This window comes from Schistocerca serialis, chromosome 8 (genome assembly GCF_023864345.2).
Source record: "Schistocerca serialis cubense isolate TAMUIC-IGC-003099 chromosome 8, iqSchSeri2.2, whole genome shotgun sequence".
NCBI lineage: Eukaryota > Metazoa > Arthropoda > Insecta > Orthoptera > Acrididae > Schistocerca > Schistocerca serialis.
The window spans coordinates 406831289-407248003 of NC_064645.1; the positions used below are offsets into that span (position 1 = coordinate 406831289).

Genomic DNA, 416715 nt, shown 5'->3' on the forward strand with positions numbered 1-416715 from the left:
TGTCAGTGCTCAACTAGCCCGTTACTTTCCGTGTGATGCTGTGGTATGGATGCACCAGATGCCGCAAATGTTACAAATCTCGTTGAACAGGGCCAACTCAAATTGTCTTTCCTGGTCAGTCGTGATGATAGCTAGACATCCGAAACACGATACCCATGACTCGACGAAAACTCGAGCAACAGTTTCTGCCGTGATGTTGGGGAGGGGGACAGCCTCGACCCAGCGAGTTGTTCGATCGACAGACAAGAGAACATAATGAAAGCCGTTAGAGGGGGGGAGAGGGCCGACAATGTCAATGTGAATATGCTGGAAACGCCCAGGAGGGATGGAAAAGGCGCCGAGGGGGGGTGAAGTGTGCTTGTGTACTTTGCAGCATTGGCACATGATGCAGGAGTACGCCCATAGCTGGCAGTCCTTGTTGACATTTCTCCACACAAAGCTCTCCGCTACAAGACGGGTGGACGTACGAACAGCGGGGTGGGCTAAATTATGCAGTTTGGCTGTTGACTGTCTGGCTAAGGACAGCGCCGATGGCAGTATCGCTCGCTTCTGTGGTGATGTAAAGCTGTGCATTGGGATGAGGATGCGTGATGGTGCAGGCCTCGGCAAGAAGATTTTTGAGGGCAGTGAAAGAGCCAGTCATAGCAGGGGTCCAGGGAATGGGCCGAGATCCAGAAGTCTTGGTGCCTGCCAAGGCATCCATCAGTGGAGCCTGAATCTCTGTAGCCCGAGGTAGATGACGGCGATAATAATTAACCGTCCCCAGAAAGTGCCAGAGCTCTTTGAATGATGAAGGTCTGGGTAGGTTTAGTATTGTTTGTACTTTGTCAGGGGGTGGTGAAATGCCGTCGGCAGAGATCCAAAAACCAAGAAAAGTGACAGCGGGTTGATGTAGCTGCAATTTGTCTTGGTTGGTCTCGATGCCTGCTGCAGCAAGGGTGTCCATAACAATTTACACATGTCGAATGTTGTCCTTGATGGAGGAGCTGAACTCAAGAATGTCATCAAGATATGCAAAGCAGAATTGTAGTCCAAATAGCACTTCGTTGATGAAGTGTTGCCAGGTCTCGGTTCCGTATTTCAGACCGAAGGGCATGAATTGAAACTGAAATAACCCAATTGGGGTGGTGATTGCTGTCTTCTCGATGTCTTCAGGAGCCATGGGGATCTGGTGGTAGGCCCGTTTGCAATCAGTGACAAAAAACATGGTCGCAGGGAAATGGTAAAGTTGGCAATGTTGTGTATGGGGGTAGGCGTCCATAATTGTTCGTGCATTTAGTCGATGGTAGTCTCCGCACATGCGCCAGGACCCATCTTTCTTGGGTGTCATATGAATGGGTGTAGACCAGCTGCTGGCAGAGGGTTTGATGAAGCCGTAGCTTAGAAGTTCAGAAATCTGCTTTTTAAGGTCGGAGAGGCACTCAGGACAAAGTCGACGTGGTTTACTGGAGATCGGGGGATCTGGCATGAGGCGAAGCTTGTGAAACATGCCGTTGGTGACGACGGAAATGTTGCTGGCAGCACGGGAGGCAGTATGTTTACAATGTGAGGTGGGTGAAGCAGGCGAGGCGAAGTCGTGGTGTTCGGAACCACTCGGCTGATCCAACGGGAGCCGAGGTGGCGAAATGTCCCAGGAGTCAACGTGACAAGATGGCCGCTGGCCCAAAGCAGTGGCACTGTGGTCGGGTGAGCTCGGTAGAGCTCGTGAGCCATTAGTGAGTCCAATGTCCGAGGCCATGGCCTGTGGCAGCACAGTCGCGGGCGAAGCGATAGGTGCGAGTGCACTGTTCGTGTTGGCAGTGGCGGTCACATGATGGCGCGCAGGAGCCAAAGTTGCATAGTTTGAGGTGCTGTCTGTGAGGGTAAGGGTAGGATCTGTCAGTATGGGAACACATGACGCTCGTCGTGCCTGCGCACTCGTGTCTGGCCGACTGTCAAATGCTGCTGTGTTAGGGGGGTGTGGTCCTGTGGAACTGTCAGTACACGTTATGGTAGACTTGATAGCACAGTTGCGAGGGGTGGCAGGAGATAAGCACACGGAGGCTCGATTGCTGAGACTTCAAGCAGATTCCACACACTTACTGACCATGCTCTGTCCTTGCTGCAGTGTCTGTAATTCCTTTGCTGCGTCGGATAGCTGGAGCTGAGTTTCATGGAGCTGGAGGGAGAGCTCGAAGTTTTCCTTGTGTAGGCAAGCAACATTTTCAAGCTCGACAAGGCACTTGTGCGTTGTTTCTTGTAACATCGTTGACAGAGCCGAGCATGTATGGATGAGACGAGCCCGGACTGATGTGTCACTGGGGGGTTTGCTCGACGGAGCACAGGGGAAGTGAGTTTTGGATGGATGATGAAACACGGTGTTTCACACTAGATCCGGTGAAAGTTTGTGGTGTCGCAAGAAGTGAATGCCTAGTATAGGTTCCTCAATATTGCACACTAAAAAAGTTCATTCGAGTTTGCAGTTTGTGGAGAGTGAGACGACGTGGGAGGTTGAACCTGAGCATTGTAGTTTAGTAGAATTCACAGCTTGCAGTGAAGTATGATGAGGGCAGATGTTCAACACCACTAAGGATGTAGGGAGCAGCGAAACGTTGGTGCCTGTGTCCATTAGGAAAAAGTATCCCGACGAAATGTGTTTAATATAAAGTCATCCGTAATTATCCAATTGTTCCCAGACAGAATGAAGCACTGGGAGGTGCCTGTTATGTTGTGCACAGGAGGCAGCACCCGGACATACCTGCGATTTGCATTTGGGAAGCAGCAGGGTGGTCTGCAGTTCCATGCCGCCTCACCAACCCGTGTATGGAAGTAACAGTATGGGTAGTGCGGCTGCATTTCCTGCAGAAAGTTCATTGCCAGAGGCAGTGGCCAGGGTCGGAGGCCACAGCCGGTTTGGTTGCAGGAGGGGGCGTGACCAAGGGCAGAGCCGGTGATGTCCCAGCTGTTTGTATACTGCGTCCCGGAGCGAGCAGAACAGTCGGTACAGTGCGGCCCCGGCCGAGTCCGGCCTCGGGAGGAGGAGCCTGAACCTGAGACTTGCCAGGTAGGCAGTGGCTGGTGACATAGAGTAGTGATGCATCATGTAGTTTGTCAGCAATTGCCATTCATTGCTCGACAGGTTTGGGAGACCTCTGAGCCAGAGCAAAGCAGATGTGAGGAGATAGTTTATCTGACCAGATGGCAAGGAGAGCTGTGTCAGAGAGTAGATCGTCGCTGACCAGAGCCCGTAGCCTGTTTACTTTTCCCAGAACTGATCTCACTGTAAGCCTGCTGATTGGTTCTACCTTCCCAGTTGGAATGCAATTCTTCACAAATAATCTTGATGACTCTTTTTACTCTATTGTTGTCACTACAACCCATGTAAGTATCCCATAAAGTTTCTAGCATAGTATCTAAATCATAATATCTGTCCACATGTTCCTTATCTTATGATACCTTCCCAGTTTTCATTGGCATAATCTGGTTCTCATATTCTTCACAAATACTACTGACATCATGTTCTGCACCATTAACTAAATCTTCTTTAACCTCCATATACACCATGCCGTCTAATTCTTCTTCCCATTCATCATTACTACTGTCACTTTCACTATCATCATTGTCACACACGCAATCATCTCCAATACTGGACACTTCTACAACATCTTTACAATGATCAACAGAATTGTTTACAAGTACACTAGTAGAGGTATCACCACTTAAGTGCTTAACAGGGTTAGATTCTTCTTCCATTAATTTACTTAATCCAAACTCATCAAGATAACTATCAGAACCAACATTTTCTTCACCAATTTCTTCACCACACTGATTATATAACTTTGATGTAGTTTCGTCCTCTGACAGAAGAACCTCTTCAACATTCTTACAAATGTTAATACTTCTATCTTCCACACTTTCATTCATTCTTTTCCAGAAGTTACTGTCAAACTGTAATTTGCTAATATGATGTGCTCTTCTTACATTAATTCTGTCGCTTCCACTCCAATCTCTTCGATTACTCTGTCTTCTGTAATTATTTCCGATGTCTTTAGGCCGGTGGTGTTCAGCCTGATTTTGGTACACATTTCTTGCCCCAAACTGACAGGCTCCCAATGAGGCATCTGTCAGTTTAAATTGCCTCGTCCTGATTGGTGATTATCTAATTGTCTGTTACTATTCTCCCAAGGTCTCTCCCTGTTGTCATGTTCTCTGTTTCCATTCCCATTACTATGGTTGATCCATCTATTATCAATTCTATCACTTCTATTGTAACCACTAATATTATTCTTATTTTCATTATTACCCCTGCCTTGATTCCTGCTTTGATTACACCCCGCTGGTGGTTGATTGCCAACTCTGCCATTATTTAACCTCACATTTCTCCCAAAGGCTCTATCCAACTTATCTACATATCTTAAGAAATGATGTACAGAGTCGTCTGGGCCATAAATCAATTCCCACTGTACTCTTTTCGGTAATCTCCCTTCCAAGGTATCTATTTGTATTAGTTTGTCAAAAGGTCTGTCTAAGTGTACTAGTTTCCTCAATTGGCTTTCACAAAAATGCTTCAAGCTACTATCACCTTCCCTATACATTTGACCGTTCAAAAACTCACTCTTAATCCTAGCCTGCTCAGATTCTGACCAAAAATTATTTAAAAACTTTCTTTAAAATTTATCATATGACATGGTGGAATTTACATTCTGATTGACCCATGAGATTGCTTCTCCATTCAAAAATCGCTTAAAAAATTTAATTTTAACATTGTCTGTCATGTCATTATTAAAATTATCCTGACAATGCTGTAAAAAATCAACAGGTTGCAATTTCCCATCTCGTGGAAAGCATTTTAAAGGTATGCCACCCCATACACAATTAAAATTTCTAACAAAATTTCTTTGGGCTACATCCTTTTGTAATTCTACAACTTTCTTACTTAAATCTACAACATTATTTTTACACAAAGCTTTTTTTCCATTACACTTTAGATCTACATTACTTATTTGATTGGAAATGTCTGTAAGTTTTAGCTCAGAGTTCCATTTGTAAGCTTCTATTTTTTCTTCTAAGATTCTCCTAGTCTGAACAACCAGCACTTTAAGTTTAGAATTTTCTATTTCTACATGCTCATCTCATTTTTCGAATCTCTCCTTGTTTTTGGACAACTCTTGTGTGAAATTAGCTTCTAATACATCAACCCATTCCTGCACTGCTCCTACACGAATATTGAGTTCACCCTGCACTGTCTCAAAAGTAATTTTTAGTGCTGCCAAACCTTCCTGGATTTCCCTTATCTGATTAGTAATATCAGTAAATGTATTCTTTAATTCTGCCATTTGTTCCCTTAATTGCTGACTCAACTGTAGACCCTGCTGACCAATATCTTGCCTAATATGTCCCATCTGTTCCTTTGTTTCTTTCATATGCTGCATTAATAATATTAACAAATGATCTCCGCCTACTTTTCCCTGTGTAATTGGAGTACTCGTGGCAACATTTTCACTGGAACCCTCTCCACCAAAACCTTGATCTACACTTTGTTCACTGATACTTGATCCTAGGTCCAAAGTAACTGCCTATGCACTTTTTATCAGCCATAGTAAAAAACTTTCACATAAACACTATTTAAGAAAATAAACTGTTACTCACCTGAATTCCAGCAGCGCAGTCTGAGAATTTGGTCCATCATCATCAGGTAGTGATATTCAACAGATGATTTGCGATCTTCCCACAGCAGGTGATGATTTTTTTTCTTCAGTTTTACCATAGACTGTCATCACAAATAATTATCTGGACAAGAGCTGTCGTCGTTCCTCTCTCCTACTAGATTTTTACATAGCCCGAAACAATCACTCATTAAACACAGTTCCAATTTCAATCATCAGATCCCAGCTCCTCCGCCAATTATAATGACGCTACATTCTTCTTGATCATTACTTAAAATTACTTAACTTTTTCCAGGAGTTCATTTTGATGAAAGAATATAAGTTTGCAACTTTTCATTATTTATTGACAACAGAACTGCATTCAAGACACATTTAAACAAAGCACTTCACAGACATCACTGTTCTATTTCACAAGCAGACTCTCAAAAAGGCTCGACAACAACAACTGACTAACTGACTGACAACCTCGCTGCTTTCCCTTATATAGAATTTTAACAATTGCTCACAAAATATCCATTATTAAGTTTGTATAATTTCAATGTTACAATTAAAGTTTACAAAATGTAAAGAAACTGATGTTACAGCCGAATAAGGTATAAAATACAATATTTGAATAACAATCTTTTCTAGTAATATCTTTAGTTTTCCATAAGAAATTCATTCTGAACTATAATTACAATAATGTCTCTCATATTACTGTAGTTACATAATTAATTACAGTTTGTATTTGATTCCTTACATGTAATGGTAGAACAGAGCTCGTGCTTTATCCGATTAAATACAGAGAATGTACAAATGTTGTTGTTGTGGTCTTCAGGCCAGAGACTGGTTTGATGCATCTCTCCATGCTACTCTATCCTGTGCAAGCTTCTTCATCTCCCAGTACCCTCCAATACTAAATTGGTGATCCTCCGATGCCTCAGAATATGCCCTACCAACTGGTCCGTTCTCCTAGTCAAGTTGTTCCACAAATTTCTCTTTTCTCCAATTCTATTCAATACCTCCTCATTAGTTATGTGATCTACCCATCTAATCTTCAGCATTCTTCTGTAGTACCACATTTCGAAAGCTTCTATTCTCTTCATGTCCAAACTATTTGTCGTCCACGTTTCACTTTCATACATGGCTACACTCCATACAAATACTTTCAGAAATGACTTCCTGACACTTAAATCTATACTCAATGTTAACAAATTTCTCTTCTTCAGAAACGCTTTCCTTGCCATTGCCAGTCTACATTTTATATCCTTTCTACTTCGACCATCATCAGTTATTTTGCTCCCCAAATAGCAAAACTCATTTACTACTTTAAGCTTCTCATTTCCTAGTCTAATTCCCGCAGCGTCACCTGATTTAATTCGACTACATTCCATTATTCTCGTTTTGCTTTTGTTGATGTTTATTTTATATCCTCCTTTCAAGACACTGTCCATTCCGTTCAGCTGCTCTTCCAGGTCTTTTGCTGTCTCTGACAGGATTACAATGTCATTGACGAACCTCAAAGTTTTTATTTCTTCTCCGTGGATTTTAATTTCTACTCTGAATTTTTCTTTTGTTTCCTTTACTGCTTGCTCAATATACAGATTGAGTAACATCGGGGATAGGCTACAGTCCTGCCTCACTCCCTTCCCAACCACTGCTTCCCTTTCATGTCCCTTGACTCTTACAACTGCTTTCTGGTTTCTGTACAAATTGTGAATAGCCTTTTGCTCCCTATATTTTACCCCTGCCACCTTCAGAATTTGAAAGAGAGTATTCCAATCAACATTGTCAAAAGCTTCCTCTAAGTCTACAATGCTAAAAATGTAGGTTTGCCTTTCCTTAATCTTTCTTCTAAGATAAGTCGTAGGGTCAGTATTGCCTCACATATTCCAACATTTCTACGGAATCCAAACTGATCTTCCCCGAGGTCGGCTTCTATCAGTTTCTCCATTCATCTGTAAAGAATTTGTGTTAGTATTTTGCAGCCTCACATATTAAACTGATAGTTCAGTAATTTTCACATCTGTCAACACCAGCTTTCTTTGGGATTGGAATTATTATATTCTTCTTGAAGTCTGAGGGTATTTCGCCTGGCTCATACATCTTGCTCACTAGATGGTAGAGTTTTGTTAGGCCTGGCTCTCCCAAGGCAGTCAGTAGTTCTAATGGAATGTTGTCTACTCCCAGGGCCTTGTTTCAACTTAGGTCTTTCAGTGCTCTGTCAAACTCTTCATGCAGTATCATATCTCCTATTTCATCTTCATCTACATTCTCTTCCATTTTTATAATATTGTCCTCAAGAACATCGCCCTTGTATAGACACTCTATATACTCCTTCCACCTTTCTGCTTTCCTTCTTTGCTTAGAACTGGGTTTCCATCTGAGCTCTTGATATTCATGCAAGTGGTTCTCTTTTGTCCAAAGGTCTCTTTAATTTTCCTGTAGGCAGTATCTATCTTACCCCTAGTGATATGCACCTCTACATCCTTACACGTGTCCTCTAGCCATCCCTGCTTAGCCATTTTGAACTTCCTGTAGATCTCATTTTTCAGATGTTTGTATTCCTTTTTGCCTGCTTCATTTACTGCATTTTTATATTTTCTCCTTTCATCAATTAAATTCAATATCTCTTCTGTTACCCAAGGATTTCTATTAGCCCTCATCTTTTTACCTACTTGATCCTCTGCTACCTTCACTATTTCACCTCTCAAAGCTACCCATTCTTCCTCTACTGTATTTCTTTCCCCCATTCTTGTCAATTGTTCTCTAATGCTCTCCCTGAAGCTCTCTACAACCTCCTGTTTAGTCAGTTTATCCAGATCCCATCTCCTCAAATTCCCACCTTTTTGCAGTTTCTTCAGTTTTAATCTACAGTTCATAACCAATAGGTTGTGGTCAGAGTCCACATCTGCCCCTGGAAATGTCTTACAACTTAAAACCTGGTTCCTGAATCTCTGTCTTACCATTATATAATCTATCTGAGACCTTCCAGTATCTCCAGGCTTCTTCCACATATACAACCTTCTTTTATGATTCTTGAACCAAGTATTAGCTATGATTAAGTTATGCTCTGTGCAAAATTCTACCAGGCGGCTTCCTCTTTCATTCCTTAATCCCATTCGATATTCACCTACTATGTTGCCTTCTCTTTCTTTTCCTACTACCAAGTTCCAGTCACCCATGACAATTAAATTTTCGTCTCCCTTCACTATCTGAATAATTTCTTTTATCTCATCATACATTTCATCAATCTCTTCGTCATTTGTGGAGCTAGTTGGCATATAAACTTGTACTGCTGTGGTAGGTGTGGGCTTCATATCTATCTTAGCCATAATAATGTGTTCACTATGCTGTTTGTAGTAGCTTATCCACATTCCTATTGTCCTATTCAGTATTAAACCTACTCCTGCATTACCCCTATTTGATTTTGTGTTTAGTCACCTGACCAGAAGTCTTGTTCCTCCTGCCACTAAACTTCACTAATTCCCACTATATCTAACTTTAACCTATTCATTTCCCTTTTTAAATTTTCTAACCTACCTGCCTGATTAACGGATCTGACATACCACACACCGATCCGTAGAACGCCAGTTTTCTTTCTCCTGATAACAATGTCCTCCTGAGTAGTCCCCGCCCGGAGATCCGAATGGAGGACTATTTTACCTCCAGAATATTTTACCCAAGAGGACGCCATCATCATTTAACCATACAGTAAAGCTGCATGCCCTTGGGAAAAATTATGGCTGTAGTTTCCCCTTGCTTTCAGCCATTCGCAGTGCCAGCACAGCAAGGCCGTTTTGGTTAATGTTACAAGGCCAGATCAGTCAGTCATCGAGACTGTTGCCTCTGCAACTACTGAAAAGGCTGCTGCCCCTCTTCAGGAACCACATGTTTGTCTGGCTTCTCATCAGATACCCCTCCATTGTGATTGCACCTACGGTACGGCTATCTGTATCACTGAGGCACGCAAGCCTCCCCACCAACAGCAAGGTCCATGGTTCATGAGGGAGGGGGGAGGGGGGGGGGGAATGTACAAATAAGGCCTCAATTTCTGCAATTGGCAAACTGTGAGATGTAAACAATTGGAGAGTTACTTAGAAATGTAATTACAAAGAATATCAATTACAGAACAGGGCATAAAAATAGATAACAAATTATAATACCTCCCTTGCTAATAACTTTCAAGCCATTTGTCAAGATAATGAGGTTCTTTGTGTTAACTTGTTACTTAATTGTGATTATGGTAATTAGAGGTACTGGCCACCTATGCCAACACTTCCACAGCATTTTAATATTTTCCTTCATATTTTTATCCCTTCAATTTCTTTATTATACCTTCAGTCCAGCATTTGTACGTAATTTTGTTAATGCCAACAATCTCTTGATAATGGTGACAATATATATTTCTCTAGAACATTCCGTATACCTTCACAATGACTATCAAGTTTTTTATCAGATAGGACAGAATGATATATATAAAGACACACATACAAGGCCTTAGGAAGCACTGAATTGTCCGATAACTATCCGGATGCATATGAAAAAGGTGGTGGGATCAGACATTTCATATGAATTTCGGGGAAGGCTGTATCATTGTAACATGAGAAGATGGTAAAATTACAAAGAGACAGAACAGCTGGAAAGTACTAATTTTCAGGATGCAGAATTCCGAATCCTGCTGATAGATGCATATTAAAGGGGTCGACCGAAGCATCAGATCCTACCCATTGGCTTTGATACATGACGTAAGGCTGTTGTGGTGCGTGGCGTCACAACAGAGCAGAACTTAGTTTGTGAGAGTGGCGTGTTTGTAGGTATTGTTTTGATGTGATGGGTGGTGCTCTCTGGTGGTGTGTTTATGTGTTGTGTGTTAGGTGATGTTTTTGGTTTAGTGTGCGTGTGTTTGTGTGTGTGTGTGTGTGTGTGTGTGTGTGTGTGTGTGTAAACCCTGTGTGTTTCTTTTCTCAAAAAATAGTGAAAAAATGAATATAATATTAGGACTCTATAAAATTGAGAATATCAAGAAGTTAATATTAATACAGAGACAAGTCAGATACATGTGTACACATATATTCAACAACATATCAAAGCACTTTAAATATCATGTATACAATGTGATGAAGTTTAACACAAATTCAAGAACTTACTGTTGGGTAAATCTTTTAATCCATTGAACATATCTTTGCAGAAGCTGTTAAAATTAATATCTTAGGTTTTTTTACAAACTGAATTAGCACTGTAATTAGCCTTTAGCAATGTTAATTCATTTCACTTAAATTAAATGGACCTCTTTGACTTTCTTCTATACCTCAATGGCTACTCTGAATGGAATCAATAGAATATGGCTGATGAAATGTAATGGTGCACAGCCCACCACACAGAACATCACGAGGGTTTACCAAGTAAGACTATGAAAAACTATGGTACTTAACTCAGGGTCTTGCTATCCAGTGTAGTGGTAAGAAACTTTATTTCTTCTCCACTGCTGCTCAGATATTCGGGATAAAAATTTCTTCTGTCATCTTGATCTGAACTGACTGTTTCAAGGTTAAGTAACACCATACCATAAGAGTCCACAGAGTGGCGGAGGGGGGGGGGGGGAGGGGGGGGGGGGGAGTGGAGAAGAGGGGACACTTGCTCCCTCTTGGAATTTCGCGTACGGCCCTTCATCCATTTTGGAAATCTCCTGAATTTCTATAAGTGACTGTCTGTGACTCTACTAAACTGTAGATTTAACGTGGCAAGCATGATGTGAAATATTGTGACTATAGCAGTGACTACTTCTCTTGGAATTTTTTTGGTTTTCAAGTTGTTCATCAGAAATTGTGCTGGTTCCTTGACACAGTGGCAGTTTTGGCACTATTCTGCAGTCAAGATGGACACAAGCCTTTACAGAATCATACTGAAATAGTGCCACTGTATTAGACACAACTATCTAACAAAGTTCATAGCCAATTATACTTTCAAAGAAGAGACTATAATTTTGTTCTGTATCAAGTGATAAGTTAGTGTTCAGTGCCAGTAACAAGTACACATGACATTCCTGTGGCCACAGATTGTCTTAAAGTTAAGTATTTCATTTTGTTCAAGTTATAATAAAGCGATCTAATATTCTGTGTGTGTTGTAGTACCACCTCAACCTCCTCAAGAAGTAAATTTCAGAAACCACCACAGTGCTGACAAGTGTTTTTTGTCTACCACTGATGTTTTCCTCATACAGACTTTTTCAAGCTTTGGAATGGGATCGAGCCAACACTTTGAAGCATGGATTTCAGTGCAACATCAGCATGGCAGCTGTACACATATCTGTCAGCTATCCCCAACTTGCTCAAGAAAGTCCCCTTTCTCTCATTGCACATTACAATCTCATTGCCAGCTTACCATTTGTCTATGGACAATGAAAACTAGCTATGGCTTATGAACTCTATATTCAGTTATATGTGGCAGAGCCATTATAGATGACTCCAAAGACCACAGCCATCTGTACTTAATCTATGAGTCCAAATGCTTCAGTTGAAACAGAGAATCCAATTTTATGTGCTGCAAGAGTGAGGAAAAAGTGTATGTTAAATTTCAAGATCAAAAAGGTGTCCCCTCCAGCAGTTGGGAACTTCTCAGCATTATGGGGTATGACACAGTGCCACATGCAATCATAGAGCTATAAATTCAGCAAACCAGTTGATACAGCAAAACAGTAATGTGACAACTTGAATGATTTGGTCTGATTTTATTTTGTGTTCCATAGGTCCAACTGTGTTAGGTTCCCGAGAATGTGGAACGAATCAGTTTTTTACAAATACAATATGATAATCTTATAGCACATACAGACATTTGAGTACATAATTATATAAAAATTTATACAGTAAGTTCTTTGAGCAGCAATAAAGATAAAGAAAATACATATTTTCTTAGAATCATTAATGTACTACAGAAAACAGATACAGAGCACACACAGATACAGAGCTCAAGTTAAATAACATTCTTAGTGGCATTATGTCAACTTGTATTATATAATATTAAAATTTTACAATTTATTTAGTTAAAAATTCATCTAGACTGTAAAAAGCTTTTTCTAGCAGAAATATTTTTATTACTTTCCTAAACTTACTCTTGTTATGAATCTCTGTCTTTATTTCAGGAGGAAGAACATTGAAGAGTTTTGTTCCAGTGTAGTGGACACCCTTTTGCGCCAAGCTCAAATTTCTTTGCTCGCTGTGTATGTCATTCTTCCTCCATGTGTTATGCTCATGATAATTACTTTTTGGTTAAAGTATCTCTATATTTTTACAAACAAAACACATGAGAGAAAAATTATATTGGCATGTAGTTGTGTATTTTAAGTTTTTAAAAGCTATTTCTACACGATTCTCTTGGGCGCAATCCACATATAATTCTTAAAGCTCGCTTCTGTGCAATGAACACTTTCCTTGCTAATGGCTGGCTGCCCCAAAAACTAATGCCGTATTCAACGAGAGAGTGAAAATAGCCATAGTATGCCAATTTTGCAGTGTTAGGTTTGAGGGAATATAGAATAGTTGTAGGTAAACAACTAGAATTCTCCCAGATACAGATTTATTCACACTTAGCTTCTACACAGATACAAGTCCGGAGGCTAACTGCCGTTAGCGTCCAACATCCTGCCCAAAGCCCTCTCCTCAAAGATAGCACACTTACGCACAGAACAAATATCGATATTTATGGCGCTCTACGCCACATAGCCCCCCCCCCCCCCCCCGCACAGTATGGAGTACGTCCCTGTGAATGGGGGGAGGGGGGGGGGTGAGAAGTTAGGAAGGTAACGCACAGTTCTTCTGCGTCAGGTGGAAACAGTTGACTGGTAGGAGACCGGGGGGTGAAACCCGGTACATCGACGGTGAAGTCAGCAAGCGACGCCGGCGGCTGAAGACGACGTCCTGTCCTGGAGTGGAGGTGTAGCACTTCATCAGCCGGCAGGCGGAGAATCACCTTGCCAGAAGGCCTAACAAAGGCACGCAAATTGCCACACGCAGCACTTCTGCTCAATTTAAAGCAGCGCACCACATGAGATTCTGCACTTCCTCCCTCAATATTGTCACACGCGAGTACCATACACACCGTATCACCATCTACGACAACAGATAATTTATGTATGTGATCAGGGTGCACATGTGTTGTGAATTCTTGGATGGCACCTGTACGAGCAATGGTAGGGAGGCAGGGAGGTGTGGGAAAGCCATGGCAGGGGGAAGCATCTGCTAAGGGGGAAGGGGGGGGGGGGGGTGGCAGGTGCACTGGACTGCACAGGAGACAACCTCGGGTGATCAGCTGACAGACAAGGGAGCGTGACCGAAGGCAACGAGGAGCCAGCGTGGATTGAACAGCGTGACAAAGAGCTGTCACACGAAGATGGTAACACAATGGTAGAATCCAAGTGGTTGGCAGTTCGACTGCAAGGGCTGTGAGGAGTGAAGCCCCGAAAAGATTGGCCACTCGAACTAGATAAACGCGGCGAAGGAGCAGTGCTCAGCAGAGAAGCACGCTTTGGAGAATCAATACCCAAATGCATGGTGTGGGAAGATGGATGGCCGCTCGAAGCAGGAGTGGGAGAAATAGGGGCAGAATCAGGTAGGTTCACCTGAGGCTCAATGAAAGCTGGTTTCACTCGGTTGAGTGAGACTGTGGTTACAGAGTCTTTTACGAGGAGATCCATGTTATTCTCAAAGCGTTTGATGACCTTGTAAGGACCTGTGTAGGGCAACTGAAGCGGGGCTTTGACTGAGTCATCTCTGAGAAACACGTACTCACAAGAGTCTAGCGTGCACAATACGTACACGCGCGGAGGTGTATGAGCAGCCGGAGGCGGCGGCTGAATTTTGCTGCAGTGCAAGCTCACCCGCTCGAGAAGTGAAGGGAGTTCAGAGGGCCATGGAAGTGGGGTCGGAGTGACTAATTCTCCAGGCAAAACCAGAGGTTGGCCATACACAAACTCGGCTACGGAACCCTTGAGGTCTTCCTTGAAAGTCGCACGAAGGCCAAGAAGCACGAAGGGCAGTGCCTCTGTCCATAGTGAGTCATGGCAATGCAGGGCAGACTTTAAGGTGTGGTGCCATCGCTTGACAAGCCCATTGCTTTGGGGGTGGTATGCAGAAGTATGAATTTTGACAATACCACACATTTTACATAAGTCAGAGAAAACTGAAGACTCGAATTGTCGCCCCTGGTCAGTGGTTAGGTAAACAGGTGAGCCAAATCTAGAGATCCATGAATCTAAGAATGCTCGACTTACTGTCTCAGAGGTAATGTTCGGAATAGGCACAGCCTCAGCCCGCCGAGTCATCCTGTCAATAGCTGTAAACAAGTAACGGAAACCCTCGGAGGGGGGCAAAGGGCCTACGAGGTCGAAATGAACATGGTGAAACTGGCCTGGCGGTTGGGCAAAACAGCCAAGGGGTGGAGAAGTGTGCATGGAAACTTTGTTCTGTTGACCCACCATGCATGCCCTTGCCCAAGACTGACAGTCATGGCGCATGTCTCTCCAGACAAACCGTTCAGTTACCAAACGGGTGGAAGCTTTGACACCGGGGTGTGCTAATGTGTGTAGTTTGTCAAAGACCTGGCGGTGAAGGGGCTTAGGAATGAAAGGCCGCAACATACCAGTCGATTCGTCACACAACACTAAGTCAGATATGCCAGGGAAAGTAGAGCGTACCGGTTGGAGAGAGGAGCTGTGGTCTGAAAGTAACTGCATGGTATCGGGGTCTGCCGATTGCAGCCGAGGTAGGTCCATTAAGTCAATTAAGGTTGTGACAGCACCAACACATTGTCCGCTCCTCAGATGTAGCGAATGTCATTTGTAAATTGCAAGATGTAATCGATGTGACGAAAGCATCGTGGGGGCGGATCAGCCGCAGGATTTTTTATGGCAGGAACCAACGGCTTGTGATCAGTGAGCACATAGAAATCGTGTCCCTCAACATCAGTTCTGAAGTGTCTTATGGCCTTGTAAACTGCAAGTAATTCTCTGTTGAATGCTGAGTATTTCTTCTGGGTGTTGTTTAGCTTTTCTGAGAAAAACTGTATGTCTGACTCAGTACTGTGCCGATAGCATTGTCACTAGCGTCAGTAGTGATAAACATTGTGGCATCCGCCCGTGGGTGAGCAATAGTGACAGCGGAGGCCAACAGCTGTTTGAGTTCATTAAATGCCTTGTCCATGTCTGGTGTCCAAGGTACCTGGCGGGTGCCAGAAGTTTGTGGGCCAGCGAGAGCATCTGTGAGAGGAGCCTGCACCGCAGAAGCGGCTGGCAAATGTTTCCGGTAATAATTAACTGTTCCGATGAGCCTGTGTAATTCCCTATAGGTCTGAGGGCGTAACATCTCGAGAACAGGCTTGATCTTGTCCTGTGGTGGTGTCAGACCGTCCGATGACGCAACATGACTTAGGAATGTGACGGATGACTGGTGCAATTGAGTCTTTTTATTGTTCAGTTCAACACCAGCGGCTGCTAAAATATCTGTCATGACTTGAACATGCTCCTCACTCTGTTCCAAAGTAGAAGCAAAAACCAATATGTCGTCCATGTATATGAAACAAAAGTCTAGATGGGATACAGTTTGATTGATGAAACGCTGCCACATATGGGGGGCGTTTTTCAACCCAAACGGCATAAATTTGTATTGGAACAGCCCAAAGGGAGTGGTTAAGGCAGTCTTTTCAATATCCTCCGGAGCCATAGGAATCTGATGAAATGCGTGCTTACAGTCCAAAACAGAGAAGTACTTTGCACCTGCGAGCGCATGATTGAAGTCTGCGATGTGTGGGACCGGATATTTATCAATGATGGTGCGGGCATTTAAACGCCTATAGTCTCTGACCATACGCCAAGTACCATCTTTCTTTTGGTCAAACAGGATAGGACTAGCCCAGCAACCGGAAGAAGGTTCAGTTATTCCCTTTTGTAACAGATTGTCCAATTGTTCTTTTGCAATTTTCATAAATTCCGGCTTGAGGCGGCGTGGGCGTTGCGATATGGGCGGCCCATCAGTTAGACGTAACCAATGAACTGTGCCATTAGTGACTACTGCAATACATGGCGCGGCACGACAGTCAGATGTCCGTGAAGCGGAGTAGGCAGTGGCGGACGGGCCAAGCTGTGGCACTGAGGGCACGGAAGTACAGGTGTGCCACCCGCTCGTAGGCTGCGTAAAGGCCGCACACGTGTTAACATGGGCGAGGTTGGTACACTGGTTCTTGGTAGCGGGCCGTGCCGCTACGAGCGCTGTAGGCAAGAGTGGGCATGGCCGAACAGCAGATGGCCGTAGTTCATTGCCACGAGCTTGGCAAGTTAATTGTCCATTCGGAACGCAAGGAGCATGAGCACTCGGGCATACCCTATCATCACAAAAGCGGGTGCTGACACATTTTACAGAGTTCACAACATTGTCGTTAACGTGCGTGGGCATGGGAACACCCGATTGGCATGGACTGACCTTGTCTGTAGCCGACGAGTCATCTGCTTGTAGTGCCGCGAGGCGTTGTTGTGTGGAGGCCAACTCGTGGTGTATGTCGCGGAGATGCAGCAGCATTTCCGTACATTCCATCCACAACTTCGAAGACTTGGTGCACTCCACTAGCCACTTGTTTGTCCAAGATTGCAGCTCCAAGGATAGGTTTACACACTTCTTAGCACAGCACACATGTTTGGTGTTAGCCGAACTGTCACTCAGCGAAGCGAAAGGAATATGCTTGTTAAGGGGGGAGGGGGGGGGGGGGTAAAACACAGTATTTTGCACAAAATCTAGTGACAACTGATAGTGCTTGAGGAAATCAATTCCGAGAATAGGTTCTTCAATTGTTGACACTAGAAACGTCCACTCTAGCTTGCACTCGGGCGAAAGTTTCACTGTATACAAAGTGGAACCCGAACACTGTAGGGTAGACAAGTTCACTGCACGAAGTATTGTTTTGTGTGGTTGCACTTTATTGGTTGCTAGGCGAACCGGCAGCAAAGAGACGTCTACACCAGTGTCTACCAGAAAACATACACCTGATCGTAAATCGCGAACATAGACTCGACCACACTTACTGTTATTGACCGAAACGGAGTGCAACGTGGGATGGTGCCCGTTGTTTACATCGCAGGAGGTGGCACCGTAGCCCACCTGCGGCTGGAGTTTGGGTAAGAACACGGTGGCTGGCATTTGCGAGCTTGCTCCCCGAATCTCGCGTGGAAGAAACAGTAAGGTTGGGCGGGCCTGTGCTCCTGTGGGTAGTTGCTAGGTGATGGAGTATGTGCCCCAGAGTCTTCCACAGAGGCCGATGCACTGTCGTTGCGGGGAGTTGAAGGTGCAGGTAGGGCAGCTAGTTTAACAAACTTGTTATTAGCAGCACCAGACAAGGGCGTGGTGTCAGAAAGCGATTTAGTATGGTCACGTCCAGAATGCAGTGCACGGAGCTCACGTTGCCTGGCGGAGTATGCTCTGTCGGCGGGGCATAAATGTTCATTTACTGGCCTATCTTCATATGCAGAGATTGCAGTGTGGAGAAGCAAAGGTAACTTTTCAGTCCAGATTTCTGCGAGCGTGTCATCAGGCATAACTTGCTCACCGACGAGAAGACAGATGCACCGCCACAGCTGGGACAGAGACTTGTCGCCGAGACGCTCTTCGTAGATGAGCTGTCGCACATTTTCTCTTCTGGTTTTAGAGACGCGCTCCAGTATCGTCTGTTTTGCCACAGCGTACTTCCCTGCTAGGGGGGGTGCTTTGACCAGATCATAAATTAAATCGATGCGGTCGTGAACATGGTTCATGAGGCAGGCGAAGCGTGCGTCGTCGTCCAAAGCACAGACATTGAATGTTTGCTCAACCAGGTTAAACCAGAACTCCGAGTGAGCAGGTTTGAAGTCTGGTAATTTCGGCAGATTCGGCACTGCAGTCACTGCGGAGGTGTGCCTATTACTTCGGACGGAAGTAGAGCATGCCGAAGATTGCAAGTCCGAATTATTATGCAGGAATCACGAAATTCACTTGACGCCGGGGGGGGGGGCGGGTGAGAAGTGACGGATGCTCGAACGGTGTGAGGATCGTCGTCAAAATGCGCATTCTCATAGATGTGGTAGCTCGGAGAGAAGCCACAAGTGCTTAAGTACGCCGGTGAATGTCCGTTATGCACACGGTATTCACTCGATTGTGAGTGGTGGGGCTGGTTGTAGATGTCGGAGTAATTACTGTCCAGCACAGAATTGTTGACTTGATTAGAAGCAACACAAGGATCCCACACACGTCCACTAGGAGGTACACTCGGTGTGATATTTGCTGTTTGGCGAGCTTTGAACACCTGTTGACTAGCCGGCGCGGAAGGATACACACGTGACAGGAACTGATTCGAGTTTGAATTTACTACTGGATTTTCCAAAGTAGCAAAACCTCGCTCAACACCATGAACTGTATTGAATTGTGTGTTCGACACAGGAGTAGGAATGTTCCGACCAACACTCTGTGGAGAACACGTGGGAAGGTCCAGGCTAACAAAGCCAGAGTCCATGACCGTTGGCGGTTGGAAGAAACTGGCGGCACTCGACGAATTCCACTGCATGTTCTGGCTGAAGGATTCCGAAGATTCTTGCAGCATGTCCACTATGACGGCAGGAGTGCTGGAGAGATGTTGCTGGAATCCGGGTGGCGGTGAATGCTGAAAGGCCATTATCTGGAGCTGAACAAAGGCCCTCACGATCGCGGAGAAACCCGACGCGGTAGGCATGTAAATAACCTTCGGGCGGTAACTCGGACGCGTATTACACAAAAACGGGGTCACCAGTGAGGGAATATAGAATAGTTGTAGGTAAACAACTAGAATTCTCCCAGATACAGATTTATTCACACTTAGCTTCTACACAGATGCAAGTCCGGAGGCTAACTGCCGTTAGCATCCAACATCCTGCCCAAAGCCCTCTCCTCAAAGATAGCACACTTACGCACAGAACAAATATCGATATTTATGGCGCTCTACGCCACAGGTTCAACACATGTAGTGACAACCTATAAAGCATATGTAGCAGAGTTAAGCCTCTTACAGAGATCTATAATATGTGAAGACCAGTTCATTTTCTTGTCAATGTGCATTCCAAAAAATTTTGTTGTTTCCATTCATGTCACACTTATCTCTCTCTCCTTTTCTGTTTTTGTACAGAACTGAATAAAGCTGGTTTTACTGGAATTTAATGGGAGACCATTCACCTTGAACCAATTAACCACATCTGGGAGTATGTGATTAATGAGTTCCTCAAGATAACTATCTGTTCAACTGCCCATAATGTAAATTTACACGGCAGGCTTGTACATGATGGTAGATCATTTATAAAAATCAGGAATAATAGTAGCTCAAGAATTGAGCCCTGAGGCACTCCACATGTGATGGAACTCGATTCACAATGTGAGGAAACGTCACATACTCCACCTGAGCTATTCAAGACAACTTTTTGTTTTCTGTCTTGGAGGTACGACTGTAACCAATTGCCTGCAACACCACTTATTCCTACTAATTTTGCTTTTTGCAAGAGAATCTGGTGATCAACAGAGTCAAACGCTTTGGGTATATCACAGAAGACACCAAGTGCTACCATTTTTTCATTAAGGGTTTCTAGGACTTCATTTGCAAGTGCATATTTTTATTTACTTATTTATTTTATTTGGTATGCGTATTCCATAGATCCATACATGCGAGTGATTCGCCTGGATGTGGAATGTGTCAATACAATTGTACAAATACAATTAATGCTACAGAATAGTAATATAATACAATGATACAGATATTATAAGTATCATTTTTTCTCATTTACAAGCTGTCATTTAACTAGTATAGCAATTCTCAATATAACATTATAACTATAACATTAACACTATAACATTAACATAATATTGTATCATCCATCTAATACTAAGAGACTAAATACATTTATTATTAAGGGAGAGCATTACTTCTGGAAAAGAATTCATCTAACGAGTACAGTGGATGGTCGAGCAGGTATTTTTTAAACATACCTTTGAACAGCGTTTCATTTTCTCTTGTACATTTAATATAATTAGGCAATGCATTAAAAGTCTTTATAGCAGAACACTTTACTCCCTTCTGTACAAGTGTTAAATTTTTTAGTTCAACATGTAGATCATCTTTACCTCTAGTATTGTAGTTATGGTATGAACAATTTGTTTCATACTGAGCATAGTCTTTATTAACTACATTCATCAGAGAGTATATGTACTGACATGTTGTGGTCAGAATACCTAACTGTGTAAAAAGTTTTCTACATGAGGTTCGTGGAGGAACCCCACACATGATTCTGACTGCTCTCTTCTGAGCAGTTAAGATTTTTTTTTTTTTTTTTTTTTTTTTTTTTTTTTTTTTTTTTTTTTTTTTTTTTTTTTTTTTGAGGCTGGTGAATTACCCCAGAATATTATTCTGTAACTCATTAATGAGTGAAAGTACCCAAAGTAAGGTGATTTTAAAATGTCCCCAAAATGAGTAATTATTCTTAGAGCAAAAGTTGCTGATGAAAGTCTTTTTAGAGTAAGGGACACATGCTGTTCCCAGTTGAGCCTACTGTCAATGTGAACCCCCAGGAATTTAGTGGATTGCACCTGTTCTAGTTCCTGGTTGTCATGAGCAATTACTATATTTTCTAGAGTTTTATTTTTTGTGTGGAACTGTATAAAATTAGTTTTTTTAATATTAACTGAAAGAGAATTAATTGAAAATCAAGCTGTAACTTCTCTGAGTACATCATTAACATCAGTCTCCATATCAGCAGTAGACTTACCATCTACGACAATGCTTGTATCATCAACAAACGTTGTGAATTCACAATTTTTACTAATGGACAGGGGTAAATCATTAACATATATTAAAAACAGCAAGGGTCCAGGGACAGATCCCTGGGGAACTCCATGCTGAATTTTGCCCCATTCAGAATCCACTAGATTAGAAGATCCTTTGTTGCAGCCATTTAGAACCACCTTTTGTTTCCTGTCTTCAAGATGTGATTTTAGCCAGTTACCTATAGGCCCTTTGATTCCGTAATGATAGGCCTTCTTCAAGAGTATCTTGTGGTTTACACAATCAAAGGCCGTGGAAATATCACAGAAGACACCAACTGATGACTTCTTACTATTAATAGACTCCAAGACATCATTTGTGAGTGAATATATGGCACGCTCTGTGGAAACTCCTTTTTGAAAATCAAACTGTCTGTGGTTAATAATATTAAGTTTATCAAGATGTGCCACAATCCTGTTATACACTGCCTTTTCAAGAACCTTTGAAAATGTTGTTAAGAGAGAGACAGGATGATAATTTTTTACATCTGTAGCATCACCAGACTTGAGAAGAGGTCTCACAATGGCATATTTCATTCTCTCTGGAACAACTCCCTCATAAAGAGCCGTGTTGCAAATGTGAGCAAGTATTACACTTACATCATTACTGCAGGGTTTCAACAGTTTATTAGAGATGTTATCTATACCTGAAGATCCTTTACTTTTCAATGAGTGAATTATTTTTTTTAATTTCATTAACAGTTATGGGTGTTACATTTATATCATTAAAACATTGTGGGAGGTTAAGTTTCAGAATATCTAAAGCTTCCCTTAGGTCACCACTCCAACCTATTTGAGAGGTGACACTTAGAAAGTGGTTGTTAAATGTGTCTGCTATCTGTTTACTACCAGTTATTTCCAAATTGTTAATTTTTAGGACAGCAGTTTTTTCATTGTCAGATGGTGCAGTACCTGTTTCCCTCTATCTACATTCCAAATCGTTCTGATTTTATTGTTTGAACATTTAATTTCAGATTGCATGCACATACTTTTAGATTTTTTAATGACTTTAGTTAAGATTTTGCAGTATGTCCTATAATATTTCATCTGGAGGGGATTATTGGGTTGTCTAGATATTATATACAGTTCTCTTTTTCTCTGGCATGATATTTTTATGCCCTTGGTGAGCCATGGTTTTTTGCTTCATTGCCTGTTCTATAGTCTACAGACCTTTTTTTGGAAAGACATATTCAAATATACCTGATAATTGATCAGTAAATAAATTATATTTTGTATTAACATCATTTGCAAGATAAACATACCTCCAGTCAGTCTCCCGAATGCATAATTTGAATTTTTGGATATTTTCCTCATTCATGTTTCTAATGGTTTTCCACTGTGCACTAGCTTTGTTCTGATTTGTATTAAAGTTGTCAATTGTGAGTATTTGCCCATCATGATCAGAGAGACCATTTATGACTTTTTCAACTTTGATGTGATTAGTTTTACTCATATCTACAAAGATATTGTCTATTAGAGTGCTGGAAGTGGCAGTTGTTCTTGTGGGAAAACTGACAGTGGAGACAAGGTTGTAGGTATGCATTAAATTTGCAAACTCTGTCTTAGAAGATGAGCTTTCTAGGAAATCTATATTAAAATATCCAGTCACTATAATGTCCCTATTTTTTCTTGTGAGATACAATAGCACAGAATCTAATTGTTTCATGAATACTTTAAAATTACCAGATGGAGCCCTGTATACTGCTACGATTACCAGTTTCTTGTTACCTTCTACTATTTCTGTGACACATGCCTCAAAGTCTTTCTCTACACAATATTTCTCTACATCTATTGTATTAAAGGACAGGCTGTTTTTCACATAAATAACTGCCCCACCTTTGCACATATGCTTTCTACAAAATGAGGTAGCTAAAACATAGCTTGGTATATTGAGCATTTCGATGCCAAAAGTGATATGGTGTTCTATCAGACAGAGAATATGAGCACAATTTGCGCCTGTTGGTTCATCAATATTTACAATAAATTCATCTAACTTACAGAGCAGGCTTTGAATATTTTGGTGAAAAATTTTGAGTTTATTTTTAATTACATGATTGGTTGTGGTGCTGCCACTGTTGGGAGTGAGTTTTATTTCTTTTGACATGCCAGTATTACAGGAACAGTTTTCTGCAGGGAAGAGGGAGCTAGACTGCGTCTTCTGTTGAACGGCCCTTTTGAAAGCCAAATTGGCTCTTGCTGAGAACTCCATTCTTCATGAGATGATCAGTAATTCTTTTCTAGCATTGCGGAGAAAGCTCTCAGCAAAGAGATAGGTTGATAGTTAGTTAGTTCGGCTTTATCTCCCTTTTTGTACAGGGGTTTCACAGTGGCATACTGAAGTCTACTGGGAACAACACCTTCCTGAAGGGAAGAATTGAAAATATGACGAGATTGTCCCTTATCCACACACAAGAATATTTCAATAAATTACTAGATATATTATCAACCCCTGCAGAGTTCTTACTTTTTAGAGACATGATGATTTTTTGAATTTCTTCTACAGTGACAGGATTAAGGTGCATTTCTGAAATTGTGTTTGAATATACTGCTTGACAAAGAGTTACAGCTTCATCAGCATTGGACTTGCAACCAAACTGTTGAGTTACTGATAGGAAGTATTTATTAACAATCTCAGCCATACTTTTGGGGTTATCTACTAGGATACCTCCATATCTGATTTTATTTACATCTTCTTTGCTTGTTGTATCTCTTCCTGTTTCTTTTTTTGCAATGCTCCAAATTGTTTTCATTTTATTATTAGAATTATTTATTTTCTTCTCATTATAAAGGGCTTTTGATTTCTGTATTAGTTTCTTTAAAATTTTACAGTATAATCTATAGTATTCCCATTTTTTTACATCTTTACATAATCTTATTGCAGCATAAGTTTCCCTTTTGGTTTTACATGACTGTTTTACACCTTTTGTAATCCAAGGCTTACTTACAGAATTTGAAGCACTGTTTCTGACCCATTTCTTCGGAAATATTTCTTCAAAAAGAGCACAGAATTCATTTATAAAACAGTTAAATTTAGTATCAACGTTATCATGGCTATATACTAAAGACCAATCCATTTGCTGCAGCCTATGGTTGAAAGTTTCTTTTGCCTCTTCATTCATTACTCTTATGAATTTCCATTGAGGAAATTGTTTTTTGAACAGATTAACATCATAAAGAGTGAGAATTTTTCCATCATGATCTGAAAGCCCACTTACAACCTGTCTGACAGTATAATTCTGATGTCTACTTACATCTAAAAGAACGTTGTCTATCATAGTTTGGGACTCCTTTTAATTCTTGTTGGGAAGTTTATTACTGATATCAGATTATGTAAGGTCATCACAATCTCAAAGTCAATATTACTCTTATTTTCTGGCATAAAGTTTATGTTGAAATCACCTAAAACTACAATATCCTTTGCTTTTGAAAGTAACCCTGACAGCAGGAGTTCCATTAGATGTAGAAAAGTTTTTATGTCACCTGAAGGAGCCCTGTAGATGGTCAACACTATCACTCTGTAGAATTTAGTTATTATTTCTGTTGCACATGCTTCAAATTGTTGTTCCACACAATATTTCTTAATATCTATAGCTTTGTATGCTACACTATCTTAACATAAATTGCTACTCCACCTTTGTCTTTACTTTCCTTACAGTAGAATGCTACTAAACTATAACTTACTATAGATGGCAAGGCACGTTTACCAGTAATGTGGTTCTCAGTTAAGCACAAACTCTGAACATTATTTATTCTGTCCTTGTCATTAATGTTAATAAGAAGTTGATTTGTTTTGTTTAAGAGGCCCCTTATATTTTGATGAAAGAAAGAGATGCCTTCCTGTTGCTTTTTCATTCTATTAGTGCTGTTACCTGACTGAGAATCCACTGGAGTCTGTCTTGAGACAGGAGGGAGGAGACACTTGACACTGCCTACTGTTGTCCCTTCTTTATCTTGAGGCCCACACATAAAAAATCGTTGAGATGAGAAGGAGGCGCAGCATTTCTTCTGCCCCAAAGCCTTCTATTTGTTGTTGCTGATGGTGATGCTGTTTCTGACACTTCAAATGTTGGTTCTGCCACTACTGCTGTGTTTTCTTGTGAACTTGGAGTCTTCTCGTTTTTCTTGTTTTCATCTAAAATAATACTTGAATGATGAGGAACTGTAGTTCTTTTGTTGTTGAAATCACTGTCCACTGTTCTTTCTGTTAACATTTCGTCTCTTTTTACATGCTTTGCTGGTGCTGATGATGGTTCTAATGGTTTTACCTTTTTTTGAAGTGTTTTCGTTATGGAGTCAGGTGATGGTGATGTAATTATTGTTTGGGTTTTGAATTTACTTTGGTGGTTTTTTATTACCTTGGTTATCAGGTTTGTCAGATTTCCCTGTTAACACATGACCATCTTACAAGATCATAGCGATGCAGAATATTGACCATTATTACATTAGTGTGAGTGAGGTTTCTCAGACACAGTTTAAGATCGCACATTGCACTCGCTGTTTCATTTTTGTAGATGTCATTTGTGCCTCCCAGAAGTACAACGAAGTCTTTATCATGCAGATTCTTTGCCTCTGCAGATGCAGTCATTTTTTTAATTTCACTAAGTAGGGCTCCCAGTTTCACTATACCACACAAATATGTTTTAGTTGTTTCTTTTAGTTTACTCGCAAGTCCACGACCATGGCTGCCTGAAAACACAAACAGTTTGCTGTTATTGGAGTTCACAATGTGCAAATCATTTTGTATTGTTTTATTAAACACTTCAGCACAATTTTTGATCAGCACATTTACGTTGACCTCATTCAGAGAAGGATTGAATTGGTTCAGTTATGCACTCTTAAAAGTCTATTATACCAGTCACTGTGCATGTGGTTTGCAAAATGTCTTGGTTTAATTTAATAAGTTAAATGCCCTAGAATACAATTTATGTAACTAAGCCAAAAATAAGACATTTTGTTCAATTTCACTTTTGTCAGACATCAGAAAATACCATGAAAGTGATGAAATAAAGCAATTAATGTGATCAGATATGTTCTTTATGCAGCTAAAGTGTCGTAGATGACATGAAATCTAATAAGCCTTCTTTTTTCAAAGTTTATGGCTTGTTCCATAACTTTGAGGGTTTTCTCAATCATTCTGACATTTTGCTTTTTCAGATTTTTAATTTTAATACATTACTGAACCAAAAAGGTGGGATCAATATCATACTGTCATATTATCCAAAGTACAAGGTCCTGTGGCAAAGGTGGTACCTCACAATGGTGCACAAGTAAACACAGTCACTGCAACACAGCAACAAATGAGAGATGTCAGTGTAGACATGCTCTCAAGAGTTCCATACATCACTACTGTAGAATGCTCACTTACATGAGGGTGCACTGCCACTCAGCCTGCTCTGCAATCATCACAGAAGTGACACCACCATCTCACGACAGAGTCAGTAGTGCAAGAGCTGCCTTACACAGAGATATGTAAAAAAGCTTATAGTCATTTCTACTTTGAAAGAAGAGACTATTATTTTGTTCTGTATCAAGTGATAAGTTAGTTTTCAGTGATAGTAACAAATACTCATGACATTCCTGTGGCCATGGCTTGTTTGAAAGTTAAGTATTTTATTTTGTTTGAGTTATAATAAAGTGATCTAATATTTTGTGTATGTCGTAGTATCACCTCAGCCTCACGCCAGATGTGAAACTGAGAAACCACTACAGAGCCGTCAAGTGTTTTTTCTGTCTGGCACAATACATACATTAATAACAAAAAAGAAATACTTCACATATGCTGTTGAATATGTTTATTGTTCTGATATCAAAGCACTAAAAATACGAACTGGATAACCTTAACTCGTTTGAGGTACAATACGTTTTGAGTACTTGTCCTCATATATAATTGCCGGGGCATGACACATTTTCCAGCCCATATAAATAGATACATCAAAATGGTAATTTAATAATTTTGCCCACTCTTTGAAAAATTTCTGTGGATGTCCATGCACACATTCGTGTGTTTCATTTAGACAGGCAATAGGGGTAGGTAAAAGCAAATGTAGAAACATTACTGTGTGATAAACCAGGATTTGATGAAACTTTGCTCAGTGAACAAAATATACAGTACCACCTAAATTTGGGCGATATTTAAATTCATTATCATTCAAAAATTATATACTCCATAAAGGTGGACGTTCAAATTTTTCCAGACATCAGTTATGAAGAAAAAGGACCGATTTCTAATTGCTGGCCTTACAGGTGGGGACTCACCCAGGATCATAGAGGTTTTTGGCTGAAGCACTTACAGTTTTCTCATTGCAAATAAAAATTAAAAGAAAATATATATCTGTGACACTCATAATAAATTGCTCTGGCAATGCTTGGAGTTTTGATTGGACATCAAAAAAGAATTTTACTTTTAGACAGAACACAAGTAAATGAAAATCCAGAAACCACCACATGACCTTTGTATGAGACTGTGGAAGAAAAAATAAGAAAATTGCTCAAAATTTATCAAACCTAGCTTTCTTTGGGGTAAATTGCTTTATAATTGAAACAGCATTTACAACCTTACTTTTAAGGATCTTACTCCATCTGCCACCACCAGTAGCCATAATGGCAGTCAAAAGCCTGGATATGGCCTGAGGAAAGGACCAAAACTGGTTGCAAACAAATAAAAAACCTGAAAACGTAATCAAGACTGTTTTTATCTGATTTTGACTTTATAATTGAGTTAAAATGAGTGAAAGTAAAGAAGCAGGAACTGCAGCTGCAGGAGGTCTTAAACATGAGTCAAGATACTTTTGGCAATTCAACTAAAATTGAAGAGAATAGGAAACCAGATTTAAATGAATTATGGAGAAGTGTGTTAGGACAAATGGGAGAATTAGGTACAAAGTTAGGAAACATAGAATCTACACTGAAATCTAACAGTACTCATTTAGAAACCCAATAAAGTCTAGTAGTGATGCTTTAGAAACAGAACTAATTAGGTTTCAAAACTGGAAAAAATAGAATCTAGATTAGGAGGAATAGAATCCAACATAAAAGCTACTAACAATCAAATTAGCAGTATATTGACAGAAACAAAATTTTCCTTGCATTCCAGTTGTATTGTAGAAGAAATCACTTCTAAAGTCAGGCCAGTTGTCAATGAAGATATTTAACTGAAACAGTCATCAACCTTGTTGTGGTACAGGAAACTTGTGTGGAACTACCTTTACCATACATTATACATTGAAAATATTTGAAGGGAAATCAGCACCTATAGCTTTATGGTGATAGACAACCACAAAAACAAAACCTTAACCACAGCAGATTACTGTGAGACTTTTGGTTTATGAATGTTTTAACAAACTTTCAATATGAACAAATGAATGTGATGGTAAAGATACTTGCAACATGTGCTAGTGTAGATTTGCAGACTCTGCAAAGATAAGAGAGCTTAGATTGTGTTATAGACAACAGACATTAAAAATAGCAATCAGGGAGAATTAAAGTAGTGATATAGATGACCAGTGTCCTCAGTGGATCACAAATACTGTTTGTAATATGGGCTTAGCTAATCCAAGACCACAATGTTTTTGCAGTATTTCTTCAAAAATTTCAAATTTCTGCACTGTATGCATTCCGTTTCTCATCATTATATCTTTTTTTGGAATTAACTATCACTATCAACCAAACATCTTCTTTTTAATAGTTTAATAATCATTGAAGTAGTTACGTAGTAGCCAAATAATCTCACAGCAACCATTAAATGTACTGTACTGAAAATGTGATTGAGAAACTGAAAGGAAAATAAGCCTTTTAATGCTTACATTGCAAATATGAACATCTTCATGCCTATTATTGATTGTAATTCACTTTTGATCTGGATTATGCAAACTGCAATATGTTGTGTTCCTTCACAACTGTCTAGAACACATTGAAGGTAAATGTGGATATTTTGGGAACTTATGTGCATTTAGAAAAGAAATTTGGATTTTTACATAAGGAGAAGTCAAATATTTTACTGTTAATTGTAACTATAGTTAGCTGATATTAGCCACACAAAAATATTTAGTATCTTGGTATATGAAAAAGAATGGTTAAGAAAAATGAAAATGTAAGATTTTTGCAACTTATGTCAGCTCCATTACTGTTGTCGTGCCATTACAAGAGAAAGAAATAGTGGATAATGGAGTCTTTCAGACAAATGCAAACCAAAGGTTACAACGAGGAACATGAAAAATCAGTTACAATGCAAAATGTATTTCTTGGTTCAAAATGAATGTTATATTGGTATGTATAGAGTATATGGATTACATTCAGAGCAATTTTTTTTCATTTGAGGTATATTTATGGAAATACATAAAACTTATGGAGGATGTTTATGAGCTTTATATTGATGTCTTTGATTCATGATGACGATGTTCAGGAAATGACATAGGGACCTGAGGAGGATTACCGGGTTGGTTGCACCAATAATCACACCCATTTAGCAATAGTTCGTTTATTAACCTTAACACATACAAGGATCACAAAGAACTGAACTGAACATGGCGGAACAGCCAAAGATAATGCTTAGAGCCCAAAGATGAATGCATATCAATGTTGGTGTCGATTTCATCGGTGCCACATAGCCCCCGCCCCCATCCCCCCCTGCAGTCGGGAGTACTCTTGAGAGGCTGGGGGGGGAGGGGACTAGGGTGACTATGGCATCGGCAGGGGTGGTCCATGGGAGCCGGACCACGGTCAGCTTGACAGTGTCGTCGGGAAGCTGTGTGGGTAGATGTCGTGAAGGAAGGTTCAGCGACATTGAAACGAACTGGTCGTCATACAGGTCGTGCAGCGACAGGTAGGCCAGTGGTTTGCAGGTGGAATGGAGCGACGACGACGATGTCTTCAGTGGGCATGGTGAACACACAAAGCATGTCCAGGTTGACACTGGGCAGGAGGGGAACACATTTCATCAGGTGGCAGGGAATGGCGGAGGTTGTGTCATGAGCACTGGATGAAGAGAAACACACGACGAACAGTGTATAATCGCGCAGTATTATTGAGATGTCATGGATTATGTCCGGGGGAACAGGCACAAACCATAAACACCTCGAGCAAGGGCACGTTCAAGACTGGGGGGGGGGGGGGGGGGTGTTAGAAACCTCAACAGGGCGAGGCAGGCGACGGTGGAGAGGTCGAAGGGACCGGTGAACGGCCCAGCGGCAAGTACATGGTCGTAGTTAAGCTCGACGTGGAGAGCATTTGGTCACTCGACAGAGTGCTTGAGACCGGAGTAGAGGGTGAGGTCACAGGTGAGCTCGATGATTGGAGCTGGAAGTCACTCGACGGAGTGTGTAAGTCCAACGTGGAGGGAGTGGTCAGAGTGTTGTGAGCCATGACAGTCAGTGGTGTGGTCGTGGCCTGAAGGGGGGTAGAAGAAGGCGCGATATGAGCAGGCTTAAGTCTGTTGAGAGAGACTGTAACAGCTGAATCTTTCATCTGGATGTCATGGGTGTTGGCTGAGCGCCGGAGAACTCGGTACGGGCTGGTATATGGAGGTTGGAGGGGAGCACGGACAGTGTCATCTTGGAGCATGACGTACTCGCAATTGTCCAGAGATTTTGGGACATGAACCTTAGGGCGGGAATGGCTGGTGGGCGGAGGGATGTGGAGGTTGATGAAGTGGGGTCTGATGCGGTCCACGAAGGAAGGTAAGTCAGACTGAGGGAGAGAAGCGGAAGGGCTCACAAGTTCGCCAGGGAGAACAATGTTCTGGACGTATATAATATCGGCTATTGTGTCTTTGAGGTCTTCCTTATAAATCACACGAATGCTGAGTAGCACAAGGGGAAGGGCCTCTGTCCATAGACAGTCGTGGCATCAAAGAGCCACCTTGAAAGTGCGATGCCAGCCCTCGACTATCCTGTTACTTTGCGGGTGATATGCTGTGGTACGGATGCGCCAGATGCCGCAAATGTTACAAATCCCATTGAAGAGGGCCGACTCAAATTGTCTGCCCTGGTCAGACGTGATGATAGCTGGTCATCCGAAACGCAATACCCATGACTCGACAAAAGCTCGAGCAACAGTTTCTACCATAATACTGGGGAGGGGGACAGCCTCGACCCAGTGAGTTGTTCGGTCAATAGGCAAGAGAACATAACAAAAGCCGTTAGAGGGGGAGAGAGGGCTGACAATGTCAGTATGAATATGTTGGAAACGCCCAGGAGGGATCAAAAAGGCGCCGAGGGGGGGTGAAGTGTGCTTGTGTACTTTGCAGCATTGGCACACGACGCAGGAGTGTGCCCATTGCTGGCAGTCCTTGTTGACATTACTCCACACAAAGCACTCTGCTACGAGGTGGGTGGATGCACAAACACTGGGGTGGGCTAAATTATGCAATGCGTTGAAGACAGCTCGACGGAGCGTGGTTTGGATAAGAGGGCGTAACATGCCCGGACTGTCGTCGCACCAGATCTCACAATAAATGCCAGGGAAGGTGGTGCGGACGAATTGTAGTGAAGAAGTAGAGTCTGAAATCAGGTTTTGTGTTTCCTCGTCAGCGGGTTGGAGGTTAGGCAGTTCAGAGAGGTCTAACAGTGAATGGACAGCGTCGACTTGTGAAAGTAAATGAGCAACTATATTGTCAGCACCCTTTATGTGTCTGACATCTTGCATTGATGTCTGCACTAAATTTTGAGCTTCCGTGAAACTTAGCCAGTCTTGGGGATTTTGCGTTCTTCTGAATCTGTCATGCTTTTTTTGTTGCTTCTGCAACAGTGTTCTGACGTGTTTTGTGTACCATGATGGATCAGTCCCGTCTCTTATTAACTTATTCTGTATGAACCTATCTATTGCTGTTGATACTGTATCTTTGAATTTGTGCCATATCTGTTCTACACTTACATAATTAGCTTGGAAGGAATGGGGACTCTCTCTCAGGAAGGCATCAAGCGAATTTTTATGTTTTAAATAGATATATTTTGTGTTTATTTTTAGTGGTTTTGGTTGATATGGTTGTATGAACCAAGTGAAAGTGTAGTCAGCAAAAAACAGTTAAAAGTGATATTTTGCAGTTGATTTTGGCAAAATTAGAGGAAACGCAGACAGACAACAATAGCAAATTTAGTGCAGTCAATGATCAGTTAACAGAAATATGAATTGAAAACAATAGTAAAATGGACAAGGTACAATACCAAATAGAAGAACATAGTAGTCAGGTTTTGGATCTAAAAAAATTAATTGTCAGAGGGATTAAAAAGTGTGAATAAAAATGCTGATGTCTTAGAAAATAAATTTATTGTTTTGGAAAATGAGTTAGTTGTCCAATCTGCACAACAAACGAAGAATGTTGATGACATCAGAGTTGCACAGAAGGCCGCAGCAGAAAAAATGGAACAGAACTTTAGTAGCTTAGATCAAAAAATTTTAAATGTTGAAAACAGTATGCTAATTAATGTAAATGTTTTAGATCAAAAAATTTCAGCAGTTCACGCAAGCTGTATTCACAAAAATCTGTGGTCCAACATTCCTATCAAAAGTTTTCCATCAGACAATTTACATCTAGGGGATTTTCAGAACCAATGTAGAGATAGTTTTGTGTCAGGCATGAGTGACGATCAAAAAATTAAATTTTTTGAAAGCTGTCTTGAAGACGAAGCTCTGTCTAGGGTAAATCTAAGTTTAAGTCAGTGGGAGATCTATCGAAGTTTTGAAAAAAGTTTTTTAATTAAATTTGCTCAGAAGCTGAACAGGGGAGAATTAAAAGTGGTCCTAATTACAGGAATAGGGACAATGCTCTGAAAGAGTTTTGTAAGAATCTACTTAAGAAACTAACACAGCTAGACAGACCATGTGACAAAATGACTTTGATTGATGCACTCAAAAGGAGATTGCCAGCAAGATTGCAGTGAGATTTAGTGCATGGACCTGACGATTGTCTTGAACAATTTTTACGATATGTTGACAAACTAGATAGGGCAGCAGAAAGAAGCATGTACCATAATAATCAAAATGATTGAGATTATAATTGTAATAAACAGAAACAGAGAAAGTGGTAACCACTATCAGGGTCAAAATGGTAATAGAAACAGAAATTTTGAACATCAGCAGAATAGGAATAATGGGGATAACCATGGGCAATTTAACGGGAGAAACAATCACAGAGGATAACTACTCAGGAAACAGCAGTCCGCCTCAATGAAGGTCCACAGTTTTTGGGCAGGAAACACAAGTACAAGACCCCCAACTTACACCTGCAATTAGACAATAAAAACGGTGTTAATAATATGGCACAGGTATCTGAAGTTGAAAAGACGGAATACCAGATTTCTCACTTCCGTTTTGATAAAAAATTTTGGGATACTATGTTTAATTACAGTGATGCAGGTACTAATTGCAAACCAGAATATGAGGGTAATGAGAATTTTGATGTAGTGTGTAATTATCATTTCTTCTCTTGGTCAGAAAACAGTGTTATCGATGTATGTAAAACAGGTGATGACTGTATTAGATCTGAATTAGGTGGTATTTTTGATGCAGATATGATTGAGAGCTGTGAAATAACTGAGGTTGGTAAGTCTGAGACCGGTCATGACTGGTAAATGACACAGATCTAGTAATAAAGTAATAAGCAAAGCAAGTATGTAAAATGTCAGGTACTGTTAACTTTTAGTACAGAGGACAAGACATATGAACATGGATGCATAATGATCCCTAGTCTAGGAGAAAATATTCACTGTGTTTGTAGAGTCATAAAACTATATAATTGTGTTTTTTATCATGAATTTAGTATGTTACATGATGTGATTTCTAAAGTTTTGTCTTATCTATTGACTGAGTTAAAATTTATGATACACTATATAATTATGTTCTGTAATAGATTTGTGCTTTAGAATTTGATAAATATGTGCCATGAGACTAAATGAGTATATCTTATGCCACATGAAGCTTATTAAACTAATGAAGAGACTGGAAAATTTAATGTTGATGTGTGGGAGGGTAGGGTTACGATGGCCACCGATAATGCACTCAGTGACCACAGCTGTCCCATCCACATTGGTCTGGTATTTATCACAGACTTGCACATCAACCGTGATGTGGCGACTACACTTCCATGACCCATCCCCCTCCATAGACGCCTCGGACGACCCACCATACAATGCGTATTCATGTCCCCACTACGTGCTACCAGTTGTTGCTGCCATGATGGTCAACTGTGTCACCACATCCACTACACCTGGTCACTTACATGGGCATTACACCGTGATGACATCAGGCAACTTCCCCACTGTATACATTGGTTTACTCAATCAAGATACTGCTGCTCACAATTGTCCGCCATCATTGATAAATATCAGAATGCAACTGCCATTGTTTCATCTAGATGACCGTCAAATGTGCTTTACAATTGTGGACAAGATTTTTGTTGTGAACAACATGAGGCAAGATAGTGACAAATCCTTAAACCTGATCTGGCATTTATATTAGTATTGTGTGCTTGTCAGTGACATTATTGCCCCACCACCAACTCACAACAAGTACAGTGCTAATGACTTTTGCCACCTTCCACTGTGCCTCCTCCAGAAGTTCATTACAATGAATGGCGCTGACATGTTCCCACTGCACACAATGCCTGCAGCCATGCTACACCCAAGTCCGTCCAGCTTCGCATGAATGCTGCCAACAGTGGCATCACAGCTGCTGCTCAGCAACCAGACCTCCAAGTGGGCAGCATAAACAGTAACACACAGCATTGTGTCACTCATATAGTGTGTGATATCTGCCACCATGCTACACCCTAGTCCATCTGGTCCTGCCCGATTGCTGCTAACAGTGATGTAAAGGCCACTGCCCAGCAACTGGACCTTCATACTGTCAACACAAACAGTAACATGCCAGGAAACCATGCCCCCCATGCTGCCACACTCACTGGGGAGGAGTTTGTGGACATCGTAACCCACAATAACACCCCAGGCGTCCATGCTGTCGACATCGAGTGTGACTGTCTATTGACTTGGCTCTTCTCTACCTGCCTTCTCTCTTCACACCAATGTTGAACTGCATGCTCCAGGTCATGCTCAGGAACACACAAACAATGCCCATGACTTCACCGTTACTTCCATGCTGTCACAATCAACTGACATATCTACGGACTTCGATGTGACACCATGTTCTGATGCACAGATAGCAGTCACGCATTCACCATTGCTTCTTCTTAAGATTGACAATGGGCTGATTCCTCTTCATATTTTGATGCCCCGGATCTCTTCTACACCATCACCAAGCCACCTGAAATGGACTTACTCCATGAGGGACATTGTCAAACGTGATTTCCGGATGACACTCTTGTGCCACATACGCATCACTCTCCACACTGCGTATTCCTTGACCATGCATAGCCATGCAGGTTGCTGCTCTCCATGGCTACTCACCCTGATATCACCAGTCCTTCCTGATGTATTGCCGCCTCATGCCTGCTGACTCATGGATACAGACATGCTGACTGACTTCATCCAACCTCACTTGGACCACACTAAACCAATGGCACCCTCCCTGGTTGCCATACACTCGCTGACTCAGTATGTGTGGTGCCATATACAGCAAGATACATTGTGTTCTGCCCTGTCTATGAAAGCAGCTCAACTGCACATCAGAAGAATGCTAGTTCACTTCTTCCCTTCTTATTCAGTACCAGCCACACAACTCTCGTGACACCACCCGCCAATGCCATGCCATTTGACATGCAAGCTGCTACTACAACAAGTGCTCCATACTGATTGTTTGATTCTCACCTCACCAGTCAAGCTTCTATTTGAGCACTCCACAAGCAATGCCCTGCGCATTCACTATGTCAATCTTGAACAATGGATTGCTGCAGTGTCAGTTAAACCACCATACACATGTCTCACAACACTGCTACTTCCTGCCTTGGATCACACTACTGTGTCACTGGTATGCATGGCCACCATCTGAGGATGTTCTTGCCACTGACATACTCCTACTGTCCACTCCTGCCATGCTGACATTGGTTTGGTGCAGCTGACCTTGAGATGAAATGATCTCAAGAGAACTCTGAAATTGATATCCTGGCATATCTTTGGTTTTCCAGGAGTCACTGTTCTTTCACCACGTTTTTAACATGTGTGTACTATATTTGTGTACTGAATAAAGTGATTTAGATAATAAGTTTTTGGGATTCATTCTACTCATAAACTTAGAATGTTGTGGAAGGTTGTAGTAAAAGTATCATGGTTTATATTATTATTGGCTGGCACCTTTTGTATCAGACTTGGTCAGGCTCATGCAGATTCATTCAGACACATTTTGTTGTTGAAAGGGTTAACATCGTGTAAAGCTCTTTGGAGATGGTGGTTTTGAGAAAGACAATAAAACTGATGTCAAGTCTTTACGTTCAGTCCAAGTTTGTGTTTTTATGTGATACTTAACACTGATTGCGATTGTGAACTGGTTTATGTACAGTATAATGAAAATAAAACCATACATTGAGAAAACATTTATTAATGCTTCTTGCCTGTCGCAATAACAACACACGACCTGATCACCAGAATTAATGTGATGCAAACTCTTAGATGAACGGACGCCATCTTGAAGTTAAATAAACTTTTTTAGCCTTTTGTGTGACGTCACCTTCCTTAAACATGGAATAACATTGCTTGTTTAATGGTTTACATTATTTTGCAATGTCGATGTGAAGAAAATGGTTTGATTTCTGATTGATATATTATGGGAGTGCATTACAACTGATGTCTATTTTTGGATTTATAGCTGAGTCAGCAACAACAGTTTTGCTTACAATATTTTAATGACTAAACTAGTCATTTTCTTCAGAAGCAGAGGAAAAAAATAGATTAGTCAATCAAAACATTGTGTGCAAAAATAAAATAATCAAATTAGTTGCATCCTAAAAACATGTCATGAGTCATTTGGGTGAGTCTTACTGCACACATGTAAAGACATGGGTGACACCATTATGACATGCATATGCTGTATGAAAGATGACAGAGACCACATATCAACTTTCGTGATCATTTGAAACGCTAAACCGCAGTAGCCATTTTTTCATATGAACTAAAGGGTGGCTCATTATATCCTTAATTGGTATACTCACTGCAATGCTGGAAGCTACTGATGTGCTTATTTTCTTTGAAAATGTGACCCTGCCAACTTTTGGAAAAAAAGAAGTCACAATATGCTTTGTAAATGGTAAATTTGGGGGCTAATTAATGATGTCACAGTGGCTCCGTCAGTTAATCAAAGTAATGCAGTGACAGAATATCTATGTTCAAAGCTACTACACGTTAATTTTTTTTCCTGTGGTAATTGCCTCCAAGTAGCAGCATCAGCATGGTATGCCTCCAAGTTGCAGTATGCAGTGTGCTATGGAGTCCGCATTTAACTCAACAGAAGTAGGAAATTACCTTCAGAAATGATTCAATCGTCAAAATTAAAGACTGAAATGTCTAAAGCAAAAGCCTATCCTCCATATTGTCAACCAACTACAAATATTATTGAAGAACTGCATCACTGTGTCTGAAGTCATTCTGGTACTGTTAGTTTATTAGTAGCGGTAGGAATTATTGAATCTGACCTCCAAACACACTTTCGAGATTTTCAGTCTTGCCAGTCTGCCTTATTTGCTGTGAGACATCAGGGAAGCCATTACTCACATCTAGTGCTAAATTTAACTACGTATTTACTCGAATCTAAGCCGCACTTTTTTCCGGTTTTTGTAATCCAAAAAACCGCCTGCGGCTTAGAATCGAGTGCAAAGCAAGCGGAATTTCTGAAAAATATTGATAGGTGCCGCCACAACTAACTTCTGCCGTCAAATATATGTAGCGCTACACAAGTATGCTTTGTGGCACAAAGATAAATACTGGCGCCAAAAACTCTGCATCAGTAAATAAATTTTAAAAAAGGTAGAAGACGAGCTTTTTTTTTCTCCGGCCCGAGTTTCGACCACTGCATTTTCATAGATTATCCAACGAAGTAATTACAAATTTCGTATTGTTCATCTTAGAATGTAGCAGAATTTCAATGTACTACGAAAATCCGACTGGCAAGACTGTTAGGGATGTTTGTCAATATGGCCAACTCTACGTTCCGAGTTTTATTCCTACCTGTGAGAAGACATGGTTAGATGGTCGCTAATAGGAACCTGATGAAACGTGAATCAGATGCAGTATTCTCTTCACCATAAGAATAATACGAATATAAACATTTTGCCATGTATTCTTTCGTGTTTGCTGCTATCTCATTTAAATCCTGTCTGCCTAATAAACTACGAAACTAGAGTGAGACAACAGCAAACGCGGAAGAATATACGTATCGTGTCATGTTTATATTCGTATTATTCTTATGCCTAATAGTGATACAGTCAGAAACGAAGCATGGTAACTGACTAGATTTTAAATGTAAGACGACTAATTTCTGTGCAGAATTTGATGTACTAAAGAAGCGGCCGCAAAGATTTTCAAACGGAGAAAAATTTTCGCTAAACACTCGTTCAGAACATGTTCTATCATACGCAGTCTATTATTTGGTTCTTGTTGATCATTATCAAAGAAAGCAGCAGTGTAAGTAACAACAAATAGCAGTCTCCTGCCATTGTTTCGCTAATGAGACGATTCCTCTTTTTTTTTAAGCGGCGGTAGCGGGCACAAAAGCAAGTCATGCCGCGAGCGGCGACAGGCCGTAAACACGCATTATCAAAATGCGACAAACAATGCATGACACAGTACAGTAATGCATTTTCAGCTTAGAGTGACGTAAACACCTATAACAAAGAAAACGGCACTTATCAGATCAAAGCAAAATAAGCAATCGATTCAAACCAGACGAAGCACGTGAAAAAGGAAGGGTACCCGTATAAATACGGACGGAGCGCCTGACGCATAGCAATGGCTACCTGGTAAAGCTTAACTGCTAAGCTTACGACTCGAACCAAACTACTGTAGCTGTATCGTCTTTCATTCGACCTAAATTGTGTCTCATATTACAATGGACCAACTTTGTTTCGATTTGGAGGTGCGGCCTAAAACTTTTCTCTCCGCTTGAATTTCGAGTCTCAAATTTCAGGTGCGGCTTAGATTCGGGAATTTTTTCTTTCCTTTATTTCGAGTCTCATTTTTCAGGTGCGGCTTAGATTCGAGTAAATACGGTACTCATTAAGTTTCTGTGTATGTGATAGGTGCAGTATTTTTGCTGAAAATATTTAACCAAGAGCTTTTTTCTCAAATAGCAGTTTGAAGTAACTGTACTGTGCTGACAATATTTGCAAATGGTTCTTTATATCAGTAAAATGCAAAGATTTGCTAACATTACTCATTTGACACTCAACGTATTTTAAAATTTACACAGTACTTTCATTGCAGTTACCAAATGATGTTGAACACTGGACTGAATAATTCTATTTTCAAGAAAATTGGGCTGAAGATATTAAAATACCTGAAAAAATAATCTATGACCTGTTATGCCCTTCTACATCTATGTTTCATGTGTCAGGACAGATTACTTTTCTTAAACACATTGTCATTAGTCATGCCTTAAGCTTTTAGGATTGTGATGAGTAATGTTAACAAAACTGTGCATTTTACAGATATGATATATGTAACTGGTCAACAATATTGAAAATATCTTTCAGAACTAGACATTTTTGTCTAACTTTAACAACTGAATTATTTCTGAAGGCAATTTCCTACTTGCTTCAAGTTTAATATGGACTCCATTCCATGCTGCTACTTGCCTGCAATTTTCACACTAAAAAAAAGGACAGGACTTCTTTTGTTTTACTATATAACTTCATTTAACCAACTGTGCCACTGTGGCATTGACATATGGATTCCCATTTTTACCATTTACAAAGCTTATTGTGCACTCCTTTTTCCCCCAAAAGTCTGCAGGTTCAAATTTTCAAAGAAAGTAAACACATCAGTAGCTTCTCATGACTATTTTATACCATTAAAATAAAAGAATGATCAACATTAATTTTATAAATTGCAATGAATACATGAATTGAGGATATAATGAGCTACTCCTTTAATTCATGTGCAAAAATGGCTATCACAGTTTAGTGGCTCGAATGACCACAAAAGTTAATACATGATCTCTGTCATCTTGGATAAAGTGCATACACATCATAATAATGTCACATATGACACTACCAGCATGCAATAAGACTCACTTTGAGTCAGTCACACCAAGAAGACTTTGCAAATATCAAGATCATTATTCTGAAGAGCACTAACATGTTTACCTGAGCAAACCCAAAAAGTATCACAATAGGAACAACAAAATATTTAAGCTAAAATTTCCATTTACATTGTTAGTTATCAAAAATTTAAATATAATTCAGACACATAATTAAAGAAAGGACCTACTGGTGATAACATAGAAATGTATGGGTAAAAAGATCAAGGAAAAACTTGTGATTATCAAATGTGAGGTGAATCATACCATAACTGTATGTGCAAACATGACTATTTTATACCATTAAAATGAAATAATGATCAAAATTTATTTTATAAATGGTGTTAGAATTTCTGCTAACAATACAGAGTCTAAATTCCATAAATATCAGTCATAATTTTTAAAACAACAAAAATTTCTCAGTCCCAATTGCTTTATTTTTACAGTTCTACTTTATTTATTTATTTATTGTATTTTTTTTGCATGGAGACACCAACTTGTGTCTTTTGCAAACGTCATAGCATTTTTTACAAGTTTAGTGCAGTCATATATACATATGTGATTACATATACATGATACAAATGTACCATTGTACCTAATAAGGCACAATATTGGGTGTTACATCGTACCTATTACAAATATTCAGATTTTACACAACTATCTATATATATATATATATATATATATATATATATATATATATATACAATAATTTATTTTAGTTTAATATTGATATTCACTTAAAGAATATAAACACTTGTCAATCAAGATATATTTCAGTTTCACTTTGAATAAGTTCCCTTTGTGGCACCTTATAGAGCTCGGTAATCTGTTGTACCATATTTGACCACTAATGCATGGACTATGTTCTAAATACTACAGCATTGTCACTATTATGTCAATAATGTTGAGATATAAAAAATACTATTTCTCTAAAAATGTACAAGACAGTTGTTTTCTGAAAAGGACACTGCAGGATATGAGAGTACATTTAGCAGCACGACAATAAAGAAATTGTAACATTCAGTCAAAAGGATTCAAACACAGGACCATTCAAAGTCACACAGTAGTTACTGTGTTGCCTATGAGAAATGGGAATATAGAAACAAAGAAGACCACTCACCAAAAAGCTGAAGAGTTGAGTTGTTGATAGGCACACACAAAAGAAAGACGACTTGCTAGCTTACAAAGTTATTCTGTAATGAGCTAGAGTAAAATGCACAACCACACATACTTGCATACACACGTCTATGCCCCTACATGGTGTCAGTAAGACTGACACTGTCAATGAAATTTTGTGGCAGGGAACTGGCTGAGGTAAAAACATCATTTGGTGAGGTGGGTAGATGGAGGGGGAGGTTGGAAGCAGTCAGAAGGAATGGATGTGAGTGGCTAGTTGCTCAGAGCAAGGCTGTAGGTTAGACAGATAGGAATGTGCAAGGAACAGGTGGCAGTATTTGACCGGCCATGATTGTCGCAGCCAGTGGGAAGAAGCATGGGGATATGAATTGGGAGAGAGTGATAGGATGGAGGAAGGGGAAACAATTAGATGGAGTGTCCTGGGGCAGTGGGTTACCTCAGATTGCGACCAGGACAATTGGGAGCGAGTGATAGGATAGAGGAAGGGGAAACTGTTGGATGGAGTGTCCTGGGAGAGTGGGTTACCTCAGATTGCGATCTGGACAATTGGGAGGGAGCGATAGGGTGGAGGAAGGGGAAACAGCTTGTGTCTGTGTATGTGCGGATGGATATGTGTATGTGTGCAAGTGTATACCTGTCCTTTTTTCCCTCTTTCCTGATGAAGCAACCGTTGGTTGTGAAAGCTTGAATTTCGTGTGTATGTTTGTGTTTGTTTGTGCGCCTATCAACATGGTTTGGTAAGTCACATCATCACATCATCTTTGTTATCATCTTTGTTTTATATATATATATATATATATATATATATATATATATATATATATATATATATATATATATATATATATATATATATATATATATATATATATATATATAGAGGAGGGAAACATTCCACATGGGAAAAATGTATCTAAAAACACAAATGATGTGACTTACCGAACGAAAGTGCTGGCAGGTCGATAGACACACAAACAAACACAAACACACACACGAAATTCAAGCTTTCACAACCAACGGTTGCTTCATCAGGAAAGAGGGAAGGAGAGAGAAAATTTCACATTTGGCATTCTTTTGTAGTGAGGTACTTTTGCAGCTTTTAATCTATCACAGAATACATCACTTTCACATGAAGAGTTTGTAACGGTTCCACAGTAAAATTTGTTATTATTTTGATGAAAGAATTTGCTATCGCAATAGCACTCACTGAATATTTACTATGCAATACCCTTCTGATTTCAAATATTGCCTCCTTTGTTGCTGTATACGTATATATGAATGACCTTTGTCTCACTGTACTCTCTATGGTCTGGCTGCTTGTAATGATGCATGTTTCTCAAGTGCTGTGCTGTGTTTGAGATATAACAGTTGTACGCACTAGCCACTTGTCACTAGCCACTTGTCTGGGTCAGTTAGTTTATTTGTTTTAAAATTAGTTCTGTGTTACTGAGATGATCTGGCTTTGCACTTATTTCTCTTTTTATAACTCTCCAAGTTGCTTTGGTTTTATTCCTGGAACTAGATATTATTTTGTTGTTTTCATTTTCTAGTGTCTTTGCTTTAAAAATAGTTTGTATTAGCATTAATTTGGGTTTTATGAAATAAGTAGGATATTATGATCAGTACTTTGAGTGGAGTATACACACTTCTTCTGCTAGTGCCTATCCGTTATGGATGATAGTGACCATCACAGCTGTGCCACATTTGATTATTTGAAAAATTCCTCACTCGCACGTGAAGTCCATGTCCTTAAGTTTCCGAGCCAACATGTTCTTCTTCTTCATTTTTCTTCACTTGGTATCTTTCCTTAAATATTATTCTGCAGCACTTGATACCTGTTTCCATTCCTCATTAGATGGCTGAGATATTGTAGTTTTCTGCATTTTACTGTGTTTAGTACTTCTTTCTTCATTTTGTTGTGAATGCTATTGTTAGTAGTTTTATCCATCAATGGTACTCTTAGCATTCTCCTGTAAAGCAACATCTCAAGTGTCTCAGCTCGTTTGCCCATTGCCTCGGCCAATGTCCATGTGTCAGCTCCACAGAAAAGGATGACAAATATTTAGCAATGTTACAGTCTTAATTTTATTTAGATTTTGAAGTGATAGCTCTCGAATACATCAGTCATTTTACAAAATGTAACACAAGCTTTCGCAATACGCATGTGGGTGTTGGAGAAAACAATTCCTTTATTCCCACATACATTTAGCAATAAATTAACACTACACACATGAATGAATTGTGTAGACATGAGCAGCACGGAATAACTAACTAAAGCTAAGTCAAAGAATAACTATATCACTGCACATAAATTAACACTTCACGGAATGTTTATGTAGTACTGTGCACTTGTAGGGATCGATTGTCAGAAATAGGTCACTACATGACTCTCCCCTCTAATGCTAACGATACCGCAGATTGAATTTCACACACCGTCCAGCTCTTGTAACTACTTCTTTCTTGAAACCGGGCAGTGCGTCACGTGTGTCAGTGGTTGTGTCAGGGAGTGGCGTAGTAGTCCTCAACGTCGGTCTTGGTGTTGCAGTGACTGGTGTTCGCTGAGTGTTGTGGTGTTCATGGGGTATAGGAACACATCTTGTAGCTTCTCCTGTCTTCTCTGGTTTGTGTTCAGTGGTAGCTGTGGTGTCCGTTGCGTCCAGAAATGCAGGCTTGATACGGTCCACTGCAACTGTGGTGGGTGTACCGTTAATCATTATGCAGAAAGTATTGGTATCCCTACTGACTACCAGATATGGTCCGTCATATGGTGGCTGCAGTGGTTTACGCACAGTATCATTGCGTAAGAATACATGTGTGCACTTGTCTAGCTCCGCAAAAACGAACGAGTGTCTTCCAAGCTGGTTTCTGGGCATTGTTGGTCTCAATTGGCGTATATGCTCTCTTAATCTTGTGGCGAATTCTGAGGCTGTGATTGTATCACCTGCCATGCTGTGCAGAAATTCTGCAGGTAGGCATAACGTTTGTCCATACACCATTTCCGCTACTGTTGCTTTCAGATCACTTTTGAATGACGTTCGTAGACCCAAAAGTACGATAGGTAGTGTCTCTGTCCAATTCGGTGTTGCGTGACATTTCAGTGCTGCCTTTAACTGTCGATGAAGACGCTCAACCATGCCATTTGATGCGGGGTGGTATGCCGTGGTGCGTATGCGTTTCGTACCTAATAACGTAGCCAATGCTTTGAAAACGTAGGCTTCAAATTGTCGTCCTTGATCAGTTTTAATTCTCAGTGGAACTCCAAACCGAGCAATCCAATCACGAAAAAATGTTTGAACTATAGTTTCTGCAGTGATGTCCTTCATTGGAAATGCCTCAGGCCACCTAGTAAATCTGTCAATCACCGTGAGGCAATAACTGTAGCCTTCCAATGTCGAGAGTGGGTCGATGATGTTGCACATGGTCAAAACGCTGATTTGGTGGAAGAAATGTGCCTACTGGTGCCCTGACGTGCTGTGTGATTTTATTCCTCTGGCACGCCAAGCATTGCTTCACGAATGCTTTACAGTCTGTGTGCATACGTGGCCATACAAATTTTTGTTTGACCAATCTGAGTGTGGCTCTTACTCCTGGGTGTGACAGATTGTGCATTGATGCAATTGCCTGTGTTCTGAATTCCTGTGGCACAAATGGACGTATCTTTCCTCTTGCTACGTCACAGTACAACTCAATGCTTGCTTCAGGAAATGTCACGAGCTGTAGCTTCAGTCCTTTCTCTTGTTGCAATAGATCACGCAACTCACTATCACATTGTTGCGCATGCGCGAGGGCGTCGTAATCAATGGCCTTTGTCACTGCTTCCACCTGTGCGATGTCATCTGCTACTGTAGACACTGCTTCTATGCGAGAAAGTGCATCAGCTGGAACATTTAGCTTCCCTTCCACATACACAATGCTGCTCGTGAACTGGCTGATATAATCTAAGTGTCGCAGCTGCCTGGGCAATGCTTTCCCTGGCTTTACCTTAAAGGTATAGGTAAGCGTTTTATGATCTGTGTAAATCGTGAACTGTCGCCCTTCTAATGCTTGTCTGAATTTTTTTACTGCCGCATAAGCTGCGTACAGCTCACGGTCATATGTTGCCCAACGTTGCTGAGATGGTGACAACTTATGACTATAAAATGCAATGGACTGCCATAACTGATCAATTTGTTGCTGAAGTACGGCACCAATGGCAGTGGACGAAGCATCAACCATGAGAGTGAGTGGAGCATGCGCGACCGGGTGTGCTAATTGTGCGGCCTCTGCTTAGCTTTTTTTATAGCGTGAAACGCGGTGTCCGCCTCGATAGTCCAATGCACACTGTGGTTAGGTTTAGGTGCGCCTTTAAGTAGTTCATTCAATGGTGCAGTTATCAGTGCATGATTGCGAATGAAGCGTTGGTAGAAATTCACTACTCCAATGAATCGTCGTAATTCTCTGACTGTGAGAGGGCGGGGGTATTTGTTTATGGCCTCTACTTTACTATGTGGCGGTCGAATACCCTGTGCATTCACCAAATATCCTAGAAAGTGGACCTCTTTCTCACCAAAAACACACTTGGAAGGATTAATTACTAGTCCATGTGTTCGTAGGCGGTCAAACACTTGTGCCAAATGCTGTAAGTGATCCTCTTCCGATGCAGACATCACCAATAAATCATCTATATACACATAGCAAAAATCTAAATCTCTTGTAACCTCATCCATAAAACGTTGGAAGGTCTGGGCGGCATTACATAGTCCGAATGGCATTCGGGTGAATTCAAATAGACCGAATGGTGTTGTCACCGCTGTTTTAGGAATGTCTTCTGCAGCTATAGGGATCTGATAGTAAGCTCGAACTAGATCAATGGTAGAAAATATAGTCTTACCGTGAACATTTGCAGAAAAGTCTTCTATATGTGGAACTGGGTACCAGTCTGGAATGGTCCTTGCATTGAGTTGGTGATAGTCACCGCAGGGGCGCCATCCATTCTTCTTTTTAGGCACGATGTGAATTGGGGATGCCCAACTGCTACTAGATACTCTGCAGATATCTTGTGACAGCATGCTGCGAAATTCCTGCTTTACCACTTTTAGCTTTTCGGCCGTTAAACGTCTAGGCCGAGCGTGAGTTGGCGGCCCTAGCGTGGTCAAAATGTGGTGAACGGTTGTATGCTTGACTGGTGGGAGAGTAGGCGATTGCTGTGTGATCTCGGGGTATCCTTTCAGTAATCGTATATGTGGTGTGTCGCCTGTGACTGTGCGTACCTCTAGTGGTGTGATACAACGGACTTTTCCTGTTGTATGCAGACTAGTCGTCAAATCTATCAGTCGCTGGCGTCGCAGATCTGGCAGTAAGTCGTAGAAGGACAAATAATCTGCTCCGATAATAGGCTGTGATATATCTGCCACTGTAAATTACCATTCAAACACACGGCGTAGCCCCGCATTAAGGAATAATGTTACTCGACCGTATGTTCTAATTTTGGAGTCATGGCGGCGTATAGATAACAGTCGTCGCAGCTCCGGCGTGATAGGCAGTTTGCTGGATATACGGACACTTCTGCGCCTGTATCGACGAGAAACTGTAGTTTTGTTTCGCGGTCTGTCACAAAAAGTCGGCGAGTGTTTGCACTGGAAGTTATCGCTGCTACGGTGTCTGCTTCGTGTTTCCACTTGCAAGGTGGCGTACACTTTCGTGCATCATTACCAAATGTCTTGTGGTACCAGCATAAGTTCTGTAGTGATGGTGATCGATTGCGACTTCGTGCCGTCGGCGGCGTGGCCGTTGGCGGTTGTGCGTTGTTTGTAATGCAGCTACCAGTGCGGTCAACTCTGCCAGTTGTGATTGTAGGGAGACGTTAATGTTTAGACACTTGATGTGGAATACATTTCAATTAACCTGTCGGCCGTTTGTGCTCGTGCGTTTAAATCGCCTGCACATACCGTGAGAATTTTTTGAGTATCTGACGGCAACCGAGACAGCCATATATTTCGTAGCACATCATCAGTTACAGTGTTACTTGCCAGTGTGCGCAAACGTCGTATGAGTTGTGATGGAGTGCGATCTCTAGGTTAGGTTAGGTTAGGTTAGGTTAGGTTAGGTTAGTCAGTGCGCAGTAGCTTCTCTAGTCGTTTTGCCTCTGATTGTGACAAACGCGTTATTAATGCGTTTTTAATGGATGCATAACGATCGGTATCCTGTGGTGCGGCTAGGATATCTTGTACTTCTGCTGCTAGATCTTCTGTAAGTGCTGCAACCACGTAGCTGTACTTAGTTTCGTCCGCCGATATTTGTGCGAGGACGAACTGGCTTTCTAACTGGGCAAACCACAATAGAGGATTATGCAACCAGAATGGTGGAGGATTTATCGTCACCCTGTTAATTGCACTGCTTGCTTCAGGTTGAACTGAGATTGGCGAATCGGTCATTATCGTGCTGAAACGAGCGCGACGCCGCTGGCGCGGAAGTTACAAACGTGAACGTTGCGGAACTTCGTTAAACGCTGAAGCCGACGCGGATGTTACGTAGTTCGCCGAGTGTCACCGAATGTGGGTGTTGGAGAAAACAATTCCTTTTTTCCCACATACATTTAGCACTAACTTAACACTACACACATGAATGAATTGTGTAGACATGAACAGCACAGAATAACTAACTAAAGCTAAGTCAAAGAATAACTATATCACTGCACGTAAATTAACACTTCACGGAATGTTTATGAAGCACTGTACACTTGTAGGGACCGATTGTCAGAAATAGGTCACTACACGCACTTTAACTTTTTGCGAGTGATCCCACTGGTTGTTAACATCAGTTCCCTAATCTGTCTATTTGTTTAATCGTTCGATAAGTTCACCATAACATTAATGTTTAGATAACGCCCACTGTATTATCATATTTGGGATACAAGATGTTAAAGACTGTTTAAGTTGTTGGCAATTATTACTGAAGTATCAGGGTAGCAGATATTGTTCATTATCTCTTGATTCAAGGTAACTTCATCTTCAAAATTTTCAAGAGCTTCTTTGAAGGCATATTCCAAATTAACGGTAAATATCAGTCACAATAAAATACAGCCCCGTCTCACTTCTTGGCGTATCTTTGATGTGTCAGATTTCTAATTTTGTGCTCTCAGAGCAACACATTTGTTCTAATGTAGATTTAGTTATGATCTCGGAGTCTTTGTCACTAGTCCCACAATTTTTAGTGGCTTTGCCATCTTGTACTGTTGTAAACTATAAAAAGCCTTATCATAATAAAACAGGCACAGATGTCAAAATTCATGTCTCTACACCTCTAGAATAAGATTTTAATGCGTAACAGAGCCTCTCAAGCATTGGCAGCATTTCTGAAACCATTTGTTCACAAACATGTGATAACTTTCCCTGTTAGTGCAGGGATTGTACCAGTAACAGAGACAATGTGCTGATGTGACAGTATTGCTTTATTCTCATAACATGACATACAGCACATCTACAAACTACTAGGTTGTAAACCAAACTGACTTCTCTGGAGTCAACCCAGATATTTTACTCAGATGTGTGTGTCCTCTGGTCAGAGGCATTACTTGTGTTGTTGTCGCCACAGAGTCCTCCCCTTTAGTGTAAAGCACTGGGGAAAGTGATGGTCAATGGCCATGGTTGAGCAGGCGGGTTGTCAAAGTTAAGGCAAACTAACATATAACTGATCCTGAAAAAGTAGTCATCGACCATACTATCCATCCCCTTTATGTGTACAACGTCGATAGAGAACTGATCGATCAGATATAAGTGCCTCAAATATCACAGTGAACAATCCTTATTGGAGTTTTTGATCACCTTCCCCAATGGGCAGTGGTCAGTAAATATTTTAAATTTTCATCCTTCAGCATTTGCCTTGAAACATCTAATGGCTTCATAAACTGCCAACAGCTCCTGGTCGAAAGTTGACCATTTGAGTTGAGCCATAATCAACTTTTCTGAAAAGAATTTCAGTGGATAATGTTTTCTGCCAATAATCTGCTGCAATACAACACCAATCGCCGCATCACTCACCTCAGCTGTTAGGGTTAATGGGGCACCCTCTACCGAATGTGCTAGTGTAATCCCCAGTTGTAAGCTGAATTTGATCTTCTCAAATGCTTTTTGCATATCATGTGTCATTTAAGCACTCACTTCCCATGATTATTCTTTCTCACCAAATCATGTCTCAAAGGAGCACGTAATTGTGCTGCTAGTGGCAAATGTCTCCTACAAAAATTTATAGTCCCTAGGAATTGGTGCAGATCTTGAAAGCATGTGGGTCTATGCATATAACAGATTGTTTTGAATCATTCATTTGTGGGTTTAATCTGAGTGCTGCTTACTGAATGAACCAGGAATGTTACTTCATTTTCTGTAAGTCGGCGCATCTTCTCGCTGGTTATGGTGCAATGTTTCTGAGGAGTATCGAATATTAATGACAAGTGTCCTCCATGCTCTTCAGCAGTTTTTGGATATCAACCAGTTAGCAAAAACAAAATGAAAAACTTCTTAATAATGAGTCAATAAATTGCTGCAAAGTCTATACAGCATTTTTAAGCCAATAAGGCATGTGTTAAAATTCATACAAACTAAAGGTGGTGATGACTGCTATTTTTGGTATGTCTTTAGAAGCCATTGGTATTTGGTGGTAGGCTGAACTGGTGTCAGCCAGGAATCTGCGGCCTGCACTCTATCCCACACGAAAATTCTGGGGTACATAGACTAATAGAGCATAAGGCTATTTTGGTCCGAGAATGAAAACAAGGTCCTAGCAGGCTGTATTCTTTTTATTATCTGTCCAATCGGCCAGTTTCAACCTTGAGTCATTTTCAAGCATGTAACTTAAGTTTCCAGCTTCGTTTTACATTGTAAGCTTAAGATGCATGCTTGCAAATGACCCAAGATTGAAATAGGTCGATTGCATAGATAATAAAAAGAATACAGCCCAGTTGCACCATGTTTTCATTTTCAAAACAATTTGAGGCTGTGAATTCCCACAAAAATAAAATTATTTTGGTCAAGTGTATTTTATAGCCTGCTGACAACATCCCTTACGCTGTCCCATGCTCCTATAGAAGGCTGTTGTTGCTGCTCTTCGAAATTGCAAAGTGAAATACATTTGCATACCATTGCATCAAACTCTCATGATACCAACATATTTGTCATGAAGGTAAGTTCACAGCAAGCGCTATGTTGTGACTTCACAGTGCAGTGAACGACCTCGGCGCGACATCCTGTATTTGTAAAGGTACGTTTACACTGGGATACATGTATCGCGACATGTATGAGCGACATGTCAATTTGACACCTCATACAAAAATTCACGGAACTTGTATGCAGACCCTCGAGCTCATACATGTCGCGTATACATTTTGTATATCGCTTTTTGGCCATATACGCGACATGTATGAGCGACATTTGAAGAACGCGCGCATGCGCAGTACTATCGTTTCCTGTCGTCTTGTCACCTGCCGTTTATTTTGACGATTAGCGCATGCGTAGTACCAGGCTCTTTGGCGACTGTTTGAGTTTTGGAGGTGGCGACTGTAGTTTGTTGTGTAGGTATTTGTGTATTGTGTCATGTGTTGTGCCCGCATGCAATACTTTAAAATTTGCCATGACTTCTTGGTCAAAACAAAATACACTGCATTTTATAGAGGCAGTGCGCAGGCATCCCTGTATATGGGATGTGAAACTAGGAGACTATTAGAACACTCAGAAAAGGTACGACGAGTGGGAGGAAATTGCTAAGGCATTTAACATGTCAAGGAAGGAATGTGAGGACAAGCGGCATAATTTAAAAAGCCAATATAGTCGCGAGTTAGCGAAAAGGAAGAGCAGCTAAGGAACTGGAAGTGCTACAAGCAATGTGGGCCACTCTACATGGTATGTTTTTGAAAGTATGCAGTTAATAAGAGACAATTACAAACCACTCTCTCATAGGAGCACACATGAAGTGATACCAGTAAGTAAATTTGTTGTATTATTTTATTAATCATATATTTGGCAACATTTTTTTCGTGCTAATGCTTTACATAATGTCAATATTTACAATTATTTACAATTTCACTGAAAAACATGATTCTCCATACTGCTATAGTTTGAAGTCCTGAATACTGCAGAAGAATAGAGCATATTCCTTTACATCATCATTTAACAATGATGTGGAACTTGTTTCCCACACTGCCATGGGATGGAGCCCTGAATACTGCAGAAGTATTCAACATATTCTCTTCTGTTGTCATTCAGCAATGAAGTTCTTCGGCCAGTTCTGGGCAGTGGCTCCAGCACAGTACGGGTGTCCCTCCAGGACCCAGGTATTACGTTGCCATCATCTCCCTCTCTGTCGCATGTTCCTGCTGGACAATACCTTTGAGATTTTCTGTTTTGGAGAAAATTATGTAAATAAACACAGGCTAGTGCCACCACTGTAGCCTTTTCCGGACTGAGAAGCATTTGCTTCCTCAGCACTCTGTAAACAGCACTTATAATCCCAAATACATTTTCTATTACTCTTCTTGCTCTGCATGCTCTACAGTTAAAAATATGTTGCCAACTATTTTTTTCATGCAGATCTGGAAATGGTTTCACAATATTTTCCTCAAGGCCAAAGGCTTCGTCAGCGACGAAAACATATGGAACAGGCTTCCTCCTACCAGGAAGAGGAGTTGGTGGTGGTATATTTAGAGTTTTGGTTTCTAGCATTTTGTAAAATGTGGTGTCTTTAAGGACACCACCATCTGAAATCCTCCCCTGTGTGCCAGCATCAGCGTAAACTATTCTATAATTAGCATCAGCAATTGCCAGCAAAAAAATGCTGAAGCGCTCTTTATAATTAAAATAAACTGTTCCACTGTTGGGTGGTGCCACAATGTCAATGTGCCTCCCATCTATAGCTCCCAAACACCTGGGGAAATTCCATTTTTCTTCATATTCTTTGGCAATTTTCAGCCATTCCTCTTCAGTAGCAGGAAGCTGGAAAGAAATTTGTTACTTCTTTAATTTAATATATGCATGGACACTCAAAAAATTCTCAATACATTAAGATACTTTGATTATAATGTATGTATAACATATAGCTCACTTTGCCTTAGAAATGTGTTATGTATTTTAAAGGTCATGGAAGCCCCAGCCACAGAAGGAGATCGTGAAGGAGAAGGAAGCATTAGTTCCCTTTTCGATGTAACAGAAATGGAGGAGGTGACATTTGCCACGCTCCCACAAGATATTGTGGAAGTGGAAACCACTCCAGTCATCTCTGTGCCTCCACATGAAAGTGGATCTGCAACCGTGTCACCCTGTACCACTCCAAGTCAGAGTGGAAGTGGTAGATCAAGTGCACTAAAGAGAGCCAGGAGAGACCTGGATGAAGACCGAGAAGGTCTTTTACAGACTTTAAGAAAAGTTGGCGGCAATTTAGCAGGCAGAAAAAGGGACCAGTTTACCCCCTTGGGTGGCTTGGTCGCCAATAAGCTCAGATTTCTTTACGAAAATGGCCATACTAGAATTATGGCAAGACTTGAGCACGGAATACACAGATGTTTGCAGGAGGCAAACGATGAACTAATAGACGCAAATGCAACATAATTTATGGATTCTTTAGAAACATGTATAAATGTAGAAATAGGCATGTCATGTGCTGTCAAGTACTACTTAATAAAACTAAACACAAATTAATGTTGTTGGATACCTTTACTGTGCAGAAAGTGTCCTCAGAAATGGTGATATTTTATTACTGAGTGAAGCATGTCAGTCGTTCCGAATAACTAAAAGCTAACCCATTTCAGCAAAATTTGAGAAATTTGTGGTGCAAAATGTATGTGCCGTTAAAATTTTAGTTCGTATTCCAGCAGCCTCACGTGGTTATGTTGGCAACATCAACGACGCGGAAGAAAATTTGTGCTGCTGTTCCTGGCTGACAGTAACTTGTATGTACCCTCGTCCGCTCGTTAAAAGTAATTGCCCTCGTAAAACGAAGCTTTCATGACAAAAGATTTGCATTGTCGCGCGATTGCTAATGCCAACGTCTCACACACGATTGTCGGCACTAGCATCCGTTGTCAACATTATCATGCGAGGCCGTCGGAATAATAGCAAAAAATTGATATACGTGCCAGATGCATGAAAAAATTATATAATGTATTACATACTCTGATATATATATAAAACTTTTACCTTCACTTCTTGGGATAAAACTTGCACAATGGCCTCGCAAACACGAGGAATAATGCATATGGCACTTTTTGATATTCTATGCAGATACATTAACGTCGAAAAGGAATCCCCAGTGGCCAAAAGACGGAGTGTTACTGCCAACTGATCCTCTGGTGGAATCGCTTCCCGAAAGTTTGTGTTGGTTTTGGACGCAAGAGGAGCCACAAGAGATAACAAACCGCGGAAATCCTCCATACTCATCCTAACATAATTTCTAAAATATGCGCCATCCTCTAGCGTTAATTCCTGAACGAGCATTGCGTAAGCTCCGTGAATAGCGTGTTTGCGAAGAAACTCTCTCTGCCACCATCTACGCTTCCTCCGCCTTTTCTTCCTATCATCTTCCAAAAGAGCAAGTGTACCAGCACATAAAAATGTGAAATTTTCCAAATCGTCGTCGGAAGCCATCGCACAGTGATACAAATCAATCAGTGTAAATGCACGCTCATACATGTATGAGGTTGATACTTGTCAACTCGCACAAGTCGCAATACATGTCGCAAAGTCGCATATACAAGTATCTCATACATGTGCCGATAGAAATCGCAGTGTAAACCCACCTTAAGAGGTTGATTGCTTCCACGACTGCTCAGTTAACTGTCATTATGTGTCATAGCTGTAGATCCCATAAAGCATAGTGCCTCACCTCGCCAGACTTGGGCTAGTTCGTAAGTGTTTGTGTTTCAGTGGGACACCCTTCTTGCTGTAAAAACATGGCTGACTGTATAACATGGGGAAAATGTTTGATGCACTAACCCATTTTATTATGTAGCTGATGTAATGCTTGTATTCTGTTCGCTAACTTATATCTTCTAAAGGTTCCTGTCCCCTTGAAATAAGTCTGGCCTGTAGCGAAAGTGGAAGTTTTAGTATCCACACTCTCCATGGGGTGTCATCGGAAAAGTTTTCTGATGATATAACTTGCAGAATTTGCCGCCATAGTTAAGAAGCCATTCAAGACGTTTCGTGTTTGACGTTCAGGTGTCTTTGACAAACGTAGCAATAAGGCCTTTTTTGTCATATCAAACTCGTTTGATGCAGGTGTAGAGGCACTAATATGAACAGTGAAGTGAGAATATTCTGCCAAATTGTTCAGCACTGCTATTAACTTATGAGTACCGTCTGTTATTCTGTAACTTTTTAGAATTAATTTGACAATTTGAAACAAAGTCTGAGGCTGGTTGGGCTGTAATGCTGGTAATTTAGAAATGTTTCCTGAAGTCAGTAGCTTGTCGCCAAACACTCATTGGAAGGGTACCATGTTGCCAGGTTCGGATGGCGGAAGTTCTTGGCACGCCAATGGCCCGGTAATTGACCAGTGCACACCTCACTTGGTTCAGCAGTTATAACCAGCACAGCAGTAAAATCAGAGCAACATCACATGGTTCGAACAGTCAAATGGTATGCTCCATTGTGAGCGGAAATGTTAAGTTATGTTCTGGCATGATGTAATCCAGCTCGGTTGAATATTATGATGAAACAGCCTGATGTTGAAAGTGTTCCATAGATGATATCTTGCAGAAAGTCTGATGGTTTGTGGCATAATTTGACATGTTTTCTCCCACACTGCATGACAACTGCTGTTGGCTTGTCCACTAAAACCTCCATAGTCTTTGTAGTTTGTAAGTACATACTCCTGGCTTCTCCAATTTTCTTTTTCTTGTGCTGATCCAATAAGAATAGTGGGAAATTCTCCATGTGAGACTGCGTCCTGAGTTGTAACTTCAACTATTTGCTGGTGCTCTAAGTTATTCATTGCAGCTCAATGGTTGGTGTTCTGCATTTGTTGTTGAGAAGTATCTCCTTACTTGGGGTCACCACTGTACCATAGTTACTGACGTCTTAGTGGAACAAAATAATAATGGTCGAAGACATTGTTTAATGAGAAATAACTACTTCGTTGAATATTGCTTAACACAACAAAATATATGTAGAAACACACTGCATATCAGCGCATACTGAACTCCTTTCTACTGAAGAGCCTACACTTCTCAGCCTTCTGCATGGGATAGTTTTTCTCTTCACTCTACCGATTCTGATTGGTTTGATTATGTTCAACTTTTCATGTTATTGTTCTTGGCGTTGCTACAAAGTACCTTCTCCATTCTGTGCATCAGGTTATTGGTTCATCCATCTTTAGAGGTAATTTCTTACATCAGTTTATCTGCTCATCTGCCCTACTGAGAAATTGTTGGTGTCTGATAAAAAAGGACTCTTACTCTGGGAGTCATTTAGTTCTCTTCATCCATTAGTTGCTTGAATATAATAGTCTGTAATGCAAATGGTGCTTTCTCTCCAAATCCTTAAATGTGGCTCTCAACATGTCATATTTATCATTTGGATCATTACATTTGTAAGCATCATTATCTCTTCACAAGAGCAAAAATATTTATGGGAACAGGATACAAGTATCGGTATATGGAATAAACTGTCCCCATTAACATCTACACATACATATATTTCGATAATGATCATGCATGTGCACACAGTACAAGGTATAAGAACAGACTGAATTAACATGCCAGTTCGGATGAGTGATCTGAGTCCCAAAGATTATGTTGTTCATGGTCGTTATGACCTACTGATGCCACACAACCCCCCCCCTCCCCCTCTGCAGTATGGAGTACCGCAGGTGAGTCATGAGGGAAGACCATGTGGGCATTGACGCTGTTGGAGGTCGTACGAGATGGTAGACACACAACCAGGACCTCCACCTCGACCGGGGTGGGGTGCAGAAGCAGAGCGATGGGAGGCAGGTCCACCTCAAAGTCGTTGAGCCAGCAAGGACAATACGACGGCCAGCCCGAGAACAGGCGGGCAGAACGGCAGATGGCAGGGGTAGGTGTGGCAAGCTCGGATGCTAATCGAGTCGTCCGGCGAGATCAGGGCACGGATTGTCATTAGGTCGCAGTCACAAGGGAGGGTGAGCTATGCCCAACACTGACATTTAACTGGTTGTAAGGGTGGCGAGGCCATGGTGTCTGTCAGTAAGACGAGAACTCGGTCGTCAAGAGTGACGATTGAAGATTGAAATGTCGTCCATGTGGTGTGGGGGTACGTTGCAGATCAGGGTGACTATGGAAGAGGGTGTCTCCGTAGTCAATGAGGTAGCACCGAAATCCGCACACGGGGTGGAGGTTGACATGTCTGAGAAACCCGCAAAAGGCGATGGGAAGGCGTCGGGTGAACAAATCGGCTTGGTGGCCCGAGGGGAAACACTGTCGGACTCCACGGCAGGAGGGAGACTGGCGGGAGAGTCGTTAAGAGAATAAGACTGAGCCATCGGACGGGCGTTGGGGTCCACAAATGCTGGTTTGAGTTGGTGTAATGAAACAGTTTGCAGTCTGTCTGTGACGATGATATCGAAAGTTGTATCGCCCTGCCGGAGGACTTTAAAGGGGCCGAGGTAAGGTGGTTACAGAGGTTGTCAGACCGAATCGTCTCTCAGCATTACATGGGAGCAAGTGTTGAGAGCAGTTGGTACTTAAGTGTCTGGTGGGGAGTGGCTGATAGGTGGGTGCAGGCATGCCTGTTTGAAGTGAGTGTGCATGCAACTTATGAAATCTGGGGAGGGGGGAAATCTTTGGATACCTAAGGCTGTATCAGCTCCCCTGGTAGGATGGGGTTCTCCCCGAAAACGAATTCTGAGATAGTTCCCTGTAAGTCGGGCTTGAAAGTTAAATGGAGGCTGAGCAGCACCCATGGAAGTGCTTTGCACTAGAGGCAGTCATGGCACCTGAGGGCCATTTTTAGAGTGCGGTGCCACCATTCCACTAACCTGTTGCTTTGTGGTGGTGGGCTGTGGCGTGAATTTTCTTTACACCACAGACGTTACATAAAATAGTGAACAGGGAAGACTCAAACTGCCGAGCCTCGTCGGTGGCGATGGTGGTCGGACAACCGAATCTAGCAAACCATGAAAAGATAAAACCCTTGGCCACGGTCCCGGCGGTGATGTTAGGTAAGGAAACTGCCTCTACCCAGCGGGACATGCGGTCGATTGTGGATAGAATGTATCTGTGGCCCTCCGATGGTGGAAGAGGACCAATAAGATCGATTATGTACATGATGAAATTGTCCTGGGGGATGTCGAACTTGCCCAGTGGTGGGGTGGTGTGGCGGCCGATTTTGTTGCATTGGCAGGGGACACAGCTGTCTGCCCAGGTCTGACAGTCCCGTTTTATATTTTTCCAAACAAAACACTTGGAGACAAGCCTTGTAGTGGCGCGGACAGCAGGGTGAGCGAGATTATGCAGAACATCGAAGGCCTGCCGGCGCAGAGGGGGAGGGGGGGGGGGAGTAACGGACGTAAGGTACTGGCAGAAGAGTCGCACCACATATCATCCACAACACAGGGGAATTTAGCTTTAGTAAACACAAGGGATGTTCGAGGGTCCATGAGCAGAGCTTGAGATTCCTCGTCGGAGGCTTGTAGGGCGGCCAGGTTGGATAAGTCAATGATGTGTGAAATAGCATTGATCCACGAGAAAAAATCTGCAGTGATGCTGTCCATGCTTTTGATGTAGCGAACGTCAGTTGTGAATTGGGAGACTAGATAAAAAGTGGCGGAAACGCCGAGGGGGTGGTTCTTCGGGGGGTTGCAGATGTTGTGACAGTGCCACGACATTTAACAGTGCCACCACGACAGTACGCGCAAACGGCGATAGAGGCACTCCGCAACTCGGCTGAGTACGGGAGCGCCACCTAGCTACGAACAGCGCCGGCCGCATGTCACGGCACGGCAGTCGAAGAAGAGATACTGAGTTGTTATCATGTAACGAGCTATTGTTTCTAAGTTGGTGATTAAAGGTTATAACAGCAGAAGCGTCTGCGTGTGGTTTGTGATCTGTGAGGATTAAGAACGAGTAACTCTGCACATCTGGGTGAAGTGTTTGATGGACTCGTAGACTGCAAGGATTTCTCTATCAAAAGCAGAGTATTTCTTCTGAGCTGTTGATAGTTTTTTAGAGAAGATATGAAGAGGGGAAAAAGTGTCTGCCTTGCATTGCTGTAGTACACTCCCACTGCGATGTCACTGGCGTCCGTAGTGATGGACAACTCGGCCGAGGAGTCGGGGTGGGCGAGTGTCACGGCATGAGCTAAAGAAGTCTTTAATGTGTTGAAAGCCTCCAGCATAGGTGCAGTCCAGCGAAAGGGTTTGAGTCCTGAAGTCTGTTTATCTGACAGCGAGTCTGTCATTGGGGCCTGCACAGTGTCGGCAGAAGGCAGGTGGCGACGGTAGTAATTTACTGTACCCAAGAAACGTCAGAGTTATTTGTAAGTAGCCAGGGGCATCAGTGAAGTGATGGTCTGCACGCGAGATTTGGGAAGCTGTATTCCGTCGGTGGAGACAGCGTAACTGATGAAAGTGACGGAAGGCTGACGCAACTGGATCTTGTCTTTGTTGACCTCGACACCATTGGAGAACAAGGTCTGGAGGACCATGGATAAATGATTTTCATGTTCCTCAGCTGAGTTGCTGAAACTGAGTACGTCATCCAGATATGCGAAACAAAACTCGAACTGTCGTAAGAGGGAGTCAATGAAACGTTGCCACATTTGTGTCGCGTTTTTAGGCCGAATGGCATGAAGTTGCAGTGGAACAAACCAAGCGGCGTAATAATAGGTGTTTTAGGGATGTATTCCGGCACAACAGGAATCTGGTGGAAGGTACGTTTACAGTCAATAACACTGAAAATTGTAGCGCCTGATAACATATGAGTGAAATCATTAATGTTAGGCATGGGGTAATTGTTCATGACGTACGAGTGTTCAAACATCTGTAATCGCCGCACATTCGGAAAGAACCGTCATGTTTGAGGACGAAGTGAATCGGTGAAGACCAGTTGCTGTCTGATGGTTGCAGGGTACCTGCCTCCAAAAGTTCCTTAATTTGCTGCCGGGCAAAGCGCATCTTCAAATAGGGTTGAGGCGCCTAACCATGTGCCTAATAGGAGGGCTGGCAGTGGTAAATATCTTGTGTGTTGTTCCATCAGTGACGGAAGAAACCGAGAACTGCACACCAGACTGATCATTGTCCTGATGTGAAATTTTAGGAAGAGTTGGGCGCGACAGGGCATCTGAAAGTCACATGCCTAGTACATGAGAATGGCGTGCACTTGTTTGGAGAGGGCGGCTGCACGCGCAGTTTGGAGCGGGTCGGAATGCCCGGCAACTGTCTGCTGTCAACCTTGCACTTGGTAACTGGAGCAGGCGAGAGCGGTGTTGGTGTCACGCATGGGACAGCGATGGCTGCTGAGTCATGTGGCTGGCACGCAAGAGAGGGGGAATGTTTATCAACACATGAGGTAGCTGCCTGCTCAGGGGGCATGGTCGTATTGCATGCGCTACTGTCATTAGAATCACTGTTTGAAACGCATGGCACTGAACGTAGCGAATGTGTTGGGGGTGCGAAGTCTACCAGATGCAAATCGTCACTCGCAGTTAATGTTTTTGGACTAATCTGATCAGTGTCTGAGCTGATGTCTGCTGGAGAAGCTCAATTAGGTGGTGGAACCGTGGACTGCAGTTTCAACAGTGAGGTACAAGCTGCGATGAGCTTGTTGTAAGTGTGTGCTATGAGTTGTTTCAGCTCTTCATTTTCCCAGCAGAGTTGTGTTGCCGAGCCGTATTCTGACAGTAGGATAGTGACACAGGTCACAATAATGCCTGTGAGGGCAGAGCACTCGCGTACTAACTCACATGTCACGAGAGAAACAGGATGTGGAACATAAGTGCAGGAGCACTGTATCTGAGCGTTAGTGGGATGGTGTAGCTCTGAGCCCTGTACTACATGCAGAGAGAGTTTGTAATGGGACAAAAAATCCATACCGAAAATTAGTTCATTGATGTCAGCAATGTAGATAGTCCACGGAAAATACAGAGGAGATAGGTGCACCGTAACTTTGACAGAGCCTGAGGTTTGTAATGTTGATGCATTGACAGCTTGTAAAAGTGATCTCGTCAGTGAAAAGACGAGGGGCGCCATTGATGTAGGTATGATGGACACGTCAGCACCAGTATCGACTAGGAAAACAAGCCATGACAAAATGTCAGTCACGTACAAACGACCGCTCAGCCAGGCGGACAAGTGGACGAAGTGCAATGTATGAGTACGCCTCTGAGGTTCCCTGCAGGACTCAGCGTCTTTTAGGTCCTGCGGTCTACATCTACATCTACATCTACATTGATACTCCGCAAGCCACCCAACGGTGTGTGGCGGAGGGCACTTAACGTGCCACTGTCATTACCTCCCTTTCCTGTTCCAGTCGCGTATGGTTCGCGGGAAGAACGACTGTCTGAAAGACTCCGTGCGCGCTCTAATCTCTCTAATTTTACATTCGTGATCTCCTCGGGAGGTATAAGTAGGGGGAAGCAATATATTCGATACCTCATCCAGAAACGCACCCTCTCGAAACCTGGCGAGCAAGCTACACCGCGATGCAGAGCGCCTCTCTTGCAGAGTCTGCCACTTGAGTTTATTAAACATCTCCGTAACGCTATCACGGTTACCAAATAACCCTGTGTCGAAACGCGCCGCTCTTCTTTGGATCTTCTCTATCTCCTCCGTCAGACCGATCTGGTACGGATCCCACACTGATGAGCAATACTCAAGTATAGGTCGAACGAGTGTTTTGCAAGCCACCTCCTTTGTTGATGGACTACATTTTCTAAGCACTCTCCCAATGAATCTCAACCTGGTACCCGCCTTACCAACAATTAATTTTATATGATCATTCCACTTCAAATCGTTCCACACGCATACTCCCAGATATTTTACAGAAGTAACTGCTACCAGTGTTTGTTCCGCTATCATATAATCATACAATAAAGGATCCTTCTTTCTATGTATTCGCAATACATTACATTTGTCTATGTTAAGGGTCAGTTGCCACTCCCTGCACCAAGTGCCTATCCGCTGCAGATCTTCCTGCATTTCGCTACAATTTTCTAATGCTGCAACTTCTCTGTATACTACAGCATCATCCGCGAAAAGCCGCATGGGACTTCCGACACTATCTACTAGGTCATTTATATATATTGTGAAAAGCAATGGTCCCATAACACTCCCCTGTGGCATGCCAGAGGTTACTTTAACGTCTGTAGACGTCTCTCCATTGATAACAACATGCTGTGTTCTGTTTGCTAAAAACTCTTCAATCCAGCAACACAGCTGGTCTGATATCCCGTAGGCTCTTACTTTGTTTATCAGGCGACAGTGCGGAACTGTATCGAACGCCTTCCGGAAGTCAAGAAAAATAGCATCTACCTGGGAGCCTGTATCTAATTTTTTCTGGGTCTCATGAACAAATAGGGCGAGTTGGGTCTCACATGATCACCGTTTCCGGAATCCATGTTGATTCCTACATAGTAGATTCTGGGTTTCCAGAAATGACATGATACGTGAGCAAAAAACATGTTCTAAAATTCTACAAGAGATCGACGTAAGAGATAAAGGTCTATAGTTTTGCGCATCTGCTCGACGACCCTTCTTGAAGACTGGGACTATCTGTGCTCTTTTCCAATCATTTGGAACACTCCGTTCCTCTAGAGACTTGCGGTACATGGCTGTTAGAAGGGGGGCTGGCAAGGTAACTAGCACTTCTTAGCATTATCGCCGAAAATCTTGTGGTACCAGCAATACAGATGAGCCAGATGTGGTGGTGGTGGTGGTGACTGCGGCAGCAGAGGAGGCTTGTCCTCATCGATTTGTTCTGGTGTGTATACCGGCACATATGGTGCATGGGCGATCCTGGAGTGCTCGGACGCTGGAGAGAGCGAGCTGATACTGCCAGGCGATGTAGAAGGCGCAGAGGTGGAGCAAGACCTGCCTCTGCCAGCAGACACCCGGTAAACAGGAGCAGTTGTGCCAACCAGCGGTGAGTGGTGAGCTGGCTGGCGTTGTCGTAGCAGTGCATACAGCTGGTCTGCGATGTGAAGTCGAGAGCCGATTGACTCAAAGGAGTGCAGTAGCAGGTGGATCTGTAGGTCAGTAGGCAGCTTGGCAGACCACACTGCCCAAAGTGTGTCGTCCGGAATGGTATGTTCACTCACAAGTAACCGAAGGCGGCGTCAGAGTTGTGATGGGGTTCGGTCCCCCAGGTGTTCCTCGTACAAGATCTTGAGTATTAATTCTTGTGGTGAGCAGGCAAGGCGTTCTATGATCGTCTTCTTCGCAAACTCGTATTTCAGTGGAGGCGGTCGCGAGAGGAGTAGATCGCAAACTAAGTCTGAATGATCATGGAGGTGCGTGATGAGGCACAGGAATTTAGAGTTGTCATCGGTCACATGATGCAACTCGAAAAGATGGTCGACAAGCGCAAACCATGACACTGGGTTGTCCTCATATAAAGGTGGCAGCTTTGGCAGACGACCTGGGGGAGGGGATGAAGGCAGCTTTGGTGTCTCTTGGAAAACTGGCTGGTCTGTGACTGGAGAGGTTATACAGCAGGCTGGCAAGGTAGGCGCGGGTGTGTTTCTGGCAAAAACATCCATAGCAACAGTGGGTTTCGTTGTGCTTGATGTGTCACAAAAAAATGACGTGGCTGACGTCATCAGTACCATGGGAATGACCAGTTGCAAGGTAGGCGTTGGGGTCCCATAAACTGGGCCGTAGGCTACGGGCGCTGATTTGAATTGACCCACCCTGGAAACAACGCGCTGGCAAAAACGTCCATAGCAACAGCGGGTTTAGTTGTGCTTGATGTGTCACAAAAAAAATGACGTGGCTGACGTCATCAGTACCATGGGAATGACCAGTTGCATGGTAGGTGTTGGGGTCCCATAATCTGGGCCGTAGGCTACGGGTGCTGATTTGAATTGACCCACCCTGGTAATAACCTGGTAGGCCAGCGCAGCAGACACAGGCGGTGCTGTGGGAGAGGTGAGCGGCTAAGTGGCCGGAACAGTGGCCCCCTGCAAGTGTGGGGGGGGAGGGGGGTAATTTTGGGCAGGGGTTGTGGGTCAGTAACTCGTATGACCAAAGTTTAAGTTCTTCTTAAATGAGCATGGAGAATTGTGCACACTAAAATGTTCTTGATTAAATTACAGTGAAATGAATAACCCTAGCTGGATACAGGCGTTGATATAATTCAACGGGGACAGTTGAAAACAGGTGCCCCGACCGTGACTCGAACCTGGGTTCTCCTGCTTACATGGCAGATGCTCTATCCATCTGAGCCACCGAGGACACAGAGAATAGTGCGACTGCAGGGACTTATCTCTGGTGCATCTCCTGTAAGACCCACATTCCCAACTTATTTTCCCGCACTACTCTGTGTCCTTGGTGGGTCAGATGGATAGAGCATCTGCCATGTAAGCAGGAGATCCCGGGTTCGAGCCCCAGTTGGGGCACACGTTTTCAGCTGTCCCCATTGACTTATATCAAGCCCTGTATGCAGCTAGGGGTATTGATTCCATTGAAATTTCATTCTAACGAGCTGCATGGTCACCGATGATATCTTTTCTTTTGGACATGTCCGAAAGAGCAGATACCATCTTCATATAGATATGTTCTTGATTAGTTTGCTAATTTGGGAAAACCAGAACAGGTCACAGTTGATAGTGGCTGGGTGCTTATGCAAAATGGCGATGCTGCACGCAACACGACAGTAACTGCTGTTGTGGCCTGTTGAGAGTCAAAGTACATGTACGAATGTAGATTGCTTTGAGCATTATAGGATCAATTGGTAGGTATACAGTTCTGAATATTATTCACTTCACACTTCACATGTTGGCGAGCACAGTCCGGCGACACAAAACCCAATTCCATTGTTTGTGGTAGTGGTGTAGCACTCGACCATTGTAGAGTGACAAAGTTTGAAGTTAACGTGGCTGGAGATCGCAAATAACTGTGAATTAATATAGAAACGGTTGTTGGCGAAGGAATGAAGAAGTCCGGCGATCGTTGTTGGGCTTCCAAATCTTCAAACACAGCAGTGGGTGAGGTGGCCAAGGCGGCATGCGTATAAACTGTTCGTTTACAACACCCAGCTCGGAACTCATGGAAGATGTAGAAACTTTGGGGTTACCAGTATGGGAACAGGATACGAGTATCAGTATATGGAATAAACTGTCCCCATTAATATCTGCACATGTATATATTTCGATAGTGATCACACACGTGCACACAGTACAATGCACAAGGACAGACTGAATTAACGTGTCGGCTCGGATCAGCGATCTACAGCTTCATTATTATGATTCCCTACAGAGGTTTTTATACCACAGAGTTTAGAGTGACCTGCACCACTCACTGCAAGAATATGGGGACAGTAATTACTTAAACATTTGTTTACGACTTATGTGCTATACAAATATTTGTGTGTATTTATGGAAATATGGTCAACATCTACTACTACATCTATACTGTACAAGCCACCACAAAGTGTATGGCAGAGGTTTCATCACATTTCATTCATGTATGAATGATCATTTGAATGCCCCTGTGTGTGCAGTAATTATTCTAATTTTACCCACATGGTCTCTATGTGAGCGATACATACGAGATTGCAGTATATTCCTAGAGTCATCATTCAAAGCAGTTCTTGAAACTTTGTTAATAGACTTTCTCCAGACAGTTAACATATATCTTCAAGAGTCTTCCAGTTCAGTTCCTTCAGTATTCCTGTGACACTCTCCACAGATCAGACAAACCTGTGACCATTAGTGCTGCCCTTCTCTGTATATGTTCAATATCCCCTGTTATTCCTATTTGGTGTGGGTCCCATGCACTTCAGTAATAGTCTAGAATTGGTCCCACGAGTGATCTGTAAGTAATCTTTATTGTAGACTGATTGCACTTCACCAGTATTCTACCAATAAATCGAAGTCTCTGCTTTACCCATGATTGATCCTATGAGATCACTCCATTTCATATCCCTACCAAGTGTTTCATCCAGGTATTTGTATGAGTTGGCCAATTCAACAGTGACTCATTGATATTATACTCATAGAATACTAATTTTGTCCGTAATGTGAAGTACACAATCTTACATTTGTGAATATTTAAAGCAAGTTACCAATCTTTGCACCATTTTGAAATCTTACCAATATCTGACTGAATATTTATGGACCTTCTTTCAGACAGTACTTCATTGTGGATAATTGCATGATCTGCAAAAAGTATGAGGTTACTATTATCTGCCAGGTTATTAATATACAACATGAACATCAAGGGTCCCAACACACTTCCCTGGGTGTGTGCGTGGTTGGTGGTTATAGGCAGCAATGGTGAGGTTATCAGCCCCCTGCTTCCCTGAGGCACATCTGAAGTTACTTCTGCATCTGATGATGACTCTCCATGCAAGATAGCATGCTGCATCCTCCCTGCCGTAACTTGGGGTGAATTGGTACAAAAAGTGAAATTTTTACTGAAAATTAACATCAAAATATTGTACTATAATTTTGAAATTTTAAATACAGCATCTCTAGTCCTTCCTACAGCAATGTGTTACATGAATGAAAATGCTGTACCATAGCCCTGCTTCAAATTTTGATCTGAATTGTGTTCCAAATCACCCCAAGTCTTGGGGTGATTTGGAACACTGCATATTCTGAACAGTAGTTGCATTTGAAACATGTGGTGAGGTGAATTGGAACATATGAAACACATCTAACAAGCATTTTACTAAGAAAAATGCATTTATACTACCTCAACTTTGTATTAATTATTGCCAATTAATATTTTTTATGTTAGCTACCAGCTTTATTAACCATTAAATCTCTGAGCTTACAAATGGTTTTCTAAGACAATGATGTTACAAAAAACAAAAAATATCATTCATTAGGTACTTAATACAACACTTTACATTACATGATGTCAATGCCTTCAAGAGTTTTAAATATCATTCTACCTCGTCGGAAATCAGTTCCTTGCACCTTCACCACAACTTGTGCTTTTGACACCACACACATGTCTACAACATCAGGAAAAAAAGTATTCTTGTTTCTCACAAATTTTCTTCCTCATGAAATTAACTTGAATGTCGTTATGCCGCTCCATAGCCTCAATCCTTGTTACACATAATTTTGAATCGTTAGTCTCTGTAACAGGAAACTTAACCAAGACAAAATCGTTTTTAGCCAGTGCCATTGGAGATGCCTCAGAAGGTCCAGGTCCATATTCCTCTTCAGTTGTTGTCTCAGATATTATAGTTTCTTGCTCCAAAGCTTTGGGATCATCAGCTACCTTCTCCTTGCTGTCCTCTCCAATATCGTCTGAAATCTCTGTCTGTGACATGACACTTTTCCCAGGGAGAACTTCCAGTTTTCTACCACGAGCTATTTTGGGTTGGAAATTAACAGATCCATAACGAACATCTTTCAAGTGTTCCACAAAGGCTTCAGACCATACCTGCATTGGGTCACCTGTTTCATTTTCCAAACTACTAACAGGTAAGAGAGAGAAAACTTTTCCTGGATTGGTAGGTATGATACCAGTAGGCCGAAATCCTGCAATAACATTGTCTCGAATTTTCCCACCCATGTCGTGAAATGTCGGCTTCAATGTCTTAGGGAAGTGGCTTTTTGGAAGAACACACCTATTGCCTTTCTTCCAATCAGTCAAAGCTTTTCGCCAAGCTATCTTCATTGGGCGAAAAAATGCCATGTCTAGAGGCTGACAGATGTGTGTTGCATTTGGCGGGAGCAACACAAACTTAATATTGTCCTTCTCACATTGGGAGACTACAAACAAGAAAATGTGGCTTGAGAGATTGTCTCCTATCAGAACTTTGACGCCCTCAAACCTTTTAAGATACTGCAAAGCTATTGTCTGAAACCAATCTTCAAATATACTGTGGACAAACCATCCACTTTGGTTTCTGTTGTAGGCTGTACCATTCACTCCACCTTCAGTCCAGGTTGGATACACATGAGTGGTCTTGTAAACTACATAAGGTGGCAGAAGATGTCCATCTCCTGCAGCAGCTATCATTACACATGTGCTTCTTTTGGATGAGTCTATGATTCTATGAGGATGTTTACATCCCCTCTTGACCAACACTCTGATAGCACCAGGAACATCGGAGAAGTTGGTATCACCGTAGTTGACTATGTGGCTAGGTGGAACACCTCTCACAATCTTCTCCAAATTTTCGAAATAGCTTGCTATGACATCTCTGTTCACTTGAGTTCTAGCTCTCCTTACATTTTTGCTCAAACGGACAGAAGATTGTGGTGACATGAAAGCAGATTTTTCACCCACTCATATCCAGGCCTATTGTCTTCAAACCTCTTTTCCACTCTTCTCCTTCGGTCCAAGTAGCTCTTTACAATGTCCCTTATCTCACTTGTCGTTAATGGCTGATCCCATTCTGCACATTTAAATAATCCACTGACTAATGTCTTCTCTCCTTCTAAACTCAAAACAGTTTGTCCACCTATTTTCAAAGGATTTTTGTTATTTAATTTCCTTGAAAGTGTACTAGGTTGTATACCACATTTTTTGGATGCATTCCTGAGTGATAATTTACGTGCCTTGACATCACTGACAGCTTTCTGCTGGCTTGTCTCGCTGCATTTTTGATACCCAGCTGACCCAATCTTCTTTTTGTATACCCATGGCATGTTCCAATTCACCCTGAAAAAATACGATTTTCTACATTTATGCCTGCAGCTCATGAATAACATAACCAAACCTAACCTAACTTTTCAAAAATCACACTGATAGTTGTCCTACACATCCCAATCCCAGAGAACTGTATTACTATTGCCAGAGTAGCTATGCAACAGTTTGTTTCCAGAGTTTTAGAAAAAAGGTAAAGTTTACACTTACATATTTTATTTTTTTTGAAAATCACATACCTCTTTGACCATGGAGGTAAAAATAAGAGGAGTTGTCATGACGTCACAAATTTGAAGCCGACCCAAGAGAAGGTCCGCCATTTTAGCTACCCCAAAACATTCGCCTCTGGTGATTTGATTCCATGTAGTCATGAAGTGTTTTGATTAAAAATGCCGGCTTGCGTCGCTCACGGGTGTACTAATCGTTCTGATTGTAGTCTAAAGTTTAAACAAATCACATTTCATTCGTAAGTGGACTTATTTAAGCGCTATTTTCTTATATATACTTGAAATTCTGATGCACTGTAAAGTTTTACAGTATGGTTTTATTTCTGTGATTTAACTTTAGATTTCCTATCAATCCAAGGCGAAGAGCTGTCTGGAAGTGAGTATTACACTTGGTTTTCACTGTGTGGTTATTCTGAAGTAACTGAAAAGTCCTGGCAAGAAATATCCTGGAAATGGGGACTAATGTTTTAAAGTGCAATAATTTAATATAAAACTAATGTAACTACATGTAGTTAATTAAATCTTCAGTAAAATGTGTGGAACACCTGTTACAGCGGTTAAATTATAAGTACTTAAATGGTTACATATTTGTTAAAGCAAAGTTCCCTATCGAAGTCCAGGCTTAGATCATTACATTAATCACTGTGTTGTCGTATTACCCTGTAAATTTCTGTTCTTTGCCACACTGAATGTCATTTGGTAGGTACAATTTAAAAAGAAAGCAGATGTGGAAATTGCAATGGGCCTGACAATCTTAAATTCAGTTCTCTTCCTTCGTAATTTAACGTATTTTTCACTTTGTTGACATGACAGCTGGCTTGTTTATATCATCCCTGCATACATCTATGGGACACCAAAGGAAATAAGGTAAGTTTCTTGCAAACGTGAACATTTAAAATTTGCATTTGACTTGAAAATGCAACGAATACAAATCGGTGCCTCTAAACTATCAATCATTGTTTTTGGAGTTCTGGCTTTATCAATTATCGACACAAACACAATGAAAGTGAATGAATAGAAATGGATTACAAAAGCACGCTTTTCATAGCACATACGTCTCTTCTCGGTTATTCTAAGTGTATAAACAAAAAGGAATTACAGTACTGAGGCAAGAAGCGTAATATTTTTACGTATTACTGTATCGAATACGCATTTAAGACCAGAAAAACGTTTGAAGTTGCGTTCCTTATGCTGTGTTGTTCACTAAAACCGAGTAACATTTACTATGTAAAACAAATATCACGTGCACACGACATAAATAACGAACAAGAAGCAATTGTAAACACTCATCTGCTAATGTTTTGGGGGATCCAAGATGGCGGCAGGTCCCGCCCACTGGCTTCAAAACAACGTACAGCTGAAGTCTGTAGCGCCATCTCCCCTTATTCTACCTCCATTTCTTTGACACATACAATTTTTATATCACTGGAACAACTAATATCTGTGGTGACTCTAGAGGGTGGTTTCCATTACTTACATCAAAGTATCAATCCACAGCAAAGATGATTTGTGGAAATGGATACCGTATTCCATTTCACCCCTGTAGATCCAAATCATCCCTAGTGACGGTACCAAAAAGTCCTCAATCCAGTCACAAATTTCATTTGATACTCCATATGATCGAACTTCTGCCAATAAACGTAGATGTGGCACTGAGTCAAATGGTATTCGGAAATCAAGAAATACTGCATTTACCTTGTCTTGTGACAGCCAGAGCGAGAGCACCAGCAGCAGTGAGTACTGTTTGTATAAAGCGTTTATTTTGCATTTTGTTTACGACCTTCCACTAAGAAAGGGATTCTATTTGTGTTTATCTGCTCTGCATAGTAACTAACAGTTCTTGATAAAACTTTACGTAGTTTTCGTGTTAGATTTCTTAGTGTTTTCTTGATCGTTTAGAACAGAAAGCGCCCTAAAACCGTCTTTTGTTTGTTTCGCGGCCGTTAGCCACTAGTCACTTGAATCAGCATTTGTCTTGTGACAGCCAGAGCGAGAGCACCAGCAGCAGCGAGTACTGTTTGTATAAAGCGTTTATTTTGCATTTTGTTTACGACCTTCCACTAAGGAAGGGATTCTATTTGTGTTTATCTGCTCTGCATAGTAACTAACAGTTCTTGATAAAACTTTACGTAGATTTCGTGTTAGATTTCTTAGTGTTTTCTTGATCGTTTAGAACAGAAAGCGCCCTAAAACCGTCTTTTGTTTGTTTCGCGGCCGTTAGCCACTAGTCACTTGAATCAGCAGTTGTCTTGTGACAGCCAGAGCGAGAGCACCAGCAGCAGCGAGTACTGTTTGTATAAAGCGTTTTTGTACTTATTTGCTGCGCTTAGCTTTTAAATAGTTTTTCTGGGAAAACCTAGCGTAGTTTTCGCGTCTCGTATTTCAGTGAGTGTTTCTTGATTATCAGAGTAGCTCATCAGAAGATTATCTTGGGAATTTGTCACCGTATAGAGTAGGGTAAACATAGTCATGTGTAGGGACTGTGGTTGTTGTGAGCGGACGCAAGGAGAATTGGCCACTCTTCGGGGGCAGGTGGAGGCTTTGTCTGTTAGGCTCATCGAGCTCGAGGCGCAGGCGTCGGCTCGTAGTGGCGTTGGGGCAACTATGGTGAGACCTATGCCTACTTCGGTGGCCTTGGAATCACATGGAACCCCTGATGTCGCTGCGTCTTCCGGCAGTGAGCATCTTACCGGTCAGCCATCACTCCAGGGTGAATGGCGGACAGTGGTGGGCTCGCGCGTGCCTGGCCAAAAGGCGAAGGTGGGATCTGGCCGCGTGGCAGCTGCCTTACCCCTTTCCAACAGGTACGGGGTGCTTCCTAGTGGTGATGACATCGTTTCCGAGCCACCACAGGATGCCTCGCCTGTTGGGCCAGTGGCCGATTCTCCGGCAAGGTCCCGACAGTCACAGAGGGCGGGCCTATTAGTTATAGGGAGCTCCAACGTTAGGCGGGTTATGGAGCCCCTCAGGAAAATAGCGGGTAGGTCGGGGAAGAATGCCAGTGTGCACTCGGTGTGCTTGCCGGGGGGTCTCGTCCGTAATGTGGAGGAGGCCCTTCCGGCAGCTATTGAACGCACTGGGTGTGACCGGCTGCAGATAGTAGCACATGTCGGAACAAATGACACCTGCCGCTTGGGTTCTGAGGCCATCCTTGGTTCCTTCCGGCGGCTGGCTGATTTGGTGAAGACAACCAGCATCACACGCGGAGTGCGAGCTGAGCTTAATATCTGCAGCATAGTGCCCAGAGTCGATCGCGGTCCTCTGGTTTGGAGCCGTGTGGAGGGTCTAAACCAGAGGCTCAGACGACTCTGCGACTATAATGGTTGCAAATTCATCGACCTCCATTATTGGGTGGAGAACTGTAGGGCCCCCCTAGACAGGTCAGGCGTGCACTACACACCGGAAGCAGCTACTAGGGTAGCAGAGTACGTGTGGCGTGCACACGGGGGTTTTTTAGGTTAGAGGGACCCCCCTTGGGCGAAACGATAAAATACCTGACGGCTTACCAGAGAGGACATTATCATCGTTGATAAAGAACGTCCGTCCTCAGAGACCAAAAACAGGAAAAGTTAACGTAATATTGGTAAACTGCAGGAGTATCCAGGGCAAGGTTCCTGAATTAGTATCTCTTATTGAAGGAAATAGTGCGCATATAGTATTAGGAACGGAAAGTTGGTTAAAACCGGAAGTGAACAGTAACGAAATCCTAGACACAGAATGGAATATATACCGCAAGGATAGGATAAACGCCAATGGTGGAGGAGTATTTATAGCAGTAAAGAATTCAATAATATCCAGTGAAGTTATTAGCGAATGCGAATGTGAAATAATCTGGGTTAAGTTAAGTATCAAAGGTGTGTCAGATATGATAGTCGGATGCTTCTATAGACCACCTGCATCAGCAACCGTAGTAGTTGAGCGCCTCAGAGAGAACCTGTAGAACGTCGTGAAGAAGTTTCGTGATCATACTATTGTAATAGGGGGAGACTTCAATCTACCAGGTATAGAATGGGATAGTCACACAATCAGAACTGGAGCCAGGGACAGAGACTCTTGTGACATTATCCTGACTGCCTTGTCCGAGAATTACTTCGAGCAGATAGTTAGAGAACCAACTCGTGAAGCTAACGTTTTAGACCTCATAGCAACAAATAGACCGGAACTTTTCGACTCCGTGAATGTAGAAGAGGGTATCAGTGATCATAAGTCAGTGGTTGCATCAATGACTACAAGTGTAATAAGAAATGCCAAGAAAGGAAGGAAAATATATTTGCTTAACAAGAGTGATAGGGCACAAATCGCAGAATATCTGAGTGACCACCATCAAACGTTCATTTCTGAGGAAGAGGATGTGGAACAAAAATGGAAAAAATTCAGAACCATCGTCCAGTACGCCTTAGATAAGTTCGTACCGACTAAGGTCCAAAGCGAGGGGAAAGATCCACCATGGTATAACAATCATGTACGAAAGGTACTACGGAAACAAAGAAAGCTTCATCATAGGTTTAAGAGTAGTCGAATCATAGCTGATAAGGAAAAGCTGAACGAAGCGAAAAAGAGCGTAAAGAGAGCAATGAGAGAAGCATTCAACGAATTCGAACATAAAACATTGGCAAACAATCTAAACAAGAACCCTAAAAAGTTTTGGTCATATGTAAAATCGGTAAGCGGATCTAAATCCCCTATTCAGTCACTCGTTGACCACGATGGCACCGAAACAGAGGACGACCGAAGAAAGGCAGAAATACTGAATTCAGTGTTCCGAAACTGTTTCACTGCGGAAAATCGTAACACGGTCCCTGACTTCAGCCGTCGCACGGACGCCAAAATGGAAAATATTGAAATAAACGATATCGGAATTGAAAAACAACTGCTATCACTTAGTAGCGGAAAAGCATCCGGACCAGACGAGATACCCTTAAGATTCTACAGTGATTATGCTAAAGAACTTGCCCCCTTTCTATCAGCAATTTATCGTAGATCGCTGGAAGAACGTAAAGTACCTAGCAACTGGAAGAAAGCGCAGGTCGTTCCCATTTTCAAGAAGGGTCATAAATCAGATGCGAATAATTATAGGCCTATTTCGCTTACGTCAATCTGTTGTAGAATAATGGAACATGTTTTGTGTTCTCGTATTATGACATTCTTAGATAATACAAATCTCCTTCATCATAACCAACATGGATTCCGCAAACAGAGATCATGTGAAACTCAGCTCGCCCTATTTGCCCAAGAAATTCACAGTGCCGTAGACACTGGCGAGCAGATTGATGCCATATTCCTGGACTTCAGGAAGGCATTTGATACGGTTCCGCACTTACGTTTAGTGAAAAAAATACGAGCTTACGGAATATCGGACCAGGTTTGTGATTGGATTCAGGATTTCCTAGAAGAAAGAACACAACATGTCATTCTTAACGGTTCAAAATCTGCAGATGTAGAGGTAATTTCGGGAGTACCGCAGGGAAGCGTGATAGGACCTTTATTGTTTACAATATACATAAATGACTTAGTTGACAACATCGGTAGCTCCGTGAGGCTATTTGCAGATGACACGGTTGTCTACAAGAAAGTAGCAACATCAGAAGACTCGTACGTACTCCAGGAGGACCTGCAGAGGATTAATGCATGGTGCGACAGCTGGCAGCTTTCCCTAAACGTAGATAAATGTAATATAATGCGCATACATAGGGGCAGAAATCCATTCCAGTACGATTATGCCATAGGTGGTAAATCATTGGAAGCGGTAACGACCGTAAAATACTTAGGAGTTACTATCCGGAGCGATCTGAAGTGGAATGATCACATAAAACAAATAGTGGGAAAAGCAGGCGCCAGGTTGAGATTCATAGGAAGAATTCTAAGAAAATGTGACTCATCGACGAAAGAAGTAGCTTACAAAACGCTTGTTCGTCCGATTCTTGAGTATTGCTCATCAGTATGGGACCCTTACCAGGTTGGATTAATAGAAGAGATAGACATGATCCAGCGAAAAGCAGCGCGATTCGTCATGGGGACATTTAGTCAGCGCGAGAGCGTTACGGAGATGCTGAACAAGCTCCAGTGGCGGACACTTCAAGAAAGGCGTTACGCAATACGGAGAGGTTTATTATCGAAATTACGAGAGAGCACATTCCGGGAAGAGATGGGCAACATATTACTACCGCCCACATATATCTCGCGTAATGATCACAACGAAAAGATCCGAGAAATTAGAGCAAATACGGAGACTTACAAGCAGTCGTTCTTCCCACGCACAATTCGTGAATGGAACAGGGAAGGGGGGATCAGATAGTGGTACAATAAGTACCCTCCGCCACACACCGTAAGGTGGCTCGCGGAGTATAGATGTAGATGTAGATGTACCTGCTTGGCTTGATCCAAAGCTTTCAGTACGTCATGTGAGAAAAGTGTGAGCTGGGCTTCCCATGATCGATGTTTTCGGAATCCACGCTGGTTGGCATTGACAAGGTCGTTTTGTTTGACCACAGAATATGTTCTAGGATTCTACGACAAAGGTTATTTGATGATAAATTTTGTGGATCACTTCTACTAACCTTCCTGTAGACAGGTGTTACCTGTGCTGCTTTCCGAGAACTAGGCATGTTTTTCTTTTTAAGGGATCTACGATAGACTATCGTTAGTAAAGCGACTAACTCAGTATAGAATCTGACAGGGATTCCATAAGACCCTGGCGCTTTGTGTAATTTTAACGATTCCAGCTGTTTCTCAACACAACTGAGACTGGTACTTACTTCATTCATCTTTTTTCACTGGTATGGAGATTAAGTTGGTGTAATTTTTCTGGATTTTCCTTTCTAAAGGAACATTTGAAAATAGAGTTAAGCATTTCAGCTTTTGCTTTGCTACCCTCAATTTCAGTTCCTGTCTCATTCACAAGAGGCAGGACACTAACTTTCGTTCACTAACAGCCTTTACATACGACCAGAATTTCATGGCCTTTGTGTAATATCATTTGACAGTCTCTGCTGCCCTAGTCACTGAAGGCATTAGGCATTGCTCTTTTGACAGTCAAAAGCGTTTCATTCAGCATCTCTCTGTCTATAGCCATATGCTTTGTTTTATACCTGTTACGCAGTAATCTCGCCAGCGGCCTTGCCACAATGGTAACACCAGTTCCCATCAGATTACCGACATTAAGTGCTGTCGGGCTTGTCTAGCACTTGGATAGGTCACCATCTGGGTCTCCCGAGTATTTATCTGATGAACAAATCACTGACTTCAAGAATTTACTTCGTATTGTATGTAATAAAATACAGTTATTTTGAATTTAATGGAAAACCATATCAGCAATTAGATGGCCTTGCAATGGGGAACCCCTTAAGCAAGAATCCTTGAAGATGTATTCATTAATTCTTTAGAAGTAAAATTTTTCAGAAATATTACAGTGTCCACTGTACCATCAAGTGGGGATACTTTGACTGCAGGTCTTACTTTGTAGTTCTCCAAATCGTCGCTAGATGGCAGCACAAATCCCATCATCAAAGAACATACGTGTGCAGTCATAAATGGCAGACACTGAATGTTACATTTCGCAAATTTTTTTCTTCTGTCTAAATTTACCAATATCAAGAATATCGGTGGTGATTTGCAGTCTTTGTGTATTGTAGTAAGTACTAACATATTTATTGACAATGTTTATATAATATCTTGCACAAGAATTAACTCATGAAACTTAAAAATAAACATTTTGTTGAGGACTGCATGTTCGTTAAGCTATTTGGGTTACTTTGGCTAGTGGTCAAAGTATCCCCACTAAACAAAAATAGCAATTTTAATGGCTTTTCTTCCGTTTTACAGTATTTTTTGCTCTTACGTTGTAGGTAGGCCTAAACAAAGAGAAAATGACAAGAATTCATAAAAGACTCCCTTCAGCAAGAATACATAACAGTGCTATTCCAGAAAATATCTAGTCAGCTTTAAATGAGGTTAAAAAAGTTACATTGTCAGTCACTGCAGCTGCTAAGAAATACAATATAGCGAAAGGAACATTAAGTAATAGGTTTCACAACAGGCATGAAAAAAAAGGTTGGCAAGCCCAATGTATTTTCTTATGAAGAGGAGATAGCTTTGGTGCATCATGCTGTTGTTGTTAGTGAATGGGGTTTCCCTTTTGACAGCCTTGATTTACGACATCTTGCTAAGTCTTATTTAGATATGCAGGGAAGACCAGTTAAATTATTTGGCAGGAATAATTTGCCAGGAATTGATTGGGTACGTTCATTTCTTAACAGACATAAAAATGCTCTTACATTTAGGAACTGCCAGAACATCAGGAGTGAAAAAGCAGGAATTACAGCAGATGTAATAAAGAACTATTTCATTAATCTGGAACAGTCACTTCAAGACGAAAATGAAGTTACTGGTGTACCCCCAGAAAGAGTTTTTAATTTTGATGAAATGAACCTGTGTGATGATCTGGGTGTGAAGAAGTGCATTTTCAAGTGAGGGATGAAATACACAGAACAGCTGAAGGACAGTAGCAAAACCAGCATTTCTTTGATGTTTTGCGGCTCTGGAGCTAGAGTGGTTCTACCTCCATATGTAGTTTATAAGTCTGAACATTTGTGGCAAACCTGGATGGAAGGGGGTCCCAGCAAAACCAGATGCATTCGAAGTAATTCTGGTTTGTTTGATGCAAATATTTTTACTGACTGGTTGCTGAAATTATTTCTTCTCTATGCCAAAAAGCTTGGGGGCAAAGTTGTGCTTATTGGAGACAATCTATCTTCCCACTCAACTCCTAAAGTCATTCAGGCAGCTGTAAGCAATAACATTGCCTTTTTGTGCAACCCAAAACACTCCACACACTCATGTGCCAACCACTGGATGTGGCCTTTTATGGTCCCTTAAAAAATATTGGAGACAGATTTTGTACAATTGGAAAAATGGCTCAAAAAAGAGGTTACATATTTTGTCAAAAGATAGTTTCCCAGCAATATTATCAACCCTGTATGATAAGATCAAAGGTTCACATGAAAATGAAGCTGTAAGTCAGAATCTTATTTCAGGATTCAGTAAATGTGGTATCTGGCCTTTTAATCCAGAGCAGGTAGTGAACCGTATACCTGGTCAGAACAACTCTGACTTGGATGAAATTATGCCTAAAGTGTCCAAGACCAAAAACAATTCAACTAATGTTCAGAGGGTCAACATTAGTACGCAATGGAGCTAATTACATAGGTACACAAATATTCAATAACCTAATGGTGTACATTATACTTCATCATGAAGCTAAAGACGAAATTAAACAACTACTTGTTGGTAGCTCCAAGCTCCCTCTGCTCCATCAATTGTTATCTTAATAAAACATGTTAAATTTTGTGCCTTGTGTTATTTTATAATTAGAATTAGCATTTTAGTTTAATGAAGTGTATATCTTTCATTTATTTCTACAGCCTAGTGAATATTATCTGCGGTACTCATGTAGTATGAATAATGTAATAATAAAAGTAATGTGACAGATCCTCAGAATGATATTGCTCTCTACATAAGTGGAACGAAGGGATAGAATGTAAGTATGCCTAAAAAGTGCTCTGCTGATGTACATAGTAAAGGCTGCATGCATTTCGAACGCATATATTTTATATAGCCAGTAAGCTGGGTTCACACACGCAACTCATGTGTTGCCACAGACTGTGGTAGCCCGATACACCGCAGTGTTCGATACAGTATCGAACAAATCACGTGACATTTGACTCATGTGATCTGAGTGAAAGGGATCCGCAAGAAACTACAAACTAGTAACAATTATAACAAATGGGATTGCTTGAAGTTTGACAGTTTCCAGAGACACTGGAGGAAACAATATTAAATCCTACCACTCCTACTGTGTTTGAACAAATTTGCAATACCAGTTCTCATACAGTATCAGTATGTGTGGATATACACTCCTGGAAATTGAAATAAGAACACCGTGAATTCATTGTCCCAGGAAGGGGAAACTTTATTGACACATTCCTGGGGTCAGATACATCACATGATCACACTGACAGAACCACAGGCACATAGACACAGGCAACAGAGCATGCACAATGTCGGCACTAGTACAGTGTATATCCACCTTTCGCAGCAATGCCGGCTGCTATTCTCCCATGGAGACGATCGTAGAGATGCTGGATGTAGTCCTGTGGAATGGCTTGCCATGCCATTTCCACCTGGCGCCTCAGTTGGACCAGCGTTCGTGCTGGACGTGCAGACCGCGTGAGACGACGCTTCATCCAGTCCCAAACATGCTCAATGGGGGACAGATCCGGAGATCTTGCTGGCCAGGGTAGTTGACTTACACCTTCTAGAGCACGTTGGGTGGCACGGGATACATGCGGACATGCATTGTCCTGTTGGAACAGCACGTTCCCTTGCCGGTCTAGGAATGGTAGAACGATGGGTTCGATGACGGTTTGGATGTACCGTGCACTATTCAGTGTCCCCTCGACGATCACCAGTGGTGTACGGCCAGTGTAGGAGATCGCTCCGCACACCATGATGTCGGGTGTTGGCCCTGTGTGCCTCGGTCGTATGCAGTCCTGATTGTGGCGCTCACCTGCACGGCGCAAAACACGCATACGACCATCATTGGCACCAAGGCAGAAGCGACTCTCATCGCTGAAGACGACACGTCTCCATTCGTCCCTCCATTCACGCCTGTCGCGACACCACTGGAAGCGGGCTGCACGATGTTGGGACGTGAGCGGAAGACGGCCTAACGGTGTGCGGGACCGTAGCCCAGCTTCATGGAGACGGTTGCGAATGGTCCTCGCCGATACCCAAGGAGCGACAGTGTCCCTAATTTGCTGGGAAGTGGCGGTGCGGTCCCCTACGGCACTGCGTAGGATCCTACGGTCTTGGCGTGCATCCGTGCGTCGCTGCGGTTCGGTCCCAGGTCGACGGGCACGTGCACCTTCCGCCGACCACTGGCGACTACATCGATGTACTGTGGAGACCTCACGCCCCACGTGTTGAGCAATTCGGCGGTACGTCCACCCGGCCTCCTGCATGCCCACTATACGCCCTCGCTCAAAGTCCGTCAACTGCACATACGGTTCACGTCCACGCTGTCGCGGCATGCTACCAGTGTTAAAGACTGCGATGGAGCTCCGTATGCCACGGCAAACTGGCTGACACTGACGGCGGCGGTGCACAAATGCTGCGCAGCTAGCGCCATTCGACGGCCAACACCGCGGTTCCTGGTGTGTCCGCTGTGCCGTGCGTGTGATCATTGCTTGTACAGCCCTCTCGCAGTGTCCGGAGCAAGTATGGTGGGTCTGACACACCGGTGTCAATGTGTTCTTTTTTCCATTTCCAGGAGTGTATGAGCATTTACATTCATTTTTAATTATAGATAACAGACAAATACGAAAATGTTATCGTCCAAAAAATATTACTCGACTGTACTCAGTACAATATTTAATATCTTTGTGAGAGATTGTAGTGGCTTACCAAGTGGGCCACAAATGAGCAATTAAATCCCTGTTCATGTATTAGAATAACAGATAAAAACACATGAGATGAGGTCGCACTTACGAATAATGACTACTGTCAGCTGTAGAATGGAATGACGAAAATGAAAATTTGTGCCAGACTGGAACTCAATCCCGGATTTCCCACTTATTGTGAGTGGCCGCCTTAACATTTGGCTATCCATGCACAACTCACGGGCAGACCCAAACGTCCGTATGTCGTCAACCACATGTCTACAGTCTGTACATGTACATCCACTATGTTCATTCCTGTACAGATCAGATACTGTGCTTCAAAGTCGGATGTTCGGTATCGGCAGATAAATGCGATATTGCAGTGTGACTACCACAGCCATTACTAAACGCATCACATGAATTCAAAATGTTCAAATGTGTGTGAATTCCTAAGGGACCAAACTGCTGCAGTCATCGGTCCCTAGATTTATTTACACACTACTTAAACTAACTTATTCTAAGAACAACACACACACATGCCCAAGGGAGGACTCGAATCACCGGCGAGAGGGACATCATTTGGCAATCCGTGACATGGCGCCTCAAGCCGCGCAGCCACTCCTCGCAATTGCGAATAATGACTGCCATCAGCTGTAGAATGAATGACGACAATGAAAATTTGTGCGAGACCGGAGCTCGAACCCGGATTTCTCGCTTATATGAAACTTTGGGTCTGGCTGTGAGTCATGCACAGATAGCCAAATGATAAGGCAACCGCTCGTGATAAGCGGGAGATCCGGGCCCGAGTTCCGGTCTGGCACAAATTTTCATTGTCGTCATTCCATTCTACAACTAATGGTAGTCATTATTCGCAATTTGTCGTCATTCCATTCTACAGCTGATGGTAGTCATTATTCGCAATTGAGAATTCATCTGACGTGTTTAGTAACGGCTGTATTCGTCGCAGTGCATCATCAAAGTAACACCGGCACTACAATATCGTAACACATAACAACGTTACCAGATTTTAATCAGTTTGAAAACAAGACAGCGACATTCAGGTGAATCAATCAAGAGCAGGTAATGAATAATTAAATGCCAAACTAACGAAAAAGATCGTAATAAAATGACTGTAATTGTGAAATGGGAAATGTATTACAGAGACAAGCCCTGTCTTGGAGGTAGTAACATAGGTTGTCACAAGATAGCGCGACGGACGAAACCTGGAGAATTGGACAGAATCATGTTTGGGACATTTTAGTTCTTTATTAGATGTCGTTGTTACGCGAGGGCTGCACTCTAGAAGACATTTCATTCTGGGTTCCGCAGTTATTTTTTATTAAAACTCGCATAGCATTAAAATTCTGAGACAGGTCGTTGTGTACTGACAAGAGTCATTAGATCGTAGGACATGCAAAAGATCTCAACAGAAACCGAGATTTCCTTAACTACGATGTAGATTGTTCGAACAGTTGGAGTCGTTGGCCTATTCATAAACAGCCTTTGTGTAGTTACACTGTGAGCTGTTGATCACACAGGACGCCACACAACATAGATGCACAGCTTTCTTCGTGGAGTCAATTGAAAAAAATATGGGCGGAGATTAATGCCACAATGCAGATTATGGCATTAGAGTTGCGCGACTGTTATTTTAGATTGCTGTATGGAATTAGTTGTGGCGACACTTTTGTTGCATGTGTGAAGCTGGCATATACTATCGATTGACGCTACTTTGGTATTTGAAACTTCTATGTTGTAATCTTTGATGTCTTCCTTTCTGGGGTGTGCAAGGCGTCGTGTAAGTGTAAGTGCTGACCACGTCGTGAATATCCAATTTATTTGTCTTTGAGGTTTAAGCATCCGTAATATAACTACTACTAATAGCGTTTTATATTTTAGTGACGCCGTGAGGAGTTAAATATACATTATCCAGATCGTCTCATAAACACGTGATGTCGGACGTTGATACGTAAGTGTAAATAGTGGTGACTGTTTCTTTGCACATGGCTTTTAATGATCGTTTTCATCCTCTGATGTGGAAACTTTGATTTTTCTTTCATTGCCTCAATATTTTGTTGTCAGTGATGATGTCCCTTCAGCGGCACCCGTTGCCGGAGGAATGGACATAAACACTGCTCTTCAAGAAGTTCTGAAAACTGCGTTAACTAGTGGAACGCTAGCGCATGGTCTTCACGAAGCGGCTAAAGCACTAGACAAGTAAGTATAAAATTATTTGTATTTTTAACAGCTGACCGGAGACTTGGAACAATATCTTGTACAGATTTCGTCGTGAATACCAATGTTGTTCGCAGAGGTATCATATAGGTCTATGTCTTGTAACTTGCCGTTCGTGTATGAGAGAGTGTGTACTTGTTTTCTTGCCAGAATTTAATCGAGGACCACACGTGCGATGTGCTTGTGTGTGTTTGTGTGTTATGGTGCAGATGTTGGGAATACTTTCTCAGTGTTTGCGTCATTCGTGTTTAATCAGTACTAATCGCGCACTAGTTAGTTTCGTATTCCATGGATAATTATGCACGATAAATCGTAATGATGTGGAACGAGTCATTTTACATTCACATTGCAAGTAAGTTTGTAATTATGGATACATGCTGAACGTTTATTTCTTTTATGTATATATTTTTAAGAAGGCTACTTTGCAAAGGGAGTTCGGAGCGAAAGTTTAACATCGGTTCCTGGCACAGCAGCACCTCCCACCTCCTTTTTCTTGGAGCAACCTCGTTGTACTTTCGAAGATTTAATACATTGGTGCGACATAGAAGTGAAACGAAAGTGGATGGCGAGTCACTAGGACTAGGTAGATTCTTTTCGCTCATATATCGCACACCACGCACAACACCGCTCGTCAATCAACATTATACTATTCACCATGGATACTTATTACTGCGGCGCACCACATATTTACTTTAGAGTCGGTAACGAGTATAAACATCGCGGAGCGGCTCGAAGCTAACTGATACTCGTAAAATGATTTCCAAAATAATGTCGATCATCATTAATAGTTGTAAACACAGATTTCCAGTGTATTGATCAAAGAAATGTTCATTATAAATTATCAGATTTGTTTACGTGTTTCTATTTTCCATTTTTCTGTTTTTGTTTTTCAAACAATAGATTGCAGTTGAACAGGTGTTTCCTTAGCATTATTGGCATGTTTTTTATGTTTGAAGTTAACAGCTGTGACATATTTGTGATGTCTTATTCACCAGACACATACTGTTCGATTTTGTACAGGAAGCAATCTACACAGTTGGAGCACATGAAAGGATAGCAATAAATGGGAAGGGAATGAGGCAAGTTATGTAGCATATCTCTGACATGGCCTTCAGTCTGAAGAGAAGTTCCTTCGATAACAAATTGGCATTTCTTTGCTGCCACAGTGTGTCCTATCAATCAGTCTCCTTCTTTTAGCCAGTTGTGCCCCTAATTTCTTTCCTCCCCAATTTGATTCAATACTTCATTCATTACGTGGTTTACCCAACTAATAATCTTCAGCTTTCTTCTGTAGCACAACAATCTGATTTCTTGCAGGTGATAACAGCTGATGCCTTTCATTTTAGTTACGCATGTAACATATCACATTTATGACCACCATATTGACAAAATTGTAAAACTGCATGGAAGGAAGGCAATTGGCGACTGTTTCTAGAAACAAAGTATTGTCTGCACATTTTATCAAAAGCCCAAACTGGTAGTGGACTAAAAAATGTTCTAAGGTGCCTTTTAATTGATTTTTGTGACATCTTTAAATTTGTTCGCCTATATAAACTGTTATCTAAGAGTGCAATACCTACAATAAGAAATCATCAGAACTGCAGTAATGCACTCTACATCTGTACTCTGCAAACCACTGTGAGGTGCATGGCAGAGGGTGTCCCATTTTAACAGTAATTAGTTTCTTCCTGTTCCATTAATGTATGGAGTGTGGGAAGAATGATCGATTGAATGCTTCCGTGTGTGTGCAGGAATTATTCTAGTCCTATCCTCATGATCCCTATGTGAGTGATATGTAGTGAATTGTAGCATATTCCCAGTCATCAGATGAAGCTGGTTCTTGAAACTTTTAAAAGTATTTCTGGGATGGTTTACGTCCTTCATAAAGTGTCTGCCAGTTCAGTTGTTTTGGTATCTCTGTGGCACTCTCACCGATCAAACAAACCTGTGACCATTCATGCTACTTATCTGTATATGTTCAATATCGTGTATTAGTCCCTATTTGGTATGGGTGCAACACACTTGAACAATATTCTAGTATGGGTTGCACAAGTGATTTGTAACCAATCTCCTTTTTAGGCTGATTGAACATCCCCAGTACTCTATCAATAAACTGAACCCGTTATTCTATCAATAAAATTAAGTCTGCCATCTGTTTTACCCATGACTTAGCTTATGTGAACATTCCATTTCATACCCTTACAAAGTGCTACACACAGATATTAGTACTAGTTGGCCGATCTCAACAGTTACTCATTGATATTATAGGTGTAGGATACTGTTTTTTTGTTTTGTAAAGTGCAGAATTTTACATTTCTGGACATTTAGAGCAAGTTGCCAATCTGCACCACATTGAAATCTTATCAAGATCTGACTGAATATTTATGCAGCTTCTCTCAGATAGTATGTTATTATATGTAACTGCGTCATCTGCAAAAATCCTGATTTTACTATTGTCTGCAGGTCATTATAACAACATGAGCAGCAAGAATCCCAATGCACTTCCCTGTGGCACAGTCAAAGTTGTTTCTACATCTGACGACGACTTTCCATTCAGCATAACATGCTGTCCTCCCTAACTAAATGTCCTCAGTGCAGTCACAAATTTTAGTTGATACCCCATGTGATCGTAATTTTGACAATAAGTGTGTCATACGGAGTCAAATGCTTTTCAAAAATCAAAAACTACAGCATCTACTGATTGGCCTTGATCCAAAGCTTTCAGTGTGTCGTGAGAAAAGTGCGAGTTGGGTTTCACATGTTTTTGAAATCCTTGCTGTTGGCATTGAGGTGGTCAAGATACCTCATGTTAGAGCTCAAAATATGTTCTAAGGTTCTGCAACAAACTGATGTCAAGGTTATTGTATGGTAGTTTTGTGGATCACTACTACTACCCTTCTTGTAGATGAGTGTGCAGGGTGTATACGATCCGGGAAAAACCCGGGAATTTTTTCGGCCAGGAGAAAACCGGGAGAAACCTGGGAATTTTTTAGAATTCCGGTAATTTTTCATTGTTTTAGTTACCAGTTAAATTTTTGTGATTTTGACTGGTAAGAAGCAATACTCTATCGAAGGATATTACTGTATCCCGCTTTTGCAGAATAATACTGCAGCAACAAAACATGAACGAGGGAGGAAAAAAAACGAAAATGCGACTTGAGTCGCAAAGGAAATATGCCATATACAAACAACAACAAAACACTGTGCTCATACAAGTGTCTGCCAACCAAAGTGTGTCAAAGGCTTTAGGAAGAATATGCAGTGCTCCCTAACAACAAATTGCCTCTGATGAGCATGACATGAGAGCTGTTTACATTAGATTCATTTGAGCAGTTGTGGGCGGGCTCTTGCGCATGTGCAGTTGTCACATGTGAATAGTACCTTCTCCTACTTTTGGCTACAGATGTGTGGCTTGGTGTCACTATCTAAGTTGCTCCTGTTTGGAAATCGTAGATCCGGGGCTGATGCCCAGAACAGTCTGAGTTGTAATGGGGAGGTGGGTAGTCTCCATGTGACCTGTGTTTACGTTTAGTGATTTTGCTGTTTCCTCTTCGGTTATTGCTCTCATCTGTGGCCGGGAGCTACCAAATGAATTAAAATATGTTCGCATAATTACGGAAGGCTAAAATATGTTGTTAGTTTCAGGTTTTATTTCCACCTTTCTGACAGTCCAAGCATTAATCGCCTTGCAGAACAATGAAGTTATATTTGTCTGTTTGCTAAAGAGATTTGCTTTTATTAATCTTATGCGCTGAGGCAGTCAATTCATTTGAAACGAAGTGTTTAATTTCACACTGTTGGCTAGTTTCAACTGTTCGCTGCATTTCAAGAGCACGTTTTCCAACTTCTAGCTCGTATGGAATTGTGCCATAATAATGAACCAAACATGAGGTAATAGAGTACTGGACTCAAGAAAATTTACATCCGAATCTGGACATACGATTATGCACTTTAAGCCGAATTATGCATTTTAGTATGGTTCACGAAATTCCGATGCTCCTGAAGTATCCTCTGATGCCTTGTTTCTTTTATGACATAATGCAAGATCTTTTAATGCTTTACGCGTACGAACATGCGGGCTTCCTGCATCATCGTAGCTGCGCAGGCGCAGTGGCACCTGTTATCTGGCGCTCTCTGGCAACTGCTGAAACGAACCAATTTCTAGCAGGTCACAGGAAAATATTGCGAATGATGATTTGGAAAGTGTTACTTTCAAAGTAAATTTCCTTTTACGCACTTTCAAAGTAAACTTCCTTTTACGCAAGATGAACTATGTGCAAGAACGTACGATGAATTTCTTAGATCACAGAGCATTTATTTGACTCTCATTCAAAAATCAACTCTTTGAGGACGACCATCTAGAAGAATTCAAAGCCCAGAAGATCAGACATTTATGTTGTTGTTAAAAATTTTACTGGCACATTGTGTGATGTTTCTTAAAGTGTAACAAGCGCAAAAAGATCAGCATTATATGTGGAAGCTTAGCTTCTCTTGCAGCTTATTAATCTTAGAGACGAATATTATTTGTGAAAGCTTTGTTTTTCTTGTAGCAACACTGTCTATTAATTTCCACCATTAACTTTTCTTTTTTGTGTGTTCACGCTACTTAAGAGTGAACTTGCAATTGGTTGACTACATCATGTGTCCTATGCGGTCATCAGCTGGTGAGATCACGTGACATGAGCTATGACTGGCTCACAAAAGCCCATCGCAATCTCGATTTCATTGCTTCGGAAAGTAACATGCAGTGTTCGGTGGAATTAGAATTTATACCTCCGTAACACGGAAAAATGCAGCGTACATGTTGCTGCACATCAAAGATCTTTCCAATACGTGTTTATTTCCCCCCTGGGTTTCATGTTCTAAAGTGCCGGCAAATTCTACGTCTGTGTAGAAAACCATAAACGTTCTAAGGATTGATAAGTTTTACAGTGCCGAGGAAAAGTATACTGTCACTTAACACAGAAAAAGTACATTTTCAACCAGGAAATCTGGGAATTTTTTTTCCTTGTCCATGTATACACCCTGGTGTGACCTATACCTTTTACCAAGAGCTGGGCATTCACAAATTCAGTATAGAATCTGATGGGATTCCACTGGGGCCTGGAGCTTTGTTCATTTTTAATTATTTCAGCTGTTTCTCAACATCACGCCAGTAATATTTATTTCATTCATCTTTTCATAGGTACAACATTTTAATTGGGATTATTCTCCTGGGTTTTCTTTATAAAAGAACATTGGAAAAGATAGTTAAGCAATTCAGGTTTTGCTTTGCTGCCCTCAATTTCAGTTCCTGTCTGATTTGCAAGGGACAGGACACTAACTTTGGTGCTATTAACAGTTTTCACATATGACCTGATTTTCTTTGGGTTATGTGGAAGATCAGTTGACAATATTCTGCTGTGGTATTAATTGAAGATAGCGGTTGCTCTCTTAGCAGCCAAATGTGTTTCATTCAACATTTCTGTCTTATTTCCCTGTTTTGCTTTTTTTTTTAAGTTGGACTGGACTGTTGTACTGGGTACATGGCTATCTAATGTGTGGTCAGCTATTCTTCTAAACTTCAGCTGTAGTTCCTGTACATGTTGTGCCCAGCTACAAATTCCCCATTGAGATGTGACACTACTGATGTTTTTTTTAAAAAAGCTTATTGAACATGTATATCTTACTTCTTGTTTAAGCTGTCCTTCACACTTTGGTGGTCATTGTTGCCACAACCCCATCATGGTCACAGATACCAGTTTTGATGTGGACATCCTCAAAGAGGTCAGGTCTGTTCGTTGCCATTAGATGCAATATGCTTCCATCATGAGTGAGGTTCATAACTATCAGTTCTAGGTAGTTCGCAGAGAAGGCATTTAGTAAAGTTTCCCAGGGTATTCTATCATGCCCACCACTAACAAAACTGTAATCTTCCCAATTAAATGTGGGATGAGTAAAGTCTGCACCGATGATTGCAGTATGATTGGGTAACTTTCATGCAAGTGGACTGTTTTCTCGAAAGTTTTTGGTTACATCAGGGGGACAAGTGTGGTGGGCGATAGGAGGATCCAGTTATCATTTTATGCCCACCCTGATACAAACAACAAATGTATAGCATTTTGTAGTATTGTTACAGTAATGACCATGTTTACCCAGTTTCGAAACGTGTCCAATTAGAAATTGAACTTCATGAACGCTTGCGAGGGCTACATACATAGCCCACAGACTTCCAGCAACTATTTAAATGCCTTTGTGCTGTGGGAACTGGCATGCTGTTAGTGTGAGAGGGTTCTTACCAGAGGAATACAGGAAACAGTGGCACAGTGATGTGCCAATTTTTTAGACTAAATGACATTTTTACTCACTGGCCTACGTCTGTATCCCGCATGAGCATAGTAGTGTTAATACTGGCCTGGATTCTTACCTGAGCTCGATATTCGTTCAGTTGCTTGTTCTTACTCAAAAGGTGTGTTTAATTTTCCTGTAGGTGACATCTACCTTTCCCCTAGTTGTGCAAGATTCTACAGCCTTGCATTTTACTTGTAGCCATATTGAATTTTGTCGGTCCGTTCAACAGTTTAATTTGCTGTATTTTCTGTTTTCCTGTTTCATCAGTTAATTCAATATCTCCTCCTAGGTTTTGTTTTTTTACTCATGTGATCCCGTGTTGCATTCACTATTTCATCTCTTAGTTCTAGCCATTTGTCTTCTGTTGTAGTCCTTTCCCTCATTTCAGTACAGCATTGCCTGATCCCTCTGGAACCACCACCCTCTGGTTCTTTCAATTTATCCAGGTCCCATCCCCTTAATTTCCTATCTTTTCGCAATTTCTTCAGTTTCACTCTGCAGGTCATAACCAATAAATTATGAACAGCGTTCACATGCGCCCATGGAAATATTTCTCCGTTTAAAATCCTCTTACCATTATATAAATGTTATAGGAAAGTTCTTGTAGAAAGTAAATATTTAAGATTGAAGGAGATCACAGACCAAACAGAAGTAGTGTGAAGTGTTTGAAATGCTGGCATGTAGGGGCTTAGGTGTTTTTCTTTTTTTCCAGCTTGTCATAGGATAACTCCAAAAACTAGCATGTCTGCTTTCTTTTTTTGCTTATTGACAATTCAATGCTTGTGCTTTTCGGTGAGTGATCTCCCAACTAGAAATCTTCCATGTATAATCTTCTGAGTATAAAATTTTTTCGTGAAAGTAAGTATTAGTGATAATTAAATTACCTTCTTTCCCTTGTTCTACTACTGAATTCGTCAAGCTTCACAATTAAATTGTCTGAATAATTTCTTTCACATTGTCATATATTCTTTCAAGCTACTTGCCTGTGGATTGAGTTGACACGTAAATTTGCACTACAACAGATGGGTAAAGGTAGAAAAGGGCCAATGGTGTACTTACATGTTTTGTGCAGGAATGTTGTCAACATTTATGAGGTATGGTGGGACCAAAAGAATGTATGTCAGCTGTTTATGCAGCCAATGCAATAGCAGCAGGTAAGACATGTTTTGAACTAATACGTTCGGAAGAAAGGGTGCAATATTGGTGGATCAGTGTTGTTGTTTTTTGTTAAATTGATACACTTAAGTGTGCTCCCTCATATAGATTGTGTTCATTTCACCACCCCATTTGATACATGTTCATGTCCCTGCAATTAATCCACAAGACATTCACTGGCAACAGTCTTCTTTACAGCACTTGCTGGCATAATCACAAAATATTTCTCTCCAGACTCACTAACAAACTGAGAAACAACAAACAAGGCAATGGTTTCATTTTTGAGGCTAGAAGTAAATTGCCACTTCTCTCACCTCTCATTGGTTATGTCAAAGAATTATCGCAATGGCTCTGCCAAACTGACGTGTTGCCAACCTATGAGCAATACATAAACACTGCTGTGACTTCTGCTGCTAGCCCTGATCTTGACTCAGTATTTCTTCACTGTGGTGGTGTTCACTGTACTGTTTGTAGTAGGCTACATAGTTTAACCATATCTTTTTCTTTTTGTTTCATTTCAGAAACACATATAGGTGCACAGATAACATTTCATATTAGTCTTTGACCAAAATTTGGCCACTTCCAGTCCATTTTCAGTTGACACTGAAGCATGTGCTGGACAATCTGGACTTCTCCATGATAACACTTACAAGGGAACCTCCCCATCGCATCCCCCTCAGATTTAGTTAAAAGTTGGCACAGTGGATAGGCCTTGAAAAACTGAACACAGATCAATTGAGAAAACAGGAAGAAGTTGTGTGGAACTGTGAAAAAATAAGCAAAATATACAAACTGAGTAGTCCATGGGCCACATATGCAACATCTAGGACACCAGAAACCCAGGAGCGCCGTGGTCTCGTGGTAACGTGAGCAGCTGCAGAACGGGAGGTCCTTGGTTCAAGTCTTCCCTCGAGTGAAAAGTTTACTTTCTTTGTTTTTGCATAGTTATTATCTGTCCGTTTGTTCATTGACATCTCTGTTCACTGTAATAAGTTTAGTGTCTGTGTTTTGCGACCGCACCGCAAAACCGTGCAATTATTAGACAAAAGGACGTGCCTCTCCAATGGGAACCGAAAACATTTGATCGCAAGGTCATAGGAGGTCAACCGATTCCTCCACAGGAAAACACATCTGATATATTCTATGCGACACTGGTGACGGCATGTGCGTCACATGAGAGGAATATGTTGTTGACCCACCTATCTTGTACACTTGGCGAATGGGTAAAAAGATTCTTCTACCTTGCCCGATTTAGGTTTTCTTGTGGATGTGATAATCGCTCTCAAAAAAGTGATGAAAACATAAGAGTTTGTCACATAAACTGAAAATAAAACAATTAAATTTTTCACTCGATGGAAGATTTGAACCAAGGACCTCTCGTTCCGCAGCTGCTCACGTTACCACGAGACTACGGCGCTCCTTCGTTACCAATGTCCTTGATGTTGCATATCTTCCCATGAACTACTCAGTTTGCATATTTTGCTTATTTTTTTCACAGTTCCACACAACTTCTTCCTGTTTTCTCAATTGATCTGTGTTCAGTTTTTCAAGGCCTATCCACTGTGCCAGCTAATAACTAAATCTGAGGGGGTGCGATGGGAAGGTTCCCTTGTTAGTGTTGTTTTCTGTTGCCAGGTTAAACCTTGATGCGCCCACTTCTGATCTCAGACCATTCAAAGATTTCCAGATCATTCATTCCTCACCATTTCCTGGAGGCAGAGTTTCAGAAATTCTTTTCCAACTAGAGAGAAGGGAAGTCTTATCCCTTCAATGTTGCACCCTGGCAATTTCAGGAGTGGTAGTGCCTTTGATGTTCTAAGGAAATTCTTCCTTGACTTCAATCGCTGTGAAATTCAGTTTATGTCCATACAGAGGATGATTCCTATTTATTTATTTTCTGCAGTTTCTCTTCAAATGGGAGGTTGTGTTATTCCTCTAAGGCAGGAGCCGGTTTCAACCTACTTGTTATAATTCTGCAGGTGTCATTAAAAGCGACATTTGCCTGTTTGGCAGGTGATGAATTATACCAAACGGGACAAGTGTACTCTGCTGCAGAGTAAGCTGATGCCAGTGCAGACGTTCAGATGGTTTCAGGTTGACTACATCACTGTGATGTGGCCAGTTTTCTTAACGGATTATTCATGGTGGAAAATTTCAACTTGCTATTCATGCAGTGCATTCTCTTGAAAGTAAGATCTGTCCAGTGTCAGACCTGGGTATTTTGGAGTGTAGAAATGTTGCAACTCAACTTCTGACCATATCATCAGTTTACGAGTAGCTTTCCTATTTCTCAAATGAAAACCACACACTTGAGTCTTGGGTTTGGTTTAAGCTGATTTATATTATAGTATATTAATAGATCTTCAAGGGCATTTGTCAGGGTCTTCTCCAGTGATTAAAAGCCTGAGCTCTGAGTGGCAAGAGCAAGATCAGCAGCATACATGAAACTTTAGATGTTGGGGTCACAGGTTGGTCATTTGTATACATTTTGAGTAGGATTGGAGCCAAACTGCTTCCTCGGGAAGACCGTTTCTCTGTAGTTTCCATGCACTTGAAAGTCAACAGAGAATTAGGTTTTTCAGAATTGCTGTGATGAACCCAGTTAGGCCAGAATTGTAGGTTATATTGTGTACCTGTAGTAGTAGTAGTAGTAGTAGTAGTAGTAGCTGGTGGTTAAGTGTCATAGGTCGCTGATAAGTCGTTGACAAATACCACCCCTGTCGCTTTTAGAGCTTCAAACCCAGTTTCAATTAACTGCGTGAGATTCAACAGTTGTCTGGTGCAGCTTTTAATCCTGTATTGACCAAACCAGTAATCCCATTCTTCCTGTCACTGCACTTCAGTAATTCCCACAATATATAACTTCAAACTGTTTCGCTTTGTAAGTTCTCTAACCTACCTATTTCATGAAAGGATCTAGAGTTATAATCTTGAGTTGTCCCTGTCAAGAATTCTGTATTTGGCATATTTTACTTTCCAAATATTTTATCCGAGAAGATACTATGGCCATTACGCCATACTAAATTTATGTCCAGCCATCTAGATTTAGGTTTCTATGATTTTTGTGAATCAGGTTTTGAAATAATACTGCCAGCTTTGTTTGTCATCCTTGCTCCATTACAGTGTGTGCTCAGGCTCCAGTTATCCCATTATCAGGTATTTGGGCTGTGCTGCTTTTCTAATTTCACAATTGCCATGACATTAAACCTTTATCTTCCTTTTGCTCCCATACAGTGGAAAACAATCATTGAACCATTTTTAGAGCATAGTGGTAAAAATGAAAAAGTTATTGTAGACTGTTTTTGAAAAGAGGTTTGTGATTGTAATAAATTGTAGTATTGTTGCAGGGAATAACAGAAAGCTGCAGAATTTGAAACAAACACTTAAGATTCTTATGTTAATATTTGTGGTCTCTATCTGCTCTGAGTGTAGTTTTGTGACCTGTTGTCTTTATAAGAACACTCCAAAGCACGTTAATGTTGTTTTAGTTTTATGTTTAAATTGTGTTTATCAGATCCACACTATATTCTGTAAGTGAGCTTTTTTTTGTGCCAGTGATGAAAGTAAAAGGTCTCCCTCTTCTGAAGTGAAGTGTTACCCAAAAAATTACAGTAAATGTAGAGAGAACCTTTCTGATGGCATTTGATATTCTATTTATTATGTGGCTTTTCTGTAGTATTGAAAACTAATACTTTATTGTGAATTACAGGCGACAGGCACTGCTGTGTGTTCTCGCTGAAAATTGTGATGAACCAATGTATAAGAAACTGGTTCAAGCCCTATGTAATGAACACCAGATTCCTCTTATCAAAGTGGATAACAACAAGAAGCTGGGTGAATGGGCTGGGCTTTGCAAAATAGACAGTTCTGGGAAAGCTCGAAAAGTTGTTGGATGCTCCTGTGTTGTTGTGAAGGTAATGTTACACACATTTTTTTCAATGAATTTATGGTGAGTGCCAGAATGTGTATTTGTCAATGGCAGTTTGTGAAAAGACAGTGTTTCCTGTTTGACCAAGACTGTTGTAAAAATAATGCTGAGGATGTTTTAACGTATATTGGCCTGTTTACTGGCCTTTGCTGAAATCTGAATTCCTCAGATGGAAGTGCAATCATGGTAAAATAACCCCAAACATGGATGCTGTGTTACTGAGACTGGATTGATAATTGAGATGTACAGTGCATAGAAGGGAATTTGGTAACTGAGTAGCAGGTGCAATCTGTGTGCACCTATTGTTTGGGTGTGGCATCAGACTACTTAGATGTGATGTTTTCTCTTGTAAGGTATATTAGAAAATTGTCCATTGGGTTGAATGAAGAACAGTTGTAGGTGGATGAGACATATTTGGGAAGCAACAGAGAAAATTAGCAATGTTAGTATAGTAGATTTGTTAGCAATTCAAGCCTATAGTGTATCACTTTTCTTCCTAACATGAAAAGCATGACATTGGTTTTCACTTGGATTATGAGTTGCATTGAGTGGTCTGGAATGAGATCACATAGTGTAATTACCTCTGATTTCGACAATGAATGAAATTAGGCTCATCATGGTTCATAGTTTGATTCTAACGTAGAGTTTGTAGTTATCTGCAATGTGATTTTCTTTGTGGTTTTACTTGCCTTACTGTTCACTGCTGGTGTTCAGCATGAAGTTACAGGTCTCCTTATTGCAGGACACACACACACACACACACACACACACACACACACACACACACACACGGACAGAGTCCTTGCAGACTATAGGGTTGGAAAAGTGAGATATCTGTTTTAACTTTGGTGAAGGACACAACTTTATCACATCGTTATTACCATAGAATCAGTACCTTATCAGAAATTGTATGTTTAGGCTTTGCCATATTGTTCTGTGTTCAGGTTATGTAAGTGAAAGAGTTGGAGATACTCATATAAAGTAACTTCCATACACCTTTTGACATAAATCTAAAATGTTTTGTGCTTAGTTTTGAGCATGAAGTTTCTTTTATGTTGAAGAAATGTAGTATTTGAGTACTAATGTTAGGGAATCTGACAATTTTGTGTCAATAATGCGCTATATATTTGTTTCAATATTTTACTAGTCTTTAAAGTGTTTCATGTTTTATCATATAATTTGTTTTCTGGTTTTATTGAGTAAATTAACATTTTGTCAGTGTTTAGGTGGGCAGGTTGTCTTGATTGCTTGCATCACTTTCTGCAGTAGTGAAATTGCTGTCTGTATGTGATCTGTCTCTTTCATTTATACTTCCCTATATACATTTGTTCATTCAACACTGGTTACAGTCATCGAAACTGTAAGTCTGTGAAGATCTCTCAAGTGCCATAAGTACAGTGTCATCCTCTGACTTCTTCAATGTGTGCTTGCAGGCTGCAGAGGGAAGCAATTTTGTTAATATGAACAGCAATTGTTTAAATGAGTCTTGAGTAGGTTCCTTTCCAGTTCTGTCTTATCAGGTGTGCATTCTTCGTGTTGGCCAAGAAACAGAATTTCATGTTTACAATACAATGAGGAGGACAAGTTGCCACAGTGTAAAGAAGTGATGTTGAGTTGTAGACAGACAATGAAAAGACTGTTACACATTCTTAAAAAATAAAAATGGGCGCGTGCGCACACATTCTTAGAAGCAAGGAAAAAGCAAACACTGTGTGCATGCATTACTGCTGTCTATGCCCACTCTGGGCAGAATGGCTGGTGTGTGTGTGTGTGTGTGTGTGTGTGTGTGTGTGTGTGTGTGTGTGTGTGTGTGTGTGTGAGAGAGAGAGAGAGAGAGAGAGAGAGAGAGAGAGAGAGATGCTGCTGATTTTCTAAACAAGGCTTTGGCCAAAAGCTGTGTGTGTAAGTGTGTTTATTGTGCATGTGCAAGTTGTCATAGCACTCTATCCTTTTCATAGTATTGTTGACATTCCAATGTGGACTTCCCATTGTTTGGAATTACATGTTTCCTGGAGATGGTGTTTGGGTGCCACAGTAATAGCAGATGCTTGTGGGCAGAATAGGTATGAATGTTTTTCTTGATGCAGATTTTGAGAACTCTGAATTCTGGTTGTAGAGTTTTAGAATTTTTTTGTAGATGGTTGGCAAACCCTCAGGTGAACAGCATTGTTGAAGGAAGCTATTGTGAACTATACAGAAAGTTTTTATTTGTAGAAAATCAGTAAAGACATTTTATGCAAATACTTTGTTGGATGGTTTAAATATTTTAGATTCCATATACATAGGTGTTTCTGTAAATCACTTACACATCCATTGAAAAGGACATTATTGATTTTCTTTTTCATTAATGTCCAATCCTAGATAAAGTGTAGTTCATTATTTATTGTGTCAAGAGTGACAGTAGACCATGATCTTGGTTTTAAACCACAATTTGATTAAGGTAATATTTATACCATTTTCATAAATTTGTTCTGTGATCTATGCCTTTCTTGTAATGTAGTATATTAAAAATGAGTGAATAATTTTAGATGATGTAAATACTGTGGAGATGGAGATACATTAAAGGATTGAAAATGTAAATAAGATATGTATTCATGTGATTGTCTTACTTATGTACTAACCACTGTTGTGGTTTTTTTATTGATTCAGTAAATTTACATTAGTTAGAGCCATTACAAGCACTTAATCACCATACTTAGTACATAAAGAAATACAGTAAGGTATAATGAAATGATGATCTGAAGGCGGCTCCCTCTTCTGAGGTGTTACCCAAATATATACAATGTGCTGTGAAAGCCTTTCTGAAGTATTTGATAATTATGTCTTATGTATCTATGTTAGGCAAAAAGTATGTACTTTTCAGTGCACAAACCTTTTGTTTCAGGATTACGGTGAAGAGACTCAAGCATATGATGTCCTGAAAGAATATCTTAAGCAAACGAGAGAACCATAAAATATTTTTTTGTACAAAGGATGTATTAAAACAAAACAAAAAAATGCATTTTGTTTCATTGCTACACCAAAAATCCTGCTAAATAAATGGCATGTAAAATGTCTTCGTAGCAGCCCATCTGTGGCTGTTTGGTTGAAAACATATTTTGTTAGTATATGCAAATTACAAGGTAAAGCATTTACTTTTGTTGCAGTGGTGATACCTGCAATTAATTCACACTCAATTTCTGGAATGATTCAGAAAGTTTATTGCATGTAGTTTTGTGTGTTGGCCAGTTTTTTACTTGGCATTCCCTGAAAAAAAGCAGATATATTTGTACCTGTTGATTCACAGCACACTCAGTTGTAAATCTAACATTGTTGTTAAAATAGTATCAGTGGGAAAATTAGAGAAAACTTGAGACAGAGTGACTTTTAGTCCTAACCTCTGCAAGTAAAATTCCTGTTTGTGCCCACATGAAGTACAGAAAACTAGAGGTTTTGGAACTTTCTTCACTTGTACAGGAAAGAGCAAGCTGGGATCTCTCATCTACTCTAATTGTACCTTCAGTTATTTTATTTTACTTGCTTTCCATTTTTTGTAAATTTTCTAAGTAGTATACAAGGTAGGTACTCATATAATTAGAAACCCCAACCATTCTCTTGCCCTTTAAATTCAATATTAAACACTTTTTTTTACAGTGTGGTGATGCAACTAGTTTTACTGTAGAATCCGTTCATCAAAATATGACTTCATTTTTTTGTGAGCTGGTATGTATTTACGGTCTTAGTGACACAACTCGCCAGGAATGCTGACATTCCAGTGTTTCAGTAACACATTTCAGTTTCTGTGAAACTAATTAATTTATGAGATAATTAACAGATTTCAGGAGCAGTTTCTTTTTCTGTTGCAGATTTTGTTTTTGTACTCGTTAGATTCTGACCTCAGCCATTTTACTTTTGTTAACCTAATTTTTATGCACAGAATAACATACTGCAGTAATGAAGCCTCTAAAAGTTTTGCATTATGTACAGGCTGTGTGTAATGGCTGTCTCAAAGTTGTAAACACACAGAATCTTGTGTACTAGCTTTGAAAAGTTCTTCAGGTAACTTCATTTCATGTGTAAACATGAATTGGCAGTACTTCGTTTTAATCTGTTTATACTTTGTAATGTCTCCATGTCAACTGAATACATTTCTTTGATTATCTGGCTTTGTCCAGCTTACTGTGTCCACTAATAGTAGAGTTCAATACCAACTTGAATATTTATCTGACTGACTTTGTGTAAAAGTGCACTGTGATTTTATAGGGCATTACGATTGGAGCGGGTGTGTGTCTGCTTGCATGTAAATATTTGATGTGCAACCAAATCTTACCAGGTGTTTTTTTAATGAATCCAAAAAAGCCCCACATTACTTAGAAAGCAGTTTACAGTTAATGTAAAAGACTTAATCACATAGAATCAGGAGGATTAATGGACGATACAGATAGACACCATCGCACAGTGTGAACAACCTTCTATAAAAGGTAGGACCACACTTGAAAGACACTAGTGACCTGCTCCAAATTCACATGGATAACATGTCTGTTGTAGTGGTATAAATTACATACAGGAACAATCTTTGTGAATGTTTTTATTAGTGAAAAAACTGTATCTAACTATTACAGTAGTTCTATATAAAAAAGATGAGGTGACTTACCGAACAAAAGCGCTGGCAGGTCGATAGACACACAAACATACACACAAAATTCAAGCTTTCGCAACAGACTGTTGCCTCATCAGGAAAGAGGGAAGGAGAGGGGAAGACGAAAGGAAGTGGGTTTTAAGGGAGAGGGTAAGGAGTCATTCCAATCCCGGGAGCGGAAAGTCTTACCTTAGGGGGAAAAAAGGACAGGTATACACTCGCACACACGCACATATCCATCCACACATACAGCTTGTGTCCTGCTTGTGTCTGTATGTGTGGATGGATATGTGCGAGTGTATACCTGTCCTTTTTTCCCCCTAAGGTAAGTCTTTCCGCTCCCGGGATTGGAATGACTCCTTACCCTCTCCCTTAAAACCCACTTCCTTTCGTCTTCCCCTCTCCTTCCCTCTTTCCTGATGAGGCAACAGTCTGTTGCGAAAGCTTGAATTTTGTGTGTATGTTTGTGTTTGTTTGTGTGTCTATCGACCTGCCAGCACTTTTGTTCGGTAAGTCACCTCATCTTTTTTTATATATAATTTTTCCCACGTGGAATGTTTCCTTCCATTATATTGATATTACAGTAGTTCCTGAGATTAGCCTACGCATACAGATAGAAAAATATGGTCTGGGACTTTCCTTTGGTAATATGTGTAGATGATAAAAATACACTAATGTACCATCAAAGATTTTACGAAATGTTTTTCATAAGACATTTGATAAAGTTCTTTACAGTGCAATATGAGATAAAGTGGAATATTTTCATGAAAGATCTTTTTACATCAGATGGGGAATAGGTCTTGAGTCATCAGCCAATTGACACGTGCTGCTGGATAAAGGCCTCCTAGATTTTTTTGAAGCATTAATGTAGTTATACTCCTGCATGGATTTTGAGTCATCCATCTGATCTTTACTTCAGTCCTTGAATCTTGCAAAGAGCTTGTTTGATTTTCCTGGCTTAGTCATACAACCCATTTCACATCTCATTATGGCCATAATTACACATTCCATTCAATCCATTACCAGATCCATATGGTTTCCTTTCTCCTAGTAATTACTAATGTACATCTTGTGATTATTTGCTAAACAACAATCAGTTCTAGGATGATTTTACAATGAAAGTAAAGTGTGTCACTATCATTGATCAAGGCTGGTTGCACACTGATAATAAGCTTTCCTTATTACACTATTAAGAGTGAGGACAATGAGCTCAAACTTACACAAAATGGGCCAGTAGGCAATGGAGGTCTGCCCTCTCTTCATAGTGAATAAAATACAAGCAGTCTGATAGGCTTGCCTAATACATGAGGAAAATTTGGTCATTTAAGTTACATCACTTGTTTTGTGCATGTACAACAAAGAGGATGATACGAGACTGAGAATATTTCACTGATTTGTCAGAAAATGAAAGTCCAGTGTCATTTGTTCTCAGTATATTAGTTCCAAAAAGCCAAAATACAGTCAGCCTGATTTGCCATTTAAAGAAGAATGAAATATTTCAAGGCAATTGGCTAGTATCTCTTTTGTGGGTATGAGAGCGTGTTACTCATTTTCTATGGGACATTGTTTTTATTATATTTACATTGGGTGAAAAACTTAAAGATTGTGTCATTATAAGCATATTATTTATGCATTAGCTCAATTTTATTTGTACGAACCTTGTGTAGCTACTTTTTGTTTACCTACCAGTGCTGTATCTCCATGTACATAAAGTGTAATAATGTATTCAAACATCTGGATATCTCAGCTTTGGAACTTGTTTAGAAGACCAATCATGGTGTTAAGTGCACTGCAGATTGTAAGTACTGTGCTATTTATTTCCCATTTTGGAAGTACGAAAAGGAATTCGGCCACTTAAAAATGCTATGTTCAAGGCCTGCAGCTACAATGGGGTGTCTGGATGTGCGTTTTTAGTTTGTTGTGCTGTGAAGGAAAGAGTGTGGTTGACCTTTGTAGTTGTGGCACAAGGTTTTAAAGCATCATATATACAAGTACATTTTGTTCCAGCACCATCTCCAATGAGACACTGTCGTCTTGGTCAAAAGTTCCTGTGCTTGGCCCTACAGTTTATTATTTTCTTTTGAATGATCTTTTTTTACACTCACCCCGAGCGTAGATAAATGTGGATGGGACCTCTTCCGTAATTCTGTTGATTCGCACGATAGAAATTTTGAAGGAAAATGCTATGGATGGGTAAGATCAGGGTTGCCACAGGTTCTGGAAATCAGGGAATTTCAAACTTACCAGGAAAATTTGAAGGAAAAAACTGATAAAATGTAATTTTTGTCTCAGTAGATGAAATGGTTTGTTTACTGAGGTGTCAGACATCGTAGTCAGCTGGGTGCAGCTGAGTAAGTGTGCCACTCCCTTATTACCACTGCTTCTCTCCTACCACTCCCCTCAGCTTGCAGTTAGTGCTGCCACCACTTCTTGCCCCTAGCCTAGCAGTGCTGATGAGAGGCAGTGAGGCTGAGGAGAAGTTTTGTTCGGATCTGTTTCTCAGATGCAGTGGCTGGAGGCGTCAGTGCACTAGTTGTCTGAATGTTTTTTTCCTGGCAAAACCTGTGGCTGAAAATTTGGTTGTGACCCTGTGATTCTTTCCTACCTGCCTGTCTGCTGCTCAGCAATTGTCTTCACGGTGAGTTGCTACCTATTGTCATTATTATTGATTCTTGAGTATTTGAACAAGTTATCTGTTGCATGGATTGATCACCATGGTGTCATTTCAACGTGTCTGTGGCTCATGAATAGCTGGCTACACGAATGGATTTCCGCGATGGGCCAAAACCGCATGCTGTTTCTGAGGGTATCTATAATTGATGGGGCCTGCCAATCTGAAGCCATTCGGTTCCCACTAATGTGGAGGCCCTGCCTGTTCGGTTTAGTCTCACCGATCTACCTGCATGCCAGGTCGATTTGTGTGTTGTGTAATGCAGCAGATTTTCATCACTTATCCATGTGCCCAGGTCTGCAGTACTCCTCAGCATGCCAGAGGCCATGGTCAGCGGCTTTTAGGAATTGTGACTGTCTCACCGCAAGTATGTTTTACAGTGTGGCGTTTTATAGACATTTTATTTGTTCTAGTACATTTTGGCACTTTAAGAGTAGTTTATATGTTACAAATTACAGACGTTAATAAGAAAAAATTGTCAGTCGCTGGCAGTTTATTTGCTATGACAATGATAAATCACAAAATACTTCCAAGAGAACAGCTATAATACTGTGGGTAATAACAGACAATAACAAATATAGCAGAAACATTTTATTTGCAGTCACCTACAGTGTTTACACAATTCTTCCCCGCCTTGTACACTTTTTTCTGAGCTTATTTCTGAAATTGGTAAAGGTACTTTTAATCTGCCTTGCGACTCCAAGAAAATGGTATTTTTGTCCCCACGTGTGTTTTGTTTTATTGAAATAAAATATCAGTGGTTTTAATGAAATGCAGATCCTTTGGCTTGCTTTCTCCATCTAAAAGCTGTTCATTACAAAAGATGTTGATGTTAAGTACTTGATATTTTTGCTCACACCAGGAAACGCCATCTGAATGCAAGTTTTTGTAGCTCGTCTTTTCACTATTTTCTTGTACTGTAGCTGCAAAGATACATTCTTAACTTACCCTTGAGATCTCAAAATTTGTCAGGGAAAAATGTGAAAACTTACCTGGAAAGCAGGGATATACCAGGGAATTTCATTTACAAAAACTTGTGGCAACCCTGAAGATGTTTCTGTTGCCAAGAGTTGGAAAAAATATGATTAAAATTGTGATTTATCAATATTTCATGCCAGTTTAAGAACAGATGGAGAAACATTAGGGATTCTTCGGAAAAATAAGAGGGGTGTTCAATAAGGATGCAACACCCCAGTTGAAAAATGCTGAATCTGCTGTGGCACATTGTGCCTTATTTCTGCTTCGGGCCCTCTAGTTTCATTAATTAACCATAGGTGATAGTGCTATATGTAGCCTTCAGAATGGCACCTGCAATGGAGGCGGATTCCAAGCAAAGAGCTGTCATTGAGTTTCTTTTGGCAGAAAACCAGGCTTCATAGGCTCTTGCAGAATGTCTGCAGAGACCTGGCAATAAACAAAAGCATGGTGGTTGTATGTCATTGCAACAATCGCGCACAAACCTGTCTGATCTCCTGTGTGCCAGCCAGCCACTTGCAGATATGACGCCAGGAAACAGAAGAAACAAGTTCATTGTGTTTGTTGCCACAAAAATACAAACTTATCGTTGTCAATGACAATGAAAGGGCCCACAAGTCTGCACACCCGAGAGGAGCTCACAAAACTTCGTTGACCTGTTCTATCTCATCTACCCTACAGCCAGATCTCACACCTTCTGCCTTCCAATGAAAGATGCACTTCGCAGAAAGCAGTTTGTGGATGATGAAGTTACTGATTCAGCAAGATGTTTGCTCTGACATAGACCAGTAGAGTGGTACCATGTGGGCATACAGGCCCTCCCAGTAAGGTGGGATAATGCCGTGACACTGAACAGAGATTACGTTGGCAAACAGGGTCTTATAGCCAATAATGGGCAGTAAAAGGGTGTATTGGAGTCCTTAATAAACCCAACCTGGTTTCAGAAAAAGTGTTGCGTTACTTACTGAATGTCGCTCATAGAAGAGAAAACTTGGAATGTAATAGTCATCAAAACCAAAGGCATGAATTCTTTATCACCACTTGGCTTTTCTGGAGACAGTTCAATGTGAAAGTATGTAAATTTGATTTTAAGCATACCCCTTTTATCTGCTAATAATTTTCACTTCTTTGCCTTTTGGCATAATAAATTTGGAAGAAATATTTTGTTGCAGATCTGTCTGCAGTATTTGATATAATAAAAAGATACGGTTTGTATTTCTTCAGACACTAACTGGTAACAAAAATGACACAAGCTGAAACCATATCACATAATTTACAAAAGCCTGAAATAGAGATGCGAACTCCATTAAATTTTCAGGTTAAACTGACAACTTCCATACATGTAAATCATTTGCCTGAACTTAGCAGTGCAAAAATATGAGACAAAGATTAGTGCTGAGGATAACATGCTTCTGCAGAATTAAAAATAAAACACTTTGAGGCAACTGGGATGGAAGGTGATGTAGAATTATTTCTACTGAGCATCAGTATGGTTATGAGGACATTCCACTCCACTATTTCAGTTGAGTAAAAAAAAAACCACTCAAGAAGTTTGTTATTTAAAGTAAGTGTTGCTTAATTTTTACATCTTATAAGTTTCTCAAAAAGTTGCTGGGCCTTTCAATGAATACTGTCAGTGTTGCCACAAGTTTCCCCAAGTGAAATTCCCTGATTTCCAAACAAGTTTAAGCATTTTTTCCTGACAAATTTTGATATCTCAAGGGTAAGTTAAGCTGTGAATTGACAATGTCTTTGCAGCTATGGTACAAGAAACAATAGTGCAAACGAGGAAATACCTTAAAAAAAACTTGCAAACAGATGGGCTATCTTGATGTGAGAAAAATCTTAAAGTACTAATATCAACTTCTTTTGTAATGAACTGTTTTTAGATGGAGAAAGCAAGCCAAATGGTATGTGTTTCAAGACCACTGATATTTTATTTCAATAAAACAAAACGCATTTGATAACAAAAATATGCATTTCCTTGGAGTTGCTAGACAGATTTAAAATACCTTCACTGTTTTGAGAAATAACCTCAGAAAAAGTAGGCTTCCTTAACCCTTTCAGACCTGGTCACAATTGTGTACATAAAGTTTGTTCACTAATATTTCACTGACAAGAAATGTCAGGTGCATCAAAACTCACTGTACACATTTGTGTAGGTTTATTTTTAGCCATGCTCCAGCAGCTGCTGCTCTCTTGTGAGCAGTCTGTGAACCATGTAGTAAAATATACTCTCTGGTGTTGTCTCTCCGTGGGAAGCTATTACTCATTGACTTTATTGCTCTAATAGTCACACTGTGGGTTGTTAATGTTTTGTGTGGTTTCCTTCTTTTGGAAACATTGGACATTCTTTCAGTGGAATTTTCACCAATTTCTTTCAGTTCATATTTGTGTTATTTAACAGGTAAGTTTAATGTACACATTTGTGTACAACAGGTGCTTAATAGTGCGAAATAGGAAACATAACTAAAAATTTGTTTCAGCTTTATTTGCATGGCTATGTTAGTTATGTGTGGTACTTTTTTCAGTACCAGCAGCAAGGAGGAGAATAACTGACCAGTACACATGATTTTATTTTATATTTCTGGCTTTTGACTTACAAATATGGATAAGGAATATCTTTTTGTGGAGAAAGATTGGGACTTGATTATGGACATAATTGAAAATGGTGATGTTTCTGACATTAGTTTGAGTGGAGATGAGGATGACAGTGTACCACTTATTGAAAGGCAAGCTCCACAAATAGTGAAACGTGTTGGAGCAGATAAAGTGGGCGTGAATGATGTGTGTACAGACACAGCAGACAACTCCTAAAGAACTAGAGGTGCTATTTGGTTTGCATATATTGACTGGCACTTTGAAATTTCCCAGGTTATGAATGTATTTGGATACAAGCCTGAAGGTAAATGTGTTTTGGGCAAACATGTCAAGAGACAGATTTTTAGAATTATGAACAGATTTACACTTGAACAATCTGGAGAAGCCACCTGAAAATAAAGATAAATTTTACAAAGTCAGGCCAGTTTGCACAACCATTCAAAAATGCTGCAGTGAACTTCCTATAGAAGAGAATGTTTGTGTGGATGAAGGAATTATTCCTTTCAGTGGGAAGTTTTCTGCAAAGCAGTATGTCAAGGCGAAACCAAGTCCATGGGGAATCAAAATCTTCATGTTGTGTGGAAAGATTGGCATAGTGCACGATTTCCTTTTGTATCAGGGTGCTAAAACTGAACTAAATACCTTATGCTGTAAAAAATTTGGGTTAGGGCCTGCTGTTGTTTTAGGATTTTCTGTTCCACTGTCAAAAGATAAAGGTCATAAATTATACTTTGACAACTTTTTTTCATCTTATCTGTTTCAAGTTCTGAAATCTCAAGGCATCAATGCAGCAGGTACTGTCTGTCAAAACAGATTTGGAAAGAACTTGCCTTTTGCAGATGATAAAACAATAATGAAACAAACCCCAGAGGTTACTGTGAAGAAATCACTAGTGCTGATGACATTACCATGTGTAAGTGGTTAGACAGTAGGCCAGTTGTATTGTGTTCAAACTTTGTTGGTAAAGGCTCAGTGGATAAAGTTGAGTGTTGGGACAAAAAGCACCATAAATATGTGAAAGTAGAAATACCTGAAATAGTGAGAGGATATAATCATGCAATGGGTGGTGTGGAATCTATTTGATCAATTGATAAGCTACTACAGAGTTTTCATCAGATCTCGAAAATGGCGTTTGTGTATGATTTTTCTTGTTGACTTTGCCATCGTGCAAAGTTGGTTGGAATACAGATGAGATGCAGACAACCTGTCTATCCCAAAGAATAAGCAAATGGACCTTCTTTCCTTTCGTATCAGGGTAGCAGGTGGATTGATACTGTGCCAAAAGAAAGTGACTGAAAAGAAGAGGGGCATCCGTATGATGGACTGGCTTCAGACATGTCATACCAAGAAACAGAGAATTACAACCAGCTACAGAGATACAGTTTGATTCCATTGACCATTTGCCTATGTAGGAGCTCCAAGTTGCTGCAAATTTCCAAAATGTACAGGGCGTTCAAGAATTCAGTGCAGAAAATGTAAAGTACATTTGTCTCCAAAAGGACAGAAATTGTTTTTTGTTTCATATTAAACCTTAAAATCAGTTGTTGACCATTGTTGTTTAAATAAGAATGTAATTTGGAATCATTTTTATTGTTTCTTCTGTTTTAAAGCGAAATAGAGTGGCATAATTGATCCGTACTGTTAACCTCTTTAATGTATGACGTGAAGCTCGAGACCTGATGAACACATTTGTGTACATTAAATATCTAGAAAACTGGAGATCATATGAAATTTTTTCTTTGAAAATGTCAGGAGACTCACCTGAATATAAAAATGTCAGATTTTTTTTACAAGTAAATAAAAAATTGGGTCTGAAAGGTTTAAAGAAGTGTATAAGCCGGGGAAGAATTGTGTAAACCAGCACTGTAGGTGACTACTAATAAAATGTTGATTTTACTATGTTATTGTCGGTTATCCACCGTTATATCTATTATTTTATTGGTACTTGGGGCTTTTTCTTCTGAGAAGGAGGAGTACACAGTGTACAAACCACTAGCAACTGACGTAATTTTCTTCTTCTTATCATTCATACTTTTCTAACATATAAACTACTTTTTAAGTGCTAAAATGTACCAGAACAAGTAAAATATCTATAAAACACCACACTGCAGCATGCTTGTGGTGACAGTCACAATTTCTGAAATCCATTGCCTGTGGCCTGCTGAGGAGCACTGCATTCCGGGGTCCATGGATAAACCATGAAAATCTGCTGCATTAAACCACACACATAGACACAGTCTGTGAGCAGATCAATGAGACTAGATCCGACGGGCAGGGCCTGCACATTAGTGGGTACTAAACAGCTTCAGATCGGCAGGCCCGATCCATTACAGATACTCACAGAAACAGCCTGCGGTTTTGTCCCGTCCAAGAAATCCATTCATGTAGCCAGCTATTGACGAACCACACACAGCATGTTGATGAAATTTGTTCAAATACTCTGAGAATCAATAATAATGAGGATAGGTAGCAACTCGCCTTAAAGATGGTTGCTGAGCCGTAGACAGGCATGTAGAACGACAATCATACTATCACAACTAAATTTTCAGCCATAGCTTTTGTCAGAAAACGAAAGCGCGCGCACGCACGCACACACACACACACACACACACACACACACACACACACACAAAAAAAATCGCTCACGCAACTCGTGTGCACATGACGCTGTCTCCAGCTGCTGCATCTCTGAGAATCAGATCCAAACAAACCACTACTCCTGCCTGCCTGCCTGCCTCTCATAGGCAGCTTCTAGGCTAGCAGCAAGAAGTGGTGGCAGCATTGACCGCAAGATGAAAGGAAGGGGAGAAGCAGCAGTAATGAGGGAGCAGGGAAGCAGTGCACATACTCAGCTGCATTCAGTCAGTGACAATGCATGATACCTTAGTAAAAAAATCATTTCATCCACTGAAATATAAAAATGATTTTTTCCAGTGTTTCTTACATTTTCAAATTTCTGTTATGCTTGAAATTCCCTGATTTCCAGAATCTGTGGCAACTCTCACTGTATACAGTGAGGTGACAGGTGACAAGTGTCCTGGGATAGGGACACACACACACACACACACACACACACACACACACGGCATACACAAGGTGTAAAAGGGCAGTGCATGGGGGGGGGGCTGTCATTTGTACTAAGGTGTTAAGGTTTCTGACATGATTATGGCCTCACAATGGGAATTAACATATTTCAAATGTGGAATGGTTGTTGGATCTAGACGAAAGGCACATTCCATTTTGGAAATCATTAGGGACTTCAGTATTCAAGACAGTGTCAAGAGTGGTTGAGAATACCAGATTTTAGGCATTACCTCACAATGCAGTGGCCTTCACTTAATGACAGAGAACAGTGACATTTGTGGTGAGTTGTTAGTGTTAACAGACAAGCAACACAGCACGAAATAACTGCCAGAATAAGTCTGGGACATTCAACGAACATATCCGTTAAGACACTGTGATGAAACTTGATGTGAATGGGCTATGGCAGTAGACAGCCAGTGTGAGTGCCTTTTGTAATGGCCTGCAACACCTCTCCTGGGCTCATGACCATATTAGTTCAGGCCCTAGACTGGGAAACCGTGGTCTGGTCAGGTGAGTCCCGATCTCAGTTGGTAAGAGGTGATGGTAAGGGTTCAAGTGTGGTGCAGATCCCAAGAAGCCATGGATCCAAGTTGTCAACAAGGCACTGTGCAAGCTGATTTTGGCTCCACAATGGTGTGGGCTATGTTTACATGGAATGCAGTGGGACCTCTGCTCCAACTGAGCCGATCATAGACTGGAAATGGTTATGTTTGGCTACTCGTGGAGGCCATTTGCAGCCACGCATGTGCTTCAAGTGCCCATGACAGTGCACCATGTCACCAGACCACAATTGTTCTCCACTGATTTGAACAACATTCTGGACAATTCAAGTGAATGATTTGGCCACGCTGATCACACAATATGAATCCCATCGAACATTTATGAGACAAAATCAAGAGGTCAGGTTGGGTACAAAATCCTGCACCAGTAACACTTTTCACAATTATGGACAGCTGTATTTTTCTTCGCCATAAAGAAGAAATATGACAGCGTTTAACAATACTGATTCAGTGACTACCTGAAAACGCTCTTCCATGATTTGTGCGTAGTAGTTACACCATTACAGTTATGACAAAGAGAATTTGGGGAATTGATAAGAAAATTTACTTTACTGTGAGTTTTTCAGCTGCGTTGATGGGTTCCTTACACCAGTTGCAAAGTTTTTGTTTTTCCTGTAGTAATATATTTAATGTCAAAATAAATAAAATTTAGCCATTCGTCTTTCCATCCTCCTGTGACTGGGGCAGTGCCTTGGGAAAAGCAGTTGTGACCGAGTGGTGGTGGTTGTCACCATATACCTTAATGACAAAATGTGGGAAGGTCTAGCTACAGCTGCAGGTAACAGCTTTAGGGTTTAACCAAGCCTTGGAAACTCCAGGTTGGAATGTCAGCAACGTAAGAAAAATACAGATTGTAGCAAAGATGACATGTTGAACTGCAGACACACAATGGAAAGGCACTGGCACATTTTATTTTTGACCAAAGCCTTCTTCAGAAATCGTAAAAAAAAAAAAAAAAAAATAAATAAAAAATAAAAAAATAAAAAAAAAACCACCACACACACCCACCTCATGCACACATGACCACAAACTGACAGCCTTTATGGCTTCTGTTAAGAAGTCCTGTAATCAGAGTCTTGCAATGGCATTGAATGTATCTGGAAAATTGAGTAGAGTTTTTTTAAAGGGGCGTAACTCATCATTTCACTGATATTCAGTTTTTGTTGTTTCAGAAACCCGATAGATATGCCTATTGATTAGTTTTAAAAGGGTGTTTCTAATGCCTCACATTGAGCAAGAATCCCAGACCAAAGATTGCAGTTTTTTTAAATGGGTGTATGTCACTGACGCCTGCCTCAAAAAAAAAATCTGTAAGCAGCATTGTAAACAGCTGTTTCAGTTTCCTGCTTATTTTCTAACCTGTGATATACAGCCTTTTGTTCCATTGCTGTTCAGTTGACAATTAGTTCACATCAAACGATAAAATGAATGACATTGATAGCATGTGTAGTGGTGATTACGCTGACAAATCATGCGAAAGAAAACGTGGTGCAAATATGTCATTATAATGATATTAATGATAGGTAACTAAAGTTTTTTTTTTTTAAAATAGTAGCCTCCATCATCATAAGAACGACCATGTACTAGTTGTGTGTGCTGCAACACACACACACAAAGTTAAAGCTTTCGCAACCCACGGTTGCTTCATCAGGAAGGAGAGGGAAAGACGAAAGGATGTGGGTTTTAAGGAAGAGGGTAAGGAGTCATTCCAATCCCGGGAGCGGAAAGACTTACCTTAGGGGGGAAAAAAGGACAGGTATACACGCCCCCCCCCCCCCCCACGCACGCACACACACACACACACACACACACACACACACACACACACACACACACACACACACACACACATATATATATATATATATATATATATATATATATATATATATATATATATATATATATATATATATATATATATATATATATATATTCGTAAAGGCAAAGAGTTTAGGCAGAGATGTCAGTTAAGGCGGAAGTACAGAGGCAATGATGTTGTTGAATGACAGGTGAGGTATGAGCGGTGGCAACTAGAAATTAGTGGACGTTGAGGCCTGGTGGGTAACGGGAAGAGAGGATATATGAAGGGCAAGTTCCCATCTCCGGAGTTCTGACAGGTTGGTGTTAGTGAGAAGGAACTTGCCCTTCAGTATATCCTCTCTTCCCGTTAGCCACCAGGCCTCAACCTCCGCTAATTTCAAGTTGCCACCGCTCATACCCACCTGTCATTCAACAAGATCTTTGTGCGCGCGCGCGAGTGTATGCGTGTCCTTTTTTTCCCCCTAAGGTAAGTCTTTCCGCTCCCAGGATTGGAATGACTCCTTACCCTCTCCCGTAAAACCCACATCCTTTCGTCTTTCCCTCTCCTTCCCTCTTTCCTGATGAAGCAACCGTTGGTTGCGAAAGCTTAAATTTTGTGTGTATGTTTCCGTTCTATCAACATGCCAGCGCTTTCGTTTGGTAAGTTACATCATCTTTGTTTCTAGATATATTTTTCCCACGTGGAATGTTCACTACTACGAATGTAGTGCGGGACGATACGTTGAGAATGTGGGATTCAGGGGAGGCGTGCCAGAGATAAATCCCTGCAGTCGCGCTATCCTCTGTGTTCTCGGTGGCTCAGATGGGTAGAGCGTCTGCCATGTAAGCAGGAGATCCCGGGTTCGAGTCCCGGTCGGGGCACACATTTTCATCTGTCCTCGTTGACGTATGTCAACGCCTGTAAGCAGCTAAGGATGTTAATTTCATTGTAATTTAATTCTAACAAGCTCCATGATCACTGATGGTATCTGTTCTTTTGGACATGTCCGAAAGAACAGATACCATCTTAGTATATAAAAGGCTCACCGGCTACTTGACCATCTTCTTCTTCTGTGTGAATGCACAAACAGTGCCCGAACTCTTATGGGAATCGGCAACGCGCCGCGAGTAATGAGTATAATGGGCGGGGGCACTATGAATGTAGTGCGGGACAATACGTTGAGAATGTGGGTTTCGCGGGAGGTGTGCCATAGATAAATCCCTGCAGTCGCACTATCCTCTGTGTTTTCGGTGGCTCAGATGGATAGAGCGACTGCCATGTAAGCAGGAGATCCCGGGTTCGAGTCCCGGTTGGGGCGCACATTTACAACTGTCCCCGTTGACGTATGTCAACACCTGTAAGCAGCTAAGGGTGTTCATTTCGTTGTAATATTTGTTTTCTTTGTCTTTCTTTCTTCTGTTAGATGTACAAGAAAGTGTTTGGACAATCTGGGGGGAAGACAACTGTTTGGATGTGTTTTCAAAAGTTTACAATATTCTTAGTAAGAATGCTCAGGATTTGTATCTACAAGGCTTGATTGATGTAGGTGAAGTTTAACAGAGAAGACCAGAGGGTAGAACTAATCCCAGGGTAGTGAAAAGTGCTACTTTCTCTCACCACATTCTTGTAGGAAGTGGTTGAACGAAGGTGTGCATGAAAGCTTTTCTTTCAGTTTTTTCTATGAGTGAAAAGCGAGTCAGAAGAATCAGAGATTTAAAAATGGCTGGATGTACTCCAGATGATAAAAGAGGTAGAGGTATTACCAGATGTCTTGCACCTGAAATGCACGAGGCAATTTATGATTGTATTAGATCTTTCCCATTGTATGAATTGCATTAGTCGTAGGACAAAATATACTACCTGAGCCCTCAGCTATCAATAAAAACAATGTGAAAACTGTTCAGAACGAAATATCCTGAATTAAGATCTGTCTCATACTACACATACTGGAATGATGTTAACAAGATTTTTGGTTACAGATTTGGTAGGCCTCAAATATATGTATGTTGTACCTGTGATGAACTTAACCAGAAAGTTAAAGCCCCTCATCTTAATGAGGTTGCTAAAAGAACAGCTACAGCCAAACTATTAATAAATAAACACCGGAGTAGGAAGTTTTATTCTGCTCTAAAGCATGAATTACCTGTAGAGGGGCAAAAAGAAAGCCATGTTCTGTCCATCGCAATTGACTACAAGCAGAATATAACCCTACCAAAGATTCCAGCTCAGGAGCTTTTCTATTTAAGACAACTAACTGTTAGTAAATTCTGCATCAGTAACATTAAAGAAAAGAACAGTATGTTGTACATTTACCATGAAGGGAACGGCAGAAAATCCCCTGATGAGGTCTGTTCTTTTTTATCAGATTTTATAAAAGATTTAAGAAAATACAATTTTTCCCTGTGACGTCATAGTTTTTTACCTTGTGAATCGTCGCAAAAATCTCAAAAAAAATTGATAGAATCTATTCAGTGCACGAGGTTGCTCGTCATATTATAGTACATTCTGTACCAGGAAAGTTTGTGGTGAAAGGAGTGGCAACCACAGAAATTCTGGATTTCAAAAACTGGTGGCCATTGCACTACAAAAAGTATGCTATCTCTGAAGAGACTAAAAGCAAACCCAGAAATAAAAGAATAAAGTTTTCAATTAGTGCTCTTTATCACTTTGTCTATTCCCATGAAAGAAAGGATTACATTAAGGGGTATTTGACAATGAATGGTCTGGTCTGCCACACTTTCTTCATGGCTCTCAGTTCAATGACACCTGCTCCGCCATCACCTCCATCGTACTCTTCTAGGAAAGTTCCCATCAAAAGAGCAAAGACTGAAGACCTGAAGAAAATCGAACCCTACATTCTTCAAGAGCACAAGTATTTCTACATAGAACTATTTTCTTGGCCAACTGAAGCTGAAAATTCCACAGAATAAGAAGAATGCATTTTACGTAATCTAGTTGATGACAATACTGGTGTTATATTTTTTTAGTAATTATTGTGATTTGTATCATAAACCATTGCTCTTAATAGTATTTTGTATACATTTGTAAAATAAACAAAATTAAAAAGAAAAGTTTGCTTAATTCTGACATGAGTTTTTTAATTTAGGATGTATTTTTTTAAAAGAACGTAAATCAATGTTTATAGTTCAATTACACACAGCATAATTACTTAAGGTGAAAATCCTTCTCACATAAACTCAGATATTACTGTATTAATCACATAAAACCACTAAAAAGCATCTATGTTTTGTGGTTTGGAGTTGACACAGTTTTTTGTGTGTCCTGAAAAATTTACTCGGCATGAGATAAGCCCTTTTAAAAAAAACTCGATTCAATTGGAGTTTTTCAGCACAATGGTTGTCTTGTGTGGGGATGAACAGCAACAGTACCTACAGAGAAGGCTCTCTATTGGAATATGTTACTCTAATTTACTAAAATAGGCACAGAAAACGTAAAAGCATCATCATAGTGTACAGTGTCTACTAAGCACAGTTGTCAATAGATACTTTCTTTCTTCTGCATGTGTGTCCTGTGGAAGCATTTGTCAATTCTATTTTATAGCAGGGCCAGGTTGACACTTGTACTTTCTCAATAACCTCATAAAGAATATTGAGAGCTGTAGTGGGCTCTCGGTTATGTTAGTGCCTTTTATTGATCAAAAGCAGCTGTTGTGGTCTCAAGTATGACAGAAACGCTGAAGCTGTAGCACTATTGCCTTTCAAATTGGTGCCTGTTACCTGCGGCCAATTGAGGAGATATCTGTCATTGCATTTTTCGACCGGAAGCTGAATGGGGCTGAGCTGACAAGACAAGTATTTGCCCTGTCACTGAAGTTAGTTTGGTTGGCATGTGACTAACTCTGCTGCCTGTTTGCTGCTGCTCTCGGGTACCTCCTGCACTGGATCACCACCAGCTGTTAGCTGGTTGCACTAAACGGTGTAACTGGCTTACACTGGAAATTGGTGCCATGATTTGCCTTTTGCCTGCCCAGGCCTGACATAGTTCCTTCTGCTGGTGACTCTGGCATTGGCTGCCCCTTACTGAGCTAGCAAGTGCTGCTGTCCAAGTCCATTCCAAGCCATTGACCATAGCAAGGTGATGCCTTCAACTGCCACATGGCTTATAATAAATAAATTGGTTATTGCTCTATCATTGCTTCTACGACTGTACAACAGTGGTACATGAGACATTCATATGTGTAATTTTTATTATTGACAATTTGTGACTCACTCATCTCATGAAATACACAAACTTTTTGAATGCATCAATTTTTTTCCAGTTATAACTGTGCCCTGTGTCATCTTATACAATGAAGTGTGATGCTGACCAAATATATTTGTTTTAACAGTAGTGAAAACTCGTGTCCTACTGCAAGAACCATCACCCTTTCCAATTCTATCAATCCCTCGCCCTCACCAATCTTTCACAATCGCCCAGTCCAAGTTGAAACCATACTGGACAGCTTTTGCTCCTTTCACAAGATCCTTTTACTCTGTAACTATAACTCCCTGAATGCTATCATTGCCCTTCAACAATTGGAATTGCATTCCCAACACCCTCTGACGAATCTGTCTCAGCTACTCCTGTCTTATGCCCAAATGGGATTACGTTTAGCCAATAAAGAGCCTACCACTTTGATTCAAACTGCCCCCCCCCCCCTTACCCCCAGTCAACCCCTCATGGCTCCTCCATCATGCATTGCTGAGTTACTTCACCTTCTACATCCCCAAAATCTGCCTCCACCCTCCATGAAACATACTGTTCATGGACATTTGTAACATTGTCAAACCTTCTGACCCCTGCATAAGTCTCATTCTTTTCTTTACTCTTTCTCTGCAGTGGTACCTCCCTCCAACTGTGATCCTCCTCCCCTTCAACCAATCATCCACTAGTAATCTTCAAGAACTCTCATGTCTAACCTGGCCTTACTTTCGTCCTTAAATCCATGCTCCATAAGTCCAACATTACTGCTAAGGAATACACAGCTATCTGCAATCTGAAAACCAGTCTGGACCTTATTGTTCATGCTGTGGATAAAGGTACTAGCTGCCACTGTCCGTGGGCATCAGTGTGCTGGAATCCCCAGATGGTGAATCCCACTTGTTCATGATTTGTAGTGACTATGTGGCTGACTGTCTTTGCAAAGTTTCAGGCACTTCTGCAGATAAACCTTATGGCTTTGATCCCATTCCAGAAGTCCAATATGAACTCCATCACCTCCTCATGACTTAAGTTTGTCTCAAAAACTGGCACCTAAATCCACCTCTCTTCTCACGCCACCAACCTTCCACTCTTCCTCCACAAACCCAACCCCATGGGTCTACCTACTTGGCATTCCATTGTGGCTGGTTACAATACTACACAGAGCGATTCTCTCCCATTGTGGACCACTGCCTCCAAACTAGTGTCTGTAAGCTCCCATTCTACGTATGAGGTGCCACTCATTTCTTTCACCATCACCTCAAGAGTTCCTGTTCCAGCTGACTTGTTGGTCACTGGATACAAAGTCCTTGTACGCTGACATCTGCCATGCCCATAGTCTTTTGACCACGGAACACTACTTTCCCCAGAGTTATAGATACCAAAGTAACCATCTCCTTACTAATCCTCATATTCAGCCACAGTTAATTCACTTTTCAGTGCCAAATCTATAAACAAGTCCGTAGTACGTACTCGCATGGCACCATCCTATGCCAGTGTATTTACAAGTCATGTGAATAAATCCTTCCTAACCAGTCAACATGTAAAACTCCTTGTCTGATTCAGATTCGTTGATGACATTTTCATGATCTGGACTTTTGGCAAGGACAACTTTAGCTCCATAGCTATCAACACCTATTTCCAAATCAACCACCTTCCTAGGTGCACCTCTCAGGTGGCTGTATGTCGTTTCAATAGTGGGCACAAACCACCTACAGTACCTCTACTCTGATATCTGTCACTAATTTCATGTCAAAAAGTTTCTACCTTACAGCCTTGCCACCTGGTGGACATTGCACCTTCAGTGGAAAACCAGTTTTGTCGAAATTGCTGACAACATTAACAGAGCCTGTATTGACACACAGTATCCTATCCATTTCGTCCATAAGCAAATCCCTTGTGTCATTTTCTCCTCTTACACCAGTAAACTTTATAACAAGACCAGTACTGCTTTGATCACCCTGGCCTCAACCACATCCTTCACCAGGGCTTCGACTACCTCTAGTTGTGGACAGCATATACCTCATTGCAGGGCTTATCACCCAAAGTTGTGTTGCACTGCACACCCAATGCACAGATTATTCTTGTCCATCCCTATTCCAGTCCTGCAGGACATGGGCCACTCGTTCCCATATAGGTGACGTAGGTGGAAGACTTGTCTCATACACCCATCCACCACCTCCTCCCATGGTCTAGTCACAGGCATGTCCTATCCAATAAAAGGCAGTTCCAAATGTGAAAGCAGCAGTGTTAATATCAGCTGTGCTGTAATTACTAAGCATTGTATGTGGCCACCACAGGTAACTGTCTAATCGCATGGATGGTCATTTCCAAACTGATGCTAACCGTGAACTTGACCGTCTAGCTGGTGACGAAGCTGTGAACCACGATACAGATTACTTTTAACAGCTGCTTTACTATGTGTGCCCTTTGGATAGTCCCTTCCAGTGCAAGTTTCTCTAAACTACACAAGTTGCGGTCCTCTCTCCAGCATATAATGCATTCTCATAACCCCCTGGGCTTATATCGGCTCTTCCCTTTACTCTCCTGTCACTGTCCACACCATTCCTTCCTGTGCAGACTGTGTGCTAACTTCTCCTGCTGATCTGCCTCTCCCCCTACTCAATGTGGACCGTCTCCCCTCCCTGTCTCCATTTCCAACTTCTTTTCCCCTTTCCCCTCTTGGAACTTGTTTTGTCTAGTTGTGAACCCACTGAGTCATTCACCTTTCCTGCTCCTGCCTCTCACTATCCTGCTACCCTCTTCTTGCCTCATTTGTGCCCTGCCCCAAATCCTTGAGCACATGCAGCTGTTCTCTTAATAATGCATTGCCACAGTAATGTTTGTGTGCGTGTGTGTGTTCACTTCCTGCCAGTAAAAGAGCCAGGGGACAAAAGCTAGTTATACTGAGTTCTGTTACTGTTATACTGTAAAGGTGGGTGGTTGCCTTTCCTTTATTTTATAACTAATGTTCATTTAGCCTATATACTATAGTAAGGTATTTAGTATTGGAGTACAATGGCCCAGAGGAAGAGTTGGAGCCTACATATGTGGACACAAATGACTGGTCTACTGGAACCTCGCAGTTCTTTGCACCTATATTGTCTTTCACAATTACAGAACTTGTGAGCCTGTTCCATTGACTCAGAAAATTGAGCTCATTTTGTTTTCACATAGGCAAGGACAGTCCAGATACATATTTTTTCTTAAAAATCCCTGGTAAAATATTACTTTTAAATGTAAAAGAAGGATACTGAATATCAAAGTTTTATTGAGTTATGGGAGAAGAGTGACAAGTAGGGAAAAAGTCTTCTTATTAATAATTTTGGAAAAACATTCACTGGTAGAAACACATGAGAAGCCACTCAGCTTCATGTTCCAGGGAATGCTGCACATGGGAATTGGACGTGAATGCAGGGGAGGTGCAGCCGCATTCACAACTAGCATTGTTTGTGATGAAAGCAAGAACAGTATGACACTGTGACAGTAATAATTCAGTAGAGCACTCTGTATGTTGCATAATGAATGGGACAGTGTGATTTGTGTGAAATGTTCAGTCTATCAACATACAGTGAAGTCATTTTAAGCTTAGACAATGCACACATTGTTACTTTATTAGCAGAAGAAATGGCCTGTCAAATTTGTTTATGCAGCAGCGCATTTGGAGATGTAACTGCTATTGCAAGAGGAAAAAACATTGTGGATCTGCGATGTAGTGGTTGCCCAGGGTCAACACCAGATGATGCCCACTACTTACGAATTGTAGCTCACAGATAACCCATGAATATGGAAAAGCTGTGCACTGTCTTTTTGTAGGCAGCTGGGAGTGCATTTCAATCTAGACAGTAAAACAAAAAAGTCGATAAACAAACACCTAGAATGGAACCTTGCTCAAAAGCTTTGCAGTCTCTTTGCAAGAATTAACTGGTGAAATTGTAAATGAAAAATCATTAAGTGGTTCTCTGCTAATGGGCTCTCATTAAACTTTGACAAAACACAGTATATACAGTTCCACATGCCGGGCGCGGTGGTCTCGCGGTTGAGGCGCTCAGTCTGGAACTGCGCGACTGCTACGGTCGCAGGTTCGAATCCTGCCTCGGGCATGGATGTGTGTGATGTCTTAGGTTTAATTAGTTCTAAGTTCTAGGGGACTGATGACCATAGATGTTAAGTCCCATAGTGCTCAGAGCCATTTGAACCAAAGTTCCACACAGTAAATAGAATGAAACCATTAATAAATATAGACTTTGATCAGAAATCGGTAGATAAGGTAGAATATTCAAAACTTCTAGATGTATGCATTGATGAGGGGTTGAACTGGAAAAAACACACTGAGGATCTGCTGAAACGTTTGAGTTCAGCTACTTATGCTATTAGGGTCATTGCAAATTTTGGCGATATACATCTCAGTAAATTAGCTTACCACATCCATTTTAGTTCTCTGCTTTCGTATGGCATCATATTCTGGGGTAAGTCTTCATTGAGTAAAAGAGTGTTCATTGCACAAAAGCGTGTAATCAGAATAAGATCATACTGCAGGCACTTATTTAAAGAGCTAGAGATCTTCACTGTAGCCTCACACTATATATATTAACTTATGGAATTTGTTATTAACAATCCGAACAAATTCAAAAGTAATAGCAGTGTACATGGCTACAACACTAGGAGAAAGGATGATCTTCACTACTCAAGGTTAACTCTAACTGTGGCTCAGAAGGGGGTAAATTATGCTGCCACAAAAGTCTTTGGTCACTTACCTAATAGCATCAAAAGTCTGACAGATAGCCATATAGCGTTTTAAAAAAATTAAAAGAATTTCTTAATGGCAACTCCTACTCATTAGATGAATTTTTGGATATAGTAAGTGGGTAATTTCCCCAACCCCCACCAAAAAATGTTAAGTGTCATGTAATATTTTTGGAATGTAATATCTTGTATAGACACCTTTTATTAACCTGACACGTTCCACATCATTACGATGGAACAAGTACTAATCTAATCTAATCGGAAGTAGCAGTTTGTCTGATGCCTGATAATCATATAAGATTGTGGAGGCGGCCAAATTCCAGCACACATCTCAAACATATAGTCCTTCAGTTTCGCCAAGGAGATGGGTCAGTCATGTTATGGGCCGGTCTCTTCTATGAATGTCGGACACCATTCATCACCATAGAGGGTAATCTGAGGGCTGTGCAGTATCAGGACAGGAACCTGAAACCCATTAGGCATCTTTACCATTGGGTGAGCCAAGGGTAGGAGTGGTGGTAGTCATAAGAGTCACGGCGTCTCCCCCTCCCCCTTTTCCGTATAAAGGTAAAAGCATCTATAATTTAACACATGTAAGTTCTCAAATTTATAAACTAACTTCCAGAGAATAAAGTAGCTTAAAAAAACTAAGTTTTATAAACGACAAAGAATTCTAGAAATTAGAAGTTACAGGGACTTTTCAATTTCTGTATTTCTCTAAAGTATGATTTCTTGAAAGTTATGCTACAGAAAATTACTAAACACGACGTAAGGAAATTATCATGATTATTACTTTTCTTCATACAGGGTGTATAGGCTCCATTTTTTTTTCATCCGGTTGAAAACTGCGAAAAACCAGGGAATTTTTCGCTTTTTAAGTTAAATTTTTGTAGTTTTGACTCTTAGGAACTGACACTCTAACAAAGAATTTTACTTTAGTCCGTTACTGCAATATAACACTGCAGGAATAAAACAAAAACAACGAAAAAAATAAATCAAACTTAAGTTGCAGAGAAAATGCCCCATTTACAGCAATAAAACACAGTGCACACACAAGCGTTTGCCAACAGCAAAATGTGCCGAACGCTGTAAGACGAAGACTATGCAATACTTAATAACAAGAAACTGCATCCGATGAGCGTGACATAACGTTCAACATTACGTTCGTTTAAGAAGTTGCCAGCGGGCTTATGCGCATGCGCAAAAAAGGCTTTGATTAATCGTTTCCGCACAGGTAGTCAATTTATTTGAAACACTATTGGCCAGTGTTAACACTATGCGGAATTTCAACTGCACGTTGTTCTCTTTGGGACGTAATGGCATTATGTCAGTGAAGAACTAAACATGAGATAACACAGTACTGGTACTTCAAGAAAGTTTGCATTCCGAAAACCGCATTGAAAAGTTTAATAACAGCGTGGGACCTAGTTCTTTATGAATCCGGACATACGAATGTGCTCTTTAAGTCGAATTATGGATTTTAGTATGTTTTACGAAATTCGGATGCTCTTGGAGTATCTCCTGATGGCCGGTTTCGTTTATGACGTAATGTTATATCTCTTAATGTCATATACATACGAAAATACGGGCTACCTGCGTCATCGTAGCTGCGCAGGCACAGTAACGCCGTTTTCTGGTGCTCTCTGACAACTGCTGAAATGAATTCTAACAAGTCGCGGGAAAATATTGCAATAGGTCGTTTGAAAAGCGTTTGCATTTCATTTACGTTACGTGTGCGAATGTGCTTTGAATTTCTTAAACCACAGTGTTTGATTCTCATTTAAACCTCGACACTTTGAGGTCCAGGCACTTAGAAGAATTTCGAGCCCAGAAGACCAGACATTTACGTCATTACTTAAAATTTTACTAGCACATTTGTGTGATGTATCGAGGTGTAACACATGCAAAAAAAAAAAAGACAAATATTATGTGTGGAAACTTGGCTTTTCTTGCAGCTACACTATGGATGTTAATTTAAACCATGAACTTTTCCTATTTGTGTTTTCGCGTTACTTAACAGTGATGTTACTATGTGTCCTTTGATCTGAATCACTGCTTTTACGTGCGACACGTCTTCCGAAAGACGAAAACCGAATTTCGGAAACCGTTTTTCGCTGTCGTGTTTCATATTAAAGGTCTAAAGCGGATTTGCTAGCCCAGTTAACTACGGCGCCTGGAAAATAGCAGATATACTTTGATTTATTCAGCACAATCGCTATTTATCTACGGTTAGACGAGGTGTAAATAGCTTCACTGTAGAAAAAGCCAGTACTTCAATATTAGTCGAAATTTTTAAAAACAAGACGAAACCTGACAGTCCAAGCAAGTTTCAATACCGGCTGCGTACACATGGCAGCGAAAATCGATTGCGAAACTGGTAAACCGGCAACCAGAAGCAGATTGCCAGAATCGATTTTGAAATGTCTACATGACCACTCAGAAGCGGTATTGGGAGATCAGTTTACGAAATCCGGTTTTGGAAGCCCCATGTAAACGCGATGAATATCTGCTGTCATCGGCTGGCGAGATCACGTGACATGAGATATGATTGGCTTACAAAAGCGCACCGCGATCTCGATTTCAATGTTTCGGAAAACTTTTGTGTTTGTTGGAATTCGACTATATACTTTAGTAATACAAAAATATGTAGCGTACATGTTGCTGCAGATCGAAGATCTTTGATCTTTCTGGAAACGTTAGGTTCGTTTGAGCAGTTGCCAGACAACAGGCTGTACTGCGCAAGCGGTAGCCACGATGACGAAGACAGCTCGTGCTTGGTGCTTGCTCTGCTTATACGCTTTTCGTCGCATTTCTGTGTGGAATTTCGTGCATGGTGGGGCATCACGTGACCATGTGCAGCCCTACGGCATGTTATTGAGAGGACCTAGGGAGTTGTACCAGGAGCAATTGTTTTATCAATTCTACACAGATAAGAAATGCAAATAAGGAAGCAGTTCTTGGCGTATTATTCATTTCAAAACTAGACTCCACAGCTCAAAGTACCATAACATTCTGCTATCTGGTAACTTAGATTTTTTTTTTAATTCATACTCTGCAATATTGTTTTGTAGCCAACAGTGCGGAATAAACACTTCATTTCAAATAAACTAACTGCCTCAGCGGAAAAAATTAATAGAAGCAAATTTCTCTACAAAACTGACAGAAATAGCTTCATTAAGACATTAATGGCTGATTGCTAATAACGTGGAAATAATATAAAAACAGAAAATTGAGACTACTAACTTATTTTAGTCTTTCTTAGCGACAGCCGCTGACATTGCACAATCCCCGCCCATTTACCCCCTCCACACCGACCAAGTGCACGTGTAAAGTCTATGTCCACGCCGTGTGGCGCACAGATATGTTCGTCACTTTTTAAACGTGATCTTTCCAAAACACCTTTTTTCTGAGGTCCTTTCCTAAAGTGGCGGGAGGTTCTACGCTGGTGTATAAAACCTTAACCATTCAAAGTATTGATAAGTTTTAGGATCCCGAGGGAAAGTATACTGTCACTTAACACGGAAAATTGTATTTTCACCCGGAAGAAAGTGTACTTTTAACCGGGAAATACCCCGGAATTTTCTTCCTTGTCCTCGTATACACTCAGTCATAACAAAATCGTACGTACATATGGCCACATTGAAAGTGGAGACCGAAATATACTGACTCCGACTCCCCCTCCAGGCCACACACTAGGAATGGAACAATCCTGACTAGCTTGCAAATGAGGATCCAACCATGTTCAAAGCACAGGGTTTAGCAAAATGATACTCAATGTTAGCAACAGATATCGTTTTCACAGATGTGCTGTTTCAGACTGACTGTATGTTCGCTTATTGTTCTTAATTCACAGTGAAGTTATGCTTTTTTTAGTTTTCTCCTACAGTTGATCCTAAGCCTACACACATTAATAGGTATGCAGATTGTGGAATCCCAGCTGCCTCCAAAAACACAGTGTACATCATTTTCGCATTCTTCATGTTATCTGAGGGCTACAATTTGTAGGTAGTGAGTGATCATCATCTTGTGTTGACCACTATGTAGCAGACCTACGATGTTTTTTCTCCTCCAATAGTTATTAAATCTGGGTAAAACAAGTTACCTACAATACAAACGATTCTTTTTTGGAAAACTAAATTCTACTCTTACCGGCCACAATACCAGAGAGCTTTGCAACGTGAACACTTTTTAGCAGCACGTTCTCCACATTCGGCACATGTTGGTGCAGTACCAGCGAGTTTCTCAAGTGTTTCTGGATCGTAGGCAGAACTAAGCCTACAGAAAAATTTCATTAGGTCAGTAATTCATTTATCCTGAGAATGTTGTCTATAATGTTAATCTTACCTCTTAGCAATTTCAGCCATATCACCTTGCTTGCAGTGAAATAGAACTTTAACTTGTCTTTGAGCTATTCTTTTCCATTGAGTTTCACTTCTTCTCAGTAAAGATTCTCTGATCTGGTATGATGGGAAATAATCAGACAGCATAGGAAGGCATACAAGACCACTAAACTCCACTGATGTGCATTCTTACCTGTGGCAGAACTTCTAATATTAGTGGTTTTTTGCCAGTGGGGGAAACCTGTGATACTGCAATATGACTCAGCCAATATTGTAGCTCTGAGAGAGGTGACAGCTGATCAACCAAGACATCGTGTAGATAACCTTGAAGCTTAAAGAGAAAATAAAATGTTTCAAGATAGCAATGAATTCTGAATAAATGGACTGTTATAGGTCATAATCATCTTCATCGTGTAAACATAAACCAACCACTGATTATAAGATTTGATGTTATTTAGGTTAGACCTTTTATGCTTTTTCTGTACAGCACTAATTTGATTAGTTTAATACTGTGATGAGATGTCTGTAGCAGTTTTTGGCGTGGCCAGTAACAATTTGTCACAAAGCATTGTGATGGCAAAACATACACTACTGGCCATTAAAATTGCTACACCAAGAAGAAATGCAGATGATAAACGGGTATTCATTGGACAAATATATTATACTAGAACTGGCATGTGATTACATTTTCACGCAATTTGGGTGCATAGATCCTGAGAAATCTGTACCCATAACAACCACCTCTGGCCATAATAACGGCCTTGATACGCCTGGGCATTGAGTAACACAGAGCTTGGATGGCTTGTACAGGTACAGCTGCCCATGCAGCTTCAACACGATACCACAGTTCATCAAGAGTAGTGACTGGCGTGTTGTGACGAGCGCCAGTTGCTCGGCCACCATTGACCAGACGTTTTCAATTGGTGAGAGATCAGGAGAATGTGCTGGCCAGGGCAACAGTCGAACATTCTATGTATCCAGAAAGGCCCGTACAGGACCTGCAACATGTGGTCGTGCATTGTTGTTGTTGTTGTTGTTGTTGTTGTTGTTGTTGTTGTGGTGGTCTTCAGTCCTGAGACTGGTTTGATGCAGCTCTCCATGCTACTCTATCCTGTGCAAGCTTCATCTCCCAGTACCTACTGCAGCCTACATCCTTCTGAATCTGCTTGGTGTATTCATCTCTTGGTCTCCCTTTACGATTTTTACTCTCCACGCTGCCCTCCAGTACTAAATTGGTGATCCCTTGATGCCTCAGAACATGTCCTACCAACCGATCCCTTCTTCTAGTCAAGTTGTGCCATGAACTCCTCTTCTCCCCAATTCTATTCAATACCTCCTCATTAGTTATGTGATCTACCCATCTGATCCTCAGCATTCTTCTGTAGCACCACATTTCGAAAGCTTCTATTCTCTTCTTGTCTAAACTATTTATTGACCATGTTTCACTTCCATACATGTTTACACTCCATACAAATACTTTCAGAAACGACATCCTGACACTTAAATCTATACTCGATGTTAACAAATTCCTCTTCTTCAGAAACGCTTTCCTTGCCATTACCAGTCTACATTTTATATCTTCTTTACTTCGACCATCATCAGTTATTTTGCTCCCCAAATAGCAAAACTCATTTACTACTTTAAGTGTCTCAATTCCAAATCTAATTCCCTCAGCATCACCCGACTTAATTCGACTACATTCCATTATACTCATTTTGCTTTCATTGATGTTCATCTTATATCCTCCTTTCAAGACACTGTCCATTCCGTTCAACTGCTCTTCCAAGTCCCTTGTTGTCTCTGACAGAATTACAATGTCATCGGTGAACCTCAAAGTATTTACTTCTTCTCCATGGATTTTAATACCTACTCCGAACTTTTCTTTTGTTTCCTTTACTGCTTGCTCAATATACAGATTGAATAACATCGGGGAGAGGCTACAACCCTGTCTCACTCCCTTCCCAACCACTGCTTCCCTTTCATGCCCCTTGACTCTTATAACTGCTATCTGGTTTCTGTACAAACTGTAAATAGCCTTTCGCTCCCTGTATTTTACCCCTGCCACCTTCAGAATTTGAAAGAGTATTCCAGTCAACATTGTCAAAAGCTTTCTCTAAGTCTACAAATGCTAGAAACGTAGGTTTGCCTTTCCTTAATCTTTCTTCTAAGATAAGTCGTAGAGTCAGCATTGCCTCACATGTTCCAACATTTCTACGGAATCCAAACTGATCTTCCCCGAGGTCAGCTTCTACCAGTTTTTCCAGTCATCTGTAAAGAATTCGCATTAGTATTTTGCAGCTGTGACTTATTAAACTGATAGTTCGGTAATTTTCACATCTGTCAACACCTGCTGTCTTTGGGATTGGAATTATTATATTCTTCTTGAAATCTGAGGGAATTTCGCATGTCTCATACATCTTGCTCACCAGATGGTAGAGTTTTGTCCTGACTGGCTCTCCCAAGGCCGGCAGTAGTTCTAATAGAATGTTATCTACTCCTGGGGTCTTGTTTCGACTCAGGTCTTTCAGTGCTCTGTCAAACTCCTCATGCACTATCATATCTCCCATTTCATCTTCATCTACATTCTCTTCCATTTCCACAATATTGTCCTCAAGTACATTGCCCTTGTATAGACCCTCTCTATACTCCTTCCACGTTTCTGCTTTCCCTTCTTTGCTTAGAACTGGGCTTCCATCTGGGCTCTTGATATTCATGCAAGTGGTTCTCTTTTGTCCAAAGGTCTCTTTAATTTTCCTGTAGGCAGTATCTATCTTACCCTCGTGAGATAAACCTCTACATCCTTACATTTGTCCTCTAGCCACCCCTGCTTAGCCATTTTGCACTTCCTGTCGATCTCATTTTTGAGATGTTTGTATTCCTTTTTGCCTGCTTCACTTACTGCATTTTTGTGTTTTCTCCTTTCATCAATTAAAATCAGTTGGTCATGCATTATCATGCTGAAATGTACGGTTTTGCAGGGATCAAATGAAGGGTAGAGGCAAGGGTCGTAACACATCTGAAATGTAACGTCCACTGCTCAAAGTGCTGTCAATGCGAACAAGAGGTGACTGAGATGTTAACCAATGGCACCCTATACCATCACGTCGGGTGATACGCCAGTATGGCAATGACGAATACATGCTTCCAATGTGCATTCACCGTGATGTCGTCAAATACGGATGCGACCATCATGATGCTGTAAACAGCTCCTGGATTGATCCGAAAAAAAAAATGACGTTTTGCCATTCATGCACCCAGGTTCATTGTTGGGTACACCATCGCAGGCGCTCCTGTCTGTGATGCAGCATCAAGTGTAACACGCAGCCATGGTCTCCGAGCTGATAGTCCATGATGCTGCAAACATCATCGAACTGTTCGTGCAGATAGTTGTTGTCTTGCAAATGTCCCCATCTGTTGACTCACGGATCGAGACGTGGCTGCACGATACATTACAGCCATGCGGATAAGATGCCTGTCATCCCGACTGCTAGTGATACGAGGCCGTTGGGGTCCAGCAAGGCGTTCCGTATTACCCTCCTGAAGCCACCGATTCCATATTCTGCTAACAGTCATTAGATCTCGACCAACGTGAGCAGCAGTGTCGCGATACTATAAACTGCAATCGTGGTAGGCTACAATCTGACCTTTATCAAAGTCGGAAACATGATGGTACGCATTTCTCCTCCTTACGCAAGGCATCACAACAACGTTTCAACAGGCAACGCCGGTCAACTGCTGTTTATGTATGAGAAATCGGTTGGAAACTTCCCTCATGTCAGCACGTTGTAGGTGTCGCCACCGGTGCCAACTTTGTGTGAATGCTCTGAGTAGCTAATCATTTGCATATCACAGCATCTTCTTCCTGTAGCTTAAATTTCGCGTCTGTAGCATGTCATCTTCGTGGTGTAGCAGTTTTAAGGGTCAATAGCGTATATCAAGTGACAAATGTAACACACCATATAGTTGTTCAAGAAGTTTGTTGGTAAGAAGGTTAAAATTACATCAGCGTTAGTTTTTTCACTAATAAGTACATGAAAAGTTATGGTTTTGATTTTTTTAACAAATATTATAAATTACTGTAAACATAGGAAATGTAAATCTTCTAATCTGCATGTAATGAATTTTCTTGTGTCAGTAGTCTTAAAGGATTTTCGAATGACAACATTCTCCACCTTGACTGTTATGAAATGTATTTATTTATGATCACAACTTTGGCTATGGTGCCATTCTCTATGAAGTGCATCAATGCATATTCATTTCTGGTTTAGATGACATCATCTTCTTATCAATCATGTTTAAATGACTATATATGAAATGAAATATGGTTGAATATGCATTGACACATTTCAGAGAGAGCTATTACTTGAAACTGGCACAGTAGATGTAACCAAGCTGTGTGTGTCACACTTGTCTACAAGAGCTTACTGTCATAGGGATTCGTAAAGTATCATGATGGTCAAGCATGTGCACAATGTTAACTGGAATTTTTCTTTTGCTATAACTGAAATGTCTCAAGTCAATATCTGAATGTGGAATTTTGGTCATAAAGATACAAAAGACTTCCATTTTATTATCATCTTTTCTTTTGGTTTTAAAAACAAATAGTATAACAGTAATGTGTTGCATCAGTATTGATGTATACATAAAACTCCATGGAGTAAACTTCTTTTTCTTTTTTGATGGCTTGTATCCTAATTTTTAGTATTTTCGTGGTAACAGAAAATATTGGGTAGAGTGGAAACTGTGGAATGTTTGAAGACCACCACTCACTGTGGAATGTAGTTAGGGACAAATAAGCACACAAACAAGCTCACCTTATGAAGTTGCTAAGAAACAAAGAATTAATGCATGGGCACTGATTACTGTGCTGTTGTGTGTCTCAATTCTGTGGCATGGCTGTAATGCATGGTTATCTTTGTTGGAGTGGGATAAAAATGGAAGAAGTGAGGGCAAAGGAGGAGCATGGTCTAGAAAAGGGGTAGAAAAGGCAGGACAACAGGAGATGAGGCTAAAATTTTTTACCTATGATCTGACAGGGGCAACTACATTCTCACACATACATGTTTGATGTAATTTGAGTGCTCTAATATATTCCAAAAGTTTCATCATCCCATCACTCATTCAATTATCTCAGCAACTGACAAGGAAGGTGCTGTGCGATAACAAACTGACATGGAGAGGGTAATATGTAGAAGCTGAAGACAAACAGAAAAGTATTCAGTGTACAGGAGTGTTCATTTCTTTCTGTATAGAGGGACCTAGGCTGAAGACCAAATTTTAAATAACAGCAGTTTAAAACAGTTCTGCCTCATTAGCGTCATTTTGAGTTTCCTCTGTGATTGTAATTGTTTGAAATGATTGACTGTAGTTTCTGCAACTTTGTTTTACAACATAGATGCATTAACTGATGAAAGAATACACACTTATGAAACAGGCACAATGGTAGAGTTGTAAAACCTAAGAGTCCATTAAAACATTCTGCTTAGTACTTCAATGTGTAGAAAGCACAGTAATCTGAAAATTCCATTACAGCATTTCATAATACTTACCTTCAGTAGTTGTTGTTTACGGTACTCATTCATATCATAATATGTTGGACATTTTGGATCCAGGAGTAATTGTCTGAGTGTTAGCCATACTATACCTTCAATTCGAGTAAGTTTCATTTTGTCATCATCTTTCACCTTCTTCCAACTTCCATCTGGAATATAAGGGTGCTGTGTAATGTTAGTTTATAACACATATTGTAGCATTTGAAAAACAATAAGATGACCACATTTTACCAATATATTTAATTGTTGTTCCATCCTTATCCTCTCTTTGCCATGGAGTCGTTTCAATGAGGTTTAGAAGCAGTAGTGGAATATCATGGGTCTCAAATACTCTTGATGTTGCGCTGATTGGCAAACTGAACAATAAATTATTTTGTTAATTTCTTTGATATTGAAGTTTTAATTGTTAAATTTGATGTCACAGCAGTTGTATAAGGCACAGTCAGATGAAAAGAGACAAATGGGGGAAAAAAGTAAGACAAAAGTATTTGCTGTAACTGTTAATACATTTATCTCACTGTGGGACAAGTTGATCAATGCCTTCTTGGAAAATTGTTTGCTGTTGCCTACAGAATTGTCATTGCATCCAGGCATACACCTCTTCATCTGAAGCAAATTGACAGCCACTAATATCTTTCTCCAGGGCTCAAAAAAATATGGAAATCGCATGGGGCAAGATCAGAGCTGTGTGGAGGATGTGTAAGAGCTTCCCAGCAGTACTTCAGCAGTGTACTGGAAATGACCTTGGCAACATGTGGGCTCACATGTTTATGATAGGCTAATGAGTAGTGCCTTGTTGGTAGGAAAACATGGTACACTATTTAGTGAAATCACCCAGAAAGTCTGCAATCAGTACGCATTGTTCATGTATTCAAGGGTCATTGGAGCTACCAGTAGCATGGCACATAAGTACCACTTTTCCATTTCACAGAAAATGTAGATTGTTTCTACTGATTTGTGGCATTAATTGAAACTTTAGGAATGTCACTGTCTTGCACTTGATGTTCACCAGAACTTAAATGGATGATGGATCCAGTGTTGGCATATGGGTGATGAGATGAAGTATGCTAAGCAATCCGTAATAGGTGCTGACATTCATCATGGAGTCACCAATGTGGAGAGGGTCCAGGTAGGGGCACTCAATGCAGATAGGAAACCCTTAAATCACGATAAGCACACTTCAAACTGTTGTAGCGGCACCACCGTTTAGGATAGGGAAAGTTAGTTTTGTGCAATATTCTGAGCACAAGTTACAGCCAGGTGCAGGCTGGATTGCAGTGAGTTACGCATACCAACAGCTGCGAAATAGAATAGAGGCCACAGGGCCGTCAGATTGCTGAAAGAGTATACATAGCGGTTTTGCATGTTGCAAATCACAGGCAGAAGGGTCCCACTAGCAAACCTAGCGTGTTATGAGTATGTGGCGCGAAAGTGGCGCGTATGGCAAAACAGAGGCGGACAGCCGCATATAAATGGGTGCGGGTTTCTAACGAGATTCATTCAAGTGTGGCAGCTCTCCTGGACAGTCGGGCGTGTCACACACATGCAGCAGCAGATTGGGCGCCAGTGTTCCAGGCCACGGCGGGTCGCTAGTTCGACCCTCTGAGGCTGACGCGGGGTCCGTAGCCAACTAGCGGCGGGCCACTCCACGACTCGCTACGGCGGGCAGTCGTCATGGCTTCCAACACATGCTGGAGGCATCCTGGGGTGAGGGCCACAGATTTGGACTCTGGATCGCGGGCGCTTGTTGTCACCGCGATCTTAGCCATGCCAGCGAGAAGCACGCACCTGGCTGCCTGCGGCTCACACCAAGCGGCGCTGAGTCGGCAGGGCTGCAGACCACTGAGTCAACTGCTGGCATCCTGATGACTCCGCATCTCTGCTGCCATACAAAGCCGACAACAGTGTTGCGTGCACGGGTCACTGAGGCAGCCATTCCACACCAAGCCGTTTCACAGACAGCGAAGTGGTGTCCTCAGCATTGCGGGACCCAGTGACACACATCAAGAGGAATGGGGGGACCGTAGCTGGAAACAATACATTACTTGGAAAGCTCAGACGAGTCTTAATATGGTGCCTTCTACCTCTTCCCGCTACATTTGGTGTTGCTGTTACATTCGGTGACAGAAGTTGCCACTACATTTGGTGTCAGAATAGCAGACATCGCCTGTCCAGTACAACGTTCGAGCCCACTGCCCGCATTATATTCACAAGATGTGTAAGTTTTGACCAGTTTTCTTTTGAGTATTGGACGTTCTGGGAATGAAAGCAACACAACGGCAGAGTCAGGGACGCGAGGTGTGACGGAACCAGAAGCGGTGCGGATTTTGTTGGAAAAAGTAGCACAGTTGACAGCAGACAATACACACTTGAGAATACTGACAATAACAGACCATTTTTCGAGGTATGTGTAGGTGGTGGCTATGCCAAATCAACAGGCAGCAATGATCGTGCAAGTGTTAGTAAACAACAGGATTTTGAAGTTTAGTGCACTGGAGACAATAATTACTGACCAAGGGACCAACTTCATGTCGGATTTAATGAAGGAACTGTGTAAATTGTTGAATGTAAAGAAGTTGAGGACGAGTGCATTGCATCCACAGGCCAACGGAAGGACAGAACGGGTACACAGAACAATCGGGAAGGTGCTGAGTTTTTATGTAGATTCTCATCACCATCAGTGGGATGAGTATTTGAAGCATATTTTATACACATTCAATGCAAAAGTCCATACAAATACTGGCTTGTCTCCATATGAGGTAGTGTACGGGCGAAAAATGCCGTCACTGTTTGATTTGGTGAGGCTAAAGAAAGGAAGGACCGATGAATCTGTACGTCAGTTCGCAAGGACAATTCAGGATGTTTGGAAATGGGTACAAAAGGCGAATACAAAGGATTTGGAAAGGCAGGAAGACGCAGTAAAGCGGAAAGGAAGTTTACTGCAGTACAGAGTGGGGGAATGGGTAATGCTGTCCAGCCCCTATACACAAAAAGGGAAAAGGAAGAAGTTCCTCATGAGGTACCAAGGGCCATACCAAGTTGTTGAAACCACATCTCCCATAAATGTTATGCTTCAGCTGCCAACTAGAACAACGATAGTACACACTGGGCGGTTACAGCCATTTAAGGGTTGCCCAGATGTGATTCCAGGCATGTCACAGGAAGGAAAGAGGAAGAAAGAGAGAGTGAAGAGAGGTGCTAAGCACAGAAAGAAACCAGGAAGATAAAGTACAGCATGAAGAACTGTATGCTTTGCGATCCAGAAAGTAGTAGAGTATTTGTAGTTTTTTTTTTATTTTCTTGTCATGTATTTGTCATGTATCATTGGGTTTGTGTAGAGTAATTAGGCATTGTATTTTCATATGTTGTATGTCAGTGAATACAAATGCTGTCTTTAAGACTATTTTCGAATATAGCCTGCTGTGGACAGCAGTCCTTTTGAAGAGGGAGGAAGGATGATGGTGATCCCTGTTCTCAGTCACCGAAAGGGGGAGCATTGGCAGTGATTCATCTCTTCATCATCGGGGTGGACGCCTTACGGGTGCAGCACCTGGATGGAGGTGTGCTGTACTCAATGCAGGAAGGTGTGGTGGTGTCGAGTCACCAGTGGGCATTAAGGTTGGTGTGGAACATATGGGAAATGCAAAATGAAGTAAGGAAGCTTGAGGAAGTGTTCAAAGAGCTTAGGCAATGTGCAGAGGGCAAGGGAATGCTGAAGTCAGTTGCAGGGGAGTATTAGAAATTGCATGAGGCTTATAAGATGCTACGGAAGCAGGTAGGACGGATGGAGGAAGCGGTGCCATGGGTAAGACGGAAACGAGGATGGCTGAATGCAGGGGGGACAGTTTTTGGAACCGCAGATGAAAGCAATATAAAAGAACTGAACAATACAGTGGAAGCAGTGAGGCAACTCACAGAGGAGAGTAGGGCAACGCAAGCTTGGCATGCAACTCAGATAGGGACATTGGAACGGGAAGTCCTGAATAACACACGGTTGCTCCGCGCATTAGCAGGATAGGGAGAGGAATACTATAAGGCATCGGAAGACTTAATAAATCGTAACCTACGAACCCTACAGGGACATCTTGAAGTACTACATAGCAGGGTGGTGTTAACCACACTTTTGCAAGGAGTAGCTGACAGTGCAAGGCGCAGAAGGAACTACCGTCTGGGTTATATTTAATAATGGAGCCCAGTGAGCAAAATTTGCTATTTTTCTACCATGTGGCAACAGTAAGGGTAACAACCAACGCCGCACGAGTGTGTATTTTGGTCCATTTCCCGGTTATGGGGAAGATGCAAGGTTTCAGTGTTAACACGATCCACCCATATCCAGTGAAGTGGGGAGCGTTGAGCAAGTTTGTTGAAGTGAAAACTAAAGAGGTATGACTGATCTCGGCAACTAGAAACCGGTATGCTGAGATGGCAAGGGAGGAATTATGAAGCTGCCATAGAGGGAAGGTAAGGGAATGTCCAGCCAGGGTGGTAAGGACCAATCCGGACACAGGCATGGTGCAGTTATTTTTAGCCAGGGGGAAAGGAATAGACTGTCCAAGGGACATTGTGGAGCCAAAATTGAGCTTGCAACGAATCGGGATGCATTGGATCTTCTCCACCTACAAGAATTCGGTAGTAGTAGCAAGTTGTTTTGAGTGGGGAGTATCTGTAGAAGCAAAATGTACAGAGCTCAAGGGGGGCAGAATTTTAATCAATGGAACTAAGTGTAACATAATAGGACCAACCTTCCATCTGCCAGCGTCAATTTCAGGAGCTGTACAACTGAATATCACGCAGCCACAGTTGTACTGGCCAGAAGCCACTTTAAGAGTTTCTGCCAAGGTAGAATCTGACCTTGGTAAATCACACTCTGGAGCCAGGTCTATTGAGATCCGTAAACAAGTTGATTTTAGAGGAAGAAGGGCGCATATCAGCCAAACAGCTTGTGCAACATGTCGCTTAGTATAGGGAAAGGAAACGGCAAACAATGATTATTTTGAGCACCTCTGTGCCAAGTGTCATTGCAGCCTTAACTTTGTTATGTGTTGTTTTCTTTCTGATCACGTGGAGAGCTAATTCCAAGAGGGAACCAAGGGTAGTCCAAGTCCCAGTGGATTGGATGCCGAGGGCGTGAGACGAGTAGGTAAGTGGTTGATTGAGCAGTGGTCGTCTAATAAGGAATTTTTACGTTTTGTTTTATGTCTTGGTTTTAAGGGTCACTAGACTACATTTAAGTTTCCTAATAGTAAGGAAATATGCCATAGGTGCCGACCAAAACAAGTTAAGAGCTACTTATGGGTTGACCCGGGGACCGGGTCTTTCTGAAGAGGGGAATATTGTATCAGCACCACCGTGTAGGATAGGGAAAGTTAGTTTGTGCAATATTCTGAGCACAAGTTACAGACAGGTGCGGGCCGGGTTGCAGTGAGTTATGCATACCAATGGTTTTACGCATACCAATAGTTGCGAAGTAAAATAGAGGCCACAGGACTGTCAAATTGCTGAAAGAGTATATGTAGCAGTTTTGCATGTTGCAAATCACAGGCAGAAGGGGCCCACTGGCCGCGGACGCTTGTTGCCGCTGCGATCTTAGCCAGGCTGGCGAGAAGCACCCAGCTGGCCGCTTGCAGTTCACACCGAGTGGTGCAGAGTCGGCAGGGTCGCAGACAGTTGAGGCAACTGCCAGCATCCTGATGACGCCGCATCTCTGCTGCTGTACAAGGCCGACACACAGCGGTGCATGCATGGGTCACTGAGGCAGCCATTCCGTGCCAAGCCGTTTTGCAGACAGCGAAGTGGTGTCCTCAGCATTGTGGGACCCAGTGACGAAGATCAAGAGGAATGGGGCCCACTGTAGTTGGAAACAATAAATCACTTGGAAAGCTCGGACGAGTCTTAATACAGTGCCTTCTACCTCTTCCTGCTACATTTGGTGTTGCTGTTACATTCGGTGGCAGAATTTGCCACTACAATGTGAATATCTTCAGTGAGTACTTGTGGGTGGCAGGATGTGCACCACTAGAACCCCAGTCAGTCATCGTGGCACCTGGCGTAGAAATGCCATTTACATCGCTGTGTTGTGACACGTCACTTGGGAAAGCATATTGCTGGATGTAAGAGGTCTTTGTTTTGCCAAGACAGCTGGGGACAGTTTCGTGACCCATACATGTGCCTGGCACAAGAAGATTGTCAGTGTCATAATTGTGCAAAAATCGGCACCTAGAAGGGTTCCATAATGTCAGTGATCACAAATGCTGTCTTTAAGACTAGATTCGCAACCACAGTTTCTTTTGTGGCTCCCCCATCGGAGATTTGAGTCCTCCTCGGACATGGGTTTGTGTGTTGTCCATAGTGTAAGTTAGTTTACGTCAGATTAAGTAGTGTGCCCCCCCCCCCCCCCCCCCCCCATGAACCATGGACGTTGCATTGGTGGGGAGGCTTGCGTGCCTCAGCGATACAGATGGCTCTACCGTAGGTGCAACCACAATGGAGGGGTATCTGTTGAGAGGCCAGACAAACGTGTGGTTCCTGAAGAGGGGCAGCACCCTTTTCAGTAGTTGTAGGGGCAACAGTCTAGATGATTGACTGATCTGGTCATGTAACACTAACCGAAACAGCCTTGAGGTGCTGGTACTGCGAACGGCTGAAAGCAAGTGGAAACTGCAGCCGTAATTTTTCCCGAGGGCATGTAGCTTTACTGTGTGGTTAAATGATGATGGCGTCCTCTTGGGTAAAATTTTCCGGAAGCAAAATAGCCCTCAATTCAGATCTCTGGGCGGGGACTACTCAGGAGGACGTCATTATCAGGAGAAAGAAAACTGGCGTTCTATGGATCGGAGCGTGGAATGTCAGATCCCTTAATCGGGCAGGTAGGTTAGAAAATTTAAAAAGGGAAATGGATAGGTTAAAGTTAGATATAGTGGGAATTAGTGAAGTTCGGTGGCAGGAGGAACAAGACATTTGGTCAGATGAATACAGGGTTAAAAATACAAAATCAAATAGGGGTAATGCAGGAGTAGGTTTAATAATGAATAAAAAAATAGGAGTGCGGGTAAGCTACTACAAACAACATAGTGAACGCATTATTGTGGCCAAGATAGACACGAAGCCCATGCCTACTACAGTAGTACAAGTTTATATGCCAACTAGCTCTGCAGATGATGAAGAAATTGATGAAATGTATGATGAGATAAAAGAAATTATTCAGGTAGTGAAGGGAAATGAAAATTTGATACGTCATGGGTGACTGGAATTCGAGAGTAGGAAATGGGAGAGAAGGAAACATAGTAGGCGAATATGGATTGGCGGTAAGAAATGAAAGAGGAAGCCGTCTGGAAGAATTTTGCACAGAGCATAACTTAATCATAGCTAACACTTGTTTCAAGAATCATAAAAGAAGGTTGTATATATGGAAGAATCCTGCAGATACTAGAAGGTATCAGATAGATTATATAGTGGTAAGACAAAGATTTAGGAACCATGTTTTAAATTGTAAGACATTTCCAGGGGCAGATGTGGACTCTGACCACAATCTATTGGTTATGAACTGTAGATTAAAACTGAAGAACCTGCAAAAAGGTGGGAATTTAAGGAGATGGGACCTGGATAAACTGACTAAACCAGAGGTTGTACAGAGTTATAGGGAGAACATAATGGAGCAATTGACAGGAATGGGGGAAAGAAATACAGTAGAAGAACAATGGGTAGTCCTGATGGATGAAATAGTGAAGGCAGCAGAGATCAAGTAGGTTAAAAGACGAGGGCTAGTGGAAATCCTTGGGTAACAGAAGAAATATTGAATTTAATTGATGAAAGAAGAAAATATAAAAATGCAGTAAATGAAGCAGGCAAAAAGGAATACAAATGTTTCAAAAATGAGATCGACAGGAAGTGCAAAATGGCTAAGCAGGGATGGCTAGAAAACAAATGTAAGGATGTAGAGGCTTATCTCACGAGGGGTAAGATAGATACTGCCTACAGGAAAATTAAAGAGACCTTTGGAGAAAAGAGAACCACTTGTATGAATATCCAGAGCTCAGATAGAAACACAGTTCTAAGCAAAGAAGGGAAAGCAGAAAGGTAGAAGAAGTATATAGAGGGTCTATACAAGGGCAATGTACTTGAGGAGAATGTTATGGAAATGGAAGAGGATGTAGATGAAGATGAAATGGGAGATACGATACTGCATGAAGAGTTTGACAGAGCACTGAAAGACCTGAGTCGAAACAAGACCCCGGGAGTAGACAACATTCCATTAGAACTACTGACGGCCTTGGGAGAGCAAGTCAGGACAAAACTCTACCATCTGGCGAGCAAGATGTACGAGACAGGCGAAATACCCTCAGACTTCAAGAAGAATATAATAATTCCAATCCCAAAGATAGCAGGTGTTGACAGATGTGAAAATTACCGGACTATCAGTTTAATAAGTCACAGCTGCAAAATACTAACGCGAATTCTGTACAGACGAATGGAAAAACTTTTAGAAGCCGACCTTGGGGAAGATCAGTTTGGATTCCGTAGAAATGTTGGAACACGTGAGGCAATACTGACCTTACGTCTTATCTTAGAAGGAAGATTAAGGAAAGGCAAATCTATGTTTCTAGCATTTGTAGACTAAGAGAAAGCTTTTGACAATGTTGACTGGAATACTCTCTTTCAAATTCTAAAGGTGGCAGGGGTAAAACACAGGGAGCGAAAGGCTATTTACAATTTGTACACAAACCGGATGGCAGTTATAAGAGTCAAGGGGCGTGAAAGGGAAGCAGTGGTAGGGAAGGGAGTGAGACAGGGTTGTAGCCTCTCCCCGATGTTATTCAATCTGTATATTGAGCAAGCAGTAAAGGAAACAAAAGAAAAATTCAGAGTAGGTATTAAAATCCAAGGAGAAGAAATAAAAACTTTGAGGTTCGCTGATGACATTGTAATTCTGTCAGAGACAGCAAAGGACTTGGAAGAGCAGTTGAACAGAATGGACAGTGTCTTCAAAGGAGGATATAAGATGAACATCAACAAAAGCAAAATGAGGATCATGGAATGTAGTCGAATTAAGTCGGGTGATGCTGAGGGAATTAGATTAGGAATTGAGACACTTAAAGTAGTAAAGGAGGTTTGCTATTTGGGGAGCAAAATAACTGATGATGGTCGAAGTAGAGGGGATATAAAATGTAGACTGGCAATGGCAAGGAAAGCGTTTCTGAAGAAGAGGAATTTGTTAACATCGAGTATAGATTTAAATGTCAGGAAGTCGTTTCTGAAAGTATTTGTATGAAGTGTAGCCATATATGGAAGTGAAACATGGACGGTAAATAGTTTGGACAAGAAGAGAATAGAAACTTTCCAAATGTGGTGCTACAGAAGAATGCTGAAGATTAGATGGGTAGATCATGTAACTAATGAGGAGGTATTGAATAGAATTGGGGAGAAGAGGAGTTTGTGGCACAACATGACAAGGAGAAGGGACCGGTTGGTAGGACATGTTCTGAGGCATCAAGGGATCACAAATTTAGCATTGGAGGGCAGTGTGGAGGGTAAAAATCGTAGAGGGAGACGAAGAGATGAATACACTAAGCAGATTCAGAAGGACATAGGTTGGAATAAGTACTGTGAGATGAAGAAGCTTGCACAGGATAGGGTAGCATGGAGAGCTGCATCAAACCAGTCTCAGGACTGAAGACCACAACAACAACAACAAGTAGTGTGTAGGCTTAGGGACCGAAGAACTCAGCAGTTTGGTCCCATAAGACCTTATCACAAATTTCCACAGTTTCTTTACCAAGCATCGGAATTTTGGAGTTGTTAGCAGCTGTAAGCCAATAGTTGGCTAAAGTAAGCCTGTCCTGATCCACAAGCAATACAGTAACAGCTGATCCTGAGTCCACGAGAACTTGAAACACGAGCCCCTGTGATGTACAATAGTCCTGGTTTGTGGAAAATGCCTGGAAAGCAGTGAAAAGTACATATTTCATCTATGCTTACATTGCCTACGCTGGGTGTGAAGGCCGATTCCTTGGCTGATCGACTTTACTTTACTTTACTATATCTTTGTCATTTACCAGCCATGGCTGGACAGACTGTTGGTTGTTTGGTTGTGGTCAACAGTGAAAGTATTGGAATCCTCCAGTGAGCTACCTATTTTTCTTCTATGAACATTGGTAAATAGGCACTTCTCAGAGCAGCCAATTGCAGCTAAATTCGCTCAGTACTGTCGTTTGGGTAACTGCAAGGTGAGGTGTACTCCCTTACTTGCTGTTCAAAACACAAATGATACAGACACCAAATTTTTGGCAGCTTGTTGACACTTCCGTGCAGTCCCCGTTGGTCATTGAGCTGAATGAGTTACTCTTATTAGTCACTAGAGGGCACCCATTCTTGCTGGTGTGTGTATATCTGCTCTGCTAATGGAAACTGCTGCACACTAGTAGCGTTGGTTCAAAATGACTGTGACACTGTTAACAGTTTGAGGTACCACACCTACAGCGTCATTTTCCAAGATGCTGTGTGCATCAGATGCAGGCAACTGAGAAGACATTCCTTACTGTTGTTTGAAATCAGAGCACTTTCAATTGTGAAATGGAGTTGATTGAACCAGACATGGTGCAGTTCTTGAAATTAAGCATCTTTAAATAATGATTGAAGGTGACCAATAAACCCGCTATTTTAGATTTGTATGTGTCGGCCCCCAGATTGTGTACATGTCAAAGCTTGTGGCCCTTGAGGTGCTGATATTTGCACACAGTGGAGGAGATATCAATAATGTCTCAAAATAGTGGGAGAGTCTGAGTGTCCCATGTGCTGGTGGTAAGTAGAAATTGCAAACTGTCGTCACATATGTCATATGCAGCATGTGAAATTTCTAGCGTTTTGAACTACAGGCATAGCTGTTGTGATATATAACTGTTTGAAGATGTGTTGTAGACAATTTGATGCAGCCAACTGGTGAAATGTTTGTGGGAGACAGTAAACCCATTATTTCTGGTGAATGTCCATCTGCCACATGGCTAGGAAATTGAAGGGTGATGAATTCACTCACTGACTGTTCAGGTGAAATGGTACTTGTTGTAATCAGCATTGCAGATTCAGACTTGATGAATTTCTCATTACCTGCATCTTTTGCAGGATCATTATCAACAATAAAAACACTATGTGGTGCCTCAACAATCTATTGTCTGAGCCAGCTCTTGCATCAGCAGAGCAGAGCAGAGCTCCGATATGGCGCTATCTTTTACTGGCAGTTCCCTCTGAACAGTAGTTTGTGTACATGCTCTCCAGTGTGTCACATCAGCAATAAAGTATACGTTATCTGCACTTGCTGCTTACATTATTCTGCTTTGAGTATACCTACCTGGATTCTCTTCATATTGATGACTCCACAACGAACGTCAGCACCTACTACAGGTTGTTCAGCATACTTCATCTCATTACCTGCACACCAACAATGGAGCCATCATGCATAATCAGCGAGAACAATCTACATTTTCTGTGGAACGTGAAAGTGTCACGTATGCTGAGTTGTTGATAACAACAATGACCCTTGTGTGTATGAGCAATGAGTAGTGTCTGCCAAACTCCTGGGTTGTTTTTGGTGATGAGTGCAATAGTTTTTACAACCAAGAAGACATTATTCATAAGCCTGTCACAGACATATGGGCCCACATGTTGCCAAGGTTTTGAGTATGCTGCAGATGTTTCACTGGGAAGCCCTTACACATCCTCCTTATAGTCTCAATCTCCCATGCGATTCCCATAATTTTTTGAGCCCTGAACAAAAAACTTGTGGCTATCGATTTGCTTCAGACAATGAGGTGCATATCTGGGTACAACCATGGTTCCATAGGGAATCATGAAAATTTTTCCCTAAAAGCAGCGACTGTCTTGTCTCACTATGAGATAGATGTATTAATAGTTATGGCAATTACTTTTGAAATAATTAAAGTTAACTTACTTTTCCCATCTGTCTCATTTCCGTTTGACTGCCCTTTATGTGTGAAGATGGTATACAAGAGCCTGCACAGCTTTATATGGCAGAATTTATGGGAACACTGTCTACAGTAAAAACGGTATGAAGCTGATGACGGTGAAATATTGCAATTCACTAGTGTGCACTGGCAAAAGCAGTAATCACGTGGATGCGAACTTGGCTGGTAAATAAAGAGCCATAGAACAAACAATATCATGAACTATTCATGTCCTGTGCTTCTCTTTACTTATCAATTAATTGTGTCATCAAACAGCCCCCCTCCTCCCCTTGGTAGAGCAGAGATTCAGGTATAAACGGATATTTGTATTGTATGACTCTACCAGCCCAGTTTCAAACTGGAGTTCGTTCTGGCAACATCTGTAAAGCATTCAAGTGCAGCAGAAGCTGTTCCGGTGGGGTGGAGCTCTGTCTGTGCCTGTACTGTTGAGTGTAGGCATCAGGCTACAGTTGGAATGGCGGTCCATTGTAGGATCTCCCAGCTGCAAGCAGGCAAGGTTAATCTGTCCCAAAGACACAATAGTGGGTCTACCATTTAACAGTACTTTCAAAGTGTGTCCCAAGATGTTGTAAGGGGCAGTATAGGGTATCTGTCACAGTGCCCTGACAATGTCCATATGTAACATAACATGTGAACACATATAAAGATCTTTAAGGGCAAAAATATTTGTGTCCATATACCAAGTTGCCAGTGACAGTTGAAACTGAGAGATATGAAGCTCACATAGAGAACACACGTGTTGTTGCTTGAAGTCCGATGGCAGTTGGAAGGGTTAACCATAAACAAATTCCAATGCAGAATCTCCAGTATCAGGTTTAATGGCAGTCCACAGTCCCACTAAAATTAGAGATAGATGTAGAGTGGACATCCAACAAGTTTCAAGAGCATGTTAAGGAAGATTTCAGAGTGTAATGCTACCTTTCAACCATCTCATTGCTGTCCGAATGATAACTGGTAGTGTGGTGGTAGTTGAAAGCATAGGGATTAGTAAGCTCATGGAACAAAACTGGCTCAGATTCTCGTCCTTGATCAGCAGTGATGCTGGTGGGACATCCAAAGCAGGAAATCTGGTTAGTAAAAAAAGTTTGTGCCACTGTTTCAGCAGAAATGTCTGTAATGGTTACAGCTTCTGCCCAGCTACTGTATTGGTCAATTGCTGTGAAAATGTACTTACAAACCCTTCGCTGTAGGAGAGGTCCCACCAAGTCAATGTGTATGTCAGCAAAGTGTTGTGTTGGTTCACTAATGACTTAGACAGATGGTGACCCGCCTTTTGGCACACTGAGCAAGTTCGTACCCATGAGCAACAGTCGTACTCAGCGCATGACCATACGTATCTGTCAATGATCACATGAACTGTACAGTTACCTCTAGAATGTGTAAGTCCATGAATAGATCCAAAACTTGTCTCCAAAACAGGGCAGGTACTTGAGGGTGAGGCTGGATTTTTGAAACATTGCACCATAACAGTGTCTTCCCTTCTGTTTTTCTTTGCAGTTCATTGTTTAACCTTCTTGCATCTTTCTTGCATCTTCAGTGCTCTTGTTTTTCAATTTTCTTCTCTCCTCCATCTTGGAAATCATTTCTTGTGTGTGTTGTGACAGTGCCACGACATCCAAAAGTGCCGCTACGTTAGTACGCGAACACGGCGATAGAGGCGCTCCGCAGCTCGGCCGAGCGCGGGAGCGCCACCTGGTTATGAACGGCGCCGGCCGCATGTCACGGCCTGGCAGTCGAGTGACAGATACGGAGTTAGTAACATGTAAACCGCGAGTGTTTCTACTTTTGTATCTCCACGCACTTTATTAGTGATTAAAGGTTATAACACTTTTTGGCGACGAGGTCGGATATTTTTTTTTCCCCTGCGTTGTGGACTTGTGTGTTCGTGTCGGGGCAGACATGGAACAGCTTATGCAAGCGCTTATTGAACAACAAACACAGCTGACGGCTGCTATTCAGGCGTTGTCGACGTCGCTTACTCATCGTCTGTCTTCCTCTTCTCCGCCTCCGTTCCCTCCTTATGACGAGGCCGCTGAAGACTGGGAGGATTATGAGAAGCGTTTGCGGCAACACTTCTTGGCTTTCGGCGTTGTCGACGCTCCTATGTGTAAGTCGTTATTTCTATCTTGGATTTCCCCACGGATCTATCAGCTGCTATCTCAGTTAGCCCCTCTGCGGGAACCTGCCTCTCTGTCCTTCCAAGAAATGTGTGACTTATTGTCTAACTATTACCGAAAAAACACCCATGTCGTTGCCGCCCGCGTGGCTTTTTACCAGTGTCGTAAACAGCCCCATCAATCTTACCGGGCTTGGGCGGCGGAACTACACGGTCTGAGTCGGAAATGTCAGTTTGTCACGGACACTCACCATGAGTCTTACGCTGATTCAATGGTTCGGGACGCTATTTTACGGCTTGCTCCTGATAAAGAAGTTCGGCAACGTGCCTTACAATTGCCAAACCCGTCGTTGTCGGAAGTTCTCGGCATCGCTCAATCGTTTGAAGTGTCTCACGCTGCTGGTGCGCAAATAGACGCGTGGTGTGATGTAGGCGCTGTCCAGACCACTTTCGACGCGGACAATTTGCCTGTTTCACAGGGAAACGACGATGTGGCGGCGGTTCACTCGCGTCAACAACGTCGCGTTGGGCCGCCACGCTCGCAGCGAAAACAGCAACCACAGAAGCAGGTTCGTTCCGCCCTTCCTTCTTGTCCACGTTGTTTCGTGCAGCATGACAGAGACGCGTGTCCAAAACGTTGGGCCACATGTAATTCCTGTAGGAAAAAAGGCCACATTGCTTCTGTGTGTCAGTCCCCTAAAGTTCCTGTCGACGAGGACGAGGCATCGGACATGGATGTTAACTGTGTGCTTTCTCAAACGAATAAGTTGTTTGTTACTGTTCGTGTTCTGGATAAAGACATTCGCATGCAAGTGGACACTGGCTCTGCAGTAACTCTCATTAATTCTCGCACGTATTTGGAGTTGGGCTCCCCTCCCTTGTCTCCTGTTACGCGTAATCTACGAACTTATAATAAGCAGAAAATTCCTATCGTTGGCCAGTTTGATGCTTCCACTGCCTACAAGTCTGTTGTTAGGCCCCTCACGTTTTATGTGGTGGATCATGCAGGCACTGAAAACCTGTTCGGTTATGATGCTTTCCAGTTGTTCGGGTTTTCCATTGATGATGATGTGCACCTCATATCTGAGGACATTCCGTATCCCCAGCTGGATGGCTTGTGTTCTGAATTCTCGTCCGTGTTCTCTGCTGGTCTGGGTCGTGCCAAGGATTTTGAAGCCCACATTACTCTTAAACCTACAGCTCGCCCTAAGTTTTTCCGGGCACGCCCTATTCCGATGGCGTTGCGTGCGCCTGTCAAAGCTGAGATAGACAGGTTAACGGCTTCGGGGATTCTCCTTCCTGTTACCTCCAGCGAATGGGCATCGCCCATCGTGGTGGTTTCTAAACCAAACGGGAGTCTGCGATTGTGTGGTGATTTTAAAGCCACTGTCAACGCTCAGAGCCTCATTGACACTTATCCTCTTCCCCGTCCTGAGGAGTTATTTACCAAGCTCGCTGGGGGCCAATTCTTTTCCAAACTTGACTTATCGGAGGCGTACCATCAGTTGCCGTTGGATGCATCTCCCAAGGAATTTCTCGTCATCAACACTCCTTGTGGGTTGTATCAGTACCAGCGGTTACCATTTGGCGTCGCTAGCGCGCCGGCCATTTTTCAGCGGTTTTTGGAACAGCTCACGGCTTCCGTTCCCGGCTGCATCAACTACCTGGATGACATTGTTGTCACGGGGGCCTCCACTGAGGAGCACCTTCGCAATTTGCGTTCACTGTTTCAGGTTCTGCATTCAGCAGGGTTGAAGTGCAATCTGGACAAGTCTCAGTTCTTCCAACCCTCCATTGTGTATCTTGGTTTCCACTTGTCCCGTGAGGGTATACGCCCTCTACGACAGCACGTTGCGGCCATTACCGCTCTCCCCCGGCCGTCTACGGTCAAAGAACTTCAGGCGTTTCTAGGCAAGGTTGCTTATTATCACAAATTCATTCCCTCCGCGGCGGCGGTGGCTCATCCTCTGCATCAGCTGTTACGCAAAAACGTTCCTTTCTGTTGGTCCACCGAGTGTGAGCAGGCTTTTGTCCGCCTGAAGGCTCATTTGCAGTCGGCGCCTTGTCTTGCCACATTCCGTCCGGGTCAGCACTTGGTTCTGGCGACTGACGCGTCACAGTATGGCCTAGGGGCTGTTCTCGCCCATCGGTATGAGGATGGGTCGGAACGACCCATCGCCTACGCTTCCAAGACCCTCAACGATACCCAACGGCGTTACTCTCAAATAGAAAAGGAGGCGCTCGCTATCATTTATGCTCTGAAAAAGTTCAGCGTTTTTTTGTATGGTTCTAAGTTTCACCTCATCACCGACCACAAGCCGCTGGTCTCTCTGTTCAGCCCCTCGGCGTCGCTTCCGGATAAGGCAGCTCACCGCCTGCAACGTTGGGCCTTATACTTGTCTCGTTTTCACTATGAGATTCACTATCGCCCCACGGCCCAGCACGCCAACGCTGACGCGTTGTCGCGTTTGCCGATGGGCCCCGACCCGGTTTTCGATCGCGATGAACTCCTCTGTTTCCACATTGATGAGGAAGAACGTCGTGCGGTCGAGGGTTTTCCACTTACAGGTTCGCAGGTCGCGTCGGCTACTGCGCGGGATCCGGTCCTGCGTCAGGTGATTGGTTTTGTTCAGCGGGGTTGGCCGGACAGGACCAAGGGCCGGGCGTCGGATCCCCTTCGCAACTACCATGCCTTGCGCCTTCGTCTGTCTGTTCGTGAGGGTGTTGTTCTTCTGGCCACGGATGGCGCATCTCCACGGGTTGTGGTGCCCGCCTCTCTTCGCAAAGCTGTTCTCAAACTATTGCATGAGGGCCATTGGGGAATTTCTCGGACTAAGTCCTTGGCCCGCAGGCACGTTTATTGGCCCGGTATCGATTCGGACATCGCCCACATGGTCGCTGCGTGTGATCAGTGTGTTCAACAACTGGCTGCGCCTCGTACTCTGCCCTCTCCGTGGCCTGATCCGGCGCAGCCGTGGGAACGGGTGCACGCTGACTTTGCCGGCCCCTTCCTCGGCACTTATTGGCTACTGTTGATTGACGCCTTCTCGAAGTTTCCGTTTGTTGTTCGCTGTCCGTCGCCCACCACTGTGGCGACGACGCTGGCTTTGTCAAAAATCTTTGCGCTAGAAGGTCTTCCATCCACGATTGTCACGGACAATGGCCCTCAGTTCTCTTCGCAGGCCTTCCGTGATTTTTGTACTGGACAAGGGATTCATCATGTTACAGCACCGCCCTTCCATCCGCAATCGAATGGGGAGGTCGAGCGCCTTGTCCGCACTTTCAAAAGCCAAATGAAAAAATTCCTTAGTGATTTTTCCACAGATGACGCTCTGTTGCAATTTCTGAGTTCTTATCGCTTCACGCCTCTGGGTGATCGCAGCCCTGCTGAACTCTTGCATGGCCGCCAACCGCGCACCCTGCTGCATCTGCTTCACCCTGTCAGGCCTTGTACTGTGTCCCCTAGTGCGGGAAAATACCCGGTGGGCGCCGACGTGTGGGCACGGGGGTATGGATCTCGCCCTAAATGGATTCCAGGGGTGGTCCAGGCTCTTCGCGGCCGCCGGCTTTGTGAAATACGTACGGACGACGGCATGGTTGTTCGCCATTACGACCAGATGCGCCCACGAGTGGTGGCCGCGCCGGTACCACCGCCCCCTCTTTCGTCTCCACCAGCCCGAGAAGCCAGTCCTGTCGCTGCTGCCGATCTTCCGGGCGTGTTGCTGCCACCGCCGTCGCTACCGCTTCCGAGTACGCCGGAACCGGCCCCAGTCGCGACGCCGCCTTCTCCGGGACCCATCTCGCTGGAGCACACCCCCAGGTCCACGACACCTATGGATGCTGCTCCGGAGTTTTCACCCATCATCTCGTCCAGGAGGCACGTTCCACGCGCCAGCTTCCGTCCTGGACATTTTCGACCATACTCTCGTGTTTCTCCGCGGGATCTTCTCGGGACCTCCCAAGAGGCCATGGATGTCTCCGCACCGTCCGTGTCTCCACGAAAGTGAGCGTTTTTTTTTTCAAGGGGGGAAAAGTGTTGTGACAGTGCCACGACATCCAAAAGTGCCGCTACGTTAGTACGCGAACACGGCGATAGAGGCGCTCCGCAGCTCGGCCGAGCGCGGGAGCGCCACCTGGTTATGAACGGCGCCGGCCGCATGTCACGGCCCGGCAGTCGAGTGACAGATACGGAGTTAGTAACATGTAAACCGCGAGTGTTTCTACTTTTGTATCTCCACGCACTTTATTAGTGATTAAAGGTTATAACAGTGTGACCCATAGTTTTTTTTTTTTTTTTTTTTTACCTTTTCGCTTTCACATATCCTATATTTTGCTGTCCTGCTTTAATGATTCATTCTTTCAGCATATTCCAGTACTCGTTGGCATTATCAGGTGGTTCTGTGTCTCGTAATGTGTTTAGAAACTCCCGAGACAGCATTTCTGTAATTTGTTCTTTGTTGGATCTTATCTTCTCTAGATCCCACTTCTTCACCATGGTTCTCGTAATGTGTTTAGAAACTCCCGAGACAGCATTTCTGTAATTTGTTCTTTGTTGGATCTTATCTTCTCTAGATCCCACTTCTTCACCATGGTTCTCGTAATGTGTTTAGAAACTCCCGAGACAGCATTTCTGTAATTTGTTCTTTGTTGGATCTTATCTTCTCTAGATCCATCTTCTTCTTCAGCATGATCACCATCTTCAGATTTTTCATTCTTATTTCTATTTCTGTCGTAAGTAAGTTGTGGTCACTATTAATATCTGCACCTGGTAATGTGTGCACCTTCTTGATTCCATTCCTGTATCTTTCTTCTACCAGTATAAAATCTATTTGGTTTCTGTATTTATCCCCTGGTGATTTCCAAGTGTAGAGCCTCCTCTTGTGGTTCTTGAACCATGTGTTTGCCGCTATCAGCTGCCTTTCCCTGCAGAAGTCAATTAGCCATTCACCGCTATCATTTCTCTTTCCAAGACCATGATTGCCTATTATGTTTCCCTCTTTCCCTTTTCCCATAATGGCGTTCCAGTCTCCCATTACTATTTTGCAGCATTTTTTATTTTCGTCCATTATTCTCTCAATTACATTGTACGTTTCCTCTACAATTTGGTCATCATGTTCTGAAGTTGGGATATACACCTGGACAATCAGTAAATCTTTTTGTGCTCCTTTCAGTCTTACACCAATAACCTGGTCATTTGCATAGTCTACATATTCCACACATTTAGCCAATTCCTTTGTCATAATCATTCCTACTCCATTCATTCATTTTACTTCTCCTCCTAGGTAGTACAACACATATTCATCTGACTACAACTCTCCATGTCCATTCCATCTTACCTCAGAAACTCCTATGAGGTCCATATGCTTCTTTTCCATCTCTCTTTTAAGGTTTTCTAGTTTTCTTGCTTGTAATAGAGTTCTAACATTCCAGGTACCAATTCTCATTTTGATTTTTTGCCTCCTTTCAAGTTGTCCCCCCCCGGAGATCCAAATGGGGGACTATTTTACCTCCGGACACTGATTTAACATGAGAGGAAGCCATTTTCGTGCATAAAATGGAGACGGCATTATGCAGGGAAGATAATCTACGGTGGTATTCCGTTGGCTTCCGCAGTTCTGGAGGCCGCCCCTAACATGGTATACAGACGCCTTTTGCAGCCGCCCACTCCAGGTCAGACGCTGCATGAGAAGTATAGGTTGGAAAATGAAAGACCCCTAGCCTTCAAAACCTAATAGCGTCAGGGTTGGAAGAGAACAAGAGCTGTCCGGGGGTGGCCAGATAGGAAAGATAAAAGTGAAGAGCCTGGCATAAGTAAGTGGAAGCCCCGTGGTCGCCAGCCACGTAATCACTAGGTGTGACTACCTGAGAAAGATAATCTGTTACAGATACCTTATCAGCTCTATAGCCAATTACATGTATCACTTGCACAGTCGATCTGTATACCAGCTGAATAGTCTCCCTCTGCACTAGAGGTTCATGCATCATACTTTTCTGTAATATGATTTACGCCACAAGTCCGCATACATATACAAGGCTTTGTGCATGCTGCCAGAGCAGATGCGACAAAGTCTGGGCCCTTGCATATTTTGACAGGTCTGCATGCACTCAGTGCCTCATGGGGACTACCGTGCGCCCAGTGAAGTGTCACTGCCACACTAGCTGGCACCTGTACTATGGTATGCATAAACCAACTGCCATGCACAACTAAAACCAATCACCTCTAAGCTCTCTACTGTATGTCATGTTACAATCACCTATGCTATTGCCAGCAGTTTGTAGGTTATGTCTGCAGATACAGCACTGATTCGAGAGAAATAATTTGCCACCACATTGCTGCTCCCTTATGTGGCAAATGTCTGTTGTAAATTGGCAGATAAAATCCAGTTGTTAGAACAGCCTTAGGTCAAAAGGATTCAGATGGCATTGTAAATTCAAATGAAATAGGTTTATGGTCAGTAAACACTGTGAATAGTTATGCGTCCATGTACAAACTAAAGTACTTGATAACCCCATACATGGCTAATATTTTCCTGTTGTAAGCACCCCACTTAATTTGTAAGGATGTCAACTGCTGGGAGAAGAATCTAAGCAGCTGCCACAGATCCTGGATTTGTTGATGAAGCACTGGGTCAATTACTACTTGATTACCATCCACCACAATGGCAAGAGTTGCAGAATGGACAGGGGGCACTGACAGGATGGTGTTACTTAATTTTGCTCTTACTTTGTCATAAGTTGTTGCAACTCTATGGTCCAAGTAAGCGGGCTTCATCCATTTGAATTTGGTCCAGATAGTGTGTTGGTGAAAGTCACTTGTTTGGCTGCAGCATGATGTAGATGGTGCGTATAAAAATTTACCATTTCCAGAAAATGGCATTTTCTGAATGTCCTAGGTATGCTACCTTCCTCTGTTGGAACATGCATTTGCCCTTATTAATCATAAATTGTTACTCCAAAAACTGACTGCAAATAATTTTCATTTCCTAAGGACGTCTTCAAAAATATACAAAAACAGAAAGACAGACAGTGTGGCACCTAGCTCACAAACCACTGCCATGTTTGAACTGTGTTCTTGACACCAAATGACATATATAAAATTTAAACAGCTTAAAGGGAGCGTTGGCAGCAGTTTTAAGTCCATGAGTTCCACAGGGCATGCCATCTTAAATAAATTAGACTGAATATTCACACCTGCTAAAATTGGTGAAATCTTGGTTATTAGGTGTTGGTCACTACACGGTCTCCCTAATCTGTCTTTCTTTGTTACGAGGTGTATAGGCAATGTCCCAGAACTGTCAGAATAGTGAATTACATCTGTGGGCAATAAATCATCAAATTCTTTCTTGGCTGCAGCATACTTGTCCGGCATTAGTCTGCGAGCTTTGAAGGCATTCAGAGGTTCGGCAGTAGTGTGAATATGATGCCTTGTATTGTGTGTGATGATAGCAATAGGTGGAGTCTGCTCAGTAACAGTTCTGGTGTGAGTCTCATGTAGTTGATGCAAGCTGAAGAAGAGGAAAATATTTAGAGAAACTCCATAATTTTGCTTGGGCAGCTTCAAATTCCTCAGATTTTGCACAAATTTTGGAATGTTATAAATTGCTTTGAAATGTTAGTTTTTTCTTCCCTTAATGATGATAATTTTTAAATCAAAGTAATTTACAATCAGGATCCACGATAACATCACTAGATATTATGATGTCTGCTGCGCTATTATTAGTCTTAGTCATAGGAAAGGGGAATTTTGTTAAAATTCAGTAAAGGCGCAGTTGGGCGATGAAGACTATGGCCGTCGGCAGCCAGTAGGCAGGCAGAGTAAACATGGCGTGGAGCTGCAGTGGTGTATTGCACGTACAATGTGTTTGGAGTGCAGCAACAGTGAGGCAGGGAACTGCAGTGTTGTTTTAAGTTATTGAGATGTATGAGGTGAGGCAGTAGGCCAGAGCCGGGAGTGGTGATGTGTAAGTAGCTGACGTATGGGAATTTACCCCTGCCATAGTTTCTGTCTCTCTCTGACACTACACCAGAAGTGAGGAGAAAAGCAGTATAAATAGTCAGGCACTTTTAGCTTGAGAGGTGTGCCAGGTCAGTCGAGAGTCAAGTCAGACCTGTGCTGGTCTATGCTTATAGTGGCCAGTCTGGCAGCAATGTTGTAAATATTCTGAGTAAATATGTACTTTGCTTCTATGTACTTGTTTGGGCTGTATTCCGCTTCCGGGGACACAACACCGGGGTGGGATGGAATGGCAGCCGGGTACTTGGAGATTGCACAGTCTACCTGAAGGAGGGCAGTGACAGCAGTCGGCAGTGGCATCCAGGACGGGCCATGTTTGCTTCCCACCTGGCGTACTGGGGTCCAGGCGAGGCATGCGCTGTGGGAGGCACGGCAGTACTGTAGACGGCGGAAGGTGTTGCCATCCGGCAAGCACCACTAGCAGCAAGTTGCGGCACCGCATCCAGGAGGGCACAGGTTCGAGTCCGGTCCTGTCCTGGGAGCAGCAGCGACTGAGGGCCACGGGTGACCAGTACAACCACCTTCATTCCATGGTCAGACAGGAGCAGGCAAGACAGGGCGGAGGGTGGTGGGGACAAGGGAATGTAACAGTCTCCAGAATCTTGGGCAGCTACACGGCACGAGACGCGACGCCTCGGCAGGCGGTGACTGGGCAGAGCGTGGCCTTGATGACAGAGCAGCATCATCGGCATACCAGGAGTTGCTGAGCCGGCTGGACTCATTGGACAACACTGCGGGTGGCACGCTGACACTACGCTGCACCCATCGAAGTACTGTAAATTATGTGAATAAAGAAACGCTTCCGTATACTGCTGTATCACTCTGCACTACCCCTTGATGCTATTGAACTTGCTTGGCCTCCTGACGAAATACGGCTTCAGCTGTGCAAACTGGAGTCCTGGGTTTGACCATCGATGGGCCACAACATGTCATTTACTGCAATAAATAGCTGTCACCATTGGTGGCTAACCTATGCTTACAATAAATATTCCAATCTGAACTTGGGGTTTCATTGTTATTCACTTCTAGTTTCAACCAACTATCAGGGCATTATAACCTTCAATAAGCAATACTAACTCTGGGACCTTTCCTTGGTTGCTCTTCCAGTTTACTAATGTCATTTTAACCTTTTATGTGTCCAATCTGTGAGGACGAGCATTCTCTGAGAACATTGTGGCTTGTAAAACAATAAACTGGTAGCCAAGATCGCAGGAATTCTTTTTATTCCATGATTACCGGTTTCGGCAAAACTAAAGCCGCCATCATCGGATCTAGGGAGGACAGAATACACTATAAAAGTGGGCTCAGATTCCACTTATATAACATGTATACATATAAATTTATGTTACATACCTTAGGACACATACAGGTTATAACATCAAGGCAAACAATGATGATATTAATAGTTGCCTATAACACGCAGGCCTTACAAAATTGTCATAAGTAGCACATAGGCGTCCAAGAGAGATGACATTATAAATGTTAAGTCTCTCCAACACATACAAGCGCAAGCTAGGTACTACCACAACTCCGGCTCTCTTCTTACACTACAGGCCGCATCGCGAGATGGCGCTAGCAGAAGAGGCACCAATGAATATCACAGCTTGCGTCATAACAGGCTCTGCGTGTGTGGTAACACTACATCATTAGGGCTTGTACATAATTCTAGAGATTACTGTATCACGTAAACATATATGAAACTTATGAAAGCTGCAGACCTACACAATTGCACATCTGCCTGGTCACATATACGACATATCGAAAAGCAAATGCACATTTAATGAGAGCTGCGGAGTTACAAAAATGTACATCTGTCTGGTCCTGTACATAATAAGATACGATCATACATAGATATTTTATGGGATCTGCAGGGTTATACACAGCACATCAGTCTGATGATATATAAAATCTACCGAGAGCATATACAAATTTTAAGAACATTGCAGGGTTATACAGTGCATACCCATCTGGTCATATATAAAAATACCAATAAAACACACCTTGCATATGAGTGCAGATTTTTCCAGTCATATCAAATACACATCTGCCTGGTTACATATAAAACATACCGAAAAGAAATGCAAATTTTCTGGGACTGCCAAGTTACACAAATACACATCTGTCTGGTCATATATAAAACCTACAAAAAGTCATATACAAATTTAAGGACACCGCAGGGCTACACAAATGCATACCCGTCTGGTCTTATATTAAAAAACGTACCGATAAATTACACATTTCGTATTAGCCTTGAAATATGAATCACAGATGGGAAAAACTGCACACTCCACGTTCTTTATTTGAAATTAAAAAATTTAGATATGCAATTTATAGTTCTCAAGCCTATAAATGATTGTTCCCATGCTATGATATGGTGCGCAGTACATCTGGCTGTGTTACTTACAATAAAAAATAATGTTGTTTTACAGTGTTAGATATTTGACATTTCATTAATTAATACCGAATCAGCTGACTAACAATATGTACATTTACGTACCTGTCTAGATTTTCAATTATGTATCGAAGTATGGAAATACATCGTAATCCTATCTCAAATGCTAGTTCTTTCTTTTGTGTTTTTAATTCCTCTGCATTACTTTTTGTTAGTATTTCTCTGGCAGGTGGGAAAAAATCCTTTACAGTGTTGAGGCACACAATTGAACATATGCAGTAATCAATTAAATCAATGCAGCTGTCTTCTAAAGCCACACAGCTGTCTGTGTGATACAGAATTGTTTCTAATAAGCCAATTATTGAAGCCTCATGGAATAACTGAAATTTAAATATATTATATTTTTCAGTTTTTAGACATCACATTATCAAAATTTGTTACTAAATGTAACTAAAGACTAATAAAAAGTCACCAACAATATTATTTTTATCAGAGATAATTTAGCTCAAACTTGTTGGGGTGGGGGTGGGTAAATATCCTTTCTGGGTTAAATGTTTAAAATAGGTGAGAAGAAATAAGGCTTGAAATCTGAAACTTACTTAGTAGTAGGAGGGACATGCTTTATCAAAGATTTTTGAATATACAGAAAAAGTACTGAAAGTTAATGACACATACCTGAAGCATTATTATAGAGAATAAAATATGGAAATCACAATATAACATTTCAGTTTTTTACTGAAAAGTCCAAGACATCTGTCTATTGTAGAATTTTGGAACATCTCTTATACCTGCATGTTCAGAAATTTATGGAGACCAAAAATCTCATCTGTAGGAAGAGTTCCAAAACCACTTATACTGGTAACCAGACTGATTCCATGCTACTTTCCTTTCAGACGGCTTTTGACAGACTTTTTTACTACCACTGAATAATAATAATAATAATAATAATAATAATTTATATAGGAGCACTCACTACACTAAATATACACACTAGGCAGAGATCAGAACCAACCAACACACAGAAGAAACCCACAAAACCAGCATGGCAACACAGGCTACAGATCAGAATAGAAAAACTGAGAAAAGACATTGGACAGCTAACGCAATTTATAAGAAATGAAATATCAGACAAAAAACGAAAAAGGTTAGGTAAATTCTCACAACAAGAAGCGATACAGCAATTAGATGAAAAGAAGCAGAAATTACAAGCACTGGCCAAACGACTTAGTAGGAAACAAAACCAAACATTCAACTCAAACCAAAAGAAATTTTGCCAGACAATAGATAACACACACATTAAAATAGACAATCCACCAAACACAACAGACATGGAACACTTCTGGAGCAACATATGGTCAAATCCGGTACAACATAACAGACATGCACAGTGGATACAAGCAGAAACAGACACATACAAGATGATACCACAAATGCCTGAAGTGATAATTTTGCAACATGAAGTCACCCGAGCAATTAATTCTACGCACAATTGGAAAGCCCCTGGAAAAGATAAAATAGCAAATTTCTGGCTAAAGAAGTTCACCTCAACACATTCACATCTAACTAAATTATTTAAAAGTTACATTGAAGACCCATACACAGTCCCTGATACACTTCCACAAGGAATAACTTATCTGAAACCTAAAGATCAAGCAGTCACAGCAAACCCAGCAAAATATCGCCCCATATCATGCCTACCAACAATATACAAAATATTAACTTCAGTCATTACACAGAAATTAATGACACATACAACACAGAACAAAATTATAAATGAAGAACAAAAAGGCTGCTGCAAAGGAGCACGAGGATGTAAAGAGCAACTGATAATAGATGAGGTGATATATCCAGCTAAAACTAAAAAAAGGTCGCTACACTACACATACATTGATTACCAAAAAGCTTTTGATGGTGTACCCCACTCATGATTACTACAAATATTGGAAATATACAAAGTAGATCCTAAATTGATACAGTTCCTAAGCATAGTAATGAAAAATTGGAAAACCACACTTAATATCCAAACAAATTCAAATAATATCACATCACAGCCAATACAGATTAAGTGTGGAATATACCAAGGAGACTCATTAAGTCCTTTCTGGTTCTGCCTTGCCCTGAACCCACTATCCAACATGCTAAATAATACAAATTATGGATATAATACTACTGGAACATACCAACACAAAATCACACATTTGCTATGCATGGATGATCTAAAACTACTGGCAGCAACAAATCAACAACTCAACCAATTACTAAAGATAACAGCAGTATTCAGCAATGATATAAATATGGATTTTGGAACAGACAAATGTAAGAAAAATAGCATAGTCAAGGGAAAACACACTAAACAAGAAAATCACGTATTGGATAACCACAGCGACTGCATAGAAGCGATGGAAAAAACAGATGCCTATAAATATCTAGGATACAGACAAAAAAATTAGAATAGGTAATACAAATATTAAAGAAGAAATAAAAGAAACATATAGACAGAGACTAACAAAAATACTGAAAACAGAATTGACAGCAAGAAACAAGACAAAAGCTATAAATACTTATGCTATACCAATATTGACCTACTCATTTGGAGTAGTGAAATGGAGTAACACAGACCTAGAAGCACTCAATACACTTACACGATCACAATGCCACAAATATAGAATACATCACATACATTCAGCAACAGAAAGATTCACATTAAGCAAAAAGGAAGGAGGAAGGGGATTTATTAACATAAAAAACCTACATTATGGGCAGGTAGACAATTTAAGAAAATTCTTTATAGAATGAGCAGAAACTAGCAAAATACACAAAGCAATCACTCATATAAATACATCGGCTACACCATTGCAATTTCTTAACCACTTCTACAACCCTTTAGATCACATAACATCAACAGATATGAAGAAAGTAAATTGGAAAAAGAAAACACTACATGGCAAGCACCCATATCATCTAACGCAGCCACACATTGATCAAGACGCATCCAACACATGGCTAAGAAAAGGCAATTTATACAGTGAGATGGAAGGATTCATGATTGCAATACAGGATCAAACAATAAACACCAGATATTACAGCAAGTATATTATTAAAGATCCCAATACCACAACAGATAAATGCAGACTTTGCAAACAACAAATAGAAACAGTAGATCACATCACAAGCGGATGTACAATACTAGCAGATACAGAATACACCGGAAGACATGACAATGTAGCAAAAATAATACATCAACAACTTGCCGTACAACATAAACTAATAAAACAACATGTTCCCACATACAAGTATGCACCACAAAATGTACTGGAGAATGATGAATACAAATTATACTGGAACAGAACCATTATAACAGATAAAACAACACCACATAACAAACCTGACATCATACTCACCAATAAAAAGAAGAAATTAACACAACTAATCAAAATATGCATACCCAATACAACAAATATACAGAAGATAACAGGAGAAAAAATTGGCTGAGGAAGTCAAGGACATGTGGCATCAAGATAAAGTTGACATTATACCAATTATACTATCAACTACAGGAGTCATACCACACAATATCCACCAGTACATCAACACATTACAGCTACAGCCAAATGTATATATACAACTACAGAAATCTGTAATTATTGAACATGTTCAATTACCCGAAAGTTCCTAAATGCAATGTAACATATACCATACAGTTAAAAGGAAGTCACGTTTGATCAAGGTCCACATCACTTTCCATTTTCAACCAGACATAACGTCTGAGAAAGGAAAGGTAATAATAATAATAATAATAATAATAATAATAATAATAAATCTTTATTTAGCTGTAATAACTTTACAGTCTTGGACATTGTCAGTTTTTGTACATTTACAAAAATATCATGCCATACATATAATGAATATATACATGTAGCACATTATGTAAACATTTACCATCATTAATAAGCCTTAGTGGCAAAAAGCTTTATTTGTGACAGTCTTTTTGCTTTTCCAATCTGCAACTCAGCATCTCCGCTATATGGTGAGTAGCAGCTTTCCTTTTCTTAATGCTGTTACATTCCATCCTGGATTTTCCATTGTCTCATTAGTAGACTGAGGTATACAAAACTAGAATTGTTGATAGTGGAGCTCAGAAATATTTGAGTGAGTATAAACAGCTTTCAGTTAACAGTTATTTCAATTTGCCTTTAAAAAGATTTCCATGGAATTGCTTTTACATTATTTGGCAACCTATTATAGAACTGCCTGCCAGCTTCAAAGTTATTAGTACTCTCTGATAATCACATCAGGTTCATGTATTGTAATTATGAATGCCTCTACTCATTACACTCAGTTTATCAATCTCTTTTTACAAACATAATAGTCTTAAGGACATACAATGAATACATAGTCAGTAAGTTGTAATTTTCAAAGTAGTAGGTACAGGGCGCATTTATTTACATCATCCATTATCTAACTACTCTCTTTTGAAGCCTGAATGTCCTGTCCATGTACACTGTGGGTGCCCCACCCTAATTTTTTATCTAACATTGCAAATGAGTGAATTAATCCATAGGACACTTGTTTAAGGGCAAGAGGATTTATTATATTTGAGAGGTATTTTAGTAAGTAAATATTGCAGCTAACCACTTTACAGATTTAGCTGATATGCAGTTTTCATGTAAGTTGTTCATCAAACACAATGCCTAAAAACTTATGTTTATCGGATTTTTCAGCTTTAGGCTGTGATTCAATATGAGACTGGCTACAATTCAACAAGAGCTTCAGTATAAAAGTCTACTCCTTATTCAGCGCAAACTCCAGACTGAAATATCAACAATATTAGGAAAATGATAGATTGCTACTGACCGTAAAGATGATCTGATGAGTTACAGACAGGCATAACAAAAAGACTATTACACATTATAGCTTTCAGTCAAAGCCTTCTTCAGCAAAGAAAACATGCACACATTTAACAGCTATATTGGCAGCTTTGACCAGAGCCCTGGCCAAAGCTGCCAGTGTAGCTGTTAAATGTGCGTGAGGTGCCAATGCTTGTGTAGGCAGGTGTTCCTTGGCTCTTCAGTGTATCATTAGCATAGCTTTAAGTTTTGCAGCTGTGTTATGCCATTAATATACGCAAGTGACAAAAATGGCCAGATAATACTTCTGTGGGAGACTCCATAGTAAGAGAGCTTTGTGCACTGATTTTACTGTTAGGATTTTATTTTCATTCCTGTAACACAGTTTAGTACACTGTCTACTCCCTTTTGATACACTGGTATCTCAGTAAGTTCAGGAAAGGTCCCATGTCCAATTGGACTGTTTATTAAATGTGTTATTGGTTTCATTAATTAATATTTGAATTCCTTAAGTAATGTAGGTTATATGTCATCCCTCCCACTAGATGTTTTTATTTAGAGTTTTGAGATTATTTTCATTACCTCGTGTTATGTTACACTCCTTAAAATGAATTACTCATTTTACTGAATTTATTTTAGTGTTGGTACAATTTCTTCTTTGTATGCCTTACTAAAATGTTTTATGAAGGCCTCACATACTGTCTATGGCTGCACTTACTAACCACCGTTTTTTGTCTAGTGCTCTATTACTGCATTCGCTTATTTGTTCAGAATGATAGAGTGCTTTTAGAGTCTTCAGGGATTCCCTATACTTTTTTTTATATCTCTAAATAAGGCATACAGGTCTTTCATATTTTCCTTTAATTTGTCAATTTCTGGAGGAATTTTAAGATTCCTTGTGTACTCTAATTTTCTTATCTTTTTTTACTATTGGACTTGATTAAAACTACGATTACATATTTCATAGTAATGGCCCCACGTTTTGTTAATATCATCTGATTTGTATATCTTCTGCCAGTCTCTGTGTGCAAGGCCTTACTTAAGTTTATTATGGTCAATTTTTCTTTTATAATTGTGTAAGTCATTATGTGACACTATCTCTATGATCCGAGAGATAATTTTCAATAGTTCTTACCACTGATTCTTCTGTACTTAAATCTGTAACAACATGTTCGATACAAGACTGTGAGGCAGTTGTTATTCTGTATGGTAAAGAATTTATGCAGATATGGTTGTAGCAATGTAACAAACCAGAAAACCTCTGATAATTTACATTATACCTTAAAGAGCCTATGTTCACATCTCCTATAATTATAACAATTTTTTTCTTTGTTGGTAGTTTATCCAAAAGTTCTTCTAAATGGCAGACAAATGAAGAATGATAAAAATGAGTATATGGAATATCAGAGAAGCTGTATAATTGGATTGAAAAGTTTCTAGCAAACAGAACACTGCAGAGAGAAATCTTCAGATGTAAAATTAACTTTAGGCATATCCCAAGGAAATATTATAGGATCACTACTTTGCACAATAACGACAATATTATGAAAAGAGCAGACTGCTACTCACCACATAGAGGAGATGAGTTGCAGACAGGCACAAGATAAAGACTGCTATACAGTTGAGTTTTCAGCCAAAAGGCCTTCTTCTAAAGTAGAAAACACTTACTTATTAATGCAAGCACAACTCACACACACATGACCCCTGCCTCTGGCCACTAAGTCCTGAACATGAACTAATTAGTTGAACATTCAAAAGAAATAATCACTAGGTGTGTGTATTCTGCTGAAATTGTGAAATGTAATTAGCACCACATGCATTTTGGGATTACATGACATTTTTAACTTCTATAATTTTCTTATTACTGTTTCACACAATCACATAACATTTAAACTGAACAAAATGGTTTGCTTAATACTCAACCTGAGTGAATACATTAATGTTTCATGGGTTGGTAATTTGTAAAATCAGACATTTTTGTATATGTAGTGTAGTTTATTTCACATACAGTAAAACCTCCTTTTTACACTTTTCAGCAGACTGACCCAAAAAAGTGCAAAATGTAGGAAAGTGTATAATACAGGACAGAACAGGAAACACAACAAGCAAAGATGAATAAATTTATTTTACTGTGCTGAGATTTACAACTTACTCTAAATGTTCAGAATTGTAAAATGTTGCACTTCACAAAACGAGAAAAAGTAGTATCCTATGACTATAATACCAATGTGTGTCTGTTGGAATCAGTCAACTCATACAAATACATGGTTGTAACACTTTGTAGGGATATGAAATGGAATGATCACATAGGTTCAATCATGGGTAAAGCACTTGGTAGACTTCAGTTTATTGGTAAAATACTGGAGAAGTGTAATCAGTCTACAAAAGATTGCTTAAAAAGCACTTGTGCAACTGGTTCTAGAATATGGTCAAGTGTGTGGGACCCATACCAGATAGGACTAACAGAGGACACTGAACATGTACAGAGAAGGGCAGCATGAATGGGCACAGGATTGTTTAATCCGTGGGAGAGAGTCACAGAGATACTGAAGGAACTCAACTGGCAAACTCTTTAAGGCAGATGTGAACTATCCCAAGAAAGTCTATTAACAAAGTTTCAAGAACCGGCTTTAAATGATTACTCTAGGAATATACTTCAACTGCCTATGTATCAGTCACATAGGGATCATGAGGATAAGATTAAAACTGAGTTCATGAATAATTTCTGTAACACTTGCATTTTACCTTCCAGTAACAAATCTAGCAACAAGCTTCTGAATTGCTTCAATGTTTTCCTGTAATCCGACCTGGTGGGGATCCAAAACACTTGAGCAGTACTCAAGAATGGGTCACACTAGAATTCCATATTGTGTCTTCTTTATAGATGTGCTACACTTTCCCAGAATTCTCCCAATAAGATGAATTATCTGCCTTCCTGACTACCAACCTGATGTGCTCACTCCATTTCATATCGCTTTAGAGTGTTATGCCTAGATATTTAGTCAGTGTAGTGTGTCAAGCAAGACATCGTTAATGCTCTATCTGAACATTACGGGATTATTTTTCTTGCTCATCCGCATTAACTTACATTTTTCTACATTTAGAACAAGCTGCCATTCATAACACCAACTAGGAATCTGTCTAATATGTAAACATGAAATGTAGGAAGGGGAAAGGATGGGTAGGAAAGGAAAGGGGAAGGATTGGTGGGAAATCGTGACGGCTAGCTCCACACGACATTGTGGTAATGCAATGGTGAAAGTTCAAAATTTGTGCCGGACTTTTCCCTTTGCATCCACTTCTACATCTACATCTACATCCATACTCCGCAAGCCACCTGATGGTGTGTGGTGGAGGGTACTTTGAGTACCTCTATCGGTTCTCCCTTCTATTCCAGTCTCATATTGTTCATGGAAAGAAAAATTGTCGGTATGCCTCTGTGTGGGCTCTAATCTCTCTGATTTTATCCTCATGGTCTCTTTGCAAGATATACATAGGAGGGAGCAATATACTGCTTGACTCCTCGGTCAAGGAATGTTCTCGAAACTTCAACAAAAGCCCGTACTGAGCTACTGAGGGTCTCTCCTGCAGTCTTCCACTGGAGTTTATCTATCATCTCCGTAACGCTTTCACAATTAGTAAATGATCCTGTAACGAAGTGTGCTGCTCTCCGTTGGATCTTCTCTGTCTCTTCTATCAACCCTGTCTGGTACGGATCCCACACTGGTGAGCAATATTCAAGCATTGTGCGAACAAGTGTACTGTAACCTACTTCCTTTGTTTTAGGATTGCATTTCCTTAGGATTCTTCCAATGAATCTCAGTCTGGCATCTGCTTTACCGATGATCAACTTTATATGATCATTCCATTTTAAATCATTCCTAATGCCTACTCCCAGATAATTTATGGAATTAACTGCTTCCAGTTGCTGACCTGCTATTTTGTAGCTAAATGATAAGGGATCTATCTTTCTATGTATTCACAGCACATTACACTTGTCTACATTGAGATTCAATTGCCATTCCCTACACCATGAGGCAATTCGCTGCAGATCCTCCTGCATTTCAGTACAATTTTCCATTGTTACAACCTCTCAATATACTACAGCATCATCCGCAAAAAGCTTCAGTGAACTTCTGATGTTATCCACAAGGTAATTTATGTATATTGTGAATAGCAACGGTCCTATGACACTCCCCTGCGGCACACCTGAAATCACTCTTACTTTGGAAGACTTCTCTCCATTGAGAATGACATGCTGCGTTCTGTTATCTAGCAACTCTTCAATCCTATCACACAATTTGTCTGTTAGTCCATATGCTCTTACTTTGTTCATTAAACGACTGTGGGGAACTGTATCAAATGCCTTGCGGAAGTCGAGAAACACGGCACCTACCTGGGAACCCATGTCTATGGCCCTCTGAGTCTCGTGGACGAATAGCGCGAGCTGGGTTTCACACAATCATCTTTTTCTAAACCCATGCTGATTCCTACAGAGTAGATTACTAGTCTCAGGAAAGTCATTATACTCAAACATAATATGTGTTCCAAAATTCTACAACTGATCGACGTTAGAGATATAGGTATATAATTCTGCACATCTGTTCGGAGTCCCTTCTTGAAAACGGGGATGACCTGTGCCCTTTTCCAATCCTTTGGAACGCTACGCTCTTCTAGAGACCTACGGTACACCGCTGCAAGAAGGGGGCAAGTTCCTTTCGTACTCTGTGTAAAATCGAACTTGTATCCCATCAGGTCCAGCGGCCTTTTCTCTTTTGAGCGATTTTAATTGTTTGTCTATCCCTCTGTCATCTATTTCGATATCTACCATTTTTTCATCTGTGTGACAATCTAGAGAAGGATCTACAGTGCAGTCTTCCTCTGTGAAACAGCTTTGGAAAAAGACATTTAGTATTTCAGCCTTTAGTCTGTCATCCTCTGTTTCAGTACCATTTTGGTCACAGAGTGTCTGGACATTTTGTTTTGATCCACCTACTGCTTTGACGTAAGACCAAAATTTCTTAGGAATTTCTGCCAAGTCAGTACATAGAAATTTACTTCCGAATTCATTGAATGTCTCTCGCATAGCACTCCTCACACTACATTTCGCTTCGTGTAATCTTTGTTTGTCTGCAAGGCTTTGGTTATGTTTATGTTTCCTGTGAAGTTCCCTTTGCTTCTGCAGCAGTTTTCTAACTCGGTTGTTGTACCACGGTGGCTCTTTTCCATCTCTTACGATCTTGCATGGCACATACTCATCTAATGCATATTGTACGATGGTTTTGAACTTTGTCCACTGATCCACAACACTATCTGTACTTGAGACAAAACTTTTGTGTTGAGCCGTCAAGTACTCTGAAATCTGATTTTTGTCACTTTTGCTAAACAGAAAAATCTTCCTACCTTTTTAATATTTCTATTTACAGCTGAAATCATCGATGCAGTAACTGCTTTATGATCGCTGATTCCCTGTTCTACATTAACTGTTTCAAATAGTTCAGGTCTGTTTGTCACCAGAAGGTCTAATATGTTATCGCAATGAGTCAGTTCTCTGTTTAACTGCTCAAGGTTTTTGCCTACTACTACCTTGCCGCGTCTCAGGAGTTGTCTTGTCGGGCCTAGGGAGGGAATTCTCTAACTTAAAAATGCCTACATGTGCACTCCACACGTACTCCGCTACCCTTGTAGTCGCTTTCTACGTGTAGTGCATGCCTGACCCATTCAGGGGGACCCTACATTTCACCACCCGATAGCGGAGGTCAAGAAATTTGCACCCCAGATCTCCACAGAATCGTTTGAGCCTCTGGTTTAAGCCTTCCACTCGGCTCCAAACTAGAGGACCGTGATCGGTTCTGGGAACGATACTACAAATAGTTAGCTCAGATTCCACCCCGTGAGTGAGGCTTTCTGCCTTCACCAACTCCGCCAACCACCTGTATGAACTTAGGATGACCTCTGAACCCAGACGGCGGGAGTCATTGGTGCCGACATGAGCAACAATTTGCAGTCGGGTGCACCCAGTGCTCTCTATCACCGCCGGCAGGGCCTCCTCCAAATCTCAGATGAGACCCCCCGGCAAGACTGATTATTGATTATCTATGTATTTCCTACATTTCATGCTTAAATACATGTATCAGCCGTGTCATCACAAGTCGTGTCTGTTCTGTGAGACATGTAGTGGTGGAGAGGGCACAGGAGATCTGTTGATGGATGTGTTGTGTAGGATGTTATTTGTCAATACAAGCTCTGGTAATATTATCTGTATATTTTGACAAATCCTGCTTTTGACTGTGCAGATGAAGCATATGTGGGTGACAAGACTGACTTTCTTACAGTGAGGTAGGTCTTTTGAAAGATGAATCTGTGGCTGCTTAACAGGACAGAACAAGTTCAAAAATGGCTCTGAGCACTATGGGACTCAACTGCTGAGGTCATTAGTCCCCTAGAACTTAGAACTAGTTAAACCTAACTAACCTAAGGACATCACAAACATCCATGCCCGAGGCAGGATTCGAACCTGCGACCGTAGCGGCCTTGCGGTTCCAGACTGCAGCGCCTTTAACCGCACGGCCACTTCGGCCGGCGACAGAACAAGTCAAAAGAACTGACTCACTCTATCTTGCTATCCCCACCTTGCTTCATGTGTCCTTTCCTAACCCCTCCTCCCAATCAGACCAGGCAACTGCTTTCAATAATACATAGATAATCGATAATCAGTCTTGCCGTGGCAATAGGAGTGTACCTTTGGCTCCCTGTGTGGTTGTATATGTGAATGTGTGTACTTGTATTAGAAAAAGAGCAAGAGCTCGAAAGATAGTGTGAATACTATTTTCTGTTATGTGTTTTTATGCTCCACACATTATTCTTCTGCAGGTGAGTGGCTGCCTTTCCCTTATTTTATGTATTGTTCCATCCAGGAATTTCCATTATTTCCATTATTGTTATATAATGTCCACACCAACCACTTCAGTTTTTGCAGTGTGATCAGTCACCACAATGAGGCACAAATAATACCACCACAGTATGTCAATACACTACTAAATACTCCTTAGATATTATATTATCTTATTTTAACTCTTAAATGGGTTCTTTAATTTTCTGTCAGTGATTGCACCATTCTGGCACAAATAACGGCACTTTTCTAATAACATTTGCGCGCGCACACACACACACACACACACACACACACACACACACACACACACGCACACACACACACTCTTAACACAGGCCTAAACCCGAAATATGTTTAAAAATCTTTTATGCTCGCTCAACATTCGTTTGACAACACTTCTGAAGAACTTTGAAGATATGGTACACTCACGAGCTGCACTTGGCAGCTGTGACTCATTACGGAGGAGTGACAACTCAATTTTTCATGTAAGCAAGTGAGAAGTTGTAATATACAAAATGAAAACCAAACATTTTGAGCAGATGTTAGGTGATAATGTGTGGGGTGATCGTATTGACAAATGAATTAACTCTGTATAGTTCTAACTTTGCACATTATTAAATAACTGCTTCGCGAAACAGTATTGTATACTGGGATATATCAAATAATGTTGTGGTGTTTTATTAAACAGACTGGCTTTGTATTTGGGAGGATAGATGTTCTAGCCCTCATTTGGCCATCTTGCTTTAGGTTTTCTGCAGTTTCCCTAAATTACTTCAGATGCCGGAATGGATCCTACTATAAGATCATGGAATAGTCTATTTGGAAATTCGACCTAAACATGTAAACTAATTTATGTTCAGATGAAACAACAACTTCAGGTGAAAGATCATTATGAGGATTTAATGCACAAATTCACAAATTTTCAGTATACTGTTCGCCTCAAGATTTATATTCCATAGTAATGTAGTAATCTCTGTTACTTACAATAGTGTATGCCATAAAAGTATTTCCTGGGTTTGGTTCAATAGACAATAACCGTGGTAAAATCTTCTCTTTCCAAACAGATATGCAGATTATTTCATAAACAAGGACAGGTATCTGAAATGAGCACAAGATGAACACAGCTGATGACATTAAAGTTTTGCCAAGTTTTTTTCATGCATATTTTTGTTCGAGTTAAATGTTGGAGTTTCATTTATCTAATGATGTTAACAACAGACATCACCAGCATTAACAACTAAATCTGCCATTGACCAAATACCTTTTATTGTTTCTTACTCACACTACATTTCTGTAATCACATTCCTTTAGTAAGGAAGGAAAACAGAGTAAGAAAAGAAAGACAGAGTCAAAGAAGGAGAATAACAATAATATGGAGAGGTAAATGGATGAAGAGTCAGGAGTTGTAGTGGGACCTATTGTGGAAGTGTTATTTATGTGCAGTGGAACACATGTCATATTACGACGTAACATTTCATCATGTCCTCTCTGAAGTAAGAAAATTATTCTGTCAAACAAGGATGAAACAGTAGTGAGAATGAGAATTCAAATATTGTAGTGGCTGTCATATCAGCTATTCACGATCTACTCTCTGACCTTAGTCGTATGTCTGCTCAATTGCCTTTCTCTATACCTACATCTACATCCACATGGTTACTCTGCAGTTCACACTTAAATGCCTGGCAGAGGGTTCATCGAACCATTTTCATGCTATTTATCTACCATTCCACTCTTGAATGGCGCTTGGGAAAAAGGAACACCTAAAGCTTTCCGTTGAAGCTCTGATTTCTCTTATTTTATTATGGTGATCATTTCTCTCTACGTAGGTGGGTGTCAACAAAATATTTTCGCATTCGGAAGAGAAAGTTTGTGACTGAAATTTCGTAAATAGATCTCACCCCAAAGAAAACCGCCTTTGTTTCAGTGACTGCCACCCCAACTTGCGTATCATATCAGTGACACACTCACCACCCGAGTCATATGGCTATCCTAGGGAATGTATCATACTGTACTGTATTTTTTATTTCCTCCTGTAAATTTTACATGTACAGTACATCAGAAATTGAACAGTCATATGGCTATCCTAGGGAATGTATCATACTGTACTGTATTTTTTATTTCCTCCTGTAAATCTTACATGTACAGTACATCAGATATTGAACAGGTCAGTGCAAATATGTCTTCATGTTTACATGATGTTTTCTTTGTATTAATGAATACAAATTTTTCATCTCTCAGTTATAATTAAACTACTTTAACTAGAAAATTACAACTGAAAATATGAATAAACTAACATTAATTATTACACTCTTTACATGCTGCAAGTAAATAGTCATAATTACATAACATTTTTGGGAATTTGGTTTATACAACTAACATTAACTTTCTTAGGCTCTCAAAGATTTTGGAGGTGGTCTTCCAGACTGTAGAAGCAGTACATTAACAGATATTCACTTGACACTGCTCTAATTTTTTTTAGATCATTCATTAGTTTAATTTCTATTGGCAAGTCATTGTAAATAATATCACCAAAGAGTAATGTTCCTTTTTGGTATGAACTGGTTTTTATTTGGAGCATTGTCTTGTGTTAGGCAGGTGAAGATTTCCATTTTTGAGGAGTACACTAGGATTTGTTATTGCATATTTTTTAAATAAAGATTGCTACTTGAAAGATCAAGAATCTCCATCCTTTTAAATAGTGCTCTGCAGGGTTTTTTTCTTTTTATTTCAGCTATGTTTGTCATCATTCTTTTTAGCACCGTGAAATATTTTAGGCAGGATGGTGAGTTACACCAGAATGTGACCCCATACTTCAGAACAGAATGTGTATTACCATAGTAAACAGTCATTAGACAGTCCTTATGACAACAGTTTTCAAGCACTCTCATTAAATAGCACATGGTACTTAGTCTCTTTAATTATGTATCAGTGAGAGTGTCCATCTAAGGTCCTGGTTATCTTGGAGCCAGATCCCCAGGAATTTTGTATTAGCTACACTTGCAATATCTATGTACAGTATGTAAATTTTTACATCCTCTTCACTGTTTCTCTTGACATTATGAAAATTTAACACCACTGTTTTAATTTTATGTATTATTATTTTGTTTTGGCTGAACCAGTTAACGGCTCTAGTTAATGTCACAGGCAGCGTTGTCTATAACATTTCAATCTGAATAGTGTCTGGTTAATTTATTATCTTATTGCTTGTGACCAGTACGATATGAACTAAGCCTGTTGTTAGGTGTACTTCTGATACCAATACTATAAGTTTCTGCAGCAACAGGATATGGTCTATGATGTCAGAGGCCTTAGACAGATCAAGGCATATGCCAGTACTTTTTCTCCGCTATCAAGTTTTTGTAGAGCTTCACTCAGAAACTGAAATAGTGCATTTTCTGTTGATTGATCTTTCTGTAAACTATATTTGGCTGTGGATAATATGTTGCATTTCTCTAAAAACTCTAGCAGCTTCTTAATAAAAAAATTCTATTATTTTCAAAAATATAAATAACATCAAATTTACATGGCTCACAGTTGTGTACATCATTCCATGTTTCTTTTTTTAAGTAAGTACCTGTGGTGTTCTAATCTTTGCTTGATAAAATTTCTACCTTCTCTTGTTATTTGTGAACCGGCTGACCATTTGTCTAGAAAAGTGATTACACACCTAACATTCACTCTGATGATTAATGCTACCGGTACTGAATGTTGTCACATTGTGGAGTGTTATTGTCAAGGGGCAGTTTTTATCAGTTTCTCAAGAGTTTCTATAAACAAGTCTTCACTGCAGTTCAGAAGATGTCAGAGACACACAGGAATTGTTTCTAGTTTGGGGGAAAATACTGCTGCAGCCTCAAAGTGTGTTCCCGTACAAAGATCATATCCATGCATAATTTCATTACTTATTTTCAACATTTTATTAATGAAAAGGGATATGCAATCATATTTTATATTTGCTCTGCAGTAACTTTTTGCCATTTCATATATCATTTGATACAATTAATTGTACACTGTAGAGCCAAAGAAACAGGTACACCTACCAAATATCGTGTAGGGTCCCCGTGAGCACACAGAAGTGCCACAACACGACGTGGCATGGACTTGACTAATGTTTGAAATAGTGCTGGGAGGGGGGGGGACTGACACCATGAATCCTGCAGGACTGTCCATAAATCCATGAGTACAAGGGGGTGGAGATCTCTTCTGAACAGCATGTTGCAAGACATCCCAGATATGCTCAATAATGTTCATGTCGGGGGAGTTTGGTGGCCTATGGAAGTGTTTAAACTCAGAAGAATGTTCCTGGAGCCACTCTGCAGCAATTCTGCATGTGTGGGGTGTTGCATTGTCCTGCTGGAATTGACAAAGTCTGTCGGAATACACAATGGACATGAATGGATGTAGGTGATCAGACAGGATGCTTATGTACACGAGACCTGTCAGAGTCGTATTTAGACGCATCAGGGGTCCCATATCACTCCAACTGCACACGCCCAACACCATTACACAGCATCCACCATCTTGAACAGTCCCCTCCTGACATGCAGGGGTCCATGGATCCATGAGGTTGTCTCCATACCCGTACACAGCCATCCGCCTGATACAATTTGAAACAAGACTCGTCCAACCAGGCAACATTCCAATGTCACTGTTGATCGGCCCATGCAAGGCATAAAGCTTTGTGTCATGCAGTCATCAAGGGTACACAAATGGGCCTTTGGCTCTGAAAGCCCAAATCGATTATGTTTCATTGAATGGTTCACACGGTGACACTTGTTGATGGCCCAGCATTGAAATCTGCAGCAGATTGCACTTCTGTCACGTTGAATGATTCTCTTCAATTGTCATTGGTCCCGTTTTTGCAGGATCTTTTTCCGGCCGTAGCGATGTTTGAGATTTGATGTTTTTCCGGATTTTTTATACTCACGGTACACACGTAAAATGGTCATTCAGGAAAATCCCCACTTCATCATTTTCAGAATCAAACAATGGAAACTCCGATATGAATATGAAAAATGTAGAAAAAGACAGATTACTACTTACTGTAAAGAAGACACATTAAATTGCAGACAGGCACAATTAAAAGACACTAACATAAAGCTTTCGGCCACAGCCTTCATCAGTAAAAGAGAGACACCAACATTCATACACACAAGCAAGCACACCTCATGCACACATGACCACAAACTCCAGCATCTTGGACCAGAATGCATGTGGGATGCAAACAGAAATCTGGAGGGGGCAGGGAAGGGGAAGGGATAGTAGTGTACAGGTGGGGAGAGACACGAATGCTATCTGGTGGAGTGTAGAGGGACTAGAATGTCAACAGATGCAGTGTCAGGAAGTTGTTGGGCAGAGATGGGGAAAAAAGGAGAGGCGTTAGGAAAGACGGGTGGATACGTTGACAGATGGTGGCAAATAACAAGGTGAGAGATGAGAATGGGGAGGAGATGATAGGTCAGAGGGGGTGGAAACTGTTGGGTGGATGGCGTGGGAGTAGTTACCGTAGGGAGTAGAGACTGTTGTAAGGACAACTCCCATCTGTGCAGTTCAGTAAAGCTGGTGATGGAGGGAAGGCTCCAAATGGCTCAGGTAGTGAAACAGCCATTGAAATCAAGTGTGTTATGTTCAGCTGCATGTTGTGCTGCAGGGTGGTCTACTTTGCTCTTGGTCACAGTTCGGCTGTGGCCATTCATCCTGTTGGACATCTGGTTGGTAGTCATGCTAATGCAAACAGCTGTGCAGTGATTGTAGCGTAGCTAGTAAATGACATGGCTGCTTTCACAGTTAGCCCGATCCCTGATGGGGTAGGATAAACCTGTTCCAGGACTGGAATAGGAAGTACTAGATGGGAAGGTCAGGCTAGTTTTGCACCAGGGTCTTCCACAGGGTTATCATCCTTGTGGCAAGGAGTTGGGATTGTCACAGGGATGGAATAGGATGTTGTGGAGATTGAGCAAGCAACAAAGCACCACTTTAGGAGGGGTAGGAAGTGTCTCGGGTAGGATGTCCCTCATTCCAGGTCCATGATCATAGGTAATCAAAGTCCTGTCAGAGGATGTGCTTCAGCTGTTCCAACCCCCTCACAGATCAGTGCTGGAAAGAAGTTGATGAACCAGAAGATCCTTACCAGACAACACAGTATTTCTCCACAGGGTGTGGTGTGCATGGTATCCTAATGTCCCAATGTATGAGAGAAAGGGGTTGGGGGGACGGGGAGGTGGGGAGGGATATTAGGCATGTTATAGTGGCTATCTCAAGATACACAAGTGCCCTGTGATGGGGTAAATATGAAGTGTGTTCAAAAAGTAAGATGACTTTATATTTTTATGAAAAAATATTTATTTATTCATCAATATTCATGTTGTCCCCTTCAAAGTAATCCACCTCAGATACAATACACTAGTGCCAATGCTTCTTCCAATCCTCGAAGCACTTCTAAGCACTTTTTGGTACAGCCTTGAGTACTTCCAATGATGCAGTTTTTATTTCCTCAGTCATTGAAAATCTTTGTCCTTTCATAGGTCTCTTCAGTTGTTTTTGGCCAAAAAATCTCTCACAGATGAGGGGGAAAAAGGACCCCTAAGGTAAGTCTTTCCGCTCCTGGGATTGGAGTGACTCCTTACCCTCTCCCTTAAAACCCACATCCTTTCGTCTTTCCCTCTCCTTCCCTCTTTCCTGATGAAGCAACCTTGCGTTGCGAAAGCTTGAAATTTGTGTGTGTGTGTTTTTATTGTGTCTATCAACATACCATCGCTTTATCGTTTGGTAAGTTACAGCATCTTTGTTTTTTTATGTATATATTTCCAGGCTCCAAAATATGAGAGGTGATCAGAAAGCTCCTGGATTTTATGTTGCTTAATTAAGTTGGCACACTTTGAAGAATGCATGGTAGGGATGAAGAGGGATGGGGGCGAGTGATCATCTCTGCAACTGACACAGGCTGGTGGTTGCTCACAAGAGGAGTTTCTGTGAAGCGGCTAACGAGTCTCCACAATTTGGGTTGTTCATAGACTGGCAAGATTTGGCCAAAGCATTGATAGTTAAAACATTGCATTGGGAATGAGAAATAGAGATTCACAGCACAATGGTAGATGACAATTTTTCCTTTGTCAGGAAACGAACCCCCTCAAAAGCAGGGATAAAGGCTCTGGCATCAACCCTGTTGTCTGTTCGGCCCTCACATACACCAGCCTATGAAGTGGACCCCCTGCTCCTCCAAGTTTTTGTATAATTCATCATCCATCAATAGTGTTAAGTCCCAGTGACAAATGAAACCCTGTACCACCTTCATGCTTCTATACGGTATTATGGTGGCATGCATGTTACACAGGTTACTAGAAGAGAATAATACTCAAGACTGGGTAGGAGTCACTGTTTTGATTAAAAATGGTTACTGAGGAAAGAGATTTCTGCAAATATAGTTTCAATATTATCTACAAAGAACATAGGCTTAGTAGTTAGAGAAAGGACCCTCTGTTAGTCTAGGTGAAACCCAGTTCCTGCAGTTTACTTGATTTTGCTTTCCTGTGATGCCATGGACATCTACTTTCACACATTCAGACCCGTCTGCAGAGACTGCTGGCGCTTCACAGCAAGCACTAATAACTAATATCTTACTAATGTAAGATATCCACCATTATGCTGCCTATTCCTATTGAGGACTCTCCCCATCGGTGCCACTGAGTCATAGCAATAGCTACCTGGCTTGATGGTCATTACCAGGAATCATTGTGCCCCCCTCCCATAAAAAAACTGATACTTACTCCTCAGTATGTGTGGGGAAGTAAAATAATGCATTCCCTGTGTTGTCAGGGGACTACCACTGTGCTGGTAGCTGATGAACGCCCATCCTCACATGGACAGCCTACCATGCTGGTTATTGGCGACGTTCCCTAATGGCCCTCATTTCTAAATGATGTTGAAAATGTGGATGTCAAACCCAGATGCGGGGAACAAACATGAGTTAACTGAAATGAGTGTGGTAATAAAAGGTTTTGAAAAAAGCTGATAAGTGGGAGAAAACAATATTGGTGAACTGTAGACAAGCTAGGTTGTCTGCAGGTAATTTGTTCCACAAATCAACTCTGAGAAAAGATACAGTCAGAGAGTAAGATTGCAGCACAGGGAAGGAAGAAGTACTGCCAATGAAATGGTTCAAATGGCTCTGAGCACTATGGGACTTAACATCTGAGATCATAAGTCCCCTAGAACTTAGAACTACTTAAACCTAACTAACCTAAGGACATCACACACATCCATGCCCGAGGCAGGATTCGAACCTGCGACCATAGATAGCAGTTGCGCGGTTCCAGACTGAAGCGCCTACAACCGCTCGGCCATACCGGCCGGCACTGCCAATGACTTGGGGCCCAATACTCGGCATGCGCTGAAGAGTTACAGTAAATAACTTTGGTGCCAGACAGAATATTATGATCTCTGTGGAAAAACAGGAGATATGTTGAGATTGATCTTGTTTTGACACATTCTGTTATATGTACTTTATTAGTGTTGAGTAGAGCTTATGAAGATGGGAGTGTGTCTGTTCATTAATCAATAAAAACCATTCCAGTGAAGAAAACGGTGTACACAATTATTATTGTCCTGTGGCACGATTTACTACAGAGAAGCCAAAGGAGTTTAGCTGTTCTTCAAGGGTATGATAGGAGGTAAGTGAAAATGGATTAATTCCTGGCTGGGTTGGACTGTGTCAAAATGGCCGCTTGAGCGGTACGTAAAACTGAGGTGAGTACAATTCTTGCACTTTTCAAGAGCTTGCAGTTCTTAACTTTCTGATTTCATGGTCAAAACAAAAAAGGGAATAATAGTTTTCTCCAGGTCAGCTCATCAGATAAGCCGTCTGGCTCCTGCATACTGATCTAAAGTGAGAAAGGTATCTTTTTTTTCTAGCTCATAAAACTAACCATAATCATAAAAATGGCATCAGGAAATAACCTGTTCATACCTCTCTCACCTAACGCCAATTCATTTTGTGTGCTGCAACTAAAGATACCATTAAGAGTCATCCTCAAGTTGTGGGCGTGTCTGGTTTCTGAAATTATTAAATTATTTTTCTCTCATTAAGTAGCCAAGAATTTTTCTACCTCCATCAATAAACACAAGTCACACGAAAGGAGATTTTTACATCACACAATCACAAAAGTTTTGCGAGTGCTGCGTGAAATGAGTACACTGTATGCTCCTTGTGGGGTCTGAATAAATAAGCAAGTTCATAAGCTGGCTTTCATGTTCTAGTTATATGTCACCACTTACTTATTATGGTGTCCATTAATCACAAGTCATTATATTCACTCACTGCACTAATTCTATTAAATCCAGAATGTTCTGATGGTTTGTAGCAGACATTGTATGAGTAAAATTTATATCAAAGAATGTAATCAGTATTTTAATAATTTATCAATTTGATATGGAAATCTGGCATACAGGTTCTAAGCAACACACAAAATAATTGGATCATTTTAGTGTTTGACACATGGAAAATTTGTAACAATTGCTCAAAGCCAGTCAAAATCTGTACTTTTAGCAAACTGTCTCTCCAAATTTTATATGACTTTTCAGACATCAAAAGTACTAGCAGTTTTGGGCTCAATACTTTAATTCGGTTATTGGAAAAAGTGGAACTCACATAATACCTCCATGGTATACAGTCACTGTAAAGAAACTTCTAAAGAAACAGAGATAACTGTATAATAGGTGTAAACAAAGCGTAGGGCTATAGATAGAGAGATGCTGAATGAAACACATTTGACTGTCAAGAGAGCAATCTGTGATGCCTTCAATGACTACCATAGCAAAATATTGTCACGACATTTCAAAAAATCCAAAGAAATTCTGGTTGTATTTAAAGGCTGTTAGTGGCACCAAAGTTAGTGTCCAGTCCCTAGATAATGAGACAGGAACTGAAACTGAGGGTAGCAATGCAAAAGCTAAAATGCTTAACTCCATTTTCAAATGTTCCTTTACAAAGTAAAACCCAGAAGCACTGCCCCAATTAAATTGTCATAGCACTGAGAAGATGAATGAAATAAATATTACTGACATTGTGTTGAGAAACAGCTGAAATCATTAAAACTGAACAAAGCTCTAGGCCCCGATGGAATCCGTCAGATTCTATCCTGAATTTGTGGCTGAGTTAGCCCCTCATTTAACTATAATCTATCATAGATCCCTCCAACAAAAAACTGTGCTCAGTCCTTGGAAAAAGGCACAGATCACACCCGTCTACTAGAAGAATAGTGATAAAAAAAAAACTACCGTCAATATCCTTGACACTGATTCATTATAGAATCTTAGAACATATTCTGAGCTCAAACATAATGAGGTACCTTGAACAGAATGACCTCCTCAGTGTCAACTGACATGGATTTCAAAAATATTGATAATGTGAAATCCAGCTCGCACTTTTCTCATGTGACGAACTGAAAGCTTTAGATTAAGGCAACCCGGTAGATGCAATGTTTCTTGATTTCTGAAAAGCATTTGACTCAGTGCTTCACCTATGCTTATTGTCAAGAGTACGATCACATGGGGTATGAAGTGAAATTTGTGACTGGTTTGAGTACTTTTTGGTAGTGAGGAAACAGCATGTTATCTTGGATGGAGATCGTCAGATGCAGAAGTAACTTTGACTGTGTCACAGGGAAGTGTGTTGAGTTCCTTGCTCTTCATGTTGTATATTAATGACCTGCAGACAATATTAACAGTAAAATCAGCTTTTTGGAGATGATGCAGTTACCTATAATGAAGTAGTATCTGAGAGAAGCTGCATAAATATTCGGTCAGCTCTTGATAAGATTTCAGTGTGGCTAAAACCCAAAACTCAGAGAGGGTCATTCTTGGTTAAAATCAACATCTATTGAAATTTTGTGCCAGCCACATAAGAGTGTTGCTAGAAACACCACTTTAAGGATGCATCAGGTTTGCTTTAAATCCATGTAGTAATGGTCTTATGCATTAGTTACCTTTGAGATTGGGCATGGCGAGTTGATGTTAGTCAAGAATGCCTTTACGGCAACAAAGACACCATTGTCAACACCTCACTGAGTTTGAATGAGATTGTGTAATGTGTCTTCAAGAGACTGGATGTTCCTTCTGCAATATTGCAGAAAGACTTGGCAGGAAGGTAGCCACTGCATACGATTGCTGGCATGAGAATCTATGGTCACAAAAAGACTGGGCTCCAGACATCCATGTGACACCACTGAGAGGGAAGAGCATCGTGTTCGGCATATGCCTGAGGCACATCATGCTGTATCTGCAGCAGCAGTTTCATCTGTGACACAACAAACTGTTACAAAACGGTTACTTCAAGGACAACTCCGAGTCAAACTGTAGCATTCCACTGACCCCAAACCACCAGCATTTGCTGCTTTAGTGATGTCAAATGAGGGCTCATTGAAAGGCAGGGTGGAGGTCTGTTGTGTTTTCTGATGCAAGCAGGTTCTGCCTCTGTGCCAGTGATGGCCGTTTGTTGGCTAGATGGAGGCCAGTTGAGAGCCTGCAACTAATATATCTGCGTGCTAGACACACTGGACCTACAACTGGAGTTATAGTCTGGGATGTGATTTCATATGACAGTGCTCTCGTGGTTATCGCACACACCCTGACTGCAAATTTGTTTGTCAATTTGGTGATCAACCTCTTGTGCTGCCATTCATGAACTGAATTTCAGGGGGTGTTTTCCAACAGAATAATGCTCACCCACAGACCACTGTTGTAACCCAACATGCTCTACAGAGTGTCTACATGTTCCCTTGGCCTGCTTGATAACCAGATCTGTCTCCAACTGAGCATATATAGGACTCCAGCAGCATCCACAAACAGCATTAACTGACCCTGTATTAACTGGCCAAGTGCAACAGGCATGGAACTCCAGCCCACAAACTGACGTCCGGCACACATACAACACAATGCATGCATGTTTGCATGCTTGCATTCCACATTCTGGTGGTTACACCGTTTATTAATGTATCAGCGTTTCACATTTGCAATGGCGTATGTCACACTTACACTAGCCTGTGATCTTGCTATTTTAATGACTTAAATATGTTATCCTAAACAAATGGATTCCAAAAATGTCATTACTCTACATTAATTATTTTGTGGTGTTGCTATTTTTTTTCCCACATCAGTATATTTCGTAATGGTATGCTAATGGGAAATGGAGATGGTGTATTTGTTGTAACAGACAAGAACTCAAATCCATCAAGATAAATATTGAAGCTGCATGAGAAATTGTTTCGGCAAGACTCAGTATCAAGGATGGGCTTTTCTACTAATCACCACTCCCCCCCAGCACTATTCCAGATGAAACCTAAAACTTTAAAGAAAATCTGAGTTTGCTAGTATGAATACTTCTCAATCATGCTTTCATCACTGGAGGAGACTTTAATCACCGAACAATCGGTTGGTATAATTAGCCTATAGTTTTTTAAGTTATGTGAGTGACTATACATATTGTTATACTTTACTAAATGTCTTCTCTGGAAACTATCTAGAACAGATATAATGGAAGCCCACTCACGATGGAAATTTATTGGTTCTCATAGTAACAAAGAAACCTCACTTCTAAAAATGGTTCAAATGGCTCTGAGCACTATGGGACTTAACTTCTGAGGTCATCAGTCCCTTAGAACATAGAACTACTTAAACCTAACTAATCTAAGGTGATGTGAGTCAAAGCTCCAGAATCTAAATACCAAATCTCCCTTTCTGCTGCTATAAAGGGTTTCTTGTGTTCTGACTGTTTTCTAGTTATATTTTCTTTCTCAACCTTGCTACAGAAATTCTGTTGCACTCGTAGCAGTTAATAAAGCGTTTTGTATGACTGTTTATTTAGATATAATGCTGGGTTTTCATTTCCTTTTGCATCTTCAGATTTCACATATAGTAATAGTTTTACTTTATTAGATTAACCGATGGGATGTGTGACACTGTTTTCAAGTACCATAATCACAGGTTGACAGGCCCCGAAAGATCAAGTCATCTAGCCAAGAGCAAAGTTCATATCTACTCTTCACTAACTGGGAATTTCATTTCATTTAAGTTAAACACAGTCATTACAGTTCAGCCACAGTAGTCATCTATCAAACTGCATTTATCTAATTTGATACTGATTAATGTTCTAAGCAAGTTCATTCTTCGCGATAGTCCACAGTTTCAAATGCTTTTTCCAAGACTATCCAAGCTCCTGCTTCTGTACTCGTGCTCCTTGTATAGAATAATTTGTCTTGTCAATGGAGAGTAGAATCTGGGAATGTCTCTTTTCTTCCAAGAATCTTCCAGTTTCGTTGGGTCCAAAGGAGAGTTTTCTGAAACATCCCACACATTGCTATGGACTAAATATGCACATTTCCACATTGCGTAATTTTTGTGTCCAATCAACTTTTCAACTGCTGTAAGTCCAAATGATGCCATACCATTCATTTTTAGGTCTGAATGAAAAAAGTACCCGTTTCTGCATGCACAGATGATCAGTGTTGTAATTTGTGCTGGAGCTAAAGACATTTACGAAAACAATGCTATGAAAATGTATAAAGAGCTCTTGAGTGTTTTGCTAGTACTGTCAAATACAAACATTTTCCTGGTGAACTTTCCCCACAGGCATGATTTACCTGAATGGTCATGTGTGAATAAGGAAATTCACAGAATTAATGCGAAACTTAAAAGTAGTTGTAGGCTATTCAGCAATGTGAAATTAATTGACGCAAACACACTTGATAGAGAATGTTTTACGAAACATGGGCTTCACCTAAACAGAAATAGGAAGGCCAGGTGAGGAACCTTAATAAGGGAAGCAATTAAATGTAATTACAAAGCGACAGCCACCGAACTGGGATGGTATAAATTTCCAATAGCAGAAACACCAGCACAAACAGCAGCAGCACGCAAATGGACCGTCCAAAAAACAGCAGCAACAGAGGAACCTACTACTGGACCAACATTAGCAGCAGCAGAACTAGCAACAGAAGCAATAGTTACAGCATCAAAAACCAACCAACCAGAATCATTAGCAGTCACAGCAACATCAGAAGCAGTAGTTCCAACATCAATATCCAAGCAACCAGAATCACTGACATTCACTGCAACAGCACACAGCAGCAGCAGTGGAAATAGGAGCAGTCATCACACCAGAAGAAGGCAGCCACCCTTGAGAAGCCAGGATTTTTGCTGGGGCAAAACAGTGAACACCAGCACATAACAGGGAAACAGGGAAATGTTTGCAAGCAGAGGAATCTACAACAAGGTATGAAATCTTGTAACAGTGTAAGAGAAAATGCATCAACAGAGTGTAAAGTCACAGGTCAGTTGGATTGTTCAAATCAGCTAAGAATTATGAGTCTGAACATTCAGTGTCTTAAAAACAAGTACCTTGAACTTGAGGTAGCAGCAAATAGTGACCATATTGATTGTTTATGTGTTATGGAACATTGGTGCAGGGACAGTGAACTAAACAGCATAAACTTAAGCCAATATAAACTTGCCAGTCAGTACTGTAGGCAAAATGCCAAAGGTGGTGGTGTATGCATTTATCTAAATCCCAAGCTTAAATTTAAGTTAAGACACAAGGCTAAACCATTAATCATAGAAAAGGATTTTGAGGCAGTAGCCATTCAGTTATATAGTTTAAAGAAGAAAATAATTGTTGGAGCAATATACAGGTCACCATCTGGAGATACTGAAGTCTTTCTTAAGAATTTGGAAGAAATGCTCAACATTTTCTCAAATGAGAACTCTACCATAATTCTTTGTGGTGACTTTAATATTAATCTATTGGTCCAGAGTCCAGTAAAAAACAAGTTTTTAGACATACTAAAAAGCTTCAACATGTTCCCCCACATATCAGCTCCCACTAGAATAACAGATTCCAGTGAAAGCCTAATAGATAACATCTTCTCAAATGTGGACACACATGAAGTTGCAGTTACAAATGTGAATATAGGATTATCAGATCATAATGCACTAACCTGTAAACTCACTGCAACTCCCAAGGAGGAGGAAAATAAAAAGGAGTACAAACGATTTTTCTCTACTGAAAATTGTAATCAGTTCAAAAATAATTTAAAAAATGCAGTTTGGTTAGAGGTCCTGGCACAAACAAACACAAATGATGCTTACAATATATTTGCTTCCACTTTTATGACATACTTTGAAATGTGTTTCCCAAAAAAGCTTTTGAGTTATAGATCATCTGGATCCAAAGGGACCTGGATTACACCCGGAATTAAAAAGTCAAGTGAAACCATGAAATTACTAAGTTTAAAGTTAAAAACATGTCACGATCAGCAGTTTGTTGAAAGACTTACCGCAAAGTAATAGCAAAAGCAAAATTATTAAGTAATGATAGATTAATAAGGCAAGCTAGTAACAAGTCCAGAATGATGTGGAAAATGGTAAAAAAAGAAACTGGGGGTCAAACTAAAGAACAGGAAATCAATCTTAAAAATAATGAAAATATTCCCATAGAAAAAGATGCCATGGCAAACTACGTAAACAATTATTTTGTAAATATTCCCCTTACTTTAAGTAGTAAATTTATGCAACAACCAACAGTGACAACTCCAATGGTAAATACCAGCATGATGGCAATGCCAACAGATGAGCATGAAGTTCTAAAAGTCATTAAATGCTTGAAATCCAAAATGTCCTCTGGCTTGGATGATGTACCTGTATCAATAATTAAGAAAATTGCTCCATGTGTTGTCAAACCTATAGTGCACATAGCAAACTTGTCCCTTAGTGAAGGGATATTTCCGGACAAACTTAAAATCTCCAAAGTGATACCTCTATACAAAAATGGTGACAGACATAAAATAGAAAATTACCGACCTATATCTCTCCTTCCAGCCTTCTCCAAAATACTTGAGGAATTAATGAAAATCAGGGTTACATAATATCTAGAAAAACATAAACTAATAAATAACAGTCAACATGGCTTTCGAGCAGGGCACAGTACAGAAACAGCCATATTGGACTACACAACAGAAATAGTAAGAAATATGGAGTCAAATAAAGAGGTTGTTGGAATTAATCTAGATTTATCCAAAGCATTTGATACTGTGAACCATGTAATATTACTAGAGAAACTTGAAGCAATAGGCATCAGGGGTACTGTTAAAAAATGGTTTGAATCTTATCTGCAAAACAGGTCACAAGTTGTTGAGCTGAGGTCATCCAACAATCTTCACAATTTTAAACTCGTATCTGAACCAAAACAAATTGAAATAGGTGTTCCACAGGCCAGCATTCTGGGCCCATTGTTATTTCTAATTTATATCTATGATATACAGGCTCCAGACAGCTCAGCCAAAATTCTACTATTTGCAGATGACACGAGTATCATAATTAGTGATATAAAAGAATCATTGTGTACTACAGCAGAGAAAACGCTCTCATACATCCAGTCATGGTTTTATTCAAATAAGCTGACATTAAATACAAAGAAAACAAACTTTATACAGTATGGAAGCAAGTGTCAAGGGGAAAATATGTGCCTTATGCTGGATAGCAAACAAATAGAAAAAGTGTGCACTACAAAGTTTCTGGGAATGTGAATTGACCAAGATTTAAACTGGAATGAACACAGTGTGTATCTCACCCAGAAACTTAGCTCAGCATGTTTTGCCTTAAGAATAATATCCAAGGTATGCAGCAAAGAATGTATTAGAGCAGTGTATTTCAGTTATTTCCAATCAGTTGCAAGCTATGGCATAAGTTTTTGGGGAAAAACCAGGTCAAGACTAAATGACATTTTTATTATGCAAAAAAGAGCTATTCGTATCATGACACACAGCCCACCACAAACTCACTGTAGACCCTTATTCAGACAACTAAAGATACTAACAATACCATCAATATATATTTTTAAATGCCTGGAAATGATAAGTAAAAATAACTGCGATCTCCAAACCAACTCAAGCTACCATGATCACAATACAAGGCATTGTAAAGACTTCCACATTCCCTATGTAGCAAAAACTAGAAGTCAGAAACATGTTAGCCACTTAGGAATAAAGCTTTTAAATGCACTTCCATCTCAAATTAAAGAATTGAAAGGTAAAAATAATTTCAAGCATGAAGTAAAAAAATACTTGATGGAAAAATGCTTCTACAGTTTAAATGAATACCTGTCTCAGACTGTGAATTGAAGCCTGTAGCCTACTTATTTTTTTAAAAATTCGGACTAATTAAATGATGTTTTCAACTTTGTAATTATGATACTTAGGAAAAATCTGTTAAATATCCGTAATACGTTTTTGTGTATATCCATAACAAGTTTTGTGTATAAGGCATAGTTCATTATCTAAAATTTTTTATTGTGAGCATGTACTTTTGTTTTTTGGGTAATATGTTCTTGTACACTACTTATGTACTATGTGTATGTAATTTGTTTGCTGTTTGTATATGTTTGTCAATTTATTATGTGTATGTGTTGTTATGTGTTACGTGTAATCAAATGACAAATCCTATATCACATGTGTGACCTACTGGATGCTAAATAAATAAATAAATAAATTCAACAAAAAGTTAAAAACAAAAATCATTGACACACATGTAACTTACTTACAAACCGACTTCAGATTTCCATGCACACTTTTTATTTTTAACCCTTATAAAACATTGCTTTCACACCTGGTCCTGGGCTCATAACCGTTTTGTTGAGCATTTTTGGCATTAACATGAAATAATTGTAAAAGGACATTTGATTAAATGGAAAGCCAGTACATACACTACAACCACAGCACATATATGAACACACAACCACCAGAGAGTAACAGTAACAACAAAGGGTCAATATCATTTTATATATCCAAGAGATATTAAAAACAGCAGCATTGAGAAACAAGCTTAAATCATTAAAATTGGTGGAGCTCAAACATAATGAGGTATCTGGAACAAGGGACACAATGACCTTCTCTGTGAAAACCATCATTGATTACAAAAACATAGGTTATGTAAAACTTGACTTTTCTCACCTACTGAAGACAATGGATCAAACAATTGGTGGATTGCAATTAAGTGGAAACACTTCTGGAAAGCAGTCAAGAAATAGTGCTAATCCACCCAATGCTATTAACAAAAATATGGTTATGTGAAGTATCAAAGTTTGTGATTGGATAAAGAATTCGTTAATAGGGAGGAAGCGACACATCTTGGATGGAGAGTCGTCAACAGATGTGGAAGTAGGCCTAACTTCAGGCATGCCTCAGAGAAGTATGTTGAGACTTTTGCTCATGTTTTATATTAATGTCCTGGAAGACAATATTAACAATAACCTCAGACTTTTTTTGCAGATGCTGCAGTTTTCTATGATGAGATTTAGTTGAAAATAACTGCACAGATATCCAGTGATAGCTTGATAAAATTTCAAAATGGAGCAAGTATTGGCAACTTGCTTTAAAATGCCCAGAAACAAAAAGTTGTAAATTCACAAAATGCAGATGCATTTTATCCTATAACTACATCATCAATGAGTCCCAAATGCTATCAGACAACCCATTAAATATCTGGGTATAACAACGTGTAGAAACATAAAATTAAATATTGAATACATTCACTCTTAGGTAAGGTAGGTGGCAGACTTCAGTTCAGTGATAAGCATGTGCATAGCATATGAAGACGTGAAGATCGAAAAGGTTGACAGTGTTAAATTTCTGGAATTACAACTCGATAATACATTCAGTTGGGAAAGGCATACCACAGAACTGCTGAAACGCCTAAACAAGTCTGTATTTGCAATGAGAATGATGCCAGATGTAGGAGATATAGATATAAAAAAAACTTGCATACTTTGCTTACTTTCGTTCTATTATGTCATACGGGATCATATTCTGTGGTAACTTGTCAAACTGAGTAAAATTTTTTAGCGTGCAAAAGTGTGTAAAAGACTCATTTGTAGTGCAAATTCAAGAACATAATGTAGAAATCTGTTCAAGGAACTTTGTATTCTAACCACTACTTCTCAATATATTTATTCCTTAATGAAATTTGTTACAAGTAATATATCTCTGGTTCCAGCCAATAACTCAGTTCATAGTTTCAGAACTAGGAATAAGAACAATCTACATACAGACCTAAAGTCACTTATCTTGGTACAAAAAGGGGTCCAATATTCAGAAACACACATTTTCATTAAACTTTCAGCAACCAATAAAATATTGGTTTCAGATAAAGCATGATTTAAACAGAGTTTGAAAGACTTTTTGATAGGCAACTCCTCCTACTCTATAGATGAATATCTTAACAGGGACTGTTAGGCCAGGTTAAGTAAAAACGACTGTCAGATTTCAGTTTTGACAACACTTGGCCACAACAGTCAAGATTATGTATTTTGTGTAAGTTAAATTTATTAAAAGTGCATAACAATGTTTCGTTTTGACAGTGTATTAATTCTATAAATGTTAGTAGTTCCAATTTACTGTAATGTATTCACCTATTTTGACAGTCTCCTGACAAATGATCAGTGTAGTATGTACTGTATTCAAGTGTTTTATGTTATTCTTTCTGACATGTTCCACACCCATGAGAATAATGTCATTTTTGGAATTATGAAACAAAAACTGAATTTAATCTAATCTATACTGTGCTGAATGCATACAAAGAAAGGGCAACACTAAATGGGCACCACGTGTTTCAGACTCACAGGTGAGTGTCACCGAACTGCTGTAAAACCAGAACTAGCAAATGTTTAAAAATAATCAGCAATCATTCTGTAATCTAGGAATATACTTTGTATCAATCCTTTCTGGGCCTCGTAGACAAATTAGAACAATTACAGTGTGCATTCTTATGAGAATGGGATGAGGACAAATCTTAAGTGCTGTAATGAGAGATTCCCATTATAGTCTTCTAGCATATTTCAGAACATTAAGTTTTACTTTTCCATAAACATTACAGGTATAACAGACAAACAGACAGCTACTCTTTCGGCAAACCAATATTACATTCTCCATGACTGACACATGAGAAGTTCATTTTTTGAGTACAATGTGTGTGTTTATTCCAGCAACATTTAAATGTATTATTTTATTCATACGGAAATATTGAACACCATAATATAACTTTACTTGTAATGTTTCTGAGAAAATCTTACGTGCGCCTATAGATTGAGTGGGGAATGCTTTACTTACTTTACCGTAGGATATCAACGTATCTTTCACCGTTTCTTCGCGCATCTCACCGGCTTCTAAAACACTTTGTTGATGTAATTTTTGGATTCTCTCGTGGATTTCGAACCATCTGTAAATCGAAAACTTTTTAATACTTTCTTAGAGGAAATGAAATTGTGCTGTTAGACGATAGCAGAAATTTACCTTCTTGAACCGAGTTCTTCAATATTAGTCGGTTCTAGGTAGCTAACATAGGTTTCTATTTCACCAGGGTGAATGATATAATTTATACTTTCGGCCATTTGTTACTGTAAACGACTGGCAGTATCCATAAATCGTATCTTCTGGACTCGTCGACGCACTGAGTTTGTTTACTTCGTAATAGGTTTTGAATTTGCCTCCATGGTAACTGTTGTTATGGTAATACATGCGATGTGCCAACATCGGAAATTCACATTACCTAAATAAAATAACCAGACGTCTCCTTTAACGATAATTCTTTTCATTTCCTAAATGGGATAAATTTCCAATGTACAATTAGGTTCTTTGAAGGTTTTTCGGTGGATGACAAATTGAGTTAAATTTTTACACTCAAAATACTTATTTGAAACTAAGGTCACTACTGAAAGTTCCCTTACGTTTCATACGTTGGCCAATGATAAGCCAGCGGCGGTTACTGATTTGAGTTCGAAATGGGAGAGCAGTGTAAGGGCTTGGTTTATGTGTTTAGAATTTAACGACGTGTGATGTGTAGCTAAGAAACGTTGTTTGGTTTTGTAGAGGATATAGTCACCCAGATCTTTAACGTGTTGGTAAACAATAATGGATCCTTTTACTCAGGTAACTGTTATTTTGCGGAATATGTCAAGTCTGTTTACACCGACGGGCATTTCCCATAGCCTAATGTAAAATAGTAATACAAGATTCAACAGTCTCTAGGCTGTATTTTCAAATTTCATTTATGGTGCGTGGATGACGCCTAAATATGCCAGAAATTGAGATCTACGAAGCAATGACTGTATACACAGCGTACCTATAAACATTTCAGCAGGAGTAATTTGTTGATCTACATGCTCCATGTGAAGAAAACTGCGTACACATTTCTGTTCTATAGTTTTGATGTGCATCCTTGCACGAGCATTCCATCGGTTGCTTTTGTCGATTGTGGAAAAATTTTTATGACGGCTGAATTCTGTACCCGACATCGTCCAGTGGAAGATTTTAAAATTTATCGCTTCCAAGGAGTGAAGTTACTCGGAAACAAATTTTCTGCCAAAATAAGTGATTTTTGAACCCATGCATCTCAAAAGCCTCACCAGATCCACACTTCTGTTAATTGCTAATTGAAAGAACATCTTTTTCTCTACAAAGCCCAAAATTTCCCCAAATGATTTTTTCCTAGAAAATATACATTTATCCAGCAAAGTTTCTCATGCAAACATACAGTTTGGAGTGTCAGAAAAAGCAGTATTTTAAAAATGTCACAATGTAGGCCCAATTAAAAGTTTTTATGGTCTGGGATGGATTTTGCAATTACCAGTAAATAAAAAAGAAAATAAAACTGGTGTCTGCATTTCTATGGGGACATGCCGACAGCCTAGCAAGTCCAGTTGTGTGAGGAATGTTTTGTAGGTCCCCAGTCCTGCTGGTGGATTGCTTAATAAAGGTTCCCAAACCTTTGCAGAATATAGCAGAGTCTTCCACCCCGCAACCTTTTGTTTGGTTAGATTATATTTTTCACTCCCAACCTGCCATTCATGACACAACTACATTAGTGCTCCATAGGTGTTAATTTTTCATAAATTTCAGTAATGATTAGCTCTAGAGAACTGCATCTGCTAATCTATGTTGTAGATGATACCGGTAGATGTGTGCTAGTCAGGATCCAGTCTGTTTCTTTTCAAATTAGCCAGTGAAACGGTCTGAGGATTGCAGAAATGCATGAAATGTTAAGTGCACAGTTTTCCTCTATAGAGATTTCACAAACATTGCCAACCCGCCAGCAGGCAATTTACTAGCCTGGTGTGGTGTCAAAACTGTAAGCTCTAGCTCATCATCAGGTTGGTTTTGATAGTTTGGCAACAAATGACTTGAAGTTCCCTGAGAATCTGTCCACTTTAACTGGTGACTTTCTTTTCTTGCAGCAAGTCTTGAAACCAAAGAAAACCTTTCTTCCGGAGATGCCATGGCTGATTCAGTTTGCGCCTTCTCTACAATTTCATTGATGATTTGCTAACAGGCTATATGTAAATCCAAAGATAAGCGGATTTGGTTCCCCACTGCCCTCTGTTGTGGACTACCTTGTGCAGTAAATTCTTTAACAGTTGCTATTCTAGGTCTAACACATTCTAATTTTCCATGACTTGGTGCAAGAAAGTTCCACTATGCATTTACACCAAAGTCTTTGAGGTGGTGGCACAGGTGAAATTGTTGAAATTTTTAAACTGGGCTGCAGACACCGTACCGAAGTGTATGATTTTTTGCAGAGTTGTTGCTTTTTGTTTTAGTAAACGTACAAGTTTTGTCCAAAAGACATGAAGTAGACATGCATTGTGTCTTGGGCTGTCATTATTTAAACAAACTTTCAAATTGCATTTGCTCATTTTTTACAAAAAAAGAAAAAAAATGGAAAATTATTTCTGAGACTTTGAATAGTCAGAAATTTTTGGGGTCTCTGGAAAATCTTTTCATGTTTTTGTAACAATTGGAGTTTTAAATACAGTATTAAATACAGCTTTAAGAAAACAATGGAATGCACTGTAGCTTGTCTGTTTTCCCAGTGAAAATCTTGCACAGCACCTTGAACATGGCAACAGTTTTTGAAATAAAATGTCACTGACATTTGCATGTCTTTCACATAAGGACCCTCACTCAGAAAGTATTAAAATTTGGGAGATACAAATATGTAAATAAGCATCCCTAGTATAGAGAATCAACTGGAAGAGTTCAAACCAAATAAATTGCCAGGTACAGATGGGATCCCAATTCAGTTTTACAGAGTGTACGCAAGGGCCCCTTACTTACCTTGCATTTATCATAAGTTTCTCGCCCCATGCAAAGTCCTAAGTGACTGGAAAAAAGTGCAGGTGACTTCTGTACATAAAGGGTAAAAAAGACCCGTAACATTACAGGCCAATATCCCTAACATCAGTTTGCCGCAGAATCCTTGAATGTGTTCTCAGGTAGAATATGATAAATTTTCTTAACACTGAGAAACTCACGTTCATAAATCGGCATGGTTTTAGAAAGCATCGCTCATGGGAAACTCAGCTTGCCCTTTTCTACATGATTTACTGCAAACTATGGATGAAGTGCAATGAACAGATTCTGTATTTCTAGAAAGCATTTGACACGTGCCCCATTGCAGGATGTCAGCTAAGGTGTGAGCATATTGAACAGGTTCCCAGGTATGTGAGTGCTCGATGACTTCTTAAATAATGGAACCCACTACGTTATGCTGTCCTTGACGGTGAGTGTTCATCAGAGACAGGGGTATCATTAGGAGTGCCCCAGGGAAGTGCGATAGAAACATATAGGTCAACAGAAGCATCAGATTCCACCCGTCTGAATTGATCAGTCACGTAAGGTGTCGTGGTGTGTGATGTCATTATGACGTGGAGTTTACAAGTTGGATGTGTTTATAGATATCATCATGTGTTTGCTGGTGCCATCTGGTGGTGTGTGCGGAGGGTAATGTGTTGCATTGGGTTCATTTGAGCTTTGATGTAGGGTGTGTGAAGTCGTTGGTGGTGTTTGTAGTTCAGGATGTGAGGATTGGATATTTTTTCAGTGCATTCTCAATTAATTTTTTTGTTTACGTGCGTGGTGTTTTCATTAGGTGTTATTGGTTTGCTGAGTGTGGTGCAGTAAGACGTTTAAGTTACTGTGTGGCTTCTGTTGTTAGGTATGGAAATGATGATGAGTATAACAGTGCTGTGTTTTTTTATTTTTGTTGTGTGAGTGGTTTGAGAGGGTCTTTTTGTGTGTGGGGGGGGTAGCCAACCTAGTATGCAGTGCCAGAATTTGTTGGTGGTGAGTAATTTTTTTTTATTATTTATTTTTTTCTCAAGTTGTAATATTTTTTGTATTTATGGTGTGTTGATAGTGTTTTAATATCTGTAAGGATGTTTAATTTTTTGGTTTTAGAGGTGTTGTCATTTTGGTTTTATTTTTCGTAGTTGCAGGTGTTGATCTTTTTGTATCAGTAACTGTAGTTGACCTATAAAGGTCAAAGGAAATGACCAGTTGCAATTTTTGTATTGGTAGGGGCTATTTTTGTGGTATCGATAGTTGAGGCCGAGCTATATAGGTCAAGGGAAGTGATACTAGTGGATTTTGGTGATGTAGAGGAATGTTGTAAATTATTATTGGCATAATCCGAATAACTGCAGGTAGGGGGGTTACCTTCATAGTCTCGGATGTTATTCAATTTAGCATATGTTAAAATTCAGAAGTAAGAAAGAAGTACATATATTTTTGTTTTCTCCAAAAGAATTCCTGCCCCTAGATACAGGCCTCCAAAGATGACACTGTGAACACCATTTTGAAGATGCAAATTTTCCCAAAATTTTAAAATGCAGTGTCTCTGTAACAGTTCTAGATATTTTGTTAGAGTTTTTTGAAAGGCAATTGCTTTATGATTATGGTATCCTCCATTTGGACATATTTGTCAAAGTTCTTTTACTGTCGCCTTTTGAATTTTTGTATAATTTACAGTTTTTTTTTCCAAAAATGCCAATCTAGAAATGTTAATTTTTTTCTGTTAATTGGTACCATGTAGTACTATATTCTCTGTAATGGAGAGCTTCCACCTTTAAGTTTGACAGGTTTTATTCCACCTTTAAGTTTGACAGGTTTTATTTTACAAAAAAAAAATCTTCCCCCCCCCCCCCCCCCCCCCCCCACGGTAATGTATGCCTTCACTGAAGTTGTTTATTACTAATTTCTTTCTTACAATGTTTATTTCTATTGTCTTTGTTGCAGATTTTTGTTACACTTTGTGGGACTAGTGCAGCAGGGGTTACAACCCGTCGGCTTTGAACATTGACGTCACAAGTCGCCAATCGAGAAGCGATTCTTCTTAGTGTTGTAGCTCCCTTCAGTGGCTGATAAGTGTTTTTTGACTTTTTTTTTAAAAAAAAAATCTCACGAGATAGAATAAACAGATCCACTTTATTAAGCAATCAGTAAAAAAACGAAACTGAAACATAACAGCAAAAGCGAAAATGGTAAACTGCTATCTGGCGACTTGTGACGTCATTGTCCAAAGCCGACGGGTTGTATCCCCTGCTACACTAGACCCCACTTTGTTGTAGTTTCTTGTCACTTTCTTTGTCACTGTTGCTCATTGCAGATTTCTGTATTGTAGTTGTTCAGTGCTAATATGAAGAGGCTTCTAAGAAAGCTGAGACCATCCAGTGAGTTCTGTGTTTTTGTGAGGAATTTGCCAGTTGACACAGTTGCAGTGTGTTTTGTGAAAATGGCTGTTTGAAATGTCTTCTGACTGGGGCCACAGGAGAGGGAAGTGTGCTGACTATTTGCATATCCATAAAGAGTGATATATAAGACAAACAAAAAAACAGACTTTGTTTAGGTTGGGAATAAATGTCCCCATTTGAAGACTGTTTCAAAGTGAAGATGTTTCCAGTGACGACTTTTTGTGTTCTAAATGTTTTGACAGAATAACAACAAATATAGTATCTCAACAAGGTGAAGCCTCCCATGGTGCAGATTTTGCATCAATGGAGGAAGAATTAAATACCCTGAATCAGTCAACTGCAGAGGTAGGTGTTAGTTCTGTTAAGAAACTGTGGTCAGTGAAGTTGAGTCATAAGCTCTGTCCATCAAGAAAGTAAAACTGACCACACTCTTCAAAGTAGAAATTTCATCTTCAGAAGAAAATGAACCAAAGCACCCTTGCACCACTTGCCAGGAATTTTTCACAAATATCAATTCAGCTGTTGAATATTGTGCATCCTACAGTGAAAAGGTGCAAGTTTTAACTATTATTCCAGAGACATTTTCAAAGAAAACCATTTTGAACCACATTCCATCAGTATCAAAGTACATGGTAGACAAATCAAGAAATGCGAGGTCTGTAAAAGAAGTCTTTGGAAGACCAGATCCCTAGTATGGTCATCCTGTAGAAGCAACTCAAGTTCAAGTAGTGCAGTCATTTATCTGGAAGATAAAAGTGACTGTTGTCACCAGAGTGCCAATAAAAAAGACACGATAAATGTAATAGATGAAGGTCAAAATGATGTTAAAGTGAAGAGGTACATGACTCGCAGTATTAAAGATACTTTTGCAGTTTATAAGAGCAACCATACAACTTCACATATTGGAAGATCTAAATTTTATGCGCTACGACCTAAGTGGGTTGTTCCACACACACCTAAAAATGTCTCTTTGTGTGTGTAACTTTGAAGAACTTATTGGAGCACATTACATATGACACCTTGGTTGGGCATGTCAAGTCGTTAGTAGTCTGTGGCGTAAAGTGAGAGACTTGTTTGTTTCAAGAATGTGGTGACTGCTCAGGAAAGGGAAGACTGTCTTTACAGACACGTGGCCTGGAAAATGTAGCAGATAAATCTGCAGAAATTACGTATGAGGCATGCTAGGAAAATAAACTAATTAATAAAACTGTTGCCTTTGACAGTTTCATTGATGAACTTGGTAAATGGTCGGTGAAAGCAGTAACACACCAGCATCTGAAGAAATTGCAGCGGCAACAACAGCATTAGTTGTGTCCTGCTTGACGCAATCATATTTAATATTTGGGCATAACATTGCAAAGTGATATGAAACGGAACAAGCATGTAAGGATTGTGATAGGGAAGGCAGATCGTTTACTTTGATTTATTGTGGGGATTTTGTGAAAGTATGGGTCTGCATAAACGATGCTAATGCGACCCATGTTTGTATACTGCTCAAATGGTTGGGATCCATACCAGGTCGGTTTAAAGGAAGACATCAAGGCATTTCAAAGGCTGGCTGCCTCTGTTACAGAGATGCTTCAGGAACTCTAATAGGTATACCTGGAGGGGAGACAATATTGTTTTTGAGGAATGCTATGAGAAAATGTTGAGAACTGGCATTTGAAGCTGACTGCAGAACGATTCTGCTACCACCAACATACATTTCGTGTAAGGACTTCAGAGCTAAGATATGAGAAATTAAAAGTTCTTCCAGGGGCATATAGACAGTCATTTTTCCCTCTTTCTATTTGAGACTGTAACAGGATTCCTTCTGCCACACATTGTACAGTGGCTTGCGGAGTATGTGTGTAGATAAACCACGTTTATTGTTTAGCAGACGTGCACACCGTACTTGAGCCAAATCTGAAATGGTGGAGTGTGGATATTTAAACCACTTGACATGGAAACACACCAATACTATCTCTTAATTAAAAGAAATATGCGGAGTTGTGGGGATTATGTATAAATTTAGTACTGTGACTACACAACTATTATATGGACATATGTGATTAGTAATCATAAACCTGGGTCTGTTTTGTTGTGTAGTGCCAAGAAATCTTCAGTGCAGTGTCACCCTTACCAGAGTTTTAGTAATTTCGCTGTCGTGCTGTACATTTCCTCTACCTCCCTACTCCGTACCTCTTTCCATTTTACTCATTTTTGGGGCTCTATTGCCATCTATCCCTCCTGATTTAGACTTAGTTTTCCTAAAGTGCTCCTTGCAGGGGCCAGAATGATTCCTCTAGCAGATCAACCACTAATGCTTCGCTTCAGTAAGTACTTGGAACAGTTGAATGAATATGAATAACATATTCGTGCTTCACATTAGGTTTGCTGCAAAGCTTCTGTTCATTTATGTTTATCATGTACATTCCTAATGTTCATAAGGAAAACTGGAACTTGCAGTTTCACCCATCTTCTTTGATCTGTGACATCTTCAAGATGGTGGATGCGAAATATTTAACTCCAGCAATCAAATTAAACTAATGGGACAGCTGTGGGAAGTAGAGGCTTTTGGACGGGGACAACTAAATGGAAGACAAAAAGTAACGACACCATTTCAAAACAAATATTAATCCAAAAATCAAGCACATGAAATTTGCACCATGTAAGTTAATACAACCAAAAATTGCAAAAATGGAAGCCGTTGGTATCATAAATTCCAGTTGATGTATATAGCTCAAAAAAAGCCCTTGATATAAGGGACCCGCACACACAACTCTAAAACCCGGTACCGCAAATTTCATATGATGTATCTGCCAGCTATACCTAGGCCCATTGCACCAAACACTAACATAATCAAATCATCAAATACATTATCCAGACCTTCACTTACCCTATCTATCTAAAATAATGTTGACAATACAATAAACCAAAACTCATTTGCATAAGTAATGTAAAAAATGTAACCTATTCGATGATGGTAAGATCTGTAATACTTACCAACCACAGTACAGTGCATTTGCCAAACAGGAACAAGAAAAACCCCAAAATACGTGAAAACTTACATCATCACCGATTTAAATATACAAAAAACTATGAACTTAAAAACAAACACACACACACAGCAATAAAAAATAAATAAAACAACAAAAAATACTTTCCAACCAAAGTAACTGCATGTAAATCTAGGCTCTCACCCCCGTACACAAATACAGGTGGGCATTTGGTAAAGCACTTTGTACTCATTACCACAAAAGTAAATATGAGGTGCAATTCTTTCTCTTCCAGAAGGGCTGAAACATCTGATAAGAGGAGTAGAAGTTGGAAATGACGTCTAAAAATCTTGATTTCACATTTACCAACAGTAACAATGAAAACTTGCCAACTTTTCAAAGTCAAGTATTTGAGAGAGTCTATCACTGTTTACAATGCCCATTTTTTTTACAAATTATTTTTAAACAGAGATTAGTATTCTCAGCAATAAACATGACTTGCTGATACTGTTCTCATTCAGTCATCAATTGTCCATGCTGGGTTTTGTCTATACTTTCTATTAGTACAGTCTTGATGGTGACAATTGCTTTTAATTGTGCATTGGTTGTCAGTTGTCACTGAAGGCTTTGGTTAATCCAAAGCAGACATACACAAATCAATGCAAATCTTACATTGTAATCATTTTTTAGTCAACTCAGAACTGTTGATGGCTTGTATGTTGCTTTCTCTATTCAGGAGTGAAACTGAGCTGCTGGAAGATTCTCTGCAGATGGATTGGTATTCAGTTGTAACATGGGAAGGAGGGAGTTGAGTCTTTCACTTTTATCTACACTGTTATAAATGTGTATTATTATGGCATCCTTCAGTTTTCCAGGAAATACATGTACAGTCCACCTAATGAACAAAGATCTCTGATTGTTAAAGGGAGCATGGTGTGGGCACTACGTGTTCAGTCGTGTAACACAATTTTGATTATGTTCCTCAGTGTTGCCACTTTTTGTAGGTGACTGTGGCTTTCAGGTAGCACTGATGGCAGTCTTTCACACCTCATGCTTGACAGCTGGCAACATCAATGCCAACAGCCAGGAATTTTCTTTTGTCAATCAGATATAGGTTCTTTAGTGGTCACAGAGGTAACATGTGTAAGAGGTGCTCACCCAGGTCAGCACAAGATTTTTGGTACTTTGATTGGAATATGGTCGTAGTTAGAAGAGTTGCTGCTTTTCGATTTTCGTGATATCTTCATCTCTTGATTTGGCAAAGCTGATACCTGCTGGAGGAGTATGGAATGCTTGCTTTAAGTCTTAATAGGTGTGCTTGTGATGGTTCAGTTTTTGTTCCTGTATTCTATTTTATGTTTTAGGATGAATGTATTGGTCAAAGATTTCGAGCTAAAAATCAAACAATTGTCCATCTTACATCTATTATGAACAGCTATTTAAACTATGGTATATCATTTGCTTTAATGAGTTTATTTCTTGCCTGATGATACCATGCACTGCCTTTGCAGTGTTTTTGAAATTTTGTATTGTTGTACATAGTAGCTACATTGGTTTTGCTGTTTTTTTATTGCAGAGGGAAAATTGAAATATTGCTTGTAGGCCTTATGCATTTTAAGTCTTGATTAGGCCTTCTCTTTTCCTTGCAAAAGCTGTTTTTATCCCAAGTGTTAATTTCTTGCTGCCACTGTAATTGTTACTGTGCTTTTACAAAGAGAAACAGGATTCACAGTGTTTTGATAATATTTTTAGGAAGGTACTAAATTACAAAGTTAAAATGCCATATTTAGTGCTGTTTTATTCTTGTACATGTGTTCTATGAAACTATGCATTTTGATTTATGTGCCACAGTTTTAGTATTGTGTGAGTTGTTCTATAGTGTTCGGAAGTGTGATGTTGGCAGGTAAGTGTGTTACCATACAATTTCTTAATGAAATTGAAAGCATTAGCTATGGGCTTCTTGCATAACATCAAAACTGTTGTAAGTATCTATAGGTATACATAGAGTTCAACATTCATAGAGCTGTTCAGTGCTGTAGGATCAGTCCCTATCGAAACTTGTCGCGAAATTGAAGTAGATACTTCTTGTGAGTTAGTATGGGCAGAATCGAAGACAGTGCTGCCAAAGCAGATTTACTGAACACAGCCTTCCGAAATGCCTTCACAAAAGAAGACGAAGTAAATATTCCAGAATTTGAATCGAGAACAGCTGCCAACATGAGTAACATAGAAGTAAATATCCTGGGAGTAGTGAAGCAACTCAAATCAGTTAATAAAAGCAAGTCTTCTGGTCCAGACTGTATATCAATTAGGTTCCTTTCAGAGTATGCTGATGCATTAGCTCCATACTTAACAATCATATACAACCATTCGCTCGACGAAAGATCCCTACCCAAAGACTGGGAAGACCAATATTCAAGAAAGGTAGTAGGAGTGATCCACTAAATTACAAGCCCATATCATTTACGTTGATATGCAGCAGGATTTTAGAACATATATTGTGTTCAAACATTATGAATTACCTCGAAGAAAATGGTCTATTGACACACAGTCAACATGGGTTTTGAAAACATCGTTCCTGTGAAACACAACTAGCTCTTTATTCACATGAAGTGCTGAGTGCTATTGACAAAGGATTTCAGATCGATTCCATATTCCTGGATTTCCGGAAGGCTTTTGACACTGTACCACACAAGCAGCTCATAGTAAAATTGCATGCTTATGGAATATCGTCTCAGTTATGCGACTGGTTTTGCGATTTCCTGTCAGAGGGGTCACAGTTCGTAGTAATTGACGGAAAGTCATTGAGTAAAACAGAAGTGATTTCAGGTGTTCTCCAAGCTAGTGTTATGGGCCCTTTGCTGTTCCTTATCTATATGAACGATTTGGGAGACAATCTGAGCAGCCGTCTTCGGTTGTTTGCAGATGACACTGTCATTTATCAACTAATAAAGTCATCAGAAGATCAAAACAAACTGCAAAATGATTCAGAAAAAATATCTAAATGGTGCAAAAAGTGGCAGTTGCCCCTAAATAACGAAAAGTGTGAAGTCATCCACATGAATACTAAAAGGAACTTGTTAAACTTCGGTTACACAATAAATCAGTCTAATCTGAAAGCCGTAAATTCAATTAAATACTTAGGTATTACAATTATGAACAACTTAAATTGGAAAGAACACATAGAAAATGTTGTGGGGAAGGCTGACCAAAGGCTGCGTTTTATTGGCAGGACTCTTAGAAAATGTAACAGACCTACTAATGAGACTGCTTACACTACACTTGTCCTTCCTCTTTTAGAATACTGCTGTGCGGTGTGGGATCCTTACCAGGTAGGACTGACGGAATACATCGAAATAGTTCAAAGAAAGGCAGCACGTTTTGTATTGTCGCGAAATATGGGAGAGAATGTCACAGAAATGATACAGGATTTGGGCTGGAAATCATTGAAAGAAAGGTGTTTTTCGTTGCGACAGAATCTTCTCACTAAACTCCAATCACCAACTTTCTTGTCCGAATGCGAAAATATTTTGTTGACACCGACCTACATAGGGCGGAATGATCACCACGATAAAATAAGGGAAATCAGAGCTCGTACGGAAAGGTACAGGTGTTCATTCTTTCCGCGCGCTATACGAGATTGGAATAATAGAGAATTGTGAAGGTGGTTCGATGAACCCTCTGCCAGGCACTTAAATGTGATTTGCAGAGTATCCATGTAGATGCAGATGTAGAAACAATCAATTCTGTTTAATTTTTAACTTTCAAATCCTTATTTTATTTAATTTTATTTTTTAATATTTGACAGGACGTATGTAGTTAACAAATACTTAAAGTTCTAGGAGGTTTTCATTTGTGCAGCATTGCCACAAGAATCAAAAAACATCTTTATATTAGGCAATTTTTCCTTTGCTACCAAGGTCACTGTTAACTGGAAAACATCCTAACAGCTGTAAATGGAGATATAATTCATATTGCGTTTAGGATTATCACCATTGTAGTATACAACAGAATGACGCACTGTGACTTGATCCAGTCATAAGACTTAGTTTCATATTAACCACAAATGAGTAATGTTCAGCAGAATCATAAGGGATAGGGGCTTGGGCCTCTCGTAAGCTATTTTGTATAATCATAAAGTTGATTTGCGTCACTTTACAGACCAAACATGAACCAACAGCAGAAGCTGATGCCAGTTACTTTCAAAAGCAGCTTTGATGATTATTAATTTAATATAGTTTCAAAAGCAGCTTCGATGATTATTAATTTAATATTACCAGGACATACTGAAACAAATCAATTCACTTGAAAGGTTAAGAGAATTTCTCGTTTAAGGTACGAGTGATAATAGGCTATCTCTAAACATTACCTAATTTAACTGAGGTTGGTTAGTTTGATGTGGTCTCATCCAGTTTGCATGGTTATAATTGCTGTGTTTAACCATAAAAAGAAGAGCAGCAAAACAGTGGTAAATTGCCTCACATTTATGTTATTACATATTTCAGTCGAAAGAAAATGTTTGTAATCCCCCTTATTTTGGTCCAAAAATTCAGTGCTAAATACATTTTGGCATCTGAGGACACTGCCTAGTTTGATTCTAGCCTACTTTGGAAGCAGCCATGCATAATGCAAATTTTATAATCCGTGTGCTCTCACAGTGAACTATTTTAACACCTACCTCTTTTTGTCATTTTAACAAGACAGTCCATTTTCTCTTTCCAATCTCCTCCATCCACTTCACTAGTGACACTGAGAGATATTCTTTGGAACTCTTCCTATCCTCTTCCAATGTCACAGCAGATTTAAAGGCTTTTCTAGTGACATTAGCATAAAAGTACCTGTTCAGAACTGGCTGTGTTTATTTTTGTGGATAACTCAGGAGTAACTCGATGAAAAGTGAACCCTAGTGGAAAATTTTGAAGTGCAATAAATTTTGACTTCATATATATGGTACTCTCTCCACATTATTTGGTTATCCTTTGATATTTCTGTTCCTCCTGCCACATATTCCCAGTCATTAAAGCATTTATCATAGGCATCTGATATTTGGCCATGGCTGGTGTAAACTTAGGCTTTATTATTATGGCTTCATGGTACTAACAGTTGTTTTATATTTTGTAATGTGTGTGTTGCCTAATCGGATTGTTTAATCTTTGGAGGGTATGGGTTGATTTTGTCATCTTTATTAATTTAATACAGTGACATCTCTGTTCTAAAATGTTGTTTCAATTTTTAGAGAATGTTAGAGAGGGCAAGAGCACGGAAAGGAAATATGGGTCATTCATCTAATGAAGAGAGTACTAGAAGAAGCCCACTGCAAGAGACAAGCAATTTATCAGAACAGAAATTAAAAGTGACAGCAGAAGGTATTGCTCAATTTTAACTGTCTTTTTAACTATCTGAGAACTGGTAACAGAGAGAGATTGATTTACAAATAATAGTATCATACCAAAAAAACTGCATAATATTCTTTTCTTATGTCATATTTTAAAGGCTTACATTTTCAATATACTGTGCCAAACTGGGTGAAATCTGAATAAAATGCTTTTGTTGCATCATATGAAAATAATTGAAATAGTCACTCTAAACCATTAGCAGTGTTAATACTCACCTCATATTTCATATTAGGGTTAACTGTCTTCATACAAAGCTCTGAAAATATTTGCAAAAGTGATTTATGTGATTAGTGAAACTGATATGACTGCAGTAGGGTCTTGAGCTTGTGCAGATTTTGCTTGCAGTGACCTTGTCAAAGACCATGAACACACCCTCCTAGTCACTCCACCTGACCTTGTCTCTTGTAGTTTTTGTCACTTTAGTAAAACAAAATTCTAATTGATTGACAACATTTTAACTTCGGAATAATTCTGAGCGAAACTGTGACAACTGTTAAACATACTACAGCTGACAGTCTTCTAACACATGCTTCAAACGGCTGGAAAATTTCAGGAACTGTTTAGTGCAATCTAGTGGCAGTTGTTCTGAAGGTGACAGGGAAATTAGAATGGACACCAGGAATTTTCTAGTTTTTGCTATGTAATTTTAGAGAGTGCTTAATATATTTTGAAATACATTCCCATTTGAGATGAATTACTAAGTTATTTCATTTCAGTAGAATTTATGTTAAATGGCCCCTGCAATGTGGAAAACATTAAGGGTATCAGTGTTTCACCAACAAGGCCTCATATTGTTAGTGTGGAAAGTAAAGGCAAGGAAAACTGTAAAACACCAGAAAACGAAGGCCATGCAGTGGTAGCAATCAGAGACACTGCTAAAATGCGGTTAAGGCGACTCGGTGCATTGTATTCAGGTAAGAATTAATATTTTAAATCTTAATTTAATTACCAGTTGGCATCTTCTTTTCAATGAGAAGGCATATGTTACATCGTAGCAGAGGCTTTCTTGTGAAGAAAGTGGAATGATAAACAAACCAAGTAATACTCGAGAATTCTTCTGCTACTAGATCTTTTTGTACTACATCCTGCAAGAAACTATTTGGCATATAAACATTAAAAAGAACAACACTCACTACTTCATTAATCATTTCTAGTTTCTATTTCTCAGTTGTCCAAATAGCCGGCCGCGGTGGCCGAGCAGTTCTAGTCGCTTCAGTCCGGAACCGCGCGACTGCTACGGTCACAGGTTCGAATCCTGCCTTGGGCATGGATGTGTGTGATGTCCTTAGGTTAGTTAGGTTTAAGTAGTTCTAAGTTCTAGGGGACTTATGACCTCAGATGTCAAGTCCCATAGGGTTCAGAGCCATTTGAATCATTTGAAGTTGTCCAAATAAGTGCAAACTGTGGTTGAATGCAAAATTTTGTTGTCTAAGTAGTTATGTTTCACCTGTATATGAATGATGATTGTCGTCATGAGGGTGAAACTTATGTGCTACAACCATTCTAACCCCACGTGAGATGAAACCAGTGCAATGTACCACAGTGGATTTATGGTAATAAAACCGTAAAGTTCAATACTTCATTAAATTTAACCATGGAAAATCCAGGATTAAATATGATGGTATTATCAGTTTGCTACTCACCATATAGTGGAGATGCTTAGTGGCAGACATGCACAACATAAAGACTGCTAAACACGTAAGCTTTCAGCAAGCAAGAAGGCTTTCTTTTGAAGTAGACCACACAAGTGTACACAAACAAGAAACAAAAACACTTGTACGAGACCACTGTCTCTGCCCGGTCTGGCTTCAGCCCCCCCCCCCCCCCCCCCACACACACACACACACACACACACACACACACACAGACAGAGAGAGAGAGAGAGAGAGAGTGGAGTCTTGTTTACTTCAGAAGAAGGCCTCAGGGCCTTTTAGCCAAAAGCTTACATCATTAAATGAAACTGATTTGTTGCTGTCTCGAGTACCAGAAGCCACACACACAATAATAAACTCATTAAATGGCTGTATAATAGTCTAAGGAGATAGTTGTGCAGTGCCCCATTGTGCCCAAATGAAATTTTTTGAAATCATAAAGCCCAGCCCATTTAACTGTTAATGAATATATTGCATAAAACAAATGTAAACAATAAATAAAGTGGTGTAGTAGAAGCAGTCTGTTTGGACAATAATGTTTCCGGACGCGAGTTCTGAAATTTAGTCTCAATTTTATTTTCTCAAAGTCAACATATTATACAGAATGGTGGCCATACAGAGGCTAAAATTTTTACTCAGTGAAACAAACATGTTTTTTGAAATAGCAGTGAGTCCAGAGCATGCAGAGCGTATACAGGCCTCGTTTAACATGTGCCCATGGAATCGTAAAATGCTGCAATGCATAATCCTGAACAAATTCCCTACATTAAATAGTGCACCCCAACATTCAGTCTCAAAAGTCTGTGCTAATTCAGAAATTGTAAACTGATGCACTGAGTGCAGCATCTAGCTGCATTCTACACTGACACTTTATCGCACACATGGCCCATAGGCTACACAAGAAGTTGTCAGTTTATCTGACAGATAGTAACTGTAATACCACGATACCCGTTTTGCATACTCCCTCCACAGCTATGTCACGAGACTAACATATCTAGTCAAAAGAGCTACTATATGCCTGACCACAATTCAAAATCTAATTCTATACCGGTTTTCATATATTCAGACCAATATACATTTTTGATTTGTAACATTTGAAAACTGAACTTCTTAAGTCCAGCAGTTGACTTTAGTACATCCACAATACCTGCTCCATTCACTGCCACCACCTACCATCATAGTGTGTATGGTCTGAGGATGATCACTATTGACCAAAGCCAGTTTCCATTTTTAATAAATATTCTCCTGCCATCAAGACTATTTTAATTTTAAAATATCACATGCTACATTTGGTAAAACTGGAACATCAGTTGCTAGTCAGTTGGCCTTTCTTTACCTATACCAGTTCCACATTCTGCAGTAAGTTGCTCAAAACACTTTCTGCAAATATTAATATGCAATTTCCTCGTGTAATGAAGCACAGACAATTAAAACAATATTATTAACTATTCATGCATAGGCTAACCATTTCGTGTAGGTATAGAGGACTTTTTTGCATGCAATAATAGTAACCATAATTTTATTTTAAAAAAAAGGTTGTATATTTTAGCCAAATGTCAAATGTATTCATTTCCTATCAGATTTCATGTGTCAACAGATGGTGTATTGTGTGCACTGATGGCATATTCATATAGAAATGTTAACTAACTTATTTGATAAAAATGATAAACAAAGTGAAAATTTTATACGAATTGCCTTTTTATTGTGATTGCATTTCTTTCTTAAAATTTTCTGTAGTTCTTTTGGAAGCAATTTTAGTGCTTTTGGTGAATATTGAAGTGTTGGTGGCTCAGGTTATGGGTTGTAACTGATTCAACAAATTAATGATGTCATCCTGATACTCGTCATGATAACTAACTTTTACCTGCATTATTTTTGTACGGTCGCTTTCTTGTAGTTTCTTGCTGCTGTGGGCCTGCTATGCAGTGCCACTCATTGTACCCTGTACCTTGTCCATCTGCAGAAGTCAGAGGGCTCTAAGGGAGCTCACATCTTTGCCAGCTAGCCACGAAATTGTGTAACCACTCTTAATAAACTCTTCTGTATTTTGCTTCTCTCATTAAATGATTACGTAGGCTTTATAGATCTGTATTAGACTGTTTTTACATAGCTAAGCTTATGACAGAAGTGCTAAAACATTACCACAGAAGTAAGTGACAGATTACAGAACATCATTGGGATGTAGCCAGTGTCGCTAACCACTGTTGTGTACTGCCCACAACACCACCAAGCCATGATGCCAAATGATAAGTGACACCTCAATCACAGGTCACGACTTTCAATTGCTGTTGCACCTGTTGATGCTCTGTGTACATACTTCTCTCCTCACATCTGTACTTATATCAAACAAACGTGTTCACAGTGACAAGTTCTTTCTATAATACTTATCTAAATTATGTTTCCCCATGAACATTTTTCATCTGTTTAATAGGAAGATGTGAAAGGTGGTTCCATAACAACAACAACATGTTACACTACAACATACAGATTATAGACTCAAATACAGCACGAACTTCACTAAGCTGTTAGTGTCCATGGCCATGTGTTTTCTTAGTTTTACCCCCATCAGAAATTCCAGGCAACATCAATGAACTGGCTGACCGTATACCTTCTCAGGTTCTTTCTCAGATTGCTCCATCAGCTCAGTCGTCATCTATCTGCCTGGCTCGGCCATCACTTTGCTACTTGTGGGAAATATACTGCTCATCAACTAAAACCCCTCGCTCCTTGGTCAATTTATATGTGTTGCACAGTAATTGTAATGTCACAAGGATTGTTGATCTAAAGTCCCAACAGAAGATCATGCAAGCTGTTCTGTAAGTTGGTTTCTCTATGCCATTTTAAACAAATTACATACTCCAGACTACCAAAAAATTTCCTTTTTTTACCATTTAGTGAGGAAGAATTATTGTCAGAGGGTGAAAAGCTCTTTTCATCAGTCTGTGCTTGTATTTGGTAGTAAACAGATTATTTTCACTGCAGAGTGTTGCTTCCTTCATATGCCTGTAATATGAAATTGTGCAAGATTATCATCATTCTTCTATTTTTCGTAATATCAACTTATCTTATTCAATATGAGTTTTGGCACTGAAATGAAGACAAATATTTTCTTCTTAAGTTTCTTACCCAAAGACAAATATTTGCAGTTGGTTACTGTCTGAGAGAGATATCCAAGTAATATGCTGTAAATACAGAGGGCAGGCATTGTTCATAGTAGTGCCTAGAAGAACTACGTAGTAAGTTTTCAAAATTTCTGTCTTTCTATCCACAGCTCAGTGCCTCTTCTGTTGAGTGGTTAGTCATCTGTCATCGTACACATATTTTGGTTCTAAAAAATCTTTCAGTCTGATAAATTATTCCTTTCTCTCTTTTTCAAATATTTTCAAGATTCCTGGGGTAGTTTTATTCTGTCAGTACAACCACAAGAAAATGCAGGTTTTTCTCACGAGACATGCTTTACTGAAGTAAATCATCATCATTGATCTGCTTTAGTTCAATAAAGCGAAACACATCTGGTGAGAAAAGTGAGCATTTCTTGCGGTAGTAATGACAGAACAAAAATACCCCAAGAATTGTAAAGCAACTATGGATAATATGGCCACATACATGAAGAATTTTTAAGATTGTTTTTGAGCTCTGAGAAAAACATTTTAAAAATGTAGGATCGTACAATAATTATTAGTGTCTGTTCCTGTGACGCAACATGTTGGTAGGAATGGCTTATTATGGTGACAGACAACTGCTAACTTATTTCCGATACTGTGTCTGGGAATCACCATAACTGTTGAAGGAGGTGGCACACAGTTAAGAGGCTGGACCTGTATTTGGGTGGGCGGTGGCTCAGATCACTAACTGGATGTCCAGATTTAGGTTTTCCATAGTTTCTCTAAATTGCTTAAAGCATATTCTCTTATTTGGATCCTTTGAAAAGAGCATGATCTATTTCCTTCCCCATTCTGAACTTGTGCTCCTTGCCTTGTACATTAACAATTTGGTGGTTTTTGTTGACGTGCACCTTGCTCTGGATGGGCAGTGGTCTATGACGTCAAATTCATTCAGTATGTGTTCTTGGCAGTCATGTCAACTGCAAGGTTTTTGTATTTGCTCCTTTATATTGCACTGACACATTTTAGATCACTGACAGTCAATATTTATCAAACTCAGGCAATGAATATATGTAGTGTGTTTCTGAGCTCTGGAACATATGTTCTTACTCTGACTTATTGTACTTCACTATGAACACTCTGTAAAGGTAAAATATGTAGTATAAATATGTACTATACATAGTTTTTCGCTACCTCTTAGATGCCTTGTCTTGAATTTCCTGCATTTGGGGGAACTACAAACATGGAACTGTTTCCAACTTGTGCAGACTTCGGAGTGAGATATTGCAGTGGGCTCTATTTCCGTTTTGGCCCTCCCACATATAGGTTTTCATTGGTGTTTCATACACACTTAAGGCAGTTATTGAAGTTCTTTTTTTTTTTTTTTTTAAAAAAAAAATAGAGAGAGAGAGAGAGAGATAGAGAGAGAGAGAGAGAGAGAGGCAACAGCCAGTTTCCTTCCTCCATCCTTGACCAAGACTGTGCTCTTGCCTCCAATGTTTTCATTATCAAAGGGATGCTAATCCTTAATCTTCATTCTTCATGTGAATCTCTTGAATGCTGCTCCACATTATTTAACAATGAAAATAATCAGTTTTTGACAATATAATGTAGTTGGATAGATAAAAAAACATACTCGCCAAGTGGTAGCAGGAGAACACACACATAAAAGGTGGTTATACTTGTGCAAGCTTTTGGAGTCAGTGGCTCCTCCTTCTCGCAGAAGGGTTGAAGGGGAAGGAAGAGGGATGAAGGAAAAGAACTGTAGAGATTTAGGAAAAGGGGTGGATTTCAGAAAAGTCACCCTGAATCGCAGGTCAGGGGAGACTTACCGGACAGGATGAGAAGGAAGAACTAGTTTTTCCTTCTCATCCTGTCTGGTGAGGCTCTCCTGACTTGTGGTTCTGGGTGGCTTTTCTGAAATTTGCCCCATTTCCTAAACCTCTAGTCCTTTTCCTTTACCCTTCTCCCTTTCCCTTCAACCCTTCTGCTGGAAAGAGGAGCTACTGGCTTCAAAAGCTTGCTTAAGTATAACGTTCTTTTATGTGTGTGTTCTCGTGCCACTGCATGGTGAGTAGATGTTTTTATCTATACAATTACATTATTCCACAACAAAAATAATTATTTATTGACAATGTCTTTTCTTCTCATCCCATCTGGTAAGTCTCCACTGCTCTGGGGTTCTGAATGACTTTTCTGAAGTGTACCCCTTTCCCTAAATCTCTCCAGTCCTTTTCCTTCACCCCTCTTCCTCTCCTCCTCTGGCAGGAGGAGGAACTACTGGCTCCGAAAGCTTGTAAAAGTTGTGTGTGTGTGTGTGTGTGTGTGTGTGTGTGTGTGTGTGTGTGTGTGTGTGTGTGTGTGTGTGTGTTTTTCACCTTCCGCCGCTTGGTTTGTACAGTTCCGTTATTCTGTATTGTTTGATGCTTTATGCTTTGTTTAGGGGGTTTAGTATGGAGTTGCAATGGAGAGGCTCTAATTCAAGAACCTGTGACTTCTTTTTGGAGAAACTATTTTGTCATTTGAAAAATACAGTGTTGTTTCACATTTAGAGATGGAGCTTTGATTGCTGAGTTCACATTTTTACATTCTACAGGAGCTTAATATAGGGGTTGTTTTGCAGTCACAGATAAAGCTTTGGTAGTTGAGGTCAAACTATTTCAGAACTATTTCAGAAGACTGGGGATTCAGTGGCACTAGCAGGGCCAAATGTTGGGAGGGTAGTGGCAAGCGCAGCAAATTTCATTGTGCTGCCGACCATGTGAATGCATCTCGCGTACTTTATGAACATCTACTACATTTAAACTGTAAGTTGCATGAATGAATGTAAATGTTCTGGAACCGAACTGACTTTACAACTGGGCATATATTCAGCAATAGTTTATATTTCTGAATGACAAAAATTAATTTTATCGTAAATATGTTTAAATTACAAATGTGCCATAATAAATTCAACACAGTTTGGTGACAATAGTAAAGCAGATACTGCTTGACGGCTCTTTTGAGTCTCAAGGGTGACAACAAATGATGGAAACGCACTGTTAGCATGAAGTGGACCAGCTTGTGTCAACTCAGTGTTAAGGAGTAATATGTGTTGTTATTCAGTTCTTAGTGCAGTAAGAACATTAAATTGTAGCGATTGATAATTGATGTAAATCACAACAGTCACCATTGAGAAATGTGGATATGAGAGTTCGCAATTCACAGTTGATTCACGTGGAAAATACAACACTTATTTTAAGTTAATGGCTATAAATAGTGCAGAGGATACAGACAACTGTACAGCAGCAAGGAAATTTGATGTTAGTGAAGCAAATGTTCAAAGGTGGCGTCATACAAATGCTAAATTGTTGGTAACGGCAATATTATGAAAAGGATAGATTGCTACTCACCATAAACAAGAAACATTGAGTTGCAGGCAGGCACAACAGCAAGACTCCTACATTAATACATATAAGCTTTTGACTAAAGCCTTCTTCAGAAAAGAACACACACACACACACACACACACACACACACACACACACAAACACACACACACAAAATAAAGCACACCTTATACACATGACCGCTATCTCTGGCCATTCTGGCCAAATTATAGATAGCCAGTTCTAAATGCCAATTTTTCACGAGACCAAATTAGGGAAGTATGATTTGTAACAGCAGGTTTTTCAGTATGTACAAGAGAAACACAGTTAAGACTATTTAATTACCCAAGAAATTATCCAGATGAATCTGTTGGAAAGAGGACTTTGTCAACTACATTAATCATGAATTCAAAGCAACTATGAGCAGGGGCATGGTAATAAGGAATGTGGGGCTTACACAGAACAGCACAAGCTCAGTGACTTCCTGCAGCTTTTGACAAAAAACTATTTATGATGAGTGTCATCTAATCTATCAAAGAAATTACGATGACCATTTACAATAAATAGTGCAAACATTCTTGGGCAGATAGCAAAATATGTCGATAAAACCATATGTAAATATGATTAGTCCAAATACATTAAAAATCAAAATTTCTCAATGAACCTGCTCCCTACCTACCTACCTACCTACCTCCACCCCCACCTTGATTCCTCTATGTGAGTATGGTAGGGCTTAACGTTCTTTATTTAGGGAGGATAATCAAAGAGTGGAACGGAGCTTGATTGGGTAGATGCTGTATTTTTTTTTTACTTGAGAAAAGTGCTTAGCACACACATATTTATTGACAAAAATTTGATCACTTGCGGTAGCAACCAAAATTTGAGAGTGGATTCATGATTTCTTGATAGGGAGAGTGCAGCATGCTTATCTTGGATGAAGGTTCATCAACAGATGTAACTTCAGGCATGCCCCCAGGTAAGTAAGTGTGCTGTACATTAATGACGTGACAGAAATATTAATGATGATCCCGGACTTCACTACTTATGTAGCTGTTCATAATGAAGTACTATCTGAAAAAAGCTTCACAAATATCCAGTGAGATCTTGATTTGATTTCAAATTGGTGTAAAGTTGGAAACATGCTTTAAAGGTACAAGAATGCAAAACTGTGTCCTGCACAAAATGCAGAAAGCTACTATACTAGAACTGCAATATTGGAATCAGTCAACACACACAAATACATTGGTGTTACAGTTTATGGGGGATATGAAATGTAGTGATCACGTAGAATCAGTCATAGGAGGAGCAGATGGCAGACTGCAGTTCATTTGCAGTCTATCTGCTGAGGACACTGCTTACAATACTCTCATGGGACCCATCCTAGAATAATGCTAGAGTGTGTAACCTGTACCAAATAGGAATAACAACAGGTACTGAATGTATACATTCAAAGGCAACACAGATGGTCACAGGGTTGCTTAACTCGTGGAATAGCATGCAAATAAGCTGAAGAAAATAAACATGAATTGGCAGACACTTGAGGTTAGAACCCAACTGGTTGGCAATCGCCTACCGTGTTTTATGGACTAGAAGGCGCACATTGTTCTTTGAAAAATTGCCTCCAAAGTTCAGGTGCACCTTATACTTGAAATTAATATAAAAATGTCCAGTGTTTAATTTAAAATTCCCGCCAAGTCTTAAAAATGGCCATATATTCGATACTGCAGGTAACCTCTCTCTATCTGGCAACATTGGATTCAACTGGCGTCAGCAGTGCACTGATGCAGTGAACATGAGTTTCTGTGGGGATTCACAAGCTTGCTAACACTGTTTCTCTCCCCACCCACCATCACAAACTCAGAGCACTGTCTAGCCTATGATGCGCTACGTCATTGCAGCCTAAGGTGCCAGTGAACTTGAATTGAAAGTGATTCGTGTTATTGATAACAGTACAATATTTTTGTTAGTAGCTAGTTTCATAATGGAAAAAAATAAAAGGTATTCATATGGTGCAGGCTATAAATTGAAAGTAATAGCAAATTCAGAACAACATGGAAACAGAGCAGCTGAGTGGCATTTTTTTCCTCCACCAACAGAAAAAACCATTCGCAGTTGGCGAGCTAGTAAAGAAGAGCTGCAGAGACAGTGGTTGTGTGTGTGTGTGTGTGTGTGTGTGTGTGTGTGTGTGTGTGTGTGTGTGTGTGTGTGTGTGTGTGTGTGTGTGCGTGTGTGAGCGTGTGCGTGCGTGTGTGTGCGTGTGCGCGCTAGCAGTCTTATTTTTGGCCCTGTCTGTGTCTCAACAACTCCACTGCATGGTGAATAGCAATCTATCCTTTTCAAAATATTGTCATTATTTCATCCTGGGTTTTCCATTGTTTGAATTTGTGTTTTCATAGAGTTTTCAATTAGTTTATCTGTTATTTTCTCCAAAACGTGTAGAGGAAGAGGCAAATATTTCGTCACCAATACATAGAACTGAAGAAACTTTTACTGCTGAAGAAGAGGAAGATATGAAGCCAGTTAAGAGCACAACAAGACTAAATAGATTAGCTGCTCTAGCAAACACAATAAATGAGTGGGAGGATGATTTAAGTCACCCACAACTTACCAACAGTTCTGAGAAAAAGGTAAGTTCCAATCCCTCCATGAAAGCATTTTCTATTGTATTCATATTACATGTGTACAAGCATCCATTCACTATTTATATTATATAGATACTGCATAGACACAAAATGGAAGGTAATAAGACCAAAATATTTACAAAGATCAATTTTTATTACTGAAAATGGCAATTACAAAATGGGTGTACTCTTGGCTGTGGTAGCTGAGTTTTTGGCTTGGCTTGCAAAAGAAGGTAATTTGGTTTCTAGTTGTAGTTTTGAGTTTGTGGGGCAGTGAAGATAAGGGGCTGCAGGGAGCAATGAAAATATCAGCTAAACTCATAGAGATGGAGGCTGAACTTTATTGAAAGATATTTATAGATAGTTTCTAATGGTGGTGTATGTAAACTTTTGAACTCCTAAAGGTAATCACTGTTATAGGTTTACACTATCAAGGAATATTGCCAACATTGTGTGCTGTGAGAAACTGAGAAACGATTAAAAATTGAAGTGTCAGGAGAGTTCTACTCTTTCCCTGACAGAAAAAGGTGATTGAGACACTGATCTTTCAGTTGGGAGTAGCAGGATTCAGATCTCCATTGGGCTAACCCTGCTTAGTTTGCTCATGTTTCTCTTAAATTGAGACAACTGCTGAGATGGTATTGTACCTTTGAAGAGGTCCTGGCTGGTCTGTTGTCCCATCAGTTGTCAGGTGAAACTTACTACAGCATGACTGATAACAGGTTTTATTCTTCCTTTGAATCTTACTGTAATTTCAAAGTTATAATGTTGACTGTAAATGAATACAGTCATTTCCTCTCTGTACATCAGTGTTTCACTTAGAATTTAAGCTGGCAGTTCCATCCTCCTCCTCCAGATAAAAGATGTTTTATTGTCAGCTTTATTGAGAAAATTTAGAGAGTTGGCATTTGAGGCTGACTGCAGAACTATTCTACTGCTGCTGCCAACGTCCATTTTATGCAAGGGCTCATACAGAAGCTTGTACAGTCATTTTTCCCAAGATGTATTTGCGAGAGGAACAGTAAAGGAAATGACCAGTAATGGTACATATCATCATCTGCTATGCACCACATGGTGGTTTATGGAGTATGTAGAAGTAAATGTAGTCAGTGCTTCCCTTGTAAGTGTATGAATGACCATACTAGTTCGTTGTGTTGGCTTTTTTATGCTAGTGTAGTCTTTCCTGCAGATTTATGATAAATTGAGACGTAGCTTACTTTAAAGGACAGCAGTAGTCATAGTAGTGTAATGTCTTGTCACTGCGAAATACTATAGTGACACAGTATCAAAAGCCAAAGCTCTTTAGATGTATGAGCCAGCATGCACATTCTTCCTTGATTGTGCGAGTCCTGTCATTTGTTGTGTGACAAAAACAATTACTCGCTCAAAGGCAGGCTCTATAACATCCTACAGCTGAAAATTTGTAACATTCTGTCACCTTGCTGATTATGAATCTTAATTACAGTTTCTATGGTTGACCATAGTGGCTATTCTTGGCAAAACTGAGACATTGAATTGAATGGAAAATTTAATAACAAAGTCAGTCTACACTGTTTTCAAGTGCAGTTGACTTTGCTGGTATAAACTTTGAAGCACAGGTCTATCATTTAACCGAAGGGAACCTTGATGATGAAGCTGTGTTTCAGAATGCATTTTGACAAAGTAAATACACTATCGGAAAGACAATAGTAGGACTTTATTATTAAGTTTTTCATCAATTACAGTTACACAGGTCATGCCCAGGGCTTGTCTCCAGCCTTCTTATGAAATGAAATGAGTGTGGTAGACCAGTCGTGTGGTGCAAGTCTTTTTAGTTGACATCACTTTGGTGACTTGCATGTCATGAGAATGAAATTATGAAGAAGACAGCTCACCACACAGCCCCTGAGCAGAGAAAATCTCCGACCTGGTTGGGAATCGAACGCGGGCTCCTCGCATGGCATTCTGCGACACTGACCACTCAGCTGTAACAGTCATAACAAGTGAATTGTTTGTCAAGTGGTGGTGGGCAGCTATGCCACAGTGTGACTGTTCTATATTTCTCCTTTGTACTGTATTAAAATGCTAGATAAAACTAAAACCTGAAATTGCAAAGTTATAAGTGTGCTGCACAGAGCATACAAAATATATGTACAGATAATGCAAAAGGAATTGTCATACTAAATTGTTTCTGTAAACGTGGATTGTTTTCACAACACAATTGATAGAAAAATCTCAATTAGGCTCAAAATTATCATTAAAAATGAAGCAGAACAAAAAGTTATATAATTTCTTTCACTTGGGTGTAACACTACACATTAGATGATGTGCATACACTGTTACAGAAATTCTAATATCTATGCAGCACTATCAGTTGGCATTTTAAAATTAGCATAAATAGTACATTGCTTAACGTATATAAAATGTGGCAGTACCAATGTTGCATGGTTATGAATGCTTCACACATATATAATGACACATCAAAATGATATACAGTACAGAGATGAGATCTCTGAGAGCAACGTCTAACTACACTTTACTGGATAAGAAGGGGAATCAGGAAAGAACTATACAGATTTGATTTGAATCAAGAAATAGTGAAGTACACTAACAAATGGAACAAGCATTTAACAAGAATGCTTACACCCGGAACATACACTTCTGAAGATTAAGCCATGGAAACGAAGAAGAAAGAAGTTAAAACAAAAACACACACACACACACACACACACACGAACACAGCAAAATACTTGCGGGTAGAACAAACAAGAGTTGGTTTGATCTTAGGCAATGATTCTCCTCTCTGTGAAGGACTCCAAAAGACTACAATAGAAAGATACTATCAGAAAAAGTACTTGTCACATTATTTGATCAGGTTATGTTAATGGTGGTGGTGGTGGTGGTGGTGATAGTGATAGTAGTAGTAGTAGTAGTAGTAGTAGTAGTGATGTTGTTGCTGCTGTTATTATTATTATTATTATTATTATTTAATTAGGAAATAAACATGTGCTGGTATATAAGTTAGAATGTTGATATTTATCTGTGGTAAACTTGAAAATGGCACACTAGAATCTGTTATTTAACTATAAAAGTCATCAAATTGCCCTGTAGTTTGCTTATCCGCTTTAACTGCTGCTGATCTGCTGTTCACTTAATAGTTTGTATCTATCTGAAAAGAAAATTCTTCAACTTTTGGCAGGATATACACTCTAAAATTATGTCCATGCTAGAGCCATGGTTTGACACACAGTTTTAAACTATCACAGATTTCATGTTAAGGATGCCTTACATCCGCATTACAAATATATCAAGTGCATTTATGATTTATGTTTTAAATTTAGATAAATACAATTTTCTCTGTCTTTGCCAGACTGAAAGGAAAATTTCAGGCTTGGAAAAAACATCTCACATCATTAATAGTTACACAGACCAAAAACTGCAAATAAAACCATTGAACGCAATCCAGAAAAACAAGCTTGTTGATAGAAAAGGCAGTGATGCCAACATTGTATGGGATAAAGCAATTCTGGAAACCCTGGTAAGAACACAGACAAACTAATTTTAAAACTGCTGCTTTAAAGTAAATTTGACAGAAAGAAGTCCTCATTCTTGAAGGTTACTTAGTGATAGTGCACACACATTCAGATATTGTTAATAAAATAGATGTAATTCTATACTGAGTTTATAAATATTAGGTATAATATCTTTAATATTAGGTTACAGAGACTTCTTCCTCCATCTCATTTTGCAGGAAGCTCAAGGATTTGAACGCACTGTCTCTAATTCTAGACTAGTGTATGATTTTTCCAAACATTCTTCACAGGATGGGAAGAGCACTTCTATGAAGCCAGCAACAAAAGCTTCAGCTGTCCTCAGTGACATCAAGGAGAAACAAGAGCCCAGTGAAATTAGTCCAAAAAAATCTGTTTCGGTGACAAATGCAAAAGTAACTCGCAGCCCAGTAATGGGTGTGTCGCAGCTTTGTAATTCTGCCAAGGTTATTAGCCCCCGTGAAAAACCATCAATGTTTTGGAAACAGGGACACAGTCCTCAGAAAGTTGAGGTCTCAAAAATAGAGTTAAAGAGTGTTTCTAATCATGCACAAATGTCTCCCAAGAAGGGTTCTGTTCTACATAAAGCAGCAGTTTTTGAGTCTGGAAGCCCTGAGAAGCAGTTGACAAAGGATCCAATTGAACTGTCAGTAGCTGAGCGCCTTGCTCTGTTTGAGAAGAATAAGGGTCAAGCCCTCATTCCCAAAACTGCTTTTTCAATGGCTGTTCCTACAAAATACTTAAATAAAACACAACAGGATTCAATAACCAGCAAGAAATTTTCACCTGAAAAATCCAGCTCTGCAACACAATGGACAAGGCTAGGAAATTTTGGAATTGTTCAGAAGCCAGTAGAACAGCCAAAGTTATCTCCAATAAAAAATGGTAATTATACATTACATCTGCAATACATTAAGTAAATATTTTACCAAAATTTTAATTATTGTGGTATTTTCTGTTCTTCTGATCCTATATATTCATACTACATATTTATTTTAGATATACCCCAGAACAAAGTACTGGCCAGCAAGCAGCTTTTTGAAACTGGAGCTATTAATGGCAAAGGAAGTTCTGTTCCTCAGAATGTCCCTTCTGAAAGACAGAAAGAACTAGAGATGTTACAGAATCGCTGGAACAGAAATAAACAGATTGGATCTGTAGTATTAGATTCCAGATTTATTCCTAACGATGCCCAGTCAAATAGTAACTTAGTAAGTACCTGAATAAAAGACTGTTAATGATGTAACGCAGTTGACTTAAGATTTAGTGTCATTTTATTTATTTACATTTAGTTTGCATGGAGCTATCAAAATGATGGCTGCTGCAAACTTTTGAAATAATATTTTAACAGTAGCTATAATTGCAGAATATGTTGCAAAAAACAATTGTTGCATCTTATATCTGTTTTATACATTTATTACTGTGCAGTTGATTTGCTGCTGGCTCATACAGAAAGTTGTGCCTTAAAATCCATTGAATTTGTATAAATATTTTTCTATCACAAAACATTTTAAGTTTATTTTAAAATTGTTCGCCTTATATATTGTTTAGAGATTGTTAATTTATTAAGATTCTGTATGGCATATCTTGTGTTTCTTATTGCCCTTTTCTGTAACAGTCGTATTCTTTTTACATGAAAATCAGTTACACAGCCCCACAATTCGGCCCCATAGTTACAAAGGGTGCAGATCATTCCTTAGCGCACTATTTTTTAAGTTGGCTAGTAATTGACTTTGTGCTGGCTAAGGTGTTGTAAACAACTACTGGGTTTTCCAAATACAAATTTAATGTGCTTTATCCACTACAGATTTCATCAACGTACATACCCAGAAATTTATAGCTGTCAGATGCTGTTATTGAGATGTTACATACATTATTTGCATTGGTGTGGTGAGAACTGCCTGTTCTAAATTGGAGTAATTGAGATGCAGTGACATTCACATTGCGGTCCTGATCACTGAAGTATTTATAATTCTGTTATATCACTGGTAGCAAAAGTTGTAGTTTCTTGCGCTCTTTACCATAGAATAAGTTTGAGGTTTCATATGCACAACTTATTACGTGGGAGTTAGGAGGTTGTGTAATGTTGTTAAAATGCAGGGTGTTAACTAATATGTGGGAAACTGTTGGAAATGAGTAGAGGACGTGAAAAGAGGCAGAAGAGTTCATATATAAATATAGTACTATTTATTTTCTTAGTTACAGACACTTTTTTGTGGTTATATGTTTGCTGCACATCTCTCTTTTTGTTTTCATATTTCCAGCTTCGTTTTGCTGGTGTTTTTTTTTTCTTTTCAGATGTAATTTATTTTGGGAAGTGTAAGTCAAAGCCTTCTTAGTTTATCTCAGTTGCCATGTTTCTAGCAAATAAACAAATCTCTTTTGTAGAGCTATTCTACCCACAACAGAAATTGAATTGGCTATTTACAGATGAGCACCACTGAACTAGAGTGCGTTTGTGATCTCAGCTGGAGAGCTAGATGTTGTGTCTGACTTGCAGTAATGTGCATGACACCCATAGCTGTGCACAAGAACATTAATCATTGACTAACAATGTTAACTTTTTGAGTAATAGACTAACTTTTAAGTTAATTCAGAACCTACTATTTATGACAAAAATGATGCTGTGCCATGTGCGGAAATCATGTTCTGCCCATTTCGGGTCATATAATTGTGTGCCTACGCTGGGGTGAGCCCGATTGATGTAAACAATCAAATGTGAGTGAGAATAACTAGATGTTGGCTGTTTATTGTTGTTTCTGTACAGAGTTTGCATTAAGAACTATTTTTTGTCAGTGAATTGACTGTGGAAACTAAACCAGGGAATTGATTTCCAGCTGTACAACTGATGACAATCCATGGCCACAATTCAATGATTGTTAATTTTGTATTCAGATTGGGAGAACAAATACTTATTGACTGCAAATTGTGCTTGTAAAAAAAAGAAAACATATCATCAATTAGAGCTCACCCTTCAAGCCTTAACAATTTCAAACAACATATAAGGAAAGCACATGAATCACAATATGTGCAACTTGAAGAAACAGTGAGGGCAGAGTGTGGTCGAGGGAATCCATAAACAAATATCAATCTTGGGCATTCAGATATTGACAGCAGAGTCAGTAGCTATACTCTGGTAAAAAGAATATGACAGAGAAGCATTGGAGAATCTTTTGGCACTGCAACAATTGGCAACAGTGTGTCTCAAGCTAGTGTGGACCAATGCATAGTAAACTTGCTGCGGATTTTCATCCAAAGGTCCATTTAACGTGGCTGGAAATGTATAACAACAGTCGAGGGGAAATAGTAAGAAAATGAATGGAAAATGTTGTAGTAGAGGCTTTAATGCATGAAGCCGCTGAAAGTTCAAAGGACAAAGATACTTTAAGTGACAGTGGCGCAAGCAGCAACAACGAAGACAAAGAGGAAGACTTTTTTTATGTCTGTCATACAATCTAAAAAGAAGCCTAGTAGTCACACAGCTGTAAAAACTAAAGCCCAGAGTCTAGTCAAAATGTGGCTGGACATGAAATTAAAAGAATTATTCAACTATGCGGCATTTATTGGGAACAGGTTTTAGTAAATTTATTTATTAAATATAATCCCCTATGCCCTCAAGTGCTGCAGTAACAGACTTTTCTTCTGTGGGCAAAGACATTTTTTCTCCTAAACGCGCCTCACTGTCGGATAAAAAATTTAACATGTCAATGTTTGTGAAGGGAAATATGCACCTTACGGTAGCTCCTGTCTGATTCTAACATGTTGTTGTTGTTGTTGTTGTTGTTGTTGTTGTGGTCTTCTGTCCAGAGACTGGTTTGATGCAGCTCTCCTTGCTACTCTATCCTGTGCAAGCTTGTTCATCTACCAGTACCTACTGCAACCTACATCCTTCTGAATCTGTTTGGTGTATTCCTCTCTTGGGCTCCCTCTACGATTTTTACCCTCCACGCTGCCCTCCAGTACTAAATTGGTCATCCCGTGATGCCTCAGAATATGTCCTACCAAGCGATCCCTTCTTCTGGTCAAGTTGTGGCACAAATTTCTCTTCTTCCCAATTCTATTCAGTACCTCCTCATTAGTTATGTGATCTACCCATCTAATCTTCAGCATTCCTCTGTAGCACCACATTTCGAAATCTTCTAGTCTCTTGTCCAAACTATTTATCGTCCACGTTTCACTTCCATACATGGCTACACTCCATACCAATACTTTCAGAAACGACTTCCTGACACTTAAATCTATACTCAATGTTAACAAATTTCTCTTCTTCAAAAACCCTTTCCTTGCCATTGCCAGTCTACATTTTATACACTCTCTACTTCGACCATCATCAGTTATTTTGCTCCTCAAATAGCAGAACTCATTTACTACTTTAAGCGTCTCATTTCCTAATCTAATTCCCGCAGCATCACCTGATTTAATTCGACTACATCCCATTATTCTCATTTTGCTTTTGTTGATGTTCATCTTATATCCTCCTTTCAAGACACGGTCCATTCCGTTCAGCTGCTCTTCCAGGTCCTTTGCTGTCTCTGACAGAATTACAATGTCATCGGCGAACCTCAAAGTTTTTATTTCTTCTCCATGGATTTTAATTCCAACTCCGAATTTCAATTCTAACATTGATAACTGAATAATTATAAAATTAAATGATAAAACATTTTTATTTAAGCAATGGTAATATGATTGATTCACTTTCTCATTTCACTACACCTATAACATAAAGTTTACTATTACAACTTAATAAGATTGGCTTTAACTTCTGATAAATCTGCTGTGAAGTAATGTTTTAATGAGTAACGCAGTTCACATTTTTAGTAATGAATTGACGATTAGGAAAGATAACTTTGAGAATGATGTTGCCCTGCTGTGAAGATGCCCACTCAGCCATATTCTTAGTGTATTAGTGTGTACTGTACATATCTGCCTAAAATGTATTCCAATAGCACATCGCAACATGCACTTGATACATGGACTTGCAAATTGCAGTGCAGCTAAAGCCGGGAGATTGTATGCTGAAAGACTTCCCATTAGACATTTACCAAACAATAACACCTTTCAAAGAAGACTTGAAGAGAGAGGCTCTTGCAAGAAAACATCATCTTATTGCGGAAGACCAAATAGCGTTAGAACACTTTGTTTAGAAACTCAATTACTTCATCAAATTAAGGGCACAAATTGCAGCAGTACCAGAGAAATAACAGAAACTGAGAATGTGAGTCACATGACTGTGTGGAAAGTGTTAAAAGAGTAATTACTTAATGCATTTCATTTTCAGAGAGTGTAACATATTATATATTATTGAGACAGATTGTTGATCTAGGAAAGCTTTTTGTACATGGATACCAGGAATGTAGTGCAGAATTTTCACAACACTCATGCATGGGCAGATAAGAATCCTTTCACAGTTTTGGAAACAAGACATCAGCAACAGCTTAGCAATAATGTATTGGCTGGCACAATTGGAGAGTTTAATTGGACCTTTTGTTTTCTACGGGAAGTTGACTGGAGCATCATACAGTGAATTTTTTATGGAAAGCATTTCAGTGTTTTGCTGGAAGATATTACACTACACTTATGCACAATGCGGCACGATGTTATTTTGCTCTGCAAGCAAGAACAGTTTTAAATCAGTGTTTCCAAAATAAACGAGTAGGTCATTGGACAGCATCATCTTCGCCTAAATGATCTGACCTCAGTCCATTGGATTTTTATTTTTTGGGGCTTTTAAAGAACATATTGTATTAAAGGCCTATTGCAAATGTTGACATTCTTCACCAATATGTCCAAGGAGGATTTCAGTAGATGCACCAGACACCCATAATGTGGGAGTGAGTAAGAAAGTGGCATTTGTAAACTTGTTAAGGCTAATGGTAAATATTTTGAGCATTTTATTTAACTAGTTGGAAAAGAAAAATTACATGTAGAATCAAACTGGCAATTTGAAAACAAAAAAACAAGAATGAAGCAGGAATGAAGTCCCCTACCCATTCCTCAGAGACTTCCCACATATTAGTTAACATCATGTATGAAAGGCAGAGAAAGTGGCAAAGGATTGTAAATTACTATTGCAAAACTATATTGAACTTTTATAATCTTATCATATAATTTTTATGTCAGTCAAGTATATTGGATAAGATTCAACTGGTATATGCTTAGAAGCTGCGAGAATGGATTCCCAATAAAATAGGACTTCGATCTGCCCCCCCCCCCCCCCCCCACTCCCTCCTGAAGTAACTCATGGTTTATTGAATCAAAGCTTTCATGTGGTCTAAATGTATACCTGCAATCTATTTGTCCAATCCAGCAGACGGTACAATTCTGGAAGAATTGGGAAACTGCTGTGGTCATGCTCAGATCATTTTAAAACCATGCTGAGAATCTAGATAACCATTTTATATTTTGTGAAGAAGGCACTAAGCTAGGAATCTAATCAGACTAGATGCAAGTTTGTCTAGAATTACTTTGTTTTTGGCAATGTTTTACTGACATCTGGATTTCTCTGAAAGGGCATTGATAATCATATCTTGACAGGGTAGAATAGAAATAATTCTATTCGTTGTCAGACCCTTTCACATCTAGTACACAAAATTCCATTTCTTAATTAGTTTGTATTGAAATATGTTACTGTTAGGTCTGTGCAGATTTTGTTTCTGCAGAACACTTTTTGTTATTTATGGCATGGTTGGATTTGTGTACTCTTATCACCATACAATAATAATGAAAATCTAAACTACTGTAATTTACATTATCTATAATATTTCTGCTGATTATACAAATCTATTCTAGTGGCGCATATGTTTGTTACTCTAGTTTCTGAGCTTACTAAATTTAAAGGATTACATGCTTTAATATATCAGAGTGTTTCATGTTTACTATACTGTTTGAATTTGCGTCATGTTAGTCACAAAATATAGTACATCAGCTCAGTTCTGTTCACTTCTACCTACTTTCCTGCTACCTCCTTTATTTCTTCCTTTCACTTGATTTTCCTCTAGCACCATCGTGCCAGCTAACCTGCCCCATTCTGTCACAACCTCCCATCATGCTCCCTTCCCTTCATGCTCCACCCATTTTGCACCTATTTTTTCCCACAGCTACTTTTTTTCATTGAGCAATTTGATAACATTTTATACAAAATTTATCTTCTTTAGCTTGTTAAAATGTTTTTCTGTTGTTCAGGACTTAAATTTAATGACTTTGACTGTGTAGTGTCAGATACATTCACAACACTTGTAGGTAAAAGAAGGTTTCATTGACAAAACTATAAAATCACAATTAGACTAAATGGCTAGTCAATGGTTAGCACCAGGAGACAAAATACCAGTTCTGTTGATTCAAATATTCAAACAGTCCCCCCCTCCCCCTCCTCCCTCAGAGTGTGTGTGTGTGTGTGTGTGTGTGTGTGTGTGTGTGTGTGTGTGAGAGAGAGAGAGAGAGAGAGAAACAGTACTGAATTTTTGTCTCTTGTGGGGTAAGTAAAGCCCAGCTATTCCATCTCTGTGATACTGGTAACATAATGTCACTTCATTTACCTTTTTATATCACCTATAGCCCATTTTAAAATAATGCTATCTATCTTTCTTTCTTTCAGGAAAGGCAGCATGTATCAGTCCCACCAACTCCTCCTCCCCTACCGCAGTTGTCACCTACAAAGAAAAACAGTGTATCAGAGATGCAGCAGAAACTACCCACTCCAAGTGATTGTATTAATAAAGGTATTTTCTGTTATTTAATTATTTAAATTGCAAATTTTTGTAATCAGCCCACCGCTCTTTTTCCCTGTGATTATGATATGGTGTCTGTTAGCACTAGTATATTGAATAAGTTTGGCAATCAATGTGAACTATGTAATGTTTTGGTGGTTTTGTACACTGAGTACAAGTTAATCGGAAAAATGGGTTTGTAATGAATTTTTGTCAAAGTAAGTTCAATCTAGGGATGTAAATAAGATGTGGAGACATCATCAGGAATCAAAAGGATTCGGAAGAGATAAGATGTAAAGTCTGTTTTATCCACTGGCAAAATTGAGGAATCTGTTATATTAAGTCAAAGGTAACCTAGGCCTGAGAAAATGTGACATATATAAAACTCAATGCTGATGTGGGAAGACTTAAAGTGAGAATTATTTAAACATGCGACAGCACATGTTTTACGAGAAGATTGAAGTTTTATTTTCAGCATCCTTGTTCTGGGATTGTGTTGTTACTATGAACCCGAAAATGTAGTGTATAATTTTGGTGTAATTTGCATACATATTTGGTGAAATTTTCATCCTTTATTGCTGCTGCTGCTGTTGTTGTTGTTAATGGTTAGATGTGCAAATTTAATAGGTTGTGATGCTATTTGAAATTGAATGTCAAAAGAAAGTGATGTTGGGGAGCATTTTGACTGGAATGTTTGTCTTTGCAAACCTTCAACAGTTTTTTTTATCTAATATGGTTTTTGCACGTTTTCTTCTTTTGGCCCTGTTTAAGCTCTCAGCAAGCGATTTTCATTTGAGAAACAGCACCATTTATTTTGCTGCTGAACTGAGTACTTATCTGGTTTAATATGTTGCTCAGCATTTTCTCTTTTCCCACCCAATTCAATAACAAAATCTGCAGAATATTAATTTTGACCTTTTGTGGACATTCACAGCTGTGTGACCCACACTTCAGTGCTGACAGGGTTCTTACCGTAGAGGTAGGGGGGGGGGGGGGGGGGGGAAAAAAAAAACAACAACTGTTCGCACAGTGGGGGAAGAGTTGTGGTGTGGTCAGAATACATTGACCAGTTTTGCCTCCTGGGCTCTACAGGGTGGACACTATGAACTGGCTGCCAGCCACAAGCGTAAACAAACCAGAATTATGATGGCCAGAGGGGAGAGTAGCACTGAGGAAACAGATTCTGCCTACCTCTCACAGAGCAGGAGCCTACACCCATGTCCTGCGTTTCTGTGGAACCCGAACTGACTCTTGGTCATAAGCATTGCCGATCCCTTGTGATATTCTGAGGGTCATAATCAGACTCCTTGATGGACCAGAATTAGTCTCTTCACTCGTTCCCAATGAGAAGAGAGAACAATGAGTAATATACAGCACAAAGCATTCAATAATGGCTATCATGCAGTTGCTTACTGAGGTTGGCATTTTTGGTAACGAGGAGAGATCATCATGTCCTCTATCAGTATTTGATGCAACCACAGTTCAAAACATCTGCCACCAAAACAACTGCCATATTAAATGTATCCACATTAAACCAACTTTTTAACTTTAGCTAGCAAGCAAACATAAGCCTTTCTTTGTTGTAAGATCTTAGTTCCTTGCTGAGGTGTTCATTGCCTTATACAGCTTGTATCTTATACAGCCAGTTCAGTGGCCCTTGATTGGCATGGCACCAGAGCATCGACCATTCTGAAATGAAGTGTCTATTAAGTAATTTCTTGTTTTCACATTTTGAGGCACAACTTTCATCTAAACTGATGAACCAAAACATTAAGATCTCTGCCCATTGCGAGTTTGTGTGATGCATGATGGCACTGAGTGCATGTGATCCAGTAAAAGAAGTATATGAGTGAACCAGAGACTAATGGGGATACATTCTAGCGATGATAAGTGGTGCAAATGAGGAAATTCATCAACTTAATTGACTTTGGCGTAAGCCAGATTGTTGTGGCCCAGTTCCTGAGAGCAAGCATCTTGGAAATGGTGAAGCTGTTCCCGTGATACTATCTTGAGCGTCTATGGAAAGTGGTTGAAGAATGTTGAAACGATGAGTAGGCAACAAGAAGGTGGACGGGCATACCTCATCGCCGAATGCAAGGATTGGAGGCTTGCTCGTTCTCTAAAGCAGGAGAGATGGTGATTTGTGGCAGATCTGATGACAGAGTACAGTGCTGGCACAAGCACAAATGTTTTGGAGCACACCATTCAGCGCACAGTGTTGAACATGGTGTTTCGCAGCAGAAAACCCCTGTGTGTTCTCATGTTGACCCAACAACATCATCAGTTATGATTACAGTGGGCACGCAATCATCGACATTGGACTGTGGATCAATGGGTTAGTGTGCCTGGTCGGATGAAACCCTTTTATCATTAAATTTGGTCGATAGTCGTGTCCACATATGCCATTGTCCAGGCTAATGGCTGCTCAAAACGTGCAGCACACCACAGAAGAATAAAACCCAATTGGGATGCTATCGGGCGCCAGCTGCATGATCCATCCACCTGCAAATTACAGAACTGTGTGACCTGTGCATAGGTATCTGGTACCACAACCTCTAGAAACCTTGAATCCATGGCACACAGAATCACTGCTGAATTGTGTTCTAGAAGTGGACCAACATGCTTTTAAGCAAGTGATCATAATGTTTTGGCTCATGAGTATATCTTTGCATTTATCGCAAAATTTGAATTCCAATTTGTGAGGTCTTCAGTTATTACTGGAGCCATACTTATCTGTATGGCAGACAGTCTTATCAACAGGACATGGTTGTCAGCTAGTCACTGCCTGGAATCCAGCACTGGCTTCCATTAAGTTAAAATGAGAGAAATGAGAACAGCAATGAGAACCTCCAATTGTGGACCAACATAGTGCATTGCAGAGTTTTAATTTGGCTTTTAACCACATCATCAGTGCACCGCAGCACCATCATTGCCCATGACACATGCATGGAAATCCTCCCTCTGCTTCCCAACGGGAGGCATTATCAGTATTATTTTTGTCCAGCTGCAAGAGGTTTTCCATGCAAGAATGATTCCAGTTTGGGGCTTTGATAACTTTGGATTACACCACATATTTAACAACAGTTGTGCCTTCCAGCAGTGAGAGTCACAGACACGTGAACATGTCAAACAGTTACATTGATTGAATGTTTCAGTACTTGCACATTACCATGTGGTAGAAGTTTTGAGTGTCTGCTGATACATTGGTTTTATTGAAGGGGGGCACAGTGAAGAAAGATGAGGCAAGACTGGAATTAGGAATTCCTGGAAGGTTATGCGGGAGTGACAAGTCTGAGGTTATTGGGTTAGATTTTGATGTGGGGGCGGGGTGGACATCGTCATCCTGTAGCTGACATTAGTGTGAAAGACAATAATTAAGGACTGGACATTGCAGAGCAGGAGTGTTTCTATTGAGGCAGTGTTTTTAGTTCTGGATATCTGCGCGTAGGTGGTGTGATCTAAGTGAATAGTATGAACTGATAGAACATTAGTTATTGGAAGCCTTTGTCGGTAATTGGGCTACAGCAGAAAATGGTTAATTTTATTTTGGTCGAGTCATTTAGGTGTGTCCATTTAATTAGTATGCTAAGGGCAAGTATCCATGGAGGATAGGTATGGGGCTGAAAGAAGAATAACAGGAAGTATGATGCTGCCAATTGGAAGTAAAATATAAACTGCAGTGACAATGAAGGTAAATAATGATCATGGGGTGTATCTGATGAAAAAAATATTAAATCTGTGATCCTATGGTGAAGATCAGTTGGGAATGAAAAATTAAGGTACAAGCTTTCTCTCTTGTAAAGATAATTTGAACCTCATTTACTGATAACAGCCTAACTGTACTGGTATTGTATTTTTATTTTTTTAATATTTGTTACAAATGACATGTAATTACTACTGTAGCAACTTAAACAAATTCCTTTCCTCAACTCTAGTTGTTATTATTTTCTTCTGTCAAATGTCACCACCTCTGTAGTTGCAAAATTGATGAACCTGTGAGTGAGTGACAAGGCATTTTTATATATGGGTAACATTTTTTAATAAGGTTTCTTGGTTTTCTGCTTTAAAGAAGCAACATCAGATGTTACCTTTTTCTTGAATATAATATTTAACATTTTGGCAGATGATATGAAAAAGCAGTATCCTGTCTTAGCGGATGTTAGGAGATTCAAGGTGGGAGACCCTAAACCTGGCAGGTTATATCCATGCTTGTCAGATATTGAAACGTGCACAGAGACTGAGAGTGAGATGCCTGATACAGATGGCTTTGAAAGGTAATAATAATTTTGAAAAGGTTCTGCAATGATTAACTTATTGAAACTGAAAATTGCTCGTAGATAACAAATAATTATTTTCAGCTCTGGGAGTAATGATTCTTGCAGTAATTTGGAAGACACTAGTTTTGGGAGAGAGATACTGCAAGCTGCAGGCATTAACAAGTCACCAGTCAAGGCAAGTAAAGGATTTATATGGAATAAGCAACTACTTTTCTCCTGTTTGCGTACTATTGTATTATAACATATCATTTCTGATAATAGTTAGTTCTAGATTCAATATAACTAATTAAATATTTCTATAAAATTTATGCTCTTTTAACATTGTGTTTGTATAAAGGACAAGCAAAAATATTTACTATTCATTATTTGTTAAGGTTACCATTGTGCAAACCGGGGTATCTAAACCGGGTGGCAATTTCGGGGGCAGGGGGCATATTCACATTCTTGAGGGGGAAAAAACCTTGTTTCAATAAGCACCTAGCATCCAGCGCAAGTCAGACTATAGATTATTCATATGATTTTGAAACGCACCCCTGCTGGTGTTTGGACACATTCTAAGTTGATTTCTGAATGAATTATAAGTTGAATGCGTGCATAGTGTACATGATGTCTCCGCCAGGAGAATCCTCTTCACATCTAGAAATAAACTTTCCTGCAGACAACACGAGACAGGGCTGTGCGAGCTGAGCAGAATAAAGCCAAACTGGTGAATGCCAACTGCTGCTTGTTTATGTGGTTGATTTCGATTTGCGAATGTTCATTGTTGTTATGATTACTAGCAAAATCCACAGATTCAGACTACCGGAGTGGAAATAAACGACTAACAGGAGTAACAGGTAAGAAATATTACATATTATCTTCTCGGTGTATCCAGAAAAGTGAAATTTTGACAGAAAAAATAAGCAGTGGCTTATTCTGAGTAGCGCGGAAAACGCATTGTACAAACACGTAATAATGCCTAACCGGAGAATAATCACTGGATAACTAAACCAGTGATTGTGGCAGGGTTAATAACGTTAACTGGAGAATGAGTTCTGACAGTGGTAGAAATAGTTATAGAATTAGTGATGACAAGACTTTGTTAGAACGAGGAAGAAGAAGAAACGGGGACATCACACAAATTATGGAAGAATTTGACGATTCCAAATGTATACAAAAATTTCGTCCTACTTTTTGGTCTCGTGCGTGAGAAACTGGAGTGTGTGAATGAACTGTGAAACTATTTCCTAACGTAAAACCTTTTACTTGTAGGCCAAATAGGTATTTCGTACTGGTACTAAGTGAATTATATTCTGTCGTATTATTAAAATGATCATTACTGCTAAAACAGTCTCGCTTATTTGGTGTGTATTGCAATTGATGCAATATTAGAAAGGCCTATTCTGTTTTATCTAGCACACAGTGACAAAATAGACGTAATCAGATTGAGAAACCACACCAGTCTTGGGTACTGTTTGTATTAACAGCATTTTCAGTATTGGACAACGACATTTCTATTTTTCATGTAGCAAAACGTTTGACGAACTTTATAAGGTGATAGCTCTTCCACTGAAAGTAAAGCACACCATGTAAAGCTGTAGCAAGATTGATAGAAAAATCGCTAGGACCTAAAGACTGAAGAAATGTGTACTGTCCTGCCTGTCTCTTGTCTTTACTGGTTTTAGGTATCATATATTTAATTTTATGTCACACAGAAGAGCAAGTTATTAGCTAATAGGCAATAAAGATTCTAAAAGGAGGGGCAGCGTGTCAAACCGGCCGACTGGGAGCTGGAGAGTCACTACAGGAAATTTTAATTTCCATTGTCCTGAAATAGTTTGATGACATCCATTACAAAATATACACTTTTGAGTTCCACAGAGCAAAATACAGTGATGTGCGGTATAAGAATGTTGTTTGAAGAGGCGTGGCACTGCACACTTAAGACAAAATAACGTGTCTTACATTTCCTCGAAGATATATGTTTTATGTATCAGACTCTTCAGAAAGATGTGCGCTACAAAATGAACTTATTTTTGAAAAGTATTTCTTTTTTAAAATTTTTGACGTACTGATGCGCAGAGCAGTCTGAGTTAAAGTGGAGGGGGGGGGGTGTCTCCCCATGACCCGTGTTTACATTTAGTGATTTTTTTCTGTTTCCTCTTCGTTTACTGCTCTCATGTCAAATGAAAACAAGACAGATCTCTGAGGCTGGGAGCTATCAAGTGAATTAAAATACATTCTCGTAATTACGGAAGGCTAAAATATGTTACTAGTTTTAGATTTTATTTCCATCTTTCTGACAGTCAAGCATTGATCCCCTTGCAGAATAATAAAGTTATTTTTGTCGGTTTGCTAAAGAAATTTGGCTTTTCGTAGGGTTTCCTGCTGAGGCGCTCAATTTATTTGGAACGAACTGTTTAATTCTACAATATTGCTTCGTTTCAACTATTCGCTTCATTTCAATTGCACGTTTTCATCTTCTAGCATGTATGGCGTTATGCTATAATAAAGAACCAAACATGAGAATACAGTACTTGTACTCCAAGAAAATTTGTCCCGAAAACCACACTGAAAAGCTTCATGTCAGGTCGAGGCCTACGTGATTAGGAATCTGGACATATGAATGTGCACTGTAAGGTGAACTATGCATTTTAGTACGGTTCACGAAACTCAGCCGCTCTTGGAGTATCCTCTGATGTCTTGTTTCTTTTATGAAATAATGTAAGATCTTTTAATGTTTTAATTAATGATATGAATATAATAGAGGGAAACATTCCACGTGGGAAAAATATATCTAAAAACAAAGAAGATGTGACTTACCAAACGAAAGCGCTGGCAGGTTGAAAGACACACAAACAAACACAAACATACACACAGAATTCTAGCTTTCGCAACCAACGGCTGCTTCATCAGGAAAGAGGGAAGGAGAGGGAAAGACGAAAGGATGTGGGTTTTAAGGGAGAGGGTAAGGAGTCATTCCAATCACGGGAGCGGAAAGACTTACCTTAGGGGGAAAAAAGGACAGGTATACACTCGCATACACACACATATCTATCTGCACATACACAAACACAAGCAGACATTTGGAAATGTGGAATGAGTTGCACTCAAGTGGTTTCGTATATGACTGTAGACATGGTGACACCAGTATACACTTCAGTTTCGTCATTTTGTGGGTCCCTGAGTCGTGTCTGAAATGGAAGTTTTGGCAGCTGCATGTCACAAGAGTTGTGATGGAGTTAAAACTTGTTGCGTGAAATCGCTGCATAAGAAAAAATAAGAAATGTGTTTAGATTCGTGACTGGATGAAGAAAAGACGTCAGCTAGGTTGCTCAGCATCCTTGCTGAAATAATTTGTAACAGTAGATCCAAGAAGTTCTTTTAATTATCTTAGAATGTCACCAGAACTGTTCACGTTTCTTATAAATAGAGTTAATTATGCGATAAGGAATAAAGGTACTGTAATGCTTGAAGCACTGTTGCCAGAACTGAAATTACGTATCATACTGCATGCATTACAATCAAGAACACCTGCCATGCTTTAAGATATAGTTTTAGTTGGTGATGACGCTTTTTCATTAACACCAATAATTAACATAATCAGTAATAATTAGTAATGTTAGCAACAATAATTATTCAAAGCAGGCTGCATTTAGAAGGGAATGATTTGCAAAATACTCTCTTGAAGATAAATGTGTACAGTGAATATATTTCAAAATTCTAACGTGTGAATGGGGAGCACTGCAGCAACGTTTTAAATAGATATATTGAATAAAGAATGCAGCTTCTTGAATTCGTATAGCCTTCCCTCTGTCAACAATATTTGTTAATAAAGTGTTGGCCAACTCGAACGATGGGATTTTAGTCTTGTAGATGAGAGCATTGCCACAGCTAGAATTACACTTGCTTGTATTTTTCTTAATTCAGTCGTTTATGTGTTCCTAACCCAATAAACTTTGCCCTGCAGCTCAGATACTGTCAAACCATCTATGTCATGGTCGCACATGGTGGTCTCAGCGGCAGCAGTATATTGCTTACTTTTGTAATCAGCATCACTGAAATCACACAAACACCTATGCAAAGCATAGGTATCCAAAAAGCGAACATTATTCTCTATTCCCCATTTCATATTTCAGTTTGCCTACCCTCTACGAACACATGTAACCTCAAAACTCGTGCAACTAGTGTCGCCAAAGTTGGAACACGCCGAAAGTGTTTAGTTTGACCAATGAGTTGCGCAAACGCGCGTGGCCGGTAGCGCAGTTGCTTGCAACCTAGTGTCATTGTGTAAACTAGGTTTAAAGTAAGCATATGTATTTGAATAATGACATTGTCCTGGCTGTGACTATATTGTGCTGGCACTGCACTTCGAGCATGTGAGCTGCAGAGCCTGCCCAATATAAACAAATAAGTGCACAGATCAGTCTGAAAGTTTTGAGACTGTAACAGATTCTGATTTTAACATTGTGTTTACTATTAAAATTAATGAAAAATACCATTGTAATGCTTTCCATGTGATTTCTTAGTGATTTGAAGTGGGTCTGTTCAGTGATCTGTTTAGTGATTGTTTTGGTGTGTGAAATTTCTCTTCCTACCATGGCCAGTCTTAGTTGTTTCAGTCAAATGAGGCAGGAAATAAATTCCTTTGATATTGAAAGTTTCACTGGGCACTTTCAAAGAACTACTGAGAAGGGAATTTTGTTTGTTAGGGGTGTGATGGAAGAACATCACTGCGTACATTCTCGTATTTAGTATTATCTTTGAATTGAATTAATAGCTGTCTCCGAGATTTTACATTTGCGTCTTCAGGTCAGAAAGGTACCACTGCACGATACAGCCTTCTAAAGGCCTGGCCAGACAGAATCCGGCCTGCCGCTGCGACGGCCGGCGCAGCGGGTGGCCAGGCCCATCAGCGGCCAGGGATGCCACACAGGCAACGGCTGGCCTGCTGCAGCGACTGTTGCTGCGTCAGCTGTTACACTGTGGAAGGGGCTGAACCCCATTATTAAGCTTGCATGCATAGCGCGATTGTCTTGGCGTTAGATGATTTGGGAGCTTCATGCGGTACACATTATCTTTGTGTGTGTGTGTGTGTGTGGGTTTTTTTTTAAGCACAGAAATGAGTAGCTCGGACGAATAAGAACCTCTTCTTGCATTAGCAATACAAAATGGCACCAAGAAGAGGAGATGTGGGGTGCACGACATTAACAGCAGGAGAGAAAGCTTAGGAGAATACCGTCGTCTGTGTATTGAACTAGAGTCCGACGAAGATAGGTTCTTCAAATATTTTCGTATCTTGCAAGAATGTTTCGAAGAACTGCATCTCCTCATAAAAGGGGCACCAAGAAGTGCACAATGAACTTGAGGAAGCCAATTGATAAAAGGCAAAGACTAGTCATTTGCTTGAGGTAAGGTTTACCATTTGTGGCCTCTTTGTGCTTCATACAGAAGTCATATAAATTATTCCATTACAGTTTTGCTGTATCGTATGAAAGGTTCGGCAGAAGAAAATGCTGTCTCACAATATAGCCACAAGTGGAGTGCTAAATTCATCTGCAGTGTTTACGAATGCAGCAAACAATAGTAACATCTAGTTCTGTATGTCACGCTAGAGAGAACTTGTTACTAAATAGATTGTTTCGTTGTATTCATAACATTGTCATTTAATTTAAACAAACATACCTTTGGTCGTTAACTTATCTATTTGTTCTATTGCCATTATTTATTTTAATCTTTTCCTGATACTTGGCTACAGGCGACAGTCACCAGACCCTTGCTTTTTCTATTTGGTAAGGACGTTCAACAGTCTCAGAAATTGTGAAAGAAGTGTGCCAGACGATAAGGACTGTTCTACAGCCCAAGTATTTACCTACTCCAACAGAGATGTGGAAGAAATCTGAAGAAGGATTTCTGGAACCTTGGGGGTTTCCGAACTACCATGGAAGCATAGACGGAAAGCATGTCAGGTTAAAATTACCGAAGGATAGTGGATCCCAGTTCTTCTGTCACAAACAATTCTTTTTGCTAGTTCTAGTTCTCCTGGCGATCGTTGATCCATACTACAAGTTTACAGTAGTTGATATTGGAAGTTATGGACATTAAATTTTTGAGAATTCAACTTACTATCAAGAGTATATCGAGGGCAAAAATATTCTACCTCCAAAGTCACTTACCAGGTACAGACATCCCCGTTCCTCGTGTTTTCATTGGTGGTGAAGGTTTTGCACTTCAGACTTATTTACTGAGACCATATCCAAAACCTACAGTAATCAACAATGCAAAGAACAGGGTGTCTACGACCTGGGAGATCCGGGGAAAACCCAGGAATTTTTTCATCCGGGAAAAACCCGGGAATTTTTTTTTTAATTCCGGGAATTTTTCATTGTTTTTGTTCTCAGTTCAATTTTTGTAATTTTGACAGGTAAGAACCAATACTCTAACAAAGGATATTACTGTATCCTGCTACTGCAGAATAATACTGGAGCAATAAAACATGAATGAGAGAAAAAACTGAAATAAAACTTAAATTGCAAAGGAAATGCGTCAAATACAGCAACTAAACACAGTGCTCATACAAGCGTTTGAGTGGGATCATGCACATGCGCAGTATCTTCTTCCACTTGTGGCTACAGAAACGTGGCTGTTGGCTGTGTAAGCAGTCCAAGCAAAAAAAAGGGGGGGGGGGGCTGGTAGGTGCTGCCAGGAAAAATTTTACTGGCGCGCCCAAGCTGCCAGATTGTGCTGCAGCCCTGGATTTTGGTGTGTGTGTGTGTGTGTGTGTGTGTGTGTGTGTGTGTGTGTGTGTGTGTGTGTGTCTTTTCTTGAGGAAAAAAACTTGTTTCACAAAGCACTTAGCATCCAGCGCACGTTGGTCTATTGAGTATTCGTATGACTTTGAAATGTGTCTGTCGGTTTTTGAACATTGTTGAACACAATCTAAGTTGATTTCTGAATGAATCATAAGTTGATTTGTGAATGTGTGCGTAGTGTTCTTGATGTATCTGTCAGTGGAATCCTCGTCACATCTAGAAATAAACTTTCCTGCAGACAAAAGGGGCTATACGAGCTGAGCAGAGTATAGCCGTATGAAAGAAAGCCAACCACTGTCTGATTATACGGTTGATTGGGTTTGCGAATGATGAGCGTTGTTATGATTACCAGCGAAATCCATAGATTCAGACTACCAGAGTGCGAATAAACGACTAACAGGAATAACATGTAAAAAAAAGTACGTATTATATTCTCGGTGTATCCAAGAAAATGAAATTATGACAGAAAATTTTTGGCCAGATCGATATACTAGCAAGGGCCAGTTGTACAGTCTCCGGCTAGCAGTCGCTTTAAGCTCTATTCTGGAAGTAGTGCGGAAAACGTGTTGTACAAACACATAATAACGCCTAACCAGAGAATAATCGTGGGGTAACTAAACTGGTGATTGTGGTAGAGTTAGTACAGTTAACTGGCGAATAAGCTGTGACATTGGCAGGAATAGATACAGAATTAGTGATGACAACATTGTTTGTTAGAATGAGGAAGGAGAAGAAACGGTGACATCACTTAAGTTATGGAAGAATATGACGATTCCAAATTTATATAAAAATTTCGCACTACTACTTTTCGATATGCTTGAGAAACTGGAGCATATGAATGAAGTGTAAAACTATTTCCTAATGTAAATCTTTATGCTTGTAGTAGGCCTAATAGGCTTTTGATATTGGTACTTAGTGAATTATATTCTGCCGTGTTATAAAAATGACCATTTCTGCCAAAACAGTCTCGTTTATTTGGCGTGTGTTAAAATTGCTGCAGTATTATAAAGGCCTATTTTGTTTTATCTCGCAGACAGTTACAAAATACAGGTAATCAGGTCGAGAAACCAGTCTTGGGCCTATTTGTAATTACAGCTTTTCAGTATTAGACAGCGACATTTAAATTTTTCGTGTAGCAAAACATTTGACGAACTTTGATGAGGTAACAGATCCTTTTGCAGAAAGGAAAGCACGCCATGTAAAGCTGTAGCAAGATTAGAGAGAGAAAAATTTTAGGAGCTAAGGATTGAAGAAATGTATACTGTCTTGCTTGTCTCTTTTCTTTACTGGTTTTATGTATCCTTTACTTAATTTTGTCACACAAAGGAGCAAGTTGTCAGCTAATAGGGAATAAAGAGTGCAAATTTTCTGAAGAGGTTTTTTTTAAAGAAAAAGAGGGGCAGGATGTCAAACTGGCTGACTGGAAGCAGGAGAGGCACCATAGGACATTTTAATTTCCACTGTCCTGAATATAGTTTGATGGCATCCAGTACAAAATATACACGTTTCAATTAACAGACCGAAATACAGTGACACGCGATAGAAGAAAGCTGTGTGAAGAGGTGTAGCGCTGCACTTTGGCACACTTAAGATCAAATAACATGTCTTACAATTCCTCGGACACGTATGTTTTATGTATCAGACTCTTCAGAAAGATGTGCGCTACAAAATGAATATACGTGAAATCTTCTCGGGTGATCAGCCGAGTAAAGGCGTCGTCTTCTCGCAACGTTTCGAAGGGTTTCGTACCCATCATCTTCAAGCGAAGTGTCGAGATGCTGTGTTGCGCGGTCCTATAAAGGCTCCTGGACCAGTGACCGATTCCGGGCGCCGACCAATCAGGTACCTGCGGAATCGGCCGCCGCGCCAGTGGTGGAGGGTTCGCGGCGCGGACCGGGCGTCGAGTCCCTGCCGGTTCCTAATACGTCTGTGGCCGCTACCGTCTTCGTGCCGGAGCGTTCTCTTCTAATTTAAATTAGAAGAGAACGCTCCGGCACGAAGACGGTAGCGGCCACAGACGTATTAGGAACCGGCAGGGACTCGACGCCCGGTCCGCGCCGCGAACCCTCCACCACTGGCGCGGCGGCCGATTCCGCAGGTACCTGATTGGTCGGCGCCCGGAATCGGTCACTGGTCCAGGAGCCTTTATAGGACCGCGCAACACAGCATCTCGACACTTCGCTTGAAGATGATGGGTACGAAACCCTTCGAAACGTTGCGAGAAGACGACGCCTTTACTCGGCTGATCACCCGAGAAGATTTCACGAATGGAATACGCCGAGAAAGTCTCAAATCACATTTAAAATGAATATATTTTTTGAAAAATCGATTTTTTTTTAAATTTTTGACGTCCTGTCTCAAACGCTCGAGAATCGCCACTATCTACTATTGCCCCGGTTCGGAAATATCGTAGATATGGGTGTGATGCGCAGAGCAGTCTGAGTTGCAATAGGAAAGCAGGTAGTCTCCACGTGACCTGTGTTTACATTTAGTGACTTTGGTGTTTCCTCTTTGTCTACTGCACTCACGTCAAATGCAAACAAAATTGATTTCTTTGGCCGGGAGCTATCATGTGAATTAAAATACATTCACATAATTACGAAAGGCTAAAACACGTTATGAGTTTCAGATTTTATTTTATTTCCACCTTTCTGACAGTCAAACATTAATTGCCATGCAGAACAATGAAGTTATTTTTATCGGTTTGCTGAAAAAATTTTCTTTTATTAATCTTTTCTGCTGAGGCAGTCAATTTATTTGAAACAAAGGGTTTAATTTCAAACTATTGGCTAGTTTCAACTGTTCGGTGCACTTCAAGTGTACATTTTCATCTTCTAGCACGTATGGCATTTTGCCATAACAAAGAACCAGACATGATATAACGAAGTACTGGTACTCGAGGAAATTTACATCCCGAAACCACATTGAAAAGCTTAATATCAGGTCGATGCCTACTTCACTGGGAATCTGGGACTCATTTAAAAATCAGCTCTTTGATGACGAGTCATGTAGAAGAATTTATAGCCAAGATCATCACACTTTTATGTTGTTACTAAAAAATTTACTGGCCCATTTGTGTGATATATCTTAAAATGTAAAACGTTCATAAAAGACCAACATTATATGTGAAAGCTTAGCTTTTCTTGCAGCGTATTGGCCTTAGAGACCTATATTATATGTGAAAGCTTTGTTTTTCTTGTAGCAACATTATATAAATTAATTTAAACCATTAACTTTTCGTGTTAGTGTGTTTGCGGTACTTAACAGTGATGTTGCTATTGCCTGATTACACCACGTGTCCGAAACTGTGAATATCCGCTGACATCGGCTGGCGAGATCATGTGACGTGAGCTATGACTGGCTTACAAATACGCGTGTTTGTCACTGTTAGTAGTAGTTTATCATGTAGTGAAGTAGAAGTGGATAGTTCCTGTGAACTATTATGAGTGGAGGTTACACTCAACAACAGAGCTAGGTTAATAATTGGCTCCTTTTACCGACCTCCCGACTCAGCAGCATTAGTGGCCGAACAACTGAGAGAAAATCTGGAATACATTTCACATAAATTTTCTCAGCATGTTATAGTCTTGCGTGGAGATTTCAATTTACCATATATAGACTGGGACACTCAGATGTTTAGGACGGGTGGTAAGGACAGAGCATCGAGTGACATTATACTAAGTGCACTATCCGAAAATTACCTCGAGCAATTAAACAGAGAACCGACTCGTGGAGATAACATCTTGGACCTACTGATAACAAACAGACCCGAACTTTACAACTCTGTAAGCGTAGAACAGGGAACAAGTGATCATAAGGCCGTTGCAGCATCCCTGAATATGGAAGTAAATAGGAATATAAAAAAAAGGAGGAAGGTTTATCTGTTTAGCAAGAGTAATAGAAGGCAGATTTCAGACTACCTAACAGATCAAAACGAAAATTTCTGTTCCGACGCTGACAATGTTGAGTGTTTATGGAAAAAGTTCAAGGCAGTCGTAAAATGTGTTTTAGACAGGTACGCGTCGAGTAAAACTATGAGGGACGGGAAAAACCCACCGTGGTTCAACAACAAAGTTAGGAAACTACTGCGAAAGCAAAGAGAGCTTCACTACAAGTTTAAATGCAGCCAAAACCTCTCAGGCAAACAGAAGTTAAACGATGTCAAAGTTACCGTAAGGAGGGCTATGCGTGAAGCGTTCAGTGAATTCGAAAGTAAAATTCTATGTACCGACTTGACAGAAAATCCTAGGAAGTTATGGTCTTATGTTAAATCAGTAAGTGGCTCGAAACAGCATATCCAGACACTCCGGGATGATGATGATGATGATGGCATTGAAACAGCGGATGACACGTGTAAAGCTGGAATACTAAACACCTTTTTCCAAAGCTGTTTCACAGAGGAAGACCGAACTGCAGTTCCTTCTCTAAATCCTTGCACAAACGAAAAAATATCTGGCAACGAAATAAGTGTCCAAGGAATAGAAAAGCAACTGGAATCACTCAACAGAGGAAAGTCCACTGGACCTGACTGGATACCAATTTGATTCTACACAGAGTACGCGAAAGAACTTGCCCTCCTTCTAACAGCCGTGTACCGCAAGTCTCTAGAGGAGCGGAAGGTTCCAAATGATTGGAAAAGAGCACAGGTAGTTCCAGTTTTCAAGAAGGCTCGTCGAGCAGATGCGCAAAACTATAGGCCTATATCTCTGACATCGATCTGTTGTAGAATTTTAGAACATGTTTTTTGCTCACGTATCATGTCGTTCCTGGAAACCCAGAATCTAATCTGTAGGAATCAACATGGATTCCAGAAACAGCGATTGTGAGAGACCCAACTTGCTTTATTTGTTCGTGAGACCCAGAAAATATTAGATACAGGCTCCCAGGTAGATGCTATTTTCCTTGACTTCCGGAAGGCGTTTGATAAAGTTCCGCACTGTCGCCTGATAAACAAAGTAAGAGCCTACGGAATATCAGACCAGCTGTGTAGCTAGATTGAAGAGCTTTTAGCAAACAGAACACAGCATGTTGTTCTCAATGGAGAGATGTCTACAGACATTAAATAACCTCTGGCGTGCCTCAGGGGAGTGTTAAGGGACCATTGCTTTTCACAATATATATAAATTACCTAGTAGATAGTGTCGGAAGTTCCATGCGGCTCTTCGCGGATGATGCTGTAGTATACAGAGAAGTTGCAGCATTAGAAAATTATAGCGAAATGCTGGAAGATCTGCAGCGGATAGGCACTTGGTGCAGGGAGTGGCAACTGACCCTTGACACACACAAATGTAATGTATTGCGAATACATAGAAAGAAGGATCCTTTGTTGTATGAGTATATGATCGCGGAACAAATACTGGTAACAGTTACTTCCGTAAAATATGTGGGAGTATGCGTGCGGAACGATTTGAAGTGGAATGATCATATAAAATTAATTGTTGGTAAGGCGGGTACCAGGTTGAGATTCATTGGGAGATTTCTTAGAAAATGTAGTCCATCAACAAAGGAGGTTTCGAGAGGGTGCGTTTCTGGATGAGGTATCTAATATATTGCTTCCCCCTAATTATACCTCCCGAGGAGATCACGAATGTAAAATTAGACAGATTCGAGCGCGCACGGAGGCTTTCTGGCAGCCGTTCTTCCCGCGAACCATACGCAACTTGAACCGGAAAGGGAGGTAATGACAGTGGCACGTAAAGTGCCCTCCGCCACACACCGTTGGGTGGCTTGTGGAGTATATATGTAGATGTAGATCACAATCTCGATTTCAATGCTTCGGAAAGTAACATGCAGTGTTTGGTGTAATTCGAATTTATACTTTCGTAATACGAAAATATGCAGCGTAAATGTTACTGCACATCAAACATCTTTCCAAAAAGTGTTTTTTTCCCCGAGTTTCGTCTTCTAAAGCGCCGGGAAATTCTACGCCCATATATAAAACCATAACCATTCAAAGGATTGATAAGTTATACAGTTCCGAGAGAAAATATACTGTCAATTAAAAGGGAAAAAACTATGTTTCCACCTGGGAGAAAGTGTATTTTACACCGGGAAATTCGGGAGAAATCTGGGAATTTTTTTTCCTTGTCCACGTATACACCCTGAAAGAAGAAGCAATTCAATGCCTGTCTCGGCCGACCACGTCGTGTAGTGGAAAGTGCCTTTGGTATGTTGCCAATGAAATGGCGTGTATTTTTAAGAGCCATAGAAACCGATGTTGAAACTTCAGAACTTATTGTTAAAGCAGCTTGCTGTTTGCACAGTTACATTATCTCAAGTAATTACAAAAAATACCCACCTTCTAAAAGTGAAGGAGTGTGCAAACCAATACGTGCATTTGTAGATATTGGATCAACTAATCGAAGGTCACCTATTGCTGCAATTAAAGTTCGCGAATATTTTGCTGATTATTTCAACAGAAGATAAGCTACACAATATGGAGATAAATTTGATAACCTCAAATTTTATTTACAAATTATATTATAAACGTATTAATGTGTGATTACTTCTGATTACCTACCAAGTGTTTTGACGAGTTTGTCAACACAACGCATTTATGTCCAAAGCAATGAAGTTAATGATAAACTGCGAAAGGGCCAGTGTGTGACAACAGAAAGACTAACAGATTCTTAAGAGAAGTTCAATGTTTTGTGTGTTCCATTTACTACAGCAATTGGTGTACAAAATATTATTATTATTATGTTTATACAAGTGTAAGTTACACAAGTACAGAGCTTTTACATGTGAAAAAACTGAAGTGCTCAAAGTTGTGTGAAGGTGATTTTATCAGGATTCATGTCCTGACCTACATCGTCAGTTGATGTGCCAGTATTTGAACCACCAAATGCAGTGGGTTCACGGAAATCAACTTGTGCCAAGTCTTCCAGTAGACGTTGAGAGACGTGTTGGCTGCTGCTCATCTTACTCCGCTTGTTCAGCCTCTCCAAATAACTGTGCCAATTGCACTTTAAGCTTAGCTTGTGATCTAAAGCTTAAAAGTAAATGATCAACTTCATTATGCTTATCCCTGTACCAATGTTTCTTTTGCAAGTAACTAATTATACATTCAACATCGGCACTTGGTCCCTGCTTTCTCATTTTTTTTTGCGGTTGGCTTCTTTCGTGCTGAAGATGGGTCCAAAACCTCTGTGCACTGCTCCTGAGATTCTCCTTCATACTCACATGTTAGCAACTCTGGCTGAGAAAAAATTATGGAGTCTAATGAGTGTTCACCTGACTGTGAACGCTTGTTTCAGTGCAATGTTTTGGTTTCTGTTGCCGACTGTCAAATGTTATTGCCAAAGATCGAATGTTATTGCCGAACTTTCAAGTGTAATTATTGAACTATCTGTGATCTGTTCGTGTATGCATTTGTGTGTGTGTGTGTGTGTGTGTGTGTGTGTGTGTGTGTGTGTGTGTGTGTGTATGTGTTGTTATTTTTTTATGCTGTGTGTGTGTGTGTGTGTGTGTGTGTGTGTGTGTGTGTGTGTGTGTGTGTGCGTTTTACGGTGTGTATTTACACACCACTTTCCCTACCCTCTGGCTCCTACCCTTGTAACTGCTTCCGGTATAAAACCTGTCCCATGCACCTTCCCACCACCGTCTACTCCAGTCCTGTAACCCGGAAGGTGTACACGATCAAAGGCAGAGCCACGTGTGAAAGCACCCACGTGATTTACCAACTGACCTGCCTTCACTGTGAAGCCTTCTATGTGGGAATGACCAGCAACAAACTGTCCATTCGCATGAATGGACACAAGCAGACAGTGTTTGTTGGTAATGAGGATCACCCTGTGGCTAAACATGCCTTGGTGCACGGCCAGCACATCTTGGCACAGTGATACACCGTCCGGGTTATCTGGATACTTCCCACTGACACCAACCTATCAGAACTCCGGAGATGGGAACTTGCCCTTCAATATATCCTCTCTTCCCGTTACCCACCAGGCCTCAACCTCCGCTAATTTCAAGTTGCCACCCCTCGTACATCACTTGTCACTCAACATCATCTTTGCCTCTGTATTTCCGCCTCGACTAACATCTCTGCCCAAACTCTTTGCCTTTACATATGTCTGCCTGTGTCTGTATATGTGCGGATGGATGTGTGTGTATGTGTGTGTGTGTGTGTGTGTGTGTGTGTGTGTGTGATTGGAATTACTCCTTACCCTCTCCCTTAAAACCCACATCCTTTAGTCTTTCCCTCTCCTTCCCTCTTTCCTGATGAAGCAACCGTGGGTTGCGAAAGCTTGAAATTTGTGTGTGTGTTTTTTATTGTGTCTATCTACCAGCGCTTTCTTGTTTGGTAAGTCACAGCATCTTTGTTTTTTAATATATATTTTTGTGGTCTTTGCTGTGTGTGTGTGTGTGTGTGTGTGTGTGTGTGTGTGTGTGTGTGTGTGTGTGTGTCCAGATGCTACTGTTTCTCTTTATAGATCACCAGATGGAAGTCCGCTAATATTTTTAGAAAAACTTGAGACTTTACTAAATTTCTTTCTTAGTCCTCAGTGGAAGAAATATAGTATAGTGATTGGTGGTGACACCAATGTCGCATTTGATGTAAACAAAGACGTGCACACTGTAAATGAATTTAAAAACCTGTTACGACAATTCAACTTCATTTTTAAGAACTGCAAACCCACAAGACAGTTCGCTTGCCTTGACAACATACTTACAAATGTCAGTAGAGAGTTACTGTCTTCAGATGTAACTGTCTTCGATTCCTTTGACCATGACTCAGTTTGGGTATAAATAGGTACAGATAGCCCTAATATGGACTATAAAGGGTTTATAGAGCCTAAAATAGTCTTCACAAGACCAGTGACGCAAGAAAAATTGTCTAATTTCATGGTCTCACTCAGTAGTTATGACTTGTCACATATGTTCAACAATAATGCCCAGAGCTCTGCCAATACATCGTTCGATAGATTTTTTTCATTCTTTCTTAAATATATTCGAGACCAACTACCCTCAATACAAATGTAAAGTTAACCCTAAAAGTAACAGTAATAGACATAGGGATAAGAATCCATGGTATACTGCTCAACTAGCCAATATGAAAAGGAGGTTGTTGTTGTATAGAGATTCTTACAGACTTCAGAAAACTGATATGGCTAAACAAAGTTACTCAAGAGCACAAAAGGAATGTAAGTATGCTTTAAATGAGGCCAAAAAACAACATAACCTAGTCAGCATTGAGTCATCAAAAAATAAATGCCAAAAAGCATGGACTATAATAAATTCAGTGGCCAAAAGCAAGCAGAAAGCTGAGGTAGAAATATCAGCAGATGAATTTAATAACTGCTGTATAAAATCTGTTAACCAAATTAGGGAAAGCATTGGGAGGCCGCAAGAAACTGTAGCTGATCTCATTAACTATCATAATGTAGACTACACCCTGAAAGACAGACTCCTTTTAACAGAGGTTACACCAGATGTTGTTTTAACTATTGTAAATAATTTTAGACCCTCTGATAGTGAAGACATATTTGGCATTTTGTGTAATATGTTTAAAATAATCGGCACATATTATATCCTCTTACTAAATGTATAAACAGATGTCTAATTGAAGGAGTATTCCGACATGTATTAAAATTATCCAGGGTAGTGCCCATTTACACGAAAGGAGACAAAAATTGCCCATCTAGCTATCGCCCAATATCTCTGACACCTATTTTATCTAAAGTTTTGAAATCCATCATCAACTCCCAGTTGTGTGATGACATGTCATAACATTATTACTGCAGTACAATTTGGCTTTAGGAAGGGCAAATCCACAATCCTTGCCATTGACTCCCTGATTAAAAGAGTGCTTAGTGCTTATGAAAGAAAAAATTTTGCTCGGGCTACCTTTTGTGAACTTAGCAAAGCCTTCGATTGTGTGGAGCATATTTCACTCCTCAACACACTAGTTTATTATGGAATCGCAAACAGTGAAGTTGACAACATCTTCGAATCTTTCGTCAGCAACCGTAAACAAATTGTTTGTATTGGTAAACAGAGTGCGGTGTGCCACAAGGCTCAGTATTAGGACCTCTGCTATTTATACTAATGACAAATGATCTACCGTCTTACATAAATACTCACTCCATTCTCTATGCAGATGATACCACATTTTTCAATATCGAGTCCGACATGGATATGCTGCAAACTGTGGCAAATGACACAATATCACAAGCATCAGTCTGGTTTCTAGGTAAGGGGTTCCTGCTTAATGAGAGTAAAACTCAAAAGATTGTATTTAGTTTAAGAGATCTGTCAGTAGCAGACTTCATAGATAGTGTTAAGTTCTTAGGTATTGTTATAGATAGTAAATTGACTTGGGAGCCACATATTAAATACATTAGTGCAAGGCTGTTTAGAGTGGTGTATTTGTTAAGGAATTTAAAAAACCATGTACCTGCGGCCTTTGTAAGATCGGCCTACTTTGCTTTTTTTTTTTCAAAGCATTATATCTTATGAGCTTTTAATATGGGGCAATAGCTCACACCTTCAGGACAATTTGGTACTTCAGAAGAAAGTAATTCGAATTATCACAAACAGTGATAAACTGGCCCACTGCAAACCACTGTTTATCAACTTAAAAATATTAACTTGTATAAAATATTATATAAAATTGTATATTGTATAAAATATTAACTTGTATATTTACACTGCCCTACTGCATATAAAGAGCAACTTAACATAATATCAGCATAGAAGAGATGTACGCTCTCGTGGAACCAGAAATAGTAGCCACCTTGACATACCGTACTACAGATTATCCAAGTCACTGAACAGCTACGAAGTGGTGGGTATGAAGATGTTTAACAAACTGCCACTACAATGGGTAGAAGCTCCATTAGATTTATTTAAAGACAAATTATTCAGTTGGTTTGCTGCAAATCCTTGCTACTCACTTCAGGAATTTTATGACTGTAAAATGTCATAGTGGTACCGGTTTGGAGAGTACAGCTTGATTTCTTTAACTGAATAATTTATGATGCAATGTTTTCATATTACTCGATTTTTAAATATTGTATTTTATGGAAAACCAATAGTGACATACTGATCTTCGTGTATATTTGCTGTATAACTTGTATACATGTAACCTGACTTTGTCAATTGCTTTAATAGCTAAACGACAATAAAATTTCATTAAATTCAATTCAGTTCAATACATCCTACTTTCCCGTAACCCCCCTGGCCTCAACCTCCGTTAGTCACTGTCCTCACCCATCCAGCCTCCTCCCTGTTCCCATTCCAGCATTACACAGCCGTCATTTCACCGCCACACCCAGTCTTTTAATTTCTTTTTATTTCTCTCCTTTCCGCTACTTACCCCCTCCCCCCTCCGCACCTTCTCTCGTGCCCTCCGTCTAAACTGCAACACTTCACTGTCCGCCACTCCCACCATACTATCCCTCCCCCTTCCCGCGCCAACTTCCCCCTTACCCCCACCCGGTCGCCACTCCCATCATGCACTGATGCTGCTGCTTGCAGTGTAGTTTCAGCTCTCTGGGACTGCAGGTGTGTGTGTGTGTGTGTGTGTGTGTGTGTGTGTGTGTGTGTGTACGTACTGCTGACAAAGGCCTTATTGGCCGAAAGCTATACGTGTGTGAATCTTTTTGTTGTGCCTATCGCGACTCAGCATCTCTGCTATATGGTGAGTAGCAACTTTCCTTCTCTGGTATTGTTACATTCCATCCTGGATTTTCCATTGTTTGAATATTTGATGTGGGTTGTGCTTCCACAGCACAGTCCATGAACCGTATGTGTTCCCTCCATGGCCATGATCTGTACTGTTTAAAGCTCTGGCCAGTGGTACCTTTTACCATCTTCTTGTGTTTGACGTAGGCAGCTCTCAAGTTCCTCCACTTTGTTTTTAAGGTCTGGGCTGCAAATGTAAAAATGTACCAGTAATGTATTCTTGTGGAATCTATGAAGAAAATCATGATTGGGGCAGATGTCTGAAGTGGAAATAATCACATTCAAAGATATCTCTAATGTTAATGGGATATGAAAATGCCTCTTATGATATGCTACTATTCCCATTCAAATATGAAATTCTCTTTCCGTATGTGGTCCTCTAGTATTGAGTATTCGTCCTGTGACGGTTTTCAATTATTCTAACCAGTAAGTATTTTCTTTGTCATCAAAGATCCCCCCCCACCTACACACACACACACACACACACACACACACACACACACACACACACACACACACACACAAAACTGGCAAGTTGACAAAACCAGTACGGTAGAATTTACACCTGAAGTAGAACATTCTACCATTTCATGGCAGTAAAACAAATGGGTATAAAAATATCGAACTATATAAGATATTGTGTGATCCATGTAACCCTTAACAAGCTGAGCCTGTCATAGCTATGGAGACATACACTGTAGTATCTCATAACGCAGTTAACTGCCGAGCAAGATATGTCGCATTTTCAATAAAGGGCAGTTTCGTTGTTTCTACAATATCACATTTGAGTAATACAATACCTTTAAAGGAAAAATAACCAAGCGACACCTCTGTGAAGCTACATACAATATCCAATTTCTGTGTTATCCATACAAAACTCAGTGGGTAAATACTTTAGTGACTGTAAATGTTAAGCAAACAACAACGTTTTGGATCATTGGTAAAATTATGTGAAATATATTTGTCATAATATCGGAAATATTACTTTAATTTGTGTTATGAAAGAGTTGCGTGGAATAGCATCTTGTGTTGTTAGCATTAAAAACAAGCATGGGAACAACACACGACCTCAAAATATATGACGTGGGGAGGGACAATGAATTTTTGTTTAAATGGAACACAATTACCATACATAAAGACCGATTTTAACGAAGGTGACGGTTCTTTTCTCTTTCCACTTTCTATGTGTAGTTTTCCATTTTGATGGTGTTGTTGCTTACGTACTTGCAGATGCTTTAAGTTGTAATATACATGAGATGAATCCAGTACTTAATAATATACTTTGCTACATTTTTGCTTCTGTGGAACTTAAAATTTTGCAAAAATATTTACCATTTTGATCCAGTTTAGCAGCTATATCCCTCCAAGTTTCAGCCTTCTTCAGAATGTTCTTGTAATCAGGATCGCATGTATCATACAAAAAGTTGTTTTCTCTCACCTCCTCTATAAGTCTTTCTGTGTCCATGATGTGTGCACTACAAGCTGTAAGACAAAACTGCCTCTCGCCGCTGCTTCCAGTGTGACAACAGAGCAGTCGAATGCACCAACAGAGGCAAGCAGCCGGCTTGTGGCGAATCTGTAATCTGTGACAACACGGTGGCGCCCGGTGCGTCAGGCCGGTTGCCGGTGCATCAGAGCCGCACGCTGTGTGACCGCTGCCATACTATAACGAGCAATTCAACAGTGTGGCCTGCCAGCTGTGGTTCAAGGCCACAGGCCGGACGGCCAGGCCGCATACTGTCTGGCCAGGCCTTTAAACCAGAAATAGGCCATTTTCAACAGATACGTGATCAGTTTACTTCTAATATATTGTTATTGCTATAGTTGAACTGTAGTTGAAGATTAAGGTACATTCACATCGAAAACCAACTCCAACAAACAAGAACATAAAACTGTTGTGAGTTTGGCAAACTTGCAACTGTTGTGAGTTTGGCAAACTTGCAACTGTTGTGAGTTTGGCAAACTTGCAACTGTTGTGAGTTTGGCAAACTTGCAACTGTTGTGAGTTTGGCAAACTTGCAACTGTTGTTAGTTTGGCAAACTTGCAACTGTTGTTAGTTTGGCAAACTTGCAACTGTTGTGAGTTTGGCAAACTTGCAACTGTTGTTAGTTTGGCAAACTTGCAACTGTTGTTAGTTTGGCAAACTTGCAACTGTTGTTAGTTTGGCAAACTTGCAACTGTTGTTAGTTTGGCAAACTTGCAACTGTTGTTAGTTTGGCAAACTTGCAACTGTTGTTAGTTTGGCAAACTTGCAACTGTTGTTAGTTTGGCAAACTTGCAACTGTTGTTAGTTTGGCAAACTTGCAACTGTTGTTAGTTTGGCAAACTTGCAACTGTTGTTAGTTTGGCAAACTTGCAACTGTTGTTAGTTTGGCAAACTTGCAACTGTTGTTAGTTTGGCAAACTTGCAACTGTTGTTAGTTTGGCAAACTTGCAACTGTTGTTAGTTTGGCAAACTTGCAACTGTTGTTAGTTTGGCAAACTTGCAACTGTTGTTAGTTTGGCAAACTTGCAACTGTTGTTAGTTTGGCAAACTTGCAACTGTTGTTAGTTTGGCAAACTTGCAACTGTTGTTAGTTTGGCAAACTTGCAACTGTTGTTAGTTTGGCAAACTTGCAACTGTTGTTAGTTTGGCAAACTTGCAACTGTTGTTAGTTTGGCAAACTTGCAACTGTTGTTAGTTTGGCAAACTTGCAACTGTTGTTAGTTTGGCAAACTTGCAACTGTTGTTAGTTTGGCAAACTTGCAACTGTTGTTAGTTTGGCAAACTTGCAACTGTTGTTAGTTTGGCAAACTTGCAACTGTTGTTAGTTTGGCAAACTTGCAACTGTTGTTAGTTTGGCAAACTTGCAACTGTTGTTAGTTTGGCAAACTTGCAACTGTTGTTAGTTTGGCAAACTTGCAACTGTTGTTAGTTTGGCAAACTTGCAACTGTTGTTAGTTTGGCAAACTTGCAACTGTTGTTAGTTTGGCAAACTTGCAACTGTTGTTAGTTTGGCAAACTTGCAACTGTTGTTAGTTTGGCAAACTTGCAACTGTTGAAAAATGTTGACAACAGTTTCAAACTCTTGTAAACACAAATTTGGGTTTTTATTTTTTGTTACACAAAAATGGAACTGGATTCTGATTGTGAAGATTTGCCATTTGTTATGGTGAGCGTTGATGCTTTTGCTCTTTCAGAGTACAAGATGAAACCATACCCAGGAGGGTAAGAGAGAGGCAGCCAGGAAAGAATGTTTAATTACCGAATATCTCACACTAAAAGAATTGTGGAGAATTTTTTTGGAATATTGTGAGCAGTTTTTCGGTGTCTCAGAACGACTGTGCACTTAAGTCCTGAAAAAGCAACATTAGTGACTTCTGCAACTGTGTCTTTTCACAGTTTTCTTAGGCGAATTAAAGAAAGTGCCGTAGTTTACTCACCACCTGGCAGTTTTGATGTGGAAGATCCAGAAACAGGCAGGGTTTTGGGATGGCAGTTGAAGGGTGCCTCCGCAAAATAAATGTTTTCAGAGAAAGGGAGGCAATGCAGGAAGAACCACAATGAGTATACAGGATGAATTTGCAATCTACTTTGTATCAGTTGCTGGTGAAATTAAATGGCAAGAGAAATATGAATAATTAAATACCGAGAGAAAACACCAATGTAATTAAAAACTTCCGAACATAACCCTTATAGCTTTACTTACTAACAATGTAAGCCATTAATTTGGAAACTAATTTGTATCAGATGTTGACAAAATGGTATGACAAGAGAAATAAATAAATTTGCGGCAAAAATACAGTTGTAATTACAAAATTTCTGACCAAAAGTCTTGCAGCTTCAGTTACACTAGTGAATGACATTTTATTTATGACTGTAAATATTTGTCTCCCTACCTTGTTCACGCCTTCCAAATACTTCATATGTTTGTAAAATACCCTTTCTCAGAATGTAGATCTCAGTTGTCCCAGACCCACTTTTAGCTTTGACCATTTTACAGTGCTCACGATTGTACTGTTTTTTCATATGTATCCATTTCCTTTCACACTCCACAAGTGGTACACCAATTTTATCTGAAACTTCTTTCAACAAATCTTTCCTTTTATAACTGTCTTTATATGCGGAATCAGAAGGATGCTACAGAGGTTCCCTCATTTCAGTTTCTAACAAAAGCTGAATTGTTTGATCTGCTGACGACTCGTGAATTGCCATTGTCAAAAGAAACACAGCAGGCAACGCGACATATGCGCATGCATGAGTCAGACAACTCTGCTGTGTTTTTGCTCACTGACCATTAACTACGAACTCGAGACAAAACTTCCCTCAACTAGTTGTTCAGATTCGTGACTCCAAACAGCTGTTGACAACAGTTGAAAACATAGTCAAACTTGAAGTTGAAAACAGTTGTCAGTCGAGTTTGTTGGAGTTGGTTTTCACTGTGAAGGCACCTTTAGTGGAAACAAGAATCACAAAGGCAGATGTGAGTATAGTTTTATAAGGTTCGGTGTTGTTCGTTGCAGCAATTATGCTGAAATAAAGACTGGGTGGCTAGCTATAGTAACGGATAACTGCATCAAACCAAATCAAAGTAATATCAATAAAAAAACACTCAAAACTCAGTAACCATTCAAACTGAGTGTTGAGAGGTTTTTTATTGTTATATACAATGTCTCTGAGCTGCGGTTGCCCTCCACAGAAAGTTGGTCTAATCAAAGTTAAAGGAACATAGTTTGTGAACAAAGAATGGTGTATGCTTTTTTCACTGCTAGTGAACATAGTCATTATCTGTAAATATGCAACACCGAAAGGGTGGACTGTGCCTTAAGGTTTTCAAACGAATCCAGAAGTGGCCAATGGTGAACTTGGATGGGTCCTGTTCCCCCACAACAACCTTTGTGCTCAGAGAGAGAGGAAAAAAGTGTGTGGTGGGAATCCCAGATATATACTGTTTCGCACTCACATTATGTCCTAAACGTGGTTTCACATAACTTCATTGTATTTTGAAAAGTGAAATAAATTATCCATTGGTATATTTTGAGTTCCCGTAAGTAACTGTGTTCGTAACAAACATTCCTAAACACTTTGTATTTTATGTTTTTACTAATTTTGTACCTTCTAATGTAGGTAATGGCTTAAAAATGTACACAGGGATTCAGAACTAGTCACAAAAAAATATGTGATTGTGATGGAAACCTTAATAAATTATAAATTTCCGTAGAAGTTCCAATGAATGTAATCCACAATGTAAAGGACCTTTTATTCTACATTGTTGCTATCGCCATCACCTTAAATCAATAAATAAATAACATATGCTGGAAACACACATTATCAGACCTTCATAACATTCTTTTAGGAAATGTACTGTTTCATAACTTGGAGAATTCTTTGAGAATTTATTTGGAAAACTTGAGTATTTGCATTACTTTCTCAAGACTCTTCAGAACGACCCTGTGCATTTCCAGATTTGTTTGCATGTAGTCATATTGATACGGGAAAAAAAGGATTTCAAGTATATAGACCTGTTTGCTGTCAAAAGAAATTTTGGTTTTAGGAGGAGTCCGAAAGTGACTTGTCACAATCTGAAACAGACGCTTTGAAGGAAATAGATGATTTCCTCGATGAAGCTCTTGGAGATTCATCAGACTCGGAGGGTCCAACACCACCAAAAAGAACAAGAGAGCACAGCCTTTCTCCTCAGGTATGGATTCAGATAAATGTGACATTTCTTGCTGGAAAAAAATCTTTGTTTTGTTCATGTCAAAACATAAAAGCAATCAGATAAGTTGTGAGATACTTAAAAACTGTTAAATTGAAGAAATTTTCAAATAATTTCATTGTTCATAGCCATTACTGGTTCCAAACACAGTGTTAATCAAATTGCTGCAATTTATCATACTTGCCTAGTGTAATGTAACCCTTAATGTAGTTTTATTTTAAGCGAAGTATTATTAATAAGAATTACAAACTGTTTTATTTGTATATGATATCTGAGAGAAAAGTGAACATCAAGCCTTTTCTAGACTTACCCCATTTATTGATTTGACCAATAAGAGTCAAGAAAAGAGATAATTAACTTCTGCTGCCACAAATATTTGACTGTGGCTTTTTTTTATAAAAATGTGTCACAAATTAAGAGATTCCGTCCTAACAGTGCAGCTTATATTGCTGTGACTGGAAGAAATAGCAATCATACTTACACTCACAGGTGGGGGGGGGGGGGGGGGGAGGGGGGTTGAAAACAGTGGCTGTTGTTGCCTTTTTGAGGGGTAATATATTGTCGTCTTCAACTACTTATCGTGCACTTTTTAAATAGAAATAAGTAATAAATTTGTTTCTGAAGTTTTAAACAGAGATACAGATGATTACTAGGTTAAACATAGGTGTGACAATATTAAATAGCATACTGCAGCTGCAATGGTTTATAGTTTAACTGTTGAAAATTCATTGTCTCTTGTAAACACACATTAATTTGTAAAGTGGTGAAAGCAACTGCACACTTGATACTACGTAAATATCTGATAGTGGTTAGCGAAAACATTATATAAGAAGTAATAAATCAAAACAGTTGGAGAACACTGTGCTCACAGATCAAAATAAGTATAAATTCCATATCGGCATGTACAAGGGTTGGAACTTAAATAGTGGCAACTGTTTATACACAACCAATAGAAAAGAGTTGCATGTTTGTACCTGTTACTGTCCTTCAAAGTAGTCACCAGTCTTGCGTAGATTTGGAAGGCGTAGTATACTGTTAGCAGAGCCTGTTCTGTTGATGGTGTGAATGGAGTAGAGTAAAGTTATGGTGATTCACGTGTATGACTGTGATTGTGTTATCCTAATGCATTACGTTCCTCCACAGCGGACCGTCGGTGCACAGTATTACTGTTGGTTTTTGGAGCATCACCTGTGACCAGCTTTGCGAAAGAAGTGGTGACACTTTCTGCGTAAACCACCAATCATTTGGCATGACAATGTGCAGGTGCATACAGTGCAGACTGTGGCTGCTCTGTTCAGTCGATGGGACTGGGAAGTACTGTACCATCCACTGTACTCCCCGGCCTTAAGTCCTTCTGACTTTGATTTGATTCCGAAGATGAAGAAACCACTTCGTGGCATTCGCTTCAGAGCTGTTCCAGAGATTCGACAGACAATAGATTGCTCCATTCGCACCATCAACAGAACATGCTCTGCTAACGGTATACTGTGCCTTCCATGTTGCTGGCAACAGGTTCTCCACAACGTTAAAGCCTACTTTGAAGGACAGTAACAGATGCAAACATACAACTCTTTTGTATCGGTTGTGAATAGATAGTTGCCACTATTTAAGTTCCAACCCTCATAATAAGGTTTTACCGATGCAGTGCAACAAGTAAAATGTCAGTTAGTGGCAGAAAATATTAAAAGTCCCTCACTGGTGTACTGAACTGAAATCCAGACTGAGTGCACAAATTCAGAGTGCAAAACAACTTCACATGCAAAAATACAAGATCTGCTGAACTGCAAGTAGAAATAAATCAGTTTTGACTAATGCAGAATAACTCTTAAAGTCCCAGTGAAATAGCATTAAATATTGCAACTGCCAACACAAAAAAATTTCTATCAGTGAAAACGTTCACAGCTGGATCATTGCTCAGACCAGTGTAGATGCCGCTTCTACTAACTTGTACCAAATTGTGTCTCTCTGCAAAATGGCCGTCACCCTTTCAAGGCCTTGAACCTCCCCTTCATGGGAAATCATGCATCTCCATCACTTAATGACTTTGTACATTCTCCAACCTGATTCACAACTGTTTTCTACATAAGTAATATCCAAAATCTGATTGCACCATTAGCTGTGCGCTAAAATTCTAATCAACTTACACATAATTTTATGTGCAGTAGTTCACCCAAAATTTAAAGTCAGACAAATGCAAAGTTATGTTGCACTGCCAAAAATTAGTTCCCACTCTCTGTGCCGTCAGTTATTACAATAAATATGGATATGTCACCACTTTATTGGATTTTCCCTCCTTTCCATTGCACTGTTCAGAAATACAGTGGGTATGATATTTTTCAAGTTCCAGGTGAAGCTATGCAAACTTACAAACAATTAAGAAATGCAGCTAGAAAGAATCTTACAAACTACATGTTGGATATGCTGTGTAACTACATTCACCGATGCGTACTGCCTTGCTGATTTTTTGTGTGTGTGTGTGTGGGGGGGGGGGGGGGGGGTCCATTAAGTACGCTACAAAACATACGAGGAATCCAGTCAACGTGCATCATGGATACCTACAATCCGAGTGCTTGATCTCTTTAACTTCAGTAATATAAAAGTTATTGAAGGTACGCTTGATTTCAGTTACAAAAATCTTCTTGGTGCTATATCTTCTCACATATGTTAATAAAAATTATATCTGCGTACTGGCAGGCTCTTGTTGCTCTTCTCTTTTATTTAGCTTAACGTCCTTCACTGTATCTATTATTATGCGAACAATATAGAAAAAACCCTCTGAGCATGTTAGCAAAAGAGATGACATCATGTCTGTTGGTTTGAATGTGACATTTCCACGTTGCTCAGCCGCCGCTGACCAGCTGCGCAGCACAGGGAGTGGCCACACTTGCACGTCTTCAGGCCTACCCAGAGACCTGCTCGTCCAAAGTCCACGTCGTGCAGCTCGGGACCAAAACCAGTCCCCCTTGCTCAAATATAGCCTGTCTTGTCTCAGTTGTCACAAATATTTGGCTGTTTCTTCCGGATATGTTCAGGTTTCTTAGTTTGTAATTCATGATGGGGCCTAAGAAAGCTGTTTTCTTTCTGAGTACATAGCAGATTTCACATTTATATTGACCTGAGAATGTGACAATATTTCTGTCTATTGCTTCCAGACACACTGTCTGCCCATTGCTCTCTCATTGACTGCATACAGCCAGCAGCTGACACACCCCCATTTGTTCTCATCATTTCTCATGGTAAGCATAAACAGCATTGCTGAACAAACATACAACTACATTGCTGGCCACTGTCTAGACTTTTACAGTCTCTTACAGATACGTATACTCTTTTTGAATGTTTGTCCAATTTTAAAACCAATTCAATTCTGACTACAATTGGATTTTAGGGAAACTGCTGGTTAAATGTGGTTAGATGTTCATAAAGATCTAGGGTATGCAGTATGCATTCCCATGGTTGCCAGCAAACCAAAATTTGCCTCTCACTTACCACTCACCTCCCTACATTCATTCTAGTTCTCAACCACACTAGTGTCGCTGTTTCCTCCAACCCTATCAAATTCTTCGAAATACACTCCTGGAAATTGAAATAAGAACACCGTGAATTCATTGTCCCAGGAAGGGGAAACTTTATTGACACATTCCTGGGGTCAGATACATCACATGATCACACTGACAGAACCACAGGCACATAGACACAGGCAACAGAGCATGCACAATGTCGGCACTAGTACAGTGTATATCCACCTTTCGCAGCAATGCAGGCTGCTATTCTCCCATGGAGACGATCGTAGAGATACTGGATGTAGTCCTGTGGAACGGTTTGCCATGCCATTTCCACCTGGCGCCTCAGTTGGACCAGCGTTCGTGCTGGACGTGCAGACCGCGTGAGACGACGCTTCATCCAGTCCCAAACATGCTCAATGGGGGACAGATCCGGAGATCTTGCTGGCCAGGGTAGTTGACTTACACCTTCTAGAGCACGTTGGGTGGCACGGGATACATGCGGACGTGCATTGTCCTGTTGGAACAGCAAGTTCCCTTGCCGGTCTAGGAATGGTAGAACGATGGATTCGATGACGGTTTGGATGTACCGTGCACTATTCAGTGTCCCCTCGACGTTCACCAGTGGTGTACGGCCAGTGTAGGAGATTGCTCCCCACACCATGATGCCGGGTGTTGGCCCTGTGTGCCTCGGTCGTATCCAGTCCTGATTGTGGCGCTCACCTGCACGGCGCCAAACACGCATACGACCATCATTGGCACCAAGGCAGAAGCGACTCTCATCACTGAAGACGACACGTCTCCATTCGTCCCTCCATTCACGCCTGTCGCGACACCACTGGAGGCGGGCTGCACGATGTTGGGGCGTGAGCGGAAGACGGCCTAACGGTGTGCGGGACCGTAGCCCAGCTTCATGGAGACGGTTGCGAATGGTCCTCGCCGATACCCCAGGAGCACCAGTGTCCCTAATTTGCTGGGAAGTGGCGGTGCGGTCCCCTACGGCACTGCGTAGGATCCTACGGTCTTGGCGTGCATCCGTGCGTCGCTGCGGTCCGGTCCCAGGTCGACGGGCACGTGCACCTTCCGCCGACCACTGGCGACAACATCGATGTACTGTGGAGACCTCACGCCCCACGTGTTGAGCAATTCGGCGGTACGTCCACCCGGCCTCCCGCATGCCCACTATACGCCCTCGCTCAAAGTCCGTCAACTGCACATACGGTTCACGTCCACGCTGTCGCGGCATGCTACCAGTGTTAAAGACTGCGATGGAGCTCCGTATGCCACGGCAAACTGGCTGACACTGACGGCGGCGGTGCACAAATGCTGCGCAGTTAGCGCCATTCGACGGCCAACACTGCGGTTCCTGGTGTGTCCGCTGTGCCGTGCGTGTGATCATTGCTTGTACAGCCCTCTCGCAGTGTCCGGAGCAAGTATGGTGGGTCTGACACACCGGTGTCAATGTGTTCTTTTTTCCATTTCCAGGAGTGTAAATAATGCTGTGTTTGAGCTTGACTCAGATTGCTCCAGCAGTTTTAGTCCCAGCTCAAGGAATCTTGGGTTCTGGTCAATCTTACAATTGTCCCACAATGCAGTGACTTCGGCTAGTACTATATTTATGATTTATCTAGGGTTTTTAATATACTATGGTTTTTAATAATATAAAGAACTGTGAAAAATGTATTGTAGTGTCTTATTCAGTGCAGCTTTAATGTAACAGCTTTAACTAATAAATGAATAAAAGACTGCAGTCACTGTTCAGTCAAATTCTTGAGTTTTTGCTCATCCCACAATCTAGTGACGACTGTTCATTCTATCGTGACAATGGGTCTAGTGACTGTAATTTATTCTCATGATAGCTACTACAGTCTGGTTTGTATTTTAGGGATTAAATACTCAACTTTCTTTCTTTTATGTTGAGACGTTACCTTCTAGTTTTCAAGTTAACTAAAAGATGGTAGAATTTTACCCATTATTCTAAAATGTGAACTAGGATTGGAATGTTTATTTGAATCCCACTTGGTAAATCATTACAGTCTCTCATAACCAAATATAATGTTGCACCAGCTTCATAGTCACTTAATATATGTTGAAAGGCAACATTTTTTCCTTTTGATTGTTAGTTTTACTTAAAAATCAACTTGAATATTTATATATTGCTAGGTGCTGGTAATGTATGAGAACTCTTATTGAAAAGTCGTGCAAATACAACCAGGGTTTATATAAGGTGGGATTCAATGATAATTCCTCCTGTGTTTCACTAAATTGTCAATTTTTAAGATGCTCTATCGTACAGTGTTGCGGCTAGTTCATAGTTGTCAGTACATCCCTTTCACTCTTGCCACATTATTCAAATGTCACATGACAATTCGAGCATATTAAATACTGTATCAAACACTGTGGTATATCAGGAAATCTTGAGCCCATTTGAATAGGAGTATCATTTGTCTAACCCCAAAAATAAATCTGCCACACCAATTGCCAAAGCTTCATCTATAAGTGTGTGTGTGTGTGTGTGTGTGTGTGTGTGTGTGTGTGTGTGTGTGTGTCGAGGGGAGGGATAGCAGGAATATAAAATGCTTGACTACTTGTCTCTTCAAGTTGGTAAGGAAAGTTTGGACAGCTCCACCGAATCAATATTACCTCAAATTTTACACTGTGTCAAAATCGACATCTAGTGCAATGATGAGGTATCCAACAGCAATTCCTGTTCTCAGTCATGTGTCAGTGGCAGTTTTTCAGTTGACCCCCAAAGCCACAGCACCTTGCCAGCCCCTCCTATGGCGCAGTTGGAGATGCCTCATCCTCCTCTGACATCATTACGGAGGAGGACACCTGCCAAGGTGCCCCCTCCCAGGATGAAACAGACCATTATTCTACCATCAACCAACGGCTGACAGAGCCACAGGCTGCGGGTGGTAGTAAAAAAATGGTCCTCTTCTGTCCCAGCATTCAAGACAGGAAATTCCTCGCAGAAACTGAAACCTCACTGGGACGAAAAGGAAAAAGCGAAAGTTAAACCAACTGAATTCTACTGGTCTGGTTTATCCGGCCCTCATCCCCACAGCGGTTGAGCCTATCAACACCGGAGAAGAATCGCTTGTTCAGGTGGAAAATGATTGCAGTAAAGTAAATAGTATTGCTTTTTCCCCTTCGCTACTTTCTCAGATCCCAGTCTGATGTTCCTCAATGCAACTGTAATGGTACCATCGCCACCTGGCCAAACTCCGCCAATTAATGGCTACTTATTCTGCAGTTGGTTTGGTACCGAACTATCTACTATTAAAAACTGCAAATCCTATTGTGAGAATTGCATTAACATCTGGAGGAGTCTGCACATTCATACAGTCTGGTTCTTTCCATGACCAGGTGCCACCAACCACTGTGTTAGAAGCTGTGGCCTTTTGCATCTGCTTGTCAGTTACGGTAACAATATGTAATATTTCTCTGCCCCTAAACAGATATTCCACATGATGAGCTAGTGGAACAGCTGCCTCCACCCTTCCTTCTACTGTGGGACTTCAATCATCACAGTTGTTTGTGTTGCAGCAAAACTGCATCTAGCAGGGGTCAAGTAATAGGACAGTTAATTTTGGAATTGGAAGTCCGCCTACCTAACATTGGAGCTGTAACACCTTTCAGTGCATCCTATGGAACAAAGTCAGCTATAAATGTTAAAGTCGTAAAACCCAAGTGACTCATGCTAAATCCAGTGGCACACCCATGGCAACCTCTGTGGCAGCATCCAATTCCCTATCACTCTCTTACTCAAACCATCAACCAATGGAACATGCAGTACATTGGTCACTTCGGAAAGCCAACTGGCAAGGTTTTAGTTCCAAAGCAACACTTGAAACCACTCAAGGAGAATATCAAGAGAGTGGTACAATATAATATTAACACTATTATACATGCTGCAGAAGCAACAATGCCCTAGTCTTCAGGCTCTTCCTGCTGGATACCTGTGTCATGGTGGTCTGAAGAAATAGTTGTAGCTGTCAGAACACATCAGAGGGCACTTCGACCCAAACATGCTCCTTCTGCAGAACATTTAATAGCCTTCAAGAGACTAAGAGTGAAGACATGCTTTGTAATAAAGAAAAAGAAAGCGAGAGTGTTGGGAAAGGCAAGTACCATCTATGAAAGCCTATAACCCACGGCCTCAAATACGGACTTAACTCTGCCACATTTGCTGTCGCCCACCATCCACAGTACTTCCTGGCATCTCCCTTAATGGTGACATCTTTACTGATCCTGTGGTCATTGCTGAATGTTTCATGGCACTCTTCACCAAACTGTCCGCTTGCAGTGACTACCATCCTAATTTCCTGACCCAGAAACGCGTGACGGAGCTACACTTATCTTTCTGTGCACAACCTCTTCATTTGTACAGCGTTCCATTTAGTGAACAGGAGTACTACAGTGCTTTAGCAGAGTGTTGCAACACAGCTCTTGGAACCAGTAAAATCCATAATAAAATCCTTAAACATCTTAACAATGGTAGCATGAAACCTATTCTTGAGTGTGTCAATTGCACAAGGAGATACTTCAAATATTTTGAAAATATTATTCTTGTCTTGAACCAGTAAAATCCATAATAAAATCCTTAAACATCTTAACAATGGTAGCATGAAACCTATTCTTGAGTGTGTCAATTGCACAAGGAGATACTTCAAATATTTTGAAAATATTATTCTTGTCTTGAAACAGGGAAGAGACCCTCAAATTTTGACTAATTATTGACTTATCTTTTAATAAATGGGGTGCGTAAATTATTTAAAAGGATGGTCAATCAATAATTGTGTTAGTGCGTGGAAGCTAGACAGCATTTATCACAATTTCAAAGTGGCTTTTAGGCATTTGGACCCACAGACTAACCGATTTGTTTGAAATCTTCATTGCACAAACTTTTGGGTGTCGCCAGCGCAATTGCTGTGCCCTTCGAGCCACACAAGGCATATGATACCATCTGGTGCCATCACATCAGTGGGTGGGGCTTCCTGTGCTGCTTACCCATTTTTAAGTTGAATTTCCTATCTCTCCGACAGTTTTAGGTCCAGATAGGTTCAAGCCTCAGCAAACAATATGTACAGGGAACTGGGAACCCGCAGAAATCAGTTCTGAGTGTAGCCCTCTTTGCCATAGCAATTAATTGTATCATGACTACTGTGGGACCACTAGTTTCGCTGTCACCGTATTTGGGAAAAATTTGCATGTATTTACAGTTCTACATCATAGTGCACCAAAAAGCACCAACTTCAGAGAGCCACACAGAAAGTACATAACTGAGCTCTGAATCGTGGATATCAATTTTCTTCCACTAAAAGACATGTCATACACTTTTATTGACTCAGGAATTTGCATCTGTTCCCAAACCTTAACTTTTCTTTGATAACCAGTTACTTGAAATCATTGAAACTTCCAAACTTTTAGGTGTTTTGTGTGTGAATAAGCTGACATTATCACATGTATGTCAGCTAAAGTAAATTGCATGTGGAAACTTAACACCTTCTTATTTAGATTTCTTAGCAGCATCTCCTGGGACACAGACCATATGATTCATCTGCGGTTCTACAAAGCGTTGATTTAATCTTGCCTGGACTACAGATGTGTTGCTTACAAATCAGCTGCACCATAAGTACTGAGCTTGTTAGACTCTTTCCACTGCAGTGGTGTTCTGTTGGCACCTAGACCTTTCTGTTTGAGTCCTGTAGACAATCTCATGGATGGTGGAGGCTGATATCCCACCACTGAGGGTCAGACACCAACAATTCTTGGTGAATTATGCAGTCGTAGTCTCTGAGATGTCTACACACGTGTGTTACTTGACTCTGTTTCACAACCAACAGTTCAGACTTTGTATGAATACCCCAAAAATAGGTAGACTAACAGGGATGCAATTGGAAGCTCTAAGGAAGAACCTTGCAACTATCCCCTCTGGTCTGTGTACATGGTTCCTCATGGGCACCTCCCATGATGTGTACCTAAGTCCTACAATTCCGGTGGACTTCTTTTATGATCGTAAGGAAAATGCTGATTGCACCAATCTCAGATGCCTATTTCGTTTGGTTCTCCACGACTACTAAAATGTGACAAGCATCTACGTGGATGGATCAAAAGTGAATGACAGAGTTGGTTATGCTTTTACACATGCAGTGGGACACGAAAAGTTTCTCTGCTGAGTGGATGTTGTGTATACATTTTAGAGGTGGCCATTATATCACGGGCTGTGCAGTACATTAAAATTCTCGCCGTAAAGAATTTCCTGGTTTGTAGAAGCTCCATATGCTGCTTGCAAGGAATAGCTCTGTGTTGCCCTAGAAACGTTTTGGTCGCTAGCATCCAGACCCGTTACACGATCCCCACAGCTCTGGATACTGAGTCATGTGCATGTTTGAGAAATGGACTCATTAAGAAATTAGTTAAAGAAACAACTTCAGGAGACAAAATAACTCAGAGTACCAGGCATAGACCTACATTTACAACTGCAACATCAGGTTTTGCAAACATGGGATATGGAGTGGCAGGCTACCATGATCTTCAAGTTGAAAACAATCAAGGGGACCACCAAGTTGTGATGTTCTTCTCTCCAGGCCTTTCGAAAAAGATGTCATTGTGCTGTGTCAACCGCATAACTACCACTCCAGACTTACTCAAAAGTTCCTTTTGTGTCGAGAGGGCTCCATTCAATGCAGCTACGGAAGTCATCTCGCAATAGCGTCATTTTCTCATAGTGTGTGCCCTTCTGGGCTATCTTGAGATGAGCGCTCAACCTTCGGCCTCACTACCCCAGATACTTGCAGTTGAGATTGCAGCTAAAAAGTTATACATTTTCTTATGGAAAGTGAATTTTATGGTAAAATTTCATGCATCTCAGTGTTTGGTGTCAGGGGTGGAGATTTGGGGGGGAGGGGGGGGGGGGGCGCTCTCCTTGCAGCATGTGCTCTGAGTGGCCTCCCGCTACTTTCTACATCTGCACTGTCCTGTATTTTTGAATTTTTATGTATGTAATTTATTTATCTAACAGTTTGAGCTACATGACAAACTTGTACATACCGTCTTCATTTTCTTACCTCTCTTTGATAATACTGACTATGATGATCCTACAGGTTTTAGCTGCCTGGGTTTCTTTCTCTTTTTAACCATTTGACTTAAGCTGTGTCAGAAAAGTTTTCCACCATGACGATTAGGTCACAAACTATAGGGCTGTCACTTCCCCTTTCTTGTCCCACAGCATTTTGTGAGAGATTCCTGTGCAGCGAGCGATTGATAACCAAGCTGTCCCTTTAAATTCATAATCATCATCTGTAGGACAACCTGTGTATTTAGTCTATTACACAACATAAAATCATTTACCTCAGCATTAATAGTTAAATCTATGAATGTAACACAACCCTGTACTTTTCAAATGCCAAATTTAGGGAAAAACTTTGTCCTATAATCAGGTAAATATAGTATTAATGAGATGCCCTGGTCATTGTTCATTGAGAAATGGTATTGTGAACCCACGAAAAATATTGTGAGGCATCCCTTGAATGACAGTTCTCAGCCTAACATAGTATCCAAGATATTCTTACTTCTGTGTTAACAACTCTTAGATTTGTATAGTTCCAGCAATGTTTTGGCATAAAGATGAACATCTTTACTTAATCTTACTGTTTCTGTAATTTTCTGTCTTAGTTAAATTAACATGTGAGTTAATGGTGACTAGTTTAAGACATATTTGTTCTGTTTCAAATCATTACCTTATTAAAATGAGGCAAAAGGAAGAAAATGAATGAACAAGTACATGTGAAACTGATTACCACTATCTTAAATAACTGAGAAAAAAATTAAAGAAGACATGGAAGCATAATCATAATGTCTGAGCCTCGGTAAGATTATAGTGCACTCTTACCTCAGTGGCATCAAATTAGCATTTACTTAGACAAAACACAGAACTGCTGTGTTACAATGAAAGTCTGAGTGAAGTTTCATAACACTGGCCAATGCTCTCCTCTAGCAAACAGCAGAAGTGCTGCTCTTCATTAGGCACTAGTACCCAGTGAATAAAAATGGTGCAGTGAAGAATCAAAGCTGTGGAGCCCCCAAATTATTTAGAAATTAGCAGACCTACAAGAGAATCTTTGAAAAAATTATATTTTTTCTTTTTTCATTGAAAGAAAATATATGCTGTTGGACAATAATATCCAGTGCGCTAGGCATCGATCACTTGAAATTCATTTTTCCCAGCTACTCGCTTTATGAAACATCCATCTGCTCCCCAAACATGGGACATTAACACCAGATTTGTGACAACCCCAAAAATGCAAAGAGCAGATTCAGTTTAAGTATTTACAACTGTTGTGTTGAAAAAAGCTGCTCAAACAAATGTGAATATCACAATATTTTGTTCCAGTCTCCAGACAGAATGGTTGTACGCATTCCTTCAGAACACACCAGTGAAGAAAGCAACAGAGACTGTCATACAAACTCTCCAGTTTGTCAGGCTGCTTGATCTGAAATAAAGATCCTGATCATATCTGATTCATTACCTGTACTATCAGCTGTGAACAGCCCAGCAATATGGAAAGACAACATTTACCTTTTGAACATAATACAGAAGATGGCCAAACTATAGCAATATGGAACTCTAGTGAACATCCTCTGGTACCAGCACATCAAGGCATCCAACAAAATAGTTATGTGAACCACCTTACTAACACCACTACATACATAATACACACTTGCTGAACCCAGATTTCAGTGCAGCCTAATCTTATAGTGAAGGCATACAAAGCATGGATAGAATAATAGGAAGACACACAGTGCCCTAGAGGCTATCAGTACTAAAATTTACAACCTAGTCCTCCAGAGTATGGCTTTCTGAAGGACATGAATTACTCACACCTGACGTTTTTCGTATGAATGTACTTTCATCACAGCTACTTAATCGCTTATCACACTAGATGAGCATTGGAAACACTCTAACTAGTTCATGCGACTCAACATCAGAAAGTTATTACGATTAAGTATTCTCTTCCTTTCAGCAGTATAACAATTAGATACTTACCTTATGCATGATACTAAGTAGGAATTCTAGTTTCCCCATATTAGAAAATCAAGTTTCCATAATGATCATGGAATTCTTAAAACTGTCTTTCAAGTAATAGTGCCATGTCTAAACATCATTTTGTGTTTACCATATGAAAGCCATTGTATAACCAGTGTATGAAAGCATCATGTGGATATTTTTAAGATATTTGGAAATGTACATCTACATAAATATTTCACAAGCCGCTCTACAGTACATGGCAGAGGATATATGTTGCCAGTGTTATCGATTTTCTGTATTATTCCATTAACATATTGAACAAGATTGCCTGAAAATGTCATACTGAAAAATGATTGTCTAAATGTTTCTGTAAGTTACCTAATGTTTTCTAATCCTCATGATACTACATGAGATATACACTGATGACAGCATAATGGTAGCCCACTCTTCTTTGAAAACAGGTTCTCTAAATTTAGTCAACAAGGTTTCATAAGAACTACATTGTCTTTCTTCCAAGGATTCCCATTTAAGTTCTCTGAGCATTTGTTATGGTCCTGGCAGGGTTATCTGAATTAGTTTGATATTTGAATCATAAGAATTTCAAACACTAGAGCAATACTGTAGAACTGATCACATTGTGTATGCAATTTCCTTTACTGATGCATTGCACTTTCCAAAAATCATTCCAACAAGTCTACATCTTCCATTTGCCAATACTGTCTCTATACCGTTTTCCTAATCTGTGTTGCTTCTTAATATTACCCCGAAATACTTATATGATATCGCACGCTCAAAAAGGTTGCCACTAATCTTGTAATCAGATATTATTAATATCTTTGGTTCACTGTGATGTGTGGCAGGAATTCTTCGTTCGGTCTGCCGCCAGTTGTGTTACTTCATTTAGCGTTACCCAGGGTGCACCATGTGGAGGTGAACTAACTTTACACTGATGGAAACAGGAATGGGAGAGCAGAACAACAGTATGCCATTCATCTGTAGTAAACCAAAAGGATTTGATTGCCCTCGCAAAGTTTGATCAACTCTTAATCGCATCAGAGCCAACTGTGGGAGATGCGCCCACTCCTTACACAGATGGGGTAAACTTCCTTCGGCCACTTGCGACTGTGGCGCTGAGAGACAGACGGTCACACACATCGTACAGGCGTACAAGGCCATATGAGGGTGACCCACAGGATTTCCTAATGGCGACCCAAGAGGCAATCGACTATATATTATCTAAGCTGGACGTCTGCTTGTGATTGCTCTTCTGTGAGTGTAAATTTACAATTGGTGGTGTTCTTATATACAAACTGTTATTTATTGTTCTGTTTATACATATGTGTGTTTTTTTTTTTTTTTTTTTTTTTTAAAAAAATCATGTTGTTTCTGTAATTTTTACTGTGATGTTATGAGCCATATGCTAAATAAATAATCAATATCTTTCCCTTTGCTATAGGCTTTATCTTACATTTATCGATATTTAAAGAGAACTCCCATTCATTGGGAATTTTCTCAGATCATCTTGCTTTCCTTACCATCGTCCAGTGATGATACTTCCTTGAGCACACCATGTTACTTTTGTTTCTGTGGAATCTTCGCTGTCCTTATAACATTTTGGGTCCCGTTAGTCAAATATTCCTTGAGCCAGTCTCATACACTCTAAGAGAAAAAAGATGCACCACGAAGGAATTACTCGAATGGGCAGAAATCTGTAGATTTGATATACATTTACAGACAAATGATAGCAATTTCAGAAAAAATAGATCATTTATTAACAAATTGAGCAAGTCAGTAACGCATTGGTCAACCTGTGGACCTTCTCGCGTAGTTATATCTATTATGTACATTAATAAAATAATAATTAAATGGTGTGTGATGAGCTCTTTAAAATTTTTGAGATTTGGTTTGGATTTAAATTATTTTTTGAATTTGATTTTTATGCTTTTCACAACTAGTTGGTCAATAATGATTAATCATGAGCAAACTTTTTGTTCATGTTAGTTACTGTAATACGAGCCAATCTTGAAACATATTGCATTTAAGTTATGAACTGAAATAATATTTTTGTATTTTACCTTGGCTAATATCGTTAACAAGCACGACATCTTTGATTATCATTTGTAATTGCTCACACACGCGAGAGAATTGTTCTTGCCACTTTTAACAATTAATTGTAGTCCAAGTCGTGGCTCTGGATCTCAGCCAATAACTGAAAATGAAAATCTTAAAAACTACATCTTCGTCCACTGAGTCGGACGGCTGTGGAAAAAATATTTATTACATTATAAGAGGGTGATTTCATGAATTAAGATAGCCACGTAATGGCATCTGTAGCTGCAGCGGCGGCTGCAATTGTTGTGCCGAAAATTACTCAGAATATTGATATTTAAAGGAAACTGACATGACACAGGGCTCACCTTCTACAGAGAAAACTGAAAAATAACATTAAACTACGATATTGCCAAATTAATATTACAAATGCGCTTACATTCAACAGCAGTGAACCAATAGGTCCGACTTTTAACATGGCAGACAAGAGAGAGAGTGAACTGATAAAAAGAAGACAATTGATTACAGTCCTTCTTTACATTAATTTTCATTGTTGGTGTGGTGCATAATTATTACTCTTTGGACTCGAAAGTTTATGTCAACATTTTATATAATAATAATACAAATGATACAAATTATCTGCCGCCTGAGAGGCCAGTATCACACTCAGTATAATATTTAGCATCGAGATAAACGCTCTCGTCCATATTAATTGTTTTAAATATATGCATTCGAGGTTTTTTCAATACTTTCACTGGGGACGGCACAACCTCATGCAATTAGTTATTCAACCTGGCATTGATTAGTAGTCATTGGATGCCCTCCTGAGGGAACTCGTGCCAAATTGTGTCAGATTGATTGCGTTGGGTTTTTAATATCATGAGCTGCCCATAATGCTCCAAATGTTCCCAGTTGGGAACAAATCCATCGGCCTTTCTGTCCAAGGTAGCATTTATAAAGCATAAACACAAGCAGTAGAAACTCTTGCTGTGTGCAGGTGGGCATCATCTTGTTGAAATCTAAGCCGAGGATTGCTTGCCACGATGGGCAACAAAATGGGGTTTAGAATATTGTTGACGTACCACTATGGTGTAAGGGTGCCACAGATGACAACCAAAGAGGTACTGCTATGAAATGAAATGTCACCGCAGACCTTCCTCTTGTTTGTCAGGCTGTATGGTGGGCAACAGTCACATTGGTATCCCACCGTTGGCTGGAGTGTCTCCAGGTGAGTCTTCACTGTTCATTGGGGCTTAGTTTGAACCGGGACTCGTCAGTGAAGATAATTCTACTTCAGTTGATGAGATTACAGGGTGAATGTGTCCGACACCACCGCAGGCGGGCTTGTTGGTGTGGGGAGATCAGTAATAGTTGACACACAGGGCACTATGAGCTCAGCCACCTCCCTGCGAACCGTTTGCGTGGTCCTTGAGGTCACTGAAGCGGCAGCAGTTGCATTTTGGATTCATGATAATGATGAATTTGGAGTTTTGAGTGCCTCTCTGATGATTGTTCAGTCTTCGTATTCTGTCATCTCTCTAGGTTGATCACTTTCTTCTTGATGCTGTGTTTGGCCACGGTTCATCCATTCCTACCGACATCGTTGAATAGTGGCATTGCTCCCATTCAAATGTTGAGCGATTCGCCGACTACGCCATCCTCTCTCAAAATGCTGACATCTGTATATATTGTTCACGCACCCGTCTGTGAGGTATAGTTACTGCCCAACTGAGTACACGAAATTAAATTCCCCTACTGACATGTCCTCTATACACTATCTTTGCCAATTGTGTGGTGAAATTGCACTGAAATGTCACACATTCATCCATTGGCCTCCAAAGTTTACAGTTGTGGACTTTCTGTTAATATCTGTATGAATATCGACTCCTTCGTAGAGCATCATTTTTTCACCGTAGAGTGTATTTCTGACAGTATTTGTTATGATCGTACTGATGTGGTATGGTGTTGGAATGGCTTTCGAAAATCTATGAAGATGGAATCTGCCTGCTCACCTGCATATATTGTTTGCGAGATGTGTATGAATAAAGCAAGCTGTATTTCACACAAGTCATTTTTACTGAGTCTGTGCTGATTCTTTGAGGGATACTAGTTTTCCTTCAGAAATGTTGTAATGTCTGGGCTTAGACTGTGCTCTAGAATATTGCAATCTGTGGATGTCAGCCAAATTGGTTAGCACATCCTTGCATCCAATCTTTTGCCCTTTTTATAAACAGGAATAATGTGCAGTCTTCACATGGGACTACACGCTGTGCAAGATATTCTTAATAAATAGGAGATATGAATGAAATCTGGGGTTTATTCCGTGTAAAATCTAACTGTTATTCCATTAGGGCAATGTTCCCAAGATTTTTCCCTGACAGAACACTAGGAGAAGTCTGGTACTTTGATGGAAAACCTTGTTTATTTTGCAGGTTTGTAAAATTTTAAAAAATGAGGAAAAAGCTTCTTTTATTCAGTGATTACTTCAGTTTTAAATCATAACTAACAACACAGAAACCTTAAGAAAATTTAAAAAAAAAATTGTTGTTGTTGTGGTCTTCAGTCCTGAGACTGGTTTGATGCAGCTCTCCACGCTACTCTATCCTGTGCAAGCTGCTTCATCTCCCAGTACCTACTGCAACCTACATCCTTCTGAATCTGCTTAGTGTATTCATCTCTTGGTCTCTCTCTACGATTTTTACCCTCCACGCTGCCCTCCAATACTAATTTGGTGATCCCTTGATGCCTCAGAACATGTCCTACCAACCGATCCCTTCTTCTGGTCAAGTTGTGCCACAAACTCCTCTTCTCCCCAATCCTATTCAATACTTCATCATTAGTTATGTGATCTACCCATCTAATCTTCAGCATTCTTCTGTAGCACCACATTTCGAAAGCTTCTATTCTCTTCTTGTCCAAACTATTTATCGACCATGTTTCACTTCCATACATGGCTACACTCCATACAAATACTTTCAGTAATGACTTCCTGACACTTAAAATCTGTACTCGATGTTAACAAATTTCTCTTCTTCAGAAACACTTTCCTTGCCATTGCCAGTCTACATATTATATCCTCTCTACTTTGACCATCATCAGATATTTTGCTACCCAAATTGCAAAACTCCTTTACTACTTTAACCCTCTCATTTCCTAATCTAATTCCCTCAGCATCACCCGACTTAATTCGACTACATTCCATTATCCTCGTTTTGCTTTTGTTCATCTTATATCCTCCTTTGAAGACGCTATCCATTCCATTCAACTGCTCTTCCAAGTCCTTTGCTGTCTCTGACAGAATTACAATGTCATCAGCGAGCCTCAAAGTTTTTATTTCTTCTCCTTGGATTTTAATACCTACTCTGAATTTTTCTTTTGTTTCCTTTACTGCTTGCTCAATATGCAGATTGAATAACATCGGGGAGAGGCTACAACCCTGTCTTACTCCCTTCCCAACAACAGTTCCCTTTCATGTCCCTCGACTCTTATAACTGCCATCTGGTTTCTGTACAAATTGTAAGTAGCCTTTCGCTCCCTGTATTTTACCCCTGCCACCTTCAGAATTTGAAAGAGAGTATTCCAGTCAACATTGTCAAAAGCTTTCTCTAAGTCTACAAATGCTAGAAACGTAGGTTTGCTCTTTCTTAATCTTTCTTCTAAGATAAGTCGTAAGGTCAGTATTGCCTCACGTGTTCAAATATTTCTACGGAATCCAAATTGATCTTCCCAGAGGTTGGCTACTACTAAGTTTTTCCATTCGTCTATAAAGAATTCGTGTTAGTATTTTGCAGCTGTGGCTTATTAAACTGATAGTTTGGTAATTTTCACATCTGTCAACACCTGCTTTCTTTGGGATTGGAATTATTACATTCTTCTTGAAGTCTGAGGGTATTTCGCATGTCTCATACATCTTGCTCACCTGCTGGTAGAGTTTTGTCAGGACTGGCTCTACCAAGGCCGTCAGTAGTTCCAATGGAATGTTGTCTAATCCCGGGGCCTTGTTTCGACTCAGGTCTTTCAGTGCTCTGTCAAACTCTTCACGCAGTATCGTATCTCCCATTTCATCTTCATCTACATCCTCTTCCATTTCCATAATATTGTCCTCAAGTACATCGCCCTTGTATAGACCCTCTATATACTCCTTCCACCTTTCTGCTTTCCCTTCTCTGCTTAGAACTGGGTTTCCATCTGAGCTGTTGATGTTCATACAAGTGGTTCAATTATCTCCAAAAGTCTCTTTAATTTTCCTGTAGGCAGTATCTATCTTACCCCTAGTGAGATAAGCCTCTACGTCCATACATTTGTCCTCTAGCCATCCCTGCTTAGCCATTTTACACTTCCTGTTGATCTCATTTTTGAGACGTTTGTATTCCTTTTTGCCTGCTTCATTTACTGCATTTTTATATTTTCTCCTTTCATCAATTAAATTCAATATTTCTTCTGTTACCCAAGGATTTCTACTAGCCCTCGTCTTTTTCCCTACTTGATCCTCTGCTGCCTTCACTACTTCATCCCTCCAAGCTACCCATTCTTCTTCTACTGTATTTCGTTCCCCCATTCCTGCCAATTGTTCCCTTATGCTCTCCCTGAAACTCTGTACAACCTCTGGTTCTTTCAGTTTATCCAGGTCCCATCTCCTTAAGTTCCCACCTTTTTGCAGTTTCTTCAGTTTTAATCTACAGGTCATAACCAATAGATTGTGGTCAGAGTCCACATCTGCCCCTGGAAATGTCTTACAATTTAAAACCTGGTTCCTAAATCTCTGTCTTACCATTATATATTCTATCTGATACCTTTTAGTATCTCCAGGGTTCTTCCATGTATACAACCTTCCTTCATGATTCTTAAACTAAGTGTTAGCTATGATTAAGTTGTGCTCTGTGCAGAATTCTACCAGGCGGCTTCCTCTTTCATTTCTTAGCCCCAATCCATATTCACCTACTACGTTTCCTTCTCTCCCTTTTCCTACTACCGAATTCCAGTCACCCATGACTATTAAATTTTCGTCACCCTTCACTATTTGAATAATTCCTTTTATTTCATCATACATTTCTTCAATTTCTTCGTCATTTGCAGAGCTAGTTGGCATATAAACTTGTACTACTGTAGTAGGTGTGGGCTTTGTATCTATCTTGGCCACAATAATGCGTTCACTATGCTGTTTGTAGTAGCTTACCCGCATTCCTATTTTCCTATTCATTATTAAACCTACTCCTGCATTACCCCTATTTGATTTTGTGTTTATAACCCTGTAGGCACCTGACCAGAAGTCTTGTTCCTCCTGCCACCGAACTTCACTAATTCCCACTATATCTAACTTTAACCTATCCATTTCCCTTTTTAAATTTTCTAACCTACCTGCCCGATTAAGTGATCTGACAGTCCACACTCCGATCCGTAGAACGCCAGTTTTCTTTCTCCTGATAACGACATCCTCTTGAGTAGTCCCCGCCCGGAGATCCGAATGGGGGACTATTTTACCTCTGGAATATTTTACCCAAGAGGACGCCATCATCATTTAATCATACAGTAAAGCTGCATGCCCTCGGGAAAAATTACGGCCGTAGTTTCCCCTTGCTTTCAGCCGTTCGCAGTACCAGCACAGCAAAGCCGTTTTGGTTATTGTTACAGGGCCAGATCAGTCAATCATCCAGACTGTTGCCCTTGCAACTACTGAAAAGGCTGCTGCCCCTCTACAGGAACCACACGTTTGTCTGGCCTTTCAACAGATACCCCTCCGTTGTGGTTGCACCTTGAGTACAGCTATCTGTATCGCTAAGGCACACAAGCCTCCCCACCAACGGCAAGGTCCATGGTTCATGGGGGGAGGAAAAAAAAAAATTAGGGTCGTCAAAATGTCAAATAAAAGAAATAGTATTTCAAAGAGCACTTATTCATTTCCTGCACTACACTGGTGTTCTGCTAAACCCGGTTTGGGAGACCATGCAGTAGGGTACAGTTCCTTGTTTACTTTTAGAAGTTCTAATGGTTTTTCACTACCAAGGGTATGAAAATATATATATATCTGTCTGTGTGTGTGTGTGTGTGTGTGTGTGTGTGTGTGTGTGTGTGTGTGTGTGTGTGTGTGCGCGTGTGTGTGTGTGTGTGTGTGTGTTCACACACATGCCAAAATTCATTTTTAAATGTGAAACTTTAAATTTCTGGTTTCTTGCTATAGTTTACAGTTTAAACACCCGGTGGACCCGTGAGAGATCGAATGGAAGGGTTTTACCTGTACTTTGGCTCTACACATGACCAATAGTTCATAGGATTATCTGACCTGATCATAATAATTGTTTTAGATATCGCACACGGCCTGCCCTTTGGATGCACAGTTAGCTATAACTTTTCTGTTTCCCTAGCATCTCTTTTGCGATGAGAGTGTAGTAGTCTGTGTTAATAATATTCTCCAAATGGTTGCTTTAAACCAGCGTGTGTTGTTGCTGTCATTTATTGCATTACTTGGAACATACTATTCCCACAGTAGTTTATAACATCTTTCATCTTTAACCATAATTTTTCTGCATTTGCCAGATCTGAACTAAATGTTCTCATTTTGTCAAACAGTGGAAAATCCAGGATGGAATGTAACAATATTATGAAAAGGAAAGTTGATACTCATCATATAGCGGAGATACTGAGTCACAGATAGGTGCAACAAAAAGACTGTCACAAATAAAGCTCTCAGCCCGTAAGGCCTTCATCAAAAACACACACACACAGACACACACACACACACACACACACACACACACACACACACACACACACACACACACACACACACATATGCAAATGCAACTCACACACGACTGCTGTCTCAGGCAACTGAAGCCACAGTGTGAAGTGTGGTTAATAGCAACTTTCCTTTTCATAATATTGTTCTCATTTTGTTGTTTAAATAAATTGATAGTGACTATCAGTTCAGCCAAACACACACAATTGTAGCTTTTTTGAAAAAATCTTTGCCTTTGGGGACCAGTGTTCCTTTGAGGACATCATGGTCACCAATTCCTCTCTAAGTGGTGACACTTTCAAAAAGATCAGGGCTATTCTTGCTTATGGGTCATTAAACTAGTTGTAGAGGCAGTTGTCACAGTTTTCAGTGTTAATTCGCAAAGTTGTTCTTACTGCTGGTAACATGTGTGAAGTTTTTCCAGTCAGTACTGAGCAGATTTAAGTCACCACCTGCAACTACTGTTTGCTCAGGGTACCGTATTTACTCGAATCTAAGCCGCACTTTTTTCCGGTTTTTGTAATCCAGAAACCGCCTGCGGCTTGGAATCGTGTGCAGAGTAAACGGAAGTTCTGAAAAATGTTGGTAGCTGCCGCCACAACTAAATTCTGCCGTTGAATATATGTAGCGCTACACAGGCTTGCTTTGCAGGCACAAAGATAAATACTGGCGCCAAAACCTCTGCGTCAGTAAATAAATTAAAAGAAAAGGTAGAAGAATGTGAACATTATGCCATGTATTATTTCGTGTTTGCTACCATCTCATTTAAATCCTGTCTGCCTAATAAACTACGAAACTAGAGTCACACAAGAGCAAACGCGGAAGAATATACATATCATGTCATGTTTATATTAGTATTATTCTTATGCTGTATAGTGATACAGTCAGAAATGAAGCACAGCATCTGACTAGATTTTTAAATCTATGATGACTCTAATTTCTGTGCAGACTGTAATGTACTAAAGAGGCGTCTGCAACGATTTTCAAACGGAGAAAAATGTTCGCTAAACGCTCGTTCAGAACATCTTCTATCATACACAGTCTATTATCTGGTTCTTGTTGATCATTATCAAAGAAAGCAGCAGTGTAAGTAACAACAAATAGCAGTCTCTTGCCATTGTTTTGCTTCCTTTATCGTAAGCGGCAGTAGCGCGCACAAAACCAAGCCATGCCGCGAGCGGCGACAGGCCGTAAACACACATTATCAGAATGCGACAAACAATGCATGACACAGCACAATAATGCATTTTCAGCTTAGAGTGACGTAAACACCTATAACAAAGAGAATTGCACTCATCAGATCAAAGCAAAATAAGCAATCGATTCAAACCAGACGAAGCACATGAAAAAGGAAGGGTACCCGTATAAATACGGATGGAGCGCCTGACACATAGCAATGGCTTAAATGTTAAGCTTACGACTCAAACCAAACTACTGTAGCTGTATCTTCATCCATTCGACTTAAATTGGGTCTCATGTTACAATGGACCAACTTTGTTTCGATTTGGAGGTGCAGTCTAAAACTTTTCTCTCCCCTTGAATTTCGAGCCTCAAATTTCAGGGGCGGCTTAGATTTGGGAATTTTTTTTTTCCCCCTTTCTTTCGAGTTTCATTTTTCAGGTGCGGCTTAGATTCGAGTGTGGCTTAAATTCAAGTAAATACGGTATTTAAGCATAACTGAGTTTAGAATGGTTCTGAATGTCTCCGACTAATGTTACTGAGTCTGGTGATTGGTAGAAAATCATGTTATAAATTTAAGTCCATCAGTTATAACTGCTCTTCTCTGTACAAGTTTGCAGTTGATTGATTCTGGAGCTAGTCCGCAGTTTATGGTGTATTGTTAGTGTTTCTGCCTCTGGATCACGGGGTCTCAGCTTTGATTCCCAGCTGAGTCGGGGATTTTTGCCACCTGGGGACTAGTTGTTTGTGTTTCCAACATCATTTGGTAAAATGGTGAGACTGGACAGTGAAAAGACTCGGAATTTGTATGGGTGCTGATAAACACAGCATTGAGCAGCCCACAAACAAGACTCGTCATTGTCATCTGATTTTGGACCCCTCTATACCTAATGCTTTCGTCTGTTGCTATAAACTCTCCTCCTAGAGTCTCTTCTATCTTTCTGCTATAGCAAGAACAAACACAATTTATGGAACATGGTACATTATTGGGCAATATGTAAGCCACAATGAGTAGAAGTTGTGTGTAGCACTGAATGCATTGACGGGGCAACAGTAATATAGGTTACCGAATAGACCAAGCACTTGTTTGCAAATGCTTAAATAATAATATTTTTTTGGCAGTTCACTAGAGCATTCAGGGGGCTGATCCAGGTGGCCTTTCTAAGCAAGCCTGTGAATTGTATAGATGCGCAATCTCCGAAATTGCGCATGTCATGAGCGAAGGTTCATCCCATTCTATGTGTTGTCCAATTTTTTTCTACTCTCTACTTTGGGTATGAACCAACTATGTATTCCTAATATGACATGGAGATGAGTGCCTCCTGTGAGACAGGTGAGATCTGGGACTTTTTCTGTGAATATGTCAGCAGTGAACAACTAATAAGTTGAAATTCTCCACCTCAGCTTTTGCTGTCCCATAGGTTGAAGTAATTTCTTTATTCTAACAATGTAAACTGTATGTCTTTGTGTAGGATTATGTAGGTGTTCATTGACAGCTGAGATACAGCAAAGATAACTGCTATGAGGAAGCTGCAAACACAGCCAAAATGTTCATCGAATTGAGTAAGTGCATAATTATCATAACTCCTCCTTCTTTTTCTGGACCCGTTTTGACTACCAAACACAGTAATTGCATATCTGCCACCATTCCAGTTGTATTTTAATGTTCCTTTTCTGAGTTTTGGTGTGTCGAGAGGAAGATACTGCTTGAATAGGATCTTTTTCTTTGCTTTGGATGGGCCCTTTTTTGTGACATGTCAGAGAGATTCTGTAGACTATATTTGAAGATCTATACCAAATGTTTTATTGACAGTGCTCATCAGGTAACACATATTGCTAATAACATTTTCCTAATGGGAACTGTACACAACAGTGCCCTTATGTAATAGCATTTGAAGCTTTCACTAATTCTCTGGTCCATCAATTGGGAGGCAAATGTAATTTCTGGATGGCGAGATGGGGAAAACCTAATCTATATATTTAAACTATATATTTTCTCTTTCCAGTTAAATGTACTAGTCATAACTTAGGATGTTATCAATCAAGAAAAAAACATTTCCATAATTCTCAGGTGTAAGTTCCTACTTTTCCCTTAACCCTCCACTACTCGCAGGGGATTTGAGGACACATACTCGCACGGAGTACAAATGTACTCCACCACTTTTTTGTGTTAAAAATACATTTCTTCTCTATTTCATTATTTTATTTGTTTTTTACATCCTTTATGATTCATGAGTAAATTCATTACTAATACTTTTGAAACGAGGGTAGGAATTAAACATTTAATTTTTTACACGCAGAAGGAGTTTTTGTCACTCCATCCATTTATTACTCACAACATACTACATTACACAAGAAGTAATTAAACTATTCAAAATAACTTTAATGAAGAAGCTCATAATACACAAAAAAGTAATCACAGTAGATACGTACAATAAGAAATGATGTAAAGTTCCTACAAGCAGCGCTAGTTGTTGAATATCCAAAACACACCCATTCGTTACATTTTGCACACACTCTTCGTGTTGATTTATTTCTTGATCTGCCACAAATTTTACAACGTCCTTTGCCCTCTTTTTTTATAGCTATTTCCATTTTTTTCTTCTTGAGTCCTCTCCTAACACCACCAGTCCTTGAATTTTTAGTTGTCTGGGTATCAAGGACTGTCTCATGCGTCCATGAATCTGTGGTTTCACCGTTTGCCAGCTAATTTCGTCAAGGAAATCAACTCATTTCACTTTGACATAGTTTTTGTTTGGTGAATAAATGCATAAAGAATTGATAGCGGTTAAATATTGTAAAAAATTGCTGTTGGCCTTCTTTTATTAGTTCTTGCAGCATCATAATTTGAACAAAGTTGATAGAGTTCGTCAACTCCAACTTTTGTGCCATTGTAGAATGTAACAGTCTCGGGTTTGTTTTTTGAACTGGTGGACTCATCAATCGCTGCATAATTGTGCATACTTCAAAGTAAAATTACTGCTTTGTTTTTCTTTTTTCAGTAGGGTACAAGTAGCCAAAAACAGAAGTGTTTATTTCTTGAGATTTGCTGGGTGAAAATTCCTGAGATATTTCTTTTTAGTTGTGTCTCATTGTTCCAACATAAGTTGTCTTTACCTCAAGCAGTTCTTAAAGCAGATGATAGCTAGTAAACCAATTATCACTTGTGATGTTATGTCCTGTGCCTAAAATTGGTTTTGCAATTCTCATGACGACCTCCTTTCCTGCATTGTTTACATCAAAAGGCCCTTCCGACTGTTTTCCACAATAAATTTCCATATTCACAGTATACATTATCCTACAATCCACTAATTCAAACACCTTCAGGCCATAACAAGAGTGAAGAGTTTGACAGAGCACTGAAAGACCTGAGTCGAAACAAGGCCCCGGGAATAGACAACATTCCATTAGAACTACTGATGGTCTTGGGAGAGCCAGTCCTGACAAAACTCTACCATCTGGTGAGCAAGATGTATGAGACAGGGGAAATACCCTCAGACTTCAAGAAGAATATAATAATTCCAATCCCAAAGAAAGCAGGTGTTGACAGATGTGAAAATTACCGAACAATTAGTTTAATAAATCACAGCTGCAAAATACTAACGCAAATTCTTTACAGACGAATGGAAAAACTGTTAGAAGCCGACCTCTGGGAAGATCAGTTTGGATTTCGTAGAAATATTTGAACACGTGAGGCAATACTGACCCTACGACTTATCTTAGAAGAAAGATTAAGGAAGAGCAAACCTACGTTTCTAGCATTTGTAGACTTAGAGAAAGCTTCTGACAATGTTGACTGGAATACTCTCTTTCAAATTCTAAAGGTGGCAGGGGTAAAATACCGGGAGCAAAAGGCTATTTACAATTTGTACAGAAACCAGATGGCAATTGTAAGAGTTGAGGGGCATGAAAGGGAAGCAGTGGTAGGGAAGGGAGTGAGACAGGGTTGTAGCCTCTCCCCGATGTTATTCAATCTGTATATTGAGCAAGCAGTAAAGGAAACAAAAGAAAAATTCGGAGTAGGTATTAAAATCCATGGAGAAGAAATAAAAACTTTGAGGTTCGCCGATGACATTGTAATTCTATCAGAGACAGCAAAGGACTTGGAAGAGCAGTTGAACGGAATGGACAGTGTCTTGAAAGAAGGATATAAGATGAACATCAACAAAAGCAAAACGAGGCTAATGGAATGTAGTCGAATTAAGTCGGGTGATGCTGAGGGAATTAGATTAGGAAATGAGACACTTAAAGTAGTAAAGGAGTTTTGCTATTTGGGGAACAAAATAACTGATGATGGTCGAAGTAGAGAGGATATAAAATGTAGACTGGCAATGGCAAGGAAAGCGTTTCTGAAGAAGAGAAATTTGTTAACATCGAGTATAGATTTAAGTGTCGGGAAGTCGTTTCTGGAAGTATTTGTATGGAGTGTAGCCTTGTGTGGAAGTGAAACATGGACGATAAGTAGTTTGGACAAGAAGAGAATAGAAGCTTTCGAAATGTGGTGCTACAGAAGAATGCTGAAGATTAGATGGGTAGATCACATAACTAATGATGAAGTATTGAGTAGAATTGGGGAGCAGAGGAGTATGTGGCACAACTTAACAAATAGAAGGGACCGGTTAGTAGGACATGTTCTGAGGCATCAAGGGATCACAAATTTAGCATTGGAGGGCAGCGTGGAGGGTAAAAATCATAGAGGGAGACGAAGAGATGAATACACTAAGCAGATTCAGAAGGATCTGCACAATTCAGAAATTCCCTGCCCCAGCCTCCTCCTTAACCCCACCCAGTCACCACTCCCATTATGCACTGGTGCTGCTATTGAAGTGTGGCTACAGTTGCCTTAGACTGCAGCCTTGTGTGTGTCTGGGGGGGGGGGGCATTTGCACGTTTGTGTGTGTGGGGGGGGGCATTTGCATATGTGTGTGTGTGTGTGTGTGTGTGTGTGTGTGTGTGTGTGTGTGTGTGTGTGTGTGATGAAAAGCTTACAGGCCGAAAGGTTTATTTGGAACAGTCATTTTGGTGTGCCTATGTGCGACTCAGATCTCCGCTATGTGGTGAGCAGCAACTTTCCTTTCCATAACACTCCCAAGCTAAGTTTGATCCACTAACACCATTCCTCAGTGAGTTTTTTAATTTTAAATTTATTGGAACCATTGAGAGCAGCAAGTTTAAAATTACTTGCCATTGTGAACAGTAAAACTACTACAGCATAATGTCATAACCAAAGGTATATATGCTACCGATGATGTGAGATTGGTCACAAAAGTAGATTTTCAGTGAGAGTGAAAGTGGCAGCGCTGTAGCCCTAGTTGCTGCAAACAAATTTCTTTTTGCAGCATTGTTGCTGTGTTAGAAAATGAGCAGTGATTTGTTCTGCAGTTCGCTGCAGGTCTTAAGTTGGCACATATTGTCTGTTATTCTGGAATATACAAAAAAGTGCTCATAACATTAACTGATATCTCTCCCTCTCCTCCTCTCCCTCCCCCTCCCAAACACACACACACACACACACACACACACACACACACACACAGTCACACAGCCAGTCATCTCTCAATATGATTTGGGGGGGGGGGGGGGGCTGTCTCCTATGTGGTCTATTTTAATTCATGTTGTTGTTCTATTCTGGATTTTCCATTGTTTTCATTGGTCATTGTTCATAACTTTAGCCTCGTTATGTTGTCTGCAGTCACAAGAGTAATAGAGGTACTGTTGAAAATTCAACTAACCCATAGAAATGTGCTGCTTGTGAATTTACAGTTTTCATTGGACAAAAAGTAATAAAGCTTTGTTGTTTACAAGACTATGGCTTATTTACTAGTGTTCTTTCCAGACAGAATGAGATGTCAAAACAGAACAAATGTTCTTCACCAATTTTGCCTGCCGTCTTATGGTATGACAAAAGATACTTAAAGTACATTAAAAATGTAGAGTTTATTACAAATGGTGCGCAGGAAGAACAGCTGTCAGTGAGCCTCTGCATAAGCTTGAGTATTTCACTTTAACATCATGGTCATCTTTTAAGGTGTATGCAGATGGATGTAACTTTATTCTTCTTGGAGCTGACATTTTTAAAATTTTGACGGTAAACCTTCCTTTGATGCACTTATGTCACCAAGGTGAGCATTTCTGTGATACTGTCACATTTATTAACTGAAATCAAGATTAAAAATCATGATGTATTTGCATGTTCCTTTTTCCGTATTAATGTTTCCTGGTAAGGGTCCTGCACTGATTGGCCATACCAAAAGTTTGGTCCTGTAAGTGTTTAGTAAGCTATGTCCTGTATGGGTTGATTAGCTTTCCCAAGGCTCATTCTAGAATCTGCTTTCCCCAAAGGTAAACCAGTCCTTAATCTGAATTTTTGTTTAACAGCACAGTGCTGATCTAGATAAAGTCCTGTTGGAGGTGGTGTGCCCACACATTACTGTGACCTCTGAACCGTCTTAACTAGCTAGCCTTATGAGGACCTGATATTTAAAGTTGAGTATGTACAACAATGCAACTTAGCATTTTTTATACATGCATATGATTTCCAGAACTGGAAGAAGCCGCTTTTGATGTGCTTAGGTTTATGTTGTCGTTGCCCTCTAAATTTTTCCAGTTACATGCTCATATATGTAGTGAACAGAAAAGGCTTAACACCCCTTTGAGGAATAACAAAAGATACTTTCACTTCAGACAATTTATTCTTAAATATGCCAGGTTGTCTGCTAATAAATCCGTAATGCAATAAGAATTTGGTTTGATATTATGTAACCTTGTATTTTGTTCACTAGGTGATAGTGCAGAACTGTATTAAGAGTGTAAAATTGTCTCTAGATATTTTGGATTTAGCGCATAAAAAGATGCAATAATGTAAAATGCTATCACAAAATAGTGAAGAAACTGTCTGCAAAGGTGTCAGCCCTATTCCAGCAAGCATCTGTCAGGAGGAAATGGACTTAAAGATGAGGAGAAAGATAGCTAACTAAATGTTGAAGCAAGATTGATTGTGATAATACAATTACCTATTCTGTTTTTGTGGTTGGTAGCTATCGAATAGTCTTTTGTCTGCATTACCACATCTTCAGCTTGGTAGACTTTTGCCCTGATCATGTCAGTGGTAGAAAAGTTTCTTTTTACATCGGAAGTTCCATCATATAACTCCAGATACAGGTTTTATTCTGGAAACTGAAGTAACCCCCAAACTCCATTTAAGTTTCAAATGTAAGTTGTTGTTGTTGTTGTTGTTGTTGTGGTCTTCAGTCCTGAGACTGGTTTGATGCAGCTCTCCATGCTACTCTATCCTGTGCAAGCTTCTTCATCTCCCAGTACCTACTGCAACCTACATCCTTCTGAATCTGCTTAGTGTATTCATCTCTCGGTCTCCCTCTACGATTTTTACCCTCCACGCTGCCCTCCAATACTAAATTTGTGATCCCTTGATGCCTCAAAACATGTCCTACCAACCGATCCCTTCTTCTAGTCAAGTTGTGCCACAAACTTCTCTTCTCCCCAATCCTATTCAGTACCTCCTCATTAGTTACGTGATCTACCCAACTTATCTTCAGCATTCTTCTGTAGCACCACATTTCGAAAGCTTCTATTCTCTTCTTGTCCAAACTAGTTATCGTCCATGTTTCACTTCCATACATGGCTACACTCCATGCAAATACTTTCAGAAATGACTTCCTGACACTTAAATCTATAGTCGATGTTAATGAATGTAAGTTATGAAGTATTATCACTGCTTTTATGTATTGATTTGCTTGATACAAATATAAAATATTTTCTTGAATAAGTGCTCTGTAACCCAAATATTAAATCATACCATACTATCCAAATCCTTACAGAAGTTAATGCAAACAGTAAAAAGCAACAGCCCAAGTAAGCACAGGACACCAGAGAAAGACTACAGTCCTACGTCAACCCACTGTCAAAGCTTCAGATATAATCGTGGTCACTTTGAGCGAATGGATGAAGAGAGCTGCCTACCAGACCATGTGGTCGATGGTGATCAGCAGCTGCCTCTTATGCACACTGTTAGTTTTTACAGAAGACAGCAGAACATGGTAAGTATAGTTTTGCTTTGAAATTGTTTACCTGGTTTAAATGTGATTTTCGTGGACTTAAAATGATAAAGTAAATGGCTTTTTATTGAGGAGGCAATTTTAAACCAACAACGCTTGTTCTGATTATTGTCATTTGCTTTCAGCCAAGTCAATCCTCATGCCATTATCTCCCTTGTAGCCTTTTGAAACAATATTTGCCTTTTTCCATTCCAAGATAGCCTACTTTCATCTGGTTAATATAGACATAATTATTTTGTTTAAACGCATCTTCCAAATTTACACTGTGCGCCTGAGAAGTATCTTTAAATTTTGTACTGTGTGTACAAATGATAATGCTCATTTAATATTTTCAAAGAGAATTCACAGCTATGTGCAACAATGTGCTCACAGTCTGTTAGCATCAGATTTGTCGTTGTTGTTGTTGTCGTATAGAAGTCGATAAAATTGTAGCACCACTAGAAACTACCCATTTGTTTCAATTTGATTCTACTGATAATTCTTACAGAAGTATTGTGTTTACAGGGAGTGAAAACAACACCAGTTAGACAAATAATCCGGAGACCAGAAGTCAGATCCACCGTTTCATACAATTCTGAAGAGAGTATCAGTTTTCCAGCAGATGATAGAAATACTGTGAGGAGTAAGATTTCAACTTTGCTAGATGAGGTAAAGCTTGAAGAAATGTGAAATACAAACTTTATGTATATTCATTTTTTAACCATACCTTCCTAATATGGCTTTCAGGTAACGAAACAACAGACAGTAATATCACAGGCTAGCCAGGCACTTAATTTGTGCTGCGCAACAGTGGAGTTTTCTGGTTCAGCTGAGCAAGTGGAAGGAGAGCGGCTCCTCCTGCTAGCAAGTTAGTTTCTTAAACTTCTAGAAATTTTCTTCATTAAAAAAGTTCTTTACGTAAAAGCTATTCCCCCTCCCCCCCGGTCTTGTTTTTTATATTGTCTCATTCTACCAAAGTAAAGTTATTGCCTTTCTCAGAATATTAGCCCTATGTGCATTTTACAATGAAATGTAATAGAGCTATTCATTCCAAATAAGTATAGTTTTGATGCTATGGAACTCCTGACATACCTCTTTATTTAAAGATTTCTTTGTCTTTTATACTCAGGTCTTCATTTCTGCTTAATTTTCTGTGAACTATCTTTCAGCACATCGCAGACAGGCAGCATTGCATGAAATCCAGAGGCTCGAAGTTGAAGGAACTCTAAGACCTGGTGGAAGCACTGCATCTGTGATACAACCTAGTGAGCAGGGGACACTAATTGTAACAAATATTGTTTTACCAGTGAAAAAAGAATACATTCACAATATTGGAACAGGTAATTTATACTTCCACAGAAAAGAAATGTTTATACAGTACTGGTAGAAGCCAAGAACAACTTCTATTTGTCAAACATTCCTTTTTCACTAATAGAAGGTGATGCAAAGGCAGGGGAGACAACATTGTCTTGGAATTTAGAGAGAGAGGGGGGGGGGGGGGGAGCGCAACATTGGAGGGTTGGTAAGCGCCATCTTATTGACATGTTGCTCCACATGTGCCATGCTCTGAGCAGCAGCAGTGAAAGTAGAAGTGAGGAAAAAAGGTTTATGGCTGTGAGGGATCAAAAATAGTACCTGCAATGGACTCAGAATTGATTAATCATTCATTTTGTTACAGGAAACACAGCAGTGTCCTATATAGAAGTAAATATTCCAGAATTTGAATCAAGAACAGCTGCCAACATGAGTAACTTATAAGAAGATAACCTCAGAGTAGTGAAGTAACTTAAATCCCTTAAAAGCAAGTTTTTTGATCCAGACAGTATACCAATTAGATTCCTTCCGGACTATGCTGGTGCTATAGCCCCATACTTAAAAATCATATACAACCTGTTGTGTCTAGGCAAGACAGCCTAGACACAATGCGAGGAAGCCGAAAGGCACGCGCTAAGCTCACGCAGAATAGAGATAGGTCTGCAACAGGATACGTAATGAATGCTATAAAGCAAAGTACGTAGCTCCTGGAATACTTAACTTTAATCCATCATTTGTATACATCGTTCTTGACGATACAAGGGAGACTCTGTAGATACATGCAATGTTACTAATGGCGCCTTGCTAGGTCGTAGCCATTGACTTAGCTGATGGCTATTCTAACTATCTGCTCTGCAAATGAGCGAGGCTTCGTCAGTGTGCATCGCTAGCTACGTTGTCCGTACAACTGGGGCGAGTGCTAGTACGTCTCTCTAGACCTGCCGTGTGGTGGCACTCGGTCTGCTATCACTGAAACTGGCGACACGCGGGTCCGACATGTACTAATGGACCACGGCCGATTTAAAGCTACCACCTAGCAAGTGTGGTGTCTGGTGGTGACACCACACAACCACTTGCTCGACACAAGATCCACACCCAAAGACTGGAAAGTTGCACGGGTCACACCAATATTCAAGAAAGGAAAAAGGAGTAATCCACTAAATTACAAGTCCATATCATTAAAATCAATATGCAGTAGGATTTTGGAACATATATTGTGTTTGAACCTTATGAATTACCTTGAAGAGAACAGTCTGTTGACACTCAGTCAAAATTGATTTAGAAAACATCATTCTTGTGAAACACAATTAGCTCTTTACTCACATAAAGTGTTGCGTTCTATTGGCAAGGAATTTCACATTGATTCCATATTTGTAGATTTCCATAAGGCTTTTGACACTACCTCACAAACAGCTTGTAATGAAATTGCGTGCATATGGGCAGTCTCAATTAATGCACTGGATTCGTATTTTCCTGTCAGAAAGGTCACAGTTCGTTGTAATCGATGGAAAGTCATAAACCAAAACAGTAATGTTTTCTCTTGTTCTCTTTGCTGTTCCTCATCTATATGAAAGATTTACGAGACAATCTGAGCAGCCGTCTTAGTTTGTTTGCAGACAATGCTGTCATTTATCATCTAGTCATTAGAAAACCAAAACAAATTGCAAAACGATTTAGAAAAGACATCTGTATGGTGCAGAAATTGGCAGTTGGCCCTAAATAATAAAAAGTGTCAGATCACCCACATGAATGATAAAAGGAATCCATTAAACTTCGGTTACATGATAAATTAATCAAATCTAAATGCCATAAACTCAATGGAATACCTAGGAATTACAATTACAAAAATTAAAATTGGAAAGAACACACAGAAAGTGTTGCAGGAAGACAAACAAAAGACTGCAGTTTATTGGCAGAACACTTAGAAGATGCAACCGACTTGACTAAAGAGATTGCCTACACTATGCTGCTGCATCGTCTTTTGGAGTATTGCTCCATGATGTGGAATCCTTATCAGTTCAAAGAGCTGCACGTTTTGTATTATTGAAAAATAGGGGAGAGTGTGTTTTGGACATGATGCAGGATTTTGGGCAGACATCATTAAACAAAGGTTTTCTCTTTGCAGCGGGATCTTCTCTGGAAATTTCAAACACCAGCTTTCTCCTCCGAATGCGAAAGTATTTTGTTGGTGCCAACCTGCATGGGGAGAAATGATCCTCATAAAAAATAAGTGAAATCAAATCTCGCACAAAAAGATATAGATGTTTGTTTTTTTCCGCATGCTGTTTGAGAGTGGAATAATAGAGAATTATTGTGAAGGTGGGTCGATGAGGCACTGGAGTATGACTTGCAGAGTATCCATGTGGATGTAAATGTACTATGTTTATTACTACAGTGGTAAATTCAGTATTGCTGTTATTTGATCTGTATGGTTGCTAGTAACTGAACATAGTGATAAAGAAAAGATTGACAAATAATAAAGATAGTTAAACAAATGTCTTCATTATTTAGTATTAACATGGGAGTGGAGAGATGGCACAGGCTCATTAAAAATATACAAAGCACTGAAAAAAAGTCCCTATGTTTGACTTTTATTATTAGACCTAAGCAGAAGCAAAATGTATTGAGAAATAATCAATAAAAAGGCAATATCCTCACAAAAAGGCGAATCAGTCTACAGAGGATTCAGTTTATACACACAAGATCTTGCATAGATCAGTAGTAAACCATTGTTTGATTTCCTGGAAGTCCATATTATATCCAAAACATATCTTACTTCTGTGATAAAAGTATATTGACTTCCAGAAACGCCCTGTTATAAATAAATTACTGTGTCAGATGTAGAATGATGCAGATTAGTTAGCGTATAAAACATCAGTGTGACAGTTGTTGTGTTGAAGAATGTCTTGTTTTTCAATTAGATAAATTAATAATTCTGACTTTACTGTTCCATAGCTTCGTAGATTTCATTTTAATGCATTTACAGCTATAGAATATTAATACATTTGTCACAAGGATATAATGCGTGTTGTTGTCTTCGTCCGAAGAGACATTTGATGTAGCTCTCGACGCAAATGCACCCCATGCAAACCTCTACAATCTACGTTCATTTGAACCTGCCTGCTATATTCAAGCTTCGGCCTTCGTCTACAATTTTTAACCCCCTCACTTCCCTCCATTACCACATTGATACTTCCTTGATGTCTCATATTAACCAATCCTACTTTTTAGTCAAGCTGTGCCATAATTTTCTTATTTTTTCCCAGTGTATTTAAGTATCTTCTCATTAGTTATTTGATCAGCCCATCTAAACTTAACTTTCTCGCATAGTACCTCATTTCCAATGCTTCTGTTCTCTTTTTGTGTGGACTGTTTGTCATCCACATTTCACTGCTGCACAAGGCTACACTCAAGACAAATACCTTCAGAAAAGACTGCCAAACACTTAAATTTGTAAACGAGGGGCGTTTGAAAAGTCCGTGCAAAAATAAAAATTACTTACGTGTTTGGGGTAAACCTTTTTTATTTTTCGACAAAGTCTCCTTTTAGACTTGTTCACTTTGTTCTATGCTGTTCTAATTTGTTTATCCATTCCGAATAATAGGAATTGTCCAAGTCTGCAAAATAGCTATTAGTTGCTGTAGTCACCTCCTCGTTTGAATAAAATCTTTGTCGCACCAGCCATTTCTTCAAATTGGGGAACAAATAGTAGTCCGAGGGAGCCAAGTCTGGAGAATAGGGGGGATGTGAAACGAGTTGGAATCCTATTTCCATTAATTTTGCGACCACAACTGCTGAGGTGTGTGCTGGTGCATTGTAGTCATGGAAAAGGAATTTTTTGCTGTCCAATCGCCGGAGTTTTTCTTGCAGCTCGGTTTTACCCTTTTCCATATAGTTGATGAGGATTATCCCTTGCGAAACCCAAAAGACAGTCGCCATAACCTTTCTGGCTGAAGGAATGGTCTTCACCTTTTTTGGTGCAGATTCTCCCATGGTAACCCATTGTTTAGATTGTTGTTTGGTCTCAGGAGTATAGTAATGTATCCATGTTTCATCCACAGTGACGAAACGACACTTGAAGTCCTTTGGATTCTTTCTGAACAGCTGCAAACCATCCTTGCAACGCTTCACACGATTCCGTTTTTGGTCAATCGCGGAACCCATCTTGCGGATAACTTTCTCCTGTCCAAATGTTTATGCAAAATATTATGTACCTGTTCATTCGAGATGCCCACAGCACTAGAAATCTCACGCACCTTAACTCTTCTGTCATGCATCATCATATCATGGATTTTATCAATGATTTCTGGAGTCGTAACCTCCACAGGGCGTCCAGAATTTTCAGCATCGCTTGTGCCCATATGGCCACTCCGAAAATTTTGAAACCACTTAGAAACTGTTCTAATCGAAGGTGCAGATTCACCGTAACTTTTATCAAGCTTCTCTTTAGTCTCCTGATGCGTTTTGCCTTTCATAAAGTAATGTTTAATCACCACATAAAACTCTTTTTCGGCCATTTTTTGACAATCGCTCAACTTCCTTGAGTCAAACGAATGCCAAACACAAAGAAATTGACCAATATGGCTGAAACTTGGTGTGCGTTCTTTCCAAACATGCTACTAACTAAACATGAACTCGATACGCGCCGGTGGTGCCATCTCTCAGACTTTTCAAACGCCCCTAGTACAATGTTAACAAATTTCTTTCAGAAGTGCTTATCTTGCTGTTGCTTGCACTGTATACACCCAGGGACAAGTGGGAAATGTGGGGACTTTTCATCCTAGAATTTTTTTCTTTTTGGCTTATACACCCTGTTTATATCCTCTTGTAACATGTTGCTTCCCACAATTCTGTTAATTGATTGATAAATAAACCATTGTTTACTTTCCTGGAAGTCCATACTATGCACCAAATACTTCGATTTTATCTTGCAACAAATATCTTACTTGTGCACTGGATCATTGGGCACTTGATATTTTTAATCCACCTGACATGCACTTTTGTCATTGGGGCAGTGCTTCTCTACATCATAATTTTTCAGAATCCCTTGAAACTGGTAGTGGAATCAGTGAAGTTATCAACAGCAACTGAGGCAGTTTTTATTAATTAAAGAAATAGTCGAGAATCAGCACATGGAGAAATTAGTAACTCTTTATTTCTGCCATCTTTATTTATTTTGTTGCCTGAACAGCAAAACTCCTCCACCACTTTTAATTCCTCATTTCCTAAACTAATTTTCTCATCATTGCCTACTTTAATTCAGTTATACTTGTTTATCATTTGTTGGTGTTAACCATGTTTATGAGACCCTTTACAGATTGCTCTTTGCGCTCCGTTGCTGCCACTGATAGATTAATATGTCGTTAGCAAACCTAAAAGTATCTCTCTTTTCTGAACTGTAATTTCCTTACCAAATTTGTCTTTGGTATCCTTTACTGCTTTCTCAGTGTAGAGATGGAATAACATTGGAGATAGTGTTAAAGTGAGAAAATACTTTGCAACAACATTATATTTAGTCTTAATATCAGTAAATGCATGCAGTTACTTGTTTTATATAACTCCTTTATTAACAAACCTATTAGTTGAATATAATCCGACAAATTATTTTGATTTTTCCTGATTATATAATGCCTGTGAACTAACCTAATCCCCATTTCTGTGGCAGGTAATGTTGGCATATCTTAACTTAACTGACACTTAAGATTAAATAAATTGCTCTTGAAAATCATGTGAATATGATCTCTCGCAAATAATTTTAATTCTTTATTGTAAATAAAGTTATCTTTTGTGGATAATTTTTAGTTTCACTCATAAGTGAAATTCATTACGCAAAGTATTCAATCTTAAAAGCTACATTTAAATTATATAACATAATAACTACAAAATAATTTTCATTCTAAATGATTTTATTTTACAAACAAATATAGAAATCTGTTGGGTGTTAACTTTCTTTGAACAAAAGTTTTTAACCAAATACCTTGAATTTTCAAAATGATAAAGTGTGAAGTTTGCCTCAGAATTGTCAGGTCTTGCAGTCAGAGTGAGGAATGTCGGCATTATTTTCATGTGGTGTAACATCCTGCACAAGGAAATGTGTTGGCCACTTCTGGAGATGCACTGATCATCACTGTTGTACTCAATTTGGTTAGAAAGAAGCTCATCTTGGAATTTGGGATGTTTATCAGAATCGCAAGAAGAGCCATCAGTTTTGCAAGCTGCAGTCTTTAGTAGTAACTTTAAGGCTGCAGGATTATAGTCAGACTTTCCAAGTCGGTGGAAAGATAAGAGAGACTGCAAGCCTGCTAGCTTCCGTCTAACAGTTGCCAATAGCTTCCGTGATTTGGAAGTTGAGGACAAAAGTATTCAGTCAACCAAAGTTCAGAATTGATCTGACAGAACTGGGCATATGGTGCGAGACTGTAATGGGCTTGGCTTATGCAGGCAGAATGCTGCAGTGCTTCATGTGCTCTGACACTTATGTTAAGAGGTTGCCGTGTGTAGCTCTGTATTCATTCATGGCAGATGTGACCTACTGATCACTCATTTTACTATTGCAGAAAAGTGGCATATTGTTTATAACCTTTGACATTGATTTATTACATTTTATCCTATTACCTATAATTTAAACTAGGCTGCACTCATTCGTACACAAGTTGTTATTATCAGCAGCAATTTTTTTTCAGTACATTGGCCCCTAATCATACAAAATATATTATTACATTCAAAACAATACCACTTCTCATCAACATAATTAATTCTACTATTAATAAAAATCACACCTACTGCAAAATCTAAATGTGTCTGCCACTGCTATAACATCAGTTCTTGTCTGTCACATTCAACAATGCATCCATCACTCCCTGGTCTGTAGGCATATCCTACCAGTTCCTTGTGTGCCGAGGAAGGCGTTGTGGTTGCATCTGCCTCTTTTGTTGTCTGTCGGCTACCTGGTGACAGGAGACAACTCCTCTAGTTCAAAAGAGGATCGTTGCTGTTGGTGAGTGGTAGTGCCATGTACCAGCCCACGTCACTTAGATTCCAGTTCCTGGGGTAGCTAGACATGGCCCATGGCTATGTTTTGACTGTTCTGTTGGTGTAATGATCACCATATGTGTAGTGTTGGCTGTTCGTCTGCTGTAACTGTTGAACTCGGCTGTCTTCACTGTGCTGCACCTCGATCTTCTGTCACATCATCATGTAGTGCAGTAGACAGGAGTTGATTGGTAAGGTAACACACTGCCCAAGCCTTTTTTTGAAATGGCTTTGCCAGTGTTGTACAGGAACTGCCTTTCCGTCTTGCATAGTAGTATTTCCTTAGTATCAAGTCGTCTGTCCCAGTTCAATTGCTGCCTATCAGTATTGCCAACATTGGCATACAGTGGACATCTCCTGATAGTACATTCTGGCATGCCCTTTTCACTACAGGCACATTTGGAGGTTTGTATTTGAACACTTCGATGTCAGTAGGTAGTGTGAGGTTAATCACCAGTCAGGAAATACCAGGCCTCTTGAGGGATTCAAGTGCTTCACTCCTAGTCTCTGTTTTATATTTGGGAAAAAACCATATGTGCTGCATCTTGCTGTTTGGCATCATCTCTGTGACAGCCAAGCATTACCTGCAACATCTCAACTGACAGAGTACCAAAAGTTCCCATCAACTGAAGTATTCTGCATTACACCATGTTAACTACCTGTGCTGGTGTTATGAGTGCCCAGGTAGTTGCACAGTATCCCATAATCACAATTAGGACGGTGTTATGATTTGTTCTTATTGTCTGCATTGGTAGTTTGTAACCATAACTAGCAGGGATTATAATTTTGTTCACCGTGTTCCTGCCTCTCTTGCTCATTTCTTGAATATGTACATTACAGCTTTGTCACTCATCCAGTAAGACACCTAGGTATCTGCTGATGCATCTCTTCATGGACCTGTGGGTTATTTTCATTATCTTGTGATCTTCATTATCTTGTGATTTTCATTATCTTGTGATTTTCATTATCTTGTGATTACCCCAATGTACTTTAGCTCTAATCGTTCTCTCTAGTGGTGGTCTCCACTCTGTAGATAAAACAGAACTGCAGAAATGTTATTGACTCCTGAAAGGTTTCCATTCAATAATGCAGATGACTCAACAATTTTAGTTTCAATAATTTGCACATTTATTCAATTTAGTTGTCTCTGTTGAGACAGTGGCCAATTTATCTGATACAAAAAGTAACTGGTGTCCACACAAGGGTAGCCTTCACAGTAATTAACAGGAATTATGAGGAAGTTTTGTAAATCTCTTGGCATGCAGCTGAAGCACAATTTTTCAGTAATCTGTCCATAATTTGGTCATAGTTTTGAAAGTCGCTCCAAGTAAAATAATTACGTGTGGCACAGTCTTTAGTTTCCAAATCAGCTGATAAACAGAGGTGGTTTTATTTTATTAATTTTTTTTAAATAATATTTCTTCCACAAGATACAGTCTTTTTCACATATTTTGACACAGATATTTATGCATATAAATTCTGACTGCTGACTGCCAGTTTTGGACCGAGATGGCCTTGTAAAGACTGATGTAAGAATAAATTGTTGTTTCGTAAACTACATAATACTTTGAAAATTGGCTAGGCTGAATTTTATCGTTGTGGATGTACTACAAGAGCTAGAGTGATTTGGGCTAATAGATATGAGGTGTGATCAAAAGATAATAGGAATTCTTTTTCTTTTGCTTTATATGTCCAATTTTTAAATTTTTTAATCTTTTTTTACACACATTCCTGATGTACATTTTCATTTTCAGCTGTTTTGAATATTTAGTTGTATGTGTTTTCAACTGTTTGGCAAATTTTTACTTTTGAGAAAGATTTTGCTTGAAAATGGAATAAAGTGCAGCACCACATTCAAAATGTTGGCTGTAGCTTTTGACGAATCAACTACGAATAACACAAGAATTTGAGTGGTATAAACTTTTGAGAGAGGATTGATAAGACATTGGAGACAATGACTGCCCTGGAGGCCATAGCACATCAATTACTGATGAGACTGTGGAAGAAGTAAAGAAAATGGTTCTGAAAATCACCAGATCACCATAAGAGCGGGTGCTGACAGTGTCGGCATATCCTTTGCCTTATGCCAAGCAATTTTTTCAGATATTTTGGGTATGAAACGTGTAGCAGCAATGTTTGTTCCAAATTTGTTGATTTTCGATCAAAAGGGACATTGCATAATAATGTTTAAGAATTTATGAAGGAAGTCTACAATGATCCAGAACTTCTAAAGAGGGGTTATAACAAGTGACAAAATGTGGTCATAAGGGTATGACCTCGAAACAGACAAAAAGAAGAATTGACAAGTTTGATCACTTGTCAAGGTACTTTTCACTGTTTTCTTCTATTAAAATGGGATAGCATGTAATGAGTTCCTGCCTTACAGTCACAAGGACAATGAGGAAGCTATGCACCAATTGTGTAAAGTAGTCTGAAGGAAACAACCAGAACTGTGGCAAACCCACCCATGGAAATTGCATCACAATAATCCTCCCGCTCACACATCAATGCATGTTCAAGATTTTTTGGCAAAAAACAAAACCATTATGCTGCCTCAGTCACCATATTTGCCAAACATAGTCCCCTGTGATTTCCTTCTATTGCCGAGGCTGAAGAGGACAATGAAAGGATGTTGTTTTGCCACCATTGATGAGATAAAAACAGAATCGCTGAAGGAGCTGTACACCAAGAAGTAAAGTGAGCTTCAGAATTGCTTCCAAGATTGTAAAAAGCACTGGCACAATTGTATTATGTCTGTGGGGGATTATTTTGAAGGGGACAGCGTTAACGTCGATGAATAAATAAAGATTCTTTATGAAAAACTAAAATTACCATTAATTTTTTATTATGCATCATATTGTTGCTGGTTAAAAATTTAAGAGAGTACATGGATGCTATTATTCTTACATGATGTTGATCCTCTTACTTACACATATGAAGTCCGTATTGCAAGTTAGACTAAATCACTTGAAATTATTAATTAATAAGCTAATTACACAATGCTCTCTGTCATAATGTCCAGAATAATGAAAATAAGTCAAAGTTTGGAATTTAACAGTGGTTATGACAAATATGCAATGAAAAATGATGCTAGCTGCAGCTTCAGATCTAATTACACTCCTGGAAATGGAAAAAAGAACACATTGACACCGGTGTGTCAGACCCACCATACTTGCTTCGGACACTGCGAGAGGGCTGTACAAGCAATGATCACACGCACGGCACAGCGGACACACCAGGAACCGCGGTGTTGGCCGTCGAATGGCGCTAGCTGCGCCACATTTGTGCACCGCCGCCGTCAGTGTCAGCCAGTTTGCCGTGGCATACGGAGCTCCATCGCAGTCTTTAACACTGGTAGCATGCCGCGACAGCGTGGACGTGAACCGTATGTGCAGTAGACGGACTTTGAGCGAGGGCGTATAGTGGGCATGCGGGAGGTCGGGTGGACGTACCGCCGAATTGCTCAACACGTGGGGCGTGAGGTCTCCACAGTACATCGATGTTGTTGCCAGTGGTCGGCGGAAGGTGCACGTGCCCGTCGACCTGGGACCGGACCGCAGCGACGCACGGATGCACACCAAGACCGTAGGATCCTACGCAGTGCCGTAGGGGACCGCACCGCCACTTCCCAGCAAATTAGGGACACTGTTGCTCCTGGGGTATCGGCGAGGACCATTCGCAACCGTCTCCATGAAGCTGGGCTACGGTCCCGCACACCGTTAGGCCGTCTTCCGCTCATGCCCCAACATCGTGCCGCCCGCCTCCAGTGGTGTCGCGACAGGTGTGAATGGAGGGACGAATGGAGACGTGTCGTCTTCAGCGATGAGAGTCGCTTCTGCCTTGGCGCCAATGATGGTCGTATGCCTGTTTGGCGCCGTGCAGGTGAGCGCCACAATCAGGACTGCATACGACCGAGGCACACAGGGCGAACATCCGGCATCATGGTGTGGGGAGCGATCTCCTACACTGGCCGTACACCACTGGTGATCGTCGAGGGGACACTGAATAGTGCACGGTATATCCAAACCGTCATCGAACCCATCGTTCTACCATTCCTAGACCGGGAAGGGAACTTGCTGTTCCAACAGGACAATGCACGTCCGCATGTATCCCGTGCCACCCAACGTGCTCTAGAAGGTGTAAGTCAACTACCATGGCCAGCAAGATCTCCGGATCTGTCCCTCATTGAGCATGTTTGGGACTGGATGAAGCGTCGTCTCACGCGGTCTGCACGTCCAGCACGAACGCTGGTCCAACTGAGACGCCAGGTGGAAATGGCATGGCAAGCCGTTCCACAGGACTACATCCAGCATCTCTACGATCATCTCCATGGGAGAATAGCAGCCTGCATTGCTGCGAAAGGTGGACATACACTGTACTAGTGCCGACATTGTGCATGCTCTGTTGCCTGTGTCTATGTGCCTGTGGTTCTGTCAGTGTGATCATGTGATGTATCTGACCCCAGGAATGTGTCAATAAAGTTTCCCCTTCCTGGGACAATGAATTCACGGTGTTCTTATTTCAGTTTCCAGGAGTGTATTTTGGAAGATATTTAGTTTCAGGCAAAATGATGTATGTTACTTGAAAATTGGAATACGTAGCTTTACAATGATATGCATCATTATATGGAGTTATGCTGATTAGCTTACAGAGTTTTACTTCTATCAACTATATTTCTTACCTTAACTGTAATGAGGGGTGACATAGTTATTATGAAGGTGACAGTGATTCAATGTTACGAAATTTTGTAAATTCCAGTAAAGTCTCTAATAACAAATTATTCAATTACCAGTTTGTCATTATGATCGTCTCCCTATTGATTCTCAGAAGAAGACGTATCATTCTGAAGACGATTGTAATGACTGAAACGTGTACTTGAATAAACAAACATTTCAACCAGAGACTTTTGTGGTATTTAAAAAATACAATTAACTACAACTCCTAATTAACATGCTCCATAACCACACTAATGTTACTCCAGGAATCAGCCTAGCCAAAAGGAATATCCAAACAATAAATTTAAATGGGATAAAGCTTAATGACATTTTTGGAATTTGGTGCATATGCCACATACTACTTATATAATAGAGTTGAAAATGCAGCAGAAAAATAGAAGACGGGGAAAAAAATAAAGCTATTAGCAGGTATGAAAACTTAACAGATGGAGTAGAACCACCTTTCTATGTTCGTCTCTTAAAAGGTTCCCTTTTAACGTGTATTTGGTCTTTTCAGGTGTTGCAGACAATTTGACTGCTTGGCATCACTGACATAATCGTTAAGACAATGGTATATCCATCTTCCAAGTTGCTTCTGGAGCTTCCCTTCACAAGGGTCATCGGGATGTCAGCATGTGTCACTAGTCCTATGACTGCTTTGTTTTTCTGCAGCTTTTCTAACACCAGGTCGAGTACCTGATTCTAGAAGACAAGGCCACTTGTGGCCTTTTGAATTTTTTTTTTGTAAGGGTTTCTCCTCTACATGAGAGTTGCTGGTAACAATTGTTCTTAAAAATTTGCATAATGCTTGTGTGCAATCAAAGACCCTTAGGCAGTCAAAGTGCAGGCTACCACAAGTGACGGAAAGCTCTGCTGATAGCCACCATTATGGCTACGACCTATTTATGTGGGGCATTTTTTGCAAGTCTTCATCACCTCATTTATAATGTCTTCTGTTGACTTTCCACTTCTGAATCCATATTATTGGGTGTTCATTCCAAGAAGTAGTCCTTTTTTTTCTGTAGTCTGCCGCATAGTAGTTTCTCCAGCATTATGCCTAAGGTACCAAGAAGGCAAATAGGTCTTGTAGGCCTTTGGAGCTAGAGGGTCCTTGTTTTGACCTCTTTCCCCTCCCTCCTCCCCTTCCAAGATAATGAAGTTTGCTTTTTTCCTTGTAATAAATGTGTTATGAAGTTGGCACAAATATAAACTTATGTGCTTACGAAGTGCACGTAGAATTTCAGCGTGAATGCTGTCAGGATCAGGTGATTTAATCCTTTTCAATTTCAGGATTTTTTCTCCGCTTCCTCTTCTGAAAATGGACAATCTATATTGTCTTTGTGTGCATATTCCCACTTTTGTTCCACATTTATCTATTTTCATCAATTTGTCTTTTGCAGTGTTGTGTGGAAAGTGTGTGTCCACCAGTAATTGTGCAGATTGCAACCAGTTTTCTGTCATGCTACTGTGCCACAAGTCATTTCTAACTCTTTATTCTTGCCTGCCACAGGCGGTATTTAAATTGCTGTTTAAGGTGTCTGTATATGTCATGTCTGCGAGTTCATTTATCCACAGTGTCAGTTTATTATTTCTCAGCAAATGTTACAAATAAACCATTTGTGGATTCTCGACAGTTTTCTCTGCAGGCTGCTTGCCAAGATGGGTCCAGAGCACTTTTACTTTCGGAAACTTCGTGATAATAACACCAAAAACCAACCTAGCACCACAGAAGATACTATTCCCAGCTGCAGAACATGTTACAGTGGTGTGAAGAATTAGATTCAAGAGTGTCAGCAATATTAAGTTAGATTGCTATTCACTGTAAAGATGACCCCTTCAGATGCAGGCAGGCACAATGGAAAGATTGTTACACATTATAGCTCTCAACAAAACTCTTCTTCAGCAAAGAAAATATTCACACAAGCAAGCACACATCACATGCATGACCACTACCAATGACAGTTCTGACCAGGATGTGACTGTCAAGTGAGTAGCAATCTGTAGTTTTTAGTTGGCGGGAAAGGGGAAGGGATAGCATGATATGGGTGTGGGGGGAGAGGAGTGCTGACTGCTGGTGCATGCAGGGACTAGACTGCCAGGCGTAGCATCAGGAGGTGGGGTGTGATGGGGGAATGGCAGGCAGGTACGTTGGCAGAGGACGGCGCACAAACAGGGTGAGGGAATGTGAAAAGGGAGGAGGTGATAGGACGAGTAGGTGGAAATTGTTGGGTGGGGGGTTTGGGGACTGTAGGTTACCTTAGTTGGAGGCCCGGATACTTTTGGGAGTGGAGGAGGTGTTGTAAGGATAACAGCTATCTGCGCAGTTCACAAAAGCAGGTGGTGGAAGGGAGTTGCCTGGGTTGTGAAGCAGCCATTGAAATCAAGAAAGTTAGGTCCAGCTGCATGTTGTGTCACAGGGCAGTGTAGTTTGCTCTAGGCCATAATTTGGCAGTGACTGCTCATCATGGTGAATATCTGCTTGGTATCCCTACCAATATAAAAAAAACTGCAATAGTTGCAGCAGAGCTGGTATACGACATGGTTGCTTCCACAGGTGGCCCGGGCTTTGATGGAGTAAGATAGACCAGTGACAGGCCCATCCTTCCCACTTTCCTGCTCCTCTCCTTCTCAACTCCTTTCCTTTCCTTTCCTTCTCAACTCCTTTCCTTTCCTTTCCTTTCCTTTCCTTTCCTTTCCTTTCCTTTCCTTCTCCCCGTTTATTTCCCCCTCGTGCCATTTCCCAACACTGTGGCTGGCAGTCTCTAATCCCTGTACATCCCGCCAGACAGCGCTCTTCTCTCCCACTAACCATACCCTGCTATCCCTCCCCTCCACCTCCACCTCCTTCTTCCCCATCCATTCCAGAATGCTATTCATGTGACAGGCGCATTCCAGTCAGCTGCCAGTGGTAGTGGTCATTCATGTGTTAGGTGTGCTTGCTCTGTAAATGTGTGTTTCCTTTGCTGTAGAAGGCTTTGGCTGAACAATCTCTCTCCTCCCCCCCCCCCCCCCCCCCCCCCCCCTCATCTGTCTGCAGCTTGGGACGTCATCTTTACAGTGAGTAGCAGTTTATCCTTTTCCTGATGTTAATATTCCAACCTGGAGTTGCCATTGTTTGATTTAGATTCAAGAGTGCTCACAAGATTTGTTTTACGGTATGAATTTACTTTTCAATAAAGATGAAATTTATCTTACACAAACAGCTTTTACGAACCAAACAGTCTTGTGAGTACATCTGTTGACTGGCCTTGGTCAGTGGAACAAAGCTTTTCTGCCTAACTTATAAAATTCTTGACAATGATTTAATGAAAATCGTATTTGTTACCGTTTTCCCTCGACTACTAATAAAGGGTGGGTAAAATAAAACTGTCCTGAAAAGTATCTTGTGTTTTATATATATATATATATATATATATATATATATATATATATATATATATATATATACACACACACCACGGAAGCTGCTGGAAATGGCCACAGATTATGTTGATTCAGTGCTAGGTCGATTAATCAAACTGAGAAACAAGTTTAAAGGCTCTGTCTCCTGATAGAAGTAATAGTGTTTTCAGTTTTCTGCTGTAGCTCTTCCAGTGAGCGAGGATTATTTGAGCACACATAACCCTTCAGTTTTGTGCACAAGTAAAAATCACAGAGAGAGAGAGAGAGATTAGGTGATCGAGGTGGCCAGGAGATTGCACTGCCTCTGTAGATTGTCCTCTCCTTACCCAACCCGTCTTGTACTCGTGACAAGCTTGCTAAGTTCGTGTGTGCTGTTGCTTCATTTTGTTGCAAATATCAATTCAGTAATTCAACTTAAGTGTATTGATCCACATAAAGATTAAATATTTTTGTGGACATGCCTATTGGTATTAACAGTTCGGTGAAGGATCCGTCTTACAAAGTGGACAGCAGACACTGCATGGCAAACGTCAGTCTTGAGATTATGCAGCGGCTATTCAAAGTACTGATGGGGATGTTTTGATGCATAATTTTGCATGTTCTGCAAGTTTGTATACCTCAACAGACTGAATCAGGCCTCATTTGAAGAAATTTTAAAAAAAGAGAGAGAGAAACTGAAGATCAAAAAGTCCTCATTCCATGTCACTCTGAAGCCAGCAGTAGAGCTCAATACACAAAAGTTCATCTGGCCACTTTAACTTGTGCACAACAGTAAATATGTGAAAATACAGATGTAGGTCCTTTTTGATGATGTTTTGACACAATGACCTCTTAATTTCTACTTGTACATATAAGCAGCATCAACATTGGACACTGGTGCAGTCTTTTCTTCGCTTGATGAATGTTTCTTGTCTTTACTCTTTACGGACACAGATTTTATTTGCTACAGAATCACTTTCTCGCCATTTGGCCACTAAGGTTTGCATTGGAAGTTTTGCCAAAAAACTTCCAGTGTTAAATTCTTTCACAAACAGTTCAGAACACACTTTCTGTGAATTGTTCTGCACCTGATAATGAACACACATTGTTTTATTGTGAGCAGCATTTCACATTGCATTGAACTGCAATTCACAGACCTATGTGCCATGTATTTTTACTCGCTTCATTTTAAACATTTCTTTACACAGGACATTACAACTGTGTAACTCTTATTTCAATGTAAATATCAAACAATGGAAAGGCCAGTATGGAATAAGAACAATATGAAAAGAATAGACTGCTTCTCACCACAGAGGACAAGTTGAGTAGCAGACAGGCACAATGAGAAAGACTGCTAAACGCTCTTCTCTCTCTGCAACTCGGTGCCTCCTCTATGTGATGAGTAGCAGTCTACCCTTTTTATATTGTTGTTCAATGTAAATGTCAAATCGACAGATTGAAATACAACAGGAGGATTATATATTTCAGATTCTTTTGTTCACTTTAGTCTTTTTCCTGTTATCATCTATGGCTCTTGTTCTAGGGCCAGTGTGCTTCTCCTGCTGGGGGGACAATTCATGGAGTATGCTCAAACATCCCCGGAGATATCCCTCCAGATTACTCACCACATGTAAATATTAATCAAAACCTTGCGTACCATTTGCATTCTCCTAAATATTAAATTATTACATCATTTTATAGTTTGCGAGCATCATTCCTTGGCAAGTTAGAGGCCTAGGGCTGCACATCACTCTCCCAGAATGGTATTTAACACCACACTATTGCCGAGCACCATTAGAGCCTAACTGAGATCTAATCATTAGACAGTTCTTTCATGTTAAATAATTGTCACCAGAACAAGGGAATTCAGCTAACAACGTTGAAATATATGGAAGTTAACGTGAACACGGATGAATAATAAAGGAACTATTTCAACTCAGGAATAGTATCAATTTAAGCAGTTATATATTTAATCTTTTTCTGTGCAATGATAATGTACATCATAATCCAAACCCATTACATCTCACTAAAAACTTTAAAAGCAATTTATTCACTGACTGTTATTTAACTTGCACATGGGCAAGCAACTCTGACACATTGTGAAGTTGTTGTTGGCAGTTTTCAAGTGTGGGGATCATAAATACTTGCATTAAATCATTTGACTTGGAGGCTGCACTGTGTTTGGACTTTGTTTGAAATCCCAGGACTGTGTGCGTGCTGTCTCTCTCTCTCTCTCTCTCTCTCTCTCTCTCTCTCTCTCTCTCTCTCTCTCTCTCTCTCTCTCTCTGTCTCTCTCTCTCTTTGTAACGTATTCTGACTAATAAAGGTCACAAACTTTTACTGAAGTAAGCTCACAGCCTAAAAAGTTAACGTTACACGTATTATGACCTTATTCCTTGTAATGATTGTGGACATTTTAATAATACAAGGAGAAATAAACAAAAAGAGCTTGTTTTCGTCGCCTTTTACTGTAACTGTCTTCTGTTTGGTTAGCCTGTCTGTGGCATCACTATTCTAAATCACCACCACTACCACCATCATCCTGACAGTACAACTGTGAGCCTTATATTGTCATTGTCACAAAGATATGACTGTTTCTTCCGAATATGTTGCAATTCCTGAGGTTGTGCTTACAATGGGACTTGAGAACACAGCTGCTGGTGTGGTTTTTTTTTTCTCCGAATAAATAGTGGATTTCACTTCTATATTGACATGAGAATGCTACAATGTCTCTTGCTCCCAAATACCTCATCTGCCCACTGCTCTCTCATTGGCTGTGTAGAACCAGCAGCTGACACACACCCTATTCATTCCTGCCATGCCACAAGTTGAGCATCGACATCTTTGCTGCACAAAACACATAAGTGCAACACTACCCCCATCTAGACAATACATAAATAAAAGCTTGTATCATGACTCAGTCCAGTAATTGAACTTTCGCTAAACCTGCGATGTAGTGGCGTCTGTTTGTATTATCTCCATAATGGGTCTTTCCGCCACAACTTTTTCTTGCGATAATAATTCCAGTCAGTTTAATGTGATTAATTTAGCTTGTTAGACGTTTAATTCTGGATTAATTTTCTTTGTTGTGTTATCTGAATGTCACCATCTTGCCCTAAAGCTGGAAATGTTTTCTTGCAATATTCTAACACATGAACAGTGACCGAATTTCTCATTTGCAACCCACTTGGTAAATCATTACAGTTTCTCATAACCAAATGAAATACTGACTTAGGTCCAGAATCAAGTAATGGTTTTTTGAACAAGATTTTCACCTTTGAATGTTACCTTTACTTGAAAAGCAGCATAAATGTATGTATACAGTATCTCTACATATATAAGAAGTTTTATTGCAAACCTGTTCAAATGCAACAAAAGTTTGTAAGTTGATAGTATTTAATGCAGTTTCCTCTTGTGTTTCACAAAATTGTCGATTTTTAAGCAGCTCATTAGATTGTTGTAGTGGCTAGTTCGTAGTTTCACGACTGTCCCTTGCACTGGCACCATCAGTCAAATGTCATGTGATTGTTCGAGCAAGGTGATTCTGTATCAATCGCAGGAGCACTTCAGCGTACCAGGAAATCTCTAGTCTATTTGAATGCAAGCTTGTCTGTTAAGCCCTACCCTTTGAAATTATCCAAAATAAATTTGTGTGAAACCTCAAGCCAAAGCTTCTTACGTAAATGTAAAATGACCCTTTATTTTTTGAATGACGAATTTGGGGGAAAAACCTTTTTATAATTGGGTAAATATGGTAATTGTGGCATTATCCACATAGTTTATTTCTGGGTAGAGTACTTGGTACACATTAGCATCACCTTATCTGTGTTACACTGATTAAATAATATTGACACTTTGAATGTGCTCTTTCAGCAAACATATCTCACATGCTTCAGTCTCAGGAGCACTCTGCATTGTGTGTTCACCAGGGGAAAGCTTTCCCATTGGTTGGCTGATGTCTCCCATTCTTGTAAATTCTTTTGAATTTTCTTAAGTTCTAAGTTAATCATGACATATATTTCTTAATTTTAATTTACATATTTCACCATATTTTTTTGTATCATATCTTTATTGTGTTGGTTACAGTTGTTGAAGAGTCATTTTGTTGTTGGAATTATTTCCTTTCCTGACAGACGTTCTGATCATTCAGGAGGCATTCTGATTTTTGGACTGTGTGTTCTCTTTGCTCACACAGCTACACACCTGTTGCCATATACAGTAATGTTGTGGGTTCTGGTTTCTTCCACTACTTGAGTAAGAGAGGCAGAGTATTTGATACTGCATCATCATAACTTTTACATCATTGTCACAGAGCAGCTCCATTTTAAGATCGTCATGAAAGTCTTATTGCTGAGTAGTATCCATGGGTGGGTTATGTCACAACTGGTACAAAACTATCCAGGTAGTCAGTACCAGGTAACTAGTATTTGCAGCCACATGCAAGACTCAGCTATGTCACTTGTTATTTGTGCTCTCTTGGGTAGGATCTTGGAAAAGACCATGTAATTACAGTCTCAGGTGCAAGTAACTTTCTGGGCTGTAATCTTAATTGTACAGCTAGGAAAACATTAAGCATACTGCAGAGAATGAACATTACACTAGTGTTAACACCTTGTCACTCTTTATTTAGTGTGATAAGTCCTGGAAGGAGTGCTCTGTGGAATGGGTTAATACAGAAATAGAATAATCACTCAGGGGAAAAGGAGATCACACATGGGTGTGAGTGATCCATCGTTCCTAATTTGGTCACATTTCACACAGCCTGGGCTGTATCTGAATGCTTCTAGTAAGTGGCTATTTGCAAAACTGATTGCTAAAAGCATCCAGTTTGACCAAACCTGCATCATCAAATCCCAGTGATTTACAACATGGGCCCCAGGCTTTTCCCAGGATAAATTCATCTGGAAAATGCAACTGCAGGACAGATAGTACAGTGGAACCTGGCCATAACAACATTCAGAGGACCTCAAAAATTGTGTTGTTATAAAAGCGTGTCATCTTAACTGAGATCCTTATTTTCAATATATTGTGGTAGCAAACGGAAAACAACAAATTCATTTGGCCTTGTTTTATTTTACATAAAGTATTCATTCTAAAGCCTGTTGAGTACCCATCAAACTTCTTTACTTAGGAGAGAAGTAATCAGTCATTTTTTCTGCTGTCTGTGTGCCCAATACACACTTTCTAAATTACATGTTGTGTTCATTATTTCATTTGCAATAACACTGCTCCCTCCCCAAGTTTCATAGATGATGATCAGAACTCTTATGGCTTATAAAGTGTCAATTACAGTAGGGATAGGCATTTTATTTTGTTTTTCTTCCTTTTTTTCTTCTTCTTCATCTCCCTCACTCACTTCGTGGTCACTGTGGACCTGATTCTTCACTTCATTTGCAATTTCATCTTCCGTTTGCTCTTCAGATGTAACAAGGTCATCATTTATTCTCACCTACATTTCATAGTCACACTGATTGAGAATATCACAGTTGATTTCTGGCAACAATGCAGACAGCAGCAGATCATCAGTGTCATCGAATGTGTCTTCAGTTTTGACAGCATTTATTTCTTCAGATATGATTCCCGCATGGTGGGAACAGTTCTTGATGTTTAGGCTGTGACCTGGCTTCAGGCTCTGGTAATGCCTCTGATCACATCCATCTGTGTAATAGAAAAAAACCTGCTTTTTTTCAATGCAGTGTATCATTTTCAGTAATATGAGCTTACAATAATGGTAGTTTGGCCTCCTAATTACCCCTTGGTTCACGGGCTGCAATAAGCTTGTATTTGCAGAAAGAGAAATAAGCTGAAAATTCTTCAGACCAGAGTGTGTAGGATGTGTTGGACAGTTGTCAACAAGAACCAGTCCTTTTCTGACTTCTAATCTCCCAATCCTGATTCCTTATTTCAGTTACAAAGAGTTTGGAGGTGATACAGAAGTTTTTATTAACATTCTAGTGCACTGATGATATTTTACGTGCTTAAAACACCTAGGATTTTTTATTTACTTTTTATGAGCAATTTTTTCTTCTCAGTTCCATCTGCATTAGCACAAACCAGAACTGTTATTTGTTCACAACTTACCACCAACACGTTTTTCGCCCCTGAATTTCAGAGTTTTGTCAGGTGTCCATTTAAAAAATATGTCGGTCTTTGCATTAAAGATGTCACAGTCTGCATATCCTTCACGAATTGTAGGCCACATGTTAGCAAGCCATTGTTTGATTGTTTCAGTACTTAAACTGTTGGCTTCACCGCTCAAAAGTAATGCTATGACATTGCTCGAATCTGTCAATCCAGCTACTGGTGCACACAAACTCCTCATCTTTTAATTTCTTGGCAAATTCTGCTTTCATCATAAGGGGAGGCCCACTAAAGGGTACACTGATGCTTCACTTTTGCTTAAACCACTTAAACAGCATTTCGTCCATGTCCATCTGCTTAGCTTTTCATAACACCTTAATTTTAGATCCATTGAGTACAAATGCAGAAACGGTTTCACACTTGTTCTTCCAATTGTTTGGACTGAAGAATCGAAGGCCAAATTGATGATGCTCATCAACCATATTAGCTCCATTCTTGATTTCATGAGTCACTTTTACTTTTTCTTCTACCTTTTATTGGCCATGTTGTTCTGAAATGTATGCACTTCGTAACAAATTGTTATGGAAACTGACATCACGTGTACTGTTGACGAGTTCTGTGATAGTTACCATCACTGTAGTATGAGTACACTAGGACAAGAAAATGACATCATGCACGAGATAGATACACCTATATACATTTGGCGTATTAAGCAGGCATGAGAAGTATGTTCCTCTCAAGGAAAATGGCCATACCACAGAAATCACAATGTTACAGTGGAGTTGTGGTAGTAACTGATTTCATTATAGGAAATTTCAACTGTAGTTACACTTGAAACCACTATTGCAAAGTAAATTACAGCAGCTTGTACTGAAGTGTTAACTGTGTTCTGCCACAGCTGATTTGTAGTTAGATTAAGAGTGAGAGCTGAAAGGGTACAGGAACCATAATATGATCACCTGAGATCTTCTTTTGCTTCGCTGTTCTTATGCACCACGCTTATTCTTGTTGTTGACTTCGTCTTCATAGACTGAAATCTTGAATCTATAAAACTAAGTCTAAACAATCTCGCAAATCCACCAACTACGAGATATAGTTTCTTCATAAAATGTTATATAGTAATTGAATATTGGAGCAGGGAACACTTCTGTTTATAAACATTTACATTCCTTACATTACTTAAGCAGTCTTCCACTTCCTAGGATGGAAACAAAATGAATCTGCTGCCATCCTTGTGACATCATTCTTTTATTGTCATTATCTCCATCATTCACTGGAGTGCTGCTTTTCTCTGACAAGGGCGCTCCTCCATGGAGCAACTGCTGATCTAGCAAGAAGAAGAAGAAGATTTAAAAAATCTTATGTTGTTTTCAGTCCTGAGACTGGTTTGATGCAGCTCTCCATGCTACTCTATCCTGTGCAAGCTTCTTCATCTCCCAGTACTTACTGCAACCTACATCCTTCTGAATCTGCTTAGTGTATTCATCTCTTGGTCTCCCTCTACGATTTTTACCCTCCACACTGTCCTCCAATGCTAAATTTGTGATCCCTTGATGCCTCAGAACATGTCCTACCAATCGGTCCCTTCTTCTTGTCAAGTTGTGCCACAAACTCCTCCCCAAATCTAATCAATACCTCCTCATTAGTTATGTGATCCACCCATCTAATCTTCAGCATTCTTCTGTAGCGCCACATTTCGAAAGCTTCTATTCTCTTCTTGTCCAAACTATTTGTTGTCCACGTTTCACTTCCATACATGGCTACACTCCGTACAAATTCTTTCAGAAACGGCTTCCTGACACTTAAATCTATACTCAATGTTAACAAATTTATCTTCTTCAGAAACGCTTTCCTTGCCATTGCCAGTCTACATTTTATATCCTCTCTACTTCGACCATCATCAGTTATTTTGCTCCCCAAATAGCAAAACTCCTTTACTACTGTAAGTGTCTCATTTCCTAATCTAATTCCCTCCGCATCACTCGACTTAATTCGACTACATTCCATTATCTTTGTTTTGCTTTTGTTGATGTTCATCTTATATCCTCCTTTCAACTGCTCTTCCAAGTCCTTTGCTGTCTCTGACAGAATTACAATGTCATCGGCGTATCTCATCATTTTTATTTCTTCTCCATGGACTTTAATACTTACACCGAATTTTTTTTTTGTTTCCTTTGCTGCTTGCTCAATACACAGATTAAATAACATCGGGGACAGGCTACAACCCTGTCTCACTCCCTTCCCAACCGCTGCTTCCCTTTCATGCCCCTCGACTCTTATAACTGCCATCTGGTTTCTGTACAAATTGTAAATAGCCTTTCGCTCCCGGTATTTTACCCCTGCCACCTTTAGAATTTGAAAGAGAGTATTCCAGTCAACGCTGTCAAAAGCTTTCTCTAAGTGTACAAATGGTAGAAACGTAGGTTTGCCTTTCCTTAATCTATTTTCTAAGATAAGTCGTAGGGTCAGTATTGCCTCACGTGTTCCAACATTTCTGCGGAATCCAAACTGATCTTCACCGAGGTCGGCTTCTACCAGTTTTTCCATTCGTCTGTAAAGAATTCGCGTTAGTATTTTGCAGCCGTGATTTATTAAACTGATAGTTCGGTAATTTTCACATCTGTCAACACCTGCTTTCTTTGGGATTGGAATTATTACATTCTTCTTGAAGTCTGATGGTATTTCCCCTGTCTCATACATCTTGCTCACCAGCTGGTAGAGTTTTGTCAGGACTGGCTCTCCCAAGGCCGTCAGTAGTTACAGTGGAATGTTGTCTACTCCCGGGGCCTTGTTTCAACTCAGGTCTTTCAGTGCTCTGTCAAACTCTTCACGCAGTATCGTATCTCCCATTTCATCTTCATCTACATCCTCTTCCATTTCCATAATATTGTCCTCAAGTACATCGCCCTTGTATAGACCCTCTATATACTCCTTCCACCTTTCTGCTTTCCCTTCTTTGCTTAGAACTGGGTTTCCGTCTGAGCTCTTGATATTCATACAAGTGGCTCTCTTTTCTCCAAAGGTCTCTTTAATTTTCCTGTAGGCAGTATCTATCTTACCCCTAGTGAGATAAGCCTCTACATCCATACATTTGTCCTCTAGCCATCCCTGCTTAGCCATTTTACACTTCCTGTTGATCTCATTTTTGAGACGTTTGTATTCCTTTTTGCTTGCTTCATTTACTGCGTTTTTATATTTTCTCGTTTCATCAATTAAATTCAATATTTCTTTTGTTACCCAAGGATTTCTACTAGCCCTTGTCTTTTTACCTACTTGATCTTCTGCCCATTCCTGTCAATTGTTCCGTTATGCTCTCCCTGAAACTCTCTACAACCTCTGATTTAGTCAGCTTTTCCAGGTCCCATCTCCATAAATTCCCACCTTTTTGCAGTTTCTTCAGTTTTAATCTACAGTTCATAACCAATAGATTGTGGTCAGAGTCCACATGTGCCCCTGGAAATGTCTTTACAATTTAAAACCTGGTTCCTAAATCTCTGTCTTACCATTATATAATCTATCTGATACCTGCTAGTATCTCCAGGCTTCTTCCACGTATACAACCTTATTTTATGATTCTTGAACCATTGAGGATAACTAGAAAGCAGTAATTATAGTAGTACTTCTAGCATAATATTACAACCTTGTGCTGAGTTAAGATTATCCTATACTGAATAGATGACTTGGGTCATATTTTCTGACAGCCTTAAATATGCTGTAGTAAAACTTGCTTACAAAACAGCAGATAGCAAATGACCTCTAACTACAGAATCACATTACTCCTACCAATCTTTTCAAAAGTGTTTGAAAAAGTGGCTTATGAAAGAATACTGATTTCTTTAACCAAGCAGAACTTGTTAATTCTTCTCAGTTTGACTTTTGTAAAGGATTCTCCTTTGAGAAGGCAATAAAAAGCATAATATGAGCGGAACCAAACATGAAAAACCATCCTGATGTATTACCTGTTAGCAACAGATGTTAAAACTGGCTAAACACACACATAAACTAATAGATGTGTTCAACATTTTAGTCTTTAGAAACACCTATCATTGTGTTGGCTTACTTTGCACATTTTCACTTCCTGTTTACTTATGGAATTATATACCCTGGGCCAATTCACCTAAACTAATTAAAGGGTTTATTCAGTATAAGGACATGTAAGAAGAACCTTGTGTAATGTAGATTATTGTACATCATGCAGAAGCCTTTCTGAGGACCTTGGAATTGTGAAACTCGCTTCCTAGTCCACATACTCCTCAATGGTTTTTGTTGCTGTTAATAAAAATCAGTTTCAGCTGAACTGTGTTTTAGACTGTCACAATACAAAGCAAAGATAATTTTCAAGTAGACTTTGTCTCTTTGTATAGGTTTCAGAATGGAGCATGTACTCTTGTGGGAAGCCATTCAATAAGTTCCTGGACTAACATAAAGCAAGTAATTGAGAATCAAGACTAATTTAAATCAAGCTAAAATCAATGTTTGTTGTAAAGCTGCATGACAAATAGTAATGTAGTTTCAATAGGACTCAGTACTTCCAGATGTAGGTAAATATTTTCTTAGAAAAATACCATAGAATTCAATTAAATATTAGCTATCAATAGCAGTTACACAGCAGCTATCTATTAAAACTAAGGAGGCACCAGCTTTTTATGAAGTACAAACTTTCATTCCAATTTAGTGGGTTAAATTCAGCTGGCATAAGCATGAGTAGCACTAGACATTATAGTGATACTTATTGTTTATTCAGTATACAGATTTTTTTATGGGTTTCCTTTGTTAAATTGTACCTTGAATCATTCTACATCCTTGAAGGATCCCCATCCTGATGGGACGTGTTAAACATTACTTAATTTGTATTAAACTTACATTTGAAATTGTCTTATGCCATTCCCTGGAGTGAGTTTGGCATAGAATGGTGAGCTGTAGGCCTCGGAATACAATAAAAGCTGATTAACAGCACTACTCCAATTGGAGGCTCTGGTGTGTTTTTTCCCCCCTAATATATAGAATTGTGTTTAAAGCAAGGGATATTTCTCATTTTCCATATTACCACATGTGTTAGATTGTTCATGACATCAGAATGTACTGTGCAACAACTCTAATTGCAGTTCAGTCTCTTACAGTGAGAGCATTACTCAGTTTATTTGTTATGTTTGCTGATAAACAATATTTATTTTAAATTGTCTTTTATTACTGCTATAATTGCGATACACATTACTAAAGGTGTGCTTACACAGGCAATGAAAATTACTTGCTGCCAGTAACAGATACTGGTATTGCTGCCTGGCAACATTCCAGCCATAGGTTTTGTAACCTTGCAAGCCAGAAGAATTTTAGCCACAGTTTGTTAACATTGCTGGCCATTGTTGCCTGACAGTGTTTGCAGAAATAGATTTCCAGGCCAGAAGCATTTCCATGAGCCATACTATGGCTGTGAAATGGACAAAAGGTAGCTAGTGGAAGCAGGTGAGGCTCTCTTGCATATGCATTTCTCAGAGAAAAGTAGTACTGAGGAAAAGAGAAATCAAACATCGTGGATGCTTTCCCTTTTTTTAATTGAAGGACTACTTCTGAAACTCGTGAACTAATGCTGGATACATACCATTTTCGGAGTGCTGGAATATGACTCTGAATATATCTTTTAAAAGTAACTCGACTGAGGACTGGTATTTATTTTAATTTATTTATACATGTCCAGAACATAACATTAAATATAGTTTATTACACATAGCATATCATACATATACATTACAGAGAACATGTGCATATTTATATTCCGTATGCTGCTCAGAATTCTGCTGCACAGACTGCCTTATCATTGGCGATAATCAGATCATCCATGAACACAGGTTCTGACAGTTTCCTGCAGTTGAGTAAGTGCCGATGGTCTTGGGGTTCACCACACTCACATAGTTCGTCTCCTGAGATGGATCCTCATTTCTTCATGTTCTCCTTGCACCGAGATACTCCAGTTCTCAGTCTATTGAGTACCTTCCCTGTCATGTATGGGAGATGATGACCTGTAGCAAGTTCTTCCTTGGGGTGTTATATCAGAGATGGCCGAGGGAGTAGCTGTTGGGTCGTTTCCAAGGTTCTTCAATAATTGCCATGCCTTTCTACTATTTTGTTTGATATCGAGCTGTGTCATAAGATCGCACCATTTTTCTTGCCTTCTAGCTGATATAGCTAGTATAAGTTCTTCACCAACCTGTATTGTTTCTTCACTGCTATGATCAGCACTGATATAAAAGACTGTATAACAGTTGCAAAAAGACTGGTGATCACCTTTCATTTTTTGGCTGTGTGTGATTCAGACAGCAGTGTAGCTTCTCAAAGTGCAGTTCTCGTCAATGCACCTCTCATGCCAGGTATTTGCAACACTTTGTTGGAACAACTGAAGAAATTCATAAAAGTTATTTGAAATACCGATCATGTGTTTGTTAACAATAATGGGAATTCCTGGATGGAAAAATACACAAAATAAGGGAAAAGCAACCATTCGTCTGTAATGGACAGATGTGTGGTCCACGAAACATGTAACAGAACACAGTATTCAACTTACTTTCAAGCTCTTGCCCTTTCTCTCATAAAAGTACACACATTCATACACACAACAACAGAGACAACAAGATGCACACTTCCACAATTGCACAAGAGTCTCACATCTTTAAACTGAAGAATACGTTCGATACAATGTCGAGGTAGATATGACCCAACAATACAAATCACCGATATAGCCATGTATTGCGTTGATGTTGGGGGCAACACTATTGCTGCCCCATTTTTCTGTAAAACATGGTCTATGTAAACACAACTTAAAGAATCTATCTTTTTCAGGTAATACTTGCCACCATTTCATGTGTCTGCTGCGCTCTCAGGAACAAGTGTTGGGCACTCCTGTTTTAGCTGCATCACCTACTGCGCTAAAGGGCACACCTGGACTTATGTGGAAGGGACCATTGAAGTTAAATGGCCTCTACACTGATTTTAAGGCTACTCTTGAGGTCTATAGCCTTGAAACACAAAAGGAGATTTTGCCTCACAATGTCAAGTATCACATTACTGATGGGAGTAGTGGGAAGAAGGTAATAGCTTTGATTTATGCAGAACTAATAATTTGTGTGGTTGTGTTTGCTCTCTTTCATATTACATGATTTCCCTAAATCATGTAAGACATATTACAGGATTGTTCCTATGAAAAGGATGCAGCCATTTTTGTTCTCCAACCCAAACATTTGCTCCATCCTTAATGACCTCATTGATAGAGCAGTGAATTTCAATCTTCCTTCTTTCATTGCTTATTTTTGCTGTTTTCCACTAGCTTTTGAGTGTATCACAATTCATGTTTTCTTATTACAGGCACAATAGATGCGGATTGCTTTAAAGGAATTTGGATATCTGCTGATAAAGATAAACTGAAGACATTACTTTTGCATTTATAATTGTACCATTATTACACACTCCAGTCATATCAATGAGACCACTCACAAACACCAGGTGACAGCATTAGCAGTGGAGGGTATATAAAGTGTTTCAAGGGATGCAGGAAAAGGTACATTTCTTGTCATAATGTGGAAATGGAGCAATGTATTTGATCATTGGCTTTTGGGCCAAAGGTGGATGCATTTCCAAAACATTTATTTGTAAACTGTTTGCCTGCTCCCGTGTTTAAAGTACACTGTATATGGCAGAAAAGCCCTATCCAAAACTGGCGCCAAAGCAAGTGTGGTGCACCACGGGCTGTAGGTGACAGGGGGAACAACGGCTGTGGTGATGTGTACTGGTGAATAGATGTGCAACTGTTGAGCTACTGGCCACTTAGAAGAATCAAGGAGTTACCAAGAGTGTCTCCTCAATGACTGTACAGCAAATTTTGATGCCTATGGGCCTCTGATGCTGATACCTGCTTCACACACCGATGCTGACTGCTGTTCATCAGTGACGTAGGCCAGAATTTACACGCCAATATGCAACTGGACATTTGTTGAGTGGCAGCGGGTGAGCTTTTCAGATGACAGATCCTCCCAGAGGAAGGAGCATTATGGTATGTTTCCTGGGCATCCCTTGGGTGATCTTGTCTTTCTGGAAGTCCCAGTGGATCAACACACATATGCATGTATCTCTGGAGACCATGTCTGCCCCCAAATACAGTTTTTTTTCCTCGGCACGATGGCATCTACTAGCAGGACGTTGCAACGTATTACACAGCTCCCAGTGAATGTGCGTGGAGCATCAGGATGAGGTTACTGTACTCCCATGTACACCAGACTCTTGATTTAAATGAAATCAAGACTCTGTGGGACCACCTACATCTGACTGTTCATGCCATGAACTCTCAACTGCGAAACCTATCGCAGCTGGCCACAGCACTGGAGTCGGCATGGCTCCACATCCGTGTCTGTACCTTCCAAAATCGTATTGACATTCTTCTTGCATGTTTATGGTGCAAAAGATGTTTATTCAGGCTCTTGCCAGTTGGTCATATTAATGAGAGTGGCCATTGTATTTTACTATTCCAGCAAACTGAGTGAAGTTTTGTAGAAGCCTCATGCACATTATTTTGTTCATCTAAAGTTCTTCATATGCAAAGGCTTTCACATGACACAAGCACTATCACCACCATTGTTCGTACAGTATATTGTGGCAGTTGTAGGTGGGGGTGTTTTGATATGTCGTTGTTAAAGTTACTAGTAGAGGTCGGGGCTGTGCTCCCGTTTTTACAGTGCTGCCAGCCATTGCCGAATGCCTCATACATCCTCCGTTATGCTTTGTGTTGTGCATTACTTGTTGCTTGTTTCATATTTTGAAATCAGTGAAGACACTGCTCCAGGTCCATCACGGGAGTCAAGTATGACTCCTGCATCCTCTAAAAGGAAAGGGAGATTTGTAGTACGAAGTGGTGCTCGTAAAATAATGCATAATGTGCTTGAATGCTGCGAGGCAGAAAAGGAAAGATAAAAGCTGCTACACCCTATCACTCAGGCCTGTAAGAGAGCTGCCACTTACACCTGTAATAGTATATGAACCCTAGATAGGATTAGAACGTTTGCAAGCTCTCATCCAAGTGAATAGCCTGATACTCAGTCCTGATTTGTACTGTAAAAGTGTAAATCTGTTTGTATACAACAATGCTTCCAACGTGGCATCTGCTTGGTTTTAATTATTTCATTTTGTTTCACTTAGGAAGAGACATAGTAATATTAAAGAGGAAGTTGATGACTTCAGTAAATTAGTTATAAGGAATACCATAGCGGAGTTCTACACACAACAGAAAGTAGTTCCTTGCGTGGCAAAAGTTCTTCCACCACAGTGTGAGAAGATAAATTGGAGATGGAGCAGTACTTCTTTTAAAACTTCACTTAAGTCAATGGGATTTGTGTGGAAATCTGTAATTCACAAATGAAATCTCTTGCTAGAACATGGTGACATTGTTCTTTGGCAGTCTCGTTTCTTTGCACACACGAAGAGCATTATGGAAGCTCAACAAAATATTTATCGTCTTGATGAGTCATGGATTGAAAGCAATCTGACATGCGGCAAATGCTGGCAGAAGCTACAAGATGGATTGGGTGTTATGGGTTGGGAAAGTGCTTCCAGAAGGCTCGAGAAACAGGTTTGTTAAGCAAGCAGAACTAAAGTTCTGGACAAAATCATTGCAAGGAGATTATCGTGTCCAAACGAACTCAAAATGTATGGAAGTGGTTTTCGGAGATGGTGCTCCCAAATCTTCTGCCAAATTCTGTCATTGTTGTGGACAATTTGTCGTATCACTGTAGGCAGGTGGACGAAACACCATCATTGTACTATCCAAAGGTGGTGGTGATAGATGGCTACAAAAAAGTAAAGTTAAATGCAATGACAGCATGACAAAGGCTGAACTGTACGCTCGTGTGCAGACAATAAACTAAGTGAAAAGAGCTATGTAGTAGATGAACTGGCTAAGAGTGCAGGCCACACCATTGTTCGCCTGCCACCATACAATTGCAACCCGAACACAATTGAACTTGCATGGGCAAAAATTAAACTATGTGATGGAGCACAACGTGTCTGGTGACAAGAAACTGAGAAACAATGCCATCAGTTCTGTCACTCCAAATGACTGGGAAGGGTACTGCAAAAAAGTGCACGAAGTGGAATAAGATTACAGGAGGTGCAATGGTGTTATGGAAGTTGGAACTGATGACATTATAATGCGTGCCAACAACTCTAGTGAGGACTGGTCTAATACAGACACAATGGAACAAGAGAGCTCATCCTGCGTGGATGTAGCTGATAATGAGTCTTTGTAAAACTGACACGGCTGAGAGTGACCGTGAAAGTGACTAAAATAAATCATTAAAACATGTTTTATATATTTAATTACATCGGCTTTCTTTCAGAAATAGTGTTTATCTGTAATTTCGTATCATCTCTGATAACTGGTATGTGCTTTGTAGCAATAGATGTTTTCACCAGTTTCAGCACCATGCTTCAGATGAAACACGGGTGTAGGCTGGCATTCCTGTGAGAGGGAGGCGGGGCCTGTACCTCCCACATCTCTCTTCTCCCCTTACCGGCCGTAGACCTTGTTTGTTTACACTCGCGGCCAACTGCCACAATATAATGTCAGAGTAATTATACCACTGTAGTCAGGCTCTGATCACCATATGACACTTCAATCCTTCGCACAGCATGGCAAGGAGTATTGGTTTTGATTGAGAATAGACTAGACGTGGTAGGGAGAGACCTTGTAAAGCAGCCTTAGAAAATTGATGTGGTATTTAGCACTTCAGACAGGTTATCAGCAGCACCTGCTCATAGAACCGTGCACAACACTCAGACTGTACAAGGTAATGGGTGTGGATCAACTGACAGATTCAGATACGGTCAGTTGCCAGTTAATAGTGTCTGTGTTATGCACTATAACAACAGTAAACAAAACCTGTTAACATAATGTGCCCACAATGAAAGTCTTCCCCGAATGTGAGGACAGATCTTTTTGCTTCTATTTCTATGTTAAGTACCTTGTCAATTCTTCTTAATCATTGTCAGGTGTTAAGTTCCACAGCTGTGACTGTCTGCAGAAGGTGAATATCAATATTCTGCAGATTCTGTAAGTATCCAGTTGGGTGGGAGGAAAAAATGTAGTCAAGAAAAACTTTAAATCTGAGCAGCTCTCTGTTCACCGGCGGGAAAATGCTGCTGCTTCTCAACAGAAACAGTCATTTGTTGAAAGCTTAAATAGAGCCAAAAGAAGAAAATAAGCAAAGACCATTTCGGATAAAGAACTGTTTTTGCAAAAGCAAACATTCCAATCAAAATGCTGCATGACATACTTTTAAATGCATATGTCTAATTTTTTACAAAAACAGTTGCAAATTTTGCCAAAAATAAATACCACATTTTCAGATCCCTAACATTAACACTAACGATGGGCAAAATTAAAGTTAATTAATAGAGATTTTTAAAACATACAGCATACTGAATTTGTAGAGGAACATACAGCAAACTACTGCTCTCAGCTCTGTTTTTGTACTTAACGAAAATGTGAAATCTACATTCTGCATTTTTTAATCAGGCAATAAAACTGAATATTCCTGTAGTATGATTTGTGTACGCATTTGAAAGGTAAATATAAACCTCTTTAATTTCACTGAATTGATAATCTGTGTTCAGGGCATTTAATGAAACTGTTTGCCATTTCTTTATCAAGAGGAACTTTCATTGTCAATCAAATTGTTTTATACGGCTTAAAGCAATTATGAATGTTGAAGCATGAATTTGATTATATTGTCTGTAAATGTTAGTATCTGAGTGGGCAGCACCATCAATTACTGTAAGAAAAAACTGATACTTCCTTCACGTACACTATACTGGCAAAGGGAGAAAATTATTATTATTGTTGTTGTTGTTTTTACTTTTTTACCATATTTTGTCAGAATTATAACATGCCTGTAATTTTTCCTTTTGTGAACAGGAAGGCAATAAACTAAGACTAACGCCAAAGAAAGTGAAACAGGAGTCGCGTTTGATCATGCCAACGGTCCAATCCCCTGCGGGTCCATCTGCAGTTCGAACTTCGAGCTTTCAACTTGCTGGCTATGTTGTGTTCTCTCTGAAAGAAGTGCATCGCACCCAGTTCACACTCAACAAGGTATTCTTGAAGCATTGTTTGTATTCTGTGTTGCTTTTACCTTAGTAAGTACTAAAGATTTGTAGCAAATAGTGCTTTAAAATATATACTCAAGATGACCTCTGACTCCTTAAGTAAAACATCTTTTGTACATCTAAATCAGAATTCTGCAATTAACTCATAGTAAGAAGTTTAAACTGATTTTATGTTTAAGACAACCAACAATTGTTGGAGCTATGGTAATTATGGACTTGGAAGTAATGCTTGCCACATTCATGTCAGATTAGATGTAGTAACCACAGGCCCTATGCATGCTTCAGTGTCCACTGTATGGAAGAGCAGTGGAATGTTGTGTGTCTCAGGTAGTGGGGATCTTTGCTTGATTGGCCAGATCCTTGAGAATGGTGCAACCTTCTATTAATAAATAAAATAAAAACTCAAAGGTATACCACATGCTCATTGGGTGGGTGGCTGTTGGCGTGGAACACTCATTAACAAGCAACCTTTAGGGAACCTGCGATGCCCTAGTTGTATAGGACTTCCTCTGGCAAACAAGGCTCCATTTGCTCACTGAATGTCCATGAAGTTTACTACATTCAGTAAAAGCTCACCCAGCATAGTGTAGTCCTAATACCCAGCCCTTTAAGAGAAGTCAGGTTCAGCCCTCCTGAAAATGCACAATCTAAGATGTGAGTAAATGATGAGAACACAAGATTGGTCAACAGCCAGAATGTGTGTGTGTAATTGGAAAGAAAGAGGGGGTACATGGAGAAGTTGTTGCCTTTTTACATTCAGAAGGCTTTGTCTGGTGTAGCAGGAACTGTGAATTCTGTGAAATGGCTCTAAAATTAGATGGTGCTTGCTGAAACTGCTATTTCGTATGAAGCAACACTGCTGCAGAATATGAAATGACTTGGGGAATTTTCAGTTGTTACGTAACTACACAACACCCTAAATGTTAGCAAAGGTGTTGTGGTGTGTAAGGACATAGTCCTAAACAAAATCCTAGATGCAAGTGAATCGATGAATTGAAGGAAGAATGGGAGGCTAATGGAGTAACAGCTCGAAAAGTGTCAGTGGGGAACTGCAAAAGACAGTTGTACTTACTTTTACATCTAATATGCTTATTCTCCTTCAATGCATTACAGTGTGGTTTACCTGCTCAAGTCCAGCCCTACGTACTGTACCTTTGAAGGTGTTTAAAATGTTGGCATTTTGACACACTACACTGGCATGTAAGGGTCAGCCAACTTGTCAAGAAACAATCCATGAAGCAGAAGAGTGTGTTTTAACTGTGGTGAGAGGTATTCAGTGATGAGTCAAGATTGAGCTTTTTACGTGGACGAGATGGTGATTCAGGAAATTAGTGACCAAACAAGTGGCATATAGTGGAGTGAAAAAGATGTAAAAGGTACAACAGCCACATACCTTTATATCACTTGTGACTACAGTAAAAAAGCTGGCTCAAAAACCTAGCATGTCAACACAGACTAAGACAAGCAGTGACAAGAAAGGAGGGGAAAAAACGTGCAAATGCCCTTTTAGAAATGGAGCAGTTACAAAGCAGCTTTCGTCCTCTAAACAGCTAACAAAGGCCACATTTGAGTAGTACACAACAAATCACACTTACAAAAAGAACAAATACAAACTTAGTATTGGTGGAGTTGTTAAACCACTACCCTTATCATCGAAAATTACGTAAGACACAGAAAGTAGAAAACCTAAGAGACAGGATTCCAAAGTCTTCCAAACACTCAACTGTGGTTTTATCTGATGAATAAACAGATTCTCTATGAAATTTGTCTGAAGGGAACCATCATGTTCTCATCCAGTCCACCATCCAATTTAGATTCACCAACTTAGCAGAAGAATAGGGGAAAGGCCAGACAAACCTCAGCACTGAGACAGTTCCCAAGTTTCCATATTGCTCTGAAAGAGGTTTAGGACATGCATGGAGGAATTAAAACTTTTAATTTAGGGAAGACATCTATGCCTGTTTTGCATGAAACCTATTTTAAACTTACTGTCGCCCCTGTCCCATGACTGACTAACCTGCCACTGCAAGGATGACATTACTTGGGAAGAGGATGGCTGTGTTTGAAAGTAACACATACCATTCCTCTACTACATCACTGGTTGCTAGCCTTCTAAACTTTGCTGTTGAAATTTATGTCTGACCAAGGTTTAAAGTATGTTTTGTCTATCACTGCAAAAAGCATTAGATAATGAGACTGTTAAACACTTCTGCTTGGAGACGTAAATACGACGATTGTGTTGTGGGACTCATCATATACCTGCCTCCAATGGACAAGTTTTGGAGACCTTCATGATATCTTAGGAGCTCAACACCGACAACCACACATGTTTATCTACTGCTACTGGGCCATCCTCAGCCATAGACCTTCTCAGGCTGCTCTCCAGTAATTCTAGATTCTCCTTGGTGGGAAGCTATTAATGACCTCCATTCCACTGACCAATTTCCATTGTGGATCCCTCTACCTGATGGGTCATTCCGTGAAAGGAAGCAGCTGAGAAGGGAAATACATAGAGCAAACTGATCACCGCATGACGAAATGGTTGTTACTGAAAACTAAGACAGCATTCAAAAAAAGTCATGACAAGTTTCATGGATTTCTATACATTCCTCTTCTGATGGGTAATGGGGCAGCAGCTCTATATTTATGTGCAATAATGTAATAGCTTCTGGGTGTATGTATTAGTTTTTACTTATGATACAATCCACTATCTTCAGGCCCCTAGAAACAGCAGACATTCCATTTATCTTACTATGAAAATGACACTTTGCACACCACAGCATCTGATAGTTTTAAGTGATCAACCAAAGAGGAATACAGTTCTCCTAAGTTATTAATGCCTAATAGGTTTTAGACCCCTGTTGAATCACTCCATTTACCTACCAGTATAGGCTGTTTGTTTTTCCAATAATTATTGCAAATTTATTACAGTGAAGACACCATCTATAGTTTGATGTCTTTGCAGTTCTAATGCTATGCTTGTTACATACACAAATGGAATGGAAATTAGTCCAGTCCAATACAGTTAATATATCATCTATAGCAGCAGTGCTGAGACAGAAGTGTCTCTAGACAGCTCCTGGATACATCATCCAGACAAAAGACTGAGCTCTTTACAATGTCTCTCATCCAACAATTCTGAAATGTGTATCCGCACCTTGTTGCCATCAACTCTAATACAGCATGCTACTCGACTTACTAACAGAATCAAAGGATGTCCTCTTATAATTTTAAATCTGATATGGCTGACATGGCAGTTTCTTAGCTCATGGATGTGGCAATGATGGCACCTCTCCGCAAATCAGAGGAGGACTGAACATACCCAATCATTACCAGAAGAGTTGCTGTAATGAGCTGTGTAGGAAAGAACCTGAGCAAATTGTCAGCTTTCATCTGGTCTGGACGTTAGAGACCAGGCAACTCAGCTGCTTTGAGGGTGGATTTAGGCGGTGTCGATCCCCTATAGATGACATGACTCTACAGGAAGCAAGTATGCAGCAGACTGCTTTATATAATAATTTCATTGAAATATTTGTTGACGTAGACAAGGCATGTGACTCTACTTGGAGGTACAATATATTGGACAGTTCCATGAATGTTGTAACCTGTATTCATTCAGTCCTTTCTATCAAAGTGCATTTTTAAAGTACTGAATTGGCAAAGTTCTGTTAGTTTTGGACGGGAGAATAGTGTCCATCAAGGAAGTGTTTTAAATATTACTCGCTTTTGGTTATCACAAACAGTATAACATCTACAGTAAGGAATCCTTATTTGTGGATGATTTTGCAGTTTGACATGTCAGAGACATGGGGTTTAAATGTGGAAAGTATTCCAAAACTGAGATTCTCTCATTGAGCAATGGAGATAGTCTGATGGGAATTACAGAAAAACAAACGGATCCTGGGGAAATTGGAGTAAAAGATGTAAATTGGGTTGTAATTAAAATGAAATTACATTGGGTGAGACATTTAGCCGGACGGGTGGCAGGTAGATGGATCAATAAAGGTCTCTCGTGGATTAAAAGTGGTAAGAAAGTGATGTAATTGAAGTTGAGCAGATGAAGACTGTAAGGCATGGAAAAATTTAGGGAAGGCTTCTGTCCAGCAATGCCTTTATCAGTCTTTTGTCGCCTGCGTTTTTTTGCACGGCAGGGAGAGTGATATACAAGTACCTATATCGCTCTATCACAGTTTCCGAGATAACTGTAAGGGGCAAGTGATGGAGTGGCCTGTCAGAAACTGGAAAATTATTAAACACAAGAGATGCTCTTGGGGAACATAGCTCTTGTGGAACTGTCTGCTGGGATCTTAAGATAGACCACCATCTCAGCTTGATGGGTGAGGACACTGCCGTAAGGGGGATTGTGCCATACACCGATGATCTTCTAGTAGTGGTCTCTGCGAACTTAAGAGCTGCTCTAGACAATAAAGCGTGTGGTGTGCTGGAGCAGGTGAGGAAGTGGTGTGAAAGTAACAGACAATGTATGTGCACAAAACCATCTACATTCTGCTTGAAGGTAGATTATCAACAAACGGAAGTCAAACATTTGAGTCAGGGAATACCTCCATAGCTAGAAAAGACCTACATATACTGTGGAGCATGTGTAAGGCTTAGTTACAGTCACATAATAGGAATGGCACTTGAGTGACCGACTCTGCCTTGAGTGACATAGAATATTTGTGCATGGCAGGCGGGAGGGTGTTCGGAACTGTTCAGTGGATATACTCAGTAGATGTCACAGTTATGTGCAGTGCTCCTTCATAGTGGCTAAAAAAAAATCAAAAATCCTGTACAATACTGGAGCTAGGCTTACCAATGAAGTTGAGTTAAAAACCTGCCGAAGGATAGTTACTTGGCAGTCATTGCTACAATACTGATAAGACAACGCTTGACGCTCCTCTCGAACATTCAGGGCAGGTTGAAAATGCGCCATGTAATTCCAATTTGGGACATGGTGTATCTTGTGGCAGGTCACATTTCATATACCATTCATCTCGAATGACTCAAGCTCAGTGAGAGAGGAGATGGAGGAACTTCAGAAATCATTGTTTTCCACTGTGCATCATTTAACACCTTTAGACAGAATATTCTATTAACATCAGCTCTGTACACATTTATAAAAGACCTAAAAAAAAGGCATATAATTAGTAATTTTAAGAAAAAAATCACAGACTCTTCGTAGAATATAAGGAAAGGTGTCACCGCGGACTTCCCAGGATGCTGGTTGTGCAAAACAGGGTGTAAGAACTCGCAGTGAATATGAGTGAAGTGATCATTGACAGTACTATGCATGTGGAGCTCATACCTTCTTTTTCAGATATCCACATCATTGGGCAACACTTGCACCTAAACACCACTGTTAGTATATCTGGTGCACGTCACAGGTTAGGTAATTATAGATTTGTGTTATAATTTAGTACAGCATGTATAAGACACTTACTGTGCAAAATTCAGTTGCAATTTTACAAAACAACATAATGTTCCATAGTGAGTACTAACAACAGCCACGAAAAAGGAACAAAGGCTCTAGATCTTCAGAGCATTAGCCACACTTGCAAGATGGCATAGAAATGGTAACATTTATACAATACAATCAAACAACTGTTTAGACTGACAACATCAAGCAATGGAAAGTACAGGTTGGAATATCAACAATATTGTGAAAAGAATAGGTTGCTACTCACAGTAAAGATGATAAATTAAGTTGCAGACAGGGTGTTACCCAAGAGCTTTCAGCCAAAGCCTTCTTCAGAAAAGAAAATGCGCACACATTCACACAAGCAAGCACACATCATGCACATATGACCACTGTCTCCGTCTGCTGTGGTCAGAGCATAACTGGTGTGTTGAACGAAAGCAGGGTATGGCTGGAGGGAAGAGGAGGGTGCTGTATGGCGGGGCGTGAAGAAACTAGATGACAGCAGGACAAGGGGTTGTTGAGAATGGAGGGGGGGGGGGGGGAGCAAGAGAGGAGAGGAGCAGGGAAAGGGAAAAGACTGGTGGCTGCATTGACAAAGAGCAGTGCACAGTGAGGATGAGGGGATGTGAAGTGTAGACTGACATATATTCTAACGTCACAACCCCAGCTGCTGGGATGGGGCTTATATACATCTCTCTTCTCATGCTATATTCTAAGTGTCCTGAATTTATCTTTAGTTGACAGTTCTTTAGAACTGTATTAGTCTAAATGCTAAGTTGTGTCACTGCGGCTAGTTTGTTACTTCCTGCTTTCCAATTAAAAAATCTAGCACATTTAAGGTGGGAAGACCAGAGTAGAATTTTTAGCCTAATTTTTTTATTGGCTTAGAGAGTCTATTTTCAAGATTCATTCAAATAAAGTGTCTTATAAATGTTAAAATATGTTAAAACCAGAATGTACTGTGTGAGGATCTGATGGATCAGAGCACTCGAATGCAACTGAGGTAATACTGTAATAGTTACCAATGTAATAGGGGTCATATACTATCACAGAGGACATTAGTATTGATTGAAATACTATTCTCAACAAGATTTCCCTCTGTAACATGATTCATCTATGGCAAACACTTGAAAGCGCATGCTTGTCTCTCTCCCTCCCTCTCTTTTTACATGTCAGTTGGTGTATTTTTCTACTGTACTACATAGGACTTTTGGAACATATTGTGATTTAGATTTTTGGTGCACATTTTTATAACAACTTTTTGTCAAAAAAATTGACTTTGAAGAGTGCTGCTATTTAAAAAAATAAAAAAAAAGCATATGTATTACGTTAGACAATATCGTCAGTTTCAAAGCAGTTTTTGAAATTTAGTTCTAGGTTCAAAATAGTGGCGTTCAGAGCTCCCAACAAATGCCCTCGCACTCTGCAAAATGCCTTTCATTGATGTCATGTAGTGTCCTCTGGGTTAAAGTTTTTTTATTTCAAAGATACAGAGTACAATCGCAAGAGTGTACAATAAAGGTCTAAAGTCTCTGAATGTTGGGTCCAGAATCGAGCGTCAGCCTGGTCTAGCCCCTTAAAGCAATGAGAATATTCAGCACTGTGATTGTTCATAGAGACAGGAAAAAATCAGTTTTATTTTTTTATTGATTTTGGTGTTATTATAATGGCTTAGTTTTCAATGGTGAATTTTATTTTTGTTGTATTCCATTGTTTTGGGGTGTAGTCTTTCGTTGAAAATAAACATATACTTATCAATTACATTTTATTTCTTGATATCAAACAACTTACTTCGTTCCATTATTAGGGAAAAAATGCTGCAGACTTTCTAAATTACCCAATTGAAGAACAGATAACTCTGTATCAAAAGAAAGTTGAAATTTTTTTTAAATTACATAGCGTCATATTTCTTTTTGGAGACAATATGCAATCAACATTCTTATATAGTGTGAAACTTGCCGCTTGGAGTCCATACTTTAACACAGAAGCCAAACTGCTTTCAGTATAACAACAGATACTTTTTGCTTGCATCAAAAGTTAATATTCCATTAATTGCAGAAGGGATTTGCATCCCTTCAGAATATCTACACAGCAGATACTTGTCATTCCGGATATACATAACTGGCTCATTGCAATGGATGCTGATTTGCATATACCTGTGGCCATAATAGTTGGCAGCCATACTTCACTGTTACCTTCACCTCTATCCAAAGTATTCTTCATAATGGTTTGAAACATTCGCTAGTTTAATCATTAAAAATTCCTTTTCCCACAACAATGAATATATCTTGAAGCTGTTTTAACGTGGAATAGGATAAAGTTAACAGATTTATCATATCTCCTGGCACTTTTGTACCAGAAACAATGTAGTACGGAAAGATATTTAATGCTGCTCATTAATTAAACTACATATAATTAAATAAATAAGACATAAAATGAAATATGGCACTTCAGCTTCACAAGTATGTAAATCAACATGGAACCTGCTTGGTTTGCTTCCATCAGCCAACTAGAACACAGGGAACATGATGTCCACGCAAATGCGTATCTGGCAGTAGAACAGATCACTGACAACCTTTATCATAAATTGTTTTGAAAAATGAAATCTGATGACAATTTGATCTGTAACACAGCCCAAGTGACCTGATAGAAGCAAAACAAGGAGGTGCTATATTGATTTACACATTTGCCAAGCTTAAGTGCTATATTTGGGTGTTTTGAAAATATGCAGTTTAATTGATGTACTGCATTAAAGAGCCCTCCAAAACATAGTTTATCCTGTGATTAGGAAATATGGCTTCGGCAGATAAAACTGTTACCGGCTGACATCAGATCTAGGCGTCAATTTTTAAACAGGTAATGAATCGTCATTTTAATTACATTACTTCTCATGTTATCATTTGTGTGAAATTTTCTTGTCCCTACTTATTAACACTTTAAAGTCCAGTTGCATAGAAGAATTTTGGGTCCAGAAAACCAGTTGTTTACACCATTATTGGAAATGGTACCATTACATATGTGCTTGATATATCTTAAAATAACATACTAAAAAGTGCTAAGCTTCAGTGTTTATTTTCATATGTATTTATTTTAGTTGCAAATTTTAAAATAATGTTGACAAAGCAGACCTATCCTTAAGAGTGAGGTGAGATATTGAGCAGTTTCACAGGTAGTTGTTTTTTGCATGGAAAAGTCTGAAGTATTCTGACATGCAGAGAAGCATATTGCAATCAAGGCAATAACAGTTTGTTTCCTTCCTGCTTGTTTTCCCAGTAAATTGTCTCGACTTCTCCAAACAAGCCTTGGAAACCTGTGTTGGATGCTGCTTTGTCATGAGAGTCATCGATAAAAAAAACAATATTCAAGCAAATAAAACAGAACTAAATTGCATTTACAGCAGCAGTACCTGTAGCAACAGTATCAGTGATGAAAAATTGTAGCAGACTGCAGGTTACCCGACTGTCCCCTTTCAGATATTTCTCACTCCAATGCAGAATCATTGAATTCTTCCTATTGAGCTTCCAAAATTTTATTCTCACTCAACAAGTGTGAAATATTTGTAACAGAATTACAGCAAACTGCAAAACGTGACTAGTACACTCATGACAACAGTAGCACACATTGCCTCCGTCAGTCGTGACAGCAGCTCTTACATATGCTCCTGTTTCTTTCAAAATAATTCTGGAAATTGACAGTAGAAGGTAATGCCTGTCAAGTGACACATAACAAGACGTCAATACATTTTTCTCACACAAAATGAGCCCAGTTTTTGAGCAAGAGGTGCCTCACGTGTTGAAATAAATGTGACTTGAGCTATACTTGGGTGCAGTCTTTTGAACACAGAGTTGTGGCCCGAGTTATGCTCAAGCTTGGTTGCCAAAGTGTTAAACAACAGTGAGTGTCTTGTAGCTCTCTCAAGGACTAGAGAAAAACTGCAAGTACCAGTTAAGTGCTGGCAGCCTTGTTGTATTAATGAATTCCCTTTTCACCATATAGATTTCAAGAATCTGTTGGAACATCTTTATGGTAATAAATATTTTCCTGCTGTAGCCCTATTGTGTCATCAGAGTAATAACATCTCAACCATTATTATATTGCAGGTTGGACACAAGTCTCCACTTGAGGGAAATGTATTGGTTCAACTGTCGTCAGAGTTAAGTTTGACTGTGACAGAACGTGGGTTTTTAACAATGTTTGAAGATATATCTGGATTTGGGGCATGGCATCGAAGATGGTGTCTTTTGAAAGGTGCAACTCTGTGTTACTGGAAGTATCCTGATGATGAAGGAAAGAAGGTATCATATTGATCCATTATCTTTATCCTAGAATCTGCAATTAAATACTGTAACTCATAACTAAGTAGTGTGTCGTGAGTTGACTAATTTTTGGCAGAGTTTCTGTGAACTGTGTATTTATTTTCAAGGAACCAATTGGTTGGATAGATCTTAAAGCTTGTTCAACAGAGAGTGTTGGACTAGTTTCAAGAGATATTTGTGCACGACCTAACACCTTCCTTTTGGAAACAACACGCCCACCACAGCCCGATGATGTGGAAAGCCTCATACTGGTTCGCTCTAAAAACCGTACTACAATAAGGTAAATTGTTTAAATTAATACAGATTTTCAACCTTTGTCTTTTCTGTTTAAGGTGTAAGGGTGCATTCTCTATTCGGATAACTAAAGCTTACAAATTATATATATATATTTTTTAACTGCACCTTTAAAGAAATTTAAATTATCCATTTCACAATAATTGCCCTCTGACACTGAGCTCCTATTGAGACTCCATTGTGTAATGAACAACACAGTGTTACCTATCCTAAATTGTGGAAGTGTCTATTTTTCATCTGATATGTAGATATTCTAACCATGTGATATTTTATCAGACGAGTAATTTATAGAGAGTAGCAGCTTTTTGATAGATTGTGATTTTGTCACCAGAAAAGCCACTATGCAAAGAATTTTCTAAAATACTGAACAATTTATGTAAAGATTCCACTGACTGAAGAAGAATTAAATGACTGGTGGTTAGTTTGATTAGCAGTCTTACCTAATAATATTTTTTGTCGTTTCAGGCACCTCCTGTCAGCAGATACGAAGGAGGATCGACTTGTTTGGTGCTCACAGCTAAACAAAACTCTTTCAATGTTAAGAGCCTGGAATAGTGACAGAAAGTAAATGGGTCAGATACTAATACAGAACAAATAATGTGATCAGCATGTAATGTTAGGTGCTGTAATCACATAGTAAGGTAGTGTTTTATCTAGTCTCAAATTATTATAAACAAATAATGTGGCCACCAAACTTTGAAGCAGCTTTTATCAGTATGTCTCTTGGAGCATCTGGAAAACTTGTAACTGGTGTTTTTTTACTTAATGATGGAGTTCAATGAAGCAGCCTGCAGGATAGTCTGGCATCATCTTAAAACTGACTTTTTTTTTTGGTCGGGAAAAGGTGTATCTTGTGTCATGCAATATCATAGTTCACACATGCTCTCTGAAGTGTATAATTTTGCTTAAGAGCAAAGAAACCATTTTAAAACATTCCTATAACACATAATCCCATACATAATAATATGTAAATATTGATCTTTATTTTCAATGTATATACACTTTTAAGATTAACATATGAGGGGCTGTTAATATTTTGTAATATTTTTATATTCTTGTTACTGTAAATATTAAAAGATTGACTTCCTTTTTCTCTATCTTCAATACATTGTACACAGCAGCAAATTAACAATGAATGGGATTATGTGTAGCATGTTATCCACATGACTGCATGCAGTGTCTTTGGAAACTGTGCTCATTTGTACTACTGTCTAATTTTGCTACCCAGAGATCACACACAGTTTGTTTTTGAGATTGGTAGTATGTTTGTTATGAACACTACCTTTCTGTGGGCAGTTTACTTTTTACAGATGATGACAATTATACATGCTTGACATGACACTTTGCAGTATTTTGTTTAAGAATATCTAATTAATTATCATAGGATTTTTTTATTTGAGATTACTGCCTTACCATGACATCATAGGGCTTTCAAAACTTTATAGCCAATTATAAAGCAACAGCATACTAATTATTTTTATATCTTTGTTATTATTGTGATACTAATTTATACAGATACAAAAATATTTTTGATTTGTATATGTGTATATCTGATAAAAATGCGTAATAAACATTATTTGCTTTAGTACATTTTATTACTTGAAAAATGTAACTTTTTTTGTTTTTAGAGTTCATCAAACTGTTTACAAACTGTACTGCATCTAGTATCTATTATTAAAGGTTTGCACTTCAGGGGCTAGTATTTTTAATCTACCTGTAGAAATAATATCAATCAGTACATTATTGAAAATTATTGCTGAGCTCATCCCTGCAAGACGTGATATCTAAAATCAGACTTCAGCTGGTTAGAAAAATAACACAAAGGCAGGAAACTAAAGAAACAAAAAATGTGTTCGCTCCTCTGATGGTGTATTATGAGTTACCTCCAAAATGCCCATTAAGAGCTAGTCTGTGGTATTTCACTAAAGTTACACATAAAGCTGCTGCCGTGCTCTATACAAAATTGCCTACTAAGTGTTTTCTTTGATAGTGGGAGAGCATACAGTACTCCCACATTTTGTTTTAAGAGTAAGTACAATCTCCGTTGCAGTGTGAATGATGATTAGTTTTTGTGAATTTTTACTACCTTTTACTCCTCTACCCTAACAAGACTTGCCAACTTTAGATAACAATAGGTTGCTTACAAAAGAAAAAGATGGTTTACTTTTAAGAGTAAACTATGTATACAAACTTCCTCCATTTATTTCCACGATACATGACTACAATAATGTTGTGTTAAAGAAAGACTTCTTTGGCCACATCACAAAATGTACACATTTCTACTCAGTTAAGATGCAGATAACCAACTTGGTATGTGCCCTAAAGCTATCATCAAAGCCAGGATTTTCACATTTCAGTTTTAGATTACAAGTATCTATGAGTTACATTGTTTTGGTCTTCAGTCCTGAGACTGGTTTGATACAGCTCTCCATGCTACCCTATCCTGTGCAAGCTTCTTCATCTCCCAGTACTTACTCCAACCTACGTCCTTCTGAATCTGCTAAGTGTATTCATCTCTTGGTCTCCCTCTACGATTTGGTAGCGTTCTCGCTTCCCACGCCCGGGTTCCCGGGTTCGATTCCCGATGGGGTCAGGGATTTTCTCTGCCTCGTGATGACTGGGTGTTGTGTGCTGTCCTTAGGTTAGTTAGGTTTAAGTAGTTCTAAGTTCTAGGGGACTGATGACCATAGATGTTAAGTCCCATAGTGCTCAGAGCCTCTCCCTCTATGATTTTTTACCCTCCACCCTGCCCGCCAATGCTAAATTTGTGATCCCTTGATGCCTCAGAACATGCCCTACCAACCAGTCCCTTCTTCTTGTCAAGTTGTGCCACAAACTCCTCTTCTCCCCATTTCTATTCAATACCTCCTCATTAGTTATGTGATCTACCCATCTAATCTTCAGCATTCTTCTGTTGCACCACATTTCGAAAGCTTCTATTCTCTTCTTGTCCAAACTATTTATCGTCCATGTTACACTTCCATACATGGCTACACTCCATACAAATACTTTCAGAAACGACTTCCTGACACTTAAATCTATACTCAATGTTAGCAAATTCCTCTTCCTCAGAAACGCTTTCCTTGCCATTTCCAGTCTACATTTTATATCCTCTCTACTTCGACCATCATAAGTTATTTTGCTCCCCAAATAGCAAACCTCCTTTACTACTTTAAGTGTCTCAGTTCCTAATCTAATCCCCTCAGCATCACCCGACTTAATTCGACTACATTCCATTAGCCTCGTTTTGCTTTTGTTGATGTTCATCTTTTATCCTCCCTTCAAGACACTGTCCATTCCGTTCAACTGCTCTTCCAAGTCCTTTGCTGTCTCTGATAGAATTACAATGTCATCGGCGAACCTCAAAGTTTTTATTTCTTCTCCTTGGATTTTAATACCTACTCTGAATTTTTCTTTTGTTTCCTTTACTGCTTGCTCAATATACAGATTGAATAACATCGGGGAGAGGCTACAACCCTGTCTCACTCCCTTCCCAACCACTGCTTCCCTTTCATGCCCCTCGACTCTTATAACTGCCATCTGGTTTCTGTACAAATTGTAAATAGCCTTTCGCTCCCTGTGTTTTACCCCTGCCACCTTTAGAATTTGAAAGAGAGTATTCCAGTCAACATTGTCAAAAGCTTTCTCTAAGTCTACAAATGCTAGAACGTAGGTTTGCCTTTCCTTAATCTTTCTTCTAAGATAAGTCGTAGGGTCAGTATTGCCTCACGTATTCCAACATTTCTACAGAATCCAAACTGATCTTCCCCGAGGTCGGCTTCTATAAGTTTTTCCATTCGTCTGTAAAGAATTTGCGTTAGTATTTTGCAGCTGTGACTTATTAAACTGATAGTTCGGTAATTTTCACATCTGTCAACACCTGCTTTCTTTGGGATTGGAATTATTATATTCTTCTTGAAGTCTGAGGGAATTTTGCCTGTCTCATACATCTTGCTCACCTGCTGGTAGTTTTGTCAGAACTAGCTCACCCATGGACGTCAGTAGTTCTAATTGAATGTTGTCTACTCCCGGGCCCTTATTTCGACTCGGGTCTTTCAGTGCTCTGTCAAACTCTTCACATGGTATCGTATCTCCCATTTCATCTTCATCTATATCCTCTTCCATTGCCATAATATTCTCCTCAAGTACATCGCCCTTGTATAGACCCTCTATATACTCCTTCCACCTTTCTGATTTCTCTTCTTTGCTTAGAACTGGGTTTCCATCTGAGCTCTTGATATTCATACAAGTGGTTCTCTTTTCTCCAAAGGTCTCTTTAATTTTCCTGTAGGCAGTATCTATCTTACCCCTAATGAGATAAGCCTCTACATTCTTACATTTGTCGTCTAGCCATCCCTGTTTAGCAGTTTTGCACTTCCTGTCGATCTCATTTTTGAGACGCTTGTATTCCTTTTTGCCTGCTTCATTTACTGCATTTTTATATTTTCTCCTTTCATCAATCAAATTCAATATTTCTTGTGTTACCCAATGATTTCTACTAGCCCTTCTCTTTTCATCTACTTGATCCTCTGCTGCCTTCTACTTTATCTCTCAAAGCTACCCATTCTTCTTCTACTGTTTTTCTTTCCCCCATTCCTGTCAACTGTTCCCTTATGCTCTCTCTGAAACTCTGTACAACCTCTGGTTTAGTCAGCTTTTCCAGGTCCCATCTCTGTAAATTCCCACCTTTTTGTAGTTTCTTCAGTTTTAATCTACAGTTCATAACCAATAGATTGTGGTCAGAGTCCACATCTGCCCCTGGAAATGTCTTACAATTTAAAACCTGGTTCCTAAATCTCTGTCTTACCATTATATAATCTATCTGAAACTTGTCAGTATCTCCAGGCTTCTTCCATGTATACAGCCTTCTTTTATGGTTCTTGAACCAAGTGTTAGCTATGATTATGTTGTGCTCTGTGCAAAATTCTACCAGGCAGTTTCCTCTTTAATTTCTTAACCCCAATCCATTCTCACCTACTAAGTTTCCTTCTCTCCTTTTTCCTACTACCAAATTCCAGTCACCCATGACTATTAAATTTTCATATTCCTTCACTATCTGAATAATTTCTTTGAATTCATCATACATTTCTTCAATTTCTTCGTCATCTGCAAAGCTAGTTGGCATATAAACTTGTACTACTGTAGTAGGTGTGGGCTTCGTGTCTATCTTGGCCTTTCCCTAAATCAATCCAGGCAAATGCCGGGATGGTTCCTCTGAAAGGGCACGGCCGACTTCCTTCCCCATCCTTCCCTAATCCGATGAGACCGATGACCACGCTGTCTCCTTCCCCAAACCAACCAACCAATCTATCTTGGCCACAGTTCGTATTATTGAATAAAAAGACCTTGTTTCACAAAGCACCAAGCATCCAGCACACGTTGGTCTGTTGTTTACCCATATGATTTTGAACACATCCCTATTGGGTTTTGAACATTTTTGATCAAATTCTATATTGATTTCTGAATGAATCGTAAGTTGATTTTTGAATGCGTGCATAGTGTACTTGATGTCCCTGCGAGGGGAATCCCCGTCGCATCTAGAAATAAACTTTCCTGCAAAAGAAAGGGGACGGGTCTACGTGCAATACTCGCTGTCGACTTCTTTGACATTGCAATGCAATTTTGTTCACATGTAAGGGTGAATGACAATCGCTGTTTATGTGGTTGACTGGGTTTGCAAATGATCAGTGTTTTTTATAATTACTAGTGAATTCCAGGAAATAAACGACTAACAGGCAACAAAGATTACGTATTGTCTTCTCAGTGATCCAGGAAAATGAAATTTTGACAGAAAACTTTTGGCCAGGCCGCTACACTACTAAGGGCCAGTCGTACAGTCTCCAGCTAGCAGCCACTAAAGTTCTATTCTGGAAGTAGCACAGAAAACGCGTTGTACAAACACATAATAACGCCTAACCGGAGAATAAATGCGGGATAACTAAACCGGTGAATGCTGCAAATACATAGAAAGAAAGATGCTTTATTATTTAGCTACAATATAGCAGGACAGCAACTGGAAGCAGTTAATTCCATAAATTATCTGGGAGTACGCATTAGGAGTGATTTAAAATGGAATGACCATATAAAATTAATCGTCGGTAAAGCTGATGCCAGACAGATTCATTGGAAGAATCCTTAGGAAGTGCAGTCCGAAAACAAAGGAAGTAGGTTACAGTACATTTGTTCACCCACTGCTTGAATACTGCTCACCAGTGTGGGATCCGTACCAGATAGGGTTGATAGAGAGAGAGAGAGAGAGAGAGAGAGAGAGAGAGAGAGAGAGAGAGAGAGAGAGAGAAGATCCAATGGAAAGCAGGATCATTTAGTAATCGCAAAAGCGTTACGGAGATGATAGACAAACTCCAGTGGAAGACTCTGCAAGAGAGACGCTCAGTAGCTCAGTACGGGCTTTTGTTAAAGTTTCGAGAACATACCTCCATCGAAGAGTCAAGCAGTATATTGCTCCCTCCTATGTATATATATGGCGAAGAGACCATGAGGATAAAATCAGAGAGACTAGAGCCCACACAGAAGCATACCGACAATCTTTCTTTCCATGTACAATACGCGATGGAATAGAAGGGAGAACTGATAAAGGTACTCAAAGTACCCTCTGCCACATACTGTCAGGAGGCTTGCGGAGTATGGATGTAGATGTAGATGTCAAACTGGCTGACTGGAGCAGGAGAGGCAGCACAGGACTTTTTAATTTCCACTGGTCTGAATATAGTTTGATGGCACCCGCCCATTACAAAATATTACACGTTTGAATTCCACAGAGCGAAATACATAGACATGCGATGGAAGAATGCTGTGTGAAGAGGTGTGGCACTGCACTTTGGCACACTTAAGACCAAATAACATGTCTTACGTTCCCTTGAACATATATGTTTCATGTATCAGACTCTTCAGAAAGGTGTGTGCTACAAAATGAAGATTTTTTGAAAAGTCGATTTTTTTAAATTTTTGGCGTCCTGCCTCAAACGCTCCAGGGAGGGGAGCGCCACTGTCTGATGTTGTCCCGGTTCGGAAATATTGTAGATGCGGACCTGATGCACAGAGCAGTCTGAGTTGTGGGGAGGTGGTAGTCTCCACGTGACCTGTGTTTACATTTGTTGATTTTGTTGTTTCATCTTCGTTTATTGCTCTCACGACAAATGAAAACAAAACTGATTTCTGTGGCCGGCAGCTATCAAGTGAATTAAAATTCATTCATATAATTACGGAAGGCTAAAATATGTTATTAGTTTCAGATTTTGTTTCCACCTTTCTGACAGTCAAGCGTTAATCGCCTTGCTGAACAATGAAGTTTTTTTTGTCGGTTTGTAAAAGAAATTTGACTTTCATTAATCTTTTCTGCTGAGGCGGTCAATTTATTTGAAACGAAGTGTTTAATTCCACACTATTGGCTAGTTTCAACTGTTTGCTGCATTTCAAGTTCATGTTTTCATCTTCTAGCATGTATGGCATTATGCCATAATAAAGAACCAAACATGAGATAATATGGTACTGGTACTCCAAGAAAATTTACATCTGAATATGGACATACAAATGTGCACTTTAAGCCGAATTACCTTTTAATATGATATCAATATAATAGAGGGAAACATTCCACGTGGGAAAATTTTTAATATGGTTCACAAAATTCCCATACTCTTGGAGTATCCGCTAATGTCTTGTTTCTTTTATGACATAATGTAAGATCTTTTAATGTTTTACACGTATGGGCTTCCTGCGTCTTCGTAGCTGAACAAGCGTGGCGATGCCTGTCATCTGGCGCAACTGCTGAAATGAATCTATTTCTAACAGGTCACGGGAAAGTTTTCGGAATGGATGTTGAAAAGCTTTATTTTCAAGTAAAGTAAATTTCCTTTTACACGAGATGAACTCTGTGCGCGAATGTCCAATAAATTACTTAAATCAGAGCGCTTGACTCTGATTCAAAAATCAAATCTTTGAGGACGACCATTTAGAATATTTTCGAGCCCAGAAGATCAGACATTTATGTCGTTGTTAAAAATTTTACTGGCACATTTGTGTGATTTATCTTAAAGTGTAACACGCGCAAAAAAAGATCAACATTATGTGTGAAAGTTTAGCTTCTCTTGCAGCGTATTTATCCAACATTATACGTGAAAGCTTTTCTTCTCTTGTAGCAATGCTATGTATATTAATTTATACCATTACCTTTTCCTATTTGTGTGTTCGCACTGCTTAACAGTGGTGTCGCTATTGGCTGACTACATCACATGTCCTATGCTCCGAATATCTGCTGTCATCGATTGGCGAGATGGCTTGACATGGGCTACGACTGGCTTACAAAAGTGCATCGTAATCTCGATTTCAATCCTTCGGAAAATAACATGCGGTGTTTGGTGGAATTCGTATTTATACTTTCGTAATACGAAAGTATGCAGTGTACATGTTGCTGCACATCAGACATCTTTCCAAAATGTGATTTTCCCCTGAGTTTCGGTTTCTAAAGTGCTGGGAAATTCTACGCTGGTGTATAAAACCACAACCATTGAAAGGATTAATAAGTTTTACAGTTCCGAGGAAAGGTATACTGTTACTTAACAGGGAAAATGTGTATTTTCATCCGGGAGAAAGTGTATTTTAATCCAGGAAATCTTTTTGCTTGTCCATGTGTACACCCTTGCCCCATAAAACAGTTTATTAAATAATTTTTGGGACATTGACCTTAAGCTGTGACTGGGAAAAACTAGGAGGCATGAGGCTGCTCTGCGTACACAGAGGACCTACTACTGGTGATGGCAGAATCAAACTAGGAAACAACTTCAAAGGCATTCCACAAATGTTGCAAAAATGGTGTACAAACTGTAAGCACCAGATTGTCATACTCAAGGTAGTTTAGCTAGTGTTAAAACAGGAAAAAGACAAAAGAGCATTAGATATCTGGAGCTGCTGTTTGAAGAGAGAGAATTCTTCCTCCCACATACCTGCAAAAAATGGTTTTTTATGTAGCAGACAAATTTACAAATGTAGGACTGAAGCATCAGAACATATCACAAGGCCGTTGCAGCATCTACTGTAGATTACAGAGGTAATGTCACGGCTCATAGACTCCAAACAGTGTCGTTTACTACTCTGTTCCTGCATTGCAGTTTGAAAGACAGCAAAATTCTCTGACTTGTGTATCTGCCTTTCAACAACTCGGTGCCTCTACAATTCAGTGAATTATTATCTTTCTTCTTAAATTATTTATTACTACTCAGCAATCAAAGTATTGCACTCACTCATCCCGAAGTTCTGTTTAAAGATTATGTAACAGTGGAAAGTCCAGATTGATGGACAACAGGGTACAGGGGGAGGTTGGGGAAACAGTGTTGCATGGCAGAGCATGCAGGGTAGAGATGGGCAAACTTGTTCATCCTTGGGAACTAGTTCAGTGCTGATCGTTCTTTTTTGGGAACCGCTCATTTTTACTCATTCACAGTTCATTTGTGCTTAGTATATGGTTCTTCTGAAAAACTGAAAACTAGTAGTGTAGGTGACTGAAGGATGGAGGGCACCAAGAGGGGGCACTTGCCTCCCCTAGAATATAGAGTTTTTATTCGTTACCGAATTCTTACACACTTTTAGAAGTAACTTCTGCGATTGTGCAGAACCTCTCGTTTAGCCAACCATAGCCTTGTGTGGCTGATTGCAGGGTAATAATATAGGGTGGCACACGGAAAACCAGCCCCGAGTACAGACTGCTCGCCAATAACGGACGATGTGTTGCCTGTTACGAGCAGATACAACAAACAGACAAACATGTAATAATTAGGCAGTGAAGAAATAACAAACAAATGCAAGCAACAATTGCGAAACAATCGATGACGATGTGTAGAGAGCTGGAGAAGAGAACATGAAAATCTCACGTGACACACATGGGCTATAGCTTATGTAGTCTTGTAAACTTGTTGGCGGCTGTTTCCCAACTTAATAGACCATAAGTGTCTTGTATAAAATTCTTTGTTTTGACTTCCACTACATAGCTATGCTATGTTGTGAACAATAATTGTTTACACCCATTATATACTTTGCATTGTCTCTGAGTTCGTAAGCGAAGTAGAGACTTTATGGCAGCATAAAATAAAATGTGGTTTTCTCGTACTTGCGTCACACGCTTAGTAAAAATTAGGTTTTTATGTTGCATTATTAAAGTTAATGCAGCAATAATATAATTAAGTTCGCAGTAACAAAGTTTTTGGTTTGAAAGCTCCTTCTGAACCTTCCTAAATGTGATGTTTTGTATATGAAAGATACATGAAAATTGTTTTATATGAATTTTCTTACACTAAAAATTAAGCAAATTATTGAAAGTTAGCTGCTAAATCAAGTCGATGAAACCAAAAAATATATGAATAACAAAAAAAACTTGCCTTGTTATAAATATGTCTTCTGCTGTTCATCGATATTATGAAGTGAGCTGATATGCCCTTTTACCTGAAAAGATGTACCTATTTCATACAACGTAATTTTTATGTAATTTACGTAACTATAAAATAATTTTTGATTACCGGTCGTGGACACTGAATAGCCAGAACCAAGTGCAAGAACAGTTTGGAACACATGTAAAATAGGCAAGCGCAGTGAACGAAACGAACAACTGGATACTGAACTAACTAGGAGCGATCGGCAGTGGAACTGAGACAGGTGGTCATACGAAGAACGATGGGTGCAGCCGAGGGAAACCGAGACTGAGACGAGCACACGACCAAGGCTGGAACGAGAACTGCCGAAGTGACCGCCGCGACCGAAGTGAACTATGAACCGATTGTTCCTCATTCCCGGGAACTATAAGTAGACCGCCGCGACCGAAGTGAACTATGAACTGATCGTTCCTTGGAATTCGTTCCTCGGTCCTTTCGTTAAACATCTTGGTGAACTGTTCCTTTGCACCCGTTCGTTCGCGAACTACCCATCTCTAATGCAGGGACTAGAGGTGGGAGCCAAGGCCACCTGGTGCCGCGTGGGGGGAGAGAGGAAAGGGGAAAAAAGGAGCAGAAAGTGGAAAAGACTGATAGGTGCATTCACAAAAAGCTGTGCACAATAAGAGTGAGGGGGCACAAACTTGTAAGTAGAGGATGTGGGTGGTTCAAATGGCTCTGAGCACTATGGGACTCAACTGCTGTGGTCATCAGTCCCCTAGAACTTAGAGCTAATTAAACCTAACTAACCTAAGGACATCACACACATCCATGCCCGAGGCAGGATTCGAACCTGCGACCGTAGCAGCAGCGCGGCTCTGGACTGGAGCGCCTAGAACTGCACGACCACCGCGGCCGGCGAGGATGTGGGGACAGGAGGTTACCTCCCTCTGTAGTATCACTTCCTCCCAACTCACGTTCCCTCACCCTCATTGTGCACTGCTCTCTGTGAATGCACCCACCAATCTTTTCTCCTTACCTGCTCCTCTCCTTTCCCCTCCCTGCCTTTACTCTCCAACAGCCTCCTGATGCTGTACCGGGTAGCCTTGTCTGCCACATTTAGATCCTGCACACTCAGCCAGGCAGCACTGTTTCCTTTCCACCAACCGTACCCTGCCATCCATTCCCCTTTCCTGCTCCATTACTGACTGTTGCTCTAATTTGACATGTTTCAGTTTCAGCCTGATCTGAGAAGCCAGATTTGTGTTTGCGTGAGATGTGTTTGCTTGTATAACGGGGTGTTTTTCTTTTCTGATTAAGGCTTTGGCCGAAAGCTCAATGTGTAATAGTCTTTTCATTATGTCTGCCTGCTTCTCAACTTGTCATCTACACAGTGAGTAGCAATCTACCCTTCCCATAACTGTTAAAGACCTTACTTCATTTTTTGTTGCAATACAAGCTTCAACAGCATACTTCAGGAGATTTTGTATCTGTAACAAGTGAAGAAACCATCCACACTAAATAAACTCTTCTCCTGAATCGTTGGTGAGTAAATGCATCACAAACAATTTCTGTGTGACAAAGATTTTGAAATTCCAGTTCTTAAACTCACATTTTGCACTGTTCCTTTCTATGTCATTGGTGTATATAGATCCCCCTGTGGAACTTTTGATGCTTTTCTGAAGTCACTTGGAGCGTTAAGTAAATTAATGACAGGTTGTAGACACACGAATCTTGTCATACTGGGAGATCTGAACATCAACACTTTACATGATGGTCAAGAAAGCAAATGTTTTGCCGATTGTATCCTGTCTTATGGGGCTAAAGATCTTGGACTAGTATCCACCAGAATAGCTAATACACATAGTGGTTCAATTGATCATGTTATCACAAATCATGACCACATCATCTCAACAGATATCATAAATGATCACCCCTCGGATCATTTAGGCCAAACGTTAGTGCTAAAACGTAATACCAAATTCAAACCAAGAAAAATGTACGAGCACAGGCGAATACTATCTGCAAACAACATTGCTACACCAAGACGTAGTTTAAGCCAGGAATCATGGAAATCAGTTACGACTACCACTGGGGTCAACAATAAATGGAACATGTGCAGAGAAATTCTGACTGGGCACTTAAATAGATCCATGCCTGTAAAAAAAGGGAGTATCCAGAAAAATCCGCCTTCAAAATCAAAACCTGTGCTGATAGATTATAAAACAAAAGATCTGAAAGCAAAAATGAAAACATGTATAGTTTACACAGACTGACTAACTCAGAGTTAGATAAAGAACTCTACAAGCAGTACAAATATAAGTACCGGAAAAAAGTCGGGAGATAAAAATCAGAATGAATCAGCGAACAGGTACGAGGTTCATCTAATGTTGCAAGGACTTGCTGGGCAATTGTAAATAAAATCAGAAACAATGAAACAAAAACTAAAATTAATAATGTAAAATTAACAGTGAATAGTCATGAAATCTCTGATCCCCTTCTAGTCAGCAATATTTTTATAATTACCTCATAGATGCTGTCAAAAATGATGTCTCTATGAAACAGGATATACAGTACACTATCTACAGTAAGCACATATGACATTCTGCATCTTATTGATAGCCTCAGAAACAAAAAATCAGCAGGATTAGATGAAATTTCTCCATATCTATTGAAGAAATGCAAACATAAACTAATGAAACTGCTAGTTCATCTGATCAACTGTGTACTTGAAGGTGGTGTGTTCCCTGACAAGTTGAAACTAGCTGTAGTTAAACCAATACAAAAAGGGGGAAATAAAGTATGTTAAGAACTACAGACCCATTGCCCTACTCTCAACTTAAAGCAAACTGATAGAGAAAATAATATTTTAAAAAATCCTGAAACATTACAACAATGTTGACATATTAAGCGATTTCCAGCATCGTTTCAAAAGAGCTTGAAGTACCACGTCAGCAGCTGTACAATTTGTCCATCATGTACTTGAAGAAATAAATGAAAAATCCCAAGCAGCAGGAGTATTCCTGGACCTCTCAAGGGCTTTTGATAGAGTACTTCATCATGTGCTCATATCAAAAATTGTGAAGAGTGGTGTCACTGGAAAACTTATGCAATTGCTAGAAACACATTTAAAGGGTAGAGAGCAGTGCACAGAGATTATGTACTCATTGAGAAATACTGGAGAGGAGAAATTCAAGTATAAGAAATATACATTTTGGTGTTCCTCAGGGCTCCGTTTTTAGGTCCAGTCCTATGTAAACGATTTCCCAACTTCTCTTGACAATAAGCAATTGATCACTATGTATGCAGACAATACATCTGGTATCTGCTATGCAGACAGTGAGCCCAGCCTAGTTGAAGAGATACATAACTTTATTGAAAAGGCAAGAGCTCACTTTGAAAGAGACAATCTAAAAATAAACATACAAAAATAATTTTATTCATTTTAAACCAAGTGGTCCAAATGTACAAAATACTGTGACTGATGAAACTCTAGCAAGAAACTGTGCAGTTTGTAAATTCTTGGGTTCATGCATAGATCATTGACTTTCATGGAAGCAGTAAGCTGATTATGTCTGTAAAAAAGTAACACCCAGTGTATATGTATTAAGATTATCACCATTATCTTAATTCTGAAACCCTTAAGGACTGTATATTATGGATTAGTATACCCTTTTTTGCCCTATTGAATAGCACTGTGGGGTAGGACTTGCCAAATTAATACTAAAAGGAGTTTAACACTGCAGAAGCAAGCCTTGCAGATTGTAGCAAAAGTAAAACCAGGAACTACTTCTAACCCCTATTCATTAGACACAATATTCTCACAGCTTATGCTACGCATATACTAGAAACTCCTCCCCCCAAGAACCATGGACCTTGCTGTTGGTGGGGAGGCTTGTGTGCCTCAGCAATACAGATAGCCTTACCACAATGGAGGGGTATCTGTTGAGAGGCCAGACAAACGTGTGGTTCCTGAAGAGGGGCAGCTTCCTTTTCAGTAGTTGCAGGGGCAACAGTCTGGATGATTGACAGATCTGGCCTTGTAACACTAACCAAAACAGCCTTGCTGTGCTGGTACTGCAAACGGCCGAAAGCAAGGGGATGCTACAGCCATAATTTTTCCCGAGGGCATGCAGCTTTACTGTATGGTTAAATGATGATGGCGTCCTCTTGGGTAAAATATTTCGGAGGTAAAATAGTCCCCCATTCAGGTCTCCGGGCAGGGACTACTCAGGAAATTGTCGTTACCAGGAGAAATAAAACTGGCATTCTACGGATCGGAGTGTGGAATGTCAGATCCTTTAATCGAGCAGGCAGGTTAGAAAATTTGAAAAAGGAAAATGGATAGGTTAAAGTTAGATATAGTAGGAATTAGTGAAGTTCAGTGGCAGGAGGAACAAGACTTTTGGTTAGGTGAATACAGGGTTATAAATACAAAATCAAATAGGGGTAATGCAGGAGTCAGTTTAATAATGGATAAAAAATAGGAGTGTGGGTAAGCTACTAGAAACAGCATAGTGAATGCCTTATTGTGGCCAAGATAGACATGAAGCCCACACCTACTACAGTAGTACAAGTTTATATGCCAACTAGCTCTGCAGATGACAAAGAAATTTAAGAAATGTATGATGAAATCAAAGAAATTATTCAGATAGTAAAGGGAGACGAAAATTTAATAGTCATGGGTGACTGGAATTCAGTAGTAGGAAAAGGGAGAGATGGAAACGTAGTAGGTGAATATGGATTGGGTCTAAGAAATGAAAGAGGAAGCCACCTAGTAGAATTTTGCACAGAGGATAATTTAATCATAACTAACACTTGGTTCAAGAATCATAAAAGAAGGTTGTATAAGTGGAAGAAACCTGGAGATACTGACAGGTTTCAGATAGATTATATAATGGTAAGACAGAGATTTAGGAACCAGGTTTTAAATTGTAAGACATTTCCAGGGGCAGATGTGGACTCTGACCACAATCTATTGGTTATGAACTGTAGATTAAAACTCAAGAAACTGCAAAAAGGTGGGAATTTATGGAGATGGGACCTGGAAAAGCTGACTAAATCAGAGGTTGTACAGAGTTTCAGGGAGAGCATAATGGAACAATTGACAGGAATGGGGGAAAGAAAAAGAGTAGAAGAAGAATGGGTAGCTTTGAGAGATAAAGTAGAAGGCAGCAGAGGATCAAGTAGATGAAAAGACAAGGGCTAGTAGAAGTCATTGGGTAACACAAGAAATATTGAATTTAATTGATGAAAGGAGAAAATATAAAAATGCAGTAAATGAAGCAGGCAAAAAGGGATACAAGCGTCTCAAAAATGAGATCGACAGGAATTGCAAACTGCTAAACAGGGATGGCTAGAGGACAAATGTAAGAATGTAGAGGCTTATCTCACTAGGGGTAAGATAGATACTGCCCACAGGAAAATTAAAGAGACCTTTGGAGAAAAGAGAACCACTTGTATGAACATTAAGAGCTCAGATGGAAACCAAGTTCTAAGCAAAGAAGGAAAAGCAAAAAGGTGGAAGGAGTAGATAGAGGGTCTATACAAGGGCGATGTACTTGAGGACATGATTATGGCAATGGAAGAGGATATAGATGAAGATGAAATGGGAGATACAATACCGCATGAAGAGTTTGACAGAGCACTGAAAGACCTGAGTCGAAACATTAGAACTACTGACGGCCTTGGGAGAGCCAGTCGTGACAAAACTCTACCATCTGGTGAGCAAAATGTATGAGACAGGCGAGATAACCTCAGACTTCAAAAAGAATATAATAATTCCAATCCCAAAGAAAGCAGGTGCTGACAGATTTGAGAATTACCGAACAATCAGTTTAATAAGTCATGGATGCAAAATACTAAAGTGAATTCTTTACAGACGAATGGAAAAACTGGTAGAAGCCGACCTCGGAGAAGATCAGTTTGTATTCCGTAGAAATATCGGAACACGTGAGGCAATACTGACCTTACGACTTATCTTAGAAGAAAGATTAAAGGAAGGCAAACCTACGTTTCTAGCATTTGTAGACTTAGAGAAAGCTTTTGACAATGTTGACTGGAATACTCTTTTTCAAATTCTAAAGGTGGCAGGGGTAAAATACAGGGAGCGAAAGGCTATTTACAATTTGTACAGAAACCAGATGGCAGTTATAAGAGTCGAGGGACATGAAAGGGAAGCAGTGGTTGGGAAGGGAGTAAGACGGGGTTGTAGCCTCTCCCCGATGTCATTCAATCTGTATATTGAGCAAGCAGTAAAGGAAACAAAAGAAAAATTCAGAGTCAGTATTAAAATCCAAGGAGAAGAAATAAAAACTTTGAGGTTCGCCGATGACATTGGTATTCTGTCAGAGACAGCAAAGGACTTGGAAGAGACGTTGAACAGAATGGATAGTGTGTTGAAAGGAGGATATAAGATGAACATCAACAAAAGCTAAACGAGGATAATGGAATGTAGTCGAATTAAGTCGGGTGATGCTGAGGGAATTAGATTAGGAACTGAGACACTTAAAGTAGTAAAGGAGTTTTGTTATTTGGGGAGCAAAATAACTGATGATGGTCAAAGTAGAGGGGATATAAAATGTAGACTGGCAATGGCAAGAAAAGCATTTCTGAAGAAGATAAATTTGTTAACATTGAGTATAGATTTAAGTGTCAGGAAGTCGTTTCTGAAAGTATTTGCTTGGAGTGTAGCCATGCATGGACGTGAAGCATGGACGATAAATAGTTTGGACAAGAAGAGAATAGAAGCTTTCAAAGTGTGGTGCTACAGAAGAATGCTGAAGATTAGATGGGTAGATCACATAACTAATGAGGAGGTATTGAATATAATTGTGGAGAAGAGGAGTTTGTGGCACAACTTGACAAGAAGAAGGGACCGGTTGGTAGGGCATGTTCTGACGCAACAAGGGATCACAAATTTAGCATGGAGGGTAAAAATCATAGAGGGAGACCAAGAGATGAATACACTAAGCAGATTCAGAAGGATGTAGGTTGCAGTAAGTACTCGGAGATGAAGAAGCTTGCACAGGATAAAGTAGCATGGAGAGCTGCATCAAACCAGTCTCAGGACTGAGGACCACAACAACAACAACAACAAAATTTATAATGTCCTAGAAGACCTGCTAGTTGTGTTCTAATTAAATTTAAGTAGCTGGAGCTGTATTTTACCAATGCAATTGAATAACACAAAATTTTATTTAAAATTTTTCTTATTTATCTGTAGCAACAGTTTATCAATTGCAATATCTCAGTCACTTCAGCAGTTAGCCAATTTACCAGACACACTAAAAGTTTGCTCACAATTTGCAAAAAACCGTTGTAACTGTTATTAAGTCTCATCACACTTCCGAAAGCAATTTTGCTACTCGAATATAATGCCAGTGGGTTACGTATTCCTAGCTTAGATAAACCCAGTGAGTGAATGCTCAAAGGTCTATGAAGTAATGGATTGAAAGTAAATCTAATCTAACAGGTCAACACACAGAAACATTTGTAATTGTGGTCTACTGTTGATAAATGCAAAGTGTGGGGCCCACACAGTTCAGGAAACACAATTCTTTAGAAATGTCTGGACTCACGAGTCCTCAACCAATATCCTCAATTCACTCGACTGGAAACAGATTCAAAAAACTGTCTGGACTCCCTTGAGTCCCAGACAGAAGTTTTCCAATACAACCGAAATGAAACAGTCGTGAAAACACCTGAACTCTGTGGAGCGCCAGATCAAAGTGTACTGCTAATACAAAACAGCAACAACAGGGCTCTCTGGAGACCGAGACTCAAGTCCCACTAATTATCTGGAACCGCACATCTGGACTCTGTGGAGTCCATGACCTAAATCCCCTAATCCTCTCAATATCAGTTCCTAGCTTAACTATCATTCTCCCTTCCATAACGTTCAGTTCATCTGTTATTTGGTGGCCACCTCTGTGCATCTCCCACCTTTCCATTTTGTCGTCATTCCATGCTGTAAGATATGAAGTTATACAACTGAGACCCAACAGGCCAACCTTAACAGTTGTAACCAAACAAACATTATAATATAGATCACGCTAATATCTCATAAAACTTATTTTAATTTGAATTATTCCATTACCATGTATTTATTGTGTCACAGAATTCCGTACATAAATGCTCTCCACATTTCATTGATAGATACTGTCATTCATGTTTTGATTTGATGAGACAATTGACTTAAGACAGTAAGGGAAACAGCCAGTTTAATCCTGTTTCTGTCGACATTTCTTAGCTTTACGTGGATGGTCGGTCTCAACTGGGGCCAACAGTGTTCACAATGGATCTTTTGAAAATGATGCACAACAGGCAGACTCTCTGCTGTCTGTTCCTCCTATGGCACTTAAAAAATACACTGGATAACTAATACACACAGCCAGCTTTCCATGTGCTGGTGGAGAAATCGTGTGACCGTCTGGAGTATCAGAGGAGACAATGTCCTTTTGAAAGTCACTTTAAAACATGTGCTTTGGAAGTGTCTCGTCACCCTTCAGCGTATAAGAATTTCTGATCCGTTTGGTCAGAAAGCAACCAACTGATACGTAATTGTGCCTGCTGCTTACCCAACCCCTTGAGTAAGAATGTGTGTGACCATCACCTGCATAAGACAAGATACATTGGCCCTTGGTTAGTGCATTTAAGGTGCATGTCCCATTGCCAATGGTGTGGTCTTTACTATATATCATACTATACATCATACAACGGTTTGTTTAGTTCAAAGCATTCCTATAGTGGGCAATTCCTTCGGCTGTTAAAAAAAAAAAAAAGAACAATGTTCACTTTTGGGTTGAGTTTTGAGACACGCAGCCCACATTAGAGAAGTATGACCAAAACACGGCCTTTACAAAATACACAGGTTCATAAAACTGCTATTTTATGTTCTGGTCCATCTGCAACACATTTAGCTCATAGGTGCCTCATCTTGAAACAGTGTGTGAACCCTAGATGCAATCCTCTGCTTTACCAGCCAGCCCTGGTCTTCCAGCAGAGCCACTGCCACTTGGCACAATATGCCACCCTAAACATTCAGCCCTGTGTCCCCTGCTGCTGCCCACTTGCAGTAGAAAACATTACTGCTGCTCCTTTTGCAAGCTCTCAAGTTTAATTCTCAGATTAGTTCTGTGATTTATATGTGTCAGTTATCACTTCTTTCACCTCCGGCAGTGTTTGTTAACCATGAAAAATATGAAGTTGCACAGAGGTTTGGAGTCTATATTAAACTGTAGACTCGTAAGTGGCTGGGTAGAGCAAGCCAAAGGTAAGTTACCATCAACAGGACCACACCTAGTAAAAGACTGTGTGTTCAAACCAAGCTTCAGGTTGATGACAGCCTTAACACAGCAGACAAACAGCATACATTATAACTGATGAAGCTGCTGTGTTCTTCAGATTAGTGGCTTTCTGTGTAATTTACTAGATCATATTTAGCTGTCATTGACACAAGCAGTATTAAGCTGTATAGTGATTATTGTTAACGGAGTGTTCAGACTATAGTTCAAAGAACAGCTTCTCTTTTGTGAATGTAAAACATGATTTGTCACGCATCCCTGAAGAGACCTCTGTAGCAAGAATAATGAAATGTGGCCACATTGTGCATTTTGGATTGTGTGAGTGTGTTTACTTTAACTATAAAAAGAAAAGCAGCTCAAAAACTAGTAAAATCTTGCGTCACTCCTCAACTTTTCTTCAGTTTTGTTCATGCAGAGGAATAAAATATATTTTTGAATTCAGTTGCTTTGCTTTGTGTGTGTGTGTGTGAAAATGTGGTATATACTCAAAAGTCATGGTGCATATGATTTCCAATCTATTTTTAATATGTTGTTCTTTTGGATTAATTTCATTTGTCCATTCACATTGGCTTCTGAGTGAGTTGAATTACTGAGAAGTACTAACACTGCTGGCCGACGGTGTATGGTAATCGATCGTTGTTCTGTGCAGGACTCAGGTCATAGATCCCCACCTCGATTAACATTCCCATGTTTGAATTTCTATGAGCTCCTTTTGTATACTGCCCCAAAAACTGTTTATTCTCTGTATGCTCCTTGTCCATTTAAAGGCCTATGAATATTCTTTGCATAGGCTATATTCTGCTGTAGCCATTTTGTTCTCCAGAACAAGATGCTGATGTGATTAAGTTCTTTACTATCAGTGGTAGCCGCAAAAATAATTTTAACATTCTTCTTATCCAGATTTTTAAAGAGGTGGTCCTATGTGGTTGAGGAAACGCAGTCACTTCTTTCCATCTTCAGTGATTCTAGATGCTGTGAATTTTTCCCATTGTGCACTCTCAATCATGCTCTCATTATAGTTATTCTTCTGAAGAGCCTCTCTCAAATGTTTTATCTCTACTGGGAGAATTTTCTTGTCACTTATGACTCAAGCTCTGTGCTACATGAAAGTGATAATGCAGCGTTTCATTGGGGTAGATGGAGGTAATAATTGGATACGAGCCACAACAGGTCTTTGTGGGGCAGTTTCCTATACAGAACTTGCCCTGTATTGCTTCTAGTTTTTCTTTTCTAAATGTCCAGGAATGACAGGCAGACGTCTTTCTCCATCCCAGTAGTGAAATCTGTTCCCGTGAATACTGTTAATATGTTTCAAAAATTCTTCTAGTTTCTCCCTGCCATAATACCACACTACATAGTGTTACTGATGTACTTACAGGAATGCTCAAGTTTAGGGGAGTAGTTTTTATGAGTAGATCTTCAGTGTTCTCCATTCAGCTACAGTGGCTAGTAGGGACATCACAATAAGCGTGTTCATAAGTATACTTCACACACAGAAAATAAGCTGTGGTGAAAGAATGATAAAAGAGTGTCACCAATCTTATTCCACATGTTATTACAGTATCTCCAGCAAGGGTTGAGAGGTACAGTCAGTGACAGAATTTGCAAGTCCCTTTGCTTTTTCTTTACACTGTGTAAAAGGCAGTAAAGCTCTTCAGTACAGCATAAAATTAAAAAAGACGCAGTCTGTCACATCACATGTGTCTCTAGCATTCCTTACATGAAGTGAATAATGAGATGCCAAAAAGACTGAATTAAGAGTTAACACAAACTAATTTTAAGCAAAAACAGAAAGGTCCATTTTTCTAAGTCATAAAACGTGGAAGAAAATCGAGCATCATAACTAGTGATATCAACATTCTTCATGATGCAAACTATTTTATATGACATGATGTGCAGCTCATAAAATAATAGATATACTAACAGATCCACACTTCAATTTATCCATCTGTTTTAAGCTTTTCGAAACAGACACATGGTTTTCAACATCCATGTCATCATAGTTTCTGTGAATGGAGACAGCAGTATGACTTGACAGACTGCTGTTCAGACACATTACTTGACATTTCTTATTCATTGGGTTAAAACAGTGTAGTCATCACATGGAATTCAGTGAACTAGATAATAGGCAGCAAACTACAAACAATAACTAGTACTTAGAGGTTTGTCACCATCACACAGGAGTGAGGAGATGGACATTCAGTCTACTGCAAAGAATCTGATAAGGATAACTTCACAATAATATGAGACAAAAACCATACACTTATTTCTTTATTGGTATTGACATGATTTTATGTCCATATGCAAACTGGGTTATGTCTAAATGAAGTCATCATAATTGCACTAAGATAATGATAAATTTTTCCTATTGTTCCTTGTTGTCAAAGGTGTAACTAAAACGAAAGCTGCTAACCATCTGGACCAGGGCTGACAGCATTTATTCTTTGGTCACACAGTCGATAGTGACCATGTTTTACACCCTCTGTTACAAATCAGTAGAGGCCACAGACCCCCAACCATATTCAGGCTGGACATGTGACAATTTCTGCCCACTGGTTCTATCATTCACAAGGATGATGACGAGAATTATTTGTGTGGCAGGCTGCTGGTGATTTTCTTGAAACAATTTCATTCTGAGTGTCGTCTTGGCTAGTCATAAACACTTCTGGTAGATGTAGCAACTAAAATAATAATTTATATATATATATATATATATATATATATATATAAAAAAACAAAGATGAGGTGACTTACCGAACAAAAGCACTGGCAGGTCGATAGACACACAAACAAACACAAACATACACACAAAATTCAAGCTTTCGCAACAAACTGTTGCCTCATCAGGAAAGAGGGAAGGAGAGGGGAAGACGAAAGGAAGTGGGTTTTAAAGGAGAGGGTAAGGAGTCATTCCAATCCCGGGAGCGGAAAGACTTACCTTAGGGGGAAAAAAGGACAGGTATACACTCGCACACACGCACATATCCATCCACACATACAGACACAAGCAGACTTTAAATATGTCTGCTTGTGTCTGTATGTGTGGATGGATATGTGCGTGTGTGCGAGTGTATACCTGTCCTTTTTTCCCCCTAAGGTAAGTCTTTCCGCTCCCGGGATTGGAATGACTCCTTACCCTCTCCTTTAAAACCCACTTCCTTTCGTCTTCCCCTCTCCTTCCCTCTTTCCTGATGAGGCAACAGTTTGTTGCGAAAGCTTGAATTTTGTGTGTATGTTTGTGTTTGTTTGTGTGTCTATCGACCTGTCAGCACTTTTGTTCGGTAAGTCACCTCATCTTTGTTTTTATATATAATTTTTCCCACGTGGAATGTTTCCTTCCATTATATATATATATATATATATATATATATATATATATATATATATATATATATATATATATATAAAAAAAAACAAAGATGATGTGACTTACCAAACAAAAGCGCTGGCACGTCAATAGACACACAAACAAACACAAATATACACACAAAATTCTAGCTTTCGCAACCAACGGTTGCTTCATCAGGAAAGAGGGAAAGACGAAAGGATGTGGGTTTTAAAGGAGAGGGTAAGGAGTCATTCCAATCCCTGGAGCGGAAAGACTTACCTTAGGGGGAAAAAAGGACAGGTGTACACTCGCGCGCGCACACACACATATACATCCACACATATACAGACACAAGCAGACATATTAAAAGGCAAAGAGTTTGGGCAGAGATGCCAGTTGAGGCAGAAGTGCAGAGGCAAAGATGTTGTTGAATGACAGGTGAGGTATGAGTAGCGGCAACTTGAAATTAGCGGAGATTGAGGCCTGGTGGATAACGGGAAGAGAGGATATATTGAAGAACAAGTTCCCATCTCTGGAGTTCAGATAGGTTGGTGTTAGTGGGAAGTATCCAGATAACCCGGACGGTGTAACACTGTGCCAAGATGTGATGGATCTCATTTCAGGGCAGGATTTGAGGAAGTCGTATCCCTGCTGGAGAGCCACATTCAGAGTCTGATCCAGTCCCGGAAAGTATCCTGTCACAAGTGGGGCACTTTTGTGGTTCTTCTGTGGGAGTTTCTGGGTTTGAGAGGATGAGGAAGTGGCTCTGGTTATTTGCTTCTGTACCAGGTCGGGAGGGTAGTTGCGGGATGCGAAAGCTGTTATCAGGTTGTTTGTGTAATGGTTCAGGGATTCCGGACTGGAGCAGATTCGTTTGCCACGAAGAGCAGGCTGTAGGGAAGGGACCGTTTGATGTGGAATGGGTGGCAGCTGTCATAATGGAGGTACTGTTGCCTGTTGGTGGGTTTGATGTGGACGGACGTGTGAAGCTGGCCATTGGACAGGTGGAGGTCAACGTCAAGGAAAGTGGCATGGGATTTGGAGTAGGACCAGGTGAATCTGATGGAACCAAAGGAGTTGAGGTTGGAGAGGAAATTCTGGAGTTCTTCACTGTGAGTCCCAATTCCAAACTGAACAATCCATTGTCCTCACCCACCTAATCCTTCTCCTACACATCAACTCAGCCAATGAACACACCTGTCAACTCCTATCCTTAATAAAAGTCCTCAATCTTTCCTCTCCCACATCCACACCGGCTGTTCAGAGTATCCTCCTACAGGCCAACCGCAAATTAGGACTGCATGCCACCCTTCACCTCAAAAAACTATCCAATCTCCTGGTTTCCCACCTCCGGAAAGGCAACTCACTCACCCTTCACAACCTCTCCAGCAAACCTCCACCTCCTCTCATTGCACACAAACCCAGTCTCTTCCATCTACTCAATCTCCCACTTCCAGATCCACTCCCTCTAAAACCTCAAAATTCCAATCAACACAATCCGGAACCACAACACCCTAATTCAGTAGTTAACCTTTCCTCCAAACCTCTCTCCCAATCCAAAATCTCTGTCCTATCCAAAGGCCTCACCTTCAGCCCCACTCCCAGATTCAACCAAACAGCCCTCGTCAAAGATTTACTGTCCTACACTCGTACTCTCTGCTGGAAATATCACTTTGCCATGAAGAAAAATGATCCTAATCCTACTCCTAATGATCCAACTCCCCAAGACACTATCCAAATTGAACCCTGCCTGGAACAGTTCCGTCCTCCGTCTCAGCAGGACCCACCTCCTCTTCCTCAAAATCACCCTCTCCAAACCTTCCAGGAATTTCTGACTTCCAGCCTTGCCTCTCAATCCTTCTTAAAAAACCATAATCCTACTCCCAACATCACCACTGCTGAAGCCCAGGCTATCCAGGGGTTCCACGACCGTGGTACTTGATCGTCGGGAGTACGTGGCTGAGGGACTGCGTCAGCTTTCAGACAACACCACATACAAAGTTTGCCAAGGTTATCCCATTCCTGATGTCCAGGCGGAGCTTCAAGGAATCCTCAGAACCTTAGGCCCCCTACAAAACCTTTCACCTGACTCCATCAACCTCCTGACCCCACCGACACCCCGCACCCCTACCTTCTACCTTCTTCCTAAAATTCACAAACCCAATCATCCCGGCCGCCCCATTGTAGCTGGTTATCAAGCCCCCACAGAACGTATCTCTGCCTACATAGATCAACACCTTCAACCCATTACATGCAGTCTCCCATCCTTCATCAAAGACACCAACCACTTTCTCGAACGCCTGGAATCCTTACCCAATCTGTTACCCCCGGAAACCATCCTTGTAACCATTGATGCCACGTCCTTATACACAAATATTCCGCACGTCCAGGGCCTTGCTGCGATGGAGCATTTCCTTTCACGCCGATCACCTGCCACCCTACCTAAAACCTCTTTCCTCATTACCTAAGCCAGCTTTATCCTGACCCACAACTTCTTCACTTTTGAAGGCCAGACATACCAACAATTAAAGGGAGCAGCCATGGGTACCAGGATGGCCCCCTCGTACGCCAACCTTTTCATGGGTCGCTTAGAGGAAGCCTTCTTGGTTACCCAAGTCTACCAACCCAAAGTTTGTTACAGATTTATTGATGACATCTTCATGATCTGGACTCACAGTGAAGAAGAACTCCAGAATTTCCTCTCCAACCTCAACTCCTTTGGTTCCATCAGATTCACCTGGTCCTACTCCAAATCCCATGCCACTTTCCTTGACGTTGACCTCCACCTGTCCAATGGCCAACTTCACACGTCCGTCCACATCAAACCCACCAACAAGCAACAGTACCTCCATTATGACAGCTGCCACCCATTCCACATCAAACGGTCCCTTCCCTACAGCCTAGGTCTTCGTGGCAAACGAATCTGCTCCAGTCCGGAATCCCTGAATCATTACACCAACAACCTGACAACAGCTTTCGCATCCCACAACTACCCTCCCGACCTGGTACAGAAGCAAATAACCAGAGCCACTTCCTCATCCTCTCAAACCCAGAAACTCCCACAGAAGAACCACAAAAGTGCCCCACTTGTGACAGGATACTTTCCAGGATTGGATCAGACTCTGAATGTGGCTCTCCAGCAGGGATACGACTTCCTCAAATCCTGCCCTGAAATGAGATCCATCCTTCATGAAATCCTCCCCACTCCACCAAGAGTGTCTTTCCGCCGTCCATCTAACCTTCATAACCTCTTAGTTCATCCCTATGAAATCCCCAAACCTTCTTCCCTACCCTCTGGCTCCTACCCTTGTAACCGCCCCCGGTGTAAAACATGTCCCATGCACCCTCCCACCAACACCTACTCCAGTCCTGTAACCCGGAAGGTGTACACGATCAAAGGCAGAGCCACGTGTGAAAGCACCCACGTGATTTACCAACTGACCTGCCTACACTGTGACGCATTCTATGTGGGAATGACCAGCAACAAACTGTCCATTCGCATGAATGGACACAGGCAGACAGTGTTTGTTGGTAATGAGGATCACCCTGTGGCTAAACATGCCTTGGTGCACGGCCAGCACATCTTGGCACAGTGTTACACCGTCCGGGTTATCTGGATACTTCCCACTAACACCAACCTATCTGAACTCCAGAGATGGGAACTTGCTCTTCAGTATATCCTCTCTTCCCGTTATCCACCAGGCCTCAATCTCCGCTAATTTCAAGTTGCTGCTACTCATACCTCACCTGTCATTCAACAACATCTTTGCCTCTGCACTTCTGCCTCAACTGACATCTCTGCCCAAACTCTTTGCCTTTTAATATGTCTGCTTGTGTCTGTATATGTGTGGATGGATATGTGTGTGTGTGCGAGTGTATACCCGTCCTTTTTTCCCCTAAGGTAAGTCTTTCCGCTCCCGGGATTGGATTCATTCTACAATGACCAATCAATCTGGCTCTGTGCCCGAGAGACTTTCAAGCAGCGTATTCACCAGAAATACTTGCAAACAAAGATTCTTCCTGATGACCGCAACATTTTGTGCCTTGCACCTATGAGTTATACGGCACGCTGCTGCATTCAAACTGACCAGCATAAAATTATTTGTTGTTAAGGTTTGATTTTCTGCACTAAATACCTTCTATAATCTGAGTAAAAACAATGCAGTAACAACAGCAATGTGATTATTCCTAATGCAGCATATGACACAAGGAATATTAAAATATGTAATCTGAAAATGATAAGACTGCTACTCACTACATAGAGGAGGCACTGAGTCACAAACAAGCACAATGAAAAAGACTGCTGAACTTTTAAGCTTCTTGACAAAAACATCCATGCAAAGCGACCACTATCTCCAACACTGGGTCCCCAATCAGTGGATGGCCATACTTGCACTTTTGCTTGAACATTATCTGCTGCTGATGGAAAGATAGTATGCCTTTTACTGCTTTAAAAGAAAATATTGATTAAGCCCTAGCAAAAACATCTTAACAGCCTGCATCCATCACAGTTGGCATCTCAGGTGCCTTGCGGTCACAATATAAGAAAATGACAATATACAACAAAATACTTGTCAACACAAGCGACCACAAAACATCACTAATTAGCAAGCTATTTCACACTTTTGGTCTTGAAACACTCTGGGTCTATATGTGGTCCACAGTTGTACGAAGTAGGATTACAAGACTACCACAAAAGTAGGGAAAGGTAGCAGTAGCGGTAGACATGTAATGAAATCCAGTTAACAAATTATGCAGCCCCAAGGCAATATATTGTGTATTCACAAAAAAACTAGAAATTACCTTGGCAGAAGCAGAAAGAGCAGGCATTAACAAGCGTGCAATTCTGTCAAGTTTTTCATCTTTAGATCTACAGCATACTGCATCAAGGTAATGTGAACTTATGAAGGAGAAATGTCCTTAAAATTTTCTTACTGATTGTCAAACTGCTTGTAGCTCTGTCACAGAGGAGGTAAAAATTTGTCTCCAGCGAGACTGGAACTGACAGCTAACACGGTCTTTCCTTTGAAGGGTGAGAATTTTACTGCTAAGCTAGTGGACAACTGTAGTACTCTCTAATACTCCTTTACCCCCATGTTGGCTAAGACGAACAATTTGTGACTTAATATACAGGATGAATTATAGTTTCTGTTTGGAGCAAGCTTCCTGAATTCAGAAACATAAATTTGCCCAGTCTCTGTCATCTCTTAACTGAAACTCTTTCAGAACATTTAATCAATATGGCAATAAAATATCAAGCAAATGTAGCAGCACAGTTCTCAGTCACTCCAGGAAGTTGGTATATGGTCACAGAGTTGCCAAACATGTTCTGAGATGATATCCCTTATCAGCTTAGAGGCAGGAAGAATACATCCAAAGAGCTGAATGGCTTCTTGAGGGTCTTGTATCTGTGTTTCGAAGCCACAGAGCAACCAGCCAGCAAGTTGACCAAAAAAATAGACCAATGAATTTTATTCAGATTGCTTTAATTGTAGGTTAGAGCTAAAATGGGTTTACAAATAATTTTCAGATTCACCGACTACAATCTCAATACCATAAGTTATTTGGGCAGCCCTATTCTGTTTTATCCATACCGCAAACTGGAAAGGTAATTTGCCAGATACAATTCAATGGCTTGTTTGTTGGGTAGTTATAATACAAATTTAATCTTTCAAAGAAAGAGAATTACTCAGCTATACATTACTTTCACAACAACGCAGTACTCCCTATCTTGGTTGGCAGATAAATGACTTACACAGCCATGTGTTTCTGTTAGGGCTCATTCAATAATTTCCTTTAAGGCATTTGACATAAAGGCACAATCTCTTGTCATAAGTAAACATGTTCAATAGGTATTCTTGATGAGTCAGCTGATGATGTTCAAGTAAAAATTCATATATGGCCACCCATTGATTTGAATGAGAGAATGCATAAAGCCTTGTTTGTGCACTGGTGGTTCAGATCACAGTCGGGTCATCCTGGTTTGGATTTACCACAATTTCCTCAAACTGACTGTAGTGGCGTGGGCAAAAGATGGGGACCGATGTGAAATCCAAATGCTTGCTGTCACTGGCAAGCTCAGCACTTTCACCATGCCAGCAGCTCCATCCATTGCTGGGGCAATGACAGGCATTTCAAGACATTTCAATGGCACTTGGCAGCCATGTATGTGGTCTCAACTGCAACAAGATCTGCCTTGTCTTGTACAAAAGCTGGCCACCTTGCCAGGCTTGAACATAAAACATAGGTTTCAAATCAGCATCTGCTGTGTGTTGGGTGCCACTGCTACGCCCCAACACTCTTCCTGCTGCAGGCTGCCACCAGATGTGGTGAGGATTGATCCAGTGCCTTTCTAGTCACCAAGCCACAGGGCACATGTCAATGTCTGACACTTGCTCCAGCTGGGCCGGACACAGCTACGCTGCCAGCAGCATAACAACACACGATCACCAAATCTGGTACAGCATTATTGAGGTATGGCAACCTTGCAAGGCCTTGGCACTAATGGGGCAGCGGCTACTGTGATCCATGTGACACTGGTTCTCGCCATTTCGGTGCACACAATCGACATCTGACCACATCCATGGTGTGTGGACACCATGAGTCAACAACAAATCTCACTACCAGATGAGGGCATGAACCCTGTAACTGGTGTGGCTTGTTGGAGTACCAAAGAGTTTACATGCATGCCTTGTGTATTGCTGCAGTCACCTTCACCTATGATGGACTCCTGTAGCTGTTGAAAAGCCATTAAACTCACAATGCATAGCTGGGAGAACTGTCAATGTCCTGAACACAAAAGAAAAGGCTCTTCCATTTCCCCGTAGCAGTCAATGCACCCACAACCCACTACATGTTGCCACTCAATGAGGGACATGCATGTGAGCATCCATCTTGCTGCAGTGTTACATTTTGGTAACAGTAAGGGGATTGACAAAGTGCTACAGCCCTTGGGAACACAAATAAGTAGCAGAATATGTTTACTGCAACTGCTCGTTGGGTTGTTATTTCCATTGCCTTACCCCATTTCTGTGTAAAATATGTTGGAAATTAATTATGTTGGGGAGGTATAGGAAAGTGTACATAGGAGTTGGTTGTGTAAATAGTCAACCAGTGTAGACACAAATTAATGTTGCCAAGTAACTTAAAGGTTTTTGGAATTCTCCAAGGGTGACACTAGTAGAGATACGGTTTGATGTCCACAGAGTGCACGAGTTGTGTGACTAGTAGGGAAGTCGAAATTGTTGGCAGCACTGACAAGGTGAAATGTACATCACTGTCGCAACGTTATCTTATTGTTTGTGTTTTATGTCTTTGCATCATGTGGCATGCAGTGATCAAAGCAGCGATACACTGGAGGTACCTTATGAATATGACACAAATCATTGGCTCTGACTTTGTCAATTAAATTGCCCCAGGTTTACTGAGAAACAGTGCACATGATAGCACAAAATCTGCCTGGGATAACTGCCAGAGTCAGTGTAAGGGAAAACATATCAGGTATTAGGAAGAATTGAAGAGTTATAGTAAAGATGATGGGAGTTTTGACAAAGAAGGATTATGGAGTATTGCTGAGTGATGTTAAGGGACAAATGTTGCAGCTGGAAAAGTGCCTGTGGTTGAATACATCAGTGAGGTGTCAGGGCTCTTGAAGCACAATACTCTGGACAGGTCTCTTAGCTTGAGAGTTACAGTTTAAGTCATAGTTTTTTGGTTCTTATAGGCATTATAATGAGTCCACCACACATTCTTTACTTTTTATGTGTCATTTAGGTTTAAGTTCTTCCTGCCAAATTCTTGTACTTTTATTTCAAGTAACTGACTTCACAACATGTGATATTATGTTAATTGGTTAAAAATGTTATGTGTAGCATGGGAAACATGAAGGAAATATAGATGAAGAGTAATATATGTGAATATAGGTATAGGTTTAAAGTGAATGTATACATTTTCTGTAATTTTAGACAGGTCAAGTAGGAGTATTATCGTACAGAGATTACTTAAATGTGAGTGAAATTTCTGTTTTTCAGTTATGTGTAATGTTGTAATGTGTATAAAGGAAATTTAGCACGCTTAGTTTAGTCTGGCAACATGTTGATATTTTTGCAAAGTGTGATAATTAGGTTAAATACAATAAGTAATACTTTTTAAAGTTAGGGGGTAATACATGAGAAAGAGTGGATACATAGTTTTGTAATATTGTAGGTTTCTTCCCAGATTCCCACACTCCTATCCTTACGAGATGGTTTAACATTGCTTCTGAATGGACATGTGAATGTTATGGACTGTAAGTATTTTGTGGACTAGCTTCACCTAGAAACTTAGTGTGAGTGTGACACCATAGAAAGTGTTTCAGGAAGCAGTGAATAGACTGTGAACAATAAACCAATGTGTGAATGGTGTGAATAAAATTACCCATTGAAACTGAGGTGTAGTAGCATATATATCAGTTATCCTAGTGTCTGTACACATGAATAGTGCATAGTTTTCAGTATCTCTCACTGGCTAGAATCTTGATGTTCCTAATAGCGTCTGAGCCCAAGAAGGTGGAACTGCAAGATATTGTAAATATAAATAGGGGAACATATAGTACAGACATGTGGTAGCTAACTTAGAATTAAATTAATACTGTGTCTGTATTTGACAGTGTCTGTATAGTTTTGATATGATGTAACGTAAAATTTGTATCCCGGAATAGTGTTTTGTAAAATACGTAACAACAAGGCCACTGCATCTGACAGCACTACCAAGGTATGCCATCCTTTCAAGGCCTATTGGGGCAGCAGCTACTGGTGTCCTCATGATACTGCTTGTTGCCACTGTGAGATAAATGCCTAACCATGCCTGTGAAACATGGATGCCATGAGTTGATGATGGGCTGTACCACTGTACGAAGGCAAGCACCTATAACTGCTTAGCTTGTTAGAATAATAAACAGTTCGCATGCGTGCCTTCTGTCTTGCTGCAGCCACCTTCACCTGTGACAGACAACCATAGCCTTTGACAATGCATCAAACCCAAATGCCCAAGTGGGAGAGCCATCAGCGTCCTGATCATTAGAAGAATGGCTCTCCCTCCCTTCCGTAGCGGTCATTGCTTCCCCGACCAGTTGCAAGCTTAAAGCAAATGCTAGGATAGTTCCTTTGAAATATGGAGCCTAGTTGCATTGTTACTATCTCATTAACGGTGTGGGTATCACTCATTCTGGTTACTAGACTAAGTGAAACTGTGGTATTACAACTATGATCACAATGTGTTATGCTCTTCCATCTCAACATAATGGATGATCATCTTTTCACCTGAATGATGGTGTAAACAGTAGCAACACCACACCACAAACCGACATAATGAATTCTCTTTTTTTTGTTAACTGGTATAATTTGAATATTTATCTTGATAAAAATTTATTTTACTGCAAACTCTTCTTACCCATGCAGAAGAAAACAGCGAGATTTTGTGTAGCAGTGACATTTTATGTAAACTGAATTCTCGTCACTTGGTATTCTCATTAGTTAAACACCATAAAGTCATGTAGAAATTCACCAAAGTCAGCGTCTTTCCCTGCTGGAGATATTACAGCATCTAATATTATTTATCATTTCTTGACTAAATCTCAATGTATTTTAAGCATTTTGTTTTTCTTATGTATCATATAAATGGACAGTGTGTTGATATATTTCACAAGGAATTGTTGTATAAAATAAATATTCCGGCACCAAAATACACTAACGAAAAAAAATTGGAACACCAAAAAATAATTAATTTAGAGTAATGAAATTTTGGGAATACATTTTTCGAGGTAACATATTTAGGTGATTAATACCACAAGATCACAGGTTAATGCAAGTTCAAGGTAAGTCACTGTGAATGTGAAATGCTGGTACATTAATACCTGGCATAACAGAATGTTAAATACAAGTGTGCAATTGTGCCAAATGTTAGTTTGCAAGACAGAGTTCCATGCCTGTTGCACTTGCTCGGTCAATGCAGGTACGATTAATGCTGGTTGTGGATGACACTGGGGTTGTCATTCAATGATGTCCCTTATGTGCTCGATCTGGTGATCAAGCAGGCCAAGGCAACATGTTGACACTCTGTAAAACATATTGGTATGCAACATTGGTATGAGTGTGTGAGCATTATCCTTTTGGAAAACTCCACCTGGAATGCTGTTCATGAATGGCAGCACAGCTGATCGAATCATCAGACTGACGTACAGATTTGCAGTCAGGATGCTTGGGACTATCATGAGAATGCTCCTGCTGTCAAGCGAAACTGCATCGCACACCATAACTCCGGATGTAGGTGTGTTTAGCACATAGACAGGTTGGTTGCTTATCTTCAAGTGTCCTCTACCTAACCAACATATGGCCATTACTGGCACTGAGACAGTACCAGCTTTCATCTGAAAACACAACAGAATTCAACCATGCCCTCCAATGAGCTCTTGCTTGACATCACAGTCGCAAATGACAGTGGTTTGAAGTCAATAGAATGCACACCCAAGGCACCTGGAGTGGAGCTGTCCTTGAAGTAACTGATGTGCTACAGTTTGTTGTGTCACTATGGTGCCAATTGCTGCTGCAAATGCAGTACAACACACAAGAACCATACGCCGAACACTATGATCTTCGTTCTTGATAATGCCACGTAGCTGTCCAGAGCCAGGTCTTCTTGCAACCGTACATTCTCGTGACCACCATGGCCAGTAATCATTTACAGTGGCCACATTCCTGCCGCGTCTTTCTGCAATATCTCATAAGGAATATCCAGCTTCTTGTAGCCCTATTACATGACCTTGTTCAAACTCAAGTGAGGTGTTGATATTGGCGTCTTCGTCACCTTAAAGACATTCTGACTAACATGAACTAATCGTGTCCAGTCTTAAAGGTAACTAACGCTCATGATCATTACAGCATGTATTTAAAACAAACCTGTTTTGCATCCATAGTGACAACACTAGCACCACTATTATGCAACTGGTGCAAAATTAGAATAGTCATCATCTTTCAGATGTAGAAACACAACTACCGACCTTCGTTTATGATTCACAACTCCTTTAACTCCTTCTTAGTGTTGCAATTTTTTTTGCCACCAACAGTGTATTTTCAATAATACTTCTTCATTGTGTCTGGCTTTTAATTGCTTCAGAACAATCACATTAATATATAATAGCGGACCACATCCAAAATCAAACTTCATGACTAGCAAGATTATAATCTTTCCATAGTTTGGGAGCACGACGGAAGTTTTGCCATTGACTGTATAGACCAGTGGTCATCAAACTACAGCCCGCGGGCAGCATGCTGCCCAGATCATGTTTTTGTGCAGCCCGCGACCCTCCTCGGCTTTGCACGGGTAGCATTAGTTATCCACTTGTCTGGCGTAGCGGTGTTTTGTTTACGGAAACTGCGTAGAATTGTGATTAAAGTTGAGGAAGTAAATAGGTAACTGAAAACCATCCCCCACTTTCATTTAATGTGCCACTTGCCGGTGTTCCGCAGCGTTAAAGGCAAGAGTGGCCTGCTAGCCAATAATGTGAGCCAGCATCAAACGCGCTGTGTGCTCAAGGCAGCTCATTTGTCGGCAGCGGGCTTGTCCCACAGCCGCCTCATTGTTAGCCTTGTCATGTCAGTGCATCAGTCGTGAACTAAGTTTCAGCCTGATAATAAGGAAACTGGTCTACAGTTTTCTATATTTGTTTTGTCTCCTCTCTTATGGATAGGGACCACTTCATCAATTTTTAAACTGTCTGGAAATATGCCTGTCAGAAAAGATGAATTTACTATATCTGCAAGAGGAAGTGAAATGTTTTTAATACACTTCTTTATGATGTAATCAGGAATACCACCAATCCCTGAGAACATTTTCCTATGAGCTGATGCAGCACTGTTGATTTCATCTGCGGTTGTTCCATCAACGTAGATTGAAAAGGAACGTGGGTGTACTTTGGTTTTCTGTTTCTTTCTAGTATGTGTTTTGTCACTGACTATTAAATTATTTTGTGATCTCTGCAAAGTAACATTTAAAAAGATTTGCGATGTGTTGGGAATCAGTTATACTCTTGTTCTCATGGTTAAGAGTGATATTTTCCACTTTATGGGACACTTCATTTGCTTCCTTCTTTATGACTTGCCATACTGCTTGGCTTTTATTTGCCGATTCTGTTATGGCCAGTTTTTTTGCCTGTCATATCACTCTTCTGTAGATTTGAATGTATTCCTGTATGTAATATGTAACTGTTTAGAAGAAGGGGTATGTTATCGTTTTTCTGTATTTGAGTAATTCTCTTTTACTTGCACTTGGTATTTTGATCCCTGTTGTTAATAAATAGCTTTGCTTTTTTAGTTGTGCCTCTTATTTTTTGTGTTTTGAGAGGGAATGCAATTTCAAAGTAATCATTGAAGATGCTAGAGAATTTCTCAAACTTTTTGTTGGTGTCATCTATTTGCAAGACTTCTTCCCCACATTTCTCCTGATAACAGGGAGTTGAATGTTTCTATATTGTGTGTATTAAACTGTCTTGCTGTTATAGTTCTTTTATAATTCTGGTTGGGCAGTAAGTGGCTTTGGATGGTGACAACTTGAGCTTCGTGATCACTAATGCTTGTACTTATGGGTTTAGTGTTGTAGGATTGCCGGATCGAATGATGTACACTATACCACATGTAATAAGCACTATTTTATTACTCTGAAGCACACATATACAGTTGAATACATTCTTGATTCTCGGTGCACGTGTGTACTGTTTCACACGTGGCCACAAACTGGTCACAAAGAGCTTTGCCAAAACAAAGATATTACATGTGACTTGGTGAATAGTCGCTACATTAGCCCCTCCCCCCCTAGAGTGTGGAGCACAAAACATAAATATTGTGGCATACATGTAAAAGAAACACCCAGTGGAGAGGGGCGAAGGCGGGGGAGGGGAACTATACCTTACATTAGTAACTGAAATCTTCGAGCTAGAGGGATCTGGGGAGGGGACAGTGGGTTGTGAGGAGCCGGGGTAGAGGACCTGAATGCCTGTTGCAGTATGTAGGACTTCTGCCGTTGATGGGTCAGTATCAACAGGCAAAGGGACAGACTGGAGAAAATGCATGTGGGTTAAATTGTCACTGGGGGAGCTGGCTTGAACAAAAAAACATTTTACAGCTGCAAATAAAATCTGTGTTGACATTCACTACTACTTCTGTATACGAGTTGACAGAACCTCCACACGAGTCATCGTCGGCGACATCGCCGGCTGGCCCCTGATATGTCACTAAATCCCAACAGGGGAGAGGTAGGAGGCTGCCTGTAGGAGGGGGAGTTGTCACACGCATCCCTCTGTAGTGGAGTGTCACACCCACTTGTAGCACTGTCACATGATTGAGAGTGGGTAACGTCACACGTGCGGGAATGGGTGTCACTCATCCGCGGACCATCGGTAGATGGCTCGTGCGAGGCGGGTGTAGCAGGGGTTGGGCGCTGACTGTGTGGGGGTACCACGCCAGTTTGAGGTGGCAGACAGATATTGTTTGAGATGTGTCGTTAATGAGCACTTTGAACGTGTTGGTACGCCGCGATATGACTCTCTATGGGCCCAAGTATGGAGATCTGAGTGCTGGTCAGACGGTGTCATTGCGCACCATGATGTGAGTGCACAATACCAAGTCCTTATGCAGAAATACACGAGGGAGCAAGTGCGGTCGAGGAGGAGGCATATGAATGTTACTGATTAGCTCATTAACGTGCCCGACGAAGTTTGAGTTGCAGATTTGATCTGGAGGAAGTGAAGGCTCGACTAGCTCTGCTGGGAGTGTGAGGGGTTCTCCATACAGTACTTCTGCCATGGACGTGCCAATATCTTCTTTGTACATGGCCTGAATGCCTAACATTACCCATGGTAAGGCGTAGGCCCACTCACCTCCGTGGCACATCAGGGAAGCTTTAAGTGTTCGGTGCCAACGCTCGACAAGCCCATTGCCCTGCGGGTGGTATGCTGTAGTCCTAAATCGTTTCACACCACACAGATCACAAAGCCATTGGAAGAGGGCAGACTCAAACTGACGGCCCTGGTCAGTGGTGATAGAAACTCGGCAGCTGAAGCGTGAGATCCACATTAATAAAAGGGCTCGGGCCACTGCATCGGCTGTGGTGGTAGTGCAAGGAATTACCTCTACCCAACAGGTAAACCTGTCAATGGTGGACAGTATGCAACGGAAGGGGTCCGAGGGGGTAAGGGCCCGACAATATCGATGTGTATGTGCTGGAATCTTCTTTTTGCCACATTGCACATACCCATGGGGGGCTGTGCATGATGCCCTACTTTTGCATACTGACAAGCCACACAAGCTCGCGCTCAACTGCGACATTGTTTAATCACCCCGGGCCAAACTAAATGTTCAGATACCAGACATGCGGTGGTGCATATGCCACGGTGTGCTAAGTCATGGATATGATTAAATATGTCCCAGCGGAGAGGTGCAGGAATCACTGGACGTATGCGTTCTGTTGAAATGTTGCAACAGATGGGTGATGAAAACCCAGGAAGTGTCCATAACTCTAGTTTGAGTCCTGTTTTAACATTGGAGCGCAATGCACCAAGTTCAGTAGTTCAGTATCCTCTGTTTGCAATTTAGGGAGTTCACGGAGGTCAGTTGTGAAGATAAAACTGACACACAAGATAGAAAGTTGGCGATGACATTGTCTGCCCCTCTGACATAACTTAGGTCGTTCATAAACTGACAAATGAGGTCCATATACTGAAAACTTCTCGGGGATGAGTCCTTGCCTGGGTTATGGAAAGTGTATACCAATGGCTCATCGTTGGTAAATACCACGAGATGGCGACCTTCGATATTGTCTTGGAAATATTTGGTAGCAGCGTAAATAGCAAACAGTTCCTGGTCGAAGGTCAACCATTTACGTGGGGAAGTGGACAGTTTGTGGGAGAAAAATCTGAGCGGCTGTACAACAGAACCCACAGATTGCTGAAGTTCTGCCCCCACTGCTGTATCACTTGCATCTGTAGTAAGTGAGATGGGAGCATCAGGAATGGGGTAAGCAAGCGTAACGGTCATCTGTAAGGGTGACTTTAGGTTATCAAATGCACGAAGCATATCTGGAGTCCACGTGACCGCCCGAGACCCTGAAGTGTTTTTTCCTGCGAGAGAATCCATCAGTGGGGCTTGTTTGTTGGCAGAGTGGGGGATGTGTTGCGGTAGTAATTTACTTTTCCAAGGAAGCGCCAGAGGCCCTGAAAATCTTTGGGCAAAGGCACCATACTAATGGCCCCAACCCGTTCGGTTAGGGGGTGGATGCCATCAGTACAAAACCCCGTGGCCCAGAAAAGTGACACTAGTGTGGCGGAGTTGTGACCTAGCATTTTTCACTGCGACACTGTTTGCTTTTAATAGTTCGAACACTATATTTAAATGGAGTTCATGTTTGTCAAGGGAGGAAGAAAAAATTAAAAAGTAGTCCAGGTACGCATATGCAAAGTCCAGTTTTCCAACCAACGAGTCAACAAAATGTTGCCACATCTGTGCAGCATTTTTAAGGCCAAATGGCATAAACAAATACTCGAACAACCCAAACGAGGTGATGATAGCGATTTTTTCAACATCCTCCGGTGCCATTGGCAGTTGGTGGTATGCCTTGTGACAGTCGATTACACTGAAAGTTTGTGCTCCATGCAGTTGGAAAGCAAAGTCTTGAATATCTGAGACGGGATAATTATCTAGAATTGTTCTGGTGTTAAATGCCTGATAGTCACCGCAGAGGCGGAAAGTGTCATCTTTCTTGGGCACCAAATGAAGCAGGTCAGCAGCAGTGCCGGTGATCCACTGGTAGTCCTTGTCGTGGAGCTCGGAGGGGTACTTGGTAGTGTCGTGGGCACAACTTCTGTCCGGTAGTAGAAACGTCATGTGGCGTCAGCAGTAGGTGCAAAAAAGCGGTGCGGGGGTTGGGGTCGTACCCATGTGTGACAGCTGGGTGACCTGCTTACGAGCATCTGTGAGCTTGGCTTGCACGGTGGCGATGCGTAAGCAGAGGGCTTCTTTGCTGTCCCGAAGTTCATCGTTGTGTGATCTAAGAGAGAGCACTGCAACGGCAGTTTCAGCTAGCTCACACAATAGAGTGGAGCTCTTGGATCAGAGGGAAGAGAGATTTGAATCAGTGGTACAGTCTATCGAGTTAAAGGTTAATGTACCTCGTTGTAGGTTGGGTAACAGTGTGTGGGCTAAGAGAAAATCTACCCCAAGCACGTGTTCATCCACATCTGCGATAATGAAAGTCCACTGTAAGGGGGTATTAATATCCTGCAGTTTAAAGTGTAAATTAGATATTTCATGAAATTGGATCAGAGAATTATTGGCAGCTCAAAGTGAGGGGCAAGGCTGACACTCAAATTTAATACCTGCGGAAAAAGATATCACACTAACGCCGGCCTCCGTGTCGACTAGAAATGAAAGGCAAGACACTGCGTCTTTCATGTACAAGCATCCTGGCGCATGAGGTGAAGAAGTATTAAGTGATAGGCATCTATGCAGTGCAACACGGCCCATAGCACCTGAATTGGGTCGCGTTATTAGTTTGGGAACGCGCATAGAGAATGACATTTCTCAGCCGCATGGCCAAAGCAGGAATGGAAATAACACCAAGTGGGATGGCGTACAGCATCGTCTGTCATGCTGGCTGAGGGTGAAGTGGCAGTGGAGGGGGTCTTGTTTGTAGATTCCTCCAACGGTGGCGTTGCAGTAGTGCTGGTAGTAGAGGAGTTACGGTGGCGGCTGCTGCCAGTGGGGGTGTATGTGGAGGGGGGGTGGGGGGGGCACAACGTTGTAAACCTGGTCTGCGATCTTCAGTTTAGCATCTCGTGGGGCCGAAGGAAGTTTGAGAAACCAGACGGTCCAAAGTGTAACGTCCGGCATGCGATGTGTGTCAATCACGGTGCGGCGATGATGCCAGTGCTGCAGCGGGGATCTGGAATCCAGCGAGTCGTGACTGATGAGGCAGATAACTTCCTCTGTCAATGTGGATAGTCGCTCAAGGATGGTGCGTCAGGTGAACGTATATTTGTCCATAGTGGGGGGGAGCGAAGCCACAGTGTCGCAGATCATGTCCAGTTCATCATGGAGGTGACATAGTAAGCAAAGGAACTTCAAGTTGTCGCCAGGGACACTGTATAGCTGCAGGACGTGGTCAACCAAGGCAAACCATGTGTGTGGGTGGTCCTTGTGAAGGGGTGGTAGCTTAAGCCAATGGATGGGGAAGAGTGGACGTAACTGTTTGTCAGAAACCGTCACTCCTATTCACAGCTCTGCACCGAAATTGGCTCGGGTGCAGCAGTAGTGCATCAGCTTCCGATACTGTCAGTGGCACACGGTATGGTAGGCTCGGCTGGCTCAGCCTCGGTCGAGAAATCAACGAGTCGGGCATTCGGCGGAGTAATGCCAACAGGCGTAGAATGGACTGGCGTGGTAGAGTCGACTGTAGTTGACCGATGTGCGGAGAATGACGGACTACAGTTTCCGGCCCCCTCCCCTATAGGTGCATTAAAATGGTTAAAATCATCTAATTTTTGTGGAACACACATGGCAGGAATGGTGTGTGCCGTCAGAAACACTCGTAAAGTGGATGCTGGTAGTTTGGGGGGGAGAGGGGGGGGGGGGAGGTATTAGAGGGGGCTGGTGCAAAATCCAGAGTTCCGGGATAAACATGACATTTGATGTCTTGAGCGTCCGGCTTGATTTGTACCACCACCAATTTGGGTGGAAAGTTTACACTGGCAATTGGGAAACCCGTAAACATAGTCACTGGGGTTTGAGCACATTGTATCGGCTGTTGTTGAGAACTCAGAACATGTGGAAAGTTCATATTCAGTGTAAAATGTTCACATTCAAAGTTTTGTGCGCAAAAAATGTTCTGTTGGTATGGAACACTGCCACACGACTGCTGACTCATGTACAGAAACGAAAAGTTATTGTTCATAACTGATGCTGGCACACGTGGCTGTAGGGATGTAGAAGCACTGTCCTGTTGAGTACAGCTAGTCGGTGTGTTCGGGAACTGCATCGAACTATTGCGAACACAAGGTGGGTAATTGGAAAACCATGCCAAAGCGTCCGTTGGAAAACCTAGTTGGCACATGTGCTGTGTAGCTGGCAGCAAGCGATCCATTGTGTACCGCTCATGGTACGAGAGTTCGTTGTAGCACTCGCGAGCAAAATTCGGGGTCACCAGTATGGGTTTAGTGTTGTAGGATTGCCGGATCCAATGATGTACACTATGTTTCGCATGCGGCCACAAACTGATCACAAAGAGCTTGCCAAAACAAAGATATTATACGCGAATTGGTCAATAGTCGCCATGTACTTATACATTTTGCAGTACAATTTATATTCACAAATATCTGATCCAAGGCAGTAGCAGTAGTATTTGTGATTCTTGTTGGGATTGTTACAGTCTGTTTTAAATTGAAAGTATCTGTGAGGTTGAGCAATAGTTCTTTTCTTTTGCTGGTTCCAAGAAAATCAATGTTGAAGTCCCCACAAAGCGCTATTGATTTTTTTGTCTAGATAAAGCCTGTTTAGTACATATTGGAGCTTATTTAGAAATGAGTCAAAATTTTCATTTGGGGGCGATAAATACATGCTACAACTGTATTTGCCTCACTGACTTCAATGAGTGCCAGCTCAAACTCTCTTTCTGCACTGAGATGTTGAAACTTATTGATTGATTTATATTTTAACCCATGCTTGATGAAAATTGTGGTACCTCCATTTTTATAGCTGTTTCTACACAAATAATTTGTTAGTGTGTATCCTGGTATAGCAAAAGAGCCAATTTGGTCATTATTTAGCCAGTGTTCTGTAATGCACATAACATTGATAAAGTTAAGTTCTGTATTTAGTAAGATCTCTATATTTAAAATTTTGTTTGTTATTGACTGAATATTTTGATGGCAAACAGAAAGATGTTTGTTGCTGTAATTTATTTGATTACCAGTACCGGGATTTACATTTAAATTTGAGATTCCGATGGGCATTTTTATTGTATCACTGACATTCTTGTTTAGTAAGGATCTGTCCATAAAAAACCATCTGTGTGGGAGCCTGGTGTCTTCTTCTGCATGGATGGAGTCTGCTTCTTTTCTTCCAATGTGCTGTGCACCACTTCTGCGTAACAGGTAGATGATTGCAGTTTTGGCAAACAGAGAAGATGTGATGATGTATCTGTTTTCTTTGATGCTGTATGTCTTATCTCCGATTTCTTGACAATGCATATGTTTATTTTTTCCACAACAAGCTGCTTCCCTAGCCCATTTAAGTGTAGTCCATGTCTAGTGAGGAATCTACATCCTATACCACTCAGATCAATGGCTTCTACATTTTCATATTGTGTGCTTATTTTTGAGAGTAACACGTTTTCAGCACTTCTCTCTCTATTTACACACGAGCATGGTGGTAGGTTGTATGGGTATGGAATAGTCATTAACAGGACATTTGTATGAGTCAAGTATCCTAAACACTTGTTTAATTCATCAGTAGTTTTTGTAGTTTCATTTTTAAATACATCACTTGCTTCTCCAAACAACACAATAAAATCACTATGATTTAATTTGCCAATTTCAGGCAGGTGGACAAGATTTCCTGTTTCAGACATGGGAGCACCAGGCTTAACAAATGCTGTTTCTTTTCCATATATTCTGTCACTGATTCTATGGTAACCAAAACAATGAGGTTGGCATCACACTATCAAAAAATGATGACACTGGTAATATAACTAATCATAATTTCAATATAATAGAGGGAAACATTCCACATGGGAAAAATATATCTAAAAACAAAGATGATGTGACTTACCAAACGAAAGTGCTGGCAGGTCGATAGACACACAAACAAACACAAACATACACACAAAATTCAAGCTTTTGCAACAAACTGTTGCCTCATCAGGAAAGAGGGAGGAGAGGGAAAGACGAAAGGATGTGGGTTTTAAGGGAGAGGGTAAGGAGTCATTCCAATCCCAGGAGCGGAAAGACTTACCTTAGGGGGAAAAAAAGGACGGGTATACACTCACACACACACACATATCCATCCACATATATACAGACACAAGCAGACATATTTAAAGACACAAGCAGACATATTTAAAGACAAAGAGTTTGGGCCAAACTCTTTGTCTTTAAATATGTCTGCTTGTGTCTGTATATGTGTGGATGGATATGTGTGTGTGTGCGAGTGTATACCTGTCCTTTTTTCCCACTAAGGTAAGTCTTTCCGCTCCCGGGATTGGAATGACTCCTTACCCTCTCCCTTAAAACCCACATCCTTTCGTCTTTCCCTCTCCTTCCCTCTTTCCTGATGAGGCAACAGTTTGTTGCGAAAGCTTGAATTTTGTGTGTATGTTTGTGTTTGTTTGTGTGTCTATCGACCTGCCAGCGCTTTTGTTTCGTAAGTCACATCATCTTTGTTTTTAGATATATTAATCATAATTTCACTTTTATGAAGCTCGATGAGACAATTTCTCACTTCTCACTGTGAAACGTTTTTTTCAAATAGTGAAACTGAAGGGCACAGCAGAGAAAATTCCTTTGATTACTTGCTCATGACATCTTGAATGCAAGAACAGGAAAAAGTTCGTAAAAGCAATATAAGTATGAGTGAGACACACAATTTGAAATAACACATGCAACAAATAACACAACAGTTTACAAAACAACAGGAGTTTCAGGAAAGTATAACACAAGAATTCAAAGGTATAGCACAACAGTTTACACAGCAAAATTAGGCACTTAATGATTTCAAGAATAATATTAGTCAACAGTTCAGTGAGGTGAGCAAAACTATACGCACTGAATTATCTGACTAATTGTCCGGTAAATTGAAAGAGCTAGGTAAACAACTAAAACAAGAAATAAATACTGACATATCCTGCGATATAAATACATGAACAGAAAGAGTATCATCCAGAGACGATAAACAGGAACAACTTGCAGATGAGTTACAGAACCTTAGTGAAGCACATTCTCAAATTCAGGAGACGTAATCCCAAGTGGATGTTTCAATAAAAAATGTGATAAATGCAGTCAATGAGCTGCAAGGTGTGTGCAAAAACTTACCTACATAAGGACAAAAGTTAAATCTAAGAGTGGACCAGTTAAGTTTAGAGTCAAAATTTGCCAAAAAAAACAGAGAGGTAAGGTATGTGCAGATGCAAAGGAAATAACTGAAAAAGCTGAAGCCGGGATGCTGGATAAGGGCAGCACCCTTGCTGAAAAGGTAGTATCAGAGTGCAAAAATTATGTAGATACAGAAGAAGAAGCTCTAAAAGAGAAAGAAAGTCAATTTCTAGCTAAAATACATTCAGATTTAAAGGAAGCAGTGGAAAGGTTATGAGGCAGTATTGCTAAAACTACTGATATTCCAAAACAACATTTGACAGAAAACAATCCCACACTTTTAGAGAAGTTAGATACTTTCTCTGGATAACCACAATACGTGGCTAGCTCGTCGAAGGAAAATAGCGAAGGTTGCAGAATGCAGCAACACTTGGTGCAGCTGTACCTGTTAAGGAAGTGCAGTTGCTGTGCGCTATGCCACAAGCGAACATAAACACGCCTGTTATTGACAGCGCGGCATGTTAGTCAACATTACTGGCAGATGAGGGATTACTTAAGCATCGACAATTTCCGGTATTTACCTCTGAAGGGGAAAGAACAAACCCTGTAGTTTTTATGAGAGCATTTTGAAATGTTTTACCTTATACCTGAACTGAAGCCCAGAAAATTAGATTTGTTGTTGGATACAGACAGGGTGATGTTCTGCTATGGGCTACAGACATGGCGGAATGTTATCACTACTATGAACAGTTTGAGAGAGCCTTTCTAAATAAATATAGATCTGAGGCCATGCAAGAGAGGCTCAGACGTGAAATATTCAACCCAGCTCCATTCAAGAGTAAACATGGAAGCTTAAGAGACTATTTTGAAAAATATTTGAATAAAACCATATACTAGAAGAACCAGGTATCTCAAGTAGATGTGCTGAAAATCTTAAAGATCGTCTTCCTGACCGTGTTAGGGAAAAACTCATTACCGTTCCAGAACATGACACTGAATACTTTCTATCTGTACTGGACTCAATAGATTTGATACACAAAGAGAGACCAGTACAACCCATGCCTTTTAATACGCAGATAGTGCCACAGAGATTTACGGATCAACAAGCGAACAACGGATTCATAGTACAACACAGTGGAAAGCTTACCCCATACAGACCTATGGCTATGGTAACAGTAATCACAACGGCAATGGCAAAAGCCATAAATTCAAGGGTGGATATAAAGAAATGGGAAAAAATTTAACTAAAACAACTACAATGGCAAGTATAGTATAGCCAGCCTGTACAATATGTACAGACACAAGCTACCAACATTAATCAGCCGATTGCTTAGCAAATACAAAACAATACCAGACATTCGAATAAGCCACAGACAGTCGAATTCGGCCAGCAAGGTAATGCACATATGCTGAATAACATACAAAGGCAAAGAGAATTTCAGTCGGGAGCCTCACAGGATACTAATTGACAGAATCAATCACCAACAGTCCATATAGTAGAAGTTACGCCAAACCCAGAGGCCGATGCCACCGTGACACTGAGAAATGAACTGGTCACGGTAGGCCCCCGTTCTGTGATCTGGAAGGAGAGTGGGGGCATCAGCTTGATTGACACTTGCTTTATCAGATACAATCAAGGTAGTGATATGAAAGGTGACCTGTATCAACGTAATGAGGGTACACGGGAAAACTTGACAGAGAGAAAAATACAGGCTACTATTAATGCCAAAATATTTGAGCTTGATGTACCCATTGTGCCTGACACAGGTGTTATGACTAATTTGATGTCACAAGGATTCTTTCAAGAACTGAAAAAACGTGGGCATATACCCACACTGCCAGTGCAAAATTGCAACGTACAAACTGTGACTGGTCAGAAATCAAAAGGAGTCAAAATACAAGCCTGAATTCCCATCCAATTTGGGCAGTTTTCTGTAGGACATAATTGTTTGATAGTAGAGAGATTAATAGTTGATTGTTTAATTGGTATAGATGCATTTACGACATACCACATAAAAATTGATATAGGAAAGGGCCAATGTCATTTCACTCTAGATAACAAATTATTTGTAATAGACCTAATCAGGGGAAGCATTGATAGACGTAAAACTGAAGCTACTCACGGCTTTGAGGTTCAGTTGGTAAATCCCATAGCTGTGTTTGTCAACACATACAATAACGAACAGTCAGCAGCAGAAGAGGCACACATTGACACAATAAACACAAAGGTAAGTGAACCAAAGTTCTTGTCTCAAGAACATCAAAATGACTTAGGGAACTGATATTTGTATATATACATGTATTTGAAAAAAGACCAGGTATCAATAAGGATTTTGTGTACAAAATGGAAGTATTTCCTCACAAAACCTTTTGTTCTAATTCATCCCTATACCATGGACAAAGAGGGAAGCAGTAAGAAAAAAAATATTAAAAGGATGCTAGAATGGGGCATAATACAACCATTATTTTCCCCTTATTGTATTCCTATTTAAGCCATGAGTAAGCCAGATGGCAAGGTATGCTTGGTCCCCAAAGCACGTAACATTAATAAGATTATTGTACCAGTTCAAACACATCCAGACAGTTTAGAGGAACAGCTTATGAAATTCCATGATGCTAAATTTCATACAATAATTGACCTCCAGTCCTCATATTGGCAAATAAAGCTAAATGAAGAAAGTCGGAAGTATACTGCCTTCATATGTGTGGGCAGGAACTTCAGATTTCAAGTATTACCATTTGGATTGAACGTGACTAAGGTAACAGTATACATAGACAACCTTTTAGTCGCCACACTCACTTGGGCAGAACACTTAAGATTAATTGTAAAAGTGTTCAGCCACTTTTCTGAACATGGAGTAACAGCAAATCTCAAGAAATCTCTTTTTGGACAAGAAAAGGTAAAATTTTTAGGACACGTAATCTCTGGAGAAGCCATACTGCCAGATCCTAAAAAACTTGATGCCGTTAGGAACTGTTCTGTTCCTCAAAATAAGAAGCAATTAATGCCATACTATGCCTAGTCTCATTTTTCAGAAAATTCATCCCTAACCAACTTATGAACAGTGATGCTTTACTCAATCTTCTCAGGAAAAAACGGACCTTGGTTATGGGACAAGCAATGTCAAACTGATTTTGAGAACATCAAGCAAGCCTTATTAAATGCTAATATTTTAGCTCAACCAGACATTAAGGATTTTTGTTTACACACCAACGTATCTTCTCAAAGTCTGTGTGCATGCCTTTTTTCAAATGGCACAAAAAGAGGGGAAAAATCATCCTTAAAGCAATTAGCTTCATCAGCCACACATTATATGAAGCTGAACATTCCTATTCAGTTATGGAGTTGGTGGGTTTGGTTATAATTTGGTCCTTTAAAAAGTTTGAACACTTCCTTTGGAGTAAACACACAAAAGTATTCGATTTTGAAATAGTGTACATAAAAGGAAACCAGAACATAATGCTGATGCTCTTTCTCAATTAGCACAATGCATAGAGGAATTAAACAATCTTTTAGAGCAAGAAGATGAAATAAGAGCTATGTTGTTGCAAGACACTCTGATCATTCTATGCCCACATGTGTAAACACATGGAGAAATTACAGCAGGAGGACACACACTGGAGTAAGTAAGAGCGAAACGTATGCAAAATGGTAGTGAAAAGTTAAAAAGGATTTTCATTATTCACAAAAGTGTTTTGTTCCGTAGGAACCATCCCAAACAAGAACAATGGTGCATGTGTTTGCTGGAAGAATATGTGGATTTTAACTTATACACACACAATACTTGGGGTCATTTATGGCACTGCAAAGTGCACTGACAGAATTGCTAGATATTGTTATTTCCCCAACCTTAGACGAAGAGTACCACAGATGGTAAGAAAGTGTATTATCTGCCAGAAAGCAAAACATTCTAACATCTCCAAACAGATTGAACTACATCTCCTTGTGCTAAAAAACCTCTAGAACTGGTATCGTTGGATGTGACTGGACCCTATCCCAGAGATAAGTGGGGAGTAAAGTATATAGCAAGTCTGTATGATATTCTCACCAATATGTAAAACTGTATGCTGTACAGAACATTACAGCCATTCAATTATAAGTCAAATCAAAGAGGATTCTTGTACAAGAGTAGGAAAACCAGAAGTCATGTTAACAGATAACGCCTCATATTTTATTGGATGTAAATGAAAAGAGCTTGTAGATTCCAACCAAATGAAGCACATTTTAGTATCCAAATTTCTTCCCAAAGCATTCCCCATAGAAAGGGTGTTCAAGGAATTCAACAGGTTTGTGAGGACCTATACACCTCGTAAACGTACCATGTGCATTGAATATGTCACTCCCTTCTTACAAGTTGTTAACAACCTTCCCCATACATCAACTGGATTTACACCAAATGAGCTGATACTCAATTGCAAACAAGTATACATGCACAGGGAAATCTTTTCCCAAGATACCGATACAGGAATTATCACTGGAGGATAAAATATGACAAGCGGTGATCAACATTGAAACCTGGGCTAAATATAGGAAAGGAATTTATGACAGAAAGCTGAAACGTACAACACAATTTTATATAGGACAAAAGATGTTATTCAGAACACATCCCAAATCCACAAAATCAGGAAAACTGAACCATAAGTGGCAACTACTATACACCAGACCATACATAATTACTAAAATCCTCTACCAATGAGCATACAGATTGGTACACACAAATACATGGAAAGGCAAGAGCCTTTACCCACACAAAGACTTGAGAACGTTTATATACTGAAGAAGGGCTGTATACCCTTTAGGTTGTGTATATGTATAATAATATTAGATTTACGATGCTGGGAAGTCCCATTCCAGAATTTATATTGTTAGTTGTTAAGGAAAATTTTTGTTTGTGTTTTTTCTTATACACTCCTGGAAATGGAAAAAAGAACACATTGACACCGGTGTGTCAGACCCACCATACTTGCTCCGGACACTGCGAGAGGGCTGTACAAGCAATGATCACACGCACGGCACAGCGGACACACCAGGAACCGCGGTGTTGGCCGTCGAATGGCGCTAGCTGCGCAGCATTTGTGCACCGCCGCCGTCAGTGTCAGCCAGTTTGCCGTGGCATACGGAGCTCCATCGCAGTCTTTAACACTGGTAGCATGCCGCGACAGCGTGGACGTGAACCGTATGTGCAGTTGACGGACTTTGAGCGAGGGTGTATAGTGGGCATGCGGGAGGCCGGGTGGACGTACCGCCGAATTGCTCAACACGTGGGGCGTGAGGTCTCCACAGTACATCGATGTTGTCGCCAGTGGTCGGCGGAAGGTGCACGTGCCCGTCGACCTGGGACCGGACCGCAGCGACGCACGGATGCACGCCAAGACCGTAGGATCCTACGCAGTGCCGTAGGGGACCGCACCGCCACTTCCCAGCAAATTAGGGACACTGTTGCTCCTGGGGTATCGGCGAGGACCATTCGCAACCGTCTCCATGAAGCTGGGCTACGGTCCCGCACACCGTTAGGCCGTCTTCCGCTCACGCCCCAACATCGTGCAGCCCGCCTCCAGTGGTGTCGCGACAGGCGTGAATGGAGGGACGAATGGAGACGTGTCGTCTTCAGCGATGAGAGTCGCTTCTGCCTTGGTGCCAATGATGGTCGTATGCGTGTTTGGCGCCGTGCAGGTGAGCGCCACAATCAGGACTGCATACGACCGAGGCACACAGGGCCAACACCCGGCATCATGGTGTGGGGAGCGATCTCCTACACTGGCCGTACACCACTGGTGATCGTCGAGGGGACACTGAATAGTGCACGGTACATCCAAACCGTCATCGAACCCATCGTTCTACCATTCCTAGACCGGCAAGGGAACTTGCTGTTCCAACAGGACAATGCACGTCCGCATGTATCCCGTGCCACCCAACGTGCTCTAGAAGGTGTAAGTCAACTACCCTGGCCAGCAAGATCTCCGGATCTGTCCCCCATTGAGCATGTTTGGGACTGGATGAAGCGTCGTCTCACGCGGTCTGCACGTCCAGCACGAACGCTGGTCCAACTGAGGCGCCAGGTGGAAATGGCATGGCAAGCCGTTCCACAGGACTACATCCAGCATCTCTACGATCGTCTCCATGGGAGAATAGCAGCCTGCATTGCTGCGAAAGGTGGATATACACTGTACTAGTGCCGACATTGTGCATGCTCTGTTGCCTGTGTCTATGTGCCTGTGGTTCTGTCAGTGTGATCATGTGATGTATCTGACCCCAGGAATGTGTCAATAAAGTTTCCCCTTCCTGGGACAATGATTTCACGGTGTTCTTATTTCAATTTCCAGGAGTGTATATGAAGTGTGTTAACAATGAGTGGTTGTAATAAAGAAGAATTTTACTTTCATGTGTCTAGAGATGTGATACTCTGAATACAAGCATTGCCTTGCGCGTAGCCCAGTTGTAAACAAATAAACAAACTTGTGAAATGCCTGGTACTGTGTAATCCAATACACAACTCACCACAACACAAGTGGTAACACAACAATGCAGTGCATGTACATTGAGGAGCAAACTAGTCCACTAATCGCACGTATGCACACCAGACACATACAGCTGGATGTGTTGGAGCACCCAAAACAAACAAACCTCATGAGCTACAGCCTACACTAGCATTTGTAAAGCCTATTGAATAGACAGATATATAGAAAATTCAGAGTGAGTCTGTAGTACAACTACGACTATCTACACAATACACACACGCACATAGATAAGCTAAGGGATTACATACAAAGGAAAGAGACACTAACTACAAGATATTTACTTAAGCTGTGCTGCTATATACATTGTATCTATATATGCACAATACTTACAAATTTAAGTATTAAAGTGCATACACTAATTATACTTGATGGACAAGAAAAGTCTTGCTGCAGGTGAACAAGTGAGTACAGTATAAGTGGCACTCTGAATAAGAGGTCGCACCATGCCTCTAATACATGTATCTTTCAGATTTATAAGGTAAGTCGAGATGCACACATGATATCAAATAAGTGTTGTGATAGCACGACTACACACTGAAGTGAATGAATACATGGTACAATATACAAAGAAAGTATCAATAGCCATCGAGCCACTATACACTTACATATGAAGATTTAGTTTTAAATTAATATTAAGTTTTTCCTTCCAGGGAACGATGCACTGACATGTCCTAAAGTGAAGAAAGATAAATTCTTGTAGAGAGTTGGGTACCTTGTAAACATAAGAAATATAGTTGCAAGTTTATGATATGTATGAATGTGACAGAAGGAGACCAAGAAATGAATACACTAAGCAGATTCAGAAGGATGTAGGCTGCAGTACGTACTGGGAGATGAAGAAGCTTGCACAGGATAGAGTAGCATGGAGAGCTGCATCAAACCAGTCTCAGGACTGATGACCACAACAACAACAACAACAATGAATGTGACAGTGTAAAAGTATGTGAGGAAGAAAACAGTTGCAGTATGTCACAGATCACAATGCTACCAAACAATCAAAGAGTTGAAACCTACTTACTGTGAGTGTTGACTACCCATGAAAGCATTAAACATCTCAATTACATAGATTTTTTTTTGTTTTACGGTTTTTGTTTTTTTGTTTTACGTATGTAAACATCATTTTACGCTCATTATACGTAACTTATCATATTGATGATACAACTCTGTATACTTAACGTATGAAATGCTTAATACAATGAACATAAGTAAATATTGAGCTGCACTTTTAAACACTGCATAAGTATTTGATACAATTGGTATCATCAGATTTGAGATGTGTTTATAAGCAAAAACCTATTTTGCTCTTGGAATCACAGTTAAGTGTATTAAGCAAGATGTAACTTAGCACATAAATGCCTTTCCATGGAATTTCCTCAACCCTATAATATGTAGGTACTTCCTGAAGAAAGCTAGTGAGGCGAGGCCATGCTTGGTTATCTGAGTGGTGCGTAGTATCTGTTGTAGTGGCTATTGATTACTTCTTTGATTCTTTTTGAGTTGATAAATATGCTCTGACAAGAAGTCATTGTAAACTGAAATGAAATGTATGAAAATTTATGCCGTATATGAAAACAGAATCTATGAGCGTATGAATCTTATATGAAGCATGTATAACCAAATGAGAGTAAAATGTGTACTCATATATTTGAAATCAAATAATGTAATGAAAATGAAAACAAAATGACAAGCAATGACACTATATATAAAAAGGGGAGAGGATATGTTACAGACTAGAATGTATATGAGCAACAATAATGGCATGTCAGCAAGTGAATAGGATAAGTGTACTTTGTAATTGTATTTCATGTTATGTGTACAATATGTGGAAAGGACACGACAGGAACTTCATGTAATGTAACTCTATGAAAGACGCTCAAAAACAGAGTGCAAAATCATATGAAACCTGGCTGCAAAGTGTTAAGTGTATGTGTGTAAAACAATGTATGGGTGAGCACGTGGTAAACTAAAAATGGCAATACCTTGTGTATGACAATGTCGTAAAAGCAGCACAGAACTTACCTTGTCAACAGATGCCGGATGTACAGCTCGTCTCCCCACTGAACAAGTGAGAGCAAAGACATAAATTCTTTGGGCCACTGATATGGAAACCAGTTGTCACTGCATCAAAGATTTCGCAAAGGATCACACTGCTGAACACAAGCCTCATGAATCTGTGCAGTGACAGCTACTGTAAAAGTGTAACATGGACACACTGGCCTCGTACTCAACATGTGAGCACCAACTGTGACGAAATGGATGTGGGGCTGTATGCACAAACGTTGCAAGCTAAACACTGTGCAGATGCTGACTGACAACAATGGGACTATGCGGCTACAGCAAGCACTCTGTTAGGAAAGAAAACTTATATATGTATGTGTTAAAAGAAGCTGACATGTCCATATAAATTGTTAACCATTCAAGACAGCTCCAATGGCCAAAAATAAAGGCTATGTCCATACCTATCAGGATTATCAAATCAAAAAAGAGAAATAAGCTCAAACACTGTGCACCTCCATATGACGTCAGTGCACAGTGGGGGGGAGGGGGGGGGGGGCAATTGTATTGAATCACGTTATTTTTTCATTCTTGTCTTTTCTTAAATATAAGGTATATGTAAACTAAATGAGTTATAGACACCACCAAAGGTAAATTAACAAGTGGTTTTGTGGCAAGGATAATGTTTTGATACATCATCAAACATCCATATGAAACAAAGTAAGAAATATGCTCTTCAATTTATTAATTTATGTACCTTCACCCTTTTGTTTTGAGAAGTGGTAGCATATTGATGTATGCTTGGATCTGTCATATCTGCATTGTTAAAAATATGTGTTTCAACCGTTCATTAAAAGTGTGATAAAAATTATTGGAAAGCAATATTTATTTGGATGGGTAAGAGCTCAACTCCTATCTGTTCATCGTTTCACTTGCTGCCGAGGTGCCGCATCAAGAGGTTTTGTGCAGACAACTAAACACAATGGAATTAATGTGAATCAGTACACAATGCAAACTATGTTTATTGATCTTGATTGTACTTATTTATTTATTTAGTGTATGGCTAATACAGGCATATCACGAAATTAAATTACATATACATATTGACACACAAGAAACTTAAGTTTGTCTTTACAACTGAATATTCAGTCCTTCAATCCAGCGCACTGCATCTGGAGTTACTAGCAGGAAGTCCTCTTTGGCGCCGTGATAGGCAATGTGGTGAAGTCTGGTATGGAGCCCCGCAGTCACAGCCTGGATCAGGCAGCTTCTTCCACTTAAAGAGGTTCAAGGTCTATTGGTATCAATTAAAGTTCACCCAGGATTGAGCGCAGATTCATAAACTACCTTCAGATTTCTATCAACTATTCTTTCCGATCAATTTTTCCAATTATTCATAAATTTCTGTTTCCACATACCTATTCACTTTCCGTAACTGAAAGGGCAATAATGTGGATGAGTGAATTATATGGCTTTGTAACATTAGATAACATGGCCTTACTATGGTAGGATTACGAATGGCTGAATACAAAATGTTGTATTTACCCCAGGACATGGAGCTATACTGTATGGTCCGATGACTTCCTCTTGAGTAAAATATTCTGGAGGTAGAACAGTCCCACATTTGGATCTCCAAGTGGGGCCAAACAAGGAGGATGGTAACATCAGAAAAAACAAAGCTGGTGTTCTAAATGTCTGAGCATGAAGTGGTAGACCCCTTAATAGAGTAGTAAGTTAAAGAATTTGAGAGGAGAAACTAATATATTCGAGTTAGCTGTAATAGGAATTAGTGAAGTGTGATGGCAGAAAGAACAGAATTTTTGGTCAGGTTAGTTAAGGTGGTTATCAACACAAAACTGAATAGGGGTAGTGCAGGAGTAAGAGTAATAATGAAAAAGAAAATAGGAATGCAGGTGAGCTACTATGAAAGGGAACATGACATTGCTGTATTTACCAAACATTCAGCAGCCTCAGAGCAGAGCACAGTTCAGCAGCAGCAGCTCATTGATTGTACACAGTTGTTTGCAACATTTAGTGGCATTCTAACTTACTTCCCAGTAGAAGTTAACACGAGCAGATTATTTCGCTGTTTTTAGTAGTGATATTTATTTTTGTTGCAAGAGTTTGTTCATTTCTCAATTGTTTGTGTTCAGTGAGTTCAATTTTCTGGATTAGGTTCCACTGCCTGCAGTACAGACTATAATTAATTAAAGATGGATAGGGACTGCACCTGTTGTGTATGAACGCTGTGAGGGAATTGGCCACTGGCCACAAACAGTTGGAAGCTGTGTTAGCCATGGTTGACAGGCTTCAGGCTGCTGCCCTGGCTGCAGTGCCATTGAAGCATCAGACACAAATGCTTTGCCACCTCTGGAGACTATAGATTTACCTGGGATACCTGATGCCACTGTGTCTTTGATCCTTACCTGATTGGTGCATGATGGACTGTAGCAGATTTGCAAATCTCCGGGCAGAAGGCGAAAGTGGTAACTAGCCACATGGCTGTTTTCTCACATCTTCAAAACAGGTTTGAGGTGTTGCCTGCTGCTGATAGTACATCTGAGGCAACACTGGATGCCACAACTGTTTGCACTGTGACTGGTCTTCCTGAGAGGTCCAGATAAGTGCAGAATATGGGATTACTTGTCATTGGGAGCTCTAATGTTAGGTGTGTGATGGAACCCCTCAGGAAAATAGCAGGTAATATGGGAAAGAAAGCCAGTGTCCACTCTGTTTGAGAGGTGGAGGAGGCTTTGCTGGCAACGACTGAGTGCACTGGGTGCACCAAGCTGCAAATCGTTGCTCATATAGGCACAAATGATCCCTGCAGCCTGGGTTCAGGCGCCATCATCAGTTCCTACAGATAGCTGGTTGATTTGGTGAAGACAGGTGGAAGCAAAGCTATCGTTTTGCAACATCATTCCCAGAAGCGATCATGGTCCTCTTAGATGATTCTGTGATGGTATCGGATACAAATTTCTTGACCTCCACTACTTGGCGAAGAATTCTATGGTTCCCCTTAATAGGTCAGATGTGCCCTACACACAGTGAGTACTAATGTAGCAGAGTTCAAGTGGTGTGCACATGTGGGTTTTGTAGGGTACAGAAATCCCTCCACAACCCGAATAAGAGAAAGAAAATGTTAATGTAGTATTACTTAACTGCAGGAGTGTCAACGGAAAGATCCAAGAACTAATCTCTCTTATAAACAGTAAAAAAGCCAACACATTATTAGGGACAGAAAGCTGGCTAAAACCAGAAGTAAATAGCAAGAAAATTCTAAGTTCCAAGTGGAATTAAATTGCAAAGATAGGAAGAACACTGGTGGTGGAGGCAAGTTTATAGTCATAAAAAATATGATATTGTCTAGTGAGATCAGTATGGATTCTGAAAATGAAATAGTGTGGGTGAAGAGAAGTGTTAAAGGTGAATCAAACATGGTCATCAGATGCTCTTATAGACCCCTTGCCTTAGCAGCAGTAGTGCCACAACAGTTTAGGGCAAACTTGGAGAATATTTTACACATATTTCCTGATCATCTTATAGGTTTAGGTGGAGATTTTAACTAACCAGCTATAGACTGGGAGACTCAAGTGATCAGGGCAGACGGTAGGCACAAAGAATCATGTGAAACTGTTCTAAGTGCCTTATCCAAAAATTATCTTGAGCAGTTAATCAGAGAACTAACTCATGAAGATAACATCTTAGACCTGCCAAATGAAACTTTTTGACTCAATAATCATAGAACAGGGAATCAGTGATCACAAGGACATTACAGCATAACTAAATATGGCTTTAAATAGAAATACAAAGAAAGGCAGGAAGATCTTACTACTTAGCAACAGTGACAAGAAACAGATTTCAGATTACCTGAGCAGTCAGCACAAAAATTTCATATTCAGCACTAAAAATGTTGAGTATAAGTGGTCAAAGTTCAAGAGCATTGTTCAATTGCTTTAGACAGCTATGTGCCAAGCAAGGCTGTGAGCAATGTTAGAAAACTGCTACAAAAGAAAAAGACAGCTTCACTACAAATTTAAACAGACACGCCACAGTTAAACAAAGGCAAAATTAGTGTAAGGGAGCCATGTGTAAAGCATTCAACAAATACAAAACTATCTTTGTTCTTACTTGATAGAAAATCCAAAGAAATTTTGGTCTTATGTTAAATCAGTAAATGGATCAATGCCATCCAGACTCTCTGCGACCATAATGGCAGTGAAATGGATGACAGCACAAAAAAGGCCAAAATACTAAATGTCTTTTTCCCCAAAACGTTTCACCAAGGAAGAATGCACATAGTGCCTCTTTTAAATCATCACACACATGACAGCATGGCAAATATTAAAAGAAGTGACCGTGGGTCAGATAAGCATCTCAAATTGCTCAGAGGGAATGCCACTGGACCTGATGGTATACCAATATGACTCTACATAGAGTATGCGAAAGAACTTGCACTCTTCTAGTAGCACTGTACCATAGGTCTTTGGAGGAGCAAACTGTTCCTGATGATTAGAAAAAACCACAGGTCATTCCCATTTTCAATAAGGGTCATGGGACAGAGATACAAAACTATAGGCCTACATCCCTGACACCAATCAGCTGTAGAATTTTGGAACATGTTTTATGCTCATGAATTATGACATTTCTGCAGGCTGAAAATCTCCTCTGTAGGACTTAACATAGGTTCCAAAAACAAATATGTTGAAACCCACCTCACTCTGTTCACCCACGAAACCCAGAATGCAGTAAATACAGGCACCCAGGTAGATGCTGCGTTCTTCGACTTGCAGAAGGTATTCAATACAGTTCTGCACTGTTGCCTAATGAACAAAATATGAGTGTACAGAATATCAGACTATCTGTGTGACTGGGCTGAAGAGTCTCTAGCAAACAGAACACAGCATGTCATTCTGAACAGAGAGGAGCCTTCAGATATGAAAGTAATTTCATGTGCGCCCCAGGGGAGTGTTATAGGACCATTACTTTTCATGATCTATATAAATGACCTAGTTGGCAACTATGAAATAAACTTAAAAATGCTGTAATGTTGCTCAAAATTATTCATTGGTTTTTGTGAATTTTTTATTGTTTCTTGTCATGAGATGTTTTGGGATTGTCTCATCATGTGATGACCATAGAGTATTGTATTGTATTGTATTTATTTATTTATTTATTTATCCTGTGGATCACATATTGTACAAAGTACACATGATATAGGACAAGTCATTTTTCTTAACAAATATGTAGTTTGGAGAGGAAAAAAAAAAAAAGGCAATGGACTGCCATTTAAAAAAATGTACACGAAACTGTTCATTGATGAATATAGTAACTTCGCATACAGAGAATACAAACAATTTACATGGGGAACTAAGAAACATGTAGGCAATGTAGTGCTACTTTAAATTTACACAAATAATCACTGATACTACAGAATAGTGAAAATGTCAACTAGAAACACAACAGAAACATGTAGGCAATGTAGTGCTACTTTAAATTTACACAAATAATCACTGAGATTACAGAATAGTGAAAATGTCAACTAGAAACACAACAGAAGGACAATGTCATTTAAAAACTACATTAAACATGAAATTAACATTGAAATTTCACAGACAATTAAGTTTTAATACTAATAGAATGTGTACTTGTATATTCAAAAAGCGAGTTAAAAAATTCTGGGAAGTGAAACTGAAACATAGTTGTGTATAGTAGAAATTAGGTTATTATTTTGCCTACAGAATGTTTTACTGTAATCACAGTATTTTACAAAGGAACTTTATAATTTTTCATTTCCAGGAATTCTTGTACTGAATAGAAACAGTGCTTTGTCAGAAATGCCTTTAGTTTATTTTTAAATATTGGATCTGGAGCAGTTTTTATTTGTTCTGGAATTTTATTGTGTAATACGACACCCAGATGAGTTATATATTTTTGGTATGATGATGTCCTTGAAAAAATTTGATGGATATTAGATTGCCCTCTGGTATAATGAGCGTGTATATCATTGTTTTGGATTAATTTGCCTGTTCTTGAGAGGTATTCCCTGGTGAATAGGATTGTTTCTTGAATGAATAGGGATGGGATGCTTAGAACATTAAGTTTTATAAATTGACATTTACAGGATTTCAGCTTTTTGAGGCCACAGATTATCCTCAGTGCTCTTTTTTGTAGTTTAAATACACAAGTACAACACAACTTTGTCATACCAGTCATGTATCATCAGTTAATGCTTAAGCTTCATCAATTACGAACTTAATGCCACCAAGAAACCTAACATGAATAAGGCAAAGGCTTATGTCTGTTAAGTTTCTTGATGATATTAAGTTTTTAACTGATGAAGCTTAAGTTTCAAGTGACAATACATGACTGATATGCCAGAAATTCACAATTAAAAATGACGATTTTTGAAAAACTTTATAGAATTTTTAAAGTCTATTTCACAATTACTGTGATAATGGTTGCATTTGTCTTTAAGGATTTTCAGTCCAGTTTTTATTTCTAGTTCAGAAGTTCCATAAGGCTTTTCACTGATGATGCTGCAGTATACAGAGAAGTCGCAACAGTGGAAATTGTAGCAAAATGCAGAAAGACTTGCAGATGAGCAATGCTTGGTGCAAGAGTGGCACTTGACCCTCAACATAAGCAAATGTAACGTACTGTGAATATATAGACAGAAAGACCCTTTACTGTGTGATTACAAAATCGCAGAACAGTCCCTGGAAGCAATTACCTCCATAAAATACCCAGGAGTATTTGTGTTGAGCAATTTGAAATGGAACGCATACATAAAATTAATTTCGAATAAGGCAGACACCAGACTGTGATTCATTGGAAGAATCTTTATGAAATGTAGTCCACCAACAAAGGAACTGGATTACAAAACATTCATTTCACCAATACTTGAATATTGCTCATCATTTTGGAATCCCTACCACACCGGACTGACAGAGGAAACAGAGAAGACACCAAGGAGACTGGCATGTTTCATTGCAATATCATTTAGCAGGCACAAAAGCATCACAGAGATAATCAAGCAACTCCAGTGACAGACACTGCTAGAAAGGCATTCTGCATCACGGTATGGTTTATTGTTAAAGTTCCAAGAGTGCACATTCCTAAAAGAGTCAACAGATATACTGCTTCCTCTATATATATCTTGTGAAGGGACCATGAAGATAAAATCAGAGAGATCGGAACCCCCCACCCCCGTGGAGGCTTATTGGCCATCAGAAGTTCCATAAGGCTTCCCACAAACTATTTATGACGAACAGAAAAGTGGGAAGTTACAGTGGAACACAAAGTACTCTCTGCCACACACCATTTAAAGTGGCTTGTGGAGTGTAGATGTGTGTCTATATATATATATAAAAAACAAAGATGAGGCGACTTACCGAACGAAAGCGCTGGCAGGTCGATAGACACACAAACAAACACAAACATACACACAAAATTCAAGCTTTCGCAACAAACTGTTGCCTCATCAGGAAAGAGGGAAGGAGAGGGGAAGACGAAAGGAAGTGGGTTTTAAGGGAGAGAGTAAGGAGTCATTCCAATCCCAGGAGCGGAAAGACTTACCTTAGGGGGAAAAAGGACAGGTATACACTAGCACACACGCACATATCCATCCACACATACAGACACAAGCAGACATATTTAAAGACAAAGAGTTTGGGCAGAGATGTCAGTCGAGGCAGAAGTGTAGAGGCAAAGAAGTTGTTGAAAGACAGGTGAGGTATGAGTGGCGGCAACTTGAAATTAGCGGAGATTGAGGCCTGGCGGATGACGAGAAGAGAGGATATACTGAAGGGCAAGTTCCCATCTCCGGAGTTCGGATAGGTTGGTGTTGGTGGGAAGTATCCAGATAACCCGGATGGTGTAACACTGTGCCAAGATGTGCTGGCTGTGCACCAAGGCATGTTTAGCCACAGGGTGATCCTCATTACCAACAAACACTGTCTGCCTGTGTCCATTCATGCGAATGGACAGTTTGTTGCTGGTCATTCCCACATAGAATGCATCACAGTGTAGGCAGGTCAGTTGGTAAATCACGTGGGTGCTTTCACACGTGGCTCTGCCTTTGATCGTGTACACCTTCCGGGTTACAGGACTGGAGTAGGTGGTGGTGGGAGGGTGCATGGGACAGGTTTTGCATCGGGGGCGGTTACAAGGATAGGAGCCAGAGGGTAGGGAAGGTGGTTTGGGGATTTCATAGGGATGAACTAACAGGTTACGAAGGTTAGGTGGACGGCGGAAAGACACTCTTGGCGGAGTGGGGAGGATTTCATGAAGGATGGATCTCATTTCAGGGCAGGATTTGAGGAAGTCGTATCCCTGCTGGAGAGCCACATTCAGAGTCTGGTCCAGTCCCGGAAAGTATCCTGTCACAAGTGGGGCACTTTTGTGGTTCTTCTGTGGGGGATTCTGGGTTTGAGGGGACGAGGAAGTGGCTCTGGTTATTTGCTTCTGTACCAGGTCGGGAGGGTAGTTGCGGGATGCGAAAGCTGTTTTCAGGTTGTTGGTGTAATGATTCAGGGATTCCGGACTGGAGCAGATTCGTTTGCCACGAAGACCTAGGCTGTAGGGAAGGGACCGTTTGATGTGGAATGGGTAGCAGCTGTCATAATGGAGGTACTGTTGCTTGTTGGTGGGTTTGATGTGGACGGACGTGTGAAGTTGGCCATTGGAGAGGTGGAGGTCAACGTCAAGGAAAGTGGCATGGGATTTGGAGTAGGACCAGGTGAATCTGATGGAACCAAAGGAGTTGAGGTTGGAGAGGAAATTCTGGAGTTCTTCTTCACTGTGAGTCCAGATCATGAAGATGTCATCAATAAATCTGTAACAAACTTTGGGTTGGCAGACTTGGGTAACCAAGAAGGCTTCCTCTAAGCGACCCATGAAAAGGTTGGCGTACGAGGGGGCCATCCTGGTACCCATGGCTGCTCCCTTTAAATGTTGGTATGTCTGGCCTTCAAAAGTGAAGAAGTTGTGGGTCAGGATGAAGCTGGCTAAGGTAATGAGGAAAGAGGTTTTAGGTAGGGTGGCAGGTGATCGGCGTGAAAGGAAATGCTCCATCGCAGCGAGGCCCTGGACGTGCGGAATATTGGGTAAGGATTCCAGGCATTCAAGGAAGTGGTTGGTGTCCTTGATGAAGGATGGCTGCAACCCTTCCTTCCATCAGTCCCCATACCAGTTCCAAACTGAACAATCCATTGCCCTCACCCACCTAATCCTTCACCTACACATCAACTCAGCCAATGAACACACCCGTCAACTCCAATCCTTAATAAAAGTCCTTAATCTTTCCTCTCCCACATCCACACCGGCTGTTCAAAGCATCCTCCTACAGGCCAACCGTAAATTAGAACAGCATGCCACCCTCCACCTCAAAAAACTATCCAATCTCCTGGTTTCCCACCTCTGGAAAGGCAACTCACTCACCCTTCACAACCTTTCCAGCAAACCTCAACCTCCTCTCACTGCACACAAACCCAGTCTCTCCCATCTACTCAATCTCCCACTTCCAGCTCCACTCCCTCCAAAACCTCAAAATTCCGATCAACACAATCTGGAACCACAACACCCTAATTCAGTAGTTAACCTTTCCTCCAAACCTCTCTCCCAATCCGAAACCTCTGTCCTATCCAAAGGCCTCACCTTCAGCCCCACTCCCAGATTCAACCAAACAGCCCTCGTCAAAGATTTACTGTCCTACACTCGCACTCTCTGCTGGAAGTATCACTTTGCCACGAAGAAAAATGATCCTAATCCTACTCCTAATGATCCGACTCCTCCAGACACCATCAAAATTGAACCCTGCCTGGAACAGTTCCGTCCTCCGTCACAGCGGGACCCACCTCCTCTTCCTCAAAATCACCCTCTCCAAACCTTCCAGGAATTTCTGACTTCCAGCCTTGCATCTCAATCCTTCTTAAAAAACCTTAATCCTACACCCAACATCACCACTGCTGAAGCCCAGGCTATCCGTGATCTGAAGGCTGACCGATCCATCGTCATCCTTCTGGCGGACAAGGGTTCCATGACCGTGGTACTTGATCGTCGGGAGTATGTGGCTGAGGGACTGCGTCAGCTTTCAGACAACACCACATACAAAGTTTGCCAAGGTAACCCCATTCCCGATGTCCAGGCGGAGCTTCAAGGAATCCTCAGAACCTTAGGCCCCCTGAAAAACCTCCTGACCCCACCGACACCCCGCACCCCTACCTTCTACCTTCTTCCTAAAATCCACAAACCCAATCATCCCGGCCGCCCCATTGTAGCTGGTTACCAAGCCCCCACAGAACGTATCTCTGCCTACGTAGATCAACACCTTCAACCCATTACATGCAGTCTCCCATCCTTCATCAAGGACACCAACCACTTCCTTGAACGCCTGGAATCCTTACCCAATCTGTTACCCCCGGAAACCATCCTTGTAACCATTGATGCCACGTCCTTATACACAAATATTCCGCACGTCCAGGGCCTCGCTGCGATGGAGCATTTCCTTTCACGCCGATCACCTGCCACCCTACCTAAAACCTCTTTCCTCATTACCTTAGCCAGCTTCATCCTGACCCACAACTTCTTCACTTTTGAAGGCCAGACATACCAACATTTAAAGGGAGCAGCCATGGGTACCAGGATGGCCCCCTCGTACGCCAACCTTTTCATGGGTCGCTTAGAGGAAGCCTTCTTGGTTACCCAAGTCTGCCAACCCAAAGTTTGTTACAGATTTATTGATGACATCTTCATGATCTGGACTCACAGTGAAGAAGAACTCCAGAATTTCCTCTCCAACCTCAACTCCTTTGGTTCCATCAGATTCACCTGGTCCTACTCCAAATCCCATGCCACTTTCCTTGACGTTGACCTCCACCTGTCCAATGGCCAACTTCACACGTCCGTCCACATCAAACCCACCAACAAGCAACAGTACCTCCATTATGACAGCTGCCACCCATTCCACATCAAACGGTCCCTTCCCTACAGCCTAGGTCTTCGTGGCAAACGAATCTGCTCCAGTCCGGAATCCCTGAATCATTACACCAACAACCTGAAAACAGCTTTCGCATCCCGCAACTACCCTCCCGACCTGGTACAGAAGCAAATAACCAGAGCCACTTCCTCGTCCCCTCAAACCCAGAATCCCCCACAGAAGAACCACAAAAGTGCCCCACTTGTGACAGGATACTTTCCGGGACTGGACCAGACTCTGAATGTGGCTCTCCAGCAGGGATACGACTTCCTCAAATCCTGCCCTGAAATGAGATCCATCCTTCATGAAATCCTCCCCACTCCGCCAAGAGTGTCTTTCCGCCGTCCACCTAACCTTCGTAACCTGTTAGTTCATCCCTATGAAATCCCCAAACCACCTTCCCTACCCTCTGGCTCCTATCCTTGTAACCGCCCCCGATGCAAAACCTGTCCCATGCACCCTCCCACCACCACCTACTCCAGTCCTGTAACCCGGAAGGTGTACACGATCAAAGGCAGAACCACGTGTGAAAGCACCCACGTGATTTACCAACTGACCTGCCTACACTGTGATGCATTCTATGTGGGAATGACCAGCAACAAACTGTCCATTCGCATGAATGGACACAGGCAGACAGTGTTTGTTGGTAATGAGGATCACCCTGTGGCTAAACATGCCTTGGTGCACAGCCAGCACATCTTGGCACAGTGTTACACCATCCGGGTTATCTGGATACTTCCCACCAACACCAACCTATCCGAACTCCGGAGATGGGAACTTGCCCTTCAGTATATCCTCTCTTCTCGTCATCCGCCAGGCCTCAATCTCCGCTAATTTCAAGTTGCCGCCACTCATACCTCACCTGTCTTTCAACAACTTCTTTGCCTCTACACTTCTGCCTCGACTGACATCTCTGGCCAAACTCTTTGTCTTTAAATATGTCTGCTTGTGTCTGTATGTGTGGATGGATATCTGCGTGTGTGCGAGTGTATACCTGTCCTTTTTCCCCCTAAGGTAAGTCTTTCCGCTCCCGGGATTGGAATGACTCCTTACCCTCTCCCTTAAAACCCACTTCCTTTCGTCTTCCCCTCTCCTTCCCTCTTTCCTGATGAGGCAACAGTTTGTTGCGAAAGCTTGAATTTTGTGTGTATGTTTGTGTTTGTTTGTGTGTCTATCGACCTGCCAGCGCCTTCGTTCGGTAAGTCACCTCATCTTTGTTTTTATATATAATTTTTCCCACGTGGAATGTTTCCTTCTACACTCCTGGAAATGGAAAAAAGAACACATTGACACCGGTGTGTCAGACCCACCATACTTGCTCCGGACACTGCGAGAGGGCTGTACAAGCAATGATCACACGCACGGCACAGCGGACACACCAGGAACCGCGGTGTTGGCCGTCGAATGGCGCTAGCTGCGCAGCATTTGTGCACCGCCGCCGTCAGTGTCAGCCAGTTTGCCGTGGCATAAGGAGCTCCATCGCAGTCTTTAACACTGGTAGCATGCCGCGACAGCGTGGACGTGAACCGTATGTGCAGTTGACGGACTTTGAGCGAGGGTGTATAGTGGGCATGGGGGAGGCCGGGTGGACGTACCGCCAAATTGCTCAACACGTGGGGCGTGAGGTCTCCACAGTACATCGATGTTGTCGCCAGTGGTTGGCGGAAGGTGCACGTGCCCGTCGACCTGGGACCGGACCGCAGCGACGCACGGATGCACGCCAAGACCCTAGGATCGTACGCAGTGCCGTAGGGGACCGCACCGCCACTTCCCAGCAAATTAGGGACACTGTTGCTCCTGGGGTATCGGCGAGGACCATTCGCAACCGTCTCCATGAAGCTGGGCTACGGTCCCGCACACCGTTAGGACGTCTTCCGCTCACGCTCCTAGACCGGCAAGGGAACTTGCTGTTCCAACAGGACAATGCACGTCCATGCCACTTTCCTTGACGTTGACCTCCACCTGTCCAATGGCCAACTTCACACGTCCGTCCACATCAAACCCACCAACAAGCAACAGTACCTCCATTATGACAGCTGCCACCCATTCCACATCAAACGGTCCCTTCCCTACAGCCTAGGTCTTCGTGGCAAACGAATCTGCTCCAGTCCGGAATCCCTGAATCATTACACCAACAACCTGAAAACAGCTTTCGCATCCCGCAACTACCCTCCCGACCTGGTACAGAAGCAAATAACCAGAGCCACTTCCTCGTCCCCTCAAACCCAGAATCCCCCACAGAAGAACCACAAAAGTGCCCCACTTGTGACAGGATACTTTCCGGGACTGGACCAGACTCTGAATGTGGCTCTCCAGCAGGGATACGACTTCCTCAAATCCTGCCCTGAAATGAGATCCATCCTTCATGAAATCCTCCCCACTCCGCCAAGAGTGTCTTTCCGCCGTCCACCTAACCTTCATAACCTGTTAGTTCATCCCTATGAAATCCCCAAACCACTTTCCCTACCCTCTGGCTCCTTTCCTTGTAACCGCCCCCGATGCAAAACCTGTCCCATGCACCCTCCCACCACCACCTACTCCAGTCCTGTAACCCGGAAGGTGTACACGATCAAAGGCAGAGCCACGTGTGAAAGCACCCACGCGATTTACCAACTGACCTGCCTACACTGTGATGCATTCTATGTGGGAATGACCAGCAACAAACTGTCCATTCGCATGAATGGACACAGGCAGACAGTGTTTGTTGGTAATGAGGATCACCCTGTGGCTAAACATGCCTTGGTGCACAGCCAGCACATCTTGGCACAGTGTTACACCGTCCGGGTTATCTGGATACTTCCCACCAACACCAACCTATCCGAACTCCGGAGATGGGAACTTGCCCTTCAGTATATCCTCTCTTCTCGTCATCCGCCAGGCCTCAATCTCCGCTAATTTCAAGTTGCCGCCACTCATACCTCACCTGTCTTTCAACAACTTCTTTGCCTCTACACTTCTGCCTCGACTGACATCTCTGCCCAAACTCTTTGTCTTTAAATATGTCTGCTTGTGTCTGTATGTGTGGATGGATATGTGCGTGTGTGCGAGTGTATACCTGTCCTTTTTCCCCCTAAGGTAAGTCTTTCCGCTCCCGGGATTGGAATGACTCCTTACCCTCTCCCTTAAAACCCACTTCCTTTCGTCTTCCCCTCTCCTTCCCTCTTTCCTGATGAGGCAACAGTTTGTTGCGAAAGCTTGAATTTTGTGTGTATGTTTGATATCTCTGTTTAACAATGCAGCAGGGTTACTCTTAACATAAATAATTGTTTTGTATATGTATAGTGATGCTACTATTAATATTAGTTCCCTGAAATTATTTCTAAACAAATCTCTAGGAGATAATTTTGTTGTGCATCTTACAGCCTTCTTTTGTATGTGTACATTTGCAAAATTTCCAAACACCAGGATGCCATATGAAATTTGTGAGTGAATTACCAACAGAACATGTTTGGCAGCATTTGTGTGTTTATTGTCTTCGACATTTTTCTCATTAGAAATACATGTGAACTCATTTTATGACAAATATTATTTATATGCTTCTCCCTTACCAAGTATCTATCCACTGTAACACCCAGGGATTTATAAGTTTCTGTCTCTTTACATCCAAGTCTCCAAGCTTGACAATAATACTGTAGGTCAGGTGTTTTGTTTGCATGTATCTGTATATATGTGGTTTTATTTACATTTATAAAAATATTATTTCCTCTGAAATAATTGTTTCCATATTCATATTTAGAGACGCTTGCTTTTGTAAGCCATCTGTTGAAACATTTCTTATAATGAATGAAATGTAGTCTACGTACATGACAGCATTTCCACCTGCTATTTTGGGCATATCACTTACATATAAAATAAAAAATAATGGGCTCAGCACTAATTCCTAAGGCATTTCATAATTAATAAATTCAAAATTAGAGTACATATTTGTAATAGTATTATTCATGTTTTTCTTTATTTCTACACACTATTCTCTATTTTCCATTTTTCTGTAAAATTTACTATTCTGGCTTTAATTACACATTATATTAGATAAGGCAGGAGAGATAGTAATTGTTTGGTAATTTCCTGGCTCTTCTTTGCTGCCTTCTTTGAAAATAGGGATCACTTTACTCTTTTTTAATATGTCAGGAATACTCCTTTTTCCCTGGCTAAGTTTATGAGAAAAGTCACAGGTTTTACCACTAGTGTAGTAGATATACCATCAAGTCCCACAGATTTTTTTGTTTTTAATTGGTGTACTATTTTTACTAATTCATGTTCATTTGTTGGAAGAAGGATCAAACTTTATGTCACATGAAGAGTACTTTGTATGCGTTTTGTGTCTGGAGAGTTTTGCTTTATTAATTTGTGTACTACCTCAACATAATGTTGATTCAAAATATTTCTGAATTTTTTAGGGTCCCTGATTTCCTTCCCATTTTTCTTTATGGTTATGTTCTCACTGTTTCTCATGTCTACATTTTTCCTCTCTCAGATGGCCATCCAGTAATAAGGAAGAAAGGAAAACTGAAAGGTGAAAAGATTATATAGAAGGGCTATACAAAAGAACTGAACCTGAAGACAATGTTATGGAAAGGAAACAGATAAATTGAGGTGGGAATTAAGATACTGTGAGAAGAATTTGACAAAGCACTGAAAGACATAAGTCAAAACAAGGCATCTGGAGTAGAGGGTAGAATTACTGAAATCTCAGAGAGAACATTCTGTGATAAAACTATTCCACCCAGTGAGCAAAATGTATTAGGCAGGAAGTATCCTCATACTACAAAAAGTGTAATAATTTCAGTTCCAAAGAAAGCAGGTGATAATAATGTATGAATAATACATCAGTTCAATTTATCATGGTTGCAAAATACTGGCACAAATTATTGAGAGAAGAATGGAATAACAGGTAGAAGCTGACTTTGTGGAAGATTAGTTTACAGTCTAGAGAAATGTAGACACATGGGAGCAGTACTTACACAACAATTTATCTTAGAAGATAGATCGAAGGAAAGCAGACCTATGTTCACAGTAGTTCAAAAGAGAGGGAGAAGGGTTTTAGCCAATATCCCATGTTATTCAATCTGTACATTGAGCAAGCAGTAAAGTAAATCAAAGAGAAATTTGGAAAGGGAATTAAAAGTTCAGGGAAAGAAACAAAAACTTTTAAGGCTCAGAGACGACATTGTAGTTCTGACATAGGCAGCAGAGGGCTAGGAAGAACAGCTGAATGCAGTAGAAAATAACTTGAAAACTGTGTGGCGACTACCGCACACGTCGATCGCAGCCGACGCGTAAAATTCACGCCAACCACAGAGATTATTCTCCACAGTTTGCAAGGGAGTCACCGAGAAGAGAGCCGTCGACTGTGATTCTCATACCTACCATTTTACTCTTTGTTGTTGATTTGCTTTTATGTATTCTCTTACTTGACAACCTGTTATATGTGATGAAATACAAAAGAAACTTGAGTTCCGGCTCCGTTAGTTTCCGATTTCTAACTGTGTTTGTGTGGGTATACACCTGGTTACGCAACATTGGTGACCCCGACTGCAAAACAAACAGCAGATACAGATACGGACATGCCAGCAGTACCAAGACTAGCGGTTCGATTACCACCCTTTTGGCCACACAACCCAATGCTGTGGTTCGCACAGTTGGAAGCGAGTTTCACGTACGTGGGAATAACTGCAGAAACAACTAAGTTTTCCCTCGTAGTAAGCTGACTCTATCATCGTTACGCAACTGAAGTTCAGGATATCATAACAGCTCCTCCGACAGAGAATGCATATGAACGGTTAAAGACTGAACTGATACGACGCTTAGCCGTTTCTCAAGAAGATAGAATCCAGCAAGTATTGACGCAAGAAGAAATCTTTGACCGGAAACCTTCACAGTTCCTGCGCCATCTCCACAGTGAGGTGGACCCCGGCACGATTCCAGACAGCCTTCTGCGTACCCTGTGGAGTTCCCACCTGCCATCGCAGGTAAAAGCAGTCATCACCACGCAGAACGAGACGTCACTGGATGCGGTAGCAGAACTCGCCGACCGCATACGGGAAGCGATCACGCCGAACACACACGTCAGTGTTGTAGACATACCTGTCAGCATAGTAGCTGCATCTACTACAGTGTCTCGGGCGGATTACGATGCACTAACCGCCAAGGTCGATCTCCTATGCACACAGCTCTCGAAACTAATGTCGAATGGCATCATTGTCAATCAGAGAGGCCGTAGCGGACGACGACATGGAAGTCGTTCTGCATCGCAATCTACAACCGAGAACAGACAGACCATTTGTTGGTATCATAGTCGGTATGCAGAGCAAGCACGTAAATGCATTAGCCCATGCTCGTTCTCCAAATCGGAGCGGAAAGTGGCAGTAGACGCTACCTCCTACCTTCCTGCATCTTGACTCCTTTTTATAACAGATCATGTGTTAGGCAGGAAATTTTTAATCGACACCGGTTCAGTCCTCAGTATACTACCAAGACAGTCCTTGGATTGTTGACGGCCGCCCACTGCATTTAACTTATCCGCCGCCTACAATTCGCACATTTCAACATATGGATTACAACAAGAAAATCTGAACTTGGGACTCCGTAGAGATTTTAAATGGAATTTCACGGTAGCAGACGTCACAGAAGCAATACTAGGAGCTGATTTCTTATCACACTTCAGACTTTTGCCAGACTTGACCAATGCTCACCTGATAGACAGTCTCACCAACCTATCAACGGCTTGTTATTATTGTGACACAGATTGTACCAGTATTAAGTTAATTCAAATGGCAGACGCAGAGTACTGCGCAATCTTAGCGGATTTTCCTGAATTAACGAAACCGCCAGGAGCACCGCAGTAAGTGTTACATGATACAGCACACTACATAAAAACCACGGTCGGCCCGCCTGTGTCATGTTGACCTAGGAGACTAGAACCGGAATGCCTCGCTATAGCTAAAGCGGAATTCGAGCTAATACTTAAAGAAGGAATTATACGCCCGTCATCCAGTCCATGGGCGTCGGCCTTACACCTCGTACCAAAAAGAGGTGGAGCCTGGCGTCTGTGTGGCGACTACAGAGCACTGAACGCCAGAACTATTCCGGATAGTTATCCTGTACCTTTGTTAAGGGACTACAATCACGCACTTCACGGCGCCACAGTCTTTCGTGTGCTAGATTGCGCAAAGGCCTATACACAGATTCCTGTAGCACCAGAAGACGTACCAAAGACCGCCTTAATAACACCCTTTGGATTGTTTGAAAGTAATTTCATGATGTTTGGGCTACAAAATGCTGCACAGTCATGGCAACGTTTTCTGGATTCTGTATTATGAGGATTGCCCTTCTGTTTTGCCTACCTGGATGACGTTCTCATATATTCCGCAAACAATGAACAGCACAAGCAGCATTTAAAAGAAGTACTCCAATGCTTAGAGAAGTTTGGAATAATGTTAAATACAGCGAAATGCCTGTTTGGCCAACCTGAAGTGGAATTTCTAGGTCATCGCATATCTGCTACAGGTTCAGCACCCTTACCCGGAAAAGTTGACGCTATTCCACACATGACCAAGCCTACTATGGTCAAAGAATTAAGAAGATACCTCGGCATGTTAAATTTTTACAGAAGGCATCTACCACGGACAGCTGAACAGCAGGCACCGTTAAACGCATTATTAGCCGGCCCAAAGGTTCGCAGCAATGCAACCACACAATGGAATGAGGAATCTGATGCAGCATTCGAAGTGACACGTCAGAGCCTGGCTCAGGCCGCACTGCTGGCATACCCTAAACTAGAAGCACCTTTGGCCCTGTTGGTGGACACTAGCCAGTTTGGTGTTGGTGCAGCCCTGCAACAATTGGTGGATGGCGCATGGCAACCTCTGGCATACTATTCGCACAAGTTGTCACCGGCACAACAACGCTGGAGTGCTTACAATAGAGAACTTTTGGCTATACATTTAGCGATTAATCACTTCAGACCACAAGTCGAAGCTTGTGATTTCGCAATTTTTACCGATCATAAGCCCTTGACTTATTCATTCAACAAGAACAGTGACAAATGCTCTCCAAGGCAGTATTCTCAATTGGAGTTCATAAGCCAATTCACCACAGACTTACGCCACATCTCAGGTTTAACTAACGTGGTAGCTGATTGTTTGTCATGAGTATCCAGTATAACACAGCCTGTAACTATGGCAGAACTAGCACAAGCCCGCAGGAAGATGATGAGGTAAATACCCTGTTGCGTGACGACAGCACGGCGTTGAAGTTAAAGCTAGTTGACGTTGTTAAGTGACGACAGCACGGCGCTGAAGTTACTGCTAGTTGACGTGCATGGGGAAAACGTACGACTACACTGTGATGTACAACATGGTCGATCACGCCCTTACGTTCCAATCACACATCGCAGAAGAGTGTTTGATTGTCTCCACAGCCTATGTCACCCCAGTGTTCGAGCAACTACCAGACTGGTGTCTAAAGATTTGTATAGCCAGGAATAGACCGCAATTGCCGTAACTGGACTAGATCTTGCCCACGCTGTCAGCTATGCAAAGTGAGCAGACACGTGCGCCCCCCAATTGGACAATTCCCGGGTGTCAAGGCACGCTTCTCGCACATTCATTTGGACGTCATAGGACCTCTTCCACCATAAGATGGTAATCGCTACCTGCTAACAATCACTGACAGGTATACATGCTGGCCGGAAGCAATACCTACTGATAACATCTCGGCAGGAACTCTGGCAATGGCATTCATGTCAACTTGGATATCGAGGTTCGGCTGCCCACTCCATATAACAACTGATAGAGGACGACAGTTCGAATCAGAATTGTTCGCTCAGTTAGCAAGATTCTGTGGGTACTGCCATCACTGCACCACCGCCTACCATCTGGCAAGCAACGGGATGGTAGAAAGATGGCACCGTACCTTAAAAGCAGCCCTCACGTGCCATGGTACTAAATGGACAGAAGCATTACCCATTGTACTGTTAGGTCTTAGGACGATCTTTAAACTTGATATGGACGCCTCCCCAGCAGAGCTGGTCTACGGAGAAACAATACGTCTCCCCGGAGAGTTCGCTGATGACTCAGTGGTACCGAATGCAGATGACCAGTCAGAATATTTACAAGGATTGAGAGAAACGATCAAGAAAATCAAATCTGCGAAAGCGTCCAGACATGGAGCCCCGGTAACATTCATGCACAATGATTTAAAAACTTGCATGCATGTATTGTTACGCGTCAAACCACCACTACAACCGCCATACACTAAACCTCATCGCGTGATACGCAGAGATGCACACACCCTCGACATAGTACTGAATGGAAAACAAGCCACCATATTGCTAAGTAGAGTGAAACCTGCTTATATACTTCAAGACACTCTGGCGATGTCAGCGTCAAGCAGCGATCAGCACAAGACAATGATGCAGAACCCCACTCCGCTACCTCCACAGTCAATAAAGCAGCAGCCTCGATGCACCACGCGTTCTGGCAGACAAGTGCACTTCCCTGCCCGCTACAGAGGGGAACATCCGAGCTCCACTCTCACCAAGGGGGCTCATATGGCAACTACCGCACACGTCGATCGCAGTCGATGCGTAAAATTTGCGCCAACCACAGAGATTATTCTCCACAGTTCGCAAGGGAGTCACAGAGAAGAGAGCCGTTGACTGTGATTCTCATACCTACCTTTTTACTCTTTGTTGTTGATTTGCTTCTATGTATTCTCTTACTTGACAACCTGTTATATGTGATGAAATAAAAAAGAAACTTAAGTTCAGACTCCGTTAGTTTCCGATTTCTAACTGTGTTTGCGTGGGTACACACCTACTTATGCAATAACTGGTTGTAAGATGAATATCATTAAAAGTAAAGCAAGGGTAATGAAGCGTAGCTAAATTAAATCAAGAGGATGTTGAATGAATCAAATTAAGAAAATAAACACTAAAAGGATGTAAAGAGGATATAAATTTTGGACTGGTAATAATAAGTAATGTGTTTCTGGAAAAGACAAATAATTTAACATCTAATATAACTTTAAAGGTCAGGGTGCTTCTTTGCCTGGAGTGCAGCCTTTATGGAAGCAAAATGTCAGCAATATGTAGTATAAAGCACCGTTCGGCTTCTTGACTATCACAATAGGTGTCACTCAGTGAATGTGTGTGATGGGAGAAAGGATACCTTTGTCTTGTACGCAGCGCAGTTCCTCCTGGAGCCTGTATCAGAGAGCAAAGGGGACCGTGCGGACCTTAAAAGAAAGAGGGACAGCAGAGGGAAAAAGCTGAACATCTGCGGTGAAACCCTTCACCATGGTGTGGAGGATGAGAACAACGTTTCATATTTGCTGAGCAACATGGCGAGGAAGGTATCCGATGAGGGGATTGAAACCATCTGTACTGCGTCCTGCACTGACAAACCCAGATGACCAAAAATGTCCACACCCAGAAGGTTAGTAGCACCTGGGAGAGCTGACCACCAAAAACTGAGCAGTTGTAAGAGATTTGTGTGGAAAAAATGCTGTGGACTGATATAGGGTGATTACTGAAACCACACAAGGTGCAAGTGTACGGGGATAAAGCTGGTGAGCCCAAGCGTTAGTATGTGGCACCATGCCGTGTCAATTTGGAAGACCACCAGAATATGCATGACCTCCAAGGTAAGGAGAAAATGCGCCTCCAACTGGGGAATGATGGAGAATATTTGGCCGTCAATGGAATGTGAGGCTCCCAGGTCCTGAGGTGACAATTCGTGACGAGCCTGTGTGTCCGCAGGAAGCGGGGCTTCTATGCAATGTTTCTACGAAGCCTGACACACCACGGCAATATTTCCCGGTTCAGCTGCAAGCCATGGACGTTGTTTGTCAGTGGGGGCACTCCAACTGTTGGTGAGTCCAGAAACAGTCTGGACAGGATGGAAACTGGGCGAAAGACTTCCTGTCACAGGATGGACCAACAGACTGACAAGACTCCTGCTCAGCGCTAGGCAACTGGAGATCCGTGGTAACAGCCGGATCAAGATGCGGTGGTTGTAGCCAGTGAGATTGTTCAAATGCACGAATGATCGGCAGACAGGTGTCGAGAGGTGGAGCCTGTAACTTCAAAATATCCAGCCCAAAGACCCTGTCTGGTGTGTGAAACACCACCATATCGTGAATCAGCGAAGAGCCATAAGACTGCTTGCAGGCAACATTGGCACACCAGAATTTAGAATCTTGAGAGAGATTCTGGAGCATTGTAATCCATTCCCGATATGTCTGACCTGGGGACTTTCGACAAGAAAAGAAAGTCCGACGGGCAGAGGTGATGTGTATTTGTGCGTCAAAGTAATTAAAAAGTAGCCCTTAATATGGGGAAACGAGAGATCGCAAGGGGACTGCTCAGGGTTCAATTATTAACGATATACCTATGGACCGACAGTTGATAAAAAAAAAAAAAGTCTGACTTTGATTTTCATTGTGGATCCGAAGTGCCAGTAAATGTTGTTCCAACTGTTTGACATAATTTGATCATGGTTTGACAGACCTATCGAAAGCCAGAAGTGTCGGTGGAGCCACATGCAAAGTGTTAAATTTATCTGCGAAGTAATCAACTCTATGAGCTACCTCTTCCAATGCTGGGGAGTGAGGCTGAAGTTCTGACCTTGTGAGCACTGCCTGAATCTACTGTAGAGTTTCCACTAAGAACTGAAGAAGAAGTTCCTCTAAGAAGGCCATTTCATTCAAAAATGAAAGTTTTATCCTCATCACCAATAACTGTGGTGTCCTGCAGTCGGCAGGAGAGAATTAAGAATCAAGTTTGAACACACTTTATTATAATTCAAAAAATGCCTTCTTGGCATGCACTAATTTTAAAAGCAAGAGCAACAAGAAAACCTCACAATTCTTGTGGTGCAAAACCAGATAAAGAGTACAAGACAATGAAAGAAAATAATGACCAAAATCTACTCTACCAATTACAAAGATACAATGTGCTACTGAATGCTATGGCGAGTGTCTACTATGCTAGAGGCGGCATAAGTACTGGCCGGAGCTGTCCTAGCGGTAGGTGCACACGACCGGTCTGACTTTCTGGGCATGCTTATAATGCCGATTCGGTGGAGCGGTACATGTAGTCACATGAGTTTCAATTGGTGGAACACTGCCACATGTCTTCTCGCAAAGTAGTTCCGTGTTTATTTGGAAAGCCTGTTATTGTTTACATCCACTGGTGATGTTTCGATCTGAGCTCTTGAAGGGAGTTCATCAGCCCATCTTGCTTGTCTGCTGTGTGGGGCCTCTAACTGATAAGGGGCCATTACAACAAATAAAGCCATACATGTGAATTATTTATGTATCCTAATCATTGAATTATTTAAGAGAGGGATAGGATTACAATCTAAATAAGGTGTCTAACTTGAAGTCATGTGTCAGTCCATGATCTTACAGTTTGGCCACTTTAAGTTGATGGATTTTACTGACGTTGCCAGTAATGGAGAAAACTGGCACTAGTTGGAATACATTCATTTGTCTAAAAGTGCTCCCAATACTTCCATGTGTGTCAAATCTGCTTTAATACAAGCACAACACAAGGATAATGGTGCCAGCAATGTGGGCAGGAGTCAGCACTGCCTCTCTTCACCTCTCCTTTCCCCTTGGCAGTTATAACTTGGCATTAAATTCTGAGTTCCCTGAGAGTTGCAGCTCATGACTTCACACCAACCAGTACCTGGCACTGCCAGCATATGTTACACTCAGCTAGTTATTTTTTCCTGACTTTTGAAAATAATTGCAATGTATCTGAGTTATTATCACATTTGTTACATACTTTTATATTGTCTGCACTTACGACCAGAGAGCAGTTTGTATTGGTTTTATGACAATGAGTGTGTATTTAAGCTGTTATCTGACAAGGGGACCTTATGGACTTGGTCTGTTTGATTTTCTTCACATACATTTGTGGAACTTGATAAGTCTGTGCCCTGGCATCACTTTTCCTAGTATAGCATGACACAATTACAAAAAAAGGATGAGTTGGACAAGTTGCCCTAAAAATGAGAAGACTTGTGAGCGCTATTAAGTATTAAACTTTTCTTGCAAATTAAGCAGATGCCTGAAGCTGAATGAGTAGTGTGTGACTCTGGTAACTGAGGAATCTCAGGTTCAACACTCTCATATAGCAAACTTTGTTTTTTACTCTTATTTAAATTCTATATTTTTGGTCAAGTGGAAATTACAGCAAATAAATACTGAATAATGATTATCTTGTGAAAATAACATCATTTTATTTTCAATTATGGATGACATGATACAAATTAAAATTTGAAACAAGAGTATCAGGAAAAGATAGACTGCTACTCACCCTAAGGATGACCCACTGAGTTGCAGACAGGCACAACGAAAAGATTATTACACATTTGATACAGGCATGTGAAATGACTTATATACATCAATAATAATCCAGAACAAATTTTCACTGTACAGAGGAATTGCAGTGAAATGAAACTTCCTCCCATATTAAAACCAGATTAATCTGCCAGGAGGTTTCATCAATAATAATGGTGCATTTTGTATGCTCATTTCTTGAGAGAATGAAGAAATTAGTGGACATTACCAGTAAACAGAGGAGATATAGATACTGAGGAAGAAATGCATTTGCAGCTGACCCGCAGATCTTTCTGTAAATACAGTTCAGCCTTTTCAATTTTACTTACTAAAATCTAGTAGATGACTACTGTTTTTTTTTTTTTTTTTCACTTTTGCATTGGTTGCTCCAGGACTGTTAACTGTATATAAGCACCTGCATGAAGATATTTTGCTGAACAAATTGGATTGAAAACACTTTAGACTACAAAGTTTGTAGTCTAATGACAGAGTACACATGCAGATTTACTGTCTAAATTCAGACATTAATATTTATTGTGGGGTTTTATCTAATGTAACGCATGTTTAATGTTTACCTTCTTGCACTTGACACAAGAAGGAAATCATAAAACATCTAAATTTGTAGTCTATGTTCTTGTTAGCTCAGTGATTTGCCTCCTGAACAAGCTTCAAAGCAGAAATATGTAGATGCATAAATAACATTTACACTGAGGTGACAAAAGTCATGATGTAGCAACATGCACATATACAGATGGCGGTGGTATCATGTACAGAAGGTATAAAAGGGCAGTGCATTGGTGGAGGTGTCATTTGTACTGAGGTGATTCATGTGAAAAGGTATCCAACGTGATTATGACCACACAACAGGAATTAACAAAAATGGTTCAAATGGCTCTGAGCACTATGGGACTTAACTGCTGAGGTCATCAGTCCCCTAGAACTTAGAACTACTTAAACCTAACTAACCTAAGGACATTACACACATCCATGCCCAAGGCAGGATTTGAACCTGCGACCGTAGCAGTCACTGAAGTCATCAGTCCCCTAGAACTTAGAACTACTTAAACCTAACTAACCTAAGGACATTACACACATCCATGCCCGAGGCAGGATTTGAACCTGTGACCGTAGCAGTCGCGCAGTTCCAGACTGTAGCGCCTAGAACCGCTCGGCCATCCCGGCCGGCAGGAATTAACAGACTTTGAATGTGGAATGGTAGGTGGAGCCACGAATGTATTGGTTAGCACTGTGTAGCAAAATTTGGCATTAATGGGCTATGGCAGCAGAAGACTGATGCAAATGCCTTTGCTAATAGCATGGTGTCACCTGCAACACCTCTCTTGGGCTCATGACCATATCAGTTGGACATTAGATGACCGGAAAACCGAGGCCTGGTCAGATGAGTCCCAATTTCAGTTGGTAAGAGCTGATGGTAGGGTTGAGTGTGGTATAGACGCAGTAAAGCTACGAACCCTGGTTCTCAACAAGACACTATGCAAGGTGGCGGCGGCTCTATAATGGTGTGGGCTTCATCTTCCCAAACATCGATGGAATTTTTATGGATGACAATGCACCATGTCACTGTGCCACAATTGAGTGCGATTGGTTTGAAGAACATTCTAGACAATTTGAGTGAATGATTTGGCCACCCAGACTGCCCGACATGAATACCATTGAACATTTATGGTACATAACCAAAAGACCAGTTCATGCACGAAATCCTGCACTGGCAACACCTTCACAATTATGGATGACTACAGAAGCAGAATGTCTCGATATTTCTGCAGGGGACTTCCAATGACTTGCTAAGTTCATGCCATGTCGAGTTGCTGCACTACATCCAGCAAAAGGATGTCTGACATGGTATTGGGAGACACCCCACGACTTTTGTCACCTCAGTGTACATTCACTGTACTGAACTCCACATACTATTAGTGTAACTAGCGCTAAGGAGATGCATTATTGGTTCAGTAAGCATACAACAGTTGAAAACATGTTTATTAGTGTATTTTCCACAAGGGAAACTCCCCATTGCACATTTAGTGGCAAGAGGGCCCCATGGATATCCCATGGAAAACTGAACACAGATAAAGCATGAAAATAGTGAGAATGTATGCTGAATTGTGTAGGAAAACCAAAATACAAACAGTGAATGGTCCACGGGCAAGACCTGCAATGTAGATCAGCTTGACAGAGCAATGATGATGTGGATAAGTGTTAGCTTTCCTCCAACGTTCACTGTATCAAATTTATGTGTGTGTGTGTGTGTGTGTGTGTGTGTGTGTGTGTGTGTGTGTGTGTGTGTGTGTGTTGCGGTGTAATGTCCATTTGCAACAGCAAGGTATCAGGAAGGGACTTATGATGACAGTTGACTCTGCACAATTACTCTATTAGCAGCCGAAAGGAAGTGGCTTTCGAATAGGAACCACAAACATTTGTGACAAGGCGACAAGTTAACTGAATCCTCCACCAGAAAACATGTCTAGTGTGTCATACATGGCGTTAGTGACAGTACATGTGTCATACGATAGGGATCTCTTACTGACGCATCTAATTTGTACACCTGGTAAGTGAGTGAGATATGCCTCCTTGCCTGATTTAGGTGTTCATATGAATGTGATCACTCCCAAGAAAATGATGAAAACATAATAGTTTGTCACATAAGCTCTAACAAATGAACACAACAGTTTCACAATCACACAGTCTCTGTGCTTTGTCAAAACATATGTTTTTAATGTTCTTGAAGTTGAAGTTGCATTCGATTTTGGAGGTTTTGACTCTTGAATTCTTTTGTTGTAATGTAGTTCACATCTGTTTATTTGTTGATTTCATTTCTGTGAGATGTCTATGTGGTATCTCACCTGCACTCGCTATTCATCACATTTACTTGTGACGGTAACTATTCTTAACACATGACTCTTACTTGCCAAGACTACAAAAAGAGAACAAACATTTCAATGAGTGGATGCACATTTCATAATATTGTTAAAAAATAAATAAATAAAAATATATGACATGAGGGAGTTTAGAACACGGCTCGTACACTTGGAAGTCCAAAACTGTGACCACTTAACGAAGACACCACTGCTGTTTTAAAGTTGTTCTATATTGCACTTCTTGTCCTTGAACCGTCACTGTTTCCTTTTTGCCTTTTTTTCACAGTTCAGTACATTTCCTTCCTGTTTTCAGGCTTGATATGTGCTCAGTTTTTTATGGGCTATCTATTGTGTGATGAAGCAAGCTGGACTTTTTTACTTCCCCACTTGTTTTGCCACCTGTCTCCTTAAATTCGTTTCTTCATTTTTAACTAATTATCATTAACATACATGAATATAATCCGCATTTTCACAAAAGAAAAAGGATGGCCCTTAGTCTTAAAGAATATAACACCAAACCTAGTTTTGTGCTTAGTTTTATGTGTGTAATTGATTTTCTAATTTATTTTGACTATTCCTAGTTAGTATCTTTCATTATAGGGTGAAATCATTAATCGTTTTGTAACTTAAATTCTGTTGTTGACATATAAACAAATATAAATTCTATAATAATTATAAACATTGGAAGACGAAACATTAGCATTCTTTAACTATTTATTTGGCTCTATTTGAAAACATGTTAGCAAAGCTGGCTCTTAATTAATTCCAAAGTAAATAACAGGTTTGTCCAAAGTATTGTTTGCGTACTTACATGTGTTAATTTCACGATTTAAACAAATAATTCGGCCTAACTCTTGTAGTAGAAGAAACTGTTAAAAAGAGGGAATTTTTTGATGTATTCAGTTAATTTAATGAGTTAAGATTTAATTGTAATTTCTGAAATTTAACTTCGAACAATGTGTAAGTTCAGTAGCTTTAATTGTGAGGATATATAAGGGCCCGGTTTTTGGTGACGAGACAGTCAGTCCATGGCCAAGTTTCAGACGAGAAACCTGTGTTGGTTAGAACAACAACAATGCATCAACTTAACAGTTAAATAAGTGTTACACGATTAGGCCATGTGTTAAAACAATGACAGTGTCTGCTCCATACATAACTTTCTATTCTTCAAGAACTGTGAACTTTATGGTTAGGTTTTTGCTACTCCTAGATGTTCAACAGGAAACTATTGTAGCAGTATGTGGATGTTTGCCTGCAAGGTATTAATGAGGTTTATTGAAAGTTAAACAATAGTGCACTGGCCATATAACTATGTATTATTGGTGGTGGGGGTTGTGAACAGTGAGAGTAAAGTACTGTGAAACACAAATGTGCACTTGATGGCTACATCATTTAAAGTAGTCGGTGTTGTACTTCCACAACCCATTTTTCAGCAAGTGTAGCAACGCAGCACGTCGACACCGAGGACAATAAATGAAGAAATAAGGCAGGGAAGCGCTGTCACAATTGGCTCATATTACCACTAAATCTGAGGGGGGAGGGGGGAGGGGGGGGGGGAGAGGGAAGTGCGACGGGGAGTTTCCTTTGTCTGTGGCAGAGATAACAGCACAGTTTGCACTCATCTTCCATCTGCTGCTGCTGCTGCTGCTGCAGTTAGGCGGAAACATGGCTGAGGTGCAGTAGCAGTACCAGGTACCAGTCGTGTGATGTCATGAACCATAACCCCAGAAATCTTTGGATTTAACGATGAGTCAGTTATAATGTGAGGCCAAGGCACGCCCTCCTACCTTTCCCAACAGCCATAACAACTTACCTTGGTAAAACTGTATCCAGAAGGCTATAGTTTTTATTCTGATGGTATATGTAAAATATAAGATGTGTGTTGTTGTAATACTGAATACTAGCACTCGCAGACAAAGCACAGTTTTCACTAATCCTACGGTGACTGGCCAGCACTAGTATACCCTGTTTACAAATACAGCTGTTCTTGAAAAAAGAAAAGAAACTTTGTTCCACAAAACTGTATCAGCTTGTTTGTACCCACCGATAATCAAATCAAGCACAGTCACTTCACACCATCACAGCATCGCCAACATCTGATTCTTCACCCTAGATTGACTATCCAGAATGCTGCTCACAGTCAGTATCACAAAGAAGGTCATATTCAGCTCCATCAAGATTGTTGGAAAATCCAGTTTTTTTAAAAACTTTTCATGATCAGTTCTTCTAATATTGACTGTCAAGCAGCCAAATTCCAATGGCATGCTTCTAACAAAGACACACGTTGCAAATGGCCTCTTGGCATCAAAGTTGCTTTGTTCATGTTGTAATTTCTACAGAATTGCCTTACAGGAGTTCTGACTTGATACACATATCCAAAGAAAGTAACACACTTGTCATTGCACCAGGAATAATTACTAGGTCACTGTTTCTTTATGTTGGTTTTTGTTTCACTCGATCATCATTGAAAATTATGCAACTGAAACACTGATTTTTGGCAAAGAAGAGTTCCTGGTTGCTTATTCCACACAGCTGAAATCCAGTCTAGGACCAGTTCCTCTGTCATCCAAATACTGTTATGAGCTCTTACAATAATACCAGCTGAGAAGCTTTCTCCCTTGGGGGACGGGTTAGAAAAGACATAGGTGGCAATTTTTATCCATCAGACATAACATTCAGCATCATTGTGCATCTCTCCTTTTCAGCATTTCATGTACATATTTGCACACTATGTTGCCCAACATTACTTACTGTAGTGCAGTTCGGCATATCAAAACAGGCCAGCATTTGGTCTGCATCCCCTATTTGGGAAATCAAATAAAAATTTTGCATCAGCATTGGATCGCATAATACTGAAAAGATATCAAACTTTTGTAGGCTTGAGACAGTTTTGCACAATTGTAGTTATGCAACCAACAGACAGATTATTTCATCACACAAATCACTGAACCAACTCATGCAAAACATTAAGCTCCATGGGAAAAATGTTTCTTTTACGTGCTAATTTGCGGCCTTCAATCTGAATCATTTCAATTGTCATATCTGCATTTCCTCGTTTGAACTACAAAATCAAGTAAATCTCTTTCCACATCTGGATATCTGCACTTTTGCCCTCTAAATGAACATCGACTTTTTGATCTAAGAGGCATGTCCAGAAAGTAAGTACCATTTCATTCTACCACCACTGCAATACTAGTGTCGCGGTTCCGCACATTGCACTCATCTCTCTGATTCATTGTCTTTCCACTGATGCCCTTACAGTGAGATAGTGTTGTGTTAAAATATGTTCGTGATAGTTTAAAATGTTTAAGACAATCTCGGAACTCGCCTATTGCGAAGTGTGCTCTGCAATATGGTTTTTGAATGCAAAAAATGTTAAGCCAGCTGAAATTCATTGTCAAATTGTAGAGATTTATGGTGAAAATGTAATGACTGATAGAATGGTGAAAAAGTGGGTGAGGCAATTCAATGCTGGACAAACCAGTGTTCATGATGAAGCACAGAGTTGTTGGCCTTCTGTTGGCAAAGAGTGAATGAAAAAAATTCATGGAAAGACAGTTCACAATACAAATCTTTCCATTACTTTCAAAAACTGTTTTGCATGAGGCTGTCATAAAACACTTAATTTTTTGCAAATTATTGAGTTCCAAAAGTTCTTACCAATGTTAACAAAATGAAGCAACTTCATATTTCTTACTGGATACAGGAATGATGGAGATTGTGGGGGTACAAGATTTTCCAGATTTTTGTAGCTAAAGTTTGGAAATAAATAATTTTATTGAGTGGAAGTGAAATCTCATACCACTTTTGAATATAAATGAACAACCTTCATTAATAGAATTATATGCATTTTTGTTCTCCGGAATAATTTTTCAGAATATAAAGTTTTAATTATTATGTAAAAAAAATTATTAGGGTACAAATCCTGTTTTGTGTATTTTATTATTTACATATGGTATTCTGCCTGGTCTCCATGCCATTCCAAGAGTGTTGAATATGTAATTGGGGTCTTGACAGGCAAAGTAGTCAAAGGTGGAAAAGAGTCTTCTGCCTCAACACCAATGATCAGAAGTTTATATCAATAATGTATATATGTATGTATTGAAAAAATGCTTGTTATTCATTGCCCAGAACGTCTCCTGCAACAAGACACTTCTCATCTAATATGTGTTGTATTTACAGGCACAATAAAAGCCTTAAAAGACTGGAATTGCCAAGTACTGTTTTTAGTAAAAATTAAGTTATTCTACAGATAAGAAGAATATTTAACTAGTCAGGGATTCACAGACTACTCCGAGCTGAAGATCACAATGAGGTGACAAAATATAAATGAACCTTCACACGTGCCGGCCCTGGTGTGAAACAAACTGGAAGATGATTAAGTAATATCAGTACATCAACTCAAAAACTGGGTAGCAAGATTTAACATCAATAAGCAAGATCTGGGTATGAAAATTAAAGTGCTAACACAAGAAGTCACCATTAACCAGGCAATATGGAAATAGTCAAAATGTACATTCTTCTTTCCACATCTAATGATTTTAATGAAGTAACAGGTGTTGGTAACACGCAGCACTAACCAATACTAAAGTTACTAATCAAAGGTCATTAGAAACAACCATACAATGATGAAACATCAAGAATCAGTACAGCCAAAAGCACAAAAAGTGAAATTCAACAATTTGGAACAATATAACTGATTTTTCCATACATTGGAATTCTGGTTCATGATTGAATATATAACATCAGAACTGGAATCCAGTTGCTAAGCAACTACAAATCCACGGAGTTACGACTACATCGACAACATCTACCAATATAGGGACAATCGGAGCTCCAACGACAAATGGTCCTACAAGTTGTTCACAGCATAGAAGGTTGGCAGCTGTCATCTGGTTGCAGTAGTGAGACAGCACACTAATAACAACAGTAGCAGACGATGCCAAACAGCAACCATCTTTGCAGCCACCCACGAGTCACAAAACACTGTAACTTGGTAGGTTCTGACTTTTTTTTCATTCTTCTTTTCAAAGTGCAGTGGTGTGATTGCATGAAGGTATAGATTAAAGAGAAGTACTAGTACAGTAATTAGTTTGTGACAACTTCTGTGAATACAGTTGCCTACTGTCAGGTCCTTGTGACATTCAAACAGTCTACTATTACATACAGTAAATAAAAAATCAGACCATTACAGTGAATTTATCTACACCCATTCCAAGAGTAAGGCATCTAATGATGCACCAAATAAACTGGTGTAAGCATGTGTATTCAAATACAGAGATATGTAAACAGTCAGAATATGGCACTGCAGTCAGCAACGCCTATGTAAGACAAAAAGTTCAAATGGTTCAAATGGCTCTGAGCACTATGGGACTCAACTGCTGAGGTCATTAGTCCCCTAGAACTTAGAACTAGTTAAACCTAACTAACCTAAGGACATCACAAATATCCATGCCCGAGGCAGGATTCGAACCTGCGACCGTAGCGGTCTTGCGGTTCCAGACTGCAGCGCCTTTAACCGCACGGCCACTTCGGCCGGCAAGACAAAAAGTGTCTGGCGCAGTTGTTAGATTGGTTACTGCTGCTACAATGGCAGGTTATCAAGATTTAAGTGAGTTTGAACATGGTGTTATAGTTGGCGCATGAGCGATGGGACACAGCGACTCCAAGATAGAGATGCAGTGGGGATTTTCCCATACAACCATTTCACAAGTATACCACCAATATCAGGAATCCAGTAAAACACCAAATCTCTGACATCGCTCCAGCCAGAAAAAGATCCTGCAAGAATGGGACCAATGATGACTGAAGAGAATTGCTCATTGTGACAGAAGTGCAACCCTTCCACAAATTGCTGCAGATTTCAATGCTGAGCCATCAACAAGAGTCAGTGTGCAAATCATTCAATGAAACTTCATTGATATGGGCTTTTAGAGCCAAAGGCCGACTTCTTTACCCTTGGTGACTGCACGACACAAAGCTTTATGCCTCGTCATGGCCCGTCAACACCAACATTGGACTGTTGATGACTGGAAAAATGGTCGCACGAGTCTCGTTTCAAATTTTATTGAGTGGATGGACATAGTACAGATATGGAGACAACCTCATGAATATATGGACTCTTTATGTCAGCAGGGGACTGTTCAAGTTGGTGGAGGCTCTGTAACGGTGTGGGGCATGTGCAGTTGGAGTGATATTGGACCTCTGCTATGTCTAGATATGACTCTGACAGGTGAAATGTACATAAGCATCCTGTCTGAGCAACTGCATCCATTCATGTCCATTGTGCATTCTGACAGACTTGGGCAATTCCAGCAGGACAATGAGATGCCCCACACATCCAGAATTGCTACAAAGTGGCTCCAGGACCACTCTTCTGAGTTTAAACACTTCCGCTGGCCCCATAGCTCACCAAACATGAACATTATTGAGCATATCTGCGATGCCTTGCAACGCTGTTCAGAAGAGATCTCCACACCCTAGTACTCTTACAGATTTATGGACAGCCCTGCAGGATTCTGTGACATTTGCCTGCTTCATTTCTTAGTCGATTGTTCCCGGTGTTGACATACTGCATTGCTACACTGGCTGAAACATAAGGTACACGTGGAACAGACAATGTCATTGTTTTAACACATGGCCTAATTGTGTTACACTCTAACCAATACAGCTTCCTCGTCTGAAACTCGGCCTCGGCCATGGACTGACTGTTTTGGAACAAAAAATGGAGCCATTATATATCCTTACAATAATAGGTGCTGAAACTAGACATTGTTTGAAGTTAAATTTATAGAAGTTACAATTAAAACTTAACTCCTTCTATTTACTGAATACATCGTAAAATAGGTTCTTTTTTTATGGTTTCTTCTGCTACAATGGTTAAGATGAGTTTAATATATAGTTCTCATAACATTACAACAATTAGCACTAAAATTGACTATAGTCCGAAAGGTGGTGACTAAAAAATAATTTTAAAATCAAGTACACCTTACACTACCAAACATTACTCTAGGTCATAACTCTGTCAAACCAGTTAAACTTGAAAGGTTTTTGTTTCTTTCCCACTTGCAAAATAGTAAAATATTCAAGATGTGCAGTAGCACAGATTTACTAATTGTAACTATATGAAAAAAGAATAGAGTCACCATCACGTAACTTAATTTCTATTCAAATCAAAATTAAGGGGATGGAAGTTGTGCCAAATCATTGCCCTACTTTTCCTTACCAAATAGCCCTGTCAGAATATTCACAACACTTTAGCACTACACTTATCAGTTAATCAGCAAACTTATTGTCCTTCATTCCAGTATTACCACTTTAAGTTCAAAATTCCTCAGAACACAGAGAAGTTTTCAGATAACCTATAGATCCAATCTAGACAAATACCAATCAGGTTTCCGTAAACATTGAAGCACAACATCCGCACTGATAAAGGTGACAGATGACCTGAAACTTGCCATGGACAGACAAGAAGCGACTATCATTTGCCTCTTAGATTTCAGCAAAGCATTTGATACTGTCGACTTCGACATCTTACTAGCCAAACTTAGTGGTCTAAATTTCTCACCAAGTGCAGTGCAATGGTTTCGCTCATACATGACGTCTCGTCAGCAACGCATCCTGTCTGGGAATATAAAATCACAATGGCGGCAGGTAGTGTCATGCATACCCCAAGGCTCAGTATTAGGTCCTATACTCTTCTCTCTGTATGTCAATGATGTGTCATCGGTTCTGAGCTATTGCAAGTATCATATGTATGCTGATGACCCTCAGTTGTATCTAAGTGCGAAACCAAGCAATCTCAAGAAAGCAATTGAAAATTTCAATACTGACCTCGATGCACTGCCAAAATGGGCATAGGACATAGGTCTAAAACTAAACCCATCTAAAACCCAAGTGGTACTTGTTGGTCACTCTAAGCTCATTAGCCCAAAACATCGGGAATCCGTACCACCTCTTATCCTAAATGGAACAAATATTAACTTCTCTCCCTCAGCTAAGAGTTTGGGAGTAATAATAGATGAAAATCTAAATTGGACAGAGCACGTAACTGCAGTGTGCAAAAAAGCATCAGCATCCCTTCATGTCCTACAAAAATATAAAAAACTCTTCCCTTTCAATCTGAAAAAGAAATTAGTACGAACGCTTATACTCCCAATCATTGACTACAGCGATATTATCCTACAAGGCCTCTCTCAGGAAAATTCGCAACGTCTAGAACTGGTCATGAATGCCTGCGTCCGATATATCTGTGACCTTCGAATTTTTGATCACATTTCACCAGCATATGCAAAATTGTCCTGGCTGCATGCAGACAAACGCAGAGATTTCCATACACTCTGTCTCATCTACTGCCTTATAAATGTACACTGTCCCTCATATCTCTCCTCGTCCCTAATGCTCATGTCGGAACAACATGACAGAAACACACGTTCCCATTATAATAAAATCCTCTCCGTTCCACTGCATCGCTCAGTCACCTTCTCCAAGTCCTTTACAGTAGCGGGAACCCGACTCTGGAATAACCTCCCTTGTTATGTTAGAGAACTTAAAAACATGTCCAGCTTCAAAAAACAGTTAATGACGTATCTACTTAAGCAACAGTAATGCCTTCCTCTGTACATGAATGCACTTCACCTCATTACTTCCCTCTTTCCCCCTCCTTAAATCTCCCTTCCCCAAAACTCGCTATACTAGGAAACATCTACTTTACACACCAAGATATTAATGTGCAACTGCACAAATCTTCATTACTATTGCCAATTTTTCTCATGTTTATCATTATTATTTGATTTTTTTACTGTTATTATTATTGCTTTTATCATAATCTGTATGTATAGCACCCGTTGTAAAAATACTGCCAGCATTTACTTTATTAGGTCTTAGTCATGTTTATCATTATTATTTGTTTTTTTTACTGTTATTATTATTGCTTTTATCATAATCTGTATGTATAGCACCTGTTGTAAAAATACTGCCACATTTACTTTATTTGGTCTTAGTCACTACTCTTTATTTATATTGTCACTAGGGTAATCTAATTTTCTCATTTAAGCTATTGTCATGATGTAACTCTGATGTGTGAAATGCTGCTTGTGTGGAACACTGGTCCGATGTAAGAGAGGGCCTGATGGCCCTAATCTGATCAGGTTAAATAAATAAAACAAAATAAATATTGCTCTTTCTGTTAATCTCTCATTTCGGCTGCAGTGTCATGAATTGCACAATATAAACAGTACCCAATGTTGCCTAGTTCACAATTAGATCATCAATACAGTTACACCACATTTGTTTGTATACAGTTATCTCTTGCATTATTCAAGCATGTCTGTCAGCTCCATTATTTTACTTACCTTTCTTACCTCATTAGCTAGCGGAGTGCGTTCTCAAAAAATAACCCTACTGCAGAGACAGGCTCCCTAACCATTAAGAGCCTAACATTATTCATTATTTTATTATTTCATTATTGCTTCATTATCTAATAAATAAACACATGTTCTGCTTGTCTAATGCAAAACTGATTCTACTGAAAAACACTCCACAGTAACAGATCCTTATGCTAAGGCTAACATAACTCTCATTACTGATCGGACAAAATTATCACTTAGAAAAACAATTATTTCACTGTATTCCATTAAATTGCTTGAGATTCTAGCCTGAAAGGCAATATACATACAAATCTTGCTTATTATTTCCACACACACTACACCAGGCAACTATATTTTAAGTTGGAATTCCTTAATGTTAGAAAAGGCTGTACCATGACACACTTTTATATGTAGATAGTTATCTCTCAATATACTGACTGCACCGAACACAAACACTTCTACTATACCACAATTAACATTAAGATCTGGTATCCAAGATGGTTTATATTGCATATTGCCTCTGTTGTTGCACCAAATCACACTAATTTCACACATGAGCTGATTACTTCAGATACACCTTCTCCTCTATATATGCTGACACCTTTTATTTTCTGTTTACCTTACCTCTTTGTTTTACAGAAATTCTTCAATCATGGTACCAATTTACTTTCTTCCATCCTCTTATGATTACATTACTTATCACTAACACAACATAATATAATATATACATAGATTTGAGAAACTTCTTCTAACATGTCCCTATACTAAAGTATCCTGCTGTTGTGCCAAATCCTGTGACAGTCAAAGAAAGAATGTTTCTGACTCACTTATAAACTACAGATAGGATAGGAGAAGAGTTTGACTGCCTCAGGAGACATGAAAAATGAGACAAACAGCTGGGGTAAGCAATATCGCCACATAATGAATCCAACATAGAATATTTACAAAAGAAATTAGTCCCAAATATTACCTCAATGCTGAGATTTTGAAGGACCAAGAAATTACACTCCAACAGCTGTCCTGCCAATTCCACAGTTAATAGTACCTCTAGTTTCACACTCTTTGATAGCTTACCAGTAGAACCAATAATTTTTATTCCAGAAACATGCATCACTACTATACGCTCTGTGTTCTTAATAGATTAAAAAAATGTCTGTGAAATGCCCCTCAGATCACTACCACTGTCCAGTAAACACTTAACATGTACACCTTGTACACTTGCTGTTATTAAAGGGTGCCACACTTCCTTTTTACTTAACATGCAATCTTCTTCATACAACAAATTCACATTATTCTTTTCACTGGAAAAACTATGATCCTGCTTACCAAAATGATTATCAGACACAGTCAAATAACAGATAGCAGGGTCCTCTTTCTCAGTACCATTCTCAAACTCTAACTCTTCATTAGGCCCAACATTATCCTCCTTTATTCTTTCTTTACTAAACACATTGCCATCATTATCAATTATAAATTCAAACACCTCATGCTCATCACTCCTGGATTCATCATTTCTATCATCATTACAACTGCTGTCAGAATCAGACCCACTTTCACTTTCTCTGTGCTTTAGATTTTGTACCTCTTCCACCTTTTTTCCCATTTCAGTCAATTTTGAATCTACATTTTCATTTACTTTTACCAGTTTTTCCTCTACCACTATTGCACACTTGGTTTTTACCTCAGTTTCTGAATCATTTTTAAAGGATTGATTTGGTACTCAAGTTTAACCCAGTTTTCAGCACAAAATTTCCTGGCAGCTTTCACTTCATCTTTACACTGTTTGTCAGAAGCCTCCAACCTCCTACTATTGTCATCACAAAGTTTCTCACTCTCTTCTACACATTTAATACTCAATGTTAATTTCTCATTAGTATTACGTTCTACTTAGGTTATGCTCTAACCTACTAATGTCTTCTTTCATACCTATATTGCTCAAAATACTCACAATTTGCCTTAACATCGCTTCCACTTTTCTGTTAGCATAAACTTTTGCCCTTGCTGATTTTCACAACTAGATTCCTCCTCCTTAACTTCAACAATCTTACCCAGTTCAGTACTGTTTTTGTCCATTTCGTTCACTTCAACACACAATGTATATGATGCTTTTATCATTCCATCTACAATAGGACTTTTGTCCCCATCATTCAAAGTTACATTCATGTTTGACTTATGATCAATATCGTCTATGGAACCAGTCCCACTTAGGTCTTTCTGTTCATTTAACAGCTTAGCCTCTACAGCTTTGTTCTCAGTCACACAGTCTTGTTCGTTACGGCCACTCATTATGTATCACTTAGCTGTAATTCCCTTGGCAAGGCATCTTGTTTATCTTGGGTCAGGTGTGTCGACCTGCATGCTGACTGCTCCTGTACTCAATGGTTGCTTCCATAGAACCCACTCACTGATTGGTTGCTGTTATACTGTGGCCATGAAACCCATGTGCTGATTGGCTGTTGCACCATTGTACTGTTTAAGTTCACAGGGAGTACTAGTTTATTGTGCCCACATACAATAGTCCTCATATCGGGGCAACAAATGTGACGTTCGCCTGCTTTATTTCTTCATTGATTGTCCTCGGTGTCGACGTACTGTATTGCTACACTGGCTGACATATGGGGTTTGTAATTTTGA

The 416715-nt window shown here is 40.3% G+C and overlaps 3 protein-coding genes, 1 long non-coding RNA gene, 1 other non-coding gene and 1 pseudogene across 9 annotated transcripts; 4 read left to right on the forward strand and 2 right to left on the reverse strand.

The window, feature by feature from the left end:
- Positions 1–81964: 81964 nt before the first annotated feature.
- Positions 81965–96866, forward strand: LOC126416359 (40S ribosomal protein S12). The gene is made up of 5 exons (XM_050084040.1): positions 81965–82023; positions 82119–82188; positions 82302–82436; positions 93649–93853; positions 96752–96866. The coding sequence occupies exons 2-5, from the start codon at positions 82172–82174 to the stop codon at positions 96818–96820; spliced, it is 426 nt and encodes a 141-aa protein (XP_049939997.1). The 5' UTR covers positions 81965–82023; positions 82119–82171; the 3' UTR covers positions 96821–96866.
- Positions 96867–96961: 95 nt separating this feature from the next.
- Positions 96962–185761, reverse strand: LOC126416358 (zinc finger MYND domain-containing protein 10). The gene is made up of 10 exons (XM_050084039.1): positions 185591–185761; positions 185408–185516; positions 166242–166355; positions 153621–153895; positions 129250–129374; positions 129016–129167; positions 123660–123797; positions 123471–123583; positions 123276–123401; positions 96962–97113 (listed from the first exon to the last, which is right to left on the reverse strand). Exons 1-10 carry the CDS (start codon positions 185686–185688, stop codon positions 97029–97031), a joined length of 1335 nt encoding a protein of 444 aa, XP_049939996.1. The 5' UTR covers positions 185689–185761; the 3' UTR covers positions 96962–97028.
- On the forward strand, positions 110987–111061 carry Trnat-ugu (transfer RNA threonine (anticodon UGU)). Its single transcript has one exon. It is a non-coding gene; the product is annotated as a tRNA-Thr (tRNA).
- A 306-nt stretch (positions 185762–186067) lies between the features above and the next one.
- Positions 186068–326411, forward strand: LOC126416342 (anillin-like). Of its 5 annotated transcripts, none has more exons than XM_050084015.1 (20): positions 186068–186226; positions 199039–199168; positions 199915–200112; positions 209762–209949; positions 213293–213460; positions 213674–214358; positions 214473–214684; positions 221068–221191; positions 225303–225453; positions 225538–225631; positions 249468–249614; positions 279969–280187; positions 280710–280853; positions 280932–281052; positions 281354–281524; positions 309542–309789; positions 314661–314837; positions 324371–324565; positions 324694–324866; positions 325346–326411. In XM_050084015.1, the coding sequence occupies exons 1-20, from the start codon at positions 186209–186211 to the stop codon at positions 325446–325448; spliced, it is 3666 nt and encodes a 1221-aa protein (XP_049939972.1). In that variant the 5' UTR covers positions 186068–186208; the 3' UTR covers positions 325449–326411. The 5 variants fall into 5 exon arrangements, with proteins under 5 accessions (XP_049939972.1, XP_049939973.1, XP_049939974.1 ...); XM_050084016.1 differs by having other exon boundaries at positions 199918–200112; XM_050084017.1 differs by having other exon boundaries at positions 213746–214358; positions 325346–326410.
- A 68597-nt stretch (positions 326412–395008) lies between these two features.
- Positions 395009–396421, forward strand: LOC126417039 (uncharacterized; annotated as a pseudogene).
- Positions 396422–401712: 5291 nt separating this feature from the next.
- Positions 401713–405216, reverse strand: LOC126416708 (uncharacterized). Its single transcript, XR_007575501.1, has 2 exons — positions 402957–405216; positions 401713–402846 (listed from the first exon to the last, which is right to left on the reverse strand). It is a non-coding gene; the product is annotated as an uncharacterized LOC126416708 (long non-coding RNA).
- Between the last annotated feature and the right edge of the window lie 11499 nt (positions 405217–416715).

What these genes read in the sequence shown, in the direction of transcription:
- LOC126416359 (XM_050084040.1), top strand. An exon ending in GCGGCTAAAGCACTAGACAA is followed by an intron (nt 82,437 to 93,648) that starts GTAAGTATAAAA and finishes TGTGAATTACAG; the next exon opens with GCGACAGGCACTGCTGTGTG. An exon ending in GCTCCTGTGTTGTTGTGAAG is followed by an intron (nt 93,854 to 96,751) that starts GTAATGTTACAC and finishes CTTTTGTTTCAG; the next exon opens with GATTACGGTGAAGAGACTCA.
- LOC126416358 (XM_050084039.1), bottom strand. Translation starts at nt 185,688, where the DNA reads ATGGCCGAAAGTATAAATTATATCATTCACCCTGGTGAAATAGAAACC. An exon ending in CTTTTATGGCATACACTATT is followed by an intron (nt 153,896 to 166,241) that starts GTAAGTAACAGA and finishes TTTAAATTTCAG; the next exon opens with TTATTCCATGAGGCTTCAAT. An exon ending in GCTCTCTGGTATTGTGGCCG is followed by an intron (nt 97,114 to 123,275) that starts GTAAGAGTAGAA and finishes GCTTTTTTTCAG; the next exon opens with GGAATGCCAAGTAAAAAACT.
- LOC126416342 (XM_050084015.1), top strand. An exon ending in TTAACAAGTCACCAGTCAAG is followed by an intron (nt 225,632 to 249,467) that starts GCAAGTAAAGGA and finishes TTTTGGTTTTAG; the next exon opens with GAGGAGTCCGAAAGTGACTT. An exon ending in CTGATGATGAAGGAAAGAAG is followed by an intron (nt 324,566 to 324,693) that starts GTATCATATTGA and finishes TTTATTTTCAAG; the next exon opens with GAACCAATTGGTTGGATAGA.